At 33.6% G+C, this 576,716-nt stretch overlaps 39 protein-coding genes, 1 long non-coding RNA gene and 2 other non-coding genes across 65 annotated transcripts in view; 23 read left to right on the top strand and 19 right to left on the bottom strand.

Annotated features, from left to right (window-relative positions):
* Trnai-gau overlaps positions 1-76 on the bottom strand; it is a 78-nt gene extending 2 nt beyond the window's left edge. The window contains 2 exon segments of the tRNA in view: positions 1-34; positions 40-76. The exon segment at positions 1-34 is cut by the window's left edge and continues 2 nt beyond it. This is a non-coding gene — a tRNA (tRNA-Ile).
* A 1,246-nt stretch (positions 77-1,322) lies between these two features.
* Trnaf-gaa lies at positions 1,323-1,395 on the top strand. The gene has a single exon. It is a non-coding gene; the product is annotated as a tRNA-Phe (tRNA).
* Positions 1,396-27,914: 26,519 nt separating this feature from the next.
* On the bottom strand, positions 27,915-79,537 carry LOC123700498 (LIM/homeobox protein Lhx5). Its single transcript, XM_045647733.1, has 7 exons — positions 79,297-79,537; positions 69,827-70,016; positions 64,196-64,404; positions 48,991-49,148; positions 48,046-48,264; positions 29,652-29,910; positions 27,915-29,308 (listed from the first exon to the last, which is right to left on the bottom strand). The coding sequence occupies exons 1-7, from the start codon at positions 79,310-79,312 to the stop codon at positions 29,154-29,156; spliced, it is 1,206 nt and encodes a 401-aa protein (XP_045503689.1). The 5' UTR covers positions 79,313-79,537; the 3' UTR covers positions 27,915-29,153.
* Positions 79,538-81,132: 1,595 nt separating this feature from the next.
* Positions 81,133-84,028, bottom strand: LOC123700416. Its single transcript, XM_045647626.1, has 4 exons — positions 82,577-84,028; positions 82,148-82,294; positions 81,632-81,901; positions 81,133-81,192 (listed from the first exon to the last, which is right to left on the bottom strand). The coding sequence occupies exons 1-4, from the start codon at positions 84,026-84,028 to the stop codon at positions 81,133-81,135; spliced, it is 1,929 nt and encodes a 642-aa protein (XP_045503582.1).
* Positions 84,029-93,362: 9,334 nt separating this feature from the next.
* LOC123700475 (trichoplein keratin filament-binding protein) lies at positions 93,363-99,686 on the bottom strand. The gene is made up of 9 exons (XM_045647699.1): positions 99,373-99,686; positions 99,009-99,226; positions 98,508-98,618; positions 98,105-98,287; positions 97,755-97,899; positions 95,906-96,193; positions 95,482-95,643; positions 94,978-95,169; positions 93,363-94,573 (listed from the first exon to the last, which is right to left on the bottom strand). The coding sequence occupies exons 2-9, from the start codon at positions 99,221-99,223 to the stop codon at positions 94,382-94,384; spliced, it is 1,488 nt and encodes a 495-aa protein (XP_045503655.1). The 5' UTR covers positions 99,224-99,226; positions 99,373-99,686; the 3' UTR covers positions 93,363-94,381.
* A 3,687-nt stretch (positions 99,687-103,373) lies between these two features.
* On the top strand, positions 103,374-166,481 carry LOC123700463 (tetratricopeptide repeat protein 28). Of its 2 annotated transcripts, none has more exons than XM_045647678.1 (42): positions 103,374-103,635; positions 113,979-114,032; positions 123,432-123,601; positions 123,910-124,013; positions 125,337-125,539; positions 128,275-128,372; positions 135,321-135,546; positions 141,410-141,655; positions 142,026-142,189; positions 142,796-142,871; positions 143,055-143,168; positions 143,647-143,866; positions 144,084-144,303; positions 144,463-144,736; positions 144,928-145,026; positions 145,368-145,484; positions 145,606-145,728; positions 145,861-146,066; positions 146,409-146,588; positions 146,885-147,029; positions 147,384-147,486; positions 147,600-147,736; positions 148,065-148,242; positions 148,586-148,709; positions 148,948-149,105; positions 149,267-149,365; positions 150,040-150,155; positions 152,770-152,885; positions 153,015-153,142; positions 153,912-154,121; positions 154,718-154,863; positions 155,033-155,140; positions 155,685-155,766; positions 155,851-155,948; positions 156,728-156,951; positions 161,742-161,906; positions 162,621-162,776; positions 163,001-163,104; positions 163,377-163,527; positions 164,200-164,348; positions 164,738-164,857; positions 165,046-166,481. In XM_045647678.1, the coding sequence occupies exons 2-42, from the start codon at positions 114,009-114,011 to the stop codon at positions 166,197-166,199; spliced, it is 7,035 nt and encodes a 2,344-aa protein (XP_045503634.1). In that variant the 5' UTR covers positions 103,374-103,635; positions 113,979-114,008; the 3' UTR covers positions 166,200-166,481. The 2 variants fall into 2 exon arrangements, with proteins under 2 accessions (XP_045503634.1, XP_045503633.1); XM_045647677.1 differs by having other exon boundaries at positions 153,909-154,121.
* Positions 166,482-171,806: 5,325 nt separating this feature from the next.
* LOC123700415 (glycine-rich cell wall structural protein 1-like) lies at positions 171,807-172,931 on the bottom strand. Its single transcript, XM_045647625.1, has 2 exons — positions 172,783-172,931; positions 171,807-172,269 (listed from the first exon to the last, which is right to left on the bottom strand). The coding sequence occupies exons 1-2, from the start codon at positions 172,929-172,931 to the stop codon at positions 171,807-171,809; spliced, it is 612 nt and encodes a 203-aa protein (XP_045503581.1).
* A 19,130-nt stretch (positions 172,932-192,061) lies between these two features.
* On the top strand, positions 192,062-197,628 carry LOC123700488 (pupal cuticle protein-like). The gene is made up of 2 exons (XM_045647722.1): positions 192,062-192,206; positions 196,599-197,628. Exons 1-2 carry the CDS (start codon positions 192,195-192,197, stop codon positions 197,331-197,333), a joined length of 747 nt encoding a protein of 248 aa, XP_045503678.1. The 5' UTR covers positions 192,062-192,194; the 3' UTR covers positions 197,334-197,628.
* Positions 197,629-198,456: 828 nt separating this feature from the next.
* Positions 198,457-202,440, top strand: LOC123700474 (pickpocket protein 28-like). Its single transcript, XM_045647698.1, has 14 exons — positions 198,457-198,729; positions 198,801-198,881; positions 198,995-199,128; positions 199,341-199,547; positions 199,631-199,751; positions 199,828-199,976; positions 200,081-200,193; positions 200,376-200,464; positions 200,554-200,738; positions 200,822-200,907; positions 200,990-201,064; positions 201,226-201,376; positions 201,974-202,065; positions 202,289-202,440. Exons 1-14 carry the CDS (start codon positions 198,664-198,666, stop codon positions 202,420-202,422), a joined length of 1,683 nt encoding a protein of 560 aa, XP_045503654.1. The 5' UTR covers positions 198,457-198,663; the 3' UTR covers positions 202,423-202,440.
* Positions 202,431-204,445, bottom strand: LOC123700494 (mediator of RNA polymerase II transcription subunit 31). The gene is made up of 4 exons (XM_045647729.1): positions 204,300-204,445; positions 204,111-204,200; positions 203,427-203,596; positions 202,431-202,917 (listed from the first exon to the last, which is right to left on the bottom strand). The coding sequence occupies exons 1-4, from the start codon at positions 204,313-204,315 to the stop codon at positions 202,771-202,773; spliced, it is 423 nt and encodes a 140-aa protein (XP_045503685.1). The 5' UTR covers positions 204,316-204,445; the 3' UTR covers positions 202,431-202,770.
* A 621-nt stretch (positions 204,446-205,066) lies between these two features.
* Positions 205,067-206,490, top strand: LOC123700485 (synaptosomal-associated protein 29). The gene is made up of 2 exons (XM_045647714.1): positions 205,067-205,256; positions 205,334-206,490. Exon 2 carries the CDS (start codon positions 205,349-205,351, stop codon positions 206,150-206,152), a length of 804 nt encoding a protein of 267 aa, XP_045503670.1. The 5' UTR covers positions 205,067-205,256; positions 205,334-205,348; the 3' UTR covers positions 206,153-206,490.
* A 79-nt stretch (positions 206,491-206,569) lies between these two features.
* On the bottom strand, positions 206,570-208,111 carry LOC123700477 (zinc finger protein 391-like). 2 transcript variants are annotated; one of them, XM_045647703.1, is made up of 3 exons: positions 208,059-208,111; positions 207,793-207,975; positions 206,570-207,713 (listed from the first exon to the last, which is right to left on the bottom strand). In XM_045647703.1, the coding sequence occupies exons 2-3, from the start codon at positions 207,961-207,963 to the stop codon at positions 206,682-206,684; spliced, it is 1,203 nt and encodes a 400-aa protein (XP_045503659.1). In that variant the 5' UTR covers positions 207,964-207,975; positions 208,059-208,111; the 3' UTR covers positions 206,570-206,681. The 2 variants fall into 2 exon arrangements, with proteins under 2 accessions (XP_045503659.1, XP_045503658.1); XM_045647702.1 differs by having other exon boundaries at positions 207,793-208,111.
* Positions 208,112-208,560: 449 nt separating this feature from the next.
* LOC123700470 (eukaryotic translation initiation factor 3 subunit C) lies at positions 208,561-213,546 on the top strand. 2 transcript variants are annotated; one of them, XM_045647690.1, is made up of 7 exons: positions 208,561-208,704; positions 208,871-208,988; positions 209,081-209,498; positions 210,234-210,613; positions 210,842-212,125; positions 212,353-212,646; positions 212,843-213,546. In XM_045647690.1, the coding sequence occupies exons 2-7, from the start codon at positions 208,896-208,898 to the stop codon at positions 213,014-213,016; spliced, it is 2,643 nt and encodes an 880-aa protein (XP_045503646.1). In that variant the 5' UTR covers positions 208,561-208,704; positions 208,871-208,895; the 3' UTR covers positions 213,017-213,546. The 2 variants fall into 2 exon arrangements, with proteins under 2 accessions (XP_045503646.1, XP_045503647.1); XM_045647691.1 differs by having other exon boundaries at positions 208,868-208,988.
* A 5,345-nt stretch (positions 213,547-218,891) lies between these two features.
* LOC123700492 (ubiquitin-conjugating enzyme E2 L3) lies at positions 218,892-220,831 on the top strand. The gene is made up of 4 exons (XM_045647727.1): positions 218,892-219,108; positions 219,307-219,402; positions 219,524-219,710; positions 219,798-220,831. Exons 1-4 carry the CDS (start codon positions 219,082-219,084, stop codon positions 219,950-219,952), a joined length of 465 nt encoding a protein of 154 aa, XP_045503683.1. The 5' UTR covers positions 218,892-219,081; the 3' UTR covers positions 219,953-220,831.
* A 1,276-nt stretch (positions 220,832-222,107) lies between these two features.
* On the bottom strand, positions 222,108-224,919 carry LOC123700476 (histone deacetylase 8-like). Of its 2 annotated transcripts, none has more exons than XM_045647701.1 (9): positions 224,904-224,919; positions 224,267-224,351; positions 223,998-224,187; positions 223,777-223,918; positions 223,583-223,689; positions 223,147-223,339; positions 222,734-222,906; positions 222,406-222,606; positions 222,108-222,327 (listed from the first exon to the last, which is right to left on the bottom strand). In XM_045647701.1, the coding sequence occupies exons 2-9, from the start codon at positions 224,342-224,344 to the stop codon at positions 222,125-222,127; spliced, it is 1,287 nt and encodes a 428-aa protein (XP_045503657.1). In that variant the 5' UTR covers positions 224,345-224,351; positions 224,904-224,919; the 3' UTR covers positions 222,108-222,124. The 2 variants fall into 2 exon arrangements, with proteins under 2 accessions (XP_045503657.1, XP_045503656.1); XM_045647700.1 differs by having other exon boundaries at positions 224,267-224,360; positions 224,904-224,913.
* A 93-nt stretch (positions 224,920-225,012) lies between these two features.
* LOC123700481 (histone-lysine N-methyltransferase PR-Set7) lies at positions 225,013-230,958 on the top strand. Its single transcript, XM_045647710.1, has 6 exons — positions 225,013-225,333; positions 225,648-225,750; positions 225,886-226,303; positions 226,582-226,772; positions 227,347-227,559; positions 227,786-230,958. Exons 1-5 carry the CDS (start codon positions 225,324-225,326, stop codon positions 227,552-227,554), a joined length of 930 nt encoding a protein of 309 aa, XP_045503666.1. The 5' UTR covers positions 225,013-225,323; the 3' UTR covers positions 227,555-227,559; positions 227,786-230,958.
* Positions 230,959-231,703: 745 nt separating this feature from the next.
* On the bottom strand, positions 231,704-245,636 carry LOC123700472 (ATP-dependent RNA helicase Ddx1). Its single transcript, XM_045647692.1, has 13 exons — positions 245,063-245,636; positions 244,705-244,822; positions 244,465-244,631; positions 243,872-244,006; positions 237,141-237,330; positions 236,354-236,541; positions 236,021-236,145; positions 235,386-235,523; positions 234,824-235,038; positions 234,147-234,262; positions 233,130-233,237; positions 232,659-232,793; positions 231,704-231,927 (listed from the first exon to the last, which is right to left on the bottom strand). The coding sequence occupies exons 1-13, from the start codon at positions 245,510-245,512 to the stop codon at positions 231,823-231,825; spliced, it is 2,190 nt and encodes a 729-aa protein (XP_045503648.1). The 5' UTR covers positions 245,513-245,636; the 3' UTR covers positions 231,704-231,822.
* A 371-nt stretch (positions 245,637-246,007) lies between these two features.
* Positions 246,008-246,720, top strand: LOC123700490 (ATP synthase subunit C lysine N-methyltransferase). Its single transcript, XM_045647724.1, has one exon. It carries the CDS (start codon positions 246,059-246,061, stop codon positions 246,650-246,652), a length of 594 nt encoding a protein of 197 aa, XP_045503680.1. The 5' UTR covers positions 246,008-246,058; the 3' UTR covers positions 246,653-246,720.
* Positions 246,664-248,700, bottom strand: LOC123700483 (probable 18S rRNA (guanine-N(7))-methyltransferase). Its single transcript, XM_045647712.1, has 6 exons — positions 248,531-248,700; positions 248,406-248,443; positions 248,045-248,223; positions 247,633-247,826; positions 246,999-247,188; positions 246,664-246,905 (listed from the first exon to the last, which is right to left on the bottom strand). Exons 1-6 carry the CDS (start codon positions 248,567-248,569, stop codon positions 246,712-246,714), a joined length of 834 nt encoding a protein of 277 aa, XP_045503668.1. The 5' UTR covers positions 248,570-248,700; the 3' UTR covers positions 246,664-246,711.
* A 731-nt stretch (positions 248,701-249,431) lies between these two features.
* Positions 249,432-250,045, top strand: LOC123700414. Its single transcript, XM_045647624.1, has 3 exons — positions 249,432-249,607; positions 249,699-249,989; positions 250,025-250,045. The coding sequence occupies exons 1-3, from the start codon at positions 249,581-249,583 to the stop codon at positions 250,043-250,045; spliced, it is 339 nt and encodes a 112-aa protein (XP_045503580.1). The 5' UTR covers positions 249,432-249,580.
* On the top strand, positions 249,980-261,864 carry LOC123700497 (DNA replication ATP-dependent helicase/nuclease DNA2). Its single transcript, XM_045647732.1, has 22 exons — positions 249,980-250,188; positions 250,459-250,619; positions 250,929-251,065; positions 251,321-251,531; positions 251,758-251,982; positions 252,086-252,218; positions 252,571-252,730; positions 253,209-253,324; positions 253,583-253,703; positions 254,174-254,362; positions 254,681-254,772; positions 254,947-255,088; positions 255,502-255,636; positions 255,804-255,970; positions 256,243-256,348; positions 256,578-256,713; positions 257,335-257,424; positions 258,014-258,117; positions 258,877-259,060; positions 259,371-259,538; positions 259,769-259,951; positions 261,612-261,864. The coding sequence occupies exons 1-22, from the start codon at positions 250,074-250,076 to the stop codon at positions 261,810-261,812; spliced, it is 3,276 nt and encodes a 1,091-aa protein (XP_045503688.1). The 5' UTR covers positions 249,980-250,073; the 3' UTR covers positions 261,813-261,864.
* Positions 261,865-262,369: 505 nt separating this feature from the next.
* On the top strand, positions 262,370-269,213 carry LOC123700473 (gephyrin). 4 transcript variants are annotated; one of them, XM_045647694.1, is made up of 10 exons: positions 262,370-262,489; positions 262,887-263,648; positions 265,175-265,329; positions 266,041-266,182; positions 266,345-266,424; positions 266,513-266,619; positions 266,913-267,072; positions 267,318-267,429; positions 268,078-268,283; positions 268,690-269,213. In XM_045647694.1, exons 2-10 carry the CDS (start codon positions 262,898-262,900, stop codon positions 268,828-268,830), a joined length of 1,854 nt encoding a protein of 617 aa, XP_045503650.1. In that variant the 5' UTR covers positions 262,370-262,489; positions 262,887-262,897; the 3' UTR covers positions 268,831-269,213. The 4 variants fall into 4 exon arrangements, with proteins under 4 accessions (XP_045503650.1, XP_045503652.1, XP_045503649.1 ...); XM_045647696.1 differs by having other exon boundaries at positions 262,402-262,546; XM_045647693.1 differs by having other exon boundaries at positions 262,402-262,571.
* Positions 269,214-269,518: 305 nt separating this feature from the next.
* LOC123700489 (transmembrane emp24 domain-containing protein 2) lies at positions 269,519-272,025 on the bottom strand. The gene is made up of 4 exons (XM_045647723.1): positions 271,776-272,025; positions 271,361-271,542; positions 271,097-271,246; positions 269,519-269,710 (listed from the first exon to the last, which is right to left on the bottom strand). Exons 1-4 carry the CDS (start codon positions 271,912-271,914, stop codon positions 269,561-269,563), a joined length of 621 nt encoding a protein of 206 aa, XP_045503679.1. The 5' UTR covers positions 271,915-272,025; the 3' UTR covers positions 269,519-269,560.
* Positions 272,026-274,684: 2,659 nt separating this feature from the next.
* Positions 274,685-283,418, bottom strand: LOC123700482 (alpha-tocopherol transfer protein-like). Its single transcript, XM_045647711.1, has 5 exons — positions 283,157-283,418; positions 277,621-277,780; positions 276,448-276,628; positions 275,704-275,895; positions 274,685-275,008 (listed from the first exon to the last, which is right to left on the bottom strand). The coding sequence occupies exons 1-5, from the start codon at positions 283,302-283,304 to the stop codon at positions 274,766-274,768; spliced, it is 924 nt and encodes a 307-aa protein (XP_045503667.1). The 5' UTR covers positions 283,305-283,418; the 3' UTR covers positions 274,685-274,765.
* A 4,916-nt stretch (positions 283,419-288,334) lies between these two features.
* LOC123700496 (citron Rho-interacting kinase-like) lies at positions 288,335-311,092 on the top strand. The gene is made up of 31 exons (XM_045647731.1): positions 288,335-288,757; positions 288,859-288,956; positions 289,223-289,375; positions 289,726-289,922; positions 290,270-290,441; positions 290,908-291,023; positions 291,274-291,460; positions 291,926-292,061; positions 293,627-293,720; positions 294,108-294,290; positions 294,846-295,110; positions 296,180-296,245; positions 296,675-296,884; positions 297,197-297,313; positions 297,574-297,726; positions 300,997-301,323; positions 301,655-301,723; positions 301,860-302,107; positions 302,481-302,637; positions 304,856-304,957; positions 305,290-305,457; positions 305,878-306,087; positions 306,567-306,683; positions 306,923-307,029; positions 307,217-307,282; positions 307,367-307,426; positions 307,572-307,631; positions 307,899-308,043; positions 308,401-308,596; positions 309,023-309,276; positions 309,440-311,092. The coding sequence occupies exons 1-31, from the start codon at positions 288,553-288,555 to the stop codon at positions 310,514-310,516; spliced, it is 5,715 nt and encodes a 1,904-aa protein (XP_045503687.1). The 5' UTR covers positions 288,335-288,552; the 3' UTR covers positions 310,517-311,092.
* A 3,081-nt stretch (positions 311,093-314,173) lies between these two features.
* On the bottom strand, positions 314,174-337,976 carry LOC123700465 (histone-lysine N-methyltransferase SETD1). Of its 4 annotated transcripts, none has more exons than XM_045647679.1 (29): positions 337,762-337,976; positions 337,384-337,620; positions 336,670-336,919; positions 332,201-332,386; positions 331,793-331,980; positions 331,212-331,334; positions 330,723-330,849; positions 329,410-329,505; positions 328,691-328,803; positions 328,128-328,279; positions 327,541-327,680; positions 327,280-327,432; positions 326,867-327,008; positions 326,387-326,532; positions 325,969-326,169; positions 325,674-325,880; positions 325,323-325,438; positions 324,759-324,864; positions 324,437-324,518; positions 324,065-324,195; positions 323,654-323,772; positions 323,328-323,571; positions 322,581-322,758; positions 321,998-322,130; positions 321,540-321,825; positions 317,708-317,900; positions 317,047-317,153; positions 316,673-316,867; positions 314,174-314,421 (listed from the first exon to the last, which is right to left on the bottom strand). In XM_045647679.1, exons 2-29 carry the CDS (start codon positions 337,617-337,619, stop codon positions 314,248-314,250), a joined length of 4,524 nt encoding a protein of 1,507 aa, XP_045503635.1. In that variant the 5' UTR covers position 337,620; positions 337,762-337,976; the 3' UTR covers positions 314,174-314,247. The 4 variants fall into 4 exon arrangements, with proteins under 4 accessions (XP_045503635.1, XP_045503636.1, XP_045503639.1 ...); XM_045647680.1 differs by having other exon boundaries at positions 326,387-326,533; positions 326,871-327,008; XM_045647681.1 differs by lacking the exon at positions 314,174-314,421 and adding an exon at positions 317,309-317,632 and having other exon boundaries at positions 316,724-316,867; positions 317,766-317,900.
* On the top strand, positions 319,125-319,870 carry LOC123700499. Of its 2 annotated transcripts, none has more exons than XR_006752617.1 (2): positions 319,125-319,375; positions 319,771-319,870. It is a non-coding gene; the product is annotated as an uncharacterized LOC123700499 (long non-coding RNA). The 2 variants fall into 2 exon arrangements; XR_006752618.1 differs by having other exon boundaries at positions 319,125-319,444.
* Positions 337,977-338,610: 634 nt separating the features above from the next.
* Positions 338,611-340,102, top strand: LOC123700495 (cytochrome b-c1 complex subunit 6, mitochondrial-like). The gene is made up of 3 exons (XM_045647730.1): positions 338,611-338,711; positions 338,827-338,918; positions 339,769-340,102. Exons 2-3 carry the CDS (start codon positions 338,832-338,834, stop codon positions 339,940-339,942), a joined length of 261 nt encoding a protein of 86 aa, XP_045503686.1. The 5' UTR covers positions 338,611-338,711; positions 338,827-338,831; the 3' UTR covers positions 339,943-340,102.
* Positions 340,103-340,343: 241 nt separating this feature from the next.
* LOC123700467 (rabankyrin-5) lies at positions 340,344-387,706 on the bottom strand. Its single transcript, XM_045647684.1, has 21 exons — positions 387,579-387,706; positions 387,161-387,466; positions 386,718-386,898; positions 386,349-386,449; positions 385,095-385,231; positions 353,544-353,770; positions 351,509-351,652; positions 351,066-351,435; positions 350,549-350,733; positions 350,144-350,331; positions 349,618-349,771; positions 348,353-348,515; positions 347,984-348,060; positions 346,038-346,206; positions 344,832-345,068; positions 344,483-344,700; positions 343,980-344,188; positions 342,953-343,065; positions 342,750-342,872; positions 341,705-341,829; positions 340,344-341,292 (listed from the first exon to the last, which is right to left on the bottom strand). Exons 1-21 carry the CDS (start codon positions 387,580-387,582, stop codon positions 341,163-341,165), a joined length of 3,561 nt encoding a protein of 1,186 aa, XP_045503640.1. The 5' UTR covers positions 387,583-387,706; the 3' UTR covers positions 340,344-341,162.
* LOC123700491 lies at positions 357,165-367,748 on the top strand. The gene is made up of 5 exons (XM_045647726.1): positions 357,165-357,331; positions 361,667-361,806; positions 365,554-365,727; positions 366,222-366,378; positions 366,795-367,748. The coding sequence occupies exons 2-5, from the start codon at positions 361,761-361,763 to the stop codon at positions 366,913-366,915; spliced, it is 498 nt and encodes a 165-aa protein (XP_045503682.1). The 5' UTR covers positions 357,165-357,331; positions 361,667-361,760; the 3' UTR covers positions 366,916-367,748.
* On the top strand, positions 375,515-384,576 carry LOC123700493. Its single transcript, XM_045647728.1, has 3 exons — positions 375,515-375,862; positions 380,707-380,865; positions 383,768-384,576. Exons 1-3 carry the CDS (start codon positions 375,817-375,819, stop codon positions 384,025-384,027), a joined length of 465 nt encoding a protein of 154 aa, XP_045503684.1. The 5' UTR covers positions 375,515-375,816; the 3' UTR covers positions 384,028-384,576.
* A 3,141-nt stretch (positions 387,707-390,847) lies between the features above and the next one.
* LOC123700484 (protein NipSnap) lies at positions 390,848-396,670 on the top strand. The gene is made up of 6 exons (XM_045647713.1): positions 390,848-391,041; positions 391,159-391,341; positions 392,459-392,627; positions 393,137-393,270; positions 395,289-395,422; positions 396,080-396,670. Exons 1-6 carry the CDS (start codon positions 390,986-390,988, stop codon positions 396,226-396,228), a joined length of 825 nt encoding a protein of 274 aa, XP_045503669.1. The 5' UTR covers positions 390,848-390,985; the 3' UTR covers positions 396,229-396,670.
* Positions 396,671-399,509: 2,839 nt separating this feature from the next.
* Positions 399,510-424,302, bottom strand: LOC123700469 (serine/threonine-protein kinase Tao). 3 transcript variants are annotated; one of them, XM_045647687.1, is made up of 21 exons: positions 423,873-424,302; positions 423,605-423,688; positions 422,716-422,945; positions 421,991-422,108; positions 419,134-419,397; positions 418,934-419,056; positions 417,781-418,021; positions 417,333-417,469; positions 416,867-416,940; positions 415,921-416,213; positions 415,376-415,482; positions 414,933-415,103; positions 414,059-414,270; positions 413,250-413,400; positions 412,683-412,795; positions 412,147-412,273; positions 411,598-411,699; positions 411,325-411,459; positions 405,516-405,674; positions 404,535-404,653; positions 399,510-402,628 (listed from the first exon to the last, which is right to left on the bottom strand). In XM_045647687.1, exons 3-21 carry the CDS (start codon positions 422,937-422,939, stop codon positions 402,505-402,507), a joined length of 2,994 nt encoding a protein of 997 aa, XP_045503643.1. In that variant the 5' UTR covers positions 422,940-422,945; positions 423,605-423,688; positions 423,873-424,302; the 3' UTR covers positions 399,510-402,504. The 3 variants fall into 3 exon arrangements, with proteins under 3 accessions (XP_045503643.1, XP_045503644.1, XP_045503645.1); XM_045647688.1 differs by having other exon boundaries at positions 414,933-415,100; XM_045647689.1 differs by having other exon boundaries at positions 415,921-416,171.
* Positions 424,303-429,009: 4,707 nt separating this feature from the next.
* On the top strand, positions 429,010-432,135 carry LOC123700370 (chromobox protein homolog 1-like). 4 transcript variants are annotated; one of them, XM_045647570.1, is made up of 6 exons: positions 429,041-429,100; positions 429,460-429,555; positions 429,874-429,997; positions 430,234-430,380; positions 430,629-430,807; positions 431,510-432,135. In XM_045647570.1, the coding sequence occupies exons 2-5, from the start codon at positions 429,463-429,465 to the stop codon at positions 430,805-430,807; spliced, it is 543 nt and encodes a 180-aa protein (XP_045503526.1). In that variant the 5' UTR covers positions 429,041-429,100; positions 429,460-429,462; the 3' UTR covers positions 431,510-432,135. The 4 variants fall into 4 exon arrangements, with proteins under 4 accessions (XP_045503525.1, XP_045503527.1, XP_045503526.1 ...); XM_045647569.1 differs by having other exon boundaries at positions 429,010-429,100; positions 430,629-432,135; XM_045647571.1 differs by having other exon boundaries at positions 429,010-429,106; positions 429,462-429,555; positions 430,629-432,135.
* On the bottom strand, positions 432,131-447,551 carry LOC123700369. Of its 5 annotated transcripts, none has more exons than XM_045647563.1 (2): positions 442,294-442,896; positions 432,131-435,971 (listed from the first exon to the last, which is right to left on the bottom strand). In XM_045647563.1, the coding sequence occupies exon 2, from the start codon at positions 435,961-435,963 to the stop codon at positions 432,403-432,405; it is 3,561 nt and encodes a 1,186-aa protein (XP_045503519.1). In that variant the 5' UTR covers positions 435,964-435,971; positions 442,294-442,896; the 3' UTR covers positions 432,131-432,402. The 5 variants fall into 5 exon arrangements, with proteins under 5 accessions (XP_045503519.1, XP_045503524.1, XP_045503523.1 ...); XM_045647568.1 differs by lacking the exons at positions 432,131-435,971; positions 442,294-442,896 and adding exons at positions 436,384-440,017; positions 447,348-447,551; XM_045647567.1 differs by lacking the exon at positions 432,131-435,971 and adding an exon at positions 436,384-440,017 and having other exon boundaries at positions 442,294-443,040.
* A 42,978-nt stretch (positions 447,552-490,529) lies between these two features.
* LOC123700188 (pupal cuticle protein-like) lies at positions 490,530-496,544 on the top strand. Its single transcript, XM_045647330.1, has 3 exons — positions 490,530-490,682; positions 495,477-495,723; positions 495,971-496,544. Exons 1-3 carry the CDS (start codon positions 490,671-490,673, stop codon positions 496,387-496,389), a joined length of 678 nt encoding a protein of 225 aa, XP_045503286.1. The 5' UTR covers positions 490,530-490,670; the 3' UTR covers positions 496,390-496,544.
* An 8,656-nt stretch (positions 496,545-505,200) lies between these two features.
* Positions 505,201-511,285, top strand: LOC123700187 (glucose dehydrogenase [FAD, quinone]-like). 2 transcript variants are annotated; one of them, XM_045647328.1, is made up of 12 exons: positions 505,201-505,313; positions 505,489-505,515; positions 506,619-506,858; positions 507,293-507,464; positions 507,791-507,990; positions 508,179-508,303; positions 508,686-508,866; positions 508,962-509,222; positions 509,429-509,571; positions 509,849-510,014; positions 510,359-510,566; positions 510,927-511,285. In XM_045647328.1, the coding sequence occupies exons 2-12, from the start codon at positions 505,498-505,500 to the stop codon at positions 511,046-511,048; spliced, it is 1,836 nt and encodes a 611-aa protein (XP_045503284.1). In that variant the 5' UTR covers positions 505,201-505,313; positions 505,489-505,497; the 3' UTR covers positions 511,049-511,285. The 2 variants fall into 2 exon arrangements, with proteins under 2 accessions (XP_045503284.1, XP_045503285.1); XM_045647329.1 differs by having other exon boundaries at positions 505,271-505,288.
* A 6,732-nt stretch (positions 511,286-518,017) lies between these two features.
* Positions 518,018-532,580, top strand: LOC123700134 (glucose dehydrogenase [FAD, quinone]-like). The gene is made up of 13 exons (XM_045647266.1): positions 518,018-518,146; positions 520,050-520,104; positions 522,685-522,924; positions 523,585-523,756; positions 524,338-524,537; positions 525,690-525,814; positions 526,183-526,363; positions 526,682-526,942; positions 527,190-527,332; positions 527,806-527,971; positions 528,411-528,621; positions 531,190-531,367; positions 531,689-532,580. The coding sequence occupies exons 2-13, from the start codon at positions 520,075-520,077 to the stop codon at positions 531,807-531,809; spliced, it is 2,028 nt and encodes a 675-aa protein (XP_045503222.1). The 5' UTR covers positions 518,018-518,146; positions 520,050-520,074; the 3' UTR covers positions 531,810-532,580.
* LOC123700133 (condensin complex subunit 3) lies at positions 532,554-546,517 on the bottom strand. Its single transcript, XM_045647265.1, has 28 exons — positions 546,288-546,517; positions 546,029-546,199; positions 545,764-545,889; positions 545,385-545,533; positions 544,855-545,014; positions 542,946-543,127; positions 542,628-542,822; positions 542,150-542,310; positions 541,554-541,735; positions 541,064-541,162; positions 540,476-540,541; positions 540,139-540,267; positions 539,715-539,828; positions 539,118-539,292; positions 538,863-538,945; positions 538,520-538,637; positions 538,346-538,431; positions 537,886-538,005; positions 537,336-537,503; positions 536,881-536,977; positions 536,727-536,795; positions 535,897-536,001; positions 535,332-535,475; positions 534,879-535,028; positions 534,049-534,228; positions 533,323-533,447; positions 532,974-533,059; positions 532,554-532,647 (listed from the first exon to the last, which is right to left on the bottom strand). The coding sequence occupies exons 1-28, from the start codon at positions 546,435-546,437 to the stop codon at positions 532,584-532,586; spliced, it is 3,654 nt and encodes a 1,217-aa protein (XP_045503221.1). The 5' UTR covers positions 546,438-546,517; the 3' UTR covers positions 532,554-532,583.
* A 3,791-nt stretch (positions 546,518-550,308) lies between these two features.
* LOC123700048 (titin homolog) lies at positions 550,309-560,966 on the bottom strand. 3 transcript variants are annotated; one of them, XM_045647154.1, is made up of 13 exons: positions 560,845-560,966; positions 558,946-559,133; positions 555,503-556,068; positions 555,268-555,430; positions 553,087-553,297; positions 552,728-552,989; positions 552,545-552,645; positions 552,135-552,447; positions 551,868-552,053; positions 551,451-551,561; positions 551,105-551,256; positions 550,729-550,939; positions 550,309-550,605 (listed from the first exon to the last, which is right to left on the bottom strand). In XM_045647154.1, the coding sequence occupies exons 2-13, from the start codon at positions 559,124-559,126 to the stop codon at positions 550,408-550,410; spliced, it is 2,655 nt and encodes an 884-aa protein (XP_045503110.1). In that variant the 5' UTR covers positions 559,127-559,133; positions 560,845-560,966; the 3' UTR covers positions 550,309-550,407. The 3 variants fall into 3 exon arrangements, with proteins under 3 accessions (XP_045503110.1, XP_045503111.1, XP_045503112.1); XM_045647155.1 differs by having other exon boundaries at positions 560,797-560,949; XM_045647156.1 differs by lacking the exon at positions 551,868-552,053 and having other exon boundaries at positions 560,845-560,958.
* A 3,722-nt stretch (positions 560,967-564,688) lies between these two features.
* LOC123700049 (peptidoglycan-recognition protein LB-like) lies at positions 564,689-568,196 on the bottom strand. Its single transcript, XM_045647157.1, has 5 exons — positions 568,111-568,196; positions 566,921-567,013; positions 565,893-566,103; positions 565,299-565,417; positions 564,689-564,955 (listed from the first exon to the last, which is right to left on the bottom strand). The coding sequence occupies exons 2-5, from the start codon at positions 567,006-567,008 to the stop codon at positions 564,771-564,773; spliced, it is 603 nt and encodes a 200-aa protein (XP_045503113.1). The 5' UTR covers positions 567,009-567,013; positions 568,111-568,196; the 3' UTR covers positions 564,689-564,770.
* Positions 568,197-573,631: 5,435 nt separating this feature from the next.
* Positions 573,632-576,478, top strand: LOC123700142 (peptidoglycan-recognition protein LB-like). The gene is made up of 4 exons (XM_045647274.1): positions 573,632-573,803; positions 574,763-574,973; positions 575,324-575,442; positions 576,237-576,478. The coding sequence occupies exons 1-4, from the start codon at positions 573,725-573,727 to the stop codon at positions 576,410-576,412; spliced, it is 585 nt and encodes a 194-aa protein (XP_045503230.1). The 5' UTR covers positions 573,632-573,724; the 3' UTR covers positions 576,413-576,478.
* Positions 576,479-576,716: the final 238 nt, after the last annotated feature.

Here is a 576,716-nt window from a genome sequence, read left to right as displayed (position 1 = left end):
CCGAAACCCGGGATTGAACCGGGGACCTTTAGACCTTTAGATCAGTCTAACGCTCTCCCAACTGAGCTATTTCGGCGATGATAATTCTTTTCAATTATTATAAAATAACATTTGAATTACATGGGTGATGGGAAAGTGATAAATCTTTTCAGGACAAAAATAATAACATTATTATTTTTGTTATCATAACATCATTATATTTGAAATCACGTTGAAATAAATAAATTTACCTGAAAGCTTTGGCGAATAGCAACTAAAATGAGCGTGAATGTATGAATAAATTACTTTTATCCTGGTTTAGAAGATCACAGCCAGGACAAGCGAAATAATATAATGAATATAATATATTATGCTAATATGCTCAGTACTAATAAAGCAAATATAACTTATAAAGGCTTCTTGATGTTTTTGCAAGTATTCACAAGTGCCTACATCAGAAACATGAACGTATAAAAAAGGTTCAGATACAAATCTATATATTGTATAACGTAGATGTTCATAGTAATACAACACACTATAATTTGAGATATTGACCGCTGCGGTAGCTTGATTAAAAATTGGATAAAATTGCCAGTATAGCTAATACGTACCTTTTGTTTTTTATATATTGCCTCCATGGGTAAGATCTATTGGCTATATAGTAAAGCCGGGTTAAAGGTTACTAAATTTATTGTAATAAAAGTTTATAAACTTTGAGAACTTCTGTCTAAGCCGAAACTAAATATTGGGAATAGGTACTTACGCACAAAAAACGAAAATGTTTTCATTTTGCGTAAATATAAATGTAATAGCTTACTGAAGTCAACGACTTCAAACATTAGATTCGCGATTTAGGAATTACTTGAATACCTAGGCTATCGAAAAGGTAAAGGTGAGTTTTCCATGACAAAAGTATTAAACAGCTCTTGGTGATTAAACCATGAACAAATAACCAACGGTACACGAAATAAATGAGATAAATCATAAAACTATACATTCAAGTGGTTTTAATAATATGGGTTGAAATATGTTTAATTTACATGCTCTATGGTTGCTCCAACTTGGACAAATGAAAGGTTATAGAAAAAAATGTCCTTTCTCGGGTATCAAAATATCTCTATTCCAAATTTCATGCGAATTGGTTCAGTAGTTAAGGCGTAACAGACAGACAGACAGAGTTACTTTCGCATTTATAATATTAGTATGGATTTACGTTTCCACTTGTAATAATCTTCATGGCGGTCACAGGTCAACTGATTGATACCTACTGATATAGGTATTTAGTTGCATGAATTTGAATTTTTTGATAACAGATTGTTGATTTATAATTTAAAAACGTTATCATCGAAATAGCTCAGTTGGGAGAGCGTTAGACTGAAGATCTAAAGGTCCCCGGTTCAATCCCGGGTTTCGGCAAATTTTTTACTGCCTGTTCTATTTTTTTCTTAAAGACACATACATATTATTTTTCACCCATCAAATTTTTATAACTACCATCCTACTATTATGAAGGGGTTTCGGCAAATTTTTTACTGCCTGTTCTATTTTTTTCTTAAAGACACATACATATTATTTTTCACCCATCAAATTTTTATAACTACCATCCTACTATTATGAAGCGAGCTATTCATGAGCATTCATGAACATAGAAATACAAACGATGAAAAAACATAACCCTCCTTTTACGCAGTTGGGTGAAAAAATAACTTACACTTGACTTCCATGACGTAAAAATCATTGAAACATATCATTAGGCATGTCTAAAGTACACTTGCGTACATAATTGTCGGGACACGTGCGATGTAATGTACTTATTACATGCATGTTATTCGCAACATTGACAATTTTTACGACATCAAAAAAACTTGTAATATTAATCACTTACTTAGACCTATAATATGAAATATGTATGTAAAAGAAAGTGTTAGTTATACCTATTAAATGAATTATCATTTCACATTTTTGTTTGTTGGTAGGATCACGATTCGCAATAACAGTGTCATAATTATTATAAACTACAAAAAAATAAATTTTTAATTTTTTACCGTCAATAACGTGGTAAATACACCGTACATTTAACTTGAAAACACTAAATGACAACACATATAAATAACTAAGACAATTACTTTCCATTTACAATCTTACATAGATATATTCTCTCACCTTTCGTTCTTGACCTTATGGAATACAAACATGAACACAAAAAACAATAATGTCATACACCGCTACTTTCAATACACGATCGGATGCGCGCGCGCCGCCCACAACGCTTCCTGCGAATAACTTCCGCCCGATATAATCGTTTAAATTACTCGTATTATGTTATTATAGAGCCTGCGGTTAAGTCGATTTTTTGTCTCGATTATTCGATTAACTGTCTGCCACTACGTTGAATATAATCATTTGGTAACTGTGGTATCCGATTTTTTTTGATAATGTACACGGTTTTTAGAACACTTCTGCAGTTTACTATTTCTGTAATTTTATGTTGGTTAGATATAAGATTGTTTACTAATCCTGCAAAAGCTACGACCTATAGGTAATATTAATAAAATTGATTAAAAATGTCCAAACAAATTGTACTAAGTAGGTATATAATGAAATACGAACATAAGCAACATTTATTGATTCACTGAATAACTCGTTCAAGGAGTGCACTTCAATTTTGCAATATCCTCTTAAAATGTCTTTGACAGTCCTTATACAGAAATGAGATTAGGAAAAACAACAAAGGGCCCTAGTAATCGTAGAGCGATTAAAATTTCGTTTTCAAACACGAATGGGTCTGCCATATGCGCACGTCAGAGTCACCGCAGGGCGCCACCAACCCTCGAACAAATCTACCTTCATCCGTAACCATTGTACAAATCATCACAAGCAAACTTGCAACGTAACCCAAGGCAACAAAGCCGATAGTTCCGTATCTGAATTTACAATTAAGTTGAAACATTTCCACCGGTTGTATCTTAGTAATTGTATCCCGCGGTTTTAAAAGTTGCGAAATTTGTAGCAAAATTGAAGTTTGAACATGACGTCGAAAACGTTTAGGGTGCTTAGAGATGATAGAGTGTGTGTAAAACAACGGGCTACACAATATGTTATATTGTGACGTCACCGAATTTCAAAGGTAGGGTTAGATGCCTGCAGTAGGTACCAGGAAAGTTGAAAAAACAGCAGAGCTAACAGTTTTATTTTGTCTTTTTCAACTAGGTATCATTTTAGTCTAGACCTGTAGTTTTTGCAATCCTAATAAAATAAAGTAAATTCCTTCATAGCTAAAAAATGAAATATTTTGAAGATTTTACATGTGTGTTTAAGTCTAATATACATAGTTAAGTCTACAGAATACTAATTTATAATAAACGATGGTAAATAACGCAGTGACAACTTGGGCTAAAATTGGAATTTTCTTTTTCTATTTATTCAATGCAAATATCTAGGTATATATTTGCCAATATTATCTAATCTGTAACTCACGTCGCAAATTCAGAAACATTGCGCAAACACTAGCAATATCCAATAGCGATGTAACATAGCAATTTTGCGGTTAAACCAGTGTTTTCCTTATATTATGCATGGTTCATATCGACACCCAATCGGCTCGGAAAAAGTCCGACCACAGTCCACAGCTCACCGCAACGTTTGTACTACATTGCAGATTATTCCCAAGTCTGGTGAGACTGACGTTGAGTGTACTAGCGGTTCTCAATCGAGCTTTTTTGCGTTTTATACGTATTGTTTTGGTTTAGAGTTTGATGACGGAATGAAGACCACTGTAAAGTATTTTTTATTGTTTTACCCAGTGTATGACAGTTTGGACGTCGAAATGACTTTTATTATGACTTATATGATGGCGATTGGCGATACTGTGTTAAAAATATTATGTAAATGACATGTATTATATCTACAAATGATTGCATTATAAAGGAGAATGACCACGGGTGGTATCGGTAAAATTTTAGTTGTGCCACGTATTCGTGATATTGTTAATTCCTATTTGTATTTATAATGGTCATATGTATCAATATTAAGTCTTAATTATACCGGATAAATTGAAATAATAGTAAAAGTTATTCTTTTGAAACATGTATGACCACGTATGGAATCGGTAAAGTACTAGTTGTGTCACGTGTTCGTGATATTGTTAATTCCTATTTGTATTTATAATGATCATATTTATCACTATTAAGTCGTAATTATACCGAATAAATAGAAATAAAAGTAAAAGTTTTTGTTTTGACACATATATCTATCTCTCTTGCAAGCGTCCTGCGTCATATGTCATAGTTGAATGAATATGTTCGACGCATTGTTCGACGTTATTTATTTAGAAATAATGTTTATTACGATTTACTTTTCACATTTATCTTGTAAATTAAAATATTACCTATGTAATAAATGTAAAACTTAACGTTCATCGTTAGTTTAAACTCGATAAAGTATTTTTTTGAAGCGTTGAATAAAACTATTGTTTTATTTTTATTGTCGTGAACTGCGGCTTATTTACATAAAAACTTTAATCGTTTCTAAAAGTACTAACATCAAGCTTCAAATTGAGCTATATTTCATCTTGACACAATAAGTTTGATTGCGATACCAAGTGCCATAGTCACTTGGGCAATCTCCTTTAGACTACATGCCCACAGTAACTTAAAATAATAGGTATCTCGTTATCAAAGTTACCTTGGGTTAGCTTAGAATGTCTAAAACGAAACTATTAAACATAAGTCACATTGCAGTGAGATATTCGATCGAAAAACCATAGTAGGATGTAAAATAGGGTGGTTTGGGTGCTCACTCGACCCTGAAATGAGTTCGCAGCAAGTTGTGGATGAATTTGCAGCGATGAGCGGCTCTTGAGTTTTTTTGCATAATTTTAAACATTGATCAACTTGTTGATAGACTAACAAATTGCTGATGCCTTGTATGTACATACGCATCGACACCGGCTATTATAAACTTTGTACGTATTTTAAAAACCATCAATACGATGGTAATGTTTTTCTACAACGGCTTTTTTGTTTAATGAATACTGATCGTTTCTTGTTCTAGTGGTTTTACTTTCACATTAAAAAAAAAATTACTTATCATTTATCCGTAATGCGTATGTACGTAAAGGTTTCTCGTAACATTTCATGGATAGAGTTGGATTTTAGAACTAAAACAAATCCTGTTCTAACATCAAAAAGGTAAATATTCCTAACCATATGATGCATCTTCAGTTCAGTTCAAGTTATTGATGTTATTAAACGGTATCTCTAAAATTAAATTTGAACATAATATACACAATAATAAGAAATATATTTCAATATATTTCTTATTATTGTGTATACTAAATTTACCCCGAGAAGCTCCTGTTACTGTTTATCCACGTTTATCGCTCACAGTGAAGACCCATGTCATCACAAGGAGTCTACCGCTAAAGCCTTTCCAAATTGGGACAGACCTTAGTGCCTGTCCTGTAACGTGTTCACAACACACCGTCAATTTGTCGCAAACAATGTGACAAGTGGGTTCAATTCAATTTTATATCAAAATTATAATAGATAAGTATTATAATTGTTTGGTGATAGTACGGCTCATTGGATGCTACAAGTTATGGTAGGAAACATTATTTTATTGTATCCGCGATTCCTAATTCTTAGTTTTCCTATTTCTTGATGGCTAAAAATCAAGTGAGATGACACTACGGAAGACCGGATCGCAATTCGCATGTTTATAATATGATCGTAATCGTATATTAGGTAGCTAAGTTAACTACTTATTATATTCTACAATAAATTATTATAAAGATGCTTATAGTTCAGGATACATCGCCCATTTTTGCAAGTGACTACTATCAAGCTAATTTTCCGTTTGTAGCTTTATTTTGATGAGACGCCCAATAATTTCGTGTACGAAAGTCTCGATTGCAGTAGCTAACAGAGATAACAAGGATAAAAATTTTTGATTTGATGGTTCTCAAATATTTATTACTAACTGAATTTTTTTTTGTTCAATCTCAAGATAATTACCTAAATTATTCGAAAAAATATTTGTCCTACAAAATCTATGGTTGGTTCAAAGAGTCCCCCTTTCCAAAGTGTATCGATAACGAGGTCATCATAAATGATTACTAATAAGCTGATTTTTTTGTTTTCACTTAGTTAATGTTTATATATTTCAACAGACATAATATTGTCCTACAAATTGCGTAATAAATATTTGAGAACCATCAAATCAAAAATTTTTATCCTTGTTATCTCTGTTAGCTACCACAATCGAGAGTTTCGTACACGAAATTATTGGGCGTCTCATCAAAATAAAGCTACAAACGGAAAATCAGCTTGATAGTAGTCACTTGCAAAAATGGGCGATGTCTCCTGAACTATTATAATAATTTTGATTTCCGTATGTACGTGTTTATGTTTCGGCGCATAAAATTAAAATAGACGCTAAACGCTTGGTAAGATTAGTATCCAATTTATTGCATAAAAAACTATGTAGAGTTGTTGTTATGCCTTGATTAACACACTTTTTATACAATTTAAGCATCTAGACTCTTGAATACAATAAATTACGTACAATGCTGCTTAGCATAAAAATTATATTATGATCTATTTGTATATACTTAACTATTTATTAATAGTAAAGCTGCTCAATGGTGTTTTTATTGCATTAATACTTACAAACCCTACTTTCGTTAGCATATTATATTGTAGCAGACTTTTGTTAAAATTATTTAATAGTTGATAATAGTTTAAACAAAATTAGGTTAGTCGCACGGTCCTAACCGTTTATAAAAGAACTAGCACGGGTTTTATCGCTTACCGATTATTTTAATAGAGCCGGTCCGGGTGTCCGTCTTCCCGTAATAGTCGTAATCGGCCGCTAATCGGCGCACAATTTACAAAATTGTCGATCCATGTCGACCGATCCGATCGATACAATAGTGATGCGATGTATCGATGTCGATATCGATGATAGTAAAGTTTTGGACAAGTCTGTATTGAATGTTTGCAATTTGAATGTATAAACTATATTAAATGTCGGTATAGGTAGGTACATATTTACAAGCCAATTTACTTCCTCGAAAATGAACTGGTATTTCAAACCGGGTTATAAAATAATAGAACCTTCCTGAAAAATGATTTACTCCTTCTCTGTCATTTGGTAAATTGCTCAATGCAATTAAGAACCCAATCAATGACTGAAATAAAACTTTTTCTATTTTATAAATTTTCACCAAGTCATATGTGAAAAAGTAAGTTTGAACATGGACTTCCTAGACAATCTTAGTTTAGCCTTATAAAATACTCTAGGTCTTACGTATCCTTTGACTTAATGAAAAAATGTGTTTAACTCGTATAGAAATTAACCAAACAAAATAAGTTAAACAAAAATCAATAAAATATTATCGATGTATCCTAGACATGTCAGATGTTTATCGATGAAACGCATCAACCGCATTATTTGTAACAAAATTATAAAAACGATATAAAATTGGCAGCAAACCGCCGTCTAACCCCTGTATTGATCACAATAATCGATCGTGTGCCACGTAATTGCGCGGGATCGAACCCGCGACCCATTATATCATTATGGTCGATCGACCGAAACAATAGATTCTCCAATTATTTAATTTCAGATCTTAATGTCATACCTTTATGAATCATATTCGTATAAATATTCTGAAATATTACATCACTTTTGTATTGAATTTGTATGTAAAATTGTTAAGACAAATTTACGACCGAATTTACGAGAATTTAAAGTATAGTTTTGTTTTTTAAGAAATCATCTATAATTCTCTAGGTTTTATCGAAGTTCAAAAATTGAAATAAAACGTCTAAGCGGCGCCTGCGCATAATTACCTACAGCTGTTATAAATTTAGATATCTTTAACTGAATTATTTATTTATTTATTTTTTTTTTTATTAATTATGAGTGTGAATACATTTTACTATGGTCAAATTGAGTTCACTTAAAATTGAATAATCGAGAATACTTAATTAAGACAACATTTGTACAAAGTTTTACCAGGCTTAAGAAGTTCGAAAATATATTAGATAGACAATACAGTAAACCGCTTATTAAAGAATCTATCTGAAGGAAAAAGAAAAAGAAAATGATCACTATGAGTGTCTGAAAATGGAGTCAGGATACAAATATTCCAAAAGATCTCATAAAATCACAATCATAAACATAACGTTGCACATTCATAAAAATATTCGTTCAGTTTTTGTTACACATATTTGTACCTATATAAATTGTAGAATATAAATTCGACGGCTGTGGTCACAGACCGCAGACACCATCGACTTTGAGCACACCGACGCAAATATTATGAGATCCAATACGTCGATAAAACATTCGAGAGACGTCCACACCGCAACTTAATGCATCTCAATATGTCGGGATTTGGTGACAATGTTTTCGAACCTTAAAAGCTTTGGAGTAGTCATAAACCGTAATTTACATATAAGTGTTTTTAAGGAGAGCGAGATTAATGCTGTCGATAAGATAATTTAAATAGGCATAATGATTGTAAAGAAATTGCGGAAATATAGATCTTCAAACTTAACGTTAGCAAAACAATTAAACAAACATTCTTAGTGTCATTGAAAGATACGTTAGATTATTTTTCGTCGTGTTCTATTTAGATACTAAGTAATTGCAGCAAAAGTTCACAGTATCAAACTCATAACTTGACCAAAAACAAACTACATTCAAAATCACGATCAGAATATAATTGAGCTAATGATAAAAATCTCCACATAGGTATCTAGTTCGAATAAACCTAAATAAATAGACAACAATAGCATTGACCAATTTCTTTACATCCTAGCGACTACGCTGACTCAGTTGCTGATGTGGTGTTACAGGGAATGGAACTGTTTGTACCAAACTCTTTAGTCCCCATCGGCGGCAAGTCCCAGCCCTGGTATGGTCGCTCTTGCAAAATGGCATCCCGCCAGAAGCAAGAGAGTTTCCATGCCTGGGCAAATGCTGTGTCTAAAAAGGATCCAAATGCTGGTGCTCTTAAAAAACAGTATAATTCTGCTTCCAGGGTCTATAAGAGGGAAATAGCCAAATCGAAGTCCGAATTTATTGGCAGCATTGGTGAGAAGCTTATACGCTACCCTTCTGGGAGCCGTGCTTTCTGGTCACTCGCCAAAGCTGTCCAAGGCAACTTCTGCAAGCCATCATTACCACCTTTGCGCCGGGGAGATGATACTTTAGCCCACTCCTCCAAAGAGAAAGCCGATCTTCTGGGTGCTCTCTTTGCATCTAATTCAACCATGGATGACGGAGAGAAAGTACCGCCTGCTATCTCGCGGTGCAAGAGTTCTATGCCTAATGTGCATTTCAGACAGAATGCTGTGCGAAAGGCTCTTCTCTGTCTCGAAACACACAAAGCGAGTGGGCCTGATGGTATCCCCGCCATTGTTCTCAAAACATGTGCTCCGGAACTGGCACCGGTTTTCACAGAGCTGTTTCGGTACTCCTATAACATTGGCGCAGTCCCTGCTTCGTGGAAGACTGCCTCAGTACACCCGATCCCTAAAAAAGGCGATCGTTCTGATCCATGCAACTACAGACCTATCGCGATTACCTCTTTACTCTCAAAAGTGATGGAAAGCATCATTAACGGCCAACTTCTGGGTTATTTGGAAGAAAACCAGTTGATTAGTGACCGACAGTATGGCTTTCGCCATGGACGGTCAGCTGGTGATCTCCTAGTTTACTTAACCCATCGTTGGGCTACGGCAATCGAGAGTAAAGGGGAGGCCTTAACGGTTAGTCTGGACGTTGCAAAAGCCTTCGATCGGGTGTGGCATCGGGCTCTTCTCTCGAAACTTCCAGCCTATGGACTCCCAGAGAAATTATGTAAGTGGATTGCCAGCTTTATTACATCTCGTAGTATCCGGGTCTTGGTTGACGGTTCGAGCTCTGCACTACTGCCTGTCAACGCTGGCGTCCCTCAAGGCTGCGTCCTTTCACCCACACTGTTCTTACTGCATATCAATGACATGTTACAAATCAGTAACATTCATTGCTATGCAGATGACAGTACTGGAGATGCTATATATTCCGGCCGCCCAAATATTTCTCGAGAACACGTCAATGCAAACCGAAACATACTTGTGTCCAATATTGAGGCTCTCCTTGGTGAAGTCTCTGAGTGGGGTCGACAAAATCTTGTCCAATTTAACCCTGGCAAGACGCAAGTATGTTCATTCACAGCCAAGAAAACCCCATTTCTCACAGCTCCCTTATTTGAGAACACTCCCCTAACAATAAAGCCTAGTATCGGAATTCTCGGTGTCGATATATCTGACGACGTTCAGTTCCGCTATCATTTGGAAGGCAAAGCTACTATAGCTTCTAAAAAAATGGGCATCCTTAATAGAGCGAAGCAGTATTTCAGGCCAGGCCATCTCTTGTTACTTTATAAAGCGCAAATACGGCCTCATATGGAATACTGCTCCCACCTCTGGGCCGGTGCCCCTCAATATCAACTCCTTCCACTCGATAGCGTGCAACGAAGAGCCGTCAGAGTTATCGGCAACCGGGCACTTACTGATCGGCTGGATTCACTAGCTTTACGACGAGACGTCGCATCTTTATGCGTATTCTATCGTCTGTACAATGGAGAGTGTTCTGACGAGTTGTTTGAACTGATACCTGCCGCAGACTTCCATCATCGTTCTGCCCGACACAAGGCAAAGTTTCATGCTCACCACTTAGATCTTTGGCGTACGAGCACAGTGCGTTTTTCTCGTAACTTTTTACCACGAACTACCAAATTATGGAATAGCCTCCCCGCAGCGACATTTCCTAATGTCTACAACTTGAGTGTCTTCAAGAAGAGAGTGTACCTCCATCTCAAAAAGTCGGCAACGCACCTGCAGAATCCCCTGTAGATGAATATGGGCGGTGGACTCGCTTACGATCAGGCGCTCCACAAGCCCGTTTGCCCACTCTAATATAAAAAAAAAAAAAAAAAAAAAAAAAAAAATTGACACAAATCATAATCCAGCTAACGAGAATAAAAATAAAGGAACTGTTAATTCGTGGTTAAAACTAATCAAGTCTATCGGAAAATCGACAAACAGATTAAAAAAATAAATGAATGAGGCGGTCTGTTCCCTGGCACATAAATCAACTGGACGGGATCTGGGATCTTTTAATATACATGAGAAGCTATCTCGACTCCATTCATGGACCTTTTTTATTGTTTTAATTGTTATTCCGGTGTAAAGGGTTATTGGTAAAAGACTCTGTTACTATTGAGGCCTGAGGCTACATTTCGGGTGATTTAATCTTAATTGTGGGAAATGGATGACCGTTTATGCTGTGTATGTTTTCTTGTGGTTTTCTTATCAATATACCTACTATGTACATATACGTCCTTCTCTATAGAAAAGTACTAGACTAGACTTAATTAAAAAAAATAGTTCTAACTCATTTTATTGTATTGAAAACTATTAAGGTCGTTTGGTGGTTGGACATAAATATAAATTAATTGGGTTTTGTTATTAAAGATACCTATAAGTGCTGATTTACACAGGGTCAGTAGACAAGTCAGTCGCAGCGAAAATTTCGGCGCCGCGACTGACTTTAACTGATTTTCCTCGAATTTGTAGTCAGTTACTGACCCTGTGTAAATCAGCACTAACACCGCAAAAACTTTAGTAATCGATATTACGGACGTCATAAACAATTTATTTATTTCAAAGTCATCGTGTGACTATAATATAAAAGTTGTAAATTTAAAAAATAAAAGAATGTCTATGGAAGTCTTGTGGGCGGCGCGCGCACAGCAGCCTTAATTACGGGGTAGCGCGCATGCGCGGCTTCTTGCCTCTCCGTAGTCTATGGTCGGATATTAAAGCTAACTACATAAGGCTCTGCACATAGTATTTATATTTAAAAAGGAGCACCTTACTTTATTCTAAATAAAATCCGTATTCTTACAATATCTAGGTCTTTAGGTATTTTGTTCATGGGATAAAAACAAACGTAAAATTTTTCATACATAGATCATAAACATTAAAACTTAGTGCTTCTATGACTTATTTTATTCAATAAATACTCCGAGTCGTTATTAACGTCGAAAGTCGAAAAGATCATACTTACAGAAAAATACCTCGTTAGTATTCCAAAAGCTAGAATATGATTTCTATCCTTTTACTCAATTGTAAGATAATTTGTTCGAGCCCTATTTCTTCATTTCGTAAACTTATTCGATCCATTTTCAACTACAGTATACACCATTCCACACTTCATTTACACGAAACTCCGTAGCAGCAACCCGGCACATAGGTCAGCATCATAGCAGCATTGTAGGCTCATTTGTCTCCCTATAACAAAAATCATGTAAGTATACAAAGAACATGATGCATGTAGCCTAAGTATTGATAATCTCAGTACAGCTATGTACTACAGCATTATCTGTAAAATCTCCCGCCGATGCTTTTCGAACAGGTTATTTTAATATTTCTGCTGGCTTTTCTCTGTAATTTTGAATAGACGTTCTCATGGCCACCGATGTTTTTGATTGATTTGTTATTTCGAGGTGTATCTACCTACCGTGTTTTGCTAGAAGTTATTGATGTAGGTACGTAGATTGGAAATGATAAAACTTCATAGAATTTTCAGAAGCTTGCCTGTTTAGAATCACATTACCAACACGTTTTACATTCGGCACATCCTACTTAGTGAGTAAAGTATCTTTAGCTAAATAGTTTGAATAATTATACTTTCATTAAATAATGATAAAAACAATCTTTTCCAATACGTAAAAAGTAATCTTATAGCTCGGTCATTTAATTTCCGACAGATACAACAAAAACAAATGTAATCATTATTTCATTTCACAATTCATTTCGAAGCAAATAAATGTTATTAATTAATATAAGAATCAACTCCAACGAATACGCAGACCTCCGGTTACGCTATTTTTGCACAATGTAACTTATTACCAAAGAAAAATACTCTAACGTAACTGAAAAAATTAAACACAACAGAAGTCACATAGTCTAAACTAACCAATAGCACCATGACACAAAAACTAACCTATTGAAACAGTAGATTAAACTACGATTAAATTTATTTCAAATAAAAAATTGAAAGGTTGCAATGACCAAGCATTTCTTATTGGGCGGGGACATAGCGAGTTGTGGGAAAGGTACAGATAAAAAAAACGAGTCCATGTAGGTTGGGCGCAAGGAGATCGAATGGTAGCTATGTATTTTGATTCTGTCGACTTTTTGTAGAAAGTCTGATTCCATTTGCCGGAACATAAATTGATTCTGGCCTTTTATCAGTTGCTATGTAGATAGATTACTTTATGATTACAGGCTTGACCAATTACTTTGATAAAAGTCAATCAAACTTTGGAATTTGCTAATACATAACATTAACGATTTACTGTCCAGACAATTGCTATTTCTAATTGTAAAAGTATAAGAACTCTACTCAATGTCGGTGTTTACTTCTTAGGAACTTATAAAGTTTCATCTTTTTTGGTTGGGTATGAGGGAAATTGATCACTTGTTTTATTAAATGATCGGTTACAGTCCTTCTGCTCTATCTAATACTACACAAAACTTTATCTTTATATAACCTTCACTTCTTATGCATGGGCGTAGCCACGGTGGGGCAGGATGGGGCGCTTGCCCCAAATCTAAAAATTGAATTATCCAGGTACTAACTACTAAGCTTAATATCCGTAAGAAAATTCACACTCGATTCTCGAAAGTCGACAGTCGACACAGAATATGAGACCAAAACATTAGTATTATTTACCTCTACAATGACTGATAACAAATAATTGTCATACGCCCAGCGACCAAACGGCTGAAGATAGGGACACATTTTGGATCTATTTCGTGATGTAGTAGGTGAACAATAAGGTGTTTTGAATAAGAATAATTCGAATAACGAATTACACACGAAAAAAGAAAATAGCTGAGGCTTCTATGTTACATGAACTGTAAGAAAAATGAGTGTAGTACAGTTAGTTACCCCACTATCTTATCCCATTTCACTTTTGTTTTACGTGTCACGTTCTATAGAACCTCCGCAAATGCCTCCGCAAATGCCTTCGCAAATGCCTTCGCAAATGCCTTCGCAAATGCCTTCGCAAATGCCTTCGCAAATGCCTTCGCAAATGCCTTCGCAAATGCCTCCGCAAATGCCTTCTCAAATGCCTTCGCAAATGCCTTCGCAAATGCCTTCGCAAATGCCTTCGCAAATGCCTTCGCAAATGCCTTCGCAAATGCCTTCGCAAATGCCTTCGCAAATGACGGCATGCATTTGAGGTTCGAAGACCTGGATATGACTTTGGGTACATACAGTTGCTAGTTACATATTATTTTTTTATTGTTGCCCCACCTTGAGCCCATGGCTAGCTACGCCCATGTTCTTATGTCTGGAGCAAGTATTTTTCAAATAAATAAAACTACAATTTTAAACCGTGATCACGCTTAATACGATTTCTCGTATAATATACGCCTTTTTGCATAAGTCCCTGCAACTTGAGACATGTTTTCATACATTACTAGCGGTCCGCCCCGGCTTCGCCCGTGGTACATATTAACGTTTTCTCTACATAAGAACCATCCTCGTACTTCAAGGAATATAATAAAAAAAGAATTATCGAAATCGGTTCAGCCGTTCTCGAGTTATGGAATTACAACGAAAAGTGGCATTGATTTTTATATATATAGATTGTATTTGACGCTTAATACGATCGTCATCCCGTTTAATACGCTCTAACGGCCAACAAAAATTACCCCTGCGACAACGGCCGACTCAAACCCGACTGACTGAACTGACGCGATGACTGCAGTGGTTTCCTGGATATTCATTGATGATAATGTATCATCATAAGAAATTCAAGAAGAAGAAATTCGAAGATCTTATTGAGAGTGTGAATGAAACAAGAAGAGGCTCAAAGTGGTAATGATCAAGAAGAAGATGAGTCAACTCCGATATTGACACACGCCCAGGCAATATCAGCAGTTAATGATTTAAGACGCGATGTAACTTCTTTAAATCAAATGCGTCGACGACAAAAATTAGTTTCGGATAGTTCGATTCCCGTTCGATGCAAGTGATTTTTCGAAAATCTTAGAATGCAGTTATAATTCTTTTTAAAAATAAAGGAATGTTTCCTTTCAGCAAAATTTGCTATCATTTAAGTATTTGAAGTACTTTCTCTCCAGGGCCCATCGAAAATTTCCACACTGTATATTATAATAACGTGATACACACGACACGACATTTTGTATAACGTACATAATTTTTAAATGTTCCTACAATATAAATACATCCGAAAAACCATAATAAATATTAATACATAATATCTATGTAGTAAGTCCGTTTTTTATTTCCCGCTTATTACGCTTTCCCGCTTAAGACGCGTTTTTAGTTGAGTCCCTGGAAAATCGTCTTAAACGGGTTTTACTGTAGTATTAGTTGTGCTTTTTGTGTGTACGTGTGAAGATTTCAAAAGAAATCTCAACCATCAAATAATCAATAAATAAAGCTAGCCAATAAATTGACACCTACATGTATCACGTATTACGTAGTACGTATATTATCGTAGTTGGCTAAATATTTATGATACAAAAATCATTTCATATACCTAAGGGTGTGGCCCCAGTGCCCGCGGCGTGCGTGAGCTGCACTTATCAAGTAGCGCTCACGCCCGCGCTCTGGGCAAACGTTTATGTTTTCAACGCAGTCAATAACTTCAAACGGACTATGTTTAAAATTAATAAAGGTGTTTGTAACTCCTGCTAGGCACGTTATAGTTACTAAAGGGGGTTAGAAGAAATGTGAGCTGAATAATCTTTTAATGAAAACCTTTCGCACATAGACCGAGTACAAAACATTCGTTTTCAATTTAGTCTATGGCATCATTAACATATCGGATTCAAATAAGGGACATTTGCGTTTGTAGTGGTCAAAGTAAAAACTATTGAAATAAGAAAATGTGTATAATTGTTTCTGTATTTTGCATAATTACTGAGCTTCTAAGTTACCTATACCATTACCTACCTACATAGAATTGCATATAATCATAAATAAAAATTATTTGTTTAGGTACTTCATATTTTTTTGTTGTCCAAAATAAGTACAGTTCCGTAAAATTATTACAGTCGAAATTTCGCAAAAGACCAAAGAAAAAATAACATAAGGAGCCGTTATAAAATCCTAAGCACTAAAATGTTCTTGGAACATTTAGGAATAGCGCTAAAATCACCGCAAAACGCTCGCAAAAAAAGATGTTTCTGGTTCATCTAACTTGTCCTATTATTCGTCGTACAATTACTATTAATTCGTTCGTTGGCCATAAATTTTAGTCACCCATCAGTCAGATGAGAGTAGTGACCGTTAGACCGCGTCTCCATTGCGTTTGTCGTCACGATACGATTTGTTCGCATGATTTTTACATTGATGTATATTTTTACATTTCTTACAACTTTCAATAATACGTGGGAAAAGGCTTAAAATTTCACGAAGTAAATCTTACAACAAAAACTTGGAAGATATTTGGAAATAAAAAATAGTTTCAATTGTTAGCATTATGTTAACTGGAGTCTGAATCTGTTTAAAGAAAAATCATTGACTCTATAGTTTATTAAATAATTATAGAAACTACCTATATTCTTATTTTAATTACTATATTTTATATAACAGAAAATAACAGAATTTATAAATTACACAAATACATTATCAAATATATTTTAAATGTCTTCTACCGTTATCCACATTTCATTTATAGGTACACTCTGTGTGAAAATATTTCTTTTTCCTGAAATCAACACGCACAGTTCTAGAAACCATAAAAAATTAAACTTTGATAAGATAAAACAATGGAAACACGCATGATGCTCCGGACAAAAAATTTCTTAATATTCATATTGCCGCTTTGCCTGCGGCGCGCGGCGTCTTCGCGAAATTATAACAAAATAAAAACAAAACAGCTTGAATTTATAATGTAAAAAGAAGCAAAATGGCGTCCAATTTAGGAAGATCTTTACACACTATTTGGCATGATAGAATTTGGGGGTTTTGATAAAATAGTTATAATGATAAACAATACAAAGGAACGCAGTGAGGCGTTTGTACCGGTGAATATATTTATCCGAATGTCATTAACATATACGAAGCGACCGGCCGTAAACAAGATATGTTAATGCGGGTTTGCCTTTAGGACATATTGGGATTGCTCTGATTTTGTTCACTTGCCTTCAGACGTAACTGAAAATTATCTGTAATCGGGTAGACGTACAGAGATGTTGAAACGTCATTTTAGTATCCTTGATACACTTAACCGTTTTCGGCGTTAACGTCTCTAAAGATTAATCATCCTATATTGAAATTTATAGTTTTTCTTACCCGTACAACGTAAGTACGTAAAGAAAACATTGTTTAAGTGAAATACATACCTATTACGTGCTGCTCATTTAAATAAACTACTTAAATGTTACCAAAAGCGTAGGTACAGTCTTTCATAAGTTATTTTCCCAATGAAAATGAAAAAAATCATGCGTAATGGATTTTCATATTACGATCATTTAATAAAATATACCAAATGATAATTTATAGTAATCTCATTTTAACTCACTCAGTAATACTCGATTCAAAAATGTATTTCTTAGTATGGACACAGATAATAATAAAATACTATATGGAATTCTTAAGAGCCTTCTTTTATTTAAATTACACATTATTAATCCAAATGAAACGTTATATCTCCCGAATCCCAAAGTACCTACTACCTATATGATTAGAATCAGCCAAGTAGCCATGGCTAGAGGTGATGGGCGGTCGCGACTTCCTTATAATACCAGCTCGAGATTCCCCATGGGCATTTCACGTTTACGCCTTCTGGACCCGGGAAAAATTACTTTTTAATTTCGGTAAACATCCCAGCCTGCGTCAAAAGCGCCTAGGGAGGAATTCGCTCCGTTTTCAAATTTGTTTTGTTTTACACAATTCTTTTTTAATATTTATTGTGGTAGCTTTAATGAATTTTATGGAGCATTATTTTACGAGTAGGTAATTATAGTTTAAAAATGTCTTTGTTTAATTTTCAACCAACTAAAGAATGGAAATTGGCCCCCTAAATTCTAGAAAATCTCAATGTAAGAAATTTAATGCTTTTTATTTGTCAATGTCCCGTTATGTTAAGTTAAAATATTGCATGCATCTAACATTTTATAAATAGCTATTAATATAAGATTTTAAGACTGATCGTTCAACAAAAAACAAGTACACAAAAAATACATTCTATCTTCTTAAACTGGAATATCTAACAAACAACTAAAATCATTAGTTAAAATCTGTGGATTCCGCGACTGTAAATTATGTTAGTAAATATTTTTATGCCAAAATTGCATAAAACTTGTTTAAAACTCTTTCCTCGTGCACAATGTTACTGAGAAATGGAAAGGAGGATTTTTAAACTATTAAAAGGCAATTTGTTCATTATATGGTCATAAAACTAATGTAAGATTATTTGTGGGCTCGAAACCCTAGACTTTATTCCGCAGACAATGACAAATGAGATTAAATGCAAATTCCCGGAGATTGTAGGCGTGGCTCATCTCCCGACGAGGTCCGCAAAAAGATGATGCCTTGGGAACTAAATTCGTTATTCGGCTATAGACATTTTATTGTTTTAAAAATAATGGTGCATTTTAATGTATTTTTATACGAAGATTTAGTATGAATCGAGAAAATCTTTTTGTTTTCATTGTACTAGAGTTAATATAATATTAGGGGAAGGGGGGGCAAGACAGGGTACTTAATGTTTAGGTTTGAATAAAAGTGGAACGGTTTTGTTTACAATAACTGTTTTATTTTTAAAATCACTTAATATAATCAGTCTTCAATTTTATGTCTTTTTTAGGTAGCTTAATGGCACAGGAAATTAATAAATATATAAAATTCAAATACACCCCCTACACCCCATCTTGCCCCCCATGTCGGGTAAGATGGGGTACCCTTGGAGGCAAGATGGGGTACCCACTATCCCAAACATAATTCGCATGTGAACGTGGCATCTTCATCCTCATCCTCTATACCAGCACAGCTGCAATGAGCCCATTTTCCGCATGCAGCACAAGACGCCCAGCCTTCGTTTGACTCCAAATATCGACCATTACAGACATGAAGTATTTTCAACATCACTATCGCTGTCGACTGTCGTTAGTTTTGGCTTTTTTTCTTTAAAGCACTGTCGTTTTATTTTTAGTCCTCTTCACTGCTGTTGTTACTTCTTTGTTTCAATTTATACCCCATTTTTCTTTGGATAACAGCATCCACTGCCTTTCGCATCGACTCCTCCTCCCAATTTCCTCTATTTGTTTTTCTTCTGTAGTTCTTCACCATTCTACAATAGTAAAAATTCATTAATGAAGTTCTAAACTCATGACACTCAAGTGCTTACATTTTAAAAACAGGGCAATTTTAAACGGGGCACTACCCCATCTTACCCCCGTCAGATATACCCTATCTTGCCCTTCGTGCCAATTAGAATACAAAAACAAATTTTAAAATAACTGTTAGCAGTAGAAAGACAAGACTATACTTACATGGTAGTCAAATCATTGGCTCTCTGTAATAAATTAACTTCAAAACAGAATAAACCTCCTTCACGTCAGAACATGCTTAGAAAATTACGATAAAATGACAACGAAACCATTAAAAAAATGTTTTTTTCGAATAATAAAGCAGCGCGGGATTTCTGTGTTACTTGAAATCGCCGACTAGTAGCTGTAATGGTGGCGTCTCGTCATGCGTTAGAACGATCGTGATTGATCAGTTAGATCGCCTGATACAGCGGGTACCCCGTCTTGCCCGCTACCCCGTCTTGCCCCCCCTTCCCCTATCTTGAACAGTGTTTATATATAAAGTTTATAATGAAAACGTCTAACGAACGAAAATTGTTTACATTTTCTTAAAAAATTGATAGGATGTGCTTCCTGTTCAGTATAGTTTCCCCTGAATATTTAAATAACAGACTCATAAGAGAATTAATAAAAGCTTATTTAATTAAGTAACCCACTACGAATGGGGTAGGTACTTACTACTTCGCCCTAAGCCCAGTTCTATAATAGATATAACTCGGTGTTCAAGAGTACATATTGTACTACATTCGATTTAAAAACCATCTCAATATTATTCTCTTATTTTACGCATGGTAATGGTCCAGCCGAAAACAAGAATCGGTGGCGGGCAAGCTCATTTAGGTTTTTTCATAGAAATATATTAATCACATCGCGCTCCGCCCCTCGGCGGCTAAACACCAAATAATTTCTGCTATAACATTCCCGAAGGGCAGTTAAAAAAACAATAATTAATTTTAGTCTATGGCCTTTCGTGGGGCGGACGTTTTTTAAGCTTTTCGGACAGGTGAACCTAGGTGCAAGATAAAATATTGCAACGATTATTAATGTTAGTTTTCGGCATGTGGCGTCTTAATTTTAATGCTTGTGAAATGTTTTGGGAATGTGCTTTGGAAAAATTACTACAAAACATGTGACTGTTCGCTACGAGCTTTAGGACAATTGAATCAAAACTATATAAAATGTAAACGTTTTTCCAGTTCGTGTTTGTATGCTGAACGATACGAACTAATTGTAGTTTAATGGTATACTTTTCTCGTGTTTGATTTTTAAGTTGAGAATTTATTGCATTGCTACTGTTAAAATTTCAATGGTGATTTATTTATTACATTTTGTACCTTTGATGTTAGTAGATATCTATTTGATTATGAAAAAAATAGAATTAAAAAATACCCACTTATAATACCACAAGAGCTTCAAAATTATCGGGTATTTTCCGATAGGTTCGTTGCAAACAAATGAAGGAGTCAAGTTTTTAGTCAAGGCTAAAAAATCACGAGCGCGAAGCGCGAGTGATTTTTCCTGAAAAACTTGACGACTTTATTTGTTTGCAGGGAACCTTGAGGGAAATGCCAGATAATATTGAAGCTCGTGTGGTATTCGGGAGATTATTTTTCCGTCCCAAATATCGGCCAATAATTTCACAATTGAATTAAACCTGTCAGTTTGACGTCAACGACCAGAGAAAATTTTCAAAAAATTATCAGTATAATACCATGTAGGTTGTACCACGTGACGTCGAATGGTGCAATTCTATTGGTCGATATTTGGGTCGGAAAAATAATCTATTATTATAAGCCTCTGGTTATACAAAACGCTTCACATTTATGACAAAGAAAGCCGGTACCCTACCTATCTCTATCCTATAACATATTTGGAAACAGTTATTCATTGATGAGTCAAATCGTATGTAATTTTAATGCGTAACCTTTCCAAATACGACAAATAAATAATGTGGGTAATTTTCCGACCACGCGTGTTTCGGCAAAGATCACACGATTGACCAATGGGGTGCGCGCACGCAAATGTCAAATATAACACGTGCTATTCATGGAATTATATTGAGCTGTTACTTTTTGAGACAAATTTTAGAGTAATATTAGTTAGTTAGTTTAATTAGTTCTGCGAAATTAAAATTTTAGTAAGTATGTATCACCAAGTACAAAATAATGTTATATTATATTATATAGTAAGAAAATGTTATCTAAAAATATTAAATTAAAAATACATGCGTAATTTATTATTATTACTTAAATATTGCATGCATACATTAACAGTAGCACGATGGTAGATAAAAATATAGATAAGTACCTACCTATGTATAATATACGAGGTTATAAAGAAACAAATAGCAATATAATGATTTTTGCCATCTACCGCCATCGATAATATATTAAATTTACTAGACGTATTAACACTAAAGGTATAAACAGCTCCATATAAATATTCCTAGTTTCGTAGGTGTCAGCAGTCGCCCCTACACAATAACAATTGCTCTCATTAATGGATACTTGAGGGAATTTTCACGTTTATTTGCCGTTCACTGCTTATTTAATAAGTTGATGAAATGTTCAAATATTGGTGTGTTTAGTATACCTACTTAATTTTATGTTTTCTTTCAAGAGCCACATACCTAAAGTCTATTCATCATTGTTACATTAAAAATTCCATTTATTATAATTAAGCCAGTACAATTATTTATTTTGAATGGAAAAAGTCAACACGTCATTTTAAAACATAAAAGTATAAACACAATTTTCGTTTCTATTTAAGTACCTAGATGTAGAAATTTGAATATGGTTTTGATAATAGCAGTTACTTCTTGATAATTTAGATCATCATTGATATGATCAGCAGTTTCTACTACAAATTTCCAATTTCATCAAGTGAAAAGTCAAAAGTCCTTTATCGAATCGGTACCTCAAAGCATTGGAATTTGGGGAGTTAGGTACCAATGTACAGTTAAAACTAATGAAACAATAATTATTATCAACGAAGTTTTTCATCAACAAAATTGAAATGAAAAAACATCTATAAAAATCGAACAAAGCCGGGTATAAAATACAAGTAGGTAGGTACATAGGTACGTACTATGTAATAGAAATTCCAACACTTACCGCGTAATGTTCACATTTAACATAGAGCAAGATAAACTCCAAATCAATTCCAAATAAACTATGAAAATTTTGAATTCTTGACAAAAAAATTAATCATTAGATATACAATATTATAAAGCACGTCTTAATCTCGCTTTTTAAATGTTGAATGGTATGAAAAACAACAGATACCTACCCTACATAATATTTTTTTTTCAGAAACATCGTCAAGACCACAGAGTAAAATAATAAGTAAGCAGCTAGAAAAAAGTTCTGTTTTGAGGAAATTTTGTTTTTTTTTGCACCAATTTTGAATATTTGTTAAAAATAAAAAATTAAATTAATATCGAGATATATAAGTATATGTAAATGTACTTTTTTATTTATTTCTTTTTAACTTGCAAATACCATAAGCACAGGCCATAGACAATCACTTTTTTTTCTTTTCGGGTCGGTAGACGATAGTTATTTCTAAATTCAAATCTAACTACCAACATTTTCTTTAATGATAGAACATAATATGTACTGATGCCGCTGCGCTGAGTACCTGTGATGTTATGAAATTATTTTTAAATTCATTGTGTTTGTGTTAAAAATAAAGATCTAATTTAACCACGTGCTCAAAAGATAAATTTGTAGAGTATCTGTGTAACGGTAAGTTTTTGATATGCTTTCGTTGTTTTTAGGTGTTTGTTATTTGTATATCACGAAAATTAAGGTATTACCTAGGTACAATGAAAACTGTAGGATATGTGTGTAATCCTTTATTAAGTACTTTAATTTTCATAATTGTTGGCCTAAGTTACTATCAAAGTTTTCATACACTCGACTGTTGATTGTTATTAACTTTTTTAACGTTACATATTTATATTTTTCTTGTTAAATGGCGAAATTATGAAACAATTATTACAAATTATGTGTTCTGATTTCGAATATAAGTACATGACATTGACTAAATAACATCATAAATGTGAACTTATGTAAAATATGTAGTAGGTATTCACGTGAAACATTCTGGGATTGTTTATTTTCCTTTTATGGCTTATACTTTCATATTATACTTGTTAGTTAAGTAAATACCTATGTATAATTTTATATTCCAGCGTGATAATAACTTCCGTATTGATATGCTTCGTTAGCAAATACTGCTAATCAAAATCGGTTCATTAATGATTACGATTTATTTATTTTTTAGGTTTCTACGGTAACAATTTTATAATTGCAGATTCTTAAGGTCTACAGCAAGCCACATGGCTTCCACTAATGGCGTCATGTCAGATCTCTCGATGGCCGTAACAAATGGTGATTGATTGAAAATCTCCTTCCACCTTGTTACTTGCTACAGATAATATAAGCTATCTGATGTTTAATGTGCTGGACTGTTAGTAGAGAAACTACCTACTATTGGAAACTTGGTAGAGTATTTTAACTTTACATTATTTATTTTAACAATTGCATACCTATGTATTACTAGCATTAATCTATACTTAATATCATAAAGCTGAAGAGTTTGTTTGATTGTTTGTTTGTTTGTTTGAACGCGCTAATCTCGGGAACTACTGGTCCGATTTGAAAAATTCTTTCGTTGTTAGATAGCCCATTTATCGAGGAAGGCTATAGGCCATAATATATTATCATCACGCTAAGTCCAACAGGAGCGGAGCAATGCGGGTGAAAACGCGGGGAACAGCTAGTACACACATAAATTACTTTTCACATACTTTCTCATATATATTTAGCTTCCAGTAGGTTATTATGTTGACGTGACGTAGCTATATGTTGATTTCAATTGTAAAGAACAGCATATATTTTATCCAAAATAGAAAAATACTACCTACGCCTTAACTAGGATATGAGACTCATATCGATCTTATTACGTAACTTGCATAGACGTCCACATAGAAGGCACAGTTCAATACATAGCACACAGAATACATAGACGATCAACAAACAGCACATAGCCATAACGACCGTAGCAGTTCCAATTACAAGCAACCACGGGAATAGTTGATTCGAGCGTGCGAATCACCATGTGTATGAGCCCTCACAAATTACAATTTTCCTTTACGACGTCGAGGCACGAGGGTTGTGGTTGCTAGAATAAACTGTTGGCAAATCGAAATAGTATTTATCACCTGTTCTTATTACTGTTTTGGAAAATTTGATGAACTTAATTTTTAACTTGTGTTTCAGTTTGAGCAGTGTCTTTGGGCATGTTGTGTAAAGAAATACAGTTATCGCATTATATTGCAGAAACAAATAATTATTAAAGTTATCCAAAAATAATGTTAACACGTTCACTGCGGCACCTAAAATGCCAAACTTACCGTTGTTGCGGCATGTCTTCCATACTTCACATCGGCAAGTTCACCACTGTGCGTCATGAGCCATTTTTATCACATCGCACCTTCTGACTTTGAAGGTTAATAATTTCATGAAATTTCAAGATATTTCAAAAAATTTTTTTCAGATAATTGTATATATAGTCTAGTATATACTATATACAACATAAATAGCTTTTAGTTTGACCCAATAGTTTAAAAGATATGAGGGAAAATGTAAACCCCTGATTTTGTGAAAAATTATTTGCCATCCCGCACTGCGTTGATACGGCATGTTTACAGTAATAGCGATGGGAAACACTGTAAAATAAAACATCGATATCGATATAGATCAATTTTGTATATTTCAGTCTGTTTGTTAACAGATAACGAGATCGTCGATACAAAAAATAACATAAAACAAGGTACTTGATAGAGTACTATCACAGTTGACAGATATATAAGTCCATTGAAATGTTACATTTTTTTGGTCTAACCTTGCGTTTTTTAGAGGACGCAATTTTATTTTTTGGATGTGTAGGGGGGTTCAATATGAAGCTAAAACCAAGTTTGTGGGGTCGCAACCCTTGTCCCACGGCCGCCATCTTGAAAATAGTGGTTGAAATGGTTTTTACGATATATCTCTTAAACTATTTATCTGATAAAAAAAATTTGTAAACATTATTTGTTGCAAATTAAATTCTCTACAACTTTGGTCCAGTAACTTTTTGTCGTAGAACTATAAATAAAAAATTTACAAGCGAAAATGTTCAGAAATTAGAGCTATTTAAATGTTTCGATAAAATTGTTTTTTATCATTTTACGAAGAAATGATATCAGACCATTTTTGTAGATTGTTTTTCTTTTACATACATCATTTTTTCATTACGTCAATAGCTATGGTATTACAGCGCTCTGAAGTGAGTAGGTACTAACCGCACCCCCGCGTCCGCGTTAAAATGTAAAAGCCCTTCTGGCTAACATTGAGAAACACCTTAAAAAAAAAAAGGTGCTTGTCCATGGCAAAATATTTGACATGCCACACACAAAAGAAACGGTTTCTTTTCTATGCGTTGTGTCCAATATTTTGCCATACGATTTTTACACGAAATTGAGTCCTACTTCAAACTGTGATCACAAAAATATATTTGTCTCTTTTCTAGTCATTGATTAACGTAATATAAAAAAACACATATTATTTGTAATTTTATTTAATGCAACATTCTGTTCATACTTAATGCCATTCAAATAATTAAATAGAAAGTTTTAATGTAAATATTGTAACTCGGATGGTATGATGTAACTACTAACTATATAATTATTATGGATAGTTCTGATCTTTATTATTCTTTCTTTCGGTTCATATTATCATTTCAGTCTTAATTTTTAAACTCGACAAAAGAAAGACCGATTTCACCATTAAAACTTAGTTCATACCTTGTCTTTAAGTATTCATACCTAACAGAATTTACAAAATATCTATCAAACAAGAAACGACATTCATCACAAGTCACAACTTACGTCAAAAATTAAAATTAGCATTAATTTAATCGATTAGTTATTGATATTAAATATTTCTAACAGCTCTTTAAGCGCGTCACACACGGTGAAGATACTATAATATTTTATGTTAAGATTCTCTAATATAAAACGTTATAGTATCTTAAGGTATCCGGTATCAGCGTTCTGACCATCATTTTTTTTTGTCATTGCGTACTAAGTCCCCTGTAGAACCGCCATCCTGTCAAATGACCCACAAAATTTCGGGTCATCAGTCACAGGAAGTGCAATCGCAATTGTTAAATTGCGTTTACACGTTTTAAAATCGTTGATTAAAATCATTGGTGAAATCGACTGTTGGACTTTGTAGAGTTACACATACGATTTATAATTCTTATAAAAAAAAAATCTTTATTTGAATTCATACATTATTTATAATTATTTACTATCTTAAGGTTTATCGTACAACAATTAATAATAGAATGCAAGTTGTAGAATATACTATGGCCAAGAAACAACATTATGGGCTTTTTAAATCCAAATAACTATAATATCTGCTTTTTAAGCACTTCAATATAAAAATAATTTTGAAAATGGGTCATGTAGTCCTTGAGTTACATCGTTATACAAGGCAAATCTTTTCTCTTTAGAATATTATCAGTTATGTAGATTTAAAATATTGTCACCGATTTACTTACTTAGGTAACTGCTGACGGCAAAAAAAGCAATACTTATGAATTACGAAGGTTGAATTACATTGAAACGTTTTTGATGAAATGGTTCATCATTCAGAAGGTAAGATTGGCCACTATGACAAGTGAAGCTCATCATAGCAGAATAGGCTCATAGTGTACAGTAAGATTCTGGAGTAGAGCGCGTAGATCGGTAGCTCTGGGCACCAGATCGTAATCACCTAAATGCATAACGTAAATGATAACAGCAATTGTTCCAGTGAAGTAAATATCATTTTTTAATGAAATTAAAGTGAATAAATACATCTATCAAATGGTGCCGTTGGAACTTTCGGCTCTACCTAGCTCTAGCTACGGCGCTAACCGAAAACACAGACGTGATACTTTATCCTGCACTTGCGGAGTAACCACCCGAAATTTTGAAGTGAGTTGGGTCGATCTGGTTTTGAGTTTCTATTCTGGTGTTTAGTAATCTATTTCAATATAACTACCGAAGCAAAAATCATATAAATCAAATTACTCTCTGATCATTTAAATTTTAAATATATTCAGTAGCTTAATCCATAAATCATTTTTTAATAATGAAATAAGTATATCGAATAAGTACCTATTCACTTTTTGAATATCTCTTAGGTACGTACCTATAAAGTAGTAGCAGTTAGCAATAACCTTTTTAAAAAAAATGAATATTATTGTTGGATTTTTGAATAGCTGCGTGTAAAATTATAAACATCTATTGTTTATATTGATTTTTTCCCTTTTCGTGTTTTTTTATGAAATAGAGTTTTCATTTATTGCCATAAAAACAGTGTTTAATAAAATAGTGTAAAAGCGGCATTTAAAACTGAATGTTTCTGTCAAAAACAGGTGAAGGATACCTATCAATATATTGAGATAAGAAATAAAATAAACCAGTTATCGAATAGATTTTAATCTTACAGACAATTCCATTATATTTTATTAATTTACTAAATACAGATAGACAACAGTATGTAAGTACTTGATATTAACACTTATAGTAAAGTACAAACATACATACAACTATGCGATCCTGTTTTATACACATTTTTCTTTGTACTGAACCAAAAATCATTGTTATAAATAAATGTAGAAAAGGTAGCCATTTTAAGATGAATATATCTAAATTATTAAAAAAAAAATATCTCAAATTTATATAACGTTATATACAAATATCCACATACCAGTATTAGCAGAATACTTGGTAAGGTTAGGTGGTGCTCGCTTTGAAAAAAAAACTTTTACTTGCACTTTAAAATATACATAGGTTAAATTGCATAAAGCATTTTTCTTATTTTTTGGTTCAGTACACTGGAAAACGTACTTATAATTAAATACAATGATCCCCTAATTATGGAATTGCAATGAAAATACCTCTATAATAATAAATATCTTACATTTTTACAGTCAAACTAACAATGATTAAAAAAAATCGACGATCGTTACTTTAAAAAAAGCAATGCAGTTTAAAAACAACAAATGATAATTAAGACAAATATTCAAAAGTAATTAAAATGACAAAATAACATTTTAAAGACGTGATTTACTTATTTAAAACACTTGATATTATGCTCATTTACGAATATAATATTTACACTCAATTCTTTTAACAAGTCATTATTTTGTATTAGGGCCTGTAGTATGTAAGTAGATACTATTTCTCTTATGTATTTCAATTTACCTAATTGGCTAATAAAACATAATTAATAAATACACAAAAGATAATGCGTATAAACTATCTTAAAATAGGAACCAAAATGATTTTGTATAACGACCACGTTCTAATACCTACTAAATAAATTATGTATTTGCTTTATCATAAGATATATTATAAAACTTTATTTCTGTACACTATTCACAATTTAATCACACAACGTTACGTGCATATAATGCTAATGATATTTAATTTACAAAATTGCATCGAAACAACCACAAATCGTACCCTTGAAAGTGTCCATTCACGAATCACAAAGGCGCGTAAACGTAAAAATGCACAGAACATAAACCGGGGGAAACGTTCACAGATAACACAAGAATACCGGTATCGTTATCGTTATCGGTTCGTAACGTTATTCAGTCCACAGTATAGCCAATCGAGCCGCATCAGTCGTGGTAGTCACGCGGCTCCGGCTTCAGCTACCACACCAGGCCCTCGGGGTGGAGAGGTGGCGGTGCGTCGCCGAACGTGAACTCGGGGGACGAGGGCCGCGGCAGCACCAGGTGGTCGGGCGGAGGGAACTGCTCGGGGAACTCGCCGCCTGGCAGCGACTCCATTCCGCCTGCGAAACGACCTGCTCCCGTTAAACTCCTGGCACATTATGCACGTTGGTAAATAATTGCAGTTTCAATAAATTAACGCAATGCGATATAGGTAATCTATGCTTTCTACAATTTAACCTCATTATCGATATGTGAATTGTATGTGTCCAAGGAACAGGTATGGTAGCATGACTAAATTTTTCAGGTGTTATAAAAAGATTTAATCTCAGATAATGTCAATATACCAAGAAGACATGAACATAATATATCCCATGTAGCCTTATAACGCAATAAATATGCTTGAGACTGATTCTGCGGATGACAATAAGCATTTGAACAGATAGGTGTATAAGTTATGTTTCGAAGTCTACCAACCTGGCTGATTAAACGGCATGGAAGGAGGTGGATGGAAGAACGGCGCATCATGGTGGAACGGCGGACCATAGCCAAACTCGAACTTGCCATCTGCTGTCGCGAAGTATGGGAACCCCGGAGGCCCTTCCTCTAGCCCTCCCGGCGAGAGGTTCATGGGGAACCCTCGCATCTTGCGTGACGAGCCGAAGAAAGGACCCCTCCCCATTGATGTTAGTTGCTTTAAACGTCGCTCTTTTGAACGCTTATTTTGAAACCACACCTGTTGACAAGAAGAATATTTGTAAATTAGATATTTGTTCACTAAATATAACGTAATAGTGTCTAATATTGGTTAAGTTCTCAAAGAAAAGTCATTTTTTCCTTTCAGCAAACATGGTGGACTTTAGAGTATGATAATAGGAAGATAGATAGATATGTTACCGGAAATGTATGTAATCCGTCATTGTATACAATTCCTAGGAAATGTATGTAATTCTTAAAATCGCTCGGAAATGTGTGAAATAAATTATTTTATACACATTGCCTAGGAAATCTATACATTTCCTAAATAGCGATCGGAAATGTATAACATTTAAGATATTGATATGTCGCAGGCAAATTGTATATAATCTAGCCGTTTATAAACGGTCGGCATTTTGTAGTAACTATGCCGATAATTCGTAATCAAAAGCTTTTGGTTTGGATAAGGGAGTGGGTTAGGTTAGGTTCATGTTTTTTGAAAACTACACAGAAATAGGAGCTCCACGAAGTGGGGCTCCGTCGGCTCGCGACCGTCTTTTTGTAGAATTTTGGAAAAAGACGAATTTTCGGCATATTAAAACAGCTAGCCGTAATGTTATACGGCGGATTATACAATACTACTGCGCCAAATATACGCGGGGACAGCGGGACGAGGGGACTGATTACTTGCCAAATGAAAATTTGATTTTATAAGAATAAATATAAGTTGATTTTGTGATATTTATGTTAAAAGTTAGATAGTTGATTTTTAAAATTCATTAGTAAGATAATAATTAATAATATGAACGTAATATTATTACAATTTTACGGTATGACTGTTACCCGATTGTATCAATAAGAGCTATAATAAAAAAAATAACAACGTGTTTTATTACAGAAAGCATTTACTTTACACATTTCCTAATACGATATTGAAATTGTATACAATTCCTAGGAAGATTATACATTTCCTAGGATATGCATGCATTAAATAGTTTTTTAAACATTATTTTATACATTTCCTAAATGGTACCTATCGGAATTGTACACATTTCCTAGGAATTGTATACAATTCCTTGATTTCAACCATTTCCGGTAACAGATACATAAATATCAGCAGCAGGTTAAAGATCAAAGATACACTTTCAATACGTAACTTTCAAGTTTTAATATATAAAGTTCAAATATACACGATATATTTTACAATTTCATTTACCAGAGCTATTTATTAGTTGCAACACATTGTCTATCTCGATACCACAAAACACCCAGCATTTTTTAAACTAACCTATTTATTTCTTAAATTACATGAAACCGCGTCAATACAAAATCGCATAAACGAACTTTGTAAGGTTAATAAGCAATAAAAGTGAAAACATATCACTTTGTCGGTGTGTTACAAAACATTTTTATATATTTACGAGGCCGCGTGAGATTGTGGTCGCAAAATGTTTGTTCGTACATTGGTTTATTTCACGCGTAAGTACATTGTGTAATGCAAAAACCGCAGCCAGTTTATGAAACCATGTTCTTTGTTGTTAATATCATTAGGAGTGTGTTGCACTTTGTAAGTGTATATTGCGCGCAAGCTTTGGAAAAGGAGTTTTTCAATTACTACTCTCTATGTTAGTACAAACAGCTGTCGGTTAAGTATCATATAGAAGATAATATTATCATGTATATTTTATACTGTTCTCCATTTAGAATATATACGTATGAAATATCTTTTGGTCACACTAATTAAGTATGACAGTTTAGAGAAATTACCACTGTTTTGAAACGCAAATCTACCGAGTGGGTACTTCCATCGCATTATGCCATGTCCTTGCTCAACCAATCCAAATACACTGCAACGGTAATTAAACGAAACGTATCTCTAAATCTGGTAAGAATTATAAAATCATGACTAGACGATCGTTGTGCGTTACGCCGCGTTATTCACACGCGTCGCGTGCGCGCGCGTTACTAATCTCTAACGACTTCGTACTCTCGTGTGTGAGAGCCATTATATTTGGTCTCGCCTGTTAGGATCGTGTGAGACATGCACCAACACTTGACAATGACATTCACGCCGTTTTGCATACTCAAAGCTTTGTAGGTCATGGTACAGGTGGGAAATACTGCAGTTGTAACGTTATGTTAGCACGTAGCGGGTGCATGCGTGTCAATCAAAGCTTCGTAACTGATGTTTGGAGCTTTGCTAATTTGAAGTATTAGACTCGCATTTCATAATGCTTTTAAATACAGTACCTCATTTACATCTTCATTCGGATCAATTCTCATAATAGGTACTATATTTCAGTATTCCCATGAAATATTCAAGTACTAAGGTATCGGGTTGTTATTTTACTGTCAATGACAATAACTGACAAATGAAAAGCGAAAAGTTGATCTAAATATTACTTTGAAGTTTGATGATTTCTAGATACTAAGTAGATATATATTTATATTATATTTTATTATTTATGTCCATGTACCACATTTTACATAGGGATTCAAAATACCAAGGCAAATAAAAAAAAAACATCATCAAAATGATACCATTGCTAATCTATAATTGTATGCAAATTTGGCAATTCTTATCAAGAATTTTTTGTTATTTTAACAAATGACAAAAGCCCCAAGGTTTTTCGAACATCCTCCTTTCACGTCGTTGTGTAATCTTTAACAAATTTATTTATACTGTATCAAACGGATTGTATACAAGTTAACGTAAATAATTCAAATATATTGTCTATTTCACACGCGATTAAAACACAATTTTCCCATCTATTTATATTGACCGTATTTATTTGAATTTGTAACGGCCGATTTGTTTGGCATGTCTGACGTGTCATTATACCTAATAGAAGCTTGGTGTTACTTTTTTAGAATTAGTAACTTTCCACTTGCGAATATGATATATATACCTACGTATCTAATCTGCCACATGTTGTAATGCATAATTTGTGTACATTTTGCACTTTATTACCTTAATTGTGTTTAATGTAAAAACTTACTAAATTATTTTATAGAATATATATTATAGCACGGATTAAATAGACAAAAATATATATCGTCTCACACTATTTTTCTGTCCTGAACATTAAGTCGTAGTAAAATCTTTCAGTCAAGTATAGTACCTATAGGAGATATTATTGCGAAGGAATAGGTACATTTCAATACAACATACTGTTCTACATCGTTTGTAAAAGCTAACGTTGATAAAAACAAGAATTCAACTCAAGTGAAAGTTTGTCAAAGGCCATTATTGTTTATAAATAAGTAAGCTTTATCGAAACAAAGTTATACTGTAGAGCAAATAATCATGTACCTACTTTAGTAAATGCGAACGCGTTCTATTACAACTCTCGAATAATGATACATTTTATTTATTTATTTATTTATGCTTTATTGTACATACATACCAGGGCAAGCAAACTTAGTCTATAATTTTATACAATAATAACACACGGGCACATATGCACGAAAAGGCGGCCTTATTGCTCAAGAGCAATCTCTTCCAGGCAACCCTGAATTAATAATTAATTAATTACTTATTTTAAATGAAGAATATTAGATAAGAGCGGGGTCTAGGGTTTTATATAGAGGTAGGCTTCATAGCACTCATACGACGCGGTCGAAATTTGCTTATCCATGGATGATGATATATTTCAATAAACGAACACATAATATTTCCTATTACATTGACTATATTAGCAAGTGTATTGTGATACAAAAGTTTCTACATTCGATAAAATATTAAAGCAATACTTTTGACTCTACTTTGATAGTAGATAATTTATTATATGAGTTACTTGAAACAATATATCTAACCGTATATTCCCAGGTCATTTTAAAAACAGTCCCGTTATGTCCGAAACAATTATTTTTATTACCTAATCGCTCGTAGACGATATCAAATTTGGACAAAAAATTTAAACATTAGAGCTATTAGATATAATCACTTGATTATAAATTATAATGATTACTGTTTTGACAAGACCTGACGGTGTACCAGCATTGAATATCAACTTTTTTATATGTGATGGTTTTTCATATAAACTGTTGTATATAAACTTAATTCGATATAATAAAATAGAATTTATGTGAATTACATAGTTGTCGCTCGTCTTCACTGAATCTATTTGTTCTCATTCTAAAAAAAGGAGAGACATGACATGAGAATACAATTAAGACACTACTTATAATATTATTAATTGATGTCCCAAAAATGACAAATGTTTGTAAATGCATAAAATTAAAAAATCAGGCCGTATTGAGGGTCATATATTATCCACAGAGGTAAAGTCACATGGGCTCTAAACCCGATCGTGTCTCCATACCTTAATTGTGTTTAATGTTAAGGTTTTACGATCATTATAAAGCGTCCGAGATCCATTTAACGAATGTTCGCAGCAGTGGTTGCATGAAATATAGGTTTTAACACCAGTCTGCTTGTACGGGCGGTATCCCGGGGCGCAGGCCGCGCGCCTTTACCGTATCGTCACCTTTTGAGTGCTTTGAACCTTCTAATATCTTGGAATGGATACTAGCCGTTTTAGATATTTGACTTGGGCTATAGGAACTAATTAGTGATCCAGAAAATAGTTGTTAAATATAAATATTTTGAAAGTGAACAACAAGTAGAACACACACTATCAAATTTGAATAAATCTCATAATATTGAAAAGTACACGAGAGATACATCTAAATCTCAAACTCTACTAAAAACTCGGTTCTAATACATATATTATAATCTAATCTAATACATATAACTATTTTCAGTTTAACAAAAAAATAAAAATCTATTCTTTAAAAGGAGTGTTCCTAATTTGCATTCGTGATTCTTAAATAAATAAGATTAGATATTATTAATGTATGCTAAATACGCCTTGAATAGTTTAACAGTGTCATAAATTAGTTAAATGACGATTTTAACACTTTAGGGGAAAATCCGAACTTTCAATTATGCATGAATATTTATTTTCACAAACTAAAATTTGTGACTAAGAGTATTCTTTCCTGACTCTAACCAATAATTAATATTGATTGAATGTAGGTAATTGAAAATAATTAAATTTTCTATAATACAAGGATTAAGACCTAGATAATCATCTGTATCATAAATCTCGAATGTACTTCGACGTTCATTATATGATTTTATAATAAGACTGTACATACATTGTAGCAAAGTAGGTTATGTTTAAAGTAAGTATTCAATAATCCCGAAGTAATAATTATAAATCAAGATTTATATTACATAGGTACCCGTTAATACTTTGATAACAAAACAATTGATTATAAATATCTACTTATAGCTAGGTATTATTATAGGCTTATTTATATTTAAATAAATATTATATCTAAACTTAAATTTATACTAATGTTATAAAGCTAAAGAGTTTATTTGTTTGATTGTTTATTTGTTTGTTTGAACGCGCTAATCTCGGGAACTACTGGTCCGATTTGAAAAATTATTTCGGTGTTAGATAGCCCATTCATCGAGAAAGGCTATTAATATCATCACGCTAAGACCAACAGGAGTGCAGCAATGCGGGTGAAACCGCGGGGCACAGCTAGTATTATATAAAGGGATTAATAATAACAACTAATTTTCATTATACAAATTTCTGCTACACTTAGACGCAGAAAAATGGTGCAAATTCAAAACCTTACAAGTACCTATTTAAACTTAAATACGTTTCAAGCTAGTACGAAAAAAGGCGGAAAACACAAAGGCCACTCTGTTATAAAAACAAATCATTGTCTATTATCGTACATTCACCGGGTTGAAGATGATTAATAAGTTTGTTGTATATTGTTCTCAGGCTCAGGATAAATATCCGAGCTTACCTGAGGCGCCCCCTCGTGCTAATGAGTTGATTTGTTTGAAATGTACTACGTTTTTAGTTATTTTAGACTGATAAATGGGTTAAAGTTAAGCTTAATTGTTCATGTATAATTCATGCTTAGTATTCTAATGTGCAAAATATTGAAATTGTAAAATATGCAAAAAATGTAAATTTAAAGTACCTATCTCTACATTAAAATTATAATATTATGTAGTGTGCTGCTCTAGGAAGTGTGCTATTATGTAGCAGTAGACAGAACCTAAATATTCACCGATATTGTTCATAAATTTTCTTGAACAATTAGATAATATCACAAAGTCTTGTCATATAGGTACCTATTTCGTTAAGAATTAATTTTTGATAGAGCATTCGTTATCATTTTAGTCGAATATTGCATGGTAAAAGAAATACTATTAAATTTGTTATTAGGTACACGTAGTCAAAATGTACCAAATTATCTATCCATAAGTATGCTAAAATGGACAAGTCCGTAAGGTGAGTGAGGTGAACTAGTAATTTGGGCGCAGAGTTGAGAGGGCCCAGCGGGCGGCCGGCACCCCGCCGCGCGCGACACAATATACCTAACCTTACCGATACTGCCGATACTTAAACACTGAACAGTTGTACAAAACCTTTTTGTTTCGTTCTCGTTCCGCCATAAACTTTATTATGTCATGCACCATATGCGAGATGCACGCTAAATTTTGATCCCTTGCCGAGTTTCGACCGGTATGTTCAAAAATTGGATTACCTATCACTTTAATTTTATGGAAAATTGCTTTGCACGCGGTTTCCGTTTGAATTACACGACGTATAAAGGTACGAATAAGTTGTCGATATTATTTTTTGAATGAAATTCCATATGTTTACGTGTTTACGTTCTGTTGGAACTTTATACCTAATTTCTACCTTTTTTAAATATTTATTTTTATTACCAAATTTATGACATTATTTATTTGATTTTTTACTTAATTGGTACAATTTTATAAAAATGCATAGGTACATGGTGAATTTTGGTGGGGTTCAGTTGGTACCTTAAAAGTTATAAAAAAATATATCATTATTAACATTACGCTGCTCAAATTGCAACTCTCATGAAACTATAACGGTCTCCATAGCAAAAACTTCCAAATATATTGCGTTAATTTCAATTCCAAACTGTTCATTGAAAACAAATGTTTGAAAATACATTGAAAAAGAAACAAAAGGAAACATGGCGTCGCTGAAGCGACCACACTGCGCGCTCCGCATGCGCCATCTACAATCAATTGGCGTATCGAAAGGTAAAAGTAAATTATTATAGCGCTATTTGAACTGCATTAAAACGTAGAATACTAAATTTGCATCAGAACATTTTGTATGTTTGCTTTGCATTTTCGTTCGTAATACTTACTTAATCATTCAATTATAAATAAAAAAAATTCAATGTTAAAACTTAAAATCAACTGACCAGACTTTGAAGACTGGTAATTGTAAAAAAAAACTTAGGTACCTACGTGCGAAATTTAATACCGTCAAAATGTAAGTTAATGGAGAGTTATTCAGGTGCTATTAATTAAAACAACAATATTAAACGAGCGTCGAAAGTTATTTGAATTTTATTAATTTCCTCATGGTATTATCTATTCATCTTGCGCAAACTTTTGAGCAAAAATTAGTTCTGTTATTATCTAAGAGCTTTTTTGGTCTATAAAAAATTGTTCTGCATAAGGCGATAGAATTAACTACTTATTATAAATGTAAAACACGCGTCCTCAATGTTTATTTTGCTAAATTTACCGTGTTCACTGACTTGTGCCTTATTTTAGTTAATTAGACGTTCCCGCTCGAGTGTTGTGCGTTATTCTTGTATCTCATCTGTTTTCATAAAAATAATTACCTACTTTTACTCAAATAGCAACTAAAAACGCAATTAAAAAACGATGTGTCAATGATAAATAAACTGAAAATTGGGAACATTGAAGTTATTTCAAGACAAGATAAATTTTAGAAAGTGATGAATTGAGTAAGGAGCTGTAAAAATGTTATGACAACACTTAAAAGCTAAAGTAGTAAATTATAAACTCAATTTATTGACCATTTTAATGTCCATGTAAAAATCCATTTTTATTTTGATAAAATTACCTGTTACGTATAACCTCATATCACTGTTACGATTAATTTATTTTTGATACCTACTACCTAGTTTTTGTTGGTTTCTCTCTTAGGTAATAGTTCAGTATTCATCTATAAATTATTTTATTTTTAAGTATATTACTATTCAATTAGCAATCAAGATCATTGAACAACATAAATAAAGTTCGTAAGGAATATTTAACATCATTTTTTAAATTTGTGATATTTTTTTATATAAAACAACCATAATTCATGATCCATTTAAAACTAACGAGCTTTTCTAAACCCTGATAACAGCATTACGCAACTCTCAGCCAATCAAAAAGCAGGATTCATAAATCGAATTCTTATCAGTAACACGCTGATAACACGCGACACAACTATTGGTCACGGTTTTCAATATGGCTGTCGTTTGTTTGAATTTATTTTACTGCAGGTTTTATTCATTTTTTAATGGTTTAAGATATGTTATCAGAATACCTTTGTTTTTAACGTAGGTACATAATAACTTTGTAAACTTAACTACCTACAACCGTTGCTAGGTAAATACTTCTTTAAACATTACGTAAATGATAAGTATAATAAGAATAAACTTATAATTTCATATACCTTTAACACTGTTTCGAAAAATACATAAAATAGTAGCGATACATGCTTACAATCACCAATGTTTCATTTAAAAAACGGCTCCATAACGACATATTGGCAAATCATGTGCACATTTTGTACTTACAACATTCAGAATTTATTCCTACTATATCATGATATAGTAGGTATCATGATATAGTTCTACATGTATTACCTATATCTGTAAATAGTCTAGAGTCATCCCTTACGGAAGGGCAATGTAGGAAACGTTCAAGTTGAGTAGACGTGGCCTCGCATATCGACCGTGACCGCTGTTTAGTGATGGAGTTTACGATAATTTAGTTTCCTATTAAATGCCTAGATCTGTTTTTGATGAAACTTCTTTATCGGGGTTGGAAAAAAATTTAATGTAACATTTTTTCGTTACGCGTGACATTTTTCCGTTACGCGCCATCTTGACCTACCACGCGTGATTCGACGTATTTCTGTAAAGTTGCATATTATAGTAAATTATTTTTTGAAAAATAAGGTCATGAAGAAGTTTCACTTCTTACGTGTGTACACTAGTACACGCACACACATTTTTTTTTTGTAATTCGCACGTCTTTTAAGTTTCCACAAATATGTATTGTATCTATAAGTAGAGTCACAATGTTCATTTATAATTCTTATCTTTTGGACGCTTTCGCATATTTCTGCAGTTTTTAACGAGTTAATGAAGTCTTAGATATTAGCTATACCTATAAGAAGCTAGCATTAGCATTAGCTTTTTAAATATCATCTTTCACATGTGTGACAACGAACATTTTTTTTTAAATTCATTCAATAAAAAAATACAAACTACAAAAAAACGACGCCTTCAATGAAAATTTATGAACATAAATAAATATTCAAAGCACAAACAAAACTATTTAGCTTTCACCTTTGTCCTTGCACATTTGACCGTAAAAATTTACCGAAACCGATGTTATTTCTCCAAATACCCATAAAAAGAGAAAAATGGGCACGTCTCGAAACCATAAACCAACTTCGGCTGTACACAATGGTGAAAAACCACAAAAATCAATAATCGACAATAAAACGGTCCATCGATATCGATATAGTCACGTCACTAGCGGCGTGAAGCGTGAACTCTGTTACGTGCCTATCTCTGCAGCTGCGAAACGATAAAACTCTTGAAATCGGTCAACGAACCATTTTTTTTCTAAATAAAACAAATAGCTTATGACAGAAATCATCAGCAATTAAGTTTACTTTTTCTCATTTTTCGAGGTTTTTAGGCAACATCGCAAAATCTAAAAACTATTGCAAAATTAAGACTTGTCACGCATTCTACCTTCCAAATTTTGCAGGCGTTTTTATAGCATGCCAGTGACCTGAAAATGATCATCTCCGCTTATAACGTCCTAGAAAACCAGTCATATTTCAATATGCTCCTGATCTTTGAAGAAGATTGTGTATTTTCAAATAAGTATGTACATTAAAAAAAAGTAAGTAAACACGATCAATACACAATAGGTGTTTAACATTACCAGTAAACCGTAAAGTATGTCTTTTTTAAAACTTTAATAAATTCCATATCAATTTCTTTACAATCGGTTCCGCGACTGATCCGTGAAAACGCAAAGAATTTCCGAGGCGGTGACAAAATCTGGTTTGCATTCAGTTCAAAGTAATTGGTGCTATGAAAATACTTGTAGTTTTTTTTATTTTTTTTTATTCTTTATTTTCAAAGGGACTTTGTCGCTTGTCGCTTAGCGACCACGTCGTCCCGTATATTCCAATTATTACAGTCAACACCTAAATCTAAAAAATTTAAATACAAACAGTAACCAAACAGTAACATACAGTAAACAAAACAATCATTTTTGTAATCCAACATCGGTTAGTCTGACCAGCACCCGCACCTCTGCCGACGAGGGACAAGTGAGAATGCTGTTCACACAACCGACATTGTTAATACAGCAGAAGATATCATTTTGTTGTCTAAATAGCGCGTTCCGAACACACTCCATGAAAATATTTGTAGTTATAGATATTATTTTAGCTGCAGGTTACATTAAATTGACACTTATACAAGTTGTCCAGATACCGATAATTAATTTACTATAACGCGGGCCACTGTAATCGATGGCATAATAAATCAATGTAGCAAGATGTGGGCAGGCATGATGGATGCCAGCTCGCGTCGTGTTTGCGTACTTATATAGCTACTGTGATAATGACTTCTTGTTTTACGTTAGCATTATGTATTTTAGAGGTGATTATAATTCACACAGTAATAATTACTGATGCATCTCTGACATGTCATGTTAGTAATGCGCTTCCTTGATACATCTAGAAATATGCTAATTGTGTTTGACGAATTGCAGTGTAACGAATTACATAGTATATAATCGACAAAGAATAATTATTATTTACTATTATTGTCTTTCTTGAAAAGTGGTGTGAATTTGTTACCATCATAAGACATTAAATTTCATTAGTTATGTATTTTATAAATTCTAATTTAAAATTTTTGACTACACTTATAAAGTTATAATACCTAGTTAGTAGTTACCCTATTTACGAAATTTGTTAATTTTTTAATTCATAATGATAATTTTCTAATAACATAAATAAAGCGAATAAACAATACAATACAACAAAACAACAACCATAAACAATTTTCAGTCCGCAAAATCATAAATTTCATAATAAGAACGACAGATGAAATTTACAGGGAACGGCGACGCTGACGAATGGTGAGCCTAGGGCGATCGAACATTAAGGTCTACAATATTAATGTAGCACATTCTCACCCACGGCAATAAAATAAATGATGTCATTTTTTTGTGTCCACGCGGGGAGCCTTTTGTCCCGTTCGCCGCTTCGGATCCAGCTTTGTCCGCTCCGCTGTACCCGCGGGACGCCCTTAGACAAAAGCTAGGCGCCGCACTTGAATTTTTTGCAATACACGAGTTTTGTATGACGCGGCTTTTCATCATAATTAATAATTTATTGCTTTCGTCAAGCCTTTGTGGCACCGCACCTGCACAGACAACGCAAGGTGCTTCTGTCTTGTGCGTACCTAATAAATCATAACGCATTTTTGCATCTTCTACCGTGATTTTACAATTTGCGTAAAGTTTAACTTTGAAACTGATAGAAAATCTGTAATTATGGCCAAGATTACTCAACGTATTTAAATTTATTATCATTACAAGCATCAATAAATATTTATCTAGTTATCATAATCATTTTTAAATAATGGTTGTCATAAATTACTAAGTTTACGCTTACCTATGAATTATAGAGTTAAGGCATAATTAAACATTTCCAAAGCCTTTGATTATAGTTAAGTTATAACGTCATAAACGAACCGCTCTGAAATTGTAAGCTCAATTCGTGTCAAGTGTCAAACACGGCAAGCGTACAATACTCGCATAAACGTCGCATTTTGATGCAAATCCGGCACTCACAATACATCGGACGATTTTACGAGAGCTGCCAATATGGGCGCTGTAAAACATCTATTTTACTGTTCATTCGCGTATCCCGTTGTTTTAATAATAACGATTAAAATTACAAATTTATTATCATAACACGGCGCTTTTAGATAAAGTGTGGTATCGACGGGACGGTAACCGTCCGTCCGGCGGCCGATAATCGTTATCGACAACATTTCACGTACGATGACATCGCATCGCCTGTAACGACCATCAAAAAATAATCGCTCTTAAACGGTTTTTATAAGGTGCTCCGATGTTTTTGGTTGTAAGTGTACATATCTTATGGTTTTTATGTGACGTTATGTTGAAGTAAATGACGTTTTTCGGAGTGAGTTGCCCGTCTAGATTTTACTACACAACACAAATGTTTTTCTTAATGTACGTTTTATTGTGATTTAACGTGTATTACGCCATGTTTATCCAAACAGCTATAAAAAAATAATTTCTTATATCCCATTTAGATATTTAGAAATTCATAACTAGCTTGTTGTGAAAGAAAATATATATATGCTATATTTATAGTACAAATATTTAAGAAAATAAATCTCTATATCTATATAATTGTCCAATGCTTATAATGAAGACTTAATTATCAATACTAAAATGTTTGCTATCTTTAATTTTATACACGCTCTACCGCAATTAAACCTACGAACGACAAAATAATCAAGAAAACACAAAATAGAGCAAGAAGATGAAACAATTTGTCGTAAACGCAAAGCGATCGAACACTTTGACCAGTAAGGTATATGGTCAAAGGCTTTGCCGGTTTATCTCGTAACTTGTGAAAGTTATAGTATTCGGGCCAACTCAAAGCCGCCGACGGACATTAAAAGAAGAGATATGGTTGAGCGACCGACCTCAACTCATTCAATAATATTGTTGATCTTGACGTTTCCTTACATCGAATTGACTGACCCTCCGTAAAGTGAAATAAAAGATATGTAAATCGGTTAAAAATCAAAACTTTCAGTATATTTAAGTGATGTTCAAGATGGAGGAGATAACATTTCTTCAAGCCATAACTGCGACATTAAAACAATTTTTAATATGTAGAATGAAAATAAAATCACACAGAGGGCTTTAAAAAAGCGAATACAGTAGATACCTATACAATAAAAAAGTATATTTCTCCAACTCATTAAACATAAAGAATCCTTAAGTTGTAACGGTAAAATAAGCACCAAGCAATCCTCCATCTTGACCACAGACAACTAATAGCCATGGCCCATAAACAAGAGCACACATTAAGGTAGCCACACACGACATTAATCAGTCCGCGTCATGTCAGTGACATAATAACATGTTCGCGACTACACCGACAAACGTTTTTATCTACTGCTATCAATCAAACGTCGACACTGGCTTCCGTGTGAGAAATAGCTTTCTCTTCATACACATTTTACACGAAAAAACGCACAATAAAATCTCCAAATTAAATTAATTACCCAAAACCCGCAAATGACATATTATAATTACTACAACTCAAAACTACCATTAGAGTTCAAGTAATCGTGACGGAATATTGTTTAGCGACTAATTAATAATGATTAATGATCACACTCGGAACTGTGAATGCTATTTCTAGACCGACGGTGAATATGCTTTGAGTAATAAGGTAATTTGTAACTTGTACTTCGATGACAATGCCTGGCGCTGTTATATTTGTGAATTCATTTTATTATAAACAAGCATAATTTTACCGTCGATTATAAAGAAATGTTGGCATTTAAAACGGTATTAAATACCTACTATTTACAAAATGCTCATACGTAACGGGAAATCATATTCAAAAAGCAATAAACGTGTAATTAACATGTTGAACTGTCATCACTACAATAATTTGGCGCGAAACAAATGACAAATGAAACATTGACATGAGGTGTGAAAACTTAATTGAATGTCGCTAGCATAAAGTTTGTAGGTACACATTAAACTTACTGGTTATTTATAGGTCTACCAGAATCTGATGGCATATTTATATTTAAGAAATAAAAGATTTTCATGTGGCAACTTATTTGACAACTATCAAATTGGTTGTCAAATTATTTGTCTTTTTTGCAGTTGATGAATAATTTTTAGGATTTTGTCTAAAAAATCTTCGAAAATGTCGAAAAAGCCGCTGCGATCACAAGCAAGAGGTGTTGTTTATAATGTGTATAGAAAAACATTCGATGAAGAAGGGTCAAACACATCACAATTTTCAATTTTGAAGATTTTATTGGTAAATTGGACTTACCCGTTTTGATACTTTAAATTAAAAAATATTATATGTAGGTAACTATAATATTACACCTGCGATCACAATACATGGTTAGAACATCGACAGAGTAGAAGAGTATGTTTATTTAGGTCAAATGGTTACGCTGGATAGGAATGCACAAAAGAGGGAAGTAGACCGCCGCATTCAACTTGGCTGGGCAGCGTTTGGCAAACTATCAGATGTATTCAAAGACAAACAAATACCAACCTTCCTGAAGAGGCGAACGTTTGAGCAATGTATTCTTCCAGTAATGACGTACGCCTCTGAAACCTGGACACTAACCAAACACCTAGTGAATAAACTCCAAGTAGCGCAAAGGTCGATGGAACGCGCTATTCTCGGGATTTCATTGATGGACAGAATTACAAATACGACAATAAGGAAGAAAACTGGAGTTACAGACATAGCACTCAAAGTGTCTCGGCAGAAATGGAGGTGGGCGGGACATATCTGCAGATTAAGTGACAACAGGTGGACCAACAAAATCCTAGAATGGCGTCCTTGGACCGGACAAAGAAAAGTTGGCCGTCAGCCTACTAGATGGGCTGACGACATAGTGAAGATCTTGGGAAGGAAGTGGATGCGAGCGGCAACGAACAGGAAGGAATGGCGTGCACATGAAGAGGCCTATACCCAACTTTGGGTTTAACCAGGCTGAAAAAGAAGAAAAGAAGAACTATAATATTGTTTGTTGATTAGAATATAATTTTATGAAAACTTATTACAGGAGTTTCCAATACGGCTATTCGTCAAGTCCAAGCTGTCCAAGTCAATTTTATAATGTGTGTTTCTGTAAATACTTACGAAAATAAACATAGTTTTATTTTATTTTTATTTTATTTTATAAAAAAATTGTAGGCAGTTTTGATCTACGTTATCATTATATCGATATTTTCACATGGCATACTGGTAATGAATATACAAATATAGGTATGTGTAAATAATAATAATATGTATTACATGTATAAAAGTAATATGTATAATTGTTATACATATTATTAAATAATATGTATAATATACAATTATATACAATTATATTCTTAAATATGTACCTACATAATATTAAGTGGATATCTCATTATTAAGTATAGTAATTGTCCACTTATGTAATGTGACTAATGATATTGAGGACAAAATAAAAAATAAGCAGTATCAAGATCGTTCAGTCCATTTTCCCTAGGGTTGCACACTCAAAATTTTGATTTCCCTAATTGCCATCAGATTCTGGTTTACCTATAACACTTTACTTGCATAAAAATTAAGTAAATAAATCTTCACTTTCAAATTGCCGATGAAAAATTAACTTAAGAGGACACTCATGTAGAATGCAAATTACATTTTGTTTTCTCTGTTCGATAAAATTACCGTTTAATGTAAAGGTACATTAAAACGCAAAATTAACTTTGTATGCTATGTATAGAATTTTAACCGCATCATATTGTGTCAAAATAAAATATGAGTCAATAAGGGCGCGACACATGATGACAGGCCCGTCACGCTGAAGAAATTACGATGTATGAACTTATTAAAATATCCTACGACTATTTTTCTCGTTTTGCGGTCGACTGACATCATGTTGGAGTGGAATGACGATGGGTAACACGCTTGTCTGTTTATTTTTAGTCTCCCAAATTATAGTTTTTCATTAGGTTCCTGTCACTTTTTGTGATGCATGTACATAATATTATTAAGATGCATCCGAAAATTCAGTTTTAGAATGTGTAGGTAATAAAAATACACCGAATTTCTACACCAAAAAACAAGCAAAATAATTTAGCTATAATCTTCTAAATGGATTTATGGTACTCACGAATAAGTTCTCTAGAATTTAACTATTTTTCCAATATCGTAAAAAGTGCAGTCATTATTAGAAGTGGTTTTATTTTAAAAAGTAACAACTTAATAAACGGCGCAATCAAGTTAACTTCGAACGAAAGGTCTCCCAATTAGTATTAGCATATAAATTAACAGTCGTATAGCTTACAAAGTGATCATCGGCATCTTCAAAGGTTTATCGGTTCACACGGACCGGTGTTAACTAGTTAAATCCGGAATATTTGAACAAAAACGCCCAATACCGTTATGTCTACGCCACATGTGGTACAAACATTTGACACGCGCGATCTGCCTCTTGACGGATGGTGACAAAAAATTCTTGTTTATGAACCCACTTAACATACTTGACATTGTTGTTGAACGAATATTGTTACATCACAGTTGCTTGTACAAATATTTGCGCTCGGTCCGCCTACAATGCATAATGATCAATACTTTTTATTATAGCTCTTGGTCTATAGACTATAATGTGCTTGTAGCTCAACGCTTTTATTTTATAACCATTTCTACTAAATTCAGATTTTAAGAAAAAATGAAATAATGGACGATGACCTTGTCGATTCTTTTAAATGCATAAGTAAATAAAGCACGTTTTTTACATAAAGTCAAATTCTTCGAAAATATTCTAATTATTTTGTATATTTACATGTTTTTGTTCATTTTACACAAGTCAGTAGCTAAAGAAGTTTTACACCCAACAAAAAGCCACAAAGAGGAAACAGTGCAAAAAGCGTGACGGACAGACGAACGACTCCAGCCGACATCTGTCGCTGTCGGTGTGGAGAATTACGCAGATCCATGTGTTAGATTGGATTAGAATTTTTCAGAAACTGATCAGTCACCGTGTTACAATTTAACGGTTCATATTACTGAAACGACGCCGATTTTCTGTCATAATCGCTAAAGCAGCCGTGGAATACGAACATAAATCCAAAAATTGCTGATGGCAACATTCTTTATAGTTTGTGCTTTGTTAATAAGGATATTTGTCACGTCAGAGCTGTTTCTGAACGGATGTGCGCGAAATTCAATTTACGAACATTGGAACGTTGCTGTCATGATTGAGTATCGGCCATTTGTGATGGGATACCGAACGTAGGATTTCAAATTAATGAGTTATGTTTTGTCTAAACTATTTTGCAATACAAGCTGTTCGAATATATTCTACTGTTATATTTGAATGTTCGATTAATAATAGAAAGGATGCAATGAAATAGGAATTTTTGAATAACTGAGGAATTTGAAAGAAATCAACTCTATATACAAAAACGTCCAATATTTGTGTCTCAAGACCACTCTATCGATATTAACAAAAAACTTTCAGTCAATTCTCATTGTCAGATATTCACGGTAACGATTCGGAGTAAAAGTGAAATTCATTAAAGGTTGGCCAACGGCGTTGTCGTTGTCGTTATACGCCGTTATTGTGACGTGGAAATACAATTATAACGAATAATAGATCACGAAGAGCGAAGGTTTTTTTTTGGACGTAACGAAAAATTTCGAAATTGTGTAACAGCGTGTACGAAACGTTATTAAGGTGATCTTTGTATTGTTGGAACTTGGAAGGTGTAACTTGTAAAAACGATTAAGCATTGAGTTTAGAAAACAAGGATTCTGGGTCAATATTATCATGAATAACGAAAACTTATAATCCGTAACGAGTTTTTAGCTATTTAGTCTGTAAATAGCAAAAAAATTGTAATAGGTAAGTACCTATGTTTACAATTTCGGTCTACGTTCTACAGAAAATAGAAATCAACCTATGTGATTTACATCTCGATGTTTTAGCATGGAAGAATACTTTTATAAACAAAAAATCCAATCTCTAACTCTTGAAACATATGAATTGTGACATCGGAACTAGACGCATGTGTGTTAAAATGTGTCTGCATTATTAGTATTATTCTATAATACGACCTTTACCTATACGCTCCAAGATATTAAGTCTGTAGCTATCTGATCTGCCATACGTAAATTGTATGGCAGAATCATTAGAACATGCATGTGAAACTATAATTCTCATTGCGTTTAGAACTGTTACTAACCTGTATAACCCGCATAGGCAGTCCAGTCTCTTTCGCCAGCTGTTCTCGTATATGCCTCGTGGGTTTAGGCGTCTGTGAGAACGCAGACTTCAATATTTCTAGCTGCTTCGCCTTTATCGTTGTTCGAGGACCTCGTCTCTTGGAGCCGCCGTTCCCGTCATCTGGGGATTTGTTCTCCGCTTGCGAGTCCCGCGTCTCCGGGTCACCGTCCAGGGAACCCTGGGAGTAGAGGAACAACTGTATGCGACTATGTGGTCAGCTCCCATGCATGTTATATGGGATTGTCATTTTACTGGTAAAGTTCAGGCAGTGTTGTAATAGAAGTTTATGAGTCAAAATATACTCCTAGCTGGCTAAAGCTGATATAGGTTGATTTTAAAGTTTATTTTGACAGAAACTTGAAATAAGATCAATAATTTTAAATATACGACTATTTTTGCTCTATATTGGCATATCATACTACATTAGTTGCACAGAATTAGCTAAGCAAAGGCAGAAATATGTTTAGTCAGTAGGCTCTACCACTTTTCTAAAGGCAGAAATATGTTTAGTCAGTAGGCTCTACCACTTTTCTAAAGGCAGAAATATGTTTAGTCAGTAGGCTCTACCACTTTTCTTATCTATTGCATAGATAAGAAAAGTGGTAGAGCCTACTGACTTACCTTTTCATAAGATACCTATTCTAAAGTATCTAATACCTATAAGCTCTAACATTTATGATAGAATACGTAAACATAGTTATCGTGTTATATCGTAAATATTTGTTAAAATGATTTAGTGCTGAATAAATTAAACTTTTCACTTTTTAACGATATAATTTCCGAATTTATAATTTCCGAAAAAATATAAGTTTCTTATAACACTACATCATGCCTCCAACCTATCAATAATTATCATAACCACCATCCGTCCTCTTACAAAAACCTATTATTCAGTAATACCAACCTGGTCTTCCGAATCCTCATGTGGCTTCGTGTCCCCATTATGCGAAAGGTCGGAATGTAACGCTGGATGCGTCGCATGAGCTGGACTACTTGAATTGTTCGCTGTTCTTGATTCCTCCTCCTCTTCTTCATCAGACCCCGAGCCAAGGAGGGAATCCGCTGATGACAAAACAAATGGTAAATATTGGAAAGGTAAGTTAAATATGAGAAAAATAGATAGGTAATAATGTAATGTAGAGCTTTCTATACAAGTTGTAAATAAATTGAATCTGTTAGTAAAAAAATAGAAATTTTATTTGCATGTTTAACACAATCAAAAATATTTTTTTAATAAACATTTAGATAGGTCTAAATGTTTATTAAAAAAATATTTTTGATGATAATGGTACAATAAATAATTGATGATTTTATTTGAGACTAGCTTCCGCCCGCGACTCCGTCCGCGCGGATATCGGTCTTCGCGTGGATGGTTTATTTCTCCATTTTGAGTACCTCTGACAATAACATCTTATAAATATCTATTGGACCCAATTCCCAAATACGGCTAGGCCTATAATAATACGCAACGTGTGTTCGCGGTTCTACGGAACAACGTCTATGGATAAAACTGAAAAATGAAGATTAATTTTTTTCTAGGTATTTTTCCAGGATAAAAAGTATCCTATTTTACGCCCAGGATAATAAGGTATAATTATACCAAGTTTCATCGAAATCGAACCGCTAGTTTTCACGTGATGCCTTCACATACAGACAGACAGACAGACAGACAAAAAATTTTTTAATCACATATTTAGGTTTGGTATCGATCCAGTAACACCCCCTGGTATTTATTTTTTTAATATTTTCAATGTACAGAATTGACCCTTCTACAGATTTATTATATGTATATTTGAGATTACTAAATTCTACCTCTATCTTATTATTACCATTACATTTAAGATATTTACACTTATGATCACACATTTTCATATTCGATAATAGAACAATTTTTAAGTATTAACATATAAATGCACCTCTAGCGATGATGGTTAAAATTGACTTATCAAAAAGCAATCGCTCGACCCTCTAACTCTATAAAAATGTAATTTGGAGACTCCCCTAGAGAAGCGGGAAGAGAATTAGCCACAAAAACAATTACTGAGACCCTTCTATGAAATATCATGAAATGTCTTGCTATCTTAAATACGAAGCAATATACCGAGGTGTTTGTTTGTATATTTAAGTTCAATGTTTAGGTGTCATAGATCTCAATATAGTTTGTCTAAGGATAAGAATGCAAAGAAGAATCCTTTCATTGAACAATCGATGATAGTCTTTAAATAATTAGGCATTGTAATTTGTCTCCTAAATTATATTATTTCAGAAAACTGTTGTTATAGAAGACGTAGAAAACTTGCCTGAAACCAAGATCTATCAACGAAACAGTTCTGAAATGCGTCTTGCATCTCTCTAGCTAAATGAGAGCTCATCAATGAAACAATAATTATCGTGTTAACTGAAATATCAAACAGGTTTCCTTGTGTAGGTGTGTTTATCTCATTCTCATTACATTTATAATTGCAAAATATTCCAAGCTAATAATAAATTTAAGCCTGAGGCAAAAATGTCTTGCGTACAAATATTTGAACATCTGGCGAACCTACACAATGCTAACTATAGCAAGTGCTATTAAAATATATATTTTTATAGCTCTTCTATAAATAATAAATATTAATGTAGCAAGATAATGGTTAATGTCGTGATTCGAAAAGGATGATAATGTAATTATATAAGTTCAGACGATAAACTTTATTTACCAATTCTTTTTTTATTCTTCTTTTCTCTAGTGAGTCTCTGTACCCATCACACAAACTTTGGCTTTTGAGTTCAAACTTTATTTGATAAAATTGTAAATAAATTCTTTACTTAATTTAGTTTAAAAAAAAACCTTAATGTGTTAATTTTATATGTTATCATCGATCGATTTTAAACTTACATATGCCTAAAAAAACTCTATATTTAACAATTATACCTACTCAAATGCGGTGTATCTACTAAAACAACGTACCCACAAAAAACTCAATCCAGAGTGCACTTAAGCTATATAAAACTTCAAATGAAACTCGGTAAATATTTGCTTGCGTTTACCAACATTATCTCTTCAAAGCACTTCTATGCGTACCTACTAGCAAAGTGTTTGCCGAACATATAAAACAAGGGAGCTAAGGGCTCTCAGTGTCCGGACGTTTTGCGCTCAAGTATTTGCTATTGAGCTGGGAACAATTGGAAAATAATCTATTCTAGTCTTTACACGAATGTTTGTAGATTGATGCTCTTGAATATTAAATGAAAGAACTATTTTTATCAACAGGTTTGGTGTTTTGTTGTAAAGACGAGCTTTTCGTAGAGCTTTTGTAAATGAAAATGTTATTGTTTAATTGGCTTCGTGATGTGGCCTTCTGTTTGTACTTAGATAGATAAAAAAATAATGCAAGTTAGAGTAGGTACAATAAGTAGGTTCTACTGTTTAAGATTTACAAATTTGATACCTACATGTTGTCTTTTTAACATTATTCGGTGGTAAATGTTAAAATAATTATGTAATGACGATTCGAAAGTGCTACTAAATAGTAGTCTAATTGAATAAATGAATGTTTGAGTTTGTTTGAGTTTATTTCAAAATGTTTTTTGTAAGTACCTACATAGTTTTATGGAAATTACTTTTAAAATGAATGTTTTTTAAAAGAAGAGTCTCATAACAATATAGAATTTTGGTATAATAAGCTGTATAACTTACATTAATGAATGTATAAGATTACTATTTTGACTGTTAGAAAAACGCGGCTTCACATATCACAAGAAAGTCCCGTTAATTCGTTTCCCTAACAATGACTTGCATTTTCCTAAGGAACCGCAAGTCAGGCAGGGAAAAAAGTTACAAGATTAATACAAGTCAAGTCCCTTAGCCAACTCATTGCTTATTATAAGTTTTTGGTGGTAAATTAGTTTGAGCAGTGTTGTATATAGGTACCTACTATTGTAGTAGATAGGTAATTACCTATAGATATCGGAAATCTGAATATATCAAAAGTACATATACCTACGAAGTACGTCGTAATTTTTTAATTTATATTCTTAAAACTTCCAGATAAATATAATTTCAGAAGCTAAACAATAAGAATTATAAACATATTTTCTTTTGTTTACAGTCATGAAATAGCAGAAAAGTTTCGCTGTTTAAAATATGTTTTCTATACGACAATTATTAATATTATATTTTTTAAATCAGAATAATAAAAATGTTAGTAGTTTAATATGCGCACCAACTAGGTACCTACCTACATTGAATTGAGAAGGGCGGTAAGGCAATCCTGAAAACAATTTATTTCGCCCCCAAATAAATGGTTCTTTGACACTCTTCATTCCCAAATCGAATTTTGGCGGGAATACAGCTGGCTATTGTCAATAATTTTATAAGATTTCCTCGTTCTTATAGAATAAATTGTGACTGAAAAGTTTTCTTGAGTCACCCACGATTGTATGAATGCGTTTTGAGAAATATTAAAAAGTGTAATTAGTAAGTAACAAGTAGCAATCAGAGATAACTTTAATGTGAATTTTTAATTTTTGGGATAATGCATAGCATACAATAGCCACACAAGATAATGCATTACATGCCAACAATGATAAGTAGGTACAACTCTATCGCCTTCATCTCTAAGTCGTTCAACAATTAGTAGCTATTGAGAATTCAATCAACATGATTCATGAATAATTTCCCCAAAAATTATAATGACCACTATCTTGAAATCTATAACAACCTATTAGCGGAGCGAAAGCTGTAAAAATCACAGATTATTTCGTATTACAGGCATATTAAAGTTTGTTATAGCGTGTTTATGGGACCGACCGTTAATTCGAGACCACCATCTTAAATGTAAAATAAGAAACCGCGATAAGAATCTAAGAATATAAAAGATATGGGAATTCTTTGTGGTGCCGGTAGCCGGCATGTACTTATGTACGACGCCCATATACGGGACGCGGTCCACGCACACTCGCGCACTGAGCCGGCACACATACACGAGCCCTATACACACACTCGGAACTGTGAAGTGTGATTGGTGAATGGTGGAGCGACGCCACGCCCACTTTTATCGACGTTGCGCCGTAAGCGTGCGTGCGAAACACCGCTATATGTACGTAAGATCGTCTATAGTCAGCTTTGAGGCCGAGGGCCGTTTTTAAAATGTCATTTCCATCCGACGTCTGTGGGAAAGCTCTTTGTTGTTTTTCAATGGTACTTTTTATTGTCGAAATCAAATTTCGCCGCTTCGAATTTTTCAATTTGCGCTCGGTTCACGTATATCAAAATTGTTGAGTATTTTTCTTGAATAACAAGGTGAACTAACTGAAGGTCTCATTAGTGATGGCTCTTAGTACCTAACGATCGTCTTATGTAGAAATGTTATCAATTATATGGTATCTGATTGACTCTATCTTCCCAAAAGGGAATATTCCAAGTTCTTTGTAGACATAGACAATTGGAATAGTGGGTATCTACCTATCATATTATCATAATGATTAAAGTTTTAGTGCTCCTCATATCCGAGTCAGACAGCACAACTAAGTTAGCGTTTAACTACGTCTCTGAGTCTACACGTCTCTACATTAATTATCTAGATACAAGCTCGTAACGTTACTTACAGTCAAATCTAGTCGTGACCCTGACTTTCCCAGGTAGCAGGAGGGAGTACAATCGTGTTGAAGAATGACTCCACTCTTTCCACTCGTTTGATTCGCGGCGCCTACACCGCCGTGATGAGTTGCATTTTTTTCTGTTATACAACTTTTGAGTTGTTATAAACAGTCGTTATTGTGTACCAGTTTAGCCGTAAATACCCCTTGAGATTTCTTTTTTACTTGGTGATTTTAGGTAGAGACCAATAGATTAAATTTTAGGATGACAACATTGAATAGTTTATAATTATAGTAATAAGCAAATCCAAGTAGACTATTTGACTAGGTATGTAAAATATTGGACATACAAGTTCAACATAGGATCCAATCAATACCACTGTAATAAAATTATGAACTATTTTATTATCATAGCTACAGGACATTTTTATGACGATAAACTTGAATTAAAATGAAGATCATAAACATATTACGCGATCATTATTATCCATTTACGATCACAGAGCCAAAGATGAAAGAATATACTTATAACTCTTGATTATTATCAATACATAAATCAACAATCATGTCCAACATAAAACAACAATGCGCTTAATTCAGCTATCCACGATGTTCATTAAAAGTCCAACAAACGAAAAAAAGGAATTCAATAATTTAAAAAATGATATACGACCTAAGGTCACATCACACGACCTGGGTGTCGTAAACCTTCGTCGAATAAACAAAGAAAAAAGTCTAACGGTAGAGCGGGCAGAGCAATATGTCAGCGTCCACAGACTATCCAACGCTGCGTACGCATTAGAAAAATTGGTAGCTAATTCATCAAATGGCTGTGAAAAATTGGTGTTAAATTATTTTTTTATGCGCCGCGGCGAATTCTATGACCTCGTAACGAGCTTGAACCTATCTGTTTGGTTAACGTTTTGAATTGCTACAAAAAGTTTCTATTATTGCAAGGAGCTGAGATTAATGGAAGTGGTTTACTGAAGTGGAAGATTTGGTTACAATTGACAAGCATTAGATGCAATTGAGAAATTTGAATAACGGCAAATGATTTGTAGAAGAATAAAAATATATTTCAATCTAGTCTAAGCACAGATTATTATGAATAATAATTACTTATTAATCGCTAAAGCTTTTACTTCACAGGGATATTTGTATTTGAATTGTATAATTCACGACGTTTTATGGACTGTCTTGCATTCTATTCTCCGTTTAGTTGCATAATGCTAGTTTTAATGTAATTTATGTCCTTTACCTATCAGCAAAGAACACAAAAATAAATCAAACAAACTTCAGCCCTAATGGTGGTCTATCTCTAGCTCATATTGAAACTGCACATTGTACACACTAAGTTATTATTTAGTGATGAAAACTAGAATTTATGTCACTTCATCTATCAATCACTGAGACTGTACGAACACTTCACAACTCATTACCTATCATAAAGCAAAGGTTTTTACATCTGCACAATAAATTACTGTATTGCATAACGGAGTCACGAATAAATATAGATTGCAGCTGGTCCAAACATTATACTCATCTTTTGAAACAAGTTTATATATGCTCAGCACATTATTCTGCTAAGAATTGACATGTCTAATAGTTGTATGGATTTTCATTTCCCTTAAAAGCCCAAAAAGTATATTGATAGATCAGACGATTCTTAAAAGGTAACACTTAGAGAAATTACGATTGCGAGCGTTCATCTCTCGACCATTTTTCTTGACCACTAGGAAAGCCTAACCGAGTTATCAAGCAACTGGTCATTTTTAAAAATGATAACTTCAATTGTAACCTAAAATTACACTACGATATTATCCCCGACTGTATTACTGTAACTATAATACTTATAGCGAGGTATGGGAGTGGGCGAGCCGTGACCACAAATCGTGATCTCCTGAGATTGCGACGTGCGTGTGCAGTGGCTTTATTTTATTTGATTTACCCGTACAACAGTTTCGTGATATATATTGTTGACTGAAATGAGCATACAATAATTATTGCTGTGGTAATAATGAGTAAAGCTCAACCGATAACTACAGAAGATGGAGAATTAGCTTATCTACGTCATTTCTATGAAACGAAAAATTTATCGCTCAAATAATGTGATGGACTGAAGATTACCTTTCAACATTATCTCAGATTATATCTATCGTAAATATTTTATTCATTCTGCAATGAAATATCGTTAATAGGAGCTATCTTTATTACCATTCATATAGCATTAATGTAGCTCCTTTTATTACACCTTGACCACCGATCTTATCAGCGTAGGTACATTAAATCTATATTATGTGTATCCCAGAATCTGCAGGAATCAAAATATTCAAATATTCATCATAATACATTTCCGAAGTATGCGCGCAAAAACTGATCCATCAAACCTACTCATAAGACAATAATGATAATGAATACAAAAAGTTCCCATCAAATGAGGATAATCGCAAAATAAATAAAACAGCTGGGAACAAGTTGTCACGTAATGGCATGTTTGACACTAATGACTGGTAAGGTGGTGAGCATACGAAATCGCTCAATGAGCAGCGTACGCGCGAAACTCACTGTGACGAATCGGCAAAGGATAAAAGTTGTATGCCAATTTCACTTAACAGCCAACTTTTTGCAGCCTCGATGCATTTGAACGAGTTGCTGCAGTTTATTCGAATGAAAGTTAAGTGTGACCTAAAGTTTAACTTCGAACAAAACAGAAATTCTGCCTCACTTATTTTGAAATCAGACGAATAATGAGATATAATTTGTAACTCACAAATATAAAGCCGTACTAATTCATAATATGTACTTAATTGAATCTCCTACCCGAGACTTTACCAGTGGACAACACTGTCTTACGAGAAGCGCCAGAAGAAGACTAATAATAGACATTAATTATTACTTCCATCATACAACCCTTGTTGAAGGCACGTCTACCAAACGGTAGAACACAATACACAAAACCTGAATGCGATGTAATTAAAAGGGTTGAGCCAAACACGATCAATCTCGACTCCATCTCCCCACTTAAAGTCAAAATAATAGACGGCCAAGTCTAATGTCGCTTTTTTTCCACCCGACGAACAGCGATGGAATTGACAGGTCATCAACGCAGGCGCACGGTGACTAGGCTCTTTCTTTTGACTCACGACCTTTCAACGAAACGTAGTAACTCCGCATGGCTGCATTCGATTACCACCCTTATTCAGTAGCATAAAGAAGCAATAAATGCATGAAGCGAACTCGCGGTTACGTCCTTGGCTGTCAGATACAGCGCCTCCTGTTCAGTTCTTTTTCCGAAGATAATCTTCGGCGGCCGAGGCGTGAAGGCCGAGTGCCACACAACATGGCGTCGACAGGTTTCTTCCCGCTTTTTTACTTCTTTGTTCCCTCCATTATTGTCTATAGATTCGTATTGTCTGCAGCGTTCGATTTTGACTTGTTCTTTTTTGAATCACTGATCAACGCGGCTTTTTTAATAGCTATTTACATAATGGATTTCAAGTGAAATGTTTATTGTAAATAAAAAACGAAATATAGAGATTTCTAAGGTAGAGCAGCAGTTTGAAACATAAATGTCATCTTTTCGCAGACACTTATGATTTAGAGTTGGTCGTAAAATATTGAAAACAATATAATGGTGGAGGTCCGAATCGGTAGCCTGAGAACTTCAAACGGATGAATGTTTCGGTACAAATAAACATATTATTATAACAGATTCTAAGATGTATTAGTATTTTGTTATAAGTATTCTTCGGAGGTTTTTGTTTTTTGTTCCTGAAATTAAAATCAAAGCAATATTGGCAAGAGCTAGAAATCTAGGTAGGTACTACACGTACTTAGTATCAGTTTATGCTATAATATCCATTTCATTGTTTTATCTTTGAAAAAAAATGTGACCTGATTATAATGCAATGAATTGTGTTTCATTTCACTCTTGAATAATATTACAGATTGCTCTGCAATTCATAAACTTTTCTTCTGTTGAAATGTATTGAAAAGAAACCTTACATTATGTTAATTGGGTATGTTTTACCTTGTTGCTACTATTTCTTATGACGTTACGTCTTATGCTAACCAATTAATCCTTTTAAAAACTTTTCAATCGTAATGACTCGAATATACTGAGGTTAAGGTTTATTTTAGGTTGTGGTTAAGTGAGGAAGTGGATTGAAATGAGGCGTTTCGGGTTCGATTCCCGATCCAGGCTATTAAAGTGTTAAGGTTAGCTTGAATAATGCTACGGTCGGTTAGTTAGCATATGTTTTTAGTATGAATGGGCCATTTTTACTGAACAGCAGTTGAATTGAGTGTCGGATGTCATTATGTTTATGTTGGTATGAATTATGCGATTCTCGGAATGTGTGGGGTCGTTGAACTGTTAGATAATTTGTTAGTCGTATACCACCTTGAATGAAGTGATTAAAAATGTACATATTCATGTTCATAGGTATTTAATTATGCGTAAAATCCTTCTATCGAGTTTAGGGCGGTACGTAAAAAAAATTGCGTATTGAGAATCATATCATTTTTAGTAACACTTGTGTAAGAAAAAAACAAACAAGTACCTACATAATGTAGTAGGTATATTAGCTCTCTCGTTACCATCTCCTCGTAAGATAAATTCACTATGTACTTTAAGACGAATCATTTATAAAACTGTCATCTTACAATCGTTCAGAAACGACCTCTGAAGTTTGAACCCTTACTACAGCAGGGGCCTTACCGGGGGTAGATAAGGAAATAATATTTCCTTTCTTTACTCCCTCTTTTCCCTTTAACATATCTATACATATATATCATTTACGATTGATTCAGAACGTAGATTCGATCTTAGATTTCAGTTTTAGCGGAAATTAATTTTTGCGTAGTTGATTTATAGCAGGTCGTTTTATCGTAACTTTTACACTACACTGTTTTCGTAATGATACTATCGCGCCAAATTAATGTAATTGCAAAGAAGTCTGCCTAAAACAACCACTGAAATTAAAACGAAATCAGAAACTACATAGAGAGCTCTATTAGATCTCTTGTGCAGTGTGCTCTATGTTAAATTTTAGATGTAACTATTTATATCTTCTTATCTACAAAAATTGATCTGTACCTATATGCCAGGTCGTACAATTCTTATTTCGTGTATTTACACATTTATACCTACAACGGAAATTGTAACAATAGTTGTGAAGGATCCTTAAGTTTTTTGCAACCGAAATTCAATATCATATCAAACATTTTTAGCCCAAGTTTTAACTGACAGCTGGTATGTGAATCAAAAACAGTCAACAAATACTCACTGACCGCCAATTTCACGCCATTTACCTGCGCACAATACTGGCGCGGAAAAAAGAAAAAAATAATGCGAAAAAATTAAAAAGTGAACTCGATTCTTTACTGCCAGGAACGCGCGAGATATAACTTAATGTTGCCATTCGAAAATTTAACAAGCCCCAGAGAAATAAGAATTCGAAATATAAAAAATTATGAATTATTCCGATGGTATAGTTATGGAAAAAAATCATACGTATGCTCAATCAAAATTATCCATTTATGGCTGCGATTACTAAACTCGACTCCGAGCATGACAACTAATAATTACTAATAAACCCTCGAAAAGCTCAAATCGGCCAAATTACGCTAAACGTTGGAGTTAACCCTCGAATCGTCGCCGACAATTACAGTTAATAAATAATAATTTTAATAATAAGCGTGCACAAAAAGTCATACCGTCGCCAGTTTAGATAGAATCCTGGTCGGTCATAAAATTGTTCGGAGAGCAGTAGCTTTAGAGGACGATAATGGGTCAAAAACGGTGGTCTTGATTTAATACGCTGGGCACGTCTCCTAATGGCGAGCGGTAACAATCGGCCAGCACTAGCGATTATAACGATTATTGTCGATAACTTGTATCGACACCGGCTATTTGGTTAGTCAGTCGATTATCGATAATTTACCTTCAGGGTACGCTCCTGACGCTGTAAATTGTCCAACCATTAGTTTTTTATTGATGTTTTGTTTGCATCTATACGGACGCTTTCCAATACTGTCTGTCAATATTACCTCCGCTATCGCTGTTTGATTGCGAATGAAAGTGATTGTAAGGCAATCATAGATAAAATAAGTGCAACATGTTTTCACGCTGTGGTTCTAGAGTGCTGTATTACCTACTCATAAGCTTTTCCCGTAAGTAACATACACTGCGTAATAACAATATATTATTGTATACACTGTTACATCTATAATTAACAATTATATATTTCTACCTTAACACAAAAACTAATTGCAAACATATAAACGAGTAATGGGTATTGGTTTCACACTCATCTCGAGACCCACGATTCCATTAACCGAAGTTATTGTTCTTGTAATATCCTAAAAACGCCATAAATTTTAAAATAATGTTTTATTACTCTGTGTCATATAGAATTTTGCGAAGCCTGAACATCGTATAAACGGATAAGTCCGGAGTACCGTTACGGCGCATCGAGTTCGAGGCACACGTTTTACTACCTATAATTCTATTCCACGAGTACGTATAAAATAGAAACTTGGGTCTAGCGAGCTTTCAAAAACGCTACATTAAAACATCATAAACTTCAAACATAAACGTTTACTGCGGCGATTTTACGAGCACGCTACCTATCGATCGTTTTGTCGATAAATAAAAATTAATGGTTGAACATAGAGCTCGATCGTAGCGCGCTGAGAACTCCGTCCTGAAATATATCTTAAAATGTGATTCTTGCCTTTATGTTCCGTAAATCTCTACAATGATTATCGTGTGACGTGACTGACACAGGCCTCGGAAGTCGGATCATGCATCACGGCAACTGTATTGTACCAACTCATTTCTAGTTTGTAATAGATGATCTAAGCTGTTAGTTTATTTCCAATAAATAATAATATGTTGATACAAGAATATTGCGGTTAACTCGCCTTCATTACAGATGCTCGTTTTCAATAATGTTTATAAAAGATTGCAGTTTAATAAAACAAGCAAAATTACTTATCATTTTTGGTTTTACACAGACAGAAGTGATCATAGAGCGTTATATAGAGCACAGTTTCAAAAACTTTCTCATTCTACAAACTTGCCAATAACCTACTCATATTCGCTAAAATATAGTCGCAGTCTTATTAACTCGATCAGTCTATGCAGTATGTCTCCCCAGCCCTCCTCCAATGGAGGTACATCCCAAATAGGATTCTATCGGATTCCTCCATTCCACACCGTTCGCTCCCAACGTGATACTACATAACCAAGTATACAACAACCGTATATAGATTTTAACACAAGGGACTAAGAATCGTAATACGACAACCACGAATTTTGCGGTTGAATGGTTTTGTTTACGTCGGTATTTTGTTTTTTATACTTTACGGTTGACATTTGTGTTAGTTCGTGAATACTTTTACTTATATATTGTTTTTGTCTTGTCTAAAGTCAAGTTATAATACTTAAATTAATGTCCGTCATAACGAATCATCTGTTATAAACAGTTCGATCAGGTATACATTTTACAATTATAGCATTCAAAACTTCGACAGTTTAATATGTGTCGTCTACTCTACATCCTTCATTTTTCTAAAACGCAAATCATCTAAGTAACTTAATCATATCCAATAAACGAGAAGAGTGTATTTGATGTGGTATTAAATTTTCTCTGGTCTGCACACGCTAAGGCCACAATCTGTACCAGCTACACTCTACAGCAAGGGAGTCCGTCCAGCCGCGCACGATAACGTCGAAACGTCACATGCACGCGCGGGAATTAACCGCCATTTTTGCACACTTTTTTTAATGTGCTAATGGTAATTGGAGTATTGGAACATGTAATGATAAAACAAAATGATTGAAATCCAAAAAAAAATAACTTAACCACCTTTTGAAAAAAAGCCCTTTCCTATGACAATATTTTTTCCTTCATATTCGGAACCAGACCAGTAGATTTCTAATGTACATGATCAATTCACAATGTCATATTAATTGATCCAAATACTGAAATTATATAAAGTCGCCGGTACTTATCACATCTCCTACCGAACGGTGCATTTTTTTTTAAATTACCATGAAAATAATAGAAGAAATTAGCATAACAAAACATTAATATCATAACTGCTTACGTTTTCATTCTTATCCCTCAATGGGGTCGAACCCCCTTCACAAACAATCTCCAGGCTCCCGGCTATTTGTACTGCAACCGATACGAGGGAGCGGATGTGTTTTTGTTTGAAATGGGCACGCTCTGACGCTTCTTGGTCATGTTAGCCTGGTACTTTTCTACCGCTTATGAATTATGATTTTTTTCATATTCCATTTATTACCAACTAAATAGAGTTAATTTTAAAAGCTCTCTATCTTGAAATATATCTCAATTTTCTATTTATAATTTTAACCAGAAATTTGTAACTACATATGATTTTAAGCAGGTAAAAATACAAAACAAAAACAGCTACATAACCAATTAATTAAGTAGGTATCATGTCTAGTGTCTACGGTCTACCCCTAATTGAATAATTTTAAATTTGCAAAATAATAGCGAGTGTTGCTTTCAAATTTATATCCTTAAAAACCTACCATAATTTCTACATAAGCCTCTTAACCCTCACGTTAGGGTTCCCTAATCTCATGAGGCCCAGACCAGTGGAAACGATTTTGTATTTGCTATCATATATTATCTGTATAAGCTCAGAAGAGGGGGATATTATCTATCCTGGCCCACAGCCCTCTTGACATTCTCATAGAAAAGATAAACCTAATGGAAGAAATTTCATGTTCAATTCAATCAATTATACGATTTTATTTGACGTCTCTATAGACTTCATATTTTTATTAACTTCTATGGTGAATGTCAAATTCAAAGATTAGAGAAATGATAGAGTTATGAAAAAAACTTTACATCAACAGCATTTCCCCCTGTTTATATATATCCAGTCTAGCTAACAATATCTAAACACAATTACATCGAACAAACAAGCGACGCCGCGGGCGTACACATGTTGCGGATTCACTGAACAAACTGATTCCAAAATCTATAGACTCTAAAATAAAACCAATCGTTCCAGACGTTAAAATAAATTTAATTATAAGAAATGCGTTTTTGTGAATTTTGTTGAGAGTGAAAGGCTGCAATTCAAGTTGCAATAAAATCTTTTCGAGCAATATTAAAACATTTCAATGTTTATAAAACTTCAGATTGTTATATATTTTAAATCATCGCTATAATAAAGCGTCTTGCTACCAAGATAAATACGATTCAATGAAAATTTAATAATTGATAAGCGAAATAAACCCTCTACATCAAACTCGAAACATAATAATTCAAAGATGATCCAGTAGCACAAACTGAATTCATTAATACAGCCGTAGTATATATACCTACGTATACTAATCAACCTTCTAAAACCAGTCGATCCGGATTCAGTGTATTGATATAAATGGATACCATGTTCAAATTACAATCTCAATTAAATATTCCAGAGCAATAAAAATGTTAGACGGATTCATAAACCTATTCTCTATGAAGACATCACAATATTTATACGTCTCATATGCATATTTCAATTTTCTTCTACATCTGTACCTAACCCTTGTCTATGGTTTTTTCCATCTCACGTCAAGAAAGCGGTAAAATAAAAAAGTAAAAAGTTGTCTATGCCACTACCGCGTAGAGACGTGGCTAATGTGTAATGCGGTTGGCTTTTTGTCCAACGCCTTCGACTTTTTACAGTCTTTTTTCTTCACTTCAGTTACGGTTCGTATTGATCGAAAAATTCGATTTCAAAGTGGGTCCCCCGTTTTTATTGCTGTCGTGATACGTTCTTAACAATAAATGTTTTTCGATCGGTGAACGCAATCACATGTCACGTATCACGTTTAAAAATCGATGACGATGATAGAAAAGTAATTATTCAGCATCGATTGGCTAGCAGCGAATACCTTAATGGGACAATAGCGGACCTCATTTATTTAATTTTTTATGTGACAACGTCCAATTGCGTACGTGCTACTGCGGCGTAATGTTTGGTCTTGGAACAAGCTTTTAATCATACTCGCTGCAAATATTGAATGTACAAATGGAAGCAATTTTGTTATGACATGAATTGTTTACAATTACGTTAAAGTTACATTTAATTTGACTAAAATTATTGTCGCAAGACAACTTTACTAATTGCCACCATTACTCGTAAAAGGTCATAACAACAACCATAGTCAGCTCTTGTAGCTTTAGCTCTAACTACTCTATATGTATGTCCATAATACAATTACCACATCCATGAACGTCAACTCCAAACTGTCCATAGGTATGTTCATAATAAAATTATCACATCTATGAACGTCAACTAAATTCTAAATTCACTTTATTACTTCTTAACTGATTCGCAGCGCGGCACCACAGAAGAAAATCAATTAGGAACTACTTACAACTCGTTGGCAAAGACGTGTATTTTCTCGATTGGTTTAACAAATACTTATTAATTCCAAAACATATAAAGTACCAAGAAGACTTCGCGAAATAGTAAAAATAGCTACTTACAATGTGTCGGTGCCTTTCCAGCAAGGTAATCCTCTTTACATATGAATTTGTTGTCATCCAAGACGTATAGTTCTTCACCAGTTGACAGCTGCTTTCTGCAGACGAGGCAGGTAAAGCAGTTGAGGTGGAAGACTTTTTCCCGCGCTTTCCTGACCAGGTCCGATGGTGAGATCCCGTGGCCGCAGCCGCTGCATTTTGTACCATATCGCCTGGGAACAAGATTGAAAGTATCGTTTAATAATGTTTTATATTGAGTATTTATAAGAGGCACACGTAATATCTTAACAAAATCGAGTATACATATTATTTGCAAAGTATCTATGTACTGTTTGAAAATATGTATTTTTTATATGATGATACAGATCACATACATTGACTTCTGCCATCTGTATTTTTATAGTGATTTATTTATTTACACGCAAATACTTTTCAGGTTAGATATTTATGAAGTTTGATCATAAAACTTCTTTAGGTACCTATGCCACATTAGTTAGAATTTATAATTTTATAGCAGGAACTTATTGGTGTAGGAATTTAAGAGAGGTAATGAAGATAATAATTATTATACAACATATTACAACAATAACAAATAAATTTAAATTAAACAAGTTTGAAAACTTTATTAACTATCTTGGTGAATTATTTATTTCAGTGGGTAAGTTTATAAAGTACGAAGACTTTAAATACAAAATTAATTACTTACAAATATCAATTGTTATTTAACAAACGTAAAAGATTAAGAAGTAATTAATATGCAAATTCTTTCACAAAACAGTAGGTAAGTACCTACTTATGGCATTGATATTTCTCTGGAAATTATATGAATTATATAACCTATTATACATTCAGTTTAAATAATATAGAGCCAGAAAAAATCTAATTCTATTCTACAATTCAGCACATCATCCATTTAAAAAAGAAATGGAATAGTTATTCGTCTATAAAAATACAAAAAAGTTGTATTTGGGTTGAATTTCGAAATTATAAACTAAACTAAGATCTATAAAAACCGCAGTATCACTGACGACCTGTTGATTTCTCATATCCAATCATAAATAACAATATCTGGATTAAAAATAGCATAAATTGCCGAACACGACGTCCGCCGAATAAAATATGAGTCATAAACATAATTTAGACATCGCTTCCCAGATACTTCGACATCGATATTTAGAATATCAATAAATCGATATTCAAAATCGTTAGCTTGTAATGACCGATGATAATTTAAAATCCAAGTTTGTATCAAATTTGAATGTAAGGCTGAGTGCAAACTGAGTCAGGGCCGTTGTGTCGCCGTGTGTATACGGCTCGTGTAGGCTTTTATTACTTTATTACTTATCAAAGTTATAACCAGAGCTACGGTTACCAGTTTAATATGTCCTTACCCTATAAATCTATGTCGGAAGAACCATAAAAGTTGTAAAACTGCATGTTATTTAGTACAGTTAACCGTTGTCTTCGCTCTACGCTATTGCATGCTTTCATAGTTGCGAAAATTCCGATGCTTAGTATTAGCTCTATGTAGGACGTAGGTATTTTACGGTCTAAGACTTGAGATAAAATAATATAGATCCATGCAATGTCGTTAATCGGCAGCGTTTATGGTTCTACTTTATTATAATTTAATTGACGAACATGATTGCCAGGTACCTACTATAAATTATGCCTACCTATTATTAAGAAATTTTGCAGGTAATTTAAATTATTAATTTACTTATGATGAACATGTTCAATAAGAACTGGAAAACACTAGAATGTGACCTAACTATGTATTTAATATTATTTATAGGACCAACATGAATTATTTATATATTTGAACTATCATATGATTCGGTGAGTTTGGGAATAGCCAATAGGTACTCTTTCGAACAACTTTAAGAACTCTACCATGTATCACCTAAAAAATTAATTGTAAATTTTATATAATTTCAATATTTAATTGAATACAGCTACCTAATTTTTCTTCAACACGCTCCACATAAAATTTGTTCTACACAATCTCTTTTAAAATGCGCACTAAGCTGAAACCCGGAAGTAATAAAGTAGCCAGATGAATGTCGATACAATAAATAACTTTTGGCTATAAAATATGAAATTATGTGATAACGGTGGTCGATCGTGCGATGGCTGATTTTAGGTCAATATCAAAGAAACTATTCCGCCAATGTATCACAAATTGTTGACGGACACGTATCGTATAACACGCGATTTATATTTAGACAGCATTTACTGTAATACAGTGTTAATTAAACAAGTCGGAGTGCTATTTCTTGTAAGCGTTCGCGAATGGAAAGCTATGAAAAATTGTTACCATTAACCACGTCAATATACTTCCTGGACAGCATTTATTATCTATACGTATTTGTTATAGTAAATTTTTTTGCCTTTTTAAATCGTGTAATAGTAAATAATAATTTATAATAATTGGTCGTCATAGTAAGAAATAATAATATGTACTATAAAAATGTTTGTTTACTTCTTGAATTCCATGACTCTATGAACACAGCATTGTTGTGTATGAAAACAAATCATTTTACACTAGAGAACTTCAATAGCGAACTACAAGATAATTTTATTTAGCAATTAGAGAATTTCTCGAATGTAAAATCCCAAACGATGTATATTGTATAGCCTCGTTTTGTTTACAGCTGTGATAAATAACGAATTATAATTAATTAAGTGTGCATTAACGGGTTGTAAAACACATTACGAATATATTTAGTAATGTAGATCTAAAGCTATGAAAATTAGAGACAGTATAACATCGGACAAGTCTGAAATTCACTGTTTTTATTATTTTATCATCACTTTGAATTATTACCAGGCAATTTGCATAAACGATGGAGGTCGCATGAATAAAACATAAACTCTGTGGTACGTTGGCAGTCCGCCATGTTATCCACACGTTGCTGCCAATTTTGAAAAATGTTCGAATTTAATTTGAATTCAACTTTGGAATTTTCTTTTGTTTCTAGAAAAAATATGTTTTTATTGTCTTCATAATTTATGATATTTTAAATGGACAAAAATCTATTAGGTATGTATTTTTTATACTATAAAGTATAAACCGTTATGGCAGTTTATTATTTTTTACTGGTTTTTATTGTTATTTTTTATGGGAATTAATTTTTTCTTTGGAAGATTCTTTATTTTATATTTAACTTCTCAATAATGATTTAATGTTTTTTTTAATAAACGATAGGTATGCATCTATAATCAAATTCAAGTGTTTTAGAGTGAGTCGAAAGTTATACATAATAAGTTATCTATAAACTGCCTAATATCACAGTATAAATATATTTTCATATAATATTTTATTCAAATTATCAAAAGGTTGCACCTGTGCATTTATAAAAGTTAAATGTAACTCGGCCAAACAATTTAAACTAACACAATAATGGCGGAGTGTCAAGGAGCGGAAATGACGTCACTTAGGTTTAGGAAGTTGAAATGTCACTGAATGAACTCATCACGTAACAAATTGGCCAAGGTGCGGATTGTAACTCCATATGCGTTAAATGTCAGTGCGTTTGGTACTTGTAAGTTATACAATTTAATGAATAACTAGAATTATAATACTTTTAGAAGTAATCTGAAATGCCTAAGGGCGTATTCAGAAAGAAAGCTTGAAACTTATAAGCGCTTATAAGCGCTTATCGGCGCTTATCAGCGCTGGTAACCCGCGTTGGAAAATATATGAACATGCGCCGATAAGCGCTGATCGGCGCCGACAAGTTTGTTGAAACTTGTTGGAACTTGTCGGCGCCGATCAGCGCTTATCGGCGCATGTTCATATATTTTCCTGCGCGGGTTACCAGCGCCGATAAGCGCTGATAAGCGCTTATAAGCGCTTATAAGTTTCAAGCTTTCTTTCTGAATACGCCCTAAGTTATAGCAGCCTTATAATAAACTCAGCTTTAAGTATGAATTTACAAGAAGCAGGTTTAAATAAATTTGATTCTCACGCTATAATCATACCAACAAAAAAAATGGTGTACCTACACAATATATATGCAAAATCAATCATTTTAATAGGTAATAATAAAAAAATACTGTCCTGTAAACAAATAAACTATTACATTGATTACTTTGTTTTGAAACTCAAGATTTTATTTCCCTTTAAAATTGTTGTCAACGTAAAAACCACTAAAAAATAAATGAATCCATCAAGACAGCGGAAGTCGTAAGTGAAGCGCTTTCCGCTGCGCCGGTAAATACGGGCAATTTTTGACAATTGGGCGCCATATGATTAAATTTGGATTAAATAAACAATCAAATAATTTTACAGAAAAAGGAAAGTTATAAGAAAAATGAGAGTTTGTTTACACCTGCAAACGGTTACCTATACTTTTTCTTTGAATTATAAGATTTATAATGTACCTAAAAAGTTTTATTCTGTTTACATACAAACTTTGACTAAATTATTCTTATGTGTTTATTGTGAATAGGTAATTTCTATATTCTTGTATTTTTTAAACATAAGGTATTCGATTAAAAAATAGGTATGTAAGGTAGAGAGCTCTACCTTACATATTTCTTAATTGTTGGTACCTTATTGTGTTTATGCAATAAAAACTAGTTTTATCTAGTATGTTAGGTATTTATATTTAATAATAAATGTACACACTGTATACCTCAGCCATCACACAGTTTAAGTACATCGCAAGTGGGCTAACTAATTCGCATTAATAACGAAAACAATAAGAAACGGTAATATCTCCGCAACTAAGGTTTTTATGGTTTGTTCATCAATGTGAGAATGCGCCTAACGATAATGTCGGCTAAACATCATTTATCATTTACAAGCGATCTAACATAAAGCTGAATTAAAATAACAAATAACTTCCGATTCAGTATGTAGTTTTTATATGAAACTCTTGTGAATTCTGTCATATTATCGCGATTATATCGATATACAACGATGATCTTGGTGGATGCGTGTTTTATAATTACATGCTATTTCTTGTAAAGTAAGACTATTATTATAATGTCTTGCAAGTACTAATTTCTGATATCCCTGGAAGCTATAAATCTGTCCGTTAAACGTATGTAACTAGAAACATAAAATAAATGTTTGTTTAACTCATGAGTTAACCAACTCACTTTATATTTATTTAAGTGATAAACGATTTAATTTAGATATTTCACAGTGATCAAAAGTCTAAATAGTTAATGTATCCAAGCCATAACGCCAGTATAAGGAGAAAATTTATTTCTCTAATCACCAATAGGTAGGTACCCACAATCTAAAGATTCCATTGCACAGACTCAACACCATAGCCCCACGCTCAACTGACAAAATCATTCCTGCAGAAGAGTTTATTGCCTCTAGAGTAGCATTTTTTTTATAATGAAAAATTCTATAAAAAACAGTAAAACTTCTTATATTAATCAATAAGTTCACTTTTCCTCTTATATAATAAGTAATTTAAATGTTCCGGGGTCTTGAAGTATATAAATTCAAAAATATACCATGCTTCTTGCCGAGATCATATCTTGCATTACCCCATGATATTACAAATGTAGGGTTTAACTTTTTAAAATCCTTTAAATTTGTCCTCCAATTCTAAACATTCCATCGCACAGACCCATAGACATTTTAAAACATAGACAAATCATTAGACTCACCTGAAAAAATCATTCCTACAGAACAGTTTGTTATCCCTAGAGTAGCATTTGTCCGCGAGCGGCGCGCGGCAGTCCGCGCATCGCACGCACGCGGCGTGCCACGCGCGCTCCAGCACGTGGAGGAGGAACTTGTCCAGGATCGGCTTCTCGCAGCCGGCGCACGCCATCGCGCCGCCTGCTTCGCCTCTTCCTAGAGAAGGAATATAATTATTATAACTATAGGCTGCAATGGATGATTAAAAACTGTTGAGGGAATTTATAGGGTTTGATGAAAAAAATTGTGTATACTTAAATAAAAGATGTAAACGACATTTTTAAGAAAAGCCTTGCAATTTTGAGCAAAATGATAAAGCTCTACATAACCAGAGATGGTTATGTAGAGCTCACTCTACTAATCACTAAGTTCTAGGTAAGTACATCTTTGTACTAATGAGCGAATTATTGAAAAATGTTTTTTAAATCTATCACCTCACCTATTTCACCTACCTACTTGATATATTCAGAGTATAAATTCAGGTTCAGACATGATAGCTTCATTAAAGATAGAGACAATAATTTTAACATTATCTTTGTATTACACTATAAGTCTTCGATTAAATGCGAATTTAAAAACAAGCAGGACAAGATAGCTAACATCGTAAGTAACAACATTTGTTCTACGACTTTTGGCATAACGCAATTAATTATTTTTAAATGATTTTTTAAACTTTTATTGTACTCTCCTAATATTTGTCTATGTTCATTTGTCTATGTTCTATTCATTATCGGATGGACGACGCGACGCCTTCTTCCCCCTCTCGTTCGCTTCTTGTTTACGTAATTTTTGGGAGGCGTAGAGTTTATAATATTCAAACGGAAAATTAAATGAATATTTATTTTTGTATGAAAATAAAATCTAACAAATTATCAAAAGTCGTAGAACAAAAGTTGTTGCTTATGATGTTAGCTATCTTGTCCTGCTAGGTTGCCGGTGTTTTACAAGTAACCCTGTATGTGTAGGTATATATGTATTTATAATAAGTTCCTACACTGTAACATGTATTAATTATTAGGAAAGAATTACAGGTATTAATAATAAGGCGAACAACTTCGCGACCCACATTTAACATTTAACAAATAAATTAAAAACTTTTAATTACTTGCCAATTAAATAAACATATAGAAAGCGATCGAATAAATTTCCAATTAATAATTAATATCCTGTGATAACGTTTCGCATAAAAATGTAAACAACACCGGATGAAATATATCTTTGTAAAGTTAAAATTGCAAGGGCACGTTAAGGTCCTATTTAATAATTTTAAAGTAACTAATACTAAGGAATGACACAATGCAGGTGTGAATTGAATTATTACGTAATGACACGCGAAATTTTGTATAAATTACCAGTTTTATTACGATGCTAGCATGACTATAAACTAAGTTCAATTTATATCCACTACTGACTACACTATTTACCTGTATATTATGTTATGTTTGTATAATTCTAATTTTATCAAAAGCTTACAAAATTTGTAATAACTAATTTTAATTACCATCAAGTCTATATAGGTAGAAATATTATACGTACACATAGTGACATAATTTAGGAACTAATAACTGTATTAAAAAAAAACTTTCAGGAATCTGTAATTTACCTATAGGCTATATTAGGTAGAGTAATTAGGTTCTAGCCTAACTCCTATTTTCTTAATTTATCCTATACGTTTATAATATCCATATTTCCATTAACTCATTTTCCCATTGCTGCCATATTAATAAAATTATAGAGTCATCAACATTTTATAAGACAGTCCGATAAATTGTTGTTAAAATTTAATAAATTTATAAAACAAATAAAAATAAATATTAACATTCACAACAGTTTACTTTTATTTTGGAAACATTACATTAAAAGGGTTTTTAATGTACACCGTGATGCAAATAAGACTAAAATGTTTTTGTGATTATAATTTACTGTAACAAACTCAATAAAATTATGAATTTATTTAACTTGGTGGACTTATTTAGCTGCTACCACTTTTCCCTTTACGCATTACGATAAGATATTCTAATTATTAAGAATTCAAGGTAGGTATATTATCAAGAGATCTAAACATTGGTTCTTAATTCTTATGTACATTTTTGTTAACAAAGATTTTAATAATGAGAATATAATAAGACTTATTTATTTCCTCCCTCAATACAGATACCTACTTGATAGACCAAATCTATACTAACTAATATTATAGAGCTGAAGAGTTTGTTTGTTTGTTTGAACGCGCTAATCTCAGGAACTATACTGGTCCGATTTGAAAAATTCTTTCGGTGTTAGATAGCCCATTTATCAAGGAAGGCTAATCCTAAATAATTCAGTTACATAGAATTGCGTATGCATATATAAATGGGATATTTTAACGATTACCCAAAGAACGGGTCTAGGGTTGATAAAGGTCCAAGTATTAAATAACGAAACATTCAATGTCTAACTATTTTACGTAAAGTAAAGCTAGCAATCGTAAAGTTGGTAGCAGAATGGCTGAACGTAATAGGATTGAGTTTTACGATCGATAAAGCATAGTTGAATAAAGTTTTATTAACGTAAGCTATTACTGGTTACCACGCATCATGTATGTAGGAAATGTATGGGTATACTGCGATGTATTCACTTATAGCTTTTAATCCATACAAGTCGATATCATCCATTCAATCAATATCAAAATTCAAGGTTCTCAATGTTTTATTGTATTATCGATAGTAGCTTTTTTTTGCAAAAAAGTGTAAATAAATTTTTTGAAAATTTTGAAGTCGAAAGTAGATTGGTTGTGAAGATATGAAATATTGGGGAAAGCCTCTTGGAATTTTGCAAAATTAATCATAGATTTTAAAATGATGTAGGTATTTTACAGGCGGCCCATTTCAGGAGAGTTCACAGAATTCTAAATTGTAATCTCATTAAAATTTCTTTACTTTAATTATTAAAAAATATAATTAAAGAAACAATATACTAAACCCTGAATATTTTAATACCAAACTACCTACGAGAAGACTACTGATTATTATTAAGTAGTTAGCTTGTCGTTAGAGTCAAGACTGATTATTTTTTATAGGTTAAGTACTTATATTAAAATTATAAACTGCCTTGCAAATTACATAGGTAGGTACCTAATAAAATATTTGAGGAGTCTCACTATTAAGGAGATTCACACGATCATAAAAGTTATAATATTTTTTTTATATATATAATATCTATTATACCTAATTTTATTTTGATACATAGTTACCTATAGCTCTATAAATAAAGAAAATGCTTCAATATAAATAACAAATAAACAGCACCCGCTTTTGTTGATCTGACACTATGAAAAATAACATAGAGTTCTGAATATATTCAGAGAACTCTATTTATTAGATATTACAACGTTATTAATAATATTGATAAAGACAATCAATTAGTGCATAACGTTCAAAATAAATTTAAAACATTACCTATTGAAACAATTTATTGCAAAGTGAGTGCATGATAATATAAAAATCTTATCAAAGCTTTTTTTTAGATATAGAATTTTATATTACTTTATATTTACTTACCTATATTATCCAAAGATATATTACATAGGTATAATTAATTATATATAGGTATAGTTAGTGAAAAACTTTTATTCAATATTACTCTTCTTTTTTATATTTACGCTCCGTATCACAACAGTTCGCACAGTAAATCCTAACCCAAATAACGTGAGGTTATGTTATTCTTTTTAATTTTTTAAACATCTGACATTTATTAGTTAAATTTATGAAGGTCGTCGTTATTCCTCCGAAACTGCTCGATTGGTTACGCACCATTTGAAATGTGTTCAAAATCAGCGTATCACCTCTTTGCTCATATTTTAACTGAGAACATAACCCTTGACGATATTACCTTTAAAAATATATTTGTATACCTACTTATGAAATTTTAACCGTTATAAAAAGCAGAAATATCATTCGCTAACAAAATTTCATAGAAGTCTAACTGTAAGGAACTAGGTTCTTTTCTAATTTAAAGCAGCTTATTTAAATCTTGTATCAATAGGTAGATACACTCGTACAAAGTTACATATACCTATCGTAATCCCTTAGTTTAAGCACAGATAATATAATACTATAGGTAGATACTGTTTTAGTAAGAGCTTTATGGTTATTAAAGTTACTTAACATAACTGTCCCGGATATAAGTCGTTAATAGTATTGTAGAATTCTTGATCTCATAAAAATAAAATATTTATTTTTGATTAATACGTAGATCTCTACCTACCTTATAAATACTTAGAAACGTACCTTTATTAATTAGTATGCGAATATCTGTATTAATATTAATTGTATTCAATAGGTAAGAACGTCTTTATTCATCCAAATGCAAACAATTTTGTTTTAAAATTTTAAACTACTTACCACGTAGGTACCTACCTGTTATATACCTACATGTTTCTCTAACTACCTACTTATCAAAAATTATTATAATATTACCACTGATGAACGACAATGTTAAAAAATAAAGATTGTCTCTCAGCTCTCTGAATCTAAGAGTATTTGCAAATTAGCCACTTTAGCAATTGCCAAGGATACGGGCTAAATAATGAAAAAAGTACCTATTGCACTAAGCACAAAACCACAATATGGTGTCATGTATTTTAATTAACACAAAACCAAAAAAACTAAATCGAACATGGAAAATAAATTAAAAACCCGCAGAATTGCACCACTTTTGGCAAAACAAAGAAACGGAAAATGAAGATTCCTTCTATACTTCAGTAATATTATTTTAAAAGCATTTTCAAATAAGGATATTTAAATTGTGTATGCTTTTTAATAGATTTTTAGATATACAAGTAAATAAATAAAGGGAAAATAAAATAAGTTCTGCATTTCAGCGTAGGTATTTTTATGGATACGATACACAATTAATTTTTCGGGACAAACCCTTGATCGTTAGTATTTCCTTTCGACTAAAATATATTATCGTATTTTAATTATACCTATTGTAGGTATTTTTAAAGTGTAGTTATTTTCGTTTTCTAATTTAGTTATCATCAAAGTGACTTGAAAAAAAACTTGATCATTTTGTCTTATTTAAGGAAAATATTCACTTGAGACCGAAATAGAGGCCAACTACATTTTTATAAACAGCATCGATTTGTATTATGAGAAACTTTGGCACGCTTCCAAAAAATTAATTCTGGTCGAAAAGACATCTCACTTCTATTGTTAAATCTGTGTAGACAAAGACGTGCTAAGATTATATACTTATGCCTTGTTATCCGTATTAAGATAATCACGTAGCGTTTTTTTTCCGTTAATCTGTCAGCAGCTTTTTAATTTTTAATCTGTATACGGATTGTGAATTAAAAGTACAAAAAATACGTAAAAAACCTAACCATAACTATTTTAACAAAAGCTTAGTTAGCATTGTCATAACGTTTTTTGTTCAATTTTCAAGAGTTTTTATTGAAACATGAATTTTAGTGAGATTACAATAGTTTGTATAAAAATAACTAGGTATAAGTTGATGTGTTTTTTTAACTACCTACACTCATGTTTTGTTTATGAGCAATCAACAATAAGTTTTAGTATAACAACCAGCTACAGATGGAACTCTATGATATTATAATACCTATATTTTAATATTAGGATTAGCTACACAGATATCCTTATATTATTTTATACCCACATAAAATGTTATCTTTGCTCTTTTCGTATGGCAAATAAATTGAAAATTTAAAACAAATAGGTAGGTACAGTGCCACAAACTTAACTGACCCGGTGGCAAAAACTGGAACTACGTGCCGCCTGTTTGAAATGTCACATTTTCACAGACTTTTCATACGAAATATTTTGTGTATAAATAAAAATGTTACTTATTGGTATTGACATTATTTTTACCCTTGCATCCGCGGAAATACTATTTAGCGGCACTAAAATCGACATCAGTGACACCGTCACCGGGGGCCTTAGCCAAACGGCAAAACGCCAAGGAATAGAATACGCTATCGATAGAAATTGACATAAGCGTATGATGTTTTGCATAAGGATTCGGTCACCCTACCAACGACAACGACGACCACGAACAAAATTTTCATCCAGTCGCAATTAAATAAAATTGTGCAAAACACAATTAAAAATGAAATTTAAGAATTTTCTGTCGTATTGGTGTTTGGAAAAAAAAATTTTGAGATCAATGGATAAACAAACAGGTTTTTCATAGAAACGGTGGCTCCTAGAAAAAAATGTATTTAACCTTTTTTATAGATAATTAGATTATATACAATTTTGGTTCAGGTGATTGTATGATAAACTTACCGTCTCGGCGAAAATCACAAAAAACCCTATTTCTTTTTATTAATTGACCTCGAATTTTTTTATTCCTGAGTACCAGAATGACGGGAGATTTTAATATTGATTTTGAACAAATTTCGGCAAGATTGGAACTTTGGTCGTGGTCGTCTGCGTCGTTGGTAGTGTGATCGAACCATTACCAAAATGTCATGAGCTTATGTCAATAATTAGCGTTAGCAGTTTCTATTCCATGGCGTTACGTACGTTTGTCTAAGGCCCCCGGGTCAGTTAAGTTTGTGGCACTGTACCTATTAAACATAATCTATCCGGTTGCATATTTTTAAAGAAACAGTGACATTGATTTTGAAAGTTTCACATTTCCTTATGAAATTTTTTTTAATATTATCCAATTATATCTACCTATACGATACATTTTGTCAGGATAATGGAAATAACGTTTTTCATCCAAATGAGTACATTCGTAGTTAGTACCTAATAGATATTATGGTTTAATTAATTTAAAATAACGAAATGGAATAACATTTATACAGGAAAATCCAAGCCGAATTCTTTAACTTGTCTAATTGACAACTTTAGTAGTTTATTGTACTGAAATATATTATAGTACGGGAGCTAGCAACGTTTAAAAAAAAGTCATTTTAGTATAGTTGGGTTTTTGATATACTGTTTCTCTTGCTATTTCGGTTAGAGTCCGGGCTGTCTGGCTGGCCGCAGTGGTTGCGTTTATTAGTGCGCATCTTATCTGCACAGGAAAATATCCCTAATTTAAAGTCATTTTTTAACGCGTAATTTTTAATCTTTTGCCTTTAGATATATCCATCAGACATAATTTTTTTATTGCAAGACGTTTTTTTCGTTGTAAAATAGGTGCCATACGCAATTTTTATTTCAAAATAACTAAAATGTCATCGAAATAAGTGAAATTACATCAACATGAGTCCGCTTAAAAGGTAAGTAATAACTTTATTATTTATATTATATTATCCTTTTTTAATACCTACTTATATTGAATAATTAGTAAACTAATATTTTTAATAGATGGTTTCATATTTATTACACTTTTGGGTATAAATATGAATTTGATGATATTTGTATTTTCTAGTGTTTGATTTTACGCGAGTATTATACATTTTGAAATTAAAGACTTGGGAAAATAATACAATGAATAAATCGCGTTTAAAATCCGTTAAAAAGTCTTTAATTTCTTGATGATATTTGGTTTTTATCAAGTTTACATTAACGTCCTATTTGAGGTTCGTTGGGAAAAAGGAGGCGATATGGTAGATTGTTGCAAAAAAACTGTAAATAGTAAAATGAATATTATATATAGTATAAGTAACACAGTGATTACTTATCCTTCACTGGGACTCATGTTGATGGAATTTCACTTATTTCGATGATATTTTAATTATTTTGAAATAAAAATTGCGTCTGGCACCTATTTAACAACGAAAAACACGTCTTGCAATAAAAAATGTATGTCTAATGGATCTATCTAAAGGCAAACGATTAAAAATTACGCGTTAAAAAATGACTTTAAATTAAGGATATTTTCCTGTGCAGATAAGATGCGCACTAATAAACGCAACCACTGCGGCCAGCCAGACAGCCCGGACTGTAACCGAAATAGCAAGAGGAACAGCATATCAAAGAACCAACTATACTAAAATGCTCACTTGTCAACGTTGCTACCTCCTAGAATATTATCTTATCAATAAATTCTTGTTTATTCTTAGTACAAAAAAAAACATACATTCTAGTACATAAAACAATACTAAATTATTAATAATAATTTATCCACTGATACCAAGAAATTTTAATAAATACTTTTCAATTATTAGTAGGTATTATTAATTGATAATGAAATTATTACGATAATATACCTACGTTGTACTATAGATACATATAGGTATATAAGTTAATGACATTTTTTAAAAAGAAAACTCGAAAATGTACATGTAAAATGTTTAGTAGGTACCTACCTACCTAGGCTTGTCGCGAATTTAGTTGATTAATATTTATGAAATTATTTTATGCTCTTTCTATACATTTCAATATTAAAGTTAACTATTTATAGTTAAAACCCTAGAAAATAATAAGTCAGGATAGGTATCAATCAATAGAATGTTACCTATATTTGATCAAATATAGGTAACATTCTAGTAGTTAGGAAATAAATTATATGTAGAGTCTATATTATTATTGTAAAACAATTATTATTTTAACTTAGGTATATTACTTTTTATCAATTTAACTTCTATCAAATTTTTATTTAACTACCTTTAAGTTACCTATAGAAATCGGTTTATTAAATCAATGGTATATTTGAGATTTTTAATTGTTGCTCTATCATTATTTTATAATTTTTATTGTAAACTTATCTTATTGATCTGATTATGGATTTTTGGGGAAACTTGAGGTGTTTGTGTTAAAAAATATTTTATAAGGTAGGTAGGTAATAGGTAGGTATATCTACCTACCAATATCTTTAAATTTCATCATGATAGCCATATTAACTTGGTCAATACATTTTGTAAATTCTCAAGTAACATTACTTTTCTATGACATTATATTCTTTCGGTAAATATTTATTATAATCTTAATAAAATAGTTTTTGTTTTAGTTTCATTCAGTTATTGAATTAAGGTCTGAATAATTTAACAAAAGAAAGAAAGAATACCTATACTAGAACAGCTATTCACCATTATTATATTTGTTCAAGCATGTCAAGTAATAATAAAGTGTTATTTTGCGCGCTAATTAGGCCTAAACGTTCGTCTTTTACATTAATATTGCATGCATGTGTGATTTAAAAGAAAATTGTTCATTACTATTCACTTAATTAAAAGTCAAGTAAAACCAGTATGAATACAGAAGCCATAATAATACATTACAAGGTAGGTGAAATAAGCTTTAAGTGATTTTATACACGCTTTAACTTAAAATTTGACTTGTAGAGTCATGAAAGCTTGCTCTATCTTATCAATTATAATTCAACGCAATGTTTTCAAAAGCTTTTGACTCATATTTTCATCTTCATTATTGAAACTAATAACATTCCAATAAATAAACATATAAATATGTACATAAAATCATACATAATTAAATAAATTAAAAATTGATAAAAGTAAAAGAAAAATAACAAACTAAACAACCTCCGTAAGTCGGCATCACTGATGCTATATGTCACATTCAAAGTTCGCGAATAGAAAACTTCAAAAAATCTAGTCTGATAACTCTAGGAACACAGGACACTGACTTTTACCAATGTGGTGCTGGTGGAAGGGGGCATGAGCCCCCCGACCTGCGGCTAGGAAGCCCGCCACTTCGGCACCCTCTACACGTCACTGCACTTGACACACCGCGAACCGCGCGGAGCTCCCAACGACACTCCAACACGCGCCAACACCAAACGCGTACTGATCGGAGAGCCGCAGCTTGGTCGCCCTAGCTGGAAACGGAGCGAGACGGCTACTCGGGCGGCCCTCGCGCTAGAGGGAGAGGCGAACAGCGCCGGCGACAGGGCGTGGTTCCGGTGAGCGGCCACTAGCGGCGAAGGGGTGGCGCCGCGTACGTTCTTCTAGTTTTTTTTCGTGCGTGTTTCTGTGCGGTAGTGGGATTTCATTTTGTGGGACACGTGCGGCGTTCGCAGTAAATTTAAATTGCCTTGCCGGTAGATCGGGTAGCCGGCTGTAATTATAGAGCTTGGGTTTTTCGGTTGCCTCTCTTCTAGGCTCGTCTTATTTTATGATTCTGGTTCTGTGAGGATGTTTTGACTGGGGGCGTGTGAGAGATGTTTATATGGAGTGTTGCCCGCCTTCCCGATCGTTCCATGATCTCTGTAATCTATTATTTTCATGATTCAACTGCGTTCTTGCTCTACAACATCTGTAGAACGAAATGTAGAGCTTATTATTCGAATTTAATTATTATTTAACAAAATATTTTGATAAGTATGTAAGATATTCACAGAAATGTGGACTTTCAATTAATGAGTAACTGCAATTTTTTAAAACAAAATCTCAATACCAATTTCTTAAAAATCATAATAATTAGGGATCATAGATTTAAGTTATAAAACACGAAAGTTACTAAAAATCGGAAAAAAGAAATGAAATAGGTATTCATCACGCCTCTTCATAGAGCTCTACATCAAAATGTAATTAATTACACTCAAAATATGTAACTAGTGACATCCATTTCAATCTTCATTAAGATTATAGACTATAGGAAACAAGTGTATAGCTAACCTTATATTTCCCACTTTCCAGCACCTTCTACAACATGAGACCAGTGAAAGATTCAAAATTACACCGATACTTTTACATGAACGTTTACCATTTTTCTTTTGGACGTCGTTATAAATCTTTTTCCCACACCAATTTATCCTTGTTCTTCAAAATAAAGCTTATTCCGTATACTGGAAAAATTGAGATCTATAAGTTATACGAACCATTTATGTACACATTTGCAAACAAGATGTGCCATTCGTTGCATTGGGTTGTAGGTATACTTACGTGCTTACCTACATAATATCTTTTTTTTGGGTTAAAATATTTTTTATTTATTTTTATTTATTATACTTTATTGCATTGAAAATACATATAACAAAGACAAGACTACAGAAACAGCAAAGGGCGGCCTTATCGCTAGGTAGCGATCTCTACCAGGCAACCCAACAATCAAAGGAAATATAACAATATGATGTGGGTGAGCAAAAATAAGGCAAACATAAGTACAATAAATAATTATACATACACTTACATACTTACAATACATACAATAAATACATAAATACACATACATAAATATATCCATAGCACATAAATATAATATACATATTATATACAAGATAAATATTAGTAACTATGCAGAAAAGAAGGAATCAGAAAAATAGAATAAAACAACAAATAAAAATAAACGTAAATACGACAGCTACACAAAATTATACAAGAGATAAATAATAATTTTTAATAAAAATTTAAAAGCGTTCAAATTTTGAGCACTTCTGACATTTGCGGGGAGAGAGTTCCATAATTGAACCGCACGAACTGCAAACGAATTATGAAAGAATTTTGTTTTGTGAGCCGGAATCAGAAGTAAAAGGTTAGTAGAGGAGCGTAGATTACTCGAGCTCAAGTATTTAAATTTCTCTCGAAGATAGCTTGGAGCTTTTGGATCAAACAACACACAGTACAGAAGATGAAGGATATGGGAGTTTCGCCTCAGTCGGATAGGTAGCCATTTCAGCCTCTTACGGAAGTCGGAGACGTGATCAAATTTTCTCAAACCAAAGATAAATCGGATGCAGAAGTTTTGGAGTCTTTCAAGCCTATCCAACTGGGCTTCAGAAAGGTCAAGGTAGGATGTATCAGCATAGTCAAGGTGGGATAGGAGAAGGGAATGAGCAAGCGCTAACTTTGTCGGAATGGGTAGAAGATTACGCAGTCGTCGCAAAGCCCCAGCGGAGGCAAACAGCTTCCTGCTCACTTCTTTCAATTGAGGATCCCAAGACAGTGTTTGGTCAATGTATATGCCGAGATCCTTGACGATTTTACTGTAGGGGAGTTGAGTGCCACACAAATGAACTGCAGGAAGCGAAACCCAGTCAACCTTCGCGATTAGCGATGGGCTACCAACAATGATGACTTGCGTTTTTAGTGGATTGACTTTCAATCCGAACTGGTTGCTCCACTCAACGACAGAGTTCAAGTCATTATTCATTGTTTGAATAGCGTTCGGCAACTCAGCAAGAGTTGACTGGGTATAGATTTGGACATCGTCGGCATACATGTGGTAGAGAGAAGATAAGGATTTCGAGATAGAATTAATGAAAATAGTGAAAAGGAGAGGAGACAAAACGCCACCTTGAGGAACACCAGCTTGAATATCACACCATGATGAGGTGACATCATCGCTGTGAATCCTTTGCCGGCGTCCACCTAGATAACTATGAAACCAATCAATACTAGTTGGAGATATGTTAAGCGAACGAAGCAGACTCACAAGGACATCGAAGTCAACGGAACTGAAGGCGTTACTAAAATCCAGTAACGTAAGCAATGTGAGCTGCTTGTTGTCCATGCCAAATCTAATGTCATCAGTGACTTTAGTGAGAGCAGTAGTCGTACCATGACCAGGACGGAAGCCGGACTGGAGAGGATTCAATAAGTTGTTCTTATTAAGGAATATGTTTAATTGATTATGTACTAACTTTTCCAGGACTTTGGACAGGAATGGCAAAATGGAGATAGGTCGGAAATCGGAAAAAGAAGAAGGATTAGGTTTTTTTGGGAGAGGAATAATATTAGCCTTTTTCCAGGCCGTGGGGAAGGTACCCGTGGAAATGGAATGGTTTAAAATGTGGGTAATGACAGGAACGACTATGTCGAGGATAGGTAAGATCATGCTACGACTAATACAATCACTCCCAACAGCATTAGATGACAAAGACATGATATTCTTCTTAACATCACTGCTAGTAAATTGATTCAGACAGAACGGAGGAAAATTAGGAGTTGGAATAGAAGAAAGAGTGTTAATAGTCATAACTTTAGTAGTGTTATCAAAATGAGGAGTTCCAGCAAAAAATTGGTTGAGTAATTCAATATTAAAATTTTTGAAATCAGCTTTGGGATCTTTACAGCCAACTCCTAAGGTTTTTAAGAACTTCCAAACTTTAGCAGGGTCGCCGTTCTCGACCGACGAGTGAATGTGGCGTCTTTGTGCATCTCTACAACAAGTATTACAACGATTCCGAATCTTAGTGTACTTCTCCCTGTTGGCGTCGTTACATTTTAGTTTGAGTTTGGTTTTGGCTCTAGACTTCTGTTGCAAAAGTGATTTCAGATCATCCGTTAACCAAGGCGCTGGAAGGTGTTTTAGCTTTACCGGTCTAAGTGGCGCATGCTTGTCGTACAGATCGGTAACAAGTGATGAGAATAGTTCAACCATAGTATCAACATTGTCCTGAGAATAAATGATAGACCAGTCGATATCTTGAGCATCACGACACAAGCGATCAACATCCACTCCGGCAAAGTTGCGTCGCAAGGAGATCTTGGGTTTGTGTTTAGGAGGACGGATATTATAGGAGATATAGATGAGGTCATGATGGGAAAAGGCATTGGCAGCATATTGACCATGCTGAAGGACAAGGTTAGGAGAGGAGACAATAATGAGGTCAAGAAGTGAAGGAGTGCAGTTAGGTAAAGTATGAGTTGGATTAAGAGGAAGAAGGTGTAAATTCGCTGACTCAATAATAGTTTTAAGAGTCTTGGCTCGGGAATCGTTTTTGACGATGCAGGTGTTAAAGTCACCCATAATTAGGGAGTGTTCATAAATAGGAATTAGTTGATCAAGGATGGATTCAAAGGAGTGAAAGTAGTTAACGGAAAGGGAGGGGCTATAGAACACACCAAGCAGGAGCTTGGTGTGGCGTAAGGTAACTTCAATGATAAGATGTTCGGCAGCATCGGAGGGTGGAGGCTGGGGGGAGAGGCTTATAATTTTGTAAGTGAGATGGGACCTTAAATAAATCGCGACACCGCCACCAGCCTTGCCGATCCGATCATTTCGTATCAGGTTATAACCAGGAAGGGAATAGCAGGAGGAAGGAAGACAAGGTTTGAACCAAGACTCGGATATAAGTAAAGCGTGCATGTTGACGGAATCAAAAGTTGCTAACATATCAGGAAAATGTGCTGGGACACTTTGCGCATTGATATGAACCGCATTAAATATTTTGGAATCATTAGAGAAACAGTTTGATAGGAGATTGTTTAGAGGAGTAAAGGAGGAAGTACTGTGGAAGCTGTCCTCACTACCAAGATCTTCAGAGGAGAAAGAGAGATAATTAACATTACTAGATGTGCTATCGTTCAACATATTGATTTGCAAGATAATATATTCTATGCTATATGTGTATAAGAAAATATATATAAATACAATATACCTACTATATATATGTATAAAAAATACTTATATAGATTATATAAAATAAAATATAAATAATACTAGTTAAAATAGATGAATAAATATTTTCAAATTTAAATAAAATGACAATAATGTAATAAATAAAATATTATTTGAGATACAATAATTTTATATTGTGCTCAATGTAAATATTTTTAACTAAATAACTTATTTTAACTACACCCCAGCAATAAATTGAGTACATAAATGAACGCATTTAAAATGTGTATAATTATCCGAAACGCTTTGACAATTAATGACATCTGACACTTGACAGTGATTGACATGACATTGACACAAACCAAATGTGATAAGTGATCTATTCAATAGTGACAAATGACAATAATATTAAAATTTTAAGTTGGTAAATTAACATTTTGTTTACTTATAAGTGGGTAACAAGGTTTTAGCGTGAACAGAAAAGCAACAAGTACGAAAACTAAGTGTTTGCAATTGTGACAAGGACTAAAATCACATGACAGAAGGATATGATATGTGCAAAACTTACATGTTACTTAGTTTGTTTAACTAACCTTCGTGACCTGGACGCTACAACATTTTTAGAAGTTTTGGGATCATTATTAGATTGTTCATTAGGAATCACTTGCGTTGCGCCCGAAGTGGTGCACGGAATCAAGTCCAACTCATTTAAGGAGGTTACACGTAACTTATCACCACTCTGTCCAATAATAAAAATGTTCCCGTCCCGTGTCCAACACTTGTTTATGCCGAATCTCTTACGAGCAGCTATAAAAGTTTCATGGCGACTCTTAGTCAAAAATTCAGAAAGTGTAATGCCAGAGTTTTTTAAGTTAGATTTTTTGAACCAAATGCTATCTTTTATTTGCACATCACTGAATTTAACTAATATAGGACGGGGCTTGGAGTTTGAACCGTTGATATTATTATTAAATATATTTCTAGATTTTACTTTTATTTAATAATCTCAAAATTTTATACCTACTTACCTAAAATTGTATTTATTTAGTTTGTAACCGTTTATCATCTAGGTAATAAATAAGTACCTACTGTTTTTATATACCTAGATGACAAGTCTATGAAACGTTTGTAGAGGTAAGTACCTACTTACTTACTTTATTAACCTGTCTGCCTTCCGAGGTTCGGGAGTAGATACCCACATATGCTCTAATAATTTTGTCGATCTAGTTAAAGATCAATCCTGCCTAGAGCAAAATTGTTTTTGTTATTTTCATTACTCTTTTATATATACGATCCTTAAAATAATTAACAAGAATAGTGATATAGAATTTCAGTAGTTTATTAATAGATCTCATCACTTAGCAGTGATCTCTTCCAGACAACCAGTGCAAAAAGGCACGAGCTAAATTAAATAGTTAAACTGTTATTAAAATAATAGGGGTACCAGTTAGGTACCTACTTATCCATAGGTATAAAATGACTTAATGAGAACTATCGATATGTTATTTCAATTTGATAACATGAGAGGACATGAATAGGTAAAACAAAGAACTCTACATTATTTATATTCCATCGATAGAGAGATTTTATGCCTGTACGATTTAATATTTCTATTTTATTTATTAGCTAAGATTTTGCTGCTATAATGATATACATATGTGTAACCTACAGTTATACAAAGCTTTATCATTAAATAAAAAAAATAAATAAAAAAAATCATTTATTTGGAAACAATACATAAATACAAAACAAATTAGACACGACGATCGCCTCAACTAGGAACATTCCTGTGCTAGAGACGATCGACGCATTCCTCTCCAGACTTAGCCAGTATTGTTTAGTTAACTTACATACCTACTAGTAGACTTTACATATTTTCTAAAGTACAGAATAATAAGTAACAAATTGATTATTTTTAAATAAGGTTAATAATAACATTTCGGGCATGCAGTTTGTGTGGGTGTGTGTGTGTGTGTGTGTGTGCGTGTGTGTAAGTGTGTGTGTGTGTGTAAGTGTGGGTGTGTGTGAGTGTGCGTGTATGTTGTGTATGTAAATTGTGTGTTTTATTATCTCGATTACCTAATCAAAAATATATAGACAACTATTATATTTACCTACGAAATATAGTATTTTCTTAAATTTCGTCGTTAATTTGTGAATTACTAATATTTTATTTAATCAGAAACAAAGTGAGTACCGCATGTAGAGCCTACTTTCCCCTGTAAGTTTGTAGTTTTAAGTGCTTTTTATCCCAAAATAGGTATAGTACCTAACTAACTATTAGATATAAGTATCATTCATATGATCACAGTAGTTGGTGGTCCTGACCATCACAGGGTTCCATTCATACAATACAACTTAGAATAATTATGGTTACAATTTATTTCCATAGGTTATAAATTGGCAAAATAGAAATTCAAAGTTACAAAAATTCCCATAAAGTTGGAAATTGCTGCTAATTTTGAAACACCATTACCTACATAGATACAAAGAGCGAAAGCTCCTCGTCCACAAAGAAAAGTTACAAAATAAAAGTTCGCAACGCACTTTTCACCTGTTTCAGCGAATCGGTAATTTTTATATTAGGTATAGAATATTATAAAAAATATATTCATAAAAAATTAGGAAGGAATCTATTTCTGTAGGTATATTAAAATATAGAGATAGATCCCTACCTACATATTTTCATAAAGATACCTATCTATCTGTAGGTAGATAGGTACACGTTTTTTCGCGAACAAAATACCTACTGTTTAAACTGATGAACATACCAATAGCTGAAAAATCAGGTTAACAAATATGTATTATTATTTATTAGATATACTTACTTGGTACATAAATATCTATTGATTGCCTATTTTTTTATTCAATTAAAAACCTACTAGTACAGGGTAGGTATACCTACTATAGAGTTGCATGTAACTTTACACGTGAATTTGTTTTTTGTAATGCATAATTAAAGATTCAATTTAAAAAACCTTGTAGATTCGTCCAAAATCATCTATGAATAATTATTTATCCATCCATTATCCAACTTCCATAATCTCTATATTTCTGATTGTATCAACGATGCGATGCTCTAACTTTCACGTATAGATACCTACCTAGGTATTTCAATTATTTACATTGTAGGTACCTAAGGTACATTCACTGAGAATACTTTAGGTAATTTTGCTTTCCGAATCGGTGGTACCTAAATGTTAAAAATATGTTAGGTATAACGTTTAATGATTCAAACGTTCTAGAAGAAGTCTTATTGATAAAATAAATGTTTGAGTTTGAATAAAAAGTAGGTACGTACCTAGTTAGTGCTACTAGGTCAAACCAGGTACTTAAAATAATTTCATTTTATTTTCGCAGATTTGGGCGATTTCTCTTCATCCAATCCTCATTAGCTAAAGGTGTACATACATAATATCTAAATAATGAAATATCGGATTTAAGCTTTCGGAAGTTTCTATGGAAGTTATGTAGGTACCTAGTGTGTTTTATATTTACGATTTAATAAACTGGCGTCAAAACCACTCTTGAGACGTACCTAGTTGTTAGATATTTCACCTATTATCCTACTCTAAAGTACCTACATAAAAAGATCTAAGTGACTCTACCATAATAGTTATTAAGCAGGTAGGTACACAAGACAGTAAGTACCTAATTTATCAGTTTTGTAACAGTTTTCATATACATTCTACACTACATAATATCGACTTTCTGCACCCTTTAAGGCCAAAATCTTGCTAGCCAGCCCGGAAAACGCGGCACAAAATTTGATTAGGTAGGCACACGGCCGTCTTAAAGATCATCAACATCATAAATAAAAATCGGTAATTTGATAGGAGCTTGGTTTTAAGCAAATTATAATTGTAGAAAAAAAAAATTTCTTGAAAATTTTCCATTTTCATTATTTATATTTCTCTTCTTTTTACTGAAGTAGTTTAGGAAAATTTCCGAAATAGGTATAGGGTTTTCTATGAATTTAAAATTAATAGTAGGTACCTAACGATTCTCTTCCATCGACATAAACTTCAATCTCTATTGAAACTAGCTAACTGCACAATAGATAGATACGGATATTATTATATTATTATTTATTATAGAGCAAAGAATATATGCGCAAGCGCAGGTGGAATTTTCTATCACTCCACAGAGACGTACCTATGATTGATCCGACAGGCGACAAGGCGAGAACAGCTCAGGATTGGCAAATTTACGTGTTATCACAATTTTAACGCGAGGTATTTCAACGCGAGGCAAGATTTTAGGATGTGAAGTGTGGGGGGCCGTTCGCGTGACTCGCGCTCCTCGCGCTCCTCGCGTCGTTTGTTTTTCGTAACGTGCGCTATGCCACAGTGTAAAATATATCAAAAGTAAATTGTGATCAATTTTTATTATGTAAGCAATGTAAAAGTGTTTGTGTCAGATTGTAAATATAAAAGTAAATAAAGTAAGCATTTACAACTTTATAAACTGAGATAAGTAGGTACTAGGAATTTATTAATTAGCACAACATAATTATGGAAGTACTTGGTGTAACTAATAAATATTACTTGCTGCTACCAGTAGAAGCTTAGAGTATTATAATATTAGAATAGTATAGAGCGCGTGTATTGCACAAATTGCTTAGTGCGCATCGAAGGCAGATGAGCTATAGATACTATATAAATGTGTGTGTGACAAATAGGGATGGGTAGGTATCAATTGCGTGTTGAGCTATCGATAAGTTATGTAAATAAATATGTAACATAAGAAAATATATTGTTCAATATGTTATTAAAGGAGAAATGTATGAAGAAAGTATAAATATATGTAATTTTAAATAATAATGTAAAGTCTTCTATTAATTATAAGTAGTTTAAAAAAAATGTATAATTGAAATATCTGAAAAAACGTGTGGACTTCTTAACTATTAAAATTAAGAAAATAAAAGATCCGGTTTAGTACTATTTTTTAATAATAAATCAAATAATAATAGTATTTAATGTTAAATAAAAATAAGAATTAATTAATAATTTAAAATGAAATAATAAACAATATAAATATATATCAATTCTATACCTACCAAAACCTTCAAAAATCAATTTAGCGGTTAAAATATAATATCGTAACATTACATACTTTACATTTACACTATAATACATTCGCATTCATAATATTAGAAAGTGTATGATACAAAACACAACACAAAATTATTTTTAATATATTTTTAAAAGAGTTTTAATATTAAAGTCAAATATTAATATGTTAAAATATAGTTTTTCTTGTAAACTATCGAGTACAGCGTTGGTCAAGTCACATCACTACGATCACGTGGCGGCAGTAAGGTGTGCGAAGGGTGCGCGAGCGAGCCTGCGCGTGTCCGCCTCCCCTTGTATTTATTATCTAATATCTATTTATTTAATCAGGCATAGTATGGTGCTGAAACGAGACATAGAAGGAGCGTAAATAAACAGAATGGAAGCAACCTTATAACTCAATAAATAAAGTATATTTTTAAATGTAGTTCCGTTTATAGTAAAAGCCGCTTTGCGTGTTTTATTGTTTCGTCTTTCACATTCGTTACAAAAATTGTGATCGAGTAACGTCTACTGCACTCTTCCTAGTTTATAATGTCAACTAAAAAAAATGAGACACGAAAAAAATCTCAATCGTCACCTAGGAACGTATAACGTAGAACCTATAATCCCATATATCTAATAATTACGGTTTCTGTATTCGAGGCATATATTTTATGGAACATATACCCCGCCAATAAGGAACTTTTACTGTAGTGATTAATAATTATTATAAGTCAATAATCATTATTATTTGACTATTATCATTTATTTTTTAACTAATAATCATTATTGTTTTTTTCCTTAAAATAAACAACTGTAATTAATAATAATACCCCAAAATTATGCAAATAATACACCAATTACGTAATAATAATCCATACTAATATTATAAATGCGAACGTAACTCTGTCTGTCTGTCTGTTACTCAATCACGCCTAAACTACTGAACCAATTTGCATGAAATTTGGTATAGAGATATTTTGATACCCGAAAAAGGGCATAGGCTACCTTTTATTGCGAAATATGTACCACGGGCGAAGCCGGGGCGGACCACTAGTATTATATATATAAAACAAATTATTATAAACTAAACTCTTATTTCACAGTAACGCAGCTTTTATCGTTTTGAAATAAAAGCATACGAGGTGAAACTTTATGACCAACTGATATTTTTATTCTGTGTCATCAAGTAACTACGTTTTTATCATATTACTCAATTTACATACCGTTTCTTATAGTTTACTCTTTTTTTTGATACTGACACTGCTTTCTTCCGAATTTTGTTTGTTTTGTTACCCATTTTCAATAATTTATCGTTACTCAAAACGTAAAATCGAGCGGAGATAATTTGACACAGGTCCTACGTTAGCAAGCGCCTGATCAGGACTGGCGGGGTAGCGGGCAGCGCGGTTTGTAAAGAAAACGCTGGGCAACGTTAAGTTCTGAGATATAATATGTATTTAATAATTACAGGGCTTCAGTAGAAAACCAAAATTTAGCACGTTTTCTGCAGTACATCAAAATACATATCCTTATATAAAAATTATTTCCAAAATCAGAAATTTCATTAATAAATAATTCATTTTCGATCTTTATTTTAGCCTATTTTTATGATTTTATATGATCGACCAAAATACACGTGGTTGTGTAACAAATTAGCACACTTTTTAGGAAATATCTTGAAGTGTATTGATTATTTTTTCTAGAAGCGTCATATAATTGCAAATACATGAAAAATTTGATCTTGCAAACCAATTTTACTCCGCTTCGCTGAAAGGACTCCCCTTAATTAAGAAATATTATTTTCAAACTAATAGAAGTCAATGGGATGTAGAGAAAAAAGATATTTATGTAATTAAATTAGATATAGGTAACATGATTTAATAAACAGAATTAAAATGAAATATTGTGATGTTTTATTTATTATCTACTTATGTAGGTATATGATATAAATTACTATATTACAAGTGTGTTTGTTTGTTGATTTGTTTGTTTTTTGTATCTCAGGAACTACCTAACCTATACCTACTTACTAGACTGATTTGAAACATTCTTTCGGTATCAGATAGCAGATATTTATCTATGCATATGGATGTATACCTAAACGATACGTAAAATATACCAAAATAGTTTTTTTTTTTTCAATTTTTATTCTGTCTTTTACGGCTAATTTCTGGAACGGCTATACCGAGTTTGACGGGATTTTCACTGACAGACAGCCAATATAATAAGGAGTAGGCTACATTTTATTCTGATATTTTCATAACGATTAAGAATAATGTAATGTTAAAAATGAAATTTATGCGGGGAAACCGCGGATCGCATCTAATTAGCGTAGTTACCTATATTAGGACTACTATATCAGACTAGCTTCCATACTTAATATTATAAATGCGAAAGTAACTCTGTCTGTCTGTCTGTTACTCAATCACGCCTAAACTACTGAACTAATTTGCTTGAAATTTGGTATGGAGATATTTTCATACCCGAGAAAGGACATAGGCTACTTTTTATTGCGAAATATTTTGTACAACGGGCGAAGCCGGGGCGGACCACTAGTTATAATATGTACCTACATACTAATTGCACCTAGTCTTAATATATATAAATCTCGTGTCACAATGTTTGTCCTCAATGGACTCCTATACCACTTAACCGTTTATAATAAAATTCGCACACCATATGTAGTCCGATCCAACTTGAGAGATAGGATAGTTTTTATGAAAAAAAACGTAAACATGTAGGTACCACTGGCGAAGTCGGGGCGAACCGCTAGTTGTTAATATAAAAATTTGTGAGTAAACTGAATGCGAACTGAATGCGAATTTATAACGTAAGTATAACAGTGAAATGAATATGTTTATATTTATGTAGTTACTAGCTGTTCCCCGCGGTTTCACCCGCATTTCTCCGCTCCTGTTGGTCTTAGCGTGATGATGTACATAGCCTATAGCCTTCCCCTATAAACGGGCTATCTAACACCGAAAGAATTTTTCAAATCGGACCAGTAGTTCCCGAGATTAGCGGGTTCAAACGAACAAACAAACAATCAAATATACAATCAAACTCTTCAGCTTTATAATATTAGTATAGATATAGGCACGTCGATAAAAATGTGCTCTTAAAAATCAGTTGAGACTTTAAAGTAAGCTTGTATCTCTATTAATTTTTTATATACCTATATATTATCATTTTACACCAAAATAACAAATATATCTTTATTAAATTACATTTTTTTAATAATTAGAAAAAAGTATTATATTACATACTTTAGGAGCTTTTACAAAGCTTTATGATATGTTTTACAACGCCATCTAGTTACATAAATATGTACTACCATCGCATCATCAAACTACAAGAACGAATGTGTAAAGCTAATTGCCAAGTAAACCAACAGATGGCAGTATTCACAATTGTGATTACATACGTATATATACGTACATGAATTATTATTATTATTAACCATGGACCAATATATTAAAATATATTGGTCCATGTTATTAATTACTAGGTTTCCGCCCGCGGCTTTGCCCGCGCAGTCAAAGAAAAACCCGCATAATTCCCCTTCCCATGGGATTTCCGGGATTGCGTCATTTTCCCGGGATAAAAAGTAGCCTATGTCCTTTCTCGGGTATCAAAATATCTCCATACCAAATTTCATGAAAATTGGTTCAGTAGTTTAGGCGTGATTGAATAACAGACAGACAGACAGACAGAGTTACTTTCGCATTTATAATATTAGTATGGATTGGTCCATGTTATTAATTACTAGGTTTCCGCCCGCGGCTTCGCCCGCGCAGTCAAAGAAAAACCCGCATAATTCCCCTTCCCGTGGGATTTCCGGGATTGCGTCATTTTCCCGGGATAAAAAGTAGCCTATGTCCTTTCTCGGGTATCAAAATATCTTTCGCCTTTATAATATTAGTATGGATAAGAAAACTATTTATAGCTTTACCTCGCGTTTTTACAAAGGACAAAAACTTTCAACCCATATATTTTGATATGTATTTCAGTTTTCAGTACATAATTAATATTATGTATGCCCATTATACATATGAAAATTATTTCGATTTCAAATTTGATGTTGTGAAAGCGTACCTACCGGCCCAACCGGCAGACAGATACAAATATGTACTCTTGTATTCAATTTTTTTTATAATATTGGTATAGAATCTATACCATATACATAGTTACTATAGATGATTTATAATACACGATAAAGATCATCAACAAGGTGTTTAAAAAAAAGAAAATATTTTACGAAAAATTTATTTATCACTCGTCAATCACACACACATTACCATACAAAAATGCTTAAACCCAGTCTCAAAAAATATACATTTTTTAATAATTCTTACTATTATTTGCGTATAAATATTCGACTCGACTTTTTTATATTTATAGCTTACATCAACACGTTCAAAATCACAAAAAAATAATTCATTCATTAAAATAAATACATTTTTTCCTTAATGATACCAAAAAATACAGCCTCTTATGATCACACACGAATAAGATACCTGTTAGCAGCTACGTATATAAAAATAAATTATTTATTTCATTTAAGCTAGCTAGACCAATGTATAAACACGGACCATTGCAAATACAATACTGACTTGATATGAATAACATCAGGGACCGAGTCTGTAGATGTTTTTAAATCATTTAAGAAAAGGTTAGGTACATAAATAATAATATATCTTATCCGTAAATGTTTACATATGGGAGCACCAATAAATCAATAATACAATTTTAGGGAGGGTGACAACGGTCTGAATTATGCTGTACATAATATTGCAAAAAAATTATAACAAAAATTTAACACAAGTTAAGGCACAGTGAAGATTCTTATGGAGAGAAAACATGAAAAGGGGCAGAACAACGTCAGTTAAGGCAGATGGTCATAAATGCAAGGATAAAACTGTCAAACCACACACTTCAATGGACGCTCTTAACAATGGGCAGCGTTGGGCGAGTAGAGGCAATGACGATAGGATTGTTTAGAGGACCTAAATGTCTATGATCGACTATCATTGTAGATGTTTATTCAAAATCGCCGTGATGGCGACAAACATCGATGACCATTTGTTGGGCCAACACTGCCCATTGTGAAGAGGGACCATAATATTTTGGTTTATCAAACCAATCATATCGCTTCATTTACTTTGAAGTTTAAAGCGTTTAGCGTTTGAAGCGATACTATTGGCTATTTACGAAAACATTCCTCGCTACACATCCTCGCACATTATTGGTGGAAAATTACTTTAGCCATTCATGCCCAAGCTTGAGTATTTCCTTCGCGTTGTGTCCTAGCGATCTCCGCTCTAATTCTCCTTTCGTTAAGTGCCGCTTCTCTCAACTCTTGTTCTCTACTCGCTACGGCGTCCATTTGCTCTTTTTGTAGTTTGAGACTGTTTAGTTGCGACTGGAGCGTCGTAATTGTGGAATATGATGTATTCTTTAACTGTAAAATTATAAGAAAACAAATTGAGATAGGAAATAATTAATAATTGTTAACTATATGCCCTGTATTTTTTTTATATTCGACTTTGAATACCTATGTGTTACTTACTTTTTAAAATGAAAAACGTAAAAAAAATATTTAATTGATTTAAATGTTTCTAAGACAAATAAAATATACTTTATGAATGCTATATATATGTCAATCCTATTATAATATTGTTATTTGATATATTTTGATACATATTCCACAGGGCTATTTTGAATGATTCAATTATTTCTATTTGAACATGTAATGCTAAAAATAAATAAATAAAAAAAGATAATAATTTTAACTTAATATTACAGAGAAAGGTATCATAAAACAGTAGTTTTTGTTGTAACCAAGTTAGTGTTCTTATAACCAACCTGTGTTTCCCTCTCTCTTGCTCTCACTTCTTGATGGAAATTGTCCATTTGGCCCAATATCTGCTCCCGTTCTAATACATTTTCTCTCTGTTGCTGTATGTTATATTCTATCTTTTCTTCTATTTGCCGTTTTAAAGTCGCTATCACTTCCTGCATTAATTTACTTCGAGCTTCTCGTTCTTTGGCCCACAACTGAAAAACAAATGAACTTATTAGGTACAAAAATTTGAAACACACTACGAAACATGACTCCTCCCCTTACCAATAACATTGCTTCATTTAGAGTTTAAAGCGATACTATTGGTTCTTTAAGTCCCGTATTTACTCCCTTTAGTCCCGGATTTACTGATCGATTTTTTTAGGGAGACATTTCTTTTTTTATAGTATTATTGTCTTATGATATTATAAAAAAATAAAAAACATACTAATGTCTTCCCATTAAATAAATAATTTTTCAAATTTTCTTTTATACGGAATTAATATAGTAGATTTATAATTCCATACCTTATCTTGTTTTTCGTTAAGTTGCCTTGCTTCTCCGTCATACATGGTTTCAATGTTCTTTTGTCTTTGTCGCTCCCTCTCCCTGTGCTCTTCTAACTCATGTAAGGCCGCATCTAAGACACGCTTGTGATTTTTAGATTTCTCTTTGTCTGCTTCCATATCCTGTAAATATTTTCATATATAATAATAAAAACAATTTCTTCCTATTCATGTTTAACTAGAAAACTTTTCTATATTTCCCTTTACTCTTATAAAAAAAAAATCAAATAAAATAAACATTAAACTTAGAAGCAGGCAAACAATATACATAGTTACCACCTGCCACCACAATGAATTAAATTTTATTGAACAAATAGTTAACAGATAGGTATATTAAAAATTTGGAAGAATAACTTTTGAAGTTTTATATTAAAAAAAATATTACCTTAATAACAGCTCTCCTAATTCTCTCTAACATTTTTAAATCCAAACTTATTTCGTTCAAAACGGATAACACTTTTTTCTTAAGCTTAAATTTATGTAGACCCATGTTGATAATACTTGTGTCTCTTTCTGCAACAAGCTTTAAATGTTCTCTTTCTCTTTCATTCGATATAAACTGCAGTTCGTCGAGAATCATTCTTTCTTTCTCTTCAAAAGTTCGCAATTTCTTTACAGCTGTCTCTTTCTCACTCAATTCCGCTATTTGTTCTTCAAGACCACTTCTAAGCTCCTGTGAAATCAGTAAAATTGATTACCTATATTACATTATTAATTAATATTCATGGCAGTTATAATCAATATAGTATTTTATGGGCTTTTTTATAACAGAATAAAAGCCATAAAAATACTAAATTCTATTATTGACAAATCTTTCATGGAAAGATAATTTAATTTATAGATAGGGAGGCGAAGAGGGGAATTTTCTGCAATACTCGAGCGTGGCAGTTTAAGATATGAGAGATACCTTAGACCTAATAGAACAACCTTGTTAACTATTTAGCTCTTTAAGTAGTGACGCGCGCCCAGGATAGACGATCAGATTAGTAAAAAAAAATCGATAGTCTGAAATACTCGAGCGCGTCAGATTAAGATATTGGGGGTTGATTTTAGTGTTTTAAGACTAAATTTAACTAATCTGACGATAAGTCCTTGACGCCGCCAAGTTATAGGGTCGCGAACTTGTAAAAAAAAAACGTTAATCCGGCATTCTCGAGCGCGATTGTTTTTATTTTTATTTTGAAGAATATAATCGAAAACTTACTAAAAATACAAAATCTGCCGGTTTCCGCGTGACCGGAAGTCTGGAGGAGCCATTTCGTCTTCCGAAAAACGCGTTGCAGTATATAAGTCGCGAACGATACATTTTACAAAAAAAAAAGTTTGAATAAACAAAAAAGGTAATTTTATTTTACACAAAAAAGGTCTCTTTACATTTTTGTCCAAAGTTAAAACTTTTTGACTTGAATCATCATAAAAACTCAAACTCCCGGTTTTTTGAGTATTTCTCGAAAACTGAGGGTGTTAAGAAAAATTGATATGAAATAACGATGATTAAAAAAAAGAAACTCTCAAACCTTTTTCGGTCAGATTAAGAGAACCCACCAACATTTTAGTCAGATTAAGAAAATATGCTTTCAGGAGACCGAGATAAACCTCCCCTGTGAAAATCTGACGCGCTCGAGTATTTCAAAAGGACTTTTTTTTTCTGCATTTTCAAAAATTCATCGTAACTTATCGTCACGCCGAAATCGTCAGTTTTTTTAAGGGGAGCTTCCTTGGGGCCTACTTAACACCCCTTCCGAAAATCTGACGCGCTCGAGAAAATTTTTTTTTTGTGCATTTTTGACGAATTAATATGCCTAGCCCCACCACGCAAACCGGCAGATTAGTATACCGTTGTTATCAGAGGCACTTGGGGCATACGTAGTATGAATATCTGACGCGCTCGAGAATGCCCAAGTAACTATTTTTTTTTACATTTTTGGAAATCCGTACACGCCAAACCCACCGCTAAAATGGTTTTTACCATAGAAGCTTTTCTTTTCGAAATTATTTTATCTATCGATTTTGATAAGTCTCGACGGCGCCGTTTAATTACGCCATTTAGCTACCTCGCCTCCCTATCTATAGTAACAGGATAGATAGGATGGATTTATAATTTAGTATGCATATTTAATGTACAATTTTAGTCAATTAATGTTGCTATTAAAAAAATAGAGGTTAATAATTATTGTTTACTAAATTGTAAAAAAGCATAAATACATATTTGTATAAAAGTAAAGATATGTTACCCTCATTTGCAGCTCTTTCTCTCTAAGTCTTTGCTCTTCTAATTGTATTTGCTTCTGCAAAGCTTCATCTCTCTCTTGCAGTATCTTTCGAGTTTCCTCATCATCCTTTTTCTTTTGTACCTCTTTTTCCACTATTTGTTCAAGCCTGAAAGAAATTGAAAATAGTAAGACGGACAAAACAACATGTACATACTTACTCAAGGAAGCTCATAATATCGATTTATGCTTTAAAATAAGAATGTGTAATGTTCTTTCAAATTTAACTTGAAAAAAAGAATTAGTTAACTAAATATCCAACAAACACCTTAACCTAACCAAGTAATTACTCAAAATATTTAAAATATTACTACCAAGCTGACTTCAGTTTTCCATTAGCCATATAAGATGAAGCGGCTCTCAACTCTGGTTGCCTCAACCGCCAGGCATGATACAATTTTAATTCTGCTTCTTGCTTCCTGAGTTGTTCCTCTTTTTCCATTATACCTTGATTTATTTCTTGCAGAGTTGATGTTGGTACTTTGTTGAGGTAGGAACTAGAGATAAAAGTAAATAAAAGTTGTATAAAAAGATGCCAGAACTTGAAAATTACAGGAAGTATGTTGTTTTCAAATTTAATTTATTCAAAACAATATGGTTTTCAATTTTCATAATAGTTTTACTAGATGACTAAAAATTATTTGAAAGATCCAAATTTAATGAGAAACAATTTGAACAGTGAAATATAAACAGAGGATTTTAAAAAAATATACTCACCCATTTTTAAAGAACTTTGGTTGTGCGGCTAAAGCTTTCAACTCCTGCTGATATTGCATATTTTCTTGGAACAACATTAATTCAAGTTTCTTGCGTCTTTCTTCCAATTGCCTGAAATAAAAAACATTGAAAAATCAATCTGTTTAGAGTTTTTTTACAACAATTAAAATAATGTTTCTGCCTTTATAAGTAGAACACAAGAAGATGAACACATATTATTATAGTTGTTTTAATATCTTAACGCAGGACACAGGTAAATCATTGAATAATCTATTTACATAAATTTCATGAACTAATAAAACATGTGAGGATTATCTATACTAATATTATAAAGCTGAAGAGTTTGTTTGACTATTTGAATGCGCTAATCTCAGAAACTACTAGTCATTATTTCGGTGTTAGATAGCCCATTTATCGAGGAAAGCTATAGGCTATATATCATTATCCTAAGACCAACAGGAGCGGCAATAACTATAAGAATATTTACATTATTTTACTTACGCTGCTCTTATCTTTCTTTCGCTCAAAAGTTCAGCTTCTCGTTTTGCCTTTTCGTAGTATCCTTCAGTTGTCCACTGTTCGTGGTGTCTTGATTTGTTAGTGTTCTTCTCAAAATAGTTGGCAACCTTCTTTAATTCTTCAGCACGACGAAGTTCATTGTCCCGCTTTTGGGCTGCTAGAGCTTGCAACTGCCACTGTGGTTTTGGACGCAACATGATCTAAAAATATAAGATAAGTATACATTGTAAATTAAGTGTATCAGTAATAATGCCTGTGTGAAAATATTTTACACATTAATTAAATAAACAAACTATATACATACTAACAGTTTTTATTTCAATAAAACTGGTTTTGTATGACATACCTGTTACTATGTTGACGAAATAATAAATATATTTTTCAAAGGATACGATGACTAATTCGTGAGATCAATAATGTTTCACGGTTGACTGTGCACGATGAGACCTCAAGTAATTATGACTATACTTGGTCGTTGGTTACTTGCAAAAACCTTGCATTCGGTTATGATCGCGTAGGCGCTAAAACGGTCGGAATTGGAGCATGAGGTCAGTCAGTTGATTAAATTACATTCAATTCACTTCCTGGCCAAACCGTTTTTAGTTAACTATCTTCAATCACGATACATGCACCATTACATAAAATCAGTTCAAATTTCTATGAAGAAAACGGTCTCCGCTTGTCAAATTTTGTTTATTTTGTCATAGAAACGTCAAGCACTGATCGTGTTGCTAAGCAACGCATTCGTTATACGATAAAAACGTGCTGACCTTAGGTACTGACAAAACTTAAAAAAAATAATCTCCTTTCTTTTCAATTTACCAATAAAAAATAGCTTGCTATTATAAATATAAATATTAAATATTTATGAATTGTATGAGTATACGTATGCGTATCAACTACAAAATAATTGCGCCTGGCTTAAACTCCGATTCAATTGTTCAATAGCACTCTAACACAATATTTTTCAGGCGCTATTATTTTTAAGTAAACTAAGGATTTCTATAATACATCATGAAATGGCAAATATTTTAACAGTACTTTCAGTTGTAGCGATGTAGAGTAAGTTACTTAAATAAAAAAAAAACAACTATGATTGATTTTTCTAGAACGTAATGCCGACAAGAAACGATGTTTTAATTCGGACGAAGTTGCGAGCATCAACTAGTATTTTTATATATTGTACATAATAATATATTTGAAATGTGTAAAAAATAAATGTACTTATAAAGACAGAAATGTTATGTTTATAAATCAACATTTAAAGTAGTAATATTAATATGTTTAAAGAACCGCATATGTAATAAGCTTTCAAAGCTCTTCAAAGCTCTTGTTTCTACTGAAGCGACCGCAAGCTTACGGCCTTCAAGGTGATAGCGGGTCACATTCCGGCGCGAAGAGCGAGACAGCAAGAAACATCCTGCTCGTACATTGTAGTAGAAGTAAAGATAATGTTGCCCGTTTTGTAAATCTGTTTACCATTTAGAAGAAATTGTTTATTTTACAGGACATGCTTTTTTTTCTTGTGACAAAATTATTCAATATTCAAATATTATTAGAAAGTATAGGTATATAGTACAGAATTGTTAAAAAAAATAATTAGCTAATTTGTTTCATGCTTATCTGCGTCTGATAGTAATTATTCATAAAAGATTGTTAAAGCTAGCTTTTTGACTTTATAAAGTCAATTTGAGTTCTGATAATTTAAATTAATTTAGTTAAATAAATCAAGGAAAGTCGAAAGAATTTAACTATAAGTACCTACGATTGTAGAATATTTTAATAAACAATAAATATTATGTCGAATTTAATTAATATGTGCAACAGAGTTTATAGTCATAATTTTAAACTTTGTTTGCAAAACAAATCAACATATTGTTAAATACAACCCGACGATAACAAAAACAATAAATAGAATGTATTTTACTAGAATCATTTCATAATTTTATAAGAACCTAATTTATATTCCATCAAACGTAGTTTATTCAGTACATACCTCATAATACCTATAAACGAGTTATGTGTATGCTGATGGCTCTTTACAACTTTTTAAATTAAGAAATTGTAGAGGGGTTGTGAACTCAAAGACGATACTGATCGTAATAATTTTATTTTGCACACAATATCCGTATTTATACAAAAATCGACCAAAAACAAAACCAATCAGAATTCTAATGTTGAAATTGAAATTTAGAATGCGCTCTGATTATGAAAAAGAATGCGCCGGCCTGTACACAATATGATATATATAAACTCTATGCATGTCTCCCATAGTGTCCCCCCTCAAGCGAAGCAAACATTTTTCTTGACGACGCGTCCACTTCTTGTAGTGTAGGGACGTGCCTTGTCCGTGTTGTAGTCTGTAGCAGGAACTGACGACGTAGCACTCGTAGGTGTAGGTGTAGATGCTACTGCTGTGCTTGCCATACCTTCAACCTCTTCGTTTAATATGTATGCAGGCTTGAGTCTGACCAATTGATACTACTGTAGTCCGAAGTGGTAACTGTATTTGGTAGTACTTGTCGTAGCGCTTCAGTACTTCATAAGGGAAGCGTGCAATCCAGTTCTCGTACAATGCTTTCGCGATGACTCGGCAGTTATTTCTTTCTCTTCTTGAATTGGAACTGCTTCAGGCCATTTTGTAAGACGATCAATGATGGTAACACAGTATCGGTAATCTCTTGAGAGTCGTAGTGGACCGACTATATCTATGTGTATGTGTTCGAAGCGTTGCGAAGGCGGGAACTCTGCTAATGGAGTGACGACGTGCCGGTGAACTTTTGCTCGTTGACAGCTGATACAAGACTTGGCCCATAACGTAGCGTCTTTATTCATTGCTGGCCAGAAAAACTTCGATGTTATTAGCTTCCGAGTAGCTCTAATACCAGGGTGGCATAGTCCGTATTGAGCGTTAAATGCCATATAACGGTATGCCTTCGGTAGAAAGGGACGGGGCGATGCGCTTGATAGCTCGCACGTGATTGGTCGATCGAGTCCGGGTAGCGTGACTTCACCAAATGTTAAATTCGTTTAGTTTTTAATTTTCTGAGCTCTTCGTCGTTACTTTGGTCGATGGCTAACTGCTTGAAGTCGATAACATTAGGCCATTGGATCTCTTCCATGCGTGACAACGCGTCGGCGACTGTGTTCTCTTCTCCTTTGATGTACTTGATACTCGAACAGAATTGACTTATGTAATACAGCCGCGTATATTGCTAATAATTCGCGAAAATACACGCTGTAGCGACATTGCGTAGCACTCATTGCTTTAGAGAAAAAGGCTAGCGGTTTCCATCGGTTCTCAATCTTTTGTTGAAGTACAGCGCCGAGACTATGATCCGAGGCGTCAGTCATGATGGCAAGGGAGCAGCCAGGAATGGGAAAACATAATGTTGTCGCTTCTGTGATGCTTGTCGGCATTTTTTTTTTTTTTTTTTTTTTTTTTATGCTATAGGATAGCAACCGAGCAGACGCGTCGCCTGGTGTTAAGCGCTACACGCCGCCCATAAGCATCCACTCCACTGGGAAGTGGATGTGTTGCTATCCTTAAAGGGATTTGGAAGGATTTAGGGAGAAGGGGCGAGGATGGGAGGGAATGAGGATAGGGAAGGAGAGGATGGGTAGGGGATGGGAAGGGATGTGGGCCTCCGGACCCCTCACTCACCGTACGGAACGCGACAGTAAACTGTCACTATGGCGCCGATATTCTGTGAGGGTGTGGTACCTTCCCCGGTGCGAGCGTGGCCCAGTTCGTGCCGAAGCATGCTCGACTCCCACTTCCAAAATATATTTCTCAAAAGCTTCAATTGCTGCAGTAATCCATTCGATAGGCGTTTTGTCGTTCTTCTTTTTATTATGTAGATACTTGTTTAATTCATTTTGTAGATGAGCTTGGTTCGGTAGGCAGTCTCTGTAAAAGATGGTAGCAGCCTGGACTGGATGGAGACATGGGCCAGCCCGCAGTGCTTTTCTTCATGATGTAGTTAGTCTTTTTCTTCCATGTTTTCTTTTTGCTCCGTCGGGGGTCACCAACTGTAGAGGGGTTGTGAACTCAAAGACGATACTGATCGTAATAATTTTATTTTGCACACAATATCCGTATTTATACAAAAATCGACCAAAAACAAAACCAATCAGAATTCTAATGTTGAAATTGAAATTTAGAATGCGCTCTGATTATGAAAAAGAATGCGCCGGCCTGTACACAATATGATATATATAAACTCTATGCATGTCTCCCATAAAATAATAAAACTACCATTTCAAAGTAGGCTTTTATGGTGTCGAAGTATAAACTGGCAGCACTGAACGCCGGCAGTCAGTGCAACGGAGGCTGCGCAGTGCGCTTGCGCATGCTTATCGCGATACATATTCGGTTACAACTTTCTAAATTCAAACATTTTTCAAATATTTAGATAAACTACAAGTAAATAAATCGTGCTACTATATACATCGTGTTTTCAATTGTTTAAACGTTATTCAGTGTTGAATCAAATAGAACTTGTGTCTACGATTGGTATCATTTTTTTGGTCTACTTGTCCGAGTGTAACAATCGAGTTCCAAACCAAGAAATGGGTTTATAATTGGTCTAAATCAAAGGTTGGGATGGTATGTAATATGTATCATTATAACTACATTACTAAGGTGTTAAGATAAATTTGTGTGTTAAAGAATAATGTAAACGTGAAGCGGTATTATTGTTCCTTTACATAACTAGTTTATATAATACATAAAAGTTAAAGATATATCGTGATATAGCCGCCTAACTATGTTGTTCGTGGAGTCATACAGCATTGACAGTTGTAGAAGTTCATTAAACTCTATATGAAAGCGCTAAACACCATTCATAAAGATTTATGAGTAAGCGAGTGAAACCGCGTGTAGATAAGGCTTGTTTTATATCAATGTGTGCATAGTTCCATCATTGTACTTTACGAATCGTCTGTGTGTAAGCATTTTCCATAAGGACTAAGGTGTACATATAAGTATATTATATGCTTACATATGTATAGGACGTCTACTCACGATATCAAAGTGTTAAAAATGTTATTTTTATCGTTATACTTACAGAATTGTATGTACATATATTTCATGATGTAAATACTTATCTGTTTATAATTTAATTATAAGTTAGTAAATCAAATTGTATAATGCAGCTAATAATCAGAACAACGAAGAAAATGTTTTTTTTTTGTATTAATTTGAAAATCCGTAAGTTCGATCGATACCTATATATTGCCTCATTTCAAAACAAAACTTGTAATGCTCTAGAAATATCTAGAATGTAGTTATGTGTAGGATATCCTATTTAAGCTTTGCAAGTGAAGCTAAGTTCCACAAACGTTACAAAACGAATTAAACGCGCGCAAAGTTCAGTCGCTATCTAGAGCTTTGCTCACGAGTCGAGTTTGGGTAAATTTTAATTAACAACGTATTGTATCTAAATGAGGCAATCATGTTACGAATTCTTGAGAATTTTACGTAATTCAGATGTTAAATTAGGTTTTATTGTGTAATAATACGATGATGGTTAATTTTGTATTACATTTTCAAATTTCAAAAAAACACCACGAATTTTTTTTCGGATTCACTCAAAAATTATAACATGAAAATAAAAATTTGTGTTCATGCATTTTTTTTACTAGGTAATTAATCTTGAAGTGATCATTCTGCATTTGGATTTGACGATTATTTTATTCAACTTTGTAATTCATCAAAAGTAATATTCTGATAAGTACCTACGCATCATACCTATCGTTTCAGTCATTAATACCGTAAACAATTTTATGCAATTTTGAATTTACATAAAATAACAACAAAAGTTCACATTCACTATTGATAATGCCTTGTAAAAAGCGCTCCTTGGAAACATAAAACGAAATACAAATTACAATTTTAATTTCTAGACGATCGTAACAGGTAGCAATGTGATTTTATAAGCCATCATCGCATCAAGCGGTTCGCCGCGGGCTCGGCGCACGCGCATGCCTCCAAAGGATATTTATTATACACGTAAAAGTACTCACTTTGATCATTCTGACGTGTAATAATAGCGTTCATTACTTGTGAAATAAACTCCTAGATTGCGTTAAATTCTATTTCCATTATTTCGTTTATTGAAAGTATATATATACATATATATATAAAATAAATTGGAAAGTAATTTATTTTATACTAGCGGTCCGCCCCGGCTACTTCGCCCGTGGTACATATTTACGTTTTCTCTACATAAGAACCATCCTCGTACTTCAAGGAATATAATAAAAAAGAATTATCGAAATCGGTTCAGCCGTTCTCGAGTTATGCGCTTACCAACACATTTTGCGATTCATTTTTATATATAAGACTAGCGGTCCGCCCCGGCTTCGCCCATGGTACATGTTTACGTTTTCTCTACATAAGATCCATCCTCGTACTTCAAGAAATATAATAAAAAAAGAATTATCGAAATGGGTTCAGCCGTTCTCGAGTTATGCGCTTACCAACACATTTTGCGATTCATTTTTATTTATAAGATTAATGATTTTTGCAAAGTCAATATATTGTATTCTCAAGTTGTCTTCGATAAGATTTTTAGTTTTTATTGTTTCCTTCATTTCCCTAATCCCTTATACCTACATACATTTAATTATGAAAAGGATAACGGTAACTTTAAAAAAAAACTATTATAATTGGTAAACAATTGTAATCAAATAACGTACCGACAACCAACCAAAACCAAGATATTAATTTACACTGCCCTTTGTAATGAAATTGATTTAAAATTCAGCTTTATCTTCAACTGCAAAGCAAGCCATGCGTAAGGATACAGAGGTCATACCATTGATTGATTAGTCCTTCATTACAAGAGCTTTATTGATTCCATGTATCGTGCGTAGATAATCGGCTTTACAGCGACGTGTCGTTCGTTAATTCAGTATCTATTAGTTCCACCGAATTCCACCAGCACAATAGACTTGATGAGAACTCGCCGGCGACTATTTTGTTTCCAACGTGCGGTAATCAAACATAATAATTACGGAACGGAGATCCGATATGCGTGACGGCCGAGTACCTCTGTGGGACTCCATAAAACTTATGGATAATTGTTTTCTTTACTCTTTTGTTTTACCCACAGTTTAACGACGCTCCTCTCAACAGATAAAAGGGACCGACTGGTTATTAACAGCTTTAGTATTAATAAAATACATATTAGTTTAATTTTATTTTTGTATCTGTTCTGATACCATTTTTATACGATTTTCTGCCTTTATCTTAAACTAAGCAATGGTAAATGACATAGTTTTTAAAGTAAAAATTACTTGGTAATCTTCTAAGTTTATATCTATACATATACTAAGACAGTAACAAATCTTAATAGCTTATGCCCTGTTTTGATTACTTGCATCTATTTTAGAATCCTAACTCGTAACACGATAAATTAAATATCTACATAATATTACCTATTAAACGTTACAGTTGAAGTTGAGACATGGAAACGTATTGATTTCTTAGGAATTGCATATAACGCTTGAATTACACAGATAGTCGTAAAATGAGAACTTACAAACATTTAGCCCAAAACTTCTCGATCCAGCAATAAAGATTGAACATTTATGATTATACCTACAAGGTCTTACTACCACTTCAGCAAATCATCTCTATAGGTAATTTGATTACATATTTTGTCAATTACTCAACAAATGTGACTAACAACTTACGAACGCACCATTAAAATATTACCTTCATATGCGTATTACGTACCCACATTACGTACTGAACAATAGGCCTTACAAAGGTGGAAAAAATAAAGAATATTCAGATTGTTCACAATCACGCCACCTCACGTGCGCCTAATGATGGCAGCATACGCACTTAGAATTTCAAATCTTGCCCATCTGGCTACTGGTTAAGAGGAATAGCTTCAGGCTAACAAACCAAATTTCACTACCTACATTACACGAGCATAAAAAGTTTCCTGTCAGGTTTAACATAGACGTTCGTATGGAGCTTTGTGCCGTTATACCTTCGAGTTAAAAATGATGATGGTTTGTCTGTAATATTATATACATGGGTTAATAAAGAACATTGGATTTAGTTTTTCTGGGCTTTATACCAACATGTACCAATTTAGTTGGATTATAGCTCTCATATAACTCTTTCAGAGCTGACACACAAAACAGTATTTATTTTATTAATAAATAGTTTTATAAACAATCATTACCTCTCGCATATTATAAAAAAGTATCTTCGACTAATATATAATAAACAAATAAAATAATTTGAGAAGTTGATACTTATTACTAACAATTGGTAAATACAACTGATGAGCAAATCTGTCTTTATTTTTTATTATATTGGAATGCGTTGTTTTGAGTTGAGGTTAAAGTAAATGTTCTATTGTTCCTAATTTTAATTTAGTTGCAAACTACTTAGAATTCAGCAGGCTTATAATGTGCGCGTGCGCTCACAATGCCTAATACTTGAGCAAGTGAAGAATAATCGATTTCGTAAATATGTTTGAAGTTGAAGCTCTTTGTGGCTCTTTGTATTGACGTTTGTAGAAAGAGCCAACGGTTCTGCATGTATCGTTATATTTGATATTGTATGTTATATTAAACTTTATATTTTCGTATAAGTATGTAGGTATACTATTTAAACACTAAAGGCATTTTTCATTATCGGTGTTTACCTACATAAAATTTATAACAATCAATTAAGCACAATATTTACTCTTCAATACGTTTATGTATCAGTTTGTAGGTCAATGAATATATTTTTTTTCATAAATCTGCATACATAATATATATCTATGTATATTAGGAGATTTGTACCTACATGACTATCACCACTATTATGGTAATGGATCAGTTAATAAATTTCAGCTTGTTAGTTACTATGTTAAACTCATATACCTACCTATATATAGGAATATACTCGTAATCATAAACAGAGAGTTTATGATATTCCACTCTTTTACAACTTTATTAACAACTTTAATGTTTACTAGACATGATTGGATTGGGTGTGTAAAATAGGTAATGTATAAAACAAAGTAAGCTAATGAGTAAAATTAACCCTTCCCGTATTTTCGTATTGGATTGCGTTCCTTATACCTAATATTTTTCAGTATATTATTACAGAATACAGATAATAAGGTTCCTACAGATTGTCTGAACAGTACGTAAGTAAAACATACATAAATTAAGAGTGTTAAACATACCTACTTAAATATATAGATAGATATAATATATAGAGTTAATCTAAAAATCAAATAGGTATAATAATATCATCACAACGTACGATGTTATTTAAATATTGTATAGGTACTATGGTAGCGTTGGGCGCGTATGGATGTCAAAACTCAAACTAGTGTGAGCTTTTACTCATCCAAACTTAACATTAGCTAGCGTAGTGGATTGTAGCCAAAACACATAGAAATATATTTAATTATCTTAATACTTACAGCTCTACATACCTCGATCCCAATAAAAATTACCCATGATATGTTATAAATTCCCATGGTATTCGCAAACGCAAAGCGAATGATAGTTCTTCGAATGTGTAATAAATTCCTTACTAAGAACCGTTCGAAGTCAGAGACGGTAATGATTTATGTTGTGAATATACACTTTCTCACATAAACCGGATTAATGATTTTTTTTTATCTGTTCACCTCATAGCAATGAGTGCATCGCTGATCTAATATTATTTGTTAAGACCTGTATGAAGAATGTTAGGTATAACGTCTTACTATGTACACGCTAATATACCTAACCTAACCGAACCCCTTAGGGTTTGGACACAATTTGAGCCTCACAATATACAAGAAAGAAATAATGTCATTTGGAATTGCCTAGTCATATTACATTTAAACTTTAAAGTAGGAACACCGTACATTATACATAATAATATGTAAAATTAGAGTTCTCAAAGGCAAATATTCACATGTTCACCTATAAAATACCTATACCTAGTTAATATGCAATAACAGTATGATGATGCTCGTAATAAACATATTCACCATGTCTTGAACAAATGGTTTCTACAAGCAATTACAAGACGTGGAAAATATTACCATAATTAATATAAAGACAGTTTAACGACAAGAATTATGTTTTGTGTTATTTTAAATTTAGCACTGTTTATTAATATTTTTATGGCACATAATATTTTATGGCTTCAGAGCAAGGGCGGATCCAGCTTTAGTGCCAGGGGGGGGTCACATAGTCGTAGTCGAGTTACAAAAGCTATATTTTGATAAATTTAATTGATACGTAGATAGTAGTTAGATTTAAAAAAAAAAACAGCCAAGTGCGAGTCGGATTCGCGCACCATGAGTTCCGTACAAACATTTTTTTGTGTTTTAACTTTAAATTTATGCTTTTTGCAAATGTTTCCTTTTGTAAGTGCTATAAGACGTAACCTTCTAAATTATTTATAAAATTTCAAGATTCTGTGTTCACGGGAAGTACCCTGTAGGTTTTGATTCCTGGCGACACTTGCAAATGTCGAAATTTGCGATAATTTGTAGCATAAACGGCTGTATCTTTCGATTGCGTTGGGTAATAAGTTTGATTTTGTCACAGCTTGAAGGGACCCTTGGGATTTAAGTACCTTTTTGATATAAATTTCAGTGTGGAGGTATCCACGCGTTCAAGTTCCTGAGAAAAAGGATCTTGACAGACAGACAAACTTTAAAGTTATTAAAGATTTTTGTCATACATATTATGTTATTATTATTTTTTTTGTTATTATTCCTCTATCTGTGCTATAAGATGTTGCTTCGTACCGAATTTCAAGATTGTGAATTCACAGGAAGTACCCTGTAGAGTGTAGGTTTTGAATTTTGATTACCTTGCGAATGTCGAAATTTGCGAAAATTGTGAGCATTTACTGATTGCGTTGACATAGAAATTTGATTTTAATACAGCTTAGCTATTATAGACTTGAGTATTTCATGTCAATATCAATTAAATACATGTAAGCGTTCATGAGTAAAGAGGTTGTAAGTTTAAAATTATTAAAAATATTTTTTTTCATAATGTTATTAAAAATTTGTTTTTCGTAATTACTCTTATATCTGTGTTATAAGATGTTACTTTGTATCAAATTTCAAGAGTCTGTGTTCATAGGAAGCACCCTGTAGGTTTTGATTTTCTTGCGAATGTCGAAATTTGCGAAAATTTTCAGCATTTATGGCTGTATCTTTTGATTGCGTTGGCTTATAAGTTTTATTTTTTTCACAACATCAAGGGACTGAAGATTTAAGTATACGATATAAATTTCAGCTTGATACGCGTTCCTGAGAAAAATGGAAAAATTCCTATAATAACTTTAAGGCCTGAATCGGGTAGAATTCCCGAAAATTAATTCCAGTTATAACCGTTTTTCTTCTTTAAAAAAAATGTATATTAAACTTTCGAATATGATAAAGGGCATGGTTTTTTTAATTTGTTTATTTTACAATCAGGTTTTTTTGCAAAAAAAAATCATGAACTGAGGTCGATTTTTGGACTTTAAACCAAAAGTTAAGCGCTAAACGCTAAGTCTAGTGTTGCCCAAATGCAAGAACAAGACGAGACTTAGCCAGTCTTGGTCTTGGTCTTGCGCCAATACACCTGGTCTTGGTCTTGCGCTCCCAGTCTTGGTCTTGGTCTTGGTCTTGCAGCAAGAGTCTTGCAAGTCTTGCAAGTCTTGCAATTACCTATTAGTCTATTACTTTTTATTAAAGTTTACTTTAAATCTTAGAAAAACGTATTAGAATTGGAACATTGTGAGCTTGAATTAACATAGCCATAGTAAAGATCAAGCAGATTAATAAATAACTAGTAATGCGCATAGGTCCAGTTTTTCATATTCTTTGATACAGTTTTTTGCGTCTCATAGAATTCCTAAGCGTACCTACCTAGTTATACACCGAACTGTTACACCTAACTACTCAGTGAAATAGCGCTAAGTCCTAGCTGCAAGACGCAAGAGTCTTGCAGGCTATGTCTTGTTCTTGCTCAAGTCTTGCACGGTCAGTCTTGGTCTTGGTCTTGCTAAAAATAAGCGATCTTGTTCTTGGTCTTGGTCTTGCAAAAACGCAAGACGCAAGACCAAGACTGAATTTGGGCAACACTAGCTAAGTCAATATAACGTCAATTATTGTAGTGTTTTTACAGTGTGTTTATGAAATTGAAACACAGGGCATGGTTGTTTTAAATTTTGATTCCATAGCAATTAAAACCGCATAGGTATTCTGAAACTCGCAACTAATTGCAAGGGAATCAAAACCTACAAGGTAAGTAGAGTGCGCGCAAGATAAGTCTGCGCGCTACTGGTGGCGTGCTTAATGTTGCCAGCCCAACTAATATTTTTTTTTTCTTTATTTAAAGTAAATTTTGGGATTCTCTATAATATATTGTTATTCTAATTTGTTATTCAAGTTTATTATTTAGGTATGTTATTGCAACTAGCATAAAAAAGATGGCGGCCAATGTTTAGTTCAAATTTTGGCCGCGCGCAGACTTATCTTGCGCGCACTCTACTTCCCGTGAAAACAGAGTCTTGAAATTTGGTTAAAGGCAACGTCTAATAGCACAGATAAAGAAAAAATTGCTAAAAGCAAAATTAAACGATACGACATAATAAAAAAATAAGTTTGTTCGGAGCCCTCTGTGCGCGAGTCCGACTCGCACTTGGCCGTTTTTTTTGTCCTAATTTTTTGTATTTTTATTGTTATTTACCATATAAATTGATCTGATTTCGAAACTTTAGCCTTGTTTCGTTTAAAAATTTTGCTATTTTATATCTTATCTACGAACTGGGATAGGTATATTTGAGTTGATATTTGAGGTTTTGTGAGAAAAGTGTGCCAGCAAAAGTTGTAAAAAATATTTGAATTATCTACAACTTTACCTGCATTTAACTTTATTCCGCAGTTGTAGTTTTTTTTGAAAATCGAGAAACCCTGTTTTTTGTCCTTAAATCCCAACCCCAGATCGACCGTAAATAACTTTTCCTCTAATTTTGTTAAGTACATTCTCTTCCGTTTGTAATTGATTTCATTGTTCTAGACTTTTATGTTTCAAAAGTTAATAAAAACATGATGTTGAACAATATTACTTTGTTAAATTAAAAAGTTAATATTTAATTAGTGGTCCACTTAGGTCGTGGACCTAGCCCAGGGGGGGGTCATGACCCCATGACCCCCCCCTGGATCCGCGCTTGCTTCAGAGTTGTTTCTGACTAAATTACCATACACGTAAAAACTGAACATTAAATTAAAATTTTGTTGTTATTATTATTTAAAATATTGCATTATATAGGTATCTTACTTTTCATACGCAGAAAATTGATTATTGATTTATAAATATTTTTCCAAAGCACATAATACATATATATATAGTACCTATACATACCTAATATCACCATAGATATTCATATTTTAATAAATTACTTATTATATCAAGCTCGAAATATACTGTAGGTACATATGTATTTTCTATGTTAATAGATTTGATGAAATAATTAAAGGAAATATAAATAAATACTTATTACTGCGGACATATGCCGACAAAACTCTACATTCACCGGATAATGTTTATACACCTACCTACTTATTTTTATTTCCTAAAAATTTTAATTGACCTATTATCATCGTATCAAATATGTAATGTACTTGAATTTCAAACAAAAACAACAAGTATATCATATATAAGCTAATTAATTAAAACATTTAAAGCTTGTTCGTATTAAATTATAAATTTATAAAATTCAAATAGGCCTGTAAGCACAGTAGGACTTTATTGCGTTGACGTCAAAAGTCGTAATTTATTCATATATCATTGATTCTTCAATCAATTCATTCGAATCTAAAACTAATAGTACTTAAATTATATATTAGGCTTCGATTATAAAAATCCTGTGTTTAGCTGTTACCGTTGGTTAATTTATTAGAATTGCCAAGTTTGACGGAAGCCATCGTCAGGGAGATGTAATCAGCAGAGCAGGAAATATGAACGTTTTATCAAACAAGTTATTTTGCTTACTGGGATTTTTATTGAGACTTTTTGTCTGTCTGTGTGTCTGTGAACGTGTACATAGTAATTTTATAGTAATAAATCATCAACTAATTGTGTAATCAAAACGGTCATCATTAATATTTTTAATATAAGCTCGTAAGGCTCGTACGTTGAACGTTTTTTTACGTTTCACCAATTTTGGATCCAAATAATTATATCTAATCTTTATTTTGCAATAAAAAATGGCATAAACAAAAAAATAGACAACTTTAAATTTTTGTCTCTTTTTAAATTTTATGTAAATAATAGATACAAATATTTAAATGTAAACAGAGAAGACTTTATATGATAAGTAGTAAGTATTTTGTGAATTTATATCGACATAATTTGAAATATGGCATACGCTCCCAACACTAAAATTATGTTTATTGCATTACATGCAACACTATGCTAAACATACAAATTTCGCAATATTACCAGTATAAGGTTCGTGTTTTGCAAAATAGTCTATGAAACATGCGTCGGGTCAAAACGTTTGGCCCGTGTCAGGTGTGGCGCGCAATCTTATAATAGATAATACCAACAGCTTCACTCAATAGATTATGTTTTCATAATTGAATATATTTCGATAAACCGGTCATCCTTTGAGTATAAATTTATAAAGAATAGAAAAAATTCGATCACGAGGCGGGACTCGAACCCGCATCCTTCGCGCCATTCCGGGGCGGATGCCTAACCAACTCAGCCAAGTTAATCGCGAAGGTAGAAACCAAAGTTTGACTTATTCCTGCATGATAAATAGAAACAAATGTTAAATACCTATGCCATAGAAACACGTAGTGGTTATTGAACAATTGATATCATCAATAGCTACCGTTTAAGTTCGTTATCAAAATGAAACTTGAAAACGATGAAAATTGTGTGAAGTATAATTTTGTCTCTAATATTAATTTTCTTTTTCAGATACTAAGAAAATAATGTAGCTGAAGAAACATGTCGCAGCGTGACTTCTCAGAGGTAATTTTAAATTATTATTCACATAAATAAAATTAGATGTAAGTTGGTAATTAGAAATCAATTTAATGACTACTTATTGATAAAAGTTCTTGGATGGCGGAAGTAATATTTGAAAAGCTTTTTATGACGATATCAATTAATTGCAGTAAAAACACATATGACATAACTTCTCTGTATTTGCTTTATACTTAACGTTCTAGTACGATATTAGCTGCGTAAAAGCGTGTTTCATACTCTAATCTCCATTAGAAGCCTAATTACTTTCCCATAAATAAGGTAAACTGTGGAACGGCTTCACCGTTATTATGCTCCACTAAAGGATATTGTTACTAAGTATATTTGTATTTTGTACTCTAAGACTAATGGTGTTGACTAGTTCGTATTAGCTACGGTCCATGTTACATGCCACTGTGGACTTGAAAAGGCATTCTTAGTATAGCACACCACATTTATATACCGCCAAGCACGCGACAATAATGTTACTGGCATGATTAATGTTTCGCAATAACTTGCATGTTTTCTTCGCTATTTTAATTTCTTCAGAGAAACCATTAAATAAATTACTCTTTCTACCTTACAACATTCTTAGGTTCATGTAGTCTCACTAGAGATTGCCAAGTATTTTTTTTTTTAGTTTTATGACAATATTGAAGCAATTGAAAGGCTACTGAGAAACCATTTACTGAATTTCTTTATCATATTATACCCACGCTCGAGTACGAAATTTTAATGCTTAAAAGATTGCTGTAAATTATCTATTTGGCACCCTTATGGCTATGGACATAAAGTCGAAAATAAAAGCTCCTAAAACTCGTACTTCACAATGACACGGCCAAGTCATGTAATTCAAATTGTGTTGAAGTGTAGATGTGGGGGTCGGAGTAGGCGGCTGCAACACATGTTGATTGTAGATGCATTGTTCGACCGCTGTTAACATATTCTGTTACTTTGTTTCCATGTAAAGATCTTAAAGAAAAGCCGTTGCTGGAGTGACAAACAATAAAAATGCAACCATCAAGTATTAACTGCCTTATGAGATGCCATTTCCAGGCAAAACTCTCTGGATTAAATTTCAAGTGGCATTTTAAAAAAACCAATATCAGAACATTGTAGTTCTTAGTGTTCGTTAAAGGAGAAGAATTTTTCCAACAATATATACGTATATTGTTCTTTCATATAAGTGCCTAATGCAATTAGATTTAAAAGTCATACGATAGACATTAATATTTTTTATATGTCTTCAATAGTACTCATATCAAAAGCGTTAAAGCGGATTTGTTTCACAAATACTACGGAAATAGCAGCTATAAATAATACGAAAATATGCGCAGTCGTTTCTAAAGCACAAAGCATGCTCCCTATTCCACACAAGATACGACTCGTGCATATTTTTCAACTCTTTGTATTACTAAAATGAGTGTGAGCGATAAAATTTCGCCCACATAAAGGCCGTCGAAAGCAAGAATGTCCGACAAGCGTGGATACTGGATGCATACCATTACCTAGTCACACGCAATCAATGCGCTGTTGTTTCTGTTTGAAACGGGGCAATGGCAGACACGTAATAATTGTAAACACGTCGATTGTATACAGATCAGTTCATTCGATTCATGAGAAAATGACAACTGAAGATGAGAGAAAGTGAATAGGTAGAGTGAGTAGAGCGCGGTACATGATACTGAATACAATCTGACTAAAATTTCTTAACGATTGTCGATTAAAATCTATATAAAAGACTACATTAATTTTGTGAAACGGAATTGGTATGTACTGCAAATGTATTTATATTAATAACACCCTAAAACTATTGAAGCATAAAATGTAGGTAACTATTGTGCAATAATTGTTCTACTCACGTTTTTGAACTAGACGAAAAGATTTGGAGAGATAAATAATGCTCCGTAATTTTGCCATCCCAGTATCATCATTATCAACTTAGTTGCAAAGGTTGAAGAATACATTTTGCAGGCACTTACAGTCTCACCTAAGTTAAGTTTTATGTCACGTAAAACAATCCTACCATATAATCGGAAAGGATACGTAGCTCCTCAGTATTTATTTATACTTCGGCAGAGAATAGTAATGGTCGGGGTGAAGTGTGCAGTTGCTACAGTGATTGTTAAGCTCATACAGCGTACAATACGCCATATTTCAGAGTTTGACGAGACGTCTGGATAAAAATTAGCAGTTGGGAAACCAGTTCCTCGGCTGCTGTATGTTGGGTACGTCATACTCGTACGTGTAGCTCAGACTATACATATAGTTGCACTTAAATAAAAGATTTTGTATTGGAGTTAAAAATTTCCGTTGAGAAATTTTGTAAAAAATGTATACTTATAAGGAAATATATTTGGCAAAACCTGTGATTCGAGTTATTGTAGTAAATCCTCGCAATATCAAATTTGTTTTTAAACTTCTTTTGAACTCTTCAAACAATGGTAAAAGTTAAAAGTAATTCCTCATTAGCCGGTTTACCGTAAGATATAGATATAGCTGACTGCTGAGTAAGTATACAGGTAGATGTACCTACTATTCAATTATTACCAGAACATAATCTTTCTAGAAACATTTAACAGCTGCAATAGTTAATTTCTAAATATGTAATACATAGACGTACAACATGCAACAATTATCTCAGAATTATGTAGACTGTCAGGTAAATAAGAGATCTTATAAAGGAACAGGCCAAGTGGAAATCATTGTAAATTGGTCTGTCTGCGAGTAGCGGTGTTAAATACCTATGTGTTCAGGATTTTCTCATAATTACATACTTGCTTGCGTAACTGCTTCGGGAATATGACTTTTATAAATCGAAGTAGCTGTAAATGATTTATAGAGGATTCATCAATGTTATTTATGTAAAATAATTCATTAATTGTTTGATTCGTAATGAATGTAGCAGGTGTTGGTTTTTTTTTGTTACCATTCTTTATGATAGGTACTAGTTGGTTACCTGTCTAATTAGAAATAGCTAAAAGTTGTATATCATAGTGAGGTTTTTATTAATTACTAATATCAATTGTATTACTTAGACTTTCCATTCTTGTCTTAAAAATGGCTACAAGCTTGCATTATATTGCATCCTAAAATATACAGATATTATAATACAAAAGTATTAAATAGACCATTTTAAATTCACTGTAATCGAACGTCCCAGGAAGAGCGCCCATATTTTAATGTTATCGCAGCCACAAGAATTGCACTAAAAACAAGGTCTGGTCATCGCCTCCGATACTTTCTGTGGTAAATGCGGTCTAAGCGTACGTGCCGACAAAGCCCCCGATCCATGACCAGCTCTGTTTATAAAACCTTTTATTACGATTTTGATATTTTAGCTACAATTAAATACATACATTCAAATCGAAGAGAGATCTGTTGATATTGTCCGAATCATAATGCTGAATGGCAAATAGTGTTGTTGTAGGAGGTAGGTTCCATAATATCTATAGGTATACTATAGAATAATATGTAAACAAAAACTGCTGATAGTCGGGATAAATATTTGATGCAAATAGCAGACAACTTGCATTGACTGATGTATCTTGGAAGTTGGATTACGATTACGATTTGCAGATTTTGCATCTATTAACTTCTGAGTATTCTTGAAAATCATTAGATTCGTAATAAGATATACTTAGGTACCTACAGTCAGATAGAGTTCAGTAATTATTTGTCGACCAATCATCAAGTAGGTAAGTATTGTACAGGTAACAATAAAATTGTTACTTTAAACTCAACTTGTGTGTCGTCTACACACAATAAAACTACAAGATTAACTTCACACAGGAGACAAATATGACGGGTATTCTTGTTCTGAAATTGAGCCGTGCTAAATTTTAATTTATTGTTTTTGTCTGAGCTAGTTAGTAATTTTATGATCGAGTCAACAGTTTACTTCGGTACGAAACCTTTTCTTTTATTTCCCTTATTGATAATTATTATATGTTGATTTAATAACTTACTACATATTTTGTATACTGAAAATGAAAATAAGTACGTACAATCTTCAGCAATCAAATAAGTAGGTATTAGGTATATTCCTTCAATGTTACAAACATGAAAATATATTTCATTGAAAAGACTTTATTCCACAACAAAGAATGTTTTCACGGTGCCTTATAAATTACACTTGAGTAATTTCAAGCAATTGGTATACGTGAGTATTGCAAATTACATGTTGCAATCAAAAAATTAAAACGACTTACGCGGCCCACAGATGTGAACTCTCAAAAAGTTGTTTTACAATGAGTCTTATCTAGGGATAATAAGGTGTTTTATGGCTTGAGTAATCGATTATATAGTATGAAATGGAACAAGATGCATTTAATTTGGTCTTCATGTTACTCCAGAAGCGTACCTTAGCGCTATACCACATTCTTTCGCGTGTAATAAGTAATTAAGGTCCAGCCCGCCTCCTTCCCCGTGAAGCCACTAGATATCTGATGTAGAGAAAATTAAAGCATAGAGTATGTGGAGAGGATGTCAAAAGTATCATTATTATCTAGATGATTAACTTTTCTTCTATAGCTAAGACAGGTTTAGTCTTGATATAATTCTATTATCTTTTCCATAGCAATAAACGTGCGAGCGAAGTAAGCATTGCCGGCGTTAGACAATTCAATAAAATATTTTTATTCATTAAATACATTAATTCTAGCATCACACATAATAATTATCTATAAAATGCACCTGTTACTTTTATAAATTGTACTAAAATTTAGTTGTCCTTAAATAATATCACAATAATATTCACATTCGATAGTGGATTCCTATAGAGTACCTACCCATAGAGTACCTATAGCTGATGTATCACATTATTGAACGTAGGTATGTGTTAATCTTTTCTTACAAACATGTATCAAGTTTAATTGATGATTTACGCGATAAATATCCGTTCTAAATCGATTGGTATAATGTAATTTGCAATTTCGCTTTGCATTCTTTTATTTCGTATTCATGCACGACGTGGCCGCTTGACCATTAAATTAAGAACCTTCGCGGCCCATGATAGCTATATCAATTTATTCTCTTAAGGATTTAAGCTATGGTTGCAATGTAACCCTGGCTTACTATGTAATACAGGTATATGTTTGGCACGCCCAGACATTTGGATTGCAAGATTGTATGTTTAAAATTATTAGTTACATATTCGTTAAATGTTATAAAGTTAGTAAGCTTCTTCGACCATTGTTGTGTTTGATTTAAAAAATAATAAATTCATTCGTAGAAATTGGCGTGATCGAAATTATCTCAACATAGAAAAATGCGGTAGTTCTTCGGCCATTGACCAATAGGCCTTAGGGCTGTCATTTTGACAGCAAAAACAACATGGCGTAGGATGATTGCGCGCGAAACCGATCGTCACGAGCGCATTCCACTCGCGCCGTACGCGTGCCGGAACAAAAACTATGATATGAAAGTAATTTTCTCCTGGATATCACGCTGATGCGTAAAGAACTAACGCAGATGGCGAAACCATAATTTACGGTACCATTCTATGTGTTATTCGATAGCTATTTCATTTACCTAAAATAGAGAACAATGGAAGAAAATTGCACTAAACCTGTACTTAATTGGGAAGTCTTTGTATTTATTGGTTCTATCTATATAGTATAATGGTGAACTAAATAATATTATTAAGAGTATAACAAGACGGTGGTTTGAATATTAAAACAAAATAATAATATAAACCATCAGCATACCTAAGTTATTAACGATTCAGTATGTAAGTAAGTATATTGAATATCTGGGAACACATGTCACAGGTTGCCTTCTCCAAGGCATTAATTCAAGTGCTTTAGGAGGGTAAGGGGTCACTCACGAATCGGTAATTGTCAGAGAATATTTGGAATTCTCAACATTCGTGCGCGACTTTGTTACAATAGCCGGTGAAATGTAAAATGTGGTTAAATTTAAATGAAACCCACTATCTGGAATACATCCTTTATTTAGTCAGATAACTTATTACCAGTATTTTAATCGTGATGGAACGGCCGGCCTCAGGCGATAAAAGCATGTGCGCGGAAGTTGCGTTAAAAATGCAAAATCATCTGTAGCAACTTGTTGCCTCTTTGGGAAACAAATGCCAAATATAGCAATTTAGAGAACAACACAATTTATACAAAATCCACCTTAATTGTTTTATACTCGACAGATAGAACAGTAATTATCCCGAGATACAATAAGAAAAATAGGCGGAAAAAAATAGACAAAGGTGGCCGACGACGATATTTTTTTCTTTATTTTAAGTCACGGCCCTTACCTGCCCAGATTTGGATGCCAACGTGATTGCTTTTATCTTGTTTTGTTTTGGTGTGGTTTGGGGATAAAACTGCTTTTGTACGTTTATTTAACATTGTTATCGTCTTAACAATATCCAAGCTGTTAACAATTTAACAATTTCATTACGATTTGATGATTTCAAAAATTAAATTATTAACGGTATTGTTTTTTAATACGACCTCGCACTGCCGGAATAATAATGAAAAAAATTGGGTGTCTGTAAAGTCGGTTTACTGACGATAGTTGAACGTGACAACGTCCGATTGTGCTTTTTTGTCGTTCGTTCCGCGCTCTCGCTCGCACTTCAAGCCTTACACGGAACGCCTCAGAGCGAGGTAACGCCGCATGAGTCATGTTTTTTCGTGCGTGCAGGCGGCTCTATCGAATTATAAGACGTTGTCACGTCAATACAATATATTACCAAAATCTTAGGCAACAAAATCACATTTTATAGGGAACACTATGGTATTTGACTAATTGATCATTCAAGATTAAAAATTATTAAAAATATCGGTAACCACTTTTAAGTCGCTTCAATTCCTTTATTTTCTTATACCTGATCATTCTTCCCAGACGTTTCGAAAAAATACACAAGTGTTATTTGCAACAATTAAAGATTCGCGATAAGATGATACTACGTTGAAGGTTTGACTCCTAATTTATTATTTAATAAGTATCGCAGGGCGGGCTGACTTCAAGTTTCACATGAATGGAGGATCGTTGAGAAAAAATAATTACCCAATACGTCCGTCTCGGTTATCAGGCGCCTGCTTAAACGAAATTTTAATAAAGTGAATAAAGGCTCGATTACAACGCTCATTTTTCAAGATGGCCGAAACAATTGACGTCATTACAAGATTTTGTGCTGTACGGTACGGGATACTGATAAACGTTCTCGTAATGAACTCGGGACCTCAATATATTATTGGCTTACGTTTTAACCACATGCCGATAAATTCATGTGAAAATGTTGAATACTTTATAAAATTTGACGTGCGTTCCTTTCGACTGCGTGACTTATGGTTGTCTCAATTATGAAGGTATCAAAAGATTTTATTTTTACTTACACTATAGAAACATATTATTTGTTAACGACATTTAAGTTACATTAAGAAAAAGTAAGAATTTGTTTTACAAAAATAAAAACAGTAAAGAATAATAAATATATTATAATTTATAATACACCTAAGTAATTTCTATTAATTTAATGATAAACTTTTTTGTTGAAACTGTATCTCGTTTCGTTTTCATCGAAGACGCCTTCACACCAACTACTAATATTGATTACCTATGTATCATATTTCCTTACACCAAATATACATACCGAAACAATAACCTCTTTACTTAAAACTTCACAGTCAGCGAGTAACCATTACATAGTCTGTGGTAAAGTCTTGGGAATGCAGATCGTGAGAAAAAAAATAAAGCTTCCGATGCGCTCGGTTAGATAGCACAGGTGGTGAGCCCATCCGAGGCATATCTAAAGAAGGGTTTCCTAGCCCAAAAAACTGAACAATAGATGCCTTTGTACGCTGATAAGCCTGTCGACACTTGTTCAAGTCAAACACTTGATGTTGGATTTCAAACAGTTCATATTTTAACACATTTTAAGCATGAAAAGAACCAAAGACAGTGCACTTTTTTTCAATAATTTTGCGAGTCAATTTCGTCACGTTAAATAGTGGATATGTTTTACTAAATTTAATATATTATTATATATTAATTATTTTAAGTGTGATGAGCTAATTAACAGGTTCACTGTCCACAGACCACATATGGTCTTTAATACAGGAATTGCGAAAATGTGTTTCCATAACTATTTACATAATAACTATTAATACGTTTATATTCTTCTTATTCAAAAACGATTCACATGGCAACGCTTTTTCCAAAGCAACTTAAAAAATAATACTAATTTTAATGTCTTATTCTTTGACGGCTCAGGAACGCTGGCATTCGGTAGCGAGTTGACATTGTGTTTTTATTGCCTATATTAATAAAAACCCCGTGAAGCCCTTTCACACTTATCGTAGACACTTATCATTTTATTGTGTTTGTTATGCGATACTATAAACTTTCTTGGTAACGTGTTGTATTTCATATTTTATTATTTTACGTGATCGTGTGCTTATGAATTAGGAATTGCGTTTTCCGCGAAACTAGTTTTATGTCGTGTCATGGAGATATAATCAAATAAAATTTATTTTTGTAAAAAATCTAAATTCTCCTCTGAGAAAAATTCCAAACCATAACCAGTCACTACTAAAATGATATAGAACCAAATATGCCTTTAAACATTGAGAGCATGAGAATCTAGTCGTCTTGAAACTAAAGCTATATTTCATCAACGTTTTCACTGACTTCACGAGACCCGACCAGACTCAATCGCTATTATACTTGTTCGCATAAAACATATTTATTAAACATAAATAATAAATATAACGTTACTTTCGTCGGCAATTCCGAGTTCCGACTCAAACTGGAATAAAATAAATCAACGAGACTATTAAAGTCCCTTCCAATTAAAGAACAAGATATGAATAAGACGCATTGATTTTGGATTTGATTTATTCTAAGGATTTATTTATTAAACAATGACTTATAAAACTTTGGTACGATTCGTATGCTAATATAAATGTCAATTATCGATATTAATATTCAATTATTATAAAAAGAAAGTCGTGTTAACATGTAATGCTTCACGCTCATTCATTTACTTTCCAATTGCCTATTATATCGCGATAAAACGGAGTTATTGTACATAATATGAATGATCCATTGGCGTAGATAGTGGTTGTATACTTGTATTGAAAACACACACTATACTTACATATATTGTAAGCACACACACACACACACACACATATTATGTTCCTATGCATTTTTCTTAAAAAATCTTAGAATTTGAAAACGTTTTAATACGAATTTGAATTAAAAATCATAATTTTTTACGGAAAAGCAATAACATTTTCGACATACATACATAGTTAACATTTTATTTTGATAAATTTTGTGGAGTACAGTTTGAGTACAAACAATCGCGAACTTCACATTTAAACACATACAAGGAAATATTATCTCTATCCTCATAAATTTAAATGTCAATTTTGTGTGCAGGTCGAGCCAACAGGCTCCGCATCCCTGGGTGCTGCATCCAGGGCGCTGTTTGTAGAAAAGGTCAGAGCGTCGAATGCTGCTTGTCAGGCGGGTGACTTCTCTACGGCAGTTGCTTTGTACACAGATGCTTTGACTTTGGATCCCGCTAACCATATATTGTACAGTAATAGGTAAATTTATTTGTTTATAATGCATTTCTTATAGTTCTTCGAAGTTTATGTAGAAAGATAATTTGAAATGTTATACCTATGTAAACTGTTGTAACAAATCTAAATGATTTCGATTTATTGTTCGATTGATTATAATAATATTATGTATAGCTATTATTGTAAGTGATTTAGATTAATGGAAAATAACAAATTTTAAATGGTGCATCAAACTCATTATTTTTATTACAAACAAAAATATTCTGTGTTAGTGTTACTGTAACAATATGACCTATGTTATATTATATTTTTAAACTATTTATTCTCCATAGGTCAGCAGCAAGACTAAAACAGGGTCAATTTGCAGCAGCTCTACAAGATGCCACTCGAGCGAGAGAACTCTGTCCCAATTGGCCAAAAGCCTATTATAGACAGGGTAAGTTTTCAACAATACATTGATATTCAGCTCTCTTTGAAAAAAAGTTTTTTACTGAGTTATTTCTGGACACCGTACTTATTTTACCAACAGAATGTTCTTATTTTACCAATGAATGTTGAATGTTATTAATATTATACCACTTTGGTACCTACCTATATGTATAAATTAGTGTAAATTATCATTGCGTAGGATATGTTTAGAACTAATTACATTTTCATTTTTAATTTAATTTCAAACGCATAAAAATATACAATAATATCTAAGTTTACGCGAGAAAATTCGTCATCAAACAACTGCTTCGTCATTAAAATGCACTAAAGTAAAGCATTTGAAACGGGTATAATAGCAACGAATGAATTGCGTTTATGTTAATGCTATATTTTATGATGCATATTCTAAAATAAATGAACTAGTACCTACAATTACGCTGAAGTGGTTAAATAAATAATTAAGAAATAGCTTTTAATGATTTACGAGATGTGAGTCTTCACAATATTTCCTACTGTTACAGTTAAAACAAATACAGGTCCATTTATAGGTGTTATCCACTATCAGATCTTAAGATATTATAGAACCAGAGAAATGTTAGATGTTCCTATCTAGTAAATTGATGTAAGTAACTTTCTTAAATATTGAAAAGCATCTATTCAATATCACAAACGAATAATGATTCAAGATAGGTTAATGCCACGGGGTGTTGAAATACTTCCTATTTATTATGTATCGCCAATGGTTTTTAAATTAAATTTTAAACCATTCCAATTAATTATCCAGATAAGTATAATGACCAGCATTCCGATAGTTGTGTCGAAATACACGTACATGAATATGATAACATATTTTACCATCTAATCGTGACGAACAGATTTTTAATGATAGGAAATCTCACTACATCGGCTGGCCCTCGAATAATTCTAACCTCAATCCATTAATAGGTGGATGTCCCTTATATCTAGTTTAAAATACGGAGTATAGTGATATATGTAATACAATAGTATCACAATAGAATATAATAATCCTGTCGTTAGTGTTTGCTTATGATACAATATTGTTGTAATAATTATGGACATGAATTTGAAAATTAAAAAAATAAAATTATTTATTTCACATCCTTATTAGATTTCCTTATTAGATTCCAAGATTTTTTTTAGAACCAAAGCACATAATATTGCATTTTCTCTGTCTCAATTATAATGCGAATTGCGCCAATAATGGTCGGCAGCCATATCCATACGTCATAGGCATACAATAAATACAAATCAATTTCAATAACACACACGTGTTAAACAAAATAAAAAACACCCTATAAATTGTGTTTAGGGGTGGCTCTCCAATGTCTGGGGAGACATGGCGAGGCTCTGGCCGCCTTCAGTTCAGGGCTCGGCGTGGAACCGTCGTCACGACAACTCCTGGCAGCTCTGGTTGAAGCCTCCCTCAAGTCACCTTTACGAACCACACTAGAACCTACCTTCAGGCAGTTGGAAGCTATGAAGTTGGATCAGTCACCGTTTGTTTTAATATCGGTAAGTGTATAATTTTTAAAAGCTTCTACTGTTAAGCTCGTTAAACTTTTTAATTCAACTTTTATATTCTTACTAATACGTATAAGATGATTGAAAATTACACGACCTATCACATAAAATTGTATAAATAATTAAGGATCCGGATGTCAAAGAAGTCATTCACTTTTAACGATAAAATAAAAATAAGTATATATTTTTACCCACATTACGATGTTATGTATTTGATATTTTTTAATAACGTAAAAAACTGGCATTACTTCACAGCATCAGCATACCACCCCAAAACCACCCCAAACAAGGTGACGGCTTAATAAATCCCTACTTACATTTTAAACACTTAAAACTTTTACCAAATTGTATGCTTGTTACATTGTTGTTAACTTAAAAAATCCGACATCCAAAAAGAAAAAGATCGAGCAATTTAAGAAATTCGAAGATAACAAGTTATATATTATGCATTATCAGCATACGACATGTCCAATGTTAACTTTATTCAAAGTGAAGTAACCGAAATGCCATCGTTATTTTCGTTAAAATGGGGCATAAGTATGCGGTAAAGGGGTATAAAATATTGTCATTCGTGGGACCGCTGTCGATGCGTCGAATTTAAGTTTATTTAAACTGTCACCGGTCTCCCGGGCAAAGGACATCTGATACTTGCTCGAAAAGGGTTTTCTTTTTAGTCAGTGTTTACTTGCGTCCGGAAATAAGGTGGTTGTTATAAAGGTTGATTTCTCTGTTGCCGCTTGTAATATACCGCATCTTCATCTGCTTCTTTATGATTGCTTTTCTTTAAGGTCCTAAAAAACTGTATCCTTAAATCCTTAATACATAATAAATCAACCATTTCAAACTACTTATTATTTTTCATAATACCTATTACCTATCCATTATATTAAAATATTATTTTACGCCTTAGACTTTAGTACCTATATAAAACTTTGGAAAGTTCTAGAAACAATAAATCTTGAGCAAATCTTCTTACTTTGATGCAATGGAAGGCAAATAATTATTCACGTCAAGCCTATCTAAACAAAAGCATTAGCAAGCCTCGCGTAGAGATTTATATCTCAACACGGTTCATTATTTACAAAATACATACATACCTATGATTTTGCAAATATCATCCATGTTAACTTCTATTAAGGAACCTGTTAGCCTCACCTTTATCTTAAAGAGGTAATAGATATAAATACATGCGAGGAGATAGTGCCAAACGATCGGAAATGACCAAGCCAAGCTTTACAGATTAGGTCAAGAAACGGACTCTGGGAGTTAATGATAGGCAGATAGCCTACAGAATTGAATGTACTAATTATTTTAATGCACAGTTTAATTTTCAAGCAATTCACTATTCTAGATCAGATAAAGCAGAACTAAGATACGGCAAACTTATTTGCATACATTCCAGACCGCCTGTCGGACATCTTAACATTTTTTGGTGCATTTAACGACTGGACAATGGGGTCTGAGTGATCAAAGCGCCATAAATACGAACCCCACGCATTTACATACAATCTGCTCGACAGTTGATCTGTGGGGACGTGAATGGTCGAAATGGTTCACTATTCACTAAATATTTCCCCGGTTAGCCGTGCACCTGAACATTGTAAAACGAAAATAAAATGCTAAGCATTTCTTACATGGATACTTCTGCGTAAACTTTGCAGTTGTTTTATACTATATCCTTATACTCAAAGTTCTACAACGCCGATAAAAAAGCCTCTTAATTTGCTTTTTGCGGTAAACTTTTTATCTCTTTCGAAATAGAGAAGGTAACTACTTATTATCGTCTATACAGTCGGTGTATAAATTGAAAGGGGTACTCTTGGGTACTTATTACAATCGTTCAGTTTTAAATATTAGATTTTATGTTTTTACATCGACATTCCTTTGTTATTTATCCGGCAGTTTTTTCCACGTCCGTTCGTGACACTAAGGTCACGGTGACTTTATGTTAAAATTCAATTTTGTATAATATCAGCAAAATTACCAGTAAAAAACAAAAGTTGAGACGTTCATCCCAAAGGTGATTCAATGCAGTTACCTACACGGGAGGACATAAAACTGCTTGCTAATACGTAGATCCAATTATGCGGTAGTCGTATAATGCTCTTGAGAGGAGGATTTCGAGTATGAAGCTGTGATCCCTCTATACATCGTAATACAGCGTGGGTGTTCACTAAATATTCAAACCACTATTGCCGCATGAGAAATGTCAGCTTCCGAAACGATACGACAAAAAATAATGGGACTTTAAAAATCCGTCTCGCTTTTTTGCTCTGGACAATGATACTCAAATTCGCATTTATGTACGTTACCTCATTATTATTTCGAGTCTAATGGACGATGACGCCGCACAGAAGATCAAAGAAACAGCGATATTTAATAACATATTAGTTTCAGAGATATTTTATGTACTTACCCGCAGTGGACTGGATAATAATAAATTAAGCGTCGATACTCGTATATGCAATTTTGTAGATAACGAAAACTCTTAAACATCCAAGATTGCCATTAATGGGCTAACTAAACATAAAATTTTATTGATTTTATAAATAAACGAGTACACATTTTCAGTAAGCTTTTAATCGCCTTAAATTATTGCAGCGATTTACGTAAAAATATGTTTTGATCTCGTCGGGTAAGCCATAAAACATGTTTTAAAAAGCCAATTAATTTTTATTTGTTTAAGGTAATTAAATACAGTACTAAAATATATTTTTTTTATTTAGGTCGTGGGTCAAGAATTGCTGGCTGCAGGACAGTACCAAGCAGCAGTGACAGTGCTGGAAGCTGCTCTAAGAATCGGATCATGCTCATTAAAACTAAGGTTAGTTACATTTGCCACTTTCATAACAACAACATCAAAAAGTGCGTTTATTGGAAATGTTAATATTTAAGCTATTTCCTGGTATTTCATAATTTGTCTAAATCTCGAGTATTTTGAAGAAAATATCAAGCTTTAGGTACCTAGTCATCTAATTTGTTAGGAGTTTACAAAATAAATGTCATAAAAACACTTTATATAGCAAAAAAATTTAAAGCAAATAAAATCGATATACTCACCTATTGTTTATTTTGATGAAGCCGCAAGTGGTCATGGATCCATAAAACAATTAACCCGAAAGCTTCATTTACCGCAGCCATCGATCAAAATCACCGCCCTAATCCTTTCGCACATCACTTGACCGCTATGTAGAACCATTTAATTTATAATTTAGCGAACCCTCGCCGTGAGATATCCTGTTTCAGATTAATCTTAACAATTTCACACCTTACCACTCTACCTTTCAAAGCCCTAATAGGAGGAAGACAAATGACCCTTACACAACATTCATTAATGGTACCTACATTATTATTTTTAATCAACGAACCCTTGCAACATGACGGTGAAATAATTTATATATACTTAGCGGATGCTTATCTGTGGCAGAATTTCGACATTTTGATTTATACTTTCTCAGACGATTGCGGTTAAAGAAATTTCGCATTGGATGTAGCCGCTTTTTAACACAAAGAAGATGCATTCGTTATATACCTAAATTGCAGTATTTTATAAACAGTTTGAAATCAATATCCGCCAACACATACCAGCGCGACGTGATAAATATAATCTCTCTCATATGTGGCCTAAGACCTGTGGTACTACATTATAATCCGAGTTACACTAGGTAATTTCCTTGTAGAATCTTATACGTGGATGATTACCTAGCATATCCAACAAATTCCTGAAAATCACAATAATAATAAAAACTCGATCTAATAAAGTTACTGGCTTTGTTGATTTCCTTAACCAGGGTAATCATGGCTCTCGCGAACGCAATATGCAATTATATCGATTCGAGTGCAGGGTATAGTTTGCGATCAGTTAATGTTTACCCCACTACCGAAACATATGGATATAATCAGTGGGCATAAATACGTCTATCGCATTGTAACAAGTAGTAGGTACGCTGCATTCAAGATGTTCAAGATGTGTGATTTACGACTACGATAAATAAAATAAGCACTTTCTGGTATAAACTTGTAGATGATATTTTTATTAGATGCTTTGATATACGTTTACTTACCACAAGAATATAATCATATGTACATACATACACAAATATACACATCTTTAATGCAGTCAGCCTTTTAAGCCTTTAATACCATCTCCAATTGAAGTTGTTTGGGCCCCTACCTGTCGAGTGTCGGCAAGTGACGACGTCAAACTCGCGCATCGCGCCGAAACCCACACCTCTTCATGATCTTATCTCAATTTGATGGATCGAATTCGTATCGATGCCTTATTCTGTACTCAAGCGAGAGAAATCTCTTTAACTGTATAAATACGGACATTTATTTTTGATCCTTATCGATATGAGATTATTTGTGACTGATGATAGCCTATAAAGGAAGTATCGTAATACAGAATATCTATAATGGATAATAAAAGCAGTGAAGTGTGTAGTAATATTGCTTTGTTATGTTGTTGATCCCATTCTAATGTACAGAAACACGATACCTAATGAACTTAGAAAGCTATATAAATAAGAGTGGATGAAATATCTTGTAACACTTAATATTTTAATAACGTTACAACAACACGGTACACGTATAAGTAAATAGGCATCGTAAATCTCATATAATCTCATCAAACTGACACGAGCAAGCGAATTCCATTAATCCTCTAGTTACTTAGTCGTTACATCAATTCAGGGAATAGGTTTTATTAGCCACTATCATCAACAGAACAACCAACGAATAATGACTATGGAGATTGTCTGCGCTGCAATTATTACATTATTAAGCGAAAATTAAGGGGAGGAAGTTGCTCGCGTCCGTAGGATTTACCATCTATTCCTAGACTCACCCTACACGTCTCCCCTGGGTGGTGCCAAACGAGCAACAACGCCGAGTCTCGGGCGGCGGTAACTAACCCGATGCAACCTGCCTAAGAAACAAGTTATGTTGGGGGTAGGAAATGACCTCCTCAACCCGCAATCTCATGGTCTAGTCCTGAGATCGGGGGCATTGGCTTAATCGCCCGTGTCACGAGGTAGAAAGCCTCTATAAAAATTCACCCTAATCCTAAGGTGGGATACGCGCCGAAAGGATGAATGGCTTGCAGGTAGCAAGCTGATAGCGCCAACCTCAACGGACCCGGCCAACGTTGTTGTATGGAGCCTTCTTGGAGGAATAGGCGTCACCCTTCAAGTGACTACTTAGTTCGTCCTTACTCGTGGGAACAATATGAGCGAAACCACCCAAAAAAATTCTAGTCCTAAGAATAATATGATACAGCAAAAATTAAATAAAAATATCTTCTTTAGAAATCGTAGTAACAGTTTACCAACAGTAAATAAAACTGGAGACAATAAAATAGAAAATGAGAAATTAGACACTAGAGAAGGTACAGTGATCAGTTCGATTCAGTGGCAGAATGACAAAGTACCTCTCATAAGACAAAAACGAAAAGAAACAAGCCCAATAGATAATGAGAACATAAAGAAATCAAGGCACACGTCTTCAATCATCAATGTACCTACACATAACAAATACGACATTCTAACTGATGAGGAAACAGAAGTACCTGACAAGGACGTGGAATATGTACCTAAGCCTGAACCAATTTTCGTGACTGGAGTCATGGATGTCACAGCATTAAAAGCTACTTTAAATACAATTGTGGATAACAAATCATACAACATGACAACTTTAAGATCAGGGCATATTATCAAGTTAATGCCAAATGATGTTCAAACTTACAAAGCTATCCGAGAACACTTCATCAAAAATAATATATCGCATTACACTTACAAATTAAAATGTGAGAGAGCATACAGAGTTGTATTACGAGGACTACATGCTACTGAAGACATTTCTCTAATTAAGCAAGAATTAAGAGAGCAAGGACATGAAGTTAGACAAATAGTAAATATCTTGCATAGGTCAACCAAAAAAGCATTACCTGTATTTTTTGTGGACCTAGAACCAAATAAAAATAATAAAGAAATATTCAAATTAAAATATTTATGCCAAATGAAAGTTGCATTTGAAGCTCCCTATAAGAAAAATGAAATAATGCAATGTAAAAGATGCCAAAGGTTTGGACATACCAAAAACCAGTGCCTTAGACCATTCAGATGTGTTAAATGTGGCAACGAACATCCCACTTCTGTATGCACTAAAACACCCGAAACAGATCCCACTTGTGCGAATTGTCAAGAAAAGCATCCTGCAAGCTATAAGGGCTGCATTAAATATAAACAATATAAAGAAAGACTACTAAAAACCAAATCAAACATAAAAGAAATCCCAATCCAGTCAAGTACTGACACAAAAACACAAGAACAACCAAGACCTAATCCAAGACAGTTTAATTACAGACAGAAGAGAAGCTATGCAGATGTAACAAAAGATCGACCAATCAAGAATTTATCTGAAATTGAAAACCCTTCCGACAGACTAGAACAAATGTTCGCTAAATTCCAACAAATCATGCTTAGCATGATGGACAATATGATGGATCGTATGATCCAGCTAGTGTCAAGCCTAATAACAAAATGATTAATTCCATCCGAATAGTCACTTGGAATGCCAACGGCTTAACTGAACGCCGCCGCGAATTTCAAGCATTTCTTAAAACAGAAAAAATCGATATAGCATTAATTTCTGAAACAAGATTCACTGCAAAATCTTACTTTAAAATACCAAACTACACAGTATACACAACTAACCATCCGTCAGGTAATAGTCACGGCGGAACTGCAGTAATAATAAAAAACAACATCAAACATTACGAACTAGAACAATACCGTACAGATAAGATACAGGCAACTTCAATAAATGTTATGATCAGTGAAAAAGCTGAAACAACTTTTTCTGCAGTGTATTGCCCACCAAGACACACGATAACCAAGAATGACTACATAGAGTATTTCTCCAATCTCGGCTCCAGATTTATCTGCGGTGGGGATTGGAACGCAAAACATACCCACTGGGGTTCTCGATTAATCACACACCGTGGAAGGCAACTATATAGTACTATACAGGATTTAAAACTAGCGTGTATCGCCCCTCAGGAGCCGACGTATTGGCCAACAGATTACAATCGAATTCCTGATCTCCTCGACTTTTATATAACCAAAAGTGTAAGCCGCAATTACTTGACTGTTGAAACTTGCACGGATCTATCTTCAGACCATACGCCAGTAACATTGAATTTTAATACAACAATAGTGATGGTGAAGCCAGCAGAACGATTGTACAACAAAAGAACTAACTGGAAGATGTTCCAGGACGCAATCACTAGCAGAATTCAGCTCATACACCCGTTCAAAACTATTGAAAGCATAGAAGAAGCCATTGAAAACCTTAATAAAACAATTCATGAGGCAGCAGCGATATCCACGAAACAACGAAAAAGGTTACCACTAATGAACAACGAATACCCAAAAGCCATTAGAGTCAAAATACTCGAACGCCGTAATTTACGTAAAATATGGCATAGAACCAGATATCCCTCAGACAAAACTGTGTTCAATAAATCTTCTAACGAACTCAAGGAACTAATAAAAAGTTATACCAACAATAATTTGCAAGAATTTTTATCTAACCTAACCCCGAGTCCGGACACAGACTATTCGTTGTGGAAAGCAACACAAAAACTAAATCGTCCTAGAAAACAGATCCCTCCTATCAGAAAAGCCAATGGGATGTGGGCGAGATCAGACCAGGAAAAGGCTACAATATTTGGTGAACACTTGTGCAACGTTTTTCAACCATTTCCAGAATTGAGACCGGAGCATAGCTCTGAGATACATAGTTATTTGGAAAGCGCAGATCAAATGTGTCCTCCATTAAAATACACTAGCCCTTCCGAAGTAGCGGATGAAATACGAAACCTTAAGGATGGAAAATCACCAGGATTCGATAGCATAGATAGCGTTCTCTTGAAAAACTTACCAAAAAAGGGTATAGTAGCAATCGTCAACATCTTTAATGCCTGCTTAAGATTGAATTATTTTCCAGGTCACTGGAAGATAGCACAAATAATAATGTTACTCAAACCTGATAAGATACCAAATGAAGTTGCATCATATCGGCCCATAAGTCTTCTACCGTTAATGGGTAAACTTTTCGAAAAGATCATACTAAACAGGTTGAAAGTACATCTTAACGACATCACCCCGGACCACCAATTTGGATTCAGGGAGAATCACGGAACAATTGAGCAAATTCATCGTATTGTAGACGTTATAAGCAGATCTTTGGAGGAAAAGAAATACTGTTCAGCAGTATTTCTAGATATTAGCCAGGCCTTTGATAAAGTGTGGCATGACGGTTTATTATTCAAAGTTAAAAAGATGCTCCCTCACTCATACTTACACATTATCAAATCTTATCTCTACAAACGTTGTTTTGAAGTAAAGTTTCATGAAGTGACATCTGAACTGTATGAGATCAAATCAGGAGTTCCACAGGGAAGCATACTGGGACCGATTCTCTACATTATTTACACAGCCGACCTTCCAACTTCAGACAACACCATAGTCGCAACATACGCGGACGATACAGCTTTGTTATCTACTCACTCAAATCCAATAATAGCCTCAGATCACCTGCAAAATCACATTTATAAAATAGAGGAATGGCTTAAAAACTGGAGAATACATGCAAATCAGAGTAAATCAAAACATGTTACATTCACACTCAGGAGAGACACATGTCCACCAGTTAAATTGAACAATGATTACATTCCTCAAGAGGATAATGCTAAATACTTAGGCATGCACTTGGATAGAAGGCTAACATGGCGAAAACATATTTGGACAAAACGGAAGCAACTGGACTTGAAACTTCGTAGTCTTTACTGGTTAATTGGACGCCATTCACAAATGAGGACAGAAAGCAAATTAGCAGTATATAAAGCCATCTTGAAACCCATATGGACCTATGGCATCCAACTATGGGGCACAGCTAGTAATAGTAATATAGAGATACTGGAGCGCTTCCAAACAAAAACTTTAAGGACTATATTTAACATCCCATCATACATCAGTAATAGGATCATATACTTAGACTTAAAGCTACCCACTGTCAAACAGGAGATAACTAAATTTAGTGACGCCTACCAGAAAAGACTTTCAAATCATAAAAATGAGCTAGCCTTTAAATTAAGCGGAGATCAAGGCCTTCAGTACAGAAGGCTAAAAAGACACAGTGTGCCAACACTACAGGGCAGATTTGTAAGGATGGAATGATACATCCATTTGAGATGTGTCCTTCTAAGCAAAAAAAAAAAAAAAAAAAAAAAACCCAACAGATAAATATCACACAAAAAAGTGGCTTATTGTTGTGATCAACAGATTGCCATGAAGCAGTATATAATAAAAAAAAAAAAAAAAAAAAAATTAAGCGAAAATAGTAAAATTTATGATCTCAGATGCAGTTAGACTGAATCTAGAATAACTAGATAGTAATTCATCTTCATATTTGAAAAGTTTTATTATTCGATCAACACTTGCGGTTGAAACGTATTTCGAATTCAGTTTTACTAACCTTAGGTCTAGAAACAATCGTGTTTTATAGCTATACGTGATACTCAGTTAAATTACACAAAGCCTGCCAATTTGCCTCACGTTTCGTTGAAATTTATTTAGTTTTGCATTGAAAACGAAAAGTTTCAAAAATCCTATTCTTATATATTCGCTACCAGTTTAGACAGCATTAAAAACAATTCCAAAATCCATGCCTTGTCCATCCTTGGCCGTTATAACATAGAGCATGTCCACAGGGGTTCAGTGTTCAGCGCATTATCATCAGCTCACTGGGCGTTGAGCAAACTCGACGCGGCCATCAACTACATGCAGCAGGATCTCGCCGTGGCCAAGTCGCTCGGGGACACGGCGGGCGAGTGCAGGGCGCACGGCAACCTGGGCGCGGCGTACTTCAGCCAAGGGTCGTATAAGGACGCCCTTACTGCGCATAGATACCAACTCGTGTTGGCTATGAAGTGTAAGGTAAGATATTCATGTGTTTTGCAGAGATTTTTATGTGAGAGCAAGCAAAGGGGAATGTGGGCGGTCACTTGATGGTAAATGGTCATCGCCGCCAATACACTAGTAACACCAATGTGTGCAGAGATTTCAGATGAAAGCAAAATTTCCTTTTTTATTTTACATATTTGTCCAATGACTATGTAGGTATTTCTCTTAAAAAATACTTAGGTATTTCAATTCAAATTTATTTTCTCGAAGAACGAAAGGATTTACTTAAACGTGAGCTAAAATGTAATGAATATCGAACACGGGATGCAAACATTACAAATTATGTTCGCACTCCTACACCACTAATTAAAATAATATTATAAAGTATACTATAAGTATATAACTGCTATCAAATAATAAGAAATGCCGAGATGCCTTGAAGCGAAAATCGGACACACCCATACGAACATATCTCAAACAAGAGCCAACAAAAGGCAGGATACTTATTTACATAACATAAACAACAAAGCCTTTGATTTGTACGAACAAATGAAATATAATATAAATATTATAATCCCAAGAGAGTTGTAATATTAAACGCGGCGCAGCACTCGCTTATTTAATTTTGCATAGGAATTCAATCCCCGACCGTGACCCTGCCTCGTGGTTGTTTTTTAACTTTCGTCCAATTATAAGATGTGGTTTTACTCGTAAAGTAATCTTGTGTACTTTGTATTCAGTCTTAAGGAAAGATTAAACGAGATAAGGTATTAATAAATCTTTATTTTCTGGTAGTTTTATGTCATGCATTTAGATATGCACTATGTATATGCATTGGAGAGTAGTAAAGCAAGGAATATTTTAATGTTTATAGATGGCCGTATCTATGTTTGATTTTATGGCTTTTTAAGTGCTTTAATATGTATTGGAGACATTTATAGTCTGTATAACATTATACGGATTACATAATTTGAGAAAGTAATTTCTATTTTTATAATTTACATTTTTGGAAATTCTTTTTGGATAAAAAATATTACAGATAGATTCAATAAAAAGCAAGCGACGCTTTTTAGAAATATTTCTGGTTACGCTTGCAATTAACCGTAGTCAAAATCTAAGATAATATTGCCTAGTGTTGTCTACGTCTAGTTAACCATGTTTAAAAAAATATCCTATCCTCATTAGTTACTTTTTCTTCGTATTCAGTCATCTTCAATTTGATTCCCTATTTAAGTGTTTTCACGGTATTTTGCTGAATGTTGTGCTGTACCTACATATAAAATAAGAGTTGAAAAAATCGTATTCTATTTAAAGTTACTTACCATCACATAAATCACCAGCTGCTATGTATTCCTATTTTGTAGTCCAGCATGAGTTAATCGAGTACAACGTATTCATTAAAAAATCTGCCAAGCTCAGTGTTTACGATAGTGTGAATAGTTGTCTTTAAACTTAGCACTTTTACATATCTTGTTTTGCTATAACCGGTGCCCGTATTACACGTCCTCTAATAGTCAAACCACTTCTTATTAAAGCCTTCGAGCGCCGCGGGTAATGTTAATTTGCAGTTAACGTAGCTATGAGAGTCCCTGTTGTGAAAGTGATAACTGATTATGCAACGCTAAAGCTGCATTATGAAATGGTACTGCATAGGTGCAATCACTGATTCCAATTACCTATGGAATAGGTACTTATAGACCTTAAATATACCTTAGGAAACATGCATGGTAAAGTATTGAATCAAAAATGATCACTTAATTTTCAAATGATGCTGCAATTTTAAACGATCTCATAATTTAGGTAGTATGGATTTAATCTGACTGTATTGCATACCCTACGACCTACCAATTTTTTTTTTTAATTCAACGATGACCTATCATAAGAAAAACGCAAAAGCAGTGACAAGTACATATGTATAGCAATTAGATATTTTGGGTGAAATTTACAAGGCACAAGGTACAATGTACAAGGTATCGTCTGTTTATATTAAATTAAATTAATCCACAAATAAGTAACCCGTAGACGCGTATAGAAATTGTACTAAGGACACATAAAACAAACGAGTTATGTGAAGTAAAATAAATAGCTCAAGTTTTATTGCCAAGTACAATGTGAACAGTATCCACATATGGAACAATCTGTGGAACAAATACTCGTAAAAATATTTTACGCGTTCCAACCGAATGGCGACCGACAAAAACTCAAAGTAACCGAGAAATGGTAGCGGAGGTGAGGATTTGTCAGTAACATGATATTTTTATAATCGAAACTGACTTTGAAAAAACTATATGAAAGGGTTCAATTTACAGATTTATTCAACTTTATACCGCTTAATATTTGACACCTTTTTGTTTTACGGCGCAAGAAATCAATGCTCGCGTTATGGATGCTTCAGTAAATATTTATAAGGTGAACTGCGCGAATTCGATTTTGAAGAAAAGCCATAAATGGATGACCGATGAATTTAAGTACTCTACTAAATTTTGTAATAATATATAATAAATTTCGTTTAATGGTTCTTTGAACACCACCCATAAACAAATTTTGCGATTAACCACTAAATAATAAAAAGAATATCCATGTTTACATTTACACAATATGCTCACATCGACAAAGGTTTGATTATGTAAAGTTTACATTATCTGTGAATACGAAGCGATGCCGACTAGTCACTAGATGAAACCGCGAATAATTTGACAGTAACATGTGAGGTAACTGAGCTTCATTAACGGATGCCTTGAATAACCCATCGCGCAGGTGCTATCTGAGCTGGGATTCGAATTGCCAGTCAGAGATTAAAGGGATTACGCTATAGAAGGGAATTTGTGGCGATGTTCGTCTAGCCTCGATAATTAGTTTTGTAGTCAGAATGATTAAAGCGTCGATACACTCGCTATCTAGGATTTCACAATTGAAAGCGCGTTAGGATTATTGAAACGACCGCGATTCCCGTCGCGTCGCTAATACATGAGTCAGTGAACTAATCAAATGATTAAAGAATATGTACACATTATACGACTGATATTTCGCCTGTGTGAAGAAAATTCTAATTGATAAATATTTAAATTAACAATTATTAAAATACTCCATTGTAAAATATTAATAAGTGCGCTATAATAGTATCAGAATAAAATTTACAAACAAGTTCAATCAAAATAACAATTTGCAATAACTAAAATCAAGTGAAAATATAACACATACATCAAAAATTCTAAAGCAATAAATATATCGATACTTACCGTTCCGAGATTCCAGTTACTCGTAAATGAATATTCATAAATCGAGAATTCCACGCTATGAGCTATTTGTATTTTAATATTCAAAACCATATTATATCCACAATTTAGCCGCAAAATTAAATTTATTGGATTACTAGCTTCCGCCCGCGACTCTGTCCGCGCGGATGTCGGTCTTTGCGTGGATGGTTTATTTCTCCACTTTGAGTAACTCGGACAATGACATCTTATAAATATCTATTGGACCCAAATACGGCTAGGTCTATAATAATACGCAACGTGTGTTCGCGGTACCTACTACAGAACAACGTCTATGGATAACTGAAAAATTGAGATTAATTTTTTTTCTACGTATTTTTCCAGGATAAAAAGTATCCTATTTTACGCCCAGGATAATAAGGTATAATTATACCAAGTTTCATCGAAATCGAACCGGTAGTTTTCACGTGATGTCTTCACATACAGACAGACAGACAGACAGACAGACAAAAATTTTTTTAATCACATATTTGGGTTTGGTATCGATCCAGTAACACCCCCTGCTAGTTATTTTTTCAATATTTTCAATGTACAGAATTGACCCTTCTACAGATTTATTATATGTATAGATTGGATACTTTTATCAATCACTATGGTGTTTTGACCTATCACTGGTGTTATGATGATAAACAATTTTATATTATTATTTATTTATTTATCTTTATACAGTTAGATCATATTAATAATAATTATTAAACGGCTATTATATACAGTGAGATAATAACATATTGCATAGGTAGGTGAGTGAAGCCAACTAATCGTTAAAAAAGTTGCAAAATACAAGCATTCTATTATACAACGCACGATATCGCATTGTCTACAAATAACACCCGACGTAACAAGGTGCACAAAAGGAAATATAATAAAGGTTAAATAAACGCAAACTTCATTCAAGTAGCCTCTATTTATTGTAACCACCAGGAACGCGCAGAAACGGCTTCGCTGTGCGCGGAATGCAATGTGACCTGACAGAACCTTAAGTTCAAGAGAGCCCAAACTATTATAGTTGGAAAACGTCCAACAGAGATCGAGTCAATATGTAAATCACCACGTTATCGTATCATGTTGCACATACTTAATTAGTTAGATCGCTGCAACCCGACTGACTTGATAGTACAGTCCCGACGGGCTTTTAATGTCGATATTGGCTTATCGACTTATATTCATCGTCGGCAATTAAAGCCGACAAAAAGTAATCGTAATAGGAATTGATTACGAACTTATTCAGACGACAAAGTTATGTCTTTTACGATTTCGATTTAATATATGCCTGGTGCGAATTGTAGACTATTTTATATTGCAATGCATGTTACAATGTGCTTCGGTAGAATTGCATTATTTTATCGCTTAGCACACCATATACATAATGAAATAGTTTTTTATAATATGAAAATTGAATTTCGAGAACTTTCATGGAAATATAAGTATTACGCGCTCTAGTGCAATAAATAACGCTATTGATAAATTCCATACAAAACTAGTGATGAACCGTTAATAAACGTTATATGCTAATTATTCACGTTGAATACGATGCAAGCAACCTTGACAGCGTATCCCTATCTCGTTTGAATAAATTTATTTTAACAAAAAATATATCGATACAAATCTCACATCACTAACTCATTTCATCGAGACAAAGACCCTATTGGCGGTCCGTCGTCAGATATTTTTTCCTTTTGTCATCCATTTCCTTAGTGAAAAGGATGCGCCGCATTCTAATCGGCCCTTTATTTGTTTTTAATTCCTTTTGTTTGCTCTTAGTCGACAGAGCATTGAATTTTAAGTGATTTTTGGAAATATTCAACTTAGAATGTGTTTTTGTTATATCCATTTTGAAATTTAATATTAAATCAATGTGGAAGGTGATCTGGTATACATTAGCTTAGAAAATTTTAAAGGTATACTTTTATGGAGAATATTTTAATAAAATGTGCATTTTTCTAGAATAAATAAATATATTTACAATGCAAATTGAGAAAGTGATTCGAAAGCTTAAATAGAGCTGTCTTAAAATTAAAAGTGAAATTGATAAATTGAAAGACTGATGTTTCACCAAACTTCATTATCTTCATCGATAACCTACTCATGCACATCCCGTTGAAAGTTTTGCATTGGGAATTTTATTGTACTTTAACTTGGATCTACGTCCTGCTCTGTACCTAACATTCAAATTCTCGTCAAATCTTATGAAAGCATTATATAATATATTATGCTCGGCAATATTTACAAGTTTCTTTAAAAAAGTATTTACAACATATAATTTACCCCACTTAAAACATACAGAATGATTTTCTCAGTATTATTTCACTTGATTAAAATAATAATTATATGTACTACCTGACTTACAAATTACTGCAACATAATAATGGGGTTTATTTTTAATAAATCAGCCTTGGTCGTGTTAATCAAAGGTCGATATTAAATAAAAAATCAGTCCATAACTTAACAAACTTCTGCTTGCACCAGAAAAATGCATTGTCCCTGGTCGCTGTCATTTTTAATAAACTGTGACTGCTATACGAGCATTTAACCTTTAAGTACCTACCTATTAACGTTAAATAAACAATGTGGAAAGCTGTCAATTACCATGTAATGGGACAAAAAATAAATAACATTTGCAGGACACCCAGGCCGCGGCCGCAGCCCTGACCTCCCTGGGGCACGTCTACACTGCTATCGGCGACTATCCCAATGCGCTGGCGAGCCACAAACAATGCGTACAGCTAGTTAAACAAATGGGCGATAGATTACAAGAGGCCAGGGAGATAGGGAATGTCGGCGCTGTTTACTTGGCTATGGGGGAATTTGATTCAGCCGTGGATTGTCATACGCAGCACTTGCGGCTCGCGAGGCGGCTCGGCGATCAGGTAGGCTGGATATTTGCTAGTTCGGTATGTGTTTACACCTTAGATTTATGTAACTGGCTTTTACTGAATGTCTGTTTGTGTTTTATATATTATATCCATAGCTTTATACTGAATAGAGGACTTTATTCGCTATCAATGAGGCGAAATAAATATAAATTCTATCTATGGCTAATACCATTGTTTTTGCAATAACATCTTAAGGAGTCACCGCCCTTTTCACCCAATAGATCATGGATGTACCTATCTATATGAAACTTGGCACAGAAGCAACACAAATTCTTAGAATCGGCTCAAATTCATTGAACTTGTACATAAGTAATGCTGCACAGATGCATTATAAATGACCTTAATATAACTAATGGTATTTCAGGTTGAAGAAGCCCGAGCATATTCAAATCTAGGTTCCTCGTATCATTATAGGAGAAACTTCTCGCAAGCTATCGCTTATCACGAAAACGTGCTTAGGATAGCCCAGAATTTAGGAGATAGAGCTATCGAAGCAAGAGCGTACGCGGGTCTTGGGCATGCTGCAAGGTAACGGAAATTTTGTACATTTGATAACTGTTCATTCAATGTACCGAACGAATTGATAAACTATAAAGTAATAAAATCTAGTAGAATTATTTGAATAATTTTAAACATGATATTTTTCCAATTATTTTTACTTTGACTTTTTTTAAATAACTAGTAGGTACCTACAATTATTTATACAGATTTTTTAATGTCATTAAATACTTCGTTTATTTATTATAATAGTAAGTATAATAGTATCACAATAGTATTGTTTAATTATAGCATGAAAACTTTTTGTGATCAAAGAGGTTGAACAAAATAGTGTATAGAAAAGTTGTTAGCCACTAAGAAATGAGACCGCTGGAAATAAAAAAAATATAAAAAAGCGGCAAACGCGCGAAAAAGAGAAAGTTATTAAAATAATGGGAATGAATTTTTAAATTGAAATTTCTCCGCTAATAATTAATAAAACAAAATTATTTTATATTTTCATGAATTTTATTATTGTTCTAGACTAGAATCGTTATAGTTCTTTCACTTCATTCTGAATTCAATTAAGTTGTCTCGCATTGTATATTTATTTATGTTTAAAGTTTAAAATATCTGTTTTCTATTTCTTGTTTATAGATGCGCAGGAGACTATGCACAAGCGAAAAAATGGCACGAAAGGCAATTGGATGTAGCTCTCGCTGCAAGAGACAAGGTATTATAATAAATAATAATTAAGTTATTTTTTCTCACAATAATTATTTTCTTTTGTAATTATTTTTACACGGTTAAATTTTTCCAATTTTTTATTTATTAGATAAAAAGATGAACGGTTTTTCGAATATAAAATAGCAAATCATTAGCAGAAAAATCTCATTTAATGTATTTAAATCAACAGGTTGGCGAAGGCCGTGCCTGTTCAAACCTAGGCATTGTATACCAGTTGCTAGGGGAACATGACGCAGCGCTCAAATTGCATCAAGCTCATTTATCTATTGCCAGACAGTTACAGGTTTGCTATTCACATTAATTACAATAAAATGCTAATAAACTATAATGGTTCCATAAATTAATGTTTTTCACAAATTATACACGAAAAAGTCAATTCAAATGGCAGTTATAGACTAATTAGAAATTTAAGATTATCAATTAATTCATTTCAGATGTATAATTTATTTCTAGATGATGTTGTTTGTAGTTGATACCTATTATACAATTTTATTTCATCACAACAACGTAATAAGATTTCATGTATCAGAAATACTAAAAATATTTAAAATGAACGGCGACTTTTTTATTTTTTAAGCTATTGCATAGCTTCTATCGCGGGCCTTGAGCGCGGGGACCGAATCGAGAAATTCCGTAAAGAAAAAACCTCACGCTCTCCACTCGGGCGGAGGTGTGGCTTGAAGGCATAGCATGCAATAGCTTTACCGCGGCAGTCCCCGAGTGTCACACGTCGTTTTTTTTGATTAAAATTTTATTTCTAGGATAAAGCCGGTATGGGTAGAGCATACGGCAACATTGGTAACGCATATTCCTCCGCGGGGTTCTACGAACAAGCAATTAAGTACCACAAACAAGAACTGACGATATCTAAAGAGGTGCACGATAGAAGTTCAGAAGCATCAACCCATGGGAACTTGGCGGTTGCGTATCAGGCACTTGGTGCTCATGATATGGCGCTGTTCCATTATAGAGCTCATTTGGGTAAGTTTATTTACTTTCTATATAATGATAAATAAAATTTCTTTAGCGTAGTTATTCCCTTTTAAAAATATGCCAGTTCATAAACTCATTAACAAATCGTCAATCTCCCGTATGGTAAAAAAACGGATGCTAATCTACTATTCAATTTCGGAAATATCATAATTGAATATTATAATCAGTAAAATGCAGCAAAATTTATTCAAAATATTTCCTCTAGGCATAGCTCGTGAACTAAAAGACGCAGCAGGTGAAGCCTGCGCTTTACTCAACTTGGGCAACTGCTTATCATCAAGAGGAGAATTTGCTCAAGCGGTCCCATACTATGAGCAGCATCTCATGTTGTCGCAGGAACTTGGTGACGTCACTGCAGAAGCTAAGGCTTGCCATTTTTTGGGATATGCGCATTACTGTTTGGGGAATTATAGAGAAGCTGTAAGGTAAGCTATTAATAATAATTGTGTTTGAATCGTGTTTTTATTTGTGTTCAATTCAATTTAAAAATATTGTATGAACCACATTTATTTCAAATTATGTGAAGATTTTTACTTTGAAATGTACTGCTTAATAGTTCTATGTCCCTTTTGTTTTCATTCCAGATACTACGATCAAGACCTATCACTTGCCAAAGATTTACAAGATAAAATGAATATGGGTAGGGCTTATTGTAACTTGGGGCTAGCACATCTAGCCCTAGGTAATTTAGAAACAGCCCTCGAGTGTCAAAAATACTTCCTAGCTATAGCCCATATGACGCAACATTTGCAAGGAAAGTTCAGAGCTTTGGGCAACATTGGAGATGTACTGATAAAAATGGGTGACGTTGAAGAGGCGGTTAAAATGTACCAACGGCAACTTGGATTTGCAAGACAGGTGAATAATGTTTGACTGATGTTTGAGTGATTTTTATCAGTTAGTTAATAAATATTACTACTTCTTTTTATTATTGGAACTAATATCAGAAAATTTTGTGTAGGTACATGACTCATGTGTTCAGTAAAAATGCCACCTAATAATTCCATTAATAAGTTTTATTTTAATGGAATATCCAATTAATTTTGCAGGCACGAGATCGTTCTCTTGAAGCAGCAGCGTGCGGTGCTCTGGGTCTCGCCAGAAGACTGCAGCGGAGACTTGACGCTGCTTTAGGACATCATACTCAGGTAACCTATACACTTTATACAGTATACACTTAACATTTGTCTATATATTGGTAATGGGTTTTACTACACTTTTTTGAATTATGGAACAATGTTAACATTTATTTACTCAAAACTCAAACTCAAATAATTTATTACATACAAATACATTTGGTTATATACATGTTTACAACCTATTGCAATACAATGGGTCATTATTATATATCTACATTCATAAATAAACAAATATAAATAAAATCTTTATTTTGCCAAAACATTAGATTATACAATAACATTATATTATACAATGTTTAGCTTACATGTAAGTACATGCAAGAGCAATCAAAAAATTTGGTTTTTTGTAGGAACTTACTCTGCGCCAAGAAGCGGGTGATGCAGCTGGAGAGGCCAGAGCTCATTCTCATCTAGGTGCAGTACATATGGCACTTGGACATTACTCACACGCAGCTCGATGTTATAGGGTAAGAAAACTATCCCATCGACTATTAATTGTATGACTTTAAACGTTAAAATGTTTGTATTCATTGCGTTTTCTTTACACATTATGTATTAAGTATTTTTGATATTCAAACATGATTACAGGAGCAACTAGAGAGAGCACAAGAATTACAAGATTGCGCATTAGAAGCACAGGCATACGGAAACCTAGGTATTGCTAAATTGAACATGGGACACTATGAAGATGCCATTGGCTACTTAGAACAGGTGAGAGATCAAATAAATTTAACACTGAGTTTTTGCTTGTAACTTCTACGATAAGTATAGTTATCATGTCAATTTTTTTAATAGTTTATAATCTAAAACTTCATCACAAATTTAAAACTTCCTTACATACAGCAACTAGCAATCCTTGAGCGAGTGAATACACCGACATGCCAATTGGACAAGGCCAGAGCACTTGGTTCTCTAGGCGACTGTTATGATGCTCTCGGTGATCCAGATGAAGCCGTAAAGTATCATGAGCAGCATCTCGCAGCTGCTCTTAAACTGAACAATGCGCGGGAGCAGGAGAGGGCGTATAGAGGACTTGGGTTGAGTCACAAGTGAGTTATTTTTCAATTATAAATAATTAAACGGTGGATTTGTGGTGTATAAAATGCTATAAGAAATTATTATATAGGTAGGTATCTATTATAGTATTGCGTTTAGAAACTTCAGCATTGCATCAATGTTTTTTATACAATTTATTACCTTATAATGATTTTGGTTATAACTGCATCAGAAGACGGAATCTTTTTCCTTGATTAATGTAGTTTTAACATCATGCAAAACTTTTCAGTACTATTAAATTGAATGAAGCCTTTTACAATGCAAGAAAACGATCGTTATTTAAAATTGTTTTACATATTTTGCTAACAACATGAAAAAAATTATATTCATTTTAGGTCCGTGGGTAATCTACAACAAGCACTAGTATGCCTAGAGAAGCGACTAGTAGTATCACACGAACTGGGAATGCCAGAAGCAAAGGCTCAAGCGTATGGAGAACTTGGCGCTTTACATATCGCACTGAATAATTTAGAGCAAGCTGTATCTTGCTTGGAACACCAGAAAAATATTGCAAAGTACGTTTTATTTAATTACAGTATAATAATAATTATGGTAGAGTCGATCTGAAAAAGAACCTAACGAAACGTAAAGCTACCTAATTAATTAAAAATTACTCAAATAATTGTCACAATTCCATGTTTTTGTTGAAGTGGCATGTGTGTGTGTGTGTCATAGCAATACCGTCACGTTATAGAGTAAGGCGACGATCTAAACATCCGATCTGATTCTCAAATTTAAAAATATTGATTTCTTTGTCAAACTATTAATTGCTAACATCAATAATATCACTAATTTAATTTTCATACATCAGGGAGTTAAACAATCAAATAATGGAAGCGGAAGCGTGTCACTCGCTGGGTGTCGCGCATCAGGCGCTCGGTGAACACGCCGCCGCCATCAGACATCACAGGACTGAGCTCGAATTGGCTCATAGACTGGGACTTACTCACTTACAGGTGAAGCTTTTTTATGAGAATATAAATAAAGCAAATGGCATGAAATAATTTGCTTGCGATTTCTATCATGCTTTTGATTTTATTGCTATACGATTAAACGCCTATTTTTTAACTATAGGCATTATTTTAATCAAACAAACAAAATGATTTACATTAATATTGCAATTAATGAAATAATAACTATTTTTTTACTCGTATAAGTTCACATACTACTTGATAGAAGTAAGCGTCACTCAAGGTTCTACGCTTGGTCCTCTGTTATTATTCGATTTAGTCAACAAGTTTTTTCCAAATATCTATTCAAGTTAACTTTTATCAGGAATTTATATTTTTATTTTTATTTTGTTTATCCAGGCTCGTGCATGTGGCGGCCTAGGAGCAGCTCACGCAGCAACGGGAGCACACGCGGAAGCCGCTCGCTGGCACGAGTCAAGACTAAGACATGCTACTGCTTCTGGTAATATTTATTTATTTCTACCCGACCCATGCCCACTTTGCTGAGCGTTTTTTTTTTATTTCTCTAACGACTTTCATTTTTTAATATTCATATTATTTTCTTCTATAAATCAGGTGACACACGAGGTAGAGCTCACGCGTTAGCAGATCTTGGTCGAGCGCATCTGGCGATGGGTGCGTGTGGAAGCGCTGTGTCGTATTTGAGACAAGCGCTCGCTGCTACTGAAGGATTGGCTGATGCTGATGAAGAGGTGCGTAGAATATAATAATTGATCTCATTATTTATTTATCCATTCTTATTTATGAAGTATTTTGGTAATCTTTGATCTTTTACTTGTAAACGATTCAGTTAATTGTATTACAATTTTAATTTTATAGAATTATAAATATCCTTTGCATAAGGATAGTTTTATCCTTTACGAAATGATATTTTTATTTTGAACACTTTTATATTAACATTGCCAATAAAATTTTGATATAACCATTTTTATAAATAATTTTGTAAGAACTAATTTTCGTGCAGAATTGATCGAACAAAAATAGAGAATTATGTAAAACAACATTGAAATTACCATCTAGGCGCGAGTCCGTCACAGACTAGGCTTTGCACTATGGGCATCTGGAGAGCTAGAAGAAGCGAAAGAACAACTGCAAGCCGCGCTCACAGTACTGGAGAATGGCAACGAGAAGCACAGGGACAGAAAAGTTATCGCGCTGTATACTTCCACGCAACACGCGCTGCAGAGAGTATTAGTTGGTGAGTTTTTTTTTTTTTTTTTTTTATAAATGATTTAATACAATTAGTTTTATTTCGCAACTTCGTCCCTTGTATTGCTAGATATGATATCCAAAAAATTAACGTATCTGACACTTATATAACAGTTAAACTTCTCTTAAGTAAATTTTAAATTAATAATAGTATAGAGGTCTAGAATAACTAACATAATTTTCATTTTACCCAAATGATTTGTAAGTGTAAATCTTTAAATAAACCATGAAGTGAAACAGTAAGGGCAAAATTGATATTTCATTTTTGTGTAAAAATTATTGTAAATGGACTCGATTGATAAGTAAGTAATTAATGTCAAATTAATTTTCAGAACTGGGTCGTCATCCTGAAGCCCTAGTTGTAGCGGAGCGTGGTCGTTGCCGTTCATTTGATGCTCTTGAAAAAACTTCTTCAGCACAAAATCAGAATAATGTGGACATGCATAATGATCAGAGGTATATTAATGTTTACGCAATTAAATAATAATACTTATATTGCTAAAAGAAGACAAAAACACATTAAAAAAAATATTTCTTAAAGACGGTAGCAGAATATACAGACATGAATGAAAATAAATTTAAATACACAAAAAATCTAAAACTTTTACCATCCAACACCGACAGTATTATAAACATTGCTAACGCGAGGTGAACAGAATAACTAACATATTTTAAATTTATATTTTTTGTATAGGAACGTAGCAGAGGAATCGGCCAAAGAAGTCCCAGATCAATGGAACCCAAGCACAGTGGACCAGATCCTAGAAGTTGTGAACAAACAGAAGGCACCTATATTGTACTACAGCTTGGCTGCTGGAAGACTATATTCTTGGCTATTGCAACCACATAAAGGTATGATTATAAGATAAGGTAGTGGTCCTTGTTTCTACCGATTATTTGCTTGAGAAAAATAGGTACAAAATTTTTATATTCTTCTTATGTATAAACTTTTTTACAGTTATTCGTAAATAATACCTTGCTATGAACTTTGTGTGATAGAAAATTTATTCCAGGCATCGTGCGCTTCCACCAAGTATCATTGATGGAACAGTCAGAAGACGGCGACAATAGTTTACCAGACATCAGCCCAGATGATCTACAGGCTAATATGAGTAAGTTTTTTCAGTTTTCAGTCATCTTCCACTCTGATACACAACTTTCAAGATGATTTCATGACAAAAGACATCGAAAGCAAATCTATTCCAATATTTTTAATGTGAAAACTTAGTTTTTTTCTACAAGTCGTTGCGAAAGGGGGGTAGACGCAATGGAGACCAAAAGTTGTAACAACATTCTTTGCTATAGTTGTAAGTTTCTCTGTCTGTATCCCCTCTCTCTTACAACAAGACAGTTATTTTAGTATTTTTGATCCATCCGGGTGTCCCTTGATACCACTTAAGTTTATTTCTCTTATCGATCCCGCATCCTAAATCAATGTTCTTGATCGTTTTATTTGGTTCATCTAACGTGGAAAATGTACATTTGAACATATTATATATAATTATATAGTTTACTAGCTTTCTACCGAAGTTCTTCTTCTTCCCGTTCTTCTTCCCGTTCCCGTGGGATTTCCGGGATAAAACCTATCATCCTATGTCCCGTGGTAAAAAGTAGCCTATGTCCTTTCTCGGGTATCAAAATATCTCTATACCAAATTTCATGCAAATTGGTTTCGTAGTTAAGGCGTGATTGAGTAACAGACAGACAGAGTTACTTTCGCATTTATAATATTATATATAGTATGGAGATATAGTTATATAATACAGTTTATAATAATTCCAAACAGACAGCGGCAAGCTAGAGCGGTGCATCAGCGAGTGGTCGCGCTGGGTGCGCGGCGCGGCCGAGCGGGGAGATGATGAGAGGACTGACGACCGACCCAACACTGGGCTCGCTAGGATTGTGAGTTGATAATATTATATTAATATTTTTAAGCTATTGCATAGCTTCTATCGTGGGCCTTGAGCACGGGGACCGAATCAAGAAATTCCGTAACGAAAAAACCTCACGCTCCCCACTCCGACGGCCGGAGGTGTGGCTTGAAGGCATAGCTTTACCGCGGCAGTCCCCGAGTGCCACACGTCGTTTTTTTTTGTAAGGTGAGCTTAACTAAATGTTCGTATTTAAAGTGAAACTTTTATTACATCGCCTCAAACTTTTTGGTCTGTGTAGCGCATGTCGCGTGTATCGCGGCAACCGAGTAGGTATTACCTACTCGGCACGCGACATGCGCTACACAAAGCAGTGTTCCGAACCGTTCGAACAATTTCATTTTACCGGGGTTTCATAAAACCACACCCTTGGATATGTCGCCATGACCTCACCTTCACCGAGTAGGCCGAGTAGGTAGACCATACCTATTACCGAGTAGACCAAGTAGACTGCACCTTCGAGTAGACCAAACCTATTACCGAGTAGACGAAGTAGACCGCTCCTTCGAGTAAACCAAACCTATTACCGAGTAGACCAATTAGACCGCACCTTCGAGTAGACCATACCTATTACCGAGTAGACCAAGTAGACCGCACCTTCGAGTAGACCAAACCTATTACCGAGTAGACCAAGTAGACCGCACCTTCACCGATTAGTCCAAGTAGACCATACCTATTACCGAGTCGACCAAGTAGACCACACCTTCGAGTAGACTAATCCTATTACCGAGTAGACCAAGTAGACCAATCCTATTATCGAATAGACCAAGTAGACCACATCAATTTCCGAGTAGACCAAGTAGACTGCACCTTCACAGAGAAGACCAAGTAGACCGCACCTTCACCGAGTAGACCAAGTAGACCGTACCTTCACCGAGTAGACCAAGTAGACCACACCAATTTCCGAGTAGACTACATCAATTTCCGAGTAGACCAAGTAGACCGCACCTTCGAGTAGACCAAACCTATTACCGAGTAGACCAAGTAGACCGCACTTTCACCGATTAGTCCAAGTAGACCAATCCTATTATCGAATAGACCAAGTAGACCACATCAATTTCCGAGTAGACCAAGTAGACCGCACCTTCACCGAGTAGACCAAGTATACCACACCAATAGACCACACACAAAGCAGTGTTCCGAACCGTTCGAACAATTTCATTTTACCGGGGTTTCATCCGCTCCTTCGAGTAGACCATACCTATTACCGAGTAGACCATACCTATTACCGAGTAGACCAGGTATACCACACCTTCGAGTAGACTAATCCTATTACCGAGTAGACCAAGTAGACCAATCCTGTTATCGAATAGACCAAGTAGACCACATCAATTTCAGAGTAGACCAAGTAGACCGCACCTTCACCGAGTAGACCAAGTATACCACACCAAATTCCGAGTAGACCAAGTATACAACACCAAATTCCGAGTAGAACAAGTAGACCGCACCTTCACAGAGAAGACCAAGTAGACCGCACTTTCACCGAATAAACCAAGTAGACCATACCTTCACCGAGTAGACCAAGTAGACCACACCAATTTCCGAGTAGACTACATCAATTTCCGAGTAGACCAAGTAGACCGCACATTCGAGTAGACCAAACCTATTACCGAGTAGACCAAGTAGACCGTACATTCGAGTAGACCATACCTATTGGCTATTACCGAGTAGACCAAGTAGACCGCACCTAGATTACCAAGTAGACCAAGTAGACCGCACCTTCGAGTAGACCAAACCTATTACCGAGTAGAACAAGTAGATCGCACATTCGAGTAGACCAAACCTATTACCGAGTAGACCAATTAGACCGCTCCTTCGAGTAGACCATACCTATTACCAAATAGACCAAGTAGACCGCACCTTCGAGTAGACCAAACCTATTACCGAGTAGACCTAGTAGACAGCACCTTCGAGTAGACCAAACCTATTACCGAGTAGACCAAGTAGACCGCACATTCGAGTAGACCAAACCTTTTACCGAGTAGACCAATTAGACCGCTCCTTCGAGTAGACCATACCTATTACCAAATAGACCAAGTAGACCGCACCTTTGAGTAGACCAAACCTATTACCGAGTAGACCAAGTATACCACACCAAATTCCGAGTAGAACAAGTAGACCGCACCTTCACAGAGAAGACCAAGTAGACCGCACCTTCACCGAGTAGACCAAGTAGACCGTACCTTCACCGAGTAGACCAAGTAGACCACTCACCACACCAATTTCCGAGTAGACTACATCAATTTCCGAGTAGACCAAGTAGACCGCACATTCGAGTAGACCAAATCTATTACCGAGTAGACCAAGTAGACCGCACCTTCGAGTAGACCAAACCTATTACCGAGTAGACCAAGTAGACCGCTCCTTCGAGTAGACCAAAATAATTATCGTACAAATACGATAATTTTGTGCCTAAGTTTCACTTTTACCGTGGTTTCATAAAACCACACAACATTTTTTTTTTTCGTATTTCGTTCTATTTTCATTTAATATGTTCTATGTTGCCCTATCCTTGTTACCTTTCGTTTTTCATACCATTTCCATAATTTAGATCCATATAATATGTACATCTGTGTTAATTGCAGGTAAATCGTAACCATTTATTGAATTCGTCGAACTACTCCTTGAGTTCATTATTCAGTGTGGGATCCGTCGGCGGCTCAGTGGCCGGATCCGTTGCCAGTTTACAAGGATCTACAAGGTATAATGCATTTTTTTGTTTACTTTCAAGCACTGATATAAATAGTTATTAGATATCAGAAAAATCTAACAACAAAAAAAATAATATGTGCTTAAAATGTGTATTTAAAATTACAATATTTTTATCCAGATCAAGTATACACTGTCCACGAAAGAAACAACCATCGTGGCAGGGCCCACCATGCCTCACTACTTTGTATCAAATGCTACTCGCGCCATTTGAAGATCTTCTACCAGCGTCGTGTAATAATAATCACGGTAAGAGTGACATAAAATCATAAATAAAATATACGAAATGAATTAGTATACATTGAATGAAAATTAGCACATCACTTCTTGCAGCCAGCTTCACTACATCAATCCCGACAACACTAATTGTTCTATGACTTTTTACAAATCTTAATAAATAACCCAAAAAATAAAAACAGAAAAAAATTTTGCTCTCTCGTTTATTTATTGTTCTGTATTTTGTCGATATTTTGCCAACGCAAGCTACATAGACTTCGTAGAGTATTGCTAGTTCAGAGGCAAGAAATAAATTGTGTATGGAAAAACTTAAATTTTAAAAATTTAAATTTAAAAAGGTCCTCAAACAAAATATGTTCAAGCCAAAACTGTACATTGTTTATATTTTAAAAGAATACTTAGGGTGTGATCCACAATCGATGTCGAAGCCAAAAATAGTTTTTAGAATTTTTGTCTATTTGTCTCTATGCATGTCCGGGTTAAACTAAAAAAGTACTGCTTGTATATATTTCAAATTTGGTACAGAGATAGCTTGAGACCTGACAAAGGACATATACGTTTTAAAATCCTCCGCAAATCCCACGGGAATGGGAACTATGTGGGTTTTTCTTTGACTACATGGACGAAGCCGCTGCTGGAAAGGTATAGGTATTAAAAATCTAAACGAAGGAATTATTTCGATGAGACCTTAGTTTTCGATTAATACTTAAATGCGCGGCGCAATTTCACAATGAATGTGTGTGATGGTGTGACGTCATTTCACTCTTTTCATTAACAGCAGGGTCCGGTTCAGGCGGTCGCGGTTGCGGCGGGCGGCGCGAGGTTGCGCTGTGTGTAGAGGGCGCGCTGTTCGCGTGTCCGTGGGGAGCACTGCGCGGTGCAGACGGCGAGCCGCTGTGCGAGCGGTACGCGCTGCGAGCCGCGCCCGCGCTGCGCCACCTGCGGCATGTGCGGCACGCGCACCTAGCGCAGCGGCCCAGCGGTGAGCACGGTGAGTGTGTGTGCATCTACTGATGCTAGGAGACCAGGATAATATAACGCACGACCCATAGTAAACAGCACGGTGAGTGTGTGTGCATCTACTGACGCTAGGAGACCAGGATAATATAACGCACGACCCATAGTAAACAGCACGGTGAGTGTGTGCGGGTCTCTGGGGAGCCAGGTGATAATAAACGAACCAACAATGGTTAGTGTGTTTGCCTATACTGTCACTGGAGGGTCAGGTGGGTATTAATAATACGCCAAATCTTCCATATTTATTACCGTAAAGTTATTAACATTGACTTATGCAAGCGTTTTTGACAACCTTCTAAGATTTTGACCTATAATCTTAGAAGGTTGTAAAAAACGCTGCCGGCGTTGCATAGAATATTCATTGAAATAAGCACCTTATTTCGTAGTAGTAATGTTCAAAATTGTATCACCCATTAGGAAAGTCTGCCTAATACACGCGAAGGCATAGTTTTGCAGCGGACAATTTAAAACTTTTTTTTTTAATATTTACTACGCATATGTGATGTGTATAAACATCACATGATAAAACTTGAGATTTTCACATAAATATTTTAATTCATTTTCCTACAGGTGCCAACAACGAGTCTGGAATGCGTTGCCTCGTAGTAGGAGGGCCGCGTGTTGGTGGCACTCGCTGGGCGGCTCACCCTGCTCTATTGAAGGAAGCTGAACTTGTTGCCGATATGTTGAGAGTCACGCCGCTTACTGATTATCAGGTATGTTTTATAAACAATTATTGTCACTTTGTAAAATTAGGAATCAATCGACAAAATATAGAAAAAATGGACTGGTGCACAATTGAATCCATAGCTTGTTACTTCTTCACGTAATAATTAATAAATATGTCTAAAAAATATTCTCCCTGATTATTATTTTTTTAAACAGGCGTCAAAGGAAGCAGTGTTAGCTCAACTTCCGCAAGCAGAATGTATCCACTTTGCTACACACGTGTGCTGGAAGACTCCTGGCATCGTACTCAGCCCTGGAGAAGTGGTAAGATTAAGATTATTTCGATTATTTCCCTAAAATTTCTGTCCCTTTCAAAATACACCTCAAATAAATTATAATTATAAATTAAAACACACTGTTCCTACTTATATAATGTTTAGTTTAGTCACACCCCGGACACTCCATACAAAATTATCGTTTTGACAGTCACACTGTAGAGACTGCAAATGTGTGTGTGTTAACACTTTATGGTTGGCACATTTTTGACTAGCGTAAAAAAATCGCGTTTTTCTGATGAAATACATCCGTAAACAGCACAATATCTAACCATTTTCTACGAAAAACGATAATCACAAATCCAAAATAATAAAATTACTTTAAGTCAATTTGATTAATGTTGTCAATCTTCGTGGCATATCGTCCCTGTAGAAAAATATGGACCATTTTTAGACTGATTGTGCGGGGTCAGGTAAGTGTTTAATTTTGGCGGGAGGCGGAGAGTGTCCGTTCTGTTATCTGTAGCGTTTAGCTACTATTATGTATTCTGTGGTTTAGTATGAAACTAGTTAACAAATGATACTTTGTTTAGGTGGATTCACAAGCCAAACGTCTCTTGAATACCAGTGTCGGAAGCAACGCCGCTGATACTTCTACAGAAAATGAGGAAGAACGTAAGTCATGTTTTGAATTATTACTCTCAACTTATTGAAATTATGTAGGTAATTTATATGAATTAAAAAATAATTCTGCTGCAGATGCTGAGCTGCCACCTAGTAATGAAGAATTACCGCCTGCTTCAGAATTTATATTAACAGCATCAGAAATCATGAATTTAAAACTGACCGCAAGATTGGTAAGAATTTTTTTATAACCTCACACATTTTTTGAATATTCTTATTTTTTAATTTATATTTTACTTCATTCGCTAATTGCCTAACAGAGTATACAATCCAATAAACGTTTTCATCCGCAAGTAAACAATGTTGCAAAAACTTTCCTTCCAATACAGACTGATATGATGCCCATTAAAGCATCATTGTACGTTTTTTGTATTCTATTATTATTTGAGGTTTTACTCTCTTTTCAACCTTGCCTGTCTTCTGGTAGACTTCTGATAGATAGATAGAGATAGCCTCCACAAGCCCAATTGTTCGTTTCTTGCCGCCAATTTTTTACCTTGCTTATGTCATCACATCACCAACTCATAGTGCGCCCAAGGTTAAGCTTGTCGAGCCGCGCGCTCCAATCTTTATCACGAATGTCCCCGCAGTTTTTAAGTCTATCTTTCTTTATTGCCAAATAAAAGCGTCAAACAAATGTCCATAAACAATTGAGATAATATTACTACGTATGGAGGAGACACCACGAACAAAATCTGTGCGCCATTTTTTTGCTCTAAGTTTTAAAAATTATTATCTTCTTAGGTACTTACCGATGAAAGTTATTCCTTTGCACTTTTCCGTATTATTTGTGCAATATCGTAACACACACGAAGGCATATTTGATGCGTTTCACTTTAAAATAAATAAAAAATGAGCGTGCAGTTACGTCATATGGCGTATGTTGAGCGGAACATAAGTGATGTAGGCAGTGTCGTCTCCATATTATGTATATCTCAATGCCATAAACCAGGTGGTGATATCGTGCGCGCCATCCAGCTCCGTCCTCCAAGACACAGAAGAGTGCGGTGCGGTGAGCTGCGCGGGGTCGGGCGTGTCGCGCCTGTGCCGCGCGCTGCTGGCGGCGGGCGCGCAGGCCGTGCTGCTCGCGCTGTGGCCGCCGCCGCAGGACACCGCCGCCAAGATACTGTACCGCGCGCTCTACTCCGCGCTGCTGCAGGGCAGCCGCGTGGCCAAGTGAGTGACGTGTGACTAGACGAGTATAAGTAAACTGACTAAAGAAAAAGTGGAATCTGCATAGTCTGTTGTGTGTTTGGAATATTTAAAAATATAATATACAAAGTGTAAAGTGAAGTCCCATGTCCCCAAGTGGGGTAAGGGGCAGATGCATTCCCAACCAACAAATCGTTGCTCTATAGAAGAGATAAGAACGTTTCAGAGGTGCTAATTGGTAGTCCTATAAGGGTGATAAGAACGTTGTATAAACCCCAAAGTGGCGCATTTATAAAGCCATTTGATGGTATTGTGTTGCTGTAGCAGCAACTCAGATGCCATTTGGACCTATAGAAGAGTACACTTATAGAATCGCGATGCTGTTATAGAGCGAAGTAGTGATATAAAAGGAACCGCGATGCTGTTACAGCGCGAAGTTGTGTTTTAAGAGTAACAGCAAATCTTTTGTAGCACGAAGTTGCAATGTACGAGCCACCGCGACGCTACAATTATAGTACAAAATGGTAAATCGTGTACCAGTTGATAATACGAGTAAATGACTATAGGAACCATCATCGTGGTGTCGAGTATTAATTTTTGTTACGCTGTTAATTATGTTAGATACATAAACTGACTGGCGAATGAAATTTAACTGATAGATTATATGCATAATTACGCTGTTTTTTTAATGCCCCCCTCGAATTATTGAGTTTTAAGTAATTAAAAACTAATTTTACACCAAATTGCTGTATAGGATGCCAAATAGCAACTCCGTGGCTATTATACAACCGCAAACGAACGTAGTTTTGACAACTGTCATGCCTTAAACTGGATTAAATTAGTAGGGTTCCCTGATGTAAATAGAAAACCCATAACATTTTTTTTTTGTATTTTCTAGTGTAAATTCCGATTTTTAGATTCCGATCCCGAAGTGTCAAGCAGAACACTAGAGTCTGAATGGTCTGCTTCTGAATTATCACAAACCACATGATGGCTGTTTAATTGGTTTTGTTCATAGGATGTAACAGATTGTACGGAATCATTGTCCGTATTCGAAGCCTCACCTTGAATTTGTCTGTCTTGTCTGTCAATCCTTACTTACTTGTCTTACATATGTTCTAAATCCATGATTTTATTAAATAGAACCCTTAAATTAATTTACGATACGGTGCTGACAATATGGCAGGTTTTTGTTGTTTTAAAGAGAAAGAAACTCTCTTGTAGGCCGTATATCTCGCGTAAGTGTCGCATTTTACTACATTAATACATAACAGATTTATTAACTCTTTTATACAGTTAAACAGTCCTATAACTCTGACCACTCACATATAGAGCAAAATCATCTCATTAAACGCTATTATACAACAAGCTTGTCACCGCGACACTGTTATACGTCATTTAAAAAGCTTTTTAGTGTTGTAAGTTATTGTTATAGGACATCTTTGCTGGTTGGGTTATACATCTGTTTCACTGATCGATTTTCTTTAGGGACAAGTAGGTGATCAGCCTTCTGTGTCCTACCAGACCAAGAAATTTTTTAAAGTGAAACTTTTATTACATCGCCTCAAACTTTTTGGTCTGTGTAGCGCATGTCGCGTGTATCGCGGCAACCGAGTAGGTATTACCTACTCGGCACGCGACATGCGCTACACAAAGCAGTGTTCCGAACCGTTCGAACAATTTCATTTTACCGGGGTTTCATAAAACCACACCCTTGGATATGTCGCCATGACCTCACCTTCACCGAGTAGGCCGAGTAGGTAGACCATACCTATTACCGAGTAGACCAAGTAGACTGCACCTTCGAGTAGACCAAACCTATTACCGAGTAGACGAAGTAGACCGCTCCTTCGAGTAAACCAAACCTATTACCGAGTAGACCAATTAGACCGCACCTTCGAGTAGACCATACCTATTACCGAGTAGACCAAGTAGACCGCACCTTCGAGTAGACCAAACCTATTACCGAGTAGACCAAGTAGACCGCACCTTCACCGATTAGTCCAAGTAGACCATACCTATTACCGAGTCGACCAAGTAGACCACACCTTCGAGTAGACTAATCCTATTACCGAGTAGACCAAGTAGACCAATCCTATTATCGAATAGACCAAGTAGACCACATCAATTTCCGAGTAGACCAAGTAGACTGCACCTTCACAGAGAAGACCAAGTAGACCGCACCTTCACCGAGTAGACCAAGTAGACCGTACCTTCACCGAGTAGACCAAGTAGACCACACCAATTTCCGAGTAGACTACATCAATTTCCGAGTAGACCAAGTAGACCGCACCTTCGAGTAGACCAAACCTATTACCGAGTAGACCAAGTAGACCGCACTTTCACCGATTAGTCCAAGTAGACCAATCCTATTATCGAATAGACCAAGTAGACCACATCAATTTCCGAGTAGACCAAGTAGACCGCACCTTCACCGAGTAGACCAAGTATACCACACCAATAGACCACACACAAAGCAGTGTTCCGAACCGTTCGAACAATTTCATTTTACCGGGGTTTCATCCGCTCCTTCGAGTAGACCATACCTATTACCGAGTAGACCATACCTATTACCGAGTAGACCAGGTATACCACACCTTCGAGTAGACTAATCCTATTACCGAGTAGACCAAGTAGACCAATCCTGTTATCGAATAGACCAAGTAGACCACATCAATTTCAGAGTAGACCAAGTAGACCGCACCTTCACCGAGTAGACCAAGTATACCACACCAAATTCCGAGTAGACCAAGTATACAACACCAAATTCCGAGTAGAACAAGTAGACCGCACCTTCACAGAGAAGACCAAGTAGACCGCACTTTCACCGAGTAGACCAAGTAGACCGTGCCTTCACCGAGTAGACCAAGTAGACCACACCAATTTCCGAGTAGACTACATCAATTTCCGAGTAGACCAAGTAGACCGCACATTCGAGTAGACCAAACCTATTACCGAGTAGACCAAGTAGACCGTACATTCGAGGAGACCAAACCTATGACCGAGTAGACCAATTAGACCGCTCCTTTGAGTAGACCATACCTAGATTACCAAGTAGACCAAGTAGACCACACCTTCGAGTAGACCAAACCTATTACCGAGTAGACCAAGTAGACCGCACCGATTAGTCCAAGTAGACCAATCCTATTATCGAATAGACCAAGTAGACCACATCAATTTCCGAGTAGACCAAGTAGACCGCACCGATTAGTCCAAGTAGACCAATCCTATTATCGAATAGACCAAGTAGACCACATCAATTTCCGAGTAGACCAAGTAGACCGCACCTTCACCGAGTAGACCAAGTATACCACACCAAATTCCGAGTAGACCAAGTATACCACACCAAATTCCGAGTAGAACAAGTAGATCGCACTTTCATAGAGAAGACCAAGTAGACCGCACCTTCACCGAGTAGACCAAGTAGACCGTACCTTCACCGAGTAGACCAAGTAGACCACACCAATTTCCGAGTAGACTACATCAATTTCCGAGTAGAACAAGTTGACCGCACTTTCACAGAGAAGACCAAGTAGACCGCACCTTCACCGAATAAACCAAGTAGACCATACCTTCACCGAGTAGACCAAGTAGACCACACCAATTTCCGAGTAGACTACATCAATTTCCGAGTAGACCAAGTAGACCGCACATTCGAGTAGACCAAACCTATTACCGAGTAGACCAAGTAGACCGTACATTCGAGTAGACCATACCTATTGGCTATTACCGAGTAGACCAAGTAGACCGCACCTAGATTACCAAGTAGACCAAGTAGACCGCACCTTCGAGTAGACCAAACCTATTACCGAGTAGAACAAGTAGATCGCACATTCGAGTAGACCAAACCTATTACCGAGTAGACCAATTAGACCGCTCCTTCGAGTAGACCATACCTATTACCAAATAGACCAAGTAGACCGCACCTTCGAGTAGACCAAACCTATTACCGAGTAGACCTAGTAGACAGCACCTTCGAGTAGACCAAACCTATTACCGAGTAGACCAAGTAGACCGCACATTCGAGTAGACCAAACCTTTTACCGAGTAGACCAATTAGACCGCTCCTTCGAGTAGACCATACCTATTACCAAATAGACCAAGTAGACCGCACCTTTGAGTAGACCAAACCTATTACCGAGTAGACCAAGTATACCACACCAAATTCCGAGTAGAACAAGTAGACCGCACCTTCACAGAGAAGACCAAGTAGACCGCACCTTCACCGAGTAGACCAAGTAGACCGTACCTTCACCGAGTAGACCAAGTAGACCACTCACCACACCAATTTCCGAGTAGACTACATCAATTTCCGAGTAGACCAAGTAGACCGCACATTCGAGTAGACCAAATCTATTACCGAGTAGACCAAGTAGACCGCACCTTCGAGTAGACCAAACCTATTACCGAGTAGACCAAGTAGACCGCTCCTTCGAGTAGACCAAAATAATTATCGTACAAATACGATAATTTTGTGCCTAAGTTTCACTTTTACCGTGGTTTCATAAAACCACACAACATTTTTTTTTTTTTCTTCGTCTCCACCGGGAATCAAACCCAGGACCCCTCGGTGCTACGCTCACGCGTCAACCACTGTAACAAGGAGGTGGTAAAAATATATCTAATAGGTACCTACCATAAAAAGAATAAGAATCTCCTCTGTCTTTGAAGATGGTTAAAAACTTACTTCTCCTAAATAAGTCAGTTTTATTGAAAACCGTTTTTTCTGATTCCAACACTGAATTAAAGTTTGACGTTCCCAACAGCTCACTCGGACCAAACAACTCATACTTTAATAACGATTCTCTAACTAGGGCGTTGGGCGACGGCATGCAAACAGTGCGTCACACGAAGCACTTCGCGCACCCGGCGCACTGGGCCGGCTGCGCGCTCGTCGGCGCCAACGTGCGGCTCAGCAACAAGGTGGCGCTGCTCGGCCAGGCGCTCTGCGAGCTGCTCGCCGCGCCCGACCGCTGCCGGTACACACGATACATTACCACATAGCACATAAAGCAAACAATACATGACACCAAATTACAAGCAGGTCACTTATACCACACCCCGGACACTCCATACAAAATTATCGTTTTGACAGTCACACTGTAGAGAGTGCAAATGTGTGGGTTGGCAACAGCATAATATCTAACCATTTTCTACGAAAAACGATAATCACAAATCCAAAATAATAAAATTACTTAAAGTCAATTTGATTAATGTTGTCAATCTTCCTTACGGAAAAATGCGGGCCATCTATAGCGTGATCGTGCGGGGTGAAGGTAAGTGTTTATGTTCAATTAATTTTGGCGGGAGGCGGAGAGTGTCCGTTCTGTAGCGTTTAGCTACTATTATATTGTATTCTGTGACATAACATTACATACAGCACACATCAAAATACGCAGACCAGATACAACCTAACAAGATAATAAGAATACCACACAACATACGCAACAAAAGCACATCACAACACATCAAATCACGTACAACCCACCACACAGCACAGATTTTTCAACACATAAAAAATGATACACCCGACAAGTCGTAATTGTATATATGTATTTATATATTACCCTTACAGGTCACTTTGCATAAAACAACAACGACATGGTAAACCCTAAGAGAATAAAAACAACATACATATTTATAATATGGGAGATGTTCCAAAAAATATTTTCTAATAAACTTCCTAATTACAGAGACGCGTTACGAGTATGCCTTCACCTAGTGGAGAAGTCGCTCCAGCGCATTGTACGTGGACAGAAGAACGCGATGTACACGACACAGAAGAGTATCGAGAACAAGGCCGGTCCTGCTACGGGCTGGCGGGAACTGCTCATGAGTGTCGGATTCAGGTAAATATTTTGTTTCTGAATTAGTTTAAAGTAACGATTTTAAAACTGGTATGACAATTCTGTATGACAAAAAAAAATTGGTTGGCCCACTTATGGGTGTTCTACAAGCATTCACTGACAAACATTTACTTGTTACAAAATATTATATTGTTTGAGGAATATATTTTTTCTTATAATCTATTTTATTAAGTGAATATGTTATTGATTTAATAAATCTTATTCAGATTCGAACCAGCGGCTAACGGAATCCCATCCAGCGTGTTCTTCCCACAAAGTGATCCAGAAGAGAGACTTACACAATGTTCAGCCAGTTTGCAAGCTCTTTTGGGTGTGTATACCGAAGAAAAATTAAATTTAATTATGAAATTGATAAACTATTTATTTCCTGCTACATTTTTCTCATCACATTCTTTTAAGTTCGGTCTATTAGATTGCCAAACTTTTCCAATTTCTATTCCTTTAAATATTATTGGTAATCGTGTTCCTTATCCAACAATACTTTGTTTGCAATGTTGATTAGTACTAGATATACTATTTAATACTAGATTACCATATTATGTAGACTGAATTATTAAGGAATTTATTGCAATCTTCATCCAGGTCTAAGCTCAACTACACTACTAGCTCTATCGAAGCTAATATCGAACGGTGACGTCGCTGATGACATCATTGGAGTCATTCGCTCCGTCATCTCGCAGTTCACGGTCAAAAACTGTGAAACTGATACTATCGAAGTTGCTGTTAATGTTAGGTAAGTAATTTCAGGTACTTTTTGATGATACCGTTATGCCTAAAACATAAACCTGTGTTGAACATTTGTCTTAAAAAGTGTTGTTATTAAAACACGTTTAATGCCGTTCTATTGTACCGACTTCCCATATAAGTAAAATGTGTAGGTATGTAATTCTAATTCTAATTATTATTATGACCATTGATAATTTTGCTTTTCGGTATTCTATGAAATTCTAACAGATTTTACAGAATCTAAATATGTAGGTATTATGCATAATTATAATTTTACAGGGAAGGTTTTGCATATACAATACTAGCTTACCGCCCGCGGCTTCGCCCCCCAAACTAAAACCTAATAAATTATGTACTAAAACCTTCCTCTTGAATCACTCTATCTATTAAAAAAAAACGCATCAAAATCCGTTGCGTAGTTTGAAAGATTTAAGCATACAAAGGGACGTAGGGACAGAGAAAGTGACTTTGTTTTATACTATGTAGTGATACATAATATCTATTTTTAGATTAGGTATCAGTATTTTTTTGTTAAGTACAATATTAATCAATTAATAAAAACAAAAATTAAAGAGTGGGTGCGTGCGCCAAAAAAAATTTTACTTCAGTTTAGTTTTCCAGGAAATTGAATACACATGGAAACCCACATTTTTTAATTAAAACATTCTAAAAACTTTAGATTATGGCGAGTCAACGGATGTCACGAACTGCTCGCATCTCTTGGGTTCGATCTGGCTGAAGTTGGACAGGACGAGGTCACTCTGCGCGGGAAAGCGACCAATAGAAGGCACATTCAGTTTGTGCTACAGGCGTTACTTGCATTATTTGGTGAGTATTTTTTCTAATTTTTATTACGTTGACGATGTTATATTTTATAATAGAACTAACTAATAAGCAGACAAGAATTATTATAGTTCCCTTTACAGACTGGGACAAAAGTAGTACCTACCTAGGTATTTTATAGTTGTTAAAATTGTTGTAAAATAAGATGAAAGTAAATGCACTCATAATATGATTACTTAATGAACTGTAGAAAATTATGATTAATGTCTTTTTATTTAATTATTTATTGCTACAGAACTGTTCGATATAGTAGATGAAGTAAGCTATTGCAATTCCTGTTGTAATGTATGTTTAGAACATGTCAATTAGATATAGTGTATGTGTGGGAATGAGAAATAAAAATATACAATTTTAATAAATAAATTATTTATTAGATACTCAAGAAGCGCCACGCAGTCTTAGCTTGGAATCCAGCTCCAGCGTAGAGTCGCTTGCATCTATCGATGACGGAGACCTCGAACCACATTCTGATGGAGAGACCACACAGCACCGACGTAAGTATATTTAGAAATGTAGATAAACGGTTGTAGAACACATAACAATTTAATATGTGTGAACATTTGGTTTATTTTGTTAACATTTTGAATAAAAAGTTCCTTCAAAAAAAGAAGTATCTACCTAAGTAAACAAAAAGGTTCCTATATACCTACTACAGTAATAAATTTTATGTTTTTTTTAACAGAAGAGAACATGAGCTCAGTGCCGCCGCCGCCGCTACCCCTCGGTTCCTGTGGCGGCGCGTTCACCATGTACGTGCGCGGCGCCGGCGAGGCGGGGCGCGGGGAGCCCGACGGCCGCACCGCGCCGCCCCCCGCCCCCGCGCCCGCCCCGCCGCACCCCCACCCGCACCCCCATCCACGCTACAGGGGCGAGAGCGACGCCGCCTTCACACCCTCCCCTCCCGCTGCCCCGCAGAACGTGTCCCTCGCGCTCGCGCACCAGACCAAGATCCGCACGCTGTACACGCGCCGCCCGCCGTCCGACGACTCGGACTGGGAGTCGTCCGGCCACGACACGGTGCTGCGCCGCCGGCCCGACCGCCGCTACCTGGACGCGTTCTACGAGCTGGCGTCCGCTCAGCCGCGCCGCACGGACGACGACAAGCCGGACGCGCAGCCCTCCACGTCCAAGCGCGCGCGGCCCAAGCTGGCGGCGGCGCGCGACGCGCTGGCGCAGGTGCGCCACTTGAGCGGCGAGCTCACCCCCACCATCTCCGAGGTGTACCACGAGCGGAACATCGGCCTCGGCCTCGCGCCGCCGCTCGCTGAACTGCTCCTGGCCGAAGACTCCAAGACGGAGATGCGGGCCGCCAGCTCCAGCGAGAACTTGTTACTGCAGAACCTCGAGAAGTTGGGACTGCTGGGCGACGCGAGCGAGAACGAGGAACGCTGGTGCAGCAACAACGCGGCGAGGCCCTGGCTGACCGCCGCGCCGCTAGAGACGGACGTGCAAGGGTCCGATTTAACTACGGCTGAGATCATCGAACGACAGACGAAGTTCAAGAAGGATGCGGAGCCGAAGAGAAAAGAAGAAAATGTGTACGATTTAAAACCTAAAGAGGAGACACCGGGCCCCAGCGGGATCGAGAAGCGCTCAGTGTCGCCCTTCTCTGAGCTTTCCAGAAGAGACGAAGGCGACGGCCGCAGTATCGCCGACTCGCATTCTTCTTACAAAGCGCTGGTTCTGAACCCGCGGCCGCCATACTTGCCCGAGGAAGGTGAAACCAGCATGAGCAAACCCACAGAAGGAGGAAAAACTCACCCGCGAGTTCGACGACCTCCCGTCCCTAGAACGAGACCTACATACACTACTCTTGACTTTCCACCGAATAAATGATTGGGACGTGTCTATTATGTAACTGATTTAGGTCATTTTTAGATTTAAAATAAATTATATTATTAGTTGTATTGGCTATGATATTCCGTCCGTGTTTAAACTTAAGGCTGCTGTAAATATATATTTAACTTCTTAACTATCGTGTAAAATGTGTCACAATTCGCAAGTAATGTTTATTTATTTTATGTATTTGTTATATTCTTAACACTTTCTTGCCATTATTTTGTGTAATTATGAAGTCTGTAAAAATATTTATAAGTTAATAAACAGCTCTGATATTAATTCTGTTGTTCTTTTATTTATTTCTTACTCATACCTAGATACTGTAAATTGTAATTGACAATTGACAACATCGTATAACAGAACAAAAACAATTGATCCCATCTCTTTCCTTGTTGCCTTCTAGCTAAAGAAAAAACACTAAGGTCCTACTAAGTTCATTCACATAAACTACAATTAGCTTATACGTTCGTCAACATGACTTTACATAGCACCTAGGAATTTCAATGTTACTAATACCATAAATGTAATCAACTAGAAAATACAAAAACAACAGCAAAAAACTGATTAAGCTATTCAGTTATCTACAACCAATATATAAAACATTGCCTAATTAATTTAATTAACATCTCTGCAGTGATTTATGGCTATATAGAGTGCAATTAATGAATACTCTGTACTGACAAGTTGCTTGAAATCTTAACAGGGTATTAAGTGATAAATTGAACTTAGTACCTAAGTACCAGTTACAATACGACATGTACGTCGTATTTATTTATCTTAATATATATAAATCTCGTGTCACAATGTTTGTCCTCAATGGACTCCTAAACCACTAAACCGATTATAATAAAATTCGCACACCATGTGCAGTTCGATCCAACTTGAGAGATAGGATAGGTTTTATCCCGGAAATCCCACGGGAAAGGGAACTATGCGGGGTTTTCTCTGAAAACGCGGGCGAAGCCGCGGGCGGAAAGCTAGTATTTTATATCATTATACACTCACTAGATGACACTATCATGATCGAAGATATAGCATCAATTACCATTTATTCAGCAGTGTTACAATCTGTTTTAGCTTTTTAGGAGTCGAAATGCAAAATTATTGAAATTCTAAACACATAACATGTATCTACCTCATAAAAATTAAATATTTTGCAGGTTGGCATTTGCATTTATTATAAGCGACCTGCGCATACATTTTACATACAAAATCACATTGTTATTTTGTGTTTAACAGCACACTGCTTAGTCTGCTTATGGTATCTAATATATATTATAAAGGCGAAAGTTTGTAAGGATGTATGGATGTTTGTTACTCTTTCACGTAAAAACTACTGAACCGATTACAATGAAATTTAGCACACATATAGAGGGTAACTTGGATTAACACATAGGATAGTTTTTATCCCGGAAATCCCACGGGAACGGGAACTATGCGGGTTTTCCTTTGCAAACGCGGGCGAAGCCGCGGGCGGAAATCTAGTAATATAATAAATTGTTAAATATCCGCCGTATTTCTCTAAGTGGACTTTATTTAATCAAATATAAATGGTAAAACCACGTACAATAATTATTATACCTAATGCTTGTGGAATACTATGAGACTTACTACTTTCATAGGTACATAAAAACAGTTTTACTCGGAATATTAGTTAGGTATCTACCGGTTACTTGCACATATACGTGCATAGCGATGTAATTTGCAATTTCGATACATATTAATTACTTAACGCAGTAAGTATACAGTCGTATAATAGGCATTGTCTGGAACTTACCCGGGCTAGTATCTAATCTGTAATCCGGGCCGATTTAATTAAAAAATATGAAAAGCTCCCCATAAAATAATTTAAAAAATATTCTTGCATGGGACAAAAACTATTTATAGAAAGAATTTTTCAAATCGGACCAGAAGTTCTCGAGATTAGCGCGTTCAAACAAACAAACAAACAAACTCTTCAGCTTTATAATATTAGTATAGATTATGTATCTCCCTAGCCATATAAGTTAAAATTTAATAAATTTTTTCTGCAACTCGTTCATAGCAATGTTATCTCTTATCTAAAGATCAACAATTATTCTTATACATAAAAGCTACACAATTTCCTTTCAATCAAAGCCTACTGGCAATGACAATTACTCAACTATGAGATGCGGATATACTTTACTCAGAAATTGAGGCAAAAACTAGATATGTCAAGTAAATAGACCTAAACCTTAGTCTGTATTGCGACTCAATGAAATAATGCATAAAATCATTCCATTTTTAACTTATCATACCTACCTTTAATCGACCTTTCGATTGAAATATAAACGGTACTTATTAATACAAACATACCAGACCTAACAGAAAATATTTTTGATTGTTTTCAAATCATTGAACCCAACATAAGAACAATGTTTTGATGACTATTTCGTGTTAAATCAAATTAATGTAATAAAATCAAAAAATGTAAGGTAGTTAATAACAAAATTATTTTTATAAACACATCTGTGTGATAATAATATAACAAAACAAAATAATAAATATTAAAGAGTCTAATATAGCCAGAAGCCACTAATTGCAGTAGGTAGAAATACGACCTTATGAATACAGAAATCAATGTGAAACTTACTTCCCACAAAAAAAAACCATTAAATGGGCATCAATAGAAATACTTATATGTACCAGCTACCTACTACCTATGGTTCAACTAACCTTAAAATTCTTCACTAGTTACTAAAGTCTAAAACAAATTGCGATACAGTGCATGCAAATTTAATTGTCATTTATGAAATTTGCTTACACATTGTTTCATCACGATATTGTAATTGGTTAAGTTAACAAGAAATTCTTAGCCGTGAAAATAGTGTTAATAGCCGGAACATATAAAATAAAACAAATTACAAATAAACCGCACTCTACGCGCTTTAATAGAAATTTAATAAAGTCGCGTTTACATAAGGGTCCTTGACTTCGTTCCGATAGTCTACAGTCTACACTCTACATCGACTCTGCAGTCGAGCATACCTCTGCAGGAAAGCATGCGTGGCCGAGTGTTGAAAGTAAAACCCCTGATTCACCAGCAAATAATTCTATTTCATTATAATAATTTTCCTTGTACGTCGTCACGTCGATGTGCAATTTAGGTGTACTTACCTAGGAATTGTACTAGCCTTCCTACAGACGACTCTTTAGTTTTTTATCTTTTAGGATAAGGGTGCTTTTCCTCAATAATTTCCGTGGATGTGTAGCGAGGAATGTGCTTGTAAATAACCAATAGTACTTCAAACACTAAAAGCTACAAACTTCAAAGTAAATGAAGCGATATGATTAGTTCTTTACAAGTTACACATTTCTCGCTACAAATCTTCCCACATTATTAGTGGAATAGCACCCTAACAATCCTTCAATCTTCCTAGATGCGTTGCTACGTGTAGGAGTATCCTAGGTGGATGCAACGTCTGTTAAAGTTTTAGTTCTGTTTCACTAATGGACTATTACTGTTGTTATCATTCAGAATTCAATAATTATTATTATTTCAAAGCCTCTCTAAACACAGTTCATACATTAACTGACCTTAGCTAACCGATTACATTTAGGAGATAACGATCACCGCGTGAAATTATCTTAATAAATCAATTAAAGTGTATGGTAGCCGTTACCATAATATTCAGCCCATTGCTTTTTTAACCGACTTCAAAAAAAAGGAGGAGGTTATCAATTCGGCCGGTATATTTTTTTTTTTTTTTTTTTTTTTTATGTATGTACACCGATTACTCCGAGGTTTCTGAACCGATTTACGTGATTCTTTTTTTGTTCGATGCGGGATGGTGTCGAATTGGTCCCATAAAAATTTTATTCGGCTAGGCCTAGTAGTTTTTATTTTATGAGCATTTTTGTCTGTACTCGATGACTTAATTTCAATGTAGCAAGTAACTTTGATTCACTTCCCGGTAACTGATTGAGCTGAAATTTTGTATATGAATGTAAATTGGATAGCGATGAAACATTATCATGACATGGAGCTGATCTGATGATGGAATCGGAAGGTGGCCATAGGAACTCAGTAATATAATGACTCAACTTTATCGAGTTTGGGCTCGTTTGATTCGTGTTGAAAAATACACTAAAAAGTATTAAATAAAAATAACTGCGTTAAAAACAACCGACTTCAAAAACGGAAAAGTAAGAAATAAAAAAGATTTGATATTATTAATTACAACATATTATTTTTATGTGCTATTTATTAAATAGGTTTGAAGTCGGTGCCAAACACTAAGTACTTAGTATTAAGCCCATGCACCGACATCAAACCTTTTTAGTAAATAGCACATAAAAATAATATGTTGTAATTAATAATATCAAATCTTTTTTATTTCTTACTTTTCCGTTTTTGAAGTCGGTTGTTTTTAACGCAGTTATTTTTATTGCATCACATAGATGAAGTCGTGACCCAAAAGCGTGCGGCGCGTCGGCTCACTCACAACTATGTCGCTATATTTACATTGAAATCTTTATCGTGTGATTAATGCGCGAATAAGTCGACATTATCTGCAATCAACATTTCTTTTGTCTTTATTATTATTTATTGACGTCTACATCGTATTATGAACTTTTATGGATCTTTGCTTGAATAAATAAGTCGATAATATTGGATATGAGCGTGGGTAATCTCTACAAAAATGTTAGTCTCGAGGGAATAAAACTAAATATCATTTAGGTATTCATATAGCTTTTTATTTTGTATGAATCCGTAAGGATCAATAAATTTAAGTACACTTACATGGTTCAAAAAACTATATATATAAACTCTCCATATTATGTCGGACTAGCTGATGCCCGCGACTTCGTTCGCGGGACTTCAGACGTAAACAACTCGAGTTCGAGGATACCTTATACATATAAATAACTAGTGGTCCGCCCCGGCTTCGCCCGTGTTACATATTTCGCAATAAAAGGTAGCCTATGTCCTTTCTCGGGTATCAAAATATCTCCATACCAAATTTCATGCAAATTGGTTCAGTAGTTTAGGCGTGATTGAGTAACAGACAGACAGACAGACAGAGTTACTTTCGCATTTATAATATTAGTATGGATTTTCCTACCGCGAGTTAACAAATACATATATCAGAACTAACTTTTAAAATCTCTGTATAAAGTACGTTCGTTGCGATCTTGCCTCTTATCTCCTCAATCATGCCGTTCCTACTCCAGCAACACTCTCTCTCACTCTCACTTTTTTTTGTACGCGTATTAGGGGCAATGTATGTAAATGTCATCGGTCAAACGCGCGTAACGTTAATTACTGGCCTGTAAAGATCTAGAAGTAGATGTGCGAATAATATGAGAACTAAATAATATGAAAATAATATGAAAAAAAGCTTTGAATTTGAGTTGACTCCTTGAATGTCTCCGACTCGCGGGACAATGCATGACGTTCATAATAATAAGGAGTCCTTCTGCCATGGGCTCGGGGTGGAGCAACAATAAAAAATAATTTTCATGCTCATGCTCATGCCCATGCCCATGCCCATGCCCATGCCCGTGCCCATGCCCATGCGCATGCCCATGCCCATGCCCATGCCCATGCCCATGCCCATGACCATGCACACGTCCATGCACTCACACGCCCACGCCCACGTCCATGCCCATGCACATGCCCATGCCCATGCACTTGCCCATGCCCATGCCCATGCCCATGCCCATGCCCATGCATGTCATGCCCATGCCCATGCCCATGTCGATGCCCATCTCTTCTAAAAAGCGATTCACTTCGCCAGCCGCTGCCGCGGCAGTCGGCACTAACATAATTTTCATGCTCATGCTCATGCCCATGCCCATGCCCATGCCCATGCCCATGCCCATGCCCATGCCCATGCCCATGCCCATGCCCATGCCCATGCCCATGCCCATGCCCATGCCCATGCCCATGCTCATGCCCATGCCCATGCCCATGCCCATGCCCATGCCCATGCCCATGCCCATGCCCATGCCCATGCCCATGCCCATGTCGATGCCCATCTCTTCTAAAAAGCGATTCACTTCGCCAGCCGCTGCCGCGGCAGTCGGCAGTCGGCAGTCGGCACTAACATAAATGACAATAAACAAGTTCTAAAAATATTCTGAAATTTTTTAATATTTTGATAAAGTACGTTCGTTGCGATCTTGCCTCTTATCTCCTCAATCATGCCGTTCCTACTCCAGAGTCCAGCAACACTCTCTCTCACTCTCACTTTTTTTTGTACGCGTATTAGGGGCAATGTATGTAAATGTCATCGGTCAAACGCGCGTAACGTTAATTACTGGCCTGTAAAGATCTAGAAGTAGATGTGCGAATAATATGAGAACTAAATAATATGAATATAATATGAAAAAAAGCTTTGAATTTGAGTTGACTCCTTGAATGTCTCCGACTCGCGGGACAATGCATGACGTTCATAATAATCAGGAGTCCTTCTGCCATGGGCTCGGGGTGGAGCAACAATAAAAAATAATTTTCATGCTCATGCCCATGCCCATGCCCGTGCCCATGCATGTCATGCCCATGCATGCCATGCCCTGACCATGCCCATGACCATGCACACGTCCATGCACTCACACGCCCCCGCCCACGTCCATGCCCATGCCCATGCCCATGCCCATGCCCATGCCCATGTCCATGCCCATGCTCATGCCCATGCATGTCATGCCCATGCATGCCATACCCATGACCATGCATGCCATGCCCATGACCATGCACACGTCCATGCACACTCACACGCCCACGCCCACGTCCATGCCCATGCCCATGCCCATGTCGATGCCCATATCTTCTAAAAAGCGATTCACTTCGCCAGCCGCTGCCGCGGCAGTCGGCACTAACATAAATGACAATAAACAAGTTCTAAAAATATTCTGAATTTTTTTAATATTTTGTGGAATTCCTATAATTTATACGATCTGGCCAAATGTGGATGATAAAATCGTGAAACATTGACGATTTAAGAGGCCGTATCGATTTTAAGAGTGATTAAGACTTGTTTCTGTAATTCTTTAGGAGCTCGTTTAAAAAAACTAACTACTATGTTTTATGGAAAGTAATGGAATAAAGTTAGAATATTCGATTATACTATGTATAGGTCTGCCGTAACAACGTTTGCGCTCCCGTATATAATCGAAAATTCTAGAGAAATTTAAATTATTCCATAAAACCAAATACATAATATGTATTTTTTTATTGCAAATTTTCAAGCATAAATCTAGACATCATTTAATGTGTATTTTTTATTTTTTTTAACTCTGTTGAATGTACTAGAAATTCGACGCCATATACGCATAAAATTTCATCAAAGTAAGCCTATTTTAACTTAGATTTTGAATAAAGGTACTTAAAATTCCTCGAACACTTTTTAGGATGTCTCAGTGTCTTTATTGTTGTATATTTTATATGAAAACTTCTTCTTTTAAAGTTTAAACTCTGTGTAAACTACAAAGACACGAACGTCCTGCATTGAAAAAATTGAAACACTATTATACTATTTAAACAAACTGGACAATGAAAATCAATAAATTGTTTCGGACACTTTTTACATATTGAATAAATCTTTAATTTAAGATATTATAACACATTGTTACTAATTTAGTTTTCTTAAACGAGCTCCTAAAGAATTACAGAAACAAGTCAAAATCACTCTAAAATCGATACGGCCTCTTAACGATGGTCGAGCAAATTTACGATATGGCCACGACATAATATAGATATTGAACATTTCACATGAATTTCACCGATTACTTTCAGTTTTTTTTTTTTTTTTTTATTGTCATTTATGTTTGTAACATCTATGTCCCCAGGCACTAAGCTTAGCAAAGGAATTTTGATAACATAATAGGTATAAAGATAAACGATTGGTACCTAGTGACTGCAATCGTGATCGTCGTCGTTGCAGATGAAGTCACATATTAGGTATGACAAAACACTATCAGAATTTACTACTTGGTGTTGTGGTTTCTTTTTTCAGAATTATCACAAACACGTCAAAAATCACTCAAAAATAGAAGATAAATTAATGCATTTGCTGTTAAAAGCAATTTTATTGATTTATTCGTTCATAAAATGCCTTTTTAAATTATTAAATTGGCAAATTAAGTAATTTAACCTTTTTGTGTTACAATCATCTGTAATAAAGTGCTTGATTAGGTATAATTAGAGAATGTGGCAAGGCTAATTATATTATCTACACTTCTTCGCACGGTTTTCGCCTTTCGATCGAAATTATGTACTCACATATAATTAGGTACCGCATCAGTTACCAAGGTCAATTTAATATTCTACGACAATAGAACAATTAGGTATAAACTAACAAAGAATTCGCACTTTTAATAGTCATTTAATTAATATAACATTCTCAACGTAAATCATGTTTGCATAAACCAATTCCAGAACTATTGTGATTGTATTATGCGAATAGTCATATACAAAGATTCATAAGGCTAAGTTCCATAAATAAAGAGATAGGTAATTTTTAATTAAAAATGGAAAAACCTTTTTCACGAACAGTAATTAAAAAATTTATCGACACTTCGGAATTGAGATAATTCCGGAAGTACTTATACATAATAAACAAGTAGGTAGATTTGCTAGAGTTATTTTATTTTTTACTCTTTATCGGAAATCAGAGTAGGTACTTTTATATTATTACTAGCTTAACGCCAGCGGCTTCGCCCGCTTTCTCTAAAAAGATTTGAGATTTAAACTATCCTATCTCTCAAGTTGGGTCGAACTGCACATGGTGTGCGAATATTATTATAATTGGTTAAGTGGTTTATGAGTCCATTGAGGACAAACATTGTGACACGAGATTTATATATATTAGAAAAAGATGGTTAGAAATTGGCATAAGTTACAACAACCTTTATGCAACGCCGACTATGCCAATCAGGCGGAAATCTAAAGTCAGATTTTTGAGTAAAGCATGTGTGAGAGCTCAAATATTGCATTGTCTCGGAGAGTACACACGATCATAATAATGTTTATCACATTTTAAAGTATATTGTATTTATGTATGACCTACATTGTGTTCTTGACCAATTAATTATAAAAAGCTTCAACAGCTTTTTATGACCACATCAATGTATTTTTATTGATTACGAAGAATTCATACTCATTCAACCTCGCTCGTACTTTTATGTATAAAAAGAAAGATTCATATAAAAATTTAATTTCTTTATTCTTTATAAGCGTAAATATATTATGATGAAACTACAGAAGAACTATCGTCATTCTACAAACGGGTAGCTACAAATAGCAATATCAACTCAGGACTCGTTGAGATCTTGATTTTGCGAGATGGAAATGTACCTAGTACCTGTAAAACAAAAGCTTTTACATCCATATATCCATACATTTTTAATTATTATCTATTAAATCCTAGCTTATTCTAATTTACTAAGGACCTGTATCATGTATGTAAAGCATTATTTAAATTATAAACAACTAAACCACAACGAAACCACTATTGTTACCAGGAAATATAAAAAAATAACTTGTTTTCTATATACCTAAGCCCATAAATCTAAGATACTAGACAATAGAATGTAATAATAAATAAACTATGACCTGTCGCTTGTTTGTTGTCACCATGTACCCCAGTTAAGACTATTTTAACAGTATTTCGCCACCGAAAACATAATACTATAATGAATTGATTTATATATATATAAAATAACCATATCAGATGGCTTTACTTTAAACCTTGAAATATTGTGGGTCTAAAAGTACTCTCAGAACTTACAATGTCAACAAGTGCACTTAAAACATACGTCTGTAGGTTGTTTATAATCATCCTCTAATAATCGTTTGCAATCAAGAATGTTAATAATTAGTTTTAAGACAACTAACTAGTTTACCGCCCGCAGCTTCGTCCGCTTTGTCTCAAACCTAATAAATTATACACACCCATCTATTAAATCATTATATCTATTTAAAAAAACCGCATCAAAATCTGTTCTGTAGTTTTAAAGATTTAAGCATACAAAGGGACAGAAAAAGCGACTTTGTTTTATACTATGTAGTGATGATACGTACCTATGTATATGTCGTGGTCATATCGTAGATTTGATCATTTCATGATATGAGTGGCCATTTCACGAAATGGTCGCATATCGTGAAATGGCCAATTTAGTTTGGCCACATCATGATGTGGTTTGGGCAGATCAATGATAAGAAATCGTTTCACGATATGGCCAATTAACGCACGGTTTTTTCATGAAATGATCAAAATTATTTGATCATATCGTAAAATAGTTACATTAATCGTTGGTAGAGGCGCTGCAAGCTCTGTGTTTAGGTATGTGATAAGATGGCGGCCGCTGGCGAAAATTAAATTATTCGCAGTTAAAAACTTCATAATTCGTTTAATAACAATATTATGAAGAAAGTCATAGCAAAGAATTTACGACGAAGAGGTACGAGTACTATGGAAAATGTGGATATCTTATATGTATTTAAGAAAAAATGCGACTTAAACAAAATAATTTAAGAAACTACTACTATATTATTATAATTGTTTGTTTTTTAAAAAGCGATCCGCTTCTGGCACTCGCCGGCCGCTGTCGCGGCACGCTAGCTTTGCTCGCTCGGCTCGTGCGTTGTTTATCAAAGTCTAACCTAACCTAACCTAACTGTTTTCTATTGCAAAAACGATTCGCTTCTGGCATTCGCCGGCCGCTGCCGCGGCACTAACTTAAATGACATTAAACAAGTTTTTAGAATATAGTTATTCTGAATTTTTTTAATATTTTATGGACTCTTTTTATTTTATACGATCTGGCCAAATGTGGATGACCAAATCGTGAAACGTTGACGATTTAACGATCTGATCAAACTATGTTGGCCATTTCACGATATGCGACCATTTCGTGAAATGGCCACTCATATCATGAAATGATCAAATCTACGATATGACCACGACATATATAATTCAAAAAATTGTCCAGAAATAATGCTGAATAATAATAAAAATTTATAACTACATGTAATCATTCAAAAACTTGTATTTAGATGTACTTACCTTCATCTTACCTTCATAGAAAATGTCAAATAGCCTAAAATTTATGTAGATAATTTTAAATAATATTGCTCCCATTCACAATGCCTGGAGCGATACTCAATAAATAACCAAATCTCATTAATCATTCCAAACGATCAGAAACATAAACAATCCGGACATGATGAGCCTATTTTAATCGCTACTCTGTTACACATATAATTTCAAAGTAGGTATATATTTATCTAACTTGATTTATTTGAATATTAGAAGGTCAATTTGCCGCACACACCTCCATGTGCGGAACTACTTTCGAATATTTGTTTGTTAAATTATAGGTTTGACTTCTATAAATGTGTAACGATATTTCGAAAAAAATAAAGTAGGTACATTTGTATCCTTGCATGTTAAAATTGAGTTCATTATATTTCCCACACACTGGCAACTCACGTGTTAATAAGTTGTATTTTGTATGCATTAATTAATTTAACAAAATATGTTAACATTTTTTTTATTCCACAAATTTATTGTTTAAAGTGCAATAACCTTGTTACTTTAATTTATAATTTTAAGCTAGAATAGGAAAGGTAGGTAGGTTTTGTGAAATTAATACTCACGATTTCTTTCATTTAAATCCAATACTTTACAAAAATAAATCGAAAACGATTAAAAATATATGTTAAGGTCAATGGTGAAATGGTTGACCTTAAATATCACTGTTACCGTGAAAGTGGCTGGTTTCATTGCTTACCTATCATACAACACAAGTCACAACTTTAATATTGTTCCTGATACGTATCTATGGTTTTAACTATTCATATCAAAAACCGTTACACTATATTACTTGCTCTGTGCCTTTACAAAACTAACACAAATGTTATAAAATTATTAGTACACATACATATGTTAAATACAATAGCGAAATAAAATAATTTAAATAATTTCAGCAAAATAGCATTTTGGATTCTTGATAAAATATTAATACGCTGTTTATTTTTCATAAAAACTACGAATTACTTTTAACACACTTTAAAAACAAATTATTTTTATATTAATTTTTATGTCTCTATAGATACTGAATGCTTACATAATATTTTATTAGCCCTTGGACATAGAAACAAGGAAGACAACAAAAGAAGAAATATGAAATAAATGCTCTGATTAACACTTTTCAAAAATAACATTCCTTTTAAATCACTGACACGAAATATTTTCATGTAGAGCATTCTGTGGTTATAGGTTGTTTAGTGTTATCCCTTCTTTAAATATGTCATATTTAGATTAAAAATGTACAAAGGTTATTACTTGTCCGCAATCTTAAATATCTAAGCTTTATGAAAACGTTTTATATATTCAATTATAGAACATATAAACAACACTCTATCTACATTTTTTCTACACACTACTATAAATCACAAATGGATAACGGAGGCCTATAACGTTTTTATTGAATAATTTCAACATATACTTAATTTATAAATTATTATAATTGCCAATGCAATATACAATTTGCTCTATACAGACATCAATTATTATTATTAAACAAGCAGACTTAAAAAACAATATAAGCAATACATTAGTCAAAATCAATCGAACAAAGATACGTCATTATTCAATATATAGGCAGAGCACGGTTACCAAATCAAGTTTGACCTTACTGAAGCATTTTTATTGTACTACAGTTGCGTAGATAAGAAGATATTATATTAATGTTTCGTATTAAGTTGTATATTGAGTTATAGAATGCATGGCCTCTAATGAGCAAATTGCCCTGTCCGATTCAGCGTGCATTCCGCGGTCCGCCACGCGCCACACGATTTTTCCATTCTGAATGTTCTCTAATATTGCTGTGTTATTAAAATATTATATAGATTATTTTTTATAATGTTGTCACTATGTGTTATAACACATAAAACATAGCTGTGGATGACACACGTAAATCTAAATACCTCAAGTTATTCCTCGACTTGGATATAAAAGATTCTACTTAGGCTTTTCATGAGGCATTTCAAAGCTTGTCTTATGATTTCTAGTGATTGAAAAGATTCGTTGGTAAAAGCTCTCATTAATCATTACCTTCTAGACAAGGTGAATAAAATATAATAATTATATTCAACGAGAAATCTACGTGACTTTTTAAATTTAACGTCACACAATTGAAAAAAATCCCCTACATACTGCCTGTTCGTCATTGTTATTGTTTACATTTAATTGTTATCTATATATATAAAACTCAAAGGTGACTGATATAGTGATCTATCAACGCACAGCCCACCACTGGACGTATCGGGCTGAAATTTAGCATGCAGGTAGATGTTAGGACGTAGGCATCCGCTAAGAAAGGATTTCCCTAAATTCTTGCGGGAACGGGGAAAAACGGGGATGCACGTACAAAGCCGTGGGCGAAAGCTAGTATATTAATAAGAACCTATAAAATAAGACTAAAGCTTACCTACTCGAATAAAATATGAACCCTTATTTTACATAAGAACCTATATTGCAGCAACATTACAGTTAAATACGCAATTAAATTATACAGTTATATCAATAGTAGGTACTTAATTGAGTTTCGCAAACATTTATTACTCTTTAAGCTTTTAATAAAGTTGCTTAAAAATTATCGTACTCTTTTTTACACAATTTCAATAAATACCTATTTATTATGTTGTTTTCGTAAATAAATAGGTCAATTTATAAACTCGTCCTGAATAACCAAGTAGGTACCAGGTAGGTAGGTCTTTTATGGAATTTATAAAACAAGAGTAGGTAACTTTTTTTATAATTAGCGGTTCCTTCACCCGTAACCTATAGCACTAAGAAATCACATATCCAACAATGAATTAATTTTTGAAATCAGTCCAATAGTTCCTGAGATTAGTGCGTTCAAATTAACTCTCTTCAGGTTTGCATTCTTATTTATTAGTATAATTAATAATAAATACGCTATACGATTCCCCAATGGTCCCTTCACGCAGTAGATATATGTATCTACATATCTACATGTTAAAAATGAATAATGATTTAAAAAATGTCTCCAATGCCGACATTGTCGTGAACAGGTAGTATAGTGACTTACTTCCTTTAATTAAAAATAATTTTCACGTAAAAATCTTTATGCAATTTACATTGAACGCCTTTAGGAACGTAATAATTTGATTTATTACGAATTCGAATTACCGCTCACACTCAATTCTTTAGAAGGCAATTTACATTCCACAGGTCGCAGAGACCAAGTTCAAGTCACAATCACCGACATGCAACTAATTAATTATAAAGTAAAAGTAATATCTCATTGATTCACAAAATTACAATAATTGTCGTTTTTGTTTTATTCCAACATTCTCTTCCTGCCTGATTCACCTCACTTACAAAATCGTAATAGGTAACATAAGCCGGAAAAGCCGTTTTTCAACATAATTATTCGTGATTTATTTAGGGTTGTCACAAAACTCATTTAATTTACTTTCTTATAAAAAATATCTATTTGTTATATAGGACATTCGATGTCATGAAAATTATTTACTTAGTCGTAAAAAACCAATCTTGGTGAAAACCTAAATACAAGCCCAGAGATGGTTTGATCTATTTATACCTAATGAATGTCTTCATACAGTGTGTCGCCAAATTAACAAGTCTAATAACCTACGCTTAACTAAGATTTTACCAGATAACTGTGTGCGATGTGCCGAAATAAACTCCTAATATGGTAGAAATTTTCTGTATTTCTTATATTTAACTATCTTGTCGTGTTTAATGTGAAAGCTGTCATAAATATTTTGAAACACACATATATATCAGTGTAATATTACTTCTACCATAAGAGTTGTCGCTATATGCATGTGTAAGCAAAAAGCTTAGGCCTTAGAGCATGCAAAAATTATAAAAAACCGCACTTGATATGTATACTTATGAATGAGCTAGAATAAGTTAAAAGGTCGACATTGATTCGCGCGTGGCTTGATGGCTTCCCGTGTCGCGGTGACGACCCGACAGCCTTGGACTCTAATTACTAACAACTATACTCACTTTCGACCATTGTTCTTTATCGGATTGACCTAATGCATATTTTATCTTTGGATCTAATCACAATTTTTTAAACAAATACAAATTAAGTACAAGATCATACTTAGTTACATACATTTTTAATGGTCAATTTTCTCTATACACAAATAATTATTGAGTAGGTAACTCAGGGTTTAGCACTCATTCGTTAATGAATTGTATAAAGGAAGCGATCTGAGTTGAAAAAGTTAATTAGACTTCATTAATTATAATATTTGAATCCTCTCCACTAAAAAATTCTCTTACTGGGTACCTTATCCGTGGAGATAGCACAGACCTTGACTCAAATATCATCCACATGAATAAAGATTATCCAATCCTTGCTTCTCCGAGAATGGCAATTCTTATAAATAGGAAATACTGTCGTCCGCCTAGAGATATTAATTAATTGTACTTGAATAATAACATTGATATCACCTTTTCATGCATATGATATTCAGTTACAGCACACTTGTAAATATGTATTCTGATTAAACTGATAACTACATATTTATACCTACTTAATTTATATCACAATAGCTAGTAATATCTGCGCATATACCTATATAAATCTTAAACTGTATAGGTAATATTAATTATTATTAGGCCGAAGGTACATGGACTGCTCGATATTGGCTTTTGTCTAAACTAGTTGTTACTTACTTTATAATTATTTTTAATCGAATTGCGTCATCGATTGCTAAAAAGCGGTGGAACCAGCTCGGGTTTGTATCCTAAGGACACGACAGCTTAACCGTACTTTAATTAACAATTCGACTTTTATTTCATTCCATTTTAAAAATATTAATATGCGTCGGATAAATAGTTTATATAACATGCTTGTACATAAAAGTGTAGACCGGTATTGCCTAATAATGGCGTGAAGAGAACGTATTTCTGCGTATTCGTCCATTTCATGGTTTTGATAAATCATATTGCTGCTGTAGTCTAGCGAGTAGTAAGAAGCAAACTTGGTTCGATCCTATGTCGATAAAAAGTACTTTAACGGGATTACTGTCTATTACCTATAATAACATTTAAGAACGAGTATGAGTACCTACTAGTATCCTGCATGAATAATGAATATCGAGGTAAATGTTCTTGGAACCTATGACAGAAACACAAATTTTAATAGTTTAATATTTCCGATATTCTTAATAATAATCCAGAGTATGCTTATTTTATATGGAATCCATTGAACTTTAGCACGCCGTTCGGTGCCTCGGTGGACAGTGGACACAGAATGGATTTAATTTGATGCACGCCGTTGGGTAGAAAATTTTCTATTAGACATACGGAACCATAAAGTGCATAAGGCTTTTATAACACAGTATTTCACACGTTGTAAGGGTAGACATCATTCACCATGCAACGTATAGGTACCAAATAACAAGTCTACACGTTAAATTCTTTTTATAGACATATAGCATTAGTTGAGTGAAATATTTTCATCGCTTGAATGCCTTATTAAGGTTTATTGGAAGACATAAAAATATCTTTCAACGCACTTACAGACTTACTAAAAAATTACTTCATTATCATAAAACTACAATAAAACTAATATAATCAGGGCTGGAATACAACCAGCGGTATTTTATTAAATAAGTAAAACAATATTTTTCAATTGTAAAAAAGTACCTACTAACGCCAAAAAAAAAATTAAGTACATATGTATATTGTGCAAGCAGTGGCCATGCCATTTTTTTTTTTAAATTTACAAATTACAAATAAGAAAATCTTCTCATCCTTGCATTATTCATCATTTATTATCATGTTAAGTGTTAATAGCTCTATCTAAGGCAAAATATCTCAAAATACATAATATTATGGTTACTTAAAATTCTACTTTAAATATCATATAAGCAGATTTTTTTTATAAATTTCACACATCCATAACTAAAACTATATAATTATATATACAATACAATAATGTTAACTTATTTGTGTTGCTCTAGATACATAGCTGACCTATGAAGTAATCGTGTTGTTCGCGCGAAGCAATTTTGTTTTATAAATTCTAACACCGTCGCATGCCTTTTTCATGTCTAACATGTTTAGATAACATGTCATACACGAGATACGTCCTTAACATTTATTGCTACTTAACTATAATACACTTGAAAATTAAGTTTATTTTGACATCTTTACACAGACAGCTACGTCTTATTATACTTACCTATTTAATAAGAAAAAAGAAGCCTTTTTCTAGTCTTCACGGCGCTCAAAATTTCACTTTATAAAAGTTACAACAATGAACCTACACATGATAGGGATCTGAATAAGAAAAGTTGACAAATTAAACTATCTCCTCTCTTGCAAAAGCTGAACTTGATCTTCTGTGAGCGTATATCGAAGCGGAACAGTTACTTTGAGAGCTAATACACATTAAAAAAGTACTAAATCGTTAATTGACTCGATTTCTTTATGAACCTTAAACATTTTTTTTACATATAGCGAGACTTCTTTCTTGAATCTCATTGAGTACGTCGAAAAAAAAGTTTATATAGTAAAAAACGGAAAATCTTGGATTTTTTTGTTTAAGCTTAGCAGCGGACCAGAGTTCGTGTCAATTAAAAAAAGTTTGGTTTGTTGTTTGGTTGCACAAAAGCATACAGAAGGCGATACGGAGGTAATGAACCTCATGCATCATATATAATATTTCATAAATCCTTTAAAATAATATTGCTAATAAGAATATTTAATATTTTTCTATTTTATATATTTATTCTTCGGCACTGTATACATGTCACATATAATTTTAAATACGCGCTGACAAGTGCCCTTGCTACAGTTTCAGTGATCTAGTTTATTGAAAACGTCACAGATTACCGCATACTTGTGTAATTAAGACCACTGTGTCAGTTTTAAGACGTACAGTGTGTAATTATAATATGAACACGATTATTAGATATATATGTGGTCAATATGAGTACTAATCGTGGGTTTGATCTATTATTAAATAAAGTAATAATAATAGTAGGGGAGACCGGGTACAAAAGTAACGGTGGGTCGAAAGTAACAAATGCTCTCTAGATTTATCCAATGGGCGAACACCGCTTAGCCTCTGTCAGGTGATAGCCGAGAGTGCCCCCCTTAATTGTACTCATTCGCCGCGTGCGCCACGCGTTGTTAGGCTGTGTGACAGGACACAACGTGTTTTCACGAATCAAAAGTAAGATTTTCGACATTTTTTTATTAAACGTTTACGTAGTCTTAAAAGGATGATAGAAATCTGAATGTTTGCATATCCATTCTTGATTAGAGTAATTGTGAATTGCTCATAGTCATTTTAATGTAGCACGTTCCGTTTTAAAGTTTTGTTGCACGTCTTGGCAAAAATATAGACGGGTACAAAAGTAACATAGCCCTATGGGTACAAAAGTAACTTGTTATTTTTGTCCCATTATTATATTTTTATTTACACCTTTACTTCAACAGAATGCCGTGATAACGAACTAGATCGAGGAATTACCGACATTTTTTTTAATTTGCTGACGAGCATTTTGAAAGATGATTTTGGCACACGTCACATCCTGTTACAAATGACTCGAAATTTTGTGGATCATTTGTAACAGGATGGCGGTTCTTAGTACGCAATGACAAAAAGAAAAATTATGGTCAGAACGCTGATACCGGATACCTTAAGATACTAAAACGTTTTATATTAGAGAATCTTAACATAAAATATTATAGTATCTTCACCGTGTGTGACGCGCTTTAGAGGCTTTGCAAAAAAATATAATATTTGCCATATTATCATATTATTAGATTTATAAAAAAAATAAAAGCCGGGAATACTAGTGCAGCTACCTTGCGTCGATCGAGATTTACTAATAACAAATAAATTGATCTACGCGACTATTTAATCGAGTGCTCTACAGTTTATTTTCGGTTATCTCCATCAACGAGCATAATGTGAATAATTTTTTTTTGTTAACCTTGCTGAGGTATTGGGAAAGGTACCAATTTGAGCCAAAAGATATTTGGAATATGGACGAGACAGGGGTGACCACTATAATACCAAAACCTAACAAAATTGTAGAATAAAAAGGCATTAAACAAGTACATAGGTGCCATAACCTTAGCAGAGCCTGGAAAATTAGTAACTGTTACTGTTGCCATTAATGCTCTAGGAGAACACATCCCGCTTTTTTCGTTTTACTGAGGGTCCTGGTGGTTGTGATGGAGCTGGGAATGCTTGTGGATGGATGCAGGATGTAGAATTTTTAATTGTAAAAGAATGATTTTAATTAATCTCATTACTTAAACTAAGAATATTTTTTATCGATTTGTTTTGTATTATATTTGTAAGTATTATATTTAAAATACAAAAGTTGGTTTGTTTTACTAATACAAAGTCTTTAAACAAATAATTTGTTGATTTACCATCATAATATTGTATTAATTACCAACCCCTTTATCTTGTTACTTTCGACCCACGACGTGTTACTTTCGACCTGCTTACGGGGTCGAAAGTAACAAATGACGATTTTTTTTTTAAATTTCGTTTATTAATATAAAACACTACATAATGTAATAAATTGAAACGCTAGTGTAAAGAATATGAACTAAATTTATATATGGTTATATTAATTTAATGATAACAGTAACACCCAGTGAGAAATCAAGGCAAAAGTACAAAGTGTTACTTTTGTACCCGGTCTCCCCTACCTAATTAATAGATTCTCTTAAGTATTTTGTATGATATAGTATTCAACCTACATTTTTAGATGTTATAGATGGTATCTATACAATTAACTAACTTATACATATAATTAACTTTTGACGTCTCATCATCATCATCATCATCAGCCCATATACGTTCCCACTGCTGGGACACGGGCCTCCTATGAGGGTACAGGCCATAATCCACCGCGCTGGCCAAGTGCGTGTTGGCGGATGACACATGTCGTCGAACTTTTTAATTCTTCGACATGTCGGTTTCCTCACGATGTTTTCCTTCACCGTTCGAGCAGTGGTGATGTTACAACATGCGCAGATAAATTGAAAAATCAATTTATTTCCTACGCGCTCGCCTGGTCTCGAACCACGGACTTATCGATTCGAAGTCTAAGGTCTCACCACTGAGCCACCACTGCTCTCGTCTAACATTTACAAAATCTAGGTTATTTTATCGAAACATCTTTGTACAAAAACTCTATATTTAGCTCTATAATTTATCGATTTCCATCTTTGATTTCCATCCGCGTCATCTGAAAGAAAAATATGATTTTTATATCCTGCAACAATGTCTGAAAAAGATAAAGTATTTATATTAAAAAAAAATATTTATAAAAGTCTAATGGAGATAATACTCAGGGAGGATAATAATCAGGGAGAAAGGAGTTGAAGTCCAAACATAGGCGCGAATTACTAAGGTGTAGTACCTAATGTACAATAGTGATATCATATACCTACTTATACCTACATTTGTATTTTGTATACAATGTATTGCTAACGACCTTGCACGCATTTTTCACGTGCACTATAATTCTTATTTCCGCCACTAGTTATTTGGACTTATTTTATAAACAAATATGCAATCAAGCAAGTTCTGACTGGAATGTAGGTAAAAAACAACTGAAACAATAAAAAACAAACAGCAACACTTTTTATTGTTTCACACAGTAATTACTTAGTATGTAGAATGCCTTATAAGATGAAAACTATAGATGAAATAATTACCTAAAAGTTTTGATTTTATTTTTTTGTTTGTTATTGTAACTCCAAAAACTATTAAATCAATTTAGCATATTCATTTGTGATTTTGTAATAAGTAGGTAGAAAATTTATTTTTCTTTATACGGACAGGTTAATTTATATAACTACAGAACAATATTTATTTATAGTAACAATTTTCCCTAATTCCATATGTTTGGTATTTGAAATTTGATTGATAAAGCTCGAAACTTCGTTTACTTATTTTGATAATGATATTTCATATTTTGCGCGATAAAAAGGCAATATCGCCTTTGCGTTTGTGAAGAGATTATACTGGATTACGACACAGTGTTTTTCTGAAATAACTTGGCTTATTATCGAATCTAATCACTAATGTAGGTTATTAAAATTTAAAAAAAACGTTAGGTACGTTTAAAATTTAAAGATTAAAAATATTTTCTCTCAAAGTTAATCTCTTTAAAACGTTAAATAATGGTTATAATACGTACGTAAACAAGCTATTATACGAAATGCGTGGAAAATAAATATGTTATAAATCATCTTACTTACCTTTATAAGTAAATTTAAATATTTGAGATGACTACAGCGCAACAGGATACTTTTATTTATGTAAAATTTAGCTGCGAAATTAATTTATAACTACGTTTATGATACGTAATATGGGAAAGCTCTTTGAGCCATTATTGTGCACATATTGATTACATTTTTTACATAAAACTCTTCGAAACACTTTATATAGATATAAAGATATATTTGGTATTTTGTAATCCTTCTATAAGTCAGTTGTAAATTTCAAGCAAACATTTTATTAGTGAGTACCTAAAAGTATGAATTTATATGAGTACATATAATTGGACTGGGTTGTAATTAACAACCGAAATTAAATTTATTTTTTATATGATGTATATATATTTATAATTTATTGAGGTATACCTACGATTTTTAACACCTACCTATAAAAATGCAAATTTTCATATTATGATACTAGCTTTCCGCCCGCGGCTTCGCCCGCGTTTTGAAAGGAAAAACCCGCATAGTTCCCGTTCCCGTGGGATTTCCCGGATGAAACCTATCCTATATGTTAATCCAAGTTACCCTTTATGTGTGCTAAATTTCATTGTAATCGGTTCAGTAGTATTTGCGTGAAAGAGTAACAAACAAACACACACACATCCTCACAAACTTTCGCATTTATAATTTTAGTAGGATTTTCATTCGAAGATCCAACCCACCACTTTCGCCAATACTGAACGTCACTCGAGTACTTACCGTATACTTAACAACCGGACCATTGTGAAAATAATTGTCACGAAATAATGATAAATTAATAAAAATATCTCGGGTTAAGTTAACCATAATGTTAACGCGTGAACCATTTATATCGTGTATACCAACAAAGTACATTTTAAATAACACAAGCAATATTGTTTTGACAATATTGATTCGAACATGCTCTTAAAATGCTGCGTCATCGTGTTTCGTTTGTACAATTCCGCCCCTACACGGGCGTCACCATGACACCAATGTCGGTGGGCGCCACTTCTCAAATAATTTAATATACAGATTATAATAAAATATATATTCTTTGAACTCTTTCCTTATTGCTACAATTGGACAGTAATCCGATAATCTTATTTTAATGGGTATTCGGTTCGGTTGTAGTCTGTAGAATGTAGATGGAATATTTATTATGTTAGTATTTTTTGTGTTTTTGTTAAGAAAAGAGTATTTTAAAAAAGAATTCGAAAAGATACTTTTTAAAGATCCCATTTCAGATTGATTACAGTTAACTGTTAAATGTATAATTACAAATATTAATCAGGTAAATTACATACTGTATATATCGTTATTATTTTAGGTATTGGACTAAATAGAGACAAGCTAGCGCGGGTGATGCGTAGAATTTGTGCGCCTCGACGACCGATGGAAGAGCGTAGATGGCAACCACAGATCCTGTAATTCCACAGCTCACTCTGCAAAGTGTTGCTTTTTACAGCCAAAAATACAATTTCTATAAAAAAATCTATAAACGTTAAAGTATCGATAAAAGCTTTTAAATACAAGATTTATGGTCATGTAATATGCATAGAGTGTTTCAACGTGCATACGATGAAGTAAATCGTACAATTACGCTCTATGAAAAATCCTCAATAATGTGACTATTTTATTAATATTGCTCCCTATATGGCCGCAGCTATCTGTTTATGTAAAATATAGCATTGATCGGGTAACATGCGCCGTAAACATTGAAATGATAAATGTTATGCTTTCGGCCGTACGTGCAACAGTTAAGAGCTTTTGCATTGTGAAATTATTCAAGACCATTGTTTACTTGTGCTCTATATAATACACATTTTAAGTCTAACCTTCAATGTATGAAACAAATTTTAATTAATTTTATTGTTTATAACCGAGGAAAGTTTACTTTTATTGAGCGGGATTATTGCAACTGCAGACCCGTTTATTAACAGATTGATCAGCATGATGTCTTCATGTTAGCAATTTATCAAACATCATAAAAATTTCCCCACAAATCTCACACGCTATGCGTGATGATCTTCGCTTTCATAATTTGGCAGTTGAGTTGCACGTATTTATATGATACTAGCTTACCGCCCGCGGCTTTGCCCGCTTTTAAAACGATTTGAGATTTAAACTATCCTATCTCTCAAGTTGGATCGAACTGCACATGGTGTGCGAATTTTATTGTAATCGGTTGAGTGGTTTAGGAGTCCATTGAGGACAAACATTGTGACACGAGATTTATATATATTAAGATTTAATCGGTAAAAGCATGTACAATATTCAACAAGAAAAATATTCCTTAAAATGACGGATAAAATCTTTTTTATCGAGCGCTTTTTTGTTTGACCTATTAAATCCATTTAAATGCTATTTATAAATTATAAGCAGCATTTATTTTCCACTATAATAGTCACGAGATATAGACAAACTGGCAGACAAATAAATCGCGTTCTAATTTCTAACGGTTTACTTTATTTATGACTTTTGAATTACTAGCTTAAACTACAAAGTAAACTGTAGCCGCCGCGCCGTGTCTGTTTTTAAAAAATCCTATTAACATAATTAATTAGTGTTAACTGCGGCATTCAAATATGATCCTTGCATAACGGACCATTCTTGAACAAATAAATTAATTAAACTTACAAATAAATCATATCTCAACTATGTTACGAAACATCAAAAACTAAACAAATCAAACTTGCTCTACAAGATCTAGGCACTGAGATTAGACTGAGAACAAGAAATGAGAAAAAATATTTCACCTGATAACCGATGTAAGTGTTACTATGAGACAAAATAAGAAATATTAATATGTATTTCGTTTTAAATTACATACAATATCAATATCAACTTAGTTACATCAAAATGTATGAAAAGGTAGGTACATTGCTCTATGCATACTATTACTTTGAAGAAAAAAAATTGTTCGTTACTTTTATTTTTAACTAGCAATCCGCCCCGGCTTCGCCCGTGGTACATATTTACGTTTTCTCTACATAAGAACCATCCTCGTACTTCAAGGAATATAATAAAAAAAGAATTAACGAAATCGGTTCAGCCGTTCTCAAGTTATGCGCTTACCAACACATTTTGGGATTGATTTTTATATTATAGATTTTTAAAAGAAATTTATGTAGATAGTTTAATAATAACGCTCATGAGACGCAGGCTCGAAATACACGTTGCAAAATTTGATTCCGATGCATAGATAACAGAACCCTTTTATTGCGTAGGTCAAAACGCACGAGTCGATGTATTTTATTTTTCAACAAGTGCAATAAATATAGATATTGATCTCTTTATCGACCTGTCCATCCATACCATGACAAAAATTGGACATTCATTTCTCTCAGTAGTTACGCTAACGTAGAGCTTAAGAAGTTCAAGATGATTATGAATATATTAATAAAAAATTACAAACACTTGATGGATTTATATATTCTGGATAAGGTTCATTTTTATAATGATTTATTTCATTGACTACACTTTAAAACTCTTTTTGAGTTAAAATACGCTTGAGTTATATTTTTTTCGTCGTTTCATCATTAATAAAAAAATGTGGGTCACTTCTAATTTAATGTTTTATTAACAATTTAATTAAGTAAGTAACAGCACTTAGACTGATGTGCCAAGAGCAAAAATCAGATGAAGCGTGAATCACCTGATACATGATTATCAATACGTAGCACCTTGGCTGTAGAGGTCGTAACGTGAGTCTTCATTAACGCGACGAAATTTATATTCTCAAGTATCACAATCCACTTCAAGAATTTCATATTAAACCGAAAAGGGCACTAGAACGATTTATCGAAATAAAACCATCTTCGGCAACCTTATGTTTATCTGATCACAATTAATTGATCGTAATTTTAAAGTTTATCTGCTTATTGGGTTCACTTAAATTACAGAATTTTATTCATAATTGATTTACAATATATTATAATATTACATATATCAGAACGTTTGTCCAATCTCAAAATCAAAGGCAGTGGGTACTTTACCGAAATATTCCTAATGAAGGTTTATTTCGTAACAAGATATAAGGCGGAAAGGAAAACGTAGGTAACCCTATAAAAAGTTGTACAGTGTACAACTTAGTTTCCCTAGATCAATATTTTATTTTATTTATTTTCTTTATTTATATCATTTGTTTCTATAAGTATTGCATAATTATCCAATTGATGATGCAGATTTTTTTTAAGTTCTTAATAATTGTTATCAACGGGATAAGTTTTGATTGAAAGTTCTTATGTGTTATAATTACATTTTAATAAAATATTCCTTTTTTTCTTACTTTCAAATTATCCTTAACTCAAATTTTTAAAAAATCCTGACTTTAAAATTGATTCACTTAACTACGAAAATTGTAAGTATTCAAAAAGCGAAATTTTCAAGATCACAAAATTAATAATTTTGGAAGAATATACACATCAAAAAAAATATGATCATAACAAAATAAGCCCAAACATTGCCATTGAAATGTATACCTATGATATTCGCCTATTATCAATGGCATGTCCCAAGACTTTCACGCGCGAGCGCTACGCCACCCCCTCTGCGCACACGCCGAACTATAAAAGCCAGCTCCCGCCCTCATTTCATACAGACGCAAGTTGCACTTCAACATAGCGATTCCTGGAAGACCCTAGTCTTCCATCAGCGCTATACATACACTAAATAACAATTTAACTTCTTTCCTTTTTTCTTTCACTTCTGTGCTTTACTTCTTTACACAAAAATGAAATCCATGGTAAGTACTTTCCGTAAGAGCTTTCTTTTCCTTTGCTTTTCTATTTATTAAGTAAAAAGTTTATCTCCTATAGATACTGTACATTGTCATAAATTTGGTATAAATTAAATTGATCAAATACGATAACTTAATCGATATTAACAATAGTCTAAAACTTCAAATGTATCATTAATCACAATAACAAATGTAATGTTCAATTGATAAATGGCCCAGTAATACAAGGTATTGGCTTACGATAATTTTAATAATAGAGCATTGTATCTGATCTTAAACAAGTTATTGTACTGTTTTCAAACAACCAACCCAATCCTGCACAAAAGCGGATTTAACCTTCATTCAACAAACTGATCTAATTTTGTGTCAGTCCGACAAGTTGTTTTCACAAAAAAAATCTGGCTTTTATCTATTCCATCAAATTAAACATTTTTTCAGTCATTTTAATTACAAAAAAGATCATTAAAATATAGAGCATGCGAATTAAAAGTATTTTCACAATCACATGATTGCGCTCGGTCATCCTCTCAAGTGAAAACACGAGACGGTTTTATTACTTCATTCAATTGTTTAATGATCCGTGAAACGATTAAATAATCTTAAACCTAGACTTTTTCATTATTAAAAGTTTAATTAAAATAATTAGCTAGTTAACATAACTTGCAGTAAGTAGGCCTGTGTCGAAAATTAAAGTTACCGGAGCGTTACAAGCACGCGACTTCATTAGGTCATTGTCATTGCAAACATTTTTTCGATCTAATTTAAGATTTCTTCCAATATATTTAGCGATGTTATTTACTTAACACGAAGCAACTTTTCATTAAAAAAAATACATGTAGAATAAAAATATGTATGGACTAATCAGTGAAATATTATAATATTAATATATAAGGCCCAAAAATGTTATATTGTGTAATTTTTTTTTCTGGTAAGAATAAAACTATCCTGGAATTAATATATTTTACGACTACGTAACCGGTAACTCGATAACTAAATAATAAATTTACAAGATCGCTCAATGTCGGAGGAACATCAAGAAAAAATTTCCAAATAATAATAAAAAAAATATAAATAAATGATTATTGAGCCAAAATTGTATTTAACCAAGTATTAAAATTCACATAAATAGAAATTTAAATATCGCAATCATACGATTAAAGTCAATTATTGTCACAAGTCTGTGGGATAATTACACTATCTTAGCGACCATCAACTTCCTTAAAATATGCTAATTTTGTACGGACCTAAACGTTACTTGCAAATCCTAAACCGATTAGGGCTATAAAAGCTTAATCTTATTTCGTTATTACGATAAAATCAAGAAACGATAATCGTTATTGACAGTTTATAAAAATAATATTTCAAGCACAACACCTACGTTGAACTCAGTAAGGCGATCTCGGTCGGCTTCACCCATAAAGTCATCTCACCCGATCATGAGCCATTTACGCACGCAATGTCAACTGGACCAGTGTTAAAGTCAATTAACAATCACCTCATTCGATTATTATTTCTGCCGCACAAAGACAGCCGCCGACACTAGCGCCGGTGTGATTTTATCGAATTGATGTGAATCGAATGCTTAACGAGGCATTGTGTACAATTTGTAGCCGAAAATTTGTCTTCATCATTATTCAATATGGACATTGACGTATATTTGATTGGTCATCTAAAATAAATTTATGCTCCAAATGCATTATTGCCTTGTTTATTTATATGATAGTTGGGTAATTCGGGTTGCATGGTATGTCTGTAAATTATAGAAATAGGAAGTTTGTAAAATTTGCGACATTTTATAGTCTTATCGGTTCACATGACTTTTAAGGAAGTATATCATCGCTACGGTTATGATTTTTATCTCCTAGATTTCACCAGACTTATCTTGAGACCTCATAACTTTGCAAAAATATTATCGTGATTAAGACTTTCATGACATGCGATTCCTCATCAGTCTACTATCGAAGTTTATCTCCTTTTAGCGCATTGCTGGTGGCTGGGTTTAGGGTCTAAATCCTACATGTCCCATCATGTCATTCTTTAAAATAATTTTCTTAAACGATACCTCCTCATGTCCCCCTAATGCGACTATTACTGTCTGCAGGATGCGCAAATAGAAATATTCCAAAAATAATTACAATAAGCAAAATGGTAAATGAATTTAGGTCAAGACTGACTGACACCTGTAGCGTACTGATTCCAACAACCGTTTCCGCGGCACCCAGAAGTCCAAGCCAGATCACGCTCGCCTCGCCACTCACTAAGGGCTTTTTGTCTGCATTCCATCGCAAGCTTGTTTAGAAGGGCATACCCACGCACACCGCGACACTAATCAATACCACAATTATACCTAATTACGGACCGCCCACCGATATTAAGAGATTAGTGGTTAAAAGTTTATCGGTCTAATGATAAGATAGATTGAAAAACGGCATATCCTGTCCGTGTAGCGCATTAATATTTTCCTTTGTGTGAAAATTTGTTCTTGAAAGATTTCGGAAATCACGACATGCCTAAAAGTTAGATCCTCACGAAGTTGCTACGTTCTTTTCTCAATTTAGATCCGTGGAAATGTAGGTATGTGTAAATATCTATAATAAATAGGGCAAATGAAAAAAAGAACGCAAATGTCAATTTGATATGCGAGGGTAACCAGTTGCTGAATGTGACGGTGGGCTGGTCCGGAAGGCTGGCTTCCTGCTTCTTGACCTTCAACTAGCCTTCAGACCTTGACGCCATTCACTTAGTGCGTTACTTTTATTTGTCATGAATAACAAATGAAAGCGTAGGTTCTTGTAAATCAAAGCCTTTGTCCGAGGGACAGCAATGTAGGATCACATAGGAATAAAAGACCATTTCGAGTTTCTGTATCGTGTTTTTCTTTTTATATTCTTCAGTAAATAATTCTACAGACTCTTTAAAATATTAAATGCAATACTTTAAATTATTATATTTTCCCACTTAAACAATATTTCTTGCACATTGCAATAATTTCGCCACACGAACATAAAAGTCGCAAATCAAGGGCGAAACATTACTAAATAATTTTAACCACGATTTTATCAAATATTTAGTAACGTCACGTGCTTTTAGAAATAATAAAATTTACCCACAATAAAACATTTTCATAACACGTGAGTAGGTTTGCATTAGTATTTGGGCAATTTTGAAACGGATTAAGTGGAATGTGAAGTAATGTTATCTATTGCTTATTCATTCAATGTTCTATGATAGAACTATAATAAATTGTAAATGCACTTAGTTATTCTAAATTTTTTATCGTATATCGAAATAATTTTTGCAAAACGTAATCAGAGCGCATACAAAATTCAGTAGCGCACCAACAATATATTCACAGGCTTATGAATGTTCAATAGGGCGCACAAAATTAGAAACGTCTAAATCAGCACGGTTATTACGTCGTCAATATAAACGGCAGGCGGACAGATCCGATCTGACCACTGCCCTGAGCCCTGACATCATTACGTGATACTGAACTTATACGCTCGCCGCAAATTCCATCATAATCTCATCTTATTTCCATCAATTCTATCATGCTCTATTTATTATTATCACGTAAAAGGGTGATAATGACATTGCTAATAGGTACGTGTTTATGGTTCATTTACCCTTTTAATTTTTTGAGAATCAATGACTATTCTCATTCATGGTAAACGTCATTTCAAGAGAATTTACATAAAAATTGCAGTTATAATACGTTCGTCTTTTACTCTAATAGTTGCATACTTCCAAGCCCCTGGTTAACATTGATACCTGTCGCTAACGTATCAAGGGCTTTCAATTATTATTAATCAATGCAAAAAATATATCGGCACGCTTTTATTCCTCATTCTTTATTCATATTGTTCATGTAATGATAATATTTAAACTTGTTACTGAATAATCCATTACCATGTTTAGCGACTTGATGTGTTATTTATGCAATAATAACACTTTTATTCGCACTCTCCGGATTTAACTGTTGCCGTAACTATGAAATTATTATAAATAACGTAAAATTACGCAGCAACTTACATAAACTAGGGCACAATAAAAATTTAAACTAGCACTTAGAATATTTTAACGACCGGATTTATCAATTAAATATTTAACTATCAAGTTTAACACAAGTAATGCTTGTAATTAAGACTTATTGAGATAAATGAAGGAATACCACATATTTTAGTACTCTAGATTCTAAATAATTATTATCACAATCTTATACGGATTATTATAAATTATAATCCAATAAGCACTGGCACTTGTCAATCTCACTATAGTATTGCACATACTTGTTACAATTATTATTCTCTTAAGATATGACTGTCCGTCAATATTGCAATACCCATATAATGTTACAGTTTCGCGTCATTTATTGGAAATATTTCTCTTTGTTCTCAGATCGTAGTAGCTTGCTTGGCGTTGGCGTGCGGCGCCCACGCATCCGGCTGGGCCGGCCCACCCGCCAACATCGCCCTGTCACAGGACGGACGCAACATCCTCGACACACCCGAGGTAGCACAAGCCCGGGCAGCCCACCTCTCAGCGTTACAACAGGCCTCACAGAACAACCCCAACCCCCAGGACGATGGCTCATACGACCCTCGGTGGGACAACGAAGAATACTGGCAACAGGCTGACCAGAAATGGAACGGTGCCCAGGCCAACCAATGGAACGGTGCCCAGGCCAACCAATGGAACGCTGCCCCCGCCAACCAATGGAACGGTGCTCCCGCTCACCAATGGAACGCCGCCCCCGCTGCCCCATCATGGAACGCCGCTCCTTCCTGGAACGCCGCCGGAGCCGCCCCCGCTCCCGTCGCTGAGACCCCCGAAGTAGCGCAAGCCCGCGCCGCTCACCTCGCCGCCCTCTCCGCCGCCAACGCTGCTCCCGCTCAACCTCAGTGGAACGCCGCAGCCCAAAACCAATGGAATGCCCCCGCCCACAACCAGTGGAACAACAACAACAACGGTGGACACTGGCAAGGACCTCCCGCTCAGATCAGACTGGCCCAGAACGGAGCTGGTATCTTGGAAACCCCTGAAGTTGCTGCCGCGCGCGCCGCCCACTTAGCGGCTCACTCGCAAGTGGCGCACAACGCCCCCGCCCACGCGCCCCAGCAACACTGGAACTGAAGCCCTTCCTCCTTCTTTCCTGGGTACCTGGACACCTCTAGCACGTCACCCGCGTTCCCGGTGACCGCGAGCATATGACGTCCTAGAGAGACGTCGAGATGCCATTCCTTTCCCTTCGATCTCCTCTTCGTTTAGGAAATCTTCAAAGTGCAAGTGCGTCAGCCTATCCCTTCTTATGGCTTTTTGTTACTTTTTTTAGAAATTCTCTCTTAAACGGACTATTATTTGTACATAATACCTAAATAATAAATGTATGTATGCGTAATAAACGAAATATATTAAACGGTAAATTATACACATCTTTTTTATTTAAAACCTTAATGAACAACATTAAGCTGAATGAACATCTACAATATTGCGACAAAAAATGTGTACATTTATACAGAAATACGAATAGCGACAAATGCTTTATGATGAACCGAACATCAGTGTTTAGGTTGTTGGTAATTAAAAGAAAATAAAAACTACAAATTAGAATTTCCTAGAACTATATTCCCTACATACATTAGCAGTGCAAAGCAATTCATTAAAACATGTGTTTTAGCTACAAATGTAATTGTGTTCTATAAATAGTGCTAGCAACGACGCATCACACATCTGCGAATAACTAACTCTACATAAAAAAATATCCAGGAAATATTATATATTAGTAAGCATATATAGGTATCCCTTCGAAAAGTAACAAGTTAATGGTAGATAATTTACTACCATGCACGTAATAATTATTATGTTCGCGTGTTTTTCCTGATGAAAATGATAACAACATACTAGAATAAGGCATTTACGGACATTAAATCTTTATGGACATCTGTCTGTACAATAATTTCTAAATATTTTATGGACATATACCTATAGAGCATGTTCGATTTCAGTCAAAGAATCAAAATAATATCATAGCACGTAAATAAATAAGTTTAAAAAAATAATAACAAACGAATAAGAATTTACTTAAATAAACAAAATTACATTTACACTAAGGTATAAGCAGTAAGACAAATAATACTCGAACAATATATCCTTACTCTACCCCTATCATTTTCCACGCACAGAAATTATAGGCTTTAAAGTAACTTGATTTACGATTAGAAGTTGTAAAAGCAATTGCATAATAAGGTTACAGGGACAAACAGATAATTCGGTGTTAAAATATATAATTTAACCATCAAAGCTAGCATTGGAGGCGTTGCAAGGACGATGTATCATTCGATCGCTGCAATCAACCGATTAAACCGCAAATATTGGCTATGGGAAATTAACTCGGAATGCCGACTAGTTGTTTGCGACCACGCTGGTGCTTTGTCCGCTGTTATCATTCTATGGTCATTATTGTATGCCAAACATGGTTTATAAGAGTCGGGGAAAACGGAGTTCCAAACTTTCGAATGCAACGAAAAAGGTAAAACCGAAAAAGTTATAGAAGAATTATTATAAAATATAATCAAATAACAATACGCATTATAATTTCAGGAAAATGAGTGGGTCCACCATCCTTATTCCTCTTCTTGGTACAGCTGGAACACAAATAAACCTAACACGAACAATATTAAAGTAAGCAGAACCGCGTGTTGATATTATCTAAATTCTACATGAATAAACTAGAAAGATAACTGGATAATTCGTAAATTCGACTTATATCAATTTATTTCCTAAAATATTTTCAGAATTTGAACAATAATAATATAAAGAAACCAAATAATTTCGAAGATCTTACAAATGATCTTCGGGAATATTTAATGACATCTACCTTACACGGCCTACGATATATTGGAGAGAAGAAATTAACCTGGCTTGAAAGGTACGCACGGAATTTAACGAGTGTTTAATTGCACATTTATTTTAAAAACACTGTAAGAAATTAATTAAAATATTCGGCCATTACTTTTAACGTTCTCTTAATTAATATGTTAATGGTGGTGGTAATTTTGGTTAATATTTGTAGAACAATTAATAAAAAATGTTGTACCATAGTATAACCAAATATTATGTAGCTTATTAACTCTATTTCAGGTTTTTCTGGTTAACCGCTTTCGTATGTTCCCTAATATGCGCAGGATTCTTTATTTTGAATGTATATGCAAAATGGAGCAAATCACCCATGATTGTGAGCATAAACCCTGAGGACATGCCCTTGAATAAATTGCCGTTTCCAGCATTAACTATCTGTAACGTCAACCAAGCTAAAAAATCTGTAGCGGAACGTTACGTGGCTTATGGGTATGCAACCAGGCTTAAATAAAGAAGAATACATTTTAATACATAATACATTTCTTAAATAAAATATTGAATGCATATTTAAGCTCTTCGGTTGACCAGAAGCTTTTGGAAAGCCTATGTTCGTCCCAAAAAGACGCCGATCTTTTCGAAGATATCATCGCGGAAAGCGCGGATTGGGATCACACAAGATCATTTCTTATTAATGTGAGTAACGTATTATATAACCGTTAAAATATATTAATATATAAATGTATCTGTTTAAAATAATAATCTCTAACAGGTTACGCAACCGTGTGAAGAAATGTTAGCAATATGCACCTGGGACTCCAAACCCATGAATTGCCAAGACCTCTTCAATGCGCAACTTACTGATGAAGGATTATGCTGTACTTTTAATGTAGTTCATAGGGAGATGATGTTTCGCAATCCGTAAGATTATGATCTTTATTGTGTAGAACTACTTGATTATTCTCAGTACGTATAATAATAATTAAGTATAAGAAATAGTAATATGAATGTGAAATATCTTGCAGAAGAGATCTCAATGATTTGAATATAACATTTCCATTACCTGCGGTCGACTGGACGCCTGAAAATGGCTATCCTGATAATGCACCACAAAATGGATTTCCCTGGAAACCAAAAGGTACCTACTAGAGCGTAGAACTTAACGAAGAAAAAAATCTTACATAAACGGAATGCATTTTCATCTATTTTATGGTATGGGAAAATAGTTCAGGGATTTCCAAGAGAAGAATCTATTAACAATATCTTTAGTCTACCTATCTGTTATTCTTGATTAACTTGATTTAAATATTAATATTTTAGGAATTGGTACAGACCACGGGTTGACTTTAATACTTGATGCTAACGTGCCCGAATATTATTGTGCATCCACAAAAAGCACTGGATTTAAAGTATGTTTTTAATATATAATGTTTTAACGATAAACTATGCCTTAACAAAAAAATTTTCAATAACTTATTAAACAATATCCTAATTGAAGATTCTCCTGCACAATCCAACTGAAACTCCTAAAATTGCAAAATTAGGAGAAATATACGGACCTGGAATAGAAGCCAGAGTTGCTATCAAACCAAGAATATTGGATGCCCAAGCTGCTCTCAAAGACATCGACGTAAATAAAAGATTTTGCTTATTTTCTAGCGAGAAAGATTTAGTTTTCTACAGGTACCTACTATTAAAAAAATGTTTTTGTAAATACCCTCATTTTTTTTCCTTACCCAATATTCTTCTTCTTTTCTTTTTTCTAGAACCTATACTTTCAAAAATTGTCAAATGGAATGTGAAGCACGACGAATGCTTGAAATATGCAAATGTGTTCTATATTTTATGCCAAGTGAGATATATGTATATTAATCGTAATTTATGTAAAACATATTTCATTTACTCGCATAATGGAAAATAAATTCATTTTCTAGAAAATAAAACAACGAGAATATGCGGTAAAGCTGACGCTAAATGCTACAATAATATGAGAAACTACATTCCTGCCGGTAAGCCATTATTTATTGTATCGTTAACTTATTTACGACAGACTTTACACTTTAGCTAAGATCCATATACCTCAATCAAAACTTAACTTAAAAAAAAACTTTTTATTTACAAACGAGTATTTTATTATAATAAATTTTATTTCGTCTATTAAAATAAACAGATCAAACCACATCTTGCGACGAGTGCCTTCCCGCATGCACCGAATTATCTTACTTAGAACGCTTGAGCACCGCACCACTCGATAAGAACCTTATAATGAACTATGCCACCAGCCTGCAGATGTCGCACAATATTACAGCCGAATATTTTACGTACGTAATTAACAATATTGTAGAACCATTATAATTGTGTTATAATAAGATTTGGTTCATCTAACAAATTGCCCATTCCAAATTGTGTTTGCTATTTGACCATCCCCGGTATTCACCGCGCGCAGTTTTTTTCGCAAATCTGTCACATTGAATCTAAAAGACTGCGGATAGCAATGCGAAAAAAATTCGCGCGTTTCACTCAGTCGTGCAAACGTTGCTATTGAGAAGATCCATCCATTACACGACGTGTTTCTCAGTTGAAAACTGAATTCAACAGCCAAATCTCGCGCGAAGTTTTTGCTCAGGGCTCTACGCCCTACTAGGTACTACTAGGTTCAATTCTGATTGCGGAATTTAATACGCGATAAAAATTGGAAGGGTAATATATTGATATGCGGACACAGCATAGATAGTTATTTTTGGATCTACCTTCATATCATCAGATTTCTAAATCATTGTATCAACTTCTGGATGATAAAGGTATCAGGCCCAATGACAATGCTTCAGTGCAATTTTTCTTCTCATAATCGCATTTCATAATGAATAGACATTTTAATATTGAACTGTAAAATGTAATAAACGTTTTATCAATTTCAGTAAAAATATGCTGGTTATACACTTCTACTTTGAAGATAAGACATTCCTAAGATTTACGAAGGGAGAAATATTTGGACTCACTGAATTTTTATGTGAGTACAAAATAAAATATATAATTTCTTCTCCTGATAAATTCTTGATTCACTTTATAGATTGATAGATCATGTTAAAATACCGTAAAAATAAAAGCTATACATATTTGATTACAATAACTATCAGTCATTACATAGACGATGCAAAAAATAGACCGGAAAGAATTTATATATTACAATTTGTTTTTATGTAGCTTGTTTTCATATATTATTTGTATTTCAGCAAATACAGGAGGACTACTGGGCCTCTGCATGGGATTCAGTATGATGAGTGCAGTAGAACTGATATATTATGTCACATTACGCGCCCTTTGCGTAGCGAGACAGAGAAACCGAGTTAAACCATTTGTGAAATAAAAACAGTATTGCTCATTACAAAACCTATTTTATTGAATTAATTTTAGCTTAAACTAATTTTTACAATTATTGGAGTGTATACCAAGTTTTCTTAGAACAAAAATTTTCTAAGTCCTTACTTTGCGCCCCCTTTGCTTTAGGCGTACCCAGAATTTATTTTAAAACCAGATATAACATAATATCGTCTAATAGTTTTGAAAACAAAAAAGGGAATAGAGCTTACTGTAGACATTATAAACAAAATCTAACTTACCTCACACACATTCACCTGTTTGAAATACACTGTCTTACTCAGATTCTTTTAAAGTTCTCAACATTGAATATGATTAGTTACAATTTATGGCCACTTCATGATTGTTGTCTCGGTGGACCGTGCTGGTTGGAATTTGGTGCTGTTGGTGGCGCTGGAGCGTCAGGCGGTTGTAATGTCCTGGTTCGTCTCCTTGTGTAGTGTTGCCACAACAATATTGCCTGGTCATCCATGAATTTGCAAACCTAATGAGAATCAAGGAAATTTTATTTTTTCTATTTTTACCAGTATTAATCTCGATTAAATTATCTATTAAATTATGTGCAGATTTAGGATGTTATGTGGATAACCAATCCTGTAATTATTACAAGATTGGTAAAATGACAGTGTATTAAATTTAATAGTTGTGGAACCAAGGCAAAACAATTTTTTCTATTTAAAGCACTCTCAAATGCTTCTCATTATCAATATCTTTTTTCAATTAACAAATCTTTATTTTCCATTTAAAATCTTTGATAATATTTAGTTTACATTCCAAATAATTTTTGTGTCAAATGACTTGTTATTACTAATTTGTATTACGCGCAGAGGTCATAAGTAAAACCGCGTAACTCCGAATTCGCATAAAACGGGGTAGCGTAAGTCGGTGTATTACTATATAATAAAATTTCTTCTATACTTTTTCACTGCATGTTTTTAACAAAATTAATAAAGTGTTGAGCTCACACACATATACACAAAATCTTGTAATTACCTGAGCAGAGACACACTCCCGTCTAAATGCCTCATGCTGTAGAAGTTCTAGGAAATGCAAACACATTGGATATTTGAGATATCTTGCATATTCTGGCTCTCTCCAATACTGTAAGTACTTCAGGTAGTTTACAAATGTTTGCTCCTTCATATATCCTCTTTGTGCTAGAACTAATACACATAATAAATTTAATTTTTATACTTTTAAAAAATAATATAAATAAGCTTTTTCTTACTTATTATTCAGGTAATTAAAATAAAATGGGTCTTTCCATTATAAGTTTTAAAGCAATAACCACAAAGAAATTCACATTCACGCCCAAGTGGGACGAATGTAACTTTTTCGTTTTCACAGCAGTTTTATTGTTAATTTAATATTTAATACTTAGTTTACAGTTGTTACAGCTTATTTTAATGTGAAACCGTTCATAAGCTTAACCATATGAGTTTATGTGAATATAAATGGCTAAAGTCGAAGTTCAAATTTTTTGGTTCACCTTACTAAAATTTTTATACTGTGCAGGATTGTATGTGTGTGTAAATAATATAAACCACAGTAATAAGGCTTTATATATAATACATAAGTATTTCTTCAAAAAATTAATTACGTATATAAGTCATCTTCATAAAATTAAAGTAGGATAAACAACAAACTTCACTACATACCTACAATGACTTTACTTACAATGAATATAATTGGGGTTAGCTAAACATTGAACAAACTCCAGCTCCACTTGGAATCTTATCCTATTCTGCTCTTCTGTCTCAGTATTTACTGCAACCGAAATAAATAAATAAGCAAAACTCACACAGCTACAATATACATTGTAATTAAAGTACGCAAAATTACTATTATGTTCATATAATATTATACCTTTCGCTGCTAACATTTTTTAATGATCTATATCACATACTATTATTTGTAGAGAAATAACTTTTTGTTAATGTTAGTACATAATAAGTTTATATTAAAAATATTATGAAAATGCATCAATTAGGTAACAAATTAATTGACATTAGACAATCCACAAAAATGACAATTGACAGCTGCCAACTACTGCCAAAACCGTACCAAAACCGGCGAAAACCCACTGACCTCTATAACTAGGTATACGCTGGACTGGCTATCCAAGGATATAAGCTTCTTGGCCAAAACTCATTAGAACCTACAGATTAGATACGATCATACGATATCAGCCACCATAGACAAAAATAAAAAGGAGTCATCAATCTGTGGCCTGTGCATCAATCAGTGATGAAGAATTACCCACACTCCACAGGTGACAGGAATTACTTCATCAATTCTTTCCAAAATCCAAATCCAAAAAAAAGGTTATTTATCAAAAAAAAGAGCTTAAAGCACAGCCAAGTATGTGTCAGAAGTGAAACTTCTTTAGGCGCGTTGAGAGTAAAATTTCAAGGTAACGTCGTAGTGGTCGTAGCAATACCGTCACGTCAAGGATTAAGGTGACGATTTTGGTATCATTGAATCTTGCTAAAGAAGTTTTACTTCTGACACGTACTTGGCTGTGCTTTACGCTCTTTTTTTGTTAAATAACCGTTTTTTCCAATTACCTTCCATTCGACATATGAAAGAAAAAAAGTAGGTGTCAGTAGTGCATACGTCAATAGTAGGTAGGTAGTCAATTTACCTACCATTTACTTTTTTGCTTTTTACGAATTACACCCGATTACACATTCTAAGATCTTCTATTTATATCGTTTATTTTCCAAAAACAAAATATTAATATAAACTTAAAACAAACTTTACACGTGTATTTTCCAAAAAAACAGTATCGATTTTAAGTAAGATACCAATAATTTTTATTGAGTGAGTAAAATAAGTCTTTGTCCTTTAATTGTGTTAGGTATTGCGTTTGATTATTACAATACATACCTATTTTAAAGTGAGGAACTTGCGGAATGTCCGGACATAGATACATAAGCAACACTAGTAATCTATTTGAAGATGAAGATGTCGACGATGATACTTTCGTTAATAGCTACGCATCCAGGAGGCCGCCCCCCCAGCCTAAATGCCAAACATCTTCGTATATCTCCGACTTGGAACGACAAAGACAAACAATGCTTCAAAAACAGAAGGAAATTGAGCAAAGGACTCTAGATTCATCTTCGAGAAGCATAGGTTTATTGCGAGAATCTGAACAAATTGGAATTGCTACTGCTGAAGAACTTGCCCGTCAAAGAGAACAACTACAAAACACCAGCAGAAGACTGGACGATATAAACACAAATTTAACATACAGTCAGAAACACCTGAATGGCATTAAATCAGTGTTTTATGGTTTTAAAAACTATCTTTCTGGAAAATCAGACCAGACACCGCCAAAAAGCCAGGCATCACCTAGCTCCACTAGCAGTAAGCCCGGTCCAAGTGCAAGATTGGATGAGACCCTGGATGGTTGGAGTGGAACCACTCCAACGGAACGCTTCAGTAGCCACCCTACTACTCGTCTACGTGGCTTGGATCAAGAGCAGGCCACTGTAGAACCAATTTCTGACTCACAGAGAATTAATAAAATGTTGGATGCAAACTTAGATGAAATGGTACATCACATTTCAAGGTTAAAAGGCTTAGGTGTGGCTCTCGGTGAAGAAATTGAAACTCAGAACAATTTGATAGATGAAATTCATGATAAAGTTGATACAGCTGATATTAAAATTGGTCACCAAAGTAAACAAATGAATAAGCTACTTGGCAAATAATAACTAACATTCATTTGCCATGCATTGATAAAATTTGAGATTTATTCCAAGACACAGTACGCAAAATTACTTCCTAAACTCTAAAAAGAAACTGTACCTTTGTTTTATTTTATAATGCATGTATTATTATTAAAATGATTGTTATATTGTTAGTTTAAATGAATAGATGGATCAATGTCAATGGTACAGGGAAGTATTTTTATCTTTTAGTTCATTATGTTCTCTATAACATGCACCTTATCAATTATTTCAATGCTACCGCTGTAATTAATGTACATATTGTTTCACCTTTTTGTATCCTAAATGTACATTCTGAAAATATATACTTGTTTATCTTATTGCCTTGTTTTATTCTAAATGTTAAAATATAACTCATGATAAATTAAAAATTAAGGGGGTCACATTGAATACTAGCTGTTGAATTTGATATACTTTATTGATTTAAACAATAAGCAGTCATAAGTATTTTTGACACTGAATCAATATTCAAATTTAAAGCCTACATCTACAAAACAAAATACCAAAGTTTTCACTCATTCACTCCATGTACCTTCATATGCTTTTGTAATACTCTCTTATTTGATAATTTCTTATTACAAGTCTCACAAGTTACCTCTTTATTAGCAGTGTGAGAAATTTTATGTATCTTTAAACCTGACATAGTAGCAAAACCCTTCATACAAATATCACATTGATGGGGTCTTTCAGTTCTGTGTGTGTGAGCTATATGGACTAACAGTGAATGCTTGGTTGCAAAACTCCTATTGCAATTACTGTAAGGACATTGAAATTTTCTGGGTCTTTCACTTCCACTATGTATATGAGCATGTGCTCTTAAGTAGGAAGCCCTTGTATATGTTTTAGGACACAATGAACAGGCAAATTCTTTTTGCCCGGTATGAGTCTTTGTATGCATCACTAGTGTTGACTTTGCTGTGAATCTTTTTCCACAAGTAACACAAACAAATAACTTGCGATTACTTGAGTGTGCTACACGAAAGTGTTCTTTAAGGGACTGCCTCGATTTGTATGTTTTATTGCAGAAGCCACATTTGAACTGGGCTGTCTCCCTATGTGATCGCAGATGTTGACTTAGTCCATTATAAGTAAAGAAAGCTTTCCCACATTTAGGGCACAAATGTTTGCGAAAGTCACTGTGTGTGGCCATATGGTATCTCAGACTATATATGCGGGTAAATGATTTACTACACAAGCTACATGAATATTTTTTCTCTCCTTCTTTTCGTGGTGGATGTTCAGTAGATGTTATCTCAGTGACTGGAGGCAATGGAGTTAGTTCCTTATTAGAAGGCAGATTAGATTCAAAATCTAGAACAGACTGACTGCTAAATAGGGGGACTTCATATTCATGATCTTGATAAACAACATTTATATCAATATTGTCTATATCAGATTGCTGAGAAGTCTGTTGTTGCAGAGTTAATATTTGTGAAAGAGTGGCATTAGCTTTCAAACAATTCAGTTTAAAGCTATAAGCCATTAAAGCTGTCGATACACAAGATGCACACATTCCTTGAGGCCAGTTTTCTTCATCATTATGCTGAAAGTAAAATAAATAATTACTTTACAAAATAAGTTGATGAAAATCACATTACGTGTAATATTTTATTAAACCATACCTCCAAGCAATTTAGGAAAACTAAGATATCTATTAATTTTATTTTATTAATTTCATGTTCAATGAGATCCTGTATATTCATAAACATGGCGGCGTCATTGGAATCAAATTCTACTAAACAAGTTCGACACATATTATTAGTTAAAGGAACTATCAAAGTTGAAAATTCCATTCTCGTTTACTCCTGTAATAATATATACATTTTTCGTATATCTAGAACATCTTTTTTGTACATTAAATTATAAATGATTCAACATTTTCTCATACTTCGTCATAACCTTTCCCATTTTGTCTAGTTCTCGAATCTCGACCAAATGTCATCCTCATGAACACTTTAATGTAGAACATATGTCAAAAATAATACAGATTACATATAATTTTGAATGGAATTGAAATACATAATAGAAAAAAATATATATATTTACCTCTATACAAAAAATCTAAACCAGCCGGCCACCAAACGCGTTAAATTTAAATATTTATTGCAAATGATTTGCTAGCTTCCTTTAAAACGTTTAGCACATCACATTAATTTTATTGTATTATTTCATGTTATGTTATGTGATCACGGCCTATTATATAACAAATAAGAAACATTTTCAATCATTATCATTATCTACCTACCAATTCGTATATAATAGATTTATTACATAATATACATAAAAAATAATAATCATAACCGATAAATACCTAGCAGTTAGACATCACTCGTCGGTCTTCGACACATATTCGATACCGATAACCGATAAATGATAACATCACTATCAGGCGGTGTTTCTTTTGACGTGTGGAGTGTTTCGTGGGCGCATAATTTTTCTTGTAGATTAGGTAATGAATTTAATGTCGTTTTCATGAAATTATCAACTTCTGCAAGTGCTTTAAGTGGATCTTGTGTTTTTTGTTATATTCGAAGGTATAATTTACTGTTTTCATTAAGTTATAATTATAACCTCTAGTTTAAATATCATAACACATTTTGCCGTCTGCAATCGTGTAATAACGTTGAATTTATTGTATAAGTGCATATTATAACATAAACTTTTGCAAGGAGTAACTTTAAATGCAATCATTGAAAGCAGGTAATCGTAGAGCCCTGGAGTAATCATGAGTCGATTCTTCGCAACTGGGACCGACTCTGATTCAGAGACTTCTTCTGAAGAGGAGCAGGTAGTACGCGCCCCAGCACCCGTATACACGGTAAGCTAGTAAATTATGATGTTTACTTCGTATTAAATAAAATAAATTTTAAATCAGATATGCATTTAAGGCTTTTACCATTTCATTTATAGTTTAGTGATGATGAAGAGGAAACCAAACGCGTTGTGCGTTCTATGAAAGAGAAGAGGTATGAGGAATTGGAAGGAATTATTCACTCAATTAGAAATCATCGTAAGATCAAAGATTTCTCCTCTGCCTTAGCATCATTTGAAGAGCTGCAGAGAGCTTACACTCGTGCTTCCTCAGTTATTCAAAAGGAAGAAAATGGAATTGCTCCTAGGTTTTTCATCCGAGCCCTTACAGAATTGGAAGATTGGGTAACGGGTGCATGGAATGACCGTGATAGCAGGAAGGCTATGTCTAAGGGCAATAGTAAAGCATTAACATCTCTGAGGCAGAAACTTAGGAAGTATGCAAAGGAGTTTGATACTGAAATTGTGAAGTTCCGTGAGAATCCTGACCTGCCTGATGATGATGACGAACGTAAAGGTTTGTCAAGTTTTTAACTTTGTATTGTATTTTGAGCATGTACTAAGTTGTAATTTATCATGATCTCTACTGTCATATTCAGAACAGATAATATTGCAAAATTTCAAGATTCTATAAGTTTTCATTATGAAATATGGTGAAATTGACTTAGAAGTATTTATGATGAAAATAGTGGTAAGATATTTTTGTGATGCAACAAAAGCATTATTTATAAACATTTGCATGGACCTCGAAGTAAATCACATAAGTGTGATCAAAAGATTTTTTATTAAATTTTTTTTTGAAGTGAAACTTCATTAGGCGGTTGAGAGTAAAATGTCAAGGTCACGTCATGGTAATACGAAGAAGGGTGACGATTTCGGTATCCTTAAATGGTCTGTCAGTGAAAATATTATCAAAAAGTTCCACTGTTCCAGATATTATCTGCAACTAGCAGGCAGACAGACCAGACAAAAATTGTTAACAAATATATTTAAAATATTTATGTTGGATATACTATTTTATGGGCACTCTACACAATCATGATTGCATCCATTCACCCAAGCTGCCCATTGTATAGAGGGTCCATGAATCAAGACTGCTGTAATTCTTTGGTTTCTTCAATATAAAAAGTCTAATAAGTAATTAAATGTGCTAATTTGGGTCCCACATAGCATTCTATGTTTCATAAATTAAAATATGTAATTGACAAATTAATTCATTGATGTGACTAATTCTAATTTTTATTTGCTATAGATACTTCCTCATCTGACGATTCTGATGAAGAAGAAAAAGTTAAAGAGAAGCCTAAAGTTCGCCGTTCACCTGAGCCACCTCGTAGGCCACCACCACAAGATGACGAGTCCTCCGATTCAATGGACTGGGGTAGCAGCTCTTCAGAATCCAGTTCCAGCTCCGATGATGAAACTCGAGGTGCAACCACCCTCCGTGAAAGATTCTTGAAGCGTACCACTGAAAGAGATGATGATGAAGAGAGGGACAGGCGTAGGGCCAGAAGGGAGAGACGTGAACGAGCTGGCAAAGTTAGCAAGAAAGATCCAGCTGACGATGGCGGAGAGTGGGAAACTGTACGCAAAGGTGCAGCAACTTCCGATAAACCCAAGATGTTTGCTAAGGTATGTATTTTAATAGTGATATATATCATAATTTTATCTGGTTTTGCAACTCAGTAAAAACTTTCTTTGACTGGGTTGCTTAATAGAGTTTGACGTCATTGAAAATAGCCGTCTTCTGTACATTATTTACATGTAGCTACGTTTTTTAAATTGTATTTAAAATTTGTATTTAAAGAAATTTTATTTCATTTTTTTATCCAAATAAAAAAGCTTTCATTGTTCTAACAGGATAGTGACATAGATGCTGCCTTAGTTGTGAAGAAACTTGGTGAGATTAGCGCCGCTCGTGGTCGTAAGCGTACCGATCGCCGTGCTCAACTCGAACTTTTGCACGAACTTAGGACTGTTGCTCAACAGCACAATCTTGGGGATGCTCTTCAACTTAAATTACGTGCTGCAACTGTTGCTGCACTCTTTGACTATAACCCTAAAGTGTCTGATGCTATGAAACCAGAATACTGGTCTAGGCTCGTTGAAAATGTCGACCATATGGTTACTATTTTGCTAGCTCATGAAGATATGGTACTGAGCGAAATGATTACTGAGGAAAATGAGCAATTAGTAACTCCTCCATTCCAAGTTCGTGGCTGTTTGCTCACTGCACTTGAGCGCTTGGATGATGAATTTACTAAACTTCTTAAAGAATGTGACCCCCATTCTAATGAATATGTTGAGAGATTGAAGGATGAAGTTAGGGTATCAGCATTGATTGATCGCGTATGTCAAGTTGTAGAACGAGATGGTTCTCCTCAAGAAATCTGTCGTGCGTATCTTCGTAAAATCGACCATCTTTACTACAAGTTCGATCCACGCGCGGTTAAGAAGGATCTGCCTCCTGGTGAGGAGACTTCGATTAAGAAGATGGAACGCTTCTGTAAATACATCTATGCAAATGATGAATCGGACCGTCTGCGAACGCGCGCAATCCTATCTCATATCTACCACCATGCTTTGCACGATAATTGGTTCCAAGCACGCGATCTTCTGCTTATGTCTCATTTGCAAGAAAATGTTCAACATTCTGATCCTAGCACCCAGATTTTGTACAACCGTACAATGGCCAATTTGGGTTTATGCGCATTCCGCCGCGGGAATGTGAAGGAAGCTCACGGCTGTCTCGCAGAACTGATGATGACTGGAAAACCCAAGGAATTACTGGCCCAAGGTCTTCTGCCCCAACGTCAACACGAGCGCTCTAAAGAACAGGAGAAAATTGAAAAGCAGCGTCAAATGCCCTTCCACATGCATATTAATTTGGAATTGCTGGAATGCGTATATTTGGTGTCCGCTATGTTGATTGAAATACCTTACATGGCAGCTCACGAGTTCGATGCCCGCCGTCGTATGATAAGTAAGACATTCTACCAGAACTTACGTGCTAGTGAGCGTCAAGCGCTCGTGGGACCGCCGGAGTCGATGCGAGAGCACGCTGTAGCCGCCGCTCGGGCCATGCGTCGCGGTGACTGGCGCGCATGTCTCAACTTCATCGTCAACGAAAAGATGAACGCTAAGGTATGTTGTTATGTTTTTACTTATTTAAAAATTTAAAGTACCACACTTAAGTTATTTTATTTTAATTTATAATATAAATATTAGTACATTTTTATGTATTTAAATAAAACTATACTGGCTTCAGTCTAATTTAAATAAGGTATTGTAAAATCTTTATACTGAAATAGTGATCAAATCTGTCTTTCATACTATTTAAATAATGTTAAATTATTTTCATGCTTTTTCAGGTTTGGGATCTTATGGTAGGTGCTGACAACGTTCGCGCGATGCTTGGTCGTTTAATACGCGAAGAGTCCCTACGCACGTACCTATTTACGTACGCGCACGTATACGCATCCTTATCTCTCCGCTCATTGGCCGATATGTTTGAACTGCCTCGCCAACGCGTGCACTCTCTCGTCTCCAAGATGATTATAAATGAAGAACTGCTTGCGTCATTGGATGATCCTAGCGAATGTGCGATACTTCACCGCTCTGAACCAACTAGGATGCAAGCGCTGGCGCTACAACTTGCTGACAAGGTAATTTATACTTTTTTATATTCATTAAATTTTTAATTGTTTAATAGTTAAACTACATTTATTTAATATATTTTGGCTATCTAATTGTAATCATAAATACCCCAATTTCAATTTTTATGACATAATTTTTTGCACTACTTTGATTTTTCAATTTCACTTAATATTATAATAAAACTAATCCCTCCATCTTCCTTAGGTTGGCAACTTGGTGGATTCAAACGAGCGTATTTTCGAGAAGCAAGGGTCGTTCTTCCAGCGGGGCGGTGCGCCGAGGGGCGAAGGCCGGCAGCGCGACCGCCCGCGCGAGGGCTGGGGGGGGCGCCGCCAGCGCAACCGCCGCCGCGACGACGAGCGCGGACACGAAGATTGAAGCACAACTACATACTGAGCTATACAGTGAACACCAACACATTCTTACCGTTCATCAACTCCGAGGAAAAGTGCTCACTGCAAAGCTCCACCAATAGCGACTCGAATGATTGTATGAAGGATATGTGTAATAACAACACACCTGTCACAAATTCTAATGAACAACACGATAAATATTTCCAAGTCGGTAAAATTACATTTCAGCGGCGATTACGTTTCTACCAGCCTAAACTTTCCTGTTGTTATTGTAAATTAAGTGTCTTATATGCAAACATTTGTGTCGCTAATTTAAATCGTTTCATGTTCTTGGCTTAAAGCGCCCTTCCACATGACAGCGGCGGATTCTTCATGGGTATGTTTATATCCATCGTTTTCGTCGTTTAATGTGGAAGGGCGCAAAATGTTGAAATCCATCAAGCTATTTTCTTTTTTACTCGCCATCGGCCATACGAAACTAACTAAAGGGTTTTCGTAAGTAGAAAATAGCTCCAGTTTTGTAAATGAACATTTGAATAAATATATATTCTGTCATGTGTAATATTTTGTTGTCCCCATTTTTATGGTCATTTAATCCAAAGTCTTTTCTTATTAGGTATGAGAGATAAGAGATTATTATGCTCCTCGTGGTATAAATCAGAAAATGTAATTTAATTCAAGATCACACGATTCTATTCAATACTATTATACAAGCATACAAACTATTATACAACTTCGTTAAGAATTTTGACAAATTGCAGATAAAAATCATCTCAATCATGGCATTAATCGAACAAAAAGAAACTACTCTTCGGGTTCTTATTTTAGATAACTCGTGATTGAAAACCAACCAAATTTAAACATTATGAATAACTAGCTGTTGCCCACATCACCTGCGAGGTCACAACAAATTTTCATCCTCTATCACTCCGTGATCACTCTTCTATCTTGTGTATAGTTTTCTTTTATATTTAGCAACGATGCCCGATGGGGGTAGAAATTTGTCATACCAACCATTAGTCATAAATACCATTCACAGCACAGATTAAGTATTAGCACAGAATACATAATAGTAGCTAAACGCTACAGAACGGACACTCTCCGCCTCCCGCCAAAATTAAACACTTACCTCACCCCGCACGATCAGCCATGTTATGGTACCCATTTCCCGCAAGGACGATACCAACGCACAGTATTTTTTTGACCCTTCTTTTGCGACAGCCTAATTTTATTGAATGAACGTATGGATATATACATGACAAACGCAAGAGTAAAACTCCCATGAAGCTCACTATCATACTTTTCGAAAAAATGCAATCTGAATAAAAAGTACCGGTTATTTATATAATTCAATTTTTATTTTTTATTAATTTTTCTACCATTATAACACATTTTTTTGTTTTGCGAGCGTCAAGGCTAGCCATAGGGCCAATTTTAGATCCATTCGGGGAAGAGCTGTGACTTCGCAATTTCGAGATAATCGCATAAATAACAAAATTTCATTTCTTTTTTTGTGACTGAACTTTTAAGAATTAGCAAATTATTTTTACTTCAAAACATAGTTATATGTATGGACTACTTCCAAAAAAAAAAACCAATTGCGAAAAGAGCGGATTTCGCGAGATATTAATTTCTGAAAAAGTACCGGTACTTTGACGATTTTTTGTATAAAATCCTAAATCACACTTTATCAATATTTTTATTTCATGCTTTCATATAAAGGTAAGTAGGTACCCCAATTACTATTTTTTTTCTTTATTTATATATACTTATACCACATTATACTAGGAAGAGGATCACATAAATTTGTAAGTTTCCTTGTCTGTAAAATTATTAAAATAAACTTGACCTTGGATTTGGCAGGAAAAAATATGTAGCTAAGGGAGTGAAATGAAATGTGAAAATGTCTAAACTAAAAATACGTCATTTTCATTTGTTAGAATGAGTGAACTGTCTTCAATTTCAGTACAATAAGATTCTTCTTCGTTGGGTTCATCCTCTTCTTCATTGAATTGAAATGGTTTTAACATTTCAATAACAGCAGAGGGCAAAGGCAATTTTTTAATACTGATAATGTCAATAATGTCAACTAATAAGTTGAAATAAATAGTCGTAATCTTGTTATCTAGTGCCCCGAGAAAGCAATTTCAATTGATGGATGAGTTGAATAAAAAAAAATTAGAACTATTTATTTTTATTTATCTAATTAAATGTCATCCGACCAAACAAATAGAGAATTTATTGAAAGTCTTTTAAAGCAAAAACATTTTTATTATAACACCTTATGTCGCGATAAACGTTAAACAACATCAATAAAAAAATAATTAAGATTAATTTGTAAATGATGTAATTTTACTGCATAAAGAAATTTTGTTTAATTTTAAATCATTTTTTTATAACTTTTTTATTTTTTATATTATGTTATAGACACTTCAATTTACTAACAATATATCTCATCAAATTTTCTGTAGTATTCCGTCATCTGAGAAACGCAACTCTATAGGTAAGTTCAATTTGTATTGTGGATTTTATACAAAAAATCGTCAAAGTACCGGTACTTTTTCAGAAATTAATATCTCGCGAAATCCGCTCTTTTCGCAATTGGTTTTTTTTGTAGAAGTAGTCCATACATATAACTATGTTTTGAAGTAAAAATAATTTGCTAATTCTTAAAAGTTCAGTCACAAAAAAAGAAATGAAATTTTGTTATTTATGCGATTATCTCGAAATTGCGAAGTCACAGCTCTTCCCCGAATGGATCTAAAATTGGCCCTATGGCTAGCCTTGACGCTCGCAAAGCAAAAAAATGTGTTATAATGGTAGAAAAATTAATAAAAAATAAAAATTGAATTATATAAATAACCGGTACTTTTTATTCAGATTGCATTTTTTCGAAAAGTATGATAGTGAGCTTCATGGGAGTTTTACTCTTGCGTTTGTCATGTCTATATCCATACGTTCATTCAATAAAATTAGGCTGTCGCAAAAGAAGGGTCAAAAAAATACTGTGCAACGACGTCTTAGACGAAACGCAACGAAGATTGACAACATTAATCAAATTGACTTAAAGTAATTTTATTATTTTGGATTTGTGATCATCGTTTTTCGTAGAAAATGGTTAAATATTGTGCTGTTTACGGATGTATTTCATCAGAAAAACGCGAATTTTTTTTACGCTAGTCACAAATGTGCTCTGAATAACAAATGTGCCAACCATAAAGCGTTAACACTTAACACACACATTTGCAGTCTCTACAGTGTGACTGTCAAAACGATAATTTTGTATGGAGTGTCCGGGGTGTGGTATTAGCATGGACCAAGAAGCTTATATCTAATCATATCTAAGGCTAAGCGCGCACCACGACTTTATGCAGCGTGATTATTTTATCGCAGAAATACAACGTATGAGTTACTATGACAATGCGCGCACATGCGATTAAATAATCGCAGCGATTTTAAAATTGTGATTTGTCACATTTTGCTGCGACTGCTCGCGACGCGATTGTCGCAAAAATGAAATGCAGAATATGAAATTGTATGGTACCGCGCGCACTGCGATAATAAAATCGCACACTCGGGCCCGGCCGGCACTTCACTTGTGTTTCGTCTGTCCAACAGTAAACATCGTAGTGGTATAGGTAGGTACTGTTTGGTAAACATAAATTCAGTAATCTGTCAAAGGTTTGAATTTATTTATTTATTTAACACTTTATTGTACAAGAAACAAAATATACATAAAGGTTACAATAATAAAAAAAATAAAAAAGCACAAAGGGCGGCCTTTTGGCGGAATTTTCATTCTATAATAGCTAAAGAATTTTTTGGGATACATCCGAAGTTCATTGTATTTCTGACTAGCTTTCCACCCGCGGCATCGCCCGCGCAGTCAAAGAAAAACCCGCATAGTTCCCGTTCCCGTGGGATTTCCGGGATAAAACCGATCCTATGTCCTTTCTCGGGTATCAAAATATCTCTATACCAAATTTACAGACAGATAGAGTTACTTTCGCATTTATAATATTAGTATGGATAAAAGAAACCTTTGACAATTCTATGTGCTGTAAAAGAATAAGTCCAATATAGACGAATTTTCTTTTTTTTTTTCTTCTTATCCTGCGAAGTAGTAAATAAAGACAAGCAACTTGTACGAAATCCATGATGAAAGTGAGTAAGGATCACTATTAAATTATCGCTGTGCGCGCACCGTACTCTCTGCGATTTTCTACAGCGCGATTTTGAAATCGTGTCGCAAAAATTAAAATCGTGGTGCGCGCTTAGCCTAAGGCTAAGCGCGCACCACGACTTTATGCAGCGTGATTATTTTATCGCAGAAATACAACGTATGAGTTACTATGACAATGCGCGCACATGCGATTAAATAATGGCAGCGATTTTAAAATTGTGATTTGTCACATTTTGCTGCGACTGCTCGCGACGCGATTGTCGCAAAAATGAAATGCAGAATATGAAATTGTATGGTACCGCGCGCACTGCGATAATAAAATCGCACACTCGGGCCCGGCCGGCACTTCACTTGTGTTTCGTCTGTCCAACAGTAAACATCGTAGTGGTATAGGTAGGTACTGTTTGGTAAACATAAATTCAGTAATCTGTCAAAGGTTTAAATTTATTTATTTAACACTTTATTGTACAAGAAACAAAATATACATAAAGGTTACAATAATAAAAAAAATAAAAAAGCACAAAGGGCGGCCTTTTGGCGAAATTTTCATTCTATAAATGGCTAAAGAATTTTTTGGGATACATCCGAAGTTTATTGTATTTCTGACTAGCTTTCCACCCGCGGCATCACCCACGCAGTCAAAGAAAAACCCGCATAGTTCCCGATTTCCGGGATAAAACCGATCCTATGCCCTTTCTCGGGTATCAAAATATCTCTATACCAAATTTACAGACAGACAGAGTTACTTTCGCATTAATAATATTAGTATGGATAAAATAAACTTTTGAGAATTCTATCTGCTGTAAAAAAATGAGTCCAATATAGACGAATTTTCTTTTTTTTTTTCTTCTTATCCTCCGAAGTAGTAAATAAAGACAAGCAACTTGTACGAAATCCATGATGAAAGTGAGTAAGGATCACTATTAAATTATCGCTGTGCGCGCACCGTACTCTCTGCGATTTTCTACAGCGCGATTTTGAAATCGTGTCGCAAAAATTAAAATCGTGGTGCGCGCTTAGCCTAATACACTGGAGATTGCACTATAAACAATAACTTGTCACAAGAAAATATGACCTTGAATGACGCCTGTATGTTTTTTATCCCTTTCACACCAACTTGGTATTAGATATAAGCTTCTTGGCATGGACCAATAAGAGTATATTGGGACCGTGGTATTAGTTACATACTATTCACAGCGGTGACTGATCAGTCATTAGGTCATTACTTAGATTATTAAAAGGGTCATTAGCTTAGATCATTAAGTAAGTCATTAGTCACCTTTGCTTTTTAAATAAGTATATATGTATTGAAATATTCTACAAATACTGATGTGATACTGATGGTTGTTTGGCAGAGCGTGAAATCCATACTAATATTATAAATGCGAAAGTAACTCTGTCTGTCTGTCTGTTACTCAATCACGCCTAAACTACTGAACCAATTTTTATGAAATTTGATATAGAGATATTTTGATACCCGAGAAAGGACATATTTTATCCCGGGAAAATGACGCAATCCCGGAAATCCCACGGGAACGGTAACTATGCGGGTTTTTCTTTGATTGCGCGGGCGAAGTCGCGGGCGGAAACCTGGTTAATATAATAATTGTGTTAATAGTAATCAACTTCAAAATTGAGATGACTTTCAGCATAAAATTGATACACCGTAATACCGATTAACCGTATAACGGAACTGAAGTCTGAACAACAATGGCCGCCTTCAATTCTGCCGATAGACATCTGAACACCTCATTGACATTTCATTCAATACTGAAACTGAACTGACTCATATTTTCGGCAATATTAATTACGAATTATGTTGTTAAAGTGGACAGCTATTTAATAAGATAATAGTACGAGTGTGTTCTGAATTTTAAAGTAATTATAATTCTATAAATTAGATTACGATGGCAGCGACTAGAAGACTTCAAAAGGTAAGGTCGATCGCAATTTTTATGTGAAACCTCTCATGACAATATTTCCTAAGAAAAATTAAAATAAATAAATCGATTTAAATGTGATAGCGGTGCCACATATATATGTAATAAGATTAGTTATTATAAAATTTGGTTTTAAATCCTATCGGTATCTACAAAGTACCAAGTTAGAAGCACTACATCTTCATTTTTCAGGAGCTCAATGACATCAGACAGTCTGGACTGAAATCTTTTAGGGACATTCAGGTTGATGAATCAAATATATTAACTTGGCAAGGATTGATTGTTCCTGTAAGTAGTGTCCTAGTTTGAAAATTATATTTTACATCTAATGAGCGACAATGAAATTTATTTCATATTATATTGTTTTATAATACATTTTTCTAAATTAAAATAATTATGACTGATACAGGACAATCCTCCCTACAACAAAGGTGCATTCCGTATTGAGATTAACTTCCCTGCAGAGTATCCTTTCAAGCCACCAAAAATAAGTTTTAAAACTAAAATCTATCACCCAAACATTGATGAGAAGGGTCAAGTTTGTTTACCCATCATTAGTGCTGAAAATTGGAAACCAGCAACTAAGACTGATCAAGGTAAGTATCCTAAATATATTCCTATAAAACAAATTGACTGAAAGCTTTCAGTGGCAATGAAAATTCAACAAAATTTGTAATTTACAGTTATCCAAGCTCTTGTTGCGCTTGTCAATGATCCAGAACCTGAACATCCCTTACGTGCAGAGTTAGCTGAAGAATTCCTTAAAGACAGGAAAAAGTTCACAAAGAATGCAGAGGAATTTACCAAAAAACATAGTGAAAAGAGACCAACAGATTAAACTATGGATTGAGTTATTTTTACAGCAAAGTTAGTCTAATGTGATTAGACCGCTTGTGTGAAGTTATTATAGCCTCAGCTAGATAAAAATAGATACTTATTTTATTATTTCTTATGTTACATATTATAACAGTATAGTCATTCAAATAAGAACTGCATTTACATTGTTGCTTGAGTAATTCATACAAGATTCTAATCATCTTAGACCATACTAAGCTAAAGCTGTTTATGTATTTTTATGCCTAAAGGGATAAAAATAATAATCATATTAAATGTCCACATTGCTTGCAATACACTATGCACTGTATGTAAAATCAGTTTAGATGTAATAGATAATGATCGGCTTGAATTAATCGCTTCATTTTTATTTTCGACTAGGGGTGACTTTAAAATTTGAATGGGAAGTGGTTTATGGATCCTTTACTTAAATTATTAGTTTCATATGAAGATATGTTTAATATTTTCATGTCTCTTTTTATTTCCTGTTGATGAGAAGTAAAAAAAAATTGAATTATTGTAATTTCATATATTGTCAATGAACATCAGGTAATGTGTGGCTTTGGCCTAAACTGTATTAATATGATATGTAAATACATAATAATATATAAATGAGTACTGAATCAACAGTTTATAAATTAAAGAACAAAAGTTTATTCTATGCGCCTATTGTTAGAATGTGTGATTATCAACCAATAATATGTTTATATTAATTGAAATATATTTTATATTATTGGTTGATATATTGTTGTCATATTTTCAACTACACTTTACAGATTACTACATTATTTAATTTTCTTATAAGTTTATGCATTAATATTATATATCTTGCTGTGTGTTGAACTGTTCAGTGAAAGAACCTTAAATAAATATTTTTTTTCAAGTTGCTTTTTTTATTTTGTAAGATAATTATTAATTAGTTACTTATATATAACCATCACTTTGCCATAAGCAAGGACATCCAGTATGTTAATACAAATATAAAACTGGATATTTGATACACACTTTATGGGCTATCTTGCTCAGAATAATTATTTATTATTATTATTATGAGCCATGGCTGTCCCACTGCTGAGCAAAGGCCTCTCTTCCCTCAATCCATTTCTCCCTATTTTGAGCAATTTTGCTCCAATCTGCTAAATGGGAATCAAGCTCGTCCCGCCATCTTGTCCTGGGCCTGCCGCGCAGCCTTTTGTCCTTGTTGGGGATCCACAAAGTGGTAATTTTTGCCCACAACTCCTCCGACATTCGGCAAACATGGCCAGCCCAGTTCCATTTCAGCTCAGCAGCTTTATGAGCAACATCGATTATCTGTGTTTTTGAGCGCAGTATCTCATTTTGGACGCGATCCGTAAGTTTTACGCCCAAAATACTGCGCTCCATCGATCTTTGGCAAACCCCAAGTGCGAACTTTTGGCGATCAGTCAATGACCAAGTCTGTGCACCGTAGGTGAGGATGGGTAAGATGCACATGTCCATGAGTCTTCGCTTTAGTGAAAGAGGCATCTTTCCTTTCATCAGCTCTTTCATCGACCAAAAGCTTCTCCAAGCGTTCTCAATACGTTTACCAATTTCTTTATCCTGTCTTGCTTGGAAAGAAACTATTTGGCCAAGATAGGTATACTCATCGACATATGCAACTGACCCACCCTCGACAATGATGGTGGTTTTGGTGCTATTAGTCATTATCTTTGTTTTGGTCATGTTCATCGTAAGTCCAACCCTAAGGCTTGCATCGCTCAGGTCTTCGAGCATCGTTTGTAACTCTGAGGATGTAGAGGAAAAGAGGACAATATCATCAGCAAAGCGAAGATTTGTTAACCGATGCTCACCAATTTTAAAGCCTCTTTCCTGCCAGCGAGGTACTAAGCTTCTAAATACTTCTTCCAAGGTAGCGTTAATAAAACGAAAAATTGAATTTTAACTGCTTCCATTTGTTGTTCATTCAAAAAATAGTGAACAGATTTAACTACTTTTCATACTCATGTTAACATAATATTTTGTTGTCTCATTATTATTCACTTCAAGTTTAGTTTTCCTCAATTACCAGATTGATAAAAACAGTTTTTGAATACACTGCGAATAAACATTATTATATTATTGGCAAAAAATCAATCTACAACTGTGTCATCAAAAAAACAAGGAAAAAAATGAATATCACAATTACATATTACATTTATTCAATAAAATTATATACATCAGTCTTGGAGGTATCACTAATTTCTGTATTAGTCATGTTATTATGGTAAAGTGTCATCTTATATTTTTTGAATTGATTACTCATATGCACAATTTCACTATTATCCTCTTCTATTGCATCATGATTGCATTGCTTGTGTTTTTGGCGCGTATTTGAGCTCAGATGTTTTTCTAAGTTATCTGTGAAAAGGTGTTATGTTAATATTTACTGTTTAATGTGAATTGAAATTATTTTTGACTTTTTTATCTTTTGTGTACCTGTAATTCTTGCTATACAATGATCTAGATATTTCCTAGAGTTTTCATCTTTGGTCAGTAATGGATGAATATTGAGCATAAAATCAGGTCCATACTGTGGCCAATAATCATGTTCAGGTATATTTTCATCTAAATCAACTCCAACAACTAATGCTGTGATAGAAGCCCAAAGTCTTGCTGCATTGCTATGATTATATCCTCCTATGAAATAGAAAAAAAAAAATAGAAAATTTTCATCTCTATTTCAAAAATTATTATGATAATTATTGTTAAATCGCATAGTTTAGGTGTCAAATACTAAAATTACCAAATAATGCAGATAACATACCTCCACCTAAAAGAACTGTAGGTTTATTCTTATTCAATACATCCCTAATACATTTACAGTAACTCTTTGTTGTCAACCCAGCACCACCATTTGGATCCCTTGCGAGTGCGTCGGCCCCACATTGTACAACTACAGCTTCTGGCTCAAACTTTTCATATACTTTCTCAAATATTCTGAAAACAAAAAAAAATGCTTTCTCAATACTTCATTTAAGAACAGGATTCTATCATCTTGAAAGCAGGTTTTGTGCAACTGCTGTTTTTTAAAAGGAGAAAATATGTTTGGTATGTATTTAAAATGTTTTAATATTTTTTGTCTGTATACTCAAACTAAGCCATACAAAAATGATATGATACCATAATATAATTAGCTTCTAGTAATTAAATTTACAATAAATCAACTACATGACCCACTTTTCAAACACATATTCAAATGTATCATCACAGTATGCTGCATACAGTGGGACATTACACATGAACCCTTTGCCAGTTAGAGTGCCTATGTCATCTATACAGCCGGTTCCTGGATAAAATCCAGCCTCATATTTGTGCAATGACAGTGTGAACACTGATTTACTTAAGTTGTATGCATCTTGGACACCATTACCTGTGAAAAAATTACAGCTAGCTTTGGTTATGTATTAAAACATAGTCAAATCTTATTTTAATTGTCCCCATTAATAAGAGACTTCAAGAGATTAATAAGAGACCAAGCCACTCAGAAAAAAAAACGTTAATTTTTTTAGACTACCTTTGTAAAAAGCAAAAATCTATCTTCAAAAAATGAATAGGATTGAGGAGTTATAAAAAATGATCTCCTAGTAACTGAACAAATGTAATATTACCATACCATGATGAACATCTAAGTCAATATAGAGGACTCTTTGAAATTTTTGTTTCAACTTTTCTATACATAACACTATATCATTAACATAACAAAAACCTTCTGCACCAGACCTAAAATAATTCAAAGACGATTATATATATATTTTTTTAAATTGCTGTTTCAATACAAAGCTATTAAGAACAATATATTTTTCAAACCTCTGTGCATGGTGCCATCCACCGCACCAATTGATCGCTACATCTGCAATGCCTAGGAGCAGACATTTTGCGGCAGTTATGGAGCCTCCAGCAATAACAGATACAAGCTTGTACATCTCGCATACCGGCGGACAATCATATCCTGTAAATATTAATACATCATTTTAATAATAACTAACAACATGTCTAACTAAATCCACATTGGGTTTCATTTTTATTACCAATTCCGAACTCTTCATCTTGCGTATGAGATATGTAATCTTCATCAATAACTTCCAGGGTTTTTAAATGATCTAGGTACCTTTCTGTATGAAATAATTTTAAATCTTCAACTGTTGCTGGAACAGAATTTACATTTTGCATCTTTTCTGTAAGCTCATATGCTGTAATAAGACTATGTATCATAGAAGCCTGTAAATAACGAATTGTTTAAAGAGAGTTGTCTAGATTTTTTAATTCATTAATAAAAATATTAATTAACTCGACTTACTCTGTTAGTAACAGCAGGCAAACGATCACATTGTTCTAATAAATTTTGATCCCATACATAACAAGTTCTTTTTGCCATATCGTGCCTATTAAATCTAAGAATTGATGAAATAATACCTAATTTAATAAATATTAATATTGTTTGCTGTTGAGCTGTTGCTATTTTTTTGTTGATGCAAAGCAAAACAAATTTAATTATAAATTCAAATTGCCTCGTATTTAACAAAATGACACTGACACTGACATATTATAATAAAATAAACCCATATCCCAGATTATTAATGGATATTTTTTTATTGTTAATCTGTAAGCCATATTAAAGCTGATGTAACGTGCACACAACGTCGTTTAAAGGTATTATACAGTATTATAGGTACGTGGCAGTTTGTCTTGTAAATAATCATAAATAATATTGAAACCCACAACCACATTAAAACATTGTAAATTCTCTTCATAAAATTTCCATTAATTATTGCTCAATGTATAGAACCAATATGTCTTGTTCTTGCCGAAACAGAATCCCTAGACCGTACATTTAGATTAATTATTATTGTTAAAAAATATTTATTATTTAATGGTGAATGTAATAAACATACTTATCACGCAAGCAAATTTATTACAATAATAAAATTATTTACCTGTCACGGATCTTCACAAGTACCTATCCCGTTAATTTACTTTCATAAACTATAGAAAGTAAGCGTCCATTTCTAAAAAAAAAGCGTTTAATGGTTGTCTATTGTCGCTTCTCGTCCAACAGTTGACATTTCAAGTGATGCTTTGGGAATAAATTTTGTCGATTTTAAATGTATTTATAACAAAACTAATTTATTTTCGTAGTTTTATATATTTTGCTTAAAATGTGACGTTAGAGTTTTTAATCTTAGAAATATGCACACAAGCTGTTTAATGATTACCAGTTGAATTTGACAAGGTCTATTACAAAACACTTGTAATTTGTGTCTACCTATTTGTGTAGTTTGTTTTTATCCGAAAGGTCTATTTTTTTCGATGCATTTCCGTGGCTTTTATTCAGTGTTAATCAAGTTCAAGTTGAAATGGTTCGAGGTGAGTGAATCTTTTTCGTTTAATTAACGCTATTCCCGTAATTTATTTCAAGTAGCTATTATTCCTTTGTTCCTGGGGGTAGTAGAAAAGTAAGGTTATGTCCAAAAAATCCTACCTTTGATAATTTATTAAAATATGCAATTGCAATGTGGTACGGATGCGCGTGGGTTCAGATAACGTTTTAATTTTTTTAACAGTATCTCTTGTGTTCTTTATTTAAATTAATATAGAATTACATATTACCTATATGTTTTAGAAGTAATAATTTCTGTAATTCGATGTACCTACAACTTATTTATTAAAAAATATTTCAGTCAATAGTCTGATGGCATCCCAGGAGGGTGTGAAAACTCCTCATCGCATTGAGCTATTTGAAGAAAAGATAGTAAAGCCCAAAAGAAATTATAGAAAGCGCAGGTACTTAAAATATATTTAACAAAATAGCCATATTCAGTTTACTTCTAGTACTTTTAATAAAACTAACCTTTTTTTTTTTACTTTTTATATGATATAGTTGTGAAACTACATAATAAATCTATTATTTTCCTACAGAATAGTGGTTGCAACACCAACAAAAACTGAAAATGAAGAAGTAACATCAGAACCACCAATTAAGAAAGAAACTAAATCTAAACCTCTTAAAACCAACAACGGTATCAGCATAATGACAAACGGTATCAATGTGAGATCTCGCGCAGCCCGCGCAGCTGCTCGAACAGCTGAAAGTCACAAACTCACTGAATACTTTAAGGAGGAGTTAAAAAGTCCCAAAATAGAGAACCCTCCATCTCCCTCGCCAATTGAAAAGACTGCTAAAGTTGAATCTAAGGCTGTGAATGGCAGCAATCATAAATTAACTGAATACTTTCCTGTGAGACGCAGTGTAAGAAAGACTTCAAAATGTGTCATGGCTGAAAAGATGAGGGACTTGGAGAGAGCAATCAGGGAACAAAAAGAGGATGGGTTACAGGTGATTTTTACATTTTTGCACCTATAATATCTATATTTCTGCTACGTTTGCTCTGCCGTCAATTACAAAAGTATACAAAGATTAGTTAAGTTTTAATAACTAAAATTCTTGTTAAACATAGAATATGGAAATTTATCTATAAGAAATAAATAATATTATATAAGAAATTTATGGGGTGTTATGTCTTCTAACTACACTTGCAACTTTTGTGGATCTAGATTTATGTAAATGCATTACAAAAAAAAGATGGATGGTAAAAAATATCAATGACTTTACAGGTTGCTTATTTCGATGGCAAAGGTCGTGGAGTTATAGCCACGCGTCCTTTCCACCGCGGCCAGTATGTAGTGGAGTATGTGGGCGAGCTTGTAGGTGTGGCGGAGGCTCGAGAGCGGGAGCGCAAGTACGCGCAGGATCCCAACGCTGGCTGCTATATGTATTACTTTAGACTGCAAGATCAACAGTATTGGTGAGATGATTTTATGAGCAAAATTATAACTCCTTACTTCATCTTATCTTAATATATATAAATCTCGTGTCACAATGTTTGTCCTCAATGGACTCCTAAACCACTTAACCGATTATAATAAAATTCGCACACCATGTGCAGTTCGATCCAACTTGAGAGATAGGGTAGTTTAAATCTCAAATCGTTTAAGAGAAAGCGGGCGAAGCCGCGGGCGGTAAGCTAGTATTTATGTATGTTTTTGTTTTGTTTGTTTTTTATGATATATATAATTAAGATGAAAAGCATTGGCTATTTCAAGCAGAAGAAAGGAAAAAAGAAGAGATAAACGATAAAGAAATAAGTGTAGAAGCTATAACTTCTCTACAAGGCTTATATGCCAGATTCAGTTTTCTGAAATGTTATGTTTTGCTATGTCAGTTGTTTAAAAAAAATAATATTATTTTATTTAATAATGTATGAAAATCAAATATGCTACTACTGCTATTATGGATATTTATGGATATTTCAAAGCTATGTTCTACCTAACAGTGAAAAGTGTTGTAAAATTTGAAAAAAATGTGTAATCATGTTACAGTATCGACGCGACATCGGAATCGGGTCGGCTCGGTCGCTTAGTGAACCACTCTCGCAATGGGAACTTGTCTACCAAAGCTGTGTGGGTGGACGGGCCCAGGCTGGTGTTGCTGGCCGCACAGGACATATCCGCTGGCGAGGAGCTTACATATGACTACGGGGATCGGTCCAAGGAGTCGCTGCGTCACCACCCCTGGCTTGCGCTTTGACCTGGGTGGGTATTGTGAATTATGAGTTCGAATATTCTGTTGTGCCTCCTTCTAAGTGAAGTGTATTATGTATAACACCTAAAAGACTGATTGTACTGTTTGTGTTTTAAATAATATTAGACAAATAAAAATTGCAAACATAGCTTGTTAATATTTAAAAAGTTAATTTTATCAATTTTTTTAATAATTTTATTTAGTATCTAATTCTTATATAATTTTCTTTATTTACAGATTGCCTTCAGAAATCTCAATTTGACTACTAAGGATTATTTATTAATTTAAACTTAGCTGTTAAGTTTGTTTGTTATAATTATGTAAGGTTTGATATTTAATATAATGTTATGTAGTGACACAAGTGGCCTAGGAATAGTTTTGATACTTGAACAGGGTGGTTCTTGTATTGCCTTATGCCACAAGGATTAAACTTGTGAGTAAGGTGAAAAATTAAGCTTCAAATCATACTATCCCATTTTTGTAACTAGCCAAAGAATAAGTAGAAAATAAAAGATTTTCTTAAAGTTTCACAGAGTAATATAAACTTGTCTCTGTCTAGCTTATGTTACAGTGATGAGAGCGAATGGGATAGCATGCAGTTTCGCTTTAATCCTCTAATGACGAGTATTTGCTATACATTTACGTCATTGCGCTGATATTGAGCAAATGACCTATTTGTATTCCTAGACGAAGGTATACGGAAATGTTTATGATCAGACAAACTTACAAAATAAGTATTTCCATAGTATCAGTATTTACGGTTATATCTAATAAAAGAGAAGATTACATTTGATTGTAGGCTAGTGATATGTTACTCGGAGTGTTGAAGAAACAGTTCATGTTATGAACATAATAATTGTATGGATGCCTCTGAAAGAGATTTATATTCATCTGTAATAATTTATCCAAACGAGAAGCTATTTTTATTGCACTTTTGGCAAATAAAGATAACAAAATAAACAACATTTAGTTGTAGAGAATGCTCGGTTTAACTGCGAATCTGTTTACGTAATATCATACAATAGCGGTTAGATCTAGAGAATTTCCAGTGGAAGCGAGAGTATTGGTACGTTTAATAGAAGGCTGAATGCTTCAATGGTAGATGGGAAAATCATTTAAACCGAAATGAGAATCATCTACCAATGTCCTTATTAGGCTCAGCCTTCACAAAAAACGTGTAAAGTGAGTTTTGCGTGAGTTGCAATTTCTATTTTAGTGACATGTACTACGACGCGTAGACATAGTTACATAATAATGTATGAAACATGTCACATGAAGTAATTTAGAAATTTTGCACCGGTAGAAAAATTCTGGATACAATCGAATCGCCAAAAAGAGACTCGGATCCCTGATTCGAAGTCTGCCTTATTTAACTAAGAACGCGAATGGACAAAACCAATGAAGACTATGATATTTTTTGTACAAAATAAGTATAAACGTACTGAATATAATATATTGTATATTACGGATAATATGCTTCATCATAATATATTGAAGTATTATGTTTTAAATTAAGTTAACGATTTAATCACTTGTTTCTCAAATTAAGTTCAACACACAAACTCGAATAGTTTATGTACTTTTCTTAAGATTAAGCGGTTGAGTTTTGCGAGAGCGTTATACGTATTTCTCATGGAATGTGTTAAGATCCACCAATTTGTGATTTGGGTTATCATAAGAACATAACTATATCGTAAATCGTTAAAAGATGTACAAAAAATTTGTTATGAGGCTCTATGACGCAGATCTTGTAAACTAATGGTCTGAGCAATGAAAAATAGAAAATATTTCCCATTGTCCCTCGTCTGACATCTTACAAATGCATTTGAATTCTCATAACAATAGATAATTTGAGAAATTTATATTTGTCCATCACAAGTCAGCTGAATGATTAAAAACCAACTTATTTTGAGGGAAACTGTTATTGAGTTCAACAGGGACATCTAAAAGAAAGACAGAGTTAAATTGCAATAATCTATGACAAAAATATTGATGTTTATCTCTCTAATATAAGTACATTCAACACAAATGATTTTATAAGCGTTTGTGATATAGACTCATTCATAAGAACGAATATGTTATACATCGACGTGTTCCCGATTGCACCATTTTCCTGTATTAAGATTAAAATAGCCGTCCACAAGCAATAATTTCGGTATTCCTTAAATAGATTGTGCACTTTTGTTTAAAAATTCGCTAATGACTAATTGGTATGATATGGGACTTGACGTGTTTTCTATAATAATTATTATTAGTATTTCGATATTAGGGTTTGGATGGACATACTTTCATATTAAGTTTAGTATGGCATTATCGATTAATTCAGTAATATCTGAAGGTAAATATGCAAATCGTTGAATTCGTTTATTTAACACAGCAACATTTATCTCTTAATATAATATGTTCTTTATGAATATTTTTAGTTTCATGGATTTTAACGGTTTGCATAGTTTGATACAATCACATGATGAAGAAAATGCTGATTCTCTTAATTTATTGAATTGAATAGAAATCCTAAATAGGGTCACTTTTCAACTAAAGGAAGACTCGGTATGTTGAAATATAATATTGCTTTTGTAGTTCCTACTCCCCGAATAATTCTAGACTAATGCCTTATATGGATTCCTAACAAAAAGTTATTTAATAACTACCCACAAAGGCTTAGATTTTTTGAGTCTGTAAGTAAAATATCTAGTTTAAATTCTTGTTAGTATTCTCATATTTAACGTAATTCTTTTATATGTAATAGTAATATATTTTCGAACACGTTTTATTGCATTTTATTTAATAAAATTAAGTAGGGCGTTTGAATAGCGATAGATTTAGTTCATGTTTATATTTATATTTATATTTGAATAACTTAGTGGCTAGTGCATATCTACATAGTTACTCGTAAACGCGACGTGGATTAATAAGTATCTTTTGCTGTCATTTGAATCTTCTAACTTTCATCTGATTCTGATTTGCATGCAACTTTATGAAAATCATTGGAATGTTATATATTTTGTTTTATTTTTATCTAATTTTATCTTGAAATAATTCCACGTCGCGTATCTTTTCATTTAAATTATGGCCATCAATAATGTAACTGCAATAAAACGCACGTCCTACTCGTGTACACCAAATATACAAAAGAAATATTTTTATAGGTAAAATGAAATTTTAATTTTAAGTAACTTTAATACATCATTGTTTTACATGTTATTGTTTGTATGTGAATTATTATACATATAGGAAGTACGAACAATAGTTAAAATGTAATGTGAAAAGCTATTTTCATAAGTAGCGATTTTGTAAGACTTAATTATTATTAATATGCGGGCCGCTACGCACTGCCCTAATGATAATATTATATTAATCAATCAGTAGTGATCGAGAATTGAATGAAATAAATAAATTATGAAAAATAATACTTTTTATTTTATTAACATCCCTATTCCGTAAGAAAAAGATGTACAAAGATCGTCGAAAATGCCACACTAACACACGAGTTAGACTTCAAAGTGTGATGACGATGTAGTTGATTGAATCATAAATATATAAGCGAAAAAGAGATAACAATAGTATAGCTTTCCACCCGCGGCTTCGCCCGCGCAGTCAAAGAAAAACCTGCATAGTTCCTGTTCCCGTGGGATTTCCGGGATAAAACCTATCCTATGTCCCGGGGTAAAAAGTAGCCTATGTCATTTCTCATCAAGTTAGAGTAAGAGAGCTACTTTCGCATTTATAATATTAAATAGTATGGATATAATAAGCCAATAAGGGATATAAGCTTAGAGCTGTTTAGATATTCTCATTCTAGTCAGGATGAATTTGTCTATATTCACAGGCAAATAATATTGTTCTTTGTATCAGGACACATTGGCTAATAATAATGTATTACTCAGTAAAATGCGGATATTTTTTTATTAAAATGTATAATTAGTCTATAATAGACGGTGAATAGTTATGTCCTGCATATTACATGCATTTTAGGAATAATACTGGATGAAACTACACTGCACTCTAAAATCAGCTGCTGCTGCTGTGAAGCTCATATCTACTGCCTATTTATTTGTAATAATTGCATTGTAATGTTTTAACCATAAAATTAAATTTCAGAAGTTTAAAACAAAAGCAAGGCAGAGGTAAAGGAGATAGAAATGAGTCACATAATTATGGTATAAATGCATTTTATTAATAAATTAAAACATATTACATCAGTCACTTGCTGCTAGCTGTTATACATTTTTAATGCAATATTGAAAAAACGAGGTTTATCTATACAAAAGTTATTAAGCAACTGCTACATTATGGTGTAGTTTTAAATAATACATCTGAGCTTGCGACTCCAAATCTTGTAAGGACCTCACAACGGGCGCCATTTGACTTACGTGATCCTGTAAACAGAAAAAAAATATATAGATGCAGTCTCTATGAAACTAATCTGTAATATTAGTCACAAATTAATATAATCAATATTATACTGGACAGTGGTGATCAGACAAGTGACGAATTTACCAGTAGGCTGAATAATGATATTGAGATACCCAAGACGTAAAAATTTGTCACTCAGTAATTTTCCAAAAAAAATTTCGCATGTATAGGCTTATTGTTTACATGATTTCCTTATCACTTTATAATAATTATTCTGCGGCAAATTATCTAATACTAAAGAAATTTTGGAGTTAAATATTTACTAACTTCCGCGCCCGTGACTTCGTCATCATTGCATGTATTGTACGGGACAACACTTCATGCAAATATTAATCTTTTATTGCCTCCTACTAACTATACACGTTAAAAACTATGCTATATCCTTACTAAACGCGCACTTTATCTGCGTACCAAATTTTATAAATTGGTTCAGTAGTTTAGGCGTAAAAACCTAACAGTGTTACTTTTGCATGTCGTATATAAAATAAGAATTATATGAATTGTTATTATCTTAGTATTTTCTTGTTTCATTTTACGAGGGTAACTATATATATTTAGAAAATGAAATACTCACGGATATTAAACGCGATATATTAATTAAATATAATTTGTAATAACAAGTCCCCGTGACCACGCAAAGTGAATAAATGAATCGCGTTTAAAATCCGTTTAATTTTCGTAGTGATTATCTTACCACATATCCAGTGCCGACTTGTTGCCTCTTCTGACCGTAGACAACTTTACCGTCAAACTCGTTGCACGGCACCTTCATATCCGGCTCTATCTGTTGTATCGTGATGTTCAGGTGATCCTCAATATCGGCCAAGTACTGAAATATAATAAGTTTTAGAATCCCAATTGGTAGTACTATTTAAAAATACGATGTGTATGCGCTAAAAAAGAGTACAAGATTAATTTAAAATTAATATTTATCTTCGCATCATCCTCAATCATCTTTGGTAACTTTACCAACATTTATAACAAACAGCATTTATGTATAAAAAATAAAAGTAGCCAGTTCTATTTTCTGATTTTATATATATAGTCAGAAATGTACTAATAGTTAAGATAGAATGAGTGATCCGAAAACAACAACATGAAAAAAAAAAACTTAGAAATGATTTGTAACAATATAACTTTGATATTTTATAAATGAAATTCTCACCTGCGGTTCATTATACCACATACAACAGCCCTTGGGACGGTCGTCGATCAGGCTCGTGTTGTAGCAGTTGCGGCCGCGGGACGAACACCACTCGCCGTGATACCAAACCTTGTAATTAAGTATTACATGAGAAATCAACAATAATAAATTTAGGGCTGATTTTTCAATCCTTGGTTTAAATTTACTCGTCCAATAAAATATTACTCGATAATATTAAAATGTCACTTGTAAGCTGTGAAATACGGGCAATTTCAATACATTTTTGAAATTATATAAACTACTAGCTTTCCGCCCGCGGCTTCGCCCGCGTTTTCAAAGAAAAACCCGCATAGTTCCCGTTCCCGATGGATTTCCGGGATAAAACCTATCCTATCTCTCAAGTTGAAACGAACTGCACATTGTGTGTGAATTTTATTATAATCGGTTAAGTGGTTTAGGAGTCCATTGAGGACAAACATTGTGACACGAGATTTATATATATTAAGAAGATAATTTCAAAAATAAATAAATTCAGCTTTTAAATATGTATCCTAGCGCACAATTTTACGGTTTATTTTAGAATAACATCTAGGTACATGCCTCATGCACATTGTTCCACTACTGGTGGTGTTAGCGTTGATATTGTAGAATTGTTCATATCGGACCAGCAGTTCCTGAGATTAGGGCGCTCAAACAAACTCTTCAGCTTTATAATATTAAGTATATAGATGTACAATCATTGAGATAATATTACTACGTATGGAGGAGACACCACGAACAAAATCTGTGCGCCATTTTTTTTGCTCTAAGTTTTAAAAATTATTATCTAGTTAGGTACTTACCGATAAAAGTTATTCCTTTGCACTTTTCCGTATTATTTGTGCAATATCGTAACACACACGAAGGCATATTTGATGTGTTTCACATTAAAACAAATAAAAAATGAGCGTGCAGTTAAGCCATATGGCGTATGTTGGGCGGAACATAAGTGATGTAGGCGGTGTCGTCTCCATATGTATATCTCAATGTGTACAATACCTTCTCCGGCACAGTGGATACGAGGCTGATAGCGAGCCCCATTCTCTCCGCGCGCCCGACTCGACCGATCCTGTGCACGTAGTTGGACTTCTCGTCCGGTAGTGTTACGTTAATCACTGAAATTAATTTAATTATAAAAAAAAGATTCTTTTAAAGAAATTAATATTAAAATTTAAGATTCATCATCATCAGCCCATATACGTTCCCACTGCTGGGACACGGGCCTCCTATGAGGGTACAGGCCATAATCCACCGCGCTGGCCAAGTGCGTGTTGGCGGATGACACATGTCGTCGAACTTTTTAATTCTTCGACATGTCGGTTTCCTCACGATGTTTTCCTTCACCGTTCGAGCAGTGGTGATGTTACAACATGCGCAGATAAATTGAAAAATCAATTTATTTCCTACGCGCTCGCCTGGTTTCGAACCACGGACTTATCGATTCGAAGTCTAAGGTCTCACCACTGAGCCACCACTGCTCTTAAAATTTAAGATAACAAACGCAAAAGTTTTTAAGTGTTTGTGTGTTTGTCTTTTACGCAAAAATCACTAAACGGATTTGGATGACATTTTGCTAAGTGATGTAAGTGTACCAGAATAATACAAAAAAAATTCGCTACATTTGAAATGTAGCAAATATATTTCAATATTTTTTTCATAAAAATTCAAATACTCACTGAACGGCAATCCTGAGATATCAATACCCCTGGCGGCTACATCAGTACAAATAAGGAATTTCACTTGTCCCTTCTTGAATAACTCCAAGTTAGATTTTCTCTCCGCGGGTTTTCGATCTCCGTGCAGACAGACACACGAAAACTCATTACCAAATGATTTGAGATATTTCTCTAAGTTATCACAATCCAATTTTGTACGACAGAAAAGTAGGGCTCTGTGAATCGATAAAAAATACAAATTACATCCAATTTGAACTACATCATCACTAACTTACAAGCAAGGTTTTATTCTAGTTATCTTTACTTATATCTCGTTTCAGATATAAACTTATATAACTACTAGCTGTGTCCTGCGGTTTTACCCGCAGTGCTCCGCTCCTGTTGGTCTTAGCGTGAACGATAGCGTGATATAGCCTATAACTTTCTACGATAAATAGGCTATCTAACACCGAAATAATTTTTCAAATCGGACCAGTGGATCCTAAGATTAGCGCGTTCAAACAAACAAACTCTTCAGCTTTATAATATTAAGTATAGATTAACCCTATACACAATAATATACCTGTCCATTTTATGTTCCCGGATAGCTCTTACACAGTATTCCCCTTTAAGGATCTTCACAGCCTCCGACAGTGTTTCCGGCGTCGTGTTTCCACTGTGAATGTTGTCTTTCGCGTGAACACCATCCGTCATTATTTGTCTGTGGATTAATAATATAATTATAATTAATGTAAAGGATGATTAGTTGAATGGGAAAGATTTGTAAATATGTAGTTTCAATAACATAAATTAGTTTTAAAACTAAAAACACGCTCTTATAAGTTATACATGAAATTATTGTATTATCAAACTTTATGCACTTATTCAGAATCAATGACAATGCAATAATTACATGTGCTTAAGCGTTTATTTTTTAATATTTTTTCAAACTATGTATATTAATTGAAGTGAAACTTCTTTATCGGGGTTGGAAAAAAATTTAGTATATCATTTTTTCGTTACGCGTGACATTTTTCCGTTACGCGCCATCTTTTTCTTATCCTTACCAAGCGTGATTCGACGTATTTCAGTAGTTGCATATAGTAAATTATTTTTTTTTAATTAAGGTCATGAAGAAGTTTCACTTCTTACGTGTGTACACTAGTACACGCACACATTTTTATTTTTATACACGTTCATATAAATATTCAAGCTCACTTTCTAAGATTTTGCCACGCGCGATCCTTCTGAGGGTCGACATTAACTACCACGTGATGAACTGTCTCAGGCACTGCGTCTTCGCCTTTCAAATCAACCCAAGTGGGGAAGTGCATCAATTTTTCCTGTATAAAAATATGTCATTTGAACTTTTGACAGATATGATGTGAACAGATAACAACAATTTCGATGGAAAGTGTCTAATTATTATTGTAACTGTAGTGTAACATTATGTTCTGCATAATAACTAAGTACATGTATAATCTGTATAGAAATAAACAAATTAAATAATAACATAAAATTCTTCTGACATCTTAAAATACATTAACATACCGCCATTTTCTTAACTTCAAACGCATGCAGAGTAGCTGAACACACAACCATCTGTAACCGTCGACCATCTGACGTGATCTTCGGTATTTGTCTGTGGAGCCTTTCAATGAGTTCCCCGCATCCGGCCTTGAGCAAACCATCAGCTTCATCCAGGACGAAGAAACGGCAATGAGTAAGTGCTAGGTATCCTGAAAATATGAAGTAATGTAATAATCAAATAATATTTGAAATAAATGAAGTCTATTTCTCACTAGTTATTATAACAATTAACAATATGCTTTATAAAAGAAAAATTTCAAGTTTTTTTGCCCATTTTGGATATGGACAATAAAATAATGAGATGAGGTATTATAATTTATAACGTCTCTATAATGTCTATATAACATGTTATTAATTTTGAGTGCAACATGCCCTGTAGACTATACAGAGAGTAATCATTAAGTGTGCACAGGCGATTATTTCGTAACCATTGCAGGTATCAAAAAACTACTAATCCTCCTCACACTTAACAATAACATCCTGTATACTATAATGCTACTGCTTGTTGAAATCTTAACATACATATATATAGCTGATACTTGCAAATATGTAGTTGCTACACCACATATTCATTCAGTTACAAAAATGCAGCTATAATAAAAAAATACCCATTTCTTTAAATATAATTTATGGCCTATATTCTATAACATAATTTTGCGACAAAGTTCCTCCCAACTGAATATAATCATAACATTTCTCCTAATTTTTTTGGTAAATTCTCTCAAAACTAATTGTAAAATTCACATACCTCCTTGTATAAGATCCTCAAGTCTCCCAGGTGTTCCCACCACAATGTCCACACCAGAATTCAATTGATTTATTTGATCCTTAACATTTATTCCACCAACCACTAGAAGTTCTCTAATTTTAGGATTATCTAGATGCTTTTTGAATAAAGTAATTTGAGAGCAAGTTTGCTCTGCTAACTCTCTTGAAGGCTGCAAGAATTATGAATTTGTATTAACAAACAGTTATGTGAATAGATCATCAAACATTTCTTTGGATTGGTTTATAAATAAACATTTTTTTTTGTGATAGACAGAATAGTCTTATAAGCATAGATATTATGATATACAAAATTATAAAATAACTACTTTAATATAGACCTTGAGCAAAATACAAATAAGTCTCATTTAATTTATATTTTTTGGTTTTTATGGCATTCAAATGCTTTATAAATATAAATTTATAAAGAATAGAAAAAATTCGATCACGAGGCGGGACTCGAACCCGCATCCTTCGCGCCATTCCGGGGCGGATGCCTAACCAACTCAGCCACTCGTGACCCGCCTGAGTAATCGAATTTATTCTATCCTTTCAGTTTTATGTGTCTTAAGGGACACACCGCGCGCCATCTATTGAGAAGATTTAACAACCATCTCAACCAATATGAAGCACTTTTCAGTGAATACAATATTGTAACGATGGAACACGACCTTTTCTTGAATTTATATTTTTTGGTTTTTATGGCATTCAAATGCTTTATAAATATAAATTTATAAAGAATAGAAAAAATTCGATCACGAGGCGGGACTCGAACCCGCATCCTTCGCGCCATTCCGGGGCGGATGCCTAACCAACTCAGCCACTCGTGACCCGCCTGAGTAATCGAATTTATTCTATCCTTTCAGTTTTATGTGTCTTAAGGGACACACCGCGCGCCATCTATTGAGAAGATTTAACAACCATCTCAACCAATATGAAGCACTTTTCAGTGAATACAATATTGTAACGATGGAACACGACCTTTTCTTGAATTTATATTTTTTGGTTTTTATGGCATTCAAATGCTTTATAAATATAAATTTATAAAGAATAGAAAAAATTCGATCACGAGGCGGGACTCGAACCCGCATCCTTCGCGCCATTCCGGGGCGGATGCCTAACCAACTCAGCCACTCGTGACCCGCCTGAGTAATCGAATTTATTCTATCCTTTCAGTTTTATGTGTCTTAAGGGACACACCGCGCGCCATCTATTGAGAAGATTTAACAACCATCTCAACCAATATGAAGCACTTTTCAGTGAATACAATATTGTAACGATGGAACACGACCTTTTCTTGAATTTATATTTTTTGGTTTTTATGGCATTCAAATGCTTTATAAATATAAATTTATAAAGAATAGAAAAAATTCGATCACGAGGCGGGACTCGAACCCGCATCCTTCGCGCCATTCCGGGGCGGATGCCTAACCAACTCAGCCACTCGTGACCCGCCTGAGTAATCGAATTTATTCTATCCTTTCAGTTTTATGTGTCTTAAGGGACACACCGCGCGCCATCTATTGAGAAGATTTAACAACCATCTCAACCAATATGAAGCACTTTTCAGTGAATACAATATTGTAACGATGGAACACGACCTTTTCTTGAATTTATATTTTTTGGTTTTTATGGCATTCAAATGCTTTATAAATATAAATTTATAAAGAATAGAAAAAATTCGATCACGAGGCGGGACTCGAACCCGCATCCTTCGCGCCATTCCGGGGCGGATGCCTAACCAACTCAGCCACTCGTGACCCGCCTGAGTAATCGAATTTATTCTATCCTTTCAGTTTTATGTGTCTTAAGGGACACACCGCGCGCCATCTATTGAGAAGATTTAACAACCATCTCAACCAATATGAAGCACTTTTCAGTGAATACAATATTGTAACGATGGAACACGACCTTTTCTTGAATTTATATTTTTTGGTTTTTATGGCATTCAAATGCTTTATAAATATAAATTTATAAAGAATAGAAAAAATTCGATCACGAGGCGGGACTCGAACCCGCATCCTTCGCGCCATTCCGGGGCGGATGCCTAACCAACTCAGCCACTCGTGACCCGCCTGAGTAATCGAATTTATTCTATCCTTTCAGTTTTATGTGTCTTAAGGGACACACCGCGCGCCATCTATTGAGAAGATTTAACAACCATCTCAACCAATATGAAGCACTTTTCAGTGAATACAATATTGTAACGATGGAACACGACCTTTTCTTGAATTTATATTTTTTGGTTTTTATGGCATTCAAATGCTTTATAAATATAAATTTATAAAGAATAGAAAAAATTCGATCACGAGGCGGGACTCGAACCCGCATCCTTCGCGCCATTCCGGGGCGGATGCCTAACCAACTCAGCCACTCGTGACCCGCCTGAGTAATCGAATTTATTCTATCCTTTCAGTTTTATGTGTCTTAAGGGACACACCGCGCGCCATCTATTGAGAAGATTTAACAACCATCTCAACCAATATGAAGCACTTTTCAGTGAATACAATATTGTAACGATGGAACACGACCTTTTCTTGAATTTATATTTTTTGGTTTTTATGGCATTCAAATGCTTTATAAATATAAATTTATAAAGAATAGAAAAAATTCGATCACGAGGCGGGACTCGAACCCGCATCCTTCGCGCCATTCCGGGGCGGATGCCTAACCAACTCAGCCACTCGTGACCCGCCTGAGTAATCGAATTTATTCTATCCTTTCAGTTTTATGTGTCTTAAGGGACACACCGCGCGCCATCTATTGAGAAGATTTAACAACCATCTCAACCAATATGAAGCACTTTTCAGTGAATACAATATTGTAACGATGGAACACGACCTTTTCTTGAATTTATATTTTTTGGTTTTTATGGCATTCAAATGCTTTATAAATATAAATTTATAAAGAATAGAAAAAATTCGATCACGAGGCGGGACTCGAACCCGCATCCTTCGCGCCATTCCGGGGCGGATGCCTAACCAACTCAGCCACTCGTGACCCGCCTGAGTAATCGAATTTATTCTATCATTTCAGTTTTATGTGTCTTAAGGGACACACCGCGCGCCATCTATTGAGAAGATTTAACAACCATCTCAACCAATATGAAGCACTTTTCAGTGAATACAATATTGTAACGATGGAACACGACCTTTTCTTGAATTTATATTTTATAAATTTATAAATTATAAATTTTTAAAATATATTTTTAAATTAATATAAAATTTAATTTATAAATTTTTATAAATTTTATAAATTTATATTTATAAAGCATTTGAATGCCATAAAAACCAAAAAATATAAATTCAAGAAAAGGTCGTGTTCCATCGTTACAATATTGTATTCACTGAAAAGTGCTTCATATTGGTTGAGATGGTTGTTAAATCTTCTCAATAGATGGCGCGCGGTGTGTCCCTTAAGACACATAAAACTGAAAGGATAGAATAAATTCGATTACTCAGGCGGGTCACGAGTGGCTGAGTTGGTTAGGCATCCGCCCCGGAATGGCGCGAAGGATGCGGGTTCGAGTCCCGCCTCGTGATCGAATTTTTTCTATTCTTTATAAATTTATATTTATAAAGCATTTGAATGCCATAAAAACCAAAAAATATAAATTCAAGAAAAGGTCGTGTTCCATCGTTACAATATTGTATTCACTGAAAAGTGCTTCATATTGGTTGAGATGGTTGTTAAATCTTCTCAATAGATGGCGCGCGGTGTGTCCCTTAAGACACATAAAACTGAAAGGATAGAATAAATTCGATTACTCAGGCGGGTCACGAGTGGCTGAGTTGGTTAGGCATCCGCCCCGGAATGGCGCGAAGGATGCGGGTTCGAGTCCCGCCTCGTGATCGAATTTTTTCTATTCTTTATAAATTTATATTTATAAAGCATTTGAATGCCATAAAAACCAAAAAATATAAATTCAAGAAAAGGTCGTGTTCCATCGTTACAATATTGTATTCACTGAAAAGTGCTTCATATTGGTTGAGATGGTTGTTAAATCTTCTCAATAGATGGCGCGCGGTGTGTCCCTTAAGACACATAAAACTGAAAGGATAGAATAAATTCGATTACTCAGGCGGGTCACGAGTGGCTGAGTTGGTTAGGCATCCGCCCCGGAATGGCGCGAAGGATGCGGGTTCGAGTCCCGCCTCGTGATCGAATTTTTTCTATTCTTTATAAATTTATATTTATAAAGCATTTGAATGCCATAAAAACCAAAAAATATAAATTCAAGAAAAGGTCGTGTTCCATCGTTACAATATTGTATTCACTGAAAAGTGCTTCATATTGGTTGAGATGGTTGTTAAATCTTCTCAATAGATGGCGCGCGGTGTGTCCCTTAAGACACATAAAACTGAAAGGATAGAATAAATTCGATTACTCAGGCGGGTCACGAGTGGCTGAGTTGGTTAGGCATCCGCCCCGGAATGGCGCGAAGGATGCGGGTTCGAGTCCCGCCTCGTGATCGAATTTTTTCTATTCTTTATAAATTTATATTTATAAAGCATTTGAATGCCATAAAAACCAAAAAATATAAATTCAAGAAAAGGTCGTGTTCCATCGTTACAATATTGTATTCACTGAAAAGTGCTTCATATTGGTTGAGATGGTTGTTAAATCTTCTCAATAGATGGCGCGCGGTGTGTCCCTTAAGACACATAAAACTGAAAGGATAGAATAAATTCGATTACTCAGGCGGGTCACGAGTGGCTGAGTTGGTTAGGCATCCGCCCCGGAATGGCGCGAAGGATGCGGGTTCGAGTCCCGCCTCGTGATCGAATTTTTTCTATTCTTTATAAATTTATATTTATAAAGCATTTGAATGCCATAAAAACCAAAAAATATAAATTCAAGAAAAGGTCGTGTTCCATCGTTACAATATTGTATTCACTGAAAAGTGCTTCATATTGGTTGAGATGGTTGTTAAATCTTCTCAATAGATGGCGCGCGGTGTGTCCCTTAAGACACATAAAACTGAAAGGATAGAATAAATTCGATTACTCAGGCGGGTCACGAGTGGCTGAGTTGGTTAGGCATCCGCCCCGGAATGGCGCGAAGGATGCGGGTTCGAGTCCCGCCTCGTGATCGAATTTTTTCTATTCTTTATAAATTTATATTTATAAAGCATTTGAATGCCATAAAAACCAAAAAATATAAATTCAAGAAAAGGTCGTGTTCCATCGTTACAATATTGTATTCACTGAAAAGTGCTTCATATTGGTTGAGATGGTTGTTAAATCTTCTCAATAGATGGCGCGCGGTGTGTCCCTTAAGACACATAAAACTGAAAGGATAGAATAAATTCGATTACTCAGGCGGGTCACGAGTGGCTGAGTTGGTTAGGCATCCGCCCCGGAATGGCGCGAAGGATGCGGGTTCGAGTCCCGCCTCGTGATCGAATTTTTTCTATTCTTTATAAATTTATATTTATAAAGCATTTGAATGCCATAAAAACCAAAAAATATAAATTCAAGAAAAGGTCGTGTTCCATCGTTACAATATTGTATTCACTGAAAAGTGCTTCATATTGGTTGAGATGGTTGTTAAATCTTCTCAATAGATGGCGCGCGGTGTGTCCCTTAAGACACATAAAACTGAAAGGATAGAATAAATTCGATTACTCAGGCGGGTCACGAGTGGCTGAGTTGGTTAGGCATCCGCCCCGGAATGGCGCGAAGGATGCGGGTTCGAGTCCCGCCTCGTGATCGAATTTTTTCTATTCTTTATAAATTTATATTTATAAAGCATTTGAATGCCATAAAAACCAAAAAATATAAATTCAAGAAAAGGTCGTGTTCCATCGTTACAATATTGTATTCACTGAAAAGTGCTTCATATTGGTTGAGATGGTTGTTAAATCTTCTCAATAGATGGCGCGCGGTGTGTCCCTTAAGACACATAAAACTGAAAGGATAGAATAAATTCGATTACTCAGGCGGGTCACGAGTGGCTGAGTTGGTTAGGCATCCGCCCCGGAATGGCGCGAAGGATGCGGGTTCGAGTCCCGCCTCGTGATCGAATTTTTTCTATTCTTTATAAATTTATATTTATAAAGCATTTGAATGCCATAAAAACCAAAAAATATAAATTCAAGAAAAGGTCGTGTTCCATCGTTACAATATTGTATTCACTGAAAAGTGCTTCATATTGGTTGAGATGGTTGTTAAATCTTCTCAATAGATGGCGCGCGGTGTGTCCCTTAAGACACATAAAACTGAAAGGATAGAATAAATTCGATTACTCAGGCGGGTCACGAGTGGCTGAGTTGGTTAGGCATCCGCCCCGGAATGGCGCGAAGGATGCGGGTTCGAGTCCCGCCTCGTGATCGAATTTTTTCTATTCTTTATAAATTTATATTTATAAAGCATTTGAATGCCATAAAAACCAAAAAATATAAATTCAAGAAAAGGTCGTGTTCCATCGTTACAATATTGTATTCACTGAAAAGTGCTTCATATTGGTTGAGATGGTTGTTAAATCTTCTCAATAGATGGCGCGCGGTGTGTCCCTTAAGACACATAAAACTGAAAGGATAGAATAAATTCGATTACTCAGGCGGGTCACGAGTGGCTGAGTTGGTTAGGCATCCGCCCCGGAATGGCGCGAAGGATGCGGGTTCGAGTCCCGCCTCGTGATCGAATTTTTTCTATTCTTTATAAATTTATAAGTCTCATTTACTTTTATTAATTATTCTATTCTATTAAATACCTCAATAATAATTGCTTGTGGTGCATTATTCACTGGTTTTGTAGCTCCGGTTGCTGCACCAGCAGACACAATATTAACTTTCACAAAATCCTTTGGTGCTTGGCAAATAGCTATGTATTCTTTTGGTGGTGGGTACTGCAAGAAAAATGTAATACATACTTTAACTATTATTATTTTATAGCTATTGAAATATACCAATAATCCATACTAACATTATAAATGCGAAAGTAACTCTGTCTGTCTGTCTGTTACTCAATCACGCCTAAATTACTGAACCAATTTTCATGAAATTTGGTATGGAAATATTTTGATACCCAAGAAAGGACATAGGCTACTTTTTATCCCAGGAAAATTACGCAATCCCGGAAATCCCACGGAAACGGGAACTATGCGGGTTTTTGTTTGACTGCGCGGGCGAAGCCGCGGGCGGAAATCTAGTATAATATAAAAAAATATTTAAAGCTATAGAGGAAGCTTAAAACTATGATACAAAATAATGGAAAACATTCTTTATCAATATTAAATATTTTTTATATGGTATCACACTGAGCAGCAAATTAATTTACACAGATGACAAAGCATAGATTGATTACCTTAAATGGTGTTGCACCAAAATTAAAGCTCATCTCGGCATTCTTTAATACAACAGCAGGGAAGTAACAATCTGACCTGCGAGACTGATCCAGCTTAAAGGCTACCCCCAATGATTCTCCGTTTTTAGTGTATTGTATTTCACCATTATTCAAATTTAACATACAACCTATAACAAAAATACATGATATTATTACCATTATAATTTATGTTTCATAGGCATTTAAAAACTTATTTCTTACCAATTACATCGTTTTTTCCAAAGGCACTACCATAATCATCAAATTGTTTTGCATTTGACTTTTTGCCTGTGCCACCGAATCCAAATCCGAGTCTATCAGTACCTAAATCTAGTCTTGCCTGGAAGAAAGATAGATGTAATTAATTTCAATTACATAATAAATAATTACATATTAGGACAAAATGTTTACTAAAGTTGTTAAATATTAAAGATACAGATATAGCTTCATTTCATGGCTGAATGTCATTCAGGCTAACGGTTGAATAGGGGCTAGGATATCAATTAACCAGCTGTCTTATATATTTTGTTTTGTTGGCAAGCTGTGACATTTAATATTATAGGTTGCAATTTTAACTCACCGCTTGAGTTGACCAGCCTACTCGACATAGACCTTCATCGGTAACAGTAGTTTCATAATAATAAGCGCCTTTTGTGTGAACACCTTTCGTAGCTCTGCAGCCATGCCAGCCATTTTGATCTCTCGACTGGCACCGCAAGCCATCTGGAGTAACCGCTAAAGCTTCGGTTCGATCAAAAAATGACATTGTCCATTCTGTGGACGTTTGCGTTATAATTTTACTCGTTTTCCCTTCTTGAATATCTTTCAGTGTTTCCCACACTATTTGAATTATAGGCAAACAAAATGCACCAGTTTTTCCGCTACCGGTCTCTGCAGCCATTAAAACATCTCCTCCACCCAATATGAGAGGAATTGCTTCTGCTTGAACATCTGTCGGTAACGTCCAATCCATTTCCTCAATTGCCTTCCCTATTTCAGGGAGGACACCAAACTCCTCGAATGCAGTCATTTTAAAGAATTATCTTGACTGAAAAATAATATAATCAGTACAATCTCTAATCAATTAGTTACCTAGGTATTAGAATTTAGATCCACATTAAACACATTAAATCCAGAAGACAGAAGCCGACCCGTAATTTTTGACACTCAAATCTCAATTCTCGAATGCCAATAGCCAAATGTCAATTATTGACATTGGCAAGTAATAGCGTCGCGTTCATAAATAGATAGACTGATTGGATATTCAGAAAATTCTCCGCTTATAAAGCCACTCACAATACATACGATAAGTTATTATAAAAAAAATGTATTAGCTAATAATTATTATACAGTTTACATGTTCAAATAGTCTAATTTGAAAGAACCTTTTAACACATAGTGACAAGGACAACTGACAACTAACAGCTTCATACTTGACACTGGCAAATAGTCACATCTTCTTACCATGAAAACCAAAAAAAAAAAAGACTAACAGCTGATTAATGTCAAATTTTATACTTATAACCTCGTAAATGTACTCTATTTTGATAACAATAATCTTTTTTGAATTAAAGTTATGGATTTATCATTACTAGAGGATTCGGGGACGAAAAATAATGCGACACTATCTTCTGTAGGAAAGACGCTTATATATGCAACTGGAGGTTTAGCGGTTGGAGTCAGTATTATATGCATACCATTTGTATCTCCAGCTTTTCGAAAAGTATGTCTACCTTACGTGCCGGCTACTACAGAACAATTACTTGGAGTATCAAAAGCTCTGAAAGGTCGAAAAGGCACCTTGCTAGACGTCGGTTCAGGCGATGGTCGAATTGTTTTTACGGCTGCAAAGCTTGGATTCGCAGCAGATGGTGTAGAACTAAACTCAGTTTTGGTGTATTACTCGAGAATAGCGTCTATTTTTAATAAACAGTTTAACAAAACGAGATTTTTCAAAAGAAATTTATGGACTTTTGATTTGAAGCCATATAACAACATTGTTATTTTTGGAGTTGAACAAATGATGAATGACTTTGAAAAAAAGGTGTTAAAGGAAGTAGAAAATGAAACTGTAATAGTTGTATGTAGGTTTCCCTTACCAAACATGGTGCCTATAGAAACAATAGGACATGGTGTTGATACTGTTTGGAAGTATATTGTGAAAAGATAACAAAAATGTTCTTCAATAAATTTGTTTTATATTCTTATAAACTAGATAAATATAGGTATTTAAAATCTGCCACTTCTTTTTCTTCCAGTATATTTTGTGTCCGGTTTGGTTTCTTTGCCCTGTTTCCGTCTTCTCTCTTTCTTTTCTAAAAGCCAAGCTCTTGTATTTTTTAATGGTTTACCCCGAGCTTTCTTAGACGCTTCTCGCCTTGCATATTTTATTTCAAGATTGTTGTCATCCCCTTCATCTGTACCTATATCAATAAAATAAAAAGGTATCTATAAATTGTCCAAAATAATCTGAAAAAAATTATATTGAATGTAATATAATTTATTTATAAAAATACCTAGAGCTTTTGGTAAAGGTGCGGCCCCACCAGTCATAAGTACTAAGAAGAATTTCTTTGCTTTTGCTGAATTGGGGAAATCTATAACAACACCTCCATAGAAACCAGCCTTCATTGCTTGTGATGTCAGTAACTCTAATTGACTCTCATTTTCTGGGTAGAACTGAAATACTGCTCTTGCTGATCTAGACTGAAATACAAAAAAATATTACAAACACAAAAAAATATTAAAAAAAAAAATGCAAATCACTACAACTATACAAGACAATAGTTTGGATGGCTCATGGCTATGCAAATATATACAATTACATAATAATTCTATTTAACTTACAACAACTTCATTTGATCAAGTAAATTGATCATTAAAACTAATATTATAAAGCTGAAGAGTTTGTTTGTTTGAACTCGTTAATCTCGGGAACTACTGGTCCAATTTGAAAAATTATTTCGTTGTTAGATAGCCCATTTATTGAGGAAGGTTATAGGCTTTATATCATCACACTACGACTAACAGGAGTGGAGCCGCCACGGGAGTGAAACCGCGCGGAGCAGCTAGTCAATTATAAAACAAGCTTAAATTATGTTAATTTATCATATAAAAAAATTATAATATATTTAAGTGTTATGTAAATACCAGTGATGCATATAAGCTGCTGAAAAATGTGTATAATCTTTTGACTGGTTTATGTGATTTTTTGTCAGCATTAAATAACCACTGAAGGGCCGATACTGAGACAGCTCCATCAAAACTGCCAGGTCTAAAAGGAACTCCTTGGCCCATATCAGATAGGACTACATCCCCTTCTATTTCCCTTTCTATTGCTACATCTGAAAATATCATTTAATCTTATATTTATAGGTAAACAATATTTATTCAAAAATACTTCAATAAATAAATTAACTTCAATTTAAAATTATATTATAAGATGATAGAAAACCTTCATTACAGTATATTTCGAAACACCTTCAATACTTTTTTCATTGATTGGCATTTATATTTGCACTCTTTTCATTTTTATGTTGCTGTTATTATGGAAAAAACGTACCTAACATAGCTTCAGAGATATCAATTCCAATCCACATATGGCCATTTTCTTCGAGCACAGAGCCTGAGAGTCCAGAACCACAGCCAATGTCTAAGAGCAAGCAGGGAGAGTCTTCCGGTAACAACAGTAACTCAATACATCTTTCTGTCATTTGTGCTTGAATGTCTATAATTCTAGAGCTGAAGCACAAACATGTAACAAATACACTAACAATGCAGATTTAATATTAAAAATTATGCTCAAGAGGTTCATTCCTTATTCCTCCAGGCTCAAGAGGTTCTTTTGAAATAAATTTTAGGTACTCATATTTCACAAAATATATGGATTGACAAATTTAAGTCATATGTTATTATTTACTTACTTCTGTGTATATTTTCGAGCTTCATCTTCGTTATAAAACTGAAAATTAAGAAGAATGTTTGAAATACAAATAAAGTTTTAAGTACGTATACAATTTCAAAAAATCAAGTCAGGACGTCACTTTACCACTTCCGGGGGAGCTTGGTGTTCGGGTCTCCTAGACATTTCCACAAATGTTTGTTTTATAAAATTCACAAAAATAAATTAAATGTTTAACCATTAGAAGTGTGAATATTACAAAAATAAACACATGTGAATTGTGAACCAGCAGATCTGTCAAGTGTCAAGCACGTCAAGTGTCACTTGTCAGTCACAGATGGAGACGCATGTCAGTCCAGTGTCACTGTCACAAAAAAACACCCCTTGCACCTAACCCTACGTTCACACAGAGACACGATTTGCCGAATCTTATTTTCATCGGATCTGGAAAAACCGAAGGATGTATTCACACAGCTATTCAGCTACCTGAAAACACATCTTGAATTTTTGTATCCGACGGCCTCTTATCTAGAGATCCCGTATATAAACACCATCCGGTTCTTTTCTTGCAAGAGCGCGTGCGTGTCTGTGAAGCACAGATGGAGGAAGGCATAAGGATCGCCTTATCGCATACATATTGAATGCACTATACTGTGCACTATACCAATGCATCGCATCTGAAATTATGCATGTGTGAATTCCGAACCCTGCAAAAACCGATTCGGTAGAGAAAACCGCGACACCGTGTGAACGTGAACCATCGTGACGCGAGCATTGCTATTATCACGCTATTAGTATGTTATACTATAATTATATCATTACTTATTATTTGTGTTTTGCCGTGTTTTCGGGTAATAAGGTTAAATAAACTTAATTAATATTTTTTATTAGATCATTCTTATTATAATATGAGATGAGGTTTGACTTAAGGTGAATGGTATTATTTTTTTCTGTAAGTCTGTGGCTCTCTGTGGAATCAAAGTGACACTTTCAAAATGTCAAATGTCAATGGTCAAAATTTGCAAATTTCGCGGGGTTATAATTGTAAATAATATTCATTGATTGATATTTTACAAGAATAAAGTATTAATATTCAAGCAAATCATTGGCAATTGATTATTTATCATATAAGATTATATATTGTTAACATGCTTCACGTCTATTTTTGATTAGGAGCATTATTTTTGAAGAGATAAGATGCCTAAAGGTTTGAGTTTGAAGAAGGTAAGTTTATAAATAATAATTATACGACTTACAATGTACATATAATAATGCAATAAAAACCTATTTAAAAACTAAAATTGTCATATTATAGGTGCAGCCTCAAGCGACTAACGGTCAAAAGTCTATCACACATTTTTTCAAAGTTCCACCTAAAGGAATACAAAAGAAATCTTCAGAGAATATAACGATTGATGAAATAAAACTGGGAAAACGTAAAGCAACATCTCCTCCACAAGAAGAACGCCGTAACTTAAAAAAATCACCAGTAAAAGAGAATTTAGATATTAATATTTTTAAGAAATGTAAAGTGGAACAAAATACTAAGAGTGAAAAATCCATTCAGGAAAAATATAAGTGCAATGAAACTAGCAGTGATGACTGTGCACTTGATTTTAAAAGTATTAATACCAAAAACAGATCACCCCTATCAAATATTGACCATGGAAAACAAAGAAATTCTAAAAGTATGTCACCTAACAAAGTTATTTCAAATGCAAAAAATTATGAAGCAAATAAAAGGATTAAAGTTTTAAGGACACCTGAAAAAAGTCCAAATGCCCCATTAATTAAAAGTCCAAAAAGTAAGTATCTATGTTGCTATGTTTTAGCTTTCAAACATACAATATAATTATTTGAAAATAATTTCTCATCACATTTTTCTTAAGTTAGTAATGAAAAATATCTGTGTTTAATAATTTCACTTATTGCAGCAACAAAAGAAAATATTTAGTTTCACTTGATTTTTTATTAAATTGACCCTGCATACTGTTAATGTTCATTTACCTAGTTATAAATAAAACACGTGGGAACATTATAGCATTTATTTATTTATACAACTGTCCTTTTCCCAGATAGTGTAGGATCACCAAGCTTGAGAGAATTCCCATTGCGATTAAATGAGAGTTCACCATCAAAATGTGGTTCCACTGTGAGAGTGTTGGAGTTTGAACAAATTGACGGAAATGTTGATGATCTGTTTGGTGAAGAATGGGCGATTGGTGAAGTTGATGAGGTAGGGAATATTGTATGGTTTATGGAGTTGATTCATTCTACTGGCATGCAATATAAAGCTACAAGTTTCTTTCTTTCAATAATAAACAGATTATATGGCTATGCTATTTAAGTTAATTAGGATTTTAAAATCATATGTTATGCGAAATAAAGAATAAAAATTACTTATGTAAGCATTTTTTAAAGAAAGCCCTTATTATGCTTGAATTTAATCTGATTAGAGTCAATAAAAATGTTTTGTTGTATTGTAATATTTTTTTTGTTGTTAAAGTGTTGCAGATATTTATTTAATTATTTTGTTTATTATTAGGATTGTAAAGAAGATTTGGATTTAAGTAGTATGCAGCGCTGTGAAATTTTATCAATAACATCCCATCCCATGAAGTTAGAACTAAGATTGAAAAATGATTTAGATAAAAGATGTACTTGTTTTGTGGAAGGAGTATGGTATGTATTTTATTAACAAAAACCTAGCCAAATGTATTAGTTTTGGCAATCAATAGTAGTGCTTATGGGCATTTTATAATTATGAAAAATAGCTCTTATCAGACCTAACTTTTTTGAAGTAATTACTCTTTTACTATATCCAATCAAAATAAGTTCAGCTGTGAAAGTATAACAGCTATTTTATCATTCATTTTAACAAATATAGCTATACATATGATATAATTATTTCTATTATGCATTGAATTACTATTTTAGGATCAATATACCTCTAAAACCTGGTGAAATAGTGAGCCTATTAGCCTGTAAGAATGAAATGGGCCAATTTACTATAAACAACACATATGGATTACTATCCCTAAGACCAGACCATCTGATATCAACAACAAGTGTAGTTGCAGGAGTGTTTTGTAAACGTAAAGCTATACTTCAGGAACGCTGGAAAGGCATTGACTCTGCTAATACTGCTGTTTGTATATTTATTATATTCTTAAATAATTTTTTTTTATGTGTGATTTTTGTTTATTAATTTTTCTTACTTTTTCTGCTGCTCTCTTTTATGGATTTAATGCGATGTAAGTTTTAACATAGTCAAAGTAGAAATTATTTATTGAAAAATTATTCATCTTTGCTCTCAATGTTATCAAAAATGAAATAGAGTATTTGTACTATTTGACAACATTTGACCATTTTAGATGACAATAGGAATCCTAATACATGAGTTAGTGCAAAAAGCATTAACAAAACGTATAACAAATGTGGCGGAGTTACGAGCTATTTGTGACGAATTAATAAAGGAGTCTATACACAGGCTCTATGATGCGGGTATATGTGAAAAAGAAGCGCGCAATAACATGGACATGTATATTACACCTTTAGCTGATTTCATGCAGTTGTATTTGGGAAACAATCAATTGCAGGTAAAAAAGTTATCAAATAAAAATCACAGGAAGACAGATTTTAGCATTAAATAAAAGAGAGCATAGAGACAAATAAAAATGGTCACAATTTTTATTTTTTCAGGAAAACAAGAAAGCCAAATGGAATGGGCATATAGATGAGGTTCTGGATATAGAAGAAAATGTCTGCTGCCCAAAGTTGGGACTAAAAGGAAAAATAGATGCTACTCTCCAAGTGACTATTCACCAGAGAAGTGGTAACTATCATTAATTTATTTCTTTTACCGACGAAAATGTCACTATTCATGTTCACTATTGGATTTCTATATAAATGTTTATAGTACATACATTACTCTACAGTCTCACGGTCACGGTCCATACACACGGAAGCTTCAGTGCGTGATGCAGGGCAGTGTCACGTCTAAAAATATATGGTAAAAACCTTTCGGCGACGGGCAACAACAAAAGATTTTTGAAAAAGTTTTTTGATACACTTTCGACGAATTTTTTTACCAAGGATTAAAGAATTAGCCCTTAGACAAAAAAATATACACGAAAATATTATGAGTAGGTATATCGTGCATAAACATGCTTCAATAAATATTTTAGGGAAGAAACGTGAAATAATGCCGTTGGAATTAAAAAGTGGTAGAGCGTCAGGTTCCGCCGAGCACAGAGGACAACTTGTGTTGTATGGCATGATGTTGAGTTTGCAGCGGAAAGAGGATCCTATTGTCACTTTGCAGCGAGGGCTTTTATTGTATTTAAAGTGAGTCAATCTTAATATATATATATAAATCTCGTGTCACAATGTTTGTCCTCAATGGACTCCTATTGAAAAATTTTAAATTCGCACACCATGTGCAGTTCGATCCAACTTGAGAGATAGGATAGTTTAAATCTCAAATCGTTTAAGAGAAAGCGGACGAAGCCGCGGGCGGTAAGCTAGTAATATATAAGAATCTTTAGTCTGTGGTGTAGCTGATAAATAGCATCAAAATAATATGACGTGTAGTGTTCTGAGTACTTTTGATTGATATTCTTCTTTTATTATTAACCCAATAGAATTGTTACCTATAGTTTATTGTCTATGTAGCTCTTAGCTAGTTACTGGAGCTACACTGCTGATACCCGCCAATACCCGCATAAAATGTAACCTACGTGTTAGTTCCGACTCGATATTTGTACCAAATTTTATATTGATAGTAGGAAATGGGGTATGTAAAAAATTGTTTGTTTATTTATAGAGAACAAGTGGACGTAAGAGAAGTAAGTTGTGGGTATCCAGAGAGACGCGATCTTATAATGTTGCGAAATGAGCTTGTACAGCATCTAGCGGCTGGACCGAACGATATGAAAACAGGTATTAAAAAGGCCATCAATATATATGCCATCTGTTAGAGCAATAAAAAAATCGTTTACGAATACACTTTTAAACATATTTATTTCATTTTATAATTTATTTAATCTGAGTAAGTATAATAAAAATCTACAATTTTGAGAAAGAGACTGTAAAAACAAAAAAAGAAAAACTGAAAAAATCTATTGAATAATGTTGTTATTATTTGCATCTATTTAACTTAAATATTCCCATATGATAAATGAGTTTTATATTTTTTAGAAGAATTGTTAGATATAGAAGACGCATCCCAGGTTCTGCAACAATCACTGCCGGATCCTGTTCATCACGAAGGTGCATGCACGAAATGCCCTTATTTGACCCTCTGTTCCATACATTTGTGGTGGGTCTTTAATGAACTTTATTTATTCTAAGTATAAAAAAAAATATTAAGATTCAGCATAACAATCTATTGTAACGCTTATAAGAAAACTCTGCCTAATATACGTGAAGGCAGAGTTTTGATTCGGACAATGTTTGAGTGAGATTGTGTGTCTTGTTGTTTAAAATTACTAGCTTTCCGCCTGTGGCTTCGCCCGCGTTTTCAAAGATAAACCCGCATAGTTCCCGTTCCCGTTGGATTTCCGGGATAAAACCTAGCCTATATTATTCATGGATAATGTAGCTTTCGAATGGTGAAAGAATTTTTAAAATCGGTCCAGTAGTTTATGAGCCTATTCATTACAATCAAACAAACAAACAAACAAAGTTTTCCTCTTTATAATATTATACATAGTGTAGATTATTAAGTACTCATATAAAGTAACTGCTGTTGAAACATGTATTTTATTTTTATTAATGGAATTGTTTCAGGCATACAAACGACGTGAAAGTCTCAGACTCGCATCCATTGACCAAACTAAGGAATCTTGCTCTCGGGCATTTAGAATCGACACATGTCACTTACTTCCTGCATTGGACCAGTTTGTTAAAGCTTGAAGAAAAGGCACAAATGTCCAATTCTCCTTTACACGCTTTGTGGACGGATAGTGCTGAGAAACGGTGAATATTATTGGTTATATATTTAATTTACGGTAGATATTTGTGCATGGTAACCTGATTTAATTGATGTCAACGACTACTTCAAGTTGATGATGTGTAGAAAAAAAAATCTTCCACCACTAGTCGCGGGAGTAATTCTAGTCAGTTAAGTATAGTTGTTCAGTAAACAGGCAAGTTAAAAATTACCGGATATTTAACCGACTTCAAAAAAAGGAGGAGGTTATCAATTCGGCCGGTATATTTTTTTTTTTTGATATATGTACACCGATTACTCCGAGGTTTTTGTATAATCATTAACATGATGTTATTATATTTCAGAGCCAAGCGGGGTACGTGCGCAGCGAATTTGACGTTGAAATCAGTGAAATTATTGGAGGACAGATATGAACACGTTTTTGAACGAAGGAAAGGTTTGTTATTATACTTTAGTTTTTAATACATTATTTCAATATTATGTATCCCTGGATTCTAGATAATGTTACTTATTTACACATATAATTGTATAGGCTCGCTTGTTCATATATTTTATTTGTCTTACATCCACATTGTAATCAATAAATTGTACTTTCTATAAACATTTATAGGTGACGAATTGCCAAGTACAAAAGCAAGTGATGGACCAAAAGAAGGAGAATTTTCCATAGTTAGTGTTGAGGACAGACCTTGGATTGCCGCTGGAGTCATTACTGTGGCTAATCAGAATGAAATACATATACATCTAGAGAGGTCTGTACTAATTGTTACTTGTCTTATTTATACAAATATTATAAAGATGAAGAGTTTGTTTGTTTGAAGATGCTCATCTCAGGAACTACTGGTCCAATTTGAAAAATTCTTTCGGTGTTGGATATCCCATTTATCGAGGAAGCTATATCACGCAACAGGAGCAGAGCCACGCGGGTGAAACCGCGGAGCGCAGCTAGTTTGTTATTATACTTGATAGGTTTTATTTATGATTTGTCTTCTTTACTATTTTAACTTTTTAAGGGATACCCAAATACTCTCTCATTAGATTATAACTGAAATATTTAATCGACTGATAGTATATTAGGATATAACACACACGCATACACACGCACACACCCGCAAGCAACATGGCAATGCTTTTGTGACCCTTTTTAATAAATTGTTGTTTTTAGGAACCTCGGTTTGCGCCTCAGTAAAACCACAAAGTTTCATATAGACACATATGAATCATACGCTACAACAGTACAGAATCTAACTAATTTAGGGGTTCTCATGGAAGATAGCGACAGAGCGTTGAGATTAAGGAAGTAAGTATTTAAAAAACGGTGCATTTTTGTGACACTAAGTTTCTATTTATGATAATATGATTTACCAACAAACTGAAAGCTACCTAATCATCTATGTTAATAATAAACGACTATTTAAAACCTTTAATTGTTTACTTTAATTCAAAATATATTTACTATATTTATAGGCTTATAATCGACAAAGAGTCGCCAGTTTTTACACAAAAATTACCCAGAGAAGTTGGGAGGCTTGGGTCCAAATTAATGCGTAGTTTGAACATTGAACAACAGCGCGCTGTGTTGAAGGCCCTCGCTGCTAACGACTATGCTTTGCTCCAGGGTTTGCCTGGCACTGGTATGATTTTTTATTGAGCTTTGACATTTGCTAGTATAATATTAAACATTATTAATGATTTAACTACAAATGCATCTTATACTTCCATAAACTGTGTATAGGACATAATATGACTGACTTTTTGCGAGTCGTTGTTGTTTGGTAAATATAATTCCATGTCTAATTCACCAGAACTTTCACAATAACTAATACCAATTAAATATTTCTGAAAAAAAATGATAAATTGTCAATGAGATGAAATTCGAAAAAAAGTCATGTGTAACTCTTTACAGGTAAAACTCAAACAATAAGTGTCCTCATACAAATGTTGGTGGCGCTCAAACAACGTGTGTTGGTCACTGCGCACACTCATTCCGCTGTTGATACGGTTTTGACAAGGTATTTATTTTAGTTCAACCATTTCTATATACTTTAGTATTCATTCCTTCTTTATAAATCGCAACAAAAATATAATTTTTTTCAATAACAAATATTCGTTTTCGATGTTTCAAACAATCAAAATAACCAAAAAATTAATTCCATGAATTCAGCTAGATTTAAAAAAAAATATATTTTTCTTTTGACACTAAGGTCACATCTTTAATAGTAACTAATTATTATTTGATAGGTTACCAGATTCTCTACGCGTGATGCGGTTAGGTTCCGCATCACGTGTCTCACACAAACTTCTAGAAAAAACCGAAGCCAAACTAACAAAAACCTGCACGACTGCCGAAGAACTAGCAAACATTTATGATTCCATGGTAATTATGATTTTTTATTTTTGAAGTGAAACTTCTTTATCGGGGTTGGAAAAAAATGTAGTGTTACATTTTTTCGTTTCGCGTGAAATTTTTCAGTTACGCGCCATCTTTTTCTTATCCCTTCCACGCGTGATTCGACGTATTTCTGTAAAGTTGCATATTATAGTAAATTATTTTTTGAAAATTAAGGTCATAAAAAACTTTCACTTCTTACGTGTGTACACTAGTACACGCACACATTTTTTTATGATATTTGGACAAAACTTGGAGTAGGTAATTTTTGAAGTGAAACTTCTTTATCGGGGTTGAGTGTAACATTTTTCCGTTACGCGCCATCTTTTTCTTATCGTGGTATCGTGGTAGGGCCGCGCGTGATTCGACGTATTTCTGTAAAGTTGCATAAAGTAAATTATTTTTTGATAAACAAGGTCATAAAGAAGATTCACTTCTTACGTGTGTACACTAGTACACGCACACATTTTTTTTAAATGCGACTAATTAAACTTTACTATTTGAAAGTTATAACAAATTAGGTTTTGGTAGTAGTAATTTTAAATTGATTGTTTATTTGTTTCATTATAAAAGATTTGTGTACTAATTTATATATACTTATTTCCATAGGAAGTGGTAGGAGTGACATGTTTGGGCGCGAACCACGCATTACTTTCCAAAACCACGTTCGATGTGTGTATCGTTGATGAAGCTACTCAGGTGGGAAATTTTTATTTGTATAATCAGTACAATTCATTATTATTTTTATTCTGTTTTATGACATAGTTTGATATAGTGCAATAAAATTGGTGTTGGTGTTTTGAGAAAGTTGAAACCCGCAATATAACTTTTTTAATAAATAATAAGCATGTAATCGAAACCTATTGTAATTAATAAGCATGTAATCGAAATCTATTAAGTAATTAATTAATTACTCTGAAAACCGTTCATCGTTGGAAATTGGTTATTTACATGGATGTGTATTTAAATAGATAAGAACAAAACTGGTGTAAATTTGTATGAGAAACGGCTACCGCATTTTTTATGCTCTAGTAATATATTTATTATTAACTTTATAAAAACAACTTTTATTGTATAGGTACATAAAAAATAAATCTTATAGAATAACAATATAAAACGTCTTTCTTAGTGCCTTTTACATAGTAAATTTCATTATATTATAATAACACATTGCGCTGTGCGCATGCGCATAAAACCTGGAATAGAAAATTACTATTATACTGTAAAGGACCAAGTCTACTATAAAATTTTTTTACAATACAATTATTCTCTTAAACCATTATTTTAGGTGCTACAATGCACAGTTCTGCGGCCACTGTTTGCCGCTAAGCGTTTTGTGCTGGTCGGCGATCCGGAACAATTGCCGCCCGTTGTTAAAAGTAAAGCAGCCAGGTAATTTTAATATTGTTATTATTGAATAACATTGTTTATTTATAAATTTGTAAATGCTTGATCCTTTTTAATATAAGTTTTTAATAAGTAACTTACAGGTCTTATTTGATACGCGCTGTCAAATGTTTTCAACATGCATCCAATGTTTATTTATTTATTCATGCTTTACATATTGTACGTATACGTTTTTTTTTATAGTGGGGAAATGTACATACATACCAGGACATACAAACTTAGACCATAATTTTATACAATAATAACACAAAGGCGGGCTTATTGTTAAAAAGCAATGTTGTAGAAAAACCGAATTTGCGCACCTTTCTTTATCCTTTAAGATTCCCTTAGAAGCGCGATCATGATTGGTTACACGGCATAATAGGAGCAAATGGCACATTGAAACACATTGAAAAATTGTAAAATTACAAACTATTGTGATGTAATTGTAAAACTTAGTTATGACTGGCTTTGCCCGACCGCGGCTTCGCCCGGGTTTTCAAAGAAAAACCCGCATAGTTACCGTTCCCGTGGGATTCCCGGGAATAGAACCTATCCTATGTGTTAATCCAAGTTACCCTCTATGTGTGTGCTAAATTTCACTGTAATTGGTTCCGTAATTTTTGTCGTGAAAGAGTAACAAACATACACACCTACACAATATATACAATATACATCCATGAGTAGAATAGTAGGATTGGTCTCGAGATCTCTATAATTTACATACATTTGTGTGGATAGTATTTATCAAATAAACGTTTTTAGGCGCCTAGGCATGGAAGAGAGTCTGTTCCATAGACTGATGAGCGAAGACTCAACGAGTACACTCCGGTTACAATACCGTATGAATCAAGCCCTCGTGGACATTGCCAATAAAGTGGCGTATAACCAGAGACTTAAGTGTGCCAACCAGAATGTTGCGGAATCTAAAATGAGTATTGATGAGAAGGTAAGAATTGGTTATTACTTATTTTAAAAGTATTTGAATGTCTCCTTGTGGGATTTTTGTACTATCATACCATAGACAAAAAGTGGTACTTGCAAAAGTTTTCTAACTATGTACCTACTCTAGTAATTTAACAAAGCCTAGGAGAAATATAATATATATTTCTCCTTGCCTTTGTAAACTCTAGTAGTTTGGTTATTGCTATTTTTGTAGATTTGTCTTTGATTAAACCAATAAAATATATAATATACTTACGCGAACTTTCATTTAGGTTCAATTAAATTTGAATTCTATATTATGTTTTTGTTTACAGAAAATATCAAGTAGTATGCCCTGGATTCAGATTGCTTGTAGTACAGAAAATGATGACGCAGCAATATTTTTCAACATGGAAGCGACAAAAATAAAACAGGTTCATAAAGCGCTTACAAATATTGACGAGGCTTGTGTTGTCTATGCTTTAGTTGACGCTCTTATTGAGGTGAAAATCTATTTTTACAAGGCACTTGAAATTTCAGATTAAAATTATGAGAATTATATTCATATCAAACAGAGTATTAAATTTGTTTTTAAATATTTAATATTGCATAACTAAAAAAAATGTTGGATAAATCAGTAATTAGGAATAGACCAACTAATATTCCAAATATACTTACAAAGAATCTGGTGGTAAATTCTTCATACAAAGTATTTACCTTTTTTTATTTCCAGGGTGGTGTAAAAAACTCTGATATTGGTATAATTGCTCCGTATAGAGACCAAGTATCCCTATTACATAGAAGCCTAGCGTCACACAAGATAGAAGTCAGTACCGTCGACCAGTTTCAAGGGAGAGACAAGTCGGTTATAATCTATTCGTGCACAAGACGGGAGTTGCGAGATGATAACGTAAAGGTGAGGAAACTAAGTGCAATATTAATATCAAAGGTACTTATTTGCGATGGTATTATTAAAGGTGGAAATAAATTATAATAACGGTAATTTATGTATCTGTAATTATACAGGGTGTCCCACTATCAATGTACTAAGCGCGAAGGGACTTGTAGCTTTGCATACACTGATCACGTAAAAATCTTCAACATAATGACGTCATATTTTCATTTCATAGTACAACAAGGAGATGCACTGTCAGATCTTCGCCCTATAAAAGCAGGAGTTCCGCAAGGCAGCGTACTTGGTCCCATACTATACCTTCTTTTCACTGCGGATCTACCGACATCTGAATCTTTGGTTACTGGAACTTTTGCTGATGATACCGCTCTACTAGCTACACATAACAACCCAAAAATAGCCTCAGAAATACTCCAACAAGGCCTAAATGAGATATCCCTCTGGCTTAAAAAGTGGCGGATAAAAGCGAATGAGACAAAGTCAGTAAACGTAACATTTACCTTACGAAGAGACTCTTGCCCTCCAGTCACGCTGAACAACATTGCTATCCCCCAGGCAGATCATGTGAGATACCTTGGGCTGCACTTGGACAAAAGGCTTACCTGGAAAAAACATATCTTCACCAAGAGGAAACAACTTGGCATCCAAACGCGCAAACTTTTCTGGCTGATTGGACGAAAGTCGCAACTGTCCCTAGAAAATAAAATGCTTTTATACAAAGCTATACTCAAGCCCATCTGGACATATGGCATACAACTGTGGGGAACTGCCTCCCATTCAAACATCGAGATCATACAAAGGTTTCAAAATAAAACACTCCGCATGATAACCAATGCACCCTGGTTCGTGCCTAACGATCTATTACATCGCGACCTACGCATGCCCACTGTAAAACAAGAAATTGTACGCTATACTAGAGCGTACAAAGAGCGTATAGAACAACACCCAAATTCACTGGCCCGGTCACTTATGTCAAATCAGACCAATGCGCGACGCTTAAAGCGTAAAATACCTCAAGACCTCATACAATCGCAGTAAATATAGTTACTGTTGTAACAATAAGGATGTGACACAGGTTACATGCCGTGCGCGCCAGCATTATAAGCACCAACCAGCATACTGCTGAATGTCCTCCAAGGAGACAGATTGCAGTAACTGAAGGAACAAAAAAAAAAAAATATTATTTTGCCTAATTTTTCCTGAAAATCCATGTTTTCTTCTCTAGCTTCGCGCAGCCGGCATATACCGCTTCTCTAATGTGAGCATTTTGTCTATGAAAACATAATCTTAAACGATAGCTCACGTGCTGGTAGCAAAGTTGGGCGGCTCGCTTGTTATGGGTACACTGTACACACAGTTACACAGTTTTAAGAATTCACCTACTTGGAAAAAAAATGCGTCTGGAATTTCATAAGTATTTTTAGGTACTTAGCGTATGCAAAACTATAACCTCCTTTGAGCTTAGTATACCAACAGTGGGACACTCTGTATAAGTAAATTTTGGCTATTTAAGGCAAAACACAACATGCATTGCATAATTGAATTCTAAATTAAATTAATATATGCAACTTCCCAATAAATAGTCGTTAGATTGATTAAAATTTCGTATCCCTGATTTTGTTCACTAATAAATTATATAAAAAAAAACTTTTTTTATTAACAGGATGGGGAGGTTCTGAACGACCAACGTCGTTTGGCCGTAAGTGTGACTCGAGCGAAACACAAATTTATAGCAATTGGCAATGAGCGTGTTCTAAGAAGATATAAACCCCTTTCACAATTAATAGATGCGTGTAAAGTTATTCAATTGGAACCTACTGTTGTTGATAATTTGATAAGTAAATTTATAGACTGTGTGAAGTAAATAATCATGTCATATTTTTAATAATACTTAAGTATAAATGAATAAGAGATTGTATTGGCGTATTTTTTGAGACTGTGTTATTTTGTGGTATGAGTTTTCGTTTAATCTGTGTTATTAATTTATTTATGTAGAGGACAAGTCTAAATAAAAATGTTCCTGCCATACTTAACTGTTGACGTTAAATTGTGTATACTGTTGAAAATGATGTGGGATTATATCTGTGGATTATATTGTGAAAAATTATGCAGGAGTATTAAAGTATTTTTCAAGTACCTACATGTTTTTTTATGTATAACCTACTAATTACATGTTTTTTTTTATGTATAAGATATTGTAACATTATGATTGTTTTGCACAGTTTTTATAATAAAAGAACTAATTCTATGATACCTACTTAATTTCGTCGCAAACTAAACCATGTATCGTTGATTCAATAATGGATTCATATTTCATTTTAAGAAGAGCGGGAATTTTGAATTTCGATTCGATTGTAATTTAATTGTATTGTTGGATTGACGTTTGTCGCCTGTCAATATGTCTGATGTCTACAAGTTGAGAGATTGCTAAATGCTAATGTCAATTGAATTCATTATTTGTTGACTTCAACGCACAAAGTTTTCAGTAGTTTATTTGCGGTTCATACCTGCGAACAACTGCGTATCAAAGTGCAAATTTAGATATTATTTAGAATTGCGTAAAGTTATATTGCAGCTGTGCCAAAACAAAAATAGAGGGTATATTTTTAGAAACGCATAATTTGTATGTTTATTTTGATTAATAAGTAATTAAAAGCAGATTACTTACCTTTTTAAGTAAAATGTTTAAAAATATAAATTATATATTTCATCATATTTTGAATTAACCTTGATAAGTTTCTGGTAATCTTCAAAAAAGTTTTTGTTCTATTTATTATAATAATATTATTATACAATATTTATGATAAAATTAATATTGACCCAAATGTTTGTTTATTTAATAGATAAAAATTATGTTCGAAGCACCCTTATCAGATAAAGATGATACTCATAATAATTTTGGGAATTAGACTTGACTTATATGAGTTCTTCATTTCAGATACATGCATAATGGTGAAGGGTGTTGTGATTATCACAGTAAGTGATACTTGCTTCAAAGACCATTCTAAAGATGAGTCGGGCCCAGCACTAGTTCAGCTGGTAAAGGAAAAGTTTCCCGATGCCTACATACACACCATCATTATACCAGACGAGAAGGAAATTATAGAGCGAGAGCTCAAGTACTTTTGCGATTCAAACGTTGATTTAATTTTAACAACAGGCGGTACAGGGTTAAGTAGTAGAGATGTTACTCCAGAGGCTACCAAGGCTGTGATCCAACGGGAAGTACCAGCAATACCTATAGCAATGACCTTGGAAAGTTTAAAAAAGACACCAATGGCAATGCTCTCCCGGGCAACAGCAGGAATAAGGGATAGAACATTGATTGTAAATTTTCCTGGTAGTAAGAAAGCTGTTATTGAATGTATTGAGGTTGTGAAGCCTGTATTGTCTCATGCTGTTTCTCTGCTAGCTAATGATCTAACAGAAGTCAAATTAGTTCATGATAAAATGCAAGCAGAAGATGGTTGTCCACACAAAATGAGTAAAGTTGATATCAGTAAGGTGGCTTTGAGAGATCGGGAATCTCCTTACCCCATGTTGGAAATGTCAGTAGCATTTAATACTGTTGATGCCGTGATGATGCAATGGATAGAAGGTGTGGAAATGGTAGCTATAGAAGACAGCATTGGACGTGTAGCAGCCCAAGCAATATTGGCTAAAGAACCAATGCCGCCTTTTCCAGCTTCTGTCAAAGATGGTGAGACCATTTATGCTTTATTTTACATTTTTTTTAATAACTTGAGACTTCTTATTTTATTAATGTGCTTCCAAGTTTAAATAATTAATAATTATATGTATGAAGTTAACCAACATTGTTATCTAAATTGGTCTCATAATTATACTGTTTCGCCTTTAGTGATAAACATTACTTTTGTAAATATTTGGGTAGTTTAATTAAACAGGTAGAGCAGTATATTTTTAATGACATCATTTTAAGTAGTGTAAATGATATTAAACTGAAAAACTGATGTGTGGGTGAAAATATGTAGAAAAACATTCCATGTCATTTAGCTTATTATATTTTCCTTAATTTCAATAAAAAATGACTGCATAATAATTAGAGCAGAACAGTATCAATGCTCACATACCATGACCAAACTTAATGATTGGCATGGTATACTTTGTACTGGGTAAACATTTAACTTATATTTTTCAAAAAATCAAATCCCTTATCAGGGTTGTTGTTATAATCAATGGTTATAATAAAAAAATAGGGGATGAAAGTTATTCTCAATATTTTTACTAACTAAATCTATAAATTAGTACCTTTATACTATTTACTTTTCACAATGATTTCGAAACCGTTCATGCGTGATGTTGACGCAATTGGTTAGCATTCAATTATTTTTATATTTACTTTGTACGAAATTATTTATTAAAGGACAACAATATTGTTGTGTAATTTTGAGTAATTGTTAATAGTGTAGGCAGTAGGCACATATCATAATACATATACATCCCATGGGTACCTAGGTTATTAGGGTAAATTGCAAATGTAGGGTAGTTTCGAAAATTTGTGAATAATGCTTCAGAATAAGATGTTTTTATTTTCATACGTAAATAGCGCATGCCCGCGGTTTTACCCGCAGGGTTCCGCTCCTGGTTGTATTAGCGTGATGATATATAGCCTACAGCCTTCCTCGATAAATAGTCTATCTAGATTTTTTCAAATCGGACCAGTTTTCCGAAGATTAGCGCATTTATAAAAAAACATTTCAGCTTTATAAAATTAGTATAGATTACTACTAGCTAGCTACATATATTTTTTTTCATGATTGGCATAAGCCTTCTACCCTCATTTACCTCACATAACTTCTTATTTTGTAGGATCGTTTCATGGTAACGAGTTACATCTCTGATATCATTCTTCGTAATTTTATTTCTAAGATTCATAATGGTGCGAGAGCACATACGCTTTCGCTATTTGTCTCGTAAACCGACGATATATTCGAAACATTGTTATGATGACACATTCGTATTCGTTCATGCTACATGAATAGGCAAATTTCAAAGCGAATCAAGAACTTCAAATTAAAAAAAATAAAACAAATAATATCGTGGCTACAACAGGCTTTGGCTGAAAAACAGTGGTGAAAGCACTGGCACCTTTTGGTCATTGTTTCCTCTATATGCTGAGTCCATAACCTTTTCATAGTAAACTGTGTGTTTTTTTTTACGTATTTGATATTTACTGCGAATAAATTGTATTACTATTCTATCTAGGATACGCGTGTCTAAGCTACGACGGGGCGGGTATACGTCACGTCCGCTCGGTAGTGACGGCGGGCGACACGCCGCCCGCGCCGCTCGTGTCGGGCGAGTGCGCGCGCGTCAACACCGGCGCGCCTATACCGGCGGGCGCTGATTGCGTTGTGCAGGTATGGTTTTGCGCAAAAGAGCTAGAAGAGTTGTGCGGCGTGCGCGTGTTTCTCTGTCTCTCTCTCTGACATAGAGAGATTAAATTCGTTCCATCCGGGTCTGTCATCATGTCTCTTGACCTCTCAATTTTTTGACGACGCGGTTGGCGCAGTGGTAAAGTAACTGCCTACTGAGCCGACGGTCCCGGGTTCGATCCCCGGTCAGGGCAAATATTTGTGTGATGAACTCAATTATTTGTTCTTGGGTCTGGGTGTTATTATCTATATATGTATTTATTAAATATTATATTTATCGTCGCCTAGTACCCACAACACAAGCCTTAATTGAGCTTACTGTGGGACTAGGTCGATTTGTGTAATAATGTCCTATAATATTTATTTATAATGTCCTGTTAATTTATTTAATTTTTAATTAATTTATTACTGGTTGACTTTGTAACTATTTCGTATCTTTTATTTATGATTCTCACCGATTTAATATTCCATGGAGTACGATAAACTCTCATATTTTAAACCTTTTTTGGACTATCTAGTATAACAAAACATTTCAAAAAGTAAATTAACTAAAGCAGACTGACGATTAAGCCGTGATTAGCTGCTAAATCAAAATATTGATTGCTTTTTTAAATGATTTAATAGATAATTCAAATTGCATCATTGTTGAATGATTTGATTAGATAATTGAAATATTATTCTTAACATTTATTATAGGTGGAAGATACAGCGCTAATAAAGGCTTCTGACAATCATGAATCAGAGTTAGAGGTAGAAATCTTAGTTGCTCCGAAACCTCACCAAGATGTACGCCCTATAGGTTTCGACATACCATTGGGTGCTATGCTTCTAGAAAAAGGTATATAATCTAACCAAAATCTTTTTGATCTATATCTAATCTAAATCATATTAATAATATTTCTATACGTAGTATATTATTATTAGTCTGTGATAATATATACTGGCTTACAATTAATCATAGGTATGAAAATTATTTAAACGTATTTTCTTCTCGTTCCAGGAGATGTCATAGATGCTGCAAAAATCGGTATCTTGGCAGGAGCTGGGTATCTGAAAGTGCCTGTTAGAACTCATCCAAAGGTTTGTTTAATTTATTATAAGAAATGTACAAGAACTATTGAATTAAAAAGTAAATTTTTCTTACTTCAATATTATTTTGAACTTCTAGGTATCGATATTGTCTACGGGTAATGAATTGCAAGAACCTTCGGATGAAGTTTTGCGTCCATCGCACATAAGAGATTCGAATAGAATAATGTTAAAGATGTTGCTCAAGTAAGTTTTAAATTTGAATGAATTTTAAAAATCGGTATGGTATTTAATTTTCAATTTCATAGCATTTAAATTATTATTAAATGCGAAATTTTTAAAGATTAAAATTCGATCATGAGACTTAGATAAAGACTATAACTCAAAACTCAAACATTTATTTATTCAATTAGACTTCGTCAAGAAGCACTTTTGCATCGTCATGCTTTACCATTTACCATCGAACATGAGTAACTGTATCTATAAAAGTTCTCTTTATTATCTATAGTTTAATTATTATATTAAATCTTGTGTAACAGAGAGCACGGCTACGAAAGTACAGACTGTGGTATCGCACGCGACGAGCCAGGCGCTTTAGCGGCGGCCATTGCGCGCGCTTTACCCAATACGGATATCCTAGTTTGTACGGGCGGCGTGTCTATGGGCGAGCGGGATCTGCTCAAACCCGTGCTCGTTAATGTGAGTCACTTTTAAATGTATTTACTTGCAATTTTATAAACGATTCTTTTTTAGCTGGTTAGTAGTGAGCTTTCAATGTGGACTCTGAAACTTATAAGGTCGTTTCTAACATTATAACGAGGAAAGAGTGTTTCCTGGCCTGGCGTCTATGATTGAACGAATTATTCATTAAGCTATAATATATATTTTTTAAAATTATTAATTGATTTTTGTTTGTTTACTATAAAATTATGATTTTTTTACAGGATTTCAATGCAACGATCCATTTCGGCAGAGTGCGCATGAAGCCCGGCAAGCCAAGCACATTCGCGACCTGCGTGTACCAAGGGAAAACTAAATTCATATTCGCATTACCAGGTGATTATTAACTCCAAATGTCAAAGCTTTGATGTGTTTTTGTCGCACTGTTTTCCCATTAAACATACACTCGTACAGCAATTGAGTACATAAATCTAAACAGGTAAACTAGTATCAGCGTACGTATGCTCACTCCTGTTCGTGCTCCGCGCTCTGCCAGTGCACGCGCTACATAACATAAAAACGAGGTCGACTTTTCGCCTCGTTTTCTAAACTACCCTATTCTAGAAATTAAAGATTTTAACGGATTGTAAACGCGATTTATTCATTATAATATTATTATCTCGTCGTTTCGCACTTTGCAGCGAGCCTGTTCACGGGGAGACTCCCTCAGTCTCCCCTTAAAATCTTTGATTTATACATCTACACTAATATTATAAAGAGGAAAACTTTGTTTGTTTGTTTGATTGTAATGAATAGGCTCATAAACTACTGGACCGATTTCAAAAATTCTTTCACCATTCGAAAGCTACATTATCCACGAGTAATATAGGATAGGTTTTATCCCGGAAATTACACGGGAACGGGAACTATGCGAGTTTTTCTTTGAAACCGCGGGCGCAGCCGCCGCGGGCGGAAAGCTAGTGTATACACGCAAAAATTAAACACTAGAAAATATTACCATCTATTTCTATTCTATTGTAACAGGTAACCCAGTATCCGCGTACGTGTGTTGCCTGCTGTTCGTGCTCCGCGCTCTCCGGCAGTGCACGCGGTACAGCAGCGAGTTTGCGCGCATGCGTGTGCGGCTGGCGCGTGACGTCACGCTCGACCCGCGGCCCGAGTACGCGCGCGCGGTGCTCGAGTTCCCGCCGGGGGACCAGCTGCCGGTCGCCACGGTGTTGGGCAATCAGGTTGGTTAGACTTTGTAGTAACTTACTATAGTGATTTTAATATTTATTTTTGTACAATTCTAAAGCATTATAAATTAGTAATTTTTAAATACAAGAAAAAATTCAAAGCCGCGACCTTTGCCGTATAACGTGGCAACTCGCGACATAATTTTTTTACTATAAAGTTGTCTCTTAGAATTTTATCACAATGCATATGAAATATTTTCTTAAATAACTTTTTCTCTTTTGAGAATCTATACTTAATAAGCTGGACGGTAAAAATTAACAAAATCAACTATGTAATTAATTATTTTACATGTTGCCTTAACAGCATTACGCCTTAACAGTAGACGAATTGATTTACATAAATTAAAATTTATTAACAAATCGTGTACTAAATAAATAACAAATTTCATATTGTTTATAGTGCAGCAGTCGCTTACTCAGTGCAAGTGGGGCCAGCGTGCTTCTCGAACTACCAGGGGCTACAGAGAAGGTTAAACATCTGCCAGCTGACACTATTGTCCCCGCCCTTATCACAGGAAGGATCGACTTAACTCGACCTTAGATATGTATACTTAGCATCTTTATACAATATAGTTATCACAAATTATTTGCGTTCCTTACAGTGATAAAATCACTAGTTTTTGCAATGTAGTTTTTTAATTTCACTTTTGTGTTCCTTATAGTGATAAAATCACTAGTTTTTGCGATGTAGTTTTTTAATTTCACTATGCCAGTGTCTCATCACATACTAGATTTTTAACCAGTTTTATAATAAGCTCAATTAGTTTTAAAAAAGGAATAAATATCATTTGGTGTATTGTTGAAGATTTATGATATATTATTGTAGTATATTTTTAGATCTGATCAATATGCTCTGTGCTATTAGCACTGCTATTGTTATAAAATATATTTTATATTGTTTAATAAAACTATTTTTGATAAATATTTATTTGTATTATTTATTATGAAATCAAATATTTCAATTATGATTTTTTTTAAACATAATTTCATTGAGTATCTTAAACAACCATAATGAAAAATCAACATTCTGTATATACAATATAATATAAGCATATTTATAAGCAATTTCATATTACAACATGGCAATATGAAGATAAAAATTAACTTTGATTTGAACTGCAAAAAAAGAACTGAAAATCAACACTTCCACACATTTACATTAAAAAAACAGGCATCATTCACAAGATTCAATAAAAGATCTAGATTGTAGTCAAATAAATAGATTGTAGAAAAAAATCTATAATTTATTATTATAAAAACTATACTAGTATTTACACAACACGTTGGACTTCAAAGAACCTCTTGAGATAGTAAACTTGTCCGACTGTCATAATAATGAGAACACAAGCTTCAAATGTTGACCACATCACTACACGCGAGTTTGTGCTTTCATTGATGTCGCGATGGATTCGATCTCGCACCTGCAAGACAATTGAAATTACAACACACTCTTTGTATTTACTCAGCTGTACAGAGCTATACGTGAAACGAATTCACAGCCCATTTGTAGACAAAGTACTAAGTCTGATCTAATGTGTTTGCTTTGATTGATTGGGATAGAAAAAAATCCTTATTTTTACTATGATTGAATAAAAAATAAGTTAATATTAAACACATAGTTTAATTAACTGACCCTTTGCACTCCCATATGAAAGATATCTTCATATGTTATTCGAAATCATTGCTTTGTTTGGATATAAAATTTCAGTAATTATTTTATTTGATTGTTGTTGTATGATTTGTGAAAAAAAAATCTACTCATACTGCAAAAACATTCAGATGTATCATATTTATTGGGTCTATTCAATAACATTCCACTTAATTCATGCATAATCAAAAAGTTAAAAGTTATAGGTATTAATATACCAGACAAGAACTCTGAATTCAAGACAATTTAAAAAATCCTATTTTAGACTATCCAAATACAAAGATATATGTATGGACTTCAAAAAAAAGGAGGAGGTTATCAATTCGGCCGGTATGTTTTTTTTATGTATGTACACTGATTACTCCGAGGTTTCTGAACTGATTTACGTGATTCTTTTTTTGTTCGATGCGGGATGGTGTTGAATTGGTCCCATAAAAATTTTATTCGGATAGGTCGAGTAGTTTTTATTTTATGAGCATTTTTGTCTGTATTTGTAAATGTTGCAAGTTTGAAGTCGGTTGTTTTTAACGCAGTTATCACTTGTACTTTCTTAACTAGGCAAAGGAAGATTTGGTATAGTATGATTCAAACTTAATTGTGGCTCTTAACATAGTATTATCTGATGCGCAGAAAACAATTTAGGTATTAGCCCTAACTTCCGAAACGCCATTAAGTTTGAATTGTACTATACAATGAAAAGATAGAACTCCACATATAATTAGTAAGCCTTATTTCTGATGTACAACATAGAAAAAGAGCTTTAGATATAAGAAATATAACGAAAATAGAAGATGTGAAAAAGACAAAGGTTCTTAAATGGAGGTGGGTAGGGCATATGCTCAGAGAAAAGGGAAACCGATGGACAAGGGTAATTACTGAATGGACTCCCAGAGTAGATGCTAATAGAAAAAGAGGAAGACAACGAAAAAGGTGGTCAGATGAAATAAGGAGAGTGGTGGGGCCGCTATGGTTACGGAAGGCGAAAGAATGTGGCGAGTGGAAGAAGTTGGAAGAGGCCTTTGTGTCACAAGGACACGCCAACACCCACAATGCAATTGAATTTTAGTTTTAAGTAAAAATGTAACCTGAAATATTGGCAATAAAGGCTATAAATAAATAAATAAAATTTCTGATGTGTTTTAGAGACAACTCAACATACCTGCATATACTCCTGTTCATGCTTGACAGTTTTGAGAGTAGTTCCCAATTCTTTTATCATGTCTTCAAGTTTGTTGTGATTGGCTTCATCTTCCTTCTCACCAGATTTTTTGCCAGGTGCATCTCCAATTTCGAAATTGAACATAACAACCTAAAAAAGAGTAAATTCAAATGGTAAATAAATATTTAATTGTACAATTATTTTGATTTAAGGTTAAATAAGGTTATTTAACATATAGTTATTTCTAATTGGATGCATTTGTACCTTGGGTGTCATTGTTGACATTTGATTGCTAAAGCAGTAAGTATAGCGGCCTGCTGTTGGAGCTGAGAATGTGTACATTCCAGAGGATTCTCTTTCTCCTTTATAAATGACTGCACCATCTGGTCCAGTAATTTTTACATCAATGTCTAAGAAGCCTCCTTCCGCTATTTCGAAAGTCAAACCTGTAAGAAAACAATGGCAAATGGAGTATATCACGATTATTATTTTTTACTGTCATTATATTATATAGAATAGAGCATGAGAAAGTTTAAGATAATGCGATGCTGTTAAAGATTTTTAAATTTGTATCTAAATGGCAAGATATGGTTAAGCAAGTGTAGAAACTTATGTTTAAATTAACGAAAACGTGTCGTTTATACCTTCATTTTATCAAACTTTTAACAATTGAACTTACCCATTTTCGTATCGGCTTCTACATTCTCAAAAAAACATTCTTCGGCGTGAGCATCTACTGTGATCATATAACTGTTTCCTAAATTGATTAAAGCAAATACAGTCAATAGGAAAACTATACATCTTTTGCAGCTCTTCATTTTATTAAATTATTGTATTAATTTACACTAAAAACAGATTGTTTTCGTATTATTTTTCTTTCGCTTTCCAAGACTCCAACATCGGGCCACGTAATGACATAAGCTGTTGAACATGTCAAATAACTGTCATAGTCATACGTCAATAGACAATTTTTTGAAACGTTGACGTATTACAAAACGTTCAAAATTCATAAAATATTATTTTTTATTGGCATGCCTTCAATGAATCACCCCTTCCAACCAATGCAAACTTAGCACCCCATCAATGGAATTTTGGGTCGAAAATGGCCTTGATCGATAGGTCTCCGTTAGGTCCTTTAAGGTCCCACAATTTTTTCGTTAGGTCCCCTTTAGTTTTTTTTAATATTTTTTTCAATTTTGGGTAAAATAAATACACTTTAGCACCCCATCCATAGAATTTTGGGTCAAAAATGACTTGTGTTTTTTCTTTGTGAGTGTTATTTTTCCGAACTCCTACAAAAAGCAAGCATAGTATTATAGTAGTTGTATGTGTTATTAATATCGTGCAGATTTTATCTTGTACGCGTGTAGATTGTCCCGTGTGAGGAAGATTATTCATAATCTTGTCTCACGTCCCGCGTGCCTTTTTCTACCATTACAAAATGGGCTTTAAGAGTTCGTAGATAAATCATATAGATTGCGATCGAATACTTCACTGAATAAACTCTTGCACTAGGGCAGAATCCGTCCTCAGTGGCATGATGCGTTCCCAAATAATAATAATTCATTATTATATGAATATGGACCATTTGTTGGGATCGAATTGGGGGACAAAAAAAAAAGACTTGTGGCACTCGGGGACTGCCGCGGTAAAGCTATTGCATAGCAATTAGCATGCCTTCAAGCCACACCTCCGAGCCCATCGGAGTGGGAAGCGTGAGGTTTTGTTCGTTATGGAATTTCTCGATTCGGTCCCCGCGCTCAGGGCCCGCGATAGAAGCTATGCAATAGCTTAAAAAATTGTTCATAACCATTTTCATAACAGAATAATTGTAAAAGTTTACGTGATTGGAAGTTAGTTTGAATATAAAATGAAGTTGTTAACTCCTACAAAAGAAATTTGAATATAACTGACAGCGCCACTTCACCGGAACACTGAAACGGAAAAAAATATACCATTCAATTTTTTTAAATTGTATGAATTAAGTTAAAGTTAACTACTTATCAAATTCCTCCTGTATCTAACTGATAAGGTTGAGCGTATAGAGTTCATGTAAATTGAATAATATTTTTCGCCAATCAATTATTTCATCCTAAAGTCTATACGTATTCTATTGGCCAAAATATTTCAGGCTCGTATTTTTTAATCTTCATTGTCCTCTATTGCATTAAATTGTGTAAGCTCATAGATGAGCAATTCTTGTATGAAATATAATAATATAATATATATATGTATAATATAATATTATATCATAGAATTTCTGAACTGTTGAAACAATTTTCATGATACTTTTGTATTTCCTAACTATGGGTTTCGGAGGCGATAATCTTTCTAGACTAAGAATCTTAGAAAATGTCCTATAAATACATAAAATACTGAGCATAGCTCGGTCATCTTATGTAATATAACAAGCGCTAGTTACTAAATGGTCAATGGAATTTTTCAAAGTCTCCTATTTTCATTCTTCAGTTGCTATATTATAGATAAGTGCTGCTGAATGTATCTCAATGGTCAAAAAATACGTTAACTGAAAAAGGAATTAATGCTTATTGACCACGCTCGCTGAAGTGAAATAAAGTATAGAATATATTATATGTATCAAGTTTCTTTAATGTGTAAATCTCTTGTAAATCTATTGTTCGGTCAAACATGATTTTTGTCGGAATATAGCTTTCTGATAAACTTAGACCTGAAGGCGAGGTTGATGGAATCGTGGTAGGGTCACTTTATTCTGTAAATATTTCAAATATAATATTGATACATAAAATGCTAATTGGAAATAGTTGGGTAAATAGCGGTAGACTAATGGAATTCCATTCATGCGGTAGCTAATCAAAATGTTACCTACTTCCAGCCGGCCAGCCCCCTTCAAGACGAAATCCGTCTCACATTTGCTTGGTTTTCCCAAGTATTTAGAATACGTAATTTTTATTTTGAAATAAATTATTTTGTTTTTATAGCCATAAAGACCACAGGCCGTTATACCCATTTTATTGATTCGTTCATAAATTATAACATTACTCGCGTGAATATGACAAACGTTAAGTTTGATTTACCGACGCTACGCCTTGGTTTTGGAGCCCAGCTGCGGGACAGAAACAAGTTTCATATTTTAATTTTAGTAATTTGCATGTTTTATCCGAAACTTTTTGGTACCAGGGTGTTAAATGTTAGAGACACAATGAAACACAATTGAATAATAAACAGTTTAATACTTATATTACATTCTTTATCTAAATAAATCTAAGTCTACAAAACTATTCGTCCGTCCTTACAATGAATACCATCTTATTCACTACTTAATACCAATTACATAATTTCTTTTTATTACATGGTTTTATTATATTTCTGGTCAAACATTCCATATCCATGAAACAATAGGTTATGGTTATTTATCACCTTTTTTTGAGCACAGCGGATAGGCCCTATAAATTTAAGTTAATTGTTTTATTATTGTTCTAACTGGATGTCATGTAATATGAACTGGATGAATCAATATTTCAGCCCATTTATTATTTATATACAATAATGTGTTTAGATCAATAGATCTCAATAGATCTCAATAAATCAATAGATCTAAACACATTATTGTTAATAATAATTAACGATTGGATTATGACATTGTCTGGACTCTGGAGCCCGTTATATTGTTTAACCGTTAACGCGACATTAGTCAATTTCTAACTTTCTGAATGCTCCAACAGTTCCATAAATATCGATATCAAATTGTGGTTCCGGGGCAGTTTGACAGATTTCATTGAAATTTCTAAGATATTCTCGGAGGTCATCGACTCTCTGGCGCCATTTCTTTGTGAGAACTTCGAATGATTCTTCTTCACCGCCCCACTCCGCAGGTATAATGCTTGCCGGGAAATGTTCTAGCAATTCATCCACTTTGGAGTGCAAGTAATACTGAAATAATTAAAATATATTAGTCTTGCCAAAAAGCTTCAAGATTTACATTAACAGATTACCTACTGAGGTAGGTAGGTAATCAGTTCAATCATTTTTATATTCACGAAAAATTAGTAATAAGCTTTAAAGATCACTTAATGATTTAAGGTAATCAGTAGGTAGGTAATATCATTATTGGTACATGGTAATATGAATTAACAGCTTTCCTACTTTTTATAAAAGGTGAATTTATCAATCTTATAATATTTGAAATTTAAGTTAAGTAAGGTGATGAGAAATGCGTTGAACGATCAAAATGTGAAAAATTGAAATACCAAGTACTTACTAGATATATTTAAAAATTTTAATTTTAATTTTACTTTATTGTAATTTTATTTTATTGTACTATTTATGACAGTTTTGGTTATTTTGGAATCAACAAATATTAAATGTAAAAGCATAATCGCATTGATTTCCGGTCTGCAAAATAGTTAACGATTATAATATAATATAATAAATATTAATCCTACCTACAAGCTGTTCGACCTTTACACATAGTTTCTACCACAGGTTTAGTACCAACCAACCAATTTTAATTTTTCAGTAGTGAGGATTTCTGAACGTTTATATTTAACACAAAAATTATCAATCAACCGTGAAATTAACTTAAACGTTCAATTAATGATTTGATATGTATAACGTAATTTGCATACCCGTTTCCTGACTTTTTCGTTGACGCACGATCTCATGAGGTTAAGTGAGGAGGCGACGAGGCCCGCGGCACCGACCACGTGGATACGTTTCATGCGTTGGGGGTACGCTGCCTGCGCGAGGTAGATGCTGCGTCGAACGGAGTTGGCGGCGGCTGCTACGTACGCGGCCATGGACGCCCGCACGTGGGTCGCCTGTAGTTGATGATGACATTTGTATGTGCAACTTAGAACAATTTAGAAGTTGGTGCTGCATTCGTGAACAAAGTCATCCCTCATGGTGATTGATGGCTTTGACAAGTACCTAGTGAGGTGTGCTAAACATTGAGTTAATAATGGTGCTATACAGAAACTAAGTACTTTTCGTTTTTTAATATAATATTATAGGTGGTATGTAATTTAATTTTGGCCAATTTGGTCAAAGTACCTTAATTGTGAATATGGTAACTGGCAATTAATTTACAGTCGATAATGGATAGGTAGCATTTACCAATACATTAAACAAATAGATGTCATATGGTAAGCAGTTACCTAGCAGGAAATCCAAATATATATATACTAATTAAATTATATAGGTAGCTGAAGAGTTTGTTTGAACACGCTAAAACCAGGAACTACTGGATCGACTTTAATTTTTTTTTCACCGTTGAATACCTATATGTAGGTACATGATCCCTGATTCCCTGAGTGCTATTATGCTATAGCCGGGCCAGAGTTAAATAAATAATAATTGTAGGATAGTATTACCTCCCAGACGAAGACGTCGCCCAATATAAGTGTTTCGTCTCGTAAGCGTGCATCGCTGATTGTCAATATAGCCTTCACTGCTGCATTTATATCAACACAATTTTCTGGATAGTTGGGTCTCACTCTGAAGATTGTGACACGAAGACCTTCGTCTGTTAACTTTGGAAGAGGTACTATATCCCTGAAAGATGGGAATTAATATTTATTCTATTAGAAGAATAATTTAGACAGAGGTACCTAAAAAAAGCTATTGATAGTGTGCTTGTGATATTTGATGAATACAAAAGGTCAAGGCTAAACTTATATGATGTTATTTTTTTATCAAACCACTATGAAACGAATTATATAAACCTAAATTTAGGCGGGCACAAAATAATTCATCGTACCTAACTGTGAAACTACATTTAATTCGTCATAGCTGTTTTCACGCGATGTAAGTACAGTCACACAGACTGAAATGTTAACTTCACAAAGAATAAACATGTGATTTTTGTTGCTTTTTTTTCATTTTCTGTAATGTCATAGACCTATCAAAATTTATCATTTGTACGTCCTTGATTTTCAAATTCTTAATTTTCGACTTCGTCCGCACATATTAAAATGTTAAAATTGACGTGATACCGTACCTAATCGGCGAACAGAGATTCTTATTTTTATTTTGCTTTATTGATTAATACAAAAAATCATATTATTGAACCCCAATGTTTTTTTTATTGATTTTTTAAATTCGATTCATTTTTTTAAATGCAGGTAGGTATAGATATGAATACAAATAATTCTTCAAATACTTCCGTGGTCGTGAATTCGTGATCATAATATTTTATTATATAGGTATATTGGAATATAGATTCATTTTGCCGATTTACATAATATACAAGATTGCACTCAAACAAGAATCATAATGTACAACTTCTCAAAGGTCAGATAATTGAATAATGCAACCAGAAATCATTGTTTTTAGGCAAATCAAAAATATTTTTTAATTTATTGTGAACAATATAAATTTCGTTTAATATTTAGTTATAGTTAACATTTAAATGTTTGAAAGTTAATAATATATTTTATAAAAAAACTAAATCGCCGTCAAATTAACGAGAATAAGAACGAAAATGAAAACATTTGTTATAATAATACATATGTAACGCATTACATTTTAAAATTGTATAAACTCACAGAAATTTGAAAACATTATTTAGCGGTGACTCGTTGAGGGACCGATGAATGAAGAGGTCTCGATACCGCGAGTGTGCGTAGCAATACGCCTCCAATTTGTTGCGGGCTCTCTCGAAGTCCATTCGACATCCACGGAGGAATACTTCCAATAGGGCATTATCTGTGAACAACAATACAACGATTTGTAAGCTTATTTATTACTTAAATTATACAGTTTTCCTACCAAAGTTTTGTATAGCAGAATACCGGGCAGGGTGATGGTAGAGTGATGAAAAAGTTAGGGGCATTTTTATTCTCATAATTTTTTTATTTATTTGACTATAAATATAATAGAAATATGCGACAGTATTATTTTATCCGCCAGGGTCATCAGATCAGGTTTTATAAAGGTCATCGAACTTTGTTATTCTTGGACATAATATGCAGATAAAAGCTCTTACGAAAACTTTGATTAAATAATTATATTTGTTTATCAGAGTCAGTACTCAGTGTTGTCTTTGTTTATTACATGAGTAGCGTAAATAGACACTTAATCTATATACATATAATAAATCTGTAGAAGGGTCAATTCTGTATATTGAAAATATTGAAGCTAGTCAATGAATATATTACGTGCATTTGGCTATAAGTAGCTTATATTCCGCATTTCATTCTACTTATCTTGTATATAAACTGCTCATCTTTGTAATTATAATAATATACGCATCCTCGGTTGCGTGTCTTGAATACGGAGTACATATCTATTCTAGAGTCTACGACTAGGAGAGAATCAGAGAAATATTGCGATGTTGGAAAGTCACTTCCATGGGAAATTTAAAGATAAATATTACTAGCTAAACTGTGCGTGGGAGTCGTCCTGTATCTTTGGGGTTTGCATGTTCTACTATAGCTGGGTACATGACAAATGACAATGCCTTGAGCCTTTAACAGTAGGAGCACTTAATAGAATGGGACAGTAGTTAAATGCACTATAATTTTTGTATTATGCACTTTAATAAAGTGACTTTATGCAATATTGTATCTAATGATCGGTAATGTGATTACACAGTGTGATTGACTATTTATAAAAGTCTTTGTGAGTAAGTAAAGCAATTACTATGGGCCCTTATTGGCGGTCGTTTATATAATATTATGTAAAACGTTAAAACAGGTTGCACACCAGCTACTTTAAAAATAGAGATAACTTGTCTAACAAGCTAAGCTTCATCGGCGCGAGGACTACACGACAATAACCTCTAATAAAGTGCAATTGCATTTCAATTAAGTCACAAAGCTCAAGGCTTATAATCTATGTAACCTTCCCGTTGCATCCTTCCTGTTCTTTGTTTTGAATTGACTAGTCTTGATGCATATATGCAATGACCAACATGGCATTACTCATTACTAGTGTGTTACTAGATAGGCTTGAAATAGGATAATACTGCAACTTTAGAGACATGAATCTCTTCTTGGAGTTATAGAATATAGATACCCCCTTCACCTCTAGATTATATCTGCTGTATCAGGACGGAACAAGAATTATTTATTTATTTATTTATTTATTTATCTATGCATAACTAATTTCAAATTGTTTCATAATCGATATAATAATACAGAAAGTAATGAGAAAGCTCATTGTTGTGTTTATTTGGTCCAAGACTTCTATAAAATAACAATTAAAGTCTGCTTTACAATTATTTGCGAAAGCGTAGGTATTATGTTCGAATACTAAAAAGGTTGCATTACCTTCTATATATATTGTAACTTGGTAACATTACGTGTGCTCGTGTATGGAATAATTTAAAATGTAGATTTTTTCTCGGGTGCATTTTATTTTTTATTCACATTACATTTTAATTTGTGGCATTTTCATTGATTAAGTTCCTACTTACGTCATATATACTTATCCTTCCTTCAAATTTAAATATTACAGTTTTATTGTATCATAACAATAAAAAATATAAAAATAAAATAACGCCAATTCATATACCTACATAAATATGAGTTCTTCTATGCGTCTAACTGAATAAAGCCAATAAGGCTGTATAGATCGCTGAAGTACGTACCCAGTACCCACATATAGATATCATCATCACTATACATAGTAGGTATACCTAAAACAAAGTCGCTTTCTCTGTCCCTATGTCCCTTTGTATGCTTAAATCTTTAAAACTACGCAACGGGTTTTGATGCGGTTTTTTTAATTAGATAGAGTGATTTAAGAGGAAGGTTTTAGTATATAATTTATTAGGTTTTAGACAAAGCGGGCGAAGCCGCGGGCGGTAAGCTAGTTGGACATAAAATAGTACGTTATAACATGGTTATAACGAAGTAAGTATTTTGTAATATGTGGCAATACGTAGGAACATTATAGAAAACGTAAATAACAATTATTTTTAATTATTGCGTACCTTATTCATTGCTATATACATAGCAAAATAGCAATGAATGAAAATACTGGAATGGTTTATGTTTATGTTGTTAAATAACATGAACACCCCCTATTTAGTTACCGTAGATAGTTATTTTAATTTACCAAACCAATAAAGGATAGAAAAAGCGCTTGGTAAATCTTCGTACCTAAGTACCTATAAGGGCTCTTTGGACGGATGAGGAGGGATGAGGCGATTTATCGTAATTTCTATGTGTTTCTATCTAAATGGTTGAAGTACAAACAATGGAACATGTTAATAAATTCATGGTACATTGAACGAGTTACGAGCAAAGCATTGCACCTATTCTTTTTAGTCTATATCTATGGCCCCTCTAGGTATAAACACGTACCTAGGTACGTACATCCAATAACTAGAGCGGCCGACCGCGGCCGCACGCGGGTGGTGAAAGAATTTCTGAAATTGGTCCAGGAGCTCCTGAGATAAAACGTGTCATACAATCAACGTCCAACTTTTCTCAATTAAGAATGTACATTAAAATGGTCTTAAATAAAAGGTAAAAATAATTTTATTACATTTAGCACGACATTAAAATAAATAAGTATGTAAGTAGTTACTTTTGCAATAATAAAGATTATTAAATATGGGCAGTTAAGTTATAAAACGCCATGACTAAGGTATTAAGTTTTAAGTGTCGGTTTATGAATAACGTGACAAAAAGTAATTGTTTCTATACCAATAATAAAATTGGAGTGTTATTTAATATTTTTACTAAATCTATAAGTACCTAGTTAGTTACATATAATAAATCTGTAGAAGGGTCAATTCTGTATATTGAAAATATTGAAAAAATAAATAGCAGGGGGTGTTACTGGATCGATACCAAACCCAAATACCTATATGATTAAAAAAATTTTTGTCTGTCTGTCTGTCTGTATGTGAAGGCATCACGTGAAAACTAACGGTTCGATTTCGATGAAACTTGGTATAATTATACCTTATTATCCTGGGCATAAAATAGGATACTTACTTTTTATCCCGGAAAAATACGTAGAAAAAATAAATCTTAATTTATCCGCGCGGACGGAGTCGCGGGCGGAAGCTAGTACATAATATTATGTATATGGATTATAATGCATTGTTAATATTATACCAAAATAGTATTTTTTTACAATTTTATCAATTTTCACCGAAACGGTAGTTAATCGGTACCTACCTATGTTTTAGGTACTTATCATAAAATTACTTTTGACCGAAATTGTAGATCATAAAATTATAATAATTATCTATACTTACTAGCTATAAAGGGTTCAAAACTCTTTTTCGGGGTCACCGCTTCTGAGATATAACGATTCAAACGTGCATCGTTATTAATATTATGCACACGATCAATTGGCATCTAAATAGCAATAAATATAAATTTTATATTTTATTTTCAGTAATGCTTTGAACAATTTTAAAAGTGATTAGCTATGACGTTTAAATTAAAGTTCTAGTGTGGTCAGAGCATTATTATTATTTTCTTGGCCAAGAAGATATATAACTATTTGGTAAGAGCATTAATAGTATAGAAATGTTTTAGATAACAAGCGTTTTGCCATTTGTCTCGGCCCCCCTGGTCACAGACAGACGGGCAGAGAGAACGAAGTCTGAGTGCGGACCCGTTTCGGTACGGAACCCTAAAAAGTACCGCGGTGTTTACATTAAATTACAAGGTATTTGCAGTAATTTAGACAGAGAAGTATTGTGTACAAGCATAAATAAAAATAAAATTTGCCGACATTTCTTTTTATCTTTTTTCAAATGCATAATATTAATTTATGGAGATAGGAACCTATTTAATATATTTTCTTTCTGTTTACGATTGATTTCGGAGCTTTTCGAAAAATGCTAACAACTTATTCGAAACTAGTTTTGAATATGAACAATATTTATACGGTAAAGCCACAGATAAGAAAATAGTTACTAGGTATGTACTTTTTAACGTGAACTTACCAATAGCCCATAAACAGACGTACGTAGATGAACAAAAAAATCAAAACAATGCTAAGTAATTTCACAAAAATGTTAATTTTTCAATATCTTACACCAATTAAAGTTACAAGTTATATAATAAACACACATTTTTATTACTACTTTGAAAACGGACTCAACTCTTGACCTTTTAAATTGTCATTAAGGAAAAAAAACTACGCATATAGCACCTCCGAACTTTTTTGGGAACGTCTGTTAAAAACACATACCTACCTATTCAAATCTTATCAAATTAGCGGTACATATATTTTAGGAATTTATATCCTGCTAGAACAACGAACTCTTAAGAGTCAAAATTTATAGTTTATCTATTGATGAAAAACCTGTATTCATTTTGAGGAACGTCGAATAGTTAAAAATTAAAATAACAAAGATAGTGGTTGAATAAAGTATAGGCACGTATTGGACATAGGTGCATGAACACTCTAAAATGCCATTTAAAAAAATAACAATTATAAGGTATCTATCAAAATAAAAAATAATACATATTAGGTACTTGCTGTCCCAACAAAATATGTTCTGCCACTCCTAGAACTATAAGAGGTATAAAAATACCTAGATGTTGGCTGATTCTCAGTTTTTAACCGACTTCAAAAAAAAGGAGGAGGTTATCAATTCGGCCGGTATATATATATATTTTTTTTTATGTATGTACACCGATTACTCCGAGGTTTCTGAACCGATTTACGTGATTCTTTTTTTGTTCGATGCGGGATGGTGTCGAATTGGTCCCATAAAAATTTTATTCGGATAGGCGCAGTACCTAGTTTTTATTTTATGAGCATTTTTGTCTGTAGGTATTTGTGAATTTTGCAAGTGCAAGTTTAAAGTCGGTTGTTTTTAACGCAGTTATCACTTGTATCCTATAAGAACAGAAGAACTATATAAGTAATTATAATATAATAACTCTAATATGATAAACGTAAATTCAATAAAACAATTGATTAGAAAAAATAGTCGATCGGTAAATTGCTGATTTATGCACGTAAAAATGTAACAGTCAACAATTTTATATTTCGGGTCATACCTATAGTCATACACTTTACATTTATATAAGTTGTCGGAAATCGCATTACCAACTATGTTTGTTTTAGCACAGGCATGCTTTTAAACAAATGATTAAAAATTACCAAATTGTTCAGGTCGTGGCAAATATGGATTTGCGGCACACATGCTTTGGAGATCAATCACACCCCTTTCTATATCACCGGGATGCTCGCCAAGTTCTTGCTTAATCATCTCCGCCTGTTTTGGTGAAGGTCCTTGAAGAAAAGCCATCGCTTTCACTGCACAAATTATAATTAAAAAAAAAAAATCGTTGTTCTAATTTTAAAACTGTAACGTTCCGCGCTCTAGCTGAGTAAGGATAAAACTGCTAGCAAAACGAAATTCACGACTTTTATAAACAATCGATACTTGACGATGACCGCTAACGCGACGGAATTATCATTCCAATATGATTACTCCTAGACGGTGAATTTTTGCGATATTTTTTTATAATAAGGTAAATTAATATTAAGTAGCTTAGAAATATTTTAAATTGCAGATCTGCATTTGAATTTGAATAAGGTACCAACCTGAAAATATTTTGTTCACCCTAGTCCCTAGGATATCCCATATTATTAGTTTACGCATTCCAATTTAATATTATTGTCTAGGGAAGATATTGTTGGTTAAATCATCATAGCCATACTTTAATATGTACCTATCTAATATTATGATGTCTATGCGCGGACATCCTACGAACGGCGGACCATAATTATTATTATAATATTCATGGTACCTATATTAAAAGAGTTAAGTTTTAAGTTTTATGATGCGGAAACTTGAAGTTCTAGTTCGGTAGTTTATAAGGTAGATTTGTGAATCATAATTGTATTCGTCGCTATCTCGTTTTTCCTAATACTGGTTTTGAGGTACAAAAGGTTATGAACCTAAGTCAAAAAGCACACACACACACAGATGTAGCTTTATTACTAAAAATAAAAAGCAAGGAACCTAACTGGTATACCTAAAGTTGGAAATTTTGAAAAAACTTCATTTTGGCGGCAAGAGATGAAACATGTGCCACGGTTTAGGAATAAATAAGGGTTAAAAAAAAATTTTTTATTCAGTTTTTTTGAATTATTTGTTACTTCTTACACTTAAAGGTTAAGTAAAAAAAAAACTTATTTACTCCAATACTCAATACTCAATAATTTATTTGCATCCGAAACTGAAACTAAACTAATCTTCATCGTAACTAACCATATCGATAACGGTTGTCGATAAGTGACGCACCGCACGTGCGTATCCCTAGCCCAAAGTTGGTTTATTACTTTCGTTTTGATAGTAATACAACATTTTGAAACCCTTTTATTACAAATTAGAAGTTGTATATGCTTTTTCTTAACGTTTAAGTGTAAGAAGTAACAAATAATTCAAAAAACTAAAAAAAAAAAATTTTTTTAAACTCTTATTTATTCCGAAACCGTATCAATTACGACATTTTACCAAAGAGTATTTCCTATTTGTATTTTGATGTACTATCGATTGGCACATGTTTCATCTCTTGCCGCCAAAATGACTTTTTTTTATCGCAAATTGGTAGGTATACCAGGCTTCATACTAAAATGTCCCATGCTCAAAATTGTATCTTGTTCATAGAAATAAATTTTATTGACAACTCCAAATAATAATTAAAACTACCAATAAATATTTCTTCGTAAATTATAGTTACTATACAATTTTAATTAAATTATTGTCTAACCATTGACCGCCTCCTTGGTACAGTGGTTGTCTGGTTGACTGGCGAGCGTAGTACCGGTGGGTCCTGGGTTCGATTCCCGGTGGAGACGAAGAAAAAAAAATGTCTCGGTCTGGTAGGACACAGAAGGCTGCAGATCACCTACTTGTCCCTAAAGAAAATCGTTCAATGAAACAGATGTATAAATGCATCTGCCCCTTACGGCTTATCCCACTAGGGGACATGGGACTTATTGTCTAACCATTTTTTATTTTTTTTTTGTGTGGTGTCTATCAATGTTAGCCAGAAGGGCTTCCCCCCTTGACGGGGATCTCGAACCTCGGCTTGGGCTGTCGCTTGAGTGGAGGAGGCCAGAAGGGCCCTAATCGGACGGGGTCTAACCATTCAAATAACTACACATAATATGTTGACCTAGACGAATAATTTTTGCGATGTTAAAATTAAGTGCTAATGACGAGCCTTAAATGGGTTTCGAATCAATGTGTACTTATTCTATTTAGCTGACATGTGACAATTGCTTAATTCTACAATAATTCCTATGATAACCATGATAACTATTACATCATGGAAATACGTCACTAACTTTTATTATGGAGGCATTTAACTTACTACAACTTTTCAATAAAGCAAAACGTCATGAGTTGTAGCAAAATAGCATATTATTATAATCGATTGATGACGTAAAATAATAACTGTATATTTTACATCCGCAGTAACTAAATGAAAGGTAAATTAAGAGCAAAAAAAGGTCGTCCGGTTAAAAGCGTAAGGACAAATTAAAAATAACAAATAGGTAATCCTTATATAAATACGACATAGGTACTATGTGTCTTCCTTATGTTTCAATAAAGGAACATTTATTTATAACTCGTATTAAACAGCCAGGAAACAGGGAGTTGAAACCCAAAAAATTATACAGGGTAAAGGGATACTTGTAAAACACCAGCAACCTCGCAGGACATGATAGCTAACAGTAACAACATTAATATTGTTCTACGACTATTGGCATAACGCAATAAATTATTTTTAAATGATTTTTTAAGCTTTTATTCTATTCTCCTAAACATTTGTAAGTAAGTCTATGTTCTATTCATCGCCGATTGGATCATGGATGACGCTTCTTCCTGTGCTTCTTCCCTCTCTCGTTCACTTCTTGTTTACTTAATTTTTGGGAGTAGAGTTTATAATATTCAAAAGGAAAATTAAATGTATATTTATTTTTGTATGAAAATAAAATCTAACAAATTATCAAAAGTCGTCGAACAAATGTTGATTGTTGTTACATAATATGATGTTAGCTATCTTGACCTGCGAGGTTGCTGGTGTTTTACAAGTAGCCCTGTATACAGGGTGTCCCAGAAGTCGACGTCAAGCCGAAATTTTCTTAAAGGTAATGCCACTGCAGTTATCAGAAAAATTGAAAAAAAAAATTAAGTCGTGTATTTTTGAAGTTATGGATTTTTTTTATTAATTCTAGAAAATGTACACCATGTGACAAATATTTACTTTTTGCCATTTTTTTTTCTCTTACGCCATCCCGAATGGTGCTTTATGTAACCTGTGATCCTACACCCTGTGCCAATCACTCCAACTTGTAGGAACATGTCACTTTACACCGTACCAAGTTTTCAAAATTAAATTTTCGCACTACTTCAACTGATCGTCCTGAAAAAAAAATGTACTACTTACTCCAGTTTGGCAAGTAGCTTTAAAAGTTAGCGCATTTAATAAGGATATAACATATAATGAAGTAAGTGATAAACCACGTTAGAATCCTTATTACTTAATAGAGTAAAACTGACTAGTTGGTTCCATGCTAGCTCCTGCAGTCTTGGGGTTTTATCACGTTTTGCGTAGCATCATTCCTAGTGCATTTTACACATACATGTTAATCGCCTTGTGTCTCGACTGTAAAGGCCCCAGTACACAATGGCCCATGCTGATCCATTGCAGGCAATGCACAACTGGAGGCCACGATCAATTGCTGTTCACACAATGGCCCATGTCTCATTGCTGCCTGGCAAGCCACTTGCGATGGACGTACAGGTCTCAGATTGATATAAATCAATAAACCTGAAAGTTTCTTCATTGCTCCACGATACTGACATTTTAGGCGATCAAATACTATATTTTAATATAAAAATAAAATTCTAGTTTCTCTAATCCGGTCAGCGGTAGGTTACGAACTAAACAATGGCCCATTGTGTGAACACCACAGGCCACGCTACGCCACGATTCCTTTGAAGTGTGCCCAAAAAACCGACAACTCCCCGATTGCGCGCCACGACAGACCATTGCCCGCCATCATATACCATTGCCCCGTGTACACAATGGCAATGGCCTGCAATGGATCAGCATGGGCCATTGTGTACTAGGGGCTTAATATATTTTGACGAAACATTCGTATAGGAGTGACAAATTCATCTTTGATTATCACTAATCGGTCGACGGTCGAAATTCCTGTCTACAAATCGGTTACAGTCGTTACATGTACCTATTTGCGATTCACACGTAACTACATGCGTGTTCGTTATTCGCCTCCTTATTCGTACAATTGTGTAAATGCACCATCACCCTAAATTGCTTCAAAAAATATATTTATTTATTTGTAAAAAAAGTACTAAATAAAAATTAGAAGATAAGCTAAACGCTATAATTCATAACAACGCCCCTCGGACACTACCTATCATCCAACGGCCAAAAAACCCCCTTCTGTAAATAGGGTAACATTATGTTGACAAAACAAAAAAAAATTCGACGCTCTCACACTTAGCTCTCACAGATATTATATAAATTGATAATAATGATTTGTCGTGTAGAGAAATAAAAACAATATTTTGTAAGAATTTTTTTCTTAAAAACTTTAATAAGGACTTAACTTTCATTCAAAAATTTTTACCAATAGCAGAAAGTTACGGAAAATAATTATACATAATCTTCTATTTATTTTCATACTATATATATCAAGTGTATTGGTATAAGAGAAGCTGAAACTCTGAATCACTTATGGTAGAGCCCAAGACCAAGGTAGAGCCATTTTAATAGGCAACATTTGACAGTTCAACATAATTCAACAACGTAACCTAGTAACGACGACATAGAATAACATGATATTTCGTTTTGTTAGAACTGCACATTTGCTTAACTTTTTTCAATTACGATTACATATTTATAATAATGATGACCGATACAAGTAATTTTAAGATTTCATTTTACTGATAAACCATACTAAACATAATAAACAATTTCTGAATTGAAGAACTGACGTCGCTACAATTTTGTGTCAATAAACCTTTTTTCTTTTTAAATACTAGCTCAGACGTTACTCTAAAAATCGAAATCTGACATCTAGAATCGAATGCATTGATTACTTGTGAATAAAAATCATCATAAATTAATAAATTCGATTGACAAATGTTTAAATCCGTATCGATTAATTCACTATAATCGATGTTTTTAAGCAGGTTACCTCTCTTCGTAGATAAAATTGATAGACGTCAAATGTTGCCTATTAAATTGGCTCGACAAAACCACCTAACCAAAACATGAAATTTTCTTTATTATTTTTACACATGGTAACTTTAATAAAGCTATGTCATTTTCCAGCTGTTGTTGTCGCATGTCGCTTGTCAGTGTAAAACAGTTCGGATTTCAAAATAACGGCCATGATCCAGGGTTGTTGCGGAGTATACGGATGCGGAGAGTTATATTTTAACTAAAATAAACAAAGAGAAAATAAGAAATGATGTGTTTTAATTAAATTGAAACAATAGACAGATAATGGAGCCCTCAAAAGATGCAATTGCCGTGCGAATCACGCGTTTAAACCGATTAATAACTGGTAAAGTGACCAACGGAACTAATAAAATAAGCAAGAAAATAGATCGTGAAACTTTGTTGGATGCATTAACCGTGTTATACGAAGAATGCAATGAGGACCCCATCAAGAAAGCTGATGAGCTTGTTCGTATATTTGTGGATAAATGTAAGCGCAAGTTGTACATTGTTTTAGTTTAAAGCTTTCACAAATATATAGAACGGAACAGCATAAGTACTAGATATTGAAATGAACTTGTTTGTTTTCAGATCGTTGTGCCTTGGCAGAACTACGTAGCGTTCGTATCAGTATATCTGATTTCGAGATACTACAAACTATTGGCCGGGGACATTTCGGAGAAGTACATGTAAGAACACTTTATTTTATTTCTATAATTAAGACCTGTTGATCCACTATTATGCTATTCAATATACCAGTCTAAATAAGCACAATACTACAACATTATAATCCTTACATAGTATAAAACAAAGTCAGTTTCCGCTGTCCATAGGTATGGTTAGATCTTTAAAACAACAGACAAACTATTGGGTTGTTTTAAAGAACGAACCAATGCGGGTTCCTTCTTTTATGAGGATGTCATTTTTTTATTCTATCAATGTTCTTTAAATACAGATGGTACGTGAAAAACAAACAGGAGATGTGTATGCCTTGAAAAGTGTTCGTAAAGAGCAAGCTCGCAAAAGGGTTACAGGAGCCGCAGATGAGAGAGATATTCTAGCAACTGCATCAGGACAGTGGATTCCCAAATTGCAATATGCATTTCAGGTATTATACAAACCTAGCCAATAACATGATATATTATAGAAGGGCAGGTGTGCAAGTACACCTTGCTTATTAAAATAGCAGATCATTTATGTTGAAGTTATTTATAGAATGTTTTCTATTTATTTATTTTTATATAAGTCCTATAATGAATACTAACCAGACTTTCCTATCTTTGGAAATTAATAATTATTGTATTAATTTGCATGTTTTGATAAGTATTATATACTCATTTTAAACATTTTAGTAGATTTTGAGCTACTTAATATTTGAAATTATGTATACTGATAGTTTGATAAATATTTTTCTTTTGTTCATGCTCATGAATTATTATATATTTTTTTTGTTTGCAGGACAACAGTAATTTATACCTGGTTATGGAACTATGTAATGGTGGTGACTTGGCAAGTTTCCTGGCCCGCTGTAGTCACCCACTATCAGAGAGAGATGCAGCATTCTATGTAGCTGAAGTTGCACACGCCTTGAAGGCACTGCATGGGATGGGATTTGTCCATAGGGATGTTAAACCAGCTAATATACTGATAGATAGGTATGTATCAAAGACTGCAGTAAATTATGGTTGGAAAATCGCTCTTACAAAAGATCTTATGTTGAAAATATCTATATACTAATTATACTACCACCAATCACACTAAACAAATGGAAAAGTAATTTTATTTCCAATCCCATGTTGGATACATACACAAACCATACTTTTATACTAAATATTTAATTTTTAATTTATTATATTTGCCCTCCAGTACTATAAATTATCCCTTGTCACTCCTATAATATTAATCTTACTTCTTACTCCTAATGACATTTTCATTCCCAATAATCTTTTAACTTAAATTCCATTGAAAATTTTACAAATCTTAAAAACCTTCTGTTTTACAGATGTGGCCACATAAAACTAGGTGACTTTGGTTCTTGCGCCCGTCTCTCAGAGGGCGGGTGTGTGTCCGGAGGCACAGCTGACTACGTAGCCCCAGAGCTGTTGGCCGCCGCCGATTGCGCATCACACACACACACTGTGTGTATGCAGTACTGCCACATTACTACTGCGCTTGTGGGTTCGCTATTAACGCCTTTGATGTAGATTGTAGAACTAATTGTAGTAGACGTAGTGTAGGAGCCTTGAGAATAAATGTATGGAGTTTACTGGATATGTAGAAGTTAAAGTTCCTTTGAAATGAATGTCTAAAATATTTTTAGTTTATGGTCATAAAGAGAGTATTGTGGTAGATTACCTACATTATAATTATTACAAGAACTTTTTTTGTAATTGATACTTAAAATGATGCTGCATGTATGTAGTTTCAAATAGGAATGATACAATGTGAACTTGAATATGTATATTGCATTGCATGTAGAATTGACAATAAATTGATAATCGGCTCAAATATGAACATTGCATACCCAGTTGCAGGTAAATTGTAGATAACAAATGGTATTCTGGAATCTTAACCAAGTATTTTTGTCAAATAGCTATTTTATTTTAGTTTTCTTCATACTAGGATATATTTCTTCCACAGTCTGCATGTGATTATTGGTCCTTGGGGGTCATAGCATTCGAGCTAGTTACTCTCAAACGTCCGTTTTCGTCGAGCGACGATGACTCCGTTGCGCAAGTTCTTAGCAATATACAAACGTAAGTAAGAAATATAAGCAGGCAGATAAATAATGAAAAAATATTCCATAATTAATAATGCTTTAAAATAAGGCCAATCGATAATGCATATTGCACAAAATATAAATAGTTAAATATGTTAAAAATAATTTTAACGTGACATTATCAAATTTATTATATAATTATTATACTTAGATGTGAAGATTGTTCTTCCTGGCAAAAATTAATAATTTTAGGCTATTATCAATTATGTATTCTCTATTACTACCAGGTACGAACGTGATCCATCCTCCGAGCCGCCATTCGATGCCTTACCAAAGGGTCCGTCGAGCGCATGGCGCGGGTTGGTCTGTGGACTGTTGCGGGTGCAACCGGCGAGGAGATACAACTACCTGGACACGCTTAGACACCCGGCGTTAGCGCATATTGCCTTGCACGCTGCTGCTATACGAGATCAGGTAATGTGTTCTCCATATGTTATTATTTAACTAACATTAGAAAGAAACAGCATAGGAGTTTATTGAGAAATTTTAGAAATATCAATGAAGAAATTTGTGTTTTTAGATATTCTGAATTCTGTCAATCAATTATGTTAATACACTATATTATTTGGACTAAATTGAATGTTTCAACTTTAGAATAAATTTTCTCATATTTCTAAAACTACCCACATTACAGAAGAACATTATCATTAGATAAAAAATTATTTTATAGGTTTATTTGTAAATCAAAATTGTCCATCACAATAAAATTACAATACACAAAAAAATCACAAAGTTTGTTTCATACAAATTAGAACATACCCATTTTCTTAACACATCCCTCTGGTAGGATATTGTACGATTATACGAAAGATATACGAAAGATGTACGCCTAGAATACGAATAGAAATAATAAAAAATATATGTATCTTCAAACACCAGGCACCACCATGGGTACCAAGCGTGCGTGGGCCAGAAGACGCGCGATACTTGTCGTCTCCAGGACGGATCACACCACCCGCGTCCACTGCGCCCTTCCGTACGCGACCGCCTTTTGCGGGACAGTTGCCGTTTGTTGGTGAGGACTTTTAAAATATATTTTTAAGCTATTGCATAGCTTCAATCACGGGCCTTGAGCGCGGGGACCGAATCGAGAAATTCCGTAACGAAAAAACCTCACGCTCCCCACTCCGTCGGGCGGAGGTGTGGCTTGAAGGCATAGCATGCAATAGCTTTACCGCGGCAGTCCCTGAGTGACACACGTCGTTTTATTTTATAATATGTAATAATTTTTCATATTCTTTGTTCATATTATACAATGTCTAATGGACACTTTCTTTTTATTACACTATAATTCACACTTCAGCTAGCCGTATTGTTGTTATTGGTACGATAACGATGTTTCTTGCCGGTTCTTCTCCATAGATACTGTTTACCGAAGCGGTGGTAAATGTTAAAAATATGTTATGACGATTCAAAAGTGCTTCTAGAAGAAGTCTAATTGAATAAATAAATGTTTAATTTTGATATAATTCAGAAGTAAGAAAGTTTAGGCGAAGAAAGAATACACTATTTGAAAAATGAATTCTTAACCAGTTTCCAAAAAGTTGTGTTAATTATTTTCTCGAAACATAATTTAGTTTTATTTTCGCTGTAAAGTTCTTATCTAATAAAATTGTTCAGTGTCGTGACTGAAATTCGGTCGTTATTTTTAAACCTTGCATATTATGTTTTCCGGAATAAAAAAAAATTAAAATTTTTTGATTCAGTTCTGTTTTATGATTTGAACCAAATATAAAGAATTAATAAAAATTAGTCACTTAAAAGTATTTTAAAAATGAATAATTCTCGTTCGTAATTTATCAAATCTTTTAAATTTGGTTGAGTCAACATACATTCAAAAGTAAATCTAAAGAATTTAGGGAAAAACGTGTTGTGTGCAATTTAGTAATTATTAACACTTTATGAAAATTATGGCAGGTACTTCATTTATGCACAAAAAATGAACCATTAATTTTTATTTGTGGAATTGGTGATTAACTTTGTGGCAATAAAATATTTATACATATTATATGCAAATATAAAATCAAATAATTGTATTCGCGTTTATATTTGTCCCACCCACTGTCAATATAATAAAATAAGTAAAGGTTATAATTAACAGGATTCATTTTCAAAGAGCTCTTTAATTTTGAAAATTGTTAAAAAAAGAAATAAAAAAAAGAAAACATGTTTTTTTAATATTAACAAACTATGTATTGATTCCATTAGGAACCAAAATCTAGATTAGTTTAAGTTGACTATAATATGATACACTACACATTTTAGGATTGCATTGTTAATATACAAATATCAGATATAATAAAAAATGTATATTGTCCATTGTTAATGATGAATGTGCAACGCATTGTTGTATAGATTCATACAGTATACACTTCATTTGTATTTAACACTTACTATGTCATACATTTGTAAAGTCTGGTTGTTTTCAATATTTATTCAACATTTAAAATATGGTTACTGCTATGTCGTAAATAAGTAGCCAGGTTTTGTGACGTTTAAGTTATTTTTTATTATGAAAGATAGGATGTTAATGTAAAATGTTGTGGTGATATTAAAATGTATATAAAATTTTATCAATAGGATATTCATATGTGGCACCAGAGGAGAGCGAGGAAACAATTAGTAGTTTCACAACTTCCCACGATTGTACCGCAATTGATTTGGCTACTTTTAAGTAAGTATAAAAAAAAATTAAGTAATGTAAAGATGCAATAAGTCGTTTTTATTACATTTTTTTTGGAAATTATACATTTTAAACCAAATTCTTCCAAGTGTCGTTGTAATTTAGTGGATCAGATTAGCAGCTCCACACATTTATCATTTTTAATCCTCTGAAAAACAAGAAGAACATAAGCACTGCATTAATTTTTTCTGTAAAAAATAATTTTTATTATAATATCATTAATCACTCGAGAATTAATCAACGGCGGATTTGAATTTTTCGAGTTTTATTTTGGATTCGTTTCGGCTTGCCTTAGAAAACTTATAAAAAACAGTGGTTGGATCCCGAGCGAGTTTTAATAATACTTAGAAATTATAAATCAAACTATTATTCAATCAGATCAGCGGAAAAACTAGCAACCATTCGCGCTAAGGAAATCGCCTCGCTACAAAGTAAGCTAGCGGCAGCGGAGTGCGAGGCTCACGCGGCGGCGGAGCGCGCGCGCCGCGAGGCCGAGGGCGAGGCGGAGCGGCAGCGGGCGCGCCTGCAGGCCGACATCACCGCGCTGGCGCTGCAGAACAAGTGAGTGGGGGCCGGAGGGATGAAATATAAAATACTAGCTTTCCGCCCGCGGCTTCGCCCGCGTTTTCAAAGAAAAACCTGCATAGTTCCCGTTCCACGTGGGATTTCCGGGATAAAACCTATCCTATGTGTTAATCCAAGTTCTCTATATGTGTTCTAAATTTTATTGTAATCGATTCACTAGTATTTGCGTGAAAGAGTAACAAACATACACACACATCTATCCTCACAAACTTTCGCATTTATAATATTAAGTAGTAAAAGCGTACGTGCGGAGCACACGTGTCAGAAATGAAACTTCTTTGGCAACATTCAAAGATACAAAAATCGTCCCCTTACTGCATAACTTGACGGTATTGCCATGACGCGACCTTGAAATTTTACTCTCAACGAAAATGTACTATCAATATTACCCCTTAAAATAACTGTAACCCCTTAAGTAACTTAAATCAATCATAAAGACTAGACCACACTTAGTGGTAGATTATTACCTAAAAAGATCATGAATCATAAAATTTCACATAACTTCACAAACTATCCTTATTTGTGAACCAGACGTCTGGAGCGTCAACTTGAAGTGGAAAAAGAAGAGCGAATGGCACTAGAAAGGAGCAACCAAGAACTAAGCTCCGGTATCAAAGAGCGCAGCAACGCTGAGATCCGCGCTGTGAAAGCACAAGCGTCAGAACTGCAGAGTGAGAGAGATCTACTAAGAGAAGACATGGCTCGACTAGAAACAAGGGTGCGGGAACTGCAAGTGGAATGCACCAATGCTTTGGCGGCTGCGGAAACTGCAAGGTCGCAGCATAAACATTATAAAGTGAGTTCAATTTTTTTTAATAATTTTTGGACTCATTAATTTACATTTTATGATTTTGTTAGTCATTGTATCCAATCGTAGTACAAAGTACGATAAAGTTTATGCCTGTGAAAATATCGTGGGTAGACTAGCAGTATAAGACATTGCGAAAGTAAAAAATGTAAACGGCCCGGGGGTCATTCTCCCGCCTCATGAAGCGTCATTCCTAGGGAATGCAATCCCGATCCCGCGGGATCCCGATCTCGCGAGATCTCGTGTAATTTTTCGGGATCAATCCCGACGCATCATATGACGAGATCCCGTTCGAGATTGACGGGATTGGGCGGCAGTGGTCAGCGACGCGAAAAAGTCCTTTTGCACGTATATCCACGTCCACGATCTTAGACAAATTAAAAAAGAAATGGATTTGTTTGAGTGTGGAACAAGGGGGTTATTTTTGCAGTTTGCATATAATTGCTTCGCCACGCTGTTGCCAACCAGCGTTGAGTCGGAGAGGGCATTCTCAGAAGTGGGATACATTGCAACGGACATTAGATGCCGTTTAGCAGATGAAACTATTAATACCCTTTGTTTTTTAAGGAGTCATTTTCAAAATATTTTCAGTCATTTTCAAAAATTTTCCTAATTTCCTTTGAAATAAGCTTATTGTTTTGATTACCTAATTTACCTGCGTTAATTTCCTTACAACCTGATTATTATTTAGTTGGTAAATTTATTATTTTAAAGGTTTTTATTTTCTTTCGAGTAATATGTTATTTTAGTTAACCTCACTATCACAAACAAGCAGTTATTAGCTTTTTCAGTCACCTGAATTCAACATTTTTTTTAAATTAGACGGGATCCCGAAAATTCCGGGATCCCGCGGGATTGATATTTCTAATCTCGCGGGATCCCGAATTTTCAATCTCGAGTCGGGATTGCATTCCCTAGTCATTCCGTCATGACGGAACTTATAAAATTTTTCATTTAGGTACAAAATTTTTTGTTTGTATTAATTTATGTTGTCATAATAAAACAAGCTAATTTATTTGACTCTTCCATAACTGAATTAATAAAACACCATCCTCAGGACATTGTACAAAACGTTCAAGATTTACGTCATAGGTGGCTAACAGAAATTAATGTCCGACCTATAGTGAGTTTTTTTTTTGTGGATTGAATTACTTTTATTTCATTAGAATTATTATCATTTATTTAATTTAATAGTTTTTAGCAGTATTAAATGGTATTTTTATAATTTTATCAAATCTTTAATTAAAGTAGTTTTTGTAGTATTGTAGATTTTCGTAAATTTCTATGTAAATTGTAAGTTGTAGGTTTGGTGTTTGGTTTTAGTACTTAGTATTCATATTTATTATTTATAACGTCATTATATTATGTTATGTCTGGTAAGACGGTATTCATTTCATTATTTTTCTAAATTGGATTTGCTTCCAAATCCTCTATTTTTATTATAAAAAAAACGTAGGTATTGCAGTATTGTGATACAACTTTTATAGTCGGAAATGTTTTTCACAATTGTACATTTAGATGTACACGTACATTAATATCAAAACAATAACAGGATTCGCTAGCCAAAGAGCGAGCACTCCGTCGCCAAACGCTTAGTGGGAGCGAATCGGAAGTCGCTCGAGCGGCGGCCGCTGAAGCAAGCGCGGCGCGGGAACTACGCGCACGTACCGCTGCTGAAGAGCGACTTGCTGTGGCCAATGGGGATGTGGACGCACTGCGGGTGGAGCTGGAACGCGCAAGAGATAGCTTGGTGGCTGTGCAGGTGATTATATTGTGTTATACTTACTACTTACTAGCCATAGACCACGTGGTCCGTTGCCAAACGCTCAGTTAGAGTGAATCAGACATTTCGAGGTGCGTAGCTCATCTCGAAACGCACGCACTGCGGCCAAAGAGTGTCAAAGGGGACGTGCATGTGCGTTCACACACGTGGCTGGCTACGTTCTAGCGGTTTATCATACTGGTTTTGCTATGTCAAAGCGAAATGTTTGGGAATGTTTTGTATTAGTTTATTAGTTGAACCTTATGTTAGCCTGATATTCGAAATAAAGCCTTTGTTAAATCTATTTTATAGGACTCAGCACGCGAGAAGGATCGTTTGGTTGCATCAACTAGTCAGCATCTGCATGATGCGCAAACACAGCTGGCACAGGAGAAGATGAAAAATTCATCACTGCAAGCACAAGTTCAGGTACATATTAAAATATTAAATTCATGTAACCATTTGTTAAAACACAAATTTCTTAGCATTTCGTAATTTCTACAGATGCCAAAATATTTGAAATTTTTTAATGCAACCTGTATTTCTACACTTCTCTAACTTTTAAAAAAGATTTTAACAGGTACAATTTATACTTGATTTTGATTTGATTCTCCTGTATTTTTATTTAAACTAATTAATTTGTATTAATAACTATTGGCAGTCTTTCATATTATATTTCTTTAATTAAGGAACTGGAGCGCGGTATAGCTGCAGCGGCTCAGCGCGAGGCAGCGCTTGAAGAGCAAAGTAATAGAACTGAAGTGAGGTTGCAGCAGCGGCTTGAAGCGGCTGAAGCGCGAGCGGCGTGCGCGCTGCAAGATGACGCTAGGCATAAGGAGAAGGTATTATACTATTCATTCGTTATTAAATTAGGTGGAATTATTCAATAACTCAGACCCCGGAATCACAGACACAATCAGTGCCGTCTTTACCATAGGGGCACAGGGGGCCAGTGCCCAGGGCCCCCCATCGTCAGGGGGCCCCCCTGGAGGAGATGTAGGACTGACAATTTTTCTCACATAAATCTCAAAATATTTTATTAAAAAGCAATACAGCTTTTTAATGCCAGAACGTCAGATCATTTTCAGATTTATTCGAATCAAAACATCTATGTTATTACAAGGTTATTACATGGAATAATTCGAGTGATTCGAACACCATTATAATTAACTTATCAGACATTTACTCGAATTATTTATTTACTTATTAACGTAATATAATATATTTTTACTTGAATTATTTTGAGATTTATGAAAATTACTAACAAGTCTAAGTTTACAGAATAGCATACAAGGGCGTTGTGACAAAACTTTAATCTCTGGGCCTCTAGACAAGTGGCAGAAACGCTAGAGAATAGAATCCACTATTGATACTAATTGATATAAGCTTATGACGTTTTGCTAATGTTTCGGTCACACTACCGAGGACGACGACGACCACGACCAAAATTCCCATCCAGTCGAAATTTGGTGAAATTATTAAAAACACAATCTATACTTAATATAATAAAGCTGAAGAGTTTGTTTTTTTGTTTGAACGCGCTAATCTCGGGAACTACTGGTCCGATTTGAAAAATTATTTCGGTGCTAAATAGTCCACTTCTTTGGCAAGATTATAAGATACCAAAATCGTTGAATTACTCCATGACGTTACGGTATTGTTATGATGCGACCTTGAAATTTTACTCTCAACGCGCCTAAAGAAGTTTCACTTCAAAAATATATAAAAATTTCCCGACCTTCTGTTACTACGAAAAAATTTTTTCCTAAAAGTCAACAGATATAGGTTTTTCGTGATTTTTACCGAAACGGTAAGTTTTATCATATAACCACTTTCACCCAAATTGTAGATCATAAAATTGTCTATACAAAAGAATCAATACATTATTTTCCTAAGATGTAGCTTCCTACCATTTTCTAAGATATAACGATTTATAAACTCATCCCATCCTTATAATATGCACACGTTTCTTAAATCACTTCACACCTAAATGATTTTATGATAAAACTTATCGTTTCAGTATAAATCGCGAAATCACCTATTTTTTTATTTATTTATAACCTGGAATATGTTTTTTAATTCACGTACCGGAATGACAGTTAATTTTGAATTTTATTTTTAGTAATCCTTAATCCTTTGAACAATTTTACTAATTTTCTGCTGGATATGAAATTTTGTAGTTTTGAAGGTCCTAGAATTTAGTGAACTCTGTTCACACCGGACCATTTCTATACGAATAGATGACAAGCGTTTTGACTTTTGCCATTTGCCTAGGCTTTGAATAAATTATGTTAATAACGCACGCAATAATTTTGATCAATATGAAACGGCTACGAAATAAAAAAATCCAGATGCAAATTAAAAAGATAAATTTGAAAAAGAGAAAGTTATAAATTTATAAAAAATAGAAAAAATTCGATCACGAGGCGGGACTCGAACCCGCATCCTTCGCGCCATTCCGGGGCGGATGCTTGACCAACTCAGCCACTCGTGACCCGCCGGAGCAACCGAATTTATTCTATTCCTTCAGTTTTATGTGTCTTAAGGAACACACCGCACGCCATCTATTGAGATGATTTAACAACCATCTCAACCAATATGAAGCACTTTTCAGTGAATACAATATTGTAACGATGGAACACAACCTTTTTTGTTGAATTTATATTTTATTTATAAAGCATTTGACTGCTATAAAACCTAAAATATAAATTCAAAGAGAAAGGTAATTTGAAAAAGTAATTCTTAAAATATTTCTTAATTAAATTTAATTAAAGTCAACTTTGGAGCGCCATTACAGCAGCAGCGTTTCAAATGAATTATATAAAAAAAAAATAAGGAAAAAAAGTTTCCTCAAAAGACCATATTATAATACAAGATTGGTCATAAGTAACTTTTTTGTAAAATGTATAAAAAAATGGAGCAAAAATTTTACATAGAAATTTTCTTTAAGTTTTCTTATTACTTCTTTAAGTTTCAATTTAGGGCAAAAACATATATAATTGTGGGAAAAAATTTGCGTACCTAGTTTGATTTCTTTATATTTCAAAGGGGCCCCCAATTCTTGTGTGCCCAAGGGCCCCGGCATAGTCTAAGACGGCCCTGGACACAATAGAAAATCTATTGTGTCGTGGACCGATCGGGCCGCTTGGGGCTCAATGGGTTAAGATGTTGTTCAATCTTGAGGAGAAATGAAATCATATAGGAAATTTATTATTAGCAAGGCAACATTGAAGATTAGAAAAAGTAGAAGGTTAAAATTTCTGTTTCTTTTGACTAAACCTTGTGTGAATATCGCCTTTTTTTCAATTTTTTCATCCTTTTGAAAATCTATGCATGACAATATTTTAATAATAGAAATGTTTATTGTTTAATTAAAATACAGTTAAATAATTACATCTTTAAATTTGTCATACATCCTTCTAAGTGAAGTTACAAAATGAGAATAGAAATTGATAACGCATTCTCGATGCAACTTAAGATGTCAGTAAGATACTCAAGATAATAAATATATGATAGATAAAAATTTTTTGGCTAGATAGTAAGATTATACCAGTTCGTTCTTGAAACTCTGGTGATATATTTATACCGTTTTCTTGAAAGTCTATTCAATATTATTGTTTTTACTGATAATGTGAAAAATATAAATCAGTAAAAATGTATTTTTTTAGTGTTCATAATATTATCTCGTATGGTTTAATATGGCAAAATGTTACAATATCAGATGTTTACAGCATCAGTAAGTAATCAATTATTTTTAGCTTGAGGAACAAAGTAATTATTATAAAATTATGTTTTATAAATTGAACTAACAAAAGATCTTGGACTCATAAAACAAAAAAAAAATTAAATTGCGTGTGATTGCTTATAATAACAATTTTTGTATTTATGCAAATAGTTTAGTAAAAGGGGTATAAAATATTCTTTGTGAAACACCAGCTTTATATTAAAGTAATTTTAATGATACATTTTAGTTGGCTTTTAAATTTATTCTAGTTATTTTGTCTAAATAAATTATGATAATATGCATTGTGTATGTTAAGGAGTGTGTTTTTGTTTATTTCCCTCACTTATCTTTCGTGAAATAAATCACAAAACAACTTATTATTCCACAGGTCACCACATTAGAACAACTGGTTCGTCAATTGGAACGCGAAGTGAGTGCTATGGAGAATCGTGCATGCGTCAGATGCATAGCGCACGACGCAGCAACTGCTAACGCCAACAAAGTCAACAGCAACAACATCAGCAGCAACAACATCAGCAGCAACAACATCAACAGCAACAAAGTCAACGACAACAACAACGCTGCGACAAACACGTCGGACTCGGATATTCGGTTGGATTCAAGGAGCGATACGGAGAGTGTTGCGGATGCTCATGTCAATGTGCAAGTTACGGTGTTGAAGGAGCAATTGGAACGGGCTGAAGCTCAGTTACAGGTAATTATAACGTGACTTGGATTTATATGTATAGGTGTAAATTGTTGTTTGAAAGTGGATACTGTCTGTGGTGACTATTGTGGTCATAAAAAAAATATGTTTTCTACGTTTTATTTCTAAGTTTCAAGAAGATTATGTACGAAAGGTTTGAAAATGTTGATTTATTTTGCCAATTTAACCATATATACCATATAAACCAAGATAAGTTTTTTAAGTTTTCCAATTCTATCGTTCCAGTTCCCAGACATATGAAGGGAAAATAGAAATTACCTTTTTTCCTTAGATATATTTATTTATAATAATATCCTATTTCTATTTTATATATGTTCAGGCACGTGCCGATGAATTAGCTGCTCTGCGTCAAGAAGCAAGAAGTGCGAATCTCGCCAGGTGGCGAAAAGTAAGTTTTCTTTTTGTAATTTTAATACGATTTATTTTTTTCCTGAATAAGGTACATATAAATTTTTTAATATCAAATTAGATATATTTCTTCAATATATTAATTAAGCTGGTAAAAAATAATGTAATTTTTACAGGAAAAAGAATTTAACGATCTGTCATTAGACGCTAAGGTCACAGCGCGGGATCTTAAACGTGCTGAAGAAAGAATATCGACCTTATCAGAAGGACGTAAGGTCGCTGAGGAAAAGGCGTCGAGACTTGAGAAGGAAATAGCCACATTGAAGCCTCAATACGAGCAAACAAAGAAGGAAATGGAGAGGTATCAGGAGCAGTTGAACAAATTGCAGAAAAATTATGATGTGCTACAAGCTGAAGTAGACAGGTATTGTATTTAATTTCTTTTTCTCTTTTACTCTCGGTTTCGTGATAAAAATGGGCGCGGCGTTAGCATAGCATAGCATATCTAATAATTTAATTTAATTAAATCTCCAAATTAACTTAATATTGTACTAAGAGACATTGGCATATTATATGATATCAATAAAATTCAATTCCGACTTTTATTAATTCATAGACTGTTTGTTATAGTGGTTGTTATATGGAGCTTTTAACCGATATTCTCCTGTTAAAATTAACTACGAACAAAATAGATCTTATTACGGTCCCGATAAATTCACTTACCACAAGAACAAATACTGTCTGAATCCCCATACCATATTTTCAGACGTTATTAATTAATAAATAAATATATTTAGGTCTCGCAACGACATCCGCAAGCTTCGCAGCGAAGTACAGTACAGTGAGAAGCGCAGAATGCACGCGGAGGAACAAGAGGAGTTGTCGTCGCGGGAACGGGCGCAGTTGCGGGACGAACTGTCGCCGCTTAGAGCGCAGAATAATGAACTGCTGATGGTCAGTTGGAATTATAATATATCTTTAATCTGTATAAATAAGATCTCTGAACAATCAGAAAGAATTTCACATACATATGTCACATAGGAAATAAGATTTTTTTTATTTTTATAACAAAAATAATGATTTGTTGCCACATAAATTGTGTTGAAAATTTTTTTGAATATTTTTTGTCATTTTCTGGACATGTTTCAAACTGGATGGGTGAATATAGGTATCAGTTTGCCCATAAACTTACCACGTATCCCTACAGGTGAATATATATGAATATGAATAAACCAAATATATCTGTTAGCTCTCATTTCGTAATCTCTTAATTCCGTAGCAATACCATCGTTTGATTTGCCTTTACCACAGAACAGTAAGAACATAATAGAAGTGCTATAATGTCATCATTAGTATGAAAACCAGTGTCGCCAAACCCACACATTTAAACCGATAGTTATACACTACACTACAAGTAAACTATGCCTTTGATTGGACAGCTTAATTTGAGTAAAAACTGACTTAGGTTATAAATTCAGCATTACAATATGTACCCTAACGAACCAAGTTACGGTTTATTTTAGTATAACATCCCTAGGTATATTAGCTGTTTTGTTTCTCTTTGCTCAGAAATTCCAAATTCGAAAACATTCAGCTATTCCACAACAGATGGCGTTGGTTTTCAATACATATAACTTTGAACCTCTACACATAAAGATAAGGTTGAAATTTGTGTCACTCTAAATTAATGACATTAACTTGACATTAACCTGATGCTATGCTCTAAGGGATGTCAGCCTTGTTATCGATAATTCACAAATAAATATATTTTTGTGCATTTTTTTTTTCTTTCTATTATATGAGTATAGGATAATGTGTCACATTTTGGAGTATGTTTATTACTACTAAGTACGTCTTTTCATATTATTATATTTAAATAAAAAACGGAATAGAATAGTATAAATCTATATTTACAAAACAAACAGAAAATATGCATTATTTTAAATCTTGGAACTGCCGTAGGTTTGATGTATGTTCGGCATCCAGTTAACTCGTCACGTTGCATTTATTATTCATTTCTCTTTTAAATTAGGCTCTTTCGAAAACCTATAAATAAATAGGACAAATGAAAGCTAAGGAAAAATAGAATAAAATTTAATATTTAAAATGTTTGTCTTTTCTAAAGTATCGATACTGTCGATATGCGCCACATGCATCACTAATCCGACATTCGTTTGTTTATTTCAATAATATTCCAGAAAGTCTTGTTTGCTGTTCAATCTATATTAGTACTTATTTCTTATCGATTAAGGTTCATTTTGACTTAATATTTTTATAAATTTTTGACAAATTACGACAAGCGAAGTTGTAACATAAAATATATTTAAAATAAATTAAAATAAGACTTACCGATGGTATGAAATGCCTCGATTGCTGATATTATTTCGTCTGCTATCATTTTTCCACTCTAATACCGAACAACACGCTCTAAATAATGAATAAATATGGAAATAAGGTTTGACAGTTGACAACCGACTCGAATATTTTTCTGCGCACAACTGAGAGCGAGTTAGGTGATCTTACCTTACTAGTGACACGTGGGCCACGCCCACATCGCACTTCTATTATGTTCTTACTGTTCTGTGGCCTTTACCTTACTCATGACATAATAATGGCAATGTTTATTTATTATGACACTAGAGATTTTGGGCCATTGTCCACTTGTTTATAATTACTGTTTATACTTACGTATCAATTACTATAAACAAAATTGAAACCAAACAAACATTACCTACACAAATGAATTCATCATAGATTAAATTCAATATCGATATGGGCTGTGTCAGTTTTACCTCTCTACCTAAGGGACATGGTTAATTTTAATGAAGTAAATATGGAGAGTACATACAATAGTTTTATGAAGCCAGCTGTATGGCCGAAACCGAGTAGTTTGAGGATAAGAGGTCGGTGGGCGCAACGTATGAGAGTCGCGTTGGTTGGGGATTTGATGGAGGGACGGTGTCGAGCGGTTGATGCTGCTCTGGCTGCATTGCACGCACATTTAACTACTGTGAGTAAATTGGAAGATGAAATGGAAACAAAGAAGGGAAAAAGGGATATTAATTGTTTCTTAGATTATAATAAAACAAATATAATTATGTTTAAACAACTTTCAGTGACATGTAAGTGATTTACTTGTAGCGATTATATTAACTTTTTTTTCTGTTGGTAGAATAATAAAGCATTGCAAGAAGCTTGTGGCTTACTGGAGGAACAGCTGACTGATCTGGAGAAACTTGCAGACATTCATGAAATGAAAAACAAAGAACTTGAGGTATGTTTTAAATCTTAATTGTAATGTTAATTAATTAATTGTTAATTAATTTACGTTGATTCCTAACCGCTTATATAAAAATTATTTATTTTATTTTATTTACGTGTAAAATTTAAGTTTTAAAGTTATTTATCAAGATACACACAATAAAATTGTATTTTTTGAAGTAACACATTTAGAAATATACTGTCTTACCACAAAAAAATTTAGCCTTTAATTTTAGGTTTTGTCGTATTTAACATAGGCAATACTAAAGTGACAGATCCCTGGTTAAAAGTTAGACTGTGTTGAAATTGTTGTGCGGTAAGACCATTAATATCTGGTGTGTGTAGGGTGAGGTGCAGCGCATGCGCAGCGAGCTAGACGCGTGCCGCGGGCGCGCGGCCGACGCGGAGCGGCTGAGCGCCGAGCGGGCAGCGAGCGCAGCGCGCGCCGCGCAGAGAGAGGACGATGCGCAAGAGCGGCTGGCTGATGCGCTTGCGCAGCTCGATTGCTTGAAGGTGAGTCGAGAAGGACATAGATATTTTAGTTTTGTACTCTACTGAATAAATTTATAAAATAATTTAAGGTAGTAATGATGTATGATGGGGTAATTCCAATACAATGAAATTAACACGTAACTAGTGATTGATTAAATAAATATTCAGAATGCTTTTATATATCGATATGTTTCCATAAAATACATTCACAATACGTACTCATTGCAAGGAAAAAATCATCTAAAGAGGAATTTAAGTTTTTTTTAAGTAACCCCACTTCCGCATTACCCTCGACGATGCACTATATCTACTTACATGAATTGATGCTATAAAAAATATAAACATATCCACTATTTTTAGAATCTTAAAAATTAACAATCAGATTGAAATTTTACTTTTGAATATAAATGAATTAATTACTTTTATATTTAATATCGCCAGGATCGTTTGGAGAACCGGGAGGCTCTCGTATCAGAGCTAGAAGGGCGCGTGGCGAACCTAGAGAGCGAAACTGCGGCTCAAAGCGCAGCACTCGCTTCAGCGGCGCGAAGACTTCGCGATTTGCAAGAGGAGTGTTCGGCGTTGCGTACACGCGCATTGCATGATCATTCGCTAGCGTTGCGGTTGCAAGCCAGCCTAGCTGACCAACAGGTATACAACCACACCACATTATGATAACATTAAGGAAATATGTGTAAATAAAAAAAAATTGAACGTGGATTATGGCCTGTACCCGCATAGATAACCCGTAATTCTGCAGAGGGAATATATTGTTCTGGTGATGATGTGTGAAAATTCTAATGTAAAAATATCAAATAAGAAAAGCAAAGGACACTTGATAACGTTGCTTTATTCTCATATTATTGTAATAAATATTTCGATAATTTTAAGTGTACAGGAAATCTACATTTTTATTGAAAATTAAATTATGGATGTTGCGACACCTCGCTCTGAATCGCGCAAGCGAAATGATTTTGCTACAGAGCATAAATACAAGTTTCCAACATCATTCATTGGGGCCTTAACGGTCGACCAGTCGAGTTGACTGATCGAGGATCCTCCCTTTTTCGATGGAGAAATTCCACCTTCCTTTCTCCACATGGATGCATAATAATTCTAAAACAACACAGGAAGAAGCGTGTGCGTCCCGCGAGGCGCACGAAGCGGCGGCGGCTTGGTGGCGCACGCGGGAAACTAAAGCTGACGCTACTATACGCCAACAGGCCAAACTCATCGATTTCCTGCAGGTATACTATATTATAATCTATATTCTATACCAATGATGCCTATATACTTTCTAGAAAAAAAATAACAAATATTTACATTAATCATGTAGTAAGATTTTCATATTATGTATTGTTTCACACCCATTGTTTATTGAAGATTTTAGCACAATCAGAAGTATCATTTTTGTTATGGCGACGATACTTTTTTGGATATTTATAATTATAAACCAATTGTTAAAAATCCATTTTGGTGTTCATAGGCAAAAGTAGAAGAGGCTGGGCGAAAGAAATGTTCGTTAAGTAACAAGTTGTTTGGAAGGTCGGGCCGGCGGACAGCGGCATCACCACCGCTTCTACGAGTTAACAGGTTCAAATTTATTCATATTATAAATTAAAAACTTTAAAGTCAGAAATTTTACGTTCAAGAATAATTTTTCTGTGATATGACTTTATTACCTATAGTTATTTGTTTTTAAGTTGAGTCAATTCATAAATACCTTTTTCAAAGTAAATCATTGTCACGTAAAAATTAACATAATATGTTTCACTTTCAGAGAATTACGCGAAGAAGTAGAAAGGTTGCGCGCTAAACTGTCTGCTGCTAATTTATCTAATCATAGGTAAGTTGTAAAGGCAAATTTATTATAATTATATTATTAAGAGATTGCATACTTATTTAAATAAAAAATGATTTTTTTTTTCAGTATTCCACCAACACCAAAGCGAGAAAGGTCTGGAAGCAAAGTCAAGAAACTGTCTAATGGGTATAGTAATCTGTATTTTGTTAATGAATAATCTTCCACCGATGCTTTAAATGTGTTTAACTTCAAATATACTTTTTTTTTCTTAATTAATATAATCTTTCCAAAATGTGCTAAACCCTAATGGGTATTATTTCTACTGTTTCAGCCCCTTGAACTTCGAATTAAGCGATAATGTGCCAGAGAAGGATTCTTTATTAGTTATATGGTAAGTAAAACCATCAAAAGATGGACGTATCAAACTATTACAAAATATTATGCGTTTCAGTTCACATCATTTTTAACGTTGCAAATACATATACGTATACGCATTTTACGTATTAAAACGAAAAGCTCAAATTACAAATATCTTTTTAACGGATTTTAAAAAGGTTCTCAACATGATTGGCATTTGTTCAATGATAAGTTATAAAAATTGAATGATAAACTTTTTAATATTTTCTATGAATATAAAAAATTTCCGTTTAATATTCAGGGCTGATGGTACACGAGAGCGTATGATAGCGAAGTACAGTGACGGTGCGCTAGTGTTGAGTAACGAGCAACGCGAACTGCGGGCACATCTATATGCTCAAGACGCTACCGACTTGCCACACAATGAAGCCAACCGGGCGTTTATGGTGAGATGTTATTTACTTATGTTATGAATAATTTTGGTTTAAAATTGTTCTAAATGATAAAAAAATGTAGCAAGTGTAAAAATATTGACAAAAATTTTTGTACTTTTTTTTTGTTAAGAGAGGAGAATGTCATTCATCCTTATTTAACATAAAAATACCAGAATGAGGCAGCTTTTATAACTACATAGAGTAGGAATTATGATTATGTTACATGTTATGTACAGCACTGTATAGCTTAAGCTGTATGATTTGCTCTAGCTGCTAGAGTCTAGATATTTTTTGTTAGCTCATAATAACCTCAATATATGTTATTGTTTGACGTGATAATAATTTATTTAAAAAACTTTATTCTCTCAGGTAAAACTAGAACAATCAGCGCTTGGCACTCAAACAGTGACTGTAGTATGTTCAAGCATTCCCGACCGCAGCGAGTGGCTTTCGCGTCTCGCGTCACACGCAACACGAGTAACGGGATACGTGCCTGAAACATTGTTGTCGAGGGAAAAGCCGGCTGATGCGGCCTTGTATGTCGCGCCCAATGCTGTTGCTATCGGTATGTTCTTTAGATAAATAGGTAATATATAATAAAGGTATAGTAGGTAAGAATATTATCTAATATTGTAAAGAATAGACAAACAACGGCAGTGACACAAAAGTAAAACATCTCATACCCATGAAAAGATCCATTATGATGCGCATTAGGTCACTTCAAAATGTACATATAAATTCCGATAGATAGCGCTATATTAAAAGATAAGAGAACGAAATATATTAATTTTTAGAAGAAGATGATAGATGAAAAAAGAAAAGATGATGATGAGTTCATCATCATCTTTTCTGAGTAGAAGAAAGAGATGTTGGATAACCTAAATAAATAAAATAAAAAAATAAAATGATAGAATTTTGATTTATACGAATGCTTTATTCAGTCTGCATAGGGACTTCTTCTTATGGAATAAACAATGTCATTATTCCCCAGGTTACCCCGACGGGCTGTACTCGCTCCGCGGTTCAGTATCCATAGAGTGGGAAGGCTGTCCGTCCCCCGCACTCGCGCCAGTAGCGCTACTGTCCTGCTGCGCTGGCCGAGCGCTGCTACTGGCTGATGGAAGGCTGGCACACACTGGCCTGTTAGCGCTCGGCTCGGCGCTCAGGAGAGCCAATAGCCTGAAACCGGCCTTACCTGTGCGCACGCTGCGCTTGAGTGACAATACGAAGCCGCATTTGATTAAGGTATGTATGTGCCTTAAGATACTCATTTTCGAATTGGTGATAATCATGTTTTTACAGTAGTAACAATTAAAAAAGTAACTATTTGATTTCAATTTGCTGTGGATAGTATTCTGTTATTAGTTTTTGTATGCAATTTAATGTAATTTTTTAAATATTTTTACAGGCAATCTCAAGCGATGCGAGCAACACGCACGGCATCTGCGCGGCCATAGCGTGCGGTCGCAAAGTGTACCTGTTGAAATTCGACGCGGCTGACGCTGAGTTCAAAGCTATTCGTTCTCTGACCGTCGACCGACCCCCCACTTCCCTCCTCCTAACACCCAAAGCCGTTTACATCGCGGGAGAGAAACCTCTCAAAGTCAATTTACCCTCAGGAGCCCTAGAAACATACGGTATGGAAGAGCCAGTCGTTGCTGCAGCTGCTAAAAAGCATTCACCCCCTAAAGCAATAGTTCTTATAAAAGAAAAACCACTCGAAATCCTCCTCTGTTACGCTGAATGTGGTGTCTTTGTTGACGAAAATGGCAAACGGTCTAGAAGCGAAGACCCCAAATGGAGTTCAGCAGTGCACAGTTGGGAATATATCAGTCCGTTCCTATATGCGGTGGGCGAAGACAGAGTTACCATTATTTATCTCAGTGAAGATGCGTACCGAGCCCCGCCCTGTACGTGCGACACGACATCACTCGCGTCCACAGCATCTGAATGTTATTCTGCCCCAGAAATATTCAATTATAAAGTTGACGAACCATGTCTCTTAGGAAAAGCCCCAGGTGGAATTATAATCCGGTCGAAAACAGATTCCGGCTATGGAGTCTCTATCGTCGAAGGCATGGCGGCATTTAAAAGTATCGGGGCGTCTCTAGAATCTTTAGCGACCTTCTCTAAAGGGTCCTCGACGGATTTAACTCAGTCACTCACAGATCTGTCGCCACAAGATGATTCTCACGAAAGCGTAGAAGTTACCACGGGATTCCTGGCCGATATCAGGAACAGAGCGAAACAATTGCGCACCAAACAGAGAAAAGAAATGCAAACTATACAGTCTTCCGATGATATAATTAAGGAGATATTGACGACGGAAGTTGGGTTGAGACGGCCGTCGACCGGCAGGCGCTCGCCGGTTATATCAGAGTTTGATTCAGATTCTGAATCTGACAGCGAAGAAGGGACAGGTTCAACCAAAAATACACAAGATGTATGCGCAGAAATATTTACAAGACAGGTTCGATTTCAATAATAATTAGTGTTTTTATTTTTATTTTATTTGATATTTTTAATGCCACTAAACATAATAATGTTCCAGTTATTGTAACACCAAACACGGATTATCCGAAGATATCAAACAATATTTAATGTGTCATAATTTGGATAGTTTTGGACTGAAGGTAAACTGTTTGTATGTATTTCGATACCTCCTACTTTTTTAGTCATTAATAATAATGTTATAATAATTACGATATTTATTTAGCTTTAACCAGTAGACGTAAGTTGTAAGATTAATTACAATTATGTATGTACTTAATAATAATTATATTAATTTTGTAAACGTCTCGATTTTAGGTTTTGGATAAACTTTATTCTTAAGTCATGTTTTAGTTTTGACTAAATTTTAATTTATTGATTTTAATTAATATTAATACTTGCCTTTCGAAATTCTCGAATATATTGATATTTTTCTAACTATTGTATTATTGAGTACTGTGATTTGATAAAATATTATCTAATGTGTTTAGATAAGTCTTCATTGTATGTAAGTACGCAAGTGTCGTCTATTATTTGTATTATTATTATAACAATAAAAGAGTAATTTTTTTTAAAACAATGGTTTCATTTCTCAATAATCCCTGCTCAAACCAAAAGTTGACATCAATATGAATATTTAACATACCTTACAAGTTACAACAACTTAATACATACTTTTTCTTTTCGCCCTTTTTCTTTTATTCAGGAGTAATACATACAAATAAAACAGAAAAAAGGTTTAAAGATCAGACGAGCACCTATTCTGGTGTACCTACTATTATAATTTAACGTTTCCTTTTAAATTGGTATATTGCACAGAAAGGGCTAAAATTACTCATATACAAAAAGTGCTCCTACGCGGACGCACTCTTGACTGCACATAAGTTGTGTAGTTGTTGTTGGCTGTAACAAAAAATTTAACTTATAGCCGGACTCTAACCGAAAGAGCAAGAGAATGAGTATATCATTAAACCAACTGTTCTAAAATTCTTGTTTTTGGAAAGCTAGCTACCGTACCATGACTAGCGACAGAAATAAGTAGTTAAAAAATACATATCAATATAATAATACATTTTTCGTACAGTGAGTCTACTACGAGTGCTTGGAGCATTTATATTATTATAGAAAATAATAATTTAAATTGCAATATGAGCAAGCCTTTTTTATTCGATTTAGTGTCTTAGTCATAGTTCGTCTACCCAAACTTAAAAAAAAAAAAGTATCTAAGTACAACAATTAATATCCATTAGAAAAATTAACACTCGAAAGTCGTTAGCCGATACAAAATAATGTGATAAAAACTAAAAGCGCACGCACGATTATCCGTACGCGTGCAACGGTCAGTGTTGCGAACTGTGTTATGTGTACTTTGTGCGCTTGCAACACTGGCTCATCGCACACACTGTGGCTAGAGAAAAAGCGCGCAACCGCCAATGGCAACCGCCGAGCTTTTTTAACTCTATGAAATGTTTACTTTTTCCATATTAATTATTATGTACTCACATAATATTTATTTATGGTACTATAGGTTTTAATCTTTTTGTATGAAAGAAATAACCGGGATAATAAATACCTCGGGTATAGTTTGCTAGTTACATCCTATTTTATACTACTGCCACATCCTGAACCCATGATACAAATCCTTGCAAATTGTTGTAGGTACGCTATTCGCTACTGTCGAAATTAATGCGGTTCCTTTTCGTTAAAGCGTTCTATAATCTATGTTACAATATATTATGTAGTCCGTTGTATTTTTTGAAGCGAATATTTTTTAAGATGCGCTTTTGGGTATCGGAAAATTTTATAGGTTTGCGTGACCCACATGCATGCGAAGTTATTTATATTTTGAATACTTAAAATAATAAGTTCTCATTTCTAACAGCAGCATCATTTTTTTTGTTGAAAGACAGCTTATTTCATCATAGAACGTTGACTCTATTAGAATATTGGACATACTTGACCCATGCTTATTTGAATAATGTGTATTAGAGCCTTAAAACTATGAATATAATATATAAAAGGAATTATTTTTCAGTTGTAATAAAACGACAATGATAATTGTTGAATTTTTATTTACAATCTTATACATATGAAATTACAATAAAAGACGTGCATTTGGAAGGATGTGAGCCAATCTAAGCATCATTTACAAAATAATAGCCTTCACGCATCTCTCATAGAGAATTTCTTAAGATTTACGAAATAATCTCCTAATAGCGGACATTTGGTGCCGTCAAACACAACGCCGATAGGACAAATGTACTTAAAAACTGTACTACAAAAGTCTGACGAACAGTAGAGATCGTTTTATTCACAGAAAAATATACAACACAAATTATACAGTGTCTAAATTCCGACATCCTATGCCTATTGAATTACATCTCATACTCAGTCATTACATTATTTTAATATAATACAAAATATTACCATAGATTTCAATAGCATACACGAGTTTCACTGGTCTTTATTATCAAAACACACGGACCACACGCCTAGCACACAGTTATATTACTTTATACAATACATAAACAAATATATCAATCAATATGAGGCAGTTTTATCATTTATTTAGTGCAAATTGAGGGCTTTGAGCCGAGTCATGTCCGGTGTCCAGAACTTGTAATTGTCACGATTATACGTGCTTAATCCTGCGTAAATGGAGTTACTTCAGATGTTGATACCTAACATTAGTGACACCTATAGTTATGGACTATGGTCGCAGACCAGATCGTTTTCCTTATTCTTCTAGTTTATATAATATATAAAATGTTACACGATTTGAGATTTCATAACATAACCATTATGAAGTTTTATTGCTTAATAATTATTGGTTGATCGACCAAAGCGAACTAGATGTAACAGAGCACCAGTGAGATGAGATTTATGACAGTTATATAAATTGAGATGAATCTAATTACCAATTTTATACATAAGATAGTCGCATTTTTGTAACAGTCACAAATAAGGCTCAGAACTTCTATTGTTATTTACTATGGATACTTGGATGAAATTGGATTGGATTGGATTATTTGGATATTTTTTATGAATGTTTGTATAAAACAGAGTATAACTAATTTCATATATTAACTTGTGTAAAATATTAATACGATTTAATTACACTGTATGAAGTTTCCAGTTCGATCCGTAACGGAGTGTTTACACAAATTTCAAAATTAAATTTAAAACATTGGACAAATTTAAAATAAACATCTAATCGTTTCAATCGCAACAGAGGACCTAAAACTCCAAATATCCAATTGCGGTAATAAATAACAAAATTAGTGAATACTATTGACGTACAAGAAACAACCATTCACAATCACACTGAAAGATTATCCAAAGCAAAACTCTAGTATACAATAGATTTGAACATTACTGCAACGAAATAAGGTGTTAACTTCAGTACAGCTTATTTAACTTCAGTGAATATTTTATCCACTCTATTTTTGCGACTTTTAATTGTACGTTCAGTTTGAACGTTAATAATAGTCTAGTTAGAGCTAGCGCGCAAGAGCCACTTTTGTCTCCACAACTATTTTGTCTCTCCCATCAACACTATGGGCTAGTAAGAAAGTGCGCGCAAATAGCGACGCAACTCCCTATAGAGTTGATGGGAGAGACAAAATAGTTGCGGAGACAAAAGTTGCTCTTACGCGCTAGCTCTTAAGGAAACCGCGGGCGACTTTTTAACATCTAGTTGTTTATTATACACCAATAAATAACAGTTTAGTTGAGGAATCCACGGCACTGGGGCGCTCCACACAGACAGGGGATCTTCTCGTCCTCTAGCGGGAACTTGTAGTCGTACGTGATCTCCTCGTCCACGCCGATCGGCTGCTTCGAGTAGATCACGATCTTCTTCTGCGACTCGATTGTTATTATCTTCGCGTAGCAGTTTGGCTGTAAGGAAAATATGGATTTATATTTTTTTGCAGTGTGTGTGAAGTCAGTATTTCTATTGCATGATTGATGAGTTTATTGCTATTTTAATAATATTTTTGGAAATATGAAAATAAGACTTTTAAACTGTTTGAATTTTGAACTGTAACTTTTTTAGGCGCGTTGATGGTTCAATTCAGTCAAGGTCGCGTCATGGCAATACCGTCACGTTATTTATTTATTTTATTTTATTTTTACACTTAATTAATTGTACAAATAGGAAACCTTTTAACGTTATGTTGTAAGGCGACGATTTTGTTATCTTTTAATCTTGCTAAAGAAATTTCAATCCCACACATACTGTTTATATTTTGTGAGGTTCTAAAAACTAGCCTCATCAAATTATGGGGTTCAATAGGTCATTAGTTGTTTGCTTTGTGAAAATAATTATTTTATTCAAATTAAAAAAGTTATATTTTGGAATAAACATTGTTCTCTAAGGGAAAATAAAACAATTGAGTTTTCAGTCAACCTAAGAACTTAATACATCTTTGTAAATAAATTTCTGGACTGTCTGCAGAACTTGGCACACATTTAGATCTCATTTCTTTTTTTGGCAAATTAAGTCAACGATTGAACTCGGCTCCAATTTTTACATTTATGTTTTTGGTGGGATATCATTACTTTTTGTACAGAAAATTACTCTGCAAATTTGATTTACTTTATAAATATAATACTTTTTATATACGATTTTTTTTTCTTGCGGTTTCTCTGTATGGTTTGTTTAGTATTATTTTCTATATTTTCTTGTATGTTATGAATGTCAGCGCACATTGCCCCGTCATTATCTGCAATTTTTTAAACTCGTTTTCTGTTTAAAAGATTACATGATTTTCTAAACATCCAGCGTGAATTTGTACACACACTATTACCAAGATGCAAAGATCGTTGTAGAAGAATCGTCGCCTTACTCCATGACGTTACGGTATTGCCATGACGCGATCTTGAAATTTTACTCTAAACGCGCCTAAAGATGTTTCACTCATATTAATATTACGCAAATTAAATCATTTCGACCTTCGACGAAGCCTTCTTCCATTACACCATTTATGGTAATTATTTTTGCATGCTTGTATTGGCTAAACATGTTTGTGCTTTATTAATATAATTGTATCACCATTGAATACCATGTTTAAAGCAAAATAAAGATTTTATTTATTTATTTATTTATTTACACTGAAATTAAAACTAAACTAAACACTCATAAATAAAGAATAAATAAATGTGAATATGTAAAATTATATATTATTTTTAACTGTATGAGCAATAAAGGCAATATTTTTATTACAATTTTCTTTTATTTTACGTTTAATAACAGTTTTGAATAATGAAATCATGCAATCGAAGTAATCCGCCCTAGCGATACTAGCGCGAGTGAGTGTGATGTCAGAGGCGCTTCGAATCTACAGATGTTTCGTCCTAAAATATGTAAACTTCAATAATCTATATCTCAGTCATTTATTGATGGATTTCAAAATTTTTTTCGGCCACTGATTAGTTTTGATCTATTTTTTAAGACTAGTAAGGTGAATATACTATTTTCTTTTTTTTTAAACTTTTCCATTTTTCCATACAAACAAAATTTATGTCATGGAAAAAAAAATTAAATACAAATAAATTCAGTATTTTCTGATTTTTTCATTTGTACACTCACTATTACCTAGTTGATTACAAAATTTGAACTTTCTAGGTCATCTGGAAGTGGGTTAGGTTTTGTATATGTCTATAAGTCAGTCAGTCTTAAAAATTGCGATTTTTGGATATTAATATCTACGCAACTGTTTAATCTGTATTTATGAAACTTAAGGTTCTTGTTTATCTTGAGGTCCTCTTGATATGTACCAAATTTGGTTTATATAACTTAAATAGTTTTCGAGTTATAAGGGGGTGAAAAGTGGCTCGAAATGGTTCGTGTAAATATACACACGGCTGCTGCTCGCCAGTTCTCTTCGCTTGAACTCGGCTTGACACGCTGCCGCGTGTCTAGATTCAAGGACGTGTGCTTGGCACACAAATTGTTTTTGCCTAATTCAAGTTTCAACCACATTATAACGCTCAGATAACATCCAAACAATATATATTTATCAAACGTTCTATTATAGACAAAAGTACATATATATTTTCCCTAACTAAGAATATACAAATAATTCAGCACTACGCTATGATGCGTACGCACACCCACACACACACACATGTAAGGGGACACACTCACGTTGCAGCTGTGGTTGATGAACCGTGCGAGGTTGCCGCACTTGGTCGCGTCGATGATAGTGTCGAGGTCGATGCGGAACAGGTACGAGCTGCCGATGCCGGTCGCCTCGTACTGCGCCTCGCGCACGTCCGCCACTATCGGCCGCACCATCTGCCCCACGTACTCGATCACCATCTCGTCGGCCGCTATCGGCTCCTGGAATGTCGACCTTGTGTTGTAGGTTATACGATTCATAACGACATGGCATTTGCGACCCCTCTGGACAACTTAGCCAACTTTAATGCAACGATGCATTTATTGACTACTAAACATATTTTTATGACACATTCAACAGCTATAGCTTAAATGATAATCGTTATAGGTGCAGTCCATACCTGTGCGAATAGACCCCAATCGTGAATACCAGATTTGGCAAACTTGAGCTGTTTCTTCCTGAACTTGAGCTGATTGAATTTGAGTAGATCTGAATCCGTGTCTGTACCTAAAATATAAAGATTTACATTTAAACCTCATCTTGTTAAAATAAGAACGAGACGTTCCAACGAAAAACGGATTATCGTCGATCTGTCAAGCTATATTATTCCTGCCTCTTTTGGAGATCGCTGATTTGTTTAAATTTTTTAAGATTAACCGTACCGAAGGCGGTGAGCAGCCGGCGCTGGTTGGAGCGCGCCTCGCGGGACAGCAGCTGCATCTTGTTGGCGCGCAGCTTGTCGTCGTGCGGCAGCGGGTGGGCTCATACCGTCCCCAGATAGAACCGATACCGTACCGAAGGCGGTGAGCAGCCGGCGCTGGTTGGAGCGCGCCTCGCGGGACAGCAGCTGCATCTTGTTGGCGCGCAGCTTGTCGTCGTGCGGCAGCGGGTGGGCTCATACCGTCCCCAGATAGAACCGATACCGTACCGAAGGCGGTGAGCAGCCGGCGCTGGTTGGAGCGCGCCTCGCGGGACAGCAGCTGCATCTTGTTGGCGCGCAGCTTGTCGTCGTGCGGCAGCGGGTGGGCTCATACCGTCCCCAGATAGAACCGATACCGTACCGAAGGCGGTGAGCAGCCGGCGCTGGTTGGAGCGCGCCTCGCGGGACAGCAGCTGCATCTTGTTGGCGCGCAGCTTGTCGTCGTGCGGCAGCGGGTGGGCTCCGGCCCGCCCGTGGTGGTACTTGTACTTGGCCTTCTCGCGCGCGTCCATCTTGTAGTAGCCCTCTGTGCGCGCTGACCCGCTCGAGTGACCCTGTTTGTAGACAATTTTAGGTAAGGTTAGGTTAATATATTTTGTAGTTAGGTGATAAATGTTAAACTTTCCCGATTGGTCAAGTGAAATAATAATTATGAATGAGGGCAATAGATCCGCTGAGACCAGGAACTTTTATCAAGGGGGTGTAAAATGTGTTTTTATTTACACAAATTCTGGTAAAACTGTACATTATAGGGCGTGGAGTTGAGAGTCGTCAATTTTTTTGTGGTTAGCTATTGTCCTATGGAACTTAAATCTGAAATTTCACACCGTACACCAGGGCCAATACCTTCCAAAATGATAAAAACCTAAGAAAAATAGTAGTAGGATGAAACCCATTAGAAAAGGAAGGGAATGTGATAAAAATTAAAGGAAAAATAAATTACAGACAATCCGAGTTCGGGAAGTGGGAGGGGGGGAGCTTTTAAGGCTAAGAAATGGTTTCTCTTGATTTCCGACAAAACTACAAGTCCTATGGAAAGAAGTTCAATGGAAAAGTTGTAGGTAATAAAAAGTTCTACAACTTTTGTATTTACAATTTTTTCACATAACCTCAAAATTTAGGTGAAAAATTCAAAAAACCATGTTTTTGGTTTTTTATTTTTATCTACTTCAAAATTTATTTATTTTTTCTATGAAATTTGGTGAAAACTTACTTTATTATGTCCCAAATACACTGTAATTTATTTGATTGAAAATATTTATTTTTTCGCCTTATTTCAACTTAATACCAAAAAAACAACCTTATTTTCAATCGAAAATTCTGACGTCAAAATATCAGCTTTTCTCAAAAAAATTGGGGGCTTTTTGTTCGTTAAAATATCTACTTTCTAATGGTGTAAATTATAATATACATTACCATAGTAAATTTACCCAGAAAATGCATACGAACAGTATGATAATGAGCTTTTTTGGCAATGGCAAATTTCTCAAACGACCTGAAATGTTTTTATCGACATCATTTTGTTTATGAACATGCTGTCAAATGTTAGCTGTGGTATCGTTACTTTGATCAGATGAAATTTTTTCTTTTGAAATGTTACCGAAAAGCCGATACAAGAGAAAATATAGAGTTCGAGAAGTGTGCCTGATTTAGTAAAAGCTCATTCTCACACTGTTTGTATGCATTTTCTGAGTAAATTAACTATGGTACAGTGCGACATAAAAGAGATGAAATTAATTAATTTGGAACTAATTTTTTTTTCATTGTCTGGCAACCCTAAATTTTCAATGCAGCTGTCAAGTTGAATAAAAATTTGTTGTTTTTTTGGTGAAGTTGAGAATTCTTAAGATAAAATTGTAATTTTGAACAAGAAATTTACTCAAAAAAGGAGAAATCATGAAAAAGGTTAAACGTAGCGGTGTCCGTGATGCCATGTATAAAGTTTTAATTCGGTGTTTCTCATAATTTCAAGCTGAAAAACGAGAAAAATATTTGGAAAACGTTTTAAAACGTACAGCAGATTATACCGGTGAGATTCCATTTGTTTTTGCTCAGTACTACGTAAAATAGAATATTCTATTAGTGACGAGTGTTTAATGTACGTATCTAGGGCGATTATTACGTTTTTGAAATTTAATTTGAGGTTATTTCATATTTGTATGTAAACAAAAACTAGTTTTTATAGTGCGACCAGCACAATTTGAGTCAAGAAGTTATATCCAATCCAACCAGCCTTAAATAGTATAGTGATAACTATTTTCATACAACTACCTATGAATCCTTACTTACTACTCTAGAGTGGCGCAGGGACCCAAAGTGACTCTTGGCCTCCGACATAAAAAAAATATTTTTAAGCTACTAAATAAATATTATGTTCAATGCACTATGTATTTGATTTTATTCATCTTAATTCGTTTGTTATAGGGGTTTCTGAAAGCACAGTACGCAGGATAGTGGAGCAATGGAGTAAAAATGAGTGAGAATATCTACAAAAAATAAATAAAAATATGTAGTTTTCAAATCACCTTGTTTTTTTTTTACCTGACGGACCCAGAAGGAGGGTAATGTGTTTGAGCCTAAGGTTTGAGCTGTATGTATGTATGTTTGTTTGTTCGTATGTTTGGCTTGACCGATTTCTATAAACTAATTCCAAATACATTTAAGTAAAATTTGACCTAGGTAGGTTATTTAAAATACTAATGTATTTTTGTCTTAAATTTACACGATGATCAATGAAACAACATCAACATCAACATCAACAACAAAAGCGGTATTTATTATTTTTAATATTTTGATTTTTATTCTATAGTATCAAGATCGCTTGCGTCGCAGTATCAGTGTTGCTATATAGCAACACTGATACTGTTGTAGCAGTATAGTCGCTCATATGAGCGACGGTGGCGCCCTCATTTTTTTTCATCTCTTTTGTGTCGCACTGTAATGTACATTATATTTTACACCATCAGAAAGTAGATATTTCAGCGAACAAAACGCCCCCAAAATTTTTGAAAAAAAGCTGATATTTTGACGTCAGAATTTTCGATTGAAAATTAGGTTGTTTTTTTTTTGTATTAAGTTGAAATAAGGCGAAAAAATAAATATTTTCAATCAAATAAATTACATTGTATTTGGGACATAATAAAGTAAGTTTTCACCAAATTTCATAGAAAAAAAAAATAAATTTTGAAGTAGATAAAAATAAAAAACATGGTTTTTTGAATTTTTCACCTAAATTTTGAGGTTATGTGAAAAAATTGTTAATACAAAAGTAGTAGAACTTTTTATTACCTACAACTTTTCCATTGAACTTTTTTCCATAGGACTTGTAGTTTTGTCGGAAATCAAGAGAAACCATTTTTTAGCCTTAAAAGCTCTCCCCCTCCCACTTCCCGAACTCGGATTGTCTGTAATTTATTTTTCCTTTAATTTTTATCACATTCCCCTCCTTTTCTAATGGGTTTCAACCTACTAATATTTTCTTTTGTTTCAAAAATTATCAACCCCGGTCTACCGAGGAAACTTTTAGTTTTTGAGTTACGAATTTTTGAAAATCGTAAAATTACTATAGAAAGTTACTCCATCTTGTTTTTGTTACGCATATTTATTATTTTTTCAGAGTCAAATTTGGCGTAAAACAATTCGAGATGCTCCGCTCGCTGCGCTGCGTTTTTTTTTTCGTAAAAAGTTAAACAAAATAAATTAACTGTCAAATTTGGCGATTCATTTCACGTAAAACAATGCGAGACGATTGTTTAAAAAAAGTCTAACATAACCTAACCTGACTTGTTTCGAGTTCGGAGCGTTTTTTTTTTCGTAAAAAGTTAAACAGTACTCTACCTAATGGTTAAAAATGTTGTACTTGAAATGAATCACGCTAAGCAGGTTCTGTGTGTCAGGTTGACATTGCCAAAACAATAAATAAGCGTAACAAAAACAAGATGGAGTAACTTTCTATAGTAATTTTCCGATTTTCAAAAATTCGTAACTCAAAAACTAAAAGTTTCCTCGGTGTGAAATTTCAGATTTAGGCTCCATATGACAATAGCTAACCATAAAAAAACTTACTTTACGACTCTCAACTCCACGCCCTATAATGTACAGTTTAGCCCAGATTCTGATTTCATTAATTATAAATCATATACATACATTTAAATGACCAGGGTTCAACTATGCGTTCATAAAAATAAACCTACCTGTAGATCCTCATAGATATTATTATGCCGTTTGGACTTCTTCTTCGGCGGGCTATAGACTACATCTGTGGGCGGATGGTCCACCCAATGCGTGTCATTTAGCCAATATCCTTGAGCATCCTCAGCTAGTAGCGCCTCGTAAGCTCTCCTCAAATATTCTATGTCCTCTCTGTCGATACCTCTGGTCAGGAATTCGTACATAACCTGCATTTCCGCCATGATATCTCGAGGTTTGAACACAACACTTGAATGTATTTTGCTATAGTCTTCCAGAGGTTCATAAAGCCTGAAATAAAATCATTTTGTTAGTGACTTGTAGTTGTGAACATTTTTTTTTTTTTAAGTAGTCATGGAAATATCATTGTTTTGCTAAAAGCATTATCTTTTGATATCGTTATATTTTGAATGCGAATGTGATAAATGTAGTTAATTATTGGAAATATGTGAGTAAAACATACTTATTCTGTATTTCAGCGAGTTTCTTGGTTTCATGTTTCCGTTTGTACGGTCTCTTGGTCTCCTTTTTGGGTTTGATCTCTTCGATAGGAGCGGCGGGCGCTTCGGCCTCCGGTTCTGCCATCCACGTGTATCCTGTTTACAAAATTAATGTATTGTTGCACTGTAAGGACTGGATATGAAGAATTAAAGATTCTTCTTTATTTATTATAATTACATTTCATCAGAAATTTGGAAATTGTACATAACAATATATTTTTCGCCAATTTTTTGTACATATCAAAATATAAGCAATGACTCAAATTAGTCACGGTATCTTTGATATGACAGGAAAAAAAAAATTCGAGCTCCAAAAATAGTAACTAAGCTCAGTAAACTACTATATTGCGTTTCTTTAAACGTATAAAGGAAGAATCATTATTCTAAAGCTACACAAACATTAAACAACACTTGTGGCGAAATTGCACTACACAAAACAAGTTTTCTATTAGAAATGTCTATGCCAAAAGAATAATCGTGCCTAAGTCTTTGTAATATCATCGAAAAACAATCATGTCCCTAACAATAATATTCCTATATATTTACCGTGATCATGATGCAGATGGTTGGAAGGTCGTCTGGGCGGCGCGTCGGGCGGCGGGCGGCAGTACGAGTGGTCGAGCGCGACCTGCGACGCCTGCGACGCTTGCGACTCCTGCGACTCTTGCGACTCTTGCGACGCTTGCGACACGGGGGACGAGGGCGGGGACGCCGCCTCGTTGCCCTGGTAACGGGTATATTAGTATCAAACACGTTATACTATCAACTTGACTGTGCACCATAGCGCAAAAAGTGGTCCGAGTGAGAGCGTTTTTTGTTAACGTTAAGAAACTGAAGTTTGAGTAGGTTAGTAGTTCAGTATAGGCGGCGATAAGCGGTCGTTTTCGAAGGTCTTTATGAATAATAAATTTAATAGATGGTTTCAAAGGACCAAATAGATTTACCTGAATAATGGTATGAGAACAATCGAAGAAGCTTTATAAACGGTCCGTCTCGAAGGACCAAAAAGTGTTTTATAAAATAAGTTTAAGGTCTGAATTATAGGACATTGAAACTTGTTACGATTTGCATATCTGTTTCACCTTTTCGATGTAGATTTTGAATATTATAATTGATGTTTACAGTATCTATCTAAATTTAGATTGGATTAGATTTGAAATATAAACTCATTTATATTAAGCATGATGATTAAAAGTCATATCTAAATAAATAAATATTTTCAAAACCCGATCTAGAAACCTATGAAGCAGTTTAAAAAATGTTCATGGGATATAAAAAAATAAAAAAACAAACCTCCTTAATCCCATTAACACTAGCAGCAGTATCCGTGTGGCTATCACTAACGGAAACCGCTCTCTCCCGCTTAACTTCTCCTCTCTTCTTCTTCTGCTTTCTCTTCTTCTTTCTTCTCGCTTCGAGCGGCTCTTCGTCTGTGCTGACCTCACCCTCTTCTACCTCTGGTTTTCTCTTGTCGGGAGATTTCAAATGGTTCTTGACTGGACTGACGCGGCTCTCTTCAGTCTTATCTTCCGGTATGCTGTAGATAGAATTAAATTTTTAATATTAGTGAGTTTTTGCTACACGTATTCATTTATATTAAAGGTATTTCTTTCAATTACCTTTTGTCAGGTGGCTTATCGGGTTCTGGCTCTTTGTCCATTTCCATTTTCCGTCGCTGCTCTTCCAAGAACTCTCTTTCAATTTGCGCCATATATTCTGTGTTTCGCCGTCTTTTCTCCTATAAAGTAACAGTCATGTAATATATTTTTATATATTTTAATATAAAACAAAACCGATTATTCTTGATTGGAAATACAATGTGAACAATGACCCTAACAATAATTAGTTAAGTATTGCTGAGACTAATATATCTGAATGCGGTCCATCTGCTTTTGAGCACATCTTTCAGAGCAAACCAATGAAAGATGTTGCAAAATTATTTCTTTTCAGAGCCGACAAAGTTAGGTCAGCAAGATACACCGTGCTATTATTAAGGGTCTATACTAAATACCCTATTTTCTCCAATGTACCTGGTACTCCCTTTCCTCCTCCGAGTCGGAGTAGACGCGGTCGAGCAGCGAGTGTCGCGGCGGCTCCGGGGACAGCACGGGCGAGCCCAGTCGGTCGTCTGATGCTTCCACCGGAGGGATCGGGGTTTTCTCTGAAATTTATGGGTTTTTAATGAGTGGGAAATTTATATTGAAGCTTTTTTAGGGCTCTGCTGAGCTACTCGGTGTCAATTATCGCAATGCACAATGGTAATACCACACAGTTATACGATAAAATATTAAAGTGATACTCTGTTAGCGTATACAGAATTCAATAAGTGAATTTGAAATGGTTTCTTTCTGTCTGAATTTTAAGATTGTGAATTTGTGTGATTGATTTGTGAAAAATGTTACCTCGTCTTCGTAGTTCCTCTTCACTATCCGACGACGACGAGTATACCTTTCTGAGCCTCTCCTTGTTAGATATAACCTTGAACTGTAAGACAATAAAACTGATAATCAATAACAAATTAAAATAAACGAATAATAACAAAAAAACAACTTAAGTTTCACAGTTCAATCCTAGATTAAATTTCCATACATACAACTATAGAACAACGCTTTAAACGTCATTATAAAAAATAGATATTCTAAATATTCTCTTCTACAAACTCCAGACTTTACAAAATCAACATTTAGGTCCGATTAAAACATTAGAAGTGTTATATGTACGCACCTGTGTCTCATCAAAGTCGGAATCATCCGTATCGGAGTAGATGCGCGGTGCGGCGGCACGCTCCGAGCCCGACCAGGACGAGCGACTTGACGAACTTGACGAAGACCTGTATTGCATTTACAAGAGTGTATAAATTATGCATTCTGGAAATTTTAGCTTAAAAAGAACATAGTGAACACAAAATAATTGCCATTCAAATTGTAAATAGAGTATAAAATAAATTCACAATTTTGATGAATCCGCAACAAAGATGTTGCAAAAAGGCAACATCTTTATATCGTAAAGATGTCGTTTATCTCCGCAACACTCGACACGACACGACTCTCTGTCGTCGCTCAATGTTTTTGACCTGTCAAAAACATTGAGACAACCGTTTTTTGAATTATAAGAAAAATAAGAACCCATAATAAATTGTCGTATTGATGTCTCATCACCATTTTTTCTTCTTATATTCTCCAGCGACGCCTTCAGTATAGTTACGAAAAACTTTTCCACACTATTTCGCGATTTTCAGAAAATTTTAAAATAAGTTTACAACATCCATACGTAAATAATAAAACAAACCGTGATGAGCTGGAGGACTGCCGCCGTCTGCTCGTAGATAAATATGAACCTGCCGTTCGGTTGCGAGGACTCGTTGGAACTTCTTTCTCTTCGTCTGAGTTTTGGACAATTTCCTCCTGGAATAAAATAGCATGTTAATTTTTACCCAATAATTAATACTATAAATATAATAATAATTATCCAGATTCACGGTCTTCGGTTTCTTCTTCCTGAGAATAACTTCCGAAACATTTAAATTAAATTGACATACTTTAACAATTCCATTTTTGTTCTTAAAGTGATATAACATTTATTTTAGAAGATGCACAATAAGGAAATAAAGATAGTTTTTACATTTAGGTTATAGATTACCTGGTCACTGAGGCGTTTAGAGCTATCGTCCATGCGCACAGGTGAAGGAATCTTTCTCTTACGCCGAAAACTGGGCATCTTTGGAATAGCCGCTCGTAGTCCGAGACCTATACCCGCTCCATAACCACCTAGTTCTAAACCTAAGTCTCTGGACTCAATAATACATTTTATCGTGTCCACTGTTTCTTCTTTTTTGTTGGATATATCCTGGAAGATAATAATCATATTTAACAGATATTTATTTTGACAAGACATTTTTACAGCGTATTTATCGTTATATTTAATAGTATCTTACTTGTAAGGGTTGCCCTGTTTCTTCCTTAGCGGGTTTAGTTCTCGTTTTCCTACTCTGCTCGTCCCACCATATCTCAAAGTTTTTGAACGCGGTGCTTTCAATCATTTTCTTATTGAAATCCTTCTTCAAGATTTGCTTCAATTCCTCCGTTACTCTTTCTATCACGCAGTTTATTGTTGGATAGTATGGGTTGTCGAGTTCCTGATAATTGAACAATTATATGAAAAATACTGAATAAATATTTTAATATTTTATATGAACAATCAAATATTATTTTTTATCTATAAGTAATGTGAAAATAAAGAACTTTGCAACATTGAACGAGCGTATAATATATGTATATACGTACTTTCACTTTTCTAATTTATAAGAACCCAGATAAAATTAAATGTACACCGAGATTATAAATTATAATCACCTCTTGCGTTTGATGATGCGGCGGTGGGAATGCCGGAATAATGGGCGGTGGGAAAGCTGCACTGTAGGCTAGCGGCATTTCGCCCACCGGGCCCACGCCCACACCACCCACTGGGGCCACGCCTGCGTATGGTGCTCCACCATATGCTAAATGAAAACGAACACATTCATTTACAAATTACACCTCTACATTTGAATTTTATAAACTATACGGAATATTCTAATAATAATTTCGAAGCAGTATTTAACTTGGCGCTAATGCATCTATCTTAATATCCTTACAATGAGTGAATCTGTATCATCTATCTATTTGATGAAGAACATTATTTCTCATTATTTTAACGTTTTCGTTATCATAAATAATTATGTTTAAAATAAGAATTTAAAACATAATTATTCATAAACTTAATAACGCTTGCCTATGTGATTAGACCGCAAATTGTTTCATAAAAATAATGCCATAATTAATAAGTATACATACCAGCATGCGGCCACATAGTCTGATAGTACTGCGGGTGCATATGTGCGTGCGCGTTTGCGTGCGACGGCGGGTAGAAGTACGCTTCCGCGGGCACTTGTTCTTCTATCTTCGCTTCCGTTGACGATAGTGATGATAGCGACATCTGATAATAAAAATGTACATTATAATATTAAAGGCGAAAGAATTGCCTTATTTAGGTGCTTGTGTCACTTATGTGAGGTATTTATGTGATCATTTTTAAATATTTCGTCAAAAATGATATTAATTTACTAGCACATGACGCATGTATTGCGTAGGAAACAAGTTGTCTTATTTTAATTTATTTCTAATCACAAATAGTGCATAAAGACATACTGTTCATAAGAAGAAACCACATTTCATACATGAATAAGGACAATTTACAATTTATTTACCTGATCATCATCCAAATTATCCTGGTCTTTATCAAGCGGTGCTGGAGATCTATGTTTCTTTTCCCCAGTTAACAATTCGTCCTCTGAAGATGATATATCCGAACCTATCTTGTCTATTTGGGGTAGCTTTTTCCTCTCTTCTTCTTGTAATTGCTATCAAATTATAAAATACTTTAACAGTATAATTTAAATTTAATAATAAAGAAACATGCTTATATTCCTATCATAAAATGTGGAAGAAAATATGTAATAAATATTCACCCTTTTAATAGTCAGTTTGAGACATTCGAGATAGTTATCCCTATCGAGGTAGGGCGACGGTGTTTTCGACAGCGGCTCAGCGTTGAAGTCTTGGTCTTGATTTACTGTGATGATGCTTTCCCTGTCTTCACTTATCGATCCTAAAATTAAACAATATAGTGAGAATATTTCAATACTTATTAGTATGAATAAATATCATACAAACTTGTCTATTTTTAATCAATTTATTTGTTTCTTAAATATTCTTGTGATCTAAAATACCCATGCAATGCGATTCAAATAAGAACAGGATTCATTTTGCGCCATATTGAGACGCCACAGCTGTTAATACAAATTAATTTTTTGCTGTGACGTTGATTTTCTTAACATATCGTAATTTTTAAGTAACATTTGAAAGAAATACATAATAATTCATTAAAAAGATCACTGATGTAATGTTGATAAGAATAGTCTTTTTTGAATCACATACATACAGTACCATAAACATAATAATATACATTATGTACCTGCAAATAAGATCTGTATACACCTTGTGCTTTTGTTTTTTGAGTAAAATAAACTTTATTTTATATAATTAATGCCCATACCCTCATCATCAGAAGGCGGTTGCGGTGCGTCCAAGTCTGGTATCTTAGCGGGCAGGCGGTCCTCGTCCTCCTCCTCCGGCGAGATGCCCAACGAGAGGAATGGAGGCGCCAGGCCTCCGCCCCCACTCGCACCTTTGAGGAGCATGGCGATCCTGGACAAAGTAAATAATATAGATATTATGCACAGGAAATGTAGGAATTCAGCAATGAGCGTGTACAAATTTTTATTGTAAATGAATCCAATAAAAATATAAACAATAAAGAGTGTTAAGAGCGGCTTTGGCGCTAGAAGTGAAATCTGCTTAGAGAAAGATTTAGAGAAAATTTTTCCTATCCTATAGGATAGGGATAGCCCTATCCTGTCTTTAAGCCTCTATGATAGTTATCTGGTAATTTTTTTTTTCAATTAATCATTTTTTGGCCGCAAAAAACTTGACAGTTGGCAAAAAAGTAAAATTAACATGGTTGAATTTTGAAATACAACACGAAACAAACATATTAGAATATTGAATCAAATTAGACATAAATATTATAAGCTTTGTGACTTTAACAAAATTACTTACCTAGTATCTAAATCAACATTTTTGGGTTCGTCTGCTGGAGGAGGAGGCTTCGGTTCCGGTTCACAGGAATCTTCTTTGGGAGGAGGTGCCTCTTCAATTTTACTCTTTATTTCCTAATTAATTGAAAACATATTAGCTAAAAAATTTCGCTTTTATAATGAGATTAATTTTTAATAACTTTGTAGTATTAAAAAAGTGGTATAAAGTGAGTGTTTGTATTTCTAAAGCTAAATGTCAATGCAAAAATGAATTTATGAAGGAGTTTTTAAATCTACTTAGAAAATGAAATGAAAGGAAATTTGCACATGCGAAAGGTTTATCATGCAGTTAATAAAAGAAATATAAAATTATAACTTCTTCTATCTTCTATCTTCCTACAATTTTCATGCAACTATCAATAAATTAACCATACCCGACTCTAAATAATATAAAATTGTTATTTAAAATACAAAGAATAGAAATTTGATTTATCTTTTAGGTATCAAGTGTAGACAGCTCTACAATTAAACACTCCAAACTACCCCTTACCATTATCCTATACAACTCTTATCTACGCAGTATTTCACATGCGCGAAATACCTGAAAAAATCTACATTTCCCGTGCTTTTGCTACACCCAGAACTTTTGCCCTCTAAATCAAAAAATAATGTTTTTTTTTCTAATTTTCAACTTGCAACCAATAACCACTACTTGTCCTAATAAATCCTCTAATGTCGAACCTTTTCCTTCTCTCTGATTTCCTTCCGTTCGGGCGAGACGCGTGACGTCACGCTGGGCGCGCTCCAGTCGGGCGCCACGTGCGAGCGCCGCTCCGACTTTACATACATTTTTATGTCATATCAGAAAAGATCCATCCCATATTGTTTGTTTATTATAAATTGTATTGAGTTTTATATAAGAAATACGTTAAACATATTCCATTTACAAAGAAAAACCACCCATGAATACCGTTGGCACAACAATTATATACATATTTGGAAAGAAGATCGAGAAGACTTTTCAGCAGTTAACGAGTTGGATCAATTCTGTATATATACTTTAAAATCATTCTTTAATAGTCACACAAAACACATTCATGATTTTTAATAATGTTGTTACGAGTAAAGCAGCAAAGACATGAATGAAATAAAAGCTAATGAAATGAGTATCTCATGGAATTTCATTTTTATGGAATGTTTTTGAGTAAGGCTGTTTCACAATATATGCGTGCAACAAAAATAACATACACATATTATAGAATTATTTAATATAAAATTAAAATGATTATTGTACACTCAGTAGTTCAGTGCCATAATCATTTCATTAGACACTGTGAAACAAGCCTTAGAGAAAAGAGAGGGTTGAACGTTTATGGTTTATAATACACTGAGCTTTGTGTTGTGTATCAAAATTCATATATTGTTGTTTTCATGATTAAGAAATGATTTAATTTTGAAAAGTGTATCCTTTATATAATTATAATCTTAGATATTATATTCGTGCAGAACAAAAATTGCTCTCATCAGCAATATGGTTAATATTGATTCCTGGGGAAAAATATAGGTAGTAATATTTTCAATACTTGTCGTTTTTAAATCACGTCGAGAAAGTTTCTCTAGGAGGGAACATTTATGTCTATAATGATTTCATTACATGTAGGTAACTAATCTTGTCAAAAGACAATTCGAAAATTTGTTGACGCCGCTTCGTTTATTTGTTTTAAATGCAACATCCACCGTCGCACCGCTGCGCTGTGACCGTTTGGTGTCCATCGCTATACTATGCAATGCTATTTTCCACATCGCTCGACCGTCGTAAATCTTCGTAGCTTAAGCTCCGTGCAGACAGAGAGCGTTCTGCGTTAAGCGTTCTTTGTGATGCGAAGGATCTATAGCGCCGGCGCACACAGAACGCAGTCAGACCGCGGCGCTGCGCTATAGATCCTTCGCATTACAAAGAACGCGGAACGCAGAACGCAGAACACGGAACGCAGAACGCTCTCTGTCTGCACGGAGCCTTATACTTGTCTTTCACATCATACACGCATACTCACGGGCGTGTGATGGTGCGGCGTGTGCGGCGTGTGAGGCGTGTGCGGCGTGTGCGGCGTGTGGTGCCGCCAGTCCCACCACACGCCCGACCCGCCGGGTGTCGCACCTGCGCCGTACCCGTACCCGTAACTGCGAGAGATAACTTATTATACCATACAAATTTGAGAATTACCGCTGTGAATACTACTGGATAAATCCTGTTATATAATGTTGAAATAATAAATAATGCATAAGAATGTCAAATAGGGTTTCCAAGGAAATTTACAGTTGTTACGTGTTAAAACGGCCTCTATATCTGATTTATAGCCACTATAACACAATTTTTGGACATGACATGACGAGTAGGTTATAAGGGAAATTGTCAGAGAGAATCCAGTATAAATTGGTCTTCTATCTGTTTCATATATAAGCCAATAATGATTTCTGAATATGTTATTTTGAAAATGTATGAAGATAAAACTTAAAATCCATTGTAAAATAGGACAACTCACCCAGTCTGATAGTAAGGATCATAGGACATAGGTCCAGCAGGTGTGTAGGGCACATCAGAGGCGTGGCTGGACGTTGCATAACTCTCAACGGTCTCCGAACTGCGCGCGTAGCGGTCACGATGTCTGTAACCGTATTGAGGGTTAAACTTTAACTATATTTGGTAGGCACCGTTAAAGGTTTAATTTTCAATGAGTTACGTGTAGTACAATGACAGTACATACAGTTTATTAAAAGTACAAAACTAAATTGTTTGTAACTTATTACAGAAAAATTTCAAATCCAATATTGAAATCTAATTTAACACTAAACAAATTAGCTATGTTCCCATTACCTCCTTCTACATTTCCTCTTGCATCGTTTGCTTGTAAAAGATAAGAATTCGTATATTTACTTGATCGTAGACAAATATTTATACTTGTTGGATTACTTTGAGAAATAATAAAATAAAAACGTTTGAAATATATATACTTGTGAAATTTAAAAAAAAAAAGCTTAATTTCTTCATTTTATATGAAACTGCTGAAAATACTTATTAAATGAACTTTTTCCAGAAAAACTATGTTCCTATAATATTACTTACCGATCTTTATCCTTATCCCTATCTCTATCCCTATCCCTGTCTCTGTCCCTCTCGCGGTCCCTATCACCGTCTCTGTCCCTGTCGCTCCTGTGGCGGTGCCGATGCTCCCTGCGGTACTCACGCTCGTCGTCCGACCACCGCGTGTTACTATCGCTGTGCTCTATGTCTTTGAAACGGGAATATGGCTCCTAAAATGAACATTTTTTTATTTTATTTGTTAGCAAATAAATAAAGCAATAAATTTAATATATTTGCAACACAAATATCTATTATTCCATACAGGAATTCAAGATCAAAACTTCTTATTATATTTTGCTAAGCCATAAATAAAAAAAATTTCTTTAATTATTTATTGCCTATTTTTACTCCTACCATAAAAACCTTAAAAACTTCTAATAACTAACTTACCTTTTCCACTATTTTAGTATCTTCTAATCTCTTACTGAGCGCTGGGTCGATCTTGGCCAGCCGTGCATCTTCCTGTGGTGGTACCTTAATACCAGGAATAATTGGTTGCGGTTTCTTATCCATGGTCTTGTCTTCGTACATCTCTTGACATTTCTTACCGAAAGCATCATGTAACACATCCAAAACCTACAACAAATATATAATCTACTATTTAGTTTTGTATATTTTCAAAGAGTAATGGCACACATATAAGAATGTCCCTAAATTGTTAGTAATTAAAAAAAAAATCCTATCTGAGTTCATAATAAAACCATTTACATTTTTTCCCATAACCATATTATGTACAATATTTACTGGTTTCTGAATATGTAATGGATTTTCATATAGAGAATTTCAATGACCATTCTGTTAATGCACAATGTGTAAATTGAAGTATCTAAGACTTTGTATTTGTAAACATTTGATTAACAACAGTTAATAAACATTGTTGATGGGCAATGGTTATCACTTTCTGACTGTGTAAAAACTCAAAAAGTTAGTGACTATAACAGTAACGGCTGGTCAGTGGTCACTAATAACTTCTTCTAGTTCTTATGTGTAACCATTCACTTTGTTACTTCTAAAGGTGGGTACAGACTGGTGAAACGTAACATGCAATGAAATAATTCACCATACACATTGCTGCAATGTATCATGAAAGGTATCACTTTGTAACAATTTCTCATAGTTTGGACGTCTTGTGCGCGCAAAATGTGCATTTCACGCGCATGCTACGAGCATTACAAGCCGCACGCGGAGCGATCCGTGATTTGTCGGTTTTTCGAACGAACACAAAGGGGCAAGGAACACGAATGCGGGAGGTTCGTAGTGAATGCGCGTTAAGAGGGAGCTATGCGTCCACGCTTGCAGCGAACATGCAATGAAAGGTAGAATTATACATTTCATGTTACGTTTCACCAGTCTGTACCCACCTTAACTTGTCATAAGTATTAGCAAAAACATCTGACAATGTATAAAGTTGCTGCCTATAACAATTTTAAGAACTAGCGCGCAAGAGCACCTTTTGTCTCCGCAACTATTTTGGAGTCATCAACTCTATGGGGAGTTGCGTCGCTACGTGCGTAGTTGCGGAGACAAAAGTTGCTCTTGCGCGCTAGGTCTAATATGCATACATGGTTAATTATGTGCACGATATATTGTATTTTTATTTTACAGGGCAATCATCATCATCATCATCATTCCAGCCTTTTAAGACGTCCACTGCAGGACATAGGCCTCCCCCAAAGATTTCCAAAACGACCGATCACCAGCGGCCTGAATCCAGCGGCTCCCCGCCACTTTGATCAGGTCGTCTGTCCATCTCGTTGAAGGCCGTCCCACACTGCGACGTCCTGTACGTGGTCGCCACTCTAGAACCTTTTTGCCCCAGCGGCCATCGGTTCTGCGGGCTATATGCCCAGCCCAGCGCCACTTCAACTTACTAATACGGTGGGCTATTTCGGTGACTTTAGTTCTTTTGCGGATCTCCTCATTTCTGATTCGATCACGCAAAGAAACCCCGAGCATAGCCCGTTCCATAGCTCGTTGAGCAACGCGAAGCTTGTGCACCATGCCCGCGGTTAGCGACCACGTCTCAGATCCATAAGTCAACACCGGTAACACACACTGCTCGAAGACTTTCGTCTTCAGGCACTGAGGGATTTTGGACGAAAAGATGTTGCGTAGTTTCCCGAACGCTGCCCAGCCGAGTCGGATTCGACGATTGACCTCTTTCCCGAAATTGGACTTACCTAATTGGACGCTTTGTCCCAGGTAAACGTATTCGTCAACAACTTCGAGAATAGAGTTTCCAACTGATACCGGAGTGGGCACAACATGGACATTTGACATGATTTTCGTCTTATCCATGTTCATGCTAAGGCCCACTTGTTGTGAAACTCTGTAGAGGCCACCGAGCATTGTATTGAGGTCTTCCAGGGATTCTGCCATGACTACGATATCGTCGGCAAATCGAAGGTGAGAGATGTACTCGCCATTAACATTGATGCCAAGTTCTTGCCAGTCCAGGAGCTTGAAGACATCTTCCAAAGCAGCGGTAAACAGTTTCGGAGAAATAACATCTCCTTGTCGGACCCCGCGCTGCAGAGGAATTGCCTTTGTGCAATGCTCCTGAACCCGGACTGACATAGTGGCGTTTTCATACAAACTTCTCAACACTTCGATATACCGATAGTCAATGCGGCAACGCTGAAGAGACCTCAATACGGCCCAAGTCTCGATCGAATCAAAGGCTTTTTCATAGTCCACAAACGCCAAGCATAATGGCAGATTATACTCCTCCGTCTTCTGTATAATCTGCCGCAGCGTATGTATGTGGTCCATGGTGCTAAAGCCTCTTCGGAAACCGGCTTGTTCGGGAGGCTGGAAGTCATCAAGCCTGCGTTCGAGACGATTCGTAATGACTCTCGAAAACAGCTTATAAACATGGCTCAGCAGTGATATTGGCCTGTAGTTCTTCAACAGGGTTTTGTCTCCCTTTTTGAAGAAGAGGACAACCATACTGCTGCTCCATGCTTTTGGCGCAGTGCCCTCGAGTAAGGTGGAAGTGAATAACCTCTGTAGCACTCTGAGGATTGGTGTGCCACCCGCTCTCAGAAGCTCAGATGTGATTCCATCCTCACCCGGCGCCTTGTTGTTCTTAAGCTGTTTGAGAGCCATTCTAATCTCGTATAGGCTGATGTCCGGGATATCTTCGGTGTAATGTCGGGTTAGTCGGGCTCTAGGATCTTTCGCCGGACTCGCAACAGGCTTAGCAACGGAGGTGTAAAGGCGTCCATAAAACTTCTCGACCTCGCCTAGTAGCTCCGGTTGAGACGACACAATTTTGCCACTATCCGTCTTCAGCTTAGTCAACCGGCTTTGCCCAATAGATCCATCTCTTGCGAACACTTTTGAGCCTTTATTTCGCTGTATCGCTTCTTCAATGTTTTTCGTATTGAAGGAGCGGATATCGTGTCGCAAGGACTTTGTAATTCGTCTATTGAGCTGCCTATATGACTTCGCTTCATCGGAAGTATTCAGTAGCAAAGAGCGTCGCTCTGCCAGGAGCTTGAGGGTATGGTCGGAAAGTTTTTGTGTTCGATTCTTACGGGGAATCTTGCAGTGATGCAACCCTACCGTACGAATCGTTTCGATAAGCCTGTTGTTCATATCGTCCACAGATACGTCATCGCCTAGGCAAGCGAAGCGATTTTGGAGCTCGAGTTGAAAGCCTTCGGGGTTCTGAATTAGGGTGCGGAACGGTCGAAGAGTTGACTTAATCAAGCGAGACCTTTCGAGTTTCACATCTATATTCAATGTGCCTCTTACCATACGGTGATCGCTGCCGGTTTTGACCCTGTTGATCACAGAAACATCATTGAATATATGTCTCTTTGTAGTCATGATAAAGTCAATCTCATTCCTCGTTTTACCGTCGGGGCTTATCCAGGTCCACTTCCTATGCGGAGATTTCTGGAAAAAGGAATTCATCATGAAGAGTCCTTCTTTCTCCAGAAACTCAGCGAGCCTCTGGCCCCTCGGGTTGCGCTGCCCAAATCCAAATTGCCCCACTCTCAACTCATCATCGCCTCTTTTGCCCAGTTTCGCGTTGAAATCCCCCATCACAACATTGAAATGTGTTTTCGAGGTGTGTATGGCTTTACTGATGTCCTCATACATTACCTCCACATCTTCATCTGAGTGTGCCGAGGTCGGAGCGTAGACCTGAATCACCTTTAAAGAATATCTATCAGATATTTTGAGGATCAGGTACGCTACCCTGCTCGACACACTTTCGATGGATATGATGTTGTTAATGAGGGGTCTGCGAACGATAAACCCTATTCCACCTTGGGACTGTTGGTCGCCCTCCCGGTAGAAGAATAAATTACCGGATGTCAACGTTATCGTGTCCTCCCCCTGTCTTCGGACTTCTGATAACCCTATGACATCCCAGCGTAACTTACTCAATTCTTCTTCCAGCTCAACAATCTTTTCGTCCGTCCTCAACGTGCGTGCGTTGTATGTTACCAGGGCCAGGGGTCGTCGGGAGTGGTAGCCGGATCGCTTCCGGTGATTCTTAGCACCCCTTGCCCCGCCGTTACCATGGCCGCTACCGTAGCCAGGAATAGCGGAGCTGCCGGGTACTAGGGGCCTGGTTGTTGTTGCACTATTCATGTATTTTTATGTGTATCTTTTTGGGGGGAAAGAATGCCAATACTCGCCACGCTTGGCAGGCGGGTTGTCGAGCGCAGTTGATGGTGGGGGAGATCATGCATAACGCTGCTGCCCGTTTGCATGTAGTTAATGTAAATTTATACCTTATATTTATAATCATACCTCATAGTATGATTTGGTGAAGCGGGAAAACTTATAGAGGCAGAAAATACTCATTTTAATTTTTTTGGAAAAATAAAGAAAGTGCTTACCTTTCCCATAACTGATTTTCCATTGTATTTTTCAACACACAATTTTGCATGTTTGACTTCTTGGAATACAATTCTTGCAAATCCCAAATGTCTATTTGTTAAAGGATGATAAAAAATTGTCAATTCTTCATAAGGTCCTACTTTATTCATCATATCAGACAGAAAAGCTTTATCTATATTGTCATTTAAATTTCCGATTGTTATTTCAACTGCTGGTGGAATGCCTATATAATTTTTATCTATCCTAAATCTGAAATAAAGCATGAAAATTAGTATGCATTTAAAACTCCCGCCATTAAAATTGAATGTCAAATGCTAATGTTGGTACTACTGGAGCAAATGGTATAATAAAAACAAAGAATTTTATAACCCAATTTCAAGTAAAATTCAAGTTATTTTGTAATTGTTTTTGTATTTTTCCTTTAAAATTATATTTATGCTCAATAATTTTCAATCACTTTCATAAAAAAATTGATATTCAGATCAAAAATCTATAAACAGTTTGACAAAAAATCATCAAGTATAATTTGTAAAAATGTACACTTTATAGTTTAAAAAAGGTTAAATTTATCAGAATTTACTGTTATGTTACAATAAATTGCTGTGTAAACTGTTCTCAGAGTGTGTTTTACAAGAAACACATCAATAAAATGATTGTTTGAATTAGTAATATTGCATATAAACAAAATAAGATAAACAATAATTGCTCAATACCTAGGTACTGGTAAGTCTGCTGGTTCCAGCTTATTCCATATTCTAGATAGTTGGGATCTAGGATCTCTGCATTGAACCGGAGGATATGTTTGATCTCCAGGTACCACTCCATCATAGCGGTACAGTTTTGTTGCACCTTTTACCAGAAATGGATCTATTAATAACTTGTAGTTTTTTGGTGCTTTATGAAGCACTGCATTGTGACCTGGCGTTTTATGCTCCATTCCTCCATTCATTCTGAAAAGTTAAATTACAATAATTATTACTGTAAAAACATAACCTCTTCAAATTAAAACAATAGAAGAGAATTAATTATATATTTTTAGACAAATCTTTGACAATTATAAAAGAATTTCATATACAATCATTTTAACAAACCTGAATGATTTTATTGTAATTTATGATATCTATACAATTGAAATATTGTAAGAATATAGCTACAATGACGCAACATTATCAATTCCGTATGAAAGTACAAATTTCTTACATACAAAACACATGTTTAACAAAACAATTCTTTATTTTAATTAATAAAACGTAATTATTTAAATAAAATTTCACAGCAAGCACTCTCCATGGTGACGACCACTCGATTTAAGATGATGATACACAATACACATATAAAAGTTATAAAACAGTATCTACACATCACAAAATTCATAACATAATAGAACATAATAAAAAAATAATGGATCATAAAAATTTAGAGTATATAACATTCTTTTCGTAAAAATTATAAGATTTTGTAGATAAATAATTGTATTGAAAAATTTATGAAGCATTTAGATAGTTCACAGAATTAACTTTTCATATACAATTTCAGAACGTTTAAAGTTCCGTAATGTTGTTGGAATTGATACATAATATGTTTACACCTAAAAAAAATATATCTTGAACTCCCTTGTATTATGTGTTTTCAAGGTTTTCATATTTTAGCTTTTTTATGATGATAAAGTTTTACTAACGAAATTGCTCATGATATTAGATCGGAGCACAGGATCTGAGGATAACAAGAAGAAAATAGATAGGATCATTTTTTTTAGTATTTGGATGGTCGTATTATTTCTAATAAGTATCATATACTACTCACATTGTTATTATTATTAATTAAAAGTATTTCCACTTCAATTATATCTATTTTATTGAACTAAACATCATGATAATAATTATTAATGTATAAAGTATAAAAAACCAAAATGTCAAAGTTCAAACTTCAAAATTGCAATTGCAACTGGCAACTCCCGTTAGCAGATGCCAATTGCCAGATAACAGAAATCAGAATTTTGCATTTGATAATTTTGGTGTAAGGTGTTGCGTCACCGATTTTGGTAAATTTTAATAATTTAACGTGATTGAAATTATATAACCTTAACGCTTTTAAGAAATAAACTTTGTCAGTTTATTGCCTACATAGTTTTCAAGCAAGTTATTCCGTGGTTTCAGGGAAAATGGCTGAAAAAATTATTCCCGTGGTAAAGGCTGATGAAGAAGAAGCCGAGGAAGAAGAAATGGTTGACCCACAACAACAGCTACGGGTAATTTTCATTTAGAATTGATATTTATTGTTGGGAAATTGTGACCTCTAAAACATAACCTTTAAACAGACATACATTGTTCAGAATTTATCCTTGGATATAGGTACCCATTATTCTCATTCCATCATACAAGGGAGCAGTCTTGTAGAAGAATATTGGAATTTAAATCTTTGTGATTATTTTTTAATTCCAGCTTCTTGTTCTTGATGTGATATACATTTTACTGTCATATGAAGTACAGTGTTTTACTTCTTTATAATTCTATACTGTAGATCGGTATTCATAGGATAGGAGAATTCTTTATGGATTACACACTTTATGTTCTGGTGGAGACACAAAAAAATGGTTTCAGTGAAGCATAATGCTGATTTCTGTCCAGGGAAACAATTCACATTAGTGAAAATAAAATTATATATAAAAATTTAATTGATATTACATTACATCTTTGCTTTTATAGATGGCACCATCAAGAAGAGTTTTAAAAGATGCCCTAATTATGGGCATAAAGGTTATGATTTCAATGGTATAAAGTATTAAAAAAAGTATAATTATGTTAATTGATTGTAGCATAATTTGTATTTTAGTCTAAACTCCTTAGATAGTAAATTATTTTTACTCACAAAATCAGTATCAGTATTATTGGAATAAGTATAAAATAAGGTTATATGTAGTGTCTATAGTTATTATATTAAAAAAAAAACAAATTTTTATGTGTGAAAATGTTTTACATTACAGCATAACATAACGTAATTAATTTACTTTGAATTATTCTATTGAATTATATAAAAAGTAAAACTAGTTTGTTCAACAGCCTTTATTTCTTTGCTTGTCTATAATTTGTCTGTTACAGGAGCAGTGTGCTGAAAAACCTGAACTGCAAAATTTGTGGTCAAAATTCCAAGAATGCAATGACCGAGTAAATTCCCGCTCAAACACCGCCGAGACCTGTGAAGAAGAACTCATTGATTATGTACAAGTCCTCGACAAATGCGTCAACAAAGACCTATTCAAAAGGCTAAAGTAAACTGCCGATTATTGCCCCGCTGTTATTTGTTAAAACCGTTATGTTCACTGCATATGTTCTAGTAATGTCACAGTTGGGTTGTAGATTCAATTAGTTAATTATTTATCTGTATGACGTTTTGTGGAGATTTATTGTAAATAAACAATCAAAGTTTAATTTTCTTACGTTTTATTATTTATGCCAACAACCTTATACCACATAAGACATGTATTGATTTTGAGAAGTAATCAATAAATATCACATTAAAAAAAGGTTTTTTTATTAGGAGCATTGGAAAAACTCGGACTGCCTCAAGCCCATTTCTGTTTAACACACATTTAACTCATATCAGGAGTTCAAACGTTGATGATAGTATTAATGTTTTTATTACCAAGATCTCAAGAGACCAAAATTAAAATACATTTATAGTATATCAATTTATTTCAGCAAATAAATCATTACGTAAATAGAAAATGTTATTCATAGCCTGACTATTTTCACACATCTTACTCAAATGGTGCAATTACAGATATAAATAATATTTAAAATAATACCGATGTATTGGAATGTATATCAAATGCAAATTCCAAAATTATCGTGATTAACACCATTATAATTATATAAAAAAATATATAAAATTTTTGAAACATTAAACAAATCTATAAAAATTTCATGGAATAAATTTTTAAACATAAATATTTATACACAATGAAGATCATTTATAAAATCGATGAGTGTCGATATAATAAAAAGCACACTACACCTTTGGCATTATCGTTAGGGTGAAGCGAGGCAACAAGTCTAATCTACTGCAAGAATAAATTTAGACTGTTTATAGGAGAAGCTTAATAAGGACATTTACAACAAGAGGCATTTCGAACATTGCTTACTTTAAGGTCACTTGGTATATTATTGCAATTAAATATTTATAGTACTCAGAATAATTAGTATCACTAACAGGCACTAACACTATAGCACATCACTAAACACATCATATTTCCATCAATCTTAATTTTACTTAAATATTTCCCCAAGCAAGTCGTAAATGTCGTCACTAAGCTGGCAACATATATTGTGACAGGAAAAAAATACTTCCGAAACAAAACAATATCGCATAACCGATATCCAGATTAAAATACAACGTACTTATACAGGTCAGTATTTAAAATGTATAAACGCGTTTAACGTATAAAAGCCTTCCCTAATTTCATTCCTATCAAACATATCACTCATTGTATAAACTAACTGGCGCCAACTTGTAGCACGTTGAAACAAATTTCGCACACTCTTTGGGGCTTGTTCATTCCGAACTTGAGTATGGGGATGTCTTGGCTGGAACATTTGTTGCACAACATGCGGCCGCAGTGTCGACTGAGGAAAAGAAAAATTTTTTAAACAATTATTTAACCACATTGTGTAATAAATAGCATAAAAATAAATAGCATATCATTACACTTATGATTTGATCGGTAATTATATAACAATTATTTGTATAACATTATGTAATTTAATTTGTAAACATTATGTATTGCGAATAACATTATGTCAATGTGATTTTTACACACGTCTCTATTCGTAAAGTAAATAATTTTAACATTTTGTACTTTATTTTACCCAACTCGTTTGAATCATGATTTTTACTCCATCCAAATAAGGCAAATCCAGCTGCCTGCTAACCGTAAAAATATTTGAAAAAAATAATAAAAAATATATATTATGTATGGGTTATTTCAATAAGAACTTCATTACTTTTAATGAAAATATATTATTATATAACAATTACCAATGATGCTTTCTCATAGTGAGCGTGAACTTAGTTCCGCACTCTTGGCACAGGTCGCTCTCGGCCCACGGCGCCTCTGCGGGCAAAGCGTCCAACAACCGATGTAGGAGCTGCCTCGTTGCTACCTGAATGTTTTGTTTTTACTTTAATAAGTTTTTATTTCACGTTGATAAAGTATTTTTGATTAAAATGCTTATTTTAGAACATTATGATAGGAGAAAGTTAGGAGGCTGGATATTGTAAATTTTGTGCAGATCACATGACCATTTTTATAAGACACACCACCACACAACATATCGATATAATTACACGTCAATTTGAAAGTATTAGGGCGCTTGTGCACTACAAGGAATTTTACCGTCCGGCATTCCGATTTTTTACGGTCCGGTGTGGCATGAAAAAACCGATGAATTGCAATTCAGCAATTCATCGGTCCGCCGTCATCGGTCTGTCCGTCTTTACTCGGATCAGTGCGGTATGTTCAAGAAAGTTTGGCGGTATAATGCTATCATAAATGATTGTTTTTACATTTTACAAGAAACGAATAAAAAATATAGAAGGTGAAATATTATATTACTTCGTTATAAAAAAGTAAAGTTCCGTAAGACATTTAAAATGTGTGTTTCATTTATTTATTTTAATCGGTGACGAGGAGCTAAAGCTATTCCCACTTGAACTTTAACTTACCAACATTTACTTAGATAATAATTATAGGTCAATGCTTGGTCAATGTATATAAATAACAATACCGACTTCTCAAATCTCATTGCCAACTAAAAGAAAGTAAAACAAGAGCTTGCTTTCAATTGGCATATGCAGTAAAATCCAAGCAAGTGGGCATTCGAAAACAATTATAATTTATACCTATAGCGACTCGTAGACACAAAAAACCATCCGGAATAGGGAAAAGTAAAATGTCGGACAGTAAAATTGCGTATAGTGCACAAGCTAGTACTGAGATTAATGGCGTGCCATACCGGACCGTAAATAATCGGAATGCCGGACCGTAAAATTCCTTGTAGTGGACAAACGCCCTTAGGATTACCTGATAATTAAATATAGAAACTCCTTCCTTGTTCTCGTGTGCGAGACAAGCTCCCGCCTTCACCAACACGCGGCACATCGCCGCTTGACCGTTCATATATGCCAGGAGAAGCGGAGTGTTACCCTACGAAAAAAAAATCATGGTAAAATGATAAAAATATCACACCATACATTAAAAAAAAAAAGCAATAATAAAATATATACCTGTAAGTCAGTCCTGTTGATGGGGAAATCTGGCATAAACTCGAGGAAAATTTCACATATCGTTGCGGCATTATCCTTTTTACACCAACATAACTCGTGGAGTGGGTTGCGACCTGTAAGTATACGTGAGTTAAGTACGTTGCCAACTTGAATTGTGCATTTCAAAACGGCTTTATCGACATCTGGCTCGAAGGACCAATATTATTTTGATAAGACATTAATTTACTGTCTTTTCAACCAACTTAAAAAAATGAGGAGATCTTCAATTCAATTTCTTTATCTGTGCGCACGTGCAGCGCGTTGTGCCGGTAGCGGGGAACAGCGCGCACGGCACAGGGTCACCTTTCAGGTTGGTAGCGGCCGCGTCTATGTCGGAGTCGGCGAGCAGCGCGCGCGCCACGTGCGCGTGGCCCTCGCGCGCGCGCACGTGCAGCGCGTTGTGCCGGTAGCGGGGAACAGCGCGCACGGCACAGGGTCACCTTTCAGGTTGGTAGCGGCCGCGTCTATGTCGGAGTCGGCGAGCAGCGCGCGCGCCACGTGCGCGTGGCCCTCGCGCGCGCACACGTGCAGCGCGTTGTGCCGGTAGCGGGGAACAGCGCGCACGGCACAGGGTCACCTTTCAGGTTGGTAGCGGCCGCGTCTATGTCGGAGTCGGCGAGCAGCGCGCGCGCCACGTGCGCGTGGCCCTCGCGCGCGCACACGTGCAGCGCGTTGTGCCGGTAGCGGGGAACAGCGCGCACGGCACAGGGTCACCTTTCAGGTTGGTAGCGGCCGCGTCTATGTCGGAGTCGGCGAGCAGCGCGCGCGCCACGTGCGCGTGGCCCTCGCGCGCGCACACGTGCAGCGCGTTGTGCCGGTAGCGGGGAACAGCGCGCACGGCACAGGGTCACCTTTCAGGTTGGTAGCGGCCGCGTCTATGTCGGAGTCGGCGAGCAGCGCGCGCGCCACGTGCGCGTGGCCCTCGCGCGCGCACACGTGCAGCGCGTTGTGCCGGTAGCGGGGAACAGCGCGCACGGCACAGGGTCACCTTTCAGGTTGGTAGCGGCCGCGTCTATGTCGGAGTCGGCGAGCAGCGCGCGCGCCACGTGCGCGTGGCCCTCGCGCGCGCACACGTGCAGCGCGTTGTCGCCGGCCGCGTCCACGGCGCCCACCTCCGCGCCGCCGGACACCAGCGCCGACACCAGCGCCGCGCCGCTGCCGCCGCCCGCGCCCGCCGCCACGTGCAGCGCCGTGCGTCTAGCGACACACGATATCATTATTGTTACAAGCGGTCCACCTCGACTACGCCCGGGTTTATAGCACTAAAGTGTCAACACATATCAAACAGCGAAACTAGCGAGATTAAGGCATTCAAGCAAACAAACTCGATAATAAAATTAAGCCAATCAATCCGATTATGACTTGACTTCTGTTCGAATTTTTTTTTTTTAGATATTTACAACGACAAATGTCGTACATAAACTATAAGCAAAAACTATTTTCATTTTAATATTACAAATTATAATATTACATTTAACATGAAATGCTTACTTATGTGCATCTCTATCGTTGGGCCGTGCTCCTGCCAATAGCAAACTTCTCAAAAGCACTTCGTTTCCCGCGGCAGCCGCCAGGTGCAACGGTGGCGCTAGCGTCGCGTCTTGCACACGCGAGTTTACATCTACCTTCACGGATAGCAAAAACATCAAGCTCTCCATATCACACTTCTGTATTGCCACGTGTAAGAAGTTCCTACCCTTTTTATCCACCTGTAAAAATATAATAAAAATATTTAATTTATACCAAATAAATACTGGCCTTGTTACCAATCTCAAATGGACTAAGAAAATATACATAAATATTTTTGTCATAGATATCTTTAAACTCAAATATAATATACCTGTTCCGCGGCCGAAGGATTTTTTTCCAATATGGCCTGGGCTGCCTTATTATTCCTCGCAGTGAGTGCTGCCGCGAATGGAGTTACTCCTTTATTATCTCTCGCTGAGAGGTCAACTCCCGGTTGCGAGAGAAGCAGCGAAATTATTGTCGCATGTTGGTTCTCTATCGCGATGTGGAGGGGTGTTTTTCCTTCTGCGTCTTTAGAGTTTATGTTTGCGCCGTGTTCGAGAAGCGTCTAGAAGATATTATGTTGAATATTTTTAATACAGTAATTAATATTTGTAAGTAATTTTATATTTAAAAACGTATATTAAGAAGGCAAAAACCTAATCATACCATTTTATCTTTCCGAAACACGAAGTCGCAATACTGCACATTTATTTTGATAAAATCTTGCAAATTGATCACTGAAAATTGTTTTTAAAGATAATCCTTAGTTCTTCACATTGCAGAAAAGTCTATGGAAGGATTACCAGTAAATTGTATTATATTGTGACAAAAGAAACGGTCTAGGAAAATGGGCATTGGACTACTTTATTGTGCTTGTTAAAATACCTCTAAAACTATGCAACTAACATATTTATGCTTTTTGTATGTACCCCTGTGCAGCAGTATCTTGATGTTAGCTGAGCTTATTCCCATCTATTGCCTATACAAGTCACCTGTATGATGTCAGAGAGCCCTCAGTTACCTTTATGACGGAGCGGACGAGGAACGTGGCTAGCGACTCTTTGTTCCCATCTACTGCCTATACAAGTCACCTCGACGCTTTGCACCTATCTATTGCCTATACAAGTCACCTCGACGCTATGTACCCATCTATTGCCTATACATTATACAAGTCACCTCGACTCTTTGTACCCATCTATTGCCTATACAAGTCACCTCGACGCTATGTACCCATCTATTGCCTATACATTATACAAGTCACCTCGACTCTTTGTACCCATCTATTGCCTATACAAGTCACCTCGACGCTTTGTACCCATCCATTGCCTATACAAGTCACCTCGACGCTTTGTACCCATCCATTACCTATACAAGTCACCTCAACGCTTTGTACCCATCCATTGCCTATACAAGTCACCTCGACTCTTTGTACCCATCTATTGCCTATACAAGTCACCTCGACTCTTTGTACCCATCTATTGCCTATACAAGTCACCTCGACTCTTTGTACCCATCTATTGCGTATACAAGTCACCTGTATGACGTCAGTGAGTCCCCAAGTGCAGCACAGGTGCAGCGGCGTGTGTCGGTCGGCAGCTGCGTCCGCACCCTCGCCCGCCGGGCCCACACGCCGCGGCGACTCCACGTCACAGCCAGAGCGGATCAGGAACGTGGCTAGCGACTCTTTGTTCTCGTCTATTGCCCTTGTTTGATAGATAAATAAAAATACTCAAGTATGCGCGCATTAGATAGATAGATCTTATAGGTATACAATACATATGTAACGCTCAAAAACCGTAAAAGCAAACGTGATAACGTATCTCACAACGCGTAGTGCTCACTAGAAAATTAACGACGTAAAAATTTGTAATTTCTAGTCAAGAAAAACGATAACGCATTCTGAACATTAATTAGTTTACCATAACACGACAAACATGATTTTATGACTTGAAAGTTGCAACAACTTGAATTTCATACAAAATAAAGTCGATTCTGCCACTCGCCTCTTTCGATAAAGATCTCATATTTTTGTGTGTATTTTTTTTTGGTCAATAAACGATTTCATTTTTTGAGCATTACACAAACAAAATTTTTTGTCAAATACATAAATAGATAAAAAAGAGCGTGTGTGCTAAGCAAACGTGTCAGAAGTGAAACTTCTTTGGCAATATTCAAAGATGCAAAAATCATCGCCTTATTCCATGACGTGACTATATTGCCATGACGCGACCTTGAAATTTTACTGTCAACGCGCCTTAAGAAGTTAAATTTCATATCTATGTGCTTAAATTCATCAGAAGTCAGAACTGAAAATTAAGACATCAAAAACAGAGTCCGTTTAAATATCATTTTATAAAATACTAGCTTACCGCCCGCGGCTTCGCCCGCTTTCTCTAAAACGACCTATCTCTCAAGTTGGATCGAACTGCACATGGTGTGCGAATTTAATTATAATCGGTTAAGTGGTTTAGGAGTCCATTGAGGACAAACATTGTGACACGAGATTTATAATATATATTAAGATTGTCATTTTTTATTTAATGTTATAATATTATTTTTGAGAAAATCTATAAAGTTGAAATTTAAAAAAAGACGGGTAAAACAAAAAAGAGGATAATAACCCTCACGGTCCTAAATAACCTACCAACGTCAATAAAGACGCACTAAGTTCATCAGAGGTGGAAACACAGTGGAAATTTGTGCACTTTTCGACGATAACTTTTAAAAATATTATTTATTATTGAACTTGTCGTTACCGTGAAATTTTTTTTTAACATTGAACTCGAGTATTTTTTTCCTAGTAGTTACCGGAATGATTGTGTATTTTACCAAACAACAATATTTGCAGCTGAATGGGATTTTTTTTTAACTTTGAACATTGATCGGGCTAAAGTAATAAATAATTATTTTCAACAAATTTATGAATCTATACATATAATAAATCTGTAGAAGGGTCAATTCTGTACATTGAAAATATTGAAAAAATAAATAGCAGGGGGTGTTACTGGATCGATACCAAACCCAAATATGTGATTAAAAAAATTTTTGTCTGTCTGTCTGTCTGTCTGTCTGTCTGTATGTGAAGGCATCACGTGAAAACTAGCGGTTTGATTTCGATGAAACTTGGTATAATTATACCTTATTATCCTGGGCGTAAAATAGGATACTTTTTATCCTGGAAAAATACGTAGAAAAAAATTAATCTTAATTTTTCAGTTTTATCCATAGACGTTGTTCCGTAGAACCGCGAACACACGTTGCGTATTATTATAGGCCAAGCCGTATTTGGGAATTGGGTCCAATAGATATTTATAAGATGTTATTGACAGAGGTACTCAAAATGGAGAAATAACCATCCACGCGAAGACCGACATCCGCGCGGACGGAGTCGCGGGCGGAAGCTAGTTAGAAATAAATTAAGTGCCTTTAAACGTATTTTTAATGTTAATTACTAAGTCCAATTGAACTGCATATACTCACTTGTGTAGTAATGTTTGCAGACAACCATCGGGCCCGGGTCCCCAACAATCTGCATCCGCTCCATTCCTTACTAAAATCTGCAAAATTAATGCAATAAATATGATAATGACATTATTTGTAATTGTTTCTATGATATTTATAATATTTCTTTCTACACAGTATTTTACTTCATTTAAAAATAGTGGTTTTATCTTCTAGTATAAGTAAGTTACAACTTCTGCATTTGCCCCTCAAATGAATATCTAGAAAAAAAATCACCTTGAGCGCTATTCTCTTTATGCCACTTTCTTCAAAGTACATTTGAAAAGCTCTCAATAATGTAAAATACATTGAACAAGTTCTAGGACTTCTGCACTATAAAATACTTACACTAGCAACTTCCTCCTGTCCCGAATCGAGCGCCGCCCACAAGGGAGGAACGCCATTCGCGTCCAACTTGCTCATATCTACTCCACGGACACATAGCGCTTCCACAACCAATCCCAGGCGGCAGTGTATAGCTAGCTGAAGTGGGGTCTCACCCGCGTCTGTCCTGGAGATAAATTGAGAGAATAGATATTTCCTTTGGGTAGGAGAGTTTGGAAGGTTTGGTATGAAATAACTGCAATAAAGACATTTTGAAAACATGGCATATCCGTTTGTATTACAAATGGTACAAATAAAATATGCTAATACACAAAAATAATGTTTATACTTTATACATATATGGTGATTTTTATATAATTAATAATCATATTATTATGTATGATGATTAATCATTATAATTTAAAATTATTGGTTTATATAAGTCTCTCGTTATTACCTTGCTTGATTGAGTAAGAAAGAAGAAAAAAATATGCATCCAAACCATTCCGACACAAACATTACTTTGTTAAATAACAAAACATACGTTGTTATAGTTGATTAAGGCGATTATTACACTAGTAAGGATTAATTGAACATTACGTGATGAGATTTAGCTGTGCCACATAATCTCGTTATTTAGATTAATTTTAGTATGGGCTCATCAACATCTATATTAATCATTTAAACCTGAACGTGTTATTTATACCTGGTTAATTTGAAAAATTCTTGAAAAAAAAATGGTTGTCTGTAAAGTCGGTTTGCTGACGATAGTTGAACGTGACAACGTCCGATTGTCCTTCTTTGTTGCTCGTTCCGCGCTCTCGCTTGCATTTCAAGCCTTACATGGAACGCCTCAGAGCGAGGTAACGCCGCATGAGTCATGTTTTTTTCGTGCGTGCAATCGGCTCTATCGAATTATAAGACATTGTCACGTCAATAAACAATCATCATCAGCACATTATGTTCCTACTGCTGGGAACACAGGCCTCCCGTAAGGGATCAAGCCATAATCCACCACGCTGGCCAAGTGTTGACGTATCGGTTTCATCAAGACGTTTTCCTTCACAATTTCGAGCAGTAGTGATGATATAACATGCACGTATAAATAAAAAAATAAAACAATTTATTTCCTGCACGCTCGTCTGGTCTCGAATTATTGTATTGTCGCAAATTTTTGATAAAGATACAAGTAGTCAAAATCGGGGCGGTTACATGCAAACACACAGGTGAAACTAATAAAAATAAAAGAATGTTAAAAGGGATTAAAATCCTTGGTCAAAGTTACTTACAGTATATTCATATCAGCGCCATGGTCCAGTAAGTATATGGCAGTTCTAGAATCTTCTTCGATGATGGATTGATGCAATAGTGTGAATCCCTTTCCATTGCGTACGTTTGGATCCGCACCACCGTCTATTAATGGTGCCACTAAGTGCTTGTGACCTGGTATTATAAACAAAATATTAAATAAAGAGTGGGAAAAAAAAAATTCAATAATATTCACACAACGTTCCTACGTAAGAATTAACCTGGTTTTTGGGAACATATAACTTTTATTCCAGTTTACAGTTGGATAAATCATTAGCAGAATATAGTTATGTAATACTGCAGTGTATAAAGACAGGACTTTTAATATTAAAAAATTGGAAATGAATGAATTTTTGAAGTAAAATTTCGCTAGGGGCGTTGAGACTAAAATTTCAAGGTCATGTCATGGAAATACCGTCACGTCGTGGAGTAAGGCGACGATCTTTTTTTGTTATACATGCACATAACACAGCAGAACATTAAATAACAAGAGCTCAATGATCTTACCTTCGGTGAGAGCTAAACTAAGAGGCGTATCTCCTTCCGAATTCTTCAAATTAAGGTTAGGTACAAGGCTAACATTGGATCTATCATTCGCGGGCAAATCTCCCTTTTCGATGTTCTTCTTGTGTTCTATGATAGCCAATACACATCCTTCGTGATTGTTCAGTACTGCTAAGTGTAATGGTGTCTGTCTGAAATAAGAAGTAATCTTCAAAATTTTGTCTGTTAGGAAAATATACAGCTGAAAAGAGAGACACTTTTCCTTTCTCTGAAAAATGTAATTTTATTTAAATTTTCTAATACGATGTTGTGTTTGCATAATTACTATTTCTCGCTCCTCCGAGCACTTCTTTTACATATTGACAAATTGTTCTCTCTTCCTTATAATTCCAGAAATTAAAGGCATACCTATAAACAGTATCTTCGTGTTCCCCATAAGCAGTCTGTAGATTAGGTCTCGCTCCATGCTCCAATAGTGTGGCTGTTAGTTTGGTCAAGCCACTTGCACAAGATGCATGGAGTGCTGTTAGACCCGCTTCATTCGTGTGATTTAAATCACCATTGAGGTTAGATGCTAAGAAAACTGCCGATTCCTGATAAAATTCGACTATTAAATAAACTAAAAGATTTTTTCTAATATTAAGCGTCATTTATGTAATCATTCTTTTTTGTTTTTGAACTTGAATAAACTATTAATAGATTTCGGAAAGCGTATAAAATTATCATTGACCTTCAATTTGTTTATCATGGAGAATATTTCGAAATGTTCTTTAAAAATAGAATTAAAAACATATTATGTGTTTATAAAAAATATTTTATTTTTATAAACACAACATGTTTTTGTTTTTTATTATTTTATTTATTTATGAAAACAAGTTTGCTGTTATTATAAACATCCGGGAAGATAAAAGCTATCGCTCTTTACCTCAAACCATCCTTGAGCCAAAATATGAAGTAAACTATCCCCTGATACAGAATAAAGAGGATTTGGTTGGCATCCCTTTTCTAACAATTTGGCAGCGAAACCTCTCTCAATTATACTTTCAGTCTTGCCTTCAACGGGATCTTCAGTGAATGCATTCTTATTAGTGACCGGTGTATCGAAAGGATTGGATCCATTCATGACTAAAGTTTCGCTCGAAGATATTGACGCTCGCCTGTCATCAACGAGCGCGTAGTACAACGGTGGATGCTCATCTGATGTAGTTCGCAAATTAGTGTCTAAAGTAGGTTGTTTAAGCAGAAGATCGAATATCTTTTGATTCCTAGCTATAACTGCTTGATGAAGAGGTGTGCTAAAATAAAAGAGACATTATTAAATATGAACATATTGCTTATTTTAAATTTCAGTGGGAAGATATTACGTACAATCCTTTCCTATTCTGTCGGTTTATGTCGGTTCCTTTTTGCACTACAATTTCTGCAATTTCCACCATTTGTTCCATTGTTTCCGGATCGCATGAACTTGCCGTAAGACCGGCTATAAGGTGTAAAACTGTGTCGCCCTCTTCTCTGCAATAACACAAAACAATAAATCTGAGTTAGTACTCAAGCTAACTTTTTGCTGTTATTTAAACTAATAAATAACAGTTACCAAACGTTTAATAGAAGAAATAATTTTTAATTGAACCAAAAATATAAAACTAAACAATTTTATTGCATTTCAGTACATAACATACCTACTAATATTTAATTACCCTCAACGGTAATTTAATCTATTAACATTATAGTTAACTTTATGCAACGTCATATTCTTGTGAGAGTCCAGAGTCAACAATTTCATAATAATCTTATATATTTTATTACGAAACCATTGTTCGCACAACAAATGTAGGTTACATCAATAAAATTTTTCGATTAACACAATTAAACACCTGGTGTATGATAAATCTTTCTTTACTTAGGTACGTATACGTTCAAGGAAGTATATTTATATTGTAATAATAATAACATTTATTAAAGACGAAACAAAACCATGCTTCATTTCCTTTGCTAAGTGAAGTAAAGCCTTATTTCTCTGCAATCAGTACTTGTCTATAATAATCAAGATCATCTTACAACATATTTTAACAATTCCGAGAATATAACATCCAGCAACACTTATCCTTATTGCGCATTAAATTCCACTATTATATGGACAAATTATGTGCAAATTAAGTCGATATTCTACGTCTATAATAACTGATGTTCTACAGGTTTATCGAAGCATGTTTATTCAAATAGTATCTTCATCACAAGCCGGTTGAGTCAGGTAATTGTAATTGTTTTGTCATTTTGGAGTACATATTACCTTGATTATATAGCATATCTATAACAGTTATGTATCATTTTACACAATCAAAGTAGGTAAGTATTTTTACGATAAGAATGTAATCGCAGTAATTATCTATGCAGAGAAAAAGGGCAAATAATTTTCTCGATTTCTTAACAGACAATTTACCATTAAATATGTATATCATTAGCAAAAGACCGCATGGTAATGTTATAAGGCAGTTAATTTGAAAAGCATGTTTAATAATATGTATTGCCCCAAATTGCTGTTCAATCATTATTATATAATATAAAAATTTAAATTAAACCTTGACCCCATGCGGAACACGTTTGCGTGTTTTGATGTATATGGCAATTCGCATTCTTAATGGGGATTCAATAAAAATAATTTATGTTGATAAAATTTAATGCTGGTTTAAACGTAACAGGTTATGTCGTAATAAATCAATAGTTTAGGCGCTGACGTTGGTTGGTACAGCCTGTATTGGAGTACTCAAGTCACGCCTAGAGACGTAAGCAGTACCAATTTTGTATGACGAAATAGCGATATGAAAAACAAATATGTATAATTTTTTCCAATTAACTAGTTATTGAACACCAGTTTATAAGGAAAGTGATAAATAAATAATACGGATTTGAATGCTTATCGATGCATCGTGTGATTTACAATCGCATTTCCCTAGTTTATCACATACCTTTTACCTACCTATGTTTATGAAGTGTGTGTTAAGTGATTTCAAAATATGCAAACCGGCAGAATGCAAATACCAGCACGTTAATAACTTGACTCATAATTCTCAATTAATCATGAATCTTAAATAATTTATCTTCGAATGACTCAATTCATTGATGGTTTTAACATGATTTTATGCTGTTTAGACAGACGCATTCTTTTAAAATTTAAATACATATTACATTTTCAAAATCCTTCTGAATTTCAATATTCTTTCACATTAATATAAATTCACATTTTTAAGACATATTGATATAGAAATTCAAAATTGAAATAAGGAGAAGACTACGGGACTACTACAAGTGCGGTTTCAAAACCTCAAATGGGATGATTGTCCGGAAATATTTCAGTATAAAGTTTCCTAAATAGTGCGTTTTTCTTTCCTCAACTATCACTTACTTTGTCGTTAAATTGGGATCTGCAGAGTTCTCCACCAAGAACTTAGCTGAGAAGGCGTCTCTCGCGTCAATGGCTCTATGCAGCAATGTTCTTCCCCTGGGCCCTCGAGCATCAGCGTCAGCGCAGTGCTGGAGGAGTGTGGTGGCGATGGACGCGCTGCGACCTCGCAACGCCAGCTCTAGGGGCAGTTCCCCTCTCGTGGACATCGCATTTACTATATCTGTTAGCTGTAACAATTTATATTGTGTGTGTGATTATTACAAACGTGTTTAGTTTTCAAGATACCTAAAAACCTACCTACTGATAGGTAGGTATTTATTTTTTGTATTATCTACATTCTACACTAATATTATAAAGAGGAAAACTTTGTTTGTTTGTTTGTTTCATTGTAATGAATAGGCTCATAAACTACTGGACCGATTTTAAAAATTCTTTCACCATTCGAAGGCTACATTATCCACGAGTAACATAGGTTTTATCCCGGAAATTCCACGGGAACGGGAACTATGCGGGTTTTTCTTTGAAAACGCGGGCGAAGCCGCAGGCGGAAAGCTAGTAACTTATAAGCATAATAATATTCGTAAATATTCCATTTTAGGTAGATATCTAATTATTCTTTTCCTCAAGATCATCTTTGGTAGTATTTTCCTCAAATATATTAAAGTGTATTACTCAAGTATATTAAAGTGTACGGACGGTTAAAAAATTAATCATGATATAATGCAAACGGACAAGTATCCATTATTATTTATATACCAAAAACATTTCACAAATAAATAAAGTACACCATATTTAGGTACACCAGAAATTTATTTTTGGATGTTCGTGTCAAGAACTGCGTCCTTTTATGGAGACGCTTAAAGCTATGCTTTTTTACTGGCTCGCTCAGAGTGGAGAGCATTGAGAATGAATGGAAAATGAGCACTCGAGATTTAGGTTAACAATCCCTTTTATTCGCGTCCGCGTCGTCTCCAAACACTAAGCTGCCGCTTGAGCAAATAACACTACAGCCTACAGGCCGAAGGTAACGCGAGACTAAGATTTAAGAATATTTGTTCATATCGCAATGTTAGCATAACTTTGACTTAAGTGAGATGCTTATGAATGTAATAATGTTATAATACTTAACTTATTATTACAAAAGGGAAGTGCTATAAAAATTGCATACTGTATATCAATTCCATTGGGTTTCTGTGGCCCATTTGCGTGATACTTTTATTAATTTAAAGAGAATGATCGCATAGCATTTATTTTTAACATATTTAGGTCCTTATGTTATACAACTTTTTAAGAAGTAAAAATCGTTACATTATAGTATAATTTATAAGATTAACGAGGCGAATAAATTTAAAAGCACCGTATTCCCTAATGTTAAGAGCACTTTAGCATAAAACATAGTTTCTAGATTTTAATAAATCTAAAGTAAAAAAATTTCACAGTCGTGACGTAGTTCACACATCGGTGAACTGGGTTACTCGATCCATAGTTCGTAACGATATTTGACGATCATAAAATTATGAAAATATCTCACGTCACGCTTACTCAATTATTAAGTAAGTGGAGACAATGATGCGAATGAGGTAACGGAAGCTAACAGTGTCATTCCTTGCGTACAGAGCGATCGACAAAAATCAACAGATGGAATGGACTACATGTTATAGATGCTGAACACACCGCGCCCGTAGCGGCCATGTGCTATGTGATGAATGGTAATCGAATACTTTCACGGTTACATAACTATATAAACAATAGACATACATCATTACATACATTAATTATAGATAGTTGTTAATTACGAAGTAGTTATGAAATGATGTAGAACCCGCTCGTAAAATCGTACAATACGTATGCCGTCTGCCAACTTTGCTAATGTAAGGTAATAGAAATGTAAATGATATGATAAATTTATGTTCTAATACGCATTCAAACGAATAATAATCGTAAATAAATTATTCCATACGTTTTTGTAGATGCGTATATTTCTTGGGTGGTGATTACAAAAAAATAACTGATACGTTAAGATCGTTAAGACCTTTAAAAGTTAAGCGTCATGTGCAATATGTTTCTAGAATTGAATAAACATACATATACTTAGCTTTACCTATGTCGATTATGGATTGATACTTTTAATGTATAGTTATAGTTAAGGTTAATATTAATTAAGATGATAAACAACTTTTAGGGTTTGTTTAATAATTATGAGAGTTAATTATCGCTTGCAAATACATAATTCAAAACAAAACAAAAATAAATACTAACTTTCTGTTAGTACAAATATGGAAACTATATTATCTGCAACCACTAAACGGAACAAACTTACATCATCCCTGCATCCTCATACCACATTAACCATAAACAATATAAAAGTGGCGGGAAATTATTATTGAATAAGTGTGCATAATGCACGTGTTATTGCTCGTTTAGTTGTTGCATCGGTACAAATCCCACATGGACCCCACAGGGAGTCATTACTGTAGAGTGTACAGTGTAGGACGACGTCATCTCCCCCGCCTGGCTGCAAAGAGGATAATCCTAACCTACTTTATATTATAAATATGCGAAAGTTTGTGAGGATGTGGATGAGTGGATTTTTGTTACTCTTTCACGATAAGCTACTGGACGGACATGAATAAAACTTTACAGTTATCACATAAGCTATACACATACTACAATTTTCACGCCGGATCGTCCACGGGTCAGAGACCGCGCACGGCGCAGCACAGCTAGTGAAACATCAATTTAAAAAAAATATCGAGTGATCGATGATAAGGATTTGGAATTTTTATTTAATTTAATCAATAAAAATGTTAATTTGTAAAGTTAAAAGCATAATATATTTTAATAATGCAAAAAACGTATAAGGTACCGTTATGTGTATATACAAGATACATCATGGTAACCAAAATTCAGCAAAATAGTGTGGGATAGGTACTAATAACCTGACTCTACTTACTAATATTCTGGCGTAAGAGTACTTATATTATATTGTATTTTAATAATTATATATGCGAGATGTCAGTTTTATTAATTTAAAAGCAAGCCTTTTTTATTTTAAGTTCCATGGAATTAAAATTACTGTAGAATTGGAGTAGAATCAGTATTGTCGACAGATTGTGTTTATCCGATAAATGCATGCTAATATTGACGCTTTGTAACCTGTTTGGACAAAAAGTATCGGGTTCTTCTCAAATAAACGAAGAACCAGTTACCGTTACAGTTTTGAAAAACAAAAATAAAACAATTGAGAATGATCCCACGATGCCTTAAAAGGACGAGGTTCCCGAATTCAACACCTATACCTATCGATTTTATTGCATTGCCAATCACGATTTGTAAACAAGACTAACTAGCGTAAAATGCATTTTCTATCAATCATAACACCTCATCATCATCATCATCATCTCAGCACTACACATAGGTACTATAAAATCTATAAACAGCAATCGCCAAACTACAAAAAAAGCTAAAAAAAACCCAATCAGACAGGTGATAACTATTTATATCTATATAAGAGCTGTTAATTCGAGCAAGGTTTAAATTGTTCGCGAGCTAGCCATCGAACGGTCAAGTACACAATATGTTACGTAGTATGACACAAGTCCTTGAGGTAAGGCGGTTGGGCGGAGAGCGTGCGCCCAGTAAACTCTAAACTACACATTGAGTCACGCGTATACCAAGACGGCTCGCTGCATTCGTAACACGATAGAAATTGTAGTCGTTAGTGTGATCTTGTGCGTTTGTGATAACAAGCCAGTGTGATAAGAGTATTGTGATTCGTTAATAGTCAGGTAAATATTACAGTTTTCTCCGCCTTGAGAGTTAGGGTTTTCGTAAATAAGTAAAGAATTATTCATACCAGAAATTTCAAAATTTTTAAAATGCTCATGTTGTACATTTTCATGAAATGTGGTGATCAAAATATTTCCTTCTTTTTAAACCAAATTCGAAAAACATCTTGATTGTTTTGTAAACTGTAAATTTGTACCTATATGTAAACTTTTGGAAATAATTTAAGAGCAAATAATTAAATTAATAATTAAGACTCAAACAAAAAACAGGTTAGACGAAATACAATTATACAATTATCTGATATGTTTTGCTTTAGCATGTATTTACATTCACATTAGGTGCATATAATAAAATTTGATATCGTAGGTAGTTTGCTCGCAGCTATAGAATAAAATTCTGATTTATCTAGTACCTATTAAAAGTAGCAGACAGACAATAACAGATAAAAACAATATTATAATACTAGACGTACATTGTTTTCGAATTATTAAATCCATTTTTAATGTTATCAATTGCAATCTAAACCCAACCGAGCTAGAGCATTCAATAACAAAAAACCCAAATAATGAAATAGCTCAAGCTTGAAAATAGACGAGTTCTTTCATTCAAATTTAGTATCTACTTAATCTTCATCAAAGAGAATTACGCGATCGCTGTGTTCATTGATGACTCGCCGTTCGAACGTTTTATTGAGAAGCTCTTATCTACAATCCCTTATGATACGGTCATCAAGTGTAGCAAGAACTGTCGCGGTAATGTTAATTACAATCAAATGTGATGTAACTCTGGGACTTACTCCATCTAATGGACCGAGTGACCCGGTTTTAAGAAGCTGCTGGCCTACTCAACTGTGTCAGCTATAACCCAATAATCAAAATATTCGAATTATTACATTGACTTTGAATTCAACGCTTAATCAACATTGCTTGAATAACATCGAAGTAAAAATAATACAAATGGAATTGACATTTAAATTGAAATAAATAATTATAGGCATTAAAAGGTACGAAATTAACGTATTGAAAACATTATTGATGAATATTTATGTCAACAACGATCAGCAGCAACGTATGAATTTAAAGATGACGCATACAAGTGTTTACACATCGCCCAAATTCTTCGGTGGCAAATTATACATACATAAACAAATTTTCTCAGGACAAAGATCATTGCCGAGGGGGTTGCGGAAGAATTCTAACAAATACCCGCGGCCCCCTCATTAAAGCGGCTCGACGGAACACAGTGGGGTTTTAGTCGGTAAGAATCCGACATAACCCACGGCTCCTTCCCCGGGGGCCGTGGGTATCTTTGGAAGATTTCCCCACTATAAAAAAAAAAAAAAAAAAAAAAGGACAAAGATCATTAATATACTATTACTAGCTATTATTACATTATCACAAGCTGTTACAACTCCACAGTGAGTCCGATTAAGACTCATCATTCAATAGTAAGTGAACCACACATAGACGAGGCCTCTACTATTTAATTTTCTAGAAAAAAAAATTATAATAACAATGTGTCTGTGGATTGTCGGTACACGACCAGTTATAGATTTAGTATGAATAACGATAAATTTAGGTTGAAATTATAAGATAAATGGATGCAGCAGTAATAAAAATTAATTGTTGCAAATGAGGGGAAAGCCCTTAAAGGAAATCATTATATAAATATTGATGATTTTGATGATGTATCTCCCATTTCAAGCGATACACGGAAATAGCAAAATCTAAGTGACTTGATAAAGGGTCGTGTTTGTCATTTAACCTGCAAAATAAAAGCTCCAATCGATATTGCGCGGTATCCCATATCCTTGAGTGCGGTTACCACATCCTCGCCGTGCAACTCTGGCCATAAACTATCTACTCATATTGTATAGGTACTTTAGTGAAACTGACTAACGACATGTGTAACTTTTAGATCAGCGCATTCAATCTTTTATTTACAGTTCGCACTGTCACGTCTGCAATGAAACTTATAAATGCGCTGTCAGTCAATAATTATTGTTTATTTGTTTTTCTATTCTCTTACGTAAGAAGAAAACATTACTCCTAAAAATACTTATATATAAGTACTTACATATTGTTTTCTTGTTTTTTCGATCAGAAATAAGTATCTACCGTCCTATCAAGATCTCATGCTATTGATTGTAGAAGTACAAAATCGGAAGTATAATAAAAATCTATTATCCTAATACCTACATTCAAATACGCCAAAATAGATTCTTCAAAACAGTGTCAAGTTCACGCAGTTTAGTGTCTGCATACGAAGTATGTATCAAGGTTATCTCAATACGAACAGAGAGGCAGAAATATAAAACCAAAAGCAATTTGGAATTATAAGCGATAAAAAAACGAGGACCCTAAAAATCCAGAGACAGCGGCTTTGCTCTAAATATAGTAAGAGATTAAGTAAGTGCACATAAAAGCATATAACCGGATTAAAAACGTTTTGCAGTTCGCGTTGAAAGCACCTTATTCACAGATTCGCTTTTCAGTAACATATAATTTATAAAGACTTTCAATATCATGAATTTTTTCGCAACAATCCTCAAATTAAAAATAATAAATGAGCAGTCAATGTACATACAAGGTCGTGTTTTATTTTTGGCATAATAAATCACCGTGCATATTAAGAATTGATAGATAAATCTACAATCACTGAAGTAAATACTACTTAAAGTAAATACCAACTTACATGAGGTCATTATATTATTATGTTAACTTTTTATGCCGTAAATTCTTCATTGAATTGTATTAAAGTACGTTATTAACGTTACACCTTGAAACTGCGATTTAAACCTACCTACAGCTCAGACAGAAGGTTAAATATGTGAACCTTATAATTGTAATTCCGATTAAGTTTTTAAATTTATTCTGAAAACAATTATTTTATTTTGCAAATTCACCTAAACAATACCTATCGATTGTTTTATTTGTTAGTTATATTTTACCAAACATTTCCTTAAAAGAGACTGTATCCATCAGAAAGTTAATATCCATCATCTTTTTTGTAGAAAATATAGCTTTGTCTATTTCTGCTTTCTGTAAACATGAGTTTACTAAACGGTAAAATTGACAAAAATTACATGAATAAAAAATCCTCTATTCTCATTATCTTAAGGTCTTCTTTACTACAGGGTCACTAGCCTTGACGTCTATAGTATTTGTATTTGATACAACCAGTTTACATAAATTACAAAATTAATAAAAAATAGAAAGGCTAAAAAATTCGGTCATGGCCTTGACAATAAAATCGAATGAGCCAAATAGTATATAGTATTTTATAATCATACCGGTTATGTATTACGAAACCATGGTATACGAGTATCCTATACTACGATAGACCATAATTTACCGGCAACGCTTTACGAAAAACCACGTAAAGCATATTATTACACCGCTTTTACCAACTTTTACTCAGTTAGTATAATCCATACTAATATTATAAATGCGAAAGTAACTCAGTCTATCTGTCTGTTACTCAATCACGCCTTAACTACTGAACCAATTTGCATGAAATTTGGTATAGAGATATTTTGATACCCGAGAAAGGACATAGGCTACTTTTTACCCCGGGACATAGGATAGGTTTTATCCCGGAAATCCCACGGGAACGGGAACTAAGCGGGTTTTTCTTTGACTGCGCGGGCGAAGCCGCGGGTGGAAAGCTAGTACACACATAAATGAGAAATAGTAGGTAATATGGTAATAGTCATGTTGTGAGCTGTTGTAGAATTAAAAAAATCAAAAGTGTCGAAGTATTGAAGTAACACATATCAAGGATAGCTATTGCACTAGGCAAGTTGATGATTTGCTGCCAAGAAAAAAAATTATGTTTAAAAAATTGGACAATTACGACCTTTTTATAACTTGAAAAGACTCTTTTGAAGTTGCAAGCCAATCTAAATATGCAAAAGCTCGATTCTTATCAACTATCACGTCAGTGTTCTTTGTCCTTGGAACTCCTTGGAAATAATAAAATCTGATCAGGCATACAAAATATTAAGGTGCACATTGCACATACATATTGAATTAAATTATGTTGTTGTTAACTTCTACAGTGCAAAATGGAAATCCCAGAGTACATAATTATAATGATATAACGTACAATTCCAATGATTGATTATAATGTGCTCTACATTTTTTGAATTGGTTATTATCACTTGAACGTTACAAATTGTTACCATATCATTTGACGATTGTTAAGTACTAAATTGTGAATCGTTCACGTAAACTATATTTATACACAACAAAATTGTTGTAGAATTTAATGAAGTAAATATTTATCTATTACCCAGAGAACAAGTAATTATAGAACAAAATTTAATATTTCAGAGCCGAACGAGTGTACCTTTTGAACTAATATTAGCGTAGTTCAATTGCACAAATTCAAACTGGACTAAACGCGCTGTGAGAGCCAGATCCGAGTATGGAGCAATATCTGGCCGTGGTGACTTTGTCGTTGATTACAACAGGTATGTTTCTCGTTCAAATTTTTACTCTCTGTTGTATTTAAAATAAGATGTAGATAAGATATTCAGATCGTTTTAAAAAATATATACATTCCGTAAGCGTAAGATAATGAAATGTTAGGAGACGAAATTCGCACTCGGAATATTAAATTGAAACTTTTTAAAAGGTTTAAAATCCATTTTATTACATGACTCACGATCCATTCAAATCTCGTGTTACTGTGTAATGTTTCTTACACTACCATCAATTGTTCGTGAAGGTTTTTTTAAGATAACACAATTTGTTTATTAATTAATTATTATCAAACGAATATAGCCTCATTATGCGTAAGAGCATCCTCATTCAGATAATTTCCCAATCACCGACCACAACCAATAGTACTGAAGGTTATTTGTGACTACCACCAATGAACAAAATTATGATTCACAATTTAAAACCACAATTAGTGCGTGATACGCTGTAATGCTCAAATAATTGTATAAATGTAAGCAAGTGCACGTTATGATACGGAACAAATCTTGATACGCAACAGTTCACATTATATTGTACTTTAAAAAAAATATTTTTAACACCATAAATGTGGAGTCGTAGTACCTATATCAGATAGGAAAGCCTTTTATTGAGGATATTTTGGATGAACTTCTAAACTTATAATTCGATGATAATGACTTGTTTAGTATCATTCATTAAAAAGGAAACCTTATTACGAATGAAATCAAACACTTAGTGATTTATCAAAGTAGCCAAAGCATTTTTATTTTTAGGTCACTCAAACGTACGAGGTATGAATCATAAGTGACAACACCACAAGTTTTATTTTTAAATTATAAACAGTAACTAAAGCCCAATAATAATAATTCAATGATGCGGTGCGCTGAACTATACGATGAGTCACGCTATAAGTGGATACGGCAGAGTAAATAACCATAATTATGAACAAAAGTGATTCCATATAATATTATGTATTTTCTGCCGATATTCCAAAAACTATTAGTGATAATATGTGTGAATCACAACAAAATATTAATTATTCAGATTGTCTAACAACACCGCTAAATAAGTCATATAATATTAGGGTAAACAATGCAATGGGAGCAGCGACTGCAACTAATCTATACCCAGGTGTTGGATCTCTGAAGTCAAAGCATAGATTTCTGTATCTTCTTCCTCGCTCCACACACAAAGAGCCTGATTCTCCTGCAATATACATGGATTCGTTGGTATCGCAACGAGCTCCACTTTCATCAACAAAAGTGTACTTCGTTACTAAGCGAGCAATCATCCCTTTTGTACCGTTCTGCCGCTTTCCTAGATGATCTCTAATCCATCCATCTTTATAGATTCTGTGTAAACTTTGTACACCCCATATAGTTTTTACATTTTCCTGAGCATTAAAGTAACTTAGAACGCTATTTGTATGTTTAAATTCAGGAAACTTTCTTTCACTTTCTCTTACATCATTCCAAAAAATACCTATCGAAGAGAGAAAATCTGCTTCGACAGAATTGTTTTTTGCCATTAACATATTGTTATGCCCTATGATTCCACAGTATAACTTTGTATCTAAAATAAATGGGGCACCAGGAGCGAAGTTGCATACAACCCGTACATCACCGTTATTTCTTTGCCCGAAGGCACATCCAACTTTTATAGTTTTTGCCCAAAGCAATTGTACGGAATTAAAATTTTTAATCGATGTTCGTCCACAGTGTACGTCTGCTAATTTTATTTCTTGCCCACCGCTCCAAAACCATTCATGAATACAACCTATTACTGGTGAGATAAAGCATTCCAATTTCGGTGCGCTGAAATTAAAGTTAGAGTTAAATCCACTGTTGATTTAACTTATTTATTTATTAATTAATTAAATTAATAACCATTTAAAAGCTGAATCGCTTGCTCTAACGCAACAAAAATCAGCATATTTAGTGCATTCAAGATGAGTTACAAACTTCCCGTCAAGAGCAGAGCATGGTGCAGGCCCAGGAAGACACTGACGTAACCAAGCTTCAGAAATCTTTTGTAAATCATAATCATAAGTTATTTGATGCATATTTGCTGCAGGAGGTAAATGAGAATATCTATCAGAATCGCCACTTGCAACTTGATTACGCATAGAATTAATTGTATTTACTAAAGCAATATGATCCAAAATAGTCGGCACTTGAACCGTATACCCCTTCTCACAAAGTTTTGACAAAGTTGCATCTGGGAACAAGCAAAGAGTATGATCGCCGTAACATGGTTGTACACCGCACCATCGGTTCATAACTTGCGTAAACGGTGGGTGAAACGACCTATCGCCTTTTATATTATACCCCGGATCTATCACATTGTTTAAATGGCCACCATATATACCGAAAATTTTTGACGTAATTTTTCTTCGTCCTAACTCGCCATATAATAGCGGAAGTTCCCAGCATGGATATTTTTCTGGAACGTACCATACATTCGCATTTTGTGTATCATTAATAATATCCTTTAAAATATCATTCTCAACAGCTGGTTCTAAATTATAAAACTGAACGGAATGATCCTTCAACTTTAGTTGAGTTGTGTCATTGGCTATTTCTTCATTTATATCTTTATTTTGCGAAATATTTACTTGGCGTAATATTTTTTCTTTATCATCTTCATATGCATATAAGTAATCTTTAAATATATCTGATTTTGGCACGAAAGTCGATGTCGGTTCCGACTTATCTTGGTTGTTTAGATTATCGACATTAATGTTTTGACCAGAATATTTAGTAATATTTAAAGTTGGATCTATTGTTTTATTGTCTTCTGTATTGTATAATAAAATATGATCACTGCTATTATTATGTGGATAGAAGTTATTGTATTCCGTTGTTTCAAGGTTATATGTTAGATTATTATAATCATCACCACCACGTCTTCGTTCTATTGAATCAATATAGCTTATATTTTCATTTCGATCGCTATTATTATCGTCGTCGTAATAATCAACATCAATATGGTAAGAACCAGTTATCAAAAGAAATAATATCTTGAAGAAACTTATAACGTACATTTTAACTTTCATCAATTGTCGTAGTACATGGCCAGCTTGATATTTAACGAACATTTACACAAATCATATTGTGTCTATTTAAATACAGTTTTACTTGACATATTATTTTAATAAGCAATGTGTCTCTATAATACAGTTTCAACCTTTTCAAATAAGTTTTGCATATAATACATTAATAATTATTATTATTCTACAACCATTAATTCTGTCAAGTGATTAAGACGATCCAATTCGGAGAACAATTAGTTTTATAGTGTACGAAGCTATGTGTAGGCGTATAAGGAGCAACGTGCTCTGATTCATCAGAAATATTATGGTATCATGGAAAACATTGAATACGTCATACTTCCATTCATTTAAAGACAATTTTTCTAACTCATAACTATTTGATAGCTATGTATTAAGTAAGCTGATAAATTATTAGTTATGAATTTAATTGTATCCTGATTCCTGTGTATATAATTACCAAGAACGTTTTGTTCATGATTATACCTTTTTAGGAAGATAACTATCTCAATGTTATTATAGTACGAGTAAAATAATCTTCTAAGAAATGCTTTGTAACTTTTTATGTATTCAGATCCCTTTTAGATTTCAACATTTCAGTGAAATGAAACTTGTTTATGTCACTATGTAAAATGCCCCAAATTAAATGTTCCCGGTGTGTCATACTGCAGAGAAAAATTTATATTAATTATATTAACTATATTTTCAGGAGTATCTTCGTTGCAGTGCTATCAGTGTTTAATTAATCCACCACCTGGAGAGTATTACAACACCACGAAACGTTTGTGTGTCCACTTCGATTATTCTGATAAGTTCATTGTGGACTGTCCATTCTCCACTATGTGTATGAAGCAGGATTTCTACCTTGACATACAGAATGGAGGTCAGTATCAACATGTAAGATTTACTACCTACTTATTAGTTATTAAAAAACTTTTAATATAATTAACAACACTACTTATTACTATGAAACTGCAAGTCATCTAAACCTGAATACAAAATGTATGATAACTTTGATAAATTAACACATTTAGAATAGAACATCCAATTTACTACAGTTGAAATTTAAAGAAAATATTTGGATTTTATCGCAAAAGGGGCCCCAATGAATTAACAGTATTAAACATTCCGTATCAATGGGCAAAGGTTTCATGTTATTCACCGGCGCGAACCCAGCAATTAACACTCCAAACTGAAGCCAAACAAACAAGCCAGGGTACTGTTTACAGACGTTAAACATACGCGGTGTACAAATGTTTGACAGACTCGTCTCTGATGGAACTTGCTAAGTTTCAAAACAAAGTATACGTATAAACAAATGACTATTTACAAAAACATTAGAGCTGTTCATTAATTGGAACTTATTATCTATTTCAGTGAGGATAAACGGTGTTCTTCGTGACTGCGCTCAGCAAAAACACGAGTACCAGGATTACAAGAATGGCAAATGGTCACCAAAAACAGAGGTCGTTGAGGCCTACGAGGAAGGTTGTTCGAGTCCGGACTACAAAGGCGAAAGAGCAGTGGTTACAAAGTAAGTATGTTTAATGATATTAGCATGTATTCTTTATTAAGCATAATAAAAGATACGTCTAGTCACCGTTCACCTTGACACAAAAAGTAAAGGCGATACGTACAAAAGAAAGATCGAGTGGTTTTGAGTGATCTTTTCAAGAGCTTAGATTCATACTTTAGACGAGAAATTTCAGCATGATGATGATGAAATGCATCATACAGATGAAATGGATATTCATCAGTATTTAATTATACCAGGTTACTTATTAAGTGAAAAGTCATAACTTAATAGATAACTATACGATCAAAATAAGTCTACGATATCAAAAATAAGACTACGATACGAAAAATTAATTATTACCAATTTGAATTTAGAAATTGACGTGTACTTTAGTTAGTGTATATTTACTAGTTACCAAATTTTCCTCTTTACAGGTACTGCTACTGTCGAAGCAACCTATGCAATTCATCGAACACGAACCATGAGGGCTACACCGACATAATGGGTGTCATCGTCGTTTTTAATCTAATGAAATATATCAACAGTCTTAGGTAGTCAACAATTAATGTAGAATAATGTTACTAATACTCTTGTGAGTGATAAGTGCCAATTGTGGGAATGGAGTGAGCAATCTCAAGAAACATCATTCCAAGAATAGACTGACATGTTAGGTAAATGTGATTGATGATTAAGCCGACATGTGAAAATATAAGGACACCGATCAAATACCTAATCAATACATAAAACTCATTGACGGCCATATTTCCATACCTACATCGACATTGAAAACAATATAATTTAACAACACCAATCTGGTGATATTGGTGTCCTACCAATCGAAAAGTACATTAATATTAGAATAACTCTAGATGATTGTTATCTTGTACATACACAAACAAACATAAGAGAAATGTGGTCGAAAATTCAAAAATAAAATGAAGCATATAATGTGTATTATTTCATGTTATTGTCGATTAAAAATCATTGTAAATTGTAATATGTATTCAAAATGTGCGTGCTTAACCAATGTTATGTGATAAATCATATTTGTGATATTCAAACCGTTAGTTATAAGGGCTCTAACTGTAAATACCTTAGTAGCAAATATATTTATAATTACTTGTACAAAACTTCATTTCCATATTATTTTCTAAGCTTTTATTTGCCGAAATATCTTTGAATAATTCATAAGCAAATAGTTATTTAATGTGTGATAAATATCAGCATTGGCAAAGACCTTCATTGGATAACGGCACTTTAAATGCTTACTAATAATTAAGAAGAAGGTTTCATACTTGAAGTAAGGTTATCTTAAATTCAGAATCAAAATGATTTTGTGAATATTGTTATCGTGTTTTCGAGTTGTTTTCAATAAAAAGTGAAAAATTTGTTGTGTTTTTTTTTACAATCTATTGCTTGGAAAACCTCGCAGAGAGGAGCATTTTGAAGTAATAATTAAGTAAAATAAAATTTATAGAATGTAATGTAAAATAATCCTATACAGAGTGTCCCCCTAAGCGCGAAGAGGCTTGTAGTTTTGCATACACTGAACACGTAAAAATTACATCATTTTTTTCTAGCTTCGCGCAGCCAGCATATATAGGCCAGTGGAAATGAACATTAAATTCGCAAAGCACGATGTAGTTCTGCATTTTTGGTATGTTGTTTGGATCAGTTAGGGTGATGTAAAGTTGTGCTCGCTGCGCACCACGTGATAAACTGCGAAAATTTGGGTCATTTTTCACTTTTTGCTCTAAAAGTCATAAACTATGCGTTTTCGACAAGTATTACACTACATAGAATAAGGTTATTTAATTTTTTTTTGGCTCGCTGACTCGCGTTGAGTACGGACGTGTTTACGTGAAACTTACAAATTTAATATAACAAGTGTCAAGCCATTTAAAATCTTAATGAAATAGAAATAAAGGTGTAATTTCCGGCAACAAACTGTGAAAAAATATAAGTGTAGTGAGGAAGACGGACTGCGTCAATAGCATCTTTCTTTGTCCTGCTGTCTCCGTGCGATACGTCACTGCAGCTAAGCCTGGCGCATACCACAAGAGCGAAGCTATAAATACTGTGTGCTATATTTTGCATTATCTTATTACTAAGCTTGCTGAATTCTACGAAAATGAGTATTTTACGTTCACCAAAAAGTACCTTGAGTATCGCGGGTAGCAGTTCTCAGCCAAATTTATCTACTTTTAAAGAAACAGATTATGAACAAAAAAATGTATCAATCCGAAAGAAAAAAAACGCCTGAAGACGAATTTGCATCACAATTTAAGGATTTTAAAATGGAAATGCTTGATATATTGAAGAACTTTAGCAAATTGCAAACAGACAGTATTCAGTCAATTAAAAATGATATTTCATCTATTAAAGACCAACTTACAGATATCAAAACGACAACAGACGGACTAGCTCTTGAAAACCAATACCTTAAAACCCAAATAGAGAATTTAACGAGTAATGTGGGTGATACGCAACAGAAAATAACTAAATTGGAAAACGACGTTCGTCTTCTACAAAATTTTCAATCGTCATCTATAAATACAGAAGATTCAAATTCTATGAGTTCTTCGACAAATATTATAAATGAAGTACAAGATAGACTGGAACGCAGTAAAAACATAATAATTGTTGGAATTACGGAAACAAAAATGGAAGACTTGCAGAAGAAGAGAGAGCTTGATAGATGTGAAGTGATGAAAATTATATCTCAAATAAATCCACAGTGTCCTGAACCAGTAAAAATATTTCACCTTGGAAAATTTAATGAAAATAAACTACGTCCTATAAAGGTCTGTTTTTCTTCGCAAGAGAGTGCAAAATCTATACTGATAAAAAAATCAATAATTAAAGATGACAAAATTAAAATCTATTGGGACCAGACACCAATCCAGAAACAATATTTGATAAATGTGCAAGAAGAACTGCGATTGCGTACAGAAAACGGAGAAAAAAATCTAATCATCAAATACATTAAAGGAATACCCACAATTTTAAAAAACTTTCCAAAAAACTAAATACGAATGAAAATCCAGTAAATTCTGAGATTAAAAATAATAATATCACATACAATCTCTGTCAAAATTATGACGACGTTATAGTTCGCACCAAATCCATAAAGTTTCTCTACGCTAATGTCAGAAGTATAGTAAAAACAGGTAAAATTGATGAATTAAGGTGTATTGTGGAATCTCTCCAGGCTGTTGTCCATTTGATAGTGCTGACGGAGACATGGATTAAGGATGAAGACCAGGCAAAAAGGTTACAGTTACCCGGATACACGCACTACTATAATTACAGAACTCAACTGAGAGGAGGAGGAGTCTCTATTTATATCCATGATACACTAAAACATGAATTTCTTGAGGAACAGTTTGAACATGGCAATCATTTCTTATGGGTACATCTGATCTCACTTTCCCTAGATATTGGAGTTATATATAAACAGCCAGCAGCAAATACTCAAAAATTTCTTGAAAATTTTAGTCAACATTTAACAAAAAGAAAACGTGTAATTGTATTTGGTGACTTCAACTTAAACTTACTGAGCAACGACCAATCAATAAAAGAATACAAACTGATATTAAAAGAAAATAATGTGAGACTATTAAATAAAATTAGTATTGAATACTGTACGCGAGATACGTCATCCTCAAAGTCCATCCTGGATCATGTTCTTACTAATCTACACAATGACACCTTTCAGCTTTCTATTATTGAATCTTCACTTTCTGATCATAAACAAATATATTTGGAGTTGAATAGACACAAACGAGAGGCTTTAAAACGAGTTCAATATCAGTCAATCAATCACACAAGCGTATATAAAACTATTCAAAACATATTTTCGAAAGAAGAGTTCCTTGATTATAAGCAATTTGAAACGGCTTTGACAGCCGCTATCAACAATAATAAAATAACAAAAACAAAAATTTTAAACCCGCCAAGTAAAGACTGGATAAACAAAGATCTGATTGAGAGTATAAACCATAGAAATCAACTGTGGTACAACCTGAAACAAACTCCTGGTAACGAAGGACTGAGAGAAGTTTTTATTAAGCAAAGAAACCTCGTATTTAACAAAATTCAATCGGCGAAACGTCAATTCTATATTAAAAGTTTTAGTAATTGTCAGAGTGATCCTGCAAAAATGTGGCATTTGATTTATAAATTATGTAATAATAAGGCTAATTCTAGTCCGGTGATTACGAAACTTAAAACTAACTCTGGACAAATAACTAACGTCAATGAAATTTGTGAATATTTTAACGATTATTTTTCCACTGTAGGCATTCAACTAGCCAACGACATTCCTAAAGAATTTCATAGAAACATTGAAAGAACACTTAAATTAAAAAGCCCCTCAAATTCTGCAAATAACTTGTCTAAATTAGAACCAACAAATGAAACTGAAGTCTTAAAAATAATAAATAGTCTCCGTAAAAATACTGCTATAGGTATGGATGGAATAAGTATTCGGGTTATAAAAAATATAAAAGATTTATTAGCGAGTAACTTGGTGAAAATAATAAATAAATGCCTAAAAGAAGGTTGTTTTCCGGACTCCCTCAAAGTAGCCTCAGTAATTCCCATTCATAAATCTGGCTCGAAACTAGATCCCAGCAATTACCGACCAATATCAGTACTACCGGCTATGTCAAAAATATTTGAAAAAATTTTACACTCTCGTTTAAACGGTTTTCTTACGTCTACTGAATTTTTCTTTAATAAACAATACGGATTCAGAGAAAAATCTAATACTATTGCAGCAACGGTAGATCTTATCACTAATGTCAGACTCAACATAGACCGAAGAAAGGTAGCTCTTGGAGTATTTGTCGATCTTAAGAAAGCTTTCGATACCGTTAGCCACGAAATTTTACTCTTGAAATTAAGAAATGCGGGAATAACTGGAGTAGCTTATGACATATTCAGATCATACCTTAACAATCGATATCAAGTCGTAAAAATTAATGATCACTGTAGCAAAAAAAGATCTATAAGCTGTGGCGTGCCTCAAGGTTCCCTCTTGGGCCCTCTATTTTTCCTTATCTATATTAACAACATCCACGAGATAGGATTAACCGGAGATATTACTTTATATGCTGACGACACTTGCTTGTTCTACTATGGTAATTCTATAGATATTGTAGTAAATCAAGCTCAAAAAGATCTTAACATATTAAACAGATGGTTTCAATCAAATTTACTTACGATTAACGCCTCCAAAACAAATCGATAACTAATTTCAAGAAATTGCTAAAGAAACATCTTTTAAACTAAATATTATAATAAAAAAATATACACCTATTATTTATAAATAAATATAAAAGATAAACATAAATAAAACCTATAAATTATACTTTTACTATTAAAATACATAATTTATATACTTAGTAAAAACAAAGTGCAAAAATAAAACTAATTTTATATCTCATGAAAATAGCATATCTTTACCTAGAACACAAGCCTTATATCTTTAGAATGTCGTTGGGGTAGTCTGAAATTATGTTTATAAAAATTACCGCCCATTTTTTTGTTTTCTTGTTGTATTCTATTTGTGTTAACAAACTACTTACTACGTACAACGTTAAGCGAGCAAACATGTTTTATTAAATTTTATTATTATTTCTCTGTAAGTGATTCAAATGTAATCTTTTTGAGAAATAAATGTCTTAAACCGTAATTTGCAACAATTTAAGTCTAACCGCAGCTCTCTAAACCTAATAACAACGAAGCTGTGGCCTTTCAAAGATAGTCAGTTTTTCCCGAAAATTTCAAATTTTTAGTTTTGCTCCCGTTTGAACCAAAATATTGGCAAAACCGCTCGTTCTATGAGAAGGTCGTAAAATAAAGTTGTAGAAAATTTAATTTTCTTTTATTTTCAAGTTTTGCCAATATTTTGGTTAGCAGCGTATGCAAAACTATAACCTCCTTTGAGCTTAGTATTACGACGGTGGGACACTCTGTATATTACAATAACTAAAGTGTGTATTTATGACACGTAGCAACGAAACAATTTTATGATATGAATTTTTTTGTCTTATGATATTTAGGAGGATTGACATAACGTACATTTCTCATCATTCATTTTCAGGAAAGCTAATATAAGTTAAATTAATTGAATGTTTTTTACAGTCGCTCACCTGTAGCATGTTATTTTTAGTTTTCTTTTTTTTAACATTTATTAATTAATATGCTAATTTCAGTAGTTCTAGACTTATAAGTTGTGTTACTTAATTAGAAGTTAGGATTATATAAAGTAATAACTAAAACTCTAACTTATTTTGTCTCAGGCATTCAATATTTAGCGATGCGTACAGCGTATTACATTTCTTATCTTTAACAAATTATTATACGGCTTTAAATTTTATCTCCTAATGAACTCGTAAATATTTTTAGAAGAGAACAATTAGTCAGAGATATATAAACATCATTAATTGAGTTTATTGTGAACTGTGACCCCCCTCATATCTTCTATTTGGGTAGTTAAATCTTCTAATTTATACTTATATTATATCTGTACTAATCAAACATGAATTTTCAGGAAAAAATTAGCAAAAAATTTTTGAGTAAATTTGTTGTTTTAAGTATTTTTTGCATGATCACGCGCCGTCCCTTCGCGCTTAGTATACCAATAGTGGGACAGCCTGTATATTATCAGGCTAATACCAACAGGAGCGGAGCAATAGGGGTGAAACCGCGGAGCACAGCTAGTGTAAAATAAATTCTGTCTCTTGGATGCGTTATCACGTCTGAACCACCGAATTGATTCGCATGTATTGATGGAATATAATTTATGGCGACTGCAAAATGTAAAGGGGATGAAAAAAAGTATGGAAATTTGAAATGAGAAACGGCTGCAAGCCAAAAACTAGTATTTTTGATACTATTAGCAAAAAATAATAATAAGCATGTTTAAGTACCAGTTCTAAAGGGCTACTTATGCAATTTATAAGTACTATAATAGTAAGGATTTTTGATAAAATACTCTTGAAATAACATTCCCAATGGAAAAAAAATCATTTCATATTCGGCCGACTATATTAATGCTAAACTTTTAACCTAACATTTGCGTGCCAATTTATTAATTAAATTCTAAATGTCCTAATTTATAAATTGTCTGGAGACACGACACGACCTAGACGCACACTTTCATTAAAACTATAACAGAGGCAATTTAGGTATTAATTTATATCACTCCACCTAAATACTTTTGCTGTAGCCTGTATATACCTAATGCTTCTAAGATTACGGTAGATAAAAAATGCTCTTTATATGTATAAGATTTATACACGTATTATGGTATTCTGAGTATACCTAAATACCAGTAAATAAAAATAAAGTCCATGTATAAAGCAAGTAACACAATTCTTTGTCTGATTCATTGGATGTTTCCTACAGGAAGTATCTATATATCACGATTACCAGAAGGTTGGCGCCCTTTGCTTTATTACGGACAGAGGGATACAATATTTTACTCTAGTAGGGTAGATTTTATGACAAATCTTTATTGCGTAGTAAACTCTGACAATTAGAAAAATGTAATTAAACAGCTTGATGATAAGAAGGCAAACATAATGACTTAATACATAATATATGAATATTCCGTGCTACAAATAAACAGTGCACTGATATTAATATTCGTAACAAACAATCCAAACTAAAGGCTGTATTTGTTCAGTTTTCCTTACGAATTTCGTCGCCAAGAGGTTTGTGACCTCGTGGAAGGGTCATTGTTTGGCGAACGGTGTGTCACTTTATTCTGTTCGACACAATATGTCTGATATATATACTGCATACATAAAAATCCTTGAGACATATCCTCGGTTTCTAACACAACAAAGGACAAATCCTACGTTTTTTACGACGCTTTACAGTAAATGATTCCTCAAAGAATTCTTTGTTCTAACTAGCCTATACGCAAACACGAATTTATTTTACAGAGTTTTCGAGTTTTATGAGAGCAAATCTTTCGGTTGGATATACAGTTGGATATGAAAGTTCAGGGACCATATCATCTCAAATTGTAATTGCTAATTTTATGTTGTCATTAAGTCGTTTCCAAGATATCATCAAATACACATCTAATTGAGACAGATAAACTGCAATGTTCACTACAGACGAACTGCACAGATAAAAATATCTTAAAAAGCGAGACTATCATAATGCAGATAAAGCGCTCGTGTGACATAAAAAATTTCGCCAGATTGCCCGATCACGTGGCCACATTTTATAAAGGATGTGGATACTGATATCATGTGAAATATTTCACAACCACACGTTTTGCAATAAAACACTACTCTTTAGTGGTTAAAGTTTAAGGTTTTACATTTTTAATTTATGGTAGTGATAAGTATATTCATTTAAAAAACAATTATTATATTATAACGTAAATTTTATTTTATTGCTAACACAGATGTGAATATTTAAAATTTACATTCCGGTATCCAAAAAATATATCCTTGATAAATATTAACTAAACTATAAATCACAACAGCTAGATTCAGCTCTACCTAGAGCGTCTACAAATCCTCGTTAGCTAATGTATTAGTTTTTGCAGCCAACAATGTATCGATTCTTGTTAAAGAGACATAAACCAAGGTGATATTTTTTCATAGATTCATTTCACTTTGGCAAACCACACCTATCAAAAAAATTTTAAAAATAAACACAAGTAAACTCTTCAGTGCGCTTGGCGCTTGGCGCTTGCCAATAATTTTGAAATACATCTACCTTGTTTTTGATGCAATTGGAGAAAGAATTATATTTGAATCAAAAATGTGCAAAGACATCATAAACAATATTTAGTAATAATTACACCAAACCATCATTAATTATTAGTACTATGTACTTATCGTATTCTAATTAGCCATTGCTATTTGCTGCTAACAAGCCGACAAGAAAAGTCGAAGCACGTCGAAGGCAGTCATAAAACGCAAATGTAGAGCAGGGCTGTAGTTGTCAATAATTAAATTTATTATACATCTATAAAACTATGGGCGGGATATGACAACGGCCATTATCTATCGCATGACGTAGGCATTGATAAAAAACAAAACAATGGCAAATCGTCGGCGTAGTGTAACAAAAATAAAATTCTTTAGCGGAGCGCCAAAACGCGATTCAGTAATGCGCCGGCGCCAGCATCGATCGCGTGAATCACCACCAGCGCGCGGATCCGAGAGCCTTATTCCTTTGATATTTAGACAAGACCGTTCCACTGCTGGCTTTACTTCCTGTGAATCATGACTTGAGCGATTTCAGTGGGTCGAAGCCAGCCGAAGCACATGTAGCAATATGCGCCGGGCGCGCGACCGCGTAAGTCGGCGTTACACACTTAACGCAATTTCGACACTTAAAACTCGTATGCGGCTTTAATGCAAGTTTGTTTATTTGATTTATGGATTCTAAGAGCATTTGAGTGGCGAACCGTGTTTTACTATGGAGTTGCTCTTACGTTATCTCGTGTTAACATTGTTTTGGAAAAGTAAGTATTATTTGTGAATTTTTGTGACTCTATTTTTTTATGTTTAAGTAGGACAGTGACATATAGCGTAACACATTTTTATTGTCTAACGGACATCAATAAAATTGAATTCTAATTAGTATTCAAGTCAAATTTTTAAGTAGGAAGAACAACACTACAAAGACGGAATTAAAACGTACTATCAAAACTTAAACTGATATCCTGTTATTTATTACTGACCTTGCTGTGATGTTAATAAAATTGTAAATATACACATTCGTTGTATAAATTCGATGTTAATATATTATATGATAATATGTTTTATTTGTTTAAATTCAAACATAATTGCTGTTTACTTTCGGCTTCACAAAAGTACGCGCGCGAATGTTGTTTACTTTCAACGAATGAAGGAAAATTAATATTTTTATGGTAGTAAAAGTAAATTTATTCCAAAACTGTTTAAACGGTGAAACTTAATTTATTTATTCTCTAATTAAGTATGTACTTACAACAAGTCTTATATTCGAAACAAAATATTATATGTACTTGATTTTATTTGATTGGTTCTTTGTTTCTATCTGGATATTAAATGATGGATGTTTCAGTAAAATATTTTTAGGACAAAATACCTATAAATTATTACAACACAGCTGTTATAATATTTTATTCTTATTTTTTTTTAATATTCTACGTTTCAATCAAATTTTATTTTTGAAGTTGTCACAAAATATTTGTAGAGACAATTATTAAAACTTTTGAAATTGACTAAAGAATGTAATACACGAATAGTTGAAAGTTAAAAAAACACCAGACAGCAAAGCAATTAATTAAACGACTTGATTAAATTGGAGACAGAAATAAATGGGGAACCGAAAGGAAAAGCCAAAACGATGTTTTTTTATTACAATGCAAAACGTTTACATATTAGGATAGAACAAGATCTAATTAAATTAAGTTATTTTACGTTAGTAAATAAATTGATTAATAAAATTCGGTAATATTATGTAGATCAGAACTTATCCTTTTTTCGGTAGAACAAAATTTTGGCTGATAAGATAAGACTCGTACCTATTTAGCAACTTTTCCTTTTTGTTTCGCATTCCAATTTGGTTATGGTCCGCCCTACATTACAGTGAAATGTTCACAAATCAAATTACATATTTGGAATAAAATTATTTTTCATTGTAAATTTTAAACTTAGGTACTTTTGTTCTTTCAGTACAAACCATACCAACTGTTTTGATTAGCATACGTTAATTACTTAATTGTTAAGTGCTTTCATCAATATTTATCATCATAGTTTACTGGAATATGGTAGACATGGTCTGAGAATTATAATATTAAAAAGAATACATTATACGGTTATCGAACCGGGTGTAATACAAGCGTGGCATAGATTAATCGATGTTACTTGTTAGAATATAAAAATAACACTTTAGCATCTGTTTTGAGTCTAGTCTTATGCTAATATATGGTGCTTATGTTAGTAAATTATAACTATAACATTATAACTTGGGATTAGTTTGCTAAAACGTGGTTATAAAAGTTCGAGAGTTTACCGACAAACCGTAACAAATTTTGATTGAAATGTACTAGTAGCCAGTAGGTACCTAGTATTTTCTAGGGTTTGTTTTTACGCGAGTATTATACATTTAGAAATTAAAGACTTTTTAACGGATTTTAAACGCGATTTATTCATTATAATATATAGTAGGTACCTATTTAGTAGATATTATTATTTATTAATGAGACGTATAACATTGTATTTTTGCGTACAGAAAACTGAAAATTGTATTACATTGCACTTGATAAAGCATATCAGTAGCTCATTAACAATATTGAACACAGTTATAATAACAATGTTAAATTTTAATATAACCAGTTCAATAGCTGCATAATAAAATATCGTTTGAATGTGTGATGATGCCAAATTAAAATAACTCGATCTTTTTTGTAGAGTTGTTTCAGGTATTTTCATTTGTGACATCAGAAAAATTATACTACTTATAATTTTCGAAAAATACATTAATTTGCAATATACATCTATCTAGAGTATATATTTAATATTTATAGCACGTAAAAAAGCCAGACTAGACCATGGATCCGATCTGTTAGGTTAGAGGGATATTCTTCTGATTAATACACAGTGGATATAATTGAATGTTTTGGTGGTTTTGGGAAAAAACCCCATTATTATTTATTTTGCAAAGCCTACGAAAATGGTCAATATAATACAGTGTTAACTGTTATGGCCATAAATAGAGGCATAATAATCGAATTAATAACCTCACAATCTATTGCAATGCTAGTAACATTCATTATTATAATAATTAAATTCAAATCGAGCACGTCCATCGAATTAATAAAATGATATCGTACTTGGGGCCTACACAGGGAATACGATCTTCTTTCAATGGAGTTTGACCTAGCATTTCAGGGCTTTGTCATTTACCAACCCACATAATTAAATATTTATTCAAATGTATATATGTTACCGGAAATGTATGAAATCAAGGAATTGTATACAATTCCTAGGAAATGTGTACAATTCCGATACCACTTAGGAAATGTATAAAATATTGTTTAAAAAACTATTTAATGCATGCATATCCTAGGAAATGTATAATCTTCCTAGGAATTGTATACAATTCCTATATCGTAGTAGGAAATGTGTAAAGTAAATGCTTTCTGTAATAAAACACGTTGTTATTTTTTTTATTATAGCTCTTATTGATACAATCTGTCTTATTGACTGTTACCCAGTCATACCGTAAAATTGTAATAATATTATGTTCATATTATTATCTTCGATCGTTCGATCTTCGTCGACGGAGCCCCGCTTTGCGGGGCTCCTATTACTGTGTAGTTTTTTTTAACAAACTTAACCTAACCTAACCTAACGGCTAACCTAACCTAAACCTAACCTAACTTTGAGGGCGAATATCTCGGCTATTTTTGATTTTAGAGAAAAGTTGTTCCTATAAAACATGCTTATATAAGCGTAATCTTTATGATAAAACAATAATAAAAAGGTGTTATTTAATGACACCAACTCCATCAAAATTTTTTTAAGTCCTGCGCCCCCTTTGCTTTAGTCCAACCCTTGCCTGCGACATATCAATATCTTAAATGTTTTACATTTCCGATAGCTATTTAGGAAATGTATAGATTTCCTAGGAAATGTGTATAAAATAATTTATTTCACACATTTCCGTACGATTTTAGGAATTGTATACAATGACGGATTACATACATTTCCTGTAACATATAGACTTATACGCTTCCTTTTTTATTTAATTATTTACATTTGTGAAGAAATTATAATTTTTGAATAAATGTGTGAAAAATATCATCATATCGCACCTTCGGTAGAACAAGGGCATAATTGTCATAAATTGCCAAAATGACTTAAATATGCAGAAATGCTTTAAAAAGGCCCTTTCAACTGGAGGGACAAAGACATTCGTTTAATTCCTACAAAAAACAGCCAGATTGAAACAGTGGCGTTGTCATTTTGGCGCTATTTTGTTTCTCTCTTGGCGAGACAAAGTCTCATTGGTTAGTTGTGCCATCGGCGGGGACTGAGCTAGCTGTCACTTGGAGCGCTAACGTCGTTTATGTAAATATGCCCTATAATGTTTTTGATTTCTGGAACGACAAGGCCATATCTGTCACACTTATGCCTAGTTTACGATTTAAAAATTGGGAGGACAAAGTCGTTCAGACAATTGTGCCCTTGTCTGTCCAAGATTTGTTATACTCCATGGTCTTAAAAGTAACATTTTATTCCGATAATTGCTGTAGAGAGCAAAAAAACAAGTTAGTTTTTTAGAAATTTAAACGATAGGACTGCCAATCAAAATACAACAAACATACCCTCACACCCACAAATCTATCCTCAAAAACTTTCGAGTTTACATAATAAATAATAATATTAGTAAGATATTTATTCGTAAATAATTATTTTTCTTTTTCAAATTTGTTTTTGGAATGTATTATTTTGCTGTGAACACATTGCCTATAAAATCGATCATACATAAATTAGGGGACCCAGCATAAAGCCGATGCCGTCCATTCTGGAATGTAAAACGTGCAAAAAAAGCTGGCCCAATATCAATATGCACTCCGGCAGAATACATAAGCCTTATAAAAAATGCCACGAAAAAGGAGGAATTATTTAATGTCAAGGAATTGAATTATGATTCTTTCTTGTTCTGTTATCTTAATATAATATTATTCCAATTTTTAAAGCGATTCCAAAGAATTTTGCTAGGAAACATAATAGTTTCAGATTGTTGAAGATGTGTAATGGCTGATTAGTAAGTTTTGATCTCTATTTTTGTGATAAAGTACTGCGGCTTTCTAAAGTGTTTAAGAAAATAAAACATTTATACAAAAAAACACGTTATTATCATTCCAAAATTATTAACTTAAAGCTTTAGATATGGCCATATTTACAAATTAATTTTCTTGTTGGTGGAACAAGGGCACAAATGTACACCTACTTAAGAAAAAAATATTATTAAAAAAAAACTAGCAGTTTTTAATATTTGTAAACGATACACCTAAAAGAATATAGTATATAGTTTATGTCATACAAAGCAGAACAACCATAAAAAAATTATTATCATAGCTAGACCACATTAAGTACTACAAATATCTTAAAATGGCTCTCCTGTAAAATTGCAAAAACTGTAATTGTGCCCTTGTTCTACCGAAGGTGCGATATGTAAATTTCAACCCAATTCTAATGACACAACAACCTTATTGGAATATGAATAGATTTATAATAAATCATTTTTCATCATATCTCGCGACGATCCTACGCAATCGATTTAATATTCATATTTTTATAATATTTTCAGTGTCATCATCGATTCGTTGCTACATATGTGTGCCCGAACAAACATACGAAGGTATACCATTATGTGAAACCTTCGACGGCAGTGACAGATACCTGGGTGATTGCGAACATTCCACTATGTGTTTTAAGAGAGAAACCTCATTAGATTTAGGAAATGGAAGTAAGTACTAACTAACTCATAAAATAACTATCAGTCATTATCGTCCTGCTACAATCTACATTATATCTAAGCCTGTTGACTGAATATGACTATGTCCAGTATCTATGGCAGCGCTAAGAGACAAATCTATATGCTCATTACCGTAAAGAAATATATTTTAGCCACAGTTGGAGCGACCTTATACGTCGGAGGCAAAGTGTGTCAAATGTTGCTAAATACGCGATACACCTAGCACTTAAAAGGTGTTATGTCAGTTTGTAACAGTCTGCATGATTAACTAAATGTTTTTTAATCTCAATTAATATTCATATGATTTTCCTTGTGTGAACTAATGTTTCCTTTTTTAATTAAAATTATTCCAAATTAAATATAATTGCTACAGAATTTTATAATTAAACGAGGAAAATTGTATTTTGTCCTCATATGTACTTATAATTTTGTGTTCAACCATTTGCGAAGAACGAAAAGCAATATGAAAAATATATTGCTGCTACACCCAATTATATAGAACCTCAAATTTTACTCTAAAATTATAACAATTACGAATAAAGTTATTTCTTTTAAAAATATTTACACTGTTTCGGAACTGGGTAACCACATATTTAAAATAAGCTTCGTAAAACAAAAAGACAGTGTTTCATTCGATTTGATTGGCATTCCATAGGTTTCATGCAGAACCCTTGTATGTAGGTACATCGCTTACTCTTACATTTATGATGATTTAGGTACATCATTATCCTACATACAATTAGGTCAACTGATTACACTAAGAAGCCGACACACATGTCGCAGAATGCAAAGACGGTCAATTAGCGTAATTCGTGAAATCATTGCCGAAGCTCTTTACATCTGACGATTTCAAGTATTTAATATCGAGTTTCAAAACACATGTTAGAGTATCGTTTGTGATTTAGCCGGATGGTTTTAATATTTTGTTTTATATTATATTTGGCACAGCGTTATGTACTTACTGTAATAGAAAATCAATTAGCAATAGTAAACGCTGCTAATAGAAGATGACTTTTAGCAGCACAATTAGTGAACTAAGTAGGTTCAATTATCTATGATGTTAAATAACACGTTTATAAAAAAGAAAATACAAAATACATACATTTTGATAAATGATAGGTTTTTGAACCGAAATGATTATCGACAGTTGTTATAGAATTAGATAGATTGGTTTGTAATGTTATTCGAGGAGAACCGTTAAACCAGTTTTAATCCTGTTCAAAAATGTATAATACCTGTGCGAAAATTTGACCTCTATGATTTCTTAAAACCTCAGAGCCTTAAAACAATTTGGTCATTTGACATTTTTCTTAGTATAATATAATTCAGTACAATATTTTGTTCTACCTACCTGCAAAATAGTGATTATTCTTCAGAATACCCACTCAGATATTTGACATTTCGCTCATTTTATATGGAGTGCGTTGTTTACTATTTTATTAGCGGTCCGCCCCGGCTTCGGCCGTGGACCGTTTACATATTATACGTTTACGTTTTCTGTCCATAAGAACCATCCTCGTATTTCAAGGAATATTATAAACAAAAAAATTTAACGAAATCAGTTCAGCCGTTCTCGAGAAGCGCGAGAGAACACATTTTGCGAATCATTTTAATATTATAGAAGATTTATATTATGTATTAAGACGAATTTTATGCAAATGGAAGAAACTTGTTCCCACGACACAGGGAATCCTAGTGTGGGAACAAGGGTTCTTATATTGTATGTATCATATTATTTTGGATAATAAAATTATTGATTTATTTATTATTATTATTGAATCTTGAGCGGATTTTAAAATACAGTTGGAATCGTTACCTTAAATCTCGTTAAGGTATGCTCTATAATAAAAACGAAAACAATACAGAAGCATTCCTTTCACGGACACTATGTCCTAATTAATGAATTTAACTATGTACATTAATTTATCATAAAGTACCTATTAATAGTAATGCTACAATGTATTGTTTTCCGTATAATGGAACAAAGCTTTATTGTAGTTACTCATTACTGGGCTTACACACTTCGGTAATCCTGCGGGAAGTTAGAGGAAACTCATCGGCTACTACCATTCTGTGATCTGTGGCTACTACCGTCTAGTTAACTGTTTTGTTATAATTAAGGGAAATTAAATTTAATTTACGCGTATTAATAACAAGAAATAGATTTAGAAAAAATTCTTCAGACAACAGACCATTTATGCATAAATATTAAATTTTACCATTTTGGTGTTGTTTTACTTATAGCGCTTATCGTATTTATAATATGTAAAATTTCTATCATAATATTATGTGTAGTAGCAGTATTTCAGTTTTCCATGAAATTTATGTGAACCTTGTTTTCAACTAGTTATAAACAGACGCGTGGTGCACTTTAATGCATGTACCTAACATATTATGGTCCTTTAATTCGAGGACATGCAAATTTCCTTATGATAATATTACATAGGGATAAAATAAGCAGACGATCAATATTGCATTATATTGAATACAATTCAATTGTATTTAAGCAGACTAATTAAAGTATTCTGTCCACGACCACACCACGACTATCAAATTTATTTAGCTTTATGGAGACTAATCAAGTTTATCATCCCTCCGGTTTATTTACGTTTACGACTTTTTTTTTATGATTAGACGTTATGAACTTAATATCTCATATGTTTTACTTTATATTTATAGCCAAACAAAAAATGAATTAAATCCTACTTGGTGGTGGTATACATTATATATACTATTCATTTGTAACGTTTCTTGAACCAATTAATACGGTCTACTATATGAAGATCTTTCACCAAATTCATCATAAAATGCTATCAAAGACTTATACATATATACATTTTTAGTTCTTCAACAATGTAAACGTAAAAATACAATGTAACGTTTTCATTTCCAGAGTCGGTTGTGTCCATATCTCGAGGGTGTGCTGCGCAAACAATGAGCGGTAATCAAGAGAAAATCAACGGCAAATGGACACCAGTGGACACCATTTACGAAGTCTACAAAGATGGTTGCCAAGAAGTTCCTAACTTGTTAGACAGACCCACAAAGACTTTAAACTGTTACTGTCGTGGGGATCTTTGTAATAGCTCGTATCAAAATCAGTTAAGCTACTTCTCAATGCTGTTAATCCCGTTGATATATTTGTTACGGTAGGCACGGGATGGAAAATTATCTTTAGGACTGTTTAAATTATTGATTCTTTATGCCATTGGGCAAATATGGCTCGCGTTGTCTCCTCATTTCACATTCTGTATTTTCTTTTAATTTAAGTAAACGCTTTATTATATGTTAAAAGATACGTAAGCCATCGAAAGTTGAGGTTTTTTATTATCTATGAACAAGTCACTTTGACGAAATACTTTTCTAACGTAAATATAAGACATAAGTGCTCTCAAATACAATTTTAAAGAGTAATGAATCCAAAGACATGTGAAAATGTTAAGCATCACACGAGCTTTATGAACAACTACCTAGTCATAATCACAATTGAGTTAGGTTATTAATAAAATTATTGTTATGTTAAATGCTCTATACTGCCAAGGATATAGTGTTTATAAAACATTAGCTGTAGCTTGTACGTTTATACCTACAAAACTTTATGTCGTATGTTTTACTTCTATGTGTATGTAAAAATTTTAATATTTAATGATGTTGTCATTCCTCAAGTCTTTAGATTTAAATACAGGATAACTTATTTGAAAATGTGTTTTGTTGTTTTGGTACATAGTATAAAAAAAAATTGTCGATCGAGTTATGCATATATAATTTTTAAGCTTTGTATTTCAACTAGTGAAATAAGAAGTAGCATAATCGATATTTTCCTGTCCTTACGTGTTTTTGTCTTTAATTTGTCACATTTCTATAATCTATTGAATTTTACACATTACCCTCTCCATCAGTACGCAAATTCGTGCGATGCGCACGATACGAATCACATCTCTTAAAAAAATTAAAATCGTATATCTACAGATGTTATGTTATCTGTATAGAGTAAAAAAATATCAATAGACAAAGAAAATATACCAAAGATTAACTACTCCAGCGGATTTGGGGCGAACAGCTAGTCAGTACTAGCTGATAATAATATGTATCTATCCATATCTATTTGAGTTTTATCAACAAATCACAAAAATTTTCTATAAAGGCATGCACACACAGCATGGTATTTAACAATTTATATACCTATCAATCACCTGAAAATACAATAAAGGTGTACTCACATTAGCGTGATTTTCGACAAGGCACAGGAACACAACATCCTCACGCAGCAAGCGGACCGCGCCGTGCAGCGGTTGCGGCGTTTTGCTCTTTAACATGCGGTAGAGGAGTGCTGAGGACATGTGCGCGAAGTCCTCCCCTGTATAACGGGACAAATATTCAATTAAAAATATATATGTACAACTGGAAACAAAATACACACAGACAAAACAGAAGTCCCTACTTTTGATTGGGTAGTTCGTCAAAAATGACACATCCTAATGAACCTAAATAGGTAAAAAGAAAATATAATAAACCTACGTATGCAATCTAATTTGATAGCAAAATATAAATTGTTTATCATAGTAAAATTTTGTGTAAATACACACACACTCACACACAGAAAAATGTGCATAAAAAAATCAAAATATGTATTATAATGAATTAGGTACATTAGGTACAAGGTTCCAAAATTAAATATCAAAATCCATAGACAATATAATACTATTATCATTTATGAAGAAACAATCATCAGTTTATGTGAAATTATCAGCATTATCAGTAAAATGCACAGAAATTGCTCTTACTTCCAAAACAATTAATTATCATTTTGCAATGCAACTAAATTAGTATACTCACCTAACTATAGATATTATATCTAAAATAACTGAAGTGATAGACCAAATACTCAAAAAACAGTTTCATGCATTATCACACTATAAAGTATTATGGAGGATTATACTATTATATAATTCCAACTGAATATCATACTTAACCAGTTAATTTAACAGGCACCTGGTAAGGCTTTGATGGATGTTTTCGGGAAATTGTGCATAATATGCTATGTAGCATTTTGATTATGAAATTAATAATTTGTATTTAATCAATTGGACCGCCTGATTAGCGCATTTGTTATGCGTGCATATAAAAACCAATGCACAACCGGTCCTGGTTTTAATTCCTTGTCGATACAAAGAAAAACAAATCTTGATCTGACAGGATGCAGAAGGCTGTTTACCCGCTTTTCCCAAAAGAAAACAGATCAGTGAAACAGGTTTATGAATCTGCCCCTCACTCCACAAGGGGACACAGGACATCACTGTAGCATCAATTTTATTAATGTTTACCAAGCAGTAGTTATAATATTAAAAATAGTTCATAAGACATCTGGTTTCCATAACCCAAGCAAAAGCTTAGTATGGGATCAGATTGTGCTGGGTTTGAAAATTATCCTGAGATATTTATTTATTTATTAACATTAAAACAAAGTAATATACCTGTGAGATCATCCCAATGTGCAGAAATAAGGCCAGAACAGTGTTCTTTTAATGCAGTGGCACCAATTTCATCTGCTGCTGAGTAAAATTTGACACATGTCCTGTAATAAAAAAAATAGAATATTAAAAAAAAACAAAGGCTATGCTATTAAGTATCAACTTAAATTCAGTTTAAGTACATTTTATAAAAGTCTTAGGTTACTATAAATCAAACATTAATAAAATTTGAATATCATAATATGTACTTGTAAAAGTTATAATTATTGTTGTGATGCACTACCTAAGTGCCCATTCACATTTGCCCTGTTTTATAATTATTATGGGGTTGTTATTAATAAAAAATTAACAAAATTTGCACATAATACACACCTTACACCAACAGATGCAATTAGGGCCTGTTCACACTTGCCAACAAGGCCATATAGCTTGAAACTTGCAGCTGATTTCATCAACTGAAGCGCAAAGGAATCCCCTCTTGATAAATCCACCAAATCTGTGTAAAGCCACTTGAGAAGAGCTGACCCAACATCGTCGGGAAGAGATGACCAATCTGTAATATTTTTAAAAACAGTAAGTTTTAAAGGAGCGTGAATGATATGGCATTATAATATTTTCAACATGATGACATTCAAAGATGATTATGTTAGGTTTAAGCATACTTCTACTGATAATAATTATAATAATTATTTCACAATATGAAGTATGTATTTATCATCAGGGTAATCAATTTGTATTAAAAAATAACTAATGATTTATTATTGTGAAAAAATATTTTGACTATACAAATTTTTTTATGCTACCATAAAACTTACCTAATTCAGATTGGTTTTTCAGTGCTTCTTCATTCCAATCATCAGAACGAGCATTTAATACAAACTTATGACCAGGCATAGATTTGTTCTGTAGTTTTATTGCGATATCTGAATATGTTTCTCTTCCATACAACGAAGAAACGGTCATCAAAAGTCTCGCTACAAAGCTAGTTTCACTCAAGTCGCCGGCGGACGCCGCAGCGAGGGTGTACTTCCTCTCTACTTCAGCGCAATGACTTTGCAGTTTCCCATACTCCTCCTTCAGCAACGCCAAATGTTGCTGAAGTTTCGTAACTTCGCTTGATGCTGCACAAATTATTATCTTATTCACTTTCATAAACTAGTCAGGAAACTAATAACAACGCCCACTAAAACAAGTCTATCAGGAATGTAGTGATCAAATTTCACATTAACTTACCCATAGCGAAATTAATCCACCAACTTCGTTGTATTTGTAGCCCTTCTTATTTTTTATTTATTTTCTTAATTTATTTATAACATAAATTAATGACAAATAAACGAAGACCATTTATTATTGACACTTCTGCTGATTTGACAGCTGACATTTGACAGGGGACATCAATGATCTTCTGACAAGCCATATTGCCATTATAAATAAACCAAAAACTACCGTTATATAAGAATCTGTGGGCTTAGATCATTAGAGCGTTTTCACATTATCCGATCCGATATCGGATATCGGACGCCGATAGCCGATATCCGATAACGGATACAATTTGCCCTTTCACATTGTCCGATAAAATCGTTCCGATATGTGTTCCGATATCATCATGAGTGTTGCCAGAAATTTTTAGAGAAAACTAAACTAAATTGCCAGTTGATAAAAAAGGTATAATTAAAAAAAATTCAAATAGTTGTACATACACATTTAAAATAAATACGTTAAAAATAACAACTTCTAAAAAAGAAAAGTAAAATGTAAAAAAGATTTTATATCATTAATTACTGCATATTATTATATTTAGATGTGCTTTTTACTAAATAGTTTTGATATCGGTCATTTGTACAGTATATGTTAACACATTATAAATAATATAAATTTATATCAATACCTACTACAACCTAGTATTAGTTAATAGTTTTAGTAATACATATTAGTAAATACCACGTAAATATTTCAATAGCAAGACGTACCTAGTCATTTAGTCATTTTTTCACTATACATATACTATAACTATTTATAAAAGTTTATGTAGTACCTATGATAAATTTATTAAGTGATACAATCTTTGTTCACATTTTCTTTTCTTTTTCTTATTACACTGTAATATCCTAAAATAATATTGTCACCCATTCAAATATATTTGTAATATGATTGTTGTAATTTCCTGTAAGTAAAGATACATAAATTATTTTATTGTCATAAGCAATTATTTTAGAATTAAGAGTTTTCAAACTTTGTATTCTTTGTTGTAAATTCAAAATAAAAATAAAATCGGTGTGAAATGTGGTGTGACATCTCCTCCTTTTTTTGAAGTCTGTTAAAAACAAAGCACTTAATGACAACAATACAATAAACAGCACAACCAACATCCGAGTACACAGTCCGAGTAGGAGGAGGAGCGAGGCAGAATGAGTTAAAATAAAGATGATATGTTTTTGAAGATAGATATTTGAATTTAAGAACGCAATATATTTTTGTTTACTTAAGTTCAGCCAATTGCCGTATATATATTTAATACGGTAATTAAATTAGCTGCCGTATAAATCGTATTTTTAATGCCTATAAATACTTAAATGTGTGTTTTCTTAATAAAAAAAGGTTTCTTTTAATAGAATTCTCTAATGATTTAGCGCCCTATAAGACTGAAAATACACAAACTAGTGCTTTTTTGCTGTTGGTATACTGCCTTTTTGAAAATTGAGTTGGCAACACTGAACATTATCGTCCGATAGCCGCTGGCATATCGGTGACGGCTCCGATATCCGATATCAGACCGGACAATGTGAAAGACAGGTACATATTTCATACCTTTTACTTCCCTCCGATATCGGATATCGGCTATCTGCGTCCGATATCCGATATCGGATCGGATAATGTGAAAACGCTCTACGCTTGTGGTGATACCGATTTTTTTAAATTAATTAATTAATAGAAGTAGAAATAAAAAAGTCATATAAACGAATAAATTAAGCTTTTTATAGGTTTTATTGTTCAAGAAAGTGACAAATATTTGTTTGTACCGTAAAATAAACTGAATAACCCTGTGGAATAAACTTATAGCAATAAACCAATAAACCTTGAACACAGAAAACCTTAGCAGAAAACACATATGGGTCTACCAGAATCTGATGGCATATTTATATTTAAGAAATAAAAGATTTTCATGTGGCAACTTATTTGACAACTATCAAATTGGTTGTCAAATTATTTGTCTTTTTTGCAATTGATGAATAATTTTTAGGATTTTGCCTAAAAATTCTTCGAAAATGTCGAAAAAACCGCTGCGATCACAAGCAAGAGGTGTTGTTTATAATGTGTATAGAAAAACATTCGATGAAGAAGGGTCAAACACATCACAATTTTCAATTTTGAAGATTTTATTGGTAAATTGGACTTACCCGTTTTGATACTTTAAATTAAAAAAGATTATAAGTAATATTTAGGTAACTATAATATTGTTTGTTGATTAGAATATAATTTTATGAAACTTATTAAAGGAGTTTCCAATACGGCTATTCGTCAAGTCCAAGCTGTCCAAGTCAATTTTTTTATGTGTGTATAAGTTAATGCTTTCGAAAATAAAAATAGTTTTATTTTATTTTTATTTTATTTTATTAAAAATTATAAGCAGTTTTGATCTACATTAACATTATATCGATATTTTCACATGGCATACTGGTAATGAATATACAAATATACTTAGGTATGTGTAAATAATAATATGTATTACCTGTTTAATAGTAATATGTATGTTAGAGCGTGGTTGTATTACGTAATTAAATACTGATATAATATTTCTTAGACATCTTTACTCGACCAAAGTCAAGACAAGAATGACTCGCAACTGCAGACGACCGTTATTTATAGGACGATCAAAACAACTATTCGAGTGGCGTGACAGTGTGAGTCAGCGCAGGTGTTATTTGTGTTGTTTTGATCGTTATTTTGAATACGACATGAAATATTATTATTACTCGATAATTAAATGATTGTTAATACTTTTATCCAATTGGTTATTGTTAAAATAATTAATGAAGTTAATCAATTGATTTACTTTTAAAATATAATTTTATGTTTAAATTAAACGCGCTAACATGTATAATTGTATATTATACATGTAAGTATGTACCTATATAATATTAAGCGGATATCTCATTATTAAGTACAGTATTGTCCACTTATGTAATGTGACTAATGATATTGACTGAGGACAAAATAAAAAATAAGCAGTATCAAGATCGTTCAGTCCATTTTCCCCAGGGTTGCACACTCAAAATTTTGATTTCCCTAATTGCCATCAGATTCTGGTTTACCTATAAGTATAACCATCTGTCGACTATCAAAACTATTTCAGTTTACTTCACACTTGCTTCACACTTGGAACCTCAGCTTGGAACACTTGCTTTGTGTCACTTGCAAGACTTGTCAGTTGTCACTAAACTATATTGCTCTGTGGTCACTAAATTATCATTGGTTGAGGTCACGCTCAATAGATGTCTCTTTTTAAACGTAGTCTATTTTCAAGATAACCTTCAAGTGATTTATTTTTTATTGAATAGATAACAAGTCAATATCGAACTCGTCGGCAGATTGTTCCACTGTCTTCAATACAGTAAATTCATGTTTTTAGTGTTGTGAAGATGAATACCTTAAATAGAATTATAGTGTACAGTTCAAGCGTACCAAAAAATGCAAGGTAGGTTTATTTTTTTTAGTTTACAATATTTTGAATTTCGAAGATTGGTAAAGTTTGTATATTTTGTCTTTGGACTTTGAGTGATCTGCAAAGTTTGCAAGTAAAATTTTGTTTTAGATTCATCGCTACGACAAGTGCAAGATTAAATGCCGATGATGGATGGCTTTCGAAACTTCTGGTTCGAAAAATCGAACCTACTAAAGAATCCCACAGTCGTATGCTTAGCGACAAGGAGATTGTATACGCTCTACATACGCACAACATAAGGCCGGATTCTGTGGATAAATACCTAAAAAACTAGTGAGTTATAAATAAGTCAAACAAGGTACAAAGTATCTTGCAATCAACCGGCAAATAATATAATATGGTTATGTAACAGTTTTAAAATAGCGTATATGCCATTTAAACTATATCAACCTTTTATATTTTTGTTGTCTATTCCTTCACACATTGTGTTATCATCCCAAACTTTGACCTCATCAATGTTTACATAAAACTAACAAAAAACTAAAGATATATCACACTAAAATAAACATCTTATGGTGATCTTGATAAGAATTTAGCAATTATTATACCTATTTTGTGTAAAATCATTAATGAAATAAGTAAAACTCAAACTTAACTCAAATTCAACAATAACAAATCGGAAGAATGTTTTTGCATATAGGTCAATATAATCATAAGGAATAGTCAATACAAATAATTGTACCATTTTGAAAATGGAAATTTTTAGTTTATATAGTAACAAAATGCAATCATAGAGCTGTTGTAAATAATTAAATCATCCATACAACTTAATCATCCTATTATAAAGGGTTCTCATGAAGAGAGCTTACTACCTATAGAAATGTCAAATGATCCTATGAAATTTCCTGTCTTTAAGGGCCCTTAGTAGGTGAACCCGGCAAAATGGACTGTTTTCTATGAGCTATAATTAAAAATATTGAAGTTTTTTCGCACTGAAATTTCTAATATGTATTACGGAACGTATGTGTGATGGGATGACTGTTTCCAAAACATGATTGGAAAAATTTTGCTCGATAAAAAAAAATCCTGAAGTTACCTCTAAAATATCATATAAATGCTCATTACAACCGTATTTTACTATAATATTTCGTATAAAATCACAAATACATAGGTTTACCTTCTCGATTTCGTGACTGTTTTAGATTTAGAAAATACTAATTATTTTCATTCACTTTTTGATAAAAATGTGAATGGCGCTTACGATTTTTAGTTTCGAGCATGTTGATTCCATACTAAACGCGGATCCCCTCACCGCTTACCTCAGGCCCGAATAGCTGAATTTTCGCTGACCGCCTAAGGAAAGTTTTACTTTAAAATTAATATATTACATTTTAAGTAAAGGTAAATAAAAAACACAGGTCATTTCAAACACTTTATTGAATATTTCCAGTAAAAGTTCCGTAGAGTTTGTGGAATCTCGTAAACCTGAGTTGGGTTGTGAGCTTGTCGGATCATGGACTGTTTCCGTGGGGGATATGGACCAGGCATTGCATTTGTGGCGGTATGTTGGAGGCTTCGAGAAAATTGACAAAGCAAAGATATTGTTTAGAGAAAATCCTGTAAGTAAATAAATTAAGCAAAATATTATGTTAAGTTTCACACAGTTATTATTACTATGAAAAAAATACAATTAGTTTGTGGTTATAGTATTCTTTTTTAAACAAAACACACTTGATAATATTAAAATATTTACGATTGTTAGTGTTAGTTACATATCACAAGGAAAATAAACACTGCACAGTGAAAATAATTTATTATTTATGAAATTATATCAAAAAAGATAATATCTCTATATTATCTTTTATAAATATGAATAACAAACATCCATCCTCACAAACATTCACATTTATAATATTAGTAGAATATGCCATATGTTATTTTAGAGAGGATACTGATCCTGCTAACTAGCTTGTTTTACTATCTATAGACATAAAACATTAGAAATAGAAATAGAAATCGTTTTATCTTAGTACTTAATTAATACACAAAACAGAAAAAAAAAGATAGTAATGGAGGCAAAAAGGACTCCCCGTCAGCAAACATTAAATAAATCAACTCTTTTGAACAGGAATACAGAGCATTAGAAAAAGAGAGAGGCAATTTCGTGAGGTCACGTCATCTCCAATACCTTCTTGCCTTCAGCTTCTGGCCGTCTGGTGAAAAACGAGATCCCAGCAACATCTATGAAATTAGATCTTACAGGTAATTTTTTTTATTTATGACATATATGCCTATGTCGCTCCTGGTGGATTACCATGATGTCTTATAGCAGTATTATTTCCAGTATGGAAAAATGACTAAACTATGTAGGTCATGTAGTACCATCACTTTCCCATATTGGATATAATACTACTTTAAAACATCATGGTAACACAAGAAGAGCTTAGTAATTTAAGATGATGAAAGTAAGTAAAAGAAAGAGATAAACTTGTGTTAATTAAAGAATTTTCATGGTTGTATCAATACAGAAACCTTACGTCATTATAATATATGTACTTTATATTAAAATATATCTCTATAAAATAGAGTATTATGTCATCTATACTTCTATACTAATATTATAAAGAGGAAAGGTTTGTATGTATGTATGGTTTTCACGCATAAACTGGACCGATTTTGATGAAATTTGGCACAGACAATCTTTAGACCCTGAGAAAGAACATAGGCTATCATTTATTGCGAAATATGTACCACGGGCGAAGCCGGGGCGGACCGCTAGTGTAAAATAAATCTGCTTTCACTATTTCTCGCTTAAATGTGTTAAAATGTGATAACATAAACATGTGTTGTTCATGTTCTTAGAGTAGCATTATGCTTTGGCACACTGTTGAGTAAACAGCTTAAAGAATTATGGCTTGAAATGATTATATTAACTTAAACAATTGAAATGAGTCTACTGGCAGCTGTTATATGATCTATGTGTTGCTGCTGTGATGTGTTGAGGCAGGTCATTTAATTTTTATTTATACAAACTAACTGTTTGTATAATTTGTTTATTTATTGTGTATTTTAAAATATCAAAAAACATTCACTATCTGTATGATATTTATTGAGGCGAATGATAGCCACCAGTATAATCGCATAATTTATATAAGCAGTAAAAGTGTCCTATGAACGCAAAAATATTTTTGTTTTTAAAACATCTGCGCAAAACACGCTTCGTAGTTCACAAAAAATAAATAATACGAGTTGCATCGCAACGCGGCGCGGCTAAATATACAAATCTATTTTAAGATCAAAAACTTCCGATGACTTGCAATACAGATGTAGATACAATATTCGACAAATAGTGTGATTCTAGTTACACGGAGTTAAATACATATATGTATTGTTATTCCTATATTATATTCAATAAATAATAATCATGATCTTAAATATTATTTAATGTTATCTATGTTGTTAACTATGTAGGTATAAAGTTCAACAACCGATTTTGATTAGGTACCAATTATAGATCTCACTCACTCTCTCACTCTATAGTATAGATAGGACATGATAGGATTTTTTGAGAAAATATTTGAAGCTGGATCATGGATGACAACGGTATAATAAAATAGTATAACACAAAACATCGTTTTTTAAATTCGAAAATCTTGAGTACATACTTTCAATTAGAAAAGTCTCATCTTTACCAAAAATATAATAAGTATATTGTGTTGATGAAAGCGACACGTCTACGGTGCATTTATATCAAACGAGCGAATATTATGATCATTCTATCCCCACTATATCTAATTTTTTTAGGTGTAAACAGGCGTAGAACATTCTTTCGTTGTTCTAAGCAATAAAACGCGTCGTAAAAATAATTTAACAATAACAAAAATAATGTCTAGACAGCTAACTAAGCAGTGAAACTAATCTAATCTATCGCATTAATACTTTTATAAACTACTTTATTTTTGTGTATTATTCAAATAGATATTGGAAAAGATTTTGAAATTCACGTTAAATGTCTTAAAGACCAACCATGGCTAGTAAGCATTGCTTGTAAAAGAATACTGAAGGAATTAATTAATGAACTAATGCTTTTTCCACAGCGGCATTCTCAAATCTTTTCAATTAAAGATAAGGCATAAATAAAGAGCAATGCAGTATTAGTAGTACAATATTACAATAATTTATTATCCCTTGTTCCTTTATCTTTTGATGGGTACGCAATACAAATTGCCCGAGGTATTATCGTTATGACCAAGAATGAATATTCTAATATTGCTTTGCAGTCTAAAACCTGGTACAATGATCGAGTGGGGCAATAACTGGGCGCGCGGGCTCACGTACCGCCGCGCTAAGAACGAGGCCTTCGCTGGGTACTTCTCGCAGATTGGACGACTTTATAATGTTCATCATATTTGGTGTGAGTATGCAGTACAGTTTATACTTTATAGCATATTAGCTTTCCGCCCGCAGCTCGCCCCGGAAACTATGCTCTCGTTCCCGTGGGATTTCCGAGATAAAACCTATCCTATGTGTTAATCCAAGTTACCCTCTATATGTGTGCTAAATTTTATTGTAATCGGTTCAGTAGTATTTGCGTGAAGGAGTAACAAACACACACATACACATCCTCATAAACTTTCGAATTTATAATATTACCCAGTAGGAAGGAAAGGAATACACTGTCTTGTTTTTTTTTTATTTGAGCATCTTTAATACAAGTGAAAAATATAGACTGCAAGTTTTGTTATTTAACCAATTTTATTTAGTAAAGAATGGTCATTTAAAGCTTCATATAATCATTTAAAGAAATCTACGGTCAATTTACTTTATGAGCTCATAGATGTTCATTAAAAATTTATCAATAACCCGTTTCTTTAAAATGTCATATCCAAACTCAATAAAGGGCATATCCTATAAATTATCATTATATATAACCATGGTCAATTCAAGGAGGAAATTAATAATAAATAAACAACAACATTGCACTTATTAATCATTTATTTCTCGTAATATAATCAAGCGTATATTAATATAACTATATGTCCCACATTTAATAAAAAGCATTATCTTCCAGGCTACAAGGACCTGCAAGCCCGTCGGGAAACGCGCGAGAGCACATGGCGGAACCCCGGATGGGACGAGTGTGTGGCGTACACCGTGCCGCTCATACGTGAGATGCACTGCCGCATCCTCGAGCCCACGGAATTCTCGCCGACAAAGTAGACCGACACCACGCGCCACTCGCCGCAGCTGACCGACACGTGACACCGACGTGGCTGGTCCGCTGCCCAACTGACCGACGCATTACATCGACGCGACGGATCCGCTGCCCCACTGGCCGACACGTTACACCGACGCGACTGGTCCACTGCCCAACTGATCGACTCATTATACCGACACAACTGGTCTGATGCCCAACTGGGTGACACATTACACCGACATCATTTAGTCTGCTGCCCCATTAACCGAAACATTACGCTGGCACGCACTATTGAAGTTAACTGAATGATATTTAATGCCGAACTAATTTGCGTAACGTAAACCATTTTAATACCATAATAACGGCGATTCTGTCACTTTTTCATCAAAATAATTGTACAACAAAATATGCGTTGTTGTTTGGTGATTCTTTGTAGGATACATTTTAGTTTTTACCTTCTCATAATTATATTAAATTATTCATTAAAAAGAATATTTTTAAACTTAATTTCGATCATGCATTACGTGAAAAAGCGAGGCCTATACAAAATATTTAGAGAGATTAATAAATGGTATATAAATCATAAACAACCTATTTTTGTATAATAAGAATAAAATAATACTGTGTTCCTTACATTTGTGACGAATTAATAATATTTTGCATCTGCTACTACATTATTATCAGTTTCTTATAAAATATGTAATATAATTTGTTTTAAACGCACACGCCACACCTTTTTATGTTTTGCTGCGCACTTAAGAATATTTGAGAAAGTGTTCATTAATTTGTAAAGAAAATTATATGCTTCGATGATTCGACGATGATAACTGGCTTTTATAAACGACTGTATCATACAACTTTATAATCTAGTTAAGTTTCCTTTCCTTTAATAACGAATGGTTTTCCGTCAAAATGAGTGCGTGCCTACGGATAAACTATGGAGTGTAAACTCCATAAATATGAAAATATAAATAATGCTGCCAAAAATGTTTACAAAATACACTACCTACATTTTGTCTATTATATGTAGATCTTTTAATCGTGTAGTTTTTGATAAATTACGATTTATAATAATTGTAGAATATCACGTAAAATGCAGAACACAGTTCATTTTGCACGTCATACTAAATTGCTAAGTTTTATCTACGTCATCAATTATATTATTATAAAATTATTGCAAATTACACAATATTTTAATAATTAATTAATAGAGACTTTTTATTTTGCATGCATTGTGTAATTTATAATGAGATAAAAAAATGGATGTTGGCCTGAAATCGGTAAAGTTACAAAATATTACCAAAAACAAATTTTATGTTCACAAAATTCAATTATTGTAAATATTTAGCGGAAACTGCTGACAGTCAGTTAATATTCTCTAACAACAGTTTCATGAAATGATTTCATCATTTAACCGCCATGTGGCTTATAAGTCATGTTTTAGCATTTAAGTAAAAATAAAATCATTGTATATTATGTAACGATAAAGTAGATATAGGAGTTATTTTACATTTTTTATTTTGTTTGTTATTTCAATAAATGGAGCAATAAGCCATCACTATATTTACATAGACTTTTATATAGTTTACAACTTCTGCATTGAGTTATGAAAATTCATTAAATATGTAATTTAATGCTTCAATTGTTGTTTTATTTATATCCTTCACTACGATTTACGAGTGTTCCTAACATCTTATACTTGGCGTCTGGCGATACTTAACTACATATTGTATAGAAATTGAATGAGGATAAGCAAAATAAGTCTGTTTGGATAAGGAACTGAAGTGCAGAATATCTTTTTTTTATATGTAGCTAAGAACCTGTGCGCCACAAGTCACAACCAATAAAGCTATCTGTCAACACCCTTTTTCTCGGGAAAATGTTACCTACGTGTGGAGGTATCGAGCTGAAATTTATATTGAATACTCAAGTCTACGGTCCCTTGAAGCTGTGAAAATGTCAAATTAATAAGCTAACCATGGAAATATATATATTTCCAAGTATATATTATATTTCGCTAACGCAATCAAAAGATAGGTACTGCTGCAAATTTACGCAAATTTCGACATTCGCAAGGGAATCAATACCTACAGGGTACCTAGTACCTACTTCCCGTGTACACGAAATATTGAAATTTGGTAAAAAGCAATGCAGAGATATTGGAAAAATAAATATTTTGTAATCTAAGAATTGCAAATAGTCACTAAAGAATTTTTGTGCAGTTAAGGATTCAGTAGGTATCCATTTCACCTGTTTAAATTTCAAATTTCTCCAGCCGCTATAAACAGAAACTCAGACAACGATTGTAAATGTTATTTTGGTATGACAAGCGGTTCTTTAAATATGACAAATGGCAACACTCATTTTATTTATCTGAATAGACATATAGTTTGTATCTGTGGTTTGTATGTCCAGCTCACATTGCAATAATAATTGCAGTGTTAAGACTGCCTGTTGTTTGAGACATTTTTTTCCTTTTATTGTTTTTTCGAGATATTTCTATGATGGTCAAATTACAATGGCATGATGAGGAATGGAAAGAAAACAAGTTTAAATTTCATTTCTATTTATTTATTTTCAGTTTGATTTTTTCATTAATAAGATTATATTACAATATAGTAATTAATGATAATAATAATTATTAATCCTACAAGTCGATTGTGTTATTTAAATATATAACAAAAAATAAAAAGAAATCAACAACGGTGCGCCGGTGCCGCCCCCCGCCCGCGGCGCCGCGTACCTTGTCGCACCTCGCACTTAATATTGCTAACTACCTGTCGCCGACGAAGGTCTATACAATGGTAAAATATAAAAAATAATAGTTACAATGTACATAATACGTGAACGCTAACTAAGGGTTTGGTACTTCTATACTTAACAATTTGTCGCTCTGACTTAACGTGATGATGAGGATCTATCTCTAAAACAGCAGTGGTGGGAGATTGGAACGGGCGTCGGACGCGTCTACGCACTACACTCGCGCCCCGCGTGCGCGTACGCTGTCCTCTTTGTGACCAACAACCGAACATACGAACCGCACAGGGGGTAAGCCGATAGCGAAGCCTTATCGTAATGCCGACCAACTGTCGCACGCAAGCTTTAAATACAGCTTACAAATCAATTCCGTGGTGCTCCTAACCTGATATTATTTACCCCGTAGAGTACAACGGTGGCCATTATTAATATTATACATATTTAGTTAAAATGTTAAAATAACATATTTATTTTCACTGGATAAGGTCACTCTTCAGATAAAACGTTAATAATTTAATATAAAGAATATTTAAATAAATTAAAACAGTTAATATTAATTGATATCACCGATATATTAATTTAGGTTCTAAATAGATTTTATTCTGTTGATGCGCTCGTTTAAAAAGTGCATAGCAAATTTACATAGATCTCTTTTACACATCGTTAATACGGTGGATTTGTTAATAACTATAAAGCGCTTAAATTTACCACCTTTCAATAATTGATACTTTAAAATGGATATAATATACTACATAGTTACATATATATAGAAAGATTTAATCAATCAGGATCCACCACTGCACTCTATTCGACTTCCACAGTACAGACAAGACAGGCTGCAATAGATTATTGTCATTGAATTGGTCAGTGGGGAGGAGAGAAGGGTTCGAATACATAATGACAATTAACAACATACGTAAATCAAACGAATTTGTAGCTGTTAAATGGCATTACGCAAAATGTTCCTTTATATGTTTAAATACAATACTCCAACATTGTAATGTACATAATATAATATAATTTCAACTCATCTCTTTACAGTTTTCGTGTATATTGAAATTTTTTAATACTAACAGACTCAAATAATACAAAAAGATCACATCGTGTGATGCTTACAAGCAATGTGATATTAGAAATTAAAAAATAATTATTTTTTCAATTAATGATAGTATTAACTAAATTTGGATATTTATGACTAAATCGGCGCTAAATTAAATAGTATAGTCGTCTATACACATGACTGGTAAGCTTAGGTGACAAATACAACGTATTAGACCTCTAATAAACAAATAAAATAGCACATTGTTTCCCATTTCGAATGTACACAAACCACACTCGCACCTTACAAAAGTATACTATCTATAGTTAATTATTATATATTATTGTTCTTTATATACACAAACGTCGAGCGCGCCCCAGCGCCGGAAGGCAATATATGTGCTCACTTATACACGTTAATAATAATATATATTTTTATATTTACAAAACATAATTGGCAGTCGGTTATAAATTTTTATTAAACAGCACCTGCATTTTGTTATGATCGATAAAGCGTGAATATTTAAATCTAAAAAATCATCTAACGCAAGCATAATAACATCGTATTACAAAAAACTGTCTAAACATCTATTAAACACAATTCTAGGCCATAAACGAATACGATCAGTCCGCTAGTTAAAAAATTCAACGTACGCTACGAGAATAAATTGCCCCTAAAGTAAAAACTAATGATATGAAGATTAAAATTTTGACTATCTAAACGTTAAATAATAACAGTATCGTTCGACGGCGGTGGGGCGCGCGGGACGCAACTCATAATGCCTTTCGTCAAATATCTTAAGCGTACACTTTGAGGATCAACATTGCTCGGCTACACTACAAAGTTTACCTTAGAATACCACTTGACGCTTTCGGGTCGCTTCGACAACTTCTCGATCTTGAGTAATGCGAAACTATCAAGATGGAAATTTCACTAAAACAACTATAAACTTATGATAGCCTACGATATTATACAAGATAGATTGAGAGAACTAGTAAAGAGAACAACATGCTCTACGTGTGAATTGGCTCCGTCGTTCGTTTGCCGCGCGGATATTTAATTTGGACGGTCTAATTTTGATCTTTGAATAAAATTCGTTGGTTGAAGCGCGACGTCGACCCGAAATTAGAAGCTATCGAATAATCTGGAATCACCAAAACAATTTTCCATTTAGAGAGAACATCGTAAACGGCGGAGCTAATTCTCGTTTGAGTAAAAATCTAGTAAAAGCGTCTCTTGTCCACGTTATATAATCCACACATTTTTACACACCCTCATTAATATACAAAAAGTTTGCGAGATGCAACAGCGTATTTAAATAAAACATTCCTACATTATTTTATGTTTAAAAAAAATCATAAAATTTTCAAATCATTCAATATAAAACATCGTCAAGATACCGTTACATACACACAAATAAATCAATAATGGAGTGCAATAAACTTAATGGTGTAATATAATAGGAAATGCCCTCTCTTCAAGATATTGGCTAGACGAATACTGACATACTCTTGGAAGACAGTTAACAAAAAAATAATTATAATAAAAAAATTACAAAAATTGCATGTACAAAACACGTGCGTGCTGTCACAATAAAAACCGTGCAAATTTTTCATCTTAGAGAGAACGAGGTATTGCTTCAAGTTGTGTGACAAACAAGCAAACAAAACGCTTGTTTGCATATAACGGGAGGGCTGAACAGTCTCAGATATAAAATGGAATAAGCATAAAATGGAGCAAGATAATGCACAAAATGATTTAGAAAAATTCTTACACTTTAATAATTTTATAATACCGTTGACAAACCCTGTACGGTAAAAACTACTAATATTTTTTATTTTATTTTAAAACAACAACAGTACAAATGAAGATGAAATGCAGAATGTATTTTTTCAATAAACGTTTTTTTATCCTGTTTATATTTTTTTCCGTATAAAACAACAAATTGTACACTAGTACAAAATTAACATTTTGATGTGAATTGTACTTTTTATCATAGATATACGCTTGTAATGATTTAAATGGATGATTTTTATCGAATCTAGAACATCTTAATTTATAGTGGCACAGCGCATTATAATTTCTTCAACATTCCACTGTCATTTTATCTAAGTATAGCAAACTAGGACGCACAACTACAAAGCTTTAACTGTCTGCGAACTTCAACTAAACCATTATAAAACCGTTATATTTGTATTACTTGCATTCTGAATACTTTAAAATATGAACTGACAAGATATTGTTAATTAAACGTGGATTTATGCAAAATCGGCATTAGAAGCCATTTAAATCGACAACCTTAGAAGTGAATAAATATTTCATTTTCAAATGTTGCAACAATGTGTTTATCCATTTATATCTGTTATTCTGTGAATTTTATTAAGTTTGTAAAGCTAACTAAAATCGTTAGCGGAGACTATTACTACTAATCGTAGCGCTATTACAAGGGTAATATTAAAATAGTGTTTCGCCTCGTTCTTATTGCAAGGAGATAAGGTTGAAATTAGAGTGAGCCCGCGGGAAAGCTTGCTGAGGAATTGCTATGTGCTAGAGACAGCATGGAGCCCGACAGCGACTGCTCCTCTTCGCCGTAGCCCTCCCGGCTTCCCTCCGCTATCGCCATTGCACTGAAATAATAATATAATTATGAGTAAAACCAATATTTCATAATGATTAAATAATTGGTGTTATTTTGAGTCGGCACTGCAATCAGTTTTTATTGCAATTTAATAACGTGATTGTCCTTACGTTATCACAGAATTTCACATCTGTTTACTGTAATTTACAGTCAATTGGGTGAGCCTGAAGGCAATAATTACTGTTGACGAATGTTTTACCATCGGTACTTAGTATAGCTAATTAATCTATAACAAGATCATTTTGGACTAATAACATTTTAATGCCAACATAAACAGAGAACAGTAGCAGTACCTAATCGTGTAAATTTAAAACATAACTTTTAAAGGAAAAAAAAAATCAAAAATATTTATTCGTTAACAAATATGTTTACAATTATATCAGTCATTGAGACATCCTTTTAAGCATTTATAAGCTTGTGGTAGAATATCTCGCTCTTCCTAGAGTACATTACCATTTATTGTTACACGAATAACATTTCCTTAATAAAGTAAAAAGTAATATAAAGATAAATGGGTATGTAAAAACTATTCAGTTTATGGAACAGAACAGGTGTGTATCTTTGTGTATGTGTGTGTGTGTGTGTGCGTGTGTGTGGAATGTGTAAGTATATATTATATATGTTGCTTTATTTAAAAAAAATATTTAATTTAATTTTAATAATTCCTCTATATCCTCATAATTTTTATATTTTAACCATTTAATGAGTTGTAATTTACACTCCTTCGCTGTTTTAGGATATATATTTAATGCTTTATTTATTAAGTTGTATAGGCAAGAAGATTGTTTAGCCTTTTGTCTTCGAGCATATGCGGTTTTAACATATACGTTGGGAACCACACATGTTTTCCTCCTTCTATTATCAAGGTTAGGATCATATTTTAAACTCTTGTGTTGTTTCAGAACAATATTTAATATGTATAGCTTACGAACTGTAAGAACATCACACACCGAATATAATTCTTGAGTCGGAAATCTATAAGGTTTAAAATGGATAACCTTAAGTAAAGATCTTTGTGCCCTCTCTAGATCTAGGAATTTTGTTTTGGTAGCCCCTCCCCATACGGTAATACAATATGTTAGCACCGATTGAACAAGTGACACATATACAATTTTCAGCAAATCTGTCGTTGCAACATGTCTTAAAGTCTTGAAGAACCATATAAACTTTCTAGTCCTTGTCATGAGGAGTTCTAGATGGAGATGCCACGACAAACGTTCGTCTATGATTACTCCAAGATATTTTGTGCTAGATACTTTATTGATTTGGTGACATGAACAATTTAATGTATTAAGGTTAGGGCAAGAATGAATTTTTATATTAATATAAGGTTGATTTCTAATATAATTTGCAAAGCAGATATAGTTAGTTTTATCTATATTAAGAGTCAAGAGATGCATTTCTAACCAGTGTGCGATTTTAGCTAGACCAATTTCAGCACTATTTTGTACTTCTTCCCAATCTCTTCCACAAAATACAACAGCTGTATCGTCCGCATAAGAAAACACACATCCATTTGTCAAAGACATATCGCACAATGAATTTACGTAAAGCAAAAATAGGGTGGGTCCCAATACACTCCCCTGCGGAACACCATAATATACCTTAGAATCGTCACTACAATGCTCTGCTATCTTGACCCTTTGTCTACGATCAGTGAGATAACTCTGAAATAGGTTTAAAGCAGTACCTCGTATACCGATTTGCTCCAGCTTCTGCACAAGGATGGGGATAGAGACATTATCAAATGCTTTTTTTATATCTAGAAATACAGTTAAACATTTGTTTCCTACATCTACTTGATTAGTAAACATATTTGTTAACGAATAAATATTTTTGATTTTGATTTTTGAACTTTTAAAGGAAATAAGAGACAAAAGAAATATAACAGGTACCTAAAGCCGAGTCGTGCGCTCTCGTTGTCGAAATGCTCGAGCTCCCGCTCGTGGCGGTCGTGCAACATGCGCGTCCGCTCCGCGCGCTCCGCCACGAACTGCGCGCACTCAGACTCCATCTGCAATGCGAATATATAAGCGTTAATATTTTATTTTTCTCAAAATCGGTATACCGTAACTTTATCGGTATACCGTTCAAAAATCCGGACGAATTGGCCTATATTCTATATCGTCGAGATTAATTGACCAGAAAACCATTCTTTGCCGAAACATAAATATTGTTACACACAGCTTATTAAGCTTGCTGCTATTATTATATTTTAGATAAAGGTATTTTTGAAGTGAAACTTCTATAAGCGCATTGAGAGTTTTTTATTTTTATTCATGACTAGCTTCCGCCCGCGACTCCGTCCGCGCGGAAAAATTAAGAAAAACTAAGATTTTTTTTTTCTACGTATTTTTTCGGGATAAAAAGTATCCTATTTTATGCCCAGGATAATAAGGTATAATTATACCAAGTTTCATCGAAATCGAACCGTTAGTTTTCACGTGATGCCTGAACATACAGACAGACAGACAGACAAAAATTTTTTTAATCACATATTTGGGCTTGGTATCGATCCAGTAACACCCTCTGCTATTTATTTTTTCAATGTTTTCAATGTACAGAATTGACCCTTCTACAGATTTATTATATGTATAGATATAGAATAGGTAAACATTTGGTCGCCGTTTCACCTGATGGTAAGTGACAACGCGTCCTAAGTTGAAGCATGTTTACCTAGAAGGTGCCTATTCACATTTGTTTTGAATTTGGATAGATTGTAAGAAGCTGGAAAAACTGTATTCGGTAGAGAGTTCCAATCCTTAGATGTTCGAAAGAGAAAATTTCAAGGTCGCGTCATAGAGTAAAGCGACCATTTTGGTATCTTTGAATCCTGCCAAAGAGGTTTCACTTGTGACACACGCTCTATGTGTCACCTTCTGCTCGAGCAGCGCGCGGCGCACGGCGACCCGCTCCTCGAGCTCGCGGCGCTCGCGGTTGCGCTGCGCCTCCGCCTGCATCTTGCTCTTGCTCTGGTACGCCGTCAGCATGTCCAGCTCGTGCTCCAGCTGCATCTTCAGCTGCTGGCACTCCATCTGTAAATAGACATAATTATTTGTAGAATAAACTCATCAATTAGTTGTCAATAATGAACATTTTATTTGGCCTTAGACCAGCTAACTACGGAACTATTGACTATTGATTGATTATAGTCCTTTCCACCTAAGATGATTTCTGTGACACATCGATTTTTGACACGTGTAGAGATGTCTTTACTGAAATCATATCAATTGTTTCCGATAATCAATAATATTTTATAACGAAATGAAATCGATTTGAATAAAGTACCAAAATTAGTTTTTTCGGCATTTCGCCAACAATTAACTAAGGAAACTTAGCAAACAACAGCAACAAAAAGTCAACAATAACAATTAGTAACAATAACAGAATACCACGTAAAGTATCAATATAAAAATGCAACTTGTATACAAGGCTGACGCACTCGTACAGACGATTGACTCGATTGACAAACAATCACAAGATGGGCGCCGATTATATGATTTTCCAACTCTATGATTTTTCAACGATCCATTTCATGTACACGAATTGCGTAGGTATTATATTTTTGTATTTTTCATTAAATTAAATTAAACAATTCTTTTGTTTTATAAGCTTAAGATGTTTCATTTTTATATTTTTGGTAATAATGCCGCCATAAAATAAAAATATTATGCACTAAAATTATTATGGCGTTTTAAAGTTTAAACATAAAATACGTAATTCGGAACATGATGAAGTGTCACAGGAATCATCATAACTGAAAAGGACTATAAAAGGTGTAGCTATTTTATTAATAATTATAAAATCTGTTACAGATGACATTTTACTGTTCATTGTTTAATAGTTTCTTATACGCTAATTACGTATACACCTCTGCCTGGCAACACGCGCCCACTTTTGCCACCACTCGCATCTCACCTGAGTGAGTCGACTCACTTCACTTTCGAACGTTCGAGTTTTTGGTTTCGCATTCTGTAAACATCCGCTCGGCAGAGGCGAAGCGAAGTGAGTCTCACTTCGAAACTCACTTGCCGAGTGAAGGGATCTTATAGAGTTGAATTTATCGACATTGTTATTATCTTTAAAATGCGGCAATTTAACACATTTTGAAGACATAATAACACTTTATTATTGTACCGTGGGTGGAATTAAACTAAAATTGCAATTTTACACTGATAAATTCTTTAAAATCAAAATAATTCTATCGTCGCTGAAAAAAAAAGACGATTGTCTGTGGTTCATTTGAAGTTTGTTTATTTCTCAAGTGGTTTTTTGTACCTAATTTTAAAGTGTTTCGTGTTGCATTCTTTCTAAAAGTTTTGTTGGGGTTTTAGTTAATGTTTGAGTTTGGATTTTTATTAAGTTGTTGTGTAATTGGTGTTAAACGTGTTGCATAAATTATTTAAAGGAGAAAACTGCAAAAATAACAACTATGAGGTGAGTAATGTGATTCTTGTATTTAACTAAAATATTATCATATACAACAAGCTTATTTAAATATTTAACTTAAAATCTTAAACATTGTAACTCCTCGGAAAGGTCGTCTCATCCCTCCCGTGCCCAAGTAGAGTATAAAACTTAAATGTCTTCCATCACTTGAGAAACTAGTTCTTCCGATAAACGGTAGCATTCAATAAAATTTTTATTTCGATTAATAATTTGCATTTCCCGAATGCTGGTACTTTGCCGGTGACTTTCTATTATATCCACAGCATTACAGGTAAATTAGCTTGGAGAAATTTTTGCATATGTAGTGGTGTGTATATTACTCAGATCTTAGAGCGCGTTTCCACTATATCGTTCTGGCCTATACAAAAAATGTTTCGATATCCTAACATTACTATTTAATTTTATACTTATTCCTAGCAAGACTTGTTTTCAATAAAAACAACTTTTAATTTGAAAGAAAATGGTTTTGACTTTATAAAAAAAATATATCATTCAATTTCACGTCCTTGAGCAAACGACAAGGCGACTACCGTGAAACAATAAAATATCGTGTCCATTATAATTTGTTTCATAATTAATATTTGACCATAATAATTACGAAACAAAACAAATAAATAAATCGTCACTTGATAGTGGAAAGTGGAAACACGCACAAAACCAGAATAAACCAGTTTACGCTGTCCGCAGGTGCCAAATGCAGTTGTTTGGTACCGTTAGAACATAAAGCACACATTTCATTCAAAAATTATAATTATTATGTACGTAGTTTAATTGATTTTTGTATTTGTTGATTGTTGTTATTATTTGTTATTATTGTTATAATATTTGTTGAAGTGTTTAATTTGTGTGTAAGTGTTGTAACTTTATATTGTTTATTCAAAATGGCTCCAGTGTTAAAACATGGTCGAGGCAAGCCTTTGACTTCTCAAACTAAAGAATTAAACTTTAAATGTCGTTTCTTTTTCAGGTTAGTAAATTTTTCATTTTAGTAACATTGTCATTTTGTAAAATCATGTTCATTTTGTAAAAGTTATACGTATGTTAAATGTGCAAATATTAAATTAAAGTCTCATCTTTTTCAGAGGAGAAACACATATAGTTTAATTTAAAATCCCATATATATAATATATACATATCGCACATCCGGAGAAATAACGTCACAACTGCATTTTTTGTAAAAATGAGTTTTATGTCAAAAACGTTTCCTTTTATGGTTTAGTATTCAGGGAATTAATGTCATAATTTTAATTTTAATATCCTTCACGAGAGGTCGCTTATGACGTCGCGGTTTTGACATGTTATTGGCCCATTCTGGCGGCACGATGTCTTATTAGTCAGTTGCGTCCGGCCATCCGAGCGGAGTAAATGTGTTTGGAGCTGCGTTGTCACATAAGGTAATTATGACATTTACTAAATAAGCTTTTGGTAGTTTTAGTTTAATAAATTGTCACAACTGTATTTTTCTAAACAATTGTGACAAAACCGCTCTCGATTTATTGATTAGTTATTTGATTTTAGTGGCTAAATATGTCATAACTGTACGGTATAAAACAATTATGACAATAACGCACCAAACTATTGGATATTCAGCTATGTGGCATAATGTAATGTAGTTATTTTATGTACAGTTGTGACAAAACCGTCCCAAAATTGAATGTTCAGCTATATAACGATTTGAGTTATGACTTATGACAGTTATACATACTACTTTTCAATACGTGTTATATAATTACATAATTTCGTTTTAATTTTTATTTACAATACTTTTAAAGGTGAGAGTACTCGCTGCGGGGATTTTTCGCCTGATGAATATCGGCCTACTAAATCTTCAAGCTCTAGTTCCTCTAGAAGGTCAAGTTCTGATTCTTCTTCATCTAGCGAAGATTCAGAAGTAGAATCTACTGCAAACCCTGTCAATAGACCTTCTGTAGAATAAGTTTCAATTTCTGAAACTGTAAATAGTACAAGTGAGAAGGAAACCCCAAACAATCTTCGAAAAGAAACGACTTCGACACTGAAAAAAGGTAAAATAGATAGCGAAACAACTAAGAGTCTCGGGCAAAGAATATGTTTCAGTAAAAAGTGGCAAAATTATGAGAGCTAAAATAATAGGTTCGGCATGTATGGCTTCTTGTATGCTCTCGTGTTCATTTAAAACATCGGAGGATCGACCTACACTGGTTTTTAATGTGGCCATACCTACAGCATTTCAGGCACTGGATTGTTGGCAGTCTATAAAGCTCTACTGTTAAGGATGATTTGTAAAGGAAGACCTTTTCAGGCAGCTTCTGCCCTAGGAATGTGAGGACCAGGGAGTTTGGGGGAATCCATTCAGTGCTCACCGTCGTACGATGTTTTATATTTAACCTAAGTGCTTTTAAGATATACCCAAAGCCCGCAGGGATTTCCAAATTGGCAACAAATTCCTGCATAGAAATGTCAGTGGGCACTCCTCTTACACCCGTCCGATTAGGGCCCTTCTGGCCTCCTCCACTCAAGCGACAGCCCAAGCCGAGGTTTGTGGTCCCCGTCAAGGGGGGACGCCCTTGTGCATGTCGCTACCAGGGTGAACCTTCAGTTCACCCCCGCGTCCGCGTTAAAATGTAGAAGCCCTTCTGGCTAACATTGAGAAACACCTTACAAAAAAAAAAAAAAAAAACTCCTCTTACAATGCCCTTGTATAAGGGGATAATTGTGCTCAGGTTGTGCTGGGCCAATATTGGATGACCAATAAACACATCTTCACCACTTAAAATTCGATAGCAACCCTATTGCGGCCGATTTTCTTAATGCAATCTGCAAATATTTTTGATGCCATTTCTTACAAGTAGTTGACCGATTTTGATGGCCCGGATCAAGGTGCCTGATGTGGGGTCATTTTCTATCTAACTGCAATGTACAATGTAAGGTCCAGTCAGTTACAGAATACTGTCGAAAAGGGCGTTCTAGAAGAGGATGCTTATAAACGGTATCTATGGAAATAGAGTTAGGACAGTCGCTTAGAGAAGATTTCTTTGTCTTGCTTCTATATCTTATCATCACCAACATCCTGGTCAAGATGACGTTTTGGCCTTGGAGGGGCACATCATCACTCATAGTCTCAGGAGGGGGAGGGGGATCAGGTGGATCAGGAGGTGATACCTCCACGATTTAAATAATATCTACTAGAAATTAAAACAAACTTCGCGTAAATCGTCACCAACACAAAAATATCAGGTTTGATAGACTTAGTACACCAACGCCGTTATTCCAAATTAATTTAAATGTTACAATAAAGATGTTTTTCTCTGTAGAAGTGATATTTTTTTCTTACCTACCTACCAAATTTGACATAATAGATTTAGTATACTTTGAATCCCAGGGCCATAATGTCATAAATGTAGTACCATCCTTAAAAAAAGTAAAATAAGTCTTATCTAGTTATTTCAGCCTCCCTGAAAATGCTATATATTCGAAGTTGAATATATTTACCAACATAATCAATTAAATAATTTTTCTTATGTATAAACTGGGTCCATGAATAACAAAGCAAACTTTTAAATCTCTGCCCTGTAAAAAGTGGTTTATGACATTTATGACGTTATTTCTCCGGATGTGCGATATATAAAATAAAAACTAAAAATAAAATGTTGTTTTATTTTATTTGCTGACCATACACTACTACAAACGCAAAAATTTCTCCAAGCTAATTTACCTGTAGCTTCTCGTATTAAAGCACTTAATATAAAATAACGCGTCATTTCAGTAAAAAAAATATATAAAATTTGTTTCACAACCGCTAACTCACTCACGAACTCGGCAACTAATAGGCGAGTGAATTGCTGACAGGTGAATTCGTAATTGTAAACACTCGAACTCGACGTTCGAGGTGTAAAATTACCTTACAGAATGCCGAATTCATACTATAAACGTCAAAAGTACTCACTTAGCACAGTTCGCCTCGTCGCCGCTCTCGACGATGTGGCGCCACTAGTACTGTCGAGTTTTACAGAATACGAAATCGAAAACTCACCGCGGATTCCGCGTTCGAGTTTTTATAATAACCTTACAGAATAGCACTGCAGCACGCGTGCTTACATGTCAGCTGCGCAAATAAAAATGCGCAATATATTTTTTTACGATATTTTGTTGTATTTTTAACGTAAATGAGCATATGCAATTTTGTTAATTCCATTGAGCACAGTACACCGACGACGAAGCAATTTATGTAAGTTCAATTATAACGAATCCACTCACCATCTGACTCTCGTCCAGGCGAACAGTCTGCTTCTGCAACATCTCACTAATACTTTGGTCATACTGTTCGCCGAGCAATACCAGCTTGCGTCGCTTCTCATCCTTCAGTGATTTTATCACTTCCTTTTGTTGTTCCTGTAAACACACATTAGACAGTTATAACACAGTAAAGCTAATTTTTAAAACAAAAAGGGTTTTAGACTATACAATAATTCTTAATTTTAAATTAATTAATTTATTTTTATGATATGAATAGTCCGATAAAAATGTTACCTTAGGCGTCGTCTGTAATATTTGCGCTTTGAGTGCTTTGTACTGACGCGTCTGTATTTTGCACGTTTCTCTAAACTGTTTGCGGATCTGCATTTCTTTTTGCTGTAACAGAAAATACGTAAATTTTAGAAATGGGTTTGGGTAACAAATATTTTAGGCACTTATGAAATCAAATGAATATAGAGATATGGGTAACAGCTGTTTCTTAAGATATACTTCATAAGTTCATAGTTCATACATATTTTACTAATTACAGATAAGCATGAAAATAAAATAAAAAATGTGTGCGTGTACTAGTGTACACACGTAAGAAGTGAAACTTCTGTATAACCTTATTTTTCAAAAAATAATTTACTATATGCAACTTTACAGAAATGAAATCACGCGTGGTAGGGATAAGAAAAAGATGGCGCGTAACGGTAAAATGTCACGCGTAACGAAAAAATGTTACGCTAAATTTTTTTCCAACCCCGATAAAGAAGTTTCACTTCAAAAAGGTCATATGTTATCGATTCACGATCATATAAAACTATTAAAATCTATTATCACCTTTAGACTCTTGGGTTGTTGTTTGAGCTGTAACGCGTGCTTCTTCCTCAGCTCGTGTTCAGCCCTCTGCATGTAGTCGCGTTGGTTCGCTAACTCCGTCGCGTGTTGGTTTGATAACTGTTCTTCCCTGTTGTATAGAAATATTTATTGTACCTACTTGCTAGATCAACAAAAAAATTAAAATAACAACGAATACAAATCAAATCCAATGATACGGTATGTATCATATTTGTTGATGGGACAATTTTTTTGCTTAATCTATACTAATATTATAAAGCTAAGGAGTTTGTTTGTTTGAACGCGCTAATCTCGGGAACTACTGGTCCGATTTGAAAAATTCTTTCGGTGTTAGATAGCTCATTTATCGAGGAAGGCTATAGGCTATATATCATCACGCTACGACCAACAGGTGTCGAGCCGCGGGGGTGAAACCGCGCGGAGCAGCTAGTAACTTATAATAACGTAATGTTCACAAGAAAATTGTTCAAAACATTCAAGTTTCAACAAAACATTTTAAAATGTAAATAAAACCTTACCTTAACGCATGCACTCCTTTCTGTTGTCGGTATTCCAACTCTTGTGTCTTCTCGTGGTGACGCAGTAACATTGCGTGCGCTTGTTCCAATTGCTGTTGTCGTTTATTCAGCTCCTGCAGACATATAGAAAAAGTTTTCATAACACAGAAATATAAATGATGACAGACCGATGGTGCTCAATAACTAGTAACGTTTTGGGTACAATAATATGTCGTATCGTGGGAGACGTCGTCCGATACTATTAAAAGGTCAATCATGAAAATGTATAAAGATGAATATTATGGCTGAACAAATGTATAGCCAAAAGTTCCTAGGATCACAGTTCAACACTCTCGTTAACTACCACACCAAAAAAGGCGAACTTAGGCCACCTGTCCACCTGCAAGAAAACTTCCGCGAGAAATGTCCGACAGTCTGTCCGACAACAACTTGCAAGTCTAATTCCGCGTTTCCACCTGCAAGTAGACTTGCAAGTTGCTGTCAGACAGGCTGTCGGACAAGTTTTCTTGCAGGTGGAAACGCGGCCTTAAATAACATTTCCATGTACTTCAGTAATATTGTACACACCTCCCTAAGCAGCTCCTGCTCCTTGTGGTGCAGCGCGAGCATGCGGCGTCGCTTGTAGCGGCGCAGCTCCAGCTCGAGGTACTCGCGCTGCGACCGCACCAGCCGCGCCTCCTCCGCAGCCTCCGCCTGCTTCATGTTGTCCTTTTGTGACCTGCCGATAATGCATTTACATTAACCAACTATTGTCATATAGTATGTATAGAGAACTTAATTGAATAAAACTTGTAAAAATTAATAACATCACGAACTGAGGTCTGAGGCTCACGTCAACATCGAAGATTTTGTTATTACCAGTCAGATGTAAATATGTAAATTAATTTAAAAAGATGGCTGGATTTACACTTTACAGATAAGGAGCAAAAATTTATATGAATCTGATATAGATATAACCTTTGAATAAGGTGAATAACATTTTAAACCGCAATGTATGTGATTATGCGACATATTTCGCATGCTGTTTACATCTTAATACTAGTTTTGCGACATAAATTTTATCAAAAAAAAAAATTGGTTGTCTGTAAAGTCGGTTTACTGACGATAGTTGAACGTGACAACGTCCGATTGTGCTTCTTTGTCGCTCGTTCCGCGCTCTCGCTCGCACTTCAAGCCTTACATGGAACGCCTCAGATGAGTCAGAGCAAGGTAACGCCGCATTCGTCATGTTTTTTCGTGCGTGCAGCCGGCTTTATCGAATTATAAGACGTTGTCACGTCAAAAATCGCCAATGTAACGAAACTATTCCTGCCAGTACAATACAGGGTCATATAGACGCGCCAAAAACTTAAGTTACAGTACAACAAAGTACATACTGCAACGTCGCGTCCCGCTGTCGCTTCGGCGTGGCGTCGTCCATGCTGAGCTCCTTTTTCCACCGCTCCTTGTTCGCCTTGTACTCGCGCTTGCGCTGCGCCTCGAACGCCTTCCGCTCTTGCTCCTGCCGCGCCGTTATATCCTTGATCAGTTTCTTTTCCGCCGCCGCGTTCTGTTTCTGCTTGCGATCCAATTCTTGCACGTGTTTTGTCTGTGAAAATGAATGAAATTATAAGTTACTGGAGGTCCGCCCCGGCTTCGCCCGTGGTACATATTTCGCAATAAAAGGTAGCCTATGTCCTTTCTCGGGTATCAAAATATCTCCATACCAAATTTCATGCAAATTGGTTCAGTAGTTTAGGCGTGATTGAGTAACAGACAGACAGACAGAGTTACGTTCGCATTTATAATATTAGTATGAATTATTAGAAATCCTCGGATTATAATTAACTGAAGAGTGTGTATGATGCTAACGTACAGATAACAGAGTGCAACATCATTTTATGTATGTCACAGCATTACCATTTTCATATAGCCATTAGTTCAAGTAAAAACGTCGCATACCGCGTACGTGCGCAGCTCATAGCATATCAAAGCTTAGAAATACTATGGCATATTTTATCTTAGCATCTTTGTTTTATTATCTATCAGCAGCATCCCCAGGTGTACGAACCGTGCATTGTATTTTCAAAATAAAAAACAATGTTAAACTTAATCAACACTATAACAGATGCTTATAATGCCTAATGACTATGTTGAACCATTTGAATTTATTTGTATTTCATTCACACACACTATGACAATATATCTTCCAAACCCAATGTTTTGACTGAGTGCAGTATTCTGTTCGATACAACACAACTACACACGTACCTGCAAGCGCTCGAGGTCGCGCGACAGCTGCTGCAGCAGCGCGTCGTACTCGCGGTCGAGCTGCGCCTTGTGCGCGTCCACGTCCGCCTTGCAGCGCTCCTCCAGCTTCAGCAGCGCCGCTTGGTGCTCGCGCCGCATGCGCTTGTAGCCCGACATCTGCTCGTGCATCTCCTGGAACCAGTGCGCTCTAGTAACACATGTGCGGCATACACTTATAACAATAGCGTTACTTTCCACTACATAATATTTATCAGTTCAGTTTCAGTTTCAAGATAAGTGGGTATGTACAGTTTTATATTCATTTTAATTTAAACTTGTACCTCTTATACATGATTGTAAAACAATCTACAATATATGATACAATTAATGCAATAAAAATATGTGTGAAAGTCAATTAAAAATGTGTTTAAAAAGCTAATTATTATGAATTAGAATATTCTTACTTGATTATGCTCTTTTTGTTGCTTAGTGACAATACTGGTTGTTCTTATTGTAGCGAAGTTATTTGCGCCGTGCTCCGACACCAACGATATCGCGACTGATGATACATCTAAAACAGCAGAATTAGAGCAATTATTTTGTGGGTTATTTTTTGAATAATATTGTTATGATGTTAAATTCATGTATTTATTTAAGCTTTAATTGCAGTAAGCCATATTTGCTAATACATTAATTATATACTGTGAAAAAAGGGTAAAACCATAACATTGAGCACATAAAAAGGATCAATTTTTCAATTACACTACGTATCTATTATATATTATGTATATCAATTGTATAAAAATAATGTAACACTTATGCAATTGGATAGCTATGTACCCATTGTGTCTACTTTTCTTTCTGGAAATAAATGTATCTTTCTTTCTTTCATTGCATATACCTCCTACTTTATAATTTGACAGGATTCAAATTTCGTTAAAATGACATTAAACTGGACTATTTACTAGCGTAAGAGTCAATAATAAGACTCGTGTTAGATAAAACGTACCTCTATGCGTCTGCCTGCGCTGCGTGTTCCTATTATCGTCGCCGGGCGCGTCGTGCCAGGCGGCGGGCGCGTTCACATACTCGCGGTACTCGTTGGCCTGCCGCTCCCTCTCCCTCTCCCTCTGCGCCTCGCGTATCGCCTCCCGGTTCGCGTAGTCGTCCCCGTAGTCGTCGCACAGCGAGTCGCGGTTCGCGTAGTCGCGCAGCACCTCCCTGTTCACGTAGTCGTCGTGCGACGCGGGGCTGTCGCCTCTGCGTAAACACCAACATGAATTATACCAGCGCTTGCGTGCTCTGCAACGATCGGAATACGGGCGGGCTAGTGCTAGCGCTAGTGCGTGGCGTGCGTGCCGTGCGGCCAGTGCAAAGCTACTAACGTTACTACTACATTTTGATAGAGTTTAAGCAACCAGATACATAAATAATATCAACTTACAAGTAATAAGACCTTTTCTTAATGTTTGTGAGTAATAAAAGCTATAATTAACTTACACTCAATTTTCAAAAATTATGTTTAATGGAATTAAGATTGGGTTTATGTAAGTTGTATAAAAATAATTAAGAATAATATGATCTGGTTGCTTTTACTAAATCAGTGCATTTTTTTACTATAATTTCTATTTTTCATCTAATATCTACAACATTTAGGCACAAACATGACTACTAAACTACAACATAAAGCCGAAATTATAGTATACATTCAGCATTACATTTAACATTTAAGCATGCAGATAGATAATTTAATTGTTTCATAACATTTAAATTACCTATCTATAGAAAATAATTTAAATACATAGATTGACAAAACTACAGTCTACAATATACAAAGGCTTCATATTCATACATATTACATGCATAACTTGTGAAAATTGACACTAAAGAATAACAGAAGCAATGAAAAATAGCGAAGTAAAGTAGACAGTGCAAAGAATGTAAGCTATATATACCTTGTTTGATGCGATGGTTGGTGATTGTACTGCTGGTACACAGGCTGTTGTTGATTCTGGTGATTGGCGTTCATCTGAAACAATAGGTTTTATTAATATTAAATTAAATTTAATAATTACAAAAATCATGATGATACATGTTAATAATAAAGTGTTTTTGAAATAGTACACTTTCCATCCAGTTTTATCCACTAAATGTTAATAATCCTCGTTTAATCGTCCAGACAAGACAGTTGAAAAAATATTACTATTCATACAATTGCATTCAAATGTTAAAAGACAACATAATGCCATCATCAGGATACATATCAAAATTAATTCTGGGCCATACACAGATTAAAACTTAATTCCATTAGCATTTTAATCCCTAATTTTCAATAATGTGTGTACCATATACTAGCCTAACATCAGGCGAGATTGTGGTCAAGCGCTTCCCTATTGACAATAAAAAAAGGTGTAAACTCACAGCATGAGGCCTCCTCCTCAGGCTGCCCGAGGACGAGCTCTGGCTGGAGGCGCCGGCCGCGCTGTGCTCTGACGTCGCAGAATTCGACTTGGAGCTGTCACCACCCGATGGTTCTTCTGGTGTTTCCTCACTGTCACCTACGTACCAAAAGAAGGGTTGATGAAGAATAGATCGCATTTTCACAAATCACTAATAAAATGTTTAATTTGCGAAGTGTTGTGATTCATTATTCTGTCGTATACCTTTACGTTTACATAGTATCACTCCACAGTTGCATCTTTCAAGTTCTTGTAACTATTATATGGCTTATAACAAGGATATAAAAATGTGAGATTATGGTCAAATCTCAACTATACCCTATTTATAATCTATCAAAAAAGTTAAACGACACCACTACTAACAATAAACAACACCATAGTAATTATTTTTTAATCAAATCTCCACTCACCGATAGCGCTCTCATTGTCCCCATCGACCATCAGTATCTTCTTCATCTTGCGATAGTTCAGGTTGTCCAGATCGCGCACGGCCGCCTTGGTGCGCTGTATGAGGTCGACGAGCACGTTGGGCGAGCGCGGCCGCGTGATGTACGGGTGCGACAGCAGCTTCGTGGACGACGGCCGGTCCGGCGGGTTCTTCTGCAGGCACGCTTCTACGAAGTAGCGGAACGTGTCCGTCCATTCTGGCGCCTGGGGATAAGACATTTATAAATTATTACTTACACACCTCAAAGACTATTTATAGTTCAGGATACATCGCCCATTTTTGCAAGTGACTACTTTCAAGCTGATTTTCCGTTTGTAGCTTTATTTTGATGAGACACCGAATAATTTCGTGTACGAAACTCTCGATTGTGGTAGCTAACAGAGATAACAAGGATAAAATTTTTTGATTTGATGGTTCTCAAATATTTATTACGCAATTTGTAGGACAATATGTCTGTTGAATTATATAAACATTAATTAAGTGAAAACAAAAAAATCAGCTTGTTAGTAATCATTTATGATGACCTCGTTATCGATACACTTTGGAAAGGGGGACTCTTTGAACCAACCATAGATTTTGTAGGACAAATATTTTTTCGAATAATTTAGGTAATTATCTTGAGATTGAACAAAAAAAAAATCAGTTAGTAATAAATATTTGAGAACCATCAAATCAAAAATTTTTATCCTTATTATCTCTGTTAGCTACCACAATCGAGACTTTCGTACACGAAATTATTGGGCGTCTCATCAAAATAAAGCTACAAACGGAAAATTAGCTTGATAGTAGTCACTTTCAAAAATGGGCGATGTATCCTGAACTATTAAATAAAATATAAAAATAAAACATTAAAGACACAAAAGGTCTTTTATAAGTTTGTCGTGTGGTCAGTCTTTGAAATCATGTAAAATCATCATAAAATATAGAAATCGTTGTATAGTGTTGTAGTAGTTATTGATGGAAGATTTTTAAAAGTTTTCTTACAATATCTTACTTGAAGACATATTGTAAAACATGATGAAAATTAATGTAGATAAAAGAATCATTGTTATCTTGACCTTTTTTCGTAAATAATATTTCTTCGCGATCTTCAATAGATTTGTCAATCAACTTACTTGTAGTGTAGGCGAGTCGTTTTGTGCAATATGATACAATGCTGACATTGCATTCATATTGAAATACGGCGGCTTCCGTTCAGCTAACTCAATACACGTTATACCGAGAGACCATACATCCACCTGTATGACAAAAATGATAGACATCAATAATTTATTTAAGAATAATTTTGGATATTTTAGTACTAATAGATACCAACCTTTCCATCATATTCTCCTTCATCCATGGCCAATATAACTTCGGGCGCCATCCAATAAGGCGTGCCAACGAAACTATTCGCCGGGCACTTAATACTTGCGCTTCCAAAGTCGGCCAGCTTCACAGTACCATTCTCGGTGAGCAGAATGTTACCAGCTTTGATATCACGATGTATTCTGCCGAGACTGTGGAGGTAGGATAAGCCGCATACTACGCCTTCGCATATTGCAGCAATTTCTTCTTCGCGTAGTGGTCGCTTGTGAACCTATACGATAAATCGTAATTGTAATTTTTCATTGTTTATTCATTATTTGACGTGAAAACAATATACGGGTAGGAATTTAGTAACAAAAAAATGTATACCACTTTGGAAAATCAATTTTGTCCAATCAATTTTCATACCATATAGACTTCACTCATTAAGCAAACAAGTGTATTCAAAAGAATAATTTTACGTAAAACATGTTGTCTTGAATCATAGCTTCATATTTTCGTACAGTTACATTTTTAACAAAGTATATTGTATAATGGTGCCATTAATTATTATTGTAATCCCTACATAATATTAAAAAAAGAGTCCTCCATAGCGAGACTAAATTAGTTGCCTTATAAGTTATAACCTTTCTAACTCTGAGTATCTTGGTTTTAATTTTCATCAAAGTTGGTTCAGTGGTTTAGGCATGAAAGCGTTATAAGCGTAGCAAACTGAAAGTTATTTCCGCATGTTTTATTACATAAGAAACCACGTGCATTTTTTTTTTTGGCTATTAATATTTTTTTTGTATTTTTTCATAGCTTTTAGCCAAACTTAACTACTATGTTCAACTCCTTACATAATACGAACTCTAATTAACTATGTCATTATGTGCAAGACTAAAAGTATGGCGAAGTTTCAGTTCAGTAATGCTAATATAAAATGAAGTAGGTAAATTGAAAATTTCACCTAACAAAAATGAATACGCCGCCTTCAATAATATAGTGATAAAGATAACATGAGATATAATATATCCGGCACAATAAATACGAAGAGGGTTTGATGACTCAAAAAGGTATAGTGATTGTCTCAGTAGTAGATTATAATTCGTAGAAATCATGATTTCATTTCGGCTGCAAAAAGTGAATAGTTTTATCAGATTTTCATTTCATTTAATTCGCAATTTGGTATTAAGTGTTTACGGATTCAATAATCACGATTAAATGCAAATTCGTATGCAAACGCCGGCTACATTAGGAATAGAAACTCAATGTCTCTGAACCGTATACAATGACGGATCGACGCGGAAATATTTTTTTTTCATCTATGTTTTTCACAGAAATCGATAAAAGCTACAAAGAACAACACAATAGTCACACTTTCTCATAAGGCTTGCCATGCATGTTTAATTTTTCACTTGTGATAGTATTTGTAAGAACATTATACTTTTTTAATACATATACCAGTTTCAATAAACGAAAACTGGAGAGCAAAAAGAATGCAGCTAGTTTGAGTGATTTATTATATGCAAGTGATGTCAACATTGATAATCCATACTAATATTATAAATGCGAAAGAAACTCTGTCTGTCTGTCTGTTACTCACTCAGGCTTCTCTTCAAAACGTCTGTCTGTTACTCAATCACGCCTTAACTGCATGAAATTTGGTATAGAGATATTTTGATAAGCGAGTAAGGCTACTTTTTACCCACATAGGATATAGGATAGGTTTTATTCCGGTAATCCCACGGGAACGGGAACTATGCGGGTTTTTCTTAGACTGCGCGGGCGATGCCGCGGTTGGAAAGCTAGTCATTAATAAATGTTATGTCTTGAATAGATTGAAACAGAAGTTTCATTATAGAGTAGTATATAGAGAAGGAAAGTCACATTATAACTATAGCTTTGATTTGATTACGACATGTAATACTCTTTTCACAGTAAGATGTTCGTACAAGATTAGCAATGATAGGAATATAATCCATACTAATATTATAAATGCGAAAGTAACTCTGTCTGTCTGTCTGTTACTCAATCACGCCTTAACTACTGAACCAATTTGCATGAAATTTGGTATAGAGATATTTTGATACCCGAGAAAGGACATAGGATAGGTTTTATCCCGGAAATCCCACGGGAACGGGAACTATGCGAGTTTTTCTTTGACTGCGCGGGCGATGCCGCGGGTGGAAAGCTAGTGTAATATAAATCATTGAATGCTAAAAAGTATTGCCACCCGTTCATTACATTTTAGATCAATATTATTTGGCACTGTGGTCTCTGTGTGTTGTACATAATAATATGTTGATGAAAGATGAGAAATATTATTAACTAGCTTCCGCCCGCGACTCCATCCGCGCGGATGTCGGTCTTCGCGTGGATGGTTTATTTCTCCATTTTGAGTAACTCTGACAATGACATCTTATAAATATCTATTGGATCCAAATACGGCTAGGCCTACAGACAGACAGACAGACAAAATTTTTTTATTAACATATTTGGGTTTGGTATCGATCCAGTAACACCCCCTGCTATTTATATTTTTAATATTTTCAATGTACAGAATTGACCCTTCTACAAATTTATTATATGTATAGATTATAACAATCTGTAGATATAACAGCTTTGAATGTTTAATGATATTGCTCAGAGTATCAAAAATAGGTTTTTAAAGATATCTATATTTTTATGAAAAAGAAAATAGTTACTAGTTACTTAATCTAGTAGTCAATGAAAACGACTGATACAATTTTTAAATGCCTCTCTGAATAATTGAAGTACATATTTTTACTGAAATACAATTATTCTATTTACAATTGAAATAATAAAGTTTGCAGGGTAAATAATATATATTACAGTACAAGAGAAAAGCCATGAAAATTTACCTCAATAATATCAGAAGCGGATCCCACACAATACTCCATAACCAGCCATGCTGTGTGTTCACGTTTGTAACACCCCTTGTACTCAATGGTGTTTGGATGCTCCAATTGTTTGAGAAATCTGTCAATAAAATCATATAAGAACAATACAATAAATAATGTTGTTACTAGTTTTATATAAAGAACTATGTACTTTGCATTCAAACTATTATTGCATATATTTTTTGTCCAAGAAATCCAAAATGAATATGAATGCTATTTATAGCACACAACCAAAAAGATTATGATGATTTTTGTCATCTACAATGTTCCTGACATATGGTTACTTCATTCTAAGATTTTATCCAGTATTTCAAAATATTTATATTGTAATTTCACATTAAAAAGCATTGATACACTGTTTAAAGTTTAGGAATTACAAGTTACTAATCCTTTTTTGGTAAACTAAATGTAAGTGCACTTCATTTAACGAAAATATGTACAATTCTCATTAAAATCCAGTTCAATATATATATTGTGGGTTGTTAATGCAATATTAACTTCAATTTTGATATAAAAGCCGATGTATCCAGTTGATTCCTTGTTCTTTTTTGATACATTTTAATATTGATTATAAGATTGTGAAAAACTGAAGATTGATAGTTTAAACTTATTAACTAAACTATAATATATTAACTAAACTTTAATAACTTTGAATAATGGTATTGAACATTTACTCCCATACTCACTTTATTTCCTTCAAGATGTCCTGCCATTTCTCCTCGCTTTGTTTTCCCAAGTAGGACATCTTTTTAATGGCAACAATCTCCTTTGTGAGGTTGCAGCGAGCATAATACACTGCACCGAAGGAGCCATGTCCAATCTCCCTGAGATCTTCAAAGATTTTCTCAGGATCATGTTTACTAAACAACTCTGCTATGTCAGGATCTTTAAGACTGCCTGGTCGAGGCATCTTTTTCTGTAATATTTGATATACTACAATTTAGGGAGAGTAAAGAGGTACTGGCTTTACTTTAAATGATAACTTTTATGTAAGAGTATTGTTTGAATAATTGACATACTGGATAATTTCAACATTCATACATTACAGCCACAGGCGGTAAGCTAGTGAGGGCTATTTACTGATAATGACTTAACTTGTGAATGGAACCAGCATATTATAAAAAAAGACAAAACATGAGAAATGTGTTATGTCAGATACATTATTTAGTCATATAATGTAAAAAATTAAGATGATTCAGAAACAAAAATATGAATTTTTTATTTCTTTATTAAAAAATGATATCTGGTTAATATACTACACCAGTATGCATATTCTTTTCAAGTTAACTTGATGTAATTAAATACTATGTGAATATCTGAACTAAAATCGTGTACTGAACTGAAGTGTGTAAATTTAAGATTAGGAATTAAGGTTATAATTATTTTAAACTTTGTTGTACTAATATTGTTATTTAAAACATTTTGTTTATTAAAAAAAATTCAAGGCTATGCGCCAATTTAGTAGCATTTTGGTAATGTGAAATACAAGGATAATATTATGTATGTTCACATTAATTTATTATATTAGTATCATGATTAAACAAAGATAAAGTGTTGTGAGGAAATACGACTTACAGCTTGCGCCAGCTGTAAGCCGGCAGCGTCCGTCAGTTAATTAGAGCGCTCTTGCCGCCTGGGGCCATCCTCCGCAACCGCTATCTGCAAAAGTCGGAAACGACACCGATAACAGACATCGCCATGTTTTCCTTCGACTCCCGAATTACATAAAAAAATGACGCTATTCCCTATTTAAATGAACAATTAATTTATTAATAACAAGAAGTCTAAAATATATTAAAATATAATCCAATTACCACCTTCGAGAGGATCGACACCAACCTACCTCAGGACATCTACGTTCGCAGCTCCCGTCTCCGATTCGTTTCGTTCTGGGTCACCGCCCACAGATACTCTTTTCACATCAACCAATGTGAATATCTTCTTGCACCACCCCTTTTCGGGGGTGGAAATTGAAATTATTGCGAAATACTTGGCACTTACAATACAAAAATTCGCCTCAAAATGGCGTTGGGTATAGAACGCGATGATAGCTTTTTGTTTTATAAGGCACACAGTTTATTTATTCTCATCACTGTTTTCACTCACTTAACAGCCACTTTAACACTCATCATTATTCATTATATTTAAACATTTGTTTCTAAGCAATTTTTAAAGAAATCTATTTACTTTCCCGTAAGTAGGTACTGAAAAATAATTGCAGTGACTTTAGTCTTTAACTACTAGCGCCTCCTAGTGTTGACTGAACCAATTCCATTCTAGGTTGATTGCTGGGCTGCCAGTACCTACCTATATCATTTAATTTATTCACAATATCCTCTTGATCATTAAGATCATTAAGTTAATGATCTAAGTCCTAAGATAATATTATATGATTTTTTCATAAATACACAATTAATGTATTGCCTTGTGTATTGCCACAGTGTATTGCATTGCCCACAGCGTTGCCCCTTAGCATTGCCCTTATGTATTACACCAGGGTAAATCCCTTTAAAAATAATAAAATGTGAAAAAAAAACGCAGTAGGATGAAACCCATTAGAAAAGGAGTAGAATATGATTAAATTAAAGGAAAAACCGGCCAAGTGCGAGTTGGACTCGCGCACCGAGGGTTTCGTACAAACCTGCAAGATTTACAATTAAAAAAAATATATATTATATGTGATGTAACCAAGTATGTAACTAAAAATTTATGGTTTTCGTAATTTTTTCTTTATCTATGCTATAAGACGTTGCTTCGTACCAAATTTCAAGATTCTGAGTTCACGGGAAGCACCCTGTAGGTTTTGATTCCCTTGCAAGTGTCGAAAATTTGCGGCATAAACGGCTGTATCTTTTGATTGCGTTGGCTTAGAAGTTTGATTTTTTCACAGCTTCAAGGGACAGTAGACCTGAGTAATTGATATAAATGTCACACCTCCACGCGTTCCTGAGAAAAAGGGTCTTGACAGACGGACGGACGGACAACAAAGTGATCCTATAAGGGTTCCGTTTTTTCCTTTTGAGGTACGGAACCCTTAAAATAAATTACGGCCAATCCGAGTTCGGGAAGTGGGGAGGGGGAGCTTTTAAGAGAAAAAAATGGTCTCTCTCGATTTCCGACTTAAAACTACAAGTCTTACGGAAAAACGTTCAATGGTAATGTTGTAGGTAATAAAAAAGATCTACTTACAACTTTTATATTTGCAATTTTTTCACATAACCTCAAAATTAAGGTGAAAAATTCAAAAAACCAAGTTTTTGTTTTTTTATTTTTATCTACTTCAAAATTTTTTTTTCTACGAAATTTGGTGGAAACTTACTTTATTATGTCTCAAATACACTGTAATTTATTTGATTGAAAATATTTATTTTTTTCGCCTTATTTTGAATTAATACCAAAAACAACCTAATTTTCAATCGAAAACTCACCCGTCAAAATATCAGCTTTTTTCAAAAACTTGGGAAGCCTTTTGTTCATTGAAATCTCTACTTTCATATGGTGTTAAAAAAATAAACATTACCATAGTAAATGTTCTCAGGAAATGCATAAAAACATACAAACAGTGTGATAATGAGCTTTTACCTTAGATCATTACTTAATGATCTAAGGCTTTTACTAAATCAGACACACTTCTCGAACTCTATATTTTCTCTTGTATCGGCTTTTCGGTAATACCTATTTCAAAAGATAAAAAATCATCTGTTGTAAGTAACGATACAACCAAGGATATTACCCAATATTACCCGTGGATACAACTAATATTTTACAGCATATTCAAAAGCAAAATAATGTCGACAAAAACATTTGCTCGTTTGTGAAGTGTGTCTGACCAGTGCAAACTTAGCACCCCATCTATGGAATTTTGGGTCGAAAATGACCTTGATCGTTAGGTCCCCGTTAGGTCCTTTAAGGTCCCACAATTTTTTCATTAGGTCCCCTTTAGTTTTTTTTTATTTTTTAAATTTTAGGTATAAAAAAATGCAACTTTAGCACCCCATCCATAGAATTTTGGGTCAAAAATGACCTTAATCGATAGGTCTCCGTTAGGTCCTATAAGGTCCCACAATTGTTTCGTTAGGTCCCCTTTTGTGTTTTTTTAATAATTTTTTTCAATTTTTTTTTTAGAAATCACTAAAATCCTAAGCTAAAATCGCAGAAAAACACAAAAAAAATCACTTTGACAAGCTTTGACACATCAAAAACTCAGGTTTTAATGACAGTTAACTGTCAAGTGTTGCCAAATAAATTTTCGAAATAAAAAGCCAGTTTCATCTTTCGTACCAGACGTGACTAGTATAGGTAAACCAGAATCTGATGGCAATTAGGGAAATCAAAATTTTGAGTGTGCAACCCTAGGGAAAATGGACTGAACGATCTTGATACTGGTTATTTTTTATTTTGTCCTCAATATCATTAGTCACATTACATAAGTGGACAATACTGTACTTAACCCGCCATTGGTGACGTGAATTTCACTTACACCGTTGGTGACCCCGGTCTCACGCACCGGGGTTTTTGACTACGAGTTTTTCTGTAATTTGCGGTTCATGCTACTTTTCATTGGGATAGATATAAAATTTGATCTTTTATTGTCAATAAAACATAGTTATTTCATAAATCTAATCTATTTTATTAGCATAAGACAATATCTTTGGAATGACAAAAATTTTCAAGTATTTTATCAAACTTTTTTTAAAACTCAAAAATAAAGCAAAAATCTTAATTATTTTACAATAAAATTAGGCTTAGTCAGTCTTATGACATTGAAATCATAAAATGAAGTAAGATAAATGGTCATACTTCGACCAAAAAAAAATATAACAATTCTAAAATCACTCATCTTCAACAGCCAAACAACTAGAGGAAGTTGGTACTACGTGCGATCTGGTTCGAAAATATCTGGTTCGAAGTCACTTCCAGATTCACTTTCCGATGACGTTGGTAATCTGTCCTCATCAGATACTGCTTCTTGCAAAAGAGCCTCGAGACGACGCTGATTACTTTCGTAAGAAAACTAAAACAATGTTCACAATTTGAACAAAAAACACGGAATTTCTTGTAAAATATCGATCAAATCTAAGAAAACGCTTACTAATAATAGAATTATATGATTAAACTATAAAATTACAACAGCAGCTTTATCAAAATAAATGAAATAAAAAAATACACAATAACCATTTGACTTACTTAGTTGGTGACGCCGGTCTCACGCACCGGGTTGGGGCCAAAACTCTGTAACGTGCGCCCGCGTCGCTGTCGCGGGGTAGGGGTAAGGTAGAGAGCGCAAAATTAGGCAGCTACTCGAAACCACAGTGTAATTCGATAAACGGTGACAAAAATATTTGGGTTTCTTTAACTGCCCGGTCTCACAGACATATAAGGTCACCAATGGCGGGTTAATAATGAGATATCCATTTAATATTATGTAGGTACATATACTTACATATACAATTAGACATATTACTTGTATACAGGTATAATTTACACATACCTCTATTTGTATATTCATTACCAGTATGCCATGATAATAAAATAAAAATAAAATAAAACTATGTTTATTGTCGTAAGTATTAACAGATTACCACATTATAAAATTGACTTGGACAGCTTGGACTTGAAGAATAGCCGTATTGGAAACTCCTGTAATAAGTTTTCATAAAATTATATTCTAATCAACAAACAATATTATAGTTACCTACATATAATATTTTTTAATTTAAAGTATCAAAACGGGTAAGTCCAATTTACCAATAAAATCTTCAAAATTGAAAATTGTGATGTGTTTGACCCTTCTTCTTCGAATTTTTTTCTATACACATTATAAACTACACATATTGTTGTGATCGCAGCGGCTTTTTCGACATTTTCGAAGATTTTTAGACAAAATCCTAACAATTAATCATCAACTGCAAAAAAGACAAATAATTTGACAACCAATTTGATAGTTGTCAAATAAGCTGCCACATGAAAATCTTTTATTTCTTAAATATAAATATGCCATCAGATTCGGTAGACCTATATAATATATTTATTTATTGATTTAATTTAATAAATGAAACGATACCAATTTAAATTTCGCACTGTTTATGAATGATGTGCGCATGCCTTAATGCTCTAAGGCGCATGCGCAGGTTTCAATTATTTTATAACTAGTGGTCCGCCCCGGCTTCGCCCGTGGTAGGTACATATTTAGTATCCTATATCCTTCTCCTGGCTCTAAACTACCTCCCTGCCAATTTTCAGCTAAATCAGTTCAGCCGTTCTTGAGTTATAAGTGGAGTAACTAACACGACTGTCTTTTATATATATATATATATAGATTTTAATAACATAAATAATTTAACAATTTCAATGATGGGCCTCTACGGACCTAACGGTAAAGAATACGATTTTGATAAAATTCGCCAATTTTGCTATGGATGGGGTGCTAAAGTGTAACTTTTTTATACCTAAAAGTAAAAAAAAATTATTTAAAAAAAAACTACAGGGGACCTAACGAAAAAATTATGGGGCCTTATAGGACCTAACGGAGACCTATGGATTAAGGTCATTTTTGACCCAAAATTCTATGGATGGGGTGCCAAAGTGCATTTTTTTTATACCTAAAATTTAAAATATTATTAAAAAAAAACTAAAGGGGACCTAACGAAAAAAATGTGGGACCTTAAAGGACCTAACGGGGACCTAACGATCAAGGTCATTTTCGACCCAAAATTCCATAGATGGGGTGCTAAGTTTGCACTGGTGTGTGTCTGATTTAGTTATAATTAGAAAACAGTAAAATCGTAAAATCTTACTACAGTTGATTATTTTTACATAAGCAGATAAAATAATTAGATAATATAAATAAAATGTAATTATTAATTAATTTTATAGTTAATATAATAAAATCTGATTCATAGTTTGTCAACATATTACTTACTCTGTATTTTGTGTTGTCATTTTGTCAACCCAAAGAATATACTACTCTCTACCGAGAGTGTCAACCTGTCAACCGCTATTAGGTGAAGCGGCAACCGTCAAGGTTTGGAACCGGCTATTTGTAAAAATTCTCTCGATAAGTTTATTTTCATAGAGGTAATAAACACGGAAAACAATTATTGAAAGTATTTGTTTTTTTTAATTGGTATTGGTTATCGATTTGTCATTTTAATATAAATTTGTGATAACCGTTTTGGTTAGCTTTACGCCAATGAAATCAAAATGGCGGGTAAAGCTTTGTTCAACTATAGGAAATAGGTTTATTTTCGGTTTTGACTTTACAAACTACTATTAATAGGAGTTTATTATAATAATTTTATTGATCTCATAATTGTGATAAGTATGTTTCAGCACCTTTATTTCAAGGAATATTGTTCAATGTTAACTCTACTCAAACAATGTGATTTTTGTTATTTTTTTCTATTTATCATGTATTTATTAAATATTTTAGTATGGCAGATAAAAAAAAGGACGGAACTGAGCCTGAAGGAGAGGAAGAATTTTCAGTGGAAAAAGTATTAGATAGACGCGTAAAAAATGGAAAGGTAAAACTTAACCCTAATTATATTTAAACTAGTTGTTACCACCGACTTCGCCCGCTACAAGTCGAAAATTATCCCACGGGAACATAAAAATCTGGATAATAATTATCCTATGTGTTAATCCAGGTTATAATCTCTCTATGTACCAAATTTCAGCCTAATCGGTCAAGTAGTTTTTGCGTGAAAGAGTAACAAACATACACACATCCATCCTCACAAACTTTCGCATTTATAATATTAGTATTAGTAGGGTAATATGTTTTAAGATACCCATCCATGTAAATTTATGTTTCTCATATTTAAACTTGTAATTAATTTCAGGTGGAATATTTTCTGAAATGGAAAGGCTATAGTGATGAAGATAATACATGGGAACCAGAAGAAAATCTTGATTGCCCTGACCTCATACAAGCTTTTGAAGAGGCAAGAAAGAAGAAGGAAGCTGGTAATTACTTTTCAATTTTCGCCTACTTTTGTACTTATAGAAAAAAAAAAGACTGGAATGATGTACAGACTGGTGCAGCATATTAAATTGATAATAATGATTTACAATAAGGAATTTATCTGAATTAGATGAAAAGTTACAAGTTGTTTTCATATGAAAATTGAAATGTGTTAATGAGAATTTAATAAGTGTAGGTAACTAAATTAATGTGTTGATTATTTTATCCTTAATTTTAGAGGGAAAGAGTGCCCTAAAAATTGACAAAGATACAAAGAAAAGAAAATCTGCAGCAACACCAGATCTGAAAGGTGCTAAAAAAAGTAAAAGTGATGATAAAAAGGCCTCCGGTTTTGATCGAGGCTTGGAACCTGAAAAAATTATTGGTAAGGTTATATTTAAAACATGTTATTATTTATTTTCATGACATTGAATTATACTTAATAATCCCTTTTTTTAATATCTGTAAAGTCATCATCACATTAAAAATCTGTTAGAAAGTCTTGTTTCTAAATTTACAATACTCGCATAAAATCAAACACAAGAAATGAAAGTATGTAAAGCAAGTTGTTCATTATGTCATTAAATGTGTCTTTTATATTCAGTTTTTCTTATGTGAAACTTAAATTTTCAGGTGCTACTGATAGCAGTGGCGAGCTCATGTTCCTTATGAAATGGCAAGGCACTGATGAAGCAGATTTGGTACCCGCCAAACAAGCGAATGTTCGATGCCCACAAGTGGTCATACAATTTTATGAAGAGAGGTTGACTTGGCATACACCCGCACCAGATGAATGCAATAATGATGAATAAGTAAATATTTTTGTACTGCTATTTTTTAATCATCAATATATAAATAAAAATGAACACTTGAATCTAGGTATCATCAATTGAATCTACACCTAAAATATCAAACTTGGGTTTTATAACAAATTGGGTTCAATAAAACATCTTGTAGTCTTTATTTTATTTTTAATTTTAAAGTATGCTGAAAATATATAATTCTAGCTGTCGTGATTATGCTCATTTCCATTCCATCTCCAGGTATTTATATCTGTTTATTATATTCTTCTGTATCTTAAAAATACCAAAACCTGGTTGTCATTAATTGCAATTATACTTGATACAATATTATGTATCATATTGTATCAAGATGCCATGCTTTTCTATAGTGGTATAAATATTAATAATATGACAGTTGATTGCTTAACATTAAAAAGTATTGCCTTGAGGGTGCTTGTCCAGTGTCCACCAGAGATATACTATACAGCTATGTTATGAAAACGGTCCAGTCAAGACATGGTGTAACGTTAATCATCCCTTAAAATGTACTTTTTTTATTTAGATTTGCTTTTCATCTTTGGCTTATTTATAAAACGTTAGTCTTCAAGGGTAGTGTGGTAGAAATAGAGTTACTTATTATTAAACTTATTGTTAGGAGTTATTGAAAACCATAGAAATAGTTTTAAATATGAAGTTTTTATCATGTGATTGAAATAATCTACATTTTTTCAGATTTCATTCCTCTCCAATTTATGATGTAAGTGGTTTTCTAAAAGGGTCTTATGTTTTAAGTTTATTTTATAATATTATGTGTTAAGGTTACATAATTGATATCCTAATAATTGGTACATCAAATGACATGTTATTGTCCGTAATTGTGTATTAGAAAAGAATAGAGAGAACTGTGTTGAAAAAGTAGAAAAACTTAAATTTAAGGAATAATAGTGTTATACATTATATTATAAGAATGATTAGAGTTCAAATGTTCAGGAAGTACCAATTTGAAACTTTGCTAAAGTGTTAGATTAATGTGATTTGATCTAAATAGTAACAGCAAAAATCAAGAAAGAAAGTAAGTTAAATTTGATTGTTCCTAAAATTAAGATACATTTTTAACAGGTACTTTTAACACATTTGGATTGGAATCTAAAAATATTATTTTATTACATTCAATTGTTTGAGAAGTAATGAATTTTAAGATTGACAAAAATGTCAATTTTTGTTTTAGTGAGCATAAATTACTTACATTCTGTGTAACTTGATATATATGGACTATAATTATATAAATAAATAGTAATTATATGTTCTTATAAATAGGACTAGGAATAACACTAAGTTAAATAAAACATCTTGGATAATTTTGTTTTTTATTTATTAATTTATCTTAGCCCTAAATAAATACTACTACTAATTATTATTACAGATCCATAGAAAAAATCAGGCAAAAAAAAAATTGAATATCTTCTTATCAAGTTTAGTAGGGTTGAAAAGCAGTATCTTATGGAAAAAAAATCATAGACTATTCATATTTTAATGATAAAAGAAAACTATACCGAATCTGTATAAAAATAAAAGGAAACTTTAAATTCAATATTATTGATTTAAACAATACGAAAAATACAAAATTATTCATTTAAAGATATCAACTCAGATGAGTCCGAATCCAACTCATGCATATTTCTGACATAAATACTATCTGTTATTTTATTGAGGTGAACATTTCTACAATGATAGTAGTGTATCTGTACCTCTACTGATGGATGGTCACTTACAATTTTAAATATTTCGTCAACATGATTCACTATATCGTCTGAAGACGCATTGGAATAAAAATTGTTTAGTAGCTTTAAAACTGCCAAGTACACTTGAACATTTTTTTCGTCTTGCAAGATTTTCTTAAATAAAATATAGAGAGCATTAGTTGGAATAAAATTGTTTACGCAATTATATAACGCCTGAGCAAATAGAACGTACATGTTTGAAAAATATTTAGAACAATGATCGATTATATAGTCTATACATACTTTGCTGTATTCTGACACCAGTGATTCACATGCCAGGTCCCAATCACTTGTATCACATTTATCGAGAATATCCACGAAAGCAACAGTTAATTGCCACTTAATCATAAGTATATAATTGCTTGGATAGTCTAGATTTTTTAACAACTCTGAACTTATTGTCTCAAACAGTTTCTTAGGTACAATGTTCTTTTTTTCGTACACATACTCTTTTATATCTGTTCTTATAGTATCTAAAAACACATCTAAAACTAACTTAACTTGTTTCTTATCAGCGTTTGTCTCATTCCAGTTTTTAAAACATTTATTTAGTAATGGCAATAATAAATTGCTATATTTTTTCATTTGAACTTCTTCATCAGTACACGAAAGCATGTAAGATGATACAAGCTCTAATCTTGAATGATTGTGTATGTCTTTTACGAGATCTTTATCAATATATTCTAATAGTATTTCTGATATAAACTCGGGAGGTAATTGATCTATTATGTTCCGAGCATAGCTTATGAACGAATTTTTAAAAGAATACGTATATCTCAATTCTTCTGAATTTTTCGACGCTATGTGACTTTTTAAAATATTGTAACTTTTCACATAATAATAATGCCTAACAGAGGTAGGAACTCGATCAACGTTTAGCAATAATTCATAAAAGGCATCATTTTCATTGTCAGAAAGGTTATCTAAAAATGTTTCCATAATATTCCAGATGCTTAGTATTCTTTCAGGATCCGTTTCTCTACATAACAGTTTGTGAGTAAGTTTAAAAGCTATATGCCTTATGGAAGAGTTTTTATGCTCATTTAGCACTTTGCTGAGAATATTTTTTACATCTTCCGGTGGAAGCTTAAAGGCAAATCTTATACCATGTTTTTGCAGAGAAACTTTTGTATCTATCAACATAGGTATAAATTGCTGAGAGTACGTCATATTTAAATTTAAAAAAATAGAATACAATGACGGTAAAGCATATGGTAAATAATCCCCTTTAGAGTAATGAAGTATTAACTTAGGACTAGGCTGTGGTCGAGCGATGTGCATTATTTTAGCAAGGTTTTGTTGTATAATAAGAGTAAGTTCAGTGGTGTTGTTCCAATCCACCTTTTCTTCTTTTGGTGCGTATTCAATTATAAATTTTTGTAGATCTTCATCGGGTAGTAAAATACATAGTGCGCGGATGACTGCTTTACTGCATTTAAGATTATTAATTTTATTAAGATATACATTTACCATCTGCTTTGCTAAAGATTCTGACCAGTACGTTTTAATTTTTTTGTGATATTGTTTCAAGAAAATTTTATTATTAAAATAAATATTTTCAAGTTTATCTTGATGACGTTCTATTAATAAAGGATCATGCTTTAGGGCATTTATTAAAACGGGCTGACTAGGATTAATTTTTAGTGATTCATTAAACAGATTTTTTCTCCATGATTTCTTTTTATTATAAATGTTGGTAAGGTCTACATCCCACATGTTTTGTTCATTGATATTTATCAGACCCTTAATAGCATTGACTACTGCTGGATAATTACCTATATCTTTGTCCCAATCTATTAAAAGATTTAAAGCTTTGTCTAATAATTCAGTTTTTTCAATAAATTCTTCTTTGGTAAAGGACGAATGACTATTTAACTGCCTCATAATGGTATTGTACAAATATGTGAATAAAATATCTTTTTCATTCGAATTTAACTTTTTCTGGTACGATTTTAATGAATTAAATTTAAACTTATTTTCGACAATTTTCGGCACTTTTTTCATGTGAAGAGTATAATATATTATTACAGCTTCTACGCAAATTGTCAGGCATTTATCAGAGCGTTTGTCGTCATTAGTTTCTTTAAAAACTTCACTCATAAACTCTTCTTCTAATATATTCCATGTACCACAGTCATAATTTTGAAAATTGTTTTTTGTAAATAAACATTTAATGAATGTTTTCCTTACTTGTTTAGAGTTTTTGTAGTCTATACTATAATATTCTATTAATGATTTCAGATTATCAACGGAGTCTCCTGCGACGATTATTAACGTTTCAAACATAGAGTTAAGCGCATCATTTGAGCTTTGATTATCTATTAGTTCTTGGATCTTAGTAAAGGCAACATTGAATGTAGTATAACGATACCAGAAGTGATCAAAAGTGTACATGCATTCGAATCCACTCATAAATTTCGCAAATTCCTCCATAGAACATTTGAGTGTCTTTGGTAAGGTGCATTTATCATCGACGTATACTTTATCGATTAATACTTGGGTAACAAATTCAATTCGATCATTGTCAGACATGGCGGATATAAAAGAAATCATAGTATCAAACCGAAGACCTCTGCTTCTGATGTTATTTTCTTTAACAATATCAAATAAGAAGTTTTTAATATTCTCTTTCTTTACGTATTTAATAAAAGTCTTAATATCAATATGATCACAATAAGTGGCAATTTTTTTTACTATTCGATCACTCGCATGCTTCATCATTAACTCTGTAGAATTCTTGTTATAGTCAGGAATTGCGCAATAAAGCTGTTTTTCAATAATATCTAGATACCTTATTAGATCATACCTAAGAAGAAAACTTGTAGCCTTTAAGGCTTTTTTTGTCGAATACTCATTTTTATCAATGAATACTTCGAGGGCTCTAATAGTTTTTTCACATAACCGTTTCAGTAAAGTGATATCTATATGTTCATCATGTTTGTTTATGTTTAAATTAATAAAGTCTACGGAACAATGCGGCAACCACTGTGCCGCCTTTTTTGAATCATCTTCATATTTATAAAATTGTTCCACACGTTCGCTGTCTTTTAGATGAAGTTTAACACATTTATATAATTTCACTACGGCTTTAGACGACATTTGTGGGAACAGAGTCTGATGAAGATATTCAGGGTTAATAATATGTTTGTATTGAGATTCAGTTATCAACCATTGACATCGATTAATTGCCCTCGAAACTAATAGTAAATCATCACACTTAAGAACTTTTAAAATATAATCCACATTTCTGTGTTTTCCTGCTATATCTATTTTAATTAAATTTACCACGTCCCCATCTTTCAGGTCGACAGTATCGAAACAGTAGTTATCGTTGGATTGCACTGCGAGGGTATTAAGATGCTTGTGTCTAGCTCCAAGGTGGTTTCCTTCCAGCTTTATCTTCATCTTGAAATCTGAAAATACAGATTATTTTTACGAATACGATAATGTTAATTAGTTATACGTACACGCATTTTTTATATTTGTTTAGATTATGTGTAGTTTATAAACACTGTAAACCTAGTTGATTAATTTTAATTAAAACAAGGTTTTCGCTGAACGAAGTATGCTGCTATGGCTCAGGTATATCGCAATCTAAACGTCTGTTCAAATTAGGGGTTATATTATATATATACCTATCTATTATTTATATTAAGAAACATATTATTTTCACTGCATACCATTGTAAATTCAGTTAATGCTTAATAGAAGTCTGGCTCATTCTTCATTTAAACACACAGGTCCTCAAGGACTTAAAAGTGGAAATTCTTAATTCCGTAAGTTGATGGGACAATCGCAAGATGTGGGTGTAAAGAAAACAAATTAGAGAATAAATACAAATTTATTTATTAAGGTATCCATTAACTACAATATTTTGCCATGTTTAATATCTACTATGTAGTAAGTTCTAAAACTATTATACGAAGATACTAGTATTAACTATGGTGTAAGTACAAATTTCCCTTCAATGACATTTGGATGCATCATTTTTTTTAAATTTGAAAATGTACAACTAAAATTACTAAATCGAGAAATCGAAATCATTCTTTAATGTGGAATATAATATTTTCACTTCGCTATCGGTATGTGCTGCGATTTTTTTAACCATGTCCAATCTTAAATCCTTGTCCATATAGTTGAAATGCATTGGTAGCAATCGTAAAACAAGCAAATATCCCTCTTTCGTTTCACTATTATCTAATATAGCTTTACAAAGCTCATGCTTCATAAACTCTTCGAAAAATGAAAAGTTTTCGCAAATTTCATTTAAAGCATTACTGTATGCGATTATGATACTGGTGCCATAATGTCGTACATCCTCAATTAGGTACTGTAAGCAAATATCACTGAATTTTCTAATCGTTTGCATGTAAATATTCGTGTCCTGTTTATGGGTTATAATTGTCTCCAAAATAGTTACAAGTTGCAGAGCAAGCTTTTTGTTGGTAATGAGCGCGTAATTTTCATCCAAAGGTAGTTTTTCTTCTAGTTTATTGAGAATGAGACTGAACAATTTTACAGGGATTGGCATATTTTTCCTAATAACAATATTTCCTATATCATAACATAATCCATTTAACAAATGTCCAACATTAGATTTACGAATGTTTTTCTTTTCAAAAGACCAAATAGCGTCAGCGTTCTCTAGCAAAGGAAGTAACATTCGTTCAAATCGTGTTGTCTGTGATTGCTCACTACCTGCGCTCACTAGAAAAGCAGATACAACGTCAATAAAGTATTCCATAAAGTTTTGAGAAAATTTATCTTCATATGAGTCCATCAAAATTTCTGTCATAAAGTCAGGATCCATATGTTCTATTATATCTCTTGTGTTCATAATTAGGTGACGTATAATCCGTTCTACATTACTTCTTTCTGGTAATTGTTTCAGAAATATATAACTTTTCATGCAGAATGCAGGTCTTACTTGAATTGGAACTTTGTCTACTTGTCTTAATGTCACAAAAATAATTTTATTATCATCAACTGTTAGATTATCTATAAATACATTTAAAACAGACCAAACACTCTCAATAGACGTCACATTAGTTTCTCTACAAAGTAAGTTAAAAGCACACAAGAAAGCAGTAGCACGTATGGATCTATTTCTAGTCGAGTTCCATACACTAGTTAATATAACTAGAACTTCATCAAATTGTAATTTTTTACAGGCTTCGCGAATGAGATGCTTTTGCAACGATACTGGAGTATTATTTAAATTGGAGATGTCACCAAGGAAATCAGTGCTTGTAATATTGTGAAGGGATGAAGATAAGGAAGGAAGTACATATTGCAAGTAATCACCTTTAGCATACAACAACATTATATTTAAGGCTGGCTGTGGTCTTGCTATATGCATATTCTTAGCGATATGTTTTTGTATATTTAAGCGATGTGCGTCTATTTCATCCCAATTAATTTTTTCTTCCACAGGAATATATTTGTGAATAAACGACGATAATTCCTTTTGAGTCAAAAGTATACACAATCCGATTATAGCGGATCTGAGACCGCAGTTTTGAAGAAGATTTTTATAATACATCTCCTTGAATTCATTTGCCAAATGTGTGTTGTAAACTCTTAATTTACGAAATAGTTGCTTTAGAGACAATTTATCGTTTAAACATAATGTCTTTATTTCATCTTTATTTGAGTCAATTAACTCTGGCTTATGTTTGAGAGCATTAATGCAAGTGTTTTGCGACGGATTTAATACAATTGATTCATTAAGTAACAATTTTCTCCATGTTTTATTTTTATCATAAATGGTGTTTAACATTGTGCTTGATACTCCTTCCTTAGTTAATTTACATAATTCCCTTATTTTAGTCAATAGTTCTGGATATTTCGATAAATCTTTCTTCCAATCGACCAATAGATCGAGTGCATTGTTTATCCAAATTATGGTTTCTTTATACTCATGATCATTTTTTGTTAGTTTTTCGTAATGGTTGTCAAGTTCTTTGTTTACATGGTTATACAAATATTCAAATACTTTTTCTCGGTCGTCATCATTTAATCCATTACGTTCTTTTTTAAACGTTCTAAAATTGAACTTTGAAATTATAATATCAGGAATAGCTTCGTTATGAATTATTTTGTATAATATTATGTATTTAATACAAGATTGTAATTCATGATTAGATTCTGTATAAACTTCCATACTACAGAAAATGTCATTTAAAATTTTCCATGTCTCTTGATCTAATGAACGTACATTCGTCGAGTGTAAAAGATTGTTGATGAAACTAATTTTAAATTTGAATGCCTCATTTATATGATTGTCCCGGTAGTACTTGAGTAAATTGTGTATATTCTGAGAGTTATTTCTGGCACAAGCTAGAATAACTGACATCATAGCGAGTCTTTCACTAGGATTGGACTCAAGCCTGATTAATTTTTTTAAATCTTGAAAAGCGTCATCAAAAGAAGCAAATCGATACCAGACGTAAATATTTTGAAAAGTGCCCGGAACACATGCATAAAAGCTATTTTTTATATCAATGAAGTGCATTCTTACAAATTCAAACCTATCCTTTTGGGGCAGCCGCACTATAAAATGTTCTATCTTCGTTCCCACTTTATGTGCTAAGTTACCATTAATTATCCGAAGAACGAGAAAATCCTTCATATCGCCTTGTTTAATATATTTTGCAAATGTTTTAATATCAACTTGATCAATATATTGCTCCAACTGAATTAATATTCGTTCTGGACATTTCGTCATCATTAAATTTGTTGTTTTCGGATTGATGCGTGGTCTGTTGTTCTGTTCAACACTATCAAATATATCTACATATTTTTCAATATTATCCTGGTTTGTATATTTCATTCCCATTTTGAGTGCTGAACAATTACACCATCCACGATTATTATCACTATTAGTTTTGCAGTAGATATGAAGAAAACTCAATGATATCTCAATGAGTCGCATCAATACGTTTGGTGATATATGATTGACGTATTTCACGATATTTTCTGCGATAAATGATGTAGAACAGTAAGGCAACCATTTTATAGCACATTTTAAGTTTTGGTCTTTTAAATGCATAAAGAAATCCTCAGCGCGTTTTTCATCTTTCAGATGTAATCTGATATGCAACAGAAATTTATTGCGTGCGGTGCTTATCATTTCTGGAAATAATTTTTGGAATAAGTATTCTGCGTTCATAATATTAGAATATTGAGGATCGTTGATCAACCAAGACGATCCTTTAATAGCCTTTGAACAATATAATATATCTTTGCATTTTAGTACTTTGAGAATATATTCTACATCTTTTTTACGGCAAGCATAGTCAATTTTAAATAAGTTATCCAAATCTGGATCATTGTAATTGATGTCCTCAATGTCTTTGATTGTAGTTTCTGTAATCGCATCATTGACTAATTTGTTGAAATTACGATGTATTTCGCCGAGTGTTTTTTCTTCAACCATCGTCGGCGCCATTTTGTAATGCTGTAATAAGCAATAGATTATCTTTTATAAAAAAAAAACATGGTGATAGATAGTAACTTATATGTACGTACCTATCCATATCGAATCTTTAATATTATAAAAGCATTAATCTAAATTTATAACGGTTCAAATTGTTAATTGTCTATATTTACCAACCAAAAAAACTTATCTACTTAGATGTGTTTAATAATAAAGATTATTGCATAAATTTTTTTTGTCTATAAGTAGAGTACCTAATTACATGCATAAAATTTCGGGACGTAAGTAGCAGCCGCGTATATTGCTAATAATTCGCGAAAATACACGCTGTAGCGACATTGCGTAGCACTCATTGCTTTAGAGAAAAAGGCTAGCGGTTTCCATCAATCTTTTGTTGAAGTACAGCGCCGAGACTATGATCCGAGACGTCAGTCATGATGGCAAGGGAGCAGCCAGGAATGGGAAAACATAATGTTGTCGCTTCTGTGATGCTTTGTCGGCATTTCTCAAAAGCTTCAATCAGTGGGCCGACACTTAGAACATCGTTTTGGTTAGCCTTACATTATCAAGCAATTTTAAACTTAATTTCATGTATATAGAGTTCATATTATATTGTACTTTTCCAAGAGCTACCCGTGAATATTGTAAGCCACCATTTAGAAAAAATAAAAAAATATTTCTAATGTTGGCCTCTCCGATTTAATAATATATAAATTATAAAATTAATTTAGTTTTAATTATTTATTATTATTTCTGCTTTTTTTTAACCTTATTTTTGTATATTTTAGTTTTAACTTGATACATAAATAAATTATTTCTTTCTTCCTTCGATTTCTTGTCAATGGTCATAGACAACTTGATGTTGATTTGTTGTATGAAATTTTAAATTCAAAATGGCGTTTATTGTTTGTTTTCGGATAGAGCAAGAGGATAGTTTATAAAATTTGTTCGTCGTTTATCGTAGATTTTGTTATTTACTCGGCTAATAACTGTACATTGAATTATCCCAAATACATTTAACTGAGCCTGCTCTTCCAATTTGTTGTTATTTCTGCCAAAAGTGAAAAAAGTGTTATGTGTAAATGATTGTGATTGCGAATCAATATTTGCAATATGTAACCCAATGACTGTTCATATAGGAGGATGTAATATAATAATTACATAACAATTTATGAGAAAATTTCTCTAATACATGTTCTGCCTGAAGAATCAATTGGAGAAGAGATTTTATTATGTGCAAACAGCAAAGAAAACAACGGCTCTTGTATAATTCCAATATGGCGAACCGAACGGCAACCATGCATAATTGCATAATATTATAATATTGGAATCGAAATTTAGAACGAGATTATCCAACAGAAATCCCGCTAAATGTTTCAAGGAAAAGAATAAAATGTGAATCTAGCTGTTGTATTCATATAGGTAGTTACTATTGAAGCCGAATAAGTCCTACATCATAAGTAGGTACATGCCTAATTAAGATATTCAGTAAAATTCAAATGAAATTATTCATTTTTGCTGTTAATAGTGAGTTTTAATATTATATAAAAATGTTATACATAATAAACTTATTGATCTACATTGTTAATGTTTTATTTTTCCTTCCTATAAATTTAAATAAGAAATAATTATAAATAGGGTTAGAAGTGCTGTACCGAGCATCGATAATTTTATCGATATCGATATGAAGTTTTATCGATACTTGTACTTTTTGAAGGGACATCACTAGCAACGTGAATTTTTAAATGTTGGTAGCAATGTGGGTCATTTTTGACGTGAACTTCTCTATGTTGGTATATAAGATTCACGGGTAGATAAGGAATGCATATGTGTGCGTGAGCTCGAAATCGAAGTACTGAGTGCCGTCTCTTCCTATATTACTTGCTCTGTGGCTTCAATTGCTGCAGTAGTCCATTCGATAGGCGTTTTGTCGTTCTTCTTTTTATTATGTAGATACCTACCTATCATTTTTTCATTCATAAATAAATCTACATTCGCCTACAAAGCTGTGCTTGTCAAAAATTGTGGATATATTTAGATTTTAATGAAGTTTTTAAGATTTCCTTTTGTATTTCAATACAGAATACACATTCTAAAAATTAAACATCAAGTGACGTCATAGGTATATATATTTTGCCGGCAGCTTGCTTTCGATTATTTATAGTATAGGCAACACGTCGTTTGTACTTAAAGGATTAATAATTATATCTAGTGTTTACATATTTCATACATCAGTTAAAATTAGTTTTACTTTATTCAAATAATATATATTTTTGTAAGAATCTGCATGTTCTTACCCTCAGCTGTTGTGTGTTATCCAAGAGTTAGAGATCACTATTAATTCAAAAATACAATAATGATATTATGATTCATATGAAAAGATTATGTGCTGATTATTCATAAAGACTGATAAAGAAAAATATAATAAGTAGGTACACTAAATAAAAAGTCAAGGCAAGATTCTATCATTGTCGATGACCAATGAAAATAAAAATAGATAAAGTACATACTAATTTTTCATCTGAGTCATCGTGTGTATTGAACCAATGTTGCCATTTAAGAATTATCGTTAAAATATCGTAACAATCATAAAAAAGATGCATTGGCAATAATATATTACATTCTTGTATAAAAGGTTGTGGATTAGTTTTAAGATATAAAAAAATATACCGGCCGAATTTAGAGCCTCTTCCTGTTTTTGAAGCCGGTTAAAAAGACTGTGGATTAGTTTGGTTCGACTTTAACCCGAGTTTAATCTCTAATTTGATAACTAATAGTAGTCCTACTTCCAGTTCCATAATGATAAGTCAGATAATGTAATAATATAAATAGACAAAATTTATTATATTATGTTCTTATCAATAGGGATAGTATTAACATTAAGTTAAATAAAACATCTTGGACAATTCGTAAAACTATAAAATATTTATTTATATAAAATTAAATAACGTAAAACATGTAATAATATAATATGTGTAATCTATTTTAAAACTAAGTTATTTTAATAATTAGATACTGATTTGGAAAACACAGGCAAAACCTACTAGTAAATCGGGAAATTTAAATCGTTTTTGAATGTGGAACATAATATTTTTACTTCACTATCGGAATATGTTGCGATTTTTTTAATCATTTCAAATCTTACACCCTCCTCCAAAAGGTAGAAATGCCATGTTAGCATTTGTAAAACAAGCAAATATCCCACTTTCGTTTTACTATTATCTAAGATAGCTTTACAGAGCTCATGCTTCATAGATTTGTCGAAAAAGGAAAAATTATCGCAAATTTCATTTAAAGCATTACTGTAAGCTATTATGATACTTGTGCCATAATTTCGTACATCCTCAATTAGGTACTGTAAACATATGTCACTGAATTTTCTAATCGCTTGCTTGTAAATATTCGTGTCCTGTTTATGGGTTTTCATAATTGTCTCCAAAATAGTTACAAGTTGCAGAGCAAGCTTTTTATTAGTAATGAGCACGTAATTTTCATCCAAAGGTAGTTTTTCTTCTAGTTTATTGAGAACGAGACTGAACAATTTTACAGGCATTGGCATATTTTTCTTAATTACAATATTTGCTATGTCTTTGCTTAATCCATTTAACAAATATCCAACATTAGCTTTACGAATGTTATTCTTTTCAAAAGACCAAATAGCGTCAGCGTTCTCTAGCAAAGGAAGTAACATTCGTTCAAATCGTGTTATCTGTGATTGCTCACTACCTGCGCTCACCAGAAAAGCAGATACAACGTCAATAAAGTATTCCATAAAGTTTTGAGAAAATTTATCTTCATAAGAGTCCATCAAAATTTCTGTCATAAAGACAGCATCCATATGTTCTATTATATTTCTTATGTTCGTAATCAGCTGACGTGTTAAACGTTCTACATGACTTCTTTCTGGTAATTGTTTCAGAAATATGTAACTTTTCATGCAAAATGCAGGTCTTACTTGAATTGGAACTTTGTCTACTTGTCTTAATGTCACAAAAATAATTTTATTATCATCCACTGTTAGATTATCTATAAATACATTTAAAACAGACCAAACACTCTCAATAGACGTCACATTAGTTTCTCTACAAAGTAAGTTAAATGCACACAAGAAAGTAGTAGCACGTATGGATCTATTTCTAGTCGAGTTCCATACACTAGTAAATATAACTAGAACTTCATCAAATTGCAATTTTTTACAGGCTTCGCGAATGAGATGCTTTTGCAACGATACTGGAGTATTATTTAAATTGGAGATGTCACCACGGAAATCAGTGCTTGTGATATTGTGAAGGCATGAAGATAAAGAAGGAAGTACATATTGCAAGTAATCACCTTTAGCATACAACAACATTACATTTAAGGCTGGCTGTGGTCTTGCTATATGCATATTCTTAGCGATATGTTTTTGTATAGTTAAGCGATGTGCGTCTCTTTCATCCCAATTAATTTTTTCTTCCACAGGAATATATTTGTGAATAAACGACGATAATTCCTTTTGAGTCAAAAGTATACACAATCCGATTATAGCGGATCTGAGACCGCAGTTTTGAAGAAGATTTTTATAATACATCTCCTTGAATTCATTTGTCAAATGTGTGTTGTAAACTCTTAATTTACGAAATAGTTGCTTTAGAGACAATTTATCGTTTATACATAATGTCTTTATTTCATCTTTATTTGAGTCAATTAATTCTGGCTTATGTTTGAGAGCATTAATGCAAGTGTTTTGCGACGGATTTAATACAATTGATTCATTAAGTAACAATTTTCTCCATGTTTTATTTTTATCATAAATGGTGTTTAACATTGTGCTTGATACTCCTTCCTTAGTTAATTTACATAATTCCCTTATTTTAGTCAATAGTTCTGGATATTTCGATAAATCTTTCTTCCAATCGACCAATAGATCGAGTGCATTGTTTATCCAAATTATGGTTTCTTTATACTCATGATCATTTTTTGTTAGTTTTTCGTAATGGTTGTCAAGTTCTTTGTTTACATGGTTAAACAAATATTCAAATACTTTTTCTCGGTCGTCATCATTTAATCCATTACGTTCTTTTTTAAACGTTCTAAAATTGAACTTTGAAATTATAATATCAGGAATAGCTTCGTTATGAATTATTTTGTATAATATTATGTATTTAATACAAGATTGTAATTCATGATTAGATTCTGTATAAACTTCCATACTACAGAAAATGTCATTTAAAATTTTCCATGTCTCTTGATCTAATGAATGTACATTCGTCGAGTGTAAAAGATTGTTGATGAAACTAATTTTAAATTTGAATGCCTCATTTATATGATTGTCCCGGTAGTACTTGAGTAAATTGTGTATATTCTGAGAGTTATTTCTGGCACAAGCTAGAATAACTGACATCATAGCAAGTCTTTCGCTAGGATTAGACTCAAGCCTGATTAATTTTTTTAAATCTAGAAAAGCGTCATCAAAAGAAGCATATCGATACCAGACGTAAATATTTTGAAAAGTGCCCGGAACACATGCATAAAAGCTATTTTTTATATCAATGAAGTGCATTCTTACAAATTCAAACCTATCCTTTTGGGGCAGCCGCACTATGAAATGTTCTATCTTCGTTCCCAATTTATGTGCTAAGTTACCATTAATTATCCGAAGAACGAGAAAATCCTTCATATCGCCTTGTTTAATATATTTTGCAAATGTTTTAATATCAACTTGATCAATATATTGCTCCAACTGATTTAATATTCGTTCTGGACATTTCGTCATCATTAAATTTGTTATTTTCGGATTAATGTGTGGTCTGTGGTACTGTTCAACACTATCAAATATATCTAAATATTTTTCTATATTATCCTGGTTTGTATATTTCATTCCCAATTTGAGTGCAGAATAATTAGACCTTCCACGATTATTATCACTATTAGTTTTGCAGTAGATATGAAGAAAACTCAATGATATCTCAATGAGTCGCATCAATACGTTTGGTGATATATGATTGACATATTTCACAATATTTTCTGCGATAAATGATGAAGAACAGTAAGGCAACCATTTTATAGCACATTTTAAGTTTTGGTCTTTTAAATGCATAAAGAAATCCTCAGCGCGTTTTTCATCTTTCAGATGTAATCTGATATGCAACAGAAATTTATTGCGTGCGGTGCATATCATTTCTGGAAATAATTTTTGGAATAAGTATTCTGCGTTCATAATATTAGAATATTGAGGATCGTTGATCAACCAAGACGATCCTTTAATAGCTTTTGAACAATATAATATATCTTTGCATTTTAGTACTTTGAGAACATATTCTACATATTTTTTACGGCAAGCATAGTCAATCTTAAATAAGTTATCCAAATCTGGATCATTGTAATTGATGTCCTCAATGTCTTTGATTGTAGTTTCTGTAATCGCATCATTGACTAATTTGTTGAAATTACGATGTATTTCGCCGAGTGTTTTTTCTTCAACCATTGTCGGCGCCATTTTGTAATGCTGCAATAGTAATAGATTATCTTTTATATAAAGAAAAAAAATGCTGACAGTCCGATAGTTACTTATATGTACATATCCATATTGAATCTTTAATAGTATAGAAGTATAAATCTAAATTTACTACCTTACAAATTGTTAATAACTGTTTATCTATGTTTACCTACCAAAAATTAATATTTATAATATGTACTGGACATTTACCTGCTCGCTGGCTTTTCAAGAAATTTGTCCTTTATTTTGTTGAGCCACGGTTACCAATTTAAAAAGAGACAAGTGGAAACGCAAAAATCTCTCACTCGAACCGATTTGAGCACCATGGTGGACAGTCAGGTTAGTAGTATTAGTCTTTGAGCAGAAATAAATCAATGTGGAGTAACATTCTATAGTAATTTTCCCATTTTCAAAAATCCATAACACAAAAACTAAAAGTATCCGTCAACTGAAATTTCAGATTTACGTTCCAACTTCCATAGGACAATTATTATTGCTAATCACAAAAAAAAAAATACTGAGTACAGTTTAGCCCTTTTTCACTCAATATGTAAATAAATCTATCGCCTACAAAGCTCCTAAAGCTATTAGGTACCTTAATATTTGTTACCTAGGTTTTTTATTGAAATTTTAGGTTTCAATACATAGGTACGTACCTTTTGTATATCAATTATTGATTCACATTCTAAAATTAAACATCAAGTGACGTCATAGGTATATTTGCCGGCAACTTGCTTTCGATTAAATAGTCAATTCAACACATCGTTTGTGCTTATAACGATTAATTAAAGTTTTGTGTACTTCATGCATCAGTTATAATTAGTTTTACTTATTCATCTAATTATATTTTTGTAAGAATCAACATTTTCTTACCTTCAGCTGTTGTGTGTTATCCAAGAGTTACAGATCAGTGTATTAACTATTAAGTACTCCAAAAGGACATTTATTAATATGATTCATATGAAAAGATAATGTGCTGATTATTCACAAACACTGATTACGAAAAATTATACACCCAATAAAAAAGTCAAGGAAATATTCTATCTAGTATCTACACTGTCGATGACCAATGTAAATATTAAACACAGATTAAGTATTAGTTACTACGTAAATATTAAAATAAATAGGACGTAGGACAATAGGTATTTTTCACATGAGTCACCGTGTGTATTGAACCAATGTTGCCATTTATTATGTTTCGTTAAAACAAAATAAAAGTTTTTTTTTAAATATTATGCTAAAAAAACAATGATTAATACTGTTTATATACCTCGTATAATTATAAAGGTTACTTACATTCTTAGAGCGCGTTCGTGGATTAGTCTATTATTATATTCTCTAGTATTACAACGAAGTGGGAACAGTAGGCACAGGTGGGAACAACACGACGTTCCCGCCGCAAGCGCACGTGCCTCGTAGTCAAAGAGTACTAGGTATAATAATTCTCGTAGTCGTGGTTGAGTTCCTATATTACTTGCTCTGTGGTTGAGTGCTATCGAAGTGCGTTTCTCTAGGGATTTTTTTCAAATTTACGAATAAACATGGTGAAATGTGCAGTTCGATCTTGCAAGAACGATACTAGAAAAAACACAAAATTGAAATCCAGTACCACTTTTCATCGGTAAAGCGATTGTTGTATTTATTTTTATGAAAATAAATCTAGAATCGCGGGGGTGAAGGGGAAGTGGGAGGCGGAAACGCGCAGGCTCGCTCGCGCAGCCTTCGCCACGCCTTCGCGCACCTCATTGCCGCCACGTGATCGTAGTGATGTGTACTCAATAACGCTGTACTCGATAAAAAAAAATTCTTTATTTGGAACATAATAACAAATTGTACATACCTAAACTTAAATTACGATGACATCCGTAAAAGCATAAGAGCTGTGGAACGGATGCCAACGCTCACCTCCATACATGAAATAAGTTCCATCTTATAACAATTTAACAATAATATGAAAATTAAGTCAGTTAAAAATAGAAAAAAAAAGTAGTACAAAATTAAGATGTGTATTCGTGAGTGTATGAGTAGATGAGTGTGTGAGTATGGTGTGTGTGTGTGTGTGTGTGTGTGTGTGTGTGTGTGTGTGTGTGTGTGTGTGTGTGTGTGTGTGTGCGTGTGTGTGTGTGTGTGTGTGTGTGCGTGTGTGTGTGTGTGTGTGTGTGTAAGTATGTGCCAGTGTGTATGGATTTTTCCAAGTTTTAGACTGTAAATTTAATAATTTCTTCAGTTTGAAGTTCCTTCATACGAACGAGACAAAAGCCAATCAATGACTATATTTTTAAGTTTAAAATAACAGAGTGGGTAGATATTTAAGACCTGATTGAGTTTATGACCTATAGATTAGGGAACTAATAAATGGATGTACCGCGGTTCTGCGACGTTATATTGAATAGTACACATCATAGATACGCCTGGAATTTATACGGTTGGGGTCATAAAAAGTATCCAAGTGTTTTCTCATAACAATTTTTAGTATATATAAAATTGACATACCGAGGGCACTTGGCATAGGGCATACAATTTGCTAGTTGGAAAGCGGAGAGGTTTGTTGGTGATTGTCTTTAGTACAGCCCGTTGGGCTCGTTCTAAGCGAATCATCAGAGATTTAACACAACCTCCCCTGTCCCCAGGAGGTAAGACAGTAAGAAGTAACAGACTGAATCAGTGCGTAATAGACGGTTTTTAAATAACGGAAGTCTCCTCTGAGGCATTTGAAAACATATGTTAACTTTCTGACTTTAGAACAAACGGTATCGATCTGTTGCTTCCACGACAATGTCGGATCTATTGAAACTCCCAAATATTTTAAGCTAGTGGCTCTCTCCAGATGTGTACAATAACATTGAACAAAAGGGTCAGTTTTGAGACAGCCATGGGCGCAAATAGTGAATGTTAGTGGGGGCATGGACGAAATTTTGGGGGCAAAAGTTATGAATTTACTTTTCGCAATATTGAGGGTAAGAAGATTTTGTTGCAACCAATATTGGACAAGTTTTAAGGCGTTTTCAGCAACACTACGTACCTCATTCCATGTCTGGGCATAAAGAATCAGAGTAGTATCGTCGGCAATCGGCATACGAAATTATTTTACAGTTATTGAGAGAGAGGTCACATAAGTAATACCTATATCGCCTTCCTCGATAAATGGGCTATCTAACACCGAAAGAATTATTCGACCCGAGATAAGCGCGTTCAAATAAACAAACAAACAAACAAACTCTTCAGCTTTATAATTTTAGTATAGATGAACAAATAATTACTTACATCAGATTTAATAAATCGAATGAACATATTATGAATAAATGGACATATGAATAAATAAATGGTAAATAATCACAATTGTTTTATTTCCCCTTTTTTGCAACCCTAGCATATTTTCATGTGGCAGCGTAAGTACCTACCACAGTTGACAGATATAATATACTACGTACATAGTTACCTACGCTGGCGGCGCCGGCGGCATCACGCGACATCAAGCGTTGCCACTGTGGGAAATACACTAGGGTACCTATACAGGGTGGAAATTTTCGATGGGCCCAAGAGGAAAAGTACTTTAAATACTGGAGATAGTAAATTTTGCTGAAAGGAAACATTCCTTAATTAAAAAAAATAGAACTGCATTCCAAGCTTAGAGTATATATTATTACAGTAGTATAGAGTGTGTGTTTTGTTAAACGTCGTATTCACGGTCCATCTTGACGTACGTCCCGCCAAGGTCATACACGATGCACGACGCAAAACGACCGTGAATAGTCTTGACGTACGTCAATAATTATTATTATTACGTTGCTGGATGTGCACGACGAATTTTTCGTCCAGCGAGCATCCCCACCACCGCGAACGTCGTGCAAGCGCATCGTGCATCGTGCATGCTTGATCGTGAATAGGCTTGCTGTACAGCAGATCAGTGTTGCCAACAGAAATTAATGTAAATACTTGGAAACGTGGCCTATTGATATGATTTTTTTGTGATAACTTAGTAGTTAGTTTAGTTTTGTGATAACGTAGTGAGTACATGAGCAAGCAAGAAACAGTTATTTTATATTTTTATGTACACAGGAAATACCCAATTATCATTACTTTTGGATCAACCTAGTACACATGGACAGTTTATATTCAGAAGTTATTATTTTAAAAGAACTCCAAGGCGAATTGTTGAATAACAAAGATTTTATGCAAAAGTCCACTGCAGAAAAATGGCAATTTATTTTAAAAAAATGTCCTAACGAATTTGTTTGTTTAAAAAAAATGATTAGCTATATTATACTCTCTGTTCCCGCCACTTCAGCATTTACTGAAAGAGTCTTTTCGGTCATGAATGTGAAGTGGCGGGAAGAGAGAAACCGAGCTTCATTAAAAATTAATTAAAAATGAGCTCTTGAAATAAATTTAGATTTGGAATGTTTGGATTCATATAATTCATTTAAAAATAATGAAAAATTCTTAGGTACTGCAAAAAGTACAAAAAAACACATTTTTAAAAATATTTATTTACTCTTTATACATCCAGCACAGTGGATTTCTGGTGGTTTCAGAGGTCTCTTCTGGTGGGTAGCTTGATACTTCGGTGGCAACACTGGCAGCCTTGAGCTGACGTACAGCGGGGATGGACCGTGAATATGCGTCGTGCATCGTGTATGACCTTGGCGGGACGTACGTCAAGATGGACCGTGAATAAGACGCTTTAAGGTGTTTTGCACAAATTGTTTAGTGCGCATCGCCATCGTAGACAGATGAGCTATAGATACTATACGTAGATGTGTGTGTAACCAATAGGAATGGGTAGGTATCAATTGCGTGTTGAACTATCGATAAGCTAAGTAAATAAATATGTATCGTATGTAAAGTTCCCGAGTTTAAATCAGACTAACGAACAACAATTCATTTATTATAATAATATCCTATAATATTTATTTATTTATTATTATATATTATATGTTATGTATATTATTATATTCATTATTATATTATTTTAAGTATATATATAGGTATTATATTTTTATTATATCCCTACTAATATTATAAATGCGAAAGTAGCTCTGTCTGTCTGTCTGTTACTCAATCACGCCTTAACTACTGAACCAATATGCATGAAATTTGGTATAGAGATATTTTGATACCCGAGAAAGGACATAGGCTAATTTTTACCCCGGGACATAGGATCGGTTTTATCCCGGAAATCTCACGGGAACGGGAACTATGCGGGTTTTTCTTTGACTGCGCGGGCGAAGCCGAGGGCGGAAAGCTATTATATAATAAAGATAGATAAGAAACTTTATTCTTAAATATCTTACATCGCACATATACAAGTCAGTACCTAAGTAAATATAAAGTGAAACAAATACTATCAGTAGATATCTACAGTGACTAGATTATTATAACGGTTTCCGTTATGGATCAGTTCAAACTGAGAATTTAATAAATACGTCAAACATTGACGCTTAGCATTGACGTATTGAAAGACATGTTTATAGTTTAATTCATGAATTGGACGTGCCTTGATAGTTGATAAAATTATAAAAAAATGTGCTATAAAAATATGCGATAAAATGAACACAGTACTTAGTTACAATCAAGATCTGACCAAAGTATGGTACAACTTAGTTATATTATAACTTATAAGTTATAACGACATATTACACCGTTGAACAAAATGTAATTTTTTAAAGTACAGTAAAACCCGTTTAAGACGATTTTCCAGGGACTCAACGAAAAACGCGTCTTATGCGGGAAAGCGTAATAAGCGGGAAATAAAAAAACGGACTTACTACATACATATTATGTATTAATATTTATTATGGTTTTTCGGATGTAGTATATTGTACATTTAAACATTATGTACGTTATACAAAATTACGTTATTATAATATACAGTGTGGAAATTTCGATGGGCCCTGGAGGGAAAGTACTTGAAATACTAATGATAGCAAATTTTGCTGAAAGGAAACATTCCTTTATTTTTAAAAAGAATCATAACTGCATTCAAAGATTTTCTAAAAATCACTTGCATCGACCAGGAATCGAACTATCCGAAACTAATTTTTGTCGTCGTCGCTTTTGATTTAAAGAAGTTACATCGCGTCTTAAATCATTAACTGCTGATAATGCCTGAGCGTGTGTCAATATCGGAGTTGACTCATCTTCTTGATCATTACCACTTTGAGCCTCTTCTTGTGTGTTATTCACACTCTCAATAAGTTGTTCAATAGATTGAATTTCTTATGATGATACATTATCATCAATGAATATCCAGGAAACCACTGCAGTCATCGCGTCAGTTCAGTCAGTCGGGTTTGAGTCGGCCGCTGTCGCAGGGGTAATATGTGTTCGCCGTTAGAGCGTATTAAACGGAATGATGATCGTATTAAGCGTTAAATAATGTATGAAAACATGTCTCAAGTTGCAGGGACTGATGCAAAATGGCGTATTATACGAGAAATCGTAATAAGCGTGATCGTATTAAACGGGTTCTACTGTAGATACTTTTACACACAATTGAACTATTTCACGCTCGAGTGAATCTATGGTTTTCTAATATTTCATCGTTATAGAAATCGGTGTCTATGATTGCAACATAACATAATGATATTCAATATGAATTTTGTGTGAACCAAGGAACTTGGCTTTGGGAGTGGTATGAAAGGTCAAAATATCGGTCAATCGCAATTAAAGGTCGGCAGGAGATCGTATCATTACCGGATAATATCTACTATTCAACCTTAATATTTTTAATGTCAAGTAATATTATGCAAATTGTAGGTACCGTAAGATGGGGTTATTTAGAACTCGCGAGGCTATTTGAAATTTACGAAAAAAAAGTTTTGATCGTGTTGATATTTATATCTGAGAACAGTAGGAATTATATTTTACCATCTGGCAATACAGTGGCAACTAATGTCAATGTCACACAGGAATTTTGACAGGTAACGGCTTTCTAAGTGGTTCAAATCTAAGAGCAATTAACCTATAGAGTACTTGTATCGAGCGTATACAATTTACATATATTTGTTTCTCTCTATCTAAAGAAAACGTCGTATGAAAGAATGAGACAGCTATAGACAACAAGCTACGTTTCAACATAGTCATGGCACCATTTTTACTATAGGTACGTATTTAGATAGATAGAAGGTGATAGTGATGGGATGTGCTTCAATCGATAAAATCGTGAATGTATTTTGCATTTACGGTTTCGTGAAATAATAAATAATAAAAAAACAAAACTTATAATTAATTTCAGTTGAATACATTATTTGTTTAATCCTACGTATATAATAAATGCGAAATTATGTGAGAAGGGATGTTACTCTTTCACTGCGGAACCGATTACAATGAAATTTTGTACATACACACATAGGTTAGGTTTTATCCCGGAAATCCCACGTGAACGGGAACTGTGCAGGATTTTCTTTAAAAACGCGGGCGGAAAGTTAGTACATTATAAAAGAAATTTTAAAACTTGAAATGTAATTTAAAATAAAGAAGGAAATGATGATAAAGTTAAAGGAGTGAGGAGAAAGGCACAGTCAGCATGAAGGAATCATGCAGCATTTTAACAAGTTAATAAAAGGACAGTCTTAATGAAAACATTTTCCTAACATCCTACTAATAAATCGAAAGTTTGTGAGGATGGATGTTTGTTACTCTTTCACGCGAATACTACTAAACCGATTACAATGAAATTTGGAAAAATTACTTTTGATCCCGTAAATCCAACAGGAATGGGAACTATGCGGGTTTTTCTTTGAAAACGCATGTATATTAAGTATGTATTTCAATAGTAGTTTCTCATCTATGAGAACTGTCATTTAATCAACCGTTTAATTTTCACATAGTTACACATTTAAAGTAGGTAACTTATGTGTAAAAAATTTCAAAATAAAAATTCACTCTCTTTAATCAAATGTATTTATTATCTACAGGAACAAAAAAAAAACGTAAGCGATAACGTATTCAGAAAGAAAGCTTGAAACTTATAAGCGCTTATAAGCGCTTATCGGCGCTTGTCAGCACTGGTAACCTGCGCAGGAAAATATATGAACATGCGCCTATAAGCACTGATCGGCGCCGACAAGTTCCGACAAGCTTCAACAATGCTGGTGGCTGCCATATAAAATTTGTGTAGAACGAACCAGCATTGACAAGCGCCGATAAGCGCTTACAAGTTTCAAGCTTTCTTTCTGAATACGCCCTAAGATTGCACAATTCTTCTAGAGTATCCATCTTGATAACACGTAGGCTCGAAATGCAGTGAACACAATATTGCAAATTGTGGCGGCGTCCAATCAACTCATGTCTCACGTTTTATACCCATTTTTTATTTAGCTCTGGAAATCTAAAACAAAATGAATTTATTAATAATCTGAAAGAGAAATTAATAAACAACAAACGAAAACTAAAACACATAGGGCAAATAAAACAACCACGTGGTATGTTTTATTTTCCTGCGGTAAAAAATTTACATCTATTATTTGCAACAACAACTACATATAAATCTGATTTATGAAACAAAATAAATAAATCAACGTTAATATGAAATAGATTTTTTGTCATAAATCGATAATATACGCTAGATGTGTTACAACACTACGGTGGTAAACAAAATGCCAAACGTGATATTATTGTGACGTTTTTTAAAAATTATTTCATTCTTTTATATTCCACAACCCCATAAAGTGGGTAAATGTTACAGTTACAACATAAAATTACAAAAAAGCGCTTGATAAAACCTTCAAATAGGTTTAAAACATAAATATTTATCAATTTGCTGAAAATCACTTACCGATGGAAAGATATTTTTACATTGTTTTTATCCAAAACTCCCATTCGACTAGTGATAGCCGGTTGCTAAACATACAATAGTTATTTTAGCACACTGACAAATAAAAAGAAACACTGTACACTTTATATTTTCTAAATATTTCGTTAAAAACACTTGACGCACTGAGCCCACCAGCTGGTTGGAAAACAAACTGACTGCCGGCGCGCTACGTTTGAAGACAGTGCAGATACTCTATCGCTATCTCAATCTGGCTTATGCTGTTATTGACTAAGAGTAAGTAGATTAGAAAATATGTATTTTGTTCTGTCTTAATATAAGAACTCTATAGGTTAATTGCTCTTAGGTTCAAATCGTAATTTAAAAAAGCGTTGTGTTTTGAGTGTGTTTCGTGCCTGGATAACTTTCGTCTGAAACCCAAAATCTAGACAGGTATGTAAGGATTTGACTAAACTAAGTAATAGTGTGTTTTATGCGCTTTTAAGTGTTTCTATTTGCTCGTTTCTACCTTTTTCGAGCTGGCATATATTTAGATTTTTCTAAATGGGGATATTTGGTTTCTGTTTCGGGGTTAATAAGAACGAAGTTTCAAATAGCCCCTTTAAAGCTTGTTATACATTGCCAAGGAATTTCATCATAGTTCCAAATAGTCCCAATTGCGAAATTTGGGTATGTTAAGGGCAAGATATTTCTCGCATAGGTAGGTATGTACTCACAAAATAATTTACCTGTACTGCACTGTATGAAATTAAAATTTCCTACATGTTTATTGTTTAATTTACACCTGAATGATCTTAGTTATTCTTTAGATTCCTTTTTTTCGTTCTATACACTTTTATTTATTTACGACAATAATAAACGCAATTGCATGCGTCCGCGTATTTATTTAATGGAATAATGCGTCGTAGGAAAAAATATATTTTTTATAATGTTCATTTATTTGCTACAGATCAACTTTAATATGGTGCGGACCTACCAACGAAAGTTTACTAAGTATGTAGGTATATTTAACATTTCGAAATAAGTGTGACTAAATAGTACCTAAATACCATAATTTGTAGAAGAAGAATAAATATTGTGATTGACTCAAGTTGTTTTATTTAATACATAATATAAACATTTCATAAAATAATCACGTCACTGTATATACACAGCTAACTCATTTTGCACAATACATTTTTATTTGAAACAAGCTGTCCAGCGCGGCTTCACCCACGTAATTTTGCTTGCAAATTTCTTATACTTTTCTTTCATAAAAACCTTTTCTTGACAAGAACAAACGCAAAAACAATAATTGCGAAATCGGTTCAGCCTTTCTCGAGTTTTGATCTTAGCAACACATTAAGCAATGCATTTTTATTTACATAGATAGATCGTACTTGCCCTTAAATATTCCAAATATAGCTTCACTTTCATTTACAATACCTTTGATATATTAACATTACATTCCAAATAACCCCAAAGAAGCCATAGATCTCTTAGTGAATGAATATTCCGTTGTTATTTTTGGCTTGTCTGTGGCATATAGAGAGCTAAATTAAGGTGAAATGAAGGCCACATCTAACCCTATAACTTTTCCAAATATAGCTCACTGACTTTAATTTGACACAACTAAAAAAAAAAGAAAAACCGAGGCAAAAAAGTGAGATTACAAATAACCCCATTGATGCGATATTTGGAATAGCAACAATAAAGTATTATATCTTAAAATATATTTACAGAAAGTATACTACGATCATTATTATTTAAAGTTTGTTGTGTAATCTACTAAAAAAAAATATTTCATATCATTTGAGTTAGAATTTTATTTATAAACACCTGTTTGACGAAAAAAGTGTTTTAATTAGCCCCATTTTACGGTATGTATTCAAATTTGTGAGAGCCTACAACTAGTAACCAGTATATATTATAGTGCTAGGTATAGATATTATTATCTATGGTAGTGCGTAATAATAGACTGAAAAGAATAATGGCTGCTAAAACCAAGCAGTCTGCAGCTGGAAGAATTCGAAAATCGCGATTCGATTATGGAACTTAAAAAAACACTCTAGACTACTTACACTGCAGGCGACTATTTCAACAAAAGAGTTAATATACTTACTACAAGGAGGATAAGAAAAATAAATAGCACTTTACAGAAAAAATAAAATTTAATTTGCACTAATAAATAATGTAAGTAAGTAATAATTTTGAAAGATTAGTATGCTGATAAATATGATAAATTATACAAATTAATTCATTGTCTAGATCTAATTATGATCATTTAAGTATATTTCTCCGGTAGGTGAGATACTTTTTTTGTAAATATGTATTGTATTGTTAAATTAATTTAAATAAAAAAAAAATAATAATCCGAAAAGTAAGGAAAGTTTATAGTGTACCTAGTTGTGGCCGGGTCGTGGGTTCGATTCCCAGTTCCCACCCAGGGCAAATATTTGTGTGATGAACATAGTTGTGTGCTTTGTGTCTGGGTGTAAATTATCTATATAAGTAGTTATTTAAAAGTATATAGTTATATGTATGTTTATCAGTATTATGTAAGTTTTCATAACACAAGCCAAAGTTTAGTGTTTAGTATGGGATCAGCAGCACATCGTGCAGTGTGTGAAAATTGCACTGAAATATTTATAGTTATTTATTTAATATTTTCGATTGGATTATTTAGATATTTTCATTCAATAGGTATTTATCTACCTAATAAGTAACTATAAACTAATACCACATGACCTAATACCTACATTATAATATTAGATATATAATATATATTTGGATAAAGGTACGCGTTAAGTAAATAAAATTATATAGCTAACTATATTAGTTTTGTGTTCCCGTCTATTATTTTATTGTCTAGTTTATGGGCAATCATAAATTTGCGATTTGTGTGATTTATGCTAGTTCTGATAAATTGATTGTTGGTAAGCGCGTTCAGAACAAATTGTTTCATGTAGGTATTTTATTAAATATAATTTAAACATAACATTTTAGGTAGGTAGGTATGTACTATTACAATTTATAAGTAGGTATTCAAGAGTTAGAGGTCTATTTTATTATATTATCTAATTAGGTTTTGTGTACCTATCTGTATCGAATTTGAGAAAATGAAATTACATACTTTATATATACTCATTTTAATATATAAATAATAAGTGATAGAACCATTCTTTCATTTTAAATTAATAAAATAAAGACATCTCATTACTTAGTTGGTTATTAATAATTATAAAAAAAAAACAATAAAAGATAAACTTGAACAATTTTCGACCAATAAAATCATATTACTATCAATATTTATACTATCTATATCGATTATTTTTAGAGCCAACTATAGCAGAAAAAGTTATCGTTATCTACATACTGCCCCCATTACATTTAATTACATATATTCCAATAATTGAACAGGATAACATTTTTACTTGTTAGCTTTTATGATTATATAACTTATCACACATCCTGCTATAGTTCCGTAACGCCGTAGAATTTCTAATAACGCATTTATCGTCTTGACTGTTCGAGATCGAGCCACACCCATTCACCGCGTTCTTGCTCCAATGTCTATCGGATATTCTGAAGCCGAAACGAGGTTGCAACAAGGGGCTATTTAGTAATTTATTGTGGGGTAACACGCACTTATACGCAACAAGTGTTGAGAATGTTATATGGCATTTCTTATCAAAATAGACAATATTTGAATTCATATTTGTGTACTGCGAATCTCGAGGCCGGCGCTTTTCTGCGCAGCGCTTTAAGTTTGTTAATAGGGTTTCAATAAATGTGGTAATTAGGTACAAAGCTACAAGTTGACAATTGATTTGTGCTTTAATACTACCAATTAATATAAATCAATACATTTTCTGCAGATTAGGAATTCAATAATTTGAATGACAATTAATATGTACTTATAAAGGTTTTGTTCCCTATTGCGCATCCATTTTCATGGCAAATTGAACTGTCTATGAATTTTAATTATTTGAATTTTTGCTTCCTAACAAAGGTATGGCTGAGCATTGAAAGTTTCTTGTATTACAAGTGCATTGCGTAATTTTTCTTATCATTACCATGGCCCATAATAACAACGCTTTGTTTTCGATATCGAAAGTAATGTTGAATGCAGAAGTGAAAAGTGTTTTTAATATGTATTGAGATGCATGTCAATAAGCTCTTATACTTACGTACTTTGTGAATAAGAAAATATAACGTAGATGTTTGAATAAAAGGCTAAAGAAAAATTTAAGAAATCTAAAAATTACAAAACGCAATAACTATACAGAATATAATTTCAAAAGTACTTATACCTTTTAAATGGAAATGTATTTGTAACTTGTAAGTAACTGTGGCTTTTTCTTTTGCACCTTTTAGTCGTTCGTATTCGTCATTAGGTACTTTATAGCAATTCACTTTAAAAATATTTGAGGAAACAGATGTGTCCTATGAACTTAAGTGAAGTGAAAAAAAAACAACTATACAACTAGGCACATTAATTTAGAAATAAGCGTTAATTTCCAAATGATAAATACGAACGACTGTACCAAGAGAATGTTAAGAGCAAGTGGGCGCGGTGGTTCTGTATCAGAGAATTGTTTTCGCCTTACACTGTTTATTGTTTATTAATGTAACCAAAACAAGAATGTAGTTGAGCTAATGATACTTTTACGTGTTGAGTTAATGAATGTTATTAATAGCGACAATTTATTGTTTTCTTATTCTCATGTCTTTGCTCTCAACGCTCAACTATTTACGCGTGTTCAAATTTGGAATGTTGGACAGGTATATCATTATTTATTACTAGCGGTCCACCCCGGCTTCGCCCATTGTACATGTTTACGTTTTCTCTACACAAGAACCATCCTCGTACTTCAAGGAATATAATGAAAAATAAAATGACATTTTTCAACTACTTACTTAGCTCTAGAAAAATATTATTAGTTCGTAAATAATTCGACAATTTGTCTCAAGAAGGAAATGCTTGCCATAAGCGTTATTGAATCATACATATTCATTTGAAGTTCAAAAAAAAATATCACTGCCTCTGTTACAATAAATTACGTATTTGTCGTATTGTTTGATTTATGGCTTTCGCATTTAGATTGACTGAGTTCCAAGTATAGTCATTTCTAGCGTAGTGATTTTATGTTTCTTTTTCTATAATTATTTTTATATTTAGATATCTAGGTATACTGATAATATTATAAAGAGGAAAACTTTGTTTGTTTGATTGTAATGAATATAGGCTCATAAACTATACTGGACCGATTTTAAAAAATCTTTCACCATTCGAAAGCTACATTAACCACGAGTAATTTATGCTTTACTTATATTATCACGCTAAGACACAGGAGCGGAGCAACGCGGGTGAAACCGCGCGGCACAGCTAGTGATTTTATATACGTATAGTTTCGACGTCATATCTATGTAGCTAAAATATGAGCCGGTTCATGGCCTGAAATTTTGATTTTGTCAATAATTATAAGAAAATATGTAGAGTCGGTAAAGTAGTACCATGTCCCCTCAAATATTATCTCAGATCATCAGTTTTTCCTTTTGCCGAGATGCCCAGAGACGCTTAGACAGAGATAAAACATTTAGATTTTTATTTCACGATAAAAAAATACTTGCGGTCGTTTTGTAAAGTATATTTTTATTATTCAAAATATTAGTCCTACAAAAAAAAATGTCTGATGTGGTTTATATGCGCGACCCTAATGGCCCCAAAAAAGTTATCCCATTTCTAATTTAAATTTAACAAAAGTAAATAGGTTTTCTGGTCACATTAATAAGCAATAATAATTATCCGTATAGCATGTTTCAAAAGCGTCAGATCTTGGTATTTGCGTGATTGAGAACAAGTATCCTTGAATACTTTCGCATTTCTGGTAAGTTCCTTTGTATTAAGTATTGTCTATTACCTATTGAGAATAGTGGAAATGCTTTATTAAATTAGGAAAGTTCAATATTTACCGCCGGCCAGCTTGACTTTTTATGATATTCATTGACTATTTATGATCTAAAAAGAAATGAAATATACTTAAAAACTAAGAGAATACGTCATGGAGATATGCTATGCTATCTGTCATCAAAAATAAACAGAACTCACAAATACGTACGGAGATGAGATTTTAATATGTAAATATGAATGCTTCAAATCAGTTAATTGGAAACATTACCTTCATTTTCACTTAGTGGGTGCGAATTAATTGAGAAATAAAATAAACACACATGCAGACCAATATTTAATTGAATTTCTCTAACATACGCTCTCGACGTTACTCAACTAAATTTCCATTTGAGGCTCATATTTCGTGCAGTCGAGTTGATGACTGCAAGATTAGGCAAGTCCAGTGACGTCAGTAATTACTTTGAAGACAGTTAATTGCTGCGTGCAACAGTTTTGATGGTAACATAATCTAATTAGTGCAACCGCAAGTGGGCATTGGACCGAGACCCACGCGACACCAGTATATCGACCTCTGCCCATTATTTACTCATTATATATTCGGATATTTGTTAAGGCGGGCTGAGAGGTTACCAATATCATAAATATTTCTCATATCAAGTACATGAAAACAATTTGTCGATTACGAGAAAATAGCGAAAACCTTTAATTGAATAGTGACAAATCTTTAAAGTTTTCCCTTATTAAAGAAAATAATATTATTATAATGATATTCTAAAGTTTAATTGGCATGTCTTAAAGTGGTGCAATGAAATGAAGAGTAAATAAATAAAACAACAACCGGCGGTGCTTGTAATAAACTATCATTACAAGCGGCGATTAATTCGCAACAGCTAGTAACAAATACATTGCATGCCTATACAGGGATGAATAATTACAACACAATTCGTTGTTGTGACTTGTGTATCGTTTATTTTTAAAACTTAATGTTGATAATTAGAGATCTTAATATATTTTGTTTATTTTATAAGTTATAACTTTCTGCGTATCATAATAGCACAAGATCCCGCCGCGCCGCAGGATTACTACGTTCATAGTTTTTTAATTTTTTGATGAAATCAAAATTTTATGTATATTTATGAATGAATGAAAATACTTTATTTGCACCAACAGAAGGAGACAATACGAAAAAACACATGCAAACAAACACGTACAAAAAGGCGGCCTTATCGCTAAAGCAGCGATCTCTTCCAGGCAACCTTTAGTCGAGGATCATGAGAATTACGTTTTATGATGAGGTTGATGGTGCAGAACACAAAAATCATTAAATAAATAAGTATAAGACTACATATATTATACATACACATACATACGGATATTATAAAGATAAATAGTAAATATTTAGCTGCTTTTTAAACTCATTTAATGTCCCTGCCCTTCTGATTTTGTCGGGCAAACTGTTCCACAGCCTGATAGCACGGACCGTAAAGGAACAGTCATAGAAATTAGATCTGTGAATAGGAACATGTAATAGGAGTTTATTACAGGATCGCGGGGAACGGGTGGAGGAGTTCAGGAACTGGAAATTACTTTTAAGGTAGGAAGGCGTATTTGGACAGAAGAGGATGCAGTACAAAAGGTTTAGGATATGAGCATTCCGGCGGAGTCTGATAGGGAGCCACTTGAGTCTTGTGCGGAATTCACTAATGTGATCATATTTGCGCAGACCAAAAACAAATCTCACACAGATGTTCTGGAGACGCTCAAGACTATCAAGTTGGAATTCAAGGAGGTCAGGATAGGAGACATCTGCGTAATCAAAGAGGGATAGAAGAAGGGACTGAGCAAGAACAATTTTAGTGGGAATAGGCAGAATGTTCCTAAGTCGTCTGAGAGAACCAGCTGCTGCAAACACTTTTTTCCTCAGTTCTTTAAGCTGATTTGTCCAGGATAATGTTTCATTTATAATTTTATTAGGAGAAAATAATTATATCGACTAGGTTGCCAGTCAAAATTTGACCGCAAGCATGTTTAATTAAATTTTTTCACATCGATTGTTGGAAAAAAATTCCGTTCACTTGTTATTTATAGTCTACATCACGGCAAATTAAACCTGCAATGGGATCTTAGACTATAAACAATAGAAACAAAAAGCGTGATATTATAATTTATAATTATTTTTAAACGAAAAACTTAACCGCCTTATCAGTACTAAACGAAATCTATATGACACCACAGAAGGTACCAATAAAAAGAAGAAAAAAGAATTGCGGTTTCAATAATGTAACCGAAAAGTTTATAATTTTCATACAGATTGTTTCTCAAATGCTAAAACAAATTCATTGAAACTATCGACCTTTTACATTGATATAAACTGGAATCATTTCATTTATTATGACAAGTTTTTAAATATGCATGTCCACAATCTATGTGCATCTAGAGAGGCATAGATTCTTGAATAAGAATATGGGTAAATCCTATTCTATATTATATTCTTCTAATGTGTCCTAATTGCTCTACAAAATTCAGTCAAGAGCTTACTGCTTAGCATTGAAGATAATTTATTAAATTGGTATAGTAGTAGATTTTATCCCATATTATGTATTGTTACACATACACGTAAAATATCTATATTACTAGCGGTCCGCCCCGGCTTCACCCGTGGTACCTACATATGAAAAATAGATGTTGGCCGATCCTCAGACTTACCCGATATGCAGAGAAAATTTCATGAGAATCGGTCCAGCCGTTTCGGAGGAGTATGGCAACGAAAACTGTGACACGAGATAATTTTATATATGTATTAGATTTTAACGGAGAAACAAACGCGGTATTACAATGATGCCTAGTGTACATGCTGGTACAACATTAATCCAAGACATTTTTTATTCTTCCAAGCAGCTCCACAATGCAACTTTAACACATTACTATGTCGATAAATGTTAATAGTATTTAATGTAGTATTAATTATCTTTAATTACATTTAAGCTAAAGTTAAAGTCGAAGATTTTTTACCACAAGTTCAAATCAATTTACTACGGAATGCTTGGTATGTCCATATCGATCAAGTGCGCATTTCTTGACAAGACACACCAAGATATTTATGGATTTACTCGTTAATTACTCTTTTTTTAAGTCATCACTACATGTACAACATTATCTACTTATACTTTAAAATTGTCTGAGGTTTGTCTTGTAACTACTATTTATAAATAAGTCTGGTTTTCCTTCCTGACGCTATAACTTCAGAACGCATGAACCGATTTCCACGGATTTGCATTCGTTGGAAAGGTCTCTGGCTACGTGAGGTTTGTAGCAAAGAAAATTCAGGAAACATTTCAAAAGAAAATCATTTTTCACATACAGCGCTTTATGTAACATTTCGTTTGGTATTTAAACATAAGGTGGCGAAACGGAGTTCGCCGGGTTCGCTAGTTGATTATATGAATAATTATTATAATTCGGTAAACAATGTGTATGTTTGGTCACTGGATAAAAGTCAACACTCTCAGTGAATGAGAGGAATATAATATGTATTAACAGCTAATTATCACTTATATTAAATTGTGTACATATATTTTAAATTTTATTATTATTGTTCAACTATCGCTAAATTGAAAATAATGATCGTAATTTAAAATAACGAGAATAATTTAAATCGGTATATTATTCAAAGAATAAATAAACAATACGAAGATTAATAAAAATGTAAATATTCATATTTTATTTGAGATATTTAATGCATGGACTATACAGTAGGTATGTAATTGTTTATTGTAAAATTATCGACTTTATATTGAATATAATTAATGAACATAATGTAGGTAACTATGTAGCACAAAGTAAGGAAGTGAAGATTGTTTATTTACCCATTTTATTCAAATTTTTTGTTCATTTTGTCTTGATAACATCTTGTTATTTAATTATTTTAATAGGCTTAATATTTTGTTAATATTTTATTTTATACTAGCTTACCGCCCGCGACTTCGCCCGCTTTGTCTAAAACTTAATAAATTATAAGTATACTAAAACCATCCTCTTGAATCACTCTATCTATAAAAAAAAACCGCATCTAAATCCGTTGCGTAATTTTAAAAGATTTAAGCATACAAAGGGACATAGGGATTAGGAACATAGGGACAGAGAAAGCGACTTTGTTTTATACTATGTAGTGAAGAATCAAGTATTACAATACTTGATTATATTTTATATGACTTCAAGAATATACTTTTCCAAACAATGCAGATAGAAAGAGAGAGAGATCCGTAAAAATAACATAAACATGTATTTAGTATGATCTTAGTTATCTAAATAGAACTAATTTGCAAGTATTTTGGATTTTTCTTTGAGTAATTCTGCAGTAAATGACAATTAAAGCAATTTCCGAAATTCAAGAAGCAAACTCAGTCTTGAGACAACATACCACATATCTTGCTCTTTATTAGTGAGAGTTATTTTTTCTGTTTTATTACGACCATACGGCAGCAAGGCCTGCTCCGGCAATTATATAAAATATAGTAAGAAATTTCAGCTATTTAAAACAATTACTTTAATAACTGATTTTAACAAATAGGGTGGTAAATAGTTACAACAATAAGATCAGTGTCAAATCAGGGGTCAGGGGAAGCCGCTAATATGGTTTTCGACATGTGTGGTTAACCTCAAGTTCATATATTATGTCAATGTTTATCTAGAATCTAGAATCACAATCGATCCGTATTCTAACATTTGATATTAGAACTATATGGTCAATGTCAGGTCGAACCCAGTAAATAATAAATACCTACTTACATAATAACTCATAACTTGAACTAACTTTATCTTAATATATTGCCACAGAAACTAAATCAAACATGCAATCTTTTTTATAAAGACCGAAATTCCAAATAAGTAAAAACGTACTTAATACCTAACGTAATGAATTGTCAGAAAAATATTAAAAACTGTATAATTACCACTGTATAGGTACTTTAAGAAAGAAGAAGTTTGACTTTGGCTAGATTTTTCAATTTATTTGCATATTATCAACTTCATGCTCCTATGAGTAAACCAGCATTACCCAACCAAAAATCTCGTCGACACGTGAGCTTTGCCAGCCAGAATTACCTATGGCCTCAATCATTAGGACTTAACAGGCCTATGAGCTGTGTTATCTGCAAACAAATCCAGGTTCAAATTAATCTTGCAATGCCACCACGCCGTGGTGAACAATAAGAATTTACAAAAATAATATTAAGTAATACTAGAAATTGATTAGGCTCTACATAATTTTTAGTTATCTATCGTGCAACGAATCGGTAATTCATCACTTAATTTACATAATCTTGAGCTATGTTCTAGTTTTATCGGTATGCACATGTAAAAAGTCTCAATGGGTGTAGTAAAAACATGAAGTCATTTCATACTTCATAGTAACATAATTATTGCCTGTCCGGAGTTTATGAACCTTTTTATGTCTGCAGACTTAAATCGATCCCTCATATTTTATAACAAAATTCCTGTTGAGTAAGGTAATTTTAGTTTTTATATAAGTAGAATCTATTTAAAAGAGCCCTATATCTCTCGTCTTCAAAACCACATACATCAGAGGTCATTCACAGAATAGCTAGTTTATAATGAGTGTCTTTATGGACCGAATGACAAAAATACATAGCTCTAAACATATTTAGTTTTTCGTATCAAAAATCTCAATACTTTGAGGCGAGTGTTTCTACCAACCGACCGTAACACAAATAGGACATAATATGTGATCAATACACTTTTCGTTAAAAAGAAAAACTAAATTACCAAGGCATTCATGAGGGACCTATGCAAGCCACAGACAGAATCGAGGCTGACAATCTATCGCGAAGGATGACAATGTTTACAATAATTTTTTTAGAAACTGAAATCGACTACTGCTTTGTTTTTTTTTATTTATTATACCTACTTTTTGGGCCGTAGTGCGTCGGTAGTTTCTACGATCTTGTTGGTTTATTTTTCTACACCATAAAACAAACATACCTAATATGTGTGTTAGTATCTACAGATAATATTAACGGGGAATTATTAAATAACGCACCTTGTTAAATAATGTCAGACATTTCAGTAACTATTATAAACTTGATATAATTTTACGAAACCATCCAAATAAAAATACCATACTCATTGCGATATACATTCACATGTCGACATTCAAATAATTGCTCGCACCTGATTCTTAATCAAACTTAATTGTCCATGCCTCCGGCGAAACTATTACGTTTTCAATAGAAGCAAGTCCTTAATTGTGTTAGTACATATTATATTATTCTCAGTATAAAAAGTGCATTAGAAAATAATTAGTTTACACTGCTTGTTTTATTTTTAGTTTCGTAATCAGTCTCTAGTCGCCTGTCGATGGAATGCAAATCGATTATTTTTTATTTGATATTTTATATTAGCTGTGGTAATAAACAGTTAATACCTGTAGTGTAACATATTATTAAGAAGGTTATTGAGATCTTAAATCAATTTAGAATACTAGGAATTTGAATGCAAATATAACATTTAGCACACTGGGCGTATAACTGTATTGGTAATTTGTCCTAAATTCTCAAGTCCGTTTTACTTTTTTAATGGAACCCTTGCTACATAATTATTACGTCTTTAATAATGTAATTATTGTAACATTTAATTATGCTTTCAACTAGGCTTGAAACTATTAACAGTTTGTAGTAGGTATATATTTAGATAATAAATCTCGTGTTCTATAATTTCAAACGTGCTTCGGAAACTGTATCAATAGTGAAAATCAGTACTTGTAATGTATGAATTATGATATTATTATGTAGGGAAATACGGTAAAGGGTTAGACCAAAGAATAGACAATCGCTGGTGGCCTTAACATGACTAATATCTTACTAAAGGTCAATTACGAGACATAGGCAAAGTTCCAGTCTAGATCTTACTGATGATCTAATTGATAAGGTGCTTGATAATTGTATATTTTTAAAAGTGCATTCAATAAAAGCATGTGTGAAACATCATTCCACGATAAATATATAATGTAAATCGTATTTTTCGTCAGTATTTTACAGAATTTACCCTATTATTATTTTGCTATTATTTTAAGGATGCCTATTTTATAGCATGTTGCCTATACAATCTATGGGTATAATAATGTAGAGATGGTAAAATTTGTATAAATAATAATAATTACTATGTTAATAATAGAAAATAGTAAAGTAAGGCACTTTACTATTTTCTATTCTAGTCAGGTTTATTAAATATCGGGCGTGTCTACATAATTTTCAGCAAATATCTTAAGTACTGGTAAATCGTTATCGGTCCTTTGTTAATTAATTAAAATGATTGATCTGGACTCGTAATAGCACGCTATTAAACAAAGATATGTATCTAGATTACTGCTTGTTTCGACTTCATCAAACAAATTATGACAAGTTTGTGAAATCCTTTGATTTTAACTCGGTCTGTTGAATGCTATTTTATCTATAGGATTGTATCTTGTATCTTTTGACACCCTATTATTAGTATATTTTTATTCTTGTAGAATTTAATACAATTTATAAATTTGACGAAATATTTAAATCACACTTCATTTTTTAAGTAAAATATACTTATTTATATCTGATTACATTTAAGGTGGTAATTAATTAGATAGCTATCCTGTGTAGTTGTATTACGATTAAGTTTAAACTGTAAAATGCCATAAATTATTTCTTTATTTAGAATATTGGACTGCTTATTACATGGATCATTAATTCATGTCAACTTAAGGACGCTATAACGTATTTTTACAAAAACACGCTGTTTTTCGGTACCATTTTAACTTAAAGCAATTACACGTGAGAACATAGTAATATCTTAATTTAAAGATAATATATTCAGCTCTACGTTCATCTTATAAAAATTGTACGACGTCATACAAAATTGTCGCTGAAATACGTTTTTTCCATCACAATAAACGCATAAAATGCAAAAAAATGGGGTCTAAACCGGTACCATTTTAGGAAAATTAAGAGCCTAATCTATCTTCTTAACTATATCTTATTGAGGGATATATAGTCCTTTATATATGGTGTAATTTTTATGAATCTAAATCAAAATTTTATTTCAATAATGAGCTAAATTAAAAATACTTGTCGATTTCTTCATACATTTTGTTCTCGCGGTTCGTCAGACCGCGCTCAGAAGCGCTCTTGGAAGGACGGGTGTATCGCTCCTCGTGCCAAAAATAAAAACGAAATAAAAAAGATTATTGTGCGTGCACTGTCTTTTTCGTGATTTGAAATATTTGATACTTTTTATGAGTAAACTGTATAAGTTTCATATTCCAATTATTTGTAATTTAAAATTATGTTTTTAAAATTACCTTGCCTGAGATCCTCTTTTTTATGGGTTGTTGAATAGATTGGTGGGGTAAAACAATTCAAGATGGCGTCGATGAAAATTTGGCTTTTTTTCGTGATGGGTGTCATTTTCATAGTTTTTGGGGTAGCTATTACCGAATATGAGGTCAAAACTGAAATCCAAGATGGCGCCGACGAAAATTTTACATCTTTTCGTCATGGGTGTCATTTTCATGGTTTTTGGGGTAGCTATTAACGAATATGAGGTCAAAACTATAATCCAAGATGGCGCCGACAAAAATTTTACAACTTTTCGTCATGGGTGTCATTTTCATGGTTTTTGGGGTAGCTATTAACCAATATGAGGTCAAAACTGAAATCCAAGATGGCGCCGACGAAAATTTTACATCTTTTCGTCATGGGTGTCATTTTCATGGTTTTTGGGGTAGCTATTAACGAATATGAGGTCAAAACTATAATCCAAGATGGCGCCGACAAAAATTTTACATCTTTTCGTCATGGGTGTCATTTTCATGGTTTTTGGGGTAGCTATTAACCAATATGAGGTCAAAACTGAAATCCAAGATGGCGCCGACGAAAATTTTACATCTTTTCGTCATGGGTGTCATTTTCATGGTTTTTGGGGTAGCTATTATCGAATATGAGGTCAAAACTATAATCCAAGATGGCGCCGACGAAAAATTTGACATCTTTTCATCATGGGTGTCATTTTCATGGTTTTTGGGATAGCTATTAACGAATATGAGGTCAAAACTATAATCCAAGATGGCGCTTACGAAAATTTGACATTTTTCGTGATGGGTGTCATTTTCATGGTTTTTGGGGTAGCTATTAACGAATATGAGGTCAAAACTAAAATCCAAGATGGTCGTCGAATTTCAAGATCACGTCATGGTAATACTGTCGCGTTATGGAGCAAGGCGGCGATTTTGGTATCTATGAATCTCGCCAAAGAAGTTTCACTCCTGACACGTTTTCTCGGCACACACGTTCTTTTTTATTTTATTCTCTTCGTTTAAATGTTTTAGATAAACTTTATTTTAAATAAAGTTTAGCGAATATATTTAAAGAATATATTTAAAGTTACTAATATCTGTCAGAATATTAACATGATTGCCACAGAGTTGCGTTTTATATTAAATTTCTAAATATGCATTTCAATGTTCTTTAAAATTGTTTTTTTTAAGACTTTCTACAAAACTGTGGTTGTTAACGTTTTTGTTATTTTATTTAAGTTTACTTTAAAGGAGTAAGAAAAATATACCTAATTATCGACGGTTACATTGGGGATTTGGTAATAGCTGTCTCAAAAACCTTGAAAATGACACCCATGCCGAAAAGAAGTAAAGTTTCGTCGACACCATCTTGGATTTTAGTTTTGACCTCATATTGGTTAATAGATACCCCAAAAACCATGAAAATGACACCCATGACGAAAATATGTAAAATTTTCGTCGGCGCCATCTTGGATTTTAGTTTTGACCTCATATTCGTTAATAGCTACCCCAATAACCATGAAAATGACACCCATGAAGAAAATATATAAAATTTTTGTCGGCGCCATCTTGGATTTTAGTTTTGACCTCATATTGGTTAATAGCTACCCCAAAAACCATGAAAATGACACCCGTGACGAAATGATGTCAAATTGTCGTCGGCGCCATTTTGGATTTTAGATTTGACCTCATATTGATTAATACTTATTTAATAGCTACTCCAACTCCTTGAAAATGACACCCATGACGAAAAGATTTCAAATTTTCGTCGGTGCCATCTTGGATTTTAGTTTTGACCTCATATTGGTTAATAGTAGAGATGCGCCGAATAGTGGTTTCACCGAATAACCGAATACCGAATACTATTCGGTTAGAACCTTACCGAACCGAATTTCGGCCGAATTATTCGGTTCAATGTTTTGACGTGTTTTGATGCGTAAACCGGTTCTAACGGGTCGCAAGTAGCTGCCGGCTTGGTGGCGAGCGAGCCTTACCTCACCGCCCGCCACCCGCGTATATCGCCCGCGCACTCCGTGCCGTCTCAGTTGTGTTGAAACTTCGCACAAAATATTAAAATTTTTAAATTGTTTAAAAATTTTATATTTTTACTTTAAGTTAGTGTTTGCAATATGAGCGGACGTAATGTCATTTTCTATTGGGACTAAAAGCACTTCAGACTTCAGGATTTAAAGTATTATAAATATTAAATACTGACTAAGTTCTAATAATAAACATGATTAAATTATGTTGATGTAAATTTACAAAATAAACGTTGGTTTTTTAATGTAATGATCGCTTTATTTTATACAGGGTGTAATCGTTAAGTGTGCACAGGCGATTATTCCATAACTATTACAGATATCAAAAAACTTTTAACTCATATTGAAAGTACTATACCTAATGAGTAAAATGACAATAATAACTTTTTAAAAATAAAACGAGAAATATCCAAAAATGTTACATGAAACGCTCCCATACATTTAGTATGAAATATGACTATTTCAAACATTTAATATGAAAGGTTTTGCTTTGTTATTTGATTTTGTGCTATTATTATTTCGCAAATTTTAATGAAAGTTCATTTAGAGACTGTAAATAGAGCTCGATGTGGAATACAATGGTATTCCAAATCGAGGATGTCGTCTCGAACATTGTATGGGACAATGTATGGGAGCGTTTCATGTAACATTTTTGGATATTTCTCGTTTTATTTTTAAAAATTATTATTGTCATTTTACTCATTAGGTATAGTACTTTCAATATCAGTTTAAGGTTTTTTGATATCTGTTATAGTTACGGAATAATCGCCTGTGCACACTCAACGATTACACCCTGTATACCTTAGGTTCAAACATTTTTCATAGGATTTCTTTGACTTGTGTATAGTATGACATAAATCATTCATAATATGAAGTTATTTATTTAGTTCTATAGCCAAGAAAGTAGAAATACTCATACCGAATATATTCGGCACCTAAACCGAATAATTCGGCCGAATACGAATAGTGAAAAAGATGCCGAATATGCCGAATACCGCATATGTATTCGGTATTCGGCGCATCCCTAGTTAATAGCTACCCCAAAAACCACCCACATTTGCAAATGTGTTTGCTACTTAGGAAAAGTTCATATTTAAAGATATAGGTAATGTGAATGTGTGGTAACGAATTTAATTTATTTCATTCCGACTGTTTCTCGGAATAACATACATTTACTAAGAATTGCTTACAATGCCGGGTTTAATATATTGCCGGTAACATATAATATTATGTATGATAATAATTCTTAAAAAAGTATTTTATACATTTCTTAAAAAGCTTCGATATTGTATACAATAATACAATTCATATTCAAATTGTTGTAAAATAGTCACACTTTTTTAAGTTGGTTGAATACACTAAAATACTTATAAGGATCGTACCTACTAATAATAGTAACAAAATGAATTTTTAAAGTTCCCAGTAATCTTCTGGAATCAATTTCAATAAAAATATAAAAAAAAAAAATATCAAGTATGAAGATGGTCTATAAAATGGAATGCGCTATGTTTACGTGAGCGCGATGTTCCCGCGAACCACGTGGCGACGTTAGATACCTAAATTTGAGTAACGCAGATTTGTGACAGCGTCCTTAAATATCAAAAGCTATTTTCCTCGTTCCTGTTTTGGCGTACCTACTCATACTGTGTTATTGTCACACCATGACGGTTTTTACAAAATCTCTATCAGTGTATACAATTACAAAAAATGTTCAAAATGCGTGCGCTCTTAGCTAAGTTAGCAATATTTCATTTTTTTTATGAGGCAATAAGACACCAACCTCGCATTTATTTTGTATACTTAATTAATTATTGAATATAAAAAAATCGTTAAAACCATTTTATTAGTAGTTCGACTAATGAAAATTATTTATCGAACAAAGATAAACAAAAACTACTTTGTATAATATTATTTCAAATATCTAAAATTCAGCCGGCGTCTACACATGTGTGGAAAGTAATGTAGTCTGAGATTTAAGTAGGTACCTAGGCTATCTGTTTATTTTAACTCTATGTCTGTTTCAAATTTCATGTTGATCCAATCAGCCACTTCGGCGTGCAATAGTAATAAATATCCATTCTCACGAAATTTCGCGAAATCTCCTATAGCTGCTGTTTACAGACAACAGCGTATTTTTACTTTTGATTTGATAAACAATTATACTCAGACGTTAATTTTCATTTTTCAGTGACCATGCTCGTAGCATTGAAAATGTCAATCAAGAAAAAATGAAATGCCTAATCTTGTACGTGTCTTGTACTTATGGAAAATACATCTCTATAACACGTTCGTGACTTACTAAAAGCTATGTCAATTACGAATTTGTATCGTATGTTTACAAGGCAATTATTGTGACTTGTGACATCGTTTAAGCCTCAAGATGTTTATCTGTCATTAATTGAATTACTCTTATTTGACAGCTGGCAGATTGAATTAAGATGGAAGTTTCTAGAGATGGCGAAAGGGCGGCAAGGTTGACATTGGGACTGAATATAAGTTTACGTAAAGTATGACGCACGAATGTAATTATATGGAATTTTATAATAATGATTTAAAAAAGGCGTCCGCGAATTTGCTGAATAATCTGATCGCTTGTATTGTAACAAACAATAATCAGACCTTTAAAGGTTACAGCGAAAACGACTTGAACATTATTTTTGATATCAATTAAACCTTAGTCTTTTTAACATTTATAAACAGAAATCATATGAATGGGTGAGTGAAAAAGAAAGTGCGCTTACCTCGGCTCTTACTTATGCAATAAAAAAATCTATTTTCTATCCTTACAAAAGGTACTTGGTTTGGTTTGAAGTATTGAGTAAGTATAGGATAAATTATTCAAAATAATATTATTTATACGTTGGATTTATGTTTATAAATTAATGTTTTAATGAAGTCGTTACCGAACCTTAGCTATTCAACAATTTAACTGTTTCAAACTATTGTCTGAACTTTATTACTCATAAAGTCGTAGTAGTGCTAAATATCGGCCGTACCAATCAAATTCCTGTAACAGTTAAAATTATTTAAGTACTTCGGGTTCAATGGTTGATATTAAAATATATTAATATGGACTGTATTTGAAAATACCTATACAATTTATTGTATTTTTATTAAACAAACTCCTCAAAATTACCTAACTATTCATTTTTTAGGTATAAGACGCAGCTGAGTATATGTTTTTTGTACTGATAGGTCTCAAGAAGAGAGGACTCCTGAAATTATTTTTGTGAAATAAAATAGTAAAGTCTTGATTTACCATAATGACTTTATTGATTTCTATCCATATGCATGACCCCTATTTGTATTTTAAACACTCTATTAATCTCGATATAGTTTAGGCAAGCGACTATAAAATTAAACGCTTGCATGCTATTACTATTAAGTTTAATTGCACAATTACAATCTTGGACAAACCTTGGCTGAGAAATTTACTAGTTTATCATAAAGTGACATACAAAATAATGAATTCAAAGATATTGTTGTAGAGCCGAAATTCGTAGTACCTAATACTTTTATAGAAATAAGGGAATGTTTTTTTTAATGCTATGGTATCAGAGTAGGTATTATCAAATCAACGTTTCTCAAACTACAACATTTATTTATCTAATAAATTCAATTAAACACTTTTAAATCGTCATAATATGGTTTTACCATTAACCATCAGCATCGGTTTGGAAAGCGGTTTTTGTACAGAGAAGAGCCGAATTGTCCCTTCATACATCTGCTTAGTTTTATATGAAATTATAAGAGAATTACAACCTACGATTGGATGATACACTTTTACAATTACCACTAACACTAACCAAGGAAACGGTCAAGGCCTATTGTTTCTGGGCAACATAATCTTAAGAGTGGTTCTAGGTTCCGCTCTCACACACTTCATATTATTAGCGGAAGTGTTTTTTATGTAGAGTCCGAATAATTTTGCAATGATTTAATTCATATCCTATTCATAAATCACAAATTTAATGTGTACCGTTTAATAGTGTTAATAATTATACTATATGTAAAAGATTGATGGGAAACAATTTTTGACGGTCTATGTATACCTAAACAGTTTATATTTTATGTTGTTGTGATATTTATAGATAGAATGGAATGTAATGCTTAAGTCCGGAAATTAAGTTAAGAAATAAAGAATGTAACAGATATTAATTGATATAAAATATTATCTATAATGACAATTATTTATAGAAGTCGCGGGAAGAACTGGTTTATTTCAAGACAAAAAAATTGTTTAGTTAGTAAATGTTTTACTTCGTATAGATTTATTTTACAAATAATGCTTCGTTTCGATTTTTAGTGCCTCATTATAGAAATTGACACAAATTACGACAAATTTAAATAACTTCAAAGAATTATTCACTCGTAACTATTTCACTACGCAACACTGACCTATGTCCTTAAAATATTTTGCATTATTTCGAGTTCGAAGTGGCACATTTGTATAGTTTATATCAGACAGTGGCATGTTCTCTGACAAGCATTTAAAGTGTCACGTCATATGTCTATTGTGATTATGCTATTATTTAAGTGAAAATCCACTGGTATTTTGACACAGTCACGACACTACAAATAATATTAACACGTAAAACGTGTTCTAGTTTGTCTAAAATACTTTTGTAATCAACCAATAAAGGTTTCTTGATAGCCCATAGCATACCTCAACCCGTTTAGGCAATACATTTTAGTTGCAGTTGCTCGATAAGCATCAGCAAAGTGCCTCAAAATCATGTAGAACAAGCTTTGTTTTCAACGCCAAATACGAATATAATAATGTTGCTCAACGATCCTACGCCTATTGCAAAAAAAACTTATCAGTTAATTTACCAGATCGATGTTTTAGACAATATAACAACCTTATTACAACAGAATAAGGATAACAGGAATCAGGTAGGTACATACCTACGTAACTGTTAAATTTTGACAAAGTATTATATATTTTATGAAGCCATACTTTCTTATCGACTTATGAATCGGTAAGTCGGTAGCCCATTCTGATTTCGAAGCAACTTCAATAACACTCGGTAGTTCCTCTTATGTTTTATAAATTCTTAACTATATCTCATGTTTCTATAGCTGTTAAGGAATATATATTTTTTCTGAAGTAAATGTCTATAGAAGATATACCAAAATTCTTCTACTTGTATTTTTTAAGGCTTTGACATATTGTAATTGAAATAAAAAGTCATAATTTATCGTATTTATTGTTCCAATTTCCACTTCAATGTCGTGAAGATGACCGGCTCTATTCAATTAAGTAGTAGTAATGATGAATGCACGTTCAGCACGTAAACAATTCCATTAACAAAATGCAACTTTCGACGCATTCATGAAATTTATACTGCAAAGGTGGTTGAACTTGCCCCTTCTGGCATTAAGGCATTAAGGTGAAGTGCGTACTACTTGCACACGCAATCTACGTTACATTTACAAACCAATCAACAGTTGTAGATAGCAGTTAGTAAAGTTCAATATCTAATTTATGTTTATGAAGATAGAGCGCTGCTGGAATTGGTTTTTGCCGAAAAAGGTTTGATTGGTTTTATTTTTCGTCTGGATCTTGATTATTTGGGAAAACAGAGTGTTCGAGGATGTTATGGAAAGCTAAACCTGTTATTTATTAATAAAAATAATTAAATAATATAATATTTTACCTTACATATAATATCTAAGGAGATAATTGTGTATAAAATTATGTGAATTAACTACATCTGGACAATAAGTTAGAAAATATGTTTTAAATTCACCAAATTTCTTTAACTGTTCAATATCTTTATGTTTTTGTATAGTGTTTTGATATAAGAAAGTAATGGAGCATATAGCAGCTGTGACTCAAAAAGATTATCATTATTTTTTATTATCATTGTGTAATAACCGTGAAATAACCGATTAGAATCATGATAACATTATGTTTTACATTTTTATCACTTATAAGTTGTACACAACTTCTAATTTAATCACATTGCGTTTTTTGTGTTACAAATAAATGAAACATACATTATGTAAGGTATCATTGACAACTAAGAAAATGTTCGTAGTATTTTTTGCAAGTCGCGCCTTTTGCGAAGGTTAGCTCTATTAAACCTACCTAGAACCTATCTACTATTGTAAAACACGTAAAACATGATTACAGTTTATTGTTATGTTTTTAAACTTATAAAGATAATTTAATAAAATCTGCAACACTTAAAGAGTTAGAATAACTAATCACTAATCATATCTCCGTAAGATGATTTTGATATTGTAAACCTTGTTCTATAAGAATGTAACATACAACCTCATTAAGATAAAAACTCACAGTCTACAATGACTTACAAAATTCCGCATGTAGTAATTAAACTTAAGTAACACCTATTTTATGTAGATACATAATAATTTGTGTATTGTTTAACTTAATAACGAAAGTGAGCGCGATCTTGACTCTTGATACCTACTACTAGTGTTAACGTAGACAATCAGCTCATGAAACTGGGCATTATTTCACATTCTCTTATCTTTACTGCCATTTAGTAATACTTATTATGAAAAGCAGCTATTAATCTAGCTTAACTTTTGGTTTGGATTTTACGAGATCAGATTTCGAAATTTTATTGTCCATGTTAAAAATGTCAATAATATTTCTGTAGCTCTGTGGGAAATAGTGTTATACATTGTTTCAAACAGAATTAAGTTCACCTCTCCGTGCTGCATCTTAAAAACAAAAGGTCTTTAGTTTTAATTTTAACAAAGAGAATCTTACAAATGTTTAAAGCTTATTCCACTTAAAACTGTCGTTAAAAATGGACATTAGTACAAACATTTTAGTACAGACCTAACTGAATCTCCGAAATATTTTCAAACTTATAATATCTCCAGGCCGCCTCCTTGGTACAGTGGTTGACGCGTGAGCGTAGCACCGAGGGGCCCTGGGTTCGATTCCCGGTGGAGACGAATAAAAAAAAAATGTCTCGGCCTGGTAGGACACAGAAGGCTGATCACCTACTTGTCCCTAAGGAAAATCGATCAGTGAAACAGATGTATAATGCATCTGCCCCTTACCCCACTAGGGGACATGGGACTTCACTTTTTCACTTTTATATAATATCTATCTCATGTGAAACACATCGTTGATCCACAGAATAATTGACACTGTTCAACTCTGAGGTTTTGTTGTGACTTGCGACCTGGTTTACTATGTATTTATACCACGAGGCTATTATGTACAACTTGTAGAAATTAATTGAAGCATGCTAGAGACATTGCGACACAGAGGTGTGGATGTCAAGTTATTTTAATGTTCGCAACGACACCCACCGGTGTGATTTCGTTGCTGGGATATATCATTGACTCATTTTAAGATTTATATTATTATATGACACGCAATTATTTACTTGAAAATTATATGATTAACTTCATAAATTTAACATAGCTGTCATAATAAATTTTATTTAAGTGAATTGTATAATATAAATCTACATTTTTATTGATTGAACCATTCTACACATCGATAGACACTTTGTAGACAATATGGTATTATTCAACTGTTAACATCTGAAGGAATTTTTCAACTTTCACATACTTTTCAAGTGTAATCGACGTTGACGAACTTCAAAATTAAGGAACAAGTAATTAACGAACGAAACAAAAAGTTAATTAAGCGCTGTTAATAAATAGAGCGACTAATCATAGAATGTTTACACGCAGCCCGTCGCGAATTCTCGGAGACACGATCGACAGCCTTATTGGTGAAAAATACAGTTTAATTTTGCTTATAAGAGCACGAATACGTAAAATTGTAGACAGTGTAAGGGCAGACGCAATGCCAAAGTTGCTAAAGTGCAGCAATGCATGATTTGCAACATTTAGATGAACTATTATTTACTTTTTGTTTCAAATATAAATGGATGTAGGTTATTATTCGAGTTTGTACGCGCGGTTCCGTTTGCAAAAGCTTAATTAAGATGCGAGGAACGATAAGCCGCATTATTCGGACAGATTGTAATTATTATAGTTCATACGAATATAGAATACTAGCTTTCCGCCCGCGACTTTACCCGCGCAGTCAAAGAAAAACTCGCATAGTTCCCGTTCCCGTGGGATTTCCGTGACAAAACCTATCCTATGTTCCGGGGTAAAAAGTAGCCTATGTCCTTTCTCGGGTATCAAAATATCTCTATACCAAATTTCATGCAAATTGGTTCAGTAGTTAAGGCGTGATTGAGTAACAGACAGACAGACAGAGTTACTTTCGCATTTATAATATTAGTATGGATTTAAAACTACTTATTGATAATAGGAAATCTTTAATAAAAGCTGCAATGAAAGTGTATGTCACATTACAGGTCCGTGTACTTTTTAACATTTGATATATTTTAATAAAAACAAACGAGAGAAAGAAGTCACAATAAACTAATATAGGTAAGGTGTTAGTTAGCGGAAAACATTAGCCGTAACAAATATAATTGTGAATAAATACATTTTTGTAAATAAAAGTATATTAGATAGGTGATGAATAAATATCTACATACAAATGATGTTATATGCATAACATTATTACATTTTGGATGCTGTGATACTATCGCGCAATCTACAATTACTTAAGACACCATTTTTTGCGAAAATCTCTCAATAACTCTTCTTACAGCAGCATTGATAGAATCGTGATTTATAAAACTGTAATTTAATTATGTAATACGCAGAAGAGCTACTTTATTTTTATTTTCCATTGCAGCGATTTTCGGACAAATAAACGTCTCGTTTGATGAATATAATTTAAAGTCAGCACCGAAAATTATATTATTCTAGCTTTCCGTCTGCGGCTTCGCCCGCGTTTTCAAAGAAAAACCTGCATAGTTCCCGTTCCCGTGAGATTTCCTGGACAAAACCTAGCCTATATTACTCGTGGATAATGTAGCTTTCGAATGGTGAAAGAATTTTTAAAATCGGTCCAGGTAGTTTATGAGTCTATTCATTACAATGAAACAAACAAAGTTTTCCTCTTTATAATATTAGTGTAGATTTACTTAGATATTTTACAAATATTGGTAGTTTTGATCTTTCATCAGAGTAATATCGACAAAAACAAGACGCGACAGGCTTGTATGATTACTTCCTGTTTTATGTACAACCATGTTTATTATACGCGCCATATTTTTATTGTAATATTTTTAATGGATTGAACTTATTTTGGCTCAGAATATATGAAACCTTCCAAAACAAATTGGTCAGTAGGTAGACTTTATTTTTTGTGTGACGTTCCCAAATACGCTGAAGGTTCTCAATTTAAAGTGTAGGGGTATTTTTTATTTATTTACCTATCTCTGTTACTATGAATACTGATGGATAGTTAGTAATTAATCAAATAATAATGACGTGAATAGTTGAATTAAAAACTTAAAGAATAAATGGCAAAACATTTAATGTTTACATCGTAGATACAATTATAATAGGTACCTTTTAAATTTATTTTTATATCATTAGAAAATCCCAACACAAACTAGTTTATTTATGTATGTATGTAACCAATGATGATGATGATGATGGTGATCTTAGTTTTATTTATCCATCTTGTTGATAACGGCGAAGTATGTTCAATTAAAATAAATATTCTAGACTTAACTAGTTGATCTTAGTAGGTACTTAAAATTGCTCTACGTTTTTTGTGTATAATTATTTAATTATCCGAAAACTTGATTTTGAAAAGTGTCGGCCTCCTTTGACAGTAATTTCCTAATTGCGTAATGTGTATTTTTTATACTCTACATTATTTTATTAATTGATTTTTAACTAATTGGTAAATGTTTATTTATTTGCTACATTTTTCACTAATATATTCATGATGATTGACTTCAAGGCAGGCCGTCTTAACGTTTGACATTATCTGAGTCCGGTCATACTAACTTGTCAGTCTGGAGTTTGTTTAGTTATCATGATTTACCTTCTAGAGAAGAAGCCTTATGGAAGATATTGCTTTTAAGCAATAAGGCCGTCTATTGTACACTTTTCAATTTTATGTATTCATTTATTTTAAATTTCTCTTACATGTACAATGAAGTGTCATAAAAAAGCCCGGTATGTAGGTACCTTAGAAAAAGGACGTAAGGAAGTAAAAAAAAATATATATGACGGTGCATTTACATCAAACGAACCTAGAGTAGAGCTATAAGAGCAAGAGCATTCTTTCGTGATCGTGATCTAGTGTAAACGAAAACTCGTATTCAGTGTTATTACTGTTGTTTACACTAAAATAACTTTGACATAGTGGGGTTGGAATGAGAATTCGCTTGTTTGATGTAAATCCATTTTTATAGATTAGGTACATTAAGTCATCATTTTCGTAAAGAGTGTATATTATCTAGATTCAGTAATTTGGAAGGGGTACTTATTGATCCAACGTCTTTATCTTATTTCATAATCAGATTTACAGTCTTTCTCCATTTTGATCATAAATAGTTATTTCACAACTTACAAAAATAAATACATATTTTTAATTAGGTTACTTTAATACCACGAATGGTACTACGATTTTATCATTAAAGAATATCTTTTAAATAACTTTCCCAAATTTGTAATGAAGAACACACGGCAAATGTACAATTTCATATTGATTGCATGCACTTAAAAGGATACGTATCTTAATTTCTTTGATTGTTTTTACAAACATGAATAATTACTTCATTAAATCCTTCATATTTAGACTTATTTTCATATAGGCTGCTACAAGATAATAAAATATGTTGATTGTTGTGCTGATTTTTTTAAATGTAATAAATAAATTCAATCCTTATCTAGTCTATAGTAAAAAAATACTAAACTAACATAGCCTTCTTTGCAGCCTTTATAATATCTTTGACATAGATTGTAGATATAGTAGTTGCGTTATTTTGGGCTAAGTATTTAAGTTTCGCTTTCATATTTTAACTGTAGATAACTAAAATAATTGTTGAATGTTGCGTCAAATAAGAAACAATAAATAAGTTAAATATGAACCTTGCGTGCTGCAAGTTATCTAAAACTTTCTCAATTCATTATTAAATTCTTTTAATTATGTCGATCAATCGTACTGATACTGCCTGGAAAGTTTTTCTGATTACGAGAGACAAAAAGTTATTAAATATAATCACAAATTATATTAGTTAATATTCTAAAAATCGCAATTAAAAATTAAATAAATCATTAATTTACGTTGTAGGTAAATAGGTACATGTTTCAATTTATTTAGAAAACAACAAGAGCTTTTATGAAATTTATTACGACCGCGACGTTCCAAAAACGAGAAAGTTGATGAGGATGTTTTAATTTTGTAAGTTTTATATTATAATATTAAACACGAAATAAATGTTATCTATCGCGGGCCTTGAGCGCGGGGACCGAATCGAGAAATTCCGTTACGAGAAAACCTCACGCTCCCAACTCCGACGGGCGGAGGTGTGGCTTGAAGGCATAGCATGCAATAGCTTTACCGCGGCAGTCTCCGAGTGCCACACGTCGTTTTTTTAATATAAATATGCGAAATAGATTCAAATAATGCATGTAATCAGGAAGAAAACATAGATGCCATATAGCCTAGTTTTATGCCTTACAAATTAATTTGCAAACTTGAGATATAACTACATATTTTAAATCACCTCATTTCAATAATAAGCGGGACCTGTAATTGATTGCATTATTGATTATGACGGTCGTTTGGCCCTATTAATAAATATAAGTCATCTAGATTTATGAAACACGAATTCTAAGTGAGTTTTCTGCCACCCACTTCTTGAGAATACCTACAATCTAATTTAGCCGTACTTTAGACTAGATGACCTTTGTTATAAAGTAATTCAAAATTGTTGTGTAGTTTATTTTTTATTATTAATGTGATATTAAAACTATTAGTGGTCTTGTTAGTTAAGATCGAATGAAAAAAGATAAACCATGGATATAGAATAAAAAACCCTAGATATGATTGATTGCTAGGTATATCGTTATCTTGCAAAGTGGAATAAATAATAATTTTTAATAAATGACAAGTTATCATAAATTGTAAATACCACTCTATTTAAAAGGTCAAGTTATGGGATTCGAGAAGGAATTAGAATAATGTGACTCATGTTAACATTGTATTATAATGTTTAATAATTAAATTAATTAAAATATTGGTACAGATTACAGTGGACACACACTATTTATCTAAATCCTAAGTTTAATTAAGAAGGATGTTTATCTACTGAAAAAAATATTTTTTATAGAATCAATTTCCGAGGTATTCGAAGCAACTCCGCACCTCCTCACACCGCACCCACAAAACCAGAGGATTCACCTTCCACAGTGAAGGTAATTCGTTAATAATTATATTCTACGGTAATTATAAGATGAATTATGGAGGTGTCATTATCTCTTGCTCACGGACCTTTGATTCTAGTTTATTATGTACGTACTCGTGATACATTTTAAATTTTAAAATTAAAACAGTTATTTGTGTATGTAGTAAGTTATGCAACCTTCACTAGTTACTCTATTCGAATTTTAATACTTAGAAATCCGGAATATTTTAAAATCTTGATATAGTCTGATACGTCAGAACGTTTAAGTTCGTGACGTCTTAGTTTCCTAGGCGATTATCAGTAATGATAAGCTGACTGCGAGCTACACCTAGCACGTATTTGACAGCGCTTACTAAACACTTTATTGTGATAATACTGATAACGCGTAAACTGGGAACGGAAGCATTTCTCGATGAAATATTGCAAGTCTGGATTAATATAAGATATCAGGAAGGGAAATTCGTGGTTACAATAAAACTATTGTTTAAAAACCTTAGTTAATTACTTTATTTTTTTTATTGTATAAGTATAATTGAATTGACATATGCACCTTATTTTTTGATTACTCCATTCCGTACAATATTTAGGGGTAGAAGCTTTCATTTAAATAAAATCAACCCCCAAATGATAGGTAGTGACAACAGTAAATTCTTGGTTAAAGAGTGTTTCTCTACAATCTACATAACGTAAAAATTGTATAATTTCATATGGAACGAAATTACGAAAGTAGAGTTTGTGTTCACTGAAAAATGAACAACTGGGTTTTTTTATGGAATAAATTCCAAACATACCTGGGAGTGGGTAAGCAAGATGAATAGAGTAGAAAGTCAAGGCTATTAAATAATGCACCTCATGAGGAACATATTAAAACTAAATTTTTAATTCTATTATTCATTACGGATATGCCTTTTACCAATGAATCACAGCAATCAACAGAAATAACCGAAAGGTGAAGTAAAATAATATATAACGAACATAGGTATAATTAGTTCACGCTTGTAGCACAGATAATCATACATTATTAACTCAATAGCTTATATTTGATATTATTCTCAATGTTGTAGATATTTTAATCACTTTTATCTCAGCTTCAGGCTAATTCAATATGTTGTGCGATAATATAGATAAACTAGCTGTTCCCCGATAAATAGGGTCTCTAATACTGAAATAATTTTTCAAACCGGACCAGTAGTCGGACTAGCGCGTTCAAACAAACAAACAAATTCTTCAGCTTTATAACATTAGTATAGATTATGTTTTATAACTTTTAGGTATAATCTGGCTCACTTTCTATTATTTTTCAAATCACTCTTATCTTCAACAGATTTTTCGAACGTAGGAATGTTTCATTGTAATACGTGCAGAGGTAACACATGTAAGAACTGAGAAAAAAAATTGCCATCGAGCGAATTTCTTACAATTTCATAATATATGTAACCAAGACATTACGGTTATTAATAAATTGTAACCTGAAACTACAATGCTTTTTTAAACACTTTAGTCAACAGTCCTATGATCGAATTTCCTTTTCTAGTATCATGAAAAAACAACGTGAAGGCTTGGTTGATGCATTGATTAAAAATATTCAATGTATGAATAATTACCAAATCCTACATCTACTAGGTACTTAAGTGATTGTGTTATAAGATTTTGATTAGCCTATATTATATCACACATTGCATTTTTTATAACAACATATTGACATACAATTTTAGACATAAAGTATAGTCTACGAAAATTATATTCAGAATTTCCTAGTTATTATGATCGTATAATAGAAATCAATTAAATAGTGCTGTTGTATTCAAAACAATAGTGTGAATACGCCTTTACATAGAAACAAAACATTCGAATTGTTGAAATGGCCTTAAAATAATGATAGACATGATTGATGAATGGATTTTGTATGTCGAGCTGTATTTGTCTTTGATGCAATGAAAATACTATGCAAATGTTATTGTTTTGAAAAATGAGGTTTTAGAGCTTAAATATTTTGTAAACCTTTTTTTAGCTAACTATTATGTTTTATTCCAATCTTGAGGCGTTTATAAAAACAAGTATAGATTGTAAGTTATTTTGATGTGGGCGTTGATCAGAAATACGTAGATACTTTGACTCGAAAGCGGCACATGTATGCTACTGCTGCTGTGTCTAGTATTATAACAGTTGGGGCCCGGAATCCCGTGTCTTTTTCACCATACCCAGACGATTTCTTGATGTCTATTATAAATAGGTAACATATAAGTGGTGACTCTGTAAATATATGGGTACCATTCACAGGCGCACCCATCCGCTGGATTTGTAGCTGGCGACAAGTCCGCGGACAAATCTGCGTGTGTATGTGTAGTTGTGCGCGGCTCGCGGCTCGGCGCGGCGCTCGCCGTCTGGAGACGGAGAGTGATAGAAGGTGATAGACGTGTAGTGTGTGGGCGATGACGGATTTGTCCACGGATTGGTACGGCTCGGGGCTCGGCTCGCGGTGCGTGTAGTGAATGCCGGGCTTAATGGGCGGTGGTTGTCAGGCGTCATGTACCACTTACCAGCTTGGTGGTAACCAATACCGTATATTACATTAATAGGTATTTACGTATTAATATAAGCAATACTTCCAAAATAAGTATATACTGGAAGTACTGCTTGTAGGCATACACTGGTATAAATTTCTGGGCGTTTAAGACCATTTACTAACATAAGCAAATAGGTACTATTCAGCAAAAGTATAAATGTTAATGTTAATATCAAAAGCAGTAAATACATAATTCACAAAAAGCGTCAATCAGATATTTTGTACGCCCAAATCGGGTATGATAATAAATTTATTCATTAATCATGTTACATTTCGAATAAATTGGATTCCTGTTGTGAGTGCAATTTAATTAATTTGGTTCATTCCGACTGGTTTTCATTAATTCATATAATTGTAAAAATAAATAGATAAATCAGATATGTACTTATTTTTGTTTATAGATTGACATTATCTTTCGATTTGGAAGGTTATTTTAAATCCATACTAATATTATATATGCGAAAGTAACTCTGTGTGTCTGTCTGTTACTCAATCACGCCTTAACTACTGAACCAATTTGCATGAAATTTAGTATAGAGATATTTTGATACCCGAGAAAGGACATAGGATAGGTTTTAACCCGGAAATCCCACGGGAACGGGAACTATACGGGTTTTTCTTTGACTGCGCGGGCGATGCCGCGGTTGGAAAGCTAGTATCATATAAATGTTTCAGACATCTTTTATTGGTCAAAATAGTTCTTGTCTGCAAAGTTAGAAATACAATTCGAATCAAAATGTATCTGAGATCTCAAAATATCATACAAGTAAGCTATTTTCAAAAGTAGCTATTTTGAATCTTGATACTTAGGTATAACCTTAAATAAGAACGGTGCCAGAAGATAGACGGAGTAGAGCTTATTTAACACTATTAAAATATATATGCTTTGTAAGAGTTCAATTGAAATGTCTTTTAATATTTGTAATACATCAGAAAATGACAATAGATTATTGAAATACTACAGCAAAATCTTTTATCATTTTAAACGAACACGTTCCTCTTTTACAGACACTTATATAATGCTAATTGATTTTTTATCACATTCAAAAAGCCAATATAAAATTCACACAGCGTTTAGTACAACAAAGACTTCATAATAGATAATGAGTACCGCGTTCCACAGATCTATTACGGCCATATTACAAGTATTTAAACATTTGCTTCAGGCGTCTATCATGTACGACAAGTAGATTACAACTCTAGGACCCGGTTGTGTAGAGCTCGATTATCGAAATATCATCACCTTTTCAATACTTTTAAAAGTTATTTGAAAAAGAAATCACATAATCACAGTCTCTGAACATATTAGTAATTAGATGAATAATAATTAAAAAAAAGCGAAAGCTACCTATACTTATTTTCAGAAGGATCACTCGTTCATCGAAAGAATTTCAAATGTTTCATAATAAGCATTACAAATATCCAATATATTCATTATTCATCGTGAATACTGAATGAACAATAACATAAGAAAATTAATTTAAGAACAACTGAAGACTTTTTTAACACAATCATATCTGTAAAATTTTAAATTACCTAGTTGTAAAACTTTATGTAAATTTGACTGACAATTTAGAACTATACATTTTTAAATACCTAGTCTTTATTCGTACCTCAGCCTATAAACCAGCTTGGGTATAGTTTCGTTACTAATTCTATCAAGTATTGTTCTGATAATACAAATGTCAAAATCATATAAGAGCTTTATGCGTGATTATCAAGATTAACATACAATACGAATACACGGAAAGTACCTACAGTTGATTGAATGTGAAAATATTTGGAAACTTGTTATAAGAACATAAAACAATAATGTTAATAATTATAAGAAAAAACTCGAATATGGAACACGACTAATTTGTTACGAGGAACAAAAAGGGAACGTAAAGAATACAATTTTGTTTAATAGACGAACGATCATGAAAATTGCAAAAGCGCTAACAACAATATACTCTTAATACTCAATCAGATCGTAGAATCAAAATAAGAATTATGATATTATGGTTTATAAACCCTTGGTGGTACGAATCACTAAGCGATTGATGGATTTTAACATTCAAATTTGAAACCTTAATCCATGCACATGTCATATAGAGTTAGTATGATACCATTAGCTTTAATTTGCCATAGACATATTTCCGTATTAAACTAGGTTCCTGTTCATAGATTATATAAACATTTATGACAGAAACAATAATTTATTAACGACATACTACGTGTAGTATATGACAATGTTCCATAGTACTCACATTAGAGATTAATTGATACGTTAAAGTTTTTCTATTGAGGTCAGTTTTTATATTGTTATTGATTGAGTTGTTGATTATGTTAACAGATTAAATAAAATTATGTACCATGTCAATTGCATTTTTATTTTCAACTTATAATGTTAAATGAAAACAATTTCAGATTCCTATTATGAAATGGTTTATAAGATACATAACTCGTTTGTGTTAACAACCATGTACCTACATATATCAATTACACTTTTTCTTCTTTTTATCGAAAGCTATGTATTGATTGGTTACCAGCTGTATGTATTATGCAATATTACTAAGATGTGCATTAGGTTTATAATATTATATTTGATTCCCGACTAAACATTTTCTTCTAAAAATCAAAAATTTTGACTCAAATATGTATTATCAGAAAACATTGTTTGTGACGTACATTTAAATTTGTTTAATGCAAATAAAAGGCTTTTTGTTAATTATTTTGTTTGTTAATATGTAAGTTACTTTTACGACTATTGTTTAAACTAAAGTAGCATTAGGTATGCATTTTATACAATTTTTATATTTTATGTACTTACAATACTTTTACGAGTAAGAGCAAATTTTTTGCGGTTGTAATTATTTCCTTTCTCGTTTTTAACTTAGTACACTTTTATACGTATAACATTCTTTAATTAAAAAGCCCGGACGTGCATGCGGTCTGATACATCAAGGTCAAGGGAAGCTTTGTTTTGTTTTTTCATCCTATGATGTTTTTACACCAGAACTTGAAGGGGATTAATCAATGAGGATTAGGTTACACGTAACTTGAGAAAGGTTAAATAGCAAAAAAATTGTTTTTTAAAAGACTCTTATATTTGATAACAGTTTATCGATGCTTTGGTTCGTATTAAATAATTAAAAAAATAACTACCTACTATAACCCCGTCAATTATTGTAAGTATTTCAACAATGTATTTTGTTCATGATTTGCCAATTTTAAAAATAAAACAATTCTGGCAATTATTTCGTAAATCTGAAATTATTGGAGTTTAATTATAATAAAAAACAAATGCAACTATTTCAACAATCGAGTAAAGATTGTTTCAGATTTTAAAAAATGCACTGCAAAAATTAAACACCTCTTGTAGTTTTTAAGGTGTTATTGTAAAATGAACTAAAGGCAGTAATTTGCAAAAATAAATTATTAATAATTGCATACAATGTGTCGAAGCATGTTCGGAATTTTACGGAACTCGCGGTACCGGAATCGATCATTCAAAAGACATCAACGTGCTCTATGTCACGCAGCTTGTTTAATTGTTCGATTGGAATACTTTTCAGTCTAATTTGTATTTTCATAAATACATATTATATGAAACACATATAACATTACATTTTATACATATGTACATATGTATTTAGTAATACATATTTTTCAAAATATTTTGTATATAGATATGCCTTCTCTCTATATATTTTCCACGATAAATAAATAGAGAGATCTTATTGTTTCTGTTACTATTTCATTATAGAGCGTATAACATTTGTTATATTAATCTCTACAAGTATAAAACAACACCGTAAAATAAGGATTTGACATTAATGAAATATAGTTTTTGTTAATATTTACATGCGTAATGAGCGTACAAACCGAACCGTAAACAACAAGAAAATTTAAATAGTTTCTGCACCACATAAGTGAGTAATAATTAAGGAATGTAGAGAAACTTTCAAGACCGAATTTCATCATATAAATATTTAACACATACATCTGAAATTTACGTACGACCTCATCTAAATGACCTTGCCGCTATCATCCCTTATCACAGCGCACGCGCATCTCACAATAAAAATTACGGCATTGCACTTGCCCGTTAATTGTTTCCAGTTACGAACTGTATCGGGTTGATACATATAAAAGGGGCTGGCAGCCACAATCAGCATTCACAGTTTCGAACTAGTTGCGAACACACGTCGCTTAGGCGAAAATTTCGAGGCGAGTACTGGATAGCCAGCAGCGCCAAGTCAGTTCGTTTGAGATCTCCAATTTACTTTAGTATTCAATAATCATGCAGTCTATGGTGAGTTGTGTTTTTTTCTTTAGATATTACGTACTATGTATTTATACGTTAGCATATTTCATAAAAAAAATAATTTCAGTGATATGAGAAAAATCGTAAATATTAAGATTTAAGATCTATTGTTAAAGCGCGAGAATAATTAATCAGATAACGAAGTAAGATTTACACAGCTTTATTTGATCTAACGATATATCATAAGTGGATTCAGCATGTGAGCTCGACGTAAATTAATTTTATTTCAGAATAATTTTAATTGCATTTTTGGAATATTATAACACTAGCTTTCCACCCACAATCAATCAGAAAAACCCGCATAGTTCGCGTTCCCGTGGGATTTCCGGGATAAAACCTATCCTCTTTCCCGGGGTAAAAAGTAGCCTATGTCCTTTTTCGGGTATCAAAATATCTCTATACCAAATTTCATGCAAATTGGTTCAGTAGTTAAGGCGTGATTGAGTAACAGAAAGACAGACAGAGTTACTTTCGCATTTATAATATTAAGTATGGATATATATTCATGTAATAAATAATATAAACTAGACCATTGGCTTTACATTGTACCAAAATTTAATTACCGCTATTAATATTTTCCGATACCAAACGTGTACTTCGAATCAATAAAATCGGTAATTGAAAGATATTAGGGGACATTAATATGCATAATAATATTCGTAGTTTATGGATAGTAAATTATTGTGCTTGAAATATAAATTTATCTAGCACCAGCTAAATACATGATTTGTGGGTTATTATCAGGTTGTTTTTGCTACCGGTTACTAAAACTGTCGAAGCTGGATTGGACATATATACTTTTTATTACTTTGAGCTTGAATAGAACAAAGGATTTCCGCAAATCACCTGTTTCGAAAGCAATTTGATTAGGGATAAAACAATAGATTTATTGTTCATAGTACTTTTAACTATTCAAAAATATATAATTTGACGCATTGTTTATCCCCGCGTAAAACGATCGCATAAAATACACATAAATATCATTTTATATATTACCTAAAATCATGAATATATCATTAAACATCTGGGCACGAAATTCTTAAATTTTGATCACAATATAATAAAGTTACGGAACCACTTTTTTTACATGAAATAAAGAAAACAAACAAACAAAAATCAAATTATGTCAAGGTTCAAAAGTCATGTAGCAGATGATTAATACAACTTGCATCCTGTTACATCGCCTACGAATTGTAGCTATCTAAATGAATTCCAATCTTATTCATTGTTATGCTAATTTTCTTCGCCTTATTTACATAAGCATTCTTCCGGAACCACGATAGTTTGATTGAATTTACCGATTAATGACTCATTCTATGCACATTAAAATTACGACCATAACAATGTAAACGAATTTATTACGGACGAATTTCTTACTTTAACATTAAAAACTAAATTAAAAAAATATTAATATGAAAAAAATGTATCAGTTGTAATACACTCAATTTTTATGAGCCAATTTTGTCAGTTTCACTTTCGACCGCGTAATATTGCAACAATCGAATCGTACATAGCTAACCACAGATCGAACGTGACATGGCGCGATTTCCCCGGCCCTCACGAATTTTCTTATGACCTTCGAAACCATAACACTTCCTCCGCCCACTGTTTCCTCTGTTGCAATGCAATCGATCGTTAGTTGTGCACCAGTTCACTGAATGATAATTCCGTTGCGTTGCAAAACTTATTGCATTGTAAGTGGACTATATGAGGCATGCCTTAAATTATAAGGTATTGTCCTAACCCCCTCGACGACTAGGTTATGAGACCTAATTGTGGGCTATGCCTCAGAGCGCAATACATTACATCAACAAACATGCATTATAGGACAATGCAATCGAAAGTATGAAATCGATAGTATGAAATAGTGAAACATATTAGAGGCCTTCGCATAGCTTCAAATGCCGTGGTCTCCGTGATTTCAAGGTATTTGACCGCTCCTAGACATAAAGGGAATTAGATCAGACCTTTAGGGCCACGCTACATTTCACAACATTTGATTGTCTGCGAGTACACCTGTCTCACAATACGATTGCTCGTATTTTCTTTATCTAAAATTATATCTCAAACTCGTTAACCTATTTATTAATAAACCCAAGTGTGTGCTAACATTTATCTCACAACAATTATGTATATTTAAAAGTGTAATTCCACGGTATTATTTGGTACTATGTTAACATAATATATGTAGGTATGTGGTGATGAAAATATGTAATTATATAACAATTTTATATGTAAATTGTTTCACTGTTATTAGTTAAAGTCCAAACATTTAGTGATCGCAAAAGTAACACGGTGCTGTTTATCCTAAATTGTCCCAAATGTAGGCAATTTAAAATTATAATGACTCTTGTATGAAACGACTGCCTCATCGGTCTAGTTGTTATAGTAGTGGTAATAAAATAGTCTATAGAAAAACCTTAAAATTATGAAATACTCCAAACAGTCGAAAATATCACACTTAATGTTAAGATGAGATAGATTACTCTTGCACTATATCAAAAACGATATTTGCATAAAAACACGCATTGGAAAATGTTGAAATAGATATTACGAAATCATGTTACATGAATGGCAAATTGAAAAAATTGATAGGTAATGCAGTGTAAAATGAGAGCAAATAATGTAAAGAAGTGAACAATAAGGTACGGGTGATGTGTCTGATCCCACACTGCATTATTATCCATTCGTCTTAGATTCGCAACGATGTTTTTGCGCCAATGTAATATGGATTTCAAAATGATTTACTTTTAAAGGCACATATTTCCTATCACTGCTCTTATTTTACTGTTTCATCATCAATTCTTTTTGAAAATATAACTATTATGGTCGGAAATATTTTCAAATAAATATTATCAACTATATAACTCTACCACTTGTAGAATATACTTATTATATTCTATAAGTTCTACAATGAATTTAATCAAAACACTATCTACAAGAGCAACACTAAAGTTTATGCAGGTTTAATCCAAGTAAATCAATCAAAGTAGTTTTCGACAAGTGTCGAGAATTTGAGATTTGTTGGAACGCAAGTTGCGTGCGCTGAGATAATAAAATTTATTAAGGCAATGCCACACGATAAAGCCGATATAATTACAATAATATTAATATTACGCAATTGAATTTATATCATATGGAAATTATACATTCTTGTATTCTCTTATATTGTACATTTCAGATATCCATTCTATATTTTCAAAACTTTATTAATACATACCTAGAGCAATCTCCTGTTTCCCACGTACTTGATATTTAAACGGTTTTAGTATGTCAGTCTATGACATTTAAATAATAACAGATTGGCGTTAATTATTGTAACTTAGTTATAATATCGCATATATAAGGAATGTTAAATAAGGCGTTCAGTAAATACGAGCCTTAAGTTCAATCGACAACTTATCAGTCTAGATATTGGATGTTAATAATCTTGTTTTGTGTCTCATTTATGTCATTTGTTTAGTAAATTCGATACCTTAGATTCGATACTATATTTTATTGAAATTCGAATATCATTGGCATTCAGTAGCATTTTGTTTCTTACAACTATTAAATGATTCGCACATAGGTACAAGTATACAAATTCTGGGTGATGGATGAGTTTTAAAAACTAATTTGTAAATAGAAAATATATTCAAACGCGAATATTTTTAATAAAGTATTAACTATGTTTACTATTTAATAAATATTGCAACGCAATAGTTCATAATAAATAATAGTTTAATTTTATATAAGTTGTGATAGAGTTACGCAGTCCAAGTATCAATAAATTATTTGTCAAATAGCCAAGATTTACCAGTTCGCCCAGCTTTCCTACTCAGTTGTTTTGTTAACTCCTTGATTGCGTGAGCCACGCCTTCACAATAATTTCTGTACCGACTTTCTAATTACATTTTATTAGGCTAAATTATTCGAACACTTGAATAAATTCCTATTTATGGATGCTGGAACTTTGAATACAAATTTATAGTAAGTTGTGTAGTTTTATCATCGAAGTTCTATGACAATATATTTTATATTTTATACTTTAACTTATAGATTTAAATCCTTATAAATTTGGAGCATAGTATATAGTATTGCTCCAATTTTTTACAACCGTTTCAAATTCACACGGATATTGCTATCAAGTGAAGAAATCGAATTAGCAAAACGCTGCGCAGTTGTTACTTTTTGTGTGTAATTGTGTGAAAATAATTGCTAATTGCATGCGTAAGTTGTTTATAACATTAATTATCGGTCGAGTGTAAGAAAATCTGTATTTAATTCTATACTTCTAAATCTTGTTATGATTTAGACTTAAAGATTTTTTTTACTATACGAAAAACGTAAATTTAATGCAAAATAGATCGTGCTAAACTAAAGTCCGAATTAATAAAAAAATATAGAGTTTAAATGTAAAAACATAATGTTCAACGATCCGTATCAAAATAAGTACTAAAAACATTGTCAAGCACTAAACTATTTCAGGTCTCAGTGCAATCTCTTCACAATTCACAAGTTTTTGCATCAATTGTTATGGAAATGTGAACAGTTAAAACCTAATACGTAACCAATTTATTTTATTGATATTGGCAAACTAATCTGTAACATTCCTCAATGACTCATTTACTACTTTTTTTGACTCATTATTTTTAATGGTAATTATTATTCGTTTTAATGCGATTAAACGTTTACATCATATATCATATCATCACATTTTCAATATAATTAATCGCTTCAACCACTTTATATTCATAGTACCGCTATTATAAGCATGAATTTCATAATCGCTCCCTTTTCCAGATTATCTTCGCAGCGGCTTTATGCCTAGCCCAAGCTTCATACTACGCGGGTGCCCCCGCTCCCGTCCAACTCAGTCCCGATGGCAAATACGTGCTGGACACACCTGAGGTAGCGCACGCTAAAGCCGCTCACTTGGCGGCTCACGCGCAGGCCTCCACCTCTCATGGAGCTTGGGCTCCGGCTGGTGGCGCGTACGCCGCCGCCCCCGCCTATGGCGGTGCTGCTCACTATGGTGCTCCTGGTGCTGGTAAATATCTTTTTTTTTATGTAACTAGTAGGTAGACGTAAGGGCAAGCGATATACTTTGGTATCGTTTAAGTTTTCAAATAATAAATAAGGATTATGAACCATTTTATTTTTGCTATAATGAAGCTATATCTTGAATCTTAACGCAAGACTTTACCCATGCAAACAACTCTTTTTCTATGACTTGTATCTCATCGTAAAAGATTTCTTTTAGGCATGTAACTAACTCTAATGTCTATATTTTCCAGGCCTTTACAAATACGGTCCCGCTCCCCTCGCCCACGACGGTCGCGTGATCGACACCCCCGAGGTCGCTCACTTGAAGGCTGCCCGCCTCGCCGCTCTCAACAGTGCCCACGCTAACGCTGCACACGCCGCTCCCTCAGCACCCGCCGCCTACGCCGCCGCCGGTGCCGGAGCGGGCTACGGAGCTGGTTACGGAGCGGGCTACGGCGCCGGCTACGGAGCGGGTTACGGCAAATGGAACGGCCCTCTCGCCCACATCCAGCTCACCCACGACGGCCAGTACGTAGTAGACACACCTGAGGTGCAACACGCCCGCGCCGCTCACTTCCACCAGTACGCCGCCGCCGCGCAAGCCGCCGCGTCCGCCCCCGAAGAACCCTGGGGCGCGCACGGCGCTCACGGCGCTCACGGCTGGAACTAAACCCTACCTCCGACCCGGCTAACTGACTGCCTGATATTTTTATACAAAATGTAAATAAAACCGAAAAAAAATGTTATGTAAAAAGTTGAATGATAAGTGTATAGCAATGCGACTCTTATAGAGCGTAATGAAACAAATAAAAAGATAATGTTATACTTCTTTGTTTTATTTTTTGAGTCTCAGAAATTGATGGACATATTATAATATTATATGTATCATTTAAATTAGCTAAATTATAACAAGCCCATGATAAAAATATATAAACCAACCGATACATAATGCGCACTTTATACACAAATTTTATATGTGTATTTTATATATCCACTTGCACCTCAGGTAGCTTTCTTAAACAAACTATAGGTTTTTCGATTAAATTTAAATTTATCCAGTCAGCCTCAATCTTGTACATAAAAAAAAAATTATAAATTTAAAACGCCTACAAAAAATATTTAAGCCAGAGTGCTCATGGAAAATATCTATGCACATAAAATAAGGATTCATGAAATAGATGTTTAAAAGAACATACAAACTTGAAACAGGCGCTCTTATATAAAATGTATATCTTAATTATATAATAAAAGGAATGTCTAGGCTCAACTTTAACTTAGATAAGTAAAAAAATGTCGACTTACGTTTTCCCTGAAAAACTAAAAATTTTGAGAAACTAAAGTTTTTTATTTTTATACTTACATATTATTTATTAAGAGGTATTTTGCTTTTTATAAAAACATTTCATTAAGAGTCTGGACAAATTTTATTAACAAAAATACCTTTATACCTTGATGATGTTACATATGCGACATAGCGATACCTTTGTCTATATAATCATACCCAAAGTTAATAAGTATGGTTGTACTCAAACATTAACTAAAATAACAGGGAATTTTCATAATAACTAATTTTGAGAGCGGAAATTATTTTCGCTACACAACATCAAAATATCATAGCATTATAATAATTTGAGTTCACATGTGCAGAACTATGTGCAAAGGGGACAAAGGTACTCAGATATGTCCTTAGAACAGCATCAGTCCATTTTTATTTACTACGATAATACATTTCATAGATAATGGCTTTACAATTTTAATATTTAAGGTAAAGGCTCCTAATACGGCGGTAGTCAAAATCGCTTCCTAATACGGTGGTATTTCTATTTTCGATTTTAATTCCTGTTTTATTAATTTTAAGTACACCAAAACGTAAACTATTTATTCCAAATTTATTACTCCATGACTTAACTAACGTTTGCAAGTATAGCACATAGACAACACAACAAGATCAATCAATCTGTGTAACGGCATCGACATGAGAGGTGTTTCCATACAAACGCGAAACAACAAAAGTAAGTACACTAATATTTATAAACTAAGTTTTTCGTATTAAAAAGCCGTTCAAGTTTGTATATGTATTGTTTATTGCATTTTCCTACTATTACACTCACTATTTAAATAGCTTGTTTCATATTTGTAAGTCATTTTCTACCTAAAAAATAAGAAATAAAATACCGCCGTAATACGATACAAATTTTATAGATTAATCCTAATACGGTGGCATAACTCCGAAATAGGAAAAATACTGGACATGTTTAATTGTTTATAACTTTCATTTTATTTACTTATTGAATTAATTCCAAGATTAGTTGAAATAATTATTAATCTGATAAATTAGAAACCATATTCTGCGGTATGTGTTCTTAATTAGAAATCCAGTTAAATATGAAAACGGTTGAGTAAAAAAAGTTTGTTTCTTAGAAGGGGTAAAAATAGGAAGGTGTATTTTAATGTATCACAAATCATTTATTTTGTATAACTGTTGATTTGAGTTTTACACATCTGAGCCAAAAAACTGTTATCATTTGATTCAGAATTTACATTCTCTTGTTTATCGAATTTTTGATGGGTCAGAATTAGGATTATTAAAAACACGAGTAGTTTTCCTATTACGGTGGTAGATGTTTCCAGGTAACTCTGTATTAGGTTATATGATCTCCTATTACGGCCCTATTCATAGAACTTAAAATTACCAGATTTAGGGTTGCGTAAATAAATAAGAAGTTTTGTGTCTTTTTTTGTGGATTCTTATTTGATATGCGTGTTTTTTTTTCGATAAAACTAAAAGCATATATGAAACACATTAAAAGTGAATCAACGTAATCAAACCAATGGTCAATGAATAAAAAACTTACAATTTACTTTACTAGCACATTCCTATTATTTAACAAATATTATTTGTACGGAACAACAATGAATATAATTTCTGACCCTCCGTATTAGGAGCCGCCTAACGCAGTATTAGGCTCTGACCAAAATCATACCTCCGTATTAGGGAAAATCGACCTGACTCTTTCAATATTTTTTTAAAATAAGAAATATCATGAAAATAAACATAGACTCAACAGCAATACAAAATTTAAGTTCCACTTTTAACGATAAAGTGGTTTGGCACCTTTAGAAAGACTTACAAATGCTTATTTTTGATACTTACTTTCAAATGTTGCGAAATACCTCCGTATTAGGTGCTTTTACCTTAATTCGAGTTAGAATTCGACGAACTTTTGTTGAAGTGAAACTTCTTTATCGGGGTTGGAAAAAAAATGTAGTGTAACATTTTTTCGTTACGCGTGACATTTTTCCGTTACGCGCCATCTTTTTCTTATACCTACCACGCGTGATTCGACGTATTTCTGTAAAGTTGCATATAGTAAATTATTTTTTGAAAATTAAGGTCATGAAGAAATTTCACTTCTTACGTGTGTACATTAGTACAAGCACACATTTTTTTTATTATACATTATTGCGTCTATTGATTTTGTAACGATAGTTGTATAGGTAAAAATTTCAGAATATTTAAGAAAATGATTAGGTAGTAGAAAGTTAAGTTGGGTGGTGTGATATGTGGAGATAAAACAAAATATATATCGTTGTGTAGGTACTAGGTAGGTAGGTAATTATGTATATTATGTAAAACTCTTTTATTTAAAATATTCATATATAGCAAAGTACTCTTTTTCCTATAAATTTACTTTATTAAATCTATTCATTTCTTGCAGGAAATCATTATCTTCCGCAAGGCATTTGTTTTGTTCGTAAGCATATTACATAATATATAATTTATGTGCAGCTTGACTCTTTCACCGTCATAACTTCCAGTGACTCCATTATTCTTTAATTAGCGCAAAGATGTATTGTTTAATTACAATTAGTGTTTATAATCTCGTATCTTAACTAATAATTAATGCACATTTATTTAAATATAATTATATTTGTCGATAGGATTTAGGTTCAGTATTAAAAAAATATAAATAAAATACGTTTAATTAAATTAACTAAACCTGGTTTTGTCGTGACGAATATTAATTAATCTATTTTTTTTTTCATTTGTAATAATGGTAAAGTAATAAAATCCTGCCTAATCTCCATAAAACTTTTTATAAAAGCTAAAATCATCACTGAGTTATCTGTCAGCGAAAATAAAAAATAACATAGTATTTTGAGGGTATTTCTATCGTTTCGTGCAGATTGACATTATTTGCGAGAAAAAAATAGAATTCGTTTTTGTTAGTATCATTGGATAGCTACATGAAAAACAAACTAGGTATATGAATATCAATTAATTATACACAAATTTGTGAATGATATGGGCTTTGAAACATTATAAATAAGTATGGTACTTAATGAGTGAAGAAATTTGGTAATGATATAAAGGACAATGGTAATGAATAAATGTATTTGGTAATGACAATGTAAATAAAACTAACCTGGTCAAAATTTGTATTTTTTTTTATTTTTATAAAAAATAAATGCTTACTTAAATTTAGTAATATGTGTTGACACAATGGCTTAACTTACACCAAAAAAAAATACGAAAGAACTAACAGAAACATTATGTTTAACTAAAAATAATACAACACCACTTTATTAATTAATCAGTCTTAAAAATTACCATCACAAAATTATCCATATGGATCTTACAACAAAAAAAAAAATTACGAAAGAACTAACAAAAACATAATATTATGTCTAACCAAAAATTATATAACACCACTTTATTAATTAATCAGTCTTAAAAGTTACCATCACAAAATTATCCATATGGATCTTACAACAAAAAAAATTACGAAAGAACTAACATAAACATAATAATATGTTTAACTAAAAATTATATAACACCACATTATTAATTAGACAGTCTTAAAAGTTACAATCACAAAATAATCTATATGGATCTTAGAGAACTTAAATCTATTAGGTACTCTGAATACAGTCTTAAATTACTTTCATGAAAGCAGCCCAAAGTGCTTGAAAATAGGAGTAATTATTAGAATAATCAAAAACATACAATTAACAATCTTATTAAGTCACCTTCGTTTATATTATTATATGCGTTTATTTTCATACACACTATCTTCAGCATTCTCTTCATCTGAAGAATCATCGAAAAAGTTTCTCACCAATGTTTGCTTTAGTGGTTTTTTATTTTCCTCTTTTATCTTTCGAATTACAGTAGATGCTTCACCAAAATAGTAATTGGAATTCTTCTTCGATTCTTTAATGCTAAATAACTCTTCTTCTGAATCCTCTTCAAAAAAGTTACTTAATACTCTATTTATTGGTCTTTTTTTGGATTTTTCGTCAATTGAAAAAGCCTTGTTGGACCAATGTAATTTTATGTCTGAAAGGACTGTAATAGTTTTATTTGGATTAATACTTGACGAAATATGAATATTTGGTTCTACGCTAGTTAAAGGTTTTTGTTCTTGAGCCTGGTGTATTGTATTACAGGGTTCTAAATCCCTTAAAAAACTTCCTGTACTATTTAAAGCTAAAATTTCATCTGATGCCTGTATAGTGCTATTAGTGAGGATCGGCTCTGGCAAGTTCATAAATCCGAGATGGTATCCATGTGTGCATATTTCTCCATTTTCACAGAAAAAGCAGCTAAGAGCTCTAAATGTCATTAGATAGTTATTGGACCACAAGACTTGATGCACTGACATCGTTCCATGAAATGGCTGAACCACGGATGGAATTTGTTTTTCAACTACGTCACGATCTGATACATATATCAATTTAACATTTTTTACTTTGCTCTCTACACATGTCCAAAATTCTTCTAGGCTACCTATGTCTCTACCCAGCCGCACAATTTGATCTGCAGTCCTCTTTAAAACGGCCCCAACACCATCCGGTGCCCCCTTTCCGTGTCCTGCTTCTAAATAATTCCAAGTAATAGATTTGAGCTCCGGAAAATCTAAATGTAATTGACTAATCACGTAAAACATGTATCGATTCCTATATTGGCTTGATGGGCTATCTGAAATAAAATGAATTGTATCAATCGACGGTGATATTTCTTGGATATAGGCAAGCAGTGGTAGCAGATGAGCCCATATCGCCCTTGCATCATGTTTATTACATTCACTAATACTGCAAGCACTATATGGCTTCAAGATTCCAGTTTCTTGATCAATTATGTATAACACTGCTGTATGTAATGTTATCTGTGTACGACTGCCACCAAAATGAAAGCTTTGGATTTCTTCATTAAACTGAATTGAGTAATTCTCCGAAAAATCGATATGTACTACAGCTTCCATAGAAGATAATGTTGCCTTTAGAGATTTTAAATGATTATACTGAACAAGAATGTTAGCACAATGTTTAAAATATGATTTTGATGAATTTTCCAGCTTTTCTATAATATTTTTTGGATGATCTGTTGCTCTTATTTTTGTGTTTACAATTTTAATTTTCTCATCTCCATTCGTTTCATAATTTTCTCTTTTTGTGCACCATTCGTAATAGTTTATCTTTAAGTCATTGTTAAATTCTTTATAGTTTAAAACTCTTCTTTGGCAAACCTTGCACGTTCGATTTAGGCAACTTTCACTATAAGCGTCACAACATAAACTTTGCAGCAAAGCAGTTCCATTTGTTTCTTCTATTATTTTATTTTTATTGAGGCTCTTCACTAATAAATCAAAATTTACATGTATTTTGCATGCACAGGTATTCCGATCCGAATCTTTTGGTTGTAGTACCCAAAATGGGCGATATTTGCAGAATGTGGAATATCCTACTTTCTGATTTTTTATAAATTTTTTATAGAGATTTATGAGGGTGTCGTTAAGATATCTTTTTTGCTTTCTTACGCCATTTCGAGTTATGAATTCATTTTTCCCTGGAGATATCTTCGTGTTTAAATCATCCTGGAAAAATTCTTCAATTAATTGTTTGATGTCTATTTTATTACATTTTATATTTTGTTCTTGAGATTCGGGTCGTACTGAAAAGGTGCTAGTCATTCCTAATATTTTGTGCTTTTTAAATTTGTCTCTGTTTCGAATTACAATGTCGCTAAATATGCGTTTTTCTTTCTTTTTAAGGCAATTATACCCTTCGGATAAATTTCTACTTACTATCTCACTGAATAATAACTTCTTTTTTACTTCTTCCCGCTTATTCTCGTCTATAGTTTCTACTAGCCTATCTACTTTCTCTTGTGTATTCTTTTGGCTGTGATGATCTTGTCGTATTTGGTTTTTCTTAGTTATCCTTCTTAACGCCCTTTTAATTGCATCTCTTTCCTTTTCAACTTTTTCTTTCTCTTTCTTGAGTTTACTTATTTCATTTTTGTGTACGTATCGTATCTTCCTTATCAAATATATTTTTTTTGGCAAAGTTTGCAATTTGCATTAATTACACTATTAGCTTCGCGAGATGTTCCTTCTAATGGATCTTGCTGATTAATTAAATCTACAGTATCTTCACGGTCGCTTGACGGTGGGGTGCCATCTATTAACATTTGCTGAATTCTTCTATTTGCTTTCTGTTTTTCTATGTATCTTTTGGTATTTTCCTTCCATTTCTTTCTTTGAAGTCTTTTTTCTCTTGGCGTCATATCAGCCGCACTCTTGATTTGTTTTTGTTCCTTACGCTTCAAGTATCTCAGTCGTTCTTTTTCTTTTTGAACGGCGTATTTTTCGGGGTCATTTTTAATTTCCTCATACTTCTTTCTTCTACGTAATTTTGCTTCAACTAACTTTTCTTCTCGTGTTTTTTTCGACTTAGTCCTAGCCATCGTCTTATCTGTAAATAAGACTAAAAATAAAGCATTATCCATAAAAAAAGATGTATTCCATATTAATTATATATAAAAATCATTGGGACAAAAAATACCTACATCTAACTACTATGTTCATTTAAATTTGACATAGTAAAATTATCTTCATTACCATTATTTCATGATCATTACCATTTTCTAAATAGGTGATGGTAAATTATGGTAATGAAAGGAATGGTAATGATAATCTAGTACATTTTATTGATTTGCTCTTTTAATAAAAGTAAAATGATTGGAATTAATATTCCAAAGATGTCAAGACTTAAAAATATTATCATATAAACATCCAGAATACAAACAAAATAATTACTCGTTATCAAAAAATATCTCTAATGGTAATGAAAAAAAAACTTACCACGTCGAAAAATCTCGTATATTTCGTTGATTTATCTACAAACTGCAAGCGTCCACTCTGTTTCGTGTTTACTGATCGACTGAGTAAGGATCGCACAAAGGGGAGTGAGGCAGGGAACATCGTTAGGGGGTTCGTACAGGTTGATTCTTTTTAATTCTTCTTCAATTGATGGTAATGAGTAATTTTTATGGTTAAACGTAATTTATCACAGCAAATGAAAATAGCAACCGTTAGCGGATTTTTATTCACATATTTTAATGGCTGGATTATTACTTTATACAAACAAATTTATAATATCACAAAAATATACATAATATTTATGTTATTTGATAACAACTACCAAAAATCGCTTTCTGACAAGAGAAGGTAATGATATTTAGGCAGGTATTTTAAGTATATCTTTTTTTTTAAGTAACTGACATTATTTTTTTTCAGTGGCAAATATACATACGGATCATATATAGAATTTAAAAAATATTTTGTGCCTTAGCCTTATTTAGTTTTGGTTTAATCCTCACTGACACGTGTTTTGCACGAAACGGTAGAAAAACCCTTGATCTCTCTTCAAGTGTTCTACAACACACCTAGAGCCTTATCGAGCTACATAGAGCTAGTTTCGCACAAAAGGAAATAAAAAATTGAAACAATTTTTACTGGTTCAGTATGGAAAATTGATTATGATTACAATTGAAATGATAACATTTGAATGTAATATTACAGGATTTGAAAACGTTATAATGTTCATTTAGAAACTTAAATAAAATCCTATAACAATATACTAACAGTGTGCTTCTAATTCTATAGCCCCGTCGATTTTTAGTTACTTTGGATGTTTGATGCGACCGACAATAGATTATATTAAGTACTAGCTGTTGCCCGCAGCTTCGCCTGCGTGGAAAAGACAAATTTTCATGATAACTTTCATCCCTTATTTTCCCCCTTTAGGGGATGAATTTTATAAAATCCTTTCTTCGGGGACGCCTACGTTATGACATCTACCTGCATGCCAAATTTCAGCCAGATACGTCCAGTGGTTTGGGCTGTGCGTTGATAGATCACTATATCAGTCACCTTTGAGTTTTATATATATAATAAATAGATATTCTTTCCTATTCATATTCAATAATATGTACCTACCTACATGGCAACAAGCAGATCCTACTAGGATTGTAAATAATGTTTTATAATTAAAATTATCAGGTCTTTTGCGGTTAGCGGATATCTGAACTTCTTTATTTAGTCTTTCAAAAAGATCACCATGGATCATGACTTTGCGTATGCAAATCATAGTCCAGATAATACATGTCGAGACATATAAATATAATGTTTGTGAAGATTTTCGCAGTGCGGCGTCGAGGATGTTAGCGGTGGTCTCGCGTGATATATCTGCATTCATTATTTAAAATAATTATTCTAAGATAGGTAATTCATAATCATATTGTTCTATGTAAGTAATAATCTGCTTAAGTAAATAATCTAAACCTGTAAGTTAATAACCTGCTAAATTAAATTAAGATGGACTTTATAAAAGGACTTTTAAATAATAAATAACAGTTGAAATGTCTCTGAGTAGGTGAAATATACGCTGATAAATATAATAGTAAACCTTTATTTCATTTCAGAAATCAAGGATGATGCTAAATACCGCTGTGAGTAATTATATCAATAAATTTCATAAAAGCTGTAACGGAATGTGATAATAATGCTTATCGAAATCATAAAATTTTAACGTCTTAGTACAAAAATGAAATATTTAAGTATATGTAGAACTAGCTTCCGCCCGCGACTCCGTCCGCGCGGATGTCGGTCTTCGCGTGGATGGTTTATTTCTCCATTTTGAGTAGGTACCTCTGACAATAAAATCTTATAAATATCTATTGGACCCAATTCCCAAATACGGCTAGGCCTATAATAATACGCAACGTGTGTTCGCGGTTCTACGGAACAACGTCTATGGATAAAACTGAAAAATTAAGATTAATTTTTTTCTACGTATTTTTCCAGGATAAAAAGTATCCTATTTTACGCCCAGGATAATAAGGTATAATTATACCAAGTTTCATCGAAATCGAACCGCTAGTTTTCACGTGATGCCTTCACATACAGACAGACAGACAGACAGACAGACAGACAGACAGACAGACAAAAAATTTTTTAATCACATATTTGGGTTTGGTATCGATCCAGTAACACCCCCTGCTATTTATTTTTTCAATATTTTCAATGTACAGAATTGACCCTTCTACAGATTTATTATATTTATAGATTATAAGGTAAAAAGGGAAGTAGACGATAGGAGAAATTGGATTTAATCTCTTTACATAGATTCAAATCGTCAATAATAAATCGGATTAAAAGTCGAGGCATCATGAAGTTGAGTTCAAGTTTATGGTGGTGCTAAAAATTTAACAGTGATGTGTGATACGATAATTTGTGTAAACTTGGAGTTATCGCACAGAACAGTAAGAACATATGTATTATGTTCTTACTGTTCTGTGAGTTATCGCTTATAGCTGTTATACTATAGAGCTAATAGATCTGAAGAAAATACTCCTTTATTTTCCTTAGATCTATTCTCATACTTTGCAACTATAATTCTGGGAAAATACGGAGTAAAGTTCTGATCGAGCATGCAGAAGCATTATTAAAGCTTTGTTAATGGATTTTTATTCTATAAAATTAGCTTACATTACTTTTTGCGATGATAGAAAGACAAGAATCTTTACGTCAATATCATATTACTAATTTTTAGACCTGCCTGTGCCCAATACGGGACTATGGACCGTCCATGTTGCCATCCTGCGGGAGCTCGTTCATTTTATTTATGAGCATCTTGGAAACCTACGTGAATCGAAGCTGTGACCTCGCCGACCCTTGTGACCGTGTCAAGGATAGAACCCAATTGTATAAAAGTTACGACTTCGTGGTTATTGGAGGTGGAACAGCCGGCTCGGTTGTTGCTTCTAGACTGTCAGAAAATCCAATGTGGAAGGTGGGTATTATTTTTTTTAGTATGCTTTAAAGTAGTTATTATTCATAGCGAGGTACCTAAGCTATGATTGTACAAAAAAATATTATGTGAATTGTATGGACTTTTCTCTCATTTTATTATATACCTACTAGGTTTCCGCCCGCGGCTTCGTCCGCACAGTCAAAAAAAACCCCGCATAGTTCCCGTTCCCGTGGGATTTCCGGGATTGCGTCATTTTCCCGGGATAGAAAATAGACTATGTCCTTTCTCGGGTATCAAAATATCTCCATAGGTACCAAATTTCATGAAAATTGGTTCAGTAGTTTAGGTGTGATTGAATAACATACAGATAGACAGAGTTACTTTCGCAATTTATATTATTAGTATGGATTTTTAGAAACGGTTTATGGTACAGGAAAAAATATCTTCTCATCTTAAAATCTCGCAAATTTTAGGTTCTTCTGATAGAAGCGGGTGGTGACGAACCTGTTCCATCAGCAGTACCGAGTTGGTTCGGAGCTTATTGGGGTCGTCCTGAGACTGATTGGATCTATTACACTGAACCGCAGAGCAAATCGTGTTTAGCTAAAGGGGGCAAGTGCTATTGGCCGAGGGGCAAAATGCTGGGTAAAATCATTATGATTCATAGTTTTCTTAATATCAGTTACATGTGAAGAATTTAGAAGGATTTGGATTTCTCGTGTTTTATGATTAAAGAAAAAATACTTCCAAGATATTTTCATTAAGCTTCCTTCTCAAAACAAGAAAAAAATTAGGAGGAGTTAATTTTGAGAACTACCAATGTCTTTGAGAAGATGAATATAAATTTAAAGGTGGCATACAAACCAACCTGCGATAAAAAGACTTAGGAAGTATTGTGTCACATACAAGTAAGGTATTCTGCATGAAATATTCTTCCAAGAATTATTATTCGAATTTATTATATTCTTTAGGTGGTACGTCAGTTATAAATGGTATGATGTATATGCGAGGTCATGCAGAGGATTACGACAGCTGGGCAGCGAACGGCGCTGAAGGTTGGTCTTGGAAGGAAGTTTTTCCATATTTCATTAAGGGTGAAAGAAATAAAGAAGTGGGAACAGTAGTCTCGCCTCAATATCATGGTGTTAATGGACCACTACCTGTTCAAAGGGTGAGTTGTTAGAGCGTTCTTTTTTCTCCTGATGTATAGATAGGAAATATCATTTATACTTCCTTTCAAAAGGAGAAGTTAGGTATTATTTTTCTTTATTTTTTGTCATGAAATCAAATAGCAAAGTTTGAATGGTGGGTCGCCCAGAATTAAAAAAAAAATCATTAGTATTTTAATTTCATTTTCAGTTCCGATACACTCCACAATTTATGAAAGACGTCGTCAATGCAGCTGGTGAGCTTGGATATCCCCCAACCAGTGACTTGAATGCAGAAAATGCTACTGGATTTACCATCGCGCAGACTTATAATGAGTAAGTCCTTTTCATTTTACTTATTCCTTTTTCACTTAACAATCCAAATTGGGATGAATAAAAAAGTTGTTTAAGGGCTAATGCTTAAAAGTTATTAATCCTTGGTTAAAACTTGTTTATCGAATAACGTATTAAACTACCATTTCAAAAATGTGTTCTAATAATTGTCCGTATGTGATAGTTTTTATGTGACATTTTAATATGTTCGTGTAATACTTTATTGGACGGATACATTTTAACCAAGGATTAAAAAATCGGTACGTCCTATATAATTAATATTTGCATCTACTGCTGTAACAAGAGTTGCTACTATAATTATTAATTCTAATATATTATTATTTACATAACTCAAGTGATAAAACCTATTAAAAAAATATTACAGTCGCGGTTCAAGATACAGTTCCTCACGAGGTTATCTACGTCCAGTTTCAAAACGTATAAACTTGCATGTTAGTCTTAAAACCATGGTATCCAGAGTTATTGTGAATCCTGATACAAATAGAGTAATAGCAGTAGAATACATTAAAGGAGGTAAAAAGAGGACTGTTGGAGTCAGAAAGGAGGTGATAATTTGTTTATTTTCGACGATTGAATCCTTTCATTTGCTATTATTATTATATCCATCATTTATGTGGTAAAAACGGGAATATAATTTCAGGCTATTATAAGTGGTGGTACAATCAATTCTCCTCAAATTCTTTTACTCTCCGGAATTGGTCCAAAAGAAACTTTAGAAAAGTTTAATATTCCGGTGATAAAGGATTTGCCAGGTGTCGGTCAGAATCTTATTAACCACGTTGGGTCTTCGTTTGACTTCACATTAACAAAGGAATCCGATATTCCTGAATTAACATGGTCAACTGCCATAGAATACATTGCAGAAAGGAAGGGACCACTATCTGCTACTGGATTGTCACAGGTTAGCAATATTTCTTATTTCTCATCATAATAATATTCTAACAATCCTTAGTACTAAGCGTAGAGTAATTTTCGCTCGGCGTTTTAATTTTTATGAAATTGTCTGAAAGTACAATGTCAGACCAGTGACGCCGGACGCGCCAGCTGGTTTACCCAAAAAAATTGTCTTTGTGAATGAACAATATCTTTAATCATTACCTTTTACAGGGAGTTAGTTTAATAAATTCTCCTATGGCACCTGCACATGGGCGACAACCAGATATTCAATACTTCTTCTATGGGTACAGCGCTCATTGCACTGATGGATCTGTAGCTAATCAGAATGACTTGAAGAATAGGAGGCATATCACGTAAGTGTTTAGTCGATTCTATAATTAGCTTTACAGTGTAACATGTTTGTATTTTGGTAAGATGGTCCGTAAAACGGCTTTCAAAGATTCAACACCGTACGTGATTTTAATGATGATGATTTTAATAAGAAGAATAACTGTATTATAACTTTGTAATGAAGTGATGTAGTATGAAAATTAATTGAACGCAGAAGGTAACTTATGCATCCTGCTGAACTGAGATAAATAATATGTTAAGAATAATCTTTTATAAGTTAATAAGTTATTGATATTACAGAATCTCCCCAATAGCTCTTCAACCTCGCAGTCGTGGCTACCTCACCCTCAGGTCAGCCGACCCATTCGATAAACCCGTATTGCAGCCTAACTATTTCGATGAAGAACATGAGCTTAATGTTCTTGTAGAAGCTTCGAAAATTGCGTACCGATTGGCTAATACTACAGTAAGTATTGATAATTATTGTAATTTATTTAGATTTTAATCGATTAATAGGACTGTAGGAAAAGCAAAACGACAAGCCTTCCACTTCTGAAAAACTTATTTTCCCGTTGCTATTTTAGTAACAATAATTGAGAAATCTTGCGAAAAGTGTTTTACATGATATTTTTATTATATTTCATATGACAGTATCAAGTTGTATCGACATTATAGTATATTTAGACATTACAACGAATAAAACTATTAACATAACCAACAATATGCATACAAAATACAACGCCTGTTTAAAAGTAAACCACCTCAAGTATTTTATCAGGCGCTTTTTTATTCATTATTCTTTTCTTTTAGCTCCTTCGCGAAAAATATGGTATCAAACCAACAGAAGGATACGCGTCTGAATGTGGAGATAGTACGCAGCCAACGGATGATTTCTTCAGATGTGTTGCACAGCGGTATACGGAACCGGAGAATCATCAAGTGGGAACGTGTAAGATGGGAGCGAAGAACGATAGTATGGCGGTTGTTGATCCACAACTACGGGTGTATGGCGTGGAAGGTAAACTAATAGATGGTATAATACATTCATAATGGAAGAAAAATTATATTTGTATGTTAAACAATTTATAGATATTCGATTTTAAGGACTTTTTTTCTAAATTTACTGATTTTCAGCTGTTATTTTACCTACATTATTTTTTTTTTAGGTATTTATATACACTGAGCGGTTAAAGCGCATTCTCTTTTACTTATCAAGATGTTATTGTTAAACACTAACAATGCACTCTGCATTCGAAATTCATGCGGATATTTGTTTCGAATGTTTATAATTTTTTTAACTATGTTTTACAATCTTTTACCTTAATTGACCATTAGATACATATCTTTTTATCTAAACGAAATGTAAATTGTTTTTCAGGTTTGCGCGTAATAGATGCATCGGTTATGCCCAATGTGCCTACTTCCAATACACAAGCGCCCGTTATTATGATAGCAGAAAGAGGAGCAGATTTTATTAAGAACACCCACCAAAGATCTTGACAATTGTTAAAGAAGATGAAGTAGAACTAAGTATATTTATTAAATAATAATAGCATTCAATATTAAAACCAAAATGTATAAAATTAATCTGTTTTGCCCCATTTTTATCATTCAATAATTTTATTGAAGCAACGTCTTTTTATCAGATTTTTTGTTGATGGAGAGCAAAACTATTAATAATTGGTTACTGTTTATGATTCATAAGACAAATATATAAATAACAATTTATTTCACAAGCACATATACAGGGTGTCCCACTATTGGTATACTAAGCGCGAAGGGACTTGTAGTTTTGCATACACTGATCACGTAAATAATACTTAAACAACAAAATTACGTAAAAAATTGTTTGCTAAATTTTTCCTGAAAATCCATGTTTTCTTCTCTAGCTTCGCGCAGCCGGCATATAATAACGCTTCTCTAATGTGAGCATTTTGTCTATGAAAACATAATCTTCAACGATAGCTCACGTGCTGGTGGCAAAGTTAGGCGGGTTGCTTGTTATGGGTGTACACATAGAGTTTTAAGAATTCATCTATTTGAAAAAAAAAATGGGTCTGGAATTTTATAAGTATTTTTTACGTACTCAGCGTATGCAAAACTATAACTTCCTTTGAGCTTAGTATACCAACAGTGGGACACCCTGTATAAGTGTTATAAGTACAATATGGTTTCTAAGACCCACAATTAAATATAAAAAAAAAATTATCATAAGTGTTTTTACTAGAATTCCTTCCTCCTTTAGAATTCTATGCACTCTCTATATAGATGATATTAGTTGCGAAAAAAATGCGGGGGTTTTCGTAGAGAAAGTGTTAGAATGGTGTTAAATCATGGGAAAACCTTAACGTACGTTGTCACTTGCTAGTGTTTGAAAGTGGGTTACTTGAACACCACCCGCATCTATGATTATCTATGATGATTTATGTGACATTATTACTTACGTCAATGTCAGTCTACGATACAAAATTAGAACATGTGGTTTAGACTTTAGGCAGGTTTAGGTCATTTAGAAGAAAATTTGTCTCAAGAACGGCTGAACAGTTTTGAATAAATTTAGACTATGAGAACTGCTTAAAATTTGAATAATTAAAAAAAATAGAGTCTGGGCTTTTCCCCATATATTCCCTATGTATCGAGAAACTGTATAATATATCAAACGTATCAGTACGAAGTATGAACGAATTATTTATTCTGCGATGTTTGTTAGGCGGTGTTTCTATCACTTTCTTTCCGATTTCGCATGGTAAACAGTTTTATTGCACAATCTACTTATAGAGAAATGTTCATATTTAAATGGCTTCGTAGAAGTTTCCTTGTATAATGCATGTGTAATGTACACATGCATTATACAAGGAAAAAATTATATAGGAAAAAAAATTTAGTGTACAATGCATTTTCAAACAGATTTGGGGATTTTTCAACTGTGCATCATGTTAGGTCTCCATATACATATTAACTTATTAAGCAATCAGTACACGAATCACACATTTCATAGGAATACATTTAATTCCACATTCTCATCATTCTATAATCGTGTTCATAATCAATCTCAATTAATTGTGTAGGTACTGTTAGTTTCCTCGTGGCTTTACGGTTCTGTTGACTCATTATGGGTTTTGAAAATTAATCACATACGTCTAAGAATAGGTAATATTGTGGAAATATAATACAAGTTCTGGCAATGGTAACAAATCTAATAGGATTCTAATGGTATTAAAGAGTACAATAAGTTAAATTTTAGGGGATTTCGACCAATTTCATAAGAAAGGTTTTTAATATTTTTCTACACAGGTTTTGGGAACACACCGGAACGCTAATTTAAATATCTATGTTTATTCTTTTTATTTATGTAATTTTGTTGATTGATAACACCCTGGCCACTGCTGTTAGCGATCGAGATGAATAGTTGGCATTACTTACACCTACACACAAGACTTTACGTTATATATTTATAAAGGAATCATCCTTTAAGACTGAATAGTTTTACAATTTATTATAAATTTGGCATCGAAAAAAAGCGAACGCAATACTTACGATTGAAAATTACACCACATTCTTTCGATAAAAAATTAACGGCGTAGCACGTGATGTAAATAAACAAAATGCGTTGCTAAAAAAAAACTTCCTTCACTCCATAATAATTATGTCATGGGTTAAACTACGAGCTATACTTTAGTCACGATGATATCATAATCATCTATTTAACTTCAGTTTCTAAGTTATATCAACCGGATATATTTTTATTATTATGCAACTAATACTAACTACTAACTAACTTAATAGGTACCACTAAAACTTAGTTCTCCTGAATAAAACCAATCTGTGAAGCAGACGTGAGAGGCATTTGCTGCTTTCCTTATGATGAACCTTTCTTTGCTGTATTTAACAAAGAAACTACTGAATGTCGAAACTAAGCTTATCATAATGAGGTACAAAAAACATACCTACCTATGGTTAAAAATAAAAATACAAAAAATTACTAAAAGGACTAGGGGAGAGGGGGGCATTACGGGGACGCGGGGCACGACGGGGCCATCCACACTTACAGAAAACTATACGGTCTAGATGTGTTTTGTTTTCGCTAATAGGTAGCCAATTTGTATCTCTCTTAAGTCTGAAAGTGACCGGCGAAAGGCTGCGCACGTTTGATTTTTAATAGGAAAAACGATTTTCAACGTAATTTAATGTAATTTTGAGTGACTATGAATACGCTTATAAAATGGTAAGTGTTTATGTTGCTACTATCATGTATTTACTTTGTTATTGCAGATAAGTTATTTATTGATATGTTTTGAACAAAAATACTCTAACCCTCACTCATTTTATTTGATTTGTTATTTAAAATAATGTGAGAATTGGGGCATAACGGGGACATGGCTACGGGGTACGATGGGGTATCCCGTTATGTTAGAAAAAACGAGAACAATTTAAGAGAACGAAGAAATGTTCTAATCCAAATGACCCCAAGTTAAAGAAGAACTCTAAGAAACAGAAGACCCAAAAAGACTCTTCTGAAGAGAATACCGACGAGAATACCATGTGCATGTACTGCCTTGACGGGAACCACACTATTTAAGGTCTTCGGAAGGTTGGGTGGCTTTTCAATTATGTGGACGTTGGGCTCATATATCTTGTGCTGGTGTAGATGACGACAATACAGAAGAAATCCACATGTGCTTGTATTGTGACGCAAAATAAATACGTACCCCATTCTGCCCCTACCCTGGGGCACGATGGGGTTTTCATAATAGTTTCAAAAAATTAAAATTATAACGTGATATGATTATTTACATCACCAAATTCTATGCCAAATGATAGTTTAATAAGTAACCAAAGTGTTGTGATTCATTTTAATTAATAAATACATTGCGTTGATCATGTTACTGTGTATTTTCCTTAACGTCCCCATTATGCCCCCTTCTCCCCTACCTAACTTACGAATTCACGGTACGACTTCGGAGTTGGACGTATTAATCCGTCTTATTGAAATATAAGTAGCGATAAATATTTGGCTTTTAAAGTAAGCCCGCTTGATAGCGCTATAATATTGGTCACAAGAATTACCTACTGCCGTCATGTTAAAAGCATGAATTCGTTTTAGCAGAGATTATAAATTGAGATGTATTATGCAGCTTTTCGTATAGCTATGTTGTTTTTTTACACCCTAAAAAAATATGAAAGTTTTATAATCGTAGCATTTTTTTTATGTTCAACATGTTTTAAAATAATGGTTTATTACTTTTGTTGACGAATAGTGCGGTCACTATTCGTCATTTATAAGGATATAGTAACTGTCTATAAGTATGTATAGAAAAATTCCTTCGCTATATTTATATTTTACCACAATTTTATTATAATACAGCGTAGTAAAAGGATTTTGACCGTACTATAACGTTCTTATCAGGTACCATAAGTCTTAACTAAACAATAGAGAATTAATATCCAGAAAAATAAAAATAAACACAATGTATTTAACTATTAATATGCATTAAGAAACATTATTATGATAAAAATATATATTTCAGTACCTACCCATATAGTGTTGATAACCAAAAGCGAAGTTAACTTTCAATTATTTCCAACCAGTATTTTTTATTTGCCGCTATATTATTTTTCTCTGGTCTATCTATTTTGATTTTGTGGTTTACCGATGTTATTTGCTAATTGCTCGAGTTCGATTTTTATGACTAACTAGATTTCCGCCCGAGGCTTCGCCCGCGCAGTCAAAGAAAAACCCACAAAGTTCCCGTTCCCGTGGAATTTCCGGGATTGCGGCATTTTCCCGGGATAAAAAGTAGCCTATGTCCTTTCTCGGGTATCAAAATATCTCCATACCAAATTTCATGAAAATTGGTTCAGTAGTTTAAGTGTGATTGAGTAACAGACAGACAGACATAGTAACTTTTGCATTTATAAAATTAAGTATGGATTTTATGTAACCAGCCGCTTGATCTAGCTTCACCTGGGTTAATAAATAAAATACAGTCAAGTGAATACAACCAGAGTAATAGTTGCTCTTTCCAGTTTATAGCAACTGATTACTGAGCCCTAATTTAGATACATCAACAATAAGAAATATTACCTACATTTTATAGTTAGGTAAATTGATAAAAAGTTCATTTATTTATTAATTAATTCTTTATTGCTTGCTATTGAAAGCTACAATAAAACTTAACCTAGGAATATATTTAAACAATTGCCGGTCTTATAGCTATGCAGCGATTTCTTCCAGACAACCAGACGTACGGAGAGAAATTAAATTAAAAAAAGTAGTTATACAACATCACGAAAACGATGTAAAAGGATAAAATAAAATGCCACTCACTCCTCATCCTATACCATTGTCCTAGAATATAAGCATTCGTTTCACGGAAGCAAAATAAATCAGAACTGAATTATCTATGGTCATAGTATTTGTGCGAATCGAAATGGTTCCAATGTTTTCTATTTAATTTGATCAATGTGACAATGCTCAAGGTGTTACATATGTAATATAAGTAACTAGAGCAAAATGGGAACAGCCGTTTAGGAGTTCTGTGACAATCACATATCCAGAAGAAATAGTTTTTTTTATAAAATGCAACAAATGTAAGTAATTTTAAATTTTTTGTACAAATAGCACAGAAAATATACATTAGGTATAATAGATATTTTCCCTCATAATACGTAGCCATGGTAATATAAATATTATCAGGAGATGAAAATATATTTTGCCTTGATAAAAATTATAATTATTGATATATTCTTTTAATTTATCGCTTATAACTACTTGACGTTTATAAATTCAAACCCAAAGGTACGATTGTCAGAACTTTCACCCGATAATAGGTCATATTATAAACATCGGTGATTGTTAAAAGAAATTTCGAAAGCACTTTATACTGCATAATTTTAGCACGTATTCTTAATACTTTTAAGGTGGGAGTTATAATCCTTTTCATATCACCAGGACCAAGAAAAACGATTGATCAACAAAATATTAGAAAAATAGGCTGAAACTTTTGGAACAGAATAAGGTTGGGGCTGTTTTACTGTCTTTCCTATCATTTTTTCAATCTCACATGCTCTACAGTTTTTCATATATTGAAACATATAGGTATAGGTACTTATCTCAATTCATAATTTATAATATATGCAGCATCTCGATATTACATACAATTTGATATATAGCGAAGAGTGGCTTGTCTGGGATATAAATCATTCCTAAAGAACATCTTATGAATTTTTACCCCTTTTTTACTTGCGTCTTCATATTTCATTCTATTGTGTTAATAGTATATTCGTTATGACTACCGAATATAAAAACTAATGTATCCTTGTTCATTAATTGCCGTTGTAATTATTTTTAGATTCTTCACGAGCACATATTAAGACTCTATTATGAAAATGTTCTGTTTGACTTTTGCAAAAAAAGCTCTACACCAAGTTATATTTTTTTTAGAAATTAGTGAAAGTGGATATGAAAACAGAAAGTTATACTTGGGTTTTTCCACCGGGAAAATGTTCTTGAGAATTACGTTCCTATTAATTTACCAATGTGAAAATAAATTTCTCGGTCTGGTAGGAAACAGAAATTGTTTTTCTTATATCGTTAACAGAAGGTTGATTACTTGCCTAAAGAATATCGATCAGTGAAACAGATGTATAATGTACTAGCTTACCGCCCTCGGCTTCGCCCGCATTGTCTAAGACCTAATAAATTATATACTAAAACTCTACTATATACTCTTGAATCACTTTATCTATTAAAAAAACCGCATCAAAATCCGTTGCGTAGTTTTAATGATTTAAGTATACAAAGGGACATAGGGACAGAGAAAGCGACTTTGTTTTATACTATGTAGTGATAGTCTGTCTGCCCCATACCTCACAAGTGGACACGGGACTTCACTCTTTATCGCTACTAGTCAATACTAAGGTTTTCGTTACTTCTTTCTATTCATTCATAATGATCGTTTTTATCAGACGTTAATTATTGTGTTCCATAGGTAGGTAAGTAGGTAATAAGTTAATAACTCACTATGTCCTCAGGGTCAAAACTATTATTAATTATTTTTCTTTGTTTTATTTATATGTAGTTGATATAAACAATAGGATACATTTTTCGTTCAGATCCTTTTTAGGTTTTATTGAACTCTGTTAAATTATCGTTTTATTGTTGGAAAGATGTAGAGACATTTGCACTTCCGAATCATTTTCCGCATAAAATAATTCATTATAATATGTCCTAAAATTATTCATTATAATATCTACATAAATAATATAATCTTGAACATACACCAAATGATTCTCCTACATGTTTCAATTTTGCTTAGTTTCCCATTAGGTATCTAGCAAAGACAACAATATATTTTCGTAAATTTATAAAAAAATTGGTTAGTATGTATATTATATTTTATCAGCGTTGATTATTTTAGGTAGGTTAATATGCATCAGTTAATAACTTATGTCACTGTAGAGGCACATCAATATAAACTTTAAGCTGCGCACGAGCAGTCGTGGTTGTTTGCGCGTCTTCATTCGAACGCGTACCGGCGCGGGCGCCGCGGATAAACAAAAATAAATAAAATACTGTGATAATCTATGTGATTTTAGGTACGTGCTTTTTTATATTGATACTATCTTCAATATTTTTTATGAGTGTTTATAAAGATTTTTTAATATAATTTGTTTTCCACGAAAATTCATAAATAATTAATTAAAACATTTTCCCTTTAATTTTCACTTTCTACGCCATGTTAATAATTTTATAATTTTACCGACCATGAAAATTCGCATTACAAAAACGTAAATAGCAAATTAAATAAGAATATATTAAATCACATGAGAAACAATAACCACATATATGTTCAGTAAGTCAATATTACAAAGTATGACCAACTTATTAAACAAAAATAAAAGTATAAAATTCGCAAAACTATTCAAGGCGCTTAGGTATTTAAATATATTGTCTCAAATTTCTTCAACACATTTTTTTAATTGACACTCTAGAATCACGTTCAAGATAGAGCCGGCTGCCAGACTTTTTAAATATTAATGATTATATACGTATTACATATTTAAATAATTAATTGTTGCACACGCAACACACATTTGTGTACATACATATTTTACTTCCCATTTTTTATAATATCTATACTGTTAACATAATAATATAATGTCTCTTCTGTCTGTCTCTTGTCCGGGTTTTCCCGCAAAATCTAGTGGACGGATTTTAATGAAACTTTTTTGTTATGTATAAGTAATAGGTTTAGTTATATGTATACCTAAGTAATAGGTTTTGTTATATGTCCTCGGCAATTATAATTAATTTGAAGAAATTGATTTTAATTTAAATCTACACACACGTGAACAAAGTTACGGGCACTGCTAGTTTCTAATATGCAAAGATCAAAAGGAAAACGAAAATAGCGAACGAATGGATATTGAAATCTCACCACGTATGCCGTTTTATGTCACTATATAAACAACCTATGTCAAAAATAATATAATACACTAGCTGCGCTCCGCGGATTCACCTGCGTTGCTTCGCTTATGTTGGTCTGCGTGATGATGTATATAGCCAACAAACAAACAAACTCTTCAGCTTTATAATATTACATAGTATAGATTTATACCACATAATAAACATCAATATGCGGCTATGAGCTAACCAAAATCCGTTATATTTTGTGAGATGCCTGCGCAATTTCATGGTTTTCGAGGAGCCATTCAACCTGCACCAGCTATCGATGCCTACGGTTGGCCACGCGTGACGAATCCTAACAAAACATTTAACTGTTACTATTCCTTGCACGTTTCTTCAAGATCACGTTCGCAAAAATCAATACAAACTCTTGACCCAAGTGTCAACTGTTGAAGAACTGGTTTTGAGTTCTGAATAATACTTGGATGTGTTTCGGATGAACTTAACAAGAAAGCTTTCTTTGCGTCAAAAGCACATTTTAACAAGTAGCTCTAGGATGTTCTGTACTACATATACTGTGTACATATTTCTAAGGATTTGGAAAAAGAAATTGTGCTTTGAATGATATTATTAATTACCCACATATTTTAACATCCAGTTAAAAAAACATATTGTGCGATCTCAAATTGGCAGGCCAAAGAAAAATGCATAGTATGCACAATGCACATATAATGCGTGCGTTGGTAAAAATAGTTATTAATTTTTATTAAGTAGATGGTTACTTACATAAAAATACGATAATCTGTGAAAAATGTTACGTATGTAGAGCTTATTATAAAGTTCATAATTTACATAATAAATTAGCTTTGATTGTCTTGGCTTATGAACAATGTGGAAAATGAAATAGTTCTATCAATTACAATTTGTACTTTTAAGGAAATATATTATATTGTAATTAGTGTTCTATCATATTACAATAGATGTTATATAACAATGTATATGCTTCGTTTAAATATCGAAGTAGTTTATATACGCTATCTAATTCTAAGGTTATCAAGCCTGTATTAAATGGTGGTTAACTTTTTGTTTCAGTATAAAATACATTATAGAAACATAGATGTCAGCGACAATGATTAGAGCAGCGGAGGTAAGATTCTCTTTATAATTGAAAAATGTACATACTTCTTCTAATATATTAAGTAACTAGATAGTTAATCTCCTACGGCAGGAACAAATATCGGCTGATGATGATGATGATGATATTAGAAATTGTCTTATAAAATTAAAATAGTGAATTTAAGAGAACTTTCTCGTGTTTTGATGTAAGGGTTCGTCCTTTATCATAAACTAGCTGCTCCGCGCGGTTTCACCTCCGTGGCTCCACTCCTGTTGGTTGTAGCGTGATGATATATAGCCTTCCTCGATAGATGGGCTATCTAACACCGAAATAATTTTTCAAATCGAACCAGTACTTCCCGAGATTAGCGCGTTCAAACAAACAAACAAACTCTTCAGCTTTATAATATTAGTAAAGATTATGTAATAACATTTAACAAAGCTTTTAAATTGAGTATAAGTTAGATGTACTTAATTACGTCTATAAGAGTAAAACCACAACAATACGATTAGTTCAAACATTATTTTTTCTATTTAGTAAAAAAATCATCAAAACCATGGTCAATAAAAACGGGTGATAATCTATTTTGGTCGGACATACCCAGTTTTTACATCAAGATATCACTACATAATCTATAATTAAACCAGCAAAATGGGTTTTGATATACAAATTGCATGTACGTAGGTATAAAAAATAGTTTAGTACCTATGTAATTATGACCGTAATCAATTGATAGGTCAAAACAATAGGTTCCTAGTTCGAAGAAAAAAGAAATCACAACCACATTCCTCAAATACTTTTCATTGTTATTGTCACTGTAATTACAATCATATTAACTCATTGTATTAACTATAAATTGTTGCGTGCATTTTGCGTTTTTGTATATTTAACCAACTTGTATTTAAGACTAACTTTTTTGACAATTATCACTATAGACACATTAAATAAAATTCTCTATCGTAATATCATGTTTAAAAATTGTTATTATATATAATGTTTAAAAACTGTTATTATATAAGTTATTTGTTAGGAAGATTTATTTATCCAAACGCATTCATGAATCTATTTATCTATCTTATGGGGTGAAATGCTTTCTATTTATTATTTTTGTAATTTAATTCTAAGTAGTAGGTATCTACTCGTATCATCGAATAGATATAATAAATATAAATAATTATTTAAAATGAAGTGACTCGTGGTTATATATAAGTAATTAATGATTACAAGAATAATGATGCGTCTTGCTATAGCAAGTAGGTATAGGTATATAGTTTTATACAGAAAATTATATAATTGCTCTCTGTGAACTGTCTGTCAATTTAACGAGATTATAATACAAACTTGGCACATATTATTATTTGCTTAAAAATAATAATTTTAATAATATTATATAAGTAACTATATTATCTGCATGTATAGTGTTTTGAAGGGATTAAAATGTGTTGTATTTTATTTAGAGCTTTTCGTTACGTTGTTACCTAATTTTCATACTAAAAAATTTGTAGATATTTAAAACGATAATCGCATGAAGGTTCTTTTTTGGCCAAGCACATTATGAATCGTTATTGTAGTCTCTAATTTCAACGAATTAGACGTTTTGTCTGAAGATTTGAACTTTAAGTTTTTTATTGAAGTGGGAAATGAGATACTATTTGTGCGGCCCGTTTTTATACATTATTATGAAAATCGGTCACCTTGTATTTTACCTATACTCATAATGTAGGGAAAAAGATATAAAGCTTATAAATATAGACTATGACTAAGTCCGTGGGGTCTTCTGTTATTTTTTTTTATTGAGATTTAGAATATGACGATCCTCCTTCCTATAACATTGAAATACTAACTAAAACTCGAGGTTGATTATTATCATAGCAAGCAAGAACTTAAATATTTAAGTGGGACGAAGAATATATTTATTTGCATTAATGATAAAAGTTGTGCCCAATTTGTATAATAGGTATAAAATTTATGCGAAGTCAAAACTGCGGTGTTATAATTACAATTCCAAGGGGCGGTGAAAATGATAAATCCAGCTCTACATAAATTTAAACGGATTAATTGATTGTTGCTTAATTTAACTGTATCATTAGGTATATAACGTAGATAAAGATTTTATCTAAAGTTTATTATTCGATTGGCATCGGGGAAGTAAGTTGTCCCGTAGAGAATGAATAGTTGGCTCTATAATCATAAATTATGTCACCTAGCATTTTCCATTCCGAACTCCCTAAACACTTTCGCTTCCTTTGTCCAGTCTGTGCTTAGAGTCTGTGTTTGTGAATATTCAATTGAAATAACGTATTAAATTGCCAACGTTGCGTCTAGAATTTTTGTACTCAATCTTTATGAATGCAGGGCTATTTTTGGCAATTTATATAGCATTATATTTTGGACTATAATTTATAATGAAATGATCCCATTTTTTATTTGTAATCTTCAATAAATAAACTATACTTATGTCTTATCTACCTATATTACATATCAGTAAAAAAAAACTATTGTAGAGTCACGGAAAAGTTAAATATTTCACCTAATTGTATCTACTCATTTAAGAAGTAAAATTCAAATTGTATATTTGTTCAGTTAATTACACAGAACATAATTTTTCAGACATGTGCATGTCCGTTGCGAGAGATAGGGCCGTCAATGGCCGGTTCCTGCGGGAGTCAATTCTTGTTATTCATGAGTATTTTGGAGTCATTCGTCAATGGTCGATGCGATCTTGTGGATCCTTGCAACCGAGTGCCAGAGAAGGAGACGTTGCAGGACAGCTATGACTTCGTGGTGGTTGGCGGTGGTACCTCTGGATCGGTTGTGGCGGCTAGATTGTCGGAAAATCCACAATGGAAGGTTTGTACTGCTTGTATATATGCAATAGGTAAATGTTAATATTATGCAGTTGTTGTTGAGAGTTTAATTATTATACGATTGAGAAATGATTATAAGATTGCTGTAAATTACTGATGAATCTAGGTATCTAAGATCACGGATGCTTAGGGCATTTTCCGAGATAAAATTCACTATCTAGTAAGTAGGTATGTAATTGTTTTAACACTTATTGTGTCATGCTTTACTGGCATAGGTTAGTTAGACAGGTAGGTATGTATTGACTAAAAATAGCTATTAGACGCGGACAAAGCTAATTAATCATCCATAACAATTTAACGCGTGGATCCGTTAATTGTCATACCTACACAACGCTTGTAACATATCCAGAAGTATGAAGAAAATCTGCTTTTTAAGGAATATCTAGTTATTGTAAATAATTTATTCTTAAACATAGCAGTTGTTAACTACCAACTTTATATATTTTTGTTGTAAGAAATTCATCTAAAATTTCCAACTATTTACCATAATATGATGCATCTAGTAGATTCCTGTGCCATAAAAACGTGTAATATGTTATCTCGACTTATTATAGTTTAATTTGCTATAATGAATGATAACAGTACGTTTTTCTTTGGCCATTGATTCCAAATGCCATTTAATTTATAAAATCATGTTTTAAAGGTTTTGCTGATAGAAGCCGGTGGTGATGAACCCTCTCAATCGTCAGTGCCAGCGTGGGTCACAGCTTATTGGAGTCGAAATGATACTGATTGGAATTATTATACGGAACCGCAGGAAAAGGCTTGTCTATCTAATGGTGGGAGGTGCTCTTGGCATAGAGGGAAAATGTTAGGTAATTTTGGGATTTCATTGTTTACTATATTGAACATTTCAGCATTTAAAAATAACATACAGTTTACTTATAATCACGATTTATGATCATTGATAAATATACAACAATGTGCGTTACTTTAGTAAACAGATCACAAAAAATGTACCTTATAAAAAGTACGCTGTGCGGTTATACCACAACACGGAAAAAACCACGGGAAAAAGCAAATCATTCCATATTATATTTTTTTTTGTTACACAAGCTACATTAGCGCTAAGCAGTAAGCACTGTGGTAAGCACCTATCATAGATCATAGGTACCAACCTATCATCAAAAAAAAAACATCGAAAGCTTTCACGTTATAACATTATAACTATAAGAGCAGCGTAAACAACAACATGTTATGATTTTAAAAGAGCAACTAAGTATGGAGTTTCTTGCCGATTTTTCTCCGTAGAAACTGCTTTCCGAATCGCTGGTAAATTTTTCTGTATTTTGACGATTAAAAAGTGCTTCTAAACGAAGTCCAGTTGAATAAATAAATGTTTGAATTTGTATACTAATATAATGAATTTTGTTTTATTATTTATTCCATATTGTAGGAGGATGTTCAGTAGTCAACGGCATGATGTACATGCGTGGTCATGCAGCGGACTACGACGGTTGGGCGGTCAACGGCGCGACTGGTTGGTCGTGGTTTGAAGTGATGCCTTACTTCCTCAAGAGCGAAGATAATAAGGAAATAGGATCTGGAGTGTCCGGACAGTACCATAATACTGGCGGGCCACTACCCGTGCAAAGGGTAATTATCTGATTTTATTTCGCCCATATTCAATGTAATTTAGTAAATACTAGCTTCCGCCCGCGACTCCGTCGGCGCGGAAAAATTAAGATTTTTTTTTCTAAGTATTTTTCAGGGATAAAAAGTACTTATCCTATTTTATACCCAGGATCATAAGGTATAATTATTAAAGTTTCATCGAAATCGAACCGTTAGTTTTCACGTGATGCCTTCACATACAGACAGACACACAGGCAAAAAAATTTTAAATCACATATTTGGGTTTGGTATCGATCCAGTAACACTATTATACCTATTGTGCTATTTATATTTTCAATATTTTCAATGTACAGAATTGACCATTCTACAGATTTATTATATTATGAAATAGATAGAGGAACTTACGAATACCTACACCAGAACGATTGTAACATTTACATGTAGGTACCTACTTAATTTCAGAATATTTTGTTAAATGCATCAGATTTAACATCTCACATTATCTCATGCTCTACAAATGTAGAGCATTTAAAACTAATGTTTTCAAATAACAAATCTTCGTTTTGTAAAGTTTACTGTGGTTTAATTATGGAGAATAGTTAGTAAATATTTAGGAATATAGTTTAGGGGCAAGGATAGTATAGGCACAGTACCTATAGGGTATAGTTTTGTACTATGTAGTTATATGTAAACAAACAAAATTATTTTAAACAAGTTTTAAAATTCAATAACAATGTTAAAGGATTGTGAAAGCTTCGAGAAATTTGAACAAACCGGTCGTTCCAAAAACATCTAGAACTTGAATCCTCATTACTTTGGTGATAAAATACATTAATAAATGGTCATTGTCGTTTTTATGTGATCATAAATTTCACAGCACACTTTCAATATTTCCTATTGTTTGATATTCTTTATTTATAACCGTAAAACAGACAAAAAATTTGCTTCAGAGTAGTAACTACCTACCTAATATTTTATAGTTACGGTAACTAACAAATAAAATCTTTTTTCGTCTGCCCAATTGGAGCCAGTTGCAATTCTAGGGTAGAAAATGACCATTGTTTAGCAATTCAGAGATCTTCTACGAGGTATTATTATTTGTAAATACATGCATCGGATGTACATTATACATATTATAATTATTATGATTAATATCTATGTCTTTATTTGCAGTTCCGCTATGCTCCTCGCTTCGCTCACGATGTTGTATCGGCAGCTATTGAATTAGGCTATCCACCTACTAGCGATTTGAACGGGGAAACTACCACCGGTTTTACCATCGCACAAACCTTTAATGAGTAAGTATTTCTTAACAATCTTCAGACGAATTTTATATAGGTTTTTTTATGTGTTCAGAGTCCAGTCAGGATCATAACTACTTATATAGTGTTGTATGGCGTGAGCAACTTCTTTACCTAGATAAAATCGCATAACATAAAATTGGTATAGAACCACATAGAGAAAGAACCCTTAAAAAAGTCTAAATAAATATACGAAGGCTTTTAAACGTTAGGTACGTTTTAATAAGTGACTTGATTCCAATTCGAATGACAATGTTACTATAATGATAATGTTACTACACTTCTTAATTTTAATAAAAATGTATCCTAGGTTTTATCTTGAGCCATAAAGCATAAATAAAAAAAATATATTTGAATTATTGTAGCAATGGTACTAGATACAGTACGGCTCGCGCATACCTCCGACCAGCAGCATATCGGCAAAACCTTGATGTCATGCTAAATGCACTGGTGTCGAGGGTTACCATAGATCCCGGCACGAAGAGAGTCACAGGAGTGGAGTATGTTAAGAATGGGGAGACTAAAGTCATTGGTGTCACGAAAGAGGTAATTAATTAAATAAATACATTTCGTTTTGTCTTTGTGTGAGATCCTAAATATTTTTATAATCAAAAGTATAGGTAGGTATATTTATATAAATTAATTGTGCGTTTTGAGTTTTGACCAATTTCTAGCTGATATATTCCATTAGTCTACAAACGAGGCTAAGTTTTCATCTGAAATTTAATAAAAGCAACGCATTTATGAAATAAAAATCCATTCACCGTTTTCTCTGTTATTAGTACAGTATCATACAAACCCGCATGCAACCAACATAGGTCAATGTCGCATTACTTTCAACATTTCAACTCCATTTCTTTCTAGGTTATCTTATCAGCTGGCACCATGAATTCGCCACAAATACTCATGCTATCTGGCATAGGACCAAGGCAAACGTTAGACAAGTTTAACATACCAGTTATCGTGGACCTTCCTGGAGTTGGTCAGAATCTTCATAACCATGTTGGAGTAACGTTGGACTTTACTTTGACGAAGGAACCAGATGTTCCAGAACTGTCTTGGGAAAGTGCTATGGAATATATGTTGGAAAGAAAAGGACCGCTTTCAGGAACGGGTTTATCCCAGGTAAAATAATCTTGACTGTTGGATGTTAAAGACAAAAAGAGGGATAAATACCTACCGCAAACCACCCAACTTAGGACTTTCCTTTTTAGAAGGTTAGGTTAGATTTATTAAGTGGTACTGTTGTGGTCTTTTTATAGTCACACATGTGACTATAAAAAGACATTTTAGAGAATATTTATATAAAGATAGACATACGTTTAATTTTTTCAATTATCTTGAATTTATCATGTTTTTCGAATTTATTCAGCTAACGGGCATGATAAACTCCCGCCTCTCGTCAGCGGGCGGGCGCCATCCTGACATCCAGTACTTCTTCAGCGGCTACCACGCGTCCTGCGGCGACGGGAATGTTGCGAAACCGGATCAGATCGCCAGTAAGAGAAGGATATCGTAAGTGTAATTATGCTATGTGTACTATGATGCAGAAATATAAAATCATCAAGGATTTTTAATTATTTTAAGTAGATTGTAGATTTATGTTCAAAAACAGTTTAATAGACATAGGTTAGTCCGTTAGTGAATGATGATAGGAATATTGTAGGATGATTTGTGAAATGCGATTTTTGTCATGCTTATAAGTGCAAATATAGCGAATAAAAAAAATATATATAGATGAACGTAATAAAGTTTTGATTTAGTGTAGAAATCGTTCAGTGTTGTTAATCAATTTTTCAACAATTTAATGCTCAAAGACTGATATTTTTTACACAGATATGAAAATTATATGCAAAATTCAAACACGATAAAGTGGAAAATAGTCATTATATCAAATAATTTTTGTACCAATCAACCTTTATATACCTATAGATGAAATGGTTTGAATTCTACTATTTTATACTATGCCATAAATTTTTTAATTGCAGAATATCAGCAGTATCCCTACAACCACGCAGCCGAGGCTACCTCACGCTGCAGTCGGTGGACCCGGCTCAACCTCCTCTGATGCAACCGAATTATTTCTACAATGAACATGAGCTCAATGTACTCATAGAAGCTGCAAGAACGGCGTATCGACTGGCAAATACTACGGTATATTTGTTTTTTTTTTTTGTTAATTTTGTACTTAGATATTTTATTATATTTTGTTAATTACCGTAATTGAAGTTCAAAACAAAACTTTCTATCTCGGAAGTATTGCAAAAAATTCAATAATTATAATAAAAATATTGCACTCACCTGAGTAAAATTAGATGTCAAGTTTTCCCATTTATGATTTACTAGCTTTCCGCCCGCGGCTTCGTCCGCGTTATCTAAAACCTAATAAATTATATACTAAAACCTTCCTCGTGAATTCCTTCTTCTATCTATTAAAAATTACCTCCTCAAATTCCGTTGCGTAGTTTTAAGATTTAAGCTTACATATGGACAGAGAAAGAGACTTTGTTTTAAATACTGTGTAGTGATCTAAGATTTATCTATAGGTACAACAAAGAACGGTCACATATCTACATTTAAATCTTTCACTTAGATTCTTCGCGAGAAATACGGCATGCAACCAACCGAAGGCTACGGGAAGGAATGTCCTGGAGGCGGATTGAACCCCACAGACGATTTCTTCAGATGCTTGGCTCAACAACGCACCGCTCCAGAAAACCATCAAGTGGGCACTTGCAAGATGGGCTCTAATGACGATCCTATGGCTGTTGTTGATCCTTCGCTTAGTGTTTATGGTGTTGAAGGTAATATGGAAGAACTGTTAATGTAATTATATGATGTAAATAATTGCGATAGAGAAGATTTCTTAAATAGATATCGTTATTAGACTTGGTTTCGTTTCGGTTCTATAAAACGAAGAATTGTGAATTCTTAGATCTTTAGTCTTTACTATTTATATAAACTCAAACTCAAACATTCATTTATTCAATTAGACTACTATTTAGTAGCACTTTCGAATCGTCATTACATAAGTATTTTTAACATTTACCACCGATTCGGAAAGCAGTATCTATGGAGAAGAATCGGCAAGAAACTCCATAGTTGCTCTTTTAAAATCATATCAATATTACATAATATGTAACTTATATCTAACTTATACATAATATATCATAATATGCAAAGAACTGTCCTGTGGTTTTTACGCGACAACCCTCCATGGGTCTTTATCGTCCATATATTCCTGAATACTGTAGTACGCTCTCTGAACTAGTACATTTTTTATATAAGTTTTAAATTTAGAACTACTAAACTCTTTAATATTGAGAGGAATTCTATTGTATAAGCGTATACCTTGACCCATAAATGAATTTTTAACTTTAGCTAATCGGAAAAATGGCATTTCAATTCTATTCCTGTTCCTTGTGCCATAATCGTGTCTATCTCCTACTCTTGTGTGTAAGTCGGCGTTTTTGTGAACATGCAAAATATTATTAAATATATACTGTGATGGTACAGTAAGGATACCAGTATTCTTAAAATGATCTCTTAGTGAGTCCCGAGCACGTAAATTATATATAGAGCGAATGGCTCTTTTCTGTAAGATAAATATAGTTTCTATATCTGCAGCCTTGCCCCACAGTAGAATTCCATAGGACATAATGCTATGAAAGTAGCTGAAATAAACCAATCTAGCCGTATCTTCATCGGTGAGATGCCTTATTTTTCGGACTGCATATGCAGCTGAACTGAGCTTACCTGCAGCGGTGTTGACATGGGCTCCCCACTGTAGTTTCTCATCCAATGTTAACCCTAGAAATACAGTAGACTCAGTAGGATGTAATACCTGCCCGTTCAAGGTAATATCTCTGTTCAACTTTTTTACATTAGGAAGTAAAAATTCAACACAAGTGGTTTTTTTGGCATTTAATAATAAATTATTGGCAGTAAACCATTCAGATATGTGTAAAAGAGCACTGTTCACTTCGTCAACATTTGGGTCATGCCTATCCACATTAAAAATTAATGAGGTATCATCTGCAAACAGAACTATTTCACACCTATCCTGCAAATAATAGGGAAGATCATTGATATATACCAAGAACAAGAAGGGACCTAAAATGGACCCCTGTGGAACACCAATGTTAATTGACGCACCGCTAGAACGTTCTCCATTGACAACTACAGTCTGTATCCTATCATGCAGGTATGACGCTATGAGGTTCTGGGCTTTTCCTGTAATTCCATAGTGATTAAGTTTACGTAACAAAGTACAATGTTCAACGCAGTCAAATGCCTTGGAGAGGTCACAAAATATCCCCAGAGCATTTTTTGAGTTTTCCCATGCTTTATAAATATGTGTTAGAAGTGCAACTCCAGCATCTGTGGTTGAGCGCCCCTTTGTGAAACCAAACTGTTTGGTGTGCAGTAAATTATTAGATGCAAAATGACTACTCAATTGGTTTAATATTAACTTCTCGAATACCTTACTTAATGTTGGTAAAATAGAGATAGGTCTATAATTGTTACAGTCTTCTTGATCGCCCTTCTTAAATAGAGGTATAACTTTACTAAGCTTTAGTAAATTAGGAAATGTACCATAGTCACAACACTTATTAAATATGAAAGCTAAATTTTTCGCAATATTTTCTATTATATTATTAACTAAATTTACGGACATTCCCCAAAGATCACAAGTATTTTTTAGATTAAGCGTCTTAAAGGCAGTAACAATATCACTAGCAGTTACGTGTCGTAATTCAAATAATGTACTGCACCCCGCAACATGGTCCCTCAAAAAGGTTTCTGCAAGTGCTGAAGACGAATTTAAACTATTAGTAATAGTAGCAAGAATTCTTCAAAAGCAAGCGCAACATCAGCACTTTTGTCAATAACCCTGTCATTATTTACAAGTTTTATGGTATTACTTGATTTGCTTTTACCCATTTCACCATTAATAATAGACCAAACTGTTTTAACTTTATTATCAGAGTCGCGTATTTTTTCTTTGATATACAAACGCTTTGCAGTAAAACAAACTTTTTTAAAAATTTTCGAGTAATTTCTAACATAACTAAGAAAAGATGGGTCTTTATTATATTGCTTCATACCATATAATTCATAAAGAATGTTCCTGCACCTATGTACACTAGCTGTCGCCCATATAGTTTGATAAAATCGATCTCTATAATGTTGATTATTATCCAATATGTTTCGTGACTATGAGTGTAACACCCTCTTTAACATTGAAACGAATCGCGCCCACTATTAACAGATTCATAATTATTGTTCAGAAACTAACCAGAAATATAGAGGAATTTTTACTCACAATTCCTGTCAGTAGAATTACTAATTTTCCATTATTTTTTATCCAGGTCTGCGAGTAGTAGACGCATCTATAATGCCAACAGTGCCCTCAGCCAACACAGCCGCTCCCGCAATCATGATCGGGGAGCGAGCAGCAGAATTCGTTATCACAAGGCATCAGAGGTTCAAGAATAGATATGGCAATGATAATGTTACTAAAGGAGGAGCTATTAATAATGATGACAGGTGAGAGGACATTAGCTAATTGGCTTTCGATGATTAGTGAATCTTCACCATAGTAATGTCCATATTTGAACGGCAGTTAAAAATAGCATAGCATCCAAATAGTTTTTTTTACAGTTAGATTTTTTAAATTGACCTTATTTTAGAGGTTCTAACCGAAATCCAGCTGGTAAAAAATATAATGCATATTACCGGCCGCCATTTTGTCCAAAAATACTACATAATAAATGTGCAAAAAATGTTATTCTATCCCAAAAAAAAAAATAAAAATAAAAACTGAAATGAATTAAGCGCATACTAATTCAAGTTGTATTGAATCACCAGGTGGCGTAAGTGGGACGACAGACCGTGGTCGTGGAATAAGAATTGGCAAAACTCATACAAGCCGCAAGATTGGTACCGACACAATCGGGTTAATCACGCTAATCATCAAATTTCTAGATAAAATGCCGATTTATATGTAGAATAAACATAAGTATTTAATATTTAATTAATTGTGAAACTGATATGGAACCTATTATATTTATTAATTATATAAAGTTATTTAAATCATAAGTATGCCAATTAGATGATCATTATGATTAACACAAGAAAGGGGCATGACATGTATCGATTGTTTTTTTTTTGAGATTTAGTACAAAACTGTTATTAACATGTGGTCCAATGTTAACCCCACAAAATAAAATTTAAAGCGTTCAATAAAAAATTAAGTACAATTATTTGACTATTGGCACACCCCGGACACTCCATACAAAATTATCGTTTTGACAGTCACACTGTAGAGACTGCAAATGTGTCTGTTAACGCTTTATGGTTGGCACATTTGTGACTAGCGTAAAGAAATTCGCGTTTTTCATATGAAATACATATCCGTATACAGCACAATATCTAACCAGCGAAAAACGATAATCACAAATCCAAAATAATAAAATTAAGTCAATTTGATTAATGTTGTCAATCTTCGTGCGTTCCTTGCGGAAAAATGCGGGCCATTTATAGCGTGATCGTGCGGGGTGTGAGGTTAGTGTTTAATTTTGGCGGGAGGCGGAGTGTCCGTTCTGTAGCGTTTAGCTACTATTATGTATTCTGCGCTGTTGGGTTACTTTTACGGGAGAGTATTGAACCACAGTTATGTATAAGTAATTAAACGGTTACTTATAAGCTGTTATTAGAAATAAAAGAGGTATTATGAAAATAAAGATAATTTAATATGCTACAATTATTTCTTATTTGTACGTTTTCCTTTCCCTTTCGGAATTATTGGTTCTGGTTCAGAATCCGATCTGAAAAAATAAAATTATAATTATAAATAAAAAATATAATTATTAAGCAAATAAGCTGCATATTTCAGTTTCTGTAAAAAAAAAATTATAACTGATTGGGTGATTTATAATAAACTTCAATATGTTCTTTCATTTATGACTAGATGTGCCCTGAGGTTTTACCCGCATTTCTCAAAATTCTAAAGATCCGATTTGAAAAGAATTTTTCAAATCGGACCAGTAGTTCCCGAGATTAGCGATTCAAACAAATAAACAAACTCTTCAGCTTTATTAAATTATATAGTATGGATAGTAGGTTTTAGATTTAATTTTAATATAATATTTACCCTTCACTCGGTGTTTCTGGTATCGTAATGTTGGACTTGCTTACTCTTTTGCTATCATTCTCTGTTTCATTTAGTAAGGATTGTTGCTGAAATATGGAAAAATACATAAATTAATTAATAATTTATTATTTCAGAGGGCATTTGAAATTGTAACATAATCAAATTTTAATGTTGTGAAACTAACACATTTTATGTAAAATTGTATTTTTCTTATTGAACGTAGATACACTAACGAACAATCTTCTGAAGCACGAATTGGGACAGGAAAATAAAGATTATTAGATTAGGCTTATTTAAAAACACTGACATAATCATGAATAAATATACAAAAATATATTATTTTACTTACGAAATCATTATCATATACAATAGTATGTAATTCCGTTTCATCAGCTGAATCGTTCGCCATAAACTGTTCCGCCATGCTGCTGCGGGAGCCTGTCGACGAGCGAGTCGAACGGCGGGGCGCTGGCGCTGAGAAAAATAAATCATAATTTGATACTTAGTTTTATAGTATTCCAATGCTTTATAAAAAAGAAAAAAAAACTTGATTGTTATGGAATATATTTAAGAAATGAATATTATAAAACACTATTTTGTTGTACATTAAATTAATTAATTAAAACTTCTATAATTTGAAATTGAAAATAGAGATAATGCTTTAAACACAAAATTAAAAATATACCCAATTACATTAAAACCTGTTCAAGTTCACATTTTACGATTAAATATAGTCACAGAGAAACAAGCATGTTAACCAAATTTAATATAACTTCGGTCATATCACAGCTCCGAAAGTATTTTTCCTTCAAGCAAATGATATGGATGCAGAACTACAGAAGTTAAATTTGACGTTTAGTTTTTATAACATTCAAATGCTATTTGCATGCATGCATTAAATAAATTTGTCTTAAACACTCCCTTTGTTAATAGATCTCTATATATAAAACTGAATTCCTATATAATATTCCTTGAAGTACGAGAATGGTTCTTATGGAGAGAAAAAGTAAACATGTACCACGGGCGAAGCCGGGGCGGACTGCTAGTTTTGTATAAATATGTATGTCAACAATACCTTTCTCTTCCTTTTTCTTCTGACTGCCCTTTCCACTTCTCCCCGAACCAGGCGAGTCTGAGCTCGAACCTGACTTTCCGCCGCGCGTCTTGCGAACCGTTATATTGGATACATCGAGATCCGATACCGGTGACTTCTGCTCCTCTGGTACTTTTGATTTGCTTGCTGCTTTTGGTTTTGCTGTTTGAAAGATAATAAATTATTTTTACTTAAATTACATTTTATAGATTATGAAGCAGCATTACAAAGTTAAAATTTAGCTGAACTCGTTTTGATCAAACACTGTCATAAATTGTATTAAACAATTGAATTGATTTTATACGTAACTAGCCGCACCCCGCGGTTTCACCCGCGTGGTTCCGCTCCTGTTGGTCTTAGCGTGATGATATAATATAGCCTATAGCGTTCCTCGATAAATGGGCTATCTAACACCGAAATAATTTTTCAAATCGGAGCAGTAGTTCCTTAGATTAGCGCGTTCTAACAAACAAACAAACTCTTCATAATATTAGTATAGATTTATTTGTTAAATACCACAATAGGCCGGGAAATACTGTCACAAAATTTTTGGGTCGTATGGTAACAGGATGGCGGTTCTACAGGGGTACGCAATGACAAAAAGAAAAATGATGGATAGGTTACAATAATTACAAGTGGCATCCATAAATGCAACAGAAAATTACGATAATGATTGAGACATAAGATAATGTTCACTTTAAAACCGTTATTGTTGTTTAATAGTCAAAAATTCTCTTTCATAAAAGCCAATCGCAAAGTTATTAGAAAAATGACATAAAAATGTATCACCAACTATTGGTTGTATTATTTACCTCTGTCAACATCTTCTACTGATCGCTGTGACCGACTCCTCTTATTTCCTTTCTCTGTTTGTTTCTTTTCATTTGCCGTCTTGCTGTCCTTGTCTTTTTCTTTAGCATTTGTTTTTGTATGTTTAGTCATTGATAGCTTCTTTTTCCTACCTGTATAAATGATAATTTTTTTTTTTATGCAACATTCTTTCAAATAAAGGAAATATTAGGTTACAGCTTATGGTCGTGATCCTGGCGTGTTTTATTAATCATATTATAACGTAATAAATTGTAAAAATATCAAGACTTAAAATGTGTGAAAATCTTGACAACAAAATATTGTATCTAATTTTACAATCTAAAAAGTGAACAGACGAAGCAAATGATGCTATTTTTTTCGCCACAAAAAAAAAAAAAGAGAATCCGAGAACTTATTTTTTCATCAATCAATAAAACCATGTAATATTAATATACCTTTAGTAATTTTGGCTTTCTTCACCGGTGATACCCCACTGCTTTCCTCTGAAGCGCTATTCGAAGCTTCCTTGGTCGGTACAACAGAATCGTTATCTGATGATTGGGCTGATGTACGCGTTTCTTGAATTGGTTCCACTTGTACTAGGAATTAGGTATATTATAATTATAATAAACCGTTTATTTTTTATTATATATACTTAATAATATTATAAATGCGAAAGTAACTCTGTCTGTCTGTCTGTTACTCAATTACGCCCAATCTACTGAACTAATTTTCATGAAATTTGGTATGGAGATATTTTGATACCCGAGAAACGACATGGTTACTTTTCATCCCGGGAAAATGACGCAATCCCGGCAATCCCACGGGAACGGGAACTATGCGGGTTTTTCTTTGAATGCGCGGGCGAAGCCGCGGGCGGAAACCCAATAATATTATATCTTGATTTTACACAATATCAACCAAAACAACACCGAGCGCAGACTGGTAATTTTTTTTACTCAAAACAATAAACAAAATATACAATAAAAAAGGGAACATTAAATGCGAATAAAAAAATACCTTTTGATATTTGCGATGGTTCCGTCGGCGATGTTTCATCAATTTCCACTTCTTCCTCGACCGTTTCATTTATAACTACGTGCGTGCTGCGTGCTAATGGTTGAGCTGTAATTCGTATTCTCAACTGTTAATTATTTTTCTATTCTTTTGATGCCCACAGACTTATAGGAATGAGCATATTTAATACTATAATTATATACTACATAATTATTTAGCAAGTTCGAGGAATATACTAAACATCAATGTTCCAAGCTCCAACCATCTATAATAATTATCGAATAAGACTAATAACTTGGTGTTTTAGATGTAGTTTGGCTAACAACTAAATATATCATGAAACAATCTACAGGAACGTCATTCCGCTATACAACGTATTATGTGAACTATTAAGTAATAAATAAAAAACTCAGATAAGTAAATAAAAAAATGTGTGTGTGTCCTACACTACACCTACGTGTACACACGTAAGAAGTGAAACTTCTTTATGACCTTATTTTTCAAAAGATAATTTACTATATGCAACTTTACTGAAATACGTCGAATTACGCGTGGTAGGGATAAGAAAAAGATGGTGCGTAACGGAAAAATGTCACGCGTAACGAAAAAATGTTACACTAAATTTTTTTCAACCCCGATAAAGAAGTTTCATCATATAAAAATACAAATATAATCATATAAAAAATTAAAGAAACGCACTCAACGCCAATTTCTTGAAGGTGAAAATTGTCGTGCGAATACTGCTGTTTGACGAGTAACCTTGAAAGTAAATTGTTAATACAATTTTTTTTTGTAAATTATTAGATTTAGAAAAAAAAATTAATAGAACTTACGTAAGGAAGATGTTGTGCGTCCTAGTATACCTAATGTGTCTTCACCAGCCATTGTTCCTTCAGTAACACCTAATTCAAAAAAAGAAGAAATCGTTACAAATGTAAACAGAACGAACATATACTGTGTACCTATGATAAAATATACATTTCTTACCAGTATTAGACATTTTATTAAGACTCGCCCTTTCCATCGCTTCTAACGCGCCGAGATACCGCGTCAAGTTTCGACACGATTGTTTGTCGGGCAGTTTCTGAAATGTAAAAAGTGAATACATTATATAAATAAAGTGTAGGTACTTTATTTAGTAGTACACTCTATTTAAGAGAATAATAAGTTTGTTATGTTCCTAGAAATTTTTGGAAAAACGTGATAAAAATTATGGAAAACCGCAGTCAAAACATATCATTAGTACTGTTTAAAATTGATGTTTTTATGGTTTCTACATGTCGAAGAATCAAAAGTTCATGTTGAAACGACATGATACATACTTGGCCATCGTGGTGGATTATGGCCTATATCCTCTTTCATAGAACAAGCCCTGCACTGGGAACCTAATGGGCTGATGGTGATGATAAATTTAATTAAATTTGCGTCCAATTGAAACTTACCGTACATAAATGGCGCAACATAGTGGCCAAGTCAGAAGCCACATTTTCTTCTCTAGGCGGTGAGAGTAGAGCTAACATTCGACACGCCAACCCCACTTCGGGGGCCGTCGGGTGACGAACTAAGTAACTACATAGCACCATTGCCATTGCACCTTGACTATCTATGAACTGTAATATAGGAATAATTGAGTAAAACTTGGTTGGGTACTTGGATAAAGGAGCAATAGAATGCAGTGACTAGAAGTGATTTTTCCTGTGTAAGTAAAAATGATCTTAAAAATAATGTATTTTTATTAATTGAAAATTTATTTGACTTTCCTAAGCCAACTTACATTAAAGAACTAATTAATATCCGTGAAAATTTTTAAAGTTCGTATGTTTGGTTAAACATGTAATTCTATTCTTACTTGCTATCAACAAAACGTCTTAACCGTTAATTAGAAACTACAATGTCAATGACATACACGTATTTAGTATCCGAGTTCAACAAAAAGCCGAGTTCGGCAATTATATAAAACATAACTAATAATATATAAATATATACACTTACCTCATGGTTAACTCTAGTGAGTGATACTATAAACCTGACCACAGCCTCTTGGTCGATCTCAGCGATTGGAGAACTAGATGGCGCGTTTGCCAGCGCTCGTAATGTTGGCAATGTTGCTTTCTGATACATAAACAAGTTAATTATGGTTAATGATATAGAAAAAATATAAAAAAAAAAAACATATTTAAAACTAATATTGTAATATATGGTACAAATTCAATGTAACCATGTTTCATTGCAAATAAATAGTTTGATTTGATTTGATTTGAAATGTGTAATGTGTATGATAACTATGTGTACCCAAAAATTTCATTATTAGATACGAGCCAAGAACATTTTTCAATGAGAAAAAAACGATGACTGTATGATCGGATTTCTTTTTTTAAACAATAATGGCATTCATATGATATCTTGTAACAACATAAAGATGTATATTAAAAGTTAAATAAATGTAACGAACCTGAATTTGTTCCTGTGCTCCATCCACGCTTATGGGGAATGTTTGGAAAAATACGCCTATAATTTGGCGTAACATATCTTCGTCCACTAAAATAAGTTATTAACGAATTTAAATATTATGTCACATTTTTATTTATACAAAAATAAATTTTCTTTATACATAAATATACTTTACCTGTGGCAGGATTGAACCAGAGTAACATCAAACGGCTGAGAATTGCAGGTGATTCCAGATGGCCCAAATATAGTAATCTACAAATGCCTTCCACAATAATAAGCCGATATGTAGCACACTGCAAAAAAAAATAAGAAATATTCAGGCCGAACATGGAGTTACTATTAATTTAGAAGTCGCTTAAAAACTGTACTGGGATCGTACACAATAACCATAGCTGGCTATTTCGTTAATAATATGAATTTGCCAGTCAGTTCAATTCACGGCGTAAACTATCTGGAAATAAGAGGTCATAATACGCTCTGAGCGGCTGAGAATAATTAATATAATTTAGAATACTTACAGCACTTTCCATTATTTTTAAAAGCAACTCAATAACAGTGCTATGGTTAGGCGATAATGATAATGCTGATTCAGACAATGTACCTGCAACAAATGGTTATAAATTAATAACATAAATAAAAGAAATAAGGAATTGTTTATATATCAAACACTTTGAATAGAAAGCTAATAAAAAGCTCATAACGCGTAGTGAAGTCAAAAATACACAAATACAAATTTTAATGATTTTATTTTTCTACTATAATACAAAACTCACCATCTTCCTCAGTAGCATCTACCGATTGCATTGTATTGCGTTTCTTCTTGCTAACTTTAGTATCGTTTTGCGTGACGTCATCATCCTCGAACACTCTCGCGCCGTGCACGCACAGTAAGTCTATGATACAACGCAACACTGTTGACACTGTTGGTTCGTTTGTTGTGTCTATTAGCTGAAAGGTTGGATGTTGAAAAGATATAAAAAACTTGGTTGATTGTTTATAAATCTTTTTTACGTCTGCAAATTTAAACTATGGATATCATAAAAAAAAAGCACGCAACTCTATTTTCAACAAATTATTTTCTCTAAAAAAAGATTTCAAGTAATAGAATTCTATCTTCTTCATATATTTATGAAAGTTTTCATGCTGATAAACATAGTAATCCATACTAATATTATAAATGGAAAAGTAACTCTGTCTGTCTGTCTGTCTGTTACTCAATCACGCCTAAACTACTGAACCAATTTCCATGAAATTTGGTATGGAGATATTTTGATACCCGAGAAAGGACATAGGCTACCTTTTATTGCGAAATATGTAGGACCACGGACGAAGCCGGAGCGGACCACTAGTGTTAAATAATTATTACTTACGTTAGCAAAAAAGAAAGCTTTGTGCTCTCTTGCAAACTCTTTGTCAAGCATTCCAAACAGCGCTACCGTTTCCAGGGCGTTATCCAAAATTTCAGCATTTTGGAATATTTCTTCCTGGAAAAAAATAGCGTTATCATAATGAATAAGTTACTATTGTATTGCAATATTTATTGTATACATTTGTATACGAACACAGATTAAAAATTAAAATAAAACTTATAAAGTGTAATGGAGTCTTGACACAAAAAACCCTTTTTCCACAATAAAATTATTGAACTTCTTAATATAAAAATTAGTAAAGTTTTCGCTCATTCATTACGGTCCATTACCACATTACCATTATAATATATAGATGTACTAGATATACTACTTAAAAAAAGTGTAAAACAGATGTTTGAAAGTGGTACATACAAAACTAACTTACCTCCAATTCAGTGAACATCATTTGTAACATAGGCGTAACAGACTTCAACTGCGGCGTATCTAATGCACTGTTTAGTATTGTTAAGCACTTGTTCAATGTTGCTGTGTCTGTCGCTTTTTCTTTTATCGTCTGGAAATAATTATTAGAACATTTATTATATTAGTTTAATTTAGTAATAGTTTTGAATATTATATAAATGTCATGATATTGAAAAACACTATAACAACTACACTACTAGAGTTCGTGAGATGTAAAATTTGGCATAAAATAAAATACATATTATAATAATATATTGGCTTATTATTAAATAATAATGTCTACAAAAATAAATACTTACAGGTATAGGCGGTTGCGGCGTGGCATCAGTGTTTAAATCTTCCAATTTCTTTTGAATATCAGCAACCTGAGTACATACAAAAACATCATTAAATCTACACTAATATTATAAAGAGGAAAACTTTGTTTGTTTGTGTTTGTAATGAATAGGCTCATAAACAACTGGACCGATTTTGATGAAATTTGGCACATGCAATATTTAGACCCTGAGAAAGAACATAGGCTACCTTTTATTGCGAAATATGTTCCACGGGCGAAGCCGGGGCGGACCGCTAGTCCATACTAATATTATTAATGCGAAAGTAACTCTGTCTGTCTGTTTGTTACTCAATCACGCCTTAACTACTGAACCAATTTGCATGAAATTTGGTATAGAGATATTTTGATAACCGAGAAAGGACTAGGCTACTTTTTACCGCGCGACATAGGATAGGTTTTATCCCGGAAATCCCACGGGAACGGGAACTATGCGGGTTTTTCTTTGACCGCGCGGGCGAAGCCGCGGGCGGAAAGCTAGTACTTAATAAAATTAAAATAGTTACCTGAAGAAATATTAAGTTTTGTTTCTTATAAGTAGTATTATACTTACTTTGACTTTACATTCAGCAGCGAGTGCATAGTTTTCATCCCTCACAGCTTCCTCTTGAGCTTCTATGGCAACATTTAGCGACACCCGAAGTCTCGCTCTCTGGAATAAATTGATTAAGGCATTATTATTTTTTTTTACTAGTGACATTAAATAATATGCCAACACATACTTATTATAGACACAAATATCACAACATTATGTTTTTTCACAAATTTCATCCGTCAGAATAAATTTCACGTTCCCATTACACACCTTAAGTTTAACCTCGACATGTTGTACTTTCTGAGGTAACACAAAATAAAACCCTATATACCAAACAATAAAGTCCACTTTCCCATAACTCAATTTCAGCTTAACTTCAGTTGTGTCTTAACAGGCGGCGTTGCGAACGATTCTACATCGGAAGGATGTGGAAGTGTGTAGTTATTTTAATTGAGACAGAATTCAACTCTATACCTATGAAAATAGAGACCACTATCGCCCAACCCACCTTAAGTTTAACCTCAGCGCTGTCCACAGGCGGCGGTGCAACCGTCTCAACTTCGGGCGGATCTCTCAAGGCGGATATCACTTGACACACAACCACCATACGTTGCGTTACATCCGATACGACCAGTTCTAGGGCTGATACGAACGCACGGATTACGTCTGCGTCTAGCGGCCCATATTCACCTATGAAATTTGGTTAAAATTAAAAAATAATAAAATTACCACTTTAGAATCTAGTTAATAGTGCTATAGTTATAAAACTGTGTTTTTAACATAGCTCGTTTTAAAATGTTAGTTAAATATTTTTAAACTAGCTTTCCGCCCGCGGTTTCGTATTCAAAGAAAAACCCGCATAGTGCCCGTTTTCGTGGGATTTCCGGGACATATACCTATACCCTATCCTGCGTTAATCCAAGTTACCCTCTATAAGTGTGCTAAATTTCATTGTAATCGGTTCAGTAGTATTTGCGTGAAAGAGTAACAAACATACACACACACACATCCATCCTCACAAACTTTCGTATTTATAATATTAGTAGGATTCTCAAAGAAATAGAACATAAAACATAAACTTTTTATATAATTCAAAATACTTACCAGTAAGAGTATCAGTGATGAGTGTTTGTAGTGCAGTACGGCCAGTGGGGTCAGTTGCATCATATACCTTCAGCATACTGGCCAGTTCATGAAGCACATATTGACGAGTACTGAACCCCACAGGGTCCTCGCTTTCTGAAGGACATGGTGATTCCACAATACTGAAAATAGGTTTTTAAATTTAAATTTATGGAGCTTAAAATAAGAAAGAATAATATTAAAAGAATTTCAACATAATATAATGTTCGGTGGTTTCTATCCATTTCAAGATATATAACATTATATTATTATGCCATAACAAGTTAATAGATAAAAAGACTTGTTTGATTGACATTGAATAATTATAATAATTTTACAGTGACATAATATAATAAAATCAGAGGAAAGTCAAAACTGTACATTATATATCACCAATTTTTATAACAAATAGCAAATTATAATTTCTTTCATATATAAAGAAAATACTCTCAAAACTTACGCTCTAATATATCCAGTCAAAACTACCAAATCAGGTAGCACTATCTCTAATGTTTCGTCATCTTCAATCTTTTGCAGATGTTCGGCAAGATGGCGCCAATACCACGCCGTTTCTTTATTCAACTTCTCAGCTGGTACCAATCTTAGCGATTTTTCTGTAGGCAACCACTCTAATAGCTCGGATATTGACAGACGCCTGTAATTTTTTATTGTTTTTTATTAAAAACAACAAATTAAAATTAGAGTAGAAAATTTATTAAGGAAGATATTTCTGTGTAAACAATACTCATAATTTAATTTGTATGATATTAAATCTTACTTAAACAGTGATTCCAACAATTTGCCAGCAATATATTGAGAGTCCTTTGCATCATGCGCATTATCTAATCTTATAGCTTTCAAAAGGTGCACAATATTGCCCTCAAAAGTACTTAACCAGCCAGGTATCAATATCTCTTCAACTACCCTCTTTACGCGCGGACTACGTTCGGTAAGTCCGACCTGTAATAAATAAAGTAAACTAACAGAAGTGTATGACAATAATTAACAATAATAATTTATGCGTTGATATTCGGCTCTTTTTGATACAATGAGGGAAAAGGATAGATACAGTATAATAATCACCTTTGAAATCTATTAAAGAAATATTCAGCTAAACAAAAACAAAGTTCCATCTATAATTTTTACTAAATCGTGGATATTTTCTTAAATAAATAAGAAGTAAATGATGCAAATGTCATATTAATAGTAGAGTGCCGTAAGGCATAAAAATGGTCAAACCTCGGAACCCAGGGCCAGTCAATGAATCTGTATATCAAGTATGAGACTGCATTATTAAAACCTCAAATAAAAAAGTTAAAAAAAAAAATTTGACCGATCTCGATTTACAACAATTTACTGAAAAATGAGAGGCGGAAGGGGGAAAAAGTGTTTATAGTGAAAAATTTAATTTTATTTGTAATAAATTATATGTGCAGATTAACTTCAATGTAAATTTATTAGATTATCGTAAAAAATAAGTTACAAAAAAAATTATCATTAACTAAACACATTGTTACATCATTGTACATTGTTGTCGTCGTCGTCGATCTCGTTGATATAGATTGTAGGTTGTTTTTAATTCTGCGAGTGAAAATTGGCAATCATCATTTTCTTCAATATATTTGAAAATCTGCTCCATTGCTGCATCTACTTGCATTGTTACTGGATGAATTTTTTTCTCCCTCTGAGTCTGTTTTAGCGTTGTTTTTAAACGCATGCAACAATCCGCGTGATATTTAGCCTATTTAGTTCCCTGAGCTACTAAAATATCTAACACGCCTACAATTCTTTTATAAATATTGCGACAATATTCACTTTTGTCTTCACATATCAAACTTATATTTTTATATGCATATATGCATAATATAAATGAAAAACAAATACTTACAATTTATGCCACTATTTTCAAAGTTTTTAAAACTCAGTAATGTTCAGTAATTATTATTAACATTAATTTTTAATAAACAAAAATCTTAATATATATTATAAAGGCGAAAGTTTGTAAGTATGGATGTATGGATGTTTGTTACTCTTTCACGTAAAAACTACTGAACCGATTACAATGAAATTTAGCACACATATAGAGGGTAACTTGGATTAGCACATAGGATAGTTTTTATCCCGGAAATCCCACGGAAACGGGAACTATGCGGGTTTTCCTTTGCAAACGCGGGCGAAGCCGCGGGCGGAAATCTAGTCTGAAATAAATATTTTTCGGAACGAAAACAACAGCTACGTATTAAGTCTAGCAAGTTACAACGTGTACTATCCTGTGAGGGCCCGCCATGAACAATACCGAACAGCTGCTGTTATCCCCTCTATTCTCCAACCCGACCTTCATCAGTATATCTGCGGTCCCTACAGATCCAAGATCAAGTTTTCAAGTTTGTAATAGTAATTGTTCTTTTTAAAATATGACTTTTGACTAATATAAATCAATGAAAACTCCAAAAAATTAATAATTGTTTATAATAATTTTTAAAAAATTGAGAGCGCCAAAAAATTTTTTTTTAACATTTTTCTATATACTATTAAAAACATATTTTCAAGGTTTATATTAAGATTCATTGACTGGCCCTGGATTCCGAGGTATAAACCTTACGGCGCTCCACTATAACCGTATCTTCAGAAAAAATATAATTACTCACAAAAAAAAATTCCGTAAAAATATGTCAAATTAAACTTACCTTCAAAGTGAGCAATCTCTGTTTAACTCTAAGCTGAGTGACATTTATAGCGGATATGTAAAGGAAAGCGGCTCGACGCACTGCGTCATCAACATCACATAGCCTTTCCAATACAAACGGCACATTGCGAGTACATTTAGCTATCGACATTACTATCGCCCTAGAATGAAAAGCATTGAATTTATACTATTCAATAATTTATTTATATATAACATGTAGACGACAAGCTATCAATTGCAATGGTAATGTTAACTTATAGCTTTGTAAATGGAGTAATGTCTCAATGTCTTAATAAGCAATTATATTTTAAGAATGCAATGAATATGATATCATTCATAAACTGTATTGTTATTTGTCTTACATAAAATCTTTATCGTTCTAATGCTCATTATGCTTTTTAAAACAAGCAATGATTAATCAAAAATGTGTTTAAAATGTGTTAAAGCCTTTTCAAGCGATGCACTAATTACCACTGAAGTGATGCTAAAAATCCAATGAATTGCATTTAAAACATAAAAATACGAAGTTACCTTCGAACAGATGAACTAGGATCACAGCTCATATGAAACCGATATGCCCGTGTCACCTCATCATCTGGCTCCATGGGGTTTTGTAATCGCTGCAGGGCCAGTGCAGCTCGACATCGTACTGCACCTCGCGTGTCTTGAAGCCGTTGCATCTAAACACATAAAGATACATTTACATATATTATTTGACTCCGACAACAGACTCTTTAATCAAACAGACTAAAACTTAGCTAAACTGAGTATTGTTACTATATTAATAAAAAATAATAAACAGAATATTTAATAATCAAGATTGAAACTTATATTCTTCAGATATACCCACTCAAGTCATCTTATCTACTACAAATTATGCCTCTATTATTTAAATCATCACCAAACTTACCTGAGATGCTAACAACTTATCACACAGATCATCATCAAGAGACGCATCATCACCGAGTGCAGCAAGCACAGCAGCCAGCAGCTGGCTCGCTCTGTATCTCACGGATTGTCCTGACACACATTGACACTGAAATATTTTATACACAATTTTATTACATCGTCAAGCAAGTACACATGTACTAAAATGTCACTTATTTCTTTATTTACAAATATATTCATATAGCTTTTACCAGTATTACATTTCTAGATACACAGGTGATACTTACATCAAATATGATATCAAATATAAACATGAGAAATTCTTCTTCGTCATCAAGGGAAGTACAAAATGTAGCAACAAATTGTACAACACGATCAACGTTTGCACTCGTGTCTCCAAATGTAAACAAATAATGCAATGCATTCTTAAAGCTTTCACGAAAATAATCTTGATCTATCTATAAAAACAACAGGGAAATAATTTAAACAAATATTAAAGAAGCTTGTAAAATATAAGTAAATAAAACAATAGTACATTTAATTTACCTTTTTATAAAGTTTTATCAACTCTTTCACGTATTTTTTATGTTGCACAACATTGTATTGGACATTTTGAAATATTTTAAAAATAACTGGATTATTTCGTGGGTTTGGTTTATCCACTTTTTGTGGAACCTCTACTTCAACGTGAGGCATTTTAAAATCAAATTTATCTTACAGAGACTACAACAGGGATCAGTTTTTTTAAGTATAAACACAAAACAACCCGGAATACACAACCGTTACCTACCGTTTGAAAATATTTTGAATTATTTGTCAAATGTCAAGTGTCAACTGTCAAATAATGTCAAATTTTTTTAATTATTACTATATGGTGGCTATCTGGTGGCTATACTCTTTGTTTGTGGTTATGGCGGACGTTAGTAGATCTGTGGCGGACGTGCTTGTCGCAGCGCCATCTAGTTCAAAATTCTAACAAATTTTTTAATTGAGACGTCAAAATTCAAATAAACCGCCTTCAATCTTAAGCCCCCAGTACACAATGGCCCATGCTGATCCATTGCAGGCAATGCACAACTGGAGGCCACGATCAATTGCTGTTCACACAATGGCCCATGTCTCATTGCTGCCTGGCAAGCCACTCGCGATGGACGTACAGGGCTCAGATTGATATAAATCAATAAACCTGAAAGTTTCTTCATTGCTCCACGATACTGACATTTTAGGCGATCAAATACTATATTTTTAATATAAAATAAAATTCTAGTTCTAGTACGCACCAAAAATGTGCTCTTTTCCGGTCAGCGGTCGGTTACGAACTAAACAATGGCCCATTGTGTGAACACCGCAGGCCACGCTACGCCACGATTCCTTTGAAGTGTGCCCAAAAAACCGACAACTCCCCGATTGCGCGCCACGACTAGGCTTGCCAGGTGTCCGGCTTTAGCCGGACATGTTAGGCTTTTTGCAGTCGCGTCCGGCCAAATATGTACGTGTTTGGCCTGTCCGGCTTTTGTCAGGCTTTTTGTCAGAGTGGCGATTCGTACGACGATGGGCGGACGAGCGCCCGACCCGAACGGACAAGGGCGAGCGGAGAGCAAACTATCTTCCGGCCGGCAAATATAACTAGATTTTGTTATTTTTTAAAGATTTTAAATGGTTCTATAAATACCTACTATAAAGTAAATTCTTACCTAGCCGTAAAATTAATATTATCTTTTTGTTACTTTCCAGAAGAATGATTATTTTTATTTGTTTTATTATATTTTTTAGTTTATAGTATTAAGAATGCCAAAAGAGAGTTATATTCATTTGTTTTTTAGTTTTAATAATATTTAATTATCTACAAAAGACTGATGATCCATTTGTAAGTAAAACTGTAATAGTGTAACTTAATAAACATTTAAAATTCGTAAACGAGTTTTTTATATTCGTGTTAGGTGGAGGGTTGCAGTCTAATTCCCCACGAGGACAAGTCGGGTTGGGGAATGTTTTCTCAATATTTACACGCACTCTCACTAAAGTGGAAATGGGCAGGGCACATCTCACGATATGAAGACCGAAGGTGGACCATGGAAGCTACAAGATGGAATGGACCAAAGGGGAAAAGGAATGTGGGTCGACCATTAAAACGGTGGGCTGATGATATAATACATGTCGCAGGAAAAGACTGGATAAAGACAGGCAAGGACAGAGAGTTATGGAAAAGGATGGAGGAGGCCTTTACCCAAATAGGGGTCGAAATCTCTTAGATAATATAACTAACACTAATTATAAGTAACCTTAGTTTTTTTTAAGTAACTACTTACTAACAAAATTGTATATTAGGTATTAATAAGTGAGATTTCGAATAAATGGCTTATTTATTTATTTATTTAAACGAGTTTTTTTATTATAAAAATTATGTCCATCTTTTAATAAATATCGAATATCCTCACTTTTCACCACGTATAAATACTTTTTTCAACAGCCCAGCTGTAAAAACATTATGTTTGGCAATAAAAAAAACATGTCCGGCTTTTAGGCTAAAATGTCCGGCCTTATATAGTGCGCAGTCCGGCCTTTGCATTTTATGGCCTGGCAACCCTAGCCACGACAGACCATTGCCCGCCATCATACACCATTGCCCCGTGTACACAATGGCAATGGCCTGCAATGGATCAGCATGGGCCATTGTGTACTAGGGGCTTTAGATCCTTCAATGTTGAATTTACATAATATTATGTTGTTGATGTTACTGGAAGAAATAGCCTGCATACATTTTGTAGTTTGTACTAAGATTCCAGAATATTTTATCAAGCGGTAAGTACAAGTGTATTAATTATTGTTGAGTGATTATAGATGTCGATAAAGTTTAATGAGTAGAAAACATGGTGACAATTATTTGCCGAGTGTAGGAATTATTAACTCAGGCCCCGGAATCACCCGGAAGATCTATATTCTATTGTGTCGTGGACCGATCGGGCCGCTTGGGGCTCAATGGGTTACTTATAATTGATGACACAGTAATCTTTACATTAATATATTTTGTAATTCATGGTACCTACTTACAGGTAATCATATTAATATAATAATAATAATAATTAATATAATATGTAATAACTATGTGGATCGCATGAATTATAAAACCATCCAACTAAGAATAGGACCGATTCAACTCCATATCGTGACGTCTTATTTGTTAATTCGGATTTCCGACAAAATATACCTACAAATTTCACGTTCGTTTTTCAAAAGCCAATTAATTGGGAAAAAAAAAAATGTTTGGAACTAACTGTTTCGAACTAAGATTTCGAATTATTAATTGACTTTCATTAATTTTATCATATTTCATAATATTATGATGTAACAAAAAAATTATGAGTGGCGACAGATCACAGACTATTGGGTTTCATAATTAAATATTAATTAACGGGATGGTGTACATACCGAAATTCTTCTTCGAAAGGAAATCTAAAGTTAATGAAAAAACGACGTGTGGCACTCGGGGACTGCCGCGGTAAAGCTATTGCATGCTATGCCTTCAAGCCACACCTCTGCCCGTCCGTCGGAGTGGGGAGATCAAGGCCCGCGATAGAAGCTATGCAATAGCTTTATGGCCTGAATCGGGTAGAATCCCCTTTTGATACCGAAAATTAAGTCTAGTTATAACCGTTTTTCTTCTTAGATTCGTTATGTACATATCTAAAAAAAATGTATATTATAGTTTCGAATATGATAAAGGGCATGGTTGTTTTAATTTGTTTTACAATCAGGTTTTTTGGAAAAAAATCATGAACTGAGGTCGATTTTTGTACTTTAAACTAAAACGCTAAGTCAATATAATGTCAATTAATGTAGTGTTTTTACAGTGTGTTTATGAAATTGAAACACATGGCATGGTTGTTTTAAATTTTGATTCAATATCCAAATATCTTTTTAAATAATTTTTATACCTACGTACTTTTACTACGATAGATTCGCGCCGATTCCGCCTAGTAAATCGTCGCCAAGGTCGCTAGCCCCTATTAACGCCTTAAAAAAAACAAAGTTGAGCTTTTCGTTTTTCTTGTTTACGGACCAACTGACGTCCAAGTGATTATGGTAGACAACACAGAACAGGTATTTGTTTTTACTGTTCTGTGGTAGACAAATATTTTTGGCCCTAGAAAAAGTTATTATTGTGTACCCGTATTAACATTAATTTAATTATAATTTGTGCAAAAATGACGATTTATTCATTTTTAATACTGAACTTCTATTAATTATAATTCTGAATTTCGAGCAGCCACCTGGTACTAGAAAAAGGGTGCCCACTGCCCGTGCCCGTATGTGGAAGAAAATAAAACATAGATTTCTTATGTAATAATGCGTATAATATATAATAAATAATAGTTATATGTTTACATTATATTTAAAAGTTACATGAATGTTGGTTAATAAAATAATACAGAATTCTTAATTAACAATATTACAGAGCCACTCAAGCACTTCCTGTTAAAACTTATATAAACGTTACATTATAAAAATTAAATGTGTAAGTACTTGATTTATATGAGATTTTATGAAATTAAGCAAAAGCATCACATCACAAATAAAGTTTAATTAATAGATTCATTATGTAATAGTTATCTAATTTTTGGTATTTATAAAAGTACAAAAGTGAGTCATTTATAAACTGTACAGTCTACTCGAGATCGTCGATGAGAGAATCCAACTCTTTCTGTAGAGTAAGGGACATTTCTTTTTGCTTGAGGACGTCATCTTTAAGCCTATCTACATTTGCCATTAACAACGTATTGCCCTTTTTCAACGCGTTCACTCTTGTTTCGTGTCTTTTTAGTCGTTGAGTTAGGTTATCTTTCTTCTTTGGCAGAGGTGCATCCTGTAAGGTTACAAAGTTGATTGACTTTCAGTTGAAAAAAGTTATTTTAATTAGTTACAATAAGTATCTACTAGTTTTGTAAGGTGATAAGCCACTAAAATGCTCTAAATTAAGTTGTCCTACCTCAGGTTCACTTTCACTTTCGGTCTCGCTTTCTGTGTCTTGTTCTGTTTCAGTTTCCGTTTCCTCCTCTTCGGATCCACTCTTCTTTTCATCCTCGGATTCCTCTTCCTCAACTTCTTCATCTTCATCTTCGTCAGACCCAACTTCCTTCATCATAGCAGCCATTTTATCGACCTCTCGCTTGAGCTCTTTATATTTCTTTTTCTCATTCCTGCAATTAGTGATAAAATATATTATGCGTAGGTAATTACTCATAACTTTAGCTCTAGCTTTAAGATACCTACATATCTTTGCATTTTATTTTATAAAAAGAGTAAAACTTTACATTAGATATGACCTTAATATTTTGCTAAAAAGTAATGTTTTTATTACTTACTTCAAAGCTGCTTGCGTGTTCTTTAGTGACATCTTGTAGGCCATTCGTTCTCTTTTCATATTATCTTGTTTTTCTTTCAAATGCCTAATCTTGTTTCGCATGTTACGGACTTCTTTCTCCAATCGCTTTTGTTTCTTTTCCTCTGATTCTTCCTGTAATGTGTTCAAAGATATTCATGTAAACAATAATTTAATTAAAAATACAACAAAATGGCTCAAGGACTTATTCAAAAATAGTACAGATTGTTTTTGTAATTAACACACCGTATTTAAATGGCAGCTACATGAAACTCATTTAATATTAAAATATTAGCTTAAAAATCTTATCAGTATTAAAAAAAACTCACTTCTTCGTCATCAGATTCCTCTTCCTCTTCAAAGCTATCATCTTTGGTAACAGATAACTGTTTAATAGCGTGACTGGATCTTCTCGATCCCACATTTGTTGGCATGATACCCTGCGAATTACAGGAAATAAATAAAATACTTGTATCAAAAATGAAAAATAAATGTTGTCGTAACTGATAACTATGTGTGAATAGTTGCATGATCATGATGACGAAGGTTTATATATTGTGAAAAAAATAAAAAATAATGAAAATGCAATAACTAAGTTATGGAAATTTAAGCTCTTCGAGGATTCTACTATGGTTCATAAATATTCGATATTTATACTAGTAGCTATTTAGTAATCAATATATACAATAATTATGATTTGTCGAATGATATCATCTAATGAAGACAAGACAATATATCGTTTTTACCTCATCTTCTTGGCAATTGTTAGTATAAGCGGAAGCGTTATTGTTAGCTATTATCTTTTTTTTGAGTTCTTCTGCTTCTGGAGAAGTTATGTCTATATTTGACGACTTGCATTGCTTAATAAAATCTAACCAGTTCTTTTGATTGACTGACAATGAGTCCCCTGAATTAGCAAATTCCTCGAAATACTGCGAATTATTTATTGAAAGCAAAATTTAAGTACACATAAAAAAGAGTTAGAATAAATTTTTAATTAGAACAAAACATACCGATAGGGCCTGCTCTAATTTCTTTTCTAATTCAGAATTTTTCCTTTTAACTTCCTCTAACTCAGTTAGCGCATCATCACGATCTTCAGCTGCCTGTAAATACTGTTTCTGCAAACTGTCAGCTGTTTCCTTAGCCTTTTCTACTTCTAATTTTAAACTATTCACTAATCTTTCATCGTAGGCATCTGTGACCGATATAACTGTTTTGTGTTGTTCCTGTTTAATAAATGCTCTTTCACGCGCTAATTCGGCTTCCAAATTTTGTATCCTTGTTAAAAGTCGCTTATTTTCCCTTTCTTGCGCTTCCTTATTTCTGAAATCAGTTTTTCAAACACATTAATAATACACGTATAATATGGTTCATAACAATGCACAAAATGAAAAATCAGTTGATGTAAAACGATTTTTACCTTAACTCTATCGCTAAAAGCTGTTTAGTTGATTGAAGATCATCCCTCACTCTATCAATGTCATCCATTTCATCAATTTCTTCTTCTTCAGCAGCTGGAACCTTCAAATAAAAAAATCCTTTAAGTGAAAGAATCCCTTTAGACGATTTGTTGAAAGAAATAAATCAAATATGTATGTATTACCTCGGCAACTGCAGCGCCTGGTGCTGCTAAATTGGCCTGAGACATAGACTTTTGAACTTGTTCTTCTATCGTCATTTGTCTTCGGAACTTTCTCAATCCTTCTAAGTTTGGCTTACTTCTATCATTACATTTAACTTTCTTTAATCTTACACCTTTAGAAATCTCTTTAAGTAATTCATTGTGTGAGTTTGGTTGCTCGGACTCGAAAATAAACTGCCCTTTGTTCTTCACAACGACAGATGTTGTTATTATGGGGCTCGAACTGAAATTTTATCAAAGCATTGTTTACACATTTTATTGTATATATAAAAAAAATCTATCCATATAATAATATGAAAGAACAATATTTAAATATTTACCGATCATTGCAAACAACGTGTTTTAATTTCCTTCCTTGCTCAACCTCTTTCATCATGTCACTCCAATCAGGACGTCTCCTAGGTCTACTACGAAGTTGTTCAATTTTTTTAAGCTTGTTTGGATCAATTTGTGGCTTTTTGAAGTCCGGTGGAGGTGGCAATTTTGGTGGTGCGGGTGGCGGCGGTGGTGGTGGCGTAGGCTTCAGTAAGCCTGAAATGTTATTAATAACATAAATACCAATTCACTTAATCCCATAAAAGAAATATCTGTACAACCAGTGATACGAAATGATAACGGCGAGTATAAAAGACTAATAAATAAAACACCTGAAACACGACACGGTCTATCAAAGTATTGGATACTAATTCAATTAAGGGATACTATAAGACTTGCATATTTATTTATACCTGCAATGTTGGAAATCCAATTATCACTAACTTCCGTCATTTTATAGTGCCTCCGTAAGTGAATTTTATCAATAATAATTAATCGCTACTTATATTGTGTATATTCACTTTTGAAATGTTTTTGTAAAGCATAATAGAGATCGTTAGTATTTGCACCTGATCTGTGCCCGCGTCGCACACGGAACTAACTGAGACTATTCTGGATCACATTTAGACCACAAACTGTATATTGCAGAAGACATCAAAAGGAATAGCTTGGATAGAATTTTAATGGATATATGTCGAGTGTCTACCTTTGTTTATACATTATTGGTACATCAGTAAAATAGTTAATTAGATTTGGATAATTAGGACGTTTCGAATAGGTATTCCGAAAAAAATACGTTGCTTGTATCAGATTCATAACCAGTTAATTGAAGACAATACAATGAATAGTGGAAAAGGAATTTAGGATGGAGTAACCCGTCATTATATTTTTATCTTCCTCCTGCCCGTCATCGTTGTGATAACTGCCAAATAGCGACTTGTATGTGCATAGGACACAATTAGATTGTTATTTGATTGATACGCATCGAGATAATTCGATCGTGATTTGGCGGAATGATATTTATACATACTCATATTGAAAACAACCTTTTTAATGACTTTACCAGTAGTAATGATGATTACAACGAATTTAAAACATTAGTTTTAAATAAATTCAAGTAGCATATAGGCTCAGAAATGTTTTTTTTTTTTGGTTTTCTACTTTGAACATATTATGGTACTGCGAATGTAGTATTCTCATCATGTATTACATTTTATGTTCATCTAACGAATCTTTTTTTGTTGTTGTTAAAATTGTAATTTTTTTTAATATTTTAAACGTATATTTCGTATACTTCAATGTTTCCATCAAAAGCTGAACGCAACAAAATAAAACATCGTATTTAGGCCCGGCGCAGACGGCACACTTTTTGTGCGATCGAGTCTGCGGCGCACAAAAAGTCTGCATGACGCGCAAAAAGTCGGTCGCGGATTTTTCACAGACTCAACGCACACGACGCACATCTTCGATCATTTTGTCGGCAGAGCTGTAGGGACGTAGACGCTATGGAAATCGTGCAGAGATCGCGAAGTATTATTTTGTACATGAAGTACAGAAAAAGAAGAAGAAATAGAGAATTTTGGGTACATCCTATACTTTCGGAAAGATTACTGAAGGGACAGTTCCATACTAAACATTCGATTCTGAAACAACATCCGGCAATTTTTTTCAAATTTTATAAAATGTCTGTTACTACATTTGATGAGTTGCTATTTAAAAAAAATAAATTGCTGGTCTGTTTTGAATTTCTTGAATTAACTTATTTACATCGACCTCTGGCATGATAATAGATCGCGTGCGTACGTCCCTAGCAATTGCAGATTGCCGACTAAAGTGTGCGCCGTCTGCGTTAGCGCTTGTTGAAGCAAACGTTCTATTTTTTTCACAGACTTTTTGTGCGGAGCGGCGCGATGCGGCGCGGTGCGATCTGCCCGAATTACACGGATTTTTTGTACGCCGGACTTTTTGCGTGTCGTGTGCGTTACTGCATATAATTTCATAGGTTCTATTTTGACAGACTAAAAAGTGCGTCACGGATAGTCTGTCGTCTGCGCACGGCCTAAATAGTTACTTATAACAACACGGAACTGTTAACTAAGTACTCAAAAGATTTCGTACCTAACTCAGCGTGCTTTATAAAAAATATCTACCTAAATGTTCAATTATTATGACACTGTGCTACTTACTTCTTAAGCTTTCATTCTTGGTAAGTGTATGTCCTTTGGGTATTTCATTAGCTAGAGTCTTATCGATGTTCTCCTTGACACGTTCATGTAGAGGATCCCTCCATTTTTTCAGCATCACATCGTCTTTTGATGGCGCTTTTTGCAAGGGTTTACGTGGTGGCAGCTGAAATTTTAATTATTTATTTAAATAAAATATAATTCTAAGTATATAATCACTATTAATTTATTAAATTACCTTTGAAGGAGATTTTTCAATAGGAGTAGGTGGTTTCGTCGCCATGTTTGATTTGTCTTCTTTTTTCACCTTTTCTGTCGGTTTCTCGTTTAGTTTATTTTCTTTAATAAGCGAATTTGGAATTGCTTTACCATTTAAAGTGACATCATTTGATGTATTTTGCTTTGCTGTTTCATTCTTATCAGATTTTCTATCGACAATACTAACGGATTTCTCTTTCGCTTTATCATCTATAGTTTTAACACTCTTTAGAATTGGTTTTTCAGGAACCTTTGCTGTTGCTGTTTTATCTTCGGGTTTTGATACTTTGGCTACGGGTTTATCATCTGGTTTGACCTTGTCAACGATGCTTACTTTTTGCACAGGCTTACTCGGCGAAGGTTTGTCATCAGTTGACTTTTCAGTTGATTTTAAAGAAGATTTTGTGAATCGAGGTTTTTCGCCTACCGGTCTGGAGGCCTTATCAGCTTGTTTCGCTGCGGAAGGCTTGACTAGATTCTCTTCTAATGTTTCAGATGAACCGTTAGTAGGTTCTGCTCTAATCGTGGCTTGTTTCTTTAATAGAGCTGTGGAAATAAGTCGTTAAATATTAAAAGGGCACGGAATATTGCTGACGGTTCGGTCTCGTCATGTTTCAATGTCTAATACACTGCATTTTTTAAAGAAAATATGCGGTTTTTGTTCAGCTGTAGGTATAACATTTTAAATCTTTAAAATGTTACTGATGATATGAACTAATATTTGATAGCCCCATGATCTATTGCTTGCCTATGATATATAAAAGAGCTAGATACGTTACCCGCTCTCTATTTTGGCAAGAAAAAACTCAGGTAAGTGCCCGAGTTTCACTTAGTCACGCACCATTCAGCGTCGTGGCTGGACGTTCTTTTTGTATTTTAATCGGCAGTTGTTATTACGAAGTACATGAGTGAGACATGTATTATGTCTCGTGCGTGAGAGTGAAAGAGAGAACAACTGTATTGGTGATAATGCGTTAGTAAGTAGGTATGTATTAATTACACTGTTTTTTAGTGCAATGATGTTGGCGTATGCCGCATTATTATCACACAGTATGGTCATTGATTGCTTGCATGTGCTCATAACAGTCTCATCACTTTTACTTTTGCAATGAGAATTTGTGTGAAGATTAGGTAAACGAATTGCAACACGTGTTTTCGCTTCGTTCTGTGTGCATTCGATAGCATTCACGGACGTAAATAAACATGGCCGCTGCCAAGATGGCCGACCTTCGCTATTTTAGTGCGATTACTTGTCAAAACTATAAGGGCTAATTTGTGAAATGTTTTATTATATCTAACTGATTACACTATAATCAAAATTAATGTTCGATCTTGAGAGAATATTTCACCTTGGTACATTTATACGCTATTTATTAGTGTAATCGAATCGTTTGTTTTCAGTTGAACTTTTTAAACATTCGCTCATTATTTTTAGAATTTGAGGGCTTATTATATAAATTTGCTTCTAAATTCGACACATACGCAACATAAAACTAAAATAACTACTCTCTTCTCAAATCGTTCTTATAAATCATAGTGTAACTCCAACATCTACGTTTATTTTGTAAAATGCGTGTCGTCTCTAAAAATATCGCGATTCGTTGGCGTCGACTGGCTTGGAATATCTCACCGAAACGTTAATTGTAACGATTCATGATACTGTTTTAAGATTTTCTGATTGTCCGCGATAATTATACCCAAGTATTGTAAACAAATTGGCTTTTAACAGTTACCGTTATAAGGAGCGCAATTTATTAAACAGAGACGCAAGAACATAAAATTGAAAAAAATATGAAATTTTTTAAAAATTTAAACTAATTACATGAACAAAAGCCGCATAAAGACTTAAGAAACGAATTATTTTACCAACACTATATGAAATTCCCTTAAATTGTTAACTTTGCAAATTATAATTACAAGTAGGTACAACGTATATTTCTGAATTATTGTACCAGGGCAGAATCCATTTCACATGCGATAGCTCCTTATTTCTTGGACGTAGGTATATTATGTAAAATAATAAAAAGGTATAATCGTTACGTCTATCGAATTTGTATGGACCCTATATGACTTGCTACTTTATGGATAAAAACTGAGTATACAAACGAATTGCAGTGCAACGCTGTGCAGTTTTCAACACATTTTCACTTCAAATTATTGCTATACCTTAGCACATAATCCACTATATAATTTCGTAACAGTTCCCTTGTAATGAACACACACCACGTCACACTTCCAACTCCAGACTAACGAACTTGGGAACGAGTAAAGTATTGAGAAGTGGTGTCCATGCCAAACTTTTGGCTACGTGTTGACGTCATTATGTAGGTGAGTATATACCAACACATTACATGCACTTTTGGATATGAACTTGTTAGTACGTAACGAATAGTACGTAGCATGACTGAAGAGTGCATGCGACATTTTTTAGACGCGCGCGGTAACTAAGATTTTTAAAGTAAAACGAGAATTAATCAATTCATTATTAATTAATTGATTGATGATGGTTTTAATATAAGAAACAAAAACAGTGTTTTTATCTATTTAAAAAATTCAAAAGATATTTAACTTGTAATTAACCATGTATTTGAGTGAAAGTATGTGAAGTATTTCTACATACCTTATCCAAAACTTCCAGAATCGTTTATTTGTTCAAAAACACATACTATTTATGTGAAACATGAATAGGAAATGATTTAAAACAGCTGCTCAACCAAAAACGAAAAGATAAGTTTGGATGTTACTTCATACATGTGGGAGAACATCGCATCGTCACGTGTTATATTACACTCATTATTATTATTATTTAATATATAACTATGTTTTACGCTAATTATTGCTAGGAAGCCAAATAGTGTATCGTTATTTATAGTTCTGCTATTTATTTATATCGTGAGAGATTCATTAAAAATTTTACGAATGTTAACATATGATTGACTATTGTTGTGGATCGCTAGACGCAATTTATCGTCTTGTTATTTCTGAGTGATAAACTAACAATGATTTTCAAACAAGTTAATAAATATTTAAAATAAAATATCTCGTTTATGTCTCAGAAGAATAAAAAAAAAATTGGTACATTTCTGCCTCGATGAAGATGAAGATTTCATTCTTTCCTAATTTTAGGAAAGAATGAATGAAAGCTCTAGCAGTAGATCTGTTTATAAAATTATAAACAGATCTACTTATAATCAGTGAGCTTATAAGCAGTGCACACTGCACAGTGCACAGTATAATATTTTTAAACAAAAATGTATAATTTCTCAAAGTAGGTATATCTATCATCGTACGAATTACGATAAGTAACATTATTAATCTACAAGGGCGGCTGATACAACGCCGCCCGCCCTACCACGTCTTCCTAATTTTTGTGACGTAATTGATTTAGCAAAACTAAATTCTTAAAACAACACACATACTTACGTTTGATTGGTTTTATAGTAAATTCTTCCTGGGCGGGCAAAGCAAGCTTCGGGCTATCTACTGGCTTCAATTTCTTCTGAAGCCATGGTGGAGGTGCTTCTGAGTCCTTATCTTTGACCCACGGTGGTCTAAAGCTTTCCCGCTTTGGACCTGAGTCCTTACTAACGTTGCCGATTGGCATTGTGTTACTGTGGATAAAGTTGTGTGCTTAGATTGTAAACATTTAGTCACTATGTGTATTTCACATGTTTGATTGATTTTTTTTTACGTGCAAGTAAGTGTTAGCGTTCTTTGCTAGAATTTGAAGAATATTACTTATACCTATCGGTTGATGAAAAACGGTTGGACTTGTTTTATAGATTTTTTTTATAGGAATATAGAAGTTCATGAGGAGATCTTGTTAAATAATGAATTTATACAAATACTAAAAACTATTTTGTAGTTTAATATTAGTAGATGATAATTGTATGAAATGATAATAAATATGAAGTATGTATGTAATTTAAAATGTTAATAGTACCTAATATACCACATATTAGGTACTATGACAATGAATAAAATATCTTAATATATATAAATCTCGTGTCACAATGTTTGTCCTCAATGGACTCCTAAACCACTTAACCGATTATAATAAAATTCGCACACCGTGTGCAGTTCGATCCAACTTGAGAGATAGGATAGGTTTTATCCCGGAAATCCCTCGGGAACGGGAACTATGCGGGTTTTTCTTTGAAAACGCGGGCGAAGCCGCGGGCGGAAAGTCCCTCGGGAACGGGAACTATGCGGGTTTTTCTTTGAAAACGCGGGCGAAGCCGCGGGCGGAAAGCTAGTCTTAATATATATAAATCTCGTGTCACAATGTTTGTCCTCAATGGACTCCTAAACCACTTAACCGATTATAATAAAATTCGCACACCGTGTGCAGTTCGATCCAACTTGAGAGATAGGATAGGTTTTATCCCGGAAATCCCTCGGGAACGGGAACTATGCGGGTTTTTCTTTGAAAACGCGGGCGAAGCCGCGGGCGGAAAGCTAGTTATAAGATATATTATAAAAAGAAGAACTTAGTGCCCTGTGCCCTTACCTGTGCCGCATGATATAATAGGTTAGAAAAATAGATAAGACCATTGAATCTTTCCAAACGACTTCATTCAATAAAATTGTCTGGGAAAAGCTGTTCAGATATATTTATCTCCGCTTTGTAATGAAAGACTAAAGACATTGAAAACTTTACATCGAAGATAAAAATAATACCTACTGCAAATTTTTCAAAGACATGGAAAGATTGTTTATGATTTACATTTTTAAGGGATATTTAAAATTGTATGAGTTATACTTCGTTAGCTAAGATTGCCCGATTTTACATAGTTAAATTAGAAATAGCTCTACTTTTGCTAATTCATGCAATTTTGAATAATACTAATATAGTCGATTAGGGTTTATGTTAATTAGTAAAATTATTTGCTCATTTATCGTTGAATTGATTACAGCTAGTAAGATATAAAAGTATTGTAAAAGTAGTGAATTTTAGTAAAGGAAAATCACCGGTAAACTTATTTATTGAAACAGATCTAATCCTAACCTTTCGACTATTAATAAAAATCCAGGCAAAACTGAAAGTCATTATCAAAGTCGTTATTACGTGGATGTTTATCTTTTTTTTCTCATAATTCATAACAGATACCATCAGTTTCCGCTGCAATAGAATCTATTAGAGTAGCTTTTACAAAAGCTCTCTATTATATTTTATTTTTATTTTAGAGGGTTATAAGAAGTTTAGTGTTCGATTACTTGCATAAAAAGTGTGTGAATGGATAATATATGGAAACGCCTGAAAGGTTGTCTTACTCTGTTTTGTGTGGTTTGTATGATAATGTAAATCACAAATATACACACTTATAATTCACCGCACAATACACCAATGTGACAACTAGTCATAATTTAAATTATGATAATCCTATCAAAATATACGATAAAAATGGAGGATTGAAAAGATGAAATAGACGCGGCGTCTGGCGCGCGCGCTTCGCTACTAGCGGAATTTCGTGTTTCGATAATCTCTGGAACTTAAAAATAGGTGCGTCAAGACGGTGAACATGCTATAGCGTACTCGGGATGTTTTAGTTTTCTTCACTGAGATAAGTCGCTAATAATACGTGTATTCAATGAACACTTGATGCTAGATCGCCTGTAGATTTTTTGTTCATTGTAAAGAAACATGCATAGCGTTTTCTAGGTCTCTATAGCTGTGTTTCATTGATTCGATATTTTCAAGACCATTTAATAAAATCATAGAAGAAAATAATTGATTGGCATTAAAATTAAATGGAAGAAATATCTCTTACGAATATAAGTCATGTAAAAAAAGCTTGGGCAGCATTTTCATTTTACCTACCTTAGAAATATTTTTTTAACATGTGCTTCTTTAACACAATACTAAGATTTAACCGACGATGAATGTATATGTAATTAAATTTAGCGATTTGTCGTGTCGACTAGTTTTTTTTGTATATTTGCGGGTAGATTATATAAGTACTTGAGTACCTATTCATTTATATTAAATAATGTAGTAGAGATAGTGGGTGTTTTATACGAGGTTGCTCGTAGGTAGGCATAACGCAAAAAATATGTAATATACCTAGGTACTTATATTGATTTATGCTATAAAACATAGGTAGGTAACGTCGGCAAAACGTATTTCCAAATATTAGTTTTGTATTGAAAAGAAAAATATTTTCGATTTCAATATGTGTTGCTATTTATAAGAAACCTTTTTAAATTTGCATATTATTTTTATTTTTTAAGTATAACAATGTATAGTGGTGTAGAGTCGGTATCATATTAAGTTGAATGCGTTCCAACTTCCACATCATTTTAATTATATAGAGACTATATTATATCTATTTCTACTAGTATTTTAACAAATAACTTCTTATTACGCCAAATATTCATCATTGTTAGGTAATAACAAAACCTAATTGAAAAAGACGATCACTCTTTTTAAAAAAGTAAATTTATATTCATTATTTCTACATAATATGATGTAATAGATTAGCCTCCGTTTCTATCACTAGTTAAGCCAATTTCATTAAGAAGGATAAATGAATATTATCAATAACATTATACACGACCGTGACGGCGGATCATGTCCGCATTTTATTTAAAAACGCTCTCGGACAAGATCTATTTTCGTTATTTCCTGCTAAGCCCCTGACGTTGACAGAACATACTTCCTTGGGGATAAGTGGCTCATAACAATAAAATCTCTATATTGATCAAACCAGATACATAATTTTACGACAAACCGAAATATTGGCAAATGTTCTTAGATTATAACTATTGGAAAATAAATGAGTGGATGCCAAAGCAAGTGGCATGAAAAAAATGATAGATTACGGTTACAAACCAATGACGGTCAGCGTGACGGTCAGATTTTTTTTATATAATATGTCCCAAAAAAATTGTACTTATTATGATTACGCCATTTACAAACGGGGGCGTCAGTTTGTAAACGCGTGCATTTTGAAAACCGCTTGAAAACCGATATTAAGGTTTCCTTGAAAAGGCTACAATAATCATACCAATAGTTTTATAATTTGTGAATTTAAAAACATTACTTAACTTGTATGTTTTAACTTTAAATAATTTGGTCCCATCAAATAATTTACATGATTTTGTTAATAGATATAGGTATTGCGTGTTATGTATATCTCGTCATCGTGTTTGTTAAAATAATTGTTAAAGAGCTAATATTTACTTACTAGCTTTTATTGATAAATTGAGCAATAAATAGAATCTGCTATTCGCGGGACTTCACCATAGACTTGACTGTATGAACAATTTACTCGTGTCGCCGCGGATAAACATCATTAAAAAATTATAGCCAAACACCTACTTATATTCAAGTTATGAGTTTTTTCAACTAATATTTTTATACATTAATGTATTGCTATACGCTATGGATTGAGAATATCTTATATCGGTCGTTTGAAAAGTACCTTATCCTACTGGGTAATATATCATCTGGTAATATTATCTGTAAATGCGAAAGTTTTTGAGGATGGATGTATTACAATGAAATTTGGTATGTATACCTACATCATATTATCATATTGCTGGTAGCTAAAGACCCAGAATAAGACATAGGTTACTTTTTATCCCGGAAATGTCACAGGGGCGGTAACTATGCTGGTATTTCTTTAAAAATGCGGTCGGAAATCTAGTTTAAATCTGGGTAATGTAAATCCCCACTACTAAATCATTTACCATCAGTTTCAAACTTCAATACAGATTTTAATTCAACTAGAAATAAAATATTTAACTAAACATTATTTATATAGGTAGGTACTTTGACCTTGTCAAACAGTTTCCAAAAATACCGTCAAGGCTTTTATTTTGTTGTTTTAAAAGTAGAAAAATCAAGCCTTTTACACTACAAAATGTATGGAAAGTCACATTAACAAGTAATTTTCATACTCTAATGGATCGAAAGGAGCGGTTATTTGAAGTTGCGTAAGCGCAGGCGTGTCAGCCGGATGTCGGGCGCCAATCGCACGTACTGGCTAATCGATGGCAAGATTTATGATTAATTATCGTTTGTTGTTAACTATTGATGCATCACTTGTGTCGTTATTGCATAATTGCTTATTTATGATTTGAATGAACTCGTCGTCATTGTCGTGAATTAAAATTTAGACAATACTACGGTATTTTGTTTCATTCTCATACTAACTAGTAACTAGCTTTCCACCCGTAGCTTCGCCCACGCAGTCAAAGAAAAACCCGCATAGTTGCCGTTCCCGTGGGATTTCCGGGGTAAAAAGTAGCCTATGTCCTTTCTCGGGTATCAAAATACCAAATTTCATGCAAATTGGTTCAATGGTTAAGGCGTGATTGAGTAACAGACAGACAGACAGAGTTACTTTCGCATTTATAATAGGTATTAGTATGGATTATTCCATTATTGTGAATAAAATCAATAATAAACAGCTATGATTTCTATCAATGATATCATAAGCATTTTATAAACTGAATTCGTTGCATTTCCTTTTTTACTGCAGTCCAATCTCTTGTCGCTTTACTTTGTCTAACATGTGTACATATTATGTACTTTAATAACGTCACACCAAATACAACAGGAATTATTTTTAAAATATTACTCATTTTATTGTCATTCCGCATGTATAAATAAAGAAAACCGCATGTTCTCACGTTGTTTCCTACAATTTACAAAGCCCTCATTAATATGAATTTCGACGTTAAATTGTTGATGTCAACCCAACCACTATAATACCAATTGATTTCTCTGAATACAGCTACTGTGAAGTGTGATATGTATTCACAATATGTGTATGTATTATTATTCTCGTAAAGTAAGAGTACTAGGGACTGTCCCTTTATGTACATATTTATTTGGTCAGTTGAAATCAGGTCAATGTTTACATATTTTAGTTAAGACATTTCTTATCTTTTAAGCAAAATAGTTTAGAAATAGCTATAAGTATATTGTATAAGGTAGTTACCTACTTATATAATAATTACATTTCCTCGTGAATTTTCTAAAATCTGAAAAGCTTTATCTAAATAGAGTTAGTAATTTTATTTTGGCCAACGGCTTTGGTTTCCTACATAGGAAATTATATGGAGTATCATTCTAAGTATCGTAACGTAAGTATTATGTTCTCAAATAAAGAACGAAGTTTTGATTAGTATGCTATATACACATAAATAAAAATGCATCTTTCTCAAAAACAACTCTAATACAATAAATCCGCATCAAATAAATAAAAAAGCTGTAACAAATATTAACTAACTATATAAATTTAGATAGAGCTTGTGAATCTTTCCCAATTATTTATTTCATTGAATAGCGCTTGTCCGGGGCATTCTGTGGCTCCAACTTGTCTGTGGCCGATCAGCTTGTAATCAGGACTGATGTAACCCAACTCAATGCCTACTTGAATTAGATCCTTAGCAGCATCCAGTTGGATTTTAGGAGGCACAGCCGCTGAAAGAAGAATACGATTTAGTTAAAAAAAACTCAATAGAACTCAACGTCATATATACGTAAAAAATATCAGTGGTAATGTATGTTACTTAAAAGTGGCACACGAATTCATAAAGTATGGTGATCTATTACTATTAAAGGGTAATTTTATAAGACTAACAATCTTGTTAAACACAATCTGCAGAAATACTAAATGTTTTAACAAATTCCTGCTAACCAACGACCAACCAATCTTGCTAATCACAATTTTCTGAAATTCGTAATGCATTAGCAAATTGCTTTCAAGATTTACTTTTGTTATGACACATTTAATTCTTTTTATATAAAAAATAGTTATACTTACAAACCCAATCGCCAATAAGGACAATTCCAACACTGTTAACGTTATAGCCAACAGCATGCGCTCCCACACGGTTCCAGCCGCGGCCCTCGTAGACTACTCCATCGCTGCCCACTGCGAAACTGGAAGAAACGATTATCTATTATTCTATATATATAAAACTCAAAGGTGACTGATATAGTGATCTATCAACGCACAGCCCAAACCACTGGAGTACTGGACGTATCGGGCTGTTTGGCATGCAGGTAGATATGATGACGTAGGCGTTCCCTAAGAAAGGATTTCCCGAAATTCTTGCGGGAACGGGGAAAAACGAGGATGCACGTACAAAGTCGTGGGCGGAAACTACTTTATTATAATCATCAATTCTACCAATTTAAGAAGAATGTAAGATAATAGAAACATGGCTAAAAATTGTCCAATAGCTGTTTCTCTGCTATTTTAGGCTAATCCCAAATCTATGTTTGGTAGTTTCAAAGATAAGGTAGAGATGCGAAATTTTTAATATATCCCATTTCCCTAATATTAATATGTAAAGAATATTGATAAGTTATTAACAAAATAAATCAAACGTGCATGAACAACAACAAATCTTACTTATATCCAATATCACCCCAGCCGTTGGTATTCATATGTGTATTCTGCATGGATTGCATGGATCTGGAACATTCGGCTCGACTGTAGCAAGCGCCAGGGATGTACGTGTGGTGGATGACAACCAAGGGCACAGGGAGGTTCTGTGTGTTAATGACTGTTGGAGGTCTGGCGTTCCATTCTTCACGACTTACGAACGGGAATGTGTAGCATCCTGCAGAATATGTACTTTATTAGGTTTCCCGATGTTGCGGTAAACCGTACCGGGAAGGCTTTTAATGTAATGGTTTCTGGTTGGATACTGCGCAAACTGAACCAGAATTGGAATTAAAATCTATCTGTTCATATGCATGTGTGACTTATGGTGTAATAAGGTACATTAATAAAATGAGGTTCTTTTGCTTTTGGAGTTTAAATTTTATTTTGGTGATTCGATGTTAAGTCAAGTAGAAGATATGCGTAATAATTACAACTACTTGTGGTTCAGGAAATATGATAAGTAGGTAGATACTTATATGTAGTATCTATCTGCTACCTATAATGTGAGTTTGCTTGCACCGATTTTAGTTAACAGGGTGCCTATAATATTTGCTATAAGTATAATTTTTATTTTTTGTTTCGAGTTTAGCATTTCTGGTTTTGAAGTGAATTTAATGTTTTATTTTAAAATATTTCTTTTTTCTATTAAGTTGGTTTTAAATAAATAAATATTTCGGGACAATTTTCACACACGGCACGATCTGATCCCATACCTACTAAGCTTTTCGCTTGTGTTATGGAAACCAGATGGCATACATATACATATAATTTTATGCAGTCTATAATTTTGAAAAAGACTGAAGCGCGTAAAGTAGCGTTAATTATAAGGCACACAACAAGAAGGTAAAAAAGGGAATTAAAACATTAAAATAATAACAATCAAAACACAAGTGCATAAGATACAATAGGTACAAACATTGAAATAATTATCTTTTGATCACATTTAACAAATGGTATGTAACTTATTGAATTTAATAAAAAATCATACGTACTCAATTCCTTCGATGCAATTATTCTGGGCGGTAAACTTTGTGTGGAAACCGCCAAACTGATCAACACAAGAACTGCGTAGAATGCCATTGTACCTTTAAAACCGAATAACATTAATCAAAACACAATGCAATACATATCATTAGCTTTTAAGTGGTATCTAGATATATCAGTGCTATCGACTCAATCGCGGCGCAAAACAAGCATATTAACAAGTTGATAAGATGATAATAATATATCACATTTTTAATTTTAATTTTGACAAATACTTTGATTATTGCAGATAAGGCGTTCATTGTCCGAAATGGAATATTTTCGGTACCTACCCTAAATATTCCACCTACTAATGGTCAACCGGTTTTAGATGTAACATTTATAATTATAATATCCCCGATATACAGGGTGTAATCTTTAAGTGTGCACAGGCGATTTTTCCGTAACTATTACAGATATCAAAAAATTTTAAACTGATATCGAAAGTACTTAACCTAATATGTAAAATGGCCATAATAAATTTTTAAAAACAAAAATGAGAAATATCTAAAAAATTAACTTGTAACCCTCCCATACATTTAGTATGAGATATGACTATCCCATGTACGTTTAATATGAAAGATTTTAGCGTTTTTTTTCTTTTATTGGTTTTCTGCTTAAATTACTTCGCAAATTTGAAGGGAAGTTTATTTCGAAACTGTAAACAGAGCTCCTCATTGTATTGCACAATTAGGACGTCACTTCGAAAATCTGCTACGAATACAAAATGTATGGGAAATAAAATGTATGGGAGCGTTTAATGTAACATTTTTGGATATTTCTCGTTTTATTTAAAAAAAAATATTAGTGACATTTTACTCATTAGGTTAAGTACTTTCGATATCAGTTTAAAGTTTTTTGATATCTGCAATCAGTAGTTACGGAATAATCGCTTGTGCACACTTAACGATTACACCCTGTATATTTTAGCAGGTAAAATATTGAATTTGACTGGGTTTTATAAATAAACAACAAGCGATAAATAATCGATTTTAGATGAAAATAATATCTATTTTCATCTTAAATTAAATTTTAAATTTATTATAAAATTATTTAAATTATATATACAATTGTATTTTAATTTTCTCTAACTTGAAGAATAAATCCACCGTTGCTTTTTATGATCTGATATACCAAAATAATAAATTTACCAACTTACCGTTTAGGAAAGCTTCTGCTGTCTATCATCCGCAGTCTGATAGCTAGTGTACTTTTTAACGAGTTTATATATTATGATGTACCTAAATGTTAATGATTTGATAAGAAGTTCAATCGGTTCTTACCGAGATTTGGCGAGGATACAATACATGAGTCATTATTTGTTTTTGCGTAACGAGTTCTTTATACCTAATAGGTAGTTGATAGTAACTTAGTTGTCGGGTATGTACCGTAATTCTGCAGATAGGTATTTCCTTCTGACCTGCGATCTACTTATTCGTTAAGGGCTTCAACATTCGGAAAATAAAAAGCTTTTAAACATTTTTTTATGTCAGAACCGGCACACGAGTTCGGTCTAATGGTAAGTAACCATCACCACTTGTGCGCTATTAGTATTTTGAGGGAAGAAGAATCAAGAAAGGATTGACGACAGCAAAGAACCTCAGGTGCTGTCACGCATCTACGTGGGCCACACTGAAAGTTTTGCGTAACTAATAAACAAAACAATTTATTTGTCCAATATTATATTTACTACTTTTTAAAGTATTCTCCGTTACATTTAAAACACTTTTTCATCCGTTCAAAACATTTCTGGAAACATGAGGACCATTGGTCTGAGGGTATGTTTTCTGCGTGCTGTTTGAAAGCAACCACGGCCTCTTCTGGCCTCGTAAATGTCGAACCACTCATTGAATCATAGATTTTTGGGAAAAGGAAGAAATCGCAAGGTTCTAGGTTAGGACTGCGTGCGGCATGAGTCACGTGCTCTATGTTTTCAGTAGCCAAAAATGACTTTGTTTTGTTCGCGGTGTGCGCCGAAGCACTGTCATGGTGCAACAAGATGCGACTTCTAGGTCGCTTTTCTCTTATTTTTTCTAAGACATTGGGCAAAAAATAGTGGTGTACCACTCGGCATTAACAGTCTTTTGTTACTCAAGTGGGATAGTGCAGACAGGATTCGTCTAAGAGAAAAATAATGCAATCATTTGTTTGCCAACCCTTCTCGCCTGCCTCAATTTGGTTGGTTTGCTGTCACTTTCAAACACCCACAAAGAATATTGGTGTTTTCTTTCTAGATATAACCATATATACATATTTCATGTCCTGTCACGATATTATACACGGCATTAGAATGTCCGTAATTGTACTTTAATTGCATTTCTTAACACCAATCTACTCGATGTCGTTTTTGTTCTGGAGTGAGTTTGGGAGCAATTCACCGGCAACCAAGCTTCCTAACTTTGAAATGTTCATGTAAAATTTTCTGAATTTGTCTCATACCAATCCCCAGATGTCCTCGAATCTCCTAATAAGTGATATGGCAATTTTCTTAAATTAGTCGTCTGATGGTAGCCATATTTTCCTCCGTGATCGCAGTTGAGGGTCGACCTTCACGACTTTCATCATGAAGAGAAACACGGCCGCGATGAAATTCAGCATATCAATGCCTTACAGTGCTCAAATAAGGTGCTTCCCTCCCAAAAGTATTTTGAAGGCGTGCAGTGCAAGCTTTCGGAGAAAACGAACTTTTAAAATCATCAAAAATCATCGCCCTAAAATTGTTTCGTGTTAGTTCCGTTTTTGCTACGGACAACGGACTTCAACTTGAGATAAAAAAAAATTGACACGAGCTTCCAGCCAAATTTTTTTTTCCTCAACTTATGAGACTTCATAGGTTAAAAAAATATAACATTCAAAATTCAAACATTTATGGGTGGCTAGAAACGCAAAACTTTTAGTGTGCACTAGGTACTACTAGGTACCTATGCTATGCTTTGACGTCGAGCTTCTGTGGGGCTGTGGTGCTTACGGGCACAGAACTATAGTGCATACGGGCTTACCGGTGCGAGCTAACCCAATTCGTACCGATGCAGACCTACCTACTAAATATTATATCAGTCTTTATGTTGTCCATTTTGCGCTTTAACTGTTTGGACCCATAGGTTTGGTAGCACAGAAAAAAATAAAATTGAGATACTCAAATGTAATTTTATAAACGTTAGGTTTTATTCAATTAATAAATAAATGCGTACGAAGAGCTCTGGGTAGTTGGGTACCCACTATTATCCTGATTTGAATTGAAAATTGTTGCTATTGAAGTGAAACTGCAGATAACAATGAATTGAGAAGATTTAGAACAGGAACATTATTTTTTCCCTACTGAGTATGAAAGTAAGGTATAATTTTCTAGTTTAGGTACACACTACACATACCTTACATTACCTACACACATATCTATAGGCTTAGTCTATAGGTATACAACAAATTAATTACCTTCTAAATTATATTATAACAATACAGAATTGTTACGTGTCTCGAATAAGCAAGTAGTTTCTAATCAAAAATTCATTCATTTTTCAAAGGGTTATGTTATGGGACATATATCACCTTTTAGGTATTAATCTAGTTTATCAGTGAAAGGTAATTTATATCGCGATATTATGTTTAATTACGTCACATTTTACAAGGTTCTTCCCCGTTCTACGTCACTATTACTTATAAAATCAGATAATCATCGAAATGTACTCAAGACGATAATATTAAGATAACACATAGTAGGTACTGTCATTTGTTTAAATTTATGGGATTACCTACTGGGAACGTTTTTCAGGTGTTTAGAGAATGAGTGATTTAAAAGAATTTTAGGTGATCTTATACTGATTGCGTATCTTTGCCGCTAACTTTACGGTTGAAGTCGCCATTTTGTAATAATGGCGTTTTTGATAATATTTCTTTTCGAAGTCATTTAACGAATATAATATGTGTTTATTTTTTTGGATAAATACATTCGTTTCATCGTACAAAAAAAGGAAAAAATCTCGTCTTATTAGACGATTCACAAGAAGCTAGTCACCTAGCGCGTTGTAGGCAACGTAAACAAGGGAAATAATATGTGAAATTGGTCAATAAACTATGTAGGTATCTACAATATACTTTATACCTTCTTTATACCTACTGTTTAAACTTTAAAGGGGAAAAAAATATGCAATCCTTCATACATATTATGTCTGTCTACTGCTATGACATGTTATGAACTTAATATGCTCTATAATAGTGTACCTATTCTTATACCGATTCTTAGATGAAAAAGATGAGAAAATATTAAACCAACATCTCAAATAAAAGGTTATACCTACTTATGGGATTGATTTGGGCTGGCTTCATAAAAATTACTCAATCATCCATTTGAAGTCACCAAGGAAGTCACCAAACATCAATATTTGACTTTCTCATATTATTAATAAAGATTGTCAAGTTTTTTAAGACGTGCTAAAAACCGGTTTTGGGGAAACCCCTATTAATGATTTTAATATTTGTATTTTTAAGTTTTGATTCTAAAAATATAGCAAACATTAGTAAATAATGAGTCATGTAACTAAGAATCCCGAATATACACATTTATAATAAGTATACCGCAGTATGTACGCTAAATAATTAAATATAAAAACCATAGATAATATTATAGGTAATTAATTTCGTCTATAGTTAAATATTTAGTAAGTAATAAGTATTTTTTTAAGATAATCATTTTCAATATTGTTCGATTATCATCGCATTTAACTTTCAGGTGTGTAATGTGTATTCTGTGTATTATATAATTTAATCTACTGTGATATTATCAATGTCACCAATCATAATGAAATTAGCTTGAATATTATTATATATCGTAAAAACGTCACGTAGGTCATGAGCAAATATTCACATTTCACAAGCAGATAGGTACGTAAGTAGTAGTTAGTGGCGTGGGGTACACGTGTAATCCAGTGATACAAAATTGCAAATTTCTAAAAATCTAACAGCTCCAGTTATTTCATCCGTCGTGTAGGTATTCTAAGTTGAAAAATTGCCGCGTAAACTCAGTGCAGCGGCAATTATTACAATTATTACAGCGGCGAGTCGGGTGCGAGTTCCGCAAAATTCACGGTTTATACACGGTACTTACGTATGCCGCGCGACCAACTTCGTAAGATTTTGTTGTGACTGTTTCATTTATTTTTTACAAATATTATATTGTGATTTTAAAAATAATGTAACAAACTTATAAATTATTAATTTTTTAATGTATTTAGTCATATTTGCAGATAAAAACAGAGTTGGTTGGAAGCTTGGTTGGCCGAAGACGAAAGAAGATTGTCGTGATGGTCTTGGTGGTGACTAGTCAAGTTCAGATAGTAAAGAAGACCATGTAGAGAAGCAGCAGTAGATGCCTATACTGGAGATAAATTGAAACCGGAAATAATATATTTTTATAATCACACTAAAAATGAAGTGGATCTGGTTAATAAGTGTTCACTGTATTGTTACTCTCTTATATTGTTCACGTCCAGAAATTCAAGAAGATGGCTTGTAAATGCTTGTAACCGTGTTATCTGATCTATTTCCGTGCCTTCAATCCGCTATGCATGCATACAGCAAATAAAATCTTTTAATCTATTCAAATTCGTGATTTCGGTCGATCCTGGAACTTTATTTTAAACCAAACCAAAGAGGCAGCATTTTTTAAACAATTGGTTTATTTAATTCTATTGAGGCTCTACCATGAATCGTCGTATTATTATGTTATAGATAGGATAGTACGTACAATGTACATATTCATCGTTGAGCATTATAAATCTATACTACCTATAATAGTTTTATGGGCAGCAAATAAAAATAATTGACATGTTTATATCTGTACACATTTCACATTTCAAAATTATTATCTGTGTATTGTAGTTGAGAAGGTACCTACTTCGTATACAAACATAATACTTACTTATATCAAGAAAAACATTATGGGCAACAGTTACAAATTAAATTTTTGATCTCTCTTTGTCTACCGTTTTCAATATTGAGATTGAGGACTATTCAGAATTATTTCTCTTTATTACTTGTTGTATCTAAATGGATCGCATAGGCATCTCATTATATTAATATTCGTTGCGACTGAGTGTTTGTAACTTTGTAATATTATATAAAAAAAGACGTGTGGCACTCGGGGACTGCCGCGGTAAAGCTATTGCATGCTATGCCTTCAAGCCACATCTCCGTGCCCGTCCCCGTGGGGAGCGTGAGCTTTTTTTGTTACTGAATGTCTGGATTCGGTCCCCGCGCTCAGGACCCGCGATAGAAGCTATGCAATAGCTATTACTCTAATAAAGGGTTAATAAAATAATACAAGTTGTACATTGCCAAATTTCTAATCCCTAAAAGGGTCATGTTATAAACTGATAACAAATAGGTATTGAATATGAATTCCTTTAGCCTTTTCACTAGAAGAATTAAAATTTTCAGCAATCTGCAATAGTTTTTCATGAACTTATTTAAGTATACAAGAAAATAAGATTTGAAAAAGCCATAAGAATATTCTATCTAATAACTAAAATATACGAAAAATGTAAGAAAAAAAAAGTACAATGCACTCTCGATAGAGTCAGCCCTTACGCATACACAGTGTCCAGTAAATAATAAACAATGTTGTTTATATCATGGGAAAGAACCGTCACAGTACTTACACTCAATATAAGCGTAAAATCTGTTAAATCTATATTAGTACGGTTACAACTCCTAATTAAACAACGTCAATTTGTAAATTAGTGTAATTTATTTGTAGTAATTTACTATAATATATCAAAATGACGATATTATTCAATACTTTTATAATAATTGTAGTAGTACAAGTGTGTCGAATTCACGGATTCCCAAAGTTAAATAGTAAGTAGCTAAAATCATTCAATGCAACGGACGTATCAATTATTTTCTAAATTTTAAAAAGGTTTATGAAAAACTAGAGTGCTTGCCTACGTGATTTACAATAATTTTATTACCTATTCTTTATAATTATTTATTTATTTTAATTATTGTTTAGGAGATATTAAATTTAGATTTCTTTGCTTATAGGTACCTACTTGTCCCATAATACCTATTTTCTAATTGTACAGTTAAATTTTTCATTGACACTAGCTTATTGTATCTTTTGTATGAAGTACTTGTCTTTTATTAAATTGGTATAGTTTCTGGTCTCTTGTAGAATACTGAGCGTATAAATTGTATACCTAATGCGAAATAATTACGATATATTTTAAATATATAAAGAATGAAATAAATATTATTTAACACATTCATAATAATGATTTCTTATCCAAAACGTTTGTGTTACGGTTGACCTGTGTTACGAGATCACTAATAATTACTCTATCAATTACATATTACAAGATAAAAACGTTCAATTTGTTTGTTTATTCAGTAGATTATTTTGTTCTATATTTTTTACTATTTTTGTTAGTCCTATAACTATTTTATTATAATATTCAATCCAGATGTCCTCGAAACATGTTTGTTTTGAGTTTTACTACTACTAAAAATATTTTAACTATTACTTATTTAGAGAGCTTATCAAACAATTGGCATAAGACGATAATACAAAACATGTATCGGATATTAAAACTTAAAAGTCAATGTGAAAATTTAAGGTTTCAAAAACGAAAGGAAATCGAAACACATTTGTGGGAAGGAAATGGATTTTTATTAAAAAAAACATGATTGTTTATCATCATTCTCATATTCTCTACATCTCTATTATTCAATTTGAATTAACGTTCGTACGTTATTTTTAAAACCAAGAAAGTAAATAACAAATAAGACAAATAAATAAAATAACTTTTTTATCATAGGTTGTCAGCAACGTTACAAGTACTACACGAGATCAGATTGGGAAGCCCTTCCAGCATCATACGTCACTCCCCTCGTAACACCAGTCCCAAATGTGGTGATTCACCATACATATAAACCGGACGCCTGTACCACACACCAAGAATGCATTCAAGCTATGAAATCCATGCAAGCGTACCATCAAAGCCTTGATTGGGGTGATATTGGCTATAAGTAATTTATCTTTTTTTTTTTTTGCATGGACATATCTTGGTATTCCGTATTACACATGTAGTGCTATTTATATTTTACTAGCTTACCGCCCGCGGTTTCGCCCGATTTGTCTAAAACCTAATAAATTATATACTAAAACCTTCCTCTTGAATCACTCTATCACTATAGCTATCTATTAAAAAAAACCGCTTCAAAATCCGTTGCGTAGTTTTAAAGATTTAAAGTTTTCACTTTGCAGCCAAATGTTTCATAGCAAAGTTTTCTGAATGGTTAATTGCTTTTTCCCATCTCTAATATAGAAAAGTTTTAAAATATTTGTATCAGTCATTAAATACTGATTTCTCTTACAGTTTTTGTGTGGGTAACAGTGGCGATGTTTATGAAGGAAGAGGCTGGGATGTAAAGGGTATTCATGCGGGTCCAGCGAATGGCGTCAGTATTGGCATCTGCCTTATTGGAGATTGGAGGGGTAAGATTATTTATTTTATATACTCGTACAGATATTTCTACTGAGTCTTAATAATTTGATATCTCACACCTGATCTATCCCAAAATAAAAAAATACAAATAAATAAAAACAAGATAGATAAACCGGCGATCACGTTGATCAGTTAAAATCTAGGTAGTAAAACTAAATTTGTAATTAAATTGCAATAAAATCATACATTTTCTAAAACCACAAAAAACAACATTGTATCAGGAAGTTTATATAGGAAGAGGAAAAATCCTCCGCACAGCGACAGCCGACAGGTAAAATATGCGAATGACCTGTTACACGAGCATTTAAATCTAATTGCAGGTCAATTTTATTGTTATTTCGTCGCATTTTACAAGGTCATCTATATTTAGGAGACATTCCAAAATAGTATATTTACGTACGTAATAAAGCTGTTTTTTTTTATCTATAAGAATATCACTTATAGCGTATTTAGCTAAAATTCGTTTTTTTATTCAATCGAAAGTAGTTAGATTGCGCAAATATCTTAAAAAAATCGACTTCAAAAATCCTACTAATATTATAAATGCGAAAGTTTTTGAAGATGTAAGTATGTGTGTGTGTTTGTTACTCTTTCACGCAAATACTATTGAACTGATTACAATGAAATTTACCACACATATATGGGTAACTTGGATTAACACATAGGACAGGTTTTATCCCGGAAATCCCGCGGGAACGGGAACTATGCGGGTTTTCCTTTGAAAACAGACTGACAGAAATCTAGTTGGTCTATAATTATAATTTAATGTCAATTTTATTTCCAGTAAATCAACCACCAGAAGATATGTTAGAAGCGACGAAATCTCTCATTGAATCCGGAATAGAACAAGGATACATAAAACCAGACTATAAGCTAGTGGGACACAAACAAGTGATGGCCACCGAATGCCCTGGAACTGCACTTTTCAATAATATATCTAAATGGGATCATTTTTTCTAATAAATTTAGTGTAATTTAACAAAATGATAGATTATTTTAATAGCCATGATAAACATAACTTATTATTTAAAATAATTTAAATTGCGTGTGTCTAAGTAATAAATGTTTTTGTTATTGTTTTATAAAAATATTTTTATTTCACCTTATGTTTTATTTCATACCAATTATAGTCATCCCTCATTGTATGTCTTTATAAAATGTTTTGAAATAGGTATTCAGATATTACTCTAAAGCCAGCAAATCAAATACACAATATGATATACCTACCTACAAAAATTTATACATACCTGTGTGTTTCATTCAC

This window comes from Colias croceus, chromosome 19, assembly GCF_905220415.1.
Source record: "Colias croceus chromosome 19, ilColCroc2.1".
NCBI lineage: Eukaryota > Metazoa > Arthropoda > Insecta > Lepidoptera > Pieridae > Colias > Colias croceus.
This window is presented reverse-complemented; position numbering and strand designations above follow the sequence as displayed.

What these genes read in the sequence shown, in the direction of transcription:
- LOC123700476 (XM_045647701.1), bottom strand. Translation starts at nt 224,344, where the DNA reads ATGGCAAAAAGAACTTGTTATGTATGGGATCAAAATTTATTAGAACAA. An exon ending in AGATGAAGAGTTCGGAATTG is followed by an intron (nt 223,919 to 223,997) that starts GTAATAAAAATG and finishes TAATATTTACAG; the next exon opens with GATATGATTGTCCGCCGGTA. An exon ending in TTTGAATATGTGTTTGAAAA is followed by an intron (nt 222,907 to 223,146) that starts GTGGGTCATGTA and finishes TTTTGTTTTCAG; the next exon opens with AATATTTGAGAAAGTATATG.
- LOC123700474 (XM_045647698.1), top strand. Translation starts at nt 198,664, where the DNA reads ATGCCAAACATGGTTTATAAGAGTCGGGGAAAACGGAGTTCCAAACTT. An exon ending in ATTTCCCTGGAAACCAAAAG is followed by an intron (nt 200,194 to 200,375) that starts GTACCTACTAGA and finishes TTAATATTTTAG; the next exon opens with GAATTGGTACAGACCACGGG. An exon ending in AAAGATTTAGTTTTCTACAG is followed by an intron (nt 200,739 to 200,821) that starts GTACCTACTATT and finishes TCTTTTTTCTAG; the next exon opens with AACCTATACTTTCAAAAATT.
- LOC123700489 (XM_045647723.1), bottom strand. Translation starts at nt 271,914, where the DNA reads ATGAAGAGCTGCAAAAGATGTATAGTTTTCCTATTGACTGTATTTGCT. An exon ending in TGTCAACAATGACACCCAAG is followed by an intron (nt 271,247 to 271,360) that starts GTACAAATGCAT and finishes ACTCTTTTTTAG; the next exon opens with GTTGTTATGTTCAATTTCGA. An exon ending in ATGAACAGGAGTATATGCAG is followed by an intron (nt 269,711 to 271,096) that starts GTATGTTGAGTT and finishes ATTGTCTTGCAG; the next exon opens with GTGCGAGATCGAATCCATCG.
- LOC123700473 (XM_045647694.1), top strand. Translation starts at nt 262,898, where the DNA reads ATGGTGAAGGGTGTTGTGATTATCACAGTAAGTGATACTTGCTTCAAA. An exon ending in TGCTATGCTTCTAGAAAAAG is followed by an intron (nt 266,183 to 266,344) that starts GTATATAATCTA and finishes TTCTCGTTCCAG; the next exon opens with GAGATGTCATAGATGCTGCA. An exon ending in ATTCATATTCGCATTACCAG is followed by an intron (nt 267,430 to 268,077) that starts GTGATTATTAAC and finishes CTATTGTAACAG; the next exon opens with GTAACCCAGTATCCGCGTAC.
- LOC123700188 (XM_045647330.1), top strand. An exon ending in CTATGGTGCTCCTGGTGCTG is followed by an intron (nt 495,724 to 495,970) that starts GTAAATATCTTT and finishes TATATTTTCCAG; the next exon opens with GCCTTTACAAATACGGTCCC.
- LOC123700485 (XM_045647714.1), top strand. Translation starts at nt 205,349, where the DNA reads ATGTCCGGACATAGATACATAAGCAACACTAGTAATCTATTTGAAGAT.
- LOC123700187 (XM_045647328.1), top strand. An exon ending in ATCGCGCAGACTTATAATGA is followed by an intron (nt 508,304 to 508,685) that starts GTAAGTCCTTTT and finishes AAAATATTACAG; the next exon opens with TCGCGGTTCAAGATACAGTT. An exon ending in ACGGGTGTATGGCGTGGAAG is followed by an intron (nt 510,567 to 510,926) that starts GTAAACTAATAG and finishes ATTGTTTTTCAG; the next exon opens with GTTTGCGCGTAATAGATGCA.
- LOC123700465 (XM_045647679.1), bottom strand. Translation starts at nt 337,619, where the DNA reads ATGAATGGAGGAATGGAGCATAAAACGCCAGGTCACAATGCAGTGCTT. An exon ending in ATACTAAAATAGTGGAAAAG is followed by an intron (nt 331,981 to 332,200) that starts GTAAGTTAGTTA and finishes TGTTCATTTTAG; the next exon opens with GAGCCATATTCCCGTTTCAA. An exon ending in TCAAACTGACTATTAAAAGG is followed by an intron (nt 327,433 to 327,540) that starts GTGAATATTTAT and finishes ATAATTTGATAG; the next exon opens with CAATTACAAGAAGAAGAGAG.
- LOC123700133 (XM_045647265.1), bottom strand. Translation starts at nt 546,437, where the DNA reads ATGCCTCACGTTGAAGTAGAGGTTCCACAAAAAGTGGATAAACCAAAC. An exon ending in ATAAGTTGTTAGCATCTCAG is followed by an intron (nt 545,534 to 545,763) that starts GTAAGTTTGGTG and finishes TTATGTGTTTAG; the next exon opens with ATGCAACGGCTTCAAGACAC. An exon ending in TGTTGCGCCATTTATGTACG is followed by an intron (nt 536,978 to 537,335) that starts GTAAGTTTCAAT and finishes TTTACATTTCAG; the next exon opens with AAACTGCCCGACAAACAATC.
- LOC123700483 (XM_045647712.1), bottom strand. Translation starts at nt 248,569, where the DNA reads ATGTCTAGGAGACCCGAACACCAAGCTCCCCCGGAAGTG. An exon ending in GCTCGAAAATATACACAGAA is followed by an intron (nt 248,224 to 248,405) that starts GTAAGTAAATAA and finishes TTTGTGCTTCAG; the next exon opens with CTCTAGAATTATAGACATTC. An exon ending in TATCTCTGAAGCTATGTTAG is followed by an intron (nt 247,827 to 248,044) that starts GTACGTTTTTTC and finishes TGATATTTTCAG; the next exon opens with ATGTAGCAATAGAAAGGGAA.
- LOC123700495 (XM_045647730.1), top strand. Translation starts at nt 338,832, where the DNA reads ATGGCTGAAAAAATTATTCCCGTGGTAAAGGCTGATGAAGAAGAAGCC. An exon ending in ACCCACAACAACAGCTACGG is followed by an intron (nt 338,919 to 339,768) that starts GTAATTTTCATT and finishes TGTCTGTTACAG; the next exon opens with GAGCAGTGTGCTGAAAAACC.
- LOC123700482 (XM_045647711.1), bottom strand. Translation starts at nt 283,304, where the DNA reads ATGGCTTTTCTTCAAGGACCTTCACCAAAACAGGCGGAGATGATTAAG. An exon ending in AATAATGTTTTCAAATTTCT is followed by an intron (nt 276,629 to 277,620) that starts GTGAGTTTATAC and finishes CCCATCTTTCAG; the next exon opens with GGATATAGTACCTCTTCCAA. An exon ending in GCGACGTCTTCGTCTGGGAG is followed by an intron (nt 275,896 to 276,447) that starts GTAATACTATCC and finishes CATCAACTACAG; the next exon opens with GCGACCCACGTGCGGGCGTC.
- LOC123700490 (XM_045647724.1), top strand. Translation starts at nt 246,059, where the DNA reads ATGGATTTATCATTACTAGAGGATTCGGGGACGAAAAATAATGCGACA.
- LOC123700469 (XM_045647687.1), bottom strand. Translation starts at nt 422,939, where the DNA reads ATGCCTCGACCAGGCAGTCTTAAAGATCCTGACATAGCAGAGTTGTTT. An exon ending in CAACCATCGCATCAAACAAG is followed by an intron (nt 416,214 to 416,866) that starts GTATATATAGCT and finishes CGATCGTTGCAG; the next exon opens with AGCACGCAAGCGCTGGTATA. An exon ending in GCGCAGGCAGACGCATAGAG is followed by an intron (nt 415,483 to 415,920) that starts GTACGTTTTATC and finishes CTGCTGTTTTAG; the next exon opens with ATGTATCATCAGTCGCGATA.
- LOC123700415 (XM_045647625.1), bottom strand. Translation starts at nt 172,931, where the DNA reads ATGGACGTGTGCATGGTCATGGGCATGGCATGCATGGTCATGGGTATG. An exon ending in ATGGACGTGGGCGGGGGCGT is followed by an intron (nt 172,270 to 172,782) that starts GTGAGTGCATGG and finishes CATTTATGTTAG; the next exon opens with TGCCGACTGCCGACTGCCGA.
- LOC123700498 (XM_045647733.1), bottom strand. An exon ending in TGGAAAGGCACCGACACATT is followed by an intron (nt 49,149 to 64,195) that starts GTAAGTAGCTAT and finishes TTTTGTCATCAG; the next exon opens with CGGATTCCCTCCTTGGCTCG. An exon ending in TGCCTATGCGGGTTATACAG is followed by an intron (nt 29,911 to 48,045) that starts GTTAGTAACAGT and finishes TCTTGTCAACAG; the next exon opens with GTGTGGTTTCAAAATAAGCG.
- LOC123700484 (XM_045647713.1), top strand. Translation starts at nt 390,986, where the DNA reads ATGAATACCTTAAATAGAATTATAGTGTACAGTTCAAGCGTACCAAAA. An exon ending in AGCGTACCAAAAAATGCAAG is followed by an intron (nt 391,042 to 391,158) that starts GTAGGTTTATTT and finishes ATTTTGTTTTAG; the next exon opens with ATTCATCGCTACGACAAGTG. An exon ending in GATAAATACCTAAAAAACTA is followed by an intron (nt 391,342 to 392,458) that starts GTGAGTTATAAA and finishes GAATATTTCCAG; the next exon opens with TAAAAGTTCCGTAGAGTTTG.
- LOC123700370 (XM_045647569.1), top strand. Translation starts at nt 429,463, where the DNA reads ATGGCAGATAAAAAAAAGGACGGAACTGAGCCTGAAGGAGAGGAAGAA. An exon ending in GACGCGTAAAAAATGGAAAG is followed by an intron (nt 429,556 to 429,873) that starts GTAAAACTTAAC and finishes AATTAATTTCAG; the next exon opens with GTGGAATATTTTCTGAAATG. An exon ending in AAGAAAGAAGAAGGAAGCTG is followed by an intron (nt 429,998 to 430,233) that starts GTAATTACTTTT and finishes CCTTAATTTTAG; the next exon opens with AGGGAAAGAGTGCCCTAAAA.
- LOC123700134 (XM_045647266.1), top strand. Translation starts at nt 520,075, where the DNA reads ATGTCAGCGACAATGATTAGAGCAGCGGAG. An exon ending in GCATAGAGGGAAAATGTTAG is followed by an intron (nt 523,757 to 524,337) that starts GTAATTTTGGGA and finishes TCCATATTGTAG; the next exon opens with GAGGATGTTCAGTAGTCAAC. An exon ending in GCCAGTAAGAGAAGGATATC is followed by an intron (nt 527,333 to 527,805) that starts GTAAGTGTAATT and finishes TTTTAATTGCAG; the next exon opens with AATATCAGCAGTATCCCTAC.
- LOC123700496 (XM_045647731.1), top strand. Translation starts at nt 288,553, where the DNA reads ATGGAGCCCTCAAAAGATGCAATTGCCGTGCGAATCACGCGTTTAAAC. An exon ending in GCGCTGGCGCTGCAGAACAA is followed by an intron (nt 294,291 to 294,845) that starts GTGAGTGGGGGC and finishes TTTGTGAACCAG; the next exon opens with ACGTCTGGAGCGTCAACTTG. An exon ending in GATTCTTTATTAGTTATATG is followed by an intron (nt 307,632 to 307,898) that starts GTAAGTAAAACC and finishes TTTAATATTCAG; the next exon opens with GGCTGATGGTACACGAGAGC.
- LOC123700416 (XM_045647626.1), bottom strand. Translation starts at nt 84,028, where the DNA reads ATGTTGAACGATAGCACATCTAGTAATGTTAATTATCTCTCTTTCTCC. An exon ending in TGTCTTTGTCATCTAATGCT is followed by an intron (nt 82,295 to 82,576) that starts GTTGGGAGTGAT and finishes AATCCTCTCCAG; the next exon opens with TCCGGCTTCCGTCCTGGTCA. An exon ending in GGGATCCTCAATTGAAAGAA is followed by an intron (nt 81,193 to 81,631) that starts GTGAGCAGGAAG and finishes ATTCGTTTGCAG; the next exon opens with TTCGTGCGGTTCAATTATGG.
- LOC123700493 (XM_045647728.1), top strand. Translation starts at nt 375,817, where the DNA reads ATGGAGTTGCTCTTACGTTATCTCGTGTTAACATTGTTTTGGAAAA. An exon ending in GTTAACATTGTTTTGGAAAA is followed by an intron (nt 375,863 to 380,706) that starts GTAAGTATTATT and finishes TAATATTTTCAG; the next exon opens with TGTCATCATCGATTCGTTGC. An exon ending in ATTAGATTTAGGAAATGGAA is followed by an intron (nt 380,866 to 383,767) that starts GTAAGTACTAAC and finishes TTTCATTTCCAG; the next exon opens with AGTCGGTTGTGTCCATATCT.
- LOC123700049 (XM_045647157.1), bottom strand. Translation starts at nt 567,008, where the DNA reads ATGGCATTCTACGCAGTTCTTGTGTTGATCAGTTTGGCGGTTTCCACA. An exon ending in TGGGGTGATATTGGATATAA is followed by an intron (nt 565,418 to 565,892) that starts GTAAGATTTGTT and finishes CGTTTCTTCCAG; the next exon opens with TTTCGCAGTGGGCAGCGATG. An exon ending in CCTTATTGGCGATTGGGTTT is followed by an intron (nt 564,956 to 565,298) that starts GTAAGTATAACT and finishes TTCTTCTTTCAG; the next exon opens with CGGCTGTGCCTCCTAAAATC.
- LOC123700470 (XM_045647690.1), top strand. Translation starts at nt 208,896, where the DNA reads ATGAGTCGATTCTTCGCAACTGGGACCGACTCTGATTCAGAGACTTCT. An exon ending in CCCCAGCACCCGTATACACG is followed by an intron (nt 208,989 to 209,080) that starts GTAAGCTAGTAA and finishes TTTCATTTATAG; the next exon opens with TTTAGTGATGATGAAGAGGA. An exon ending in ACGAAAAGATGAACGCTAAG is followed by an intron (nt 212,126 to 212,352) that starts GTATGTTGTTAT and finishes ATGCTTTTTCAG; the next exon opens with GTTTGGGATCTTATGGTAGG.
- LOC123700497 (XM_045647732.1), top strand. Translation starts at nt 250,074, where the DNA reads ATGTCACCTAACAAAGTTATTTCAAATGCAAAAAATTATGAAGCAAAT. An exon ending in GGGCTTTTATTGTATTTAAA is followed by an intron (nt 252,731 to 253,208) that starts GTGAGTCAATCT and finishes GTTTATTTATAG; the next exon opens with AGAACAAGTGGACGTAAGAG. An exon ending in GTTAAAAGTAAAGCAGCCAG is followed by an intron (nt 258,118 to 258,876) that starts GTAATTTTAATA and finishes AAACGTTTTTAG; the next exon opens with GCGCCTAGGCATGGAAGAGA.
- LOC123700467 (XM_045647684.1), bottom strand. An exon ending in AACGATAGAGATGCACATAA is followed by an intron (nt 344,189 to 344,482) that starts GTAAGCATTTCA and finishes GTGTGTCGCTAG; the next exon opens with ACGCACGGCGCTGCACGTGG. An exon ending in TCAACAGGACTGACTTACAG is followed by an intron (nt 342,873 to 342,952) that starts GTATATATTTTA and finishes TTTTTTTCGTAG; the next exon opens with GGTAACACTCCGCTTCTCCT.
- LOC123700492 (XM_045647727.1), top strand. Translation starts at nt 219,082, where the DNA reads ATGGCAGCGACTAGAAGACTTCAAAAG. An exon ending in GGCAAGGATTGATTGTTCCT is followed by an intron (nt 219,403 to 219,523) that starts GTAAGTAGTGTC and finishes TGACTGATACAG; the next exon opens with GACAATCCTCCCTACAACAA. An exon ending in AGCAACTAAGACTGATCAAG is followed by an intron (nt 219,711 to 219,797) that starts GTAAGTATCCTA and finishes TGTAATTTACAG; the next exon opens with TTATCCAAGCTCTTGTTGCG.
- LOC123700481 (XM_045647710.1), top strand. An exon ending in AAAAAGAGGATGGGTTACAG is followed by an intron (nt 226,304 to 226,581) that starts GTGATTTTTACA and finishes ATGACTTTACAG; the next exon opens with GTTGCTTATTTCGATGGCAA. An exon ending in CTGCAAGATCAACAGTATTG is followed by an intron (nt 226,773 to 227,346) that starts GTGAGATGATTT and finishes ATCATGTTACAG; the next exon opens with TATCGACGCGACATCGGAAT.
- LOC123700414 (XM_045647624.1), top strand. Translation starts at nt 249,581, where the DNA reads ATGCCTAAAGGTTTGAGTTTGAAGAAG. An exon ending in AAGGTTTGAGTTTGAAGAAG is followed by an intron (nt 249,608 to 249,698) that starts GTAAGTTTATAA and finishes GTCATATTATAG; the next exon opens with GTGCAGCCTCAAGCGACTAA. An exon ending in AAACTAGCAGTGATGACTGT is followed by an intron (nt 249,990 to 250,024) that starts GCACTTGATTTT and finishes TACCAAAAACAG; the next exon opens with ATCACCCCTATCAAATATTG.
- LOC123700475 (XM_045647699.1), bottom strand. Translation starts at nt 99,223, where the DNA reads ATGTTGCGTCCAAAACCACAGTGGCAGTTGCAAGCTCTAGCAGCCCAA. An exon ending in GGAAAACTGAAGTCAGCTTG is followed by an intron (nt 97,900 to 98,104) that starts GTAGTAATATTT and finishes AATTTCTTTCAG; the next exon opens with GCTTGAACAAATAGTGGAAA. An exon ending in AGAAAGAGCTGCAAATGAGG is followed by an intron (nt 96,194 to 97,754) that starts GTAACATATCTT and finishes CTGATTTCACAG; the next exon opens with GAGCTTAGAAGTGGTCTTGA.
- LOC123700472 (XM_045647692.1), bottom strand. Translation starts at nt 245,512, where the DNA reads ATGACTGCATTCGAGGAGTTTGGTGTCCTCCCTGAAATAGGGAAGGCA. An exon ending in TAGGCTGGTCAACTCAAGCG is followed by an intron (nt 244,823 to 245,062) that starts GTGAGTTAAAAT and finishes TCTTTCTTCCAG; the next exon opens with GCAAGACTAGATTTAGGTAC. An exon ending in GCGTGGCAAAATCTTAGAAA is followed by an intron (nt 235,524 to 236,020) that starts GTGAGCTTGAAT and finishes ATTAATCCACAG; the next exon opens with ACAAATAATGACGGATGGTG.
- LOC123700491 (XM_045647726.1), top strand. Translation starts at nt 361,761, where the DNA reads ATGGAGCAATATCTGGCCGTGGTGACTTTGTCGTTGATTACAACAG. An exon ending in CCTTGACATACAGAATGGAG is followed by an intron (nt 365,728 to 366,221) that starts GTCAGTATCAAC and finishes TATCTATTTCAG; the next exon opens with TGAGGATAAACGGTGTTCTT. An exon ending in GAAAGAGCAGTGGTTACAAA is followed by an intron (nt 366,379 to 366,794) that starts GTAAGTATGTTT and finishes TCCTCTTTACAG; the next exon opens with GTACTGCTACTGTCGAAGCA.
- LOC123700494 (XM_045647729.1), bottom strand. An exon ending in TAACCCCAATTATATTCATT is followed by an intron (nt 203,597 to 204,110) that starts GTAAGTAAAGTC and finishes TATGTGTATTAG; the next exon opens with TTCTAGCACAAAGAGGATAT. An exon ending in GGGAGTGTGTCTCTGCTCAG is followed by an intron (nt 202,918 to 203,426) that starts GTAATTACAAGA and finishes GATTCTCATTAG; the next exon opens with GTTTGCAAATTCATGGATGA.
- LOC123700463 (XM_045647677.1), top strand. Translation starts at nt 114,009, where the DNA reads ATGTCGCAGCGTGACTTCTCAGAG. An exon ending in CGCAGCGTGACTTCTCAGAG is followed by an intron (nt 114,033 to 123,431) that starts GTAATTTTAAAT and finishes TTTTGTGTGCAG; the next exon opens with GTCGAGCCAACAGGCTCCGC. An exon ending in CCATTGGCTACTTAGAACAG is followed by an intron (nt 145,729 to 145,860) that starts GTGAGAGATCAA and finishes CCTTACATACAG; the next exon opens with CAACTAGCAATCCTTGAGCG.
- LOC123700142 (XM_045647274.1), top strand. Translation starts at nt 573,725, where the DNA reads ATGACGATATTATTCAATACTTTTATAATAATTGTAGTAGTACAAGTG. An exon ending in CGGATTCCCAAAGTTAAATA is followed by an intron (nt 573,804 to 574,762) that starts GTAAGTAGCTAA and finishes TTTTTATCATAG; the next exon opens with GTTGTCAGCAACGTTACAAG. An exon ending in TGGGGTGATATTGGCTATAA is followed by an intron (nt 574,974 to 575,323) that starts GTAATTTATCTT and finishes TTTCTCTTACAG; the next exon opens with TTTTTGTGTGGGTAACAGTG.
- LOC123700477 (XM_045647702.1), bottom strand. Translation starts at nt 207,963, where the DNA reads ATGGAATTTTCAACTTTGATAGTTCCTTTAACTAATAATATGTGTCGA. An exon ending in TTTTCCTAAATTGCTTGGAG is followed by an intron (nt 207,714 to 207,792) that starts GTATGGTTTAAT and finishes TTTTACTTTCAG; the next exon opens with CATAATGATGAAGAAAACTG.
- LOC123700369 (XM_045647563.1), bottom strand. Translation starts at nt 435,963, where the DNA reads ATGAAGATAAAGCTGGAAGGAAACCACCTTGGAGCTAGACACAAGCAT.
- LOC123700048 (XM_045647154.1), bottom strand. Translation starts at nt 559,126, where the DNA reads ATGCCAATCGGCAACGTTAGTAAGGACTCAGGTCCAAAGCGGGAAAGC. An exon ending in AATTAGAGCAGGCCCTATCG is followed by an intron (nt 552,054 to 552,134) that starts GTATGTTTTGTT and finishes AATAATTCGCAG; the next exon opens with TATTTCGAGGAATTTGCTAA. An exon ending in ACAATTGCCAAGAAGATGAG is followed by an intron (nt 551,562 to 551,867) that starts GTAAAAACGATA and finishes TGTAATTCGCAG; the next exon opens with GGTATCATGCCAACAAATGT.